Source organism: Aphelocoma coerulescens, assembly GCF_041296385.1.
Source record: "Aphelocoma coerulescens isolate FSJ_1873_10779 chromosome Z unlocalized genomic scaffold, UR_Acoe_1.0 ChrZ, whole genome shotgun sequence".
NCBI lineage: Eukaryota > Metazoa > Chordata > Aves > Passeriformes > Corvidae > Aphelocoma > Aphelocoma coerulescens.
Window position 1 is genome coordinate 8,351,471 of NW_027184085.1, and position 455,562 is coordinate 8,807,032.

General features: G+C 47.3%; 32 protein-coding genes across 40 annotated transcripts; 27 read left to right on the top strand and 5 right to left on the bottom strand.

The window, feature by feature from the left end:
* Window positions 1-12,130: 12,130 nt before the first annotated feature.
* Window positions 12,131-38,473, bottom strand: NOL6 (nucleolar protein 6). The gene is made up of 26 exons (XM_069001577.1): window positions 38,460-38,473; window positions 38,136-38,348; window positions 36,672-36,788; window positions 36,235-36,414; window positions 35,470-35,638; window positions 34,587-34,721; window positions 34,289-34,452; window positions 33,963-34,083; window positions 33,562-33,620; window positions 33,317-33,418; window positions 32,671-32,786; window positions 32,120-32,297; window positions 31,596-31,718; window positions 31,292-31,440; window positions 30,509-30,584; window positions 28,538-28,678; window positions 28,131-28,242; window positions 27,773-27,927; window positions 27,378-27,541; window positions 26,791-26,943; window positions 25,535-25,632; window positions 24,519-24,643; window positions 24,268-24,357; window positions 21,961-22,158; window positions 13,624-13,725; window positions 12,131-12,521 (listed from the first exon to the last, which is right to left on the bottom strand). The coding sequence occupies exons 1-26, from the start codon at window positions 38,463-38,465 to the stop codon at window positions 12,372-12,374; spliced, it is 3,396 nt and encodes a 1,131-aa protein (XP_068857678.1). The 5' UTR covers window positions 38,466-38,473; the 3' UTR covers window positions 12,131-12,371.
* A 20,471-nt stretch (window positions 38,474-58,944) lies between these two features.
* On the top strand, window positions 58,945-113,129 carry UBE2R2 (ubiquitin conjugating enzyme E2 R2). Its single transcript, XM_069001130.1, has 5 exons — window positions 58,945-59,235; window positions 99,385-99,471; window positions 102,871-102,968; window positions 108,602-108,736; window positions 110,048-113,129. The coding sequence occupies exons 1-5, from the start codon at window positions 59,059-59,061 to the stop codon at window positions 110,265-110,267; spliced, it is 717 nt and encodes a 238-aa protein (XP_068857231.1). The 5' UTR covers window positions 58,945-59,058; the 3' UTR covers window positions 110,268-113,129.
* A 3,735-nt stretch (window positions 113,130-116,864) lies between these two features.
* UBAP2 (ubiquitin associated protein 2) lies at window positions 116,865-317,279 on the bottom strand. 4 transcript variants are annotated; one of them, XM_069001107.1, is made up of 29 exons: window positions 317,219-317,279; window positions 295,007-295,146; window positions 291,052-291,129; window positions 289,337-289,447; window positions 285,388-285,541; window positions 283,622-283,699; window positions 273,087-273,141; window positions 271,773-271,876; window positions 266,776-266,835; window positions 265,546-265,598; window positions 260,872-260,939; window positions 259,607-259,796; window positions 258,724-258,928; window positions 256,961-257,235; window positions 255,821-255,993; window positions 254,535-254,742; window positions 253,320-253,359; window positions 250,586-250,769; window positions 248,472-248,538; window positions 247,596-247,791; window positions 246,277-246,368; window positions 245,335-245,382; window positions 124,015-124,093; window positions 122,760-122,974; window positions 121,354-121,453; window positions 121,163-121,270; window positions 119,680-119,747; window positions 118,524-118,715; window positions 116,865-117,027 (listed from the first exon to the last, which is right to left on the bottom strand). In XM_069001107.1, exons 2-29 carry the CDS (start codon window positions 295,103-295,105, stop codon window positions 116,932-116,934), a joined length of 3,396 nt encoding a protein of 1,131 aa, XP_068857208.1. In that variant the 5' UTR covers window positions 295,106-295,146; window positions 317,219-317,279; the 3' UTR covers window positions 116,865-116,931. The 4 variants fall into 4 exon arrangements, with proteins under 4 accessions (XP_068857208.1, XP_068857207.1, XP_068857209.1 ...); XM_069001106.1 differs by having other exon boundaries at window positions 245,335-245,385; XM_069001108.1 differs by lacking the exon at window positions 266,776-266,835.
* On the top strand, window positions 126,925-127,635 carry LOC138103479 (interferon-like). The gene has a single exon (XM_069001787.1). The coding sequence runs from the start codon at window positions 126,925-126,927 to the stop codon at window positions 127,633-127,635; it is 711 nt and encodes a 236-aa protein (XP_068857888.1).
* LOC138103256 (interferon-like) lies at window positions 132,535-133,107 on the top strand. The gene has a single exon (XM_069001438.1). It carries the CDS (start codon window positions 132,535-132,537, stop codon window positions 133,105-133,107), a length of 573 nt encoding a protein of 190 aa, XP_068857539.1.
* LOC138103255 (interferon-like) lies at window positions 136,596-137,168 on the top strand. The gene has a single exon (XM_069001437.1). The coding sequence runs from the start codon at window positions 136,596-136,598 to the stop codon at window positions 137,166-137,168; it is 573 nt and encodes a 190-aa protein (XP_068857538.1).
* On the top strand, window positions 140,665-141,237 carry LOC138103465 (interferon-like). The gene has a single exon (XM_069001768.1). It carries the CDS (start codon window positions 140,665-140,667, stop codon window positions 141,235-141,237), a length of 573 nt encoding a protein of 190 aa, XP_068857869.1.
* On the top strand, window positions 144,743-145,315 carry LOC138103463 (interferon-like). The gene has a single exon (XM_069001765.1). It carries the CDS (start codon window positions 144,743-144,745, stop codon window positions 145,313-145,315), a length of 573 nt encoding a protein of 190 aa, XP_068857866.1.
* LOC138103464 (interferon-like) lies at window positions 148,788-149,360 on the top strand. Its single transcript, XM_069001767.1, has one exon. It carries the CDS (start codon window positions 148,788-148,790, stop codon window positions 149,358-149,360), a length of 573 nt encoding a protein of 190 aa, XP_068857868.1.
* LOC138103459 (interferon-like) lies at window positions 152,862-153,434 on the top strand. Its single transcript, XM_069001762.1, has one exon. The coding sequence runs from the start codon at window positions 152,862-152,864 to the stop codon at window positions 153,432-153,434; it is 573 nt and encodes a 190-aa protein (XP_068857863.1).
* Window positions 156,912-157,484, top strand: LOC138103462 (interferon-like). The gene has a single exon (XM_069001764.1). It carries the CDS (start codon window positions 156,912-156,914, stop codon window positions 157,482-157,484), a length of 573 nt encoding a protein of 190 aa, XP_068857865.1.
* Window positions 160,982-161,554, top strand: LOC138103461 (interferon-like). The gene has a single exon (XM_069001763.1). The coding sequence runs from the start codon at window positions 160,982-160,984 to the stop codon at window positions 161,552-161,554; it is 573 nt and encodes a 190-aa protein (XP_068857864.1).
* LOC138103481 (interferon-like) lies at window positions 165,048-165,620 on the top strand. The gene has a single exon (XM_069001790.1). The coding sequence runs from the start codon at window positions 165,048-165,050 to the stop codon at window positions 165,618-165,620; it is 573 nt and encodes a 190-aa protein (XP_068857891.1).
* LOC138103456 (interferon-like) lies at window positions 169,110-169,682 on the top strand. The gene has a single exon (XM_069001759.1). It carries the CDS (start codon window positions 169,110-169,112, stop codon window positions 169,680-169,682), a length of 573 nt encoding a protein of 190 aa, XP_068857860.1.
* LOC138103458 (interferon-like) lies at window positions 173,175-173,747 on the top strand. Its single transcript, XM_069001761.1, has one exon. It carries the CDS (start codon window positions 173,175-173,177, stop codon window positions 173,745-173,747), a length of 573 nt encoding a protein of 190 aa, XP_068857862.1.
* Window positions 177,245-177,817, top strand: LOC138103457 (interferon-like). The gene has a single exon (XM_069001760.1). The coding sequence runs from the start codon at window positions 177,245-177,247 to the stop codon at window positions 177,815-177,817; it is 573 nt and encodes a 190-aa protein (XP_068857861.1).
* Window positions 181,326-181,898, top strand: LOC138103483 (interferon-like). The gene has a single exon (XM_069001792.1). It carries the CDS (start codon window positions 181,326-181,328, stop codon window positions 181,896-181,898), a length of 573 nt encoding a protein of 190 aa, XP_068857893.1.
* Window positions 185,407-185,979, top strand: LOC138103447 (interferon-like). Its single transcript, XM_069001746.1, has one exon. It carries the CDS (start codon window positions 185,407-185,409, stop codon window positions 185,977-185,979), a length of 573 nt encoding a protein of 190 aa, XP_068857847.1.
* LOC138103448 (interferon-like) lies at window positions 189,472-190,044 on the top strand. Its single transcript, XM_069001747.1, has one exon. It carries the CDS (start codon window positions 189,472-189,474, stop codon window positions 190,042-190,044), a length of 573 nt encoding a protein of 190 aa, XP_068857848.1.
* LOC138103454 (interferon-like) lies at window positions 193,546-194,118 on the top strand. Its single transcript, XM_069001756.1, has one exon. It carries the CDS (start codon window positions 193,546-193,548, stop codon window positions 194,116-194,118), a length of 573 nt encoding a protein of 190 aa, XP_068857857.1.
* Window positions 201,700-202,272, top strand: LOC138103506 (interferon-like). Its single transcript, XM_069001834.1, has one exon. It carries the CDS (start codon window positions 201,700-201,702, stop codon window positions 202,270-202,272), a length of 573 nt encoding a protein of 190 aa, XP_068857935.1.
* On the top strand, window positions 209,827-210,399 carry LOC138103505 (interferon-like). Its single transcript, XM_069001833.1, has one exon. The coding sequence runs from the start codon at window positions 209,827-209,829 to the stop codon at window positions 210,397-210,399; it is 573 nt and encodes a 190-aa protein (XP_068857934.1).
* LOC138103535 (interferon-like) lies at window positions 213,888-214,460 on the top strand. The gene has a single exon (XM_069001880.1). The coding sequence runs from the start codon at window positions 213,888-213,890 to the stop codon at window positions 214,458-214,460; it is 573 nt and encodes a 190-aa protein (XP_068857981.1).
* Window positions 222,066-222,638, top strand: LOC138103534 (interferon-like). Its single transcript, XM_069001879.1, has one exon. The coding sequence runs from the start codon at window positions 222,066-222,068 to the stop codon at window positions 222,636-222,638; it is 573 nt and encodes a 190-aa protein (XP_068857980.1).
* On the top strand, window positions 226,116-226,688 carry LOC138103906 (interferon-like). The gene has a single exon (XM_069002535.1). The coding sequence runs from the start codon at window positions 226,116-226,118 to the stop codon at window positions 226,686-226,688; it is 573 nt and encodes a 190-aa protein (XP_068858636.1).
* On the top strand, window positions 230,190-230,762 carry LOC138103486 (interferon-like). Its single transcript, XM_069001795.1, has one exon. The coding sequence runs from the start codon at window positions 230,190-230,192 to the stop codon at window positions 230,760-230,762; it is 573 nt and encodes a 190-aa protein (XP_068857896.1).
* Window positions 242,391-242,963, top strand: LOC138103489 (interferon-like). The gene has a single exon (XM_069001799.1). The coding sequence runs from the start codon at window positions 242,391-242,393 to the stop codon at window positions 242,961-242,963; it is 573 nt and encodes a 190-aa protein (XP_068857900.1).
* A 10,190-nt stretch (window positions 317,280-327,469) lies between the features above and the next one.
* On the bottom strand, window positions 327,470-360,921 carry DCAF12 (DDB1 and CUL4 associated factor 12). The gene is made up of 9 exons (XM_069000849.1): window positions 360,715-360,921; window positions 359,624-359,878; window positions 349,328-349,534; window positions 347,851-347,911; window positions 344,985-345,178; window positions 343,834-343,899; window positions 343,008-343,170; window positions 338,191-338,375; window positions 327,470-337,490 (listed from the first exon to the last, which is right to left on the bottom strand). The coding sequence occupies exons 1-9, from the start codon at window positions 360,793-360,795 to the stop codon at window positions 337,332-337,334; spliced, it is 1,371 nt and encodes a 456-aa protein (XP_068856950.1). The 5' UTR covers window positions 360,796-360,921; the 3' UTR covers window positions 327,470-337,331.
* A 2,838-nt stretch (window positions 360,922-363,759) lies between these two features.
* On the top strand, window positions 363,760-397,577 carry UBAP1 (ubiquitin associated protein 1). 2 transcript variants are annotated; one of them, XM_069001392.1, is made up of 8 exons: window positions 363,760-363,878; window positions 381,249-381,289; window positions 385,590-385,714; window positions 387,580-388,503; window positions 391,909-391,947; window positions 392,401-392,598; window positions 393,881-393,982; window positions 395,419-397,577. In XM_069001392.1, the coding sequence occupies exons 2-8, from the start codon at window positions 381,256-381,258 to the stop codon at window positions 395,557-395,559; spliced, it is 1,563 nt and encodes a 520-aa protein (XP_068857493.1). In that variant the 5' UTR covers window positions 363,760-363,878; window positions 381,249-381,255; the 3' UTR covers window positions 395,560-397,577. The 2 variants fall into 2 exon arrangements, with proteins under 2 accessions (XP_068857493.1, XP_068857495.1); XM_069001394.1 differs by having other exon boundaries at window positions 391,912-391,947.
* Window positions 397,578-398,077: 500 nt separating this feature from the next.
* KIF24 (kinesin family member 24) lies at window positions 398,078-428,107 on the bottom strand. 2 transcript variants are annotated; one of them, XM_069002168.1, is made up of 16 exons: window positions 428,036-428,107; window positions 425,988-426,032; window positions 425,730-425,810; window positions 423,968-424,106; window positions 421,820-422,440; window positions 418,684-418,873; window positions 417,332-417,429; window positions 415,881-416,096; window positions 414,654-414,741; window positions 412,557-412,678; window positions 410,904-411,009; window positions 409,024-409,095; window positions 408,261-408,370; window positions 404,976-407,342; window positions 403,986-404,079; window positions 398,078-401,788 (listed from the first exon to the last, which is right to left on the bottom strand). In XM_069002168.1, coding segments are annotated over exons 4-16 (4,227 nt in total). In that variant the 5' UTR covers window positions 423,970-424,106; window positions 425,730-425,810; window positions 425,988-426,032; window positions 428,036-428,107; the 3' UTR covers window positions 398,078-401,647. The 2 variants fall into 2 exon arrangements, with proteins under 2 accessions (XP_068858269.1, XP_068858270.1); XM_069002169.1 differs by lacking the exon at window positions 425,988-426,032 and having other exon boundaries at window positions 428,036-428,099.
* Window positions 428,108-428,291: 184 nt separating this feature from the next.
* On the top strand, window positions 428,292-434,068 carry NUDT2 (nudix hydrolase 2). Of its 3 annotated transcripts, none has more exons than XM_069001183.1 (4): window positions 428,294-428,338; window positions 428,882-428,935; window positions 429,529-429,686; window positions 433,071-434,067. In XM_069001183.1, the coding sequence occupies exons 3-4, from the start codon at window positions 429,554-429,556 to the stop codon at window positions 433,382-433,384; spliced, it is 447 nt and encodes a 148-aa protein (XP_068857284.1). In that variant the 5' UTR covers window positions 428,294-428,338; window positions 428,882-428,935; window positions 429,529-429,553; the 3' UTR covers window positions 433,385-434,067. The 3 variants fall into 3 exon arrangements, with proteins under 3 accessions (XP_068857285.1, XP_068857284.1, XP_068857283.1); XM_069001182.1 differs by lacking the exon at window positions 428,294-428,338 and adding an exon at window positions 428,529-428,710; XM_069001184.1 differs by lacking the exon at window positions 428,882-428,935 and having other exon boundaries at window positions 428,292-428,338; window positions 433,071-434,068.
* Window positions 434,069-435,920: 1,852 nt separating this feature from the next.
* Window positions 435,921-449,108, bottom strand: LOC138103705 (uncharacterized). Of its 2 annotated transcripts, none has more exons than XM_069002194.1 (6): window positions 448,752-449,108; window positions 441,366-441,830; window positions 438,663-438,803; window positions 438,207-438,272; window positions 437,550-437,640; window positions 435,921-437,204 (listed from the first exon to the last, which is right to left on the bottom strand). In XM_069002194.1, exons 1-6 carry the CDS (start codon window positions 448,804-448,806, stop codon window positions 436,997-436,999), a joined length of 1,026 nt encoding a protein of 341 aa, XP_068858295.1. In that variant the 5' UTR covers window positions 448,807-449,108; the 3' UTR covers window positions 435,921-436,996. The 2 variants fall into 2 exon arrangements, with proteins under 2 accessions (XP_068858295.1, XP_068858294.1); XM_069002193.1 differs by having other exon boundaries at window positions 441,366-441,833.
* Between the last annotated feature and the right edge of the window lie 6,454 nt (window positions 449,109-455,562).

Here is a 455,562-nt window from a genome sequence, read left to right on the forward strand (position 1 = left end):
ATTAGTGATATATTCAATTAACATTTCCAGTTTGAGTTTGTTTTGCCCGTGACAGTATTTGATGAGGGATTTCTCTGTGTCTTCATCTTGGCTCACCAACTTTTGTTACATTTTCTCTTTGTTGTTCAGCTGAGCAGTGACAGAGCAGCTTTGGTGAGTGCCTGGCATCCAGCCAGGGTCAACGCACTGTAGCCCTGCAGTTTCCAGCCTAAGCCTGCCCAACATCATGGCTAGGATTTGGTGAACTCCTTGGTGAGGCATTAGTGTGCTGACCACCTCAGAAAGGCACCCAAAGAGCCTTTGTTGGCCAGGGTCTGCCTGTGGGTATTCAGAGCTCCGAGGGATGGCCCAACAAACCCTGACGCCCTGCCTTTGCTCCTTTAGAATTCCATCGTTTTCCTTGCTGCTGTCATCTCGACCATCCCACCTCTGTCTTCAGTCTTATCTTTCCCAGCAGGGCCATTTCTCCCAGCACATGGTCAGGGTATGGCAGGATCACAGCTGGGATTTCAGACTCAGGGAGCTAAGGCCTGGGAGCAGGGGATTACCCAGAGATGGGGTTACAGAGACATGGAGTAAGAGTGGAGAGGAGGGGTAGGCGGGGTGGCTTCTCCATGCCTTTTGTTTGAGCTGTTCCACCTTACACAGCCAAAAAAGAAGAAAAAAAGAGTCCCTTGGGCCACAGAATGCGTAAGAGTGAGCGCAGCTCCACTGTGAGTCATGTCTGCTCTGAGACAGGAAGGTAGAGCTGAAGTTTCCCACGTCTTGAACATGGAGGACAGTCTGGCATTGGCACTCCATGTCAGGGGAGCATGTCCCACAGGGTGAGAGACACATGACCTTCAGGGACTGCACAAGTCAAAGTTCAGGCTGAGAGGAGCAAACATCATGACATGTGGTTCCCAGCTGCTTGTCTTATGTGACATTCAGCAAGATCCCTTCCAAATCCTGTGGAAGCTGTCCCTGCCAGTGGCAGATCACCTGGGAAAAAAGATGATCTTTAAGGTCACTTCCAACCAAACCATTCTGTGAAATCCAAGCTTAATGGGGTCAAGTCAAATTCCCCTGCAGAGTCAGGACCCACATGTGCACAGAGAGTAGAGCCAGTATCTGACTATCCACTGGAGAGGACTCCTTGGATGTGTTACTGCTGAAATCCCAAAACGAATACAGGAACTTCTCACACTGGTGCCATAATCCCACTGGAAAGACTGAATGCTACCCTTGGATCAGCCCGTGTGCTTTATGCTGCTGTAGAGAGTGCAGCATGAGAATCTTCCACCTACTCTGCCCTTCCCAGCCTTTCCCTGTGTGTCCCTGGAGATGTAGCACAGCACAGAAGCAGTGCTCGGGATGACAGTGCTTGTGGGACCCACCAGACTCAGCATCCCAGCTTGAGCCTCTCTGCTCACACCCCAGAACCAGATGGTGGTCACCCAGCCCCTCTAGGAGGTGTGGGGGGAGGTTGATGCTGCCCTCCAGCCCTCCCAGCTGGTTTGCCGCACACATGACCTGAAGGCAGAAGCTGAACAAGTACAGCTTTGTGCAGGGAGTTTCCCTCTGAAGACTTTGCAGCCCTTTTAGGGGTAACATAGGTTCAGGCTGTCCTACTGGGTATCCTCAAGCCCGAGGGTTTCACTGGGTATGGTACGCTGTAGAAGACAGCATTGAGGCAATGAGACAGCAGTTTGGGCAAAGCAGAGGGCAGTGCAAGCCCTATGCTCCTCTTGGTGCTACATCCATGCCCATCTACCTCCCAGGTTAACTATTTTTGTTGACAGTGCACACAGCCTAAATCTTTTCTTCTCAAGAACTCCATGTGGGTGATCCCCAAACAGACCTCAGATCCTCTGGCACCAGTTGCAACATTCCTGCTGTGCACACTGAGCTCTGCCTCAGCAATGCTCAAAACCTCAGCAGTTCAAGGACAAGAAAAACAGATTTCTCCTCTCAGGATCCCCAGATAGCTCCTCTGGTGGTGAACTCACCTTTGCTGTTTCCAGCAGCTCCCAATGGAGGCTGTGTTGATTTTTTTCCTAGGAGATCAACACGTTCTGCAGCTGCAGCGCATGCGCTGGCACGGCTGAGGTCTGCCCTGACTCACACTGAGACCCGTTTGCCCCAGGGGGACCAGTTCCAGCCATAAATCCCAGCCCGAGCCAGGCCTGCCAAAATTCCTGAAGAAAAGCTAATACTAATAAATGAAGGTTTGCAGGAAGTGTTGGCACAAGCCAGCAGGATGTTGCTGAGCTCTGCACAGAAACCTACCAGCAGCGTTGTGGTTTCAGATGAAACTCAAGACATGAGAGTCCTCCGGCCAAGTTTCACCACTGGGTTTCATGTCACCCTCAGTAGCACGAGCCAGCCACCACTGAAGGACATGGATGAAGCAGCACCAGGAAATTGGGCCGGGAGCACAGCCAGATGCCCAGCACCTCCAAGGCTAGAGCAGTGGGCTCATTCAGGAGGCAGAGCGGACCTGGTCTGCCCTGTAGCCACAATGACAGGGTTCCCTGGCAGCCTGCAGGTCCTGGATTTCATCTCACTCCCCAAAAGGTGGCAGCGAGGCAGCACAGCCCTCTCAAGCTCACACCAGGGACACAGCAGAGGCACAGGGGAGCGGCACCTGGCTCAAAAGCCACACAGTGCAGCTGGGACCTGCACGGGACCTCCTGACTTGCTGCAGGGATTACCAGACCTCAGGCAGCCTCCATGCTGAGGGCCCTCTCCATCCCTGCCAGCAGCACTGCCACTGGGAGCTGCCAGCCCAAAGGCTCCTCTAGCCTCTCCATCTCTCACCCTGCATCTCCAAAACTGCAATTGTGGATTCAGGGCTGCTTGCTGCTGAGCAGACTGTTTTCTCCAATTCCCACCACCAACAGATTTTTGCCCATGTAAAAGTGCAGACAAGCCACCACCTATTGCCAGGGGCAATAGGTTTGTGGGGGAAATCCCTCCACTCAGGCATGGCTCCTCTGTCCTCATCACAGGAGGGATGGCAGCTTTGCAGCATCCCATTTCCATGGAGCTGCAGGAGAGGTGCTGGAGAGGCCTTGAAGAAGTGTGTTACAGGCTGATAGTTTATCTTGGATCACTCCTGAGCACTGGCAATCTCACACCCCTTGGAAGAAAACCCTCTTGGCTGCTTTGAACATTATTCTTCAAGCATAGCAGCAGGCACATGGAAATATTTTCATGCTCAGGAACGTGTCTTGTCAGAAGAGGGGGAAGGAGTGGCTGGACTCATGTCCCTGCTTCCAGCACTGCTGGTGACTTGTCTTGTGACTTGAGTCCAGTCGCTCCACAAACCACAGCGTGTGCAGCTGACATGAGAGGAATAAGGACAGCCATGTCCCCAAACTGCCAGACCACAGCTCTAAGGCATTTTTATAGCACTTTACACACACAGGTGGTAAAGATTGCAGCCTTAAAAGGGAACTGACAGGATCACCCCCCAGCCTGGCTCTGGGGAGGTGGGGGAACAGCTGCTGCACTGGGGAAATGGTGTAAGCCCAACCAGGAGCACAAGTCTGGAAAAGGCCAATGCTTTTCCCCATGGGGGCTGCTCAGTGACATAGTCCCACCTTGGGATGGACAGCACGTCACTGGGGTGAGCAGGGGGTGCCAAATGAGATTTTGGATGATGCTTTGGTTGATGGCTGAGGTCTACATCCATGGCATGGAAAAGAGCAGGGGAAGGGACCCTGCAAGCCCACAAGGCTGCATATCAGCATGCCAGCCATCCTCCTGCCTTGCACAACAGGGACAGGCTTCCCCTCTTCTCAGGGTCATTACCAGACCCGTGGCTGTGATGTCCCACCTGTTCCCTGCCCGGACCCCGTGCTTCCCCCAAAACTCCCTCCCCAGGTGCTGCTCACACCCTCCATGTCTCATCCTACCCGCCCCCACCTGTCGGTGCTTCAGGGCAGGGAAAGGATCTCATTGCCTCCTTTTGATGGGCTGTGGCAACTGCTAGTGGTAAACAAATTGCAATTCCTGCCAAAAATCATCACTGTTGTAGGGCAGGAGCTGGGAGCATTACTCACCCAGGGAATTGTATTTGCCTGTGTCAAAAAGGGCTGGGGGCAGCAGCTGCCTCGCCTGCTCTTTGCTTCAGGCCAGTGTGACATGGCACACCCCACCAGTCCCCTAGCTATGTATTCCAGGGAAAGGCATGGTATATATCATTCCCCAAGGCCTTACCATCCTCCAAAAAGTACCCAAAAAAGTATTTATGTACTTATAAGTAAGTATACTAAGTATATATATACTTATATAAGTATATAGTAAGGCAGGGCAATACCTTGCCCTATAACTGTGCAAGGGAGGGACATGAAGTCTACTTTGAAGGGCATAAAGAAAAGGAAATGTCCTTGGGATGGACCACCTAGGGAAGGGGAGAGGTCCTGGTGCTGTGGCAGTGGGAGGAATGTTAATCATCTGCAGCCCCAGGCTGTACTGGGAGGGAGCATGGGATTTGGTTACCAATTATTCCAACTGGCTGCGTCTTTAGCAAAGATAATCCCCACTGACAAGACTTAACAGCAAGGGCTGGCTCAGCCCTGCACTGTAAGACACCCCTTGCACCATGCAGTCCTGTCCTGCGAGCCCTGATGTCACTGGATGGAGGAGAGAGACCACTCATCACCTCTGACCTTTGGTTTGGGAAGGGCCTTGTTTTGGGACAGGGTCTCCTATTTCAGGCATACTTCCAGAGCTAGCTGCCCACCTGCAATACATAGCCCCTCATCCCTTCCCTGTAACCTTGCCAGGGTCTCCCATCATGCAGAAGCACACAGTTATCCCATGGCACCATCTCCAGCCCACAGCCATGGTCTTGCCCTGCATTAACACAAAGCAAGTCAGCATTCCACCAAACCAAGCCTGGATACCATGTGTGTTCACAGAATCACAGAATAAGCTGAGTTGGAAGCGGCCCACAAGGATCATTGAGTCCAGCTCCTGGCCCTGCACAGGACAACCCCAAGAGTCACACCCTGTGCCTTCAGAGCATTGTCCAAACACTTCTTGAGCTCTGTCAGGCTTGGTGGTGTGACCCCTTCCTTGGGGAGCCTGTTCCAGTGCCCAAACACCCCCTAGGTGAAGAATCTTTTGCTGATATCCAACCTAAACTACCCTTGACACAACTTCAGGCCGTTCCCTCAGGTCCTGTCACTGATCACAGAGCAGAGATCAGTGCCTCTGCCCCTCATGAGGAAGTTGTAATTGTGATGAGGTCTCCTCTCAGTTTCCTGTTCTCCAGGCTGAACAGACCAAGTGACCTCAGCCACTCCTCACACAGCTTCCCCTCAAGGCCCTTCACCATCCTTGTTGCCCTCCTTTGGACACTCTCTAGCAGCTTTATCTCCTTCCTGTATTGTGGCACTCAACACTGCCCCCAGCACTCGAGGAGAGGCCGCCCCAGCTCAGAGCAGAGCGGGACAATCCCCTCTCTTGGCCAGCTGGCAATGCTGGGCCTGATGCCCCCCAGGACAGGGTTGGTCCTCCTGGCTGCCAGGGCACTGCTGACTCACGTTCAACTTCTCATCAACCAGGACCCCCGGGTCTCTTTCTGTGGCACTGCTTTCCACATCTCATTCCCCACTCTGTCCATACATCCAAGGTTGTCCCATCCCAGTGCAGAATCCAGCACTTTCCCTTTTTGAATTCCATGTGGCTGGTGATTGTCCAGCCCTCTAATTTGTCAAGGTCTCTCTCAGTGATGCCTTTTCCTGGTCTTAAAATCAAGAGTCAGACACGGTTAGAAGAGGAAAAGGGATTTTACCTTGGTATTTATTTTAAGGATCCTTAGGTGCACATGTCCAGGTCAAATGCACAGAAATGCACCCTGCAAAAAAAATGCCCACCCCAAAAAATCGGGCATAACATTATAGGTTTTACTAATTAGCAGATCTATCAAAGATTCCCTAATGAGAGGCTCAAGTGAGCCCCCCTCCGCAAGGAGCCTTCCCCTGGAGGGTTCTATCTTAGTTTACAGAATGTGTTCTGGAGAGGACCTTGGGCTCTGGGGCACACTGATCCCTAGCTATGAAGCTTCTAAAATGTTTAGTCTCTCAGCTTGACAAACAAGTCCAAGACGTAGGCAAAAAGCACTAGGAATACAGAAGTTGTAAAAAGGTATAACAGAGGTATAAAAGAAAAGGCAAAACATCTTCATGGCATCGTCAGGACCTCCCTGCCTTTGAGGGAGTCAAGAGCTCCTCCCAGTTTTGTATCATCCGTGAACTTGTTCCAGTTCTGCATCCAGGTAATTTATGAAGATGTTGAAGGGCAGAGGGACGAGGATGGAGCCCTAAGGAACCCCACTAGTGACAAGTCCCCAGTCTGACATCACCCCAGTAACTGTAACCCTTTGTGCCTGGCCTGTGAGCCAGTTGCTCGGCCATCCCATGATGTCTTTGTCCAGCTGTGGAAGGGACATTTTGTCCAGAAGGATACTGTGAGACACAGTATCGGAAGATTTACTGAAATCCAGGAAGACTGCACCAACTGGCTTCCCTCGATAACTAGGCAAGGGAGGGCCAGCAAATGACAAACACAATGCCTAGTGGGGCCAACACTGTAGTTCTCCTCCCAGACACTGTGATCCTCAGTGTTTTAAGTTTTCCATATGCATGGAAACAATGTGATGCAGACAAAAAGGAGAGGCTAATAAATCAATACAGTGCCAGGCTCCTGCCATGCTGCTTTCGGGCACCTCCCTTAGACTTCCCATGCATATGCAAGAGCAACATTAACAGGAACAGTCTGTTTGGCACCTTCAGCAGTGCAGGAGTCACCAGCACAAGGCACAAGTGTTTCTCTGCAGGCTCACTGCCAACACAAGCTCTCAGCAGCTTCGTTTGGGACAGCAAACGCAACCCTGGGGAACAGGGAAAAGGGATTCCCCTTTTCTCACTCTCTGGTGGGAAGAGGCAAAGTTTGAGGAACCTGGTCATGATGCTCAGCAAGAAAGTGAAGTAATGGGGAGATCCTTGATACACACCCAGTCCATTCCTCTGCCAGAGCCCACCATGGCATCACCAGCTACCCAGCACGCCTCCACTGTGCTTTTGGCCAATGTTTATCTTTCTCCTGGTGGCTGCTGAGCCTCTAGCACTTGAGCCTAGTGCAAGTGCAAGAGCACTAGCCTAGTGCCTCTCTTCACAGCACCAGAGAATACATCTTTGTGACAGCTCATATGGTTTGAGCAACTTGCAGTTTCATTCTGCTCCCCCCATGGGATGCAAGCGACCTGGGATGCAAGTGACCAGCATTTTCTTTTCCCCCTACCCCTTCTGTCCCAACCCCAGCCTCTTTCCAGACTGCATTTCTCCCATTTTGCAGTTCTCCCACCCAATGTCTTGATTTCCCCTTCCCTGTGGTACACCCTGCACTTGCTAAATGCCACCCTCATCCCTTGAGATGCATCACTCTGCCTTTCTGAGGAGACCACAAGTGCTAAAAGCTGCCACCTGCCAGAGCTGCTTTGCTTGGGAACCAGTACTTTAAAAAGCTGCTGCCTTGGCTAGGAAAAATCACTTCAGGTCCAGAGCGTTTTCCTGATAACAGAAACCACAGCAAACAAGTAATTCCCAGCCTAGACGAAGGACCATTGTGGGAACAGCAAACTAGGAGAGATTATTCCCTTTCTGTGCCAAAAAATAACCCCAGACAATCACTCCTTCCCTAGCCAGCCATGGAAATTTAACCTAAGGGTTTTCAAAAATCACTAGTAATTGTGGGTGCCTGAGCAAAACACTTCTTTGAAAGGCCTTTATTTCCAGGACACATGTGCTTCTTGCTTTCAAGGGGTCAACCTCAAGACAGACAGCCCCACAGAGACCCCAAACAGCTTCTGAAAAGATCTCAGCAGTCCCAAAGAATGAACATCAAACTCTGAACAACTCAGTAAGCACAAAAACCTCACAGCACTCAATCTGCTGTGGTCATCCCATCACCCCAGCTGTGTTTCATCAACCTGTTTCCCCTGCTCCCTTTCAAAAACCTTGTGATGGTCACTCAAAGCTGTCAAGGGCACCTGGCGAGCAGAAGTCTGGTGGCAGAGGAAAGGCTCCATCCACCTCCCCTTCTCCTGAGCCTCCCAACAACTGCTGTCTGAGACAGCATCCTTGCAAAGCATGAGCTGATCCTTTTAGGAGAAAGCTGACCAAAGGGTGGCTCAGGTAAAGGCCCAGGAGGACCCAGTAGAATTTGGAAAGCCCTGCTAGAAAGCAGAAAGCCCACACAGAGCATGCACCACTAAGCCCTGTCTTAGCTGGCTCCATCCATACACTAAGTGCACCAATATCATCACTCCAGCCCAGTCTTGCATTTGGAAGCACCTCCCTGTTTGCATTTGCCCCCCACGCACGGAAACCCGGTAAAGAGCTTCTGAGGTAGCTTTGCAAAATCAACACATCAAAGCCCATTGCTGTTGCCTCAGCTCTCCCTTTGTCCTCATCCCAGCTCTTGCAAAATGACACAGCATGGCTCCCCAGGGCACCTCTGTGTTTGTGCAGCTCTTGTTTATGGCTGTGACCACAGCTAATCAAACAAGTGAGTGCCCACTCACTGTTCTGGAAGTGGAAGCCCAGCACAGTTGTCAAACAATCGTGCTCTGAATAACCCAGGCCCTACCCCAGCTTTCACAATAGGAATTAGTCACGGTGCTCCAACAGGAGCAGCAAATCCAGCAACAGGAGATAAAGTTACAGCAGAGACCTCGCTTGTCCTCTCTTGTGTACCTGAGACACCCCTTTCCTTTGGATCCTGCCTTTCCAAACCCCTTAGAGGTGCAGGAACCCTGCTGCTCCTGAGAAAGGTGCTTTGCATTTTGCTTTAGGTAAATTGTCACTCAAGAAGTCAGAGCACAGCAACATCCAGGCCCTAAGAGCAACAAGAGGATGTCCAGAGGAGGCCACAAAATTGATTAAAGGGATGAAGCACCTCTCCTACAAGGAAGGGCTAAGATAATTGGGTTTTTTCAGCCTGGAAAAAAGAAGGCTTCAGGGTGACCGGATTGTGGCCTTCCAGTACCTGAAGGAAGCATACAAGAAGGATGGAGAGGGACCTTTTACAAGACACACAGTGACAGGACAAGGGGGAATGGCTTCAAACTGAAAGAGGGTAGGTTTAGGCTAGGCAATAGGGAGAACTTCCTCCTAGTGAGGGTGGTGAGGCACTGGAACAGGTTGTCCAGAGAAGCTGTAGATGCCCCATCCCTGGAAGTGGTCGAGGCCAGGTTGGATGGAGCTCTGAGCAACATGGTCTAGAGGAAGATGTCCCTGTTCACAGCAGAGGGGTTGGAACTAGATGACCTTATGATCTCTTCCAACCCAGGCCATTCTATTCAGATTCTATGGCTTTATGATCCCCAGGCTTTTCAGAGAAATGTCGAGGTGACTTTGTCCATGCACATAGCCCAGAAGGGTCTGAGTTTAGCAGATGACAAAACAAGACCTAGAATATTTGCAGTCTTTGACCATGTGAACAAGGCCTTCAGACTGGCTCAAAGGTGCCTTTAAATGTTTGGATACTGGGAGATTTAAGGCAATGGGGAGTTATCCTTCCCCTGAAAGCAGAGGCAGGAGCCTGTGGATCAGCACAGCTTTGGCAACAAAAGTATTGCAAGCACAGCTGGGATAATTTGTTATCTGGGTAACTTTTGCTAACACAGATGTATCCCTTCCAGGTGATGTAACCTGGGCTAGCTGTGGTCAATATGGTGACTCTTAGGTGAATTCGTGACAAGGTTTTTTCTAAGGTATTCATGTTTGTCACCAAAACTGGGCTCACATCTGGCTGCTGAGCACAGTGGCACCACCATGCGAAATACCAGCAGGTTAGGACTTGTACAAGGGTTTTCTTACGAGTTTCATTTACCATCAGTTTATTGGGACCAGCAGATTTGCCTGGACATTTCCCATCCCTTTGCTGCATGCTGCAAATGGAGGGTAGTGGAGCAGTTTTATGCCTTTTTAAATGCAAAAAGGAAAAAGTAGAAATACAATACCTGACAGTGTAAAAGAAGCAGATAAAAGCAGAGCTAGACTGGAAAGGACAGGACAGGAAGGGCTATCCCTACAGGGTATACCCTTCACAGACTCCATTACAGGAGCTGGGAGGACAGGGCAGAGGGGATTACAGCATTGTTCAGCTGAAGATGCAGAGGCCATCTCCCCATAAATATTTCCAGGCAGGGAATAAGCCACTGAGGGGCCACATCCCGTGACAGCCCCAGAGAAGGGGAGCAGGACCTTCAAGCCTGCCTGGTGAAGAAGGTGGCTGGGGGAGCTCTGCTGCCCTGGAAGCCAATGCAGGCTCTGGCACAAGCCTGGCTCCGGGGAAAAGCAGATATATGCAGTGGGGAGAATGTTCCAGCATCCACAACATACAGCAAGGGGAAAGCAAGGGCAGGATGGGGCATGGAGGGAACAGGCAACTGTTGCAACTCTGTGCAACTAGTGCACCAACTCCAGTGGTGTCCAGCAGTTGTATTGGCAAATTTACATGATTCAAATGTCAAACTGCATGTTCAGAGTGAAGGCAAATGGACACAAAAAGCAGGAACAATCCAACTACCGAGGAAAATTACAGTCATTGCTGAAGGCAGGTTGGGCAACTCCAACATCTAGAGGATGATAAAGCACAACAAAGAGAAGATTAAAAATTAATCCCTAATTATCTGCTTCTGAAACCTGTTGAAATCACTGCCTGCATCACTTGCTAATGGACCTGTCAGCAAGTTCTGAGGCTGCAAGGGTCACAGCAGCAACAGAACATGCTGCTTTCTTCTCAGGTGAGAGGTCTGCTTTGCCCATTAAGAGCTTTTGATGTTTTCTGTTCAGATGTACTCAGAAAGCTCTTGCAAGCCACAATGGGCAGTGGATTCTACCTGCAGCCTCCCTCAGCCATCAGCACAGGGAAGAGAGAGAAATGATCCTTGTAATTTTAATATACCAGATATATCCCAAAACCAGGGGTGCTGCATGCTTGGTCCTACCCCTTAGACACACGGTGCCTCCAACACCAATCTGTGGGCACTAAGCAAACAGCACCAGCCCATAGCCCCATCTCTGCCACAGCCCACTTTCAAATGCCTCAGAGAAAACATCTGAAAAACAAGTTGTGTGTTTCCTCAGCAAAGCCCTGGGCTCACTGCCAACAGCTGGAGAAGAAGTAGGTCTTGAAGCAACACACTTGACATCCCATCTGAAATGCTCCTTACCAAGCAACAACTGCCTAGTTATCAGGCTACCTGAACATCCACTTGTCCTTCTAGGCTTGATCTACTTTTGGTTTCTGCAATATATGCTGTCATTAAGTCTGTTTTCTTTGTTCTGCATCTGATTGACCCCTGCTTTGCTGCTGGAACATGTGTGCTGCCTCCACCAGAAGAGGGGATGGGACAGGTGCATTTGCTCCATCTTGTCTCCCTCTCTTCCCTCATCAGGAGTCTTCACAATTATTCCACATGAGAGAAATAATCCAACACCCCTGCTCTGAGTAGGGTCACCTGAAGCAAGTTGCCCAGGACTACATCCATTTGGGTTTTGAGTATAAAGTAAGGAGACTCCACCACCTCTCTGGGCAACCTGTGTTTAACCACCCCCATGGTAAAGAAAAAGTATTTTAAGCAGAATTTCCTGCATTTCAATTTACCCCTCTCACCCATCATTCGGCACCACTCCATCTTCTTCACTCCCTCATCAGGTATTTAAAACACATTGGTAATAAGCCCCTCACCCTTCTCTTCTCCAGGCTGAACAAGACCAGCTCTTGTACCCTCTCCTTCCCTGACAGAGGTTTCAACTCCTTTATTATCTTTGCTGCCCTTCACTGAACCTGCTCCAGTATATCCATGTCTCCTTTTCAGTGGGAAAACCAGCACTGAACACAGCATGCCAAATATGCCTCACTGGAGCTGAGCAGAAGGGAATAACCTGGTCATTTATTCAACCACTGTTTTTTGGTTTTGCTAACCCCTACAAGAGCAGCAGCTGGTATAAACTCCCTTCCAAACCAGGAAACTGCCTTCCCATTGCACACCTCAGCCAAATTTTTCAGACCTTGACATTTTCATGTGAACATAGCTCCAATTCCTACAATGACCAAGAAACAGGGACACTTTCAAAAACTTTATCCCATCTTTATATTTTCTTCAAAATAAAAAGGCATTTGTATTCTTGGAAACAGTAACAGATCCCACTGCTTTTCTGAACAAGGTATATAAAGATAAATAGAGTAAAACATACAGTTCTAGGATTTAGAAAGCTAAAAGGCTTTTTTAGGACTGATTTATAAAAAGGAACAGACCCAGAGTGAACAAACTGCTTCAAGACAGGCCACTCTGACACCTCTCAGTGGTTTCAGATAGTCCATTTCTCTGTACGAGCTTCCACACTTTTGACCAGGCCTTCTCCCAAAATCTCAAAATCCTCCAGAATTGCCTCCACATTGGGAACACAAACCAGCTCGTTGTTCAGAGTTGTCACCTTCCTTCCTTTCATGCTGGTGACCTGCAGGACACAGAAAATATTGCACAAATGGGAGCACCTGCTCAGAGCTGCACTGCAACCTCTTCCAGCCCCAAGTAAGAGAAGTAAATTCCTCTCCTGCCTTGTCACATCCAAACCCTGCTACACCACTGCACCCAGTTCCACAAGTTCCACTTCTCAACACTATCAGTGCTCATTTTTAGAGCTAACAAAGTGCAAAAGTGACCCTTCCAGCTCCTTTTAGGGTTCATCCTGGAGCCAGACTGCAAGGAAGTCAGGAAGCAAAGTAATGGCCAGGGGCATGGTGGGATGACAAGTGTACATATGCATGGCAGAGCCTGTGTGAGCAGGGCATAAGGAGTATGCAAAGGGGATCACAGCACAAGGCTGAGTAAGAGCTGCTTCTGCTCGGCTCTTTGGTGGGTGTCAAGACCTCAGGTGGGAAGATATCCTTGGCTCCAACAGTGGCAAAACAAAGCCCTGGTGTTTAATCCAGCCAGACTCAGCTCAGATGCAAGCATCTCCTCCTCTGTTTCACCAGTGTGAATAACTGGGTTTCACAACAGCAGCCAGGCAGAATGGCCAATGCCCTCTGGCCGTGAAGAGAGGGGAGATAAATCACCCAGAGACTGACAGCAGAAGAGCCTGGGCTGCCAGCTCCGAGCCATGAGTAACCGGTTTCTTTGCGTCTTTCCTTCATAGAAAGCAGCATGAATCACTCCAGCATGCCTCACACCTGGCTTAACCACGCTCTAGGGTTTGCCAGCCCACACAGTGCAGCTGGAAAACAGCTCCATGCATTGATGGGACATGGGCACTCTGCACCTGGGCTTGCCACCCTGGCTTCTTGTGGGTTGGGTACTTCTGAGTAAGATCCTGAAGCCGTAAAAATGGGATAGCCTATTTCCCTTCTCAGATCTGCTGATGACTGAAGGCACTGTGGTCACAGCCCTGTCTTGGTTTCTCTCCTAAGATGCAACAGAAGTATTATCTCCATTTCTCAAAGGGCTTTGTGGCTGATGAGAGTTGGACAAAGCAATCACCAACAGAAAAAAAAGGGGAAAAAAAAGCCCTTCAGGCTTTCAGGGTAAACACAAAGTTTAAAGCAGAGACAAAAACTCACCTTAAAAGGCTGAGGCTGGAAGCTCAAAGGTTTCCACAAAACTGCAATTACTTCCCCACCATGTTTGTCATAGAAGAACAAGGCAAGATCATCAAAGGCGTCCTGGGTAGAAAACAAACACAGGTTGAGGACAGTGACCCCCTCAGTGCCTCAAAACCCACTGAGTGTCTCTCACTGTGGTCCTCCATCAGCTGACCTGGCACTACCAAGCTGTACTTCCTCAGTGTCCAGGAACCATGTCAAAGATTTCACAATCCGTGAGACAGAAAGAGGCGGGCCCTACCCAGCAGGCAGTGCTGCCACAGTACATTTCATGGCACCAGAGACAAACCCCAGACCAGAGGCTAACATCTCAAGCTCTGCAATCAGTGCAACAAAGGTATCAAAGCTCCTTCTTCCACCAGGATAAACCCCACGTGAGCTGTCAGCACACAGTGTCCAAAAAGGAAACATAAGAGCAGAGATTTTAAGTAACACAGTGTTCTGTGGGGTGCAAAGAGATGGAAAGCTCAATGGAGGCCCTGCAGGAATCTGTCCTCCCTGCCCCTTGTTTCAGCAGTGGTGTCGGTGAGCATCTCCTTTGGTGGTGCTGGGCAGCAGAGATCAAAGAGAGATCTTGCACAAAGGGATGACTAAAGCCCATGGTCTGGCTTCCCCCAAACCCACACAAGCTGGATTCCCAGGGCTGCAAGGAGGCAAATGAGCATCACAGCAGAAGGAAACAACGCTGTGTGCAAGCAACTTCTCAAACACAAAAGTCTGGCCCTACAGCTCATCACCCAACATGCTGATACCAAAAGATGTGTACCCTGTAAGAAGCTGACCAAGACAGCCAAGCAGCTGCTCACTGATACTTGTTTATCTTGGTGGAGATTAACATCAGGCAACAAGACATATTTACCAGGCTGAGCAAACAGTCCCCAGCATCAGTACAGGAGAAGCTTCTGCACAGGGTTTCACCAGCCTTGGAACAAACTATTGCCCAAAATACAGACTCTCTGCTCCCTTTTCAGCCTTCTCCTCCATCCCCTTAGTTTCCCAGCTTTTACCAAGAGAGGTCTCTGCTGGCATCACCGTATCATGAGGTTTTCATGAGGATGTGCATGAAAAGAAAATCAACATCAAAGACAAGCTTGGATGGGGTCTTGTATGGACATACCAGGATTGCATTAGGTAAAAAAAGGTGTACTTGGTTGGTGTTATCAGTGATCCTACAGGGCGAGGTGGCATTTTAAGAATACAGACCTGATAAGCAAGGAGGGGTGGTGTTGTCTGCAACCCCTTCAGACAGATTTGAGTTTGGACTGTTGTTTCCCTCACAGAGGGCAACAAAATTAGGTCATCAAGATGGGAAGATCCCAAGAACTGCCAACTCACCCCACTCCATGGGCTCTCACAGGGGCAAGCCTGATCAAGGCATTATTTCACCCAACTGTCTAGAAAAACCACTGTCTAAAAATACATTGAGAAAGAGGCAATCCACCCTGGCATTTCTATGCTGAGAGCAACAGGTTATGCCCAGAGCCCAGTCAACAGGAAAGGCTCCTCTTTTAGCCAAAGAGCAAAGAGCAGGAGGGAGGGAAGCTCAAGGATCAGCAATAAAGCTCAGGGCATGCTGACCACCAACATGCAGCTTTCCAAACCAAAGGGGAGCAGAGCATGTGTGAACCTGAAAAAGCCCAGCTCCTCTGCAGGGCGAGGTCTTCAGTGCCATGCGATGCTCCTTGTGAGAACAGCATTTTTCACAGATACATCTTGCTGGACAGAAGCCAGTAAAGCATTTGCAGCAAAGAAACCCTCCCAGGCTCAGCTAATTTCCCAATAAAACCACTGTTTGGCCTGATACCCTTTTTTCCCAGACAGCAGGGAGCAGACAGCAGATGTCAAAAGGATGGCATCCAATTCAAAATCCCAGCACTTGTCCTGCCCCCAGCATCATCCATGTGCTAGTACTTCAGGCTGGCCTACCGAGCTGTGGAGATTGCCCATCCAGTTCTTGGGAAATTGCAGCACTAAAAGGGTCTGGTGTATTAGTCACTGCACTCCTGTTTGTTCAGAGGTTTAAGGAGTAAAAGCAAACAGTTCACCCTCCTTTCCACATCCCATGTTCTCTGCCCAGTGTCACTGGACTTGTTTGAGCCTGCAAACACCTTCTTCCAGCAAAAGTTTCAGAGAAAAGGGAGAAAAGGCAGGGAGTGTGTTTGTTCCCTTCTCAAGCTGCTCTATCTTTGGTTGCAACTCAGCTTTCAAGGCCCAGGGAAACCCCTGCCATCAGCAAAACCTACAGCTGGTTCCCACTTTGCAGAGACATGGGGGACCTGCAAGCTCAGGGCTTCAATTTAGAGAGGCCTCATTGTCCAGGGAGAAGGTGTATATGGCACCTGGAAGAAGATTAGAACGAGCTTTGTAAGAAACCATCCGGCTTAAAGGAATGACAAGGGTGGGGAAATGTAGTGAGTAAAACAATACCTGAATCTAAAATGCGATTACCAGGTTAAGCAGCTCCATCTGAAGCATGGATTTTGCAATGAGCTAAATGTAACTTAGTTAAGTATCTACTGGTTGTTAGGCATCTACATTGTTAAGTATCTACTTGTTGCTAGTTAACTATCTACTAGTTAAGCATCTACATTGTTGTTTAGGGATAGGGGTATTTTCCATCTCACCCTTTATCCACCCATTTTTTTCACTGCTCCTATGAAGAGATTAGGACCATTGCATCACAGCTGCTGGGAGAGCCTTTTAGGGAGGTCTCCACACACAAAAATGTGTCCTATAGTAGCATTTCCTCGTTCAACAGCAGCTCAGAAGGCAAATGCATCAGGAAACATTTGCACAGTGCTCAGAGCATCTTAAGTGCTCTTAGCAAGGAATCCACCAGTGTAAAACCATATTAAAAGCTACTTACTTCCAACAAACATTTGTGGTTAATGCTTTGAGGTCTCTGTCACCCTATTGTGACCTGCTCTGATGCTCTCAGTTATGTGACACAGAGCCTCCTCCACGAGCCAGCGGTGCAAGGAGCACTGTCCAAGTAACCCCAGGCTGGGGCCTACCTCTGTGACTTTCTTTTAAAAGACAAACGAAATCCGGGTGTAAGGTTTGGGATTCAGCTGATAAAAAGGTTTCAAACTGATTTCAAACCATGCAAACTTTTCCACCCGAGAGCCACATACACACCCTTGTCCTGGGAATTGGGGCAGCAGGAAAAAAACACATAAAGGAAAGAAGCCACCCGCGTCCTCCCGGCTGCCTCAGCAAACATGTCAATCCACCAAACCATTGAGAGAAAAGCCTTCTGTTACTTCCTGCAGGACAAATCCTACAGGGCCTTTGGGAGGGCATTACCAACACAGAAGAAATGCAGCCACAAGTCCCCTGTCAGCTCTCCCCAGGAGCACAGGGGGCTGATGCCTCGCTGAGCAGGTGGGCACACACACACGTGTGTATCCACCCCCAGCCCTAGGCACGGTGCTAAGGGTCTCATAGTGGCTCTTGCAGCGCCGGGAGCAGATGATTTTCTGCCACCTCTGCCCTTCCAAGGGCAGAGATCCAGACAGGAAATTTCCTACATAATATGAGAGCCCTCAGAGTTTTTTCAGCTTGTCCCTGTCTACCTGGTGTCACCACAGGAGGAGTCAGCTCTGTCAGTCAAAACAGGAAGGGAGCAGACTGACCTCGAAAGATTTCACCAATTCCAGCTACGTCACATAATCACAGCTTATATATTTTAGGAGACAGATAATTTTTATTATCATTAATTCCTTCCTAACGTGAAGTAGCACATTTTTACACCATGAGAGGAAGAAAGGAAAGGGTTCCAAGTCTTCCCGATAGCTCTTGCCTTAAGGTGCAAAAAATGCAAAACATTGCTTTAGAGGGAAGGATGTTTATAGTAAAGCAGGAAGCATTTTCCTGCTCATCCACACAGAAAAGATCTCACAGGATGGGCAGCTCCTCTGCAACAAGCTCTTCCTCTGGCATGTGCAGCCCAAGAAAGCTAAATCTCAGTGAACGACAGCACATCCCATCAGTGAACTGGTGAGACCAAAGACTCAGTACGAAATGTGAGGTCTGTTCACAGCCATAACAGACAGACAGATGGACATGGCACAGGCAGCTTCACCCAGCGTACCCCACCATGAGTGAACAGCTCTGGGAGGTGACCAGAGCCTTTGGCTTTTGTGAGGTCTGGAATGCAGGCAGACAGGCATGGCATGCATAGCCACAAGCCCTGTGTCCTCTGGATGGTCTCCTGAGTCCAGAGAACAGCCAAGCCACCCTGAAGCAAAAGCTGCACTGACTAAGCCTTCTCACACCACATCCCTAGCAAACATAGGGGGATTCTGCAGCTCCACAGCCACCATGACACAGACCAGCAGTCACAACGGAGACTCAACAGGAGCCTCATCTGAGGCACTTAAATTCAATTTCGCCTCGCTGGAGAATCCCTACCAGAAGCCAACCCAGGGCTTGCTACACAAGACGCTCCGAACTGTAAGTAGCAGGGAGGCTGTTGATGGGCTGGTGCTCCAGAGAAGCCCTCTCTGTGGGATGTCTGGCACCTGCTTTCCCTCCAAAGCATCTGTCTGCAAGGTCTTCTCATCTGGACAGGATCACAGAACAGGCCTTTTCTATCAGATCTGTTCTGGAATTGAAGAATTTGCTGCCTGAATCCCACAGCCAGCCTTTCATCTCTACCCAGCCTTCCAGGCACCAGAGCAGCTCAGGCCAGTTCCTGCAGCACATCTCCTTGAAGCAGGAAAAATTCAAGCAGGATTCTACACCTCCTCTCATTTTCTACTCTGATTAAGCTCCCTGGAGAAGGCACAGAGCAATCCTTCAGCTCCAGAGCACTACTGCCTTGCTAATCCCTTTGACTTCAGAAAAACAGGGGCAAACAGGCTGGACAGAACAGCGGATCTCCTGGTTACTAGCCCAAACACTCTGGGGAAGAAGCTACTCCCTGCCCCTCTCAATTCAATCAAAACACCAAGGCACTTAAATCCTGTTTCCATGTGGAAATCTCAATAAAGGGCAGATGTTTCTTTTCTGCCCACAGAAGAACACAAAATCCCACAGCATCTGTGTGGCAGATGTCTCCCTTTGTTGCTACAAACCCACGAGGGCTGCACTGTCAGCCATGGCTTCAGCCCTGTTGCTCAGTTCTGTGGTTTGTGATGTTAAGAGAGAGCAAATTACTCTGAATCAAAGCCAGTCAGTTCTGTGTCCAAACTGCCTTCTCATCCAAGATCTCTCATAAGGACTCACTGCTGTCATCACGCTCCTTTCTGGCACCAACTTCTTGCAGGGTTTGGATGACCCCCAGGGCTCCCAGTCCGCAGGACAAGGAGGAGCTGAACGCTACTTAGAGCGGCAAGAGTCAGGAAAGGAGAAACAAAGAGGTCCTGGAGAGGCTACCAACCAAAGCCAAAGTCAATGAAAAGTTCCTGCCTTTAAGCAACAACATCAATACACTGAGACATGAAGCCAGATGATTTCTGATGGATGGAGTGGCTTCTACTGACAGCTCAGCATCACCAGCTTCCAGTGGTCCTGCAGTGCAAAATCAGCTTTTGAGGCCTTCCAGCCTAACTAGATATGGCTGAGTTTTCTGAGACCATGTGCAGCATCACCTCTGTGATTCTTCCAAGAGAAGAAACACCTGTTTGCCTAGAAAAACAGATATTCATCAGCCCCTCCAGCTCTGCCTGCTACTGATCTGGATGCTGTGAATGACAAGCAAACTGTTACTGCAAGATACCTCCAATATGACAGCCATAAGGGAACAAACCATATCTAAAAGCTTTTGAGACAAAGAAAAGCCCCCCAGACAGGGATGCTGAGGCAATTTCGGGCTCTCTGACCCACAGCACATTCTTCAGAGAAAGCTTCAACAAGTTCATGATCTGTTCCCTCCTAAGCACCCTCGGGTCAAAGAACAAGGGACATCAAGAGAATCAACACTGCTTCCAACAAGGCAACGTGACCTTTGCTCACATCCATCTTTCTTCATTGGGATGTTGGTGTATTGGATTTAGGAGCAGCTGTAGTTTGCAACCTGACCAAACCCTATTCCAAATCTATTATAACCTGTATTAATAAAAACAGGCAGTAAAAAGCAGTAAAAATTCAGGCAGTTTGGATGTCACTATTGACTGGACCAAGTAAATCATAATTGCCTGAGGATTAATAAAAGCTGCCTTCCAGGAAAACCTCTTCTCTACCTTTCACTTTCAGAGCCACTTACTGACATCAACTTGTCTAGATGCATGAAAGTGTCCTATAAACTCTGATGAGTTTCCTGATTGACTGCCTCAATCTACAGCCAGATCTGCTGCAAGCATTTAACAACCTTCCCAGGGAGAGAGCTCTCGCAATCAGCTCATCCAACATCCTCCAGTTCCTCTTTACACAAGCAGTCTTCCTTCTGTCAGGTTTCCACAAGGGCTGCTTAGCCCTGACCCCTTCAGAGATACAGAGGCTCTGTCCCCATGTACCTCCAGCACCTTGGCAGCTGCTGAAAGGTTCTGTTCAGCTCTAGAACCCACTTCTAGCACTGGGTGGAAAAGGATTTCAGGCTTAAAAAACTCCATCTCGTATTCACATCTATGCCTCTTGGCTGAGGTTACGTGGCAGCAGGTCAAACAGTCATCATTGAAAAGGGAGGGGCTGGTCTTGACATGACTCCTCAGACCCAGACACCAGGAAGGAAAGCTAAAGAGCCAACAGTTCAAAATCTGCTTCCTTCTCCCTTTTAAAACACTTGTGAAGGATGCTTCTCCCCTTTCTTCTTGCCCCAAGAAATCCCCCAGTGCTCTCTACAACATGTCTGCAGGACCTCCAGGTCCACCTTCCTTCTCAAAGGGAGGAGAGCACTGGGCACCTCCTCTCCCACGTGTCCTTCCAGCTAAAGAAGCACTGCTTTTTGCAGGGAAATTGTGTGTCAACTTTGAGATCTTCCTCAATTTCATGAGGCCTTTCACACAACCCTGTCTCTCACTTTCCCACCACCCAAGACTGTCCCAAGCTGCTGTGGGTGACAGGAGGACTGAGCTTGCACCTTGGTAGACCTGGCAGCTCTGCTGAAGCCACAGCAGATTCCCATGGGCACAGGTTATCATGCTCTGTGGCTGGCACACAGTTGGGGGGTAACAGGGCTGTGCCCAGGATGAGAAAACCTTCAAAGAAACCCTTGCAAATTTTCTTTGCCCAGCTCCTAAGGTGCTCCTAAGGTACCTGGTTAAGGTGAAAGGGGAGCTTGAATGAAAGGGCCCAGAATCTTCTGGCCTAAACTGAGTTTCAGTTCAGGCACCACTTTTTCAATGGTGGCCAAACATCAGGACAGGGAGGTAGGAAACCCCAATCCCTGGAGACAGACGGCATTCAGCAGGACTGGGCTCTGTGCAGCCTGCTCTAACATGAAAGCTGGTTCTGTCCTGAGTGGGGAACAGGGCCAGAGACCCTCATAGCCCTCTTCCTGCCACAGCCAGCCTAGATTCCCATGCTGACAGTTCTGACACTGCTCACAGCACTCCTGTCAGTAAAGGATGATGGCACTTCCAAGTCAAGGCAAGCTTTGACAAAAAGGCACCAAAGCCCCACCTCTCTGCACACTCAACACTAGCATTCAACCCAGCTACCACATCTGAAGTGGGAAGGGCCAAAGTGCCAGATGCTGCACATCTGCAAAGCACAGGCTGTCCAGATCCAGGGAGGATCACTGCTCTCACCCAGCACCCTGCATGTCTCCCCAGCTTGCCAAGGCTTTGGCTTGGCCTCATGGTGGAAAAGAACATGGTTGATGACTTTGGATACTGATGTTCTCCATATTCCCACATTACCAACTTCCTCCGTTATTATGCATGCAGTCAGACACAGAGAAACCACCCTGTGACCAACACGGATCCCCTGTGGCTTGCACAACCATTGGCCTAACAGCAGAAAGCCTACTGGGACCATGCTGTGGATACCTGTACATCCCCCCAGAAACTGTGTGTGGTTACTGCCCATTGTGCACACCAATCGGTGCAAGAAGCAGCGAAAAGTGAATTGACTGGAGACAAATGGCTTAGACACTTTTGTGCTGAATACAATGTTCTTCAGCAAAAGCTCCTGGTGGTTTGTATCTGAGCTCATTCTCACGTCACAGCAGCACTCCCATTTCCATGGAGGAGGTGGTGCATTCACCAGGACTTCTGCTGGAGAAGCAATGTCCAGCCCATGCAAACACCTAAAGATGTCACCAGCCACGTCCTGCAGCGGCAGGCAATCCAAATGCCAGAAGGGAGCTCCCCCTTGGGCAACCCCTCTGCCTCCCCAACAGGCCGTGCTTACCCTCAGCTCCTGCAGGTACAACTGCACAGGGTCATAATCCACCACAGGAAAGAGGATATTCACAGCAGAGCTGTTCTTCACCACACCACGGGAAACCGATTTCACCGGCCGGTCCACGCTCTCCAGGTGCCGAGGAATCTGGTTTGGATTCAGGTGGATCAGGACATCGTAGAAGTCCAAAGGAGGGCGGAAGACCATCTGCATGGAGAAACAAATAGTGCTACTCAATACAGGACACAAGCAAGCAGGAGAGGTAAGAAAGGTTTCCCAAGTCCTTGTTTGCACTTTGTCCCCTTCTCCTCAGAAAGCAGTAAACCCAATTTTTTGTGAGATTAATGTTAGAAGTTTGCCACAGACCCCAGGAAGCCTACCTGAGTAAATGCTAGTGGGGTGGGCAGGTGAGAGAGGGGCAAAGAGGTGAGCTGAGGTAGATAACCGCACTGCACATGGCAGAGTCTCAGGATGAAGGGGGGAATCAAGAAGCCAGCAGGAGCTGAACAACACCCAGGGGACACAAGGAGCTGTTCAATAATAGGATGGCCCCATCTGTCCACCAGGATTTGCCCCAGAGGGCAACAGCATCTTCCATCAAGCAGATAGAGGGTGAGAGCAAAATGCTGTTAATGGAGGGCAGCAATCCCAGACACGTAAATATTTGGACAGGCAGGATCTAGCTGTGGATACAGCTGTATTAAAATGGAAAAAACTTAAAACTATGTGTACATTTTCAAATGGAACAAATGATGCAGAGACATGAACAGAGGCATGGGACACTGCTCAACTTGGCACTGAAAGAAAACCCATGGCTTGGAGCTGGTTTACAGCCAGGCTGGGGAGAACACACATGAAGAACATCAGTGACCAGCACTGAGTCACTCCTAGCTCTAGTCCACACAGACCACCTGTCCCACCCAGTGCCCAAGTCCATGGCTTTCTGTGTGTGCCCTGGGAGCAAACCCATGTCTGCATCTTCATGACAGCAGGCGCGTCCCCATGAGACCCAAATACAAAGAAAAAAAAAACAACTTGGAGCACTCTCTTAGAGATAGGAGACAACTGTAGAGGAGGCAACTCCAAACTAAACTGGAAAGGCTATTCCCTCCTCCCTGCCCCAAGCTTTGCTTACAAATGCATTACCAGCCCTGGAAATGGCACCCCATGTTTATCCCTAAGGAACATCACAGGCCTGGGAGGACACTGGCACAGACCAGAGGGATTCCATGGCAATAACAAAAGGTCCCACTGCAACGGGCAAGAGGAAGGGAGACAGAAGGTGGCCCAAGGAGGCTGAGTCAAGGTGTTGAGAGGCTGCTCTGGCCAGGTGACAGCTCATTTTAGAAGCTAACCCTTCCCAGCTCACCCCAACAGTGCACTTCTTGAATTTCAGTCTTGGCCCGGCACTGTGACTGCAGCACACTGGACATGTCTCATTCCTTCACAGCCCTGTAACACATGCTGCTACTGCCTCAAGTACATCTCACCCCATAAAACTTCCAGTGCAAAATGCAGCAGGACTGAGAGCAGTGTTAGTAAGTCCTTTTTATATTGCCTAGGCAGAAAAAAATCCATTCGATGTGCTGCTTTCTGGTTTTGGTTCTAGTTTGGGGTTTTTTGTCCCTAATGTGAATCTGCCATATCTAACCACTGCTTGGCTTTTTCAGTCCTTTTACCTTCAATTTCCTGGTTCACTACTTGATACCCCAACAAACTACCCTTCAAAACACATATACCTCCCTTTAAAGGGCAAATGAACATGTCTACATCTCTCAGATCCACTGCAGTAATGGATGTTTTAGTTTACTTAAAAAATAAAACCACTGAGAAACTGAAAAGGGTTAAACTACATAGAGCTTTACTACTCCACTCAAACCAAAATAACATTGTCCTAAAGTGCCTGGTACTGTCCTGCCAAAACCTCCAACACCCTGAGCTTGGTTAGACTTGAGCACACAAGCCAGATTTGCACAGCGACTCCAAAAGAGAGTCTCCCAGAGGAACCATTTGATCCAGTCATGGACATACAACTGGTTTGGCACAGGAATATCGTGGGTTTTCTCATGTTCCAAGAAAACCAGAGAATAAACTTGTCCCAGTCACCCCAAGCTGCAGTGCAGAGACGGGTCCCCCAGAAGCAGGGTGGCACAGAGGGACACCAGCCTGCCTCCTCCCATCCTTGCAGCTCTACATACCAGGGCAACCACATGGCCACAGCATGAAACCTCCTAGTACATCCCAGTGACCACCACCAAAGTCCAGTCTGCTTGGCCAGAGCCTGAAAACCCTTGTGCTGCTGCCCCAGGGGGTTACCTTCATATCCTGGTCGCTGAGTGGGTCCATGAGCTGCTCCTCCAGGACACGGAGAGACTCCGAGGCAAGCAGGACAAGGCGCTGCAGGATCTGGGGAGGGAAGGAAGTCAGAGGGTGAAACTTGGCAGTCCTGGATGTAACAGAGACCCCACTCCTTCAGAGGGCTGCCAGAGCTGGCTCCAGCACTGGGAACAGGGAACTGCCGCAAGCCAGCAGCCACCAGAGGCAAGCGGACAAAGGGCATAGCTCACCTGTGCTGAGGGGCGCTCCCGAGTCCACATGGAGCTCCACTGGTCTTTGGGGGTGGCCAGGAACATGACAGGGAGGCGAGAGCGAGCTGCTATAAACTTGTTCTTGATCTCTGTGCAGTCAGAGTCTGGAGAGGGCAGGCAGACAGGTGAGATGCTCTGCCCCATCCACAGCCCTCCAGCCTCATCACCCCCATCACAACCAGGAAATGGCAGCACAACAGGATTTATCCCCTCCCACCCTCTGATCCCACAATACACATGCAACCCGAGCTCCTTCACCTTGGGCTTGCTCCTCACTCTCATTAGATGGACCTTTGCTCTAAACCCACTCAGGCGGGCTCAGGCATGGCAGGTACTGGAACTGACACAAGCTGGAAACTCACATTATAAGCTAGTGACAGTTTGTATTATTCAAATAGTGTTCTATCTTTTGTCTTTTATTTCCCCTCAAATGGGGAAATAAATAGCTCTTTAGTTCATTAAAATAAGCTGGAGGGCGCTTTGGAAACTATCAGTTTTCAAAACCCAATTCTCTCCCAAACACCTTTACCTTTTTTTATAAATCTGCTTTAAAAGCTAGGTGTAACTATCTCCCCCACCCCGTGACTTTGCAGAGTCAAGACAATCCCATGGGCTCTTGTGGCTCCAGCATGTATCCAAAAGACAATCAACAGACAAAACACTAGAGGGCAGGAACAGAGGGCTTCAAAGACAACACCACATGCAACGCCACCCACGCTTGTCACAGATTTCAACAAGACCAGATGGAGCAGAGCATCATCACTGAGATCCACCTTTTCTCAAGAAAAAAACAAAAAAAAACCACACATGGCACAACCAAACCCATCCTGTAGGCAAGTTAAACATGACAGGACAGGAGTAAAGGAGTGGAAAATCTCTTTGCCCCCAGCACTAGCTATGATGCCTTCCTGTATCCAAGAGATCTGGAGCCAGGCACTGACCGAGGAGAGCTCAAGAATCTCATGTTGCAGCTCTCCTAGCTGCTGCCTGCTCACCTGTGAGGCCAGTGTTTAGGTTGACAATCAGAGGGTTGTTTTTCCAGTCAAAGGTTGCCAGCAAGTTGAGGAAGCGCAGGAACCCCACCTGTGGAGAGCTGCAGGTGGGACAAAACAGTTCAACATCAGCATTTGCTCTCCCGGCAGCAAGGACTGCACTTGGGGCTGACTTAGTGGATGCCCAACCCACATGCAACCCCAGAAGAGATGTCTGTAGTGGGAAAGGGAAGTCCAGAACGAGTTTGAGACACTTCCTCTTCTCCAAATCTCCAGGAAAAGTCTTTCCCCCCTTGTTCCCCACTTCTCAGGAAAAAGAAACCAGCAGAACATGAATCATTGCCCCCCCCGCAGCTGCCCCATCTCCTGATGCTCTTCCCACCCAGACTCCTGGGTCTGGAGCAAGCAGGAGGTGGAGAGAAGGCTGCTCCCATCTCTGGGGCAGGTCTGAACACCAGCCAAGTTCCCAGTGTGCCTCTTTCCCTGCAACACAACACATGCACAAAGCCAGACAGCTGGGAAGACGGGGATTCTGTTATTTTAGGAGACAAGAGAGCATTCTAAGCATCAGACTGCTGTTCCTGCTACTTTGGGAAAGGAAACTGCACCCCGAGTGCAGGGCAGAGTAACCTTTTGACTCCGCACAGAACAAAAACATTTCCTTTAACTTCATTTCACTTCCTCTGGGCCCCACAACATCTGTCTGCCAGGGACCAGCAAGCAATTGGTTCTCTGGAGTTATCTACCAACACACTGTTCCATTCAGCTTTCAGGGGCCGACCCCTCGTCCTTCCCTTGGAAGCCTCCTCCAGGAAGAAGGGAGGCTGGAGGTGCCAGCACCCCTAAAATCCTTCCCAGGGAACCCAGGAGCCCCAGCATACTGGTAGCCACAACACAGCCCTTACCCTGCTTCTCCTGGCCATCACCCCCAAAATGAGAGGCCTCACCAGTCCTCCAGAAGGCACAAGACACCCTGCAGGTGCACCCAGCACCTAGAGGCCACAAGGACACTCACTCCCGCCTTTACCTGCAGTGCAAAGGGCAGGGAAAGCCACAGCCCTGCAGTGCTAAGTGTCTCCATCTCCTCTGGCAACTCCCAACAGGACTTGGGACAGTGTTTTGGCAGCACAGGGGCCTCATGCTCCCTGCTATGAACTCTCCCAACACCTCCTGCCTGAGCAGCATCCCACCCTTCCTCCAACCCAGGTAATGAAAGGGACTAAATCCTCATTGGGCCAGCCTGGGCTCCTCATCCTCACCTGGGTGGCGTGAACGGGGCTGGGTGGAGGAAGAGAAATGCCACAAGGAGGTCCACACATTCCTCAGAGATGCTGTCACTCAGGAGCTGGGCACTGATCCAGCGCTTGGCCAGCCGGGAAGTGCTGCCGAACACAGGGTGCTGCTGCTGGAGCCTGTGAGGAGGGAGACATGCCACTGCTCAGCCCATGCATCCCAGGACCCACAACAGCCTCTTGGCATTTGGCAAAAAAGAAGAGAGGAGCAAAAATCTGCAAGGAACACTTACACAACATCACAAGCACAGGGACTTTCAGCTGGTGCTGAGATTTTGGGGGGAAGAAGGGAAAAAGCTGCCTCATGCTCCTCTCTAACCATGCTGCTTCTTAGTACTTGTTTCCCCACACCAGCAACCTCAGGGTGACAACTCGTGCCACCCACACCCATCCCTTAATCCTTCTGGAGAGCCTCTCACAAGGTTGGCTGAAGAGCCACTTCCCACAGCAAGCTCCTCTACCCACCATCTCCCTCCAGTATCCACAGGGACCTCCATGCTGATTTCAGCCACATCCCACATTCTGACCCCTCAGGCACCTTCTGCCTCACCTACCCATGCAGAGAGCTGGTTAGATAGGGCAGATGCAAAGTCTCCAGCTCCAGCTGCCGAGATTCCTCTGTGTCCTGGTACTTCAGCATCCCTTCTGGGGTGACCACTTCCTTCAAAATCAGGGGCTCCCGGTGGTAGGCTACTTGGAGACGGAAAACGTAGCCATCCTGAGATGGGAGCACAAGGCAAAGTCAGGCTTGGTGGTGACGCATTCAGCATGGTGTGTGTTATGCTGACCCTCAGGGATACAACAGCAGCATCCTGACATCAGTGCAGTCTCACCACACTCTTTCCTAGGCCCACCATCCAAATATTGGTTTTGTCCAGTGGGACCACTGCCACAGCCCCCCCCCCCCCAGTAAGGTCAGGCCTGGAAAAGGTTCCAGGGACCCCCCTACCTTATACACGTCGGTGTGGGTGACTGCAGGCCTGCAAACCAGCTGGTGCTGCTGCCGGAGGAGCTCAGCCAGCTGGAGGTGGAAAGCGGCCTTGATGCGCTTGATGGCTCCTTTGTCCTGTGGCCACTGGCCACTGCCTTCCATGTGGCAGATGACTGGGAAAGAAGGGATAGCAGGAAGTCAGTGAGTCCCACCCAGAAATAAGGTGTTGGATAGGGGTGTCTGGAACTACAGGTTACAGCAGGAGGGCAGGAGGAGCCACGGTTCTGTTCCTGCCTGCAGCACACCAACACAGCAATAACAGAGCCAGCATCACTGCTTGCCTCCACTTCTCTCCACTGGATCATCTCCCACTCACCCTTCAATGGGGTTATGTAGGCCGGGCAGGGCTTCTCCTCTGAAGGAAGCAGCAAGTGCTTGCTTCTATTATGGAAGGAATAAATTGGCTTCATAGGAATGGGAGGAAAGACCTGAAAGAGAATAGCCACCCAGCAACTGAGAACAGGGAGCAGAAACCTCTTGACAATGTGTTTCCCCTCACCCAAACCTCCCACACCAGCAAAGCCCTCCAATACAGAGGGTTTGGTCAGCTTGTGCACCTCTAACACAAAGGACAAACAGCAAAGAAGAGGCCCCACATCGCCCCAAGGGCTCTCAGGAGCCACAAAACCAGTGAGTGACCCATTCTCTCGGTCCTCCCTGACGCCAGGGTACACCCCAGCTCGCTGCAGACCCCCATGCATGGCCATGCCCCAGGACACTCACATCTGTGTAGCGGAAGGCTGGATGGACACCCTGCACAGCTGTCACAGTCAGCGGCAGCTCCTTCAGGTTCCAAAGCTTGCGGCTCAGGTCATCGTAGGAGCAGACGACACTGACCATGGCCTCCTCGCCTGTTCCCGATGCCTGCAGACACAGGGAGCCTCTCCATGCACCTCTACTGCTCCTGCACTCAGCTCACCTCCCTCATGGGCTGGCATCACAGCCAAGCTCTGAGGAGGCAGCACTGCTACCCCAGGGAGCAGCTTCTGGCAAGAGCACTCAGCAAAACGGGGAGGTCAGAAAGAGAGGAAAAACAAGGGCAAGGCTGGATGTGACTCCCCAGCAGCCACAGGCATCCTAGAGGCTGCATTTCCAGTGGCAAATACAATTATTTCTTTTGTAAGACATTAAGGCAGCACCAAGAGCTGTACTGCCAGCAATTGCTATAATAAAGGAGAAGCCAAGAATGATCTAGGAATAAAGAGATCACACATTGGCAAGGTAAGAGTCCTGCCACTGTCTCCCCAGCAGTTACCGTGACGTCAACAGAGGCAGCAGTTAACAGAAAACTCCACTGACTACATCCTTCGCCAGGGGCAGAGCTCTGGAGCATGGCAAAAGCAAAGACAGAAAACATTCAGAGCACCACAGGAGCCTTGTGGAGGGCAGATGAGAAGCACCAAAAGGAAAACTGGTGCTGTCCTTGCTGCTTCCACCTCCCCAAATAACAGCAGAGGAGCTTGAACAGGGAGGACACATTGGTGACACCAAACCACCCAGCTCAGAGGCAGCTGAGAGCCACACAAGGAGCCAGCCCGCCCGGAGTCTTCTGACCCTGGGCTCTCCGGCGGAGCAGCAGCACCCTCTGTGGGGTGTGCCACAAACAGCAAACCCCGGCCTGCCTGTGGCTGCACCCTTCCTCTGCCTTTATCCCCTCCATCCTCGCACTGCTGGTTCCCCAGGCTGACTGCACACAAACAGCTGGAAGACTAGACACCCCTGTACCCACCACCCCCCACTCAACAGCAACTTTCTACTTTGTTCCTGGCAACAATGGGACTCCTAAGCACCCCTCAGGCTCCAGGAAAGTGCATCCCCTGTCAGACTGGGGTGTAACAGCCCTGCTAACCCCAGACCAGCTTGAAAGGACATAGCACACAGACCTTCCTGCCTCACCACACAACAGGCTGTGAAAACCAGCATCTCATCCCAAATCTGACACCAGACTCTGCTGGGACAGACATCCCAACTCTGCCCAGACTGCAATTGGTCCTGGCACAAGACATTCTTTCCATCAAATGTGCACCCCTTAGATCTTAAAATGAGGAAAGGAAACAATTTCTTCCTCCATCCAACAACCCGGTAAAGAGCTGGTTGTACAAAAAAGACCAACTAAGTGTGCCAAAGTGCTGATGGCTCATCTCCAGACTTTAATTTCACAAGCTGGAAAGCAGAAGTTGTAAGGAGGGACATTTCCCAGCCTCCAAGACACATCTTTTCTGTCTAAAAGTGGAGTTTCTTTGTTTCAGCTGCACATTCAGACAGAGTACAATCTAGCACTTTGCAATATGCCAGGAAAGATCCTTTTCAGGGGTTTCCCAGATGGACCTAAGGGATGGCAGCACAGAATTGTCTGGCCCATGTCCTGAAGGATGCAGTACCTCAAAGGTGCAGCCAGAGGAGCACTGTGCGACAGTAATAGATCCTCAGACATCTGGACAGAGGGGCAGAAGCAGAGAGAATAGGACAATGGGATGCTTGCAGGGGAAAATGAGGTGTGGGGAGTGCTAAAGCAAGACGATTTCAGCAGTTATGCCTTGGCTGCCATAAAAGACTTGGTAGATACTTATCCTTACAACATTCTCCTGGGAACCACCCAGCTGCCTCAGGGCCACTAAAATGACCTTCCTTACAGCCCTCCCCTCACTGCTCTTCCTGGAAAAAGCTCCAGCCCCACTGGGAGACCAATCATACCTCTTTCCCAGTCCTGATCACAGATTCCAGCAGGGCTCCTGTGTAGCAGATGGAAGACTCAGGAATGTCTGCATGCCTGTGTGGGAGAAGACAACAGAGCATTAAAGCTATGACATGCCAGCCCACTGATCCTATCGACACTGCACGGGTCAGCCCAAGGATGAGAAATCCCTCTCTAAACAAAGGTCCTGGTGAAAACACAGATCTCTGTGCATTCCTCCCTTGCCCAAGTAATCCACCCAAAGCAGAATAGCAATTTGTGCAGCTTCACAGGATGCAAAGCCAAATGTGCTGCCTTCCCTCACAAAACCCATCCTCAGGTCAGGACAGAGGCACAGGCAAACCCTCCTTTGTGTGGAAGAGGGCCTCACTTTTCGCAGATGGTATAAACTGCAGCAGAGAGGCTTTCCAATGCCATAGGGAGGACCCTCTTGTGAACCACTACAAGGTCACAGAGGATTTCATGAAAACATCCTCCAAGGTCCAGACAGCTTCTCTTCCAGCTCTGACAAACGTCCCAGCACCCCACCTGCATGTTCATGTTGCCTCCTTGCCCTTAGCATCCCCTCCAGCAGAGGCTACAGCACCAGGTGCTCGTCCTCCCCACCCGCTCTTGGGAAGCGGCTCACAACATCAGGACAACTGAAATGACTTCCATATCTTACAAATCCGAAACAATCCACAACACCCCACAAAGCACGAAGCTGACAGTGGGGTCACCAGGGACAGGACACACAGCAGGAGAGCAGCAGTGACCCACAGCTGCTGCTCAGTGCAACTTACAGCTTCAGCAGGTGCCGGATGATCTGCTCAGGAATGAGGCGCTTCTGGCAGACTGCGCTGGCCTCCCACACCACAGCCTCACAGATGCTGCCATCCTGGAACCGACGCAGCTCTGACTTCTCTCCCCAGAAGGTCCGGAACTCCAAGGCCTGTGGGGGCACATTGACCAAGCCAGACCAGGGACACAGGTCATTTCTGGGCCAGACAAAACCCTCCCAGGATCACCAGCCAGCCTCAGAGCTGTCTGCAACCACAACACAGCACCAGCTTGGCTCTTACTCAGCACAAGCAGGGCTCCCCTCACCTCGGGGTGATCAGCCTGCGGACCCTTCTCCAGCGTGCTGGCAGCAAACTCCGGAACAAACAGGAGTCCAAACGTCAGGGGCCCAACATCCTTGTGTTTTGGGGGCTCAGCATCAATTGGCCACTGTGGAAAAATGAGGAACATGAAGCACAAGGAGAGATGAGGTTTGTGGAGCAGCAGCTTCTGGGATACTGGGATGTTAGATGAACCTCCTGCTATGTTCTCCCAGGTGCCCAGACAAGCACAGACAGGTAAAGCCTTATTTAACAGGTCTCCGCAATGAAAACAAAAGCTGTCTTCACCCTGCCCCATTACTGGACCAGGACTCATGACCAGACTAAGCCACACAGCTGCATCCCACAGCCCAGTGCAGAGCCTCAGGTTCTGTATTCCCAACAAAGGAGACAAGCCTGTCTCCTTCCTCAGTGAGCTGGGATGCCCTCCCTGTGCTCTGTAGTGCAACAAGAGACACTCAAGACCCCACAAGCTGCAAAGGATGCAGTGTCATTACCAAGCAGCATTACCTCAGAGATCTGGGGCATGGAGTGAGCCACAAGCTGTGCTCTCCCGGACAGACCACGTGCCAGCAGCGAGACAACGAAGGGCAGGGCCGCAGCCACGTAGTTCCCACCCCGATCCATCAGCTCATTCAGCAGCTGCATCTTCTTGCAAGTACCCTGAAGCTTGGAAACATGCTTCAGGCTATGGAGAAGAAGAGAAGCTGGTCACCTACCTCTGCCAGCAAATCCCTTCTGAGAGAGGGATATGTTAAGAGGATGGATAAAGTGGGGAACTGAGGGCCCTAGCCCAGGATGGCTGCTACAATAATGCACTTTGGCATCTCAGGAGATGCTGGTCACTGTTTCCAAGGCTTGCTACCCTCCTTCTGGGAGGCTATCTAGGCAGTAAAAGTGGAACAGCCCAGTGCAAGGAGGTACCAGTGTCCATCTCAGAGCTTAGCAGGGCCACCTCCCACCAGGTAAGTCCAAATCTACCCCAGCACAAAGCCAGAAGCAGCTCACTCCTCTTTGAACAGGTTCCCTCAGTACCACTCCACCAGCACACTGAGACTCACTGGAAGACGTGGTCAAAGGTCCTGAGCATTGGCTTTGGGGTCATGAGCAGCACCTGAAAGCCATCCACCATCCGGTCATCCAAAATCTCCATAGAGTGCTTGGCTTCGAACTGGACCTAAGCCAGGAGGGAAGGCAGTGCAGGAGCATGAATGCGAAGGGGGAAGGAAAGCAAATCCCTCCAGCAGTGGTCACTTGTGCTCCCCCATCGACCAGGGCCAGCCCAGTTCCATGGTCTGCAGCTTACTCAGATCCCAGTCTCTGTTCTTAGCATGAAGCCAAGTCACAAGCAGCTCTCGCTGCTGGCCAGACAGTCCCTTCTTGATATCCCTGCCATCAAGGTGGAGTTCTTTTCTCCTTCAGAACAGTTACATCTGTGAAACAGCTGCTTGGCTTCACACAAAGGGGCACACAAAAAGGGAAACAACCTAGCCACATCACTCCAGCAAGACTAGCAAGGCAGCAGTACATCTAAGTCTCCAAATTCACTTCCAGTCTTCAAAGCTGTAGATGGTGAAAGCTCAAAAAGCCACAGTGAACGCCCTTCCCTGGTCCTACATCCTCCTCGAAGACATCTAACCACTCTCTGCCTGTCTGAGCTCACTCCTAAGACAGCACCTCAAGGAGCCACCACAACCTGCACAGTACCTGGTGGTATTTGCTGGCAGTCATATCAGCACAGAGATTCACCAGTCCAGAGGGATCCACAAAGACCACTTCAAATGACTGGTGGAAATCATCCAGAACAGGCTGGAAAAGCAAACATGGTCCTTAGCACTCAGCACATCACCAAGACACCCCAACATCGTTGCCATCTGCCATGCCTGCAACAGGCATATCCCTGCCCCAGAGCAGTGACAGTAGACATGGACACAGGCGTGAGGGCTGCTTACCAGGGAGGGATCAGCATCCTTGGCTAGGCTGATCCCTGTCACGCTCAGGTCAGTGGTGGCTGTGGGCAGACAGGAAGGAACAAGTCACACCACCATCCACATCTCTCCCCCTGGTGACAGTGGCACAGTTATGTGTCAATACCACCAAGGTCTCACAACATCAACAGTGCTACAATATAATGCCAGCCTCCACCTCGTGATGGGACTTACCCACCCCCCTGCAAGCTGCACCATCCAGCCCTGCTCTGCTGGCTCATCCCCTCCCGTCCATCCCACCCACATGGGCTTAGCACAAGAGAAAGAAAAACCGCAATGGCCTCTCTGCCTCTTCCCCCACTGTGTTCAGGCTTTGTGCAGAGACACCAACCTTTCCCAGTCCAGAGAGGCCCCTGGAAACTCACCCAGGAACTGCAGAGTGCTTCTCAACACCTGGTACCCACTCATCATCTTGACAATCTTGCGCTTCATCAGCAGGTAGGCAACAAGCATGGAGACCAAGAAGCCACTGAAGCACCCCAAGCCCTATGAAAACAGAGGTACCACAACTCCATTGCAATCCACGGGTTAGGATGGGGCCTCCATGAAACCCTAACACAGGTCAAAGCAAAGCCACAAGCCACCACCCCATGCACCAGGACCAAACCACCACCTTTTCCAGCCTAGGAAGGACAGCAGGCCAAAGGCAGGTTAGCCAGGAAAGCACAGCCTCCCCTGGCACAGAACATACCTTGCAGAGCTGCCGCTGGTTCAGCCAAACTTTGAGGAGGGCCAGGCCATCCTTCATGCCTGGGAAGTCCGTGGCTGCGTTAGACAAGAAATGCAGGTGGGAGAGCATCACTGTGTCACAGAGGATGGAGTTGTTGTAGTGCGGGGTGGGTGGCTCGGTGGCTCCTGTGTGGGCAGATGACAGCACGTTGGACCCAATCACCAACTGCCTGCCCACAGAAAAGGGCTGCAGCAAACCCACCTGAACGCACTGGGTGCAGAAACAAACAGCCTCATGTTCCCCCAGCCCCAGGCCCTACCTTCTTTGGGGGTGCTCTGCTCCATGAACCAAGCGGTCCGGACATTGTTCTTGCTGGGATGGAAGCGGCTGGGTTTGAAGAGACCCGAGTCAGGACAAGCATGGAGTCGGACAGTGACCATCTTCTCATCCTTGCCTGTAAGCACCCAGGGGAAGATGTGCAGGAGGAAGAGATGTCAGAAATTAAACTGGAAAAACACAGAGCATGCCCAGCCTGGGCAAAGGAAAAAGCTCCTTCCCAGCAAAGTTCTGCAGCAGTGGAAATCATCTCAGAGCACAGAGTGACTACATCCCAGAGCCAGTGATGACCTTGAGGCCACACTGTTCACATCACAGTCCCATCTTCCTCCCCACTGGCCAGCCTGGCACCCCCGCCTGCCGTCGCCCTGTCATGCCACGTCTGTCCCAGACCCCAATCCACTATCTCCTGGAGGCTGTGGGAACAAGCAGGCCCCAGCAGCCCATGCATCCCACATCATCCCATCAGGGAAGAGCCAGGCTCCTGGGGAAGGCAGGAGGACGGTGGGGAACAGGGCTGGGGAGAGCAGGGAGGATGGGTAGTGCTGGACACAGACGTGTTTTGTAGGGTTTACTTTTCTACTCCTTGAAGTACCCACAGGATGTGCCAGCCAGTGAGGCCAAGGCTGGGGTGCCCAGCCAAGCTGCAGAGGAGGACTGGGAAGGGGAGAGACCCTGAGGACTAGACTTTGGGTGAAGGGAGAAAACAACTGAGAAGCACCCAAAATTTATCATCAGTTGTGATGGCAGCCCTAGACTGATCCCTCCCCAAAGGGTCGCTAAATGGTACGAGACCACCACCACCACCCTCCACCCAACACCAGTACCCAGTCACACTCCACACCAGAGCAAGGGTCAAGTCCCACCTTGAGGCCTCAGGAGCAGAATGGGCTTCAGATGGTTGCTGTTCATGTAGGCAAACTTCACACTGCCAAAGAGCTTCTCCTTGGACAAATGCTGGGCGATGTGGGACAGGTAGAGGGCTCTCTTCCGGTGGTAGCGTTGATTCAGGTTATCTTTGTCCTGGAAGATTTCCTGGGAAGAGAGGAACAGGGCAGTGCCACCTCACCTGCCTGCTGAGCTCAGTTCAGTCCAAGGCACCTCACCACCCACAGCTCTCCCTGGCCCCACAAGCAGCCCTGTCTCAGCACCAAGGAGCTCCAAGTCGGTCAGGAGCTTGCTGCTGGCTCACCAGGCTCCAGGACTGCAGGAGACAAGAGCAGTCACGCAGCCAAACAGGGTGTGCTTGGTCTCAAGCTTTTCTTATAAGCAAGTCTGGGCAGCAAGGGGAGGTTACCAGCCTCCAAACATCTCCCTCCCTGTAACACTGTCTTGGGAGCTGGGACAGAAATGCAATTGGGTACAAAACCAGACAGCATGCATCTCCCTGGCAATGTTCAGTCCAGGCAGAGAGAAGGAAGATTCTGATGAGGAACTAAGATCAAACAGCTGCAAGCTCTGATAGAGCAAGAGACCAGACCACACTCCCCAGCTCCTCATAGAAGTCACGCTGCATGTCCGGATGCTGCCACCTCACTGAGGAATGGAGAGGGCAAGGGTCACAGAGGACAGGAGGGGACACAGCTCCAGGAGGCCCCAGGCCATTTAGGTGGTGGCATGGCCAGACTCACCCGTGGCATGGTCACTGCAATGTCCACATTGATCTCTGGCCTAACACAGGTGCCCAGCAGGTAACTGCCCACCACCTTCAGCTCGGCTGGGGGCACGAAGTGGAACCTGCCCTTCACATTGAACGGCACTTGCAGGAACGGGACCTTCACATCCTTGGAAAGCCAGGCCTGGTCAGTGAGCTGGGAACAGACAGGACACACAAAATGCTCTAAGCATCAACAACAGCAGATGTGCGGGGACCAAGACCCCACTTCCCGCACAGCTGCACCCAGAGCTTAAGGACAGTGTCCCCCTTTTTCCTCCAAGAAAAAGCAAAGTATTTTTTTATCAGAGAGAAAGTCCATGAGGAGCTCTGCTTGCAGAGCAGCAGCACAGCCTGCTCCTACTCTATACAGGACAGGGGTCTTGCCACCTCTTCCATCACTGTGGAACATACTTCAGTTTCTGGGGTCTCTGGGATGGTGCTCAGCAGGCTGTTAATTTCACGGAGGAAGGCATCAATCTTCTTCTTCTTGGTCTCCTTCAACGTCACCTCCTTCAAAAGCTCTTCGATCTGTAGGGGGAAAGGGGACCCTCAAAGGCAGCTGCAACACTGGAATTGCTCCTGCCTTTTACCTTCTCCTTCAGCACCAACCAGGAACATGGTGCAAAGAGCAGCTGGTCAGCTAGGGAACACAACAGTTTTGTCTCCATAAACCCTACCTGGAGTTGGCAGTTTGATCACTTCCTGCCATTTCCTGTGAGTTCTGGATTGCAATCATCTCCATCCCAACCAAGGTCCAGACAAAAAACCCTGATGTAATTCACACATGCATAGCTCTCAGGAAAGCTGTTTATATAACGGAGAATCAGCTGCAGGAAACAACCACGCAGGTTCCCACCACAAACCATGCCCCAGAGAGCCTGCCACTGACACCAGCAAGTAGCCAGGAGATGAAAGCTGTTCCTCGTAAAAATCACCAATGTTAGAACCACCTGAGGGACAGGATGCCATCCAGAGGGACCTGGACAAGCTTGAGGAGTGGGCCCATGAGAATCTCATGAGGTTCAACAACAGCCGGTGCTAGGGCTACACCTGGCTTGTGGGATGAACAGACCCAGAGCAGCCCTGGCCAGCAGGACTTGGGGGTGCTGTGGGTGAGAGGCTGGACATGCCCTGGCCATGGCACTCACAGCCCAGAGAGCCAAACGTGTCCTGGGCTGCATCCAGAGCCCCGTGGGCAGCAGGGGAGGGAGGGGATTCTGCCCCTCTGCTCCGCTCTGCTGAGACCCACCTGGAGCACGGCATCCAGCTCTGGGGTCCCAGCACAGCAGGGACAGGAACCTGCTGGAGCCAGTCCAGAGGAGGCCACAGAAGATGATCAGAGGGATGGAGGATCCCTCCTATGAGGAAAGGCTGAAAGCATTGGGGTCGTTCAGCCTGCAGAAACAAAGGCTCTTAGGAGACTTACTGCAGCCTTCCAGTACCTGAAAGGGCTATAAAAGGGCTGGAGAGGAACTTTTTATGAAGGCATACACTGATAGGAAAAGGGGCAGTGGCTTTGAACTGAAAGTGAGTAGGTTTAGATTAAAAACTGGGACGAAATTTTTCCCTGTAAGGGTGGCGAGGCACTGGCACAGGTTGCCCACAGAAGCTGTGGATGCCGCACTTTTAAAGTGTTCAAGGCCAGGCTGGATGGGGCTCTGAGCAACCTGGTCTAGTGGAAGGTGTGCCGGGGGGGGGGGGGGGAGGGGGGTTGAAACTAGGTGATCTTTAAGACCCCTTCAAGCCAACCTGTTCTATGCTTCTATGACCTAGTTACAGCTGATCTTCACCTAACACAGCTAGAAAACCCAGGTCATCTCCGAGTCCGGGTCCCGCAGCCCCCCATGCTCCCCTCGCGGGGCCCTCCCGGCTGACCTGAAGGCGGAGCAAGCTGGAGTGGAACAGATCCTCCGTCTCCTTCAGCTGGGTCAGCTCCTCGCTGGTCGGTGGCTTGTAGAGCTCGGCGCGGCTCAGCTTGGCCGGCTGCGGAGCTGCGGCTGTCGGGGCAGCCCTCTTCCCCCGCCGCGCCGCGCCGCCGGCGGGGGGCTCTGGGCCCTGCTCCGCCTCCTCCGCCGCCTCCGGAGAGCCCTGCGGGGAGAACACAGCACAGCATAGCATAGCATGGCTCGGTTCCGTTCGGTTCCGTTCGGTTCAGATCATCCCCGCGACCGCCCCCGGCCCGGACCCGCCGCCTCTCACCGCCATGGCCGCCGCCCACGTGGCCCCCGTCACCACGTGCGGCACCGCCCGCCCCGCCGGCCGCCGAGCGCCGCTCCCTATTGGCCGCGCGCGGCAGCGCGGCGCTTCCCATTGGCCCCCGCCCGCGCCCCGCCCACGGGGGCGTGTCCGCCGCGCCGCTCTGCTTCCGCAGCAATGGCGGCGCCGGTGGCGGGCTGCGTGGGCTGCGGGTTTGCCGAAATTACCGCCTTTCACCCCAAAGCTGCGGCTCTTGGGGCCGTGTGACGGACTTTCGCCGACAGGCGGGCGAGCGTGGGGCCGCCTGTGCGCCGCAGAGCCCGGGTGTAGTACGTGATGCTTAATCAGGGTGGACATTCTGAACGTGGCCGGCCGAGAGCCTGAGCCGGCCTGGCCGGCAGGAACGGACACCGGGAGCCAGGAAAACCCTTCTGGCCGGGAGGAGCGGGCACCGGGAGCCAGCATCCTCCTGGCCAGCTTCCGCAGGGACTGGGAAGGACACCAGGAGCCTGTGGCACCCTGCGTGCAGATTACTGGAGTGGGAGGAATATCCCCTTTGTTGCAGAACCAACTCTGAACACCAGCTCAGATCAGATTTGGTTGTCAGGGCATTTAAAAGACCACCCCGTGTGTGTCCCTGTGCAGGAGGACACAGATTTGGGAGCCAGGTAATTTTAATTCTCTTTTTGGCTCTTTGGATGGCTTTTGCATAATTGTAGTCAATTAATTCACTTCTCTACCCCCTACCGTGGAACAGGGATGCTGTGTCTCCAGTGGGACCATCCTTCTCCAGAGAGACTGCTGCGGCACAACATCCCTGTCATCTCCACACCAGGTCCAAATTCTCCCTGAACCCTAGCCACACTCAGTACAGCTTTTTTCCTGCACTGTGAGAACACTACAAGCAGAACCTCTTCAAGAGCAAATGTGTAGGCATGTTAAGACATAGGGTAGAAGATCATGTGTCCATCCTGAAAGTAAACGTGGGAGTTCAGAGAACTCAGTGAAGCTGAGATCTGTCCCCCACATAGGGCCCCTAAGCCAGATCACCCCACTGCTCGTAGCCTGTTGGGGGAAAAACAAGCAGGTTTGGGGGAAAAGTTAAGCTCTGTTGGAGGCAGGGGGTGGGAAACAAGCTGTGTTCAGAGCATGTTTGCACCTGATACTCTGTCCTGCAGGTCCTTCCTGTGTCTGACATGCCTCAGAGCAGGGCAGGCTCTCACCCATCCCTCTGCCAGGGAAAGCGGAGTAATGCCGTGTCCTGCCGAGCTGCAGAGCTCATTTCCACACAGTGCAGTATCTCTGCCTGGGAAATCAAGGTGCCAAGCTCCTGCTCAAGGCATGGTTTCTGTTCCCAAAAAAGGCTGGCACCTGACCTGCCGCTTGGCTGGGGTGGCCACCAGCATCCTTGCCAAGAGCCCCATAGCCTCACATCCCTCGCTCATATTTAATGACTTCCATGCAGTGAAATCTGCTGGAAGTGGGGTCGCAGCCTTGTGTCAGCTCGGCTACCAGGACTCCTGCAGGTGGGCGTTTGGCTCCTGCTTTCCAAGGAGAGTGTCTGGAGAGCCGAATATTTGGGGAGCACGTCCCTCACACAAGCACTTGTGGCAGGGATGCAGGTGGTGGAGGCTGTAGGTATGCCATGAGGCTTCTGGTCCCCATTACTGCTCGTAGCACCTCCTGCCTGGCTGCTGCATCACAGCCTTTCTGGATCCCAGCCATCAGCAGCAACTTCCCCAACCCTCTCCAGAGCATCCCAGGAAAGGATTTTTGCTGATTATAACCTCCAAATCACTTTTTCCTCCATCTCAGTGGCCTAGGTCAGATCGCTCAGGCTTAACCCTGAACCGTGAGCTGGGTAGACAAACCCCCTTCATCCATCTGCATCTGTGCACACACTCCCCTGCATTCCAAAGCTGCTTCCAAAACTGACTTCCAGTTAGTGTGGATATTTAACTCCTGTCCAGTTTTGCCAGTAATTCCTAAGTGTAGCCTCAGTGACTCCACCAAGTAAGAATAAGTTCCTAACTTTGGAGGTATTTATCCTCCCTGTTCCAAAAAAAAAATCCAGTTTCTTTGCTGGAGGAGCTCCTGTTCTTCCCCCTTCCTGACAGGGCCAGGACTCAGCTCTGCTCCACTCCCCCAGTGATTCCCTGCCAGACACCTGCAGGTGCCATACCTGCAATGTCAGGCTCCTCTCTTTTTTAAGGTGAGGGTAATTACAGCCCTGTGCAGGATTTTTAGGAAGGCTGGGCAAACCAGTTTGGTCATCCCTCTCCACAAGGACACATCCTCGTGTTGCCTGAGAGCAGCAGGGGAGGAGGGACTCACTCAGGGGCAGGTCCAGGATGGGTTGCTGGGGTGTCCATTGTGCCAATCCCTCAGCATCCCCCATGCATCCCTTCTGTTCCTGTAATGCCCAACTGGTGTGGAAGAAAGAGTTATGGGTCTCTTCTGGGGGCACTGGGGGGAGTTCAGGGGACTGGGGGAACAGGACAGGTCAGCTCCTGGATGTGTCACCCCAGGGCAGCCCAGCCAGCTCTGCAGTGAGGAACAGGACCACTGATGCTTGTCCCAGAACAGGTTATTTAATAAAGTATTTCAGCACATAGTGAGTCATTGATTACACCCAATCCTACAATGCTAATAGTAGTAATATTAATAAAAAACCAATATTACTGCATTCCATACCATGTGCCTGCCCTTGCAGGCATCATGCACCTCCTCCTATCCTGCCTTGCCCAAAGAGCCACTGCTGAGCTCCTGCTTCTTGTTATGTTTCATCCTTGCTGCCCAGGAACACCTGGAGCATTGGAGGAATGTTCCCCTGACTCTGCCCCCAGAAATTTGGGACTTCCCAACTCAGGTGAAGCCATTCCTGGGTGGGTTTTCAACAATGGTGAGCATCCCCAAACTCTGTGTACCAGCATCTTCTCAGCACAACCTTCTAGAGCTCCAGCTTTCCTAAGAGGCACAGACAGATGGCAACCTGGCATCAATTCACCTCTGGGAAAATCCCACTCCAACACTTGCTATCCAGACACTGCCATCAAAATTCAACAATGGCATCTTGTAAATGGCAAAACTCCACAAAATAGTTTACATACTTGTAGATGCTGAGGAGGCTAGCAGAGAAAAAATTCTCCACTTTGAACTGTCTCGTGTGAAAGTCTCCGTTCTCACACAAGCTAGCTGTCTGCCAGTTTGCTGTCTGGTAAACATTTGCACCTGCAGGGCTGTTGTGAGAACATCATGGAATGTTTTGGTTTTACTGAGAATAATATTTTGAAATGGGTGGTTATACCTCTTAGCCTATCACCTAGGTGGTTGACTGATGGGCCAATCATGTAATTTCTTTTTTGCGATCCACGCAAAGATGGGTTTTTGGCATTAAAAGGTCGGCCTTCGACCATATCTTCTCTGACCTGAATCTATGTCATTTTTCACTGTCCCTGCGCAGCAGCGACATATGCTTCCTTTAAAACATGTACCTCACACTGCAGGAGCCATGACACAGGGCCCGGCTACCATCACTTAGATGTCCCAGTCATCCAAATTTCTGATGTTGTGTTCTACACATTTAACCCCAAGCTGCAGAAGGTTCATGACCAGCCTGAAGGCAAAACCCACACCCTATCCCTTCGCTCCAAGTAAGTGGAACTCACACATGAGGAGACAGCCTGCTGCCCCACACTGCAACAAGCTGGTGACAAGCTCAAATATCTCCCGTGAGACAACAGCACTGGTGGGATCAGCAGGCTGGGGATGAGTTTTTTCTCTCCACAGTGGGTTATTTCTGTTTCCATCTCTTTCTCTCTTGGTTCACCCGTGCTGATGGAGCAGGGCTGTCCTTTACACCCTGGGACACAGGGAAGGTTGGGGGGTGATGTTGAACCACTCTCAGTGATTGCTGGTGTCTCTAAAGCGAGAGTTTCAGAAGAATAAAGAGATTGCTGCTTCCCGCCGCCTCATTCCTCTTGGCAAAATGAAAAGCCTTGGGGTGATTTTCAGATGTGATTCTTGGTTCGTTTTCTTTTCAAGGGACAGAAACCCCTTTGGCCCGCCAAAGCTGTTCACAAACGGGATGCTAGATTAGAGCCTGGCATCCTCCTGCACACAGCTTTGGAACCGACTGGGCTGGCAGAAGGACCACTGGGGGCATGTGGAACCACATACTCGGTGCTGTCTTTCCTGGGAGCAACACCTGAGCACCTCCAGCCCTCAGCCGACGACAGCGGTGATGCCCTCCAGCGCACGGCTCAAAGCGCACGAGTGCACCCCGCACGCACACCTGTGTACACACACCCCCTGCTCCCTCGGCTCCAGCCTCAGGAATGCTGCCGTCATCACGCGCAGCTGCCAGGAAGGGGCTGCGGTCGATGCGGCTGCCGAGCAGGTTTAGCGGTCACGTTGATCCCGACTTGTGCTCTGTCCGCTTAACTCCCGCACCACCTTGTCCCCTCCTGGGGTCTTCCCGAAAACACCGCTGCTGTGGAAGTGCTTCGCTCCCCTGGCAGCTGGGGAGAGCTCAACTTGTAGCAAAAACCTTGGCCCAACCCTGGAGCTTGGCATCAGCTGCAGGTGTCTGCAGGCAAAGCCAACTCCTGCTCAGAGCTCCCCCCTCCAAGACTTTTGCATCCATCCCCTAATTCTCTCTGGCCACCCCATGGGTTTTTTTTCCCGAGTATCCCAAAACCTCATCCCAGTCATAGCACCTCAACATGGCACTTCTCACTGCCAGGTAGTTTCACCAAGATTTGATGGAGTTTCTTGCTTCTTCTGCAGAGAAGGGGCTCTGTCCAACTCCAGTAAATCTGCATTTCATTGTAGGATTAAATAGTTCCTCCCTTTGGTTTCTGAAATATTTTCAAGTGTTTCAAATTCTCAAGTGTTAACACATGACAGAGTCATTTGTAACTCCCCAAAATAACCTGCTACACAGGCTAATGACACACTCCCATAATGTTTGACTGTAAATCCCAAGTATGGCCATATCGTAGAAACACGTAGCCACTGAGCAATCTTCACAGTGGCCAAGAGGTGGGAGACTTCATCAGGGCAAAGGGATAGGGAAAAGTAGTTGTTTGTAGTCATTGAAGTTTTAAACAAAACCTCAAGGGCTTCACCCCAGGGTTCAGGCAGACACCCAGCACATTCCTGGCAGCCAAAAAATATAAGGTCCAAGGCCTGTGGGATGGAGTCAGAGGGATACCCAGGTCCCTCCCGGTGCTCAGGGACCACCCAGGTAAAACAGTGTTGCATTGATTAAAATGAGCCTCAATCATCACTCCTTTCTTGGATGGATGATTGTTTGCTAAGTCTTACCTGGTTCATTAAGTCTCAGCCATCTGCATTGGGATATAGAAAGTGCTTTGCATCCTCCTGCACCAGCAGAAGCAGCAGCTTCAGGGCTTTACAAGAGCAATGCCGAGGTTCACAGGATGGTACAACAGCCACAGCCTTCCTGGGTGGGTCAAATGCTGGGATGGTGTGTTAGACACCCTTTCTGATGGGAAAAAGAAAAAAAGAAAAAAGAAAAAAAAAAAAGGCTTAACCAATCCATACGTGTATGTTGGGGCAGAGAGGGAGACACTGATTTTGACTGTCCAAAGTCAGTCTCTGGCAGCTTGATCTCAAAACTGTGGTGATCTGAGTTACACAAAAAGAACTAATGGGAAGCTGAGATGCTTTGAAATGTACCAGCAGTGTTTTACCTCCTCTTAAATTACTAATTTGCCTTTTGCATAGATTGTTCTGTGTACCTTGTTTCTATTCTCTGGTCACTTTGTTTGCTTTATGCAACAGGCAAGAAAGCACATTTACCTTATTTCCTGTCTGTTGCCAGGTTGGCTTTACACATAGCAACAAGGAGGCGAAACCCTTTTCTTTTGTTTTTTTCTGGTAGGAAAAAAAACCTGCCGTCTCTAAAAATCACATCGGAGACACTGAAGGAAAGGAAAGGCTCTGCCCCCTTTTCTCTTGCAGTCATGTCATGTTTTATCAGGGATGAGTGGTTTGCCTTGCCTGTCCCACCAAAGCAGCCCTCAGCAATCTCCCTGCAGTAGAATAGTGCTCTGTTTCCCAACCACAACAGAAGAAAACTCAGTCTCCAGGGCAGCTCCTGAGACAACAGGCAGTGGAGAGAGCCAGGACCATGTAGATGTGAGTTTTATTTATTTCTAGCTTAGACCTCTGAGTGCCAAATCACCTGGCAATGTGAATGCCCTCCCTGCCTTTCATCCAAACCCAACTTGAGTATTGCTGAGACAACATCAGCAGAGGTTATGGTGGTGACAATGATGATGATGATGATGATGATGATGATGACTTGATTAATTGAAATATTCAAGCACACCTGACTCAGATTTAACAGCTCTGGCCTTTTTTATTCTTTGGTCCAGCCCCCCCATTCCAATGACTCTTCAAGACAGGTATGTCACATCCTCATTCACCTGATGGGGAACAGAGGCAAGGCAGTGGAAGGTTTTGCTGGAGTACAAATTCAGGAATTCAGGAAGGACATTCAGGAAATTCCATCACAGTTCTCCCTTTTGCTTCTCATGAAAACAGAGATTAAGCAACAATGTTGACTGTGTCTCTGCCACATCCCTCCTAGTTTGTGATTTTCAGCCCACAGGGGCTGCCTCACCTCCATATGCAGGTGTTTCAGAGCTGTTTTGTGGAATTTGGTGGCTCAGCTGGGAGGAGGAGAAAGACCAAAGTCTTCCACCATGGGGAGGAAGATCGTGAGGCACTCTGAACCACATTACCAGCCACTCAAGGCTCCACCTAAGATGGTGCTACCAACTTCAAAGCTTTGCCGCTCCAGGAACACCTTGCAAAAGACTTACCCTGTGGGTGTTGAATCTTCTTTTTGCACGGAGATGAGTCCCCAGCATTGGCCTCATCCCACAATGTGCTTTTGGGCTGGAAAGGAGAAGCACTCTGGCTTTGGTCTAGGATGAACCCCTCTTTCCTGGCCCCCACAGCCCCTGCAAGGCTGCTCTGTGAGCCAGAGCTGTCATCTGCTCAGGTCAAAACACCTTTGAGGTCTACATGAGGGTTCTTCCACCAAAATAAAAACTGGGCATCAGCTTTGGGGAATCTGGGCAAATCTTTGCTGACCTTTAGCCTGGTTTGACCTCAAAGAGTAGGAGTCACCTGTCCTGGCTTAGACACCATGGAGAGACATGCCCCAAGATGAGTCAGGGGAACATGGTGTGAGGCCAGATGCCTCCTGGAGGTGCTGAAGGCTGCACAGAGAGCTGAGGGCTTTGTGCTATCTAACATTCAGGTGGATCCAAAAGTCCCAAAACCCAGGGATGACAGGCATGCCTCCCAGCTGAACATTCTCGTTCTGATACCCCATCCTGCCCTGCTGTGTGTTACTAAGCCATGGGCAAAAGGCTTCCTTGCCCCCTGGGAGATGAGCCTCTCTCCTGACACAGGCTGGTTATTGTACCCAGGTTTTATGCTGGAGGTGAATGACTTTGCTGTCACTTGGGGTTTCCTTTGCCTCCCCTCTACCTGGTGTGGGACGAAACACAAAGAGACAGATCCCACAGGAAGCAGGTCTTGCAGTCTGAGGACAGCAGCAACATCCAGGGAAGAAAGTATGGGCATGGAACAATTTAAAGTCACCTGGCAGATGGTGGGCATCTCGCTTTGGGGAATTTCTCTTTGGTTTGTTTTTAAACAATCTGTAGAGTTATAGCCAAGACTAATGGAGCTTTTTGTAACAGGAATGGAGACAAAAGGGAAACCATTTCCAGATGATCGTAGCACTGTAAGGTCTTTGTGTCCATAGGAGGAACAGCTGTGCAGGCTGGGAATCTTCTGTAACAAAGACAACACAGGAAAGGTTATAGTACAGCCTGCAAAGTTACAAGGGGCAGAGTGTGATTGAATAGAAAAGGATCATTTATCATCTTCTGCACTGTGAGGATGAGGGCATCAAAAAAGCTATCAGGTGGCAGTATCACAACAAGCCCAAGGAAATGATTCTGCACCCAAACAGGTCATTAGATTGGGCAGCTGTTTGGCACAGGATGTTGCAAATGCTTAAAAATTTATCTGCCTTCAAAAATAACTAACTTTTGAACAAATTAATGGGAGAAAAATTTACTGAAGGCTATTATGTACAAGGACACTTGTGACTCAGGGAGTCTGAGTCACAAAAAAATATTGGAGGTTGGGGAAATATTCTGGGGAAGTATCACTTGTCCTTATGCCTTTCCAAGGGTGGACTTGCATGAAGAGAAGTTCTGGGATAGATGGGTCCTTGTGGGCTATTTCTAGATTCTGGAATAGAGAAGCACCCATCACTGAAACTTGGTGTTGGCCATGACAAGTTTGCTATCTACCTGTATGAATCTGCCCCAAGATCTAACTTCTGTGCTGTGCTAAGCATGTCCTGGAGGTTCCAGGGAGACAGGACACATGGCCCCCAGCAGGTGGGGACAGAAGATAGTGCCTATCAGGACCTGTGCAAGCAGGTCCCTGGAGATAAGGCAGTGTCTGGGGAATCACTGAGTGCAGTGCCTTGATAGAGCAGCAGCTGCTGGCTCTCAAGCCAAGAAACCAAGCCTGAATGTCATGAGATAAAGTGAGGGCAGAGGAAAACCATGACCTGGCAGTGAGGATTTCCAAATTTCCTTTTTCGTTCCTGTGACACAGGAAAATAAGATAAAAAGGGAAAATATTCAAAACAATACATACCCCAAGCAGGGACAGCTCATCCCAGCTGACTCAGACCCAGCTGCAAGGCTGGACTCTGAAAGCTTGTGCAATATCTTCATGGTCTTCACAGTCTGAGACCTGTATGAGGAATGCCCTGGAAGGAACAGAATTCAATGTCAACCCAACTGACAGGAGCACTTTTCAATCCTCTGGGCTGTTCTTTCATCTGTGCCTATATAAAAGGCAAATTCACTGGCCCCAAAATAGCCTCCAAGCCTTCCATTACCCCCATATTAGTATTTTCTATTGAGTGGCTGTACACTGTACCCTGTACACCAAAGGCCCTGCAAAGCATTGTCATCCTTCTCTCTGTGTGCAAAGCATCTCTGGTGCAGCTGGTGTCAGTGCTGACAGAGAGCCTCAAAGCCTGGGGTCTCGCTCAGCAACCCCCTCCAATGCCAATGAAATATGACTCAAATGGCCCCACTGCCAAACTGATGACCATGAAACACAGGTAGGAATGGGATGCCATCCAGAGGGACCTGGACAAGCTTGAGGAGTGGGCCCATGAGAATCTCATGAGGTTCAACAACAGCCGGTGCTGGGGCTACACCTGGCTTGTGGGATGAACAGACCCAGAGCAGCCCTGGCCAGAAGGACTTGGGGGTGCTGTGGGTGAGAGGCTGGACATGCCCCGGCCATGGCACTCACAGCCCAGAGAGCCAAACGTGTCCTGGGCTGCATCCAGAGCCCCGTGGGCAGCAGGGGAGGGAGGGGATTCTGCCCCTCTGCTCTGCTCTGCTGAGACCCACCTGGAGCACAGCATCCAGCTCTGGGGTCCCTGGTATAAAAAAAGCACAGACTTCTGTGCTGGTTTTGGCTGGGGTAGAGTGAATTTTCTTCATAGTGGGTTTTCCTCACAGTTGGTTTTCCTCACATGGGGCTGTGTTTTGAGTTTGTGCTGAACACATGTTCATAACACAGACATGTTTTTGTTGTTGCTGAGCGGTAACAAAGAGCCAAAGCCTTTTCTGTTTCTCATATGGCCACGCTGGCAAGGAGACTGGGGGTGCACAGGAGGCTGGGAGGAGACACAGCCGAGACAGGTGACCCCAACTGACCAAAGGGGTATTCCAGACCATATGAAATCATGCTCAGTCTATGAAGTGTGGGGAAGAGGGAGGTAGGGAAACATTTGGAGTGATGGCATTTGTCTTCTCAAGTAACCATTACGTGTGATGGAACCCTGCTCTCCTGGAGATGGCTGAACACCTGCCTGCCCATGGGAAGCAGTGGATAAATTCCTCATTTTGCTTTGCTTGCATGCATGGCTTGTGTTTTTCCTATTGAAATGTCTTTATCTCAAGCCACAGGTCTTCTCACTTTTACCCTTCCGATTCTCTCCCCAGTCCCACCAGAGACAGTGGTTCCCTGAGGCTTGCTGCTGGCTGGGCTTAAACCACTACAACCTGTCAGAGAGGTGGTGGATGCCCCATCCCTGGAAATATCAATAGCAGGCTGGACAAAGTTCTGAGCAACCTGTTCTAGTTGAAGATGTCCCTGCTCACATCCAGGGGTTGGAACCAGATGACCTTTAAAGGTCCCTCTCAACCCAAGCCATTCTGATTCCATGATTCAAAAAGTAAGAAGCCTTTCGTTTTCTCCTGCTTTACCAAGCTTTTGGAAATACCTCCATGATTAAGAACAGCCAGGAGTCTCACAGGCTCCTGTTTTCCAGGAGTCCCAGATAAAATATTACTCAAATGGCTTTTATTATTTATTAATCATCAGGATATGTGGAGTAACAGCAGGGTAATTTGATTGTGCCCTGTTATCAGATCTTTTGACAGCTTTTGCAGGTTTTTAGACAGCAAATAGATGTGAAAGAATCATATATGTATATATATTTCATGTATATGTGAAAGTCAGTATGTGGGTGGCTGTAAACAAAAGGGAGGGTAGGGCAGTAAGGTCAATGGGACAATATTTTCACGTGTATTAAAAAAAAAAACCACAGAAAAATGCCCTATGGCATTGAAAATTGCTCTGGAAGAAGCAGCTTTATACTGTTTTAGGACAAGCTAGGCACGCTGTTTGCAAACCCTCCCTTCTAATTTCTTTTGCTCACAAGCGTTCAGGTAAATGAAAATATGTCTCACTCTAGGGAAAAACTCTGCATTTCTGAAGCTCAGCACATGTTCTGATGCTTAGGAAAGGATCTGAGTGTCCTGGCAATGCTCACCAGTGCTGCACTTAAAGAAAAAAAAAAAAAGAGATAAATACATTAAAAATAGATGCTAAGAGAAAAACATGCTTGAGGTGGAGAAAGGCTTTTATCTAAGTTTTGTGGCCTTCATGGAATGTTGGCTGCTTGTTTGCAGAGAGAAGAATTCACTCCTTGGAAAGTCCTTACTGCTTCCTCCTCCAGTCCCTGCTCTGTACATTTTTCCTATGGAGGGAGATGTTTTCAGGCCTCCACCCCACAGGGCTTTTCTGCTTTACCTGGCTCTCACATTGAAGGGGCAGCATGAAGGTAGAAATAGCTAAAACTTGCCCTTTTTTCATTCTTCCTGATCACTGGCAAGTATGTTCATGGTTTTTTTTTTTAACTTCCCCAAGGCAAGAGCAAAGAAAGAGCCTTGATTATCTTGGAGATAAGGGGATGCAGACCCACAGGACCAGACTGCAGCCAGCTCACCCAGCCAAAAAGCCTCCCCTGAAGCATCCATGAGTGTCAAACACAAGAAGAAAAGCATATTAATTTAAAACACTGTGTAAACAAGGGTCCTGATGCAAAGACCTGTCTTGGCTCTTAAACTCTCTCCCTCCTATTCTTCTAGACCCTTGAAATGTCCACATGTAGGAAAAACAAACCCATTTGAGATAAAAAACACAGCTTATAGTTTGGGACAGCATCAGAGCCTTCTCCACCTTTTAAATGGGAATTCTGCAGAATGGACTGGCCCTGATGTGCATCCAGACACAAACGTGGCTGTTGGCTCTTTTTGCACCCTTCCTGCCCTTGAATTGGCAGCTGAAGGTTGGAAGAGGGGAACAACCCATCCTACAGGCCAGGCAGAAGATCTGAGATGTGATAGATGGGACAAGGAAATGGGATGTGCCAGACCTACCATGGATTGAGAGCTTCAGGTTGGTGTGGCCAACTGGTTTCCTGCAGGATGGAGAAGCATGAGGGTAATTAATGGAAATCTCACAGCAGGTAAACAAGTCTGGAGGAGATTTACGTGGCCCTGCAGGCAGCTGCAGATGGGAATTGAGATGTTGGCACAACAAAGCATTGAGGGACAGCACCTGCAGGGCACAGCCATGCTCTGCCCTGTCCATGTGCCCCAGGGACCCTCTTGCAGATCTGAGCCCTCCAGCCTCAGTCACAAAAACAAGACAGGACTATAACTGGAGATGCCCCAAGGTCTGCAGCAGGGTGGTGATGGAGCAGGGGGAAGCAGCAAGGGATGGCTGGAGGGGACAGGAGTGCAGAGGAGCTGGTAGAGCCAAGAGGAAGATGACCAAACCTCTCAACAGTCCCTGCGGGCTCCCATCCCTCTCTTCTCCAGGAGAGTGTGTGAGCACTGCTCTCCAACATGGACAGCACTGGAGGGTTTCAGCCTTGTGAGCTCAGTGGTTTTCTATTTTTTTTTTTTTAAGACCCCATATGTTGCAGTATCCCCACTGCCTCCCATAGAAGCTCTTTCCAAATTTCCACAGGACAGCAAGCCCCACAGTGGAGATGACAGCAACTCTCAGCATGCTCAGGCCAGAAAGGAAAGCTTCTCCAGACTTGTTCACCTGTCTGTGAAATTTGCATTAATTATCCTCCTGGTGATTCAGGCTCCTGCAGTAAAGTTCAGCCTCTCCCTCTTCACATATGAGTGCACAGAGCCATTTTCAGGACTGTTGCAAGGGTGTTCCCCTGCCCAATTCTGCTTCACACTCACCACAGTGTGGTTTCCAGAGCTCACAGCCTACCGGTGCACACAGAAGAGTGAGACACTGCCACACAAGCCCTACAAGCAGTTTTTCAGAGGACCACCTCATTTTTAAGAAGCTGGAGGTGGAGGATCCCCTACCCCAAACCCTCTCTGGATCTTTTCACCCAAGGGATTCTCTCTGCTATTCAGCCACCCAAGCCTGCTGCCCATGCCTTGGGCTTGGTACTTATGCTGCAGTTTGGTTTCCTTCCTCTGGATCTGTTCGTATTTATTGTGGGAAGGGTCATGAAAAAGCCAAATTCAGCCTCAGCAAAGCAAGGTCCAACTCAACACTTGGCCCTTTCCTAATGGAAATTCGTCTTCTGGTCAGTTTTCAAGGCCTCAGGCAGGACTTGGGCTGGGCCTCTTCACCTACCCCTTGCTGGTTCTGCATTTTAGAGTTACTGGCAGAAGGTGAATGCACAGCTGCTGGAGTCCAGCCCATGGAGACCACTCAAGGTATGGCAGTGAATGAGAACATAGTAAGCTCAGCTGATAGCAGCTGGTATTGTGCCATTCAGCACTGAACATGGTGTTGGTGTCCCCAAGTCAGGAATGATGTGAGACCAGAAAGCTTCCTCCTCCCTCTCACCTTCTGCAAAATGCTGTCCCTCACCATGGCTTCTGCCCAAGTACACGGAGCTGTCTCCTCTGACAGTAAAAGCAGGGTCTGGTGGATCCATCAGGCAGCTGCTCTGTGGGCTCCAGCTCCTTCACTCTGCTGCCAGTGCCTGGCTAACACAGATGGCTCATCCCCAGAAATGGGAACAGCTGTTAGTCCCTGCTTGATGGTTACCCACTCTCAAGGGATGGACAGTCCTGCAGAGCTGACCCTGAAGGCAAGATGAAGGTGAAACACTGGGGATGTTGGCCTAGGCTGATGCTTCTCCCAGAGCACATCCCTTGCTACCTTACCCCAGTGATGCTGGCATCCACACTATCTCAGCCACACCAGAATGCTGGAGATGGGGATGTCTTGTGCAACAAGAAGAACCTGAAATTCCATCTCCAAACACAGAAACTGCTCCTGGGATTGAACAATATGGATAGCCCAGTCACAGCCCCATCAATAAAGAATTATGTTCCACAGATTGCTGCTTTGGAGGGGGGTAACAGTCACTTCAGGCTTCGACAAAATCCTGATGGGTCCCTTCCAAGCATTTTCTATGATTCTGTGAGATCATGAGTCTCTGAGGACCACAGCACATACCACCATCCCCATGGGCAGCTGGAGGACTGTCCCTGTAGCTGGCAGCTTAAAAAGGCTCAGATATTCTGCACACTGAGCCCAGAATGGAAGATGTAAGGTCACCTGAACAGCCAGGTACACAAACTCTTGGAAATTCAAACCACTGCCTGGCAAGCATAAGGTCACAGTCATCACACTCCTCAGACCCTGGAATCACAGCTGAAATAGCATTGTAATGCACTTATAATTTATTCATCAGCTGAATGCGAGCAGCAGGCATTGTGACGGCACTCTTTTATCAAGCCCTTGTGATGGACTGCATCCATTTTAAAAGAACAAACTGGAGTTGAAAGGCAAAAAAAAAAAGTAAAGCCAACTTTATTCAAATTAAAACAAGCAGAAAAAAGAACAAATCAAAATAGGGAAAAAGGAAAAGCTCCACTAAAGATCTGTTTGTCTCTTCATTTTTCTTGTGCTTTGCTCTGAATCTTCTAAACTTTGCATTACTCTGCTGGTGGCTACTTTGATGTAGGAGGCTTCTGTTAACCCAGATGCTACTGACTGATGCTCAAAAGCATCTTTCTATCTCTGTGATGAGGTCTGCCCGAGGATCAGCTTGCCCCATTTTTAGGTGAAAGAGAGCCAGAAGGAGAGTTGTGGACAGAATTTTATTCTCAAAGATTGACAATTGCTTCCCTTGAGTACTTTGATGCTCTGCTCCCCAGATAGAGGAACCTATATAGGTGTCAATGTGAAGGTGAGGGCTCTTGTACAACTGTTTTTTGGGTTGTTTTTTTTTTTTTTTTGAGGTGAGAATCACCCCATGCAATAATACTGCATTTTTCACTTGGGCAGCAGAGCAGATAATCACACTTTGATTTTCCTCACTAAATGCTCAGGGAGTTTTATGGGGAAATCTTTCCCCAGCATCAGGGCATTTGTGTCAGAACTGAGATCCATCAAGATGGTGCTTGTCTGTCCTCTGGTGTGGGGTATCCAGAGTAAATAAAAGAAGTAACCCCAGATTCCTCTGTTACTGGTTTCTCCAGGGCAGCAAAACCAGCCTGCAAGCCTCAGGTGTTGTTTCCCCTCGTCCCATGGGCAATGTGTGCTGCTGTGGGAATGATGGGCTGCCAACACCTCTGTGGCCTTGGCTGGAGATTTGCACCCAGCCAGGGCAATGGCACTCCAGGAAGGAGACAGAGGAAATAATTCTGGCCTCTCTCTCTGTCTTCCATATCCCTACAGTGGTCTTGGCAAGAAAAAACAGGGTAAGATTTGAGCGGGAGGGAGACCTATCAGCTCTTTAACAGGAAGGGGAGCTGGGTGCAGAGCTGAGCCACATTGACCTAGGAGCATGTGAATTTCCACTTTGGGCAGTCTGAAGGACAAATACTAAAGAACTGGTTGGACAAATATGTCTCAGGCTGTTTAGAACCAGCTTTGGGACAGGACAGTGATGAGGTGGACCTCCAGGTGTCCTGCTCTGTTTCAGTGAAGTCCAAGGAATAGCTGCTTGCTCTTCGAGCTACAAAGGGCTCCTGGTGGGGTAGTTGTAAGCTAAGCAGAACTCCTACCCCCTGCCTGATCTTCTTCATCACTTCACTATCTGACTTGCTGGGGGTAAGAAGGTGTTAAAGTCCAGCCCTGAATCCCCAGGATCCCTCCTGATGGTTTCACCAAAGCACAGGAGTAGAGAGGAGGCAGGAGGAGAGGAAATGATGTTGATGGTGTTGATGCTGTCGATGATATTGTCTTTTATCTCAGGTGAATCCAGTTCCCCATGGGTAAGGAGCATCCTTTGAGCCACTCAGGAAAGAAGTTAGATAAAGCAGAGAAAAGTATCATGTGAGAGGATTCTGTCCTAAGAATGGAGTCACACAGGCAGTCCCACATCTTCCCACCTCTTGTCCTCTCTCTCTGACAGCTCATGGAGCAGTAACCCTCTAATGTGACACCAAGACAGGTTTGCATTTTCAAAGCTTCTGCTGTTGCTAAGCAGAGGAGTTAACTCTCAGTTTGTCATCCTTCAGGAACATGGCTCACAGGAAAAAAGAAAGAAATGAGGAAGAGAGATATTAAAAGCAGCAGATAAGAACAAAGCAGAAAGGACTTAGAGAGAAGTTTTCAACTCAGATTTAACCTATTGCACTGGTGGCAGCTTGAGGTCCAGTTTATAGTGACAAGTTCTTGAGGACTGGATTAATGGTTTGTGTAGCCTCCTCCTCTGCCAGTGAGACTTCCCCTTCCTGGAGCCCATGTTCCTATATCAGACTAAATTTCTTGTTCTCTGACCCCCAAAGAACAAACTGATTTATTCAGGTGAAAATAAAAGAAAACAGAAGAAGGAACAATACTGTTTGTGGCAGAGCACACCCCATGTAGAGCCCTGCTTGCAGGCAAGCAGTGACCATCCATGGGAGAGCAGCTGAAGGAGGAGAAGGCTTCATCCTTTCATTATGATATATCAGAGATTATTAGAGAGGAGAAATGCCATATGATAAATCAAAAAAGTTATGCTAGCCTAAGGACAGCCTCAGCTCAGGGAAGGGGACACCAGGCAGAGCAAGCCTCCCTGGAAGCACAGGCAGAAATGCAGGCAGGAGCCTCGGAGGGGGCTGTCAGGCTGCACAGGCTTCAAAATGCTCTGTTGCTTCAACAGTTTCTATTTTCTTTGGGTGCTGAATGTTTTTGCAGGAGAGGGAAAAAAAAAATCAGAGGGAAAAAGACCAATATTCTTTCTAAAAGCAGACCCGATGGAAAATTTGCAGTCTGTTCTCTTGAATACACCAGGGCTTGCTTTGCTTTCTGCCTTGCATGATTACATCTTGTGTTAACATTCAAGACAAGCAGCAGGCAGAGATAAATCCTGAATAACTCCAAACTTTGCTTCTCCCATCTCTTCCAGCATTAGGCGGGCTCAGACAAAGCCTGTGCTGGAGGCTGGCTGCAAGAAAAGATGTTCAGAGGACAGTGCAATACTAAAAGAGCTTGGCTCCTGTACATTTTTCTCTGAGCATGGGCAAATCAATGTTTTACCAGCAAGCCCTATTAACAGAGCAGGTCTTTGCTGTCTGGCATTAGCACAGAAGTCACAGCATGTGTTATGTCCATCAACTACCGACAATTTAAGAAGGATGCGAAGATCCGTAAATATGTCCTAAGGAGTGCAACAAAGGTGGTGAAAAGGCTGGAAGAATGTCCTTTGAGGAGCAGCTGAGGACTTTGGGCTTTGGTCTAGTTTGGAGAAAGAGGGCTCAGGGTAATGCTTTCTACAGATTCCTGAGGAGGGGAAATGGAGAGGGAAATACTGAGCTCTTTCTGGTATCCAGTGATAGGACACGTGGAAATGGTTCAAAGATGTGCCAGGAGAGGTTTAGACTTGACATCAGGAAGCCTTTCTTTGCAGAGTGGGTGGACAGACATTTGAACAGGCTTCCTGGTGAGATGGCCAATGTCCCCAGCCTCTCAGTGTTTAAGGGACATTTGGATAATACCCTGAACAACATTCTTGAACTTTCAGTCAGCCTGAATTGGTCAGGCAGTTGAACTGGATGATTGCTGTAGTCCCTTCCAACAGAAATAGTAAATTCTTTTCTGTTCTATTCCACTGACATAAATAAAAAGAACATGGGATCGAACTTCCACCAGAAAACACACACAGCATGGTACTGCCCAGTCTCCAAGGAGCTTCTCTGACAAACAGTGTTTCATGATCCAGCCCTCCAGCCCCCTGCTGAGGAAGTGAGAGCTGAATTAAGCAGTAAATCTGAGCTCACTCCAAGGTGGGAAAGAGTGAGCCACAGCCACTGAGCTGTGCCAGTGGCTTACCTGTCCCTGCAGGGGAACGCGCACTTTATTTCAGCAGTCAGGCAAGATGCAGATGGACAAGGGATGTTTCTCCATATTACCCCTGTGGCACTGAGCAAGAATTCATCCCAGCTCATGAGAAAATTGATACCAGTCCCCACAGGGACATTGTCCAGGGTGACCTGGGATTGTGGAAGGGCTGGAGTATTTTATAGCCTGGAGGCAATCACAAGCCCTGGAATGGGTACTTACTGCCAGCACTAGGGGAGCTTTGAAGAGGTTTTCCTCAGAGTCACCACCTTTGGGGGCGACTCTGGGGAAAGCTCAAGAGGCAGGAGAAGGGCAAGCAGAGCAGTCTCAGGGACAAGGGGAGGATGCCTTGCTTTTCACTGGGAAACAGCAAATTTGTCCTGGGAGCAGCTGGAGCTTGGGGAAAACCATCTGCTTTCTGCTCTACTCCCTGGGCCATGGTCTGGAGAAGGAGCCAGAGCCAAGGCTGCCAAGGGTCAGGGAGAGACTTCAAGGTCCCCCTTAAGTCCCAGCTGCATGACCTCCCACCAGCACAGGGAGCCCTGGCTGTCAGTCCTGTCCCTTTGGGAAAGTCCATGGCTTTAGAAAAGGCAGGAGATTGATCCAGCGGTCACCCATGCTTACAGGGTGGTCATCGGGATGGGAAAGCATGGGAGGTCATGGGGGCAAAGAAGAAGGTTAAAGACATGTAATGAGGTAGGGATAATAGGACACATCATCCAGCCTGTTTGCCCAAGGATCAGGTGCCTGTGTGAGGTGGCCTGAGCCCTGAGATGTGTAGAAGCATGAAAGAAATGCCAAGCAGAAATGGGTCATCCTCCACCCGGACAATTACTGTTATTTTTCTTTCTTTTTTTTTTAAAATGAATATTTTTAAAGTTATTCATTAAATACTCACTAAGAACGGGTGCTGGCTCATGTTTACTGGTTGATATATCTCTACACTTTTGCAAGCATTTTTCACCCTTAGCCAAGCCAGGGAATGGGAGGAAGGCTGGGAATGGCATGTTCTGGTGTGACCACATCACACATCTGTGGAGAATATGAGAACAACATTTTGGGGTGAGGGATGGCAGCTGCCTATTTGTATCCTACTGCAGCTTGGGAACTGCTGCAGGATTTTTATGGGCCCCTGAGTCATGTGAGTTCACTCCTCAAAAACTATGCTCTGTAAAAACCACCTGGTTTGTGACCATGGGTGCCTGTCAGTGGGCCAACCATGCCCTGTTGTACCCACTCATAACCTGTGACTCTCTGGACAGGCTGGATGGATCGACCAATTGTGTGAGGTTCAATAAGGCCAAGTGCCAGGCCCTGTCCCTGGGTCACAACAACCCCTGCAGCTCCAGGTTTGGGGGCAGAGTGGCTGGAAAGCCGCTGAGTGGGAAAGGACCTGGAGACTGCTCAACAACAGCTGAACATGAGACAACAGCAGTGTCCCCAGGTGGGCAAGAAGGCCAAGGGTATCCTGGCTTGGATCAATACTAATATAAGCAGCAGGATTAGGGAAATTATTCTTCCCCTGTAGTTGGCACTGGCAAGTCACCTCAAATGCTGTGTCCAGTTCTGGGCTCCTCAATCCAGGAAGGAGATTGAGGTGCTGGAGCAAGTTCAGAGAGGGGCAGTGGAACTGGTGAAGGGTCTGGAGCCCATATCCTGTGAGGAGCAGCTGAGGGAACTGGAGGTGTTTAGCCTGGAGAAGGAGGCTTAGGGGGACCTTATCACTGTCTGCAACTCTCTGACAGGAGATTGACTGGGGGTCAATCTCTTCTCCCAGGCAACCAGGGACAGGATGAGGGGATGTAGAATCACGGAATCGCAGAATACGCTGAGTTGGAAGGGACCCATCAGAATAATCAAGTCCAGCTCCTGGCCCTTCACAGGGCACTCCAAGAGTCAAACACTGTGCCTGAGAGCTTTGTCCAAATGCTTCTTGAACTGTGTCAAGCTTGGTGTTGTGTCTCCTTCCTTGGGGAGCCTGTTCCAGTGAAAAACTGGTGAAAAACTCTTTCCTGGTATCCAGCCTAACCCTCTCCTGACACAGCTTGATGCCATTCCCTCAGGTCCTGTCACTGGTCACCACAGAGATCAGTGCCTGGCCCTCCTCTGCCCCTCACACTGAAGTTGTAATTGTGATGAGGTCTCCCCTCAGTCTCCTGTTCTCCAGGCTGAACAGACCAAGTGACCTCAGCCACTCCTCACACGGCTTCCCCTCCAGACCCTTCACCATCATCACTGCCCTCCTTTGGGCATTCACTAATGGCGTAACTCAAGTTGTGCCAGGAAAGGCTTACATTGAACGTTAGGAAGAATTTCATCACAGGAGGGGTCATTATACATTGAAACGGACAGCGCAGGGGGGCGGTGGAGTCACTGTCTCTGGAGGTGCCTAAGGAAAAGCTGCACGTGGCACACAGTGGTGCTGCTGGGTCAGAGGTTGGACTCGATACTCTCAGAGTATCTTTTCCAAACGAACTGATTCCGTGACTTTGCGACCCTCACGCTGCGCCCCACCCCCACGCCCATGCACGTGACTGTTCCCCCGCCCCGGCCGACGGCGGCCCCTTTAAAGGCACGCGGCGAGGGGCGTGGCGCGCGGCCGCGCGTGCGGCGGGGCGTGGCCCGGGGCGAGGCGGGGCGTGGCCTGGCTGTGCGCCGGGGCACGGCCGGGCGCGCGGCGGGGGCGTGGCCCGGGCGGGGGGCGTGGCTAACGGAGCGGCGGGGGCGTGGCCGGCGCGGCGCGCTGAGGTCAGCGCGAGCGGCGCCGTCACAAAAGGAAGTGGCGGCGGCGGGCCCGTCAGCGCGGGGAGGGGCGGGGGCGGCACCGGCACCACCGGCACCAGGACCACCGGGAGCGGCACCGGGAGCGAGGGGGCGGCCGCGGCGGGGGCCGCGCCGCGCCATGGCCCAGCAGCAGATGAGCAGCTCGCAGAAGGCGCTGATGCTGGAGCTGAAGTCGCTGCAGGAGGAGCCGGTCGAGGGCTTCCGCATCACCCTGGTCGACGAGTCCGACCTCTACAACTGGGAGGTGGCGATCTTCGGGCCCCCCAACACGCTTTACGAGGGCGGGTACTTCAAGGTACGGGCCTTTCCCCCGCGCCACGGGCCGCGGTGTGGGGCTGGGCCGGGCCCGGGCCTGCGGGAGGGGGTACGGGCACGGCCTGGGCAGAGGGGGGGGCCGTGCCACAGCCGCCGCTGCGCTGTTAATCTTCATTTTTAGCCCCAAAGAACCTCCTGTAGAACCTCGGGGCAGGGCGAGAGTTTTCGCCTTCCACCCCAAGTTGCCCCCTGGGCTCTGCTCTGTGTGTATTTCAGAGAATTGTTACGGTTGGAAGGGACTTCTGGAGATCATCTAGTCCCGTATTTCCATATCCTTTCAGTACCTGAAGGAACTTACAGGAAAGATGGGTCAAGACTATTTACAAGAGCATTTAGGGACGAAACAAGGGGGAATGGTTCAAACTGAAAGAAAGTAGGTTTAGTTTAGATATTAGAACGAAATTGTTCATTGTGAGGGTGGTGAGGCAGTGGAACAGGTTGTCCAGAGAAGCTGTAGATGTGCCATCCCTGGAAGTGTCCAAGGCCAAGTTGGATGGGGCTGTGAGTACCCTGGGTTAGTGGAAGGTGTCCATGACAGGAGGGTTGGAACTAGATCATCTTTAAGGTTCCTTCCAACCCAAACATTCAATGATTCTGTGATATTTATTTCAAACTGAGGGGCTTCCTAGCCATCCAGTGATAGCTGCACCCATCAATTGCTAATTCAGGGTAACGGCAATGTTTTCATCAGAACTCCGTGGGCTTCAGGACTGTTTGGCACAACTGTTTTTCTACCGCTGTGTTCTTCCTCTCCAAACTTTCAGAAGGCAGCCTTCAAAGGGCTCTGGTAACACATAATAGGTGAAGGTGGATTCAATTCCTCTCTCAGCCTTCCTGTCAATACAAAAAAACTTTTGTGGTTGCTATTTCCACTCTTGTGAGTACAGCAAATAAGAAATCTGTCACAGCCACCTCAGAAAAGAACTGAAAGGAGTGTACTTAAATTATCAAAACAACTGGAGAAGGAGGAAGAGTTACACTTCTTTCTTAAAATGGGCAATTGGAAAATCTTGATGCCTGCAGAAGATGTGTTGCATTAGGCACACTCCTCTCCGCTTGATATCTGCTTGATCTCTGGCAAGATATTGTCTCCATGAGCTTGCTTCTTCCAGCAGTTAACTGTTGTAGTTGTGGCTCCTGCATCTCCTATTTCATGCCCTTTGGCTTCTCTCAAACTGAAAAAAAAATTTGGATGATGTCTTTGCTTGACTAACGTGCACCTTCGGTGCCTCTTGGCCTCTACAGGTCAAGGTTTAAGGGCTTTGTTCCACAAAACCAAAATAACCTGTAGCTTGGGGAATGATGGATTTGAGTCATGTTAAGTTTGGCCTCATTGTTTGGAAGGAAAGGAAGGCTTTGGCATAAGGCTTGCCTTTTATAATGAGTTGGCTGGCTTATTCATGTAGGTGTGATAGGTGTATTCTTAGACTCACCTCCATTATTACTTATTCAGGAAGTCGCTTGAGTCTTTGGTTGGTAACAGTGTCATCTTTACATCCCTGAATGGTCTGGTGACCTCTTCCTGCACTTATATTACTCATCCATTTTTTTTCAAAGAAATCACGACTGAACGAAATAGTTTTGTTTGGTTGGAGAACTCTCTGGACTGCATATTTGCAGTTGTTCCTGGAAAGAAGCTGAAGCTGCCTGAGAGATAATTTGGGGATGTGTGTTAACAAGTGTGGATTTAAGCAAGGCTCCTAGTTGCCTTACCTCAGCATTATGATTGTGCTATCTTTTTGGGTATTTGATGTCCCTGAACTGCTGTGCCTTTCTTCTAAATTCTTTTGACCAATCCTGTGATAGTTGTTTTGAGAGTGGGAAGATGAGATCTCATGATGCTTCCACCCCTCCCCAGCAGTGGGATTCCCTTCAAGTGCCATGGCTGAAATCTCTCATGTGTTGTTTCTGTCTTGTCTTTCCTCCGTGAGGAGCCCTGCATGGCAGATTTTTGTAGTGTCTGATCTTTGGTTATGCATCTTGAATTCTGAGACACTGAAAAAGTGGTCTTAGGCCCTTATTCTGTCCCTCGGGAGAAGGAGTCCCGTGAGAAGTGATATTCTTGGCTCTCTTTGTGTTAGGTCTTCATATGTGTTAGGCTCTGCTTATGGAATTGTTCAGAGATAAGAATAATACCCTAACTTTATTTGATGTGTTACTTCTGCAATATATTAATAGTACATGCTGCTCTGAACTAGTGCTCACCTTGCATGTGTTTCATCTTCCAGATTTGTTAACTTGATGAACTACTTAGCTTCATCTTGTTTTGTGTTTTCAGTTTACTAAGGTTAGGAAAGCAGGATTAGAAAGATGCAGTTACAGCATGTAACTTTTTTCAACTTTGTGGGAGTGGGAATTGTGTTCCACCTGAAGCGTGGTTTAAGGGCAGGAACTGGAGAAGTACACAGGCTTCTAGTTAAGCTAGAGCATAAATATTTCGAGGAAAACTTGTGGTTAAGGTGACCTTAATAAAGGGGATGGTTGATTGGGAATACAAATGCTTGATCTGTGTTTCAGGAGCTCTTGGAGCTGGTCACATCAACTTTTGGCACCTTGTTTATTCTTTGAGAAATACGACCTTTCTCTCTGGGTTGTTGAACTAGCTGAATAAAGTGAAATGAGGGAAGTGCTCTCTCTGCACCTCCTTGACAGAAGCTACTGCTGTCTAAAGCTGGTTCAACATTTCAGCAGATCCTGGTTTCAGTTGCAAGTCCTGTAACTCTAACATCTGATAAATTGAAGCAGAGAACAAGTCCCCTTGAATGTTTGTTTAAATGGTACGTTGTCAACATGCTGGCTATAATAAAGTCAGGGGCTTCTTAAAATTCAGGCACAGTATCTAAGCATATTTTATCAGCTGATATAGCATGCTCAGGTCTGCTGCAGTGCTTCATGGTTTAGGACTGCCAGCTAGATGGAAAGGGCAGCAGCCTCCAGGAACAGCAACTACATGAAGATCAGCTTGTATCAGCAAGGGATCATCCAGCAGCCCCCTCCACCCCATCCATGTGATCAGCTGAAGGTGGATGTCTGAAGTGCAAGTTACGTCAACCTTTGTCTTACCTGGTGATTGTACTCCCAGTCATGCTGAATAGCTTTGTAATGTTTTGAGCAACCCTTTAAATTCCTGACTGCTGTCCTCAAGGAAGGAGTTGAGCTGTTCCATGCACTGGTTACCTCTCATTCCTTGCTGGCAAGGCAAAAATAGTTCAGGGGTAGTGATGTTAAGTCCTTCAGAGAGGTTGTGATAAGAGCAAATGTCTGTCCTTCAGCTGCTGTCAGTAAGAAATTGCCAGTTTGACTAAAGTCCTAGCAGAATCAGTTGTGTTGGGCCACAGGTATTGGACTGCACTAGGTGAACTTGGCTTTTGGTCCCAGACTCACTCACAGAGTGTAAGGGTGAAATGTGGATAGACATTTTATGTCTTGGATGTTGCTTACATCAGATTCAGTTGCTGAGTTTTTTGAGTGACAAAGGCAAGATTTTTTTCAGAATCAAATGCTTCGTGTCCAGGTCACAGATAGTGACAATTGCTTCTTTCTTATCTCAGCTGTGAAGGACATGGTGTGATAGGATGGGTCTTTAGGTCAGGTTCCATTGGGCTATGTGGTAGTTCTGAATTGCTCTGGAAATGATGGAAATGTGTTTTTCTGGTTTTGCAGGCAGTGCCTGAGCAGCAGAGAACCAGAATGTGCCATAATCTGCAGAACTAAGTGTGAGCAGTTCATCAGTGCTACCTTTATTGCCATAGGCATCTTCTGTTCATCTGAGAGGGTCCTTTGCTACATTGCAGGAGAACGTCTTCATCTTTAATTTTGGCAGCTGATACATAAATGAGGACCACCAGAACAAAGGTTATTATGCTGTAATCTGGTGTTGATAGGTTCTAGCTGGGATAGATCTTGATGGCTGAGGGCTGTGCATGGTGAAATCTTTACCATCTCAGGTGACCATTCATCTCAGTCTGTCTTGAAATCCAGTGTCTTTTTTAATGCTTGAGCCTTCAGAGCCTGGAGGTTGATGAACCTCTGCCCAATGCTTTGATCAAGCAGTGGATAATTGCAGGACTATTAGAAAGTGTTACCTGATGGCTTGCTTGAGGTCCTGAATGTTTGGTGCACTTGTACCATAGCAACACAGCTTTTAGTTATTTTTGAAAAAGAGAGACATTCTAATTTTTTAGTTGAATGGTATTCTTGTGCTGAGAGCCAGGGTTTCAGGGAAGGTACAACTGAGAAATTATACAAATAGAAACTTCATTAGCACCACTCAGAAGCGTGGTTTGACCAAGTACACTGTGTCAAGAAGCATGTTTAATGTAGACCAAAAGTCAATATTCTAAACTCCTTCAGAGGTGATTCAGGCTGGGTAGATTAAAATGGATATACCTAGCATGAAAGGAAACAAGAAAAATTAACTGCATTGTTAGAGTTACTATTTCATGGTTCTTAAGGCAGTTTATTTCATAAGGTACTTTTCCTGCTTGAAGGAGCAAGCCTTGACACATCAGTTGGAAGGGGAAAAAACCACTGAGCGTTATGATTAGTTTTATCAAGTAATTTGGGGGCTAAATATTTGTCAATGCATTGTTATCCTTGTTTTTTGTAATTCATTAGCCCTGTGCTGTGTAGAGTTCTGTATTGTTGTATCTCAGCTTTTTCCAGGTGATTTGATTTCAAAGTAACATGCAAATGTGTTAATATTTCAGAGCAGAAAGTAGATAGAGAACTTTCCAATAACTGATGGCAACAATGAACACCATGTTTAAAAGTTTGGTATTGTAGTCTACTTCTCATAAAGCTTAAAATTAAGCAAATAGAAGTTTTCTAAGCACTTAGAATTATATAACTGGTAGGACATTTAATTCCACAAAAATATCCTTAAGGCCAGGATTATGTGAGGTACTCTCAGCCCAAAAACTGCCTTCCATGGGCCTCGGCTTTGCAAGGTCCTATGGAGTTTCTCTCTGTGGTATTTGATCTATTTTTGTTGCCTTTAGGTATCATTGATGCCAATAAGCAGGGTTTAGTACAGCAAAGGGACACAGAATTGTGGGTGAGTAGAGCCCTGCTTGCTCCGGGCCTGTGGAGCTCCTGTTCAGTTTCAAAAGCCAAGGAGCCTCCAAGCTGTCAGAAGACCAGGAGGCAAAAGACTTCTTCCAGTGTCGATTCATGGATCAAAAGCACAGATACAATCCCAGACTTTCAGGCCTGGGGAATACCTGGTGGTTCCTCACTCTGCAGTTGTATACAGTTTTTTGGATGGCTGTGCCTCTGGGCTGCACAATCTACTCACCCATCCTGTGGCCTGTTCTGTGCATCCGTGTATCCTCAGGAGGAAATGGGATAAGTTGTGGTGGTAGCCAGCTCCCAGTCATTCCCCTAGGGCTCCTCTGATCTAGGTAGGATTAGGTGTGTGCTGAGAAGTACAGGTAGTGGTTTCCAGTTCTGATACTGCCTGAACATAGGAGATCATGTGCAGTCAGGTCCTGTTGTACAGCAAGAGGAGAGCTGTAGCACAGCCCAACTCTTTTGTCCCATTAGAATTAAACAGAAAGCTTTCCATATCGGTAAATTGTTAATTTGTCTAATATTTGTACAGTGGTCCTTGTGATGCCTTGAGAGGCCTCCTAGAAACAGAGACTAGACAGGAGTAAGGGAATAAAAGTAGGTATTTATTTGAAAGGCCTTCAAATGTAACCCCTGGGGAGCCAGAGGCTATTGCCAAGATGAACCCCAACATGGACCCCAGGTCACGAGTCCTTCACCCTTTTAAAGGTTTGGTTCATTTGCATAGAAGGGTTAATTCTCCAGTTAAAGCTTCACTTTTCCCCTCAGCTTGCCCCCCCTTAGCGGCTCTTTGGTTTATACTTTTGGCCTGGGACAGTCTTGGTGTCCTTGGAAAGCACGGCCAGAGAGGCTTTGTTATGTCTACCTAGCATGAGAGAGCAGAAATTAACAGGCTACAAGAAACTTCAGAGACACACACCAAACAGTACAGAATTTGAAAAATATAAAAGTTAAAACCTAAGGCATCACTTGGATAAGGTGAAATACAACTTGAGTTTTAGGTTTTGTTCTTAGGCAAGAACTGTGAATGAACTGTGCCTCTTGAAACTTCTTGTCTGTCTGTTCAAGAGATAGTAACTAAAAGCGTGTAGCTTTATATGTGGTACATATTATAGAAATTAACGGAAGGTTTTGACTCTGTAGTGTTAGAAGAGTGGGTTTTTTTTTAATTTTTGGGGGGGGTGGGTTTGTGTGTAAATCCTTTAGATCTAGTATTGCAGTGATGTTATGCCGGTGTCTGAATGTTTTACACATCTGTAACTTTTCAAAAGCTCAAACTTATTTTTACCTACTGTTTCTGAAGTCACTCTTACGCTGCCTCACTATTTTACAGGGTAATATATTCACACAGGGTACCTTCTCTTTAATAGCACTTTAGGTGTACTACACAATGCTTATTTTGCATCTGGAGGGTAGGGAATGCCAGAAAAAATACGCTTGTAGAACCTTAACTCTGATCTTTGATGTGCAGTTTTGTTGTGTGGTTTATGGCATGTTCATCACGTATTCAGGATAATGAATAGTATGGGCTAAATGGTGGAGGTTTTATGTTGAACCTAAATGTAGCTGTGTTCAAGTGGGAAATGTCGCAGTTACACATTGCAGTGTGATGGATTAGAGGTGATGTGACTCATAAACACAGCTGCTCTTATAATTTGAGCTGCACGTGATCACATGTGTACATACACATATGCATGTACACAAAACTAGACAGCTATTTCCAGAATGCTGCTTCGTTTTTAAAGCCTTAGTGTTTTTATCCAGCATTATGAGTTAGGGGAATTGCAGTTAATCTTGCTAAGCTTTTGTGGTAGTGACTGGCTGGGAATGTCCCATCTCGCCCAGCCAGTTTGATAGTAATAACTTTGGCATTGTGTATCCACCGTTGAAGCCAAGAGTAACTAAATTGATTGATTGATTGCCTATCATCACAGTTGCTGACATATTTAAAATGCATTTGCCCAAAGTGGCTTACAAAGAGAAGAAAAATGAGAGCTACTAAATTAGGGTGTGTTTAGGATATTTTGGAATCTTGCTTGTCTTGAAGAAATGTGACCTCAAGACTTCCTGGATGTTTGTTTTAAATTGAAGCTTCTACCTGGAGAAACAATAAGAACATAAAGCGGCTGAATGGGTGACACTTCGAGGCATCATAGTGTTTGTGGTTTAGAAAGAGAAGGCTGCCTGGCAGGCAGGCTGCATCTTACCCTTTAAAGTTTCAACTAAAAGCTACATATGTTCTTTTTGGACTGCTTTGTTGTCTTAAAATTGTACAATTAATTTCGATATTCAGGTAAATAGCTTTTGTTTGAGAAACCCAAATTGATAGCAGTAAAGGATGTTTGCAGTAGCTCCATGACTCTTCCCTGAATTATGTATCCTAGTTAAGTATTTAAAACATATGTTTTAATGTTCATTGTAGCAAAATATTTGAAGAGATTAAGGTGTAAAACCCTCTGCCACAGTATTGAAACAGTTCAAGGACCAGTGTTTAATCAGTTGTGTCATTTGGGTCGATTTTTTTGAGTGATAGATACTTGTCCATTGTGCAAAAACTCTTTAGTTTTAAATTAATCTTCAGACATCTCTGTAGCTAGAAACTTTTTGCTGTCAGACCTAGGTAAAAGCTGAAATAATATTCTTTTTTGCAGTACCCTCTTTAGCCTTGTCAAAACAAAAGCCATGCAGTGGAGTAGCTTTGACTTACAATACATTCTGTGAATACACATTTGTTCTTGCATAAAGTCTGCTTGTATAAGCCCCTTATTCATGGATGTAAACCACACTGGTGTGCAAGTGTTTGCTTATCTTGGCTAGAATAACTATCTGTAAAAGCACTCACCTTTATTAAAAGAATGGGCTTCTTATAATGTATTGAAGAAAACTGAATTTCATCTCTGTGTTCCCAGCTACTTCTCTGCAGAAGAGTAACTGTACCCACACTTGGTAGCTGAATACCTTTCAGCAGTGCATTTAGCAGTATAACTTGAGAGGCTGTACTTTTTAAGTATCTTTTCTGTACTTTTTAAGTATCTTGTAGCTATTATCTAAATACCTTCTAATTTGTCATTCATGTGGTAACAAAATGCCCCTACCTAGATGCTTCAGATGAAGGTGCATGGCACTTTTTGTTAAGGGGGAAGGAAAAAGCCTGGTCTGTTCTTAATGATATTGCCACTTCAGTGGCATTTCTGCCTAACCTCATTTTTTCATTGCTATATCCATGTTACTCAAAATGCTAAGCAAGAAAGATGTTGAAAGACAACTCTTGTTGAAAACTTATTGTTCAAGTACAGTGGATGATGGTAATGTTTCTTCTCTTGTATAATTCTCTGAGTGTCAAGTGGCTGTTTCTTGAGTCAACCACAGCCATGTTTAAACAATTCTCTACAGAAGACCTGTTGTTATTCTTTTTTTTTTTTTTTTTTGAAAGCACTTCTAAACAAAACTAGGCATTTTATATTGCTGTATGATCTCCACTGGAGCATATAAAAATGAAAATTTTGAGACCAACTTATGGAATTATTTCCATTTCTCAGTCTCTGCCAGAAACCTGAAAGCTTATGTCCTTCAAAATTTGACTAATATACTTTCTGTGAAATTTAACTGATTTTTTTTTTTTTTTCCTGCTGGTTGCAGTCTTTGATTTGTGTGGATGAAGTTGGGATGGCTTTGACCTGAAATACAGTGGTAGTAGCACTACTGAGGAAAGCTAGGAAGGTAGGGTAGACTTGATTGAGGCTATGGACATTTGTGGCTTTTGAATTTTGAAACTGGCTATACTATGAAATATTTTTTGGTACTGAAGATGGTTTTGACCCTCAGAGGTTTATGGACAGACTCATCAGGGGCTAAAAACCAGTCTCAGCAGAGTAACTGTGATATGTCATTCTGGAGATCTATTTTAAATTACGGTAATAGCTAAGTACATTGTATTGTACCTGTATCATCCATGACTATGCTCCGTTTGGAAAGAGATCAGAGTTGTACCTCTAAGGAGGGGTGGGATAAGAAATCTGCTAATCTTGGCCACCTTCTTGGTGTTATAAAATAAACCTGGGTTCTGTTGCTGTTAGAACTGATACTCCAATTTCACGGATTCAAAGCAGCCTGCTTAATGTTCAGCTTGGATAAATCACTGTTAATTTTCACCCAACTTGCAGGCTTATCCCACATCCCACTAAGTTGCTCACTTTTGTTCACATCTCTAACGTGAGTGATATACTTATGCTTGGGCTCTTCAACCAGGGACCGTATTTTGCCTACAAAAACCAGCTAAGTAACCTGCTGGCGGTCAACAAGAGCTGTGAGAAGCCATGGTGGGATGGCTGCTATAGGTATGTGGTACCTTCCACAGCCAGGGAGCTTCCTGCTGGCAGTCATGGATGTATTGCTGAATAGTGGATCAAGGCAGATTGGGGTAAGGGCCATGAGTAACCATCCCAAAGCACAACATTGCCCTTTCCTGTGCCTTGTGGGGGTGCAGTGAAATGTCAAATGGGCATGTCTTCAGCACATGCACCACACTTGGGATCTCACCTGCTGTCCAAGCAGCTAATGCCACATCCCGTGAGATCAGCTCTGTGTGTGCAATGGCAGAGGCATGGAGGAAGGCTCTGGTATGCTTGGCCACAAAAGACCTGTCATCATCATGCCACCAGGCCTCTTCATTTGTCTTGGCATCTCTTGGAACCCAAACCCACCTTAGGCATCATCTTCCTCTTCCTTCAACTCTCATCCTAAACTAGAATAGCTGTACTTGAGTCATGACTGCAGGCTCACATGAGGTCACCACATGTGACCTTATTGGTGCTCCTAGTGTCTCAGCTTTGTTCGTTTCATCTTCTCCCTGCAGCTGTTGACTTTGCTGAGCATGGGGATGACTTTCACCTCCTTAGAAACATAAAATTGTTAATGTTGGAAAAGACCGCTAAGATTGAGTGCAACCACCAACCCAGCACCCACCACCACGTTCACCACTAAACCATGTCCGCAAGTGCCACTTCCACACTTTTTTTCCAAGAGAACAGTGAAGTATTTTTGACCTGCCTACATCTACCCTGTACTTCCAAGATGGCTAGTGTCTGCTTTTAAAACAAAAATGATGCTAGGGAGAGCCTGTAAGTTATACTACAGCAAATCTAGGAAAGCTCTGGCTGGAGGTTAGTGGACAGAAATAAACTCTTCAGGTGTTGGCGTCTGCATCAGTTCTGTTGTATCTTTAACTCTTGCATGCTCCAATTTATTTGGGATTGCGCAGCTTTTTCTTCAGATTGCATTAGTTCATAGCTGGGGTTATAAGTAAGTCTTGGAGTTTCTTATTTCCTTTTCTTGCAAAGTACAGAGCAGTGACTTCTGTGCTCTAGAAAGAATGTTTCACAGAATCAATTAGGTTGGAAAAGACCTCTGAGATAAGTCCAACCTGTGACCAAACACCACTGTGTCAACCAGAACCATGGCACTGAGTGCCACATACAGTCTTTCCTTAAACAGCTTCAGGGACAGTGACTCCACCACCTCCCTGGGCAGTCCTTTTCAATGTCTACTGACCATTTCTGTGAAGAAATTCTTCCTAATGTTCAACCTAAACCTGCTCTGGAGCAGCTTAAGACGGTGTCCTCTTGTCCTGTCACTGGTTGTCTGGGAGAAGAGCCTGACCCTCACCTGGCTACACCCTCCTGTCAGGCAGTTGTAGAGAGCGATAAGGTCACCCCAAGCCTCCTTTTCTTGAGGCTAAACACCCCCGGCTCCCTCAGTCATTCCTTGTAGGACTTCCCCTCTAGACCCTTCACGAGCTTCACTGACCTTCTGTGAACCTGCTCCAGCACCTCAATGTCTTTCCTGAATTAAGGGGCCCAGAACTGGACACGGCACTCAAGGTGTGGCCTCACCAGTGCCAAGTACAGGGGGAACAAACTCTGTGTAAGTAGTAGGTTTTGTATGGTTGTCATCTAAACTCTGTTAGATCTCTTTCTAGTAAAAAGAAAATGTACTATGAAGGAGGTGTTTTATGGAAGAGGAACATAATGATGGTACTGGAAAGGAGCTTCCATGTTTTTAGAAGGGACTTCAGTTTTGTTAGACTGCTTTTGTGTGATGTGTAATTTGTACAACTGTAGTAATGCAGAAAAACTGAGGGTAATGAAATTTGGGCTGAGCCTAAAACCCACTTTTAACACTAGGTTGGTGCACTGAATTTGATTCTTAATTTGCAGATTAGTTACTATACAATGTCAACTTGAAATAAGAGGGTTATGGGAAATCAACTTCTTCCAAGAAAAGTTCGTGTGTTTTTAGGGCCAACCAAACATCATCTTCTGCTAGGTAACAGCCAGCAAGCCTTCTTTGGTACGTGTTTATCTGAGCCCTGTTTGGTAAAACTATTAAATATTGCTGTGTCACATTTGCTCTGAATGCAAATCACTACAATCTGATGTTAGACTGGGTGAAAGAGTTGCACAGTCCAGAATCTGTCGTCTGTTAGGCCCTTTGTGTGGGTGAAGCACGGCACTTGTCCAGAATAGTCTACAAATGCTACATAAACGGGATGAGAGAGCCACTGCAATGCTTTGTTCATCGTCTGTAGTGGCTGTAAGAGGTGCTCATGTGAAGGACACTGGGCTGGCATTGAAGGAGCCCTGTAGACACTTGGGGCATTTTACAAAATGTTCTTTGTCTTGTCTTGTCAAAATGTTCTTTGACAAGAGTAATTTAGTGAATAGAGATTAAGCCTTCTATCTGGTTCATAGTCATTATTCTGGATAAATTAACACTTTTATGTAAAATATGTATATCTTATAATAGCATAATTGACTAAATCTGTAGGTAGAAAGTGTTTTGCTTTTCATAAATAACTCATGGGAAAACTTTCTTCCAAAACAAATTTGACATGTATGTTTACCGTATTTAATTAAGTACAGTATTTAATTTTGGAATAGCTGAAGAAATTAAGTGAATAGGTTTCAGGGTGCTTAAGCACAAAAGTAAAGAGGTTTTTTTCAATAAGAACTTCTGCTTATTCCTAGTTTTTAAAAATAAAAGCCTGAGCAGTTTCTTGAAGCGCCCTAGCACAGAACCTGATGTACTGACAAGTCAACTCCTCTGCACAGACTTTGTCCGTGAGGCAGCTGCGGCAATTCTCTAGGAGCAAAAAATAAAGCTGGGGTTGTGTAACTTAACCTGGGGGAGGAGGGGGACATTCCTGGTGCTGAAGAGAAAGCCATCAAGTGAGGGCCTGGGTATGTAGGCTTGTGAGACGTATGCTATGCAGGCTTCACAAATAAATCTCAGAGTGTATTGTGGAGAATCTGGGTGAACCTCTCACTGGAGGAGGCAAAGTTATCCCTTGTCTTGCCTCACTGTTTGAAGTGTCAGAGGGACCTGCACTGAGTTTGAAGCCACCCTGCTTTTTTACTTCCAACCTCTGGGATTTCTTTCTTGTACTGTATTAATTGCTCCAGCCTCTTGTGCACTTCCATTACAGCCACCCTAGGTCTTCTCTCCTCTGCTTTGAAGAGTAGGTTCAAAATAAAGCCTCTCAGCATAGAGAAACCAGCATGTAGGATTTGATGTGAAGTGTGGAAGCGTGAAAGGGCTTGGAGCTCCGCAGCACAGCCAGGGAAGCAGCCTGGTGTGGCATGTCATGGAGCTGGCACATTTGCAGGGCAAGATTTGGTTCCAGTCAGTTAAGACGAGGTTTGAAATCTATTACTGACATGCCTCTGAGCTCTGTTGTGCTTGTCACCCCAAGTGCAATTACCCAGGCTATGTCACAACACTGAGCTTAAAACACATGGGCAGAAAGCCAACTTCTGCACTTAGCAAGCACTTTAAATAGAAAACTACAGCTGACCTGCAAGGTACCTTTCCTTTTACAAGGAAAGCTGGCTTTTCTAACTACTTTAATTATAAATGCATTGATAAATGCTGTTGTATAATATTTATTCACTAAAATAATGTTTATTCACAGCTTAATGTGATTGCTATGTACAGTTTGAGTTTCAGGCAGAATATAAAGCCTTTACCTTCTCTAACTTTGTTAACCTTGTGTAAATAGGTACAGCAAAAGGAATACTTAGAGCATTTTGCAATGATACTGTGGCAACCATGGCAAATCACCAAGATCCATACTAATAAAGCATTGAGATAATTTTGCAGTGTTTTAAGTATGTCTGTCATGCCACAGTGGCACATTTGACCTGTCTCAAGCACAGCAGTGAGGTCTGTTAGCGACAGCATGATACTTAACACCGGTTGTGAACTGACCCAGCTTAAAGTTGGTTTTGCAGCCCATGCTTAATCCCATGTTGCCATGGTTCAGCCACCACCTGTATCCGTGATAATTGATGCAAAGCTGGTACTGTCGCAGCTGTAAATCTGAGTCACAGCAGTGAGGGCCGTGTGGACAGAAACTTGGGAAGCTGCTCTGATGTGGCTTCAGGTGTTGATGGTACAAAGATGCTGGTAGCTTTGTTGGTGTTAAAACTTAACCAGACCTGACTTAGTAGCTTCTGTTGGCTTATCCCATATTTTGTAAAATGTAAATTCTGATCAAAGCTCATGTTGTGATTGAAGTTGTGAAGCCTTGTTTGTGTCTAAGGTGGATGGATTGGGGGAAGAGGAGTGCTACAGGATCTTGGTGCCATACTTCTCCTATTGAGAAATTCCTGGAAATTGTATTATATCATCCTAGGACTTGGCTGCTTGCAGAGCTTAGCTGAATTTGCCACTTGGTTTCATGGCTGTCACGGCTGGAAAATTTACCAGTTTAAGCCTCACTTAGTTAAAACATATAGTTATGGGGATTATCTACTTACTGATTGCTTTATGGAGGTTCTATGACCTTCCTTAGAAAAGATGTGTGTGGGTGTGCATTTCAAGGCCTAGATGAGTTTAGGAAATCTTCTATGACTTTGTTTCTCTTGGTAACAAAATCAAAGGAGACTTCAGTTTTTGAGTTACTGAAAGTGACAGCATAGGTCCGCATAAACTTGGTTTGGATGTTTACCTCTGTGATTGCCTCAGTGCCTTGGAATTTAAGCTATCAGACTTTTTTACAGCTTTACAGGAGGCCTCACTGCTGAGAGTATAATTAGAAAAAAGTTCCTATGTCAGGAACTTGAGATTCTTAGGACAGAAGATCTGAAAGGCTACTAAAAGTTAAAAAAAACCACAAAAGCCAGATTTCAAAAATCACTAGTTTTGGCAACTGATTTTCTAGAAGTTATGGTGAATGGAAGGGAAGCCCAAGATAGATGAGCTGAGGTGCTGGTGTTGATGAAGTGGTTGTCTTGGCAACTGCAGTCACTTAAATATCCTGAGGAAAATAGCAAGCAAATGTTAAGATTGAGAAATGGCAACTGGTTGACAGAAGAACCAGGAGCAACGAGCAGCTCGAGGCTTACACAGGGAGTTGATCTGACTACAGCAGCAAGTTGCTGTTTTCGGCCGTGGGATTCTTGAATGTTGTAACCCCGATGGTTCTTCTCTTGTAATGACGATGTGCCTGGCTGCCTACTTGCTGCATGAGGCCAGATCTCTGGGGAGACACCTTCCAGGGTATATTTGTTCCCAAAAAGGTGACTGATGCATGTGGTGTAAATTCAAGTTCCACAGGAGTGCTTTATTTTGCAGCCCCGCTGTTCAGTGTAGTCATACAAATACTGTAGCAAGATCCCAGTGCAAAATAAACCCTGCCTGCAAGCAGGTACTAGTATGAGAATCGCATTCCATGTCAAAGATAAACTGCTGGAGCTGCAACTGTGTCAGGGATTGCTCTAGGTCCCTGTAGTGCATTCCATGGTGAGAAATTGAGCCATCTTGCCATGTGTTCTGCTAATTGTGATTGCACGTGTTGATTTGTGGTTCTGTAGGTAAAAACTGGTAAGTTTTAATCTTTTGCTTCCTGCATGAAGCACTTAATTCTCTTTCACTTCGGCACAAAAAGCACAGCCCAGAGAAAGCCCAACTGAGTAAAATGAGTGGAATTTGAGCCAGTTTTTTCCTGCTGCCACAAGCATATTTATAACTGCCAACTATGACAGGTATTTCTACAGGCACTGAATCTTAAGCAGAACACCAGGTGCTCAGAGAAGTTGAAGAAGACTAGGTGTACTCTTTCTGCCTTTCATCTAATACTTGGTTTCTGAGCTTCTCTTTGTGTAGTAACTTGTGAAAAGTCACAGTTGAAAGCTTCATTCAAATGGAAGTGAAAAACTCGTAAGCTACTTCTTGCTGCAAAGGCCAGCAAATGGTGAAAACTGCTGGTAGGATTAATTTCCTATCACATTTATTCCCTTCTTTTTTCTAGGAAAAGTCCTACCCTGCAGATACAGGAACAGTCACTCTATCAGTTTGTTTTTGTTTTTTTACCTGCATGTTTAAAAGCTACTTGGCTCTGCTGGTAGTAGTCGGGGTACTAGGCAGACTTGATGTTTCTGTGATACAGATCCAGCTTGGTGCTCTGGTTATTTAATTTAGTCATTTGACCATCTATTTCTGCTTAGCCACGTTTTTCAACACAGGCAAAGTCTCTGCTAACTTTCTGTAATAGTAATATAAGCCTGTGCTACAGTTAATAGTTGATTTACTTCTGAAGCTTTGCCTAATTAGAGGGACGTTTTCCTTGGCAAGTGATACCAGCTTCTGCAGTACTGAAGCTAGATGCTAGAAATTGTAGTCCCTGGTGTAATGCAGATACTGATGGTAGGTGTTTTATTTGTGGGTAGCTTTTGCTGAAGGAGCAATGGCAAAGATACCTGTTTAGGCTTTTCCTCCTTCCTGGCTTATAAGTTTTTAACCTGTATTACATCTCCCTCTGACCCTTCAAGGTTTTTTTACACTGAAAGTGCTTTTACACTGATGCAACGTATTATTAACGTATCTGTGACTTCATCTGACACCAATCAACAGATTAAGGTTTACAAATCACTTCTGAAAGTAGAGTGATATGTTTTCCAAGCAGTTCCTATCATTGCAAAGAATATTTAATTAAAAAGTGAGGGAGTATGAGATGAAACCTGGATCGCTTCATGTAATCACTTCGAATTCTGTGCTTATAGTGGTCTGCTCTGCTGTTACGAACTGCTGTATTTATCCTTCTATTTTCACTAGTTTAACAGCTAAAAGTTCCAAATAGGCCTGGTACAGTCAAACCCACCCTTTTGTCAAAATGAAGCTTGATATAGGAAGTTTCATAAACTAGGCACTACTACTACATGGAGTAGTCTGAGTTTCCTGAAGAGAGCATATGGTAGCTGGCACTTCAGTGGAGATGACTTGGTAATTATAGATCCTTTGTCTGAATCTCTCTGCCATTTCATGGGGCTAATGACAAATTAAGCTTTTTATAGATGCAAGGAAAGCAGGTTGCTAAAAATATTTGCGTTTTGTACATCTTCAATTATTTTATCAGACTTGGACTAGAATAATATATTGGAGTCCAAGGTATAAGGTCAAAGTGGTTAAACTCTTCTAAAATGAATAGTCCTGCCACTGGAGCAAAGCTTCTTGTGAACAGAGACCTTCATTCTCTCATCCCCTTTACAACAGGACAAGGCAAGCCTCTTAGGACACTTTTGGATTTTTTTTTGTTTGTTTTTTTTTTTTTTAGCTTTAGGTGGTAGCTGTTCACTGAAATCAGCAGAGAATTGCTTACTTAGGTGTTTCAGGGTGATAGTAATCTAGGTGTTTTGTTGTGATGATCTGACTTTGAGGGTGTCACATCAACTTCTGTGACTTCAGTGTCTCAATTCTAGTTGAATGTGTTGCAGGCATTTGTGAATGTGAATCAGCAAAAGTTTGGCTTGAGTTGCTTTTATTCCAAGATAAATGTAATATGCAGTTGTATAAGCTAACTAGAGCAGCCTGAACCTGAGGTAGTGAAATCTAGTTTGATTTTGGTTTTTGTAATCTGATCCTTAGCGCAATTTACCTGTCAGTTGCTGGAACAGTGGGCATGGTTTCTGGTACTCTGCACTAAGCAAAACAATCAGAAAGAAAAATGTTTCTATGATATAGTGGCTGACTTATACCACAAGGTGTGGTATTCCTTTAATCCTTTTATAAACTTTTTTATCCTATGTAATTGTGGATGTTCTTATTACCCATACAATGCCTAATTCCTTTTGAACTCTGCTAAACTGTGGGCCTTAATGTTGCTTAGCAATAATTAGCAAAACACAGGTGGTTTGTGTATTAACTCTAGATCAAACCGTCAAAATTTTGTTTGTGCTGACCTGTTATGCTTTTATGTTGGTAAGACTTCCACTGCTGAATGGTGAATGGGAACTTATCCAGATGGATGCTCAAATCAGCCTCACTGCCAGCCCTTAGCTTGGATCTTCTCTTAATTTTGTCTTTAAAGCTCTTGCATTGTGTTCCCACTTGACATGCCAGGCTTTTAAGAATGCTGAATAGCCTCCTTCCCTAACTATGTAATATGCTACAGGAAGCGTCACTTTCACAAAGTAAACAGAGCGTCTGTGTCCCTTTTTATGGAAACTTGAGATGCATTGCTGGATCTCATTCTGCTCTTTGCAGTTTAACCATGCTGCTCTTACAGGAGCTTACAGATTATTATAAAGGATAAAGGAGTAGTGGTAGTTGGTAGTTGTTTTAGATGTCTGATCTGGAGGTTGCATTACTTTGTGTGATTTTGATTCCACATTCTTCCTTTCTCAGATGTTCGTTCTAGGCAAGTTTGGTTGTTCAAGGTCAAAGTTCCACTTAAAGTTAAGGAATAATACAGGATTATTAAATGATCCCTGCTATGCTTTTGTAGCAGTATTTTTATCTCATATGTCTTGCCTTGTAACTATCACCATTTTAGAGCAATCTGTGTTAAATAGGGTAAAGAACTAAAATTGTGCAGAGTTGCCTGAAATGTCAACAACTTCAGTATGGAAAGGTGGCATTGAGGGCCACCCCACTTATTTTACATGCCCAGCTTTGGAGGGCTTGGAGAGGTTCAGCCATCTCTTGTCTGGGGACAACTGTGTCCTCCTCAGGGAATGGCTCCTCCAAGAAATTTAATATGTGTCTCTCAGCCAAAAGTATTGGAGAGGTATTTAGTTCCCACTACAGCTTTAAGGGACTAATGGGACTAATGGGACTTAAACCCCGTATCTTCTGGGGTTTTTTTGAGGTAATGTAGTTACAAGGCTGTGAGTTTATACTGAGGAATTCTTCCTTTCCCTTGTTGAAACTTTTACCTCCTGGGCTCTTGGCTGCGTAGTGGGGTAGAGCCAAAACCCAGCCAGCAATGAAGGAACTTGCATCTGTACCTTAAGGTGCTCATCTGGGAGGAGGGATTGCTCCTGTTTATCACCTCACATACCAGTGTGAAATGTTACTGATCCTGACTGTTTTTTCCAGGCTCTGTGCTCTGAGCTGTCAGTCTCCTTTTGTTTTCTGGCTTGTGCTTTTGCGTTCCTGTCTGGACAGTGGCCTGATGCCAAGGGGAAAGCTGAAGAGAGCTGTGCTTAATGCCCTTTAGGGTAGGGCATCCACCCAGAAGGTGAAGGATGCAAAGTGCCTTTGGGCCAAATGCCCCAGTGCCAGCTGGTTGAACAAGGTGTCCCAGTTTAGAGGATTTTTTTTTTTTAAGGAAAATAGGACAATCATCTGAATGAAATGTGTGGTACAAGTGGTCACGTACAGAATTTCAGGCTCTGAGTCAGCCTTGTACACACATACCTACTTGTAACCTTGAGTTCAGTATTAAATTCCCAGAGCTCAGTGTTCAGGGCATGTTCAGGGCATTTTGTTTCTTGTCACTTTTGTTGGGCAGGTACTGAGAAGAAACATAAGGAGAATGCTGGGTCTGGAACCTGGAGTTTTCAAGGGTGGGTCCCTAGTCTGCACTGACTCCTGAGATGCATTTCAAAAGTACCAGGCTTGTCATGCTCACCCATGCAATGCTTATGGTGTTACTCCTGGTCTAGCAGGGTCCAGAAAATTGAAAGATATGCTACTTTTAGGTAGCTATTAATTACTCTGTTCTGGAGAGTGCAGGATCTTCTTTTCCTCTTTAAACTTTTGTTCTTGTTTTTTGGAGGACACATCTGTAATAGGGGTTGAGAAGGTAGCCTCAAACGATTTCTGTCCCATGCTCTGTGCCTAGTAATGTCTTTGTGGCAGAAAATCTTTCAGTGCAACAGGGAGATGACTTAAAAGTCCATCCTTATAAACACTTTGTCATTGGCTAACTTTTTTACATTTTTTTTTCTGGTGGAATTTTCTCATTAGTTTGCTGTAGTCAGTTGTCTCTTGGATGAAGCTGTGATTTTAAAGACAACATTTCACACTGGAAGCAATTTCAATGTCCTATGATAACATATACAAGAATGTTAGATCAGTCAGTGTTTAATTTGCAAATTAAAAATCTTGCTGTTGTGGCTTTTTGTGTTAAGCTACTGGACTGTAAGGATAATGAACTAGTGATGCAGACTTCCATGATCATTAATCTGATATTGCAATAGATGTGTTTAAAGCTAACTGCTCACAGTGAAAAAGCAAATGAGCTACGTGTTACCTTAGATATAATTAGATACATTCCCCGGTATGTTTATTTTGGAGATTGGAGCAGAAGCATAAACCCCCCTACAGTACAGGCTGCAATGCCCAGCACAGAAGTGGCTGTACAGGGAATGTGAACTCTGCAGCACACACAGCTTAGTGCACAGTGTAGTTTACTGTGCCCTGTATTTGCTGAGAATTTTTTTTTTTTCATGCTGATGGGAGAATCACAGCGTTTTAATCCTGGTGGCTGCAGTAGTTATGGCCCTATGAGAAATACGAGATCTGGTGTCCGTAGACTTAGTACCCTGAAAAGGTGGGCAGCATTGCAGCAAACATGGAGGAAGTTGTGCATACATCATTGCTAGGATACTCATGAGGTCACTTCCCCAGCATCCAACTCCTCAGTTTTTCCTCTGAGGAAGATCAGGGCTCTTGAACCTGAATTGTTGTCCCACTTGCTGTTAATACAGACTATAGACAGCCACAGTGTTCAACCTTTGTGTCTCTGCAGGCTTTCTATTTTGAAAAGATGACATAACTTCACTGAGCAGCACTAAACAATAGTTAATTATGTAGATGTCTTCCAGAATTTGTTTTGAAACACTTTGAAGCTATAAAATATACTGGATCTGCAGCAAAGCTGCCAGTATATCTGCACTTAGCACCAGGGCCATTTTGCCAGCAGGAGAAAGTACTTTGTCCTGCAAAGTCTTAATTGACTCAAAGGTTTTTGATTGGTTATCTTTGGTGTGATGTCGGTTTTTGGGTTTTGTTTTTTTTAAAGTCATCTTTGTAGGTAGTGGTCTGATGTTAGTTTCAGCATCTGAGTCTTTTTTCTGCTTTCATACATCAATACGTGCTTTGAATGATGCCTGGTTGGGAAGAGGCTAACTGAAAATATTGCAGTAAATTGAGCAGCAAACAGGATGCTACTCAAATGAGGTTAACTTCTGTATAATGAGAGTGAAGGAGGATATTTTGAAAGTTGTCTCTTTTTACAGGAGGCAGTCAGTGCTGTTGGCGTATTTTATGGGTAAGATGTGTTACGGCTTGTGTAACATCCACTATGATGAGGCTGTGACTTGCTGGGGGCTCTTGAACCTGCAAAGTTAATCCAGCCCAGAAATACAATAAGGGGTTTGTGGCTATTAATGAGCTGCAGAAATGATGGTTACTGTAGAGTTCGTTGTATGCAAATATAGAGCTCTCTTGAAAGCCCAGCATACTCTGAAGAGTGGTGACATGTGATTTTTGCTGTAACTGGGCTCGGTAAGAGTTGGCTTCTGGTGAGCGCTTGCTTCTTCTACTCTTCCAAAAAGTCAAACATGGTATGTTAATGACATGCTCCATGGAGGTACATGTGCTGCTGAGGCTGTAATTCTAAAATGTGCGTTATAAATCAGATGATCATGAAGTCTGGCCAAAAATTGTTGGCTTGGTTGTCTTTATCACTAAACAAGCAAGCAGGTCACTAATCTAACTTGCTTAGATTATTTTTCCCTGCTGCCATTCCCCCACCCTACACCTGCCAAGATAATATTGAGTGTTAGAATGGGAAGGAAAACCCTGACTATGTTTTGTCTTCCCAAAGTAGAAAAGTACTGATAGAGTATTCAGATTATCAGCAGAGTATTAATACCTAAAGCCACAACTGACAGTACACAGAACTGCCCCATGGGTCTTCTACTAGGACAGGCAACACAGGCATTTGTGGAGGATTTCAGTAGTAGCCAATGGCTCCTGGTTGAGATTTTTTTCTGTGCATACAATACCACACTTGCTGAAAGATTCAACTTGCTAGTTGGTCTAGCATTGTAGCAACTGAACTGTTGACATTTAACTCTATAAATAGAGGTATAAAGGGTGATTTCTTCCAAAATAAACCTTTTAAATTAAAAACGAGGGACTTTCTGGCTCATTTGTTACCTGGCTGCGCAGTAGTGCCAGGAGGGGTGGGAGGAGGAACCTCTGTTGTGACTTGCACCAGTTTGTTCTTCTCGTCTTGCATATGGCTAGTTTGGATGCTAAGTTGTTTTTAAGCAGTAATACTGAGGATTTATCAGACCCATAGTTGAGCATAAGAGATAGGAAAGAACAGTTTATACACTTCGGATTTTGTGGTGTTCAAATGCCAGTGGCAATGCTGCCCACACTGTCATCATTCATCTGGTTCTTAATAGTCTGTTTGACATATTAATTCCAATTGCTGCTTTTGTCCTGATTTGACAACACATTGACTGTGGTGCTTGTTTGGGACCCTGAGCTGTCCAGTTCAGTGTGTAACTGGTAACGTGCTCTTACAGTACCTGTTAGACCTCACTTGTTTAAAATGCTGTAAATCTAAACAAGCTCTGGGAGTGTTTTGGCATTGAGCTCCTAGTGCATTGCTGTTTCCCTCAGCAGCTGCTGTGCTGCAGCTGCTTGTGCACAGGCACAACTGTGCTCATGAGCATTGTCATAGCTGCTACTCCGAATGTCTGCAGCGGTGCAGAGAAGGCATGGAAGTAGTGAGCAAGGATACTGAGAAGATATCTGATGTTGTTCAAACACAGCTGGGGAAGGGAGGGCATCTTCACTAGTGGGGAAAAAACCAAACACAATCTCAGGTTTTTAGATAATTTGAATTAAGTTCCATAGAAGTTTATGAGGTGGCAGAGTGGATACTTTCTACCATGCACAACTGTAACAATAAAGTTTACAAGGATCCCACTTGCTCTTTGCAGTACCTTCTTGGAACTGAAATCTCCAAGAAGTCCAATCTTCAGCAACTTCTACAGCTAATTTTCACCTGTGCTGAACATCTAGTACCCCTTGAGCTATCTCAGTGCTTTAATGAGTTCACTCTAACATTTTCTGTTGTTCTAAAGTGCCTCCTCACTGTTGACAGGCTCTTCATGCTCATCTCCAGGTGTTAGAAAGGTACATTATTTGTCAGTAGAACAGCCTTATTAAGGTTTAGGGCTTGACATGTTTCAATTACCTCAGACCTAGAGGGAGATTAATAAAGCTTGGGAAGCAGGATGTACCACTGACAGTGGGCACAAAGAATACAGGAGTTAACCAGCCACAAGGACATTTGGCAGAACTCCCAAGATCAGAAAAAACTAATAAAGTCAACAACTGAAATTTCTGGGAAGTAGAATTCTGAAAAATAAGGACAGTAATTCTGGCAAGGGAAGATTAGGATCGTCAGCTCATGGACTACTGGCCCAAGAAACCCACTGACTCAAAAGAAGAGAATTGCTTATTAGTCCGTGTGTTCTGAGAAGTGAGGGAATCATTTAACTAATAGAAGATAAAATGGTAACTAATGAGGAAACTATGTAACTTGTAGCCATGAATATTAATGCCTTTGCTAAAATGTAGAAATACTGAAAGGTTTTGATAGTTGGTGTGCTGGCTTTGCCAGCAGCCCCCATTTCTGTGCAGAACTGTAAATACATTGAATCTGTGTGGGGATTGGCCTCTTGCATAGTGGGTGAAAGAACCCATTTTGGGACAACGCTACAGCACAGTGAAGCTGACTGCGTGGAAAATGAGCTTGAAAGATTATCCAGATCTGGCCTTGGCACTAATATGAGTTTACTTCCGAACAGTTGATATTTGAATCAGTCTGTCATATTGTAATTTATTGTCCTTTCCAATACTGATTTATGCACTAGATCACAATTGCTTCTGTCTGCTCAGTCTGCTGTTTTGCCCTTGATACTGCCTGGTAGATTTTAATAAAATACTTAAGGCAGCTGAATTTGCAGTGCGTATTTTGATGGAGAGGAAAAGAACAACAAAAGAAAGGCTTTAAATATGGTTTGGCCATTCACTTAATACAGACATTTGTGCATACAGTTAGTAGCAAATGCAGATGAGATGCTGAATGTAGAGTGGCAGCCTGTCTGCCTGAGAGAGACACCCGAGGCTCACCTGGGGTCTCTGCAGTGTTTTGACTAAGAATGTCAGAGTACTTACTACTCCTGATCTTTCATGTTAGCAGGAAGATAGTTCTCAGTTAGCCTTATATATCTTAATTTTCCTACAGCCTTTTTTTATTTAACATTAAGACAGTTTGATAAGTACCAGTGGAACTGTGTAGCACATAAAGAAATAATATTGGGATAAATATGTCTTTCTGAATGCATCCTCTGAGAGGAATCCAGGAGTCTAAATGCTGACTTCTGGAGTGTGGGTAGTCAGTTTGGTGTCTTTTCTGAATCTTTCCTGTACAGACAGCTAAGTGCTTCAGGGCTGTGAAGTGACAGACTAAAATGGCACACATAGTACCTAAAATAAATTAGGATTTTTGGTTATTCTAGGTGATTTAGACCAAGTTAATGATCTAATAGGTCAGTTGCTGAAGACTAATAGCTGTCAAGACATTGAAATTATAATATGCTACCAAGAAGAAAATAATTAAATTACCATGTAGAAAATATTCAATCTGATGCTTTTTGTTTACATTTTGGGAACAGGGTAAATGCGTCAATCAAATTAAGGAAGTTCTCGAGTTGGATGACCGAGGGGTGGCAAGGTGCTTCCAAGGAAGGGAAATGAATGATCATGTCACTTGTGTTACAATGATATCACTTGCTCCTGTACTTCATTATGGTACTTTGTGTGCAGGTGAGGTGGGTTTTCTACTGATTTCTCTGCAAATGTCATGTGATAAGTAGGGTCTGATGACCTAGTAAAAACATTTCTGCAATGGGAGTGCCCTGTCTCCCCAGACATACCCATGCTTCTGCGTGTGCAGTTCATGCTCCAGATCCTATAGAGGAACTGCTGCTCTGCCATACAGACACTGCTTAGCAGTTGTGAAAATGCTGGTTATTAGAGTGGGATTGCAGACATTTTTGCCACAGTACACGACTTGAACCAAGCAGCTGCAGCTGGTTTCCTGGGATACTAGAGCAGAAGCCATGGACAGATTAGATGTTGTTCCCCTTTTGCTCTTGGACTCATTGACTGGCTTGTCAGTGTTGTCTAATCAACTTACATTGCAGGTTTGTTTGAAGTGTACCATATTTGGAACGGATTAGCAAAATCAATATGATGTAATTTATTTTGCAGCACATGAAGCCGAAGGCTGGTGATACAGTCAAAGGCAAGGGTCTTTATCATTCCCTCTGCTTTCTGTGGTAGGTACCATCATCTACTTGTGTAGCTCTCAAGTATCCTGCTAGGAAGGTTAAGGATTCTTGGTAATGCTGCATGTTAATGCCAATGCCTGTCTTAAAATGAGATAGGGAATAACTTGTCAAGCCTTCTGATTTTTTTTTTTTTTTTTTTAATACCTAGATGAGTTATATGATTTCTTACTTTTTAACTGATGCTGAAAGGTGGCAAGCTCTGAGCTGAGCACTTCAAATATCAAAAAGTCCCTTGAAAAGCAATCCTTTTTAGAGCTTCTCTTTTGACACAGTGAATACTGAACAGTAACCTTCAGAACAAAACTGGCATCGTTTCTGTACAGGAATTTTTAGGAAATCTCCTGCCATTTGTGGTGGTAATTCGTTGGGGTGGAGAGGACAACTTCAAAGCATAGCATGCTAATTTGAAACTCTATTGGGTGTCTTGAATTGCAGGCTCTTCGAGAGACAGATCCTTACCCTACTGATAAGCCTGGTTTGGTTTGAGCACATATATTTAATGTCGGTGATGTTGATAATGGACTTGAAGTTAATACACTTTAAAGTCCTTCAGCAGCATTGTGGCTGAGAAGGGAAGAGACTGATCATCAAGAAATATGTAGCTGAAGGTACCCTGTTTAGGAGAGGGAAATCCTTATTGACAAATTTTTTTCACTTCCTCTGTTTCTCAATTGGACTTGAAACGAAAACATAAATAAATGATGTCGTAAATACTCTATGTGAGTTCTGCTACTTCCTGGGATAGTAATGGCTTTGATTTCCCCTCCTGAATTCACATGACAGTGGTAAATGTGCTGTCTCCTTCTCCAGCAGGTTTCAGAAAGGACAGCTTGTGCTGACCTAATTGATGCCAAAGGTGATAATTAAGTTTCTAAAAAACTCTGAAGATAGTCCTATTAGAGTAGGTATTCATGACTGTTCTGGTAAGTGGGTGCAAAGTGGGAGTTAAAAGGGATTCTCTCATCATTGTGTGATTGCTTAGTATTGCTGTGCAGGGAAGGAGAGCTCTGCTGCTACTGCAGTGTCTTTGTAGTAAGGAGATGTTCATATTGATATATAAGCATTGCTTCTGGATGTGTTCAGGTGCACTGAAGTGTTTTGTAAGAAAAAAACCCCCGGGGGGTTGGTTTTGTTATTGTACTCCAAGAAATATGCCTGTTCATAAGAGCAGTGTGGGGATTTTAATTAAAATTAACAAGTTCAATATTGTGGTACTTGTGTGAACATTAAAATGGACACTAGTGATGTTCCTTGTCCATGGGTTTGGTGCATAGGAAAAAATGCTGCCATGTCATGGAACCACTTTGTACTTTAAAGTCTGACAGTTACTGAGTTTCAGGTGTTCTCCATTATAAAAAGCAGGCTTGCTGGGCTCAAGTTTTTGAGTAGCATGGTGTAATCCTCTGCTTCCAATGGGACAGTTAAAGTCCAAGTAGTTATGGACATCTGCAGGATATTCTATGTTGCACCAAATCCATCAGTATTTGCTCTAGAACAGTATAAAGCTGAGCAGGCAAGTGTAATGTTAAAGGTCAGATGTGTAGAGATCTTTAGAGACAGTTGTGCTGGTTGGTTGAGCTGTTTGTGTGCCTGATGCATACAATGTGTGATGGCATGGCTGAGGTCTGTCTTGGGAGTGTTTTTGTGAGTGTGTATTACACAGGTCACCCAAACCCCTACTTTAGTGTACTTTATAGGTATTGATGGAGCTGTTCCTAAGGTGCATGGTCTCTTTCACAGGGCAAGTTTGGGATTGGAAGGATGTGGAGGCAAATTGTCTGGATCTGGAAATGCATAACCCTTTTAGTATAGCAAAGAAGACCCTTGAATCTGATACTTAACTCCTCAGACTGTCATCAGTGCCACTGAAGGTCACTGCTGTTGCAGTGTCTGATGGAGACAGTTTTGCTTATCTGAAAATTCTATTCCTTAGAGGCAATAAAAACTGGGCCAAGGTGGGGTAGGAGGAACTGAACAGCAGCTCTAGTAAATAATACAGGATGTCCAAGAATAGGAACAAAAGGATCTTTATGGGTGATTTTTCTGGCAGGCTGCTTGGAATGAGTTCATGCAGTTGTTCACGATTCCTCCACCCTTATAGTGTAGGTACTTCCCCCAATATGTTTCTCAAAACTCTTTGTAGTATGACCAGGGTTCATAACTTGGGATTTTTGGTGAGCTGTTGTGTGCCGGTATTGCCCTTGTATGGCTAGATACTTTTAAAACTGAAAACACATAGCATAAAGGTTTTCTTGGCTAAAACTTCCATTCAGTAGCTGTTCCTATAGAGAAAAGCAGCTGAGAGCAGCACAGAGTAAAGCAGCTACAGGAACAGTTGACTCCTGCTGGTCATCTTACGGTGTTCTCCCATCACAGCCAATACTGTGATCTCCCCCCAAGTCTGCCAAAACATACAGAGCTCTTAAATGCACATCATTGTATGCTTGTTCCACAGTAGCATCTGCAGAACTTTCTGGGTTTTTTTACAGGAAATGAATTCCATGCAGGAATAAGACTCTAACCATGTAAAAGTATACCTTTGTAGGCAACATAGAGGTAAAGAAATTCTTCTTGTCTTCCAGCCATTTTGCAGTATAATTTTCATCCAGAAGTCTAACATAGCAACATAATTTCTTATTTTTATAATTTAAATAATGCTTACTATTTTATATATTATTTTCTAGGGATAGGATACCTCAAAGACTGTACTTGTTTTATTTCGTTATATCCAAGCCTTCCAAAACAAACCATGACAAATGCCAATTACTATAAACATACTGATCATGTGTAGAATGCTTTTAAGTTACTTCTAAGTTACTCTGCAAACAGTTGTATAACTTTTGGTAGTATTTGGGGAAGAAAAAATCAGCATCAGTTCTATTAATTATTTGATTTGGGGGAAATTCTACTTTGCATATCAAAAGGAGTGTAGGAAAGATAGAGACCCATGGTTGTCAGACAAATCTTTTGGCTGCTAAAAAGCAAACCTCTGAAGTACTTTGACAGTGTCTAGCCTGCAATTGTTGTTGCAAAGTGCTGAAACAGCATTACACTTTTTCAGCGTCTGAACCTTGTAACTACAAACAAAAGCTGGCTGTTTCGTTCAGTACCTGATGCCAGATGCTCCAGTTCTGTAAGGGCTCTTACTGAAACCTGAATGATATGAGTCGATGCAGCCAAATTGACAAATGCGGTTTTTTGCTTTTCTTTTGTGATAGGCTAAAGGAAGTGTTGCATTAGTATTAATGCTTACCAAAAAGGGTAATGTTACCTCCTGAAAGAGTGAAAGCAGCTTTCCAGTTACATGCCGCATCAGTGTGGCTGCAACAGGTCACAGGATTGGAAAAACTCCACTGTTAATGACACCTGCTGGTCTCGCCAAATGGAGTTCAAACAGAACTGCTTCCAGTTGATACTATCAAAGTTCATGCTCCGGAAAAGTCCTTTTGCAGCAGCAAAACATTCTCCAGTGTTGTTACCTATGGAAGATACTGCTCTAATGTCACTGTAAAATTGCTCAAAGGATGTGTTTCTGCAGTGCAAGGCTTACACATCCTTGCCTTCTGTGTGCATAGACACAGTTTATTTAAAAATAGTGGTCTTCCTGTGTCAGAATAACTTGTTGGAGAAAACTGGTACCAACACTGCTCCCTATTCTAGGAAACTTTCAGAATTCTTGAGGTAATGATTGAGATGGGGTACAATTAGGGAAATGCATTAAACCAAAAAAAAGCAAAGAGAAGGATGATGGTTTACTGTCATTCCTAGTTCAACAATGAATATGCATTAAACGCAATTATGAAATATGTAGTCAAAATGAAAGTGGATTTTTTTACACAGCATGCAGTTAAACCTGTAGAATTCACTGCCACAGGATGTTGTGCTTCCACTTCCCTGCAAAAAATATTAGTCTGAAAGAGATTAAACAAGTTGTCAGGAAATACCTGTATTCAGTTCATGCACTAAACTTTGCATACAAGCTGAAGAGGACAGAGAAGCAAGCTGTTTAGTTCCCTTATTGAATCAAGGCAAGGCAAAACTTGTAGGTAGAGCACTATTGAAAACATCCTACTTGCTCCCAAGTGTGTGTGTGTGGCTTGCAGGTCACATTGCTGGTAACTTGACTAGGAGTCATGTGTCCATAAGCCTATGTGAATGCCAGCAAGGCTCTTAGCTTGTCCTTGAGCATCTGCTAATTCATAATCACATCTACTTTATCACCACTAGAGGCTCCTCCAAGTCATGCTTTGGATTCATTTCTGTAGCAGGAAGAAGCTTATTCTCTAAGTAGCATGCAGATGTCTGAATCTGTCACTGTAACACCTCTTTACATGCAGTGAATTTTTTTTTTTTTACATCAAAATACAGCCATTCTCTTGGTACCATGGCTGAATCCAAATCATCTGTTTGAGATGGTTACTGGTTATTAACTCTTGATGAACCTTAAAGCATCAGCACCTAGAAGCTTGTTGTATTGCTTGCTAGTAGGTGGAAAAAACAGTCATGAAAATATTTAATGGTGAGTGAGGGTAAATAATTTTCTTTTAACATCAACGTATTTCATCCTAGTGTAGATAAGGCTTTAATTACCAGCACAGGTTATTTTACGGTTCACAGGCTTCATTGTGTAACTGTGGTAGGTTTCCCATGGCAGGGCTGTACTTATAAAACACTGTTGACTTTTGCTGTAAATTGCTTATTACTGCACTGTAATTTGATATAATGTATCAGGTGCAGTGTGTCTTATCTAACGGCCTAACAACATGAAGACTTAAGTTTTCAAGAATTAATCTGATTAGACAGGAAAGAATAACATCATGGGATTGTCCAGCATACAAGTATGGATGAGTTGTCTGTTCTTTGCCAGTCTTGGGGTTTGGTAGCATTGCCTATTCCATACACAACAAGTCTAGTGCTCAGTATTAGTTTTTTGCAGATGTGTGGGTGTCATTTTTCTCTGTATGGAATAAGAGAACCCAGCTTCCAAACTAGCTGTATGTATGCTGCATTTTCTGAGTGTGGAAGTATGTTGGAGCACTGTACTTGAGCTATCAGACACACAGTGTGCATTCTTACAAGTGGTCTCTGTAGTCGCAGGTAATTACAAGATGATACTGTTACTGAGAAGGTGGAGGAGCTTTTAGATGAGTCTTTGCAGGAAGGCAACATGCCTTGTTTCTGCGGAGGCTTCAACATACAAAGTTGATATGTCGCTACTGGATACACATGAGAACACTTGGGAAGGTCATTTTTTGTCTGTTTCTCTAGGATTCAGCTAAATGTTTAAGACCTTGAAAAGCAGAACTGAAAAATAAATTATCCAAGAGTCATGAGAAGGTAGATACCAGAAGGGTCTAAGTAGAAAATGATGTCTCACAATAGAAAATTTGTTTTGTCAGGAATTTCTCTTCTTTTTCCCCTTGGGATAGTACCTCTTCCTACAAATCTTTATAAATGTAGCATCTCTTGCAAGAGCTCTTGCTGTCAGTCTGATATGGCAGTTCATCTTGTTGCTCCCCTTAGACTGGCCTGGTTTTTTCCCCATTGTTGGATTTGGGGGCTTTTTTCATCAGCACTCCCAGTTCTTACTAAGAGCAGACTGTAAATCTACCATAGATTTTGTCTTATCTTCTCTGTTATGCTACTTATGCATGATCTGTCACAAATTTTTTCTAAAGTCAGATATGACACTTTGAATCAAGAGCAATATCTATGACATGCTTAGATACAGGAAGAAAAATTAAATCAGTTCTAATTTCCTTTCAGATCCTTTCTTTGTACAGGCAGGAAATACTGCATTATGTGAAAGCTACTTTAAGGGTTGCTTTTAGCCACACAATTGTACAACTTTCCTTTGACTTTCCTACAAGTTCCATCTTTCTTCGTTAAAACTATAAGATCCTTTTCCTGTATTCTCATCTTACATCTGTCTCATTAATTTTTTGCCTTGACCTTAATCCTCTTAACCTGTGGTAGGCTTAAGTGGTTCTTCCTGACTGCTACTCTTACCTTGTATGCCTTCAAACATAATGGTTCCAATTAATTAAATACAAGCTTGAATTTCAAGGCTGTGTATTCTTGCACCAAGCTTCATTTGGCTGCAGTAGTTTGGCTTTTATAAGAAGTATAAATGATACCTTCAATTACGCTGCACTGCAGATGACTCAACCTGCTTTGCTCTCTTTTGCTGGCTCTTTCAGGAGATTTTTCAGCAAACTGAGGTTTCTGACTTTATCTGGATGTTGTATTAGTAATTGACATGGCAGCTAGTTGGAACATAGGTAGAAATATCAATGCTAGCCTTCACTTCAGTGTTGTACTTTTCTCTTATATATCCATAGTAATGTTACACTCGTTGTAATGCTGTGACAAATCCTCTGAAGCACAAGGCAGGGATGAAAAGAGGTGAAGAATGACAGAATGCTGAGTATCTCTTTAATTTGGCTTCTCGCTAGCAAAAAATACCCACCGAAAACCTGTTACTTTAGAAAGAATAGCCTGAGGAGCAAGGATGGCTATGTATCAGCTAATGCATTTATCCAAGCTAAAACTTTAAACTTGGTCTGGTCGGTGCAGCCCCTGATAATGAAGCTGACAGGTGCATCCTGCAGTCATGTGAATATTTGCCTTTGTGTCTCAAATACAAGCTTCTCACTAGCAAATACCTTCTGACACAGTGGTGGCTCCCACAGTGAACTGGAGGATGCTGGGCAGGAGGCAGCTGGTGGACACGTATCAGACTTCACTTGTGCAGGATTGGAGACACTTTGCAGATGGGTTGTACACTGGGAGGGGCTATGCGTAATACAGTTGTATCACTATAGGGTTATACATCTAGACTAACACATTGCTGATTAGATCTCCACACTAGGAGATGGTGCTGCTGATTTGGCTGTTTGCTTGGAAGTGGTACAGTCCAGCAGACTCGCTTGCTACTGCTCAGTCTGCCTAGGTTTGCTGCCTGTGTCCAGCTCCAAACAGGAGGGCTTACAATCAGTAATGCAGTGGCAGAAAAACAAGTGACAAGGCTGCACGAGTGCTTAGTTGGCTTCTGCATGGCAGCCAACATAGATGAGATTTCTACTGTAGTTCCTGAGTGCTGCCATTCACGTTCCAGAAGCCTTGTTTAAAAAAGGCTGTTCGTATGCTGGCTTGAGAAGTCTTGTCAGAGAGCTGCTGCCTGCCATGCTGGGAAAGGCAAAGTTGTGTAACACTGCAGCACACTGCTAGGGTTTACACTTACAATGCTATAAATATGCCTTTCCCCTTGCTGCTTATGAAAGAGGTGACTGCATCAAGACCTGCCCTGTGTTTTTAGCAGAACATGTGATGGGCTGTCCCTTGAGGAGAGCTTTCCTCTTGCATCCAGCCTGGCTTGCATAGGAGGAGAATCAAGGCAATTAGTCATTCACTGACTCATGAATGGTACTTGTTTAAAGAATTGGCTAAAAATAGTAAAAACAGGCTGAAGGAAAGGGTATTCTCACGTTTAGTTTAGCTAGCTTGGACATCTTGTCACCCAACAGATACAAATGGTATGGCTTGCATCACAAAGCAACAAAACAATCTGCTGTGTTTTGGTAAGGGTGCAAGTGTGGGAATGAATAGATGAGTTCACAGACACTCTGTCCAGCCTTATTGAAAATTGGGATGTGTTTTGGCTGTGATTAGTAACAGAACCTTAAGAGTTTGGAAGGGACCTTAAAGATCATCCAGTCCCAACCCCCCTGTTGTGGGCAGGCACACCTCCCACTAGACCAGGTTGCTTAAAACCTTATCCAGCCTGGCCTTGAACACTTGCAGGGATGGGGCATCCATAGCTTCTCTGGGCAACCTGTGCCAGTGTCTCACTACCCTCACAGTTAAGAATCTGCTCCTAATATCCAACCTGTATTTACCCTCTTTTAGTTTGTGCCTATTACTCTTTGTCCTATCTACAGTTCCTGATGATGAGTTCCTCTCCAGCTTCCCTGTAGGCCTGTTCAGATACTGGCAGGTTCCTATGGGGTTTCCACACAACCTTCTCCAGGTTGAACAGCCCCAACTTTCTCAGTCTGTCTTCATAGGGGAGGTGCTCCAGTCCTCTTAGCAACTTTATGGCCTTCTCTGGACTTGCTCCAACACTTCCATGTCTTTTTCTGTGTTGGGGTCACCAGAGCTGTATGCAGTAATCCAGGTGGGATGTCACAAGAGTAGGGGTGACAATGACCACCCTCAACCTGTTGGCCACATTCCTTTGGATTTTTCCCAGGATACATTTGGCTTTCTGGGCTGTGAGCTCACATTGAGTTACTCATCAACCATCACCCCCAGGCTTTCTCTGCCAGGCTGCTCTCAATCACCCAATTCTCTGTGGGTGCACCACAATCCAGGTGTAGGACCTTACACTGCTTTGTTGAACTTCATGAGATTTGCACAGTTCCACCTCTCCAGCCTGTCCAGGTTCCCCTGGGTGGCATCCCTTCCCTTCAGAGCACGACTGCACTATACAGCTTGGTGTCATCAGTGAACTTACTGAGGGTGCCCTTAATCCCACTGTCAATCAATCCCAGTGATAAATTACCAGGGTAAGTGTGAAGTATATCATGCTGTATCACAGTGAACCATTCCATAGATCTGCCTGTGTAAATCTGCTTCAAGAAGGTATGAATTACTTACCCAGTAAAGTTAAATTCCAAAATGTGAGATTGAGCAGGATGTTGAATATGTCATAGGCTAATTCAGTTCTTAATAAAAGAGACAGTCTTTTGGACTCTGAAGCCTGGCAAGTGGAGAGAGGTGCCCAAAATGACAACACTTGACACGTGTAGAGGGCTTCCACACGTGATTCCAGAGGTGCTAATAATGTACCATGATATTTTGAATAAGCAGTCTCAAATATTCCCACCACTGCTCCAGCAAAATTATTGTTTTTACAAATGGAAATAGATGGAAAATTGCATTTTCTGAAGTGGACAGAAACTGTATCTAGAACAGTTATGCTCATGTTAGAGCTTTACCAGTTCATATAGCAGCATGCTCAGTTATATGTGCAGTAGGGTATTTCAAGTGCCAGCTTCTACTCTGAAGGAAAGACCTAAGAGGAGATGCATGATTTGGTTTAAACTTTAGATGTGGTATCTCCAAGTATCTCTGGCTCCTTCAGCAAGTACCAGGCTGCACAGGGAAACTTACGTTTCACACATTTGGAGTTATTCTTCCTATTTTGTACAAATGGGGAAGTTGGTGTGTTTGTACAGATAAAAATAAGAACTGAGTCATCTGTTTCTGGCTGGAAAATAGTCATGCAGAATAGCCTTTGTGCATAGCACACACACAGTGACCCTGATCTTAAACCAGTGTACAGTCTGTGGCCTGAAGGCATCAGATCCAAGAGCACAGTCTCTACATGAGACCTTCAGCCATGGCAGAAGTCTCCTAACATCTGGCCTGCCACGGTCTCTAGTATATTCCATCTGAATCTTTTTTTTCTCCTAAAATCAGGCCTGATCCTGGAGAGAAGGTTAAATTGAGGGTGGAATCTAGTAATATTTCAGCATAGGAATTCCTGGGAAAATACATAAACCTCAATATGACATTAGCTTTCTCTCATGGGAATCTGAAATTGCTTTAGTGCTTGGCTCCTGTGTCAAAGCTCAGTAAAGCAGCCTGCCCTGTGAAAGAGGATCAAGTAGTTCTGTTTGGTGATGTGTCTTACATAGCTTCTGGTAATGGCCTTTTCAGTGATGAGATGGCAGACAAGAGCAAAAGTTGAGTAAAAATGGGCAGGTGGTAGAATAAATACTTTGTTGTTTCAGGATGCCACTGTTTCCAGCTCAGTATCTCTTGCTGAATGCTGCATCTCCTGCATTTGTTGAAATGATAGCATTTTTTGTTGCATCATGAAAAGTCAAACTGACAATCAGAGCAGTGGAAATGGACCTGGCAGTTGATAGCTGAGTGGAGGTGGGTGCTCTTGTAATCTGCCCCTTTACCTGCTTTGGTCTGGGTTAGATGACTTGCCAGCAATCTCAGCTCTGTGAACATTGCTACATGGAGAGATAAATATCTAATAACATCTTACTGTTAAAAGAAGTTCTGGTAAAAGGAAATCTAGTTTGTACCAGAGGGAGTCTTCCATTGAAAACAACAGATTTAGTAGTGCCCCAGATAACTAAATTAGGAAATGTACTCAAGATATGATTTAGTGTGAAACAAGAATGGGCTGGTGCCTGTCTCTGATTGTGTAAGCTAGCCTTACTTCTTGACTCATCATTGCTCTGCTGTATTTTGGCTGTATTTTCTTTTGTGTTTAGATGCTTCATGTCCTTCTCATGAGATCTAGTTCATTCTTCACATTGAGATCTTTGTGATTTAAATTCCTTGTGAAACAGTACAGGTAATGCAGGATATAAAGGGTTTTCTGCTGTTACTGTTCATATTGCCACTGCAGCACCAAGGGAGTTTTCAGGACTCACAAGACTTAAGTGACCTGGTCATTCATCTTGGATGAGAGATGTGCTCCTGTTCTCTGAAAGCGCAGCAGATGTCAATAAACACTGATACAGTGCTGCTGGGAAATGAAGCAACAACTGGGTTTAATGTACCAGGCTAGCACCCAGCTCTGCCACAAGAAATTACTTAGGACATAAGTCATAATTGGAGCTGAAACAGCAGTGTTGGTCCTACATTCATTTTTACCTCACCAAACAGTTGACAATACAGTGGGACTGGCTATAATGCTGTTTTACAGGTTGTGAGCTGGATGATACCAAGGTGCTTTAAACCTCACTGCTGTGAGAAACAGGCTGCTGGTACTGACTGCTGACCTCTACTGAACATGCTTTCCAGCACATAGTGTTTAATACTGCATGCACTAATCTAGGCTTAATGTGGAAGAGGAGATTCCATTAAATGAATTGTATAAATGTTTGATGCACTAGAAGCAGGAAAGGGCATTTTGTGGGATTAGATATGAACACTTAACCAAGTAGTGGCCTGTAGTTCCTTTTCTCACCTTTCTTGCATGCTCAGTGTGTGGAGCAGTCAGCAGGAGCACAGTGGGGAGCCTGGTTGTGCCCCTTAAGAAGGAAAGTTAGGAGTCCTTGTGCTGTCTGCAAGTCTACTAGGGAAGGTGGATGATCTGTAAGAGACCTTGGGGGTACCTGCACAGAGTTGTTAGGAGCTTATCTGTGGGCTGGCTGTAGCAGATAATTACAAATAACAGCAAAATAGTTTAAAAAGTCAATGCACTTCCTTTGTATCTGATCTTAAATACAATTTGCTAAAGGTCTTTGGCCTCACTAATGCAGAGTTTTTGAAGGGCTGGCATTAAGCTTGTGATGTTTTGAAATAAAAATAATCTCTAAATGGCACTTCCAGTAACACCAAGCAGCTGCAATTTGTGCTGGCCACTATAAAAGCTGCTGGTGTTCCCATTATCCTCAAATCAAATCAGTTGTGATCCCGGTGGCTTTCCAGGAAATGTGTGTGCTTCCCCCATAGCCTGTTTACACTGGGCAGGAGGGATAGATTCAACATTCCTTTCCTTGCTGCCTGAAAATTAGGGATCTCAGTTTTGTCAACTTAAGATGGGTGTAAAAAATCAGCGTCAGACTCCTGAAGTGTCATTTACTGCTAGGCTGGAATAAGGACTGAGGCTAGGACAAAGCCCTGCCTGTGTTGGTCCCGCTGTCCATGCTATTGCTGATCCAGGCCATGATGCTCTTGGCCACCTGGGCACAGGCTGGCTCATGTTCAGCCACTGTCAACCAGCTCCCCTAGGTCCTTTCCCGCCAGGCAGCTTTCCAGCCTCTCTGCCCTGAGCCTGAAGTGCTGCATGGAGTAGCTGTGACCCAAGTATAAGTGTTGAGTCAAGTGTGTGACAAGATCTCAAGAAACAAAGTTGTTGTAATAGTTATTCATAGTGACTGAATCGGTGAGTAATTCTGTGGTTGGCAGAAATACTAGGTTTATGTTTTCAGTCACATAAGATCTAGTGAGACTGTGTGTTTTTCTGGCATACATAGCAGAACCTGTGGCTTTGTCTTATCCAACTTAAAGAAAATTAACAAACCTGAAGTGCAGTCACTGTTGAAGATGCAGGGGAGCAGTAAAATAGGAAATAAAGTGACTATGCTGGTAGCAATATTCTTAAAATATGTGCTGTGGTGTAATTTGGAAGTTGAAGTTCTTGTAGCAGTAGCTGTAAAAGCTTATAAAGGGCTGTATCTTCTGCCAGGCTGGACTATTTAGAAGAGTTTATTATTTTTCTAGGGACTATAAGCATGAATACTAACTGACTAGGGAAGGAAGGAATGGGTTGATTGATGACTGGTCTTCACCCTCCTAGCTATCGAGTATGTTCAGTGATGTCAAGGAGCCATGGCATGCAGTTGGCTAAAATCACCACCAAAATAGGATTATTTCTATTCTGTTTAAGCTCAGTCTGAGGAGTCAGGCACATGCTGGATGCAGTAACTGTTTGGAACTTGCAGGGGGGAACTGAGCTGCATCTTTAGTCCTCCTAAATTAGTTTGTGTGGCTGTAACTGAGCTAACAACAACCTTCCTGAAAACTGCCACTCTCTAGTTCCTAGCAGCCTGGCTGAGTTTAACAGATTTTTTTGCCTTGTAACAGTTAAACTGTAGGGAAAAGCCATTCTGTGAACTCTATTTAAAATTAAGTTTATTGCTTAATTTGGTCTTTTTTTCTTTTAACACGTTTAGAATCAGGCTTTCAGTGGGGAAAAAAAAATGACCTGTAATTGTGGCTGTTGCTGCATCTTTGCAAGCAGTCTTGCAGCTTGTCTTGGAAATTCTTGGCTTGCTTAACCCACACAGAAACGCAAATAGCATTCAGTGAGAGCATAGTGGGCTTACGTAACTTTCCATGGTTTCTCTTGCAGAAGAGATGAGGTAATTCTCTCAGACCTGTTTGTAAAGGCCCGGAAAAGTGTTTGGTTTCACTTTCAAATTCCGAATGACCTCACCGTGGAGACCTGACAGCTCTTTTTGTTTGGGAAAAATCCCTGCCTGTAATGTGAGGTTTTCTGTTTTGGGGGCTTTTGACTCTGAAGTCAGGTTTGTAGAGAAGCCTCACTTGCTTTAGGCTCCACTACAGCATCTGAATGTGCTAAACAGCTACAGACTAGTTAGAAATAGCTGATCAACATGGAATGTGACTGCTTTCTCTAAATATGTGATGGATTACAGGGAAGCTAGACTCTAGCTGCTTGCATGTGGGAAGGAAAGATGTCTCTTATTTCTCCAGCTGCATTTTCTATTTCTAGAGCTCAAGAGAATCCTTCATGTGACACAACACCTCATTCCATAGTTTTAGTTACTGTAGGCAGGTAGTCCTTTTCCAATAAAGAGTTGTGTTTGTCAAACAGGATTTAGAAGTTTAGAACAGTCATTCAGGATCTACAGCTCCTGCATGAGTCTTCATCATATTCAAGGACGTACTGGTGCCTCAGGCTCAGCTTCTGGATTGGTCTTCATGAGACAAACCCATCAAGGTTAGACAGTTTGAAAGCAGAGAGGTTTTGCTGAGAAGAATGAAACCTGCACTCTTTAAGCATCTGTGTGGATTATAAGCATGGTAATGGTGGTAGTCTACTGACACAGTGCTTTTTGTTTTGGTCACCTGGAAGCTATGGCTGTGTAGAAGATGGATTTTGCTTAGAAATCTTGTAGGTAGCTCAGCCCTGAGCTTTGTTGTCTCTTGCATTTTTAATCTCAGTCCTTGTGCTGTTTTATGTCTTAGATCTCACAAAACTGCATGTAAGCACAGGAATGGGCTTTCTTGGAAAACCCCAGTGTCTGGAGGAGTCTGCAAGCACTTGAGTTGGAGTGAACGTGCCCTGCCCTGGGTAGATCTCTGCTCTGCTCCCAGTGCAGGGTGGCACGTTGTAGGGCAGGCATGTCCTTGCTGCAGCAGTGTGTGGTGGTGAGGATTCTCTTCTGCAGGGGTGTGGTGACAAGAGTCATACACTCACTGCTCTTGGAACAATGCACTTTGTGCAACTGATGTTAAACACTGGGATTGTTTAAGTGGATCATAAATTTCTTGGCTGTGAGTGTGCTGTGACAAATGACTGCGGAGTGAGGACTCAGTGCTGCTGGAACATACCCACATACAGTCCTGAGTAGGCATGTACAGACCATAAGGCCATGTGAGCTGATTAATTTCTTTCATAAAGGTGAACAGAAAACCTTCTTTTCTTGACTACCTGGCACTCTGATCCTGTAAAATTTGGGGGGCAAAGGTGTATGCTGGTAAGTGAAACTGGGTACCTAACAGCTCTGTAATCCATCTGGTTGTCTGCTTCTTTGTACTATGGAATAAAACTTCCCATAGTTTGTCTTGTTGAACTAGTGGCATGGTTAGGTATTTAAGTGGAAGAGAGCAGCCTGGAATTCTGCTCTTACCATGTGAATCTTGCTTTTGGCATCTCTTCTTGCATTCTCAGTTGCACATGAGTCTGGCTGTGGTTGAGGGACCAGAAGATGCTTCTCTGGAGATCCCACATTGGGCTGGCAGTGGGACTTTTTGGTGGGTTGAGCAGTTCCAAGGAAAGGGTTTGTGCTCAACAGTGCAGCAAACAGCATGCAAGTCCACCTTCCAGACAGAAGTATTTTGGGCACTTGATCAGTCCATATTCAGGCTGCTGTGAATGCCAGGACAGCACAGAGAAGTAAATATCCGGTGCTAGGATCTCTGCAGCTTTCCCACAACCACCTTGCCTCAGAGTCATGCCCCACAGATGGTTGTTGACCGCTGCAAGATGTTTGCTGTCATTGCCCATCAATATTTCTCAAGGTGCACTGATTTATTAAACAGATGCAGATGAAATTGAGACTACAAAAATGCCTGTGGTGGCAAAATATGTAGTATTAGAAACACAGGTGGATGGACCAACTTAACTTTGAAACAAAGGCAAAGTAACTAGCACAAGTTATGTAACAATTTTTTTTTTCTTCATGGGAAGAGTAATTTAAAATATTTGTACAGGCAAATATAAACCAGGTTTATTCAGCTTAGTAAACATTTTTTAGTCTGCTTTTGAACCCAAAAAGACAGCAGTACTATCTCAAGTTAAAACTTTTCCAGTATATTTTACCCTGTTCAACAACAGCTGTTGAATAGTGTTTTTTGAATTAGGACATGGTAAATGCATTTTGGCTTGTTTTCTGAGCATTACCAGCCCAGGTGTTTTGATTTTTCTTATTCAGTTAGTGTTTTGCTCATAAGAAACTGTATAGAGTTGTGCTGTGGGGCCACTTGGGCACTGGCTTAAAAAATGAGCAGTTTAGTAGCCTTAATGAATTTTTTTCCCAATCTTTTCACTGTAGTTGTTGCTTGTTGGTCTTTTGTGTTCTGTTTCATAACTAAAATATTTTGCTTTTTTCCAGGCTCACATTAAATTTCCTATTGACTATCCATATTCACCACCTACCTTCAGATTCCTGACCAAAATGTGGCATCCCAACATTTATGAGGTAAGGTGTTTTTTAAATAACTTTTTCTGGGGTGTTTGAGACAGTTTTCTGCTTCCTTAAACTCAGTACGTGTATAGATTACTTTCAGAGGCTAGTCAAGGCTGTGGACTCTCGGTAATTGGATCACAATAGAACTACACAGCAGGTCCAGAAGAGGAATGATTCTGTATAGAGGCAATTGGTTCAATATCACCCAGTTCCATAGAGCTGTATTGGAAGGCTGAAGGCCTGTTTTGGTTCAAAACTTGACTTTTAATGGAGGTCAGCCAAATCTTAGCTGAACTTTTGGATATCCTAGAAGAATGTCAACCTGCTAAGGAGCACTGGTTCTATAGTTTTGGGGGCTAAAGGATTTCAAAATGTTCCTGTTGGTGCAGGTCTCTCACCTTATCACAGGTTTTCTTTTGTGAGGTTCTGCAGGCTTCCTTTGAACCCACTTGAAAACAGGAATGTCATTCTCTTCTGTGCTGTGAACAAATGAAGGCTTCTGTTGATGGCTTGGGCTTGGAAAGCCCTTTCTGATAAGTTCTTGCTGCTGAATGCCCAGCTTGGAATGGGTGTGCTTCAAATATCACGGTGAGAGCAGCACTGAAGGCTCAGTAATAAATGGCTAGAAACCTTGCCAAACTTCAGTGTAGAACAGAATAGTAATCAGCTTTAATTACTGACTAATCAGGGGATTGCCCTAAGTCTGAGGACATCTTCAAATCAGTAATCTGACAGTTTTCTGATGTCGGCCTTGTACTTGGCACAGGATCTTGCATGTAGCCAAGGACGGTGTTTCTCTTTAAGGCTCTGTTTCAGTTACATGGAATTTTGATCTATAAATAAAGACAACTTTGAAATCCTCAGATTATGTATCCCATGCAGACCCATACTGTGGATGTTGGTTCTGAATCTGGAAATCCTCATGCAGGAGGTGAGTGGGAAATGGTTACCAAAATGAAATGTACAAAAACAAGGCTTGGAAAGGCCCTCTCCCAGTCCTGGTAGGAAAGGTGAAAAATTGGCTAGAAACAACTGAAGGTAGGAGGAGAAACTAACCCAAAACTTGATGGGTATATTTTGGGTTTACTCTTCAAATACTCGACCTCTCAACTTTGTGCTTTGTGTTTGTAGCAGTATTTTTTGTAGCTGAGGGAATCTGAAGCAGCTTGCAGGCTGTTTTGGAAACAACATTTAAGCAATGGAGGTGAGGCACTGGGATAGTCTCAGTTTCATTTGGAGTTATCTCAGCAAAGTGTTTGATGTTTGAGGGTTTTTCAGGAGGAGGGGGGAGAAAAAACCCTCTTAGTGCAAGGACGGTGAAAGAAAGTAGCAGTTTACAGAATCTGCTGGTAGGACCAGATGGAGAGGCTGGGGCTGACATTCCCGTTCTGAGCAATGAGGCTTGAGTAATGCGTTTTTCCCATCTCCAGTTTACTTGGGTCATCTAATTGAATTTTGGTAAAACTGCGTTCCCTTGCTCTTTATTTTTATGACATAGCAGGTCTCAGTCCTGATAGAAGTGTAGGCTGTTTCTCAATGGCAGATGAATACCCCATTCTCCTTGTTTATGTCTTTCAAAAATGCATGCAGGGAAAGGCTTGGCCTCTGACTATCCTGATCCCTAGAACCTGGTGCTGATCTCATCAGGCCCCGTTATACCTTTGCCTTTCCAGACTCTTAATGCAGTGCAATTTCCAAACATGTAAACACTGATTGCAACAAGATGAAAACTTCTCACATCCTTGCTTCCCTGTATCTTCATATTGCTGAGTATCTGCTTGTCCACGTGCTGCTGACCTGATTGCTTCAGGAACTTCTCCCAAGTGCTGCACTACCTCCTCCAGGCCACCAGCATTGCATTCTCCCAGGAAAAGGTTAAAGGAAAAACTAATAGAAATTATTAGTAAAAGCAGAGCAGAGTGAGCATAATCTAACATTAGTAAAGTTAACTTCACCTTGGAATGATACTAAAAAAATTCCAAGATTTCACAAGTCTGTTGGGGTCCTAAAAGGGAAACTGCTTTCTTATAGCAAACTGTTCCAGCAGCATAAGTATGTCCTTTGGAATTTAGCAGCTCCAGGTGCTGCATTGCCGTGTTCTTGACTAAAACCTGCTTCAAAGTGACAAGGGCCTGCTAGATTAGCATACCTGGTGGGGTTAATGCACCACTGAAATCTGGATACAGATCACAACCCTCCAGGTGAGCTGCTGCTATCTGTAGCTGTGATCACTGGCTTGGGCTCAAAGGCAGAGATGCTGTTGCTGTGAGCAGCCCTGCTCTGCGCTCCAGCAGTGTTGGAAGGACATGAGATCAGGTGTGTGGGGAACTGCCAGCCTGGAGTCCTGAACAGAGCTGATCCTGTCATCAGCCTGTGCCTTGGGCCAGGGCAACAAGGGACAGCGTGAGTGCTGCCCCTCAGCTGGGGCTCTGCCTGCTGAAGGTGTGGGGCTGCGTCTTGGAACTTGTGATTCACCCCACAGCTGGCTGCAAGGGAGAGAAAAGCCCAACATCTGCTGGCTGGCCTCAGGCCTCATCTGCACCTTCATCCCATCCTGCAGTAAGGCACTGGGACCGCATGAGTCCCTGGAGTCTGCCTCGGTGGAGGATATCAGCTGTGGTGGATACTGCTCCAGCACTCCTACAAAGCAGTTGTGTCAGAGTGCTGTTGCTGATGGAGAATTGGGTTGACAGCTTTCTTAAATAGATGTTATGGAGCTTTAAATCTGTATTCAGGCCATAACACTGGTGAGTAGAACACATATTGAGGATTATGTGGCTGTATGGCTTCCATATGCTGCCAGAATATTCTTCCTCTTGCATGCTGGAAGGGATTTTCAGTGAAACCTTCAGAGAGCATCTCCTGCTTTTTCATCTGGTATTTTGAACACCTGTGTCCTAGGGGAGCTGTGTAAACCTGCCCCACACCATCTGTTCAACATCCTTGTGTCTTGGGAGAAGTAATGTTTTCATACCTGAGCTAGTAGATGGTGATTAAATCTTTCAATTCAAAAATTCCTGTAGCTAACTCAAGCTACCACTGGGAACACAAAAAACCCTACTTTGGGTCTCCTGTGATTAAAGCTTATGTCACTGTGAGACTAGTACTTGCTGTCTGGAGACCAATTTAGTTTTATGTTATGTTATTATTATTTTTGCTTGCTTTGCCACATTCTTTAAACCTCTTGACTTTAGAGTGGGTTTTTTTGTCAGTTTGCAGGCTAACCCTTGTGTATAAAGCAGATCCAGGAAGAATTCAGAACCATTTCCAGTCCTTGTTGGTTTTTACTGGCACTGGAATGTTCATATCAACAAGGTTAAACTGCTCAGAAGACAGCCAGAGTGGTAGATTTGAGTCATCAGACCTCAGCCTCCAGCCAAGCTATTCTCAGTGCTCTTTTCTGTCTTGCAGAATGGAGATGTATGTATTTCAATTCTTCACCCACCTGTAGATGACCCACAAAGTGGAGAGCTGCCATCAGAGAGGTGGAACCCTACTCAAAATGTCAGGTAACTGTGAACATGTTGTTCAGTGGTGATCTCAAAGGCCTATCATCTCTGCAAGACCTTAAGGCCTATGTTGGGAGAGGTTTGGGAGGGAATTTAAGATTTTGTGTGGTTTCAGGCTTGAATCAAGTGGGAACCAGACTTACAAGTCTGTCTGAACATACTGGGGTGCTGTGCTGAGCCCTCATACTGGGCTGACAGTGCCGAGCTTTCTGTCCTCTTCACAGAGTTTCATACTCCTAAGACAAATTATCTCAAATGTTCAAGTGTTTCCCAGTCACTGGTATCTTCTTCAAGATAGCACTAGTGGAAAAGTATGTGTAAATAGGTGCCAGGTGCCCACCAAGCTGCTCTATTACTCCAATTACCAGTGGGACAGAGGAGAGGAAAATAACATGGAAAACAACTTGTAGGTTGAGATAAAGCAGTTTACTAAAGCAAAAGCTTGTGTGTGCATAAGCAAAGGGGAAAAAAATTAATCTCTCCGTATCACTGGTGAGCAATGTTCAGCCACTTCCCAGGAAGCAGGGCTTCAGCATGCGTAGAGGCCACTCCAGAAAGCGAACACTGTAATGTAACAAATGTCCCCCATTCCTCCTGTCTCCCTTAGCTTTTGTATCTGAGCTGATGTCATATAGTATGAAATATCCCTTTGGTTAATTTGGGCCAGCTGGCCTGGTTGTGTCCACAGGGCTTAGTTTGGGCAGGACCATGGTGATTAGCAGATCCCCTAGTGTTGACCAGCCAAGTGGCTTCTGTGAAATTTGCATCCCAGTGCTTTTGTGCCCCATTACCTAACACTCTTAAGAGTCTTCAGCATCTCTCAGTCTTTCCAGAGGTTTGTGTGTGATAAGTGATGTGATATATTCACTCAGTGTTTCTTTGCCCAAGAGTTTATGAGGTTATTTTGAAAATGAGTCTCAATGCCTGACTCAGTTCTCTCTGGGATACCATGCCGCCACAAAATGCGTCTCTCAAGACCTGAGATTGCGTTCTGAGCAGTGGCACGGTTTACTGGATACATTTCCAGCCAGCCTGTTGTTGCCTCTACCATGGTGAGCATGTAGCTCTTGCCTTGGCATGTTTGTGGCAATGGCTGAATGCAATCAGTTTGCCACCCAGCCACCACCCTCTGTTCCAGGGATATTTCACTCATGTGGCTTGCTTGATGGAAGCAGTGTGTTTCACACTGGTGGATAACCTGTGTGATGGCCTCTCTGGTCAGGTCCACCCCTCAGTCACGAGCCCGTCTGTGTGTTGCATACCTTCCTAGGTGTCCTGAAGTTGCCTGGGACTAGAAATAGCTCACCTTTTTGCTCCCAGCCTAACTCTACCTGAGCTATTCCAGTCTTCCCAGCCCTACCTACCTGTTCATTGTTCTGTTATTCTTCAGCAGCAGATAAGGACCAGGAGAGAGCACTACTCACCAAACACCATCCCAGACAAAATAGGCTAGAATTAGAGATATTAATTAAATATTACTAACAAAATCTGAGCAGGATAATGAGAAGTAAAATAAGACCTTAAAAACACCTTCCCCCTGCCCCTCCCTCCTTCCAAGCTCTACCTCCTATGGGGTTAGGGGACTGGGGGTTACAGTCAGTTCATCACACATTGTTTCTCCTGCTGCTAAGGATGAGGAGCGTTCCCCTGCTGTGCCATGGGGTCCCTCCCACGGCAAGCCAGTTCTCCCTGAACTTCTCCAAAGTGAGTCCACCCCACGGGCAGTAGTCCTCCCCAGACTGCTGCAGCATGGGTCATGCTTCCACAGGATGCAATCCTTCAAGGACAGGCTGCTCCAGCAGGAGCTACTCTCTCTCTCCATGGGTCTCCCACAGGAGCACAGCCTCTTCTCAGGCATCTCCCTGCTCCAGCCTGGGTTCCTCCAGGGGCTGCAAGTGGATCTCTGTTCTCCCATGCCCTCCCTGTGCTGCAGGGGCACAGCTGCCTCACCATCGTCTTGACCACAGGCTGTAGGGGAATCTGTACTCCAATACCTGGAGTAGCTCCTGCCCTTCCTTCTACACTGACCTGAGTGTCTGCAAGGTTGTCCCTCTCACATGCTCTCACTCCACTCTTCTCTGCACACAATTATAACTTCTTTTTTATTAAATATATTATCACAGAGGCATTACCGCCCTTTCCATTTGGCCCAGCCTTGACCAGTGGCACCTTGGAGCTGCCAGGGATTGGCACTGCTGGACATGGAGGAAGCTTCTGGCAGCTTCTCACAGAAGCCACCCTTGTAGCTCCCCTGCTACCAAAGCTTGGCCCTGCAAACCCAATACAGGATGTTTTTGAGTATTCTGACCAGTAGAAGCAACTTTGCAGAGTTCTGCCTTTTGTTCACCTTCCACTGTTTGTCTGTCTCCTCTCCTGCTGAGTGGTGTCGTGAGCAGATGGGTGGTTTTCTTCCTGCCAAAAATACAAAGGATTACTAAGTACCAGAGGCATTCAAGGCCTAACCTGTCCATGTTTTTGAAACAGCAGCTGAATTTCATTCTCATTACAAGACCCTGTCAAATTAAGAATCAACTAGGTGACAAGCCTTAACTCAGTTAGGAAACAACTTTAGGCATTAATTACATATATCACACATACATGTTGAGTACTTCATTATATTCAACCCTAGAGACTGACACAGACCTTGTTCTCTAATTTCTGCTCTCCCTCACCACAGTTGCAGTTTTTGGTGCTTATGCTCTTGAAACGTCTTGGGCTTAAGAGTGACTTGACAAAACATTCCTCAGCAAATGAGTGTATTAGCAGATGAAAATAAAACTCATCTTCCACTGCTAGCCTGCACTGTTATCACCCATTGGGCTGAGTGCCAACAGCAGCACATCCTGCTGGGGTCCCATCTGGCTTGGGAAAACTCCAGAGTGTCAGACAGGAGGCAGAGGGACCGAAGGTGTGGGAGGGCTGCTCCTTAGCTGCTGAATTCTGTAAATCCTGCCAAGTGTTGACTGTTTGCCCACAGATCAGCAGGGTTGAACTGTCTGAAGAGGAGAATTTCATTCTTCAACCATGAGAGATCACCTGTGCTTCTACCTCTAAGGGTGTCAGGCAGGCTCATTTATTTTTTTAAACACAATCAGTATGGAGTTTCCCATCACTGGGAGCTAGGTGAGGCAGGCATAAGTAAATACAGCAAACACACAGCAAAATGTGAAGGAATGCAGCTCTGAGCTGTTCGGCAGAAAATACTGCTTCCTGTGTCCCATGGAACTGAGTGTGTGGTGGCAAGGCTCAGGACTGAGGCTCTCTGATCATTTTAGTTGTCCTCCACAGCTCCCCAGTCTCCCCTGTCCTTGAACTGCACAGGCCAGGACTCAGAACAGCATTCAAGATACTGTTACACCTGTATCTCCTGCAGATAGGTGATGTACTGTCTCACTATTGCTTTGTTTCCTGAGGATTCCCATTTTTCTTGGCTTTTTTTTGCTGCCTAAGATTTAGGCAGATTCCACAAACAGCTTGGTGCAATTACATGACTGTCAGTGCAGCCTAGGCTAAAACTTTTTACTTTTTACCAGAGGGCAAAAATGCACTTGGACCAATCTATACCTACCTCTAGAGGTGGCTGTGTGAGGCTACAATATGGATAGCAGCTGGAATTTTAAAAAAATCCTTTTTCAACAAAGATGTGCTGGTTGGGAGTACCAGCCAATCTATATCATGTCTCTTTGGGACAAAATTGGTCTGTCTCTGAGCCTTTTTCAGTTGATATATAAGAAAAAAAGGTCCTTAACAGGTCTGTTTCCTTGATCCTCTGCTGGCTTCCCTTCCATGCTAGAGAACCTTGTCTGAGGGGCAGACAGATCCCTGACAATATCCCAGGGACTCAGCCTGTATCCAGCCCATGCAGTTTGTGTCTGGTGCTGAGGTTTTCAGTCCCACATGGCTGAACTTTTTTAGTGGTTTTAGTCCTGTCAGATCCCCCATGTTGGGGTGCCTTTCTGTTACTGTACCTTGTCCACAGCAACCGGGTTTGACTTGGAGGACTCTGTCCAGCTCTTAAGGATATCAGCAGTGATGGAGCTGATCTGATGTGCTGGACATGAATGAAGAGCTCTGAGAGCTTCACCTCTCATACAGTTGCCTTGGTGTATTTAAGTAGCTTTGCAGTGACTTTGGTGTCTGGACACCACTGTGACAATTGGCTTCTCCTCACTGTTGATGGAAGTGTGGTAGAGCAGATGCTAACTGCAGACATGAATTCCTGTCCCTGGCCTTCCCTAGACTTTGTTCGCTCTACTTGAAAGCTGCTGCATGATGCTGGAGCTGGTATGCTGGCTTTGCAGCCTGTTTGCAGAGAATCAAAGGCTCTTAAATGAGTTCTTGAGATGAAGTAGAAAATGATCTCTTATGTTCATCATTCCAGTCCAATGAGACAGTTTTTTCCAGAGCTGCTGTTCTCTTTTCATACAGAATTATATAATTTAGAAAATAAATTGTATAAGACTCTCTTGATAGCTGTACTGAACAGTCTGTCCAGACACAAGTGTTTATTTTCAAAACCTTTCAAGATACTCAGTATCCAAATGACCAAGCATTTCCTGGAATTGTACCCAGAAATATGATCTGGTAGATGCGCTCTGAACATGCCCCTAAATCAGTGCAAACGCAACTGCGGCTCTCAGTCTCCTTTAATCAAGGTCTGTGAAGTGGCTGTTAGGTAATTCTGTGTTTCAAGAACTATTCTCTGTCTCTTGTTTGTCCCTTCCACTTGAAGGGAAGCTGTTGCTGGCAGGACCACTGTGACAGGTGACTGCCGTGGTGGCAGCCACAGCCGGTGGCTGGGTGTGGGTGTTTGTGCCGGTTGGGGCACTGCCTGAGCAGCAAAGGCTGCATCTCTCAAGTGCAAAGGTTCTAGGAACTGCAGGAGAAAGCTCTGGGCAAGAGGATGGTGTTTGCAGCTGGTAAATGCCAGCAGAACAGAGCACCTGGCTCGAAATCCCAGAAGACTGACTGACTGACTGGCTGCCTGCCTGCCTGCCGGGGTTATGTGACTGGCTCATGTTGGCTCTGCTTAGTACCAGCAGCTGAATCCCATTGGGCCCTGGTGCTTTGCCTGGGCATTGAAAAGCATCTCCACTGTCCTCCCCTTGCTGTGCTCGAGAGCTGCCGCTGCAGCCTGAATGGGGCATGAGCTGAGGAGAGGAGACACCTGCCCCAGCCTCAGCCTCCCCCCACCCGGCGGGGCAGGGGGAAAGCAGTGCAGCGTTTTCTGATGGCTTTGGGTCATAGTGGTGGCAGGCAAACAGCCTGGCTTTCTGCTGGAGGCTGCAAGCTACTAGGATCAGCTTACAGAGCAGGTTTCCAGCCCCACACCATCTGTGGATGGTACAGATGAGCTGAATTCTGGTCTGATTGTAGCTTTGCCTGCTGCCCTGCCTCAAGCACATGCACAGACATGATGGTCTGTAGTCACATGAGATTTGTGTTGTATCACGTTCCCTACACCAATGACCAGGGTCTGAGGTTCATAAATATCTGCTCTCACTTAAAACACTGTCTTCAGCTTAAGACTTAACTTTAAAAAAGTTTATGATGCAATACCTAAAGAAGTTGTGGGCATCCAGAATCCTTGAATGCATTAGCTCTGACTCTGCTGTTGTGGTTACCTCTTCCAGGACTATCTTACTGAGTGTAATCTCTCTGCTTAATGAGCCCAACACATTCTCCCCAGCCAATGTGGATGCATCAGTCATGTTCAGGAAATGGAGGGACAGTAAAGGAAAAGACAAGGAGTACGCTGAAATCATAAGGTAAGCTTTGCAGTGTGTGATGCTGGGCTGCTGGGCTCCTGCTTTGAATCCTATCAAACAGGCTGCTTCTAGAATTTGCTGAAACCAGCTTCACGCAGTAGAATTTAATTTAGAAATTAATTTCAGTGTCTTATTCAAAGTCCATGCTTCTGGTCCCTCCAGACTTTTCAGCACAGAGAAGCAGTGCAAACTTCTGGGGCAGGAGGACTGGACTGATACGTCTTTAAATTGTTGTTCTTTCAGACTAATATGTCGTGATGCTCTGCAAAACCTATTAGCTACTAGTAAATTCCAGTCGAAGTCCCTGCTTGTCTTTGAGCCATGCATTGCTTGGGATGTGATGCAAACTGACTGCATCCTACTAATTTCTATGCTTAAAGCATGCATGAATCATAATCTTGTCCCTCCAATTCAAAGGAGCATCAACAGGATTTGTCAAGGGCTTGCAGCATGGGGTTGGATTAGCTGGAGGCACTGCTCATTGCTGCCCTTGCAGAAGCCCATGGTTCGTCAGGAGCTGCAGGGGGATGATGTGAACGTGGGCCAGGGCTGCTGTGGAAGGGACAGCCTAGCCTGGAGCAGGACTGCTGGCACAAGGCTGCATCAGCATTGTCTCTGCCAGCTGGGCAGGCAGGATGAGGTCCTGCGTGGGGCCAGCGGGGCTCTGTCTGTGCAGAGAATCCTGCAGCTCCCTTGGCTCCAGCAGAGCTGGGTGTATTCCACACAGGGAATGGCAGACTGACAAGCAGTGCGTGGGTGAGGGGACAGGCTCCCATCTGTTCCTCCCTGCTGGGAGGCAGCAGCCAGGCCTGTCCCCGGGGTGATGGGAAACACTTGGTTTCTGCCAGCCCGGGGCTGTGTCCTGGGGTGCTGCCATGTGCCCCAGCTGCTCTGACCCTCCAATGGGAGCTGAGAGCTGTGAAAGGCTTGTGGGAATTGCAGTTTTGAGCACACTGTGGAAGAGTTGCCAGCGAGAGAGTCAATAAATCATTTTAGGAAATCCATGACCATCACAGTAGTGAACGGAATTTGCTTTGGCCTCTGGCAGGTCTCTAATGTGGAGCCCTGTGGAATAACTGATTTCATGTGTTGCTGAGAGTGTGTGTGCTGCAAACACCCTTGGCGTGCTCCCAGGCCCGGGACTGCAGGAAACAAATTGTTTCCAGTTCTGCTTGTGGTGCTTCCTGCAAACCTCAGCTCCCCTGACCCTGAGCTGCCAGGAGGGCTGGGCAGGGCCTGGAGGGAGGGTGGGGAGTTGAGCTGCAGGCCCATGGCCCTGCTTATGTTCCTGCTGTGTCCTTCTCCCCACAGGAAACAGGTTTTGGCTACCAAAGCTGAGGCAGAGAAGGATGGCGTGAAGGTCCCCACTACACTGGCAGAGTACTGCATCAAAACTAAAGTGCCTTCCAATGACAACAGTTCAGATTTGCTTTATGACGACTTGTACGATGACGACATTGACGACGAAGACGAGGAGGAGGAGGATGCCGACTGTTACGATGACGATGATTCTGGCAACGAGGAGTCGTGACCTGCTCCCTCTATGCCCCTGTACTGCCCTGCCGACTCAGGCCAGAAGGGAGCAGCGGTAACCTAGCAGCAGTCCAGCAAAAAAGTGGGGGGGGGTGTCAAAAAAAAAAAAAAAAAAAAGAAAAAAAAAAACCCAACACAAAACTTTGTCTCCTGCTGTCTCCTGTTGTATGGATCTGTTCGCTCCTTTTTTATGGACCTCTTAGAGACCCTCCACAGAATGTCTGAATTCTTGCATTCTTAACCCTTTCATCACTGTATTATGATTTCTTTTTAAAAAAGAACTCCCCTTTTCACTTCTCTACAAAACGCTCACAGCAAAACAGGTTTGCTTCTGTTTAGATTCTTGAATTAAATACAGTCTTGCATTGAGATGTTTAATGTATTTAAAGCTGGAACAAACCCATTGGAAGCCGGGTTTTCGGGAGCTCAAGTGCTGCATTTACTGGGAAGAAAAAAAAATCCCCACGAAGCAAATTGCCAAGGTTTAGCTGCTCCATTTACAGTTATAGCGTGTGTACATTCGTTTAGCCTTGTGGTGGTGGCTTTTCCTTTATAAGGTGTGGGGCAGAGAGTGTAAAGCTACTGTGTGTTGAGCTTGATGGGTTGTCACTGAAAGGTACAGTATTCCTTTTCAGCCTGCTAAGTTAGGAAATAGCTGGTCCCTGGAGCCCCAGAGGGCACAATCAGCTTTGTCTCTGGAAAAGGCTTGTGATATGAACCCTAAAATAAACACTTAACACTTCAGGTCTGTACAACTGAGCCCTGGGTTGCTTTTTTTTTTTTTTTTTCTTCTTCCAGACGAGGATAGGGTTGAAAGAGTTCAGTTTAGCTGTTGTGCTGAGATCTGCTGCCAGCTGCCCGACTCCGGAGGAAGGAGAGCAGCTGTGCATCCTGCTGCCCAGCGGGCCATCCTTCATGCTGGACGTATTTTTGGCAGTGGGACAGACCAGCAGCCTCCTGCCCCGTGCTGGCCGGCAGCCCTTGCTTCCTGCAGCCGCAGCCCTGAGCAGCTGGAGCCGCCTTCTGTCGCTTGTGTAGGTCACCTGTGGGCAGGTGCGGCTCTGCTGCGGCGTTCGGAGCTCGCCTTGGTGCCCGCGGGGGTGTCCGGGCTGTCCCTGCGCTGCGGGGCAGACGCGGGCGGTGCCGGGCTCCCCCTGCCCGGCTCCCTGGGGCACAGGGGCGTGTGCAGCCCGACACCAGAGCAGGCCAGCAGCAGGTTTTCACAGGCTCTTCAGCAACGTGCTTCAGCTGGTGCCCCGAGCTCAGCTTCCCGCATGTTTTTGGGAGCCCTTGGCAGAGCTTAGGGCGCTCCGTCATGGGCAGAGCGATCCCGCATGTTCCTGTCTCAGAACGCTCAGGCCCTCGGCGCCGTCCCCCCGTTGCAGCGTGCTCGTGTTTGGCTGTGGTGCCGTGCCCCGAGTCCCCCTTTCGCATGATCCTTCCATCGGCAGCCGGGCCTGGCAGCCCCGGGAGCAGATCGGAGGTGCTGGCCCTGCTTGGGCGAGACCCTCGGTCCCCACAGGTACAGAGGCATCACCCTGACCAGAGCCTGCGCCTTCCCTCCGTGTATCTCAGGGTTTTCCATGGTACGTCACCAGCTGCGGTCCCTCGAGGGTGCTCCGGTGGGAACAGGCTTTGTTCTGGATCCGCTCCGTGGCTTCGTCCGGGGGCGAGACTGAGCAAATGCTCCGAGTGCGCTCCCCTGAGCAAGAGGAAAGGAGAGGAGAGAGGAGAGGAGAGAGGAGAGGAGAGGAAGGCCTTCGGAGCTCCGCATGAAGTGAGGGAGGCAGATCTGTTTCCAAAATGTTGCTTGGCTGGGGTTTGCAGGGACAGTCCCTGCCCCGGCGGTGCATCCCTCTGGCCGCAGGCAGTGAAGGCAGCCCAGTGGCGATTCCTCGTCCCCGACGCTCCCTCGGTCGCCTGCCTTCCTGCTTGCATGTTATCTGGGAAGGCAGCTGCACCCTCCTGAGGTGTCAGCCTTCTTCCAGCAAGTACTGACTCAGCCCCAAGTGCTTTTTGGAGCCGGCAGTGGGCCTCCCCTTGTGTCTAGTGACAGTGTGGGACACCCCCGGCTTCACACCAGCCCTGAGAGGGCACCGCCAGGGTTGGCAAATGGGCCCCTGATGCGCCCGGCTGCAGAACTGGACTCGGGGCCACACCAGGGCAGGGGCACCAACCTCCGGCTTTCAGGAGGCTGGGGGGGTGAAGGAGCAGAGTGTGGCAACACTGGCTTTGCTGATGACTTGGTTGGAAATGAGGATACTGCATCTTTCAGGATTTCCCTTGTACTTTTGACCGTCTTCACTGTATGCTCTCCAGTGACTTGTATTTCCAAGCTTGGTGTTGTAAGATGCATTATTATGACTCTTCTGTTACCCTTTTTTAATGACAAAAAAGCAACCTCTTTTGAGAGCTCCGACATTAACCAGACTAATTTCTCTTCCCCACTGTCCTGTGCAGTGTCATTGCTTGTTGACTTGCTGGTTTCCTTTTTTTGAAATACAACTGAAGTATGAGGGGATTTTTTTGAACTATTTAAGAGATTGCAGAAAAATGTTTACCTGCTCTGTGTATTCTGGTTTTTTCTTAACCCTGTTTCTCCTGTTTCAGCCAATATTAGCGTTTACATTTGCAACTACATGTCCCTTCAAATGCAGTTTTCAACCATTCTGAAACCAGCAGGGTACACTAGATTTCTTAGTAGTTTTCTTAGCTGAACTCCCAGATCTTTTTCCTTTTTTTCTTCAGTATAATTTACCAGAAAGAATTAACTGATGCATTTTTGTGTTGTCTTCTCCTTCAGTAGTTATATTTTGTCTTTTCTGCACATCTGTCTACTAATAAAAATATGAAATGAAAATATCTCCGTGCTGTTACTTTCATGTTTGAGCTGGTTGCATGGGTTACTCAAAGCTTTGAATAACAGCTGTTGATGAGTTCATTGCTGCCATGGTATCAATAGGCATATTTATACATAAATAATCTATCCTTTTATCGCAAAATAAAGCTGCTGTTTGACAGCTGTGTGCACCTGAGACTGAAGAACAAACTGATTTAGAGAAGGACTTTGGCAAAAGGCCAGAGCTTTGCAGTTATATTAAGTCTTCCCAAGTCAGGAAGGGGGAGACCAGTGAGAAGGTTGTTCATGGATTAATGTGACTGGAGCAGGGATGCAGGACTCCACCACTGCTGCTGGCCTCTGCCCTGGCAGGGCAGGAGCATGGTGCTCCTGAAAGGGTTGGACACGGTGGAGGAGTGTGGGGTGTGCCCAGCCCCTGCCCTGGAGGGATCTCTGCTAAGAGATTTTGTAATCCCCCAGCAGGACTCCCTGGAAAGGCAACCACTTCTTTGGTCATGGCGAGAAAAGACAGACCCACAATCCTTTAGGAGAAGCTATGCAGATCCTTTGTTAACCCATTGGTCTTCACCCATCCCCTGTATCCCTATAAAAGCTAAGGCCTCTGCCCCTGTGGGACAGAGGGAGCTCTCGTCCCTGGCTCTCTCCTTCGCCGGAGTACGGACTCACAATAAAGCTGCCTCCGTGTGGAACCAGCCACACGAACCTCTCGTCTCTCTCTGGTCTGGCTTGGCCTGGAGGCTGCCCTGCAGAGCTGAGCTGGAATCACGAGCTGACAATCACTAAAGAGCTGACAGTCTCTGAAAGGGCCCTCCTGCCAGCAGCTGAGGGAAGACACCGGGCCTTGGGAAGGCGATGCCTTTTGGGACCATCTCCCCAGACCGGTCACCTCTTCCTGGGTCAGAGCCGCTGACCCCATCACCAGCTGTAATAGAGGAGGAGTTCGACCGCTGGGTCAGGGAGCCACTTTGGCAGAAAAATTGAGGTCATGGCTGCTAGCCGTCCCAGGTGCCAGCCCTGCCTGTCCCACGCTGTTCCCTGCAGGCTCAGGAGGTGAGCAGGGTGTTTTCAGTGCCCCGGCTGCTGCAGTCAAGCTAAAATTAGCAGGACAAGTGTCAGGGAGTTGCACTGGCTGCACTTGGTATGGATGGCAGCACAGCAACTGCTGAGTCAAATGTGGCTGGGGCCCAAGTGCTTCTGCTGCACAGCTGAGTTGGAGGAAGGGTGATGGCCTGTTGGAGCTGCCTTCCCAAAGGAGTCTCCATACTGGGGAATGGGACCAGGAGCGATGGTGCTGTCTGGGATCTGGCCTGCCTGTATCTCCTGCCTGACCCCACAGCACTGGGCTGCCCAGAACTGCCAGTAGCTGCTTCCTGCAGCAGCAGCATGGGACCAAAGGCAGGGCAAAGGCTCCAGCCCACCCCACACTGGCTAAGCTGTGGGGGCTGTGAAGGAGGGTTTTCCCTCCTTTCCTTGATGGCCAAGTGCAGCTGGGCAACCTCAGCTCTGAAATCAGTGGAACAGGACTTAGAGAGGAAATTGCTACAGGCCAAGTTCTGCCGAAGTGACAGTGTAGGGAAAGGGAGAAACATTCTGTTGAGTCTCACAGAGAGGAGAGGAGCCTGCCTGTGGCTGAAGGCAATGCTCTCCTGCGGGCAGGACCCTAGAGTAGCTGGGAAGGTGTGGGACCTGAGGCTCAGGGGCTGCTGGTGGCTGGCACCAACTCTCACCTGTTGCCTTTCCCCAGCTCCAGCTGCTTCTGGACTGTGACACACATACAAGAACTGAGCTACACCCACGGGGCAGCTATAAACAAGCTTGTCTATAAACAAGACCTCAAGCGTGTCAAGGCAGCTCTGGGGAGGTCTGTGTTTTGAAGGGGGTAAACAAGGGGCTGCTGCTGTGAGGGCTCAGCTGCTACTGCAGCCTTGTACAGCTGACAAGCCCCAGCCTGCAGAAACATTTTTGCTCTCCTTGACATTCAGGCCCCAAAGCTCGTGGCAGTGGGGCAGCAGCTGCCAAGGGCTTGGAGCAGCTGTTGAAGTTCAACCAGTATCAAAACCTGAGCAAGGGCAGAGGAATGCCATTTTTAGTTCTTGTGCTGTTCAGAGGCTGGGGGAAGGCTGGGTGACAACTGGGTCTCACAGGGCCCAAGAGAGAGTTTCTCTGTTAACAGAGAAATGGTTCTCAGGGTAGAAACACACTTCTTTTTTCTTGTGGATCCTGAAAGAAAAAAAGCCCCCTTCCTGTTGTGTGCTTCACATCTACCCACCTCCCCTACTACATGGGGACAGGAGGATCAGAAGGATAAGCCTGGGGCAGACTTCCCTCAAGAGCCGTCACACACCTGCCCTTCCTCCCAGTGGAGCCTGTGGACCTCATGGCAAAGAGAGAGGGCAGAGCTGCAGCTGTGCTCCATCCTTACCAATCCCAGCTTCTCACAGGGACTCAGAGCACCACCCCAGGAGATACCAAAAGGAGAGACAAGATGCTCATGGCAGGAATGAGGGTGCTGCCCTGGATCCCATCCCTGCTGCAGGTGCCTGAGAGCTCTCAGCACACAGATGAACTCACTATTGTCAAACCCACCTGCTGCTCTCACCCTCCCAGCTTGGCTGCTGTTGCAGGAGCAGGTGGAAAGGGACAGGCTGTAGAAGTTAAACTGCTCCTGGAGCCTTTGAAAATGCAGACAAACACCAGTGATATGCTCAGATCTTTATTAGGTGGAGGAAGGGCTATAAAGAAATTTAAACTCCTAGAACATTCACCGCACTGGTGCAGGACAAGAAGGACCAGGAGTTGCCTCCAAGGTCTTTGTTTTAAAAAAAGTGGGGAGGGACAGATGAAGTTTCCATCCAGTAGCTCCAGCTTTCCTGGGAAGGTGGCTCAGGGCAAAAAGAGGTACAAGACACAGCTTATACTTTTATTTAAGAAACCGCTACATAGTTTTTGCCTCTAATGATGCAAAGGAGGTTCCAGGACACACTGAGCCATCCAAAGTCTCTTGCTAGAGAAAAACAACACCAACAACAAACCCCCCCCCCACAAACAAAAAATAAAACCCTGTCCTTTTTTTTTAATTATTATTAGAAAATTGAAAAATTAAAAGTTGAGACTGTAGCTCAAGGCCACAGTGATGAAACTGCACACAAGAGCTTGTCTTCCACAGCGAGAGGGAGGGAGGGAGGAAATGAAAGAAAAGGGAAGGCCCACAAAACATTTTTTTTCTTTCTTTTATTTTCCCCCTCTAAAATAACAGCTATATTGGGGGCCGGGGGGTAAAATCAAACCAACAGGACACACCTTGATTTGGATTTTTTAGAGGGCAAGTCTCCTTATTTGTCTGAATTTAGAACTGCATTAAATAAAAGGGCTCCAGCTCCAAAAAAAGGCGCAGTTTGTCTTTGTCTGATAGAGTTACAAAACCCATAGAGCTTAAAATAAAAAACAAACAAAAAGGATGCCCTGGTGCAGATGGAATATGAATAATTAGTTTTCCTACAAAGAAAATAAAAGAGGCTGCAAGATGCAGAAAACCACATTTAGGCTCTATTACATTTACAAATACATACATAAATATATTACATATAACAGCAACTCAAAGAGGAAGCAGGCGAGTCACACAGAGGATGGCTGGCTGGCTGCAGTTCTCCCCGCACAGACATTTGGCTGAGCAGTTAACTTTTCCTAATAATTCCAGGAATGGGCTTCGGCTTTTATTTTCTTTTTTCTCTTTTGTTTTGTTTTGTTTTTTTTTTTTCTTCTTCCTCTCCTTTCATTCTCTCCCCCCTCCCCGGTTTTGGATTTAGTTTGTCCAGTATGGAGAAGTGCCATAGGCGGTTTTGGTAGCCTGAGACTTTTGCTGCATGGTGCTGGGTTGGTTGCGTTGGCCAGATCCACCCTAGAAATGGGAAACAAAGGAGACAGGGGCATCAGCTGCCATAGCACCAGCAATCCTAAGAAGACAAACCCACCCCAACATTGCCAGAGACAGCCCTGACACCCAGCAGCACAGCAATGCTTCCCCTTGAACAGCCCTGTTTCTGCCCTGCACCATCTCTACATCCCACAATCCAGGCCAAGCAACCATGGACACACCAAGCAGGAGCTCAGGGATGCACCATCCCACTGCCTCCCACCCACAACAGGCTCAAGCACAAGGGAAATGAGGAGCAGGGCCAGGCACAGCAAAGGAGCTTTCCCAAGGTGAGCTGAGGTGGCACACCAGACAAGGATGTCACACACTTGGAGTGCAAAATCATGTCCTATTACTGGACTCAAAGGCTGAACAGTGTTTTTTCCAGGGAATGTTTAGGAAAGTAAACACACATGCAGGTGAAACCAGATCAGAGCTGACATGCAACCTGCAAGGGGGTGCTTGATTTTTCTCCAGAATCACAGCACAAGTGCTCACGTCCTGCCCTCCTCCCCAGACAGGGGACAGCAGCACCTGCCTTGGCTTCACACCCTGCAAACCATCCCTCCCCAATCCACAGCGGGATGGACTCTCCACACAGTCAAAGCCTGGCTGAGGCTGACAGGGATCTCTTGAGGTATCTTGCCCAAACCCTTTGCTCAAGCAGGATCACCTACAGCCAGCTGCCCAGCACCATCTTCAGACAACTTCAAGGATGGAGACTCCACCAGCTTTCTGGGCAGTGCTTGGTCACCATCCCAGCAAAAACATTTTCTCTAATATTCCAAGGGAATCTCTTGTGTTCCAGTTTGTACTCCTCACCCCTGTTCCTGCCACTGGATGCCACTAAAAGGAGCCTGGCTCCATCCTCTTTACATCTTCCCTTTCTGTACATCGATGAGATCCCCTCTCAGTGCTCTCCAGGCTGAACTGTCCCAGCTCCCCCAGCCTTTCCTCACAGGAGACATGATCCAGCCTCTTTGTCAATCCTTCACTGGACACTCTCCAATACATCCACATCTCTCCCACAGTGAGGAGCCAAGAACTGCCACGATGCTGCATCTGTGGCCTCACCAGGGCTGAGCAGAGGGCAGGGATCAGTTCCCTTGACTGCTGGCAATGCCATGGCTGGTGCAGCTCAGGATCCTCTTGGTCTTTTTTGTTGCAAGGGCACATTGGTGGCTCATGGTCAACTTATGCCCACCAGGCCCTCCAGGGACTTTGCTGCTGAGCTGCTTTCCAGCTGAGTGGTCCCTGACATACACCGGTGCACGGGGCTGTTTTCTCCCAAGGGACAGGCATTTCCCCTTGATGAACTTCATGAGGTTCCCTCCCCAAGCTGGTCAACAGCCACTGCTGCCAAGGCCCTTTCCCGGGGAGCAAAGCAAACAACAGAAGGAAACAAACACCCTGAGACCCTGCTGGGATGGGGGAGCAATGTGCTCTTGGGAATGCTGTAAAGGCAGAAGGGGCTGACTCACCTGCCCATCCTGCTGAAGGTGGTGATGCAGCATCTGGGAATGAGGCTGCTGATGCGCAGGGAGGATATGGAGAAACGGGGCTGGAGCATACCCCGGGGCAGCACCAGGGTTCAGGGGCCCAGTCGATCCGAGAGCAGAAGGCAGGCTGAAGGGAGGTGGAGTGCCAGCATGGAATCCCTGCTTGTCGAATGTCTGCACAGGGGACAGTGGGCACAGCGTCAGAGACTGGTGTGAGTAGCCCCAACCAGACCAGAACAAGACTGGCCCAAACACACAGCACCTGAACCTTTCACCTACCCCACGAGGAAGCCAAGTCACATTGAATACCTGCAAGCACACCAGAGGATGAGTTTCAGCTCCTGTTCTCCCTCATACTTCTGCACTAATGGCTCTTGACATTTTTATTTTCACAAGACATTGTGGGCTTTTTTCCCCGACCTCTTTTCATTCAGAGGGACATGGGATGGCAGCAGCTGCTTAATCAGTCCTCCTCCCACTGAGTGTGCTCAGCCTAGAATTACTCAACTTATCCAGGGCAGCCCAACAAAAACACAGGAACTTGCAGCAATATTTTCCTCCTGCTGGCCAAAGCTTGACCCCTAAGCATGGAGCTGACAGCTGGCTTCCTACCTGTAAGCATGGATCACAGCCAGACACCGACTTTCCCTGCTGAGGGCGCAGGGAGGAGGAAACAGGAGCTGGACATAAGCCCAATGTACACCACAGCTTGTCAAAGCACTTTCTGTTTTGCCTGGGAAGCTGCACACTGAGCAATGGCCACAGGAGAGTGTGGGACAGGGACCTGCAGGTGTTAGAGGTGGTCACTACTGCCTGGTCCCTCTGATGGAAAGCAAACAGCCTCTCAACTCACCTGCTTAGGGGACTATTTTAACTAAAAATGCTAACACCCAAAACTTAATTTGCACCAAGGACACTGCTGGCTTGGCACAGTGTGGGCACAGGGAGCACTGAGCCTCTGCCAGCAGCTGCTGTCAGGAGCTGACATCACAGGAACTGTGGGAGAGAGGATGAGGCTTCACTCTAGCAGTAAACAGAGCCAGTGTCAGAGATGCCGTGCTGACCCTGGGACTGGCCAGCCTGGGAATAGAAATCATCAGCCTTGGGCCTTGAGGGAGGAGGGTCCAGCACTCCTCACCTGAGTCTTGTTATAGACTGAGCCGCTGATATCAGGCACACCCGTGTTACTTGAGGTCACAGAAACACCTGGAAAACAGAAATGCCACCATCAGTGAGAAGGTCACCTCCCCAGCCAGCACGGTCCCAAGCTTTGCTCCTGGCACCTCTGGCAGCTTCAGGGGATGCACCGCCCTGCTGGTTCTCCATCATCTCAGACCCACAGCACCCCACATGGGAGCAAAAGAAGGGGCTCAGCTTCTTGTTCCCACCGCAAAAGCCCACTGGGATAAATCACTCAGGTCCACAACCCAGCCATTAACACTCAGATTCTAATGCGCACCAGGCAGCAGCTGGCTGCACTGAGCACTCAATGAAGCTCACAAAAAGTCAGCTTTTCCCTAGGATGAGAGGTGCATTCGGCTCTATTGAAGCATTTAAGAGCTTTCCAGCAGTGCCCTGACTGGTGAAACTCAGCGTCTCCTATACATCTGAGCCCTTGTCCTTCCGCAGCCTACAGAAGAGTGAGGTCTGCAGTGCTCCTCTGCCCTGACAGAATCAGCGTCACTGGCTCAGACTGGCTTCCAGCTGGACTGGCTGGTGCCACAACAGGCTCAGAAACACTCGCCATGGAGGTGGCTCAAACCAGACACTTATTCACAGTTTTATAAAGGGTGCCTCTGATCATTTCACTTGGATCAGAATAAAGCCAATAGTTGCTTTGTTCAGTGAATCAGAGGATTGGGCTCAAGGGCACTGCTCTAAGCTTGTAATCATTCTTGGACACTGCTCTTTTCTTGATTGCTTCTCCACTAAAGAGAGTGTGATCACTTGGTGTTTCAAATGCACAGCAAATGCTTGGTACCTGCTTGAGCACAAGGATGAGCCAGTTAGTGCTAAGCAGCCCAGTATACACTTCTCAGATCTAACCAGCATGTGCCGAATAAAGCTTTTGTAAAATAAAGCTGGATAAATTCTTCAGCTTTTATGGTCACAAAGGAAACATTTCCAGGCATGACACAATGCTATGAGTTACAGGGTGTACAGGACCAGCTAGACAGCCCAGAGATGTGTAAAGTGCACACCCTGCTCCTAACACACAGCTGTCTCAGGTGCCTACCAAAAAACTTAAAATCTAGCTATGATTTGGCAGAGGATCATTTCGGCAACAGCACTGTCCTGCTCAAGTTTCAGAAACACAGCACTGTTGAAGAATCACTATATTCTTCAGCAAAGAAAGCTTTGGCTTAGGAAACAGCTTACCATTTCTCCCATGTATAACTGGACCAAGCTGTGCATCAGCCACAGAAACCCTTATGCAAAGTACAACTATGGAGTTTAGAAGGAACAACTGTGCCATTAGAAAAGCATTTTGTATAAGGGAGATGGAGAAACAGCTTGGATCATGACCCTGTTTAGAGCTGACTGCTGTGTTGACTGCACAGCACTGGGAGTTTGCCCTACTAAATCCCACTCCAGAGCAACCTCCAGTCTTGAAGTGTTACCTTTCCCAGGTCCAGTGCCAGCAGATTTGTTTTGTGCTTGAGATGACCCACTGTAGCCTCCTTTGCTGTAATCTCCAGCTGCCGTTCCCTGCGTTAAGTCATCGTAGCCTGCCGGTGTGCACAAGACAGGGAGTTACGGTGTGCAAGTGGTGCTGCAGGAGCTCACGGGGAAGCAGGGGCTCAGGGCTTACCTGTGCCGTAGCCATGCTGGCCGTAGCCGCTCGCCTGCTGGAAGGGAGTCGACGCCGTGTTCAGGTTGACTCCATGCTGTTTAGCCGATGCTGGAGGCACCTGGACAAAGGACAGGAACAAAAAGCGTCGTTACGTGGGACACAGGCTCCCTCTGCCTGTGGGAAAGGCACCTTCCACCTCATGTCGGGAATTCAGTCTGAAGTTGGGAGGACTGAGATGGCATGGCACTGCTTAGAGCAGTAACTTGCTATAGTGGATTTGTGCCCCAGGATTTCTCCTAGAGCTGTCCCTGTGATTGCGGTGCAGCTCTCCCTCAGAACAGGCTGAGTATTTCTTTCATGTGCTGAATGTAAACAGCAAATTTTTACCCACAAACCTGAGAACAACAACCACAGAATCAAAGTAAACAACAATTCCTGCTTGAGGCTGTTCATAAAATACTATCCCTACAGGGCCCTAAATAACCTCATCTACCCTTCTGCCTGGAGTAGCACCTCTTCCCAAATAACCTCTTTCCTCCTGAGACTTCCAGGCCCTGCTTTCTGACTTAATGGGGTCTCCTCCCTCCATGCTCTCTCAGCTCACTGACTCAGCTTTGGGTCTGCCCTTGACTCTCCAGAGACTAGTAAGGGCTTTCAGGAACATCAAATCCACAAGCTGCAGCTGTCATCTATTTACAGGAACTTGGACAGGAGTCCATGAGCTCTGGCCTTTTACTTTTTTTTTCTTCTGGGTGGGGTTGCAGGTATTTTCTCATGTTGCATATTTTTGGAGATCGCCTGCAGACTGGGGAAGCTGACTTTATTCCATTCTAATGAGAATCCATCTGAATACTGACTCCAGCTCTGGGTTCTCAGTATGAGGAAGCTGTGGACCTGTTACAGCAGATCCATAAGAGGTCGCGAAGATGATCATAGGAATGAACACCTGTCTCCCATGAGGACAGGCTGAGAGTTGGGGCCGTTCATCCTAGAGAAAAGAAGGCTCTGGGGAGACCTTTCTACACTTAAAGAAGGCTTATAAGAAAGATGGGAAAAACATTTTACCAGGCTCTCTAGTGATAGGACAAAGGGCAGCTGTTTTAAACTGAAAGAAGGTAGATTTAGATTAGTTATAAGAAAAATATTCATCACCATGAGGGTTGTGAGGCACTGGCACAGGTTGCCCAGAGATGTGGATGGCCCATCCCTGAAAGTGTTCAAGGTCAGGCTGGGTGGGTCTCTGAGCAACTTGGTCTAGTGGAAGGTGTCCCTGCCCATGGCAGGGGCATTGGAATGAGATGATCTTTGATGATACTTTCCAACCCAAACCTTTCTATAATTCCAAGATGTAGAGTGTTTGGGCTGGAGAAAACAAAACCAGAGTGGTACACAGGGAGGGTTTCAGTTTAGGCTGTCACACTTACAAACATGGTTGGCCCATATTGGAATGCACTGGGAACACCGGGCATTCCAGCATAGTAAGGGAGCCCAGTGTAGCTGTACCCGGGGGGCAGGGCTGGGTTGAGGAAGGGCTGCTGAGTCGTGTGGTGAGTCTGTGTCTGGTTCTGCTGCGGCTGGGCCAGTGTGGTCGCAGGAGCAGGAGAGGCAGAATCCCCACGGCCAAATTTTGTTACATCACCTATGTAAGAAAGAACTGATCAGAAAAGCTATCAAAGATACTGCAAACGTGGAGAATTCAATGGATTTAAATCCTCTGAATACAAGCAGACAACTACAGTGCAGGACACATCCTACACCTGGAAGCCTGAAGTTGTTCATGGGAAGCCCTCACCTTGTCTCTGTTCCTGACGATATTGCTTGTTTGTGGCACAGAACTCTGTGCCATGGCTAATCCATTGATAAAGACAGATGCCAATACTCACCTATCTCACATGGTCTTAGCAGACTCATTACTATCAGATCACTGCAAAAAAAACATGCTAAAAGCAGAAGCATGATAAATAGCCAGAGAGCCAATGGTTGTTGGGTTAAAGTGCGACTCTCCTGGCGGTTAACCTGTTTAGCTAAGCTTCATGGGCTGAAAGCAGGTTAGGATTTACAGGCAGTGATGGGCATATTTTTGCCAATGTCTATTTGTCAAGCATGACTAGTTAAGATGTCCAGTTCCTCACACCACCAAAGTTCTGAAGACAGTAGCTGAAGGCCAGGAAAGCAAGACTTGCATCGTGGGCCACCTTATTGAAGAAGTAGGAAGGGAAATTCAGTTATTAACCCCAAAATAGCTTCCCAAGAGAAGTGATAATGAAGCAGAAAATCCATAAACACTTGTATTTTCTGGCAGCCTACAGAGCAGCATGTTTACCAAGGAGGTGATATACATCAATCCCTTTTTTTTCACTCCCAACCAGCATTCCTTTTTGCTGGTTACCAGGAAGTATGACAGCACTTAATACCATCATTATAGGAACTACAACATCTATGGCTACAGTTTTAAGCTGTAATCAGATGGCAGTGGATGAAAACCACTGGCTGAAATCCTGGATGGCATAAATATCATTTTTGCACAATGACAGCTAAAGGGCAAGAGCAGAAACAAAGAAGGGCTTCTTTGTTCACAGAAGGGAAAAGCAACTCCTCTTTGAACAACAGCAGGATGAATATATGCACTGAGAAACCAGCATATCTCACATGCCATCCTCATCTTTAGCTAGCACTCACCTGAGTACGGGTTGTTAGCAAGACTCCCATCTCTGCCTGTCAAGGTTGCAGGAGCAGGGAATGTAATTCCATAATAATCCTTGGAAAGAGACAACATAATTTATTAATAGTTGAAACTGTAACACAGCTGGACAGATCTTAGGGACTGCATACTAGACACAGAAGGAAATTTTAAAAGCAAGAACTAAAGGAGGTTTGGGTGGAACCTGACTTTATATCATGCAGCAGAGCTGAACATTGACCTGGATCCTCAAACTAAAAATAAACCTACTTCATAGACACTTTTCATATTATATACAAATATTTCATTTCTTAATGGTAAGTTAAAGGCAATCACTACGTGATTTCCCTCCCAGCTCTTGAGCTGTCATCTTCCAGTGAGACTGCCTGAAGGAGAACTGATCATTGTGGGTCAAAGGCCTGGGGTCAGGCCAGGACTGTAATCACAACATGGATGTAAAAGTCTAAGGGGTTTGCCCTTGTAGCATGCCCTGTTTTCTAAAAGTAGAAATGTCAGCTATGAAAACAACAAAAACATTAAAAGAGAGAGAAAAATAGTTACTATTGGATGACTTGAAAGTTTATTTAAACTACTTTACAGGAGACCTCAGGTCAGTAGTCTCCAAAGTGGGGCGTGCATCACAACCCATTGGGGTGTAGGAAGAAAATGGATTTGGTACCTTTAATAAATACAACTTAGAGAATTTAAAAATAGTGTTTGTTTAACCTTTCTCTCCTTTTTTTTTTAGTTTTTTTTGGTGTATGTTTTATAACAAATATATTAGTACAGGGGTATATGTACATAATTCAGAAATAAAAATACATTGAAGGTGAGTGCTCACAAATTTTTTGCTGATAGGGTGCATAAAAAAAACACTGACTCAGATCATTCTTCTAGGTCCTCTACAAGAAGGTAAGCACTCCTAGAAAGCTTGCACTCTGGAATGACAGGACATGCTAGAAAAACCAAAGCAGTATTTTGACTTCAGTTTGGGAAAAAAGCCACAAAGTTTGCCCTTCTCTCTCTGGGTGAACTCCACCTGTGGGTCTGGTACTCTACTTTTTTCCTCCTAATTTTCATGTTCTACTCCTCACCACCTCCAATTCAGAAAGAGATAATGCTTTAAGTAGTAATGTATCCATTTCCACATATTCTCAAACACTGGAAAAGTCTCCTCCTCTGTCATACCCCTCTCATGCCATAGCACCTCAAATGTTTTCTCAGAGTTGACAGCACCCTCCACCTTGCTCCACTTCCATGCATCACTTCCCTCTCTCCTACACCCAATCCTCTATCACTGAACACGAAATAATGTGGCAAAGTTTTAGTATTGCAGGTGCTTCCTGTAACTTGTAATGGTGCCATTATTGCATCAACCTTTCCTGCCCTGGTAATTCCTCCTTAGGAATATCTGTATCCTACATGTGCACGCACATATTCAAACTAAACGTTCATTAGAAAATACAAGTGCAAGGCAGTTATGTCTGCAGTTCATGCCTGCCCAAAGGAAAATACCAGGGAAGACACTCTACTCTTCATACATCACAGATATCTCCTGACCTAAAAAAGGGGAAGCTGCCTAAAGCCAAAAGCGAAATATCAGAAATAGGCTCAAAAACTGAGGCAGAAAAGGATGAAAAAAAGGTAAGCGATGAGACATAATAGATTAAAGTTCCAACAAGCAGCTCACCGGGTACCACACACACCAGCTGAGACACTTGTAAGATCTTTGCAACAGACGAACAGAGAAAACAGCTATCCCAATGTACTATCCCAATGTAACACACACCAAAAGAACCCATACAACAAAAAAATCCACTGTGAGACTTTACACAATATGCACGTTACTTGAGTTAAAATTTAAAAAAAAAAAACCTCAGGAAAAATCCCATTCTTGCTTAATCAGCAGCCATGGGGATCTCTTGCTGCTGGAAGTTACACAGGAAGCAGTGACAACTTTCACTTGGAACTTTGCCCACTTTCACTTTTCATATGTAAGTCGACTGGCACATGAAATAGAAATATTCCTACCTGTTCCTGCCCCCAGACCATCTAGCACTGCCACATTTTCACAAAAAACTCACAACAGAATTTAAAAACCCCCAAAATCTAGAAAGCACAAACACCACATTAATAGCAGATGAAAAAATCCTTTGTGATATCTGTACATTTATTTCTAACTACCAACACTCTGAGGGTAATCAATTCTGGATGTAGGGGTATGAGAAATGGCTCCAAAAATATTCTGCAAGATTTTGCAGAGAGAGGAAAAACTCTTGCACTAGCAAAGCTGCAGATGCCCCAGAAAAAATAAAAAGTATTAAAAAAATATATATGTACATACAAATAGAATTTTAGAAGACTGAGAGACTAACAGTATTTGTCAATAAGAAATATAAGAAAACATTAACATGCAAAATAAACATTATATACAAATAATCTTAGAGCATGAAATAAGAAAAAATAGATGCTTCTAGGTAGAGAAATTTTAAAATAAAACCCAAAAAAAGGCAACAAACAAAACAGATGAAAAGACAATCCTGAAACACATCCCCAGCACAGCCACCCAGAAAATTTCTTCTGCAACACTTTTAGCTCCTGTAATAGCACAGTAGCCAGGCTTCTCCCTGGCAGCAGCCCCAAGAAAGAGTTAGGTCCCGTTCTCATAGCAGGGCCCTCTCTTTGTCCCAGTGACAGAAGTCCTCAGAAGAAAACAAATGAAAAGAGCAAATGAAAAAACAGACAAAAAAACAAAAGTGAAAGTAGAGGAGGGAAATTCTCTAGAAGATGGTGATGAAAGGAAAGCCTGGACATGGGCACATAAAACTGTACACCCAGCAGCACCCCAAGCAAAGCAACCACCACTACTGAGCCAGACCAGGCTCCTGCACAGCACCCACAGCTCTGCCATGACTGTACCTGGATGCTCACAGCCACGCCTGTGGCACAGCAGCCTGGCACTCCTGCTCCTCCTCACGGCTCTCGCCACCGGCCTCCCATGCCACCACCTGCGGACCCATGATCCTGGGGATGCACTCCAGCTTCTCCAGGACATGACTCTGAGCACGATACAGCCCTGCCACCTCCAAGAGCCGCCCTTCTTCCCCGACACCCTCCTCCACAACAACCTCCGCCCGCACCAAGCCGCCGCCACCGCCCTACGCATCCTCCAGAACCTCTTCCACACCCTCGGCAGAAGGAGCAGCAGCCAGCACTGGCACAGCCAGGCTCGCAACGACCTCCTCAACAAACTCCAGCACTACATCCACCACCTCGAGCAATGCCTCCCCGACAACGCCACGCTCTTCAAAGGACCACGCAACCCGCTGCTCACCATCAACAAGTACTTCAGGGACATCCAACTCTTCCTCCACGCCCACAACCACAGCGCCTGCGCCTGGGAACACGTCCGCCTCGAAGCTCTTGTCTGCTTCCAACACGTGGACAGACTCATACGGCGAATGAAGCACCAAGCTGCTCTGGACCCCACTAGACCCACAAAGAGCAAACACCCATCCCCAGCCAGCACCAGTAGCCGTGGAGTGAGTGGTGACAGCAGCAGCACAGACTGGGATCACTTGGTACCAGTCACACCTCTTCTGGCCAGAATGACGAGATGACATGGAAATGGGTATGACCATGGTGACACCGGGGTCAGTCTGTGGCATAGCCCACACACCCGAACCATGGTCACTGGAGGAGAAGGAAGAGGAAATTTCTGTGTTGCATACTCATGGACAGCTGGGAGGCACTGGGGATAGGGATGGTACTTACTACCTGTGGAATTATCACGTTCATCCAGATTGCAGCCTCACCTGATGAACGGGAAGCGGATCATGGACACTGGGGGAATACTGTGGGACTCTCATGAGAATCACTATTTATCACAGAACTCTGTTTACTTACTTACTTACTTAACTTAATTGTTTATTTATTTGGCTGGCCATTTATTTATTTATTTATTCTTTCGTTAGAAATAAAGACTTTTTGTAAAAGCAAAAGCAAATGAAAAAGCAAAGCTGTGGTCATTGTGCTTCATGCTTATAACTGACAGGCAAAGACACAGTCCCCTCAGGCAGGCAGGGATGAGTCTTCCTCCTGCAGACTGTCTTGCCAATGCCTCCTGCCCAGGTTGAAGGCTATGAACAGCAGACCACTCTCAGGGACCCACTGTGGTCCTGCAGCCCATAGGCATCTCCTACAGCTGCCAGACCCTTGGGGCACCCGTTTGCACAGATAGCATGATGCCTACCCTGCACACTTCCTCCTCTTTTACCACCACACTCTCCCTTCCAGACCCTCCAGTAATGCCAAGACATGAAAGCCACCTCCAAACCATCATCCCACCAGAAACAACCATTTTTTAATGCCACAGCACTGCTTCAGAACAAGCAGGGTGGCATTGACAAGGTGCACCTCAAAGAATCAAGGAGGGAACCCATCAAGGTCGGCAGAGATTTGGACAAGAAACAGAAGACCAGTGCTACCAACTCCACCCAAGAAACACCAAAAAGACACAAAACCCACAGGAGATGTCCGGAACTGCTCACTGCTCTGCTACAGCCACCACAACTGGTCCAGGATGCTCCTGCCTGTACTTATACCCCAGTGGCTATGGGGACCTGCTGAAGCACATTGTCCTTGTCCTTCACCCCAACGCATCATTAGCAAGCAAAGAGATCCATCACCCAAACACCACCATCCAATATGGTCCAGCCCAACCACCACAGCATTCCCCATGAAGGAAGCTGCCCACATAACACCAGCACCAGCTGCTCCTTCACCCTCCAACCACCACCCCAAAAGTATCTGCCCAGGTCAGCAGCTCTAGCCTCCTCCTGCACAGGACGAAGAGGTTTCCTGTGCTCAAATGACCTCCATGCTGCATCACTGCAAGGACATTGCACTCTGCAAACACAAATGATCACTTCCCATTTAGCTGAGTGAGAAAACAAGAGGAACCAAATACAGAATCATAGAATCATTAAGGTTGGAAAAGACCTCCAAGATCATCAAGCACAACCTTTGACCAAATACCACTAAGCCATATCATGAAGTGCCACATCTACTTAGTTTTTGAACATTTCCAGGGATAGTGACTCCACCACTTCCCTGGGGAGTCTGTTCCAACACTTGACCACTCCTTCAGAAAGAAGAAATTTTCCCTAATATCCAACCTGAACCTTGCCTGGCACAACTTGAGGCCATTTTCCTTTCCTACTGCTAGCTGCCTGGGAGAAAAGGCCGATCCCCACATGGTTATAACCTTCTTTTAGGTCATTGTTAAGAGCGGTAAATTTCCCCTGAGTCTCCTTTTCCCCATGCTAAACTCGCCCAGTTCCCTCAGCTGCTCCTCATATGACTCATTCTGCAGACCCTTCCCCAGCTCTGTTCCCTTCTTTGGACATGCTCCAGCACCTCTGTGTCCTTCTTGCTGTGAGGAAACAAAACTGAACACAAGATTTGAGGTGTGGCCTCACCAGTGCCCCCAGCACAGGGGGATGGGCACTGCCCTGGTCCTGCTGGCCGCACTACTGCTGACACAAGCCTGGTGCCATTGGCCTTCTTGCCCACCTGGCCACACTCCAGATCATGTTCAGCCCCTGAAAACCAGCACCTCCAGGTCCTTTCCCACTCAGCAGCTTTCCAGCCATTCTATCCCAGCCTGGAGCTGCAGGAGGTTGTTGTGACCCAAGGGCTGGTACTTGGCCTTGTTGAACCTCACACACTTGGCCTTGGCCCACGGATCCGGTCTGTCCTGATCCCTCTGCAGAGCCTTCCTGCCCTCCGGCAGATCAACACTCACACCCGACTTGGTGTTCTTCTCAAACTGACTGAGGGTGCTCTCAGTTCCCTCATCCAGATCATTGATGAAGATACCACACAGGACTGGGTCCAACACTGAGCCCTGGGGGACACCACTAGTGACCAGCTGACTGCTGCAAGTAATTCCATTCACCAGCACTCTCTGGGCCAGGCCATCAGCCAGTTTTTAACTCAAGGAACAGAAGAACAGAGCATCCAAGCCACAAGCAGCTCGTGTCTCCAGGAGAATTCTACGGGATACAGTGTCAAAGGCTTTTTTAAAGTCCGGGAAGTCAACATCCCCAGCCTTTCCCTCATCCACTAAGAGAGTCACCTTGTTATAGAAGGAGATCGGGTCACGTAGTTATGCCTTTCACAAACCCATGCTGTCTGGGCCTGATCACCTGGATCTCCCATACGTGCCATGTGATGGGAACTCAAGAAGATCTCCATGAGCTTCCCCAGCACTGAGGTCAGGCTGACAGGCCTGTAGCTCCCCAGATTCTACTTCTGACACTTCCTGTAGATAAGCATTACACTGGCCACCCTCCAGTTGTCTGGGACCTCCTTGGACAGCCAGGACTGCTGGTAAATGATGGGGAGTGGCTTGGTGAGCTCTTCCACCAGCTCTCTTACATATTCAGGTACACAGCAGGACTCCTTAAGATGAAACTTCCACATTGTACCACTGTTCTCCTGATGGTCCCAACCAGAAATACCCTGTGACATCACAATGGGGACCTTGTTGATTCTGTCTTCTCTGAGGCGGCTGAAGGAACTAAACAATTCTCAGAGAAAAACAAGAGTGGTGGTGATGACCAAGCTGGAATGCAGGGAATTCAAACATGAAAAAATACATGCATTTGTATTATTTTTTGTGTTTTGGTGATACAACACCAGAATAGGGATTAGAGAGGTTGAGTGATATCCATTCCTGGAGACATATCTACAAGCATCATTAGACAAGGCCATGAGCAGGCTCTTCTGATACCAACTCCTCTCACCATCACACTGCACTTGGGATATCCAGGGCAAAACAGACCAATAAAAATTAAATTTTAAGAACTCCTTTATCATTCAAAAGCAACAGCTTAGAGGAGACTTCTTAAACCCCATCACAATGAAAGTAAAACTGTGAAAGGGAAACAAGAGACTGCAGAAGCTTTATCAATAAACATTCAGTGCTCAGGTGCTTAAACCCAGAGTCACCTCCTCAAAGGCTATCTGGACTTAAGCTCCTCAGGTTCCTGAGAAATAAACCATTTTACAACTCTTTCAAAGTGTAAAAAGAAACAATTTATTCATATGAATGCAAAAAAGAACCAAGCATAGGGTAAGTAAAAAACCCAAAACAATTAATGGAGAATTACAAAAAGTCTTGGGAAAGGTCCCAGGAAGAATGGAAGCTTTGGACAACATTTATCAGGGAAGGCCTCCTGCTAAAATTCGGAAAGGGCTCCATTACTTGCTAAACTCGTTCTCAAAGAAGTCTCGGTGTGGCTTAATCCAATCCTAGTCCCAGATCTGGTAAATTATTCATCTCTAAAGTATTATAAAAGTGTAACTGAGCCTTTATATGACTTTGTCCTGCAGGATCACAGACATATTTATTTATGTATTTATATAGGAAATGTATGGGAAAAAAAATGATTAAAATTCATTATGACAATGATTAAAGAATTTTAATCAGAATTATCTACCCTACATTACAAATAGTTGTAACTACTTGTACAGTGCTCTATTAAAACCATCCTTTGAAAACCAGCTTAATGAACTAGAGAACAATGCAATTAACCCAATGACTGTGGGCAAATACTTCCTCTCAGCCTCAAGGAATAACCTAGAGATGTGTCCCCACTCAAGGGAGGAATCTCCATGCACACTAGTAGAAAGTGTGTGCTAGAAATCCCTGCACTAAAAGTGTGCAACCGCAATTTTACAGAATAAAATGCATGACTCTAATGCGTTATAAGCCAGGACAGCTCAATCAGCTCAGCACCTTACCAGTAACTTACCAGTTACTTACCGGTAACTTAGCAGTACCAGCACTTCCTTTTTTCTACACTAGAAACTTAGTTGGCACATCCCCACCAGTGTGATTTTCAGTCAGGAAAGACAAGTTAAAAAATCCTCAAAATGCTTAAATTTGGAGGAGTTAAGTGGGGATGATTGCACCATTCTTCAGAACCAAAAACTGTTACTTCCCCTGTCCATTATCACAAAAAGGTTTAGGAAAAAAGGTAAAGTCCGAGATACTACATGACAATTAAAATGGAGTGTCCTGTTACAGGCAAGAAGGGAAATTCAGTGAAATACAAGAGAAATGAGAGATGTCCCGAGGAGAAAGGAAAACCACGAAAAAACCCTAACATCAGCGAAACAAAACCATGATCAAAACATTTGGCTTTTAAATCCTCTGTACCAAGGGCCAACATATCTCACACACTGCCTCGACGTACAAGAACTACACTACCAACAACCCTCCATAACCACGGACACCCCAACAAACCACTGCCCCGAGACCACCACAGCCACCAGCCCAGACTGGAAACCACGGGCGGGAACTCCCAGCAATCAGAAAGCGATGAAGGGAAAGCTGCCGCGATACAAAGCCGCACACCCGGCAGCACCCCAAGCACAGCCACCACCAGCACCAGCGCCGAGCCTCACCAGCCTCCTGCCCAGCACCACCCCACAGCACCCACAGACCCACCATGGCTGCGCCCAACGCCCCACAGCCACGCCTGCCGCACGCCGCCCCGGCACTCCTGCTCCTCCTCACGGCTCTCGCCACCACCCTCGCCTGCCAACAGCTCTGGACACACGACGACACCTTCCCCGGCGACGCACTCCGCCTCCTCCAGGACGTGGCTCCCGGCCACGCACAGCCCTGCCACCTCCAAGAGCCGCCCTTCTTCCCCGACACCCTCCTCCACAACAACCTCCGCCCGCACCAAGCCGCCGCCACCGCCCTACGCATCCTCCAGAACCTCTTCCACACCCTCGGCACCAACAGCACCCGCCAGCACTGGCACAGCCAGGCTCGCAACGACCTCCTCAACAAACTCCAGCACTACATCCACCACCTCGAGCAATGCCTCCCCGACAACGCCACGCTCTTCAAAGGACCACGCAACCCGCTGCTCACCATCAACAAGTACTTCAGGGACATCCAACTCTTCCTCCACGCCCACAACCACAGCGCCTGCGCCTGGGAACACGTCCGCCTCGAAGCTCGCACCTCTTTACAGCACCTCCACAACCTCACCCGCACCATGCGCCGCTAGCGCAAACACCCACCCCCACACACCGACCCACGTCCACGTGCCTCCCGCCACGCTCCCGCACCAACGCCCCAAACCCACCCCGTGCCTCACGCCTCCCCTCTCCTGGGACAACAGACACGGCTGCAACCACCGCACGGCACCCGCAGCCTGCGACCACTGCGCCTCCATTCATACAGCCTCTCCCATCGATTTGGACAAAGGACTTTCTCTACTTATTTATTCATTTATTTATTTATTTATTTATTTATTCACTTATTTATTCACTTATTTATGCCACCGAAAATAAAGACCCCTGACAAAACACTTGCCACTGCCTCTCGTCTCACTAACTCTGCAAACTCAGCCTTTGGGCCGGCGGAAAGCCACCTCTACTCAGCACCTACTCCTCTACTCCCAGCCCTGCTCCAGAAAGGGCTCTGCACAGCCCCTACCCGCTCTTCTCACTGCCACCTGCCCAAGCAGGTTTGTGCAGCAACCCCTTTGGAAAAACATTCCCAGCATTTGCCCAACACCACAAAAATAAAGACAGGATAAGGCTGGAAAGCACCACTGCAGCTCATCTGCTTTATCCACAGAGTCCTCCATCCATCCATCCATCCATCCATCCATCCATCCATCCATCCATCCATCCATCCAATCCATGGCTCTCTGACTTAGAGAGAAGGACGTTGTGCGTGCGGGACGGCGTCAAACACTTTGCACAAGTCCCAGCAGACGAGGTCACGCGCTCTGCCCCTATCCACCAATGCTGTAGCCCTACCCACAGATGGTTACCAAAATTGCCAGGAATGGCAACTTTCCCCTTTGGAAAGCCACGCTGCCTGTTACCTATCACCTCTTTGCTTTCCAGACGCCTCAGCTGAGGTTCCAGCAGAAGCAGTGCCAGCGTCTTGCCTGGCACGGAGGTCAGACTGACTCCTTTGTATTCCCGTGCTCTTCTGCTCTCCCCTTTTTAAAAACAAGGGCTATACTTCCCCTCCTCCACAGGTATCAGGGACAAGACACCATTTTTCCAATATGATCCAGGGTGGCCTAGCAACTCCATCTGACAGTTCCCTAAGGACCCGCTAATGAATCTCTTCATGTCCCACAGACTTGCACATGTTCGGGTTCCTAAGATGGTCTCAAACCTCATCCTCTCCTACAGTGGCCTTGGGCTCTTCACTCTTCACACGGGGCTCCCTGCATTTGCCTTCTGCAACTTGGGCAGCGTGGCTGGAGCACTCGCACTGAAGAGGGACGCACAGACGTTGCTGAGAACCTCAGCGTTCTCTTTGCCCAGGACAGCCACGTCTCCCCTTTCCTTACGCACATTATCGCTAACATTCTTTTGCTTGCAAGAGATCTAGCGAAGCCTGCCCTCCCACCCTTGACAGCCCTGGCCAGACTCAATTCTAAAGGGGCCTTGGCAAGCCTAACCTTGTCTCTAGCTTACCGCACCCTGTCCCTGTGTTCCTTTCAGGCCACCTGTCCTCCTTCCCGCTTCCTGAAACTTTCTCTTTTTGCTCAGAGTTTGCCCAGCAGCTCCCTAGCCATCCGTGGATGCCTCCTGGCGTTTTCGCACCAGTTCCCCCTGCTTCAAATGCATCACTCCTCAGCTTGGAGGAAGGGGATCCTTGAAATCCAGCCACATTCTTGGGCCCCTCTGTCCTCCAGGCCTCTATCATCTGGCACTCTGTCAAGTACATCCTTGAAGAGCCCAAAGTCTGCTCTCTCAAGTCCGGGCCAGGGAGTTCACTGGGTGACCGGCTCACTGTCCCGAGGATCTCCTACTCCAACACCCCGTGGTCGCTGCAGCCAAGGCTGCCTTGGAGCACCGTATTCCCCGCCAGCTCCTCCTATTGGTGAGCACACGGCCTCTGTCCTTGCTGGCTCCTCAGTCACTTGCGCAAGGGAGTTGTCAGTGACACATCCCAGAAACCTCCCACGTGGCTTGTGCCCTGCCACGTTGCCTCTCCAAAAGATATCGCTGCGGTTCAAAACCCCACTGAGGCCCAGGGCTTGCAAACGCAAAACCACTACCATCCAGCTATACGGGGCTTCGTCCACTCCATCCTCCCGCATGGATGGGCCTGTACCAGACCCCAACCCCTCTAACATCCCGTGCCTCTGGTTCCCCCTTAACCTGGACCCACAAGCTCTCCAATGGCTCCTCATCCTAACCCAGGAACATTTCCATACTTTCCACTTGCTCACTGAAACACGCACAGCTAAACCCCGCCTCACCTCCACACCCTCTTTTCCCAACTGTCTAAAACCTTCCAATCCAATGCCCCACTCATAGGAGCAATCCCACAATGTCTCCATGAGGCCAGGGAGATCATGCCTGCCCAGGCATGCCTATGCCCTCAACTCCTCTTCCTTCTTCCCCATATTACGTGTGTTTGTGCAAAGGCATCTGAAACTACTGCCAAGTCTTCTCTACTTCACTCAAACGGGCCGGGCCCAGCTCCCTCAACCTTTCTCACAAGCGATGCGCTCCCGTCCCCTCTGCGTCTACAGGGCTGGCCTGCCCCTCCAAGATCTCCACACCTCCCATGGACTAAAGAGCCCGGAACAGGACACCACCGCTCCAGGGCAGGGCTCTGGCAATCCCAAAACACAACGCATTTTGCCGCACGGGGGACAGTCTCATTTTGTTCTCTGCCTGCCTCCTCCACCGAAGCAGGGAAAACACAACCATGCCCTCACTCTGGGGCCAAACACATGGGACAACAGACACAGAGCAAGCAACACAGCAGCAGCAAAGCTCCTCCTTTCTTCCTAATCCTTCTTCACTCAAGCCTATTTTTTAATGTCTTGTTGCCCTGCCTCCTCAGCTTCCAAGACTGCAGCGAGGCCACCTCCACGCAAGAACACCTCCAGGCCTCCAGCGCTCACACCCACACACACACGCCCTTGTACACTGCCACTACCCCCGGGCCCCTGCTGCAAGAGGGGCATCCCCAGGCCCGGCCCACTGACGTCACTGCTCATCCCTTGCAAGCACGAAAGGGAAACGCTGCCTAAGAGGAAAATAAAGGCAAGCCACAAAGTGAAAGGAAAAGTGACCACGGCCACCACCAGGGCACTGCAGGTGGAAAAGATGCTTGGGCACAAAGAGAAACTTCAGCTGCACAGCACAGGCCTTGCAGCTGGCCCTGCAGCTGACCAAGAACACCCAACAACCCTCCCCGACACAGCTGACCCCGACGCCTCCGACCCAGCGCTTTCATAACCCCACTCACCCACTACTGCCACCCCACTGCCACCACAATCCCCAACCACGGACACCCCAACAAACCACTGCCCCGAGACCACCACAGCCACCAGCCCAGACTGGAAACCACGGGCGGGAACTCCCAGCAATCAGAAAGCGATGAAGGGAAAGCTGCCGCGATACAAAGCCGCACACCCGGCAGCACCCCAAGCACAGCCACCACCAGCACCAGCGCCGAGCCTCACCAGCCTCCTGCCCAGCACCACCCCACAGCACCCACAGACCCACCATGGCTGCGCCCAACGCCCCACAGCCACGCCTGCCGCACGCCGCCCCGGCACTCCTGCTCCTCCTCACGGCTCTCGCCACCACCCTCGCCTGCCAACAGCTCTGGACACACGACGACACCTTCCCCGGCGACGCACTCCGCCTCCTCCAGGACGTGGCTCCCGGCCACGCACAGCCCTGCCACCTCCAAGAGCCGCCCTTCTTCCCCGACACCCTCCTCCACAACAACCTCCGCCCGCACCAAGCCGCCGCCACCGCCCTACGCATCCTCCAGAACCTCTTCCACACCCTCGGCACCAACAGCACCCGCCAGCACTGGCACAGCCAGGCTCGCAACGACCTCCTCAACAAACTCCAGCACTACATCCACCACCTCGAGCAATGCCTCCCCGACAACGCCACGCTCTTCAAAGGACCACGCAACCCGCTGCTCACCATCAACAAGTACTTCAGGGACATCCAACTCTTCCTCCACGCCCACAACCACAGCGCCTGCGCCTGGGAACACGTCCGCCTCGAAGCTCGCACCTCTTTACAGCACCTCCACAACCTCACCCGCACCATGCGCCGCTAGCGCAAACACCCACCCCCACACACCGACCCACGTCCACGTGCCTCCCGCCACGCTCCCGCACCAACGCCCCAAACCCACCCCGTGCCTCACGCCTCCCCTCTCCTGGGACAACAGACACGGCTGCAACCACCGCACGGCACCCGCAGCCTGCGACCACTGCGCCTCCATTCATACAGCCTCTCCCATCGATTTGGACAAAGGACTTTCTCTACTTATTTATTCATTTATTTATTTATTTATTTATTTATTCACTTATTTATTCACTTATTTATGCCACCGAAAATAAAGACCCCTGACAAAACACTTGCCACTGCCTCTCGTCTCACTAACTCTGCAAACTCAGCCTTTGGGCCGGCGGAAAGCCACCTCTACTCAGCACCTACTCCTCTACTCCCAGCCCTGCTCCAGAAAGGGCTCCGCACAGCCCCTACCCGCTCTTCTCACTGCCACCTGCCCAAGCAGGTTTGTGCAGCAACCCCTTTGGAAAAACATTCCCAGCATTTGCCCAACACCACAAAAATAAAGACAGGATAAGGCTGGAAAGCACCACTGCAGCTCATCTGCTTTATCCACAGAGTCCTCCATCCATCCATCCATCCATCCATCCATCCATCCATCCATCCATCCATCCATCCATCCATCCAATCCATGGCTCTCTGACTTAGAGAGAAGGACGTTGTGCGTGCGGGACGGCGTCAAACACTTTGCACAAGTCCCAGCAGACGAGGTCACGCGCTCTGCCCCTATCCACCAATGCTGTAGCCCTACCCACAGATGGTTACCAAAATTGCCAGGAATGGCAACTTTCCCCTTTGGAAAGCCACGCTGCCTGTTACCTATCACCTCTTTGCTTTCCAGACGCCTCAGCTGAGGTTCCAGCAGAAGCAGTGCCAGCGTCTTGCCTGGCACGGAGGTCAGACTGACTCCTTTGTATTCCCGTGCTCTTCTGCTCTCCCCTTTTTAAAAACAAGGGCTATACTTCCCCTCCTCCACAGGTATCAGGGACAAGACACCATTTTTCCAATATGATCCAGGGTGGCCTAGCAACTCCATCTGACAGTTCCCTAAGGACCCGCTAATGAATCTCTTCATGTCCCACAGACTTGCACATGTTCGGGTTCCTAAGATGGTCTCAAACCTCATCCTCTCCTACAGTGGCCTTGGGCTCTTCACTCTTCACACGGGGCTCCCTGCATTTGCCTTCTGCAACTTGGGCAGCGTGGCTGGAGCACTCGCACTGAAGAGGGACGCACAGACGTTGCTGAGAACCTCAGCGTTCTCTTTGCCCAGGACAGCCACGTCTCCCCTTTCCTTACGCACATTATCGCTAACATTCTTTTGCTTGCAAGAGATCTAGCGAAGCCTGCCCTCCCACCCTTGACAGCCCTGGCCAGACTCAATTCTAAAGGGGCCTTGGCAAGCCTAACCTTGTCTCTAGCTTACCGCACCCTGTCCCTGTGTTCCTTTCAGGCCACCTGTCCTCCTTCCCGCTTCCTGAAACTTTCTCTTTTTGCTCAGAGTTTGCCCAGCAGCTCCCTAGCCATCCGTGGATGCCTCCTGGCGTTTTCGCACCAGTTCCCCCTGCTTCAAATGCATCACTCCTCAGCTTGGAGGAAGGGGATCCTTGAAATCCAGCCACATTCTTGGGCCCCTCTGTCCTCCAGGCCTCTATCATCTGGCACTCTGTCAAGTACATCCTTGAAGAGCCCAAAGTCTGCTCTCTCAAGTCCGGGCCAGGGAGTTCACTGGGTGACCGGCTCACTGTCCCGAGGATCTCCTACTCCAACACCCCGTGGTCGCTGCAGCCAAGGCTGCCTTGGAGCACCGTATTCCCCGCCAGCTCCTCCTATTGGTGAGCACACGGCCTCTGTCCTTGCTGGCTCCTCAGTCACTTGCGCAAGGGAGTTGTCAGTGACACATCCCAGAAACCTCCCACGTGGCTTGTGCCCTGCCACGTTGCCTCTCCAAAAGATATCGCTGCGGTTCAAAACCCCACTGAGGCCCAGGGCTTGCAAACGCAAAACCACTACCATCCGGCTATACGGGGCTTCGTCCACTCCATCCTCCCGCATGGATGGGCCTGTACCAGACCCCAACCCCTCTAACATCCCGTGCCTCTGGTTCCCCCTTAACCTGGACCCACAAGCTCTCCAATGGCTCCTCATCCTAACCCAGGAACATTTCCATACTTTCCACTTGCTCACTGAAACACGCACAGCTAAACCCCGCCTCACCTCCACACCCTCTTTTCCCAACTGTCTAAAACCTTCCAATCCAATGCCCCACTCATAGGAGCAATCCCACAATGTCTCCATGAGGCCAGGGAGATCATGCCTGCCCAGGCATGCCTATGCCCTCAACTCCTCTTCCTTCTTCCCCATATTACGTGTGTTTGTGCAAAGGCATCTGAAACTACTGCCAAGTCTTCTCTACTTCACTCAAACGGGCCGGGCCCAGCTCCCTCAACCTTTCTCACAAGCGATGCGCTCCCGTCCCCTCTGCGTCTACAGGGCTGGCCTGCCCCTCCAAGATCTCCACACCTCCCATGGACTAAAGAGCCCGGAACAGGACACCACCGCTCCAGGGCAGGGCTCTGGCAATCCCAAAACACAACGCATTTTGCCGCACGGGGGACAGTCTCATTTTGTTCTCTGCCTGCCTCCTCCACCGAAGCAGGGAAAACACAACCATGCCCTCACTCTGGGGCCAAACACATGGGACAACAGACACAGAGCAAGCAACACAGCAGCAGCAAAGCTCCTCCTTTCTTCCTAATCCTTCTTCACTCAAGCCTATTTTTTAATGTCTTGTTGCCCTGCCTCCTCAGCTTCCAAGACTGCAGCGAGGCCACCTCCACGCAAGAACACCTCCAGGCCTCCAGCGCTCACACCCACACACACACGCCCTTGTACACTGCCACTACCCCCGGGCCCCTGCTGCAAGAGGGGCATCCCCAGGCCCGGCCCACTGACGTCACTGCTCATCCCTTGCAAGCACGAAAGGGAAACGCTGCCTAAGAGGAAAATAAAGGCAAGCCACAAAGTGAAAGGAAAAGTGACCACGGCCACCACCAGGGCACTGCAGGTGGAAAAGATGCTTGGGCACAAAGAGAAACTTCAGCTGCACAGCACAGGCCTTGCAGCTGGCCCTGCAGCTGACCAAGAACACCCAACAACCCTCCCCGACACAGCTGACCCCGACGCCTCCGACCCAGCGCTTTCATAACCCCACTCACCCACTACTGCCACCCCACTGCCACCACAATCCCCAACCACGGACACCCCAACAAACCACTGCCCCGAGACCACCACAGCCACCAGCCCAGACTGGAAACCACGGGCGGGAACTCCCAGCAATCAGAAAGCGATGAAGGGAAAGCTGCCGCGATACAAAGCCGCACACCCGGCACCACCCCAAGCACAGCCACCACCAGCACCAGCGCCGAGCCTCACCAGCCTCCTGCCCAGCACCACCCCACAGCACCCACAGACCCACCATGGCTGCGCCCAACGCCCCACAGCCACGCCTGCCGCACGCCGCCCCGGCACTCCTGCTCCTCCTCACGGCTCTCGCCACCACCCTCGCCTGCCAACAGCTCTGGACACACGACGACACCTTCCCCGGCGACGCACTCCGCCTCCTCCAGGACGTGGCTCCCGGCCACGCACAGCCCTGCCACCTCCAAGAGCCGCCCTTCTTCCCCGACACCCTCCTCCACAACAACCTCCGCCCGCACCAAGCCGCCGCCACCGCCCTACGCATCCTCCAGAACCTCTTCCACACCCTCGGCACCAACAGCACCCGCCAGCACTGGCACAGCCAGGCTCGCAACGACCTCCTCAACAAACTCCAGCACTACATCCACCACCTCGAGCAATGCCTCCCCGACAACGCCACGCTCTTCAAAGGACCACGCAACCCTCTGCTCACCATCAACAAGTACTTCAGGGACATCCAACTCTTCCTCCACGCCCACAACCACAGCGCCTGCGCCTGGGAACACGTCCGCCTCGAAGCTCGCACCTCTTTACAGCACCTCCACAACCTCACCCGCACCATGCGCCGCTAGCGCAAACACCCACCCCCACACACCGACCCACGTCCTCGTGCCTCCCGCCACGCTCCCGCACCAACGCCCCAAACCCACCCCGTGCCTCACGCCTCCCCTCTCCTGGGACAACAGACACGGCTGCAACCACCGCACGGCACCCGCAGCCTGCGACCACTGCGCCTCCATTCATACAGCCTCTCCCATCGATTTGGACAAAGGACTTTCTCTACTTATTTATTCATTTATTTATTTATTTATTTATTTATTCACTTATTTATTCACTTATTTATGCCACCGAAAATAAAGACCCCTGACAAAACACTTGCCACTGCCTCTCGTCTCACTAACTCTGCAAACTCAGCCTTTGGGCCGGCGGAAAGCCACCTCTACTCAGCACCTCCTCCTCTACTCCCAGCCCTGCTCCAGAAAGGGCTCCGCACAGCCCCTACCCGCTCTTCTCACTGCCACCTGCCCAAGCAGGTTTGTGCAGCAACCCCTTTGGAAAAACATTCCCAGCATTTGCCCAACATCACAAAAATAAAGACAGGATAAGGCTGGAAAGCACCACTGCAGCTCATCTGCTTTATCCACAGAGTCCTCCATCCATCCCATCCATCCATCCATCCATCCATCCATCCATCCATCCATCCATCCATCCATCCATCCATCCAATCCATGGCTCTCTGACTTAGAGAGAAGGACGTTGTGCGTGCGGGACGGCGTCAAACACTTTGCACAAGTCCCGGCAGACGAGGTCACGCGCTCTGCCCCTATCCACCAATGCTGTAGCCCTACCCACAGATGGTTACCAAAATTGCCAGGAATGGCAACTTTCCCCTTTGGAAAGCCACGCTGCCTGTTACCTATCACCTCTTTGCTTTCCAGACGCCTCAGCTGAGGTTCCAGCAGAAGCAGTGCCAGCGTCTTGCCTGGCACGGAGGTCAGACTGACTCCTTTGTATTCCCGTGCTCTTCTGCTCTCCCCTTTTTAAAAACAAGGGCTATACTTCCCCTCCTCCACAGGTATCAGGGACAAGACACCATTTTTCCAATATGATCCAGGGTGGCCTAGCAACTCCATCTGACAGTTCCCTAAGGACCCGCTAATGAATCTCTTCATGTCCCACAGACTTGCACATGTTCGGGTTCCTAAGATGGTCTCAAACCTCATCCTCTCCTACAGTGGCCTTGGGCTCTTCACTCTTCACACGGGGCTCCCTGCATTTGCCTTCTGCAACTTGGGCAGCGTGGCTGGAGCACTCGCACTGAAGAGGGACGCACAGACGTTGCTGAGAACCTCAGCGTTCTCTTTGCCCAGGACAGCCACGTCTCCCCTTTCCTTACGCACATTATCGCTAACATTCTTTTGCTTGCAAGAGATCTAGCGAAGCCTGCCCTCCCACCCTTGACAGCCCTGGCCAGACTCAATTCTAAAGGGGCCTTGGCAAGCCTAACCTTGTCTCTAGCTTACCGCACCCTGTCCCTGTGTTCCTTTCAGGCCACCTGTCCTCCTTCCCGCTTCCTGAAACTTTCTCTTTTTGCTCAGAGTTTGCCCAGCAGCTCCCTAGCCATCCGTGGATGCCTCCTGGCGTTTTCGCACCAGTTCCCCCTGCTTCAAATGCATCACTCCTCAGCTTGGAGGAAGGGGATCCTTGAAATCCAGCCACATTCTTGGGCCCCTCTGTCCTCCAGGCCTCTATCATCTGGCACTCTGTCAAGTACATCCTTGAAGAGCCCAAAGTCTGCTCTCTCAAGTCCGGGCCAGGGAGTTCACTGGGTGACCGGCTCACTGTCCCGAGGATCTCCTACTCCAACACCCCGTGGTCGCTGCAGCCAAGGCTGCCTTGGAGCACCGTATTCCCCACCAGCTCCTCCTATTGTTGAGCACACGGCCTCTGTCCTTGCTGGCTCCTCAGTCACTTGCGCAAGGGAGTTGTCAGTGACACATCCCAGAAACCTCCCACGTGGCTTGTGCCCTGCCACGTTGCCTCTCCAAAAGATATCGCTGCGGTTCAAAACCCCACTGAGGCCCAGGGCTTGCAAACGCAAAACCACTACCATCCAGCTATACGGGGCTTCGTCCACTCCATCCTCCCGCATGGATGGGCCTGTACCAGACCCCAACCCCTCTAACATCCCGTGCCTCTGGTTCCCCCTTAACCTGGACCCACAAGCTCTCCAATGGCTCCTCATCCTAACCCAGGAACATTTCCATACTTTCCACTTGCTCACTGAAACACGCACAGCTAAACCCCGCCTCACCTCCACACCCTCTTTTCCCAACTGTCTAAAACCTTCCAATCCAATGCCCCACTCATAGGAGCAATCCCACAATGTCTCCATGAGGCCAGGGAGATCATGCCTGCCCAGGCATGCCTGTGCCCTCAACTCCTCTTCCTTCTTCCCCATATTACGTGTGTTTGTGCAAAGGCATCTGAAACTACTGCCAAGTCTTCTCTACTTCACTCAAACGGGCCGGGCCCAGCTCCCTCAGCCTTTCTCACAAGCGATGCGCTCCCGTCCCCTCTGCGTCTACAGGGCCGGCCTGCCCCTCCAAGATCTCCACACCTCCCATGGACTAAAGAGCCCGGAACAGGACACCACCGCTCCAGGGCAGGGCTCTGGCAATCCCAAAACACAACGCATTTTGCCGCACGGGGGACAGTCTCATTTTGTTCTCTGCCTGCCTCCTCCACCGAAGCAGGGAAAACACAACCATGCCCTCACTCTGGGGCCAAACACATGGGACAACAGACACAGAGCAAGCAACACAGCAGCAGCAAAGCTCCTCCTTTCTTCCTAATCCTTCTTCACTCAAGCCTATTTTTTAATGTCTTGTTGCCCTGCCTCCTCAGCTTCCAAGACTGCAGCGAGGCCACCTCCACGCAAGAACACCTCCAGGCCTCCAGCGCTCACACCCACACACACACGCCCTTGTACACTGCCACTACCCCCGGGCCCCTGCTGCAAGAGGGGCATCCCCAGGCCCGGCCCACTGACGTCACTGCTCATCCCTTGCAAGCACGAAAGGGAAACGCTGCCTAAGAGGAAAATAAAGGCAAGCCACAAAGTGAAAGGAAAAGTGACCACGGCCACCACCAGGGCACTGCAGGTGGAAAAGATGCTTGGGCACAAAGAGAAACTTCAGCTGCACAGCACAGGCCTTGCAGCTGGCCCTGCAGCTGACCAAGAACACCCAACAACCCTCCCCGACACAGCTGACCCCGACGCCTCCGACCCAGCGCTTTCATAACCCCACTCACCCACTACTGCCACCCCACTGCCACCACAATCCCCAACCACGGACACCCCAACAAACCACTGCCCCGAGACCACCACAGCCACCAGCCCAGACTGGAAACCACGGGCGGGAACTCCCAGCAATCAGAAAGCGATGAAGGGAAAGCTGCCGCGATACAAAGCCGCACACCCGGCACCACCCCAAGCACAGCCACCACCAGCACCAGCGCCGAGCCTCACCAGCCTCCTGCCCAGCACCACCCCACAGCACCCACAGACCCACCATGGCTGCGCCCAACGCCCCACAGCCACGCCTGCCGCACGCCGCCCCGGCACTCCTGCTCCTCCTCACGGCTCTCGCCACCACCCTCGCCTGCCAACAGCTCTGGACACACGACGACACCTTCCCCGGCGACGCACTCCGCCTCCTCCAGGACGTGGCTCCCGGCCACGCACAGCCCTGCCACCTCCAAGAGCCGCCCTTCTTCCCCGACACCCTCCTCCACAACAACCTCCGCCCGCACCAAGCCGCCGCCACCGCCCTACGCATCCTCCAGAACCTCTTCCACACCCTCGGCACCAACAGCACCCGCCAGCACTGGCACAGCCAGGCTCGCAACGACCTCCTCAACAAACTCCAGCACTACATCCACCACCTCGAGCAATGCCTCCCCGACAACGCCACGCTCTTCAAAGGACCACGCAACCCGCTGCTCACCATCAACAAGTACTTCAGGGACATCCAACTCTTCCTCCACGCCCACAACCACAGCGCCTGCGCCTGGGAACACGTCCGCCTCGAAGCTCGCACCTCTTTACAGCACCTCCACAACCTCACCCGCACCATGCGCCGCTAGCGCAAACACCCACCCCCACACACCGACCCACGTCCACGTGCCTCCCGCCACGCTCCCGCACCAACGCCCCAAACCCACCCCGTGCCTCACGCCTCCCCTCTCCTGGGACAACAGACACGGCTGCAACCACCGCACGGCACCCGCAGCCTGCGACCACTGCGCCTCCATTCATACAGCCTCTCCCATCGATTTGGACAAAGGACTTTCTCTACTTATTTATTTATTTATTTATTTATTCACTTATTTATGCCACCGAAAATAAAGACCCCTGACAAAACACTTGCCACTGCCTCTCGTCTCACTAACTCTGCAAACTCAGCCTTTGGGCCGGCGGAAAGCCACCTCTACTCAGCACCTCCTCCTCTACTCCCAGCCCTGCTCCAGAAAGGGCTCCGCACAGCCCCTACCCGCTCTTCTCACTGCCACCTGCCCAAGCAGGTTTGTGCAGCAACCCCTTTGGAAAAACATTCCCAGCATTTGCCCAACACCACAAAAATAAAGACAGGATAAGGCTGGAAAGCACCACTGCAGCTCATCTGCTTTATCCACAGAGTCCTCCATCCATCCATCCATCCATCCATCCATCCATCCATCCATCCATCCATCCATCCATCCATCCAATCCATGGCTCTCTGACTTAGAGAGAAGGACGTTGTGCGTGCGGGACGGCGTCAAACACTTTGCACAAGTCCCGGCAGACGAGGTCACGCGCTCTGCCCCTATCCACCAATGCTGTAGCCCTACCCACAGATGGTTACCAAAATTGCCAGGAATGGCAACTTTCCCCTTTGGAAAGCCACGCTGCCTGTTACCTATCACCTCTTTGCTTTCCAGACGCCTCAGCTGAGGTTCCAGCAGAAGCAGTGCCAGCGTCTTGCCTGGCACGGAGGTCAGACTGACTCCTTTGTATTCCCGTGCTCTTCTGCTCTCCCCTTTTTAAAAACAAGGGCTATACTTCCCCTCCTCCACAGGTATCAGGGACAAGACACCATTTTTCCAATATGATCCAGGGTGGCCTAGCAACTCCATCTGACAGTTCCCTAAGGACCCGCTAATGAATCTCTTCATGTCCCACAGACTTGCACATGTTCGGGTTCCTAAGATGGTCTCAAACCTCATCCTCTCCTACAGTGGCCTTGGGCTCTTCACTCTTCACACGGGGCTCCCTGCATTTGCCTTCTGCAACTTGGGCAGCGTGGCTGGAGCACTCGCACTGAAGAGGGACGCACAGACGTTGCTGAGAACCTCAGCGTTCTCTTTGCCCAGGACAGCCACGTCTCCCCTTTCCTTACGCACATTATCGCTAACATTCTTTTGCTTGCAAGAGATCTAGCGAAGCCTGCCCTCCCACCCTTGACAGCCCTGGCCAGACTCAATTCTAAAGGGGCCTTGGCAAGCCTAACCTTGTCTCTAGCTTACCGCACCCTGTCCCTGTGTTCCTTTCAGGCCACCTGTCCTCCTTCCCGCTTCCTGAAACTTTCTCTTTTTGCTCAGAGTTTGCCCAGCAGCTCCCTAGCCATCCGTGGATGCCTCCTGGCGTTTTCGCACCAGTTCCCCCTGCTTCAAATGCATCACTCCTCAGCTTGGAGGAAGGGGATCCTTGAAATCCAGCCACATTCTTGGGCCCCTCTGTCCTCCAGGCCTCTATCATCTGGCACTCTGTCAAGTACATCCTTGAAGAGCCCAAAGTCTGCTCTCTCAAGTCCGGGCCAGGGAGTTCACTGGGTGACCGGCTCACTGTCCCGAGGATCTCCTACTCCAACACCCCGTGGTCGCTGCAGCCAAGGCTGCCTTGGAGCACCGTATTCCCCGCCAGCTCCTCCTATTGGTGAGCACACGGCCTCTGTCCTTGCTGGCTCCTCAGTCACTTGCGCAAGGGAGTTGTCAGTGACACATCCCAGAAACCTCCCACGTGGCTTGTGCCCTGCCACGTTGCCTCTCCAAAAGATATCGCTGCGGTTCAAAACCCCACTGAGGCCCAGGGCTTGCAAACGCAAAACCACTACCATCCAGCTATACGGGGCTTCGTCCACTCCATCCTCCCGCATGGATGGGCCTGTACCAGACCCCAACCCCTCTAACATCCCGTGCCTCTGGTTCCCCCTTAACCTGGACCCACAAGCTCTCCAATGGCTCCTCATCCTAACCCAGGAACATTTCCATACTTTCCACTTGCTCACTGAAACACGCACAGCTAAACCCCGCCTCACCTCCACACCCTCTTTTCCCAACTGTCTAAAACCTTCCAATCCAATGCCCCACTCATAGGAGCAATCCCACAATGTCTCCATGAGGCCAGGGAGATCATGCCTGCCCAGGCATGCCTGTGCCCTCAACTCCTCTTCCTTCTTCCCCATATTACGTGTGTTTGTGCAAAGGCATCTGAAACTACTGCCAAGTCTTCTCTACTTCACTCAAACGGGCCGGGCCCAGCTCCCTCAGCCTTTCTCACAAGCGATGCGCTCCCGTCCCCTCTGCGTCTACAGGGCCGGCCTGCCCCTCCAAGATCTCCACACCTCCCATGGACTAAAGAGCCCGGAACAGGACACCACCGCTCCAGGGCAGGGCTCTGGCAATCCCAAAACACAACGCATTTTGCCGCACGGGGGACAGTCTCATTTTGTTCTCTGCCTGCCTCCTCCACAGAAGCAGGGAAAACACAACCATGCCCTCACTCTGGGGCCAAACACATGGGACAACAGACACAGAGCAAGCAACACAGCAGCAGCAAAGCTCCTCCTTTCTTCCTAATCCTTCTTCACTCAAGCCTATTTTTTAATGTCTTGTTGCCCTGCCTCCTCAGCTTCCAAGACTGCAGCGAGGCCACCTCCACGCAAGAACACCTCCAGGCCTCCAGCGCTCACACCCACACACACACGCCCTTGTACACTGCCACTACCCCCGGGCCCCTGCTGCAAGAGGGGCATCCCCAGGCCCGGCCCACTGACGTCACTGCTCATCCCTTGCAAGCACGAAAGGGAAACGCTGCCTAAGAGGAAAATAAAGGCAAGCCACAAAGTGAAAGGAAAAGTGACCACGGCCACCACCAGGGCACTGCAGGTGGAAAAGATGCTTGGGCACAAAGAGAAACTTCAGCTGCACAGCACAGGCCTTGCAGCTGGCCCTGCAGCTGACCAAGAACACCCAACAACCCTCCCCGACACAGCTGACCCCGACGCCTCCGACCCAGCGCTTTCATAACCCCACTCACCCACTACTGCCACCCCACTGCCACCACAATCCCCAACCACGGACACCCCAACAAACCACTGCCCCGAGACCACCACAGCCACCAGCCCAGACTGGAAACCACGGGCGGGAACTCCCAGCAATCAGAAAGCGATGAAGGGAAAGCTGCCGCGATACAAAGCCGCACACCCGGCACCACCCCAAGCACAGCCACCACCAGCACCAGCGCCGAGCCTCACCAGCCTCCTGCCCAGCACCACCCCACAGCACCCACAGACCCACCATGGCTGCGCCCAACGCCCCACAGCCACGCCTGCCGCACGCCGCCCCGGCACTCCTGCTCCTCCTCACGGCTCTCGCCACCACCCTCGCCTGCCAACAGCTCTGGACACACGACGACACCTTCCCCGGCGACGCACTCCGCCTCCTCCAGGACGTGGCTCCCGGCCACGCACAGCCCTGCCACCTCCAAGAGCCGCCCTTCTTCCCCGACACCCTCCTCCACAACAACCTCCGCCCGCACCAAGCCGCCGCCACCGCCCTACGCATCCTCCAGAACCTCTTCCACACCCTCGGCACCAACAGCACCCGCCAGCACTGGCACAGCCAGGCTCGCAACGACCTCCTCAACAAACTCCAGCACTACATCCACCACCTCGAGCAATGCCTCCCCGACAACGCCACGCTCTTCAAAGGACCACGCAACCCTCTGCTCACCATCAACAAGTACTTCAGGGACATCCAACTCTTCCTCCACGCCCACAACCACAGCGCCTGCGCCTGGGAACACGTCCGCCTCGAAGCTCGCACCTCTTTACAGCACCTCCACAACCTCACCCGCACCATGCGCCGCTAGCGCAAACACCCACCCCCACACACCGACCCACGTCCTCGTGCCTCCCGCCACGCTCCCGCACCAACGCCCCAAACCCACCCCGTGCCTCACGCCTCCCCTCTCCTGGGACAACAGACACGGCTGCAACCACCGCACGGCACCCGCAGCCTGCGACCACTGCGCCTCCATTCATACAGCCTCTCCCATCGATTTGGACAAAGGACTTTCTCTACTTATTTATTCATTTATTTATTTATTTATTTATTTATTCACTTATTTATTCACTTATTTATGCCACCGAAAATAAAGACCCCTGACAAAACACTTGCCACTGCCTCTCGTCTCACTAACTCTGCAAACTCAGCCTTTGGGCCGGCGGAAAGCCACCTCTACTCAGCACCTCCTCCTCTACTCCCAGCCCTGCTCCAGAAAGGGCTCCGCACAGCCCCTACCCGCTCTTCTCACTGCCACCTGCCCAAGCAGGTTTGTGCAGCAACCCCTTTGGAAAAACATTCCCAGCATTTGCCCAACATCACAAAAATAAAGACAGGATAAGGCTGGAAAGCACCACTGCAGCTCATCTGCTTTATCCACAGAGTCCTCCATCCATCCCATCCATCCATCCATCCATCCATCCATCCATCCATCCATCCATCCATCCATCCATCCAATCCATGGCTCTCTGACTTAGAGAGAAGGACGTTGTGCGTGCGGGACGGCGTCAAACACTTTGCACAAGTCCCGGCAGACGAGGTCACGCGCTCTGCCCCTATCCACCAATGCTGTAGCCCTACCCACAGATGGTTACCAAAATTGCCAGGAATGGCAACTTTCCCCTTTGGAAAGCCACGCTGCCTGTTACCTATCACCTCTTTGCTTTCCAGACGCCTCAGCTGAGGTTCCAGCAGAAGCAGTGCCAGCGTCTTGCCTGGCACGGAGGTCAGACTGACTCCTTTGTATTCCCGTGCTCTTCTGCTCTCCCCTTTTTAAAAACAAGGGCTATACTTCCCCTCCTCCACAGGTATCAGGGACAAGACACCATTTTTCCAATATGATCCAGGGTGGCCTAGCAACTCCATCTGACAGTTCCCTAAGGACCCGCTAATGAATCTCTTCATGTCCCACAGACTTGCACATGTTCGGGTTCCTAAGATGGTCTCAAACCTCATCCTCTCCTACAGTGGCCTTGGGCTCTTCACTCTTCACACGGGGCTCCCTGCATTTGCCTTCTGCAACTTGGGCAGCGTGGCTGGAGCACTCGCACTGAAGAGGGACGCACAGACGTTGCTGAGAACCTCAGCGTTCTCTTTGCCCAGGACAGCCACGTCTCCCCTTTCCTTACGCACATTATCGCTAACATTCTTTTGCTTGCAAGAGATCTAGCGAAGCCTGCCCTCCCACCCTTGACAGCCCTGGCCAGACTCAATTCTAAAGGGGCCTTGGCAAGCCTAACCTTGTCTCTAGCTTACCGCACCCTGTCCCTGTGTTCCTTTCAGGCCACCTGTCCTCCTTCCCGCTTCCTGAAACTTTCTCTTTTTGCTCAGAGTTTGCCCAGCAGCTCCCTAGCCATCCGTGGATGCCTCCTGGCGTTTTCGCACCAGTTCCCCCTGCTTCAAATGCATCACTCCTCAGCTTGGAGGAAGGGGATCCTTGAAATCCAGCCACATTCTTGGGCCCCTCTGTCCTCCAGGCCTCTATCATCTGGCACTCTGTCAAGTACATCCTTGAAGAGCCCAAAGTCTGCTCTCTCAAGTCCGGGCCAGGGAGTTCACTGGGTGACCGGCTCACTGTCCCGAGGATCTCCTACTCCAACACCCCGTGGTCGCTGCAGCCAAGGCTGCCTTGGAGCACCGTATTCCCCGCCAGCTCCTCCTATTGGTGAGCACACGGCCTCTGTCCTTGCTGGCTCCTCAGTCACTTGCGCAAGGGAGTTGTCAGTGACACATCCCAGAAACCTCCCACGTGGCTTGTGCCCTGCCACGTTGCCTCTCCAAAAGATATCGCTGCGGTTCAAAACCCCACTGAGGCCCAGGGCTTGCAAACGCAAAACCACTACCATCCGGCTATACGGGGCTTCGTCCACTCCATCCTCCCGCATGGATGGGCCTGTACCAGACCCCAACCCCTCTAACATCCCGTGCCTCTGGTTCCCCCTTAACCTGGACCCACAAGCTCTCCAATGGCTCCTCATCCTAACCCAGGAACATTTCCATACTTTCCACTTGCTCACTGAAACACGCACAGCTAAACCCCGCCTCACCTCCACACCCTCTTTTCCCAACTGTCTAAAACCTTCCAATCCAATGCCCCACTCATAGGAGCAATCCCACAATGTCTCCATGAGGCCAGGGAGATCATGCCCGCCCAGGCATGCCTATGCCCTCAACTCCTCTTCCTTCTTCCCCATATTACGTGTGTTTGTGCAAAGGCATCTGAAACTACTGCCAAGTCTTCTCTACTTCACTCAAACGGGCCGGGCCCAGCTCCCTCAGCCTTTCTCACAAGCGATGCGCTCCCGTCCCCTCTGCGTCTACAGGGCTGGCCTGCCCCTCCAAGATCTCCACACCTCCCATGGACTAAAGAGCCCGGAACAGGACACCACCGCTCCAGGGCAGGGCTCTGGCAATCCCAAAACACAACGCATTTTGCCGCACGGGGGACAGTCTCATTTTGTTCTCTGCCTGCCTCCTCCACCGAAGCAGGGAAAACACAACCATGCCCTCACTCTGGGGCCAAACACATGGGACAACAGACACAGAGCAAGCAACACAGCAGCAGCAAAGCTCCTCCTTTCTTCCTAATCCTTCTTCACTCAAGCCTATTTTTTAATGTCTTGTTGCCCTGCCTCCTCAGCTTCCAAGACTGCAGCGAGGCCACCTCCACGCAAGAACACCTCCAGGCCTCCAGCGCTCACACCCACACACACACGCCCTTGTACACTGCCACTACCCCCGGGCCCCTGCTGCAAGAGGGGCATCCCCAGGCCCGGCCCACTGACGTCACTGCTCATCCCTTGCAAGCACGAAAGGGAAACGCTGCCTAAGAGGAAAATAAAGGCAAGCCACAAAGTGAAAGGAAAAGTGACCACGGCCACCACCAGGGCACTGCAGGTGGAAAAGATGCTTGGGCACAAAGAGAAACTTCAGCTGCACAGCACAGGCCTTGCAGCTGGCCCTGCAGCTGACCAAGAACACCCAACAACCCTCCCCGACACAGCTGACCCCGACGCCTCCGACCCAGCGCTTTCATAACCCCACTCACCCACTACTGCCACCCCACTGCCACCACAATCCCCAACCACGGACACCCCAACAAACCACTGCCCCGAGACCACCACAGCCACCAGCCCAGACTGGAAACCACGGGCGGGAACTCCCAGCAATCAGAAAGCGATGAAGGGAAAGCTGCCGCGATACAAAGCCGCACACCCGGCACCACCCCAAGCACAGCCACCACCAGCACCAGCGCCGAGCCTCACCAGCCTCCTGCCCAGCACCACCCCACAGCACCCACAGACCCACCATGGCTGCGCCCAACGCCCCACAGCCACGCCTGCCGCACGCCGCCCCGGCACTCCTGCTCCTCCTCACGGCTCTCGCCACCACCCTCGCCTGCCAACAGCTCTGGACACACGACGACACCTTCCCCGGCGACGCACTCCGCCTCCTCCAGGACGTGGCTCCCGGCCACGCACAGCCCTGCCACCTCCAAGAGCCGCCCTTCTTCCCCGACACCCTCCTCCACAACAACCTCCGCCCGCACCAAGCCGCCGCCACCGCCCTACGCATCCTCCAGAACCTCTTCCACACCCTCGGCACCAACAGCACCCGCCAGCACTGGCACAGCCAGGCTCGCAACGACCTCCTCAACAAACTCCAGCACTACATCCACCACCTCGAGCAATGCCTCCCCGACAACGCCACGCTCTTCAAAGGACCACGCAACCCGCTGCTCACCATCAACAAGTACTTCAGGGACATCCAACTCTTCCTCCACGCCCACAACCACAGCGCCTGCGCCTGGGAACACGTCCGCCTCGAAGCTCGCACCTCTTTACAGCACCTCCACAACCTCACCCGCACCATGCGCCGCTAGCGCAAACACCCACCCCCACACACCGACCCACGTCCACGTGCCTCCCGCCACGCTCCCGCACCAACGCCCCAAACCCACCCCGTGCCTCACGCCTCCCCTCTCCTGGGACAACAGACACGGCTGCAACCACCGCACGGCACCCGCAGCCTGCGACCACTGCGCCTCCATTCATACAGCCTCTCCCATCGATTTGGACAAAGGACTTTCTCTACTTATTTATTCATTTATTTATTTATTTATTTATTTATTCACTTATTTATGCCACCGAAAATAAAGACCCCTGACAAAACACTTGCCACTGCCTCTCGTCTCACTAACTCTGCAAACTCAGCCTTTGGGCTGGCGGAAAGCCACCTCTACTCAGCAGCTACTCCTCTACTCCCAGCCCTGCTCCAGAAAGGGCTCTGCACAGCCCCTACCCGCTCTTCTCACTGCCACCTGCCCAAGCAGGTTTGTGCAGCAACCCCTTTGGAAAAACATTCCCAGCATTTGCCCAACATCACAAAAATAAAGACAGGATAAGGCTGGAAAGCACCACTGCAGCTCATCTGCTTTATCCACAGAGTCCTCCATCCATCCCATCCATCCATCCATCCATCCATCCATCCATCCATCCATCCATCCAATCCATGGCTCTCTGACTTAGAGAGAAGGACGTTGTGCGTGCGGGACGGCGTCAAACACTTTGCACAAGTCCCAGCAGACGAGGTCACGCGCTCTGCCCCTATCCACCAATGCTGTAGCCCTACCCACAGATGGTTACCAAAATTGCCAGGAATGGCAACTTTCCCCTTTGGAAAGCCACGCTGCCTGTTACCTATCACCTCTTTGCTTTCCAGACGCCTCAGCTGAGGTTCCAGCAGAAGCAGTGCCAGCGTCTTGCCTAGCACGGAGGTCAGACTGACTCCTTTGTATTCCCGTGCTCTTCTGCTCTCCCCTTTTTAAAAACAAGGGCTATACTTCCCCTCCTCCACAGGTATCAGGGACAAGACACCATTTTTCCAATATGATCCAGGGTGGCCTAGCAACTCCATCTGACAGTTCCCTAAGGACCCGCTAATGAATCTCTTCATGTCCCACAGACTTGCACATGTTCGGGTTCCTAAGATGGTCTCAAACCTCATCCTCTCCTACAGTGGCCTTGGGCTCTTCACTCTTCACACGGGGCTCCCTGCATTTGCCTTCTGCAACTTGGGCAGCGTGGCTGGAGCACTCGCACTGAAGAGGGACGCACAGACGTTGCTGAGAACCTCAGCGTTCTCTTTGCCCAGGACAGCCACGTCTCCCTTTTCCTTACGCACATTATCGCTAACATTCTTTTGCTTGCAAGAGATCTAGCGAAGCCTGCCCTCCCACCCTTGACAGCCCTGGCCAGACTCAATTCTAAAGGGGCCTTGGCAAGCCTAACCTTGTCTCTAGCTTACCGCACCCTGTCCCTGTGTTCCTTTCAGGCCACCTGTCCTCCTTCCCGCTTCCTGAAACTTTCTCTTTTTGCTCAGAGTTTGCCCAGCAGCTCCCTAGCCATCCGTGGATGCCTCCTGGCGTTTTCGCACCAGTTCCCCCTGCTTCAAATGCATCACTCCTCAGCTTGGAGGAAGGGGATCCTTGAAATCCAGCCACATTCTTGGGCCCCTCTGTCCTCCAGGCCTCTATCATCTGGCACTCTGTCAAGTACATCCTTGAAGAGCCCAAAGTCTGCTCTCTCAAGTCCGGGCCAGGGAGTTCACTGGGTGACCGGCTCACTGTCCCGAGGATCTCCTACTCCAACACCCCGTGGTCGCTGCAGCCAAGGCTGCCTTGGAGCACCGTATTCCCCGCCAGCTCCTCCTATTGGTGAGCACACGGCCTCTGTACTTGCTGGCTCCTCAGTCACTTGCGCAAGGGAGTTGTCAGTGACACATCCCAGAAACCTCCCACGTGGCTTGTGCCCTGCCACGTTGCCTCTCCAAAAGATATCGCTGCGGTTCAAAACCCCACTGAGGCCCAGGGCTTGCAAACGCAAAACCACTACCATCCAGCTATACGGGGCTTCGTCCACTCCATCCTCCCGCATGGATGGGCCTGTACCAGACCCCAACCCCTCTAACATCCCGTGCCTCTGGTTCCCCCTTAACCTGGACCCACAAGCTCTCCAATGGCTCCTCATCCTAACCCAGGAACATTTCCATACTTTCCACTTGCTCACTGAAACACGCACAGCTAAACCCCGCCTCACCTCCACACCCTCTTTTCCCAACTGTCTAAAACCTTCCAATCCAATGCCCCACTCATAGGAGCAATCCCACAATGTCTCCATGAGGCCAGGGAGATCATGCCCGCCCAGGCATGCCTATGCCCTCAACTCCTCTTCCTTCTTCCCCATATTACGTGTGTTTGTGCAAAGGCATCTGAAACTACTGCCAAGTCTTCTCTACTTCACTCAAACGGGCCGGGCCCAGCTCCCTCAGCCTTTCTCACAAGCGATGCGCTCCCGTCCCCTCTGCGTCTACAGGGCTGGCCTGCCCCTCCAAGATCTCCACACCTCCCATGGACTAAAGAGCCCGGAACAGGACACCACCGCTCCAGGGCAGGGCTCTGGCAATCCCAAAACACAACGCATTTTGCCGCACGGGGGACAGTCTCATTTTGTTCTCTGCCTGCCTCCTCCACCGAAGCAGGGAAAACACAACCATGCCCTCACTCTGGGGCCAAACACATGGGACAACAGACACAGAGCAAGCAACACAGCAGCAGCAAAGCTCCTCCTTTCTTCCTAATCCTTCTTCACTCAAGCCTATTTTTTAATGTCTTGTTGCCCTGCCTCCTCAGCTTCCAAGACTGCAGCGAGGCCACCTCCACGCAAGAACACCTCCAGGCCTCCAGCGCTCACACCCACACACACACGCCCTTGTACACTGCCACTACCCCCGGGCCCCTGCTGCAAGAGGGGCATCCCCAGGCCCGGCCCACTGACGTCACTGCTCATCCCTTGCAAGCACGAAAGGGAAACGCTGCCTAAGAGGAAAATAAAGGCAAGCCACAAAGTGAAAGGAAAAGTGACCACGGCCACCACCAGGGCACTGCAGGTGGAAAAGATGCTTGGGCACAAAGAGAAACTTCAGCTGCACAGCACAGGCCTTGCAGCTGGCCCTGCAGCTGACCAAGAACACCCAACAACCCTCCCCGACACAGCTGACCCCGACGCCTCCGACCCAGCGCTTTCATAACCCCACTCACCCACTACTGCCACCCCACTGCCACCACAATCCCCAACCACGGACACCCCAACAAACCACTGCCCCGAGACCACCACAGCCACCAGCCCAGACTGGAAACCACGGGCGGGAACTCCCAGCAATCAGAAAGCGATGAAGGGAAAGCTGCCGCGATACAAAGCCGCACACCCGGCAGCACCCCAAGCACAGCCACCACCAGCACCAGCGCCGAGCCTCACCAGCCTCCTGCCCAGCACCACCCCACAGCACCCACAGACCCACCATGGCTGCGCCCAACGCCCCACAGCCACGCCTGCCGCACGCCGCCCCGGCACTCCTGCTCCTCCTCACGGCTCTCGCCACCACCCTCGCCTGCCAACAGCTCTGGACACACGACGACACCTTCCCCGGCGACGCACTCCGCCTCCTCCAGGACGTGGCTCCCGGCCACGCACAGCCCTGCCACCTCCAAGAGCCGCCCTTCTTCCCCGACACCCTCCTCCACAACAACCTCCGCCCGCACCAAGCCGCCGCCACCGCCCTACGCATCCTCCAGAACCTCTTCCACACCCTCGGCACCAACAGCACCCGCCAGCACTGGCACAGCCAGGCTCGCAACGACCTCCTCAACAAACTCCAGCACTACATCCACCACCTCGAGCAATGCCTCCCCGACAACGCCACGCTCTTCAAAGGACCACGCAACCCTCTGCTCACCATCAACAAGTACTTCAGGGACATCCAACTCTTCCTCCACGCCCACAACCACAGCGCCTGCGCCTGGGAACACGTCCGCCTCGAAGCTCGCACCTCTTTACAGCACCTCCACAACCTCACCCGCACCATGCGCCGCTAGCGCAAACACCCACCCCCACACACCGACCCACGTCCTCGTGCCTCCCGCCACGCTCCCGCACCAACGCCCCAAACCCACCCCGTGCCTCACGCCTCCCCTCTCCTGGGACAACAGACACGGCTGCAACCACCGCACGGCACCCGCAGCCTGCGACCACTGCGCCTCCATTCATACAGCCTCTCCCATCGATTTGGACAAAGGACTTTCTCTACTTATTTATTCATTTATTTATTTATTTATTTATTTATTCACTTATTTATTCACTTATTTATGCCACCGAAAATAAAGACCCCTGACAAAACACTTGCCACTGCCTCTCGTCTCACTAACTCTGCAAACTCAGCCTTTGGGCCGGCGGAAAGCCACCTCTACTCAGCACCTCCTCCTCTACTCCCAGCCCTGCTCCAGAAAGGGCTCCGCACAGCCCCTACCCGCTCTTCTCACTGCCACCTGCCCAAGCAGGTTTGTGCAGCAACCCCTTTGGAAAAACATTCCCAGCATTTGCCCAACATCACAAAAATAAAGACAGGATAAGGCTGGAAAGCACCACTGCAGCTCATCTGCTTTATCCACAGAGTCCTCCATCCATCCCATCCATCCATCCATCCATCCATCCATCCATCCATCCATCCATCCATCCATCCAATCCATGGCTCTCTGACTTAGAGAGAAGGACGTTGTGCGTGCGGGACGGCGTCAAACACTTTGCACAAGTCCCAGCAGACGAGGTCACGCGCTCTGCCCCTATCCACCAATGCTGTAGCCCTACCCACAGATGGTTACCAAAATTGCCAGGAATGGCAACTTTCCCCTTTGGAAAGCCACGCTGCCTGTTACCTATCACCTCTTTGCTTTCCAGACGCCTCAGCTGAGGTTCCAGCAGAAGCAGTGCCAGCGTCTTGCCTGGCACGGAGGTCAGACTGACTCCTTTGTATTCCCGTGCTCTTCTGCTCTCCCCTTTTTAAAAACAAGGGCTATACTTCCCCTCCTCCACAGGTATCAGGGACAAGACACCATTTTTCCAATATGATCCAGGGTGGCCTAGCAACTCCATCTGACAGTTCCCTAAGGACCCGCTAATGAATCTCTTCATGTCCCACAGACTTGCACATGTTCGGGTTCCTAAGATGGTCTCAAACCTCATCCTCTCCTACAGTGGCCTTGGGCTCTTCACTCTTCACACGGGGCTCCCTGCATTTGCCTTCTGCAACTTGGGCAGCGTGGCTGGAGCACTCGCACTGAAGAGGGACGCACAGACGTTGCTGAGAACCTCAGCGTTCTCTTTGCCCAGGACAGCCACGTCTCCCCTTTCCTTACGCACATTATCGCTAACATTCTTTTGCTTGCAAGAGATCTAGCGAAGCCTGCCCTCCCACCCTTGACAGCCCTGGCCAGACTCAATTCTAAAGGGGCCTTGGCAAGCCTAACCTTGTCTCTAGCTTACCGCACCCTGTCCCTGTGTTCCTTTCAGGCCACCTGTCCTCCTTCCCGCTTCCTGAAACTTTCTCTTTTTGCTCAGAGTTTGCCCAGCAGCTCCCTAGCCATCCGTGGATGCCTCCTGGCGTTTTCGCACCAGTTCCCCCTGCTTCAAATGCATCACTCCTCAGCTTGGAGGAAGGGGATCCTTGAAATCCAGCCACATTCTTGGGCCCCTCTGTCCTCCAGGCCTCTATCATCTGGCACTCTGTCAAGTACATCCTTGAAGAGCCCAAAGTCTGCTCTCTCAAGTCCGGGCCAGGGAGTTCACTGGGTGACCGGCTCACTGTCCCGAGGATCTCCTACTCCAACACCCCGTGGTCGCTGCAGCCAAGGCTGCCTTGGAGCACCGTATTCCCCGCCAGCTCCTCCTATTGGTGAGCACACGGCCTCTGTACTTGCTGGCTCCTCAGTCACTTGCGCAAGGGAGTTGTCAGTGACACATCCCAGAAACCTCCCACGTGGCTTGTGCCCTGCCACGTTGCCTCTCCAAAAGATATCGCTGCGGTTCAAAACCCCACTGAGGCCCAGGGCTTGCAAACGCAAAACCACTACCATCCAGCTATACGGGGCTTCGTCCACTCCATCCTCCCGCATGGATGGGCCTGTACCAGACCCCAACCCCTCTAACATCCCGTGCCTCTGGTTCCCCCTTAACCTGGACCCACAAGCTCTCCAATGGCTCCTCATCCTAACCCAGGAACATTTCCATACTTTCCACTTGCTCACTGAAACACGCACAGCTAAACCCCGCCTCACCTCCACACCCTCTTTTCCCAACTGTCTAAAACCTTCCAATCCAATGCCCCACTCATAGGAGCAATCCCACAATGTCTCCATGAGGCCAGGGAGATCATGCCCGCCCAGGCATGCCTATGCCCTCAACTCCTCTTCCTTCTTCCCCATATTACGTGTGTTTGTGCAAAGGCATCTGAAACTACTGCCAAGTCTTCTCTACTTCACTCAAACGGGCCGGGCCCAGCTCCCTCAGCCTTTCTCACAAGCGATGCGCTCCCGTCCCCTCTGCGTCTACAGGGCTGGCCTGCCCCTCCAAGATCTCCACACCTCCCATGGACTAAAGAGCCCGGAACAGGACACCACCGCTCCAGGGCAGGGCTCTGGCAATCCCAAAACACAACGCATTTTGCCGCACGGGGGACAGTCTCATTTTGTTCTCTGCCTGCCTCCTCCACCGAAGCAGGGAAAACACAACCATGCCCTCACTCTGGGGCCAAACACATGGGACAACAGACACAGAGCAAGCAACACAGCAGCAGCAAAGCTCCTCCTTTCTTCCTAATCCTTCTTCACTCAAGCCTATTTTTTAATGTCTTGTTGCCCTGCCTCCTCAGCTTCCAAGACTGCAGCGAGGCCACCTCCACGCAAGAACACCTCCAGGCCTCCAGCGCTCACACCCACACACACACGCCCTTGTACACTGCCACTACCCCCGGGCCCCTGCTGCAAGAGGGGCATCCCCAGGCCCGGCCCACTGACGTCACTGCTCATCCCTTGCAAGCACGAAAGGGAAACGCTGCCTAAGAGGAAAATAAAGGCAAGCCACAAAGTGAAAGGAAAAGTGACCACGGCCACCACCAGGGCACTGCAGGTGGAAAAGATGCTTGGGCACAAAGAGAAACTTCAGCTGCACAGCACAGGCCTTGCAGCTGGCCCTGCAGCTGACCAAGAACACCCAACAACCCTCCCCGACACAGCTGACCCCGACGCCTCCGACCCAGCGCTTTCATAACCCCACTCACCCACTACTGCCACCCCACTGCCACCACAATCCCCAACCACGGACACCCCAACAAACCACTGCCCCGAGACCACCACAGCCACCAGCCCAGACTGGAAACCACGGGCGGGAACTCCCAGCAATCAGAAAGCGATGAAGGGAAAGCTGCCGCGATACAAAGCCGCACACCCGGCACCACCCCAAGCACAGCCACCACCAGCACCAGCGCCGAGCCTCACCAGCCTCCTGCCCAGCACCACCCCACAGCACCCACAGACCCACCATGGCTGCGCCCAACGCCCCACAGCCACGCCTGCCGCACGCCGCCCCGGCACTCCTGCTCCTCCTCACGGCTCTCGCCACCACCCTCGCCTGCCAACAGCTCTGGACACACGACGACACCTTCCCCGGCGACGCACTCCGCCTCCTCCAGGACGTGGCTCCCGGCCACGCACAGCCCTGCCACCTCCAAGAGCCGCCCTTCTTCCCCGACACCCTCCTCCACAACAACCTCCGCCCGCACCAAGCCGCCGCCACCGCCCTACGCATCCTCCAGAACCTCTTCCACACCCTCGGCACCAACAGCACCCGCCAGCACTGGCACAGCCAGGCTCGCAACGACCTCCTCAACAAACTCCAGCACTACATCCACCACCTCGAGCAATGCCTCCCCGACAACGCCACGCTCTTCAAAGGACCACGCAACCCGCTGCTCACCATCAACAAGTACTTCAGGGACATCCAACTCTTCCTCCACGCCCACAACCACAGCGCCTGCGCCTGGGAACACGTCCGCCTCGAAGCTCGCACCTCTTTACAGCACCTCCACAACCTCACCCGCACCATGCGCCGCTAGCGCAAACACCCACCCCCACACACCGACCCACGTCCACGTGCCTCCCGCCACGCTCCCGCACCAACGCCCCAAACCCACCCCGTGCCTCACGCCTCCCCTCTCCTGGGACAACAGACACGGCTGCAACCACCGCACGGCACCCGCAGCCTGCGACCACTGCGCCTCCATTCATACAGCCTCTCCCATCGATTTGGACAAAGGACTTTCTCTACTTATTTATTCATTTATTTATTTATTTATTTATTTATTCACTTATTTATTCACTTATTTATGCCACCGAAAATAAAGACCCCTGACAAAACACTTGCCACTGCCTCTCGTCTCACTAACTCTGCAAACTCAGCCTTTGGGCTGGCGGAAAGCCACCTCTACTCAGCAGCTACTCCTCTACTCCCAGCCCTGCTCCAGAAAGGGCTCTGCACAGCCCCTACCCGCTCTTCTCACTGCCACCTGCCCAAGCAGGTTTGTGCAGCAACCCCTTTGGAAAAACATTCCCAGCATTTGCCCAACATCACAAAAATAAAGACAGGATAAGGCTGGAAAGCACCACTGCAGCTCATCTGCTTTATCCACAGAGTCCTCCATCCATCCCATCCATCCATCCATCCATCCATCCATCCATCCATCCATCCATCCATCCAATCCATGGCTCTCTGACTTAGAGAGAAGGACGTTGTGCGTGCGGGACGGCGTCAAACACTTTGCACAAGTCCCAGCAGACGAGGTCACGCGCTCTGCCCCTATCCACCAATGCTGTAGCCCTACCCACAGATGGTTACCAAAATTGCCAGGAATGGCAACTTTCCCCTTTGGAAAGCCACGCTGCCTGTTACCTATCACCTCTTTGCTTTCCAGACGCCTCAGCTGAGGTTCCAGCAGAAGCAGTGCCAGCGTCTTGCCTAGCACGGAGGTCAGACTGACTCCTTTGTATTCCCGTGCTCTTCTGCTCTCCCCTTTTTAAAAACAAGGGCTATACTTCCCCTCCTCCACAGGTATCAGGGACAAGACACCATTTTTCCAATATGATCCAGGGTGGCCTAGCAACTCCATCTGACAGTTCCCTAAGGACCCGCTAATGAATCTCTTCATGTCCCACAGACTTGCACATGTTCGGGTTCCTAAGATGGTCTCAAACCTCATCCTCTCCTACAGTGGCCTTGGGCTCTTCACTCTTCACACGGGGCTCCCTGCATTTGCCTTCTGCAACTTGGGCAGCGTGGCTGGAGCACTCGCACTGAAGAGGGACGCACAGACGTTGCTGAGAACCTCAGCGTTCTCTTTGCCCAGGACAGCCACGTCTCCCTTTTCCTTACGCACATTATCGCTAACATTCTTTTGCTTGCAAGAGATCTAGCGAAGCCTGCCCTCCCACCCTTGACAGCCCTGGCCAGACTCAATTCTAAAGGGGCCTTGGCAAGCCTAACCTTGTCTCTAGCTTACCGCACCCTGTCCCTGTGTTCCTTTCAGGCCACCTGTCCTCCTTCCCGCTTCCTGAAACTTTCTCTTTTTGCTCAGAGTTTGCCCAGCAGCTCCCTAGCCATCCGTGGATGCCTCCTGGCGTTTTCGCACCAGTTCCCCCTGCTTCAAATGCATCACTCCTCAGCTTGGAGGAAGGGGATCCTTGAAATCCAGCCACATTCTTGGGCCCCTCTGTCCTCCAGGCCTCTATCATCTGGCACTCTGTCAAGTACATCCTTGAAGAGCCCAAAGTCTGCTCTCTCAAGTCCGGGCCAGGGAGTTCACTGGGTGACCGGCTCACTGTCCCGAGGATCTCCTACTCCAACACCCCGTGGTCGCTGCAGCCAAGGCTGCCTTGGAGCACCGTATTCCCCGCCAGCTCCTCCTATTGGTGAGCACACGGCCTCTGTACTTGCTGGCTCCTCAGTCACTTGCGCAAGGGAGTTGTCAGTGACACATCCCAGAAACCTCCCACGTGGCTTGTGCCCTGCCACGTTGCCTCTCCAAAAGATATCGCTGCGGTTCAAAACCCCACTGAGGCCCAGGGCTTGCAAACGCAAAACCACTACCATCCAGCTATACGGGGCTTCGTCCACTCCATCCTCCCGCATGGATGGGCCTGTACCAGACCCCAACCCCTCTAACATCCCGTGCCTCTGGTTCCCCCTTAACCTGGACCCACAAGCTCTCCAATGGCTCCTCATCCTAACCCAGGAACATTTCCATACTTTCCACTTGCTCACTGAAACACGCACAGCTAAACCCCGCCTCACCTCCACACCCTCTTTTCCCAACTGTCTAAAACCTTCCAATCCAATGCCCCACTCATAGGAGCAATCCCACAATGTCTCCATGAGGCCAGGGAGATCATGCCCGCCCAGGCATGCCTATGCCCTCAACTCCTCTTCCTTCTTCCCCATATTACGTGTGTTTGTGCAAAGGCATCTGAAACTACTGCCAAGTCTTCTCTACTTCACTCAAACGGGCCGGGCCCAGCTCCCTCAGCCTTTCTCACAAGCGATGCGCTCCCGTCCCCTCTGCGTCTACAGGGCTGGCCTGCCCCTCCAAGATCTCCACACCTCCCATGGACTAAAGAGCCCGGAACAGGACACCACCGCTCCAGGGCAGGGCTCTGGCAATCCCAAAACACAACGCATTTTGCCGCACGGGGGACAGTCTCATTTTGTTCTCTGCCTGCCTCCTCCACCGAAGCAGGGAAAACACAACCATGCCCTCACTCTGGGGCCAAACACATGGGACAACAGACACAGAGCAAGCAACACAGCAGCAGCAAAGCTCCTCCTTTCTTCCTAATCCTTCTTCACTCAAGCCTATTTTTTAATGTCTTGTTGCCCTGCCTCCTCAGCTTCCAAGACTGCAGCGAGGCCACCTCCACGCAAGAACACCTCCAGGCCTCCAGCGCTCACACCCACACACACACGCCCTTGTACACTGCCACTACCCCCGGGCCCCTGCTGCAAGAGGGGCATCCCCAGGCCCGGCCCACTGACGTCACTGCTCATCCCTTGCAAGCACGAAAGGGAAACGCTGCCTAAGAGGAAAATAAAGGCAAGCCACAAAGTGAAAGGAAAAGTGACCACGGCCACCACCAGGGCACTGCAGGTGGAAAAGATGCTTGGGCACAAAGAGAAACTTCAGCTGCACAGCACAGGCCTTGCAGCTGGCCCTGCAGCTGACCAAGAACACCCAACAACCCTCCCCGACACAGCTGACCCCGACGCCTCCGACCCAGCGCTTTCATAACCCCACTCACCCACTACTGCCACCCCACTGCCACCACAATCCCCAACCACGGACACCCCAACAAACCACTGCCCCGAGACCACCACAGCCACCAGCCCAGACTGGAAACCACGGGCGGGAACTCCCAGCAATCAGAAAGCGATGAAGGGAAAGCTGCCGCGATACAAAGCCGCACACCCGGCAGCACCCCAAGCACAGCCACCACCAGCACCAGCGCCGAGCCTCACCAGCCTCCTGCCCAGCACCACCCCACAGCACCCACAGACCCACCATGGCTGCGCCCAACGCCCCACAGCCACGACTGCCGCACGCCGCCCCGGCACTCCTGCTCCTCCTCACGGCTCTCGCCACCACCCGCGCCTGCCAACAGCTCTGGACACACGACGACACCTTCCCTGGCGACGCACTCCGCCTCCTCCAGGACGTGGCTCCCGGCCACGCACAGCCCTGCCACCTCCAAGAGCCGCCCTTCTTCCCCGACACCCTCCTCCACAACAACCTCCGCCCGCACCAAGCCGCCGCCACCGCCCTACGCATCCTCCAGAACCTCTTCCACACCCTCGGCACCAACAGCACCCGCCAGCACTGGCACAGCCAGGCTCGCAACGACCTCCTCAACAAACTCCAGCACTACATCCACCACCTCGAGCAATGCCTCCCCGACAACGCCACGCTCTTCAAAGGACCACGCAACCCGCTGCTCACCATCAACAAGTACTTCAGGGACATCCAACTCTTCCTCCACGCCCACAACCACAGCGCCTGCGCCTGGGAACACGTCCGCCTCGAAGCTCGCACCTCTTTACAGCACCTCCACAACCTCACCCGCACCATGCGCCGCTAGCGCAAACACCCACCCCCACACACCGACCCACGTCCACGTGCCTCCCGCCACGCTCCCGCACCAACGCCCCAAACCCACCCCGTGCCTCACGCCTCCCCTCTCCTGGGACAACAGACACGGCTGCAACCACCGCACGGCACCCGCAGCCTGCGACCACTGCGCCTCCATTCATACAGCCTCTCCCATTGATTTGGACAAAGGACTTTCTCTACTTATTTATTCATTTATTTATTTATTCACTTATTTATTCACTTATTTATTCACTTATTTATGCCACCGAAAATAAAGACCCCTGACAAAACACTTGCCACTGCCTCTCGTCTCACTAACTCTGCAAACTCAGCCTTTGGGCCGGCGGAAAGCCACCTCTACTCAGCACCTACTCCTCTACTCCCAGCCCTGCTCCAGAAAGGGCTCTGCACAGCCCCTACCCGCTCTTCTCACTGCCACCTGCCCAAGCAGGTTTGTGCAGCAACCCCTTTGGAAAAACATTCCCAGCATTTGCCCAACATCACAAAAATAAAGACAGGATAAGGCTGGAAAGCACCACTGCAGCTCATCTGCTTTATCCACAGAGTCCTCCATCCATCCCATCCATCCATCCATCCATCCATCCATCCATCCATCCATCCATCCAATCCATGGCTCTCTGACTTAGAGAGAAGGACGTTGTGCGTGTGGGACGGCGTCAAACACTTTGCACAAGTCCCGGCAGACGAGGTCACGCGCTCTGCCCCTATCCACCAATGCTGTAGCCCTACCCACAGATGGTTACCAAAATTGCCAGGAATGGCAACTTTCCCCTTTGGAAAGCCACGCTGCCTGTTACCTATCACCTCTTTGCTTTCCAGACGCCTCAGCTGAGGTTCCAGCAGAAGCAGTGCCAGCGTCTTGCCTGGCACGGAGGTCAGACTGACTCCTTTGTATTCCCGTGCTCTTCTGCTCTCCCCTTTTTAAAAACAAGGGCTATACTTCCCCTCCTCCACAGGTATCAGGGACAAGACACCATTTTTCCAATATGATCCAGGGTGGCCTAGCAACTCCATCTGACAGTTCCCTAAGGACCCGCTAATGAATCTCTTCATGTCCCACAGACTTGCACATGTTCGGGTTCCTAAGATGGTCTCAAACCTCATCCTCTCCTACAGTGGCCTTGGGCTCTTCACTCTTCACACGGGGCTCCCTGCATTTGCCTTCTGCAACTTGGGCAGCGTGGCTGGAGCACTCGCACTGAAGAGGGACGCACAGACGTTGCTGAGAACCTCAGCGTTCTCTTTGCCCAGGACAGCCACGTCTCCCCTTTCCTTACGCACATTATCGCTAACATTCTTTTGCTTGCAAGAGATCTAGCGAAGCCTGCCCTCCCACCCTTGACAGCCCTGGCCAGACTCAATTCTAAAGGGGCCTTGGCAAGCCTAACCTTGTCTCTAGCTTACCGCACCCTGTCCCTGTGTTCCTTTCAGGCCACCTGTCCTCCTTCCCGCTTCCTGAAACTTTCTCTTTTTGCTCAGAGTTTGCCCAGCAGCTCCCTAGCCATCCGTGGATGCCTCCTGGCGTTTTCGCACCAGTTCCCCCTGCTTCAAATGCATCACTCCTCAGCTTGGAGGAAGGGGATCCTTGAAATCCAGCCACATTCTTGGGCCCCTCTGTCCTCCAGGCCTCTATCATCTGGCACTCTGTCAAGTACATCCTTGAAGAGCCCAAAGTCTGCTCTCTCAAGTCCGGGCCAGGGAGTTCACTGGGTGACCGGCTCACTGTCCCGAGGATCTCCTACTCCAACACCCCATGGTCGCTGCAGCCAAGGCTGCCTTGGAGCACCGTATTCCCCGCCAGCTCCTCCTATTGGTGAGCACACGGCCTCTGTCCTTGCTGGCTCCTCAGTCACTTGCGCAAGGGAGTTGTCAGTGACACATCCCAGAAACCTCCCACGTGGCTTGTGCCCTGCCACGTTGCCTCTCCAAAAGATATCGCTGCGGTTCAAAACCCCACTGAGGCCCAGGGCTTGCAAACGCAAAACCACTACCATCCAGCTATACGGGGCTTCGTCCACTCCATCCTCCCGCATGGATGGGCCTGTACCAGACCCCAACCCCTCTAACATCCCGTGCCTCTGGTTCCCCCTTAACCTGGACCCACAAGCTCTCCAATGGCTCCTCATCCTAACCCAGGAACATTTCCATACTTTCCACTTGCTCACTGAAACACGCACAGCTAAACCCCGCCTCACCTCCACACCCTCTTTTCCCAACTGTCTAAAACCTTCCAATCCAATGCCCCACTCATAGGAGCAATCCCACAATGTCTCCATGAGGCCAGGGAGATCATGCCCGCCCAGGCATGCCTGTGCCCTCAACTCCTCTTCCTTCTTCCCCATATTACGTGTGTTTGTGCAAAGGCATCTGAAACTACTGCCAAGTCTTCTCTACTTCACTCAAACGGGCCGGGCCCAGCTCCCTCAGCCTTTCTCACAAGCGATGCGCTCCCGTCCCCTCTGCGTCTACAGGGCTGGCCTGCCCCTCCAAGATCTCCACACCTCCCATGGACTAAAGAGCCCGGAACAGGACACCACCGCTCCAGGGCAGGGCTCTGGCAATCCCAAAACACAACGCATTTTGCCGCACGGGGGACAGTCTCATTTTGTTCTCTGCCTGCCTCCTCCACCGAAGCAGGGAAAACACAACCATGCCCTCACTCTGGGGCCAAACACATGGGACAACAGACACAGAGCAAGCAACACAGCAGCAGCAAAGCTCCTCCTTTCTTCCTAATCCTTCTTCACTCAAGCCTATTTTTTAATGTCTTGTTGCCCTGCCTCCTCAGCTTCCAAGACTGCAGCGAGGCCACCTCCACGCAAGAACACCTCCAGGCCTCCAGCGCTCACACCCACACACACACGCCCTTGTACACTGCCACTACCCCCGGGCCCCTGCTGCAAGAGGGGCATCCCCAGGCCTGGCCCACTGACGTCACTGCTCATCCCTTGCAAGCACGAAAGGGAAACGCTGCCTAAGAGGAAAATAAAGGCAAGCCACAAAGTGAAAGGAAAAGTGACCACGGCCACCACCAGGGCACTGCAGGTGGAAAAGATGCTTGGGCACAAAGAGAAACTTCAGCTGCACAGCACAGGCCTTGCAGCTGGCCCTGCAGCTGACCAAGAACACCCAACAACCCTCCCCGACACAGCTGACCCCGACGCCTCCGACCCAGCGCTTTCATAACCCCACTCACCCACTACTGCCACCCCACTGCCACCACAATCCCCAACCACGGACACCCCAACAAACCACTGCCCCGAGACCACCACAGCCACCAGCCCAGACTGGAAACCACGGGCGGGAACTCCCAGCAATCAGAAAGCGATGAAGGGAAAGCTGCCGCGATACAAAGCCGCACACCCGGCACCACCCCAAGCACAGCCACCACCAGCACCAGCGCCGAGCCTCACCAGCCTCCTGCCCAGCACCACCCCACAGCACCCACAGACCCACCATGGCTGCGCCCAACGCCCCACAGCCACGCCTGCCGCACGCCGCCCCGGCACTCCTGCTCCTCCTCACGGCTCTCGCCACCACCCTCGCCTGCCAACAGCTCTGGACACACGACGACACCTTCCCCGGCGACGCACTCCGCCTCCTCCAGGACGTGGCTCCCGGCCACGCACAGCCCTGCCACCTCCAAGAGCCGCCCTTCTTCCCCGACACCCTCCTCCACAACAACCTCCGCCCGCACCAAGCCGCCGCCACCGCCCTACGCATCCTCCAGAACCTCTTCCACACCCTCGGCACCAACAGCACCCGCCAGCACTGGCACAGCCAGGCTCGCAACGACCTCCTCAACAAACTCCAGCACTACATCCACCACCTCGAGCAATGCCTCCCCGACAACGCCACGCTCTTCAAAGGACCACGCAACCCGCTGCTCACCATCAACAAGTACTTCAGGGACATCCAACTCTTCCTCCACGCCCACAACCACAGCGCCTGCGCCTGGGAACACGTCCGCCTCGAAGCTCGCACCTCTTTACAGCACCTCCACAACCTCACCCGCACCATGCGCCGCTAGCGCAAACACCCACCCCCACACACCGACCCACGTCCTCGTGCCTCCCGCCACGCTCCCGCACCAACGCCCCAAACCCACCCCGTGCCTCACGCCTCCCCTCTCCTGGGACAACAGACACGGCTGCAACCACCGCACGGCACCCGCAGCCTGCGACCACTGCGCCTCCATTCATACAGCCTCTCCCATCGATTTGGACAAAGGACTTTCTCTACTTATTTATTCATTTATTTATTTATTTATTTATTTATTCACTTATTTATTCACTTATTTATGCCACCGAAAATAAAGACCCCTGACAAAACACTTGCCACTGCCTCTCGTCTCACTAACTCTGCAAACTCAGCCTTTGGGCCGGCGGAAAGCCACCTCTACTCAGCACCTACTCCTCTACTCCCAGCCCTGCTCCAGAAAGGGCTCTGCACAGCCCCTACCCGCTCTTCTCACTGCCACCTGCCCAAGCAGGTTTGTGCAGCAACCCCTTTGGAAAAACATTCCCAGCATTTGCCCAACATCACAAAAATAAAGACAGGATAAGGCTGGAAAGCACCACTGCAGCTCATCTGCTTTATCCACAGAGTCCTCCATCCATCCATCCATCCATCCATCCATCCATCCATCCATCCATCCATCCATCCATCCAATCCATGGCTCTCTGACTTAGAGAGAAGGACGTTGTGCGTGCGGGACGGCGTCAAACACTTTGCACAAGTCCCGGCAGACGAGGTCACGCGCTCTGCCCCTATCCACCAATGCTGTAGCCCTACCCACAGATGGTTACCAAAATTGCCAGGAATGGCAACTTTCCCCTTTGGAAAGCCACGCTGCCTGTTACCTATCACCTCTTTGCTTTCCAGACGCCTCAGCTGAGGTTCCAGCAGAAGCAGTGCCAGCGTCTTGCCTGGCACGGAGGTCAGACTGACTCCTTTGTATTCCCGTGCTCTTCTGCTCTCCCCTTTTTAAAAACAAGGGCTATACTTCCCCTCCTCCACAGGTATCAGGGACAAGACACCATTTTTCCAATATGATCCAGGGTGGCCTAGCAACTCCATCTGACAGTTCCCTAAGGACCCGCTAATGAATCTCTTCATGTCCCACAGACTTGCACATGTTCGGGTTCCTAAGATGGTCTCAAACCTCATCCTCTCCTACAGTGGCCTTGGGCTCTTCACTCTTCACACGGGGCTCCCTGCATTTGCCTTCTGCAACTTGGGCAGCACGGCTGGAGCACTCGCACTGAAGAGGGACGCACAGACGTTGCTGAGAACCTCAGCGTTCTCTTTGCCCAGGACAGCCACGTCTCCCCTTTCCTTACGCACATTATCGCTAACATTCTTTTGCTTGCAAGAGATCTAGCGAAGCCTGCCCTCCCACCCTTGACAGCCCTGGCCAGACTCAATTCTAAAGGGGCCTTGGCAAGCCTAACCTTGTCTCTAGCTTACCGCACCCTGTCCCTGTGTTCCTTTCAGGCCACCTGTCCTCCTTCCCGCTTCCTGAAACTTTCTCTTTTTGCTCAGAGTTTGCCCAGCAGCTCCCTAGCCATCCGTGGATGCCTCCTGGCGTTTTCGCACCAGTTCCCCCTGCTTCAAATGCATCACTCCTCAGCTTGGAGGAAGGGGATCCTTGAAATCCAGCCACATTCTTGGGCCCCTCTGTCCTCCAGGCCTCTATCATCTGGCACTCTGTCAAGTACATCCTTGAAGAGCCCAAAGTCTGCTCTCTCAAGTCCGGGCCAGGGAGTTCACTGGGTGACCGGCTCACTGTCCCGAGGATCTCCTACTCCAACACCCCGTGGTCGCTGCAGCCAAGGCTGCCTTGGAGCACCGTATTCCCCGCCAGCTCCTCCTATTGGTGAGCACACGGCCTCTGTACTTGCTGGCTCCTCAGTCACTTGCGCAAGGGAGTTGTCAGTGACACATCCCAGAAACCTCCCACGTGGCTTGTGCCCTGCCACGTTGCCTCTCCAAAAGATATCGCTGCGGTTCAAAACCCCACTGAGGCCCAGGGCTTGCAAACGCAAAACCACTACCATCCAGCTATACGGGGCTTCGTCCACTCCATCCTCCCGCATGGATGGGCCTGTACCAGACCCCAACCCCTCTAACATCCCGTGCCTCTGGTTCCCCCTTAACCTGGACCCACAAGCTCTCCAATGGCTCCTCATCCTAACCCAGGAACATTTCCATACTTTCCACTTGCTCACTGAAACACGCACAGCTAAACCCCGCCTCACCTCCACACCCTCTTTTCCCAACTGTCTAAAACCTTCCAATCCAATGCCCCACTCATAGGAGCAATCCCACAATGTCTCCATGAGGCCAGGGAGATCATGCCCGCCCAGGCATGCCTATGCCCTCAACTCCTCTTCCTTCTTCCCCATATTACGTGTGTTTGTGCAAAGGCATCTGAAACTACTGCCAAGTCTTCTCTACTTCACTCAAACGGGCCGGGCCCAGCTCCCTCAGCCTTTCTCACAAGCGATGCGCTCCCGTCCCCTCTGCGTCTACAGGGCTGGCCTGCCCCTCCAAGATCTCCACACCTCCCATGGACTAAAGAGCCCGGAACAGGACACCACCGCTCCAGGGCAGGGCTCTGGCAATCCCAAAACACAACGCATTTTGCCGCACGGGGGACAGTCTCATTTTGTTCTCTGCCTGCCTCCTCCACCGAAGCAGGGAAAACACAACCATGCCCTCACTCTGGGGCCAAACACATGGGACAACAGACACAGAGCAAGCAACACAGCAGCAGCAAAGCTCCTCCTTTCTTCCTAATCCTTCTTCACTCAAGCCTATTTTTTAATGTCTTGTTGCCCTGCCTCCTCAGCTTCCAAGACTGCAGCGAGGCCACCTCCACGCAAGAACACCTCCAGGCCTCCAGCGCTCACACCCACACACACACGCCCTTGTACACTGCCACTACCCCCGGGCCCCTGCTGCAAGAGGGGCATCCCCAGGCCTGGCCCACTGACGTCACTGCTCATCCCTTGCAAGCACGAAAGGGAAACGCTGCCTAAGAGGAAAATAAAGGCAAGCCACAAAGTGAAAGGAAAAGTGACCACGGCCACCACCAGGGCACTGCAGGTGGAAAAGATGCTTGGGCACAAAGAGAAACTTCAGCTGCACAGCACAGGCCTTGCAGCTGGCCCTGCAGCTGACCAAGAACACCCAACAACCCTCCCCGACACAGCTGACCCCGATGCCTCCGACCCAGCGCTTTCATAACCCCACTCACCCACTACTGCCACCCCACTGCCACCACAATCCCCAACCACGGACACCCCAACAAACCACTGCCCCGAGACCACCACAGCCACCAGCCCAGACTGGAAACCACGGGCGGGAACTCCCAGCAATCAGAAAGCGATGAAGGGAAAGCTGCCGCGATACAAAGCCGCACACCCGGCACCACCCCAAGCACAGCCACCACCAGCACCAGCGCCGAGCCTCACCAGCCTCCTGCCCAGCACCACCCCACAGCACCCACAGACCCACCATGGCTGCGCCCAACGCCCCACAGCCACGCCTGCCGCACGCCGCCCCGGCACTCCTGCTCCTCCTCACGGCTCTCGCCACCACCCTCGCCTGCCAACAGCTCTGGACACACGACGACACCTTCCCTGGCGACGCACTCCGCCTCCTCCAGGACGTGGCTCCCGGCCACGCACAGCCCTGCCACCTCCAAGAGCCGCCCTTCTTCCCCGACACCCTCCTCCACAACAACCTCCGCCCGCACCAAGCCGCCGCCACTGCCCTACGCATCCTCCAGAACCTCTTCCACACCCTCGGCACCAACAGCACCCGCCAGCACTGGCACAGCCAGGCTCGCAACGACCTCCTCAACAAACTCCAGCACTACATCCACCACCTCGAGCAATGCCTCCCCGACAACGCCACGCTCTTCAAAGGACCACGCAACCCGCTGCTCACCATCAACAAGTACTTCAGGGACATCCAACTCTTCCTCCACGCCCACAACCACAGCGCCTGCGCCTGGGAACACGTCCGCCTCGAAGCTCGCACCTCTTTACAGCACCTCCACAACCTCACCCGCACCATGCGCCGCTAGCGCAAACACCCACCCCCACACACCGACCCACGTCCACGTGCCTCCCGCCACGCTCCCGCACCAACGCCCCAAACCCACCCCGTGCCTCACGCCTCCCCTCTCCTGGGACAACAGACACGGCTGCAACCACCGCACGGCACCCGCAGCCTGCGACCACTGCGCCTCCATTCATACAGCCTCTCCCATCGATTTGGACAAAGGACTTTCTCTACTTATTTATTCATTTATTTATTTATTCACTTATTTATTCACTTATTTATTCACTTATTTATGCCACCGAAAATAAAGACCCCTGACAAAACACTTGCCACTGCCTCTCGTCTCACTAACTCTGCAAACTCAGCCTTTGGGCCGGCGGAAAGCCACCTCTACTCAGCACCTACTCCTCTACTCCCAGCCCTGCTCCAGAAAGGGCTCTGCACAGCCCCTACCCGCTCTTCTCACTGCCACCTGCCCAAGCAGGTTTGTGCAGCAACCCCTTTGGAAAAACATTCCCAGCATTTGCCCAACATCACAAAAATAAAGACAGGATAAGGCTGGAAAGCACCACTGCAGCTCATCTGCTTTATCCACAGAGTCCTCCATCCATCCCATCCATCCATCCATCCATCCATCCATCCATCCATCCATCCATCCATCCATCCAATCCATGGCTCTCTGACTTAGAGAGAAGGACGTTGTGCGTGTGGGACGGCGTCAAACACTTTGCACAAGTCCCGGCAGACGAGGTCACGCGCTCTGCCCCTATCCACCAATGCTGTAGCCCTACCCACAGATGGTTACCAAAATTGCCAGGAATGGCAACTTTCCCCTTTGGAAAGCCACGCTGCCTGTTACCTATCACCTCTTTGCTTTCCAGACGCCTCAGCTGAGGTTCCAGCAGAAGCAGTGCCAGCGTCTTGCCTGGCACGGAGGTCAGACTGACTCCTTTGTATTCCCGTGCTCTTCTGCTCTCCCCTTTTTAAAAACAAGGGCTATACTTCCCCTCCTCCACAGGTATCAGGGACAAGACACCATTTTTCCAATATGATCCAGGGTGGCCTAGCAACTCCATCTGACAGTTCCCTAAGGACCCGCTAATGAATCTCTTCATGTCCCACAGACTTGCACATGTTCGGGTTCCTAAGATGGTCTCAAACCTCATCCTCTCCTACAGTGGCCTTGGGCTCTTCACTCTTCACACGGGGCTCCCTGCATTTGCCTTCTGCAACTTGGGCAGCACGGCTGGAGCACTCGCACTGAAGAGGGACGCACAGACGTTGCTGAGAACCTCAGCGTTCTCTTTGCCCAGGACAGCCACGTCTCCCCTTTCCTTACGCACATTATCGCTAACATTCTTTTGCTTGCAAGAGATCTAGCGAAGCCTGCCCTCCCACCCTTGACAGCCCTGGCCAGACTCAATTCTAAAGGGGCCTTGGCAAGCCTAACCTTGTCTCTAGCTTACCGCACCCTGTCCCTGTGTTCCTTTCAGGCCACCTGTCCTCCTTCCCGCTTCCTGAAACTTTCTCTTTTTGCTCAGAGTTTGCCCAGCAGCTCCCTAGCCATCCGTGGATGCCTCCTGGCGTTTTCGCACCAGTTCCCCCTGCTTCAAATGCATCACTCCTCAGCTTGGAGGAAGGGGATCCTTGAAATCCAGCCACATTCTTGGGCCCCTCTGTCCTCCAGGCCTCTATCATCTGGCACTCTGTCAAGTACATCCTTGAAGAGCCCAAAGTCTGCTCTCTCAAGTCCGGGCCAGGGAGTTCACTGGGTGACCGGCTCACTGTCCCGAGGATCTCCTACTCCAACACCCCGTGGTCGCTGCAGCCAAGGCTGCCTTGGAGCACCGTATTCCCCGCCAGCTCCTCCTATTGGTGAGCACACGGCCTCTGTCCTTGCTGGCTCCTCAGTCACTTGCGCAAGGGAGTTGTCAGTGACACATCCCAGAAACCTCCCACGTGGCTTGTGCCCTGCCACGTTGCCTCTCCAAAAGATATCGCTGCGGTTCAAAACCCCACTGAGGCCCAGGGCTTGCAAACGCAAAACCACTACCATCCAGCTATACGGGGCTTCGTCCACTCCATCCTCCCGCATGGATGGGCCTGTACCAGACCCCAACCCCTCTAACATCCCGTGCCTCTGGTTCCCCCTTAACCTGGACCCACAAGCTCTCCAATGGCTCCTCATCCTAACCCAGGAACATTTCCATACTTTCCACTTGCTCACTGAAACACGCACAGCTAAACCCCGCCTCACCTCCACACCCTCTTTTCCCAACTGTCTAAAACCTTCCAATCCAATGCCCCACTCATAGGAGCAATCCCACAATGTCTCCATGAGGCCAGGGAGATCATGCCCGCCCAGGCATGCCTGTGCCCTCAACTCCTCTTCCTTCTTCCCCATATTACGTGTGTTTGTGCAAAGGCATCTGAAACTACTGCCAAGTCTTCTCTACTTCACTCAAACGGGCCGGGCCCAGCTCCCTCAGCCTTTCTCACAAGCGATGCGCTCCCGTCCCCTCTGCGTCTACAGGGCTGGCCTGCCCCTCCAAGATCTCCACACCTCCCATGGACTAAAGAGCCCGGAACAGGACACCACCGCTCCAGGGCAGGGCTCTGGCAATCCCAAAACACAACGCATTTTGCCGCACGGGGGACAGTCTCATTTTGTTCTCTGCCTGCCTCCTCCACAGAAGCAGGGAAAACACAACCATGCCCTCACTCTGGGGCCAAACACATGGGACAACAGACACAGAGCAAGCAACACAGCAGCAGCAAAGCTCCTCCTTTCTTCCTAATCCTTCTTCACTCAAGCCTATTTTTTAATGTCTTGTTGCCCTGCCTCCTCAGCTTCCAAGACTGCAGCGAGGCCACCTCCACGCAAGAACACCTCCAGGCCTCCAGCGCTCACACCCACACACACACGCCCTTGTACACTGCCACTACCCCCGGGCCCCTGCTGCAAGAGGGGCATCCCCAGGCCTGGCCCACTGACGTCACTGCTCATCCCTTGCAAGCACGAAAGGGAAACGCTGCCTAAGAGGAAAATAAAGGCAAGCCACAAAGTGAAAGGAAAAGTGACCACGGCCACCACCAGGGCACTGCAGGTGGAAAAGATGCTTGGGCACAAAGAGAAACTTCAGCTGCACAGCACAGGCCTTGCAGCTGGCCCTGCAGCTGACCAAGAACACCCAACAACCCTCCCCGACACAGCTGACCCCGACGCCTCCGACCCAGCGCTTTCATAACCCCACTCACCCACTACTGCCACCCCACTGCCACCACAATCCCCAACCACGGACACCCCAACAAACCACTGCCCCGAGACCACCACAGCCACCAGCCCAGACTGGAAACCACGGGCGGGAACTCCCAGCAATCAGAAAGCGATGAAGGGAAAGCTGCCGCGATACAAAGCCGCACACCCGGCACCACCCCAAGCACAGCCACCACCAGCACCAGCGCCGAGCCTCACCAGCCTCCTGCCCAGCACCACCCCACAGCACCCACAGACCCACCATGGCTGCGCCCAACGCCCCACAGCCACGCCTGCCGCACGCCGCCCCGGCACTCCTGCTCCTCCTCACGGCTCTCGCCACCACCCTCGCCTGCCAACAGCTCTGGACACACGACGACACCTTCCCCGGCGACGCACTCCGCCTCCTCCAGGACGTGGCTCCCGGCCACGCACAGCCCTGCCACCTCCAAGAGCCGCCCTTCTTCCCCGACACCCTCCTCCACAACAACCTCCGCCCGCACCAAGCCGCCGCCACCGCCCTACGCATCCTCCAGAACCTCTTCCACACCCTCGGCACCAACAGCACCCGCCAGCACTGGCACAGCCAGGCTCGCAACGACCTCCTCAACAAACTCCAGCACTACATCCACCACCTCGAGCAATGCCTCCCCGACAACGCCACGCTCTTCAAAGGACCACGCAACCCGCTGCTCACCATCAACAAGTACTTCAGGGACATCCAACTCTTCCTCCACGCCCACAACCACAGCGCCTGCGCCTGGGAACACGTCCGCCTCGAAGCTCGCACCTCTTTACAGCACCTCCACAACCTCACCCGCACCATGCGCCGCTAGCGCAAACACCCACCCCCACACACCGACCCACGTCCTCGTGCCTCCCGCCACGCTCCCGCACCAACGCCCCAAACCCACCCCGTGCCTCACGCCTCCCCTCTCCTGGGACAACAGACACGGCTGCAACCACCGCACGGCACCCGCAGCCTGCGACCACTGTGCCTCCATTCATACAGCCTCTCCCATCGATTTGGACAAAGGACTTTCTCTACTTATTTATTCATTTATTTATTTATTTATTTATTTATTCACTTATTTATTCACTTATTTATGCCACCGAAAATAAAGACCCCTGACAAAACACTTGCCACTGCCTCTCGTCTCACTAACTCTGCAAACTCAGCCTTTGGGCCGGCGGAAAGCCACCTCTACTCAGCACCTACTCCTCTACTCCCAGCCCTGCTCCAGAAAGGGCTCTGCACAGCCCCTACCCGCTCTTCTCACTGCCACCTGCCCAAGCAGGTTTGTGCAGCAACCCCTTTGGAAAAACATTCCCAGCATTTGCCCAACATCACAAAAATAAAGACAGGATAAGGCTGGAAAGCACCACTGCAGCTCATCTGCTTTATCCACAGAGTCCTCCATCCATCCATCCATCCATCCATCCATCCATCCATCCATCCATCCATCCATCCATCCATCCATCCATCCATCCAATCCATGGCTCTCTGACTTAGAGAGAAGGACGTTGTGCGTGCGGGACGGCGTCAAACACTTTGCACAAGTCCCGGCAGACGAGGTCACGCGCTCTGCCCCTATCCACCAATGCTGTAGCCCTACCCACAGATGGTTACCAAAATTGCCAGGAATGGCAACTTTCCCCTTTGGAAAGCCACGCTGCCTGTTACCTATCACCTCTTTGCTTTCCAGACGCCTCAGCTGAGGTTCCAGCAGAAGCAGTGCCAGCGTCTTGCCTGGCACGGAGGTCAGACTGACTCCTTTGTATTCCCGTGCTCTTCTGCTCTCCCCTTTTTAAAAACAAGGGCTATACTTCCCCTCCTCCACAGGTATCAGGGACAAGACACCATTTTTCCAATATGATCCAGGGTGGCCTAGCAACTCCATCTGACAGTTCCCTAAGGACCCGCTAATGAATCTCTTCATGTCCCACAGACTTGCACATGTTCGGGTTCCTAAGATGGTCTCAAACCTCATCCTCTCCTACAGTGGCCTTGGGCTCTTCACTCTTCACACGGGGCTCCCTGCATTTGCCTTCTGCAACTTGGGCAGCGTGGCTGGAGCACTCGCACTGAAGAGGGACGCACAGACGTTGCTGAGAACCTCAGCGTTCTCTTTGCCCAGGACAGCCACGTCTCCCCTTTCCTTACGCACATTATCGCTAACATTCTTTTGCTTGCAAGAGATCTAGCGAAGCCTGCCCTCCCACCCTTGACAGCCCTGGCCAGACTCAATTCTAAAGGGGCCTTGGCAAGCCTAACCTTGTCTCTAGCTTATCGCACCCAGTCCCTGTGTTCCTTTCAGGCCACCTGTCCTCCTTCCCGCTTCCTGAAACTTTCTCTTTTTGCTCAGAGTTTGCCCAGCAGCTCCCTAGCCATCCGTGGATGCCTCCTGGCGTTTTCGCACCAGTTCCCCCTGCTTCAAATGCATCACTCCTCAGCTTGGAGGAAGGGGATCCTTGAAATCCAGCCACATTCTTGGGCCCCTCTGTCCTCCAGGCCTCTATCATCTGGCACTCTGTCAAGTACATCCTTGAAGAGCCCAAAGTCTGCTCTCTCAAGTCCGGGCCAGGGAGTTCACTGGGTGACCGGCTCACTGTCCCGAGGATCTCCTACTCCAACACCCCGTGGTCGCTGCAGCCAAGGCTGCCTTGGAGCACCGTATTCCCCGCCAGCTCCTCCTATTGGTGAGCACACGGCCTCTGTCCTTGCTGGCTCCTCAGTCACTTGCGCAAGGGAGTTGTCAGTGACACATCCCAGAAACCTCCCACGTGGCTTGTGCCCTGCCACGTTGCCTCTCCAAAAGATATCGCTGCGGTTCAAAACCCCACTGAGGCCCAGGGCTTGCAAACGCAAAACCACTACCATCCAGCTATACGGGGCTTCGTCCACTCCATCCTCCCGCATGGATGGGCCTGTACCAGACCCCAACCCCTCTAACATCCCGTGCCTCTGGTTCCCCCTTAACCTGGACCCACAAGCTCTCCAATGGCTCCTCATCCTAACCCAGGAACATTTCCATACTTTCCACTTGCTCACTGAAACACGCACAGCTAAACCCCGCCTCACCTCCACACCCTCTTTTCCCAACTGTCTAAAACCTTCCAATCCAATGCCCCACTCATAGGAGCAATCCCACAATGTCTCCATGAGGCCAGGGAGATCATGCCCGCCCAGGCATGCCTATGCCCTCAACTCCTCTTCCTTCTTCCCCATATTACGTGTGTTTGTGCAAAGGCATCTGAAACTACTGCCAAGTCTTCTCTACTTCACTCAAACGGGCCGGGCCCAGCTCCCTCAGCCTTTCTCACAAGCGATGCGCTCCCGTCCCCTCTGCGTCTACAGGGCTGGCCTGCCCCTCCAAGATCTCCACACCTCCCATGGACTAAAGAGCCCGGAACAGGACACCACCGCTCCAGGGCAGGGCTCTGGCAATCCCAAAACACAACGCATTTTGCCGCACGGGGGACAGTCTCATTTTGTTCTCTGCCTGCCTCCTCCACCGAAGCAGGGAAAACACAACCATGCCCTCACTCTGGGGCCAAACACATGGGACAACAGACACAGAGCAAGCAACACAGCAGCAGCAAAGCTCCTCCTTTCTTCCTAATCCTTCTTCACTCAAGCCTATTTTTTAATGTCTTGTTGCCCTGCCTCCTCAGCTTCCAAGACTGCAGCGAGGCCACCTCCACGCAAGAACACCTCCAGGCCTCCAGCGCTCACACCCACACACACACGCCCTTGTACACTGCCACTACCCCCGGGCCCCTGCTGCAAGAGGGGCATCCCCAGGCCCGGCCCACTGACGTCACTGCTCATCCCTTGCAAGCACGAAAGGGAAACGCTGCCTAAGAGGAAAATAAAGGCAAGCCACAAAGTGAAAGGAAAAGTGACCACGGCCACCACCAGGGCACTGCAGGTGGAAAAGATGCTTGGGCACAAAGAGAAACTTCAGCTGCACAGCACAGGCCTTGCAGCTGGCCCTGCAGCTGACCAAGAACACCCAACAACCCTCCCCGACACAGCTGACCCCGACGCCTCCGACCCAGCGCTTTCATAACCCCACTCACCCACTACTGCCACCCCACTGCCACCACAATCCCCAACCACGGACACCCCAACAAACCACTGCCCCGAGACCACCACAGCCACCAGCCCAGACTGGAAACCACGGGCGGGAACTCCCAGCAATCAGAAAGCGATGAAGGGAAAGCTGCCGCGATACAAAGCCGCACACCCGGCACCACCCCAAGCACAGCCACCACCAGCACCAGCGCCGAGCCTCACCAGCCTCCTGCCCAGCACCACCCCACAGCACCCACAGACCCACCATGGCTGCGCCCAACGCCCCACAGCCACGCCTGCCGCACGCCGCCCCGGCACTCCTGCTCCTCCTCACGGCTCTCGCCACCACCCGCGCCTGCCAACAGCTCTGGACACACGACGACACCTTCCCTGGCGACGCACTCCGCCTCCTCCAGGACGTGGCTCCCGGCCACGCACAGCCCTGCCACCTCCAAGAGCCGCCCTTCTTCCCCGACACCCTCCTCCACAACAACCTCCGCCCGCACCAAGCCGCCGCCACTGCCCTACGCATCCTCCAGAACCTCTTCCACACCCTCGGCACCAACAGCACCCACCAGCACTGGCACAGCCAGGCTCGCAACGACCTCCTCAACAAACTCCAGCACTACATCCACCACCTCGAGCAATGCCTCCCCGACAACGCCACGCTCTTCAAAGGACCACGCAACCCGCTGCTCACCATCAACAAGTACTTCAGGGACATCCAACTCTTCCTCCACGCCCACAACCACAGCGCCTGCGCCTGGGAACACGTCCGCCTCGAAGCTCGCACCTCTTTACAGCACCTCCACAACCTCACCCGCACCATGCGCCGCTAGCGCAAACACCCACCCCCACACACCGACCCACGTCCACGTGCCTCCCGCCACGCTCCCGCACCAACGCCCCAAACCCACCCCGTGCCTCACGCCTCCCCTCTCCTGGGACAACAGACACGGCTGCAACCACCGCACGGCACCCGCAGCCTGCGACCACTGCGCCTCCATTCATACAGCCTCTCCCATCGATTTGGACAAAGGACTTTCTCTACTTATTTATTCATTCATTTATTTATTTATTTATTTATTCACTTATTTATTCACTTATTTATGCCACCGAAAATAAAGACCCCTGACAAAACACTTGCCACTGCCTCTCGTCTCACTAACTCTGCAAACTCAGCCTTTGGGCCGGCGGAAAGCCACCTCTACTCAGCAGCTACTCCTCTACTCCCAGCCCTGCTCCAGAAAGGGCTCTGCACAGCCCCTACCCGCTCTTCTCACTGCCACCTGCCCAAGCAGGTTTGTGCAGCAACCCCTTTGGAAAAACATTCCCAGCATTTGCCCAACATCACAAAAATAAAGACAGGATAAGGCTGGAAAGCACCACTGCAGCTCATCTGCTTTATCCACAGAGTCCTCCATCCATCCATCCATCCATCCATCCATCCATCCATCCATCCATCCATCCATCCATCCATCCATCCATCCATCCAATCCATGGCTCTCTGACTTAGAGAGAAGGACGTTGTGCGTGCGGGACGGCGTCAAACACTTTGCACAAGTCCCAGCAGACGAGGTCACGCGCTCTGCCCCTATCCACCAATGCTGTAGCCCTACCCACAGATGGTTACCAAAATTGCCAGGAATGGCAACTTTCCCCTTTGGAAAGCCACGCTGCCTGTTACCTATCACCTCTTTGCTTTCCAGACGCCTCAGCTGAGGTTCCAGCAGAAGCAGTGCCAGCGTCTTGCCTGGCACGGAGGTCAGACTGACTCCTTTGTATTCCCGTGCTCTTCTGCTCTCCCCTTTTTAAAAACAAGGGCTATACTTCCCCTCCTCCACAGGTATCAGGGACAAGACACCATTTTTCCAATATGATCCAGGGTGGCCTAGCAACTCCATCTGACAGTTCCCTAAGGACCCGCTAATGAATCTCTTCATGTCCCACAGACTTGCACATGTTCGGGTTCCTAAGATGGTCTCAAACCTCATCCTCTCCTACAGTGGCCTTGGGCTCTTCACTCTTCACACGGGGCTCCCTGCATTTGCCTTCTGCAACTTGGGCAGCGTGGCTGGAGCACTCGCACTGAAGAGGGACGCACAGACGTTGCTGAGAACCTCAGCGTTCTCTTTGCCCAGGACAGCCACGTCTCCCCTTTCCTTACGCACATTATCGCTAACATTCTTTTGCTTGCAAGAGATCTAGCGAAGCCTGCCCTCCCACCCTTGACAGCCCTGGCCAGACTCAATTCTAAAGGGGCCTTGGCAAGCCTAACCTTGTCTCTAGCTTACCGCACCCTGTCCCTGTGTTCCTTTCAGGCCACCTGTCCTCCTTCCCGCTTCCTGAAACTTTCTCTTTTTGCTCAGAGTTTGCCCAGCAGCTCCCTAGCCATCCGTGGATGCCTCCTGGCGTTTTCGCACCAGTTCCCCCTGCTTCAAATGCATCACTCCTCAGCTTGGAGGAAGGGGATCCTTGAAATCCAGCCACATTCTTGGGCCCCTCTGTCCTCCAGGCCTCTATCATCTGGCACTCTGTCAAGTACATCCTTGAAGAGCCCAAAGTCTGCTCTCTCAAGTCCGGGCCAGGGAGTTCACTGGGTGACCGGCTCACTGTCCCGAGGATCTCCTACTCCAACACCCCGTGGTCGCTGCAGCCAAGGCTGCCTTGGAGCACCGTATTCCCCGCCAGCTCCTCCTATTGGTGAGCACACGGCCTCTGTCCTTGCTGGCTCCTCAGTCACTTGCGCAAGGGAGTTGTCAGTGACACATCCCAGAAACCTCCCACGTGGCTTGTGCCCTGCCACGTTGCCTCTCCAAAAGATATCGCTGCGGTTCAAAACCCCACTGAGGCCCAGGGCTTGCAAACGCAAAACCACTACCATCCGGCTATACGGGGCTTCGTCCACTCCATCCTCCCGCATGGATGGGCCTGTACCAGACCCCAACCCCTCTAACATCCCGTGCCTCTGGTTCCCCCTTAACCTGGACCCACAAGCTCTCCAATGGCTCCTCATCCTAACCCAGGAACATTTCCATACTTTCCACTTGCTCACTGAAACACGCACAGCTAAACCCCGCCTCACCTCCACACCCTCTTTTCCCAACTGTCTAAAACCTTCCAATCCAATGCCCCACTCATAGGAGCAATCCCACAATGTCTCCATGAGGCCAGGGAGATCATGCCCGCCCAGGCATGCCTATGCCCTCAACTCCTCTTCCTTCTTCCCCATATTACGTGTGTTTGTGCAAAGGCATCTGAAACTACTGCCAAGTCTTCTCTACTTCACTCAAACGGGCCGGGCCCAGCTCCCTCAGCCTTTCTCACAAGCGATGCGCTCCCGTCCCCTCTGCGTCTACAGGGCTGGCCTGCCCCTCCAAGATCTCCACACCTCCCATGGACTAAAGAGCCCGGAACAGGACACCACCGCTCCAGGGCAGGGCTCTGGCAATCCCAAAACACAACGCATTTTGCCGCACGGGGGACAGTCTCATTTTGTTCTCTGCCTGCCTCCTCCACCGAAGCAGGGAAAACACAACCATGCCCTCACTCTGGGGCCAAACACATGGGACAACAGACACAGAGCAAGCAACACAGCAGCAGCAAAGCTCCTCCTTTCTTCCTAATCCTTCTTCACTCAAGCCTATTTTTTAATGTCTTGTTGCCCTGCCTCCTCAGCTTCCAAGACTGCAGCGAGGCCACCTCCACGCAAGAACACCTCCAGGCCTCCAGCGCTCACACCCACACACACACGCCCTTGTACACTGCCACTACCCCCGGGCCCCTGCTGCAAGAGGGGCATCCCCAGGCCTGGCCCACTGACGTCACTGCTCATCCCTTGCAAGCACGAAAGGGAAACGCTGCCTAAGAGGAAAATAAAGGCAAGCCACAAAGTGAAAGGAAAAGTGACCACGGCCACCACCAGGGCACTGCAGGTGGAAAAGATGCTTGGGCACAAAGAGAAACTTCAGCTGCACAGCACAGGCCTTGCAGCTGGCCCTGCAGCTGACCAAGAACACCCAACAACCCTCCCCGACACAGCTGACCCCGACGCCTCCGACCCAGCGCTTTCATAACCCCACTCACCCACTACTGCCACCCCACTGCCACCACAATCCCCAACCACGGACACCCCAACAAACCACTGCCCCGAGACCACCACAGCCACCAGCCCAGACTGGAAACCACGGGCGGGAACTCCCAGCAATCAGAAAGCGATGAAGGGAAAGCTGCCGCGATACAAAGCCGCACACCCGGCACCACCCCAAGCACAGCCACCACCAGCACCAGCGCCGAGCCTCACCAGCCTCCTGCCCAGCACCACCCCACAGCACCCACAGACCCACCATGGCTGCGCCCAACGCCCCACAGCCACGCCTGCCGCACGCCGCCCCGGCACTCCTGCTCCTCCTCACGGCTCTCGCCACCACCCTCGCCTGCCAACAGCTCTGGACACACGACGACACCTTCCCCGGCGACGCACTCCGCCTCCTCCAGGACGTGGCTCCCGGCCACGCACAGCCCTGCCACCTCCAAGAGCCGCCCTTCTTCCCCGACACCCTCCTCCACAACAACCTCCGCCCGCACCAAGCCGCCGCCACCGCCCTACGCATCCTCCAGAACCTCTTCCACACCCTCGGCACCAACAGCACCCGCCAGCACTGGCACAGCCAGGCTCGCAACGACCTCCTCAACAAACTCCAGCACTACATCCACCACCTCGAGCAATGCCTCCCCGACAACGCCACGCTCTTCAAAGGACCACGCAACCCGCTGCTCACCATCAACAAGTACTTCAGGGACATCCAACTCTTCCTCCACGCCCACAACCACAGCGCCTGCGCCTGGGAACACGTCCGCCTCGAAGCTCGCACCTCTTTACAGCACCTCCACAACCTCACCCGCACCATGCGCCGCTAGCGCAAACACCCACCCCCACACACCGACCCACGTCCTCGTGCCTCCCGCCACGCTCCCGCACCAACGCCCCAAACCCACCCCGTGCCTCACGCCTCCCCTCTCCTGGGACAACAGACACGGCTGCAACCACCGCACGGCACCCGCAGCCTGCGACCACTGCGCCTCCATTCATACAGCCTCTCCCATCGATTTGGACAAAGGACTTTCTCTACTTATTTATTCATTCATTTATTTATTTATTTATTTATTCACTTATTTATTCACTTATTTATGCCACCGAAAATAAAGACCCCTGACAAAACACTTGCCACTGCCTCTCGTCTCACTAACTCTGCAAACTCAGCCTTTGGGCCGGCGGAAAGCCACCTCTACTCAGCACCTACTCCTCTACTCCCAGCCCTGCTCCAGAAAGGGCTCTGCACAGCCCCTACCCGCTCTTCTCACTGCCACCTGCCCAAGCAGGTTTGTGCAGCAACCCCTTTGGAAAAACATTCCCAGCATTTGCCCAACATCACAAAAATAAAGACAGGATAAGGCTGGAAAGCACCACTGCAGCTCATCTGCTTTATCCACAGAGTCCTCCATCCATCCATCCATCCATCCATCCATCCATCCATCCATCCATCCATCCATCCATCCAATCCATGGCTCTCTGACTTAGAGAGAAGGACGTTGTGCGTGCGGGACGGCGTCAAACACTTTGCACAAGTCCCGGCAGACGAGGTCACGCGCTCTGCCCCTATCCACCAATGCTGTAGCCCTACCCACAGATGGTTACCAAAATTGCCAGGAATGGCAACTTTCCCCTTTGGAAAGCCACGCTGCCTGTTACCTATCACCTCTTTGCTTTCCAGACGCCTCAGCTGAGGTTCCAGCAGAAGCAGTGCCAGCGTCTTGCCTGGCACGGAGGTCAGACTGACTCCTTTGTATTCCCGTGCTCTTCTGCTCTCCCCTTTTTAAAAACAAGGGCTATACTTCCCCTCCTCCACAGGTATCAGGGACAAGACACCATTTTTCCAATATGATCCAGGGTGGCCTAGCAACTCCATCTGACAGTTCCCTAAGGACCCGCTAATGAATCTCTTCATGTCCCACAGACTTGCACATGTTCGGGTTCCTAAGATGGTCTCAAACCTCATCCTCTCCTACAGTGGCCTTGGGCTCTTCACTCTTCACACGGGGCTCCCTGCATTTGCCTTCTGCAACTTGGGCAGCACGGCTGGAGCACTCGCACTGAAGAGGGACGCACAGACGTTGCTGAGAACCTCAGCGTTCTCTTTGCCCAGGACAGCCACGTCTCCCCTTTCCTTACGCACATTATCGCTAACATTCTTTTGCTTGCAAGAGATCTAGCGAAGCCTGCCCTCCCACCCTTGACAGCCCTGGCCAGACTCAATTCTAAAGGGGCCTTGGCAAGCCTAACCTTGTCTCTAGCTTACCGCACCCTGTCCCTGTGTTCCTTTCAGGCCACCTGTCCTCCTTCCCGCTTCCTGAAACTTTCTCTTTTTGCTCAGAGTTTGCCCAGCAGCTCCCTAGCCATCCGTGGATGCCTCCTGGCGTTTTCGCACCAGTTCCCCCTGCTTCAAATGCATCACTCCTCAGCTTGGAGGAAGGGGATCCTTGAAATCCAGCCACATTCTTGGGCCCCTCTGTCCTCCAGGCCTCTATCATCTGGCACTCTGTCAAGTACATCCTTGAAGAGCCCAAAGTCTGCTCTCTCAAGTCCGGGCCAGGGAGTTCACTGGGTGACCGGCTCACTGTCCCGAGGATCTCCTACTCCAACACCCCGTGGTCGCTGCAGCCAAGGCTGCCTTGGAGCACCGTATTCCCCGCCAGCTCCTCCTATTGGTGAGCACACGGCCTCTGTACTTGCTGGCTCCTCAGTCACTTGCGCAAGGGAGTTGTCAGTGACACATCCCAGAAACCTCCCACGTGGCTTGTGCCCTGCCACGTTGCCTCTCCAAAAGATATCGCTGCGGTTCAAAACCCCACTGAGGCCCAGGGCTTGCAAACGCAAAACCACTACCATCCAGCTATACGGGGCTTCGTCCACTCCATCCTCCCGCATGGATGGGCCTGTACCAGACCCCAACCCCTCTAACATCCCGTGCCTCTGGTTCCCCCTTAACCTGGACCCACAAGCTCTCCAATGGCTCCTCATCCTAACCCAGGAACATTTCCATACTTTCCACTTGCTCACTGAAACACGCACAGCTAAACCCCGCCTCACCTCCACACCCTCTTTTCCCAACTGTCTAAAACCTTCCAATCCAATGCCCCACTCATAGGAGCAATCCCACAATGTCTCCATGAGGCCAGGGAGATCATGCCCGCCCAGGCATGCCTATGCCCTCAACTCCTCTTCCTTCTTCCCCATATTACGTGTGTTTGTGCAAAGGCATCTGAAACTACTGCCAAGTCTTCTCTACTTCACTCAAACGGGCCGGGCCCAGCTCCCTCAGCCTTTCTCACAAGCGATGCGCTCCCGTCCCCTCTGCGTCTACAGGGCTGGCCTGCCCCTCCAAGATCTCCACACCTCCCATGGACTAAAGAGCCCGGAACAGGACACCACCGCTCCAGGGCAGGGCTCTGGCAATCCCAAAACACAACGCATTTTGCCGCACGGGGGACAGTCTCATTTTGTTCTCTGCCTGCCTCCTCCACCGAAGCAGGGAAAACACAACCATGCCCTCACTCTGGGGCCAAACACATGGGACAACAGACACAGAGCAAGCAACACAGCAGCAGCAAAGCTCCTCCTTTCTTCCTAATCCTTCTTCACTCAAGCCTATTTTTTAATGTCTTGTTGCCCTGCCTCCTCAGCTTCCAAGACTGCAGCGAGGCCACCTCCACGCAAGAACACCTCCAGGCCTCCAGCGCTCACACCCACACACACACGCCCTTGTACACTGCCACTACCCCCGGGCCCCTGCTGCAAGAGGGGCATCCCCAGGCCTGGCCCACTGACGTCACTGCTCATCCCTTGCAAGCACGAAAGGGAAACGCTGCCTAAGAGGAAAATAAAGGCAAGCCACAAAGTGAAAGGAAAAGTGACCACGGCCACCACCAGGGCACTGCAGGTGGAAAAGATGCTTGGGCACAAAGAGAAACTTCAGCTGCACAGCACAGGCCTTGCAGCTGGCCCTGCAGCTGACCAAGAACACCCAACAACCCTCCCCGACACAGCTGACCCCGACGCCTCCGACCCAGCGCTTTCATAACCCCACTCACCCACTACTGCCACCCCACTGCCACCACAATCCCCAACCACGGACACCCCAACAAACCACTGCCCCGAGACCACCACAGCCACCAGCCCAGACTGGAAACCACGGGCGGGAACTCCCAGCAATCAGAAAGCGATGAAGGGAAAGCTGCCGCGATACAAAGCCGCACACCCGGCACCACCCCAAGCACAGCCACCACCAGCACCAGCGCCGAGCCTCACCAGCCTCCTGCCCAGCACCACCCCACAGCACCCACAGACCCACCATGGCTGCGCCCAACGCCCCACAGCCACGCCTGCCGCACGCCGCCCCGGCACTCCTGCTCCTCCTCACGGCTCTCGCCACCACCCTCGCCTGCCAACAGCTCTGGACACACGACGACACCTTCCCTGGCGACGCACTCCGCCTCCTCCAGGACGTGGCTCCCGGCCACGCACAGCCCTGCCACCTCCAAGAGCCGCCCTTCTTCCCCGACACCCTCCTCCACAACAACCTCCGCCCGCACCAAGCCGCCGCCACTGCCCTACGCATCCTCCAGAACCTCTTCCACACCCTCGGCACCAACAGCACCCGCCAGCACTGGCACAGCCAGGCTCGCAACGACCTCCTCAACAAACTCCAGCACTACATCCACCACCTCGAGCAATGCCTCCCCGACAACGCCACGCTCTTCAAAGGACCACGCAACCCGCTGCTCACCATCAACAAGTACTTCAGGGACATCCAACTCTTCCTCCACGCCCACAACCACAGCGCCTGCGCCTGGGAACACGTCCGCCTCGAAGCTCGCACCTCTTTACAGCACCTCCACAACCTCACCCGCACCATGCGCCGCTAGCGCAAACACCCACCCCCACACACCGACCCACGTCCACGTGCCTCCCGCCACGCTCCCGCACCAACGCCCCAAACCCACCCCGTGCCTCACGCCTCCCCTCTCCTGGGACAACAGACACGGCTGCAACCACCGCACGGCACCCGCAGCCTGCGACCACTGCGCCTCCATTCATACAGCCTCTCCCATCGATTTGGACAAAGGACTTTCTCTACTTATTTATTCATTTATTTATTTATTCACTTATTTATTCACTTATTTATTCACTTATTTATGCCACCGAAAATAAAGACCCCTGACAAAACACTTGCCACTGCCTCTCGTCTCACTAACTCTGCAAACTCAGCCTTTGGGCCGGCGGAAAGCCACCTCTACTCAGCACCTACTCCTCTACTCCCAGCCCTGCTCCAGAAAGGGCTCTGCACAGCCCCTACCCGCTCTTCTCACTGCCACCTGCCCAAGCAGGTTTGTGCAGCAACCCCTTTGGAAAAACATTCCCAGCATTTGCCCAACATCACAAAAATAAAGACAGGATAAGGCTGGAAAGCACCACTGCAGCTCATCTGCTTTATCCACAGAGTCCTCCATCCATCCCATCCATCCATCCATCCATCCATCCATCCATCCATCCATCCATCCATCCATCCATCCAATCCATGGCTCTCTGACTTAGAGAGAAGGACGTTGTGCGTGTGGGACGGCGTCAAACACTTTGCACAAGTCCCGGCAGACGAGGTCACGCGCTCTGCCCCTATCCACCAATGCTGTAGCCCTACCCACAGATGGTTACCAAAATTGCCAGGAATGGCAACTTTCCCCTTTGGAAAGCCACGCTGCCTGTTACCTATCACCTCTTTGCTTTCCAGACGCCTCAGCTGAGGTTCCAGCAGAAGCAGTGCCAGCGTCTTGCCTGGCACGGAGGTCAGACTGACTCCTTTGTATTCCCGTGCTCTTCTGCTCTCCCCTTTTTAAAAACAAGGGCTATACTTCCCCTCCTCCACAGGTATCAGGGACAAGACACCATTTTTCCAATATGATCCAGGGTGGCCTAGCAACTCCATCTGACAGTTCCCTAAGGACCCGCTAATGAATCTCTTCATGTCCCACAGACTTGCACATGTTCGGGTTCCTAAGATGGTCTCAAACCTCATCCTCTCCTACAGTGGCCTTGGGCTCTTCACTCTTCACACGGGGCTCCCTGCATTTGCCTTCTGCAACTTGGGCAGCACGGCTGGAGCACTCGCACTGAAGAGGGACGCACAGACGTTGCTGAGAACCTCAGCGTTCTCTTTGCCCAGGACAGCCACGTCTCCCCTTTCCTTACGCACATTATCGCTAACATTCTTTTGCTTGCAAGAGATCTAGCGAAGCCTGCCCTCCCACCCTTGACAGCCCTGGCCAGACTCAATTCTAAAGGGGCCTTGGCAAGCCTAACCTTGTCTCTAGCTTACCGCACCCTGTCCCTGTGTTCCTTTCAGGCCACCTGTCCTCCTTCCCGCTTCCTGAAACTTTCTCTTTTTGCTCAGAGTTTGCCCAGCAGCTCCCTAGCCATCCGTGGATGCCTCCTGGCGTTTTCGCACCAGTTCCCCCTGCTTCAAATGCATCACTCCTCAGCTTGGAGGAAGGGGATCCTTGAAATCCAGCCACATTCTTGGGCCCCTCTGTCCTCCAGGCCTCTATCATCTGGCACTCTGTCAAGTACATCCTTGAAGAGCCCAAAGTCTGCTCTCTCAAGTCCGGGCCAGGGAGTTCACTGGGTGACCGGCTCACTGTCCCGAGGATCTCCTACTCCAACACCCCGTGGTCGCTGCAGCCAAGGCTGCCTTGGAGCACCGTATTCCCCGCCAGCTCCTCCTATTGGTGAGCACACGGCCTCTGTCCTTGCTGGCTCCTCAGTCACTTGCGCAAGGGAGTTGTCAGTGACACATCCCAGAAACCTCCCACGTGGCTTGTGCCCTGCCACGTTGCCTCTCCAAAAGATATCGCTGCGGTTCAAAACCCCACTGAGGCCCAGGGCTTGCAAACGCAAAACCACTACCATCCAGCTATACGGGGCTTCGTCCACTCCATCCTCCCGCATGGATGGGCCTGTACCAGACCCCAACCCCTCTAACATCCCGTGCCTCTGGTTCCCCCTTAACCTGGACCCACAAGCTCTCCAATGGCTCCTCATCCTAACCCAGGAACATTTCCATACTTTCCACTTGCTCACTGAAACACGCACAGCTAAACCCCGCCTCACCTCCACACCCTCTTTTCCCAACTGTCTAAAACCTTCCAATCCAATGCCCCACTCATAGGAGCAATCCCACAATGTCTCCATGAGGCCAGGGAGATCATGCCCGCCCAGGCATGCCTGTGCCCTCAACTCCTCTTCCTTCTTCCCCATATTACGTGTGTTTGTGCAAAGGCATCTGAAACTACTGCCAAGTCTTCTCTACTTCACTCAAACGGGCCGGGCCCAGCTCCCTCAGCCTTTCTCACAAGCGATGCGCTCCCGTCCCCTCTGCGTCTACAGGGCTGGCCTGCCCCTCCAAGATCTCCACACCTCCCATGGACTAAAGAGCCCGGAACAGGACACCACCGCTCCAGGGCAGGGCTCTGGCAATCCCAAAACACAACGCATTTTGCCGCACGGGGGACAGTCTCATTTTGTTCTCTGCCTGCCTCCTCCACAGAAGCAGGGAAAACACAACCATGCCCTCACTCTGGGGCCAAACACATGGGACAACAGACACAGAGCAAGCAACACAGCAGCAGCAAAGCTCCTCCTTTCTTCCTAATCCTTCTTCACTCAAGCCTATTTTTTAATGTCTTGTTGCCCTGCCTCCTCAGCTTCCAAGACTGCAGCGAGGCCACCTCCACGCAAGAACACCTCCAGGCCTCCAGCGCTCACACCCACACACACACGCCCTTGTACACTGCCACTACCCCCGGGCCCCTGCTGCAAGAGGGGCATCCCCAGGCCTGGCCCACTGACGTCACTGCTCATCCCTTGCAAGCACGAAAGGGAAACGCTGCCTAAGAGGAAAATAAAGGCAAGCCACAAAGTGAAAGGAAAAGTGACCACGGCCACCACCAGGGCACTGCAGGTGGAAAAGATGCTTGGGCACAAAGAGAAACTTCAGCTGCACAGCACAGGCCTTGCAGCTGGCCCTGCAGCTGACCAAGAACACCCAACAACCCTCCCCGACACAGCTGACCCCGACGCCTCCGACCCAGCGCTTTCATAACCCCACTCACCCACTACTGCCACCCCACTGCCACCACAATCCCCAACCACGGACACCCCAACAAACCACTGCCCCGAGACCACCACAGCCACCAGCCCAGACTGGAAACCACGGGCGGGAACTCCCAGCAATCAGAAAGCGATGAAGGGAAAGCTGCCGCGATACAAAGCCGCACACCCGGCACCACCCCAAGCACAGCCACCACCAGCACCAGCGCCGAGCCTCACCAGCCTCCTGCCCAGCACCACCCCACAGCACCCACAGACCCACCATGGCTGCGCCCAACGCCCCACAGCCACGCCTGCCGCACGCCGCCCCGGCACTCCTGCTCCTCCTCACGGCTCTCGCCACCACCCTCGCCTGCCAACAGCTCTGGACACACGACGACACCTTCCCCGGCGACGCACTCCGCCTCCTCCAGGACGTGGCTCCCGGCCACGCACAGCCCTGCCACCTCCAAGAGCCGCCCTTCTTCCCCGACACCCTCCTCCACAACAACCTCCGCCCGCACCAAGCCGCCGCCACCGCCCTACGCATCCTCCAGAACCTCTTCCACACCCTCGGCACCAACAGCACCCGCCAGCACTGGCACAGCCAGGCTCGCAACGACCTCCTCAACAAACTCCAGCACTACATCCACCACCTCGAGCAATGCCTCCCCGACAACGCCACGCTCTTCAAAGGACCACGCAACCCGCTGCTCACCATCAACAAGTACTTCAGGGACATCCAACTCTTCCTCCACGCCCACAACCACAGCGCCTGCGCCTGGGAACACGTCCGCCTCGAAGCTCGCACCTCTTTACAGCACCTCCACAACCTCACCCGCACCATGCGCCGCTAGCGCAAACACCCACCCCCACACACCGACCCACGTCCTCGTGCCTCCCGCCACGCTCCCGCACCAACGCCCCAAACCCACCCCGTGCCTCACGCCTCCCCTCTCCTGGGACAACAGACACGGCTGCAACCACCGCACGGCACCCGCAGCCTGCGACCACTGTGCCTCCATTCATACAGCCTCTCCCATCGATTTGGACAAAGGACTTTCTCTACTTATTTATTCATTTATTTATTTATTTATTTATTTATTCACTTATTTATTCACTTATTTATGCCACCGAAAATAAAGACCCCTGACAAAACACTTGCCACTGCCTCTCGTCTCACTAACTCTGCAAACTCAGCCTTTGGGCCGGCGGAAAGCCACCTCTACTCAGCACCTACTCCTCTACTCCCAGCCCTGCTCCAGAAAGGGCTCTGCACAGCCCCTACCCGCTCTTCTCACTGCCACCTGCCCAAGCAGGTTTGTGCAGCAACCCCTTTGGAAAAACATTCCCAGCATTTGCCCAACATCACAAAAATAAAGACAGGATAAGGCTGGAAAGCACCACTGCAGCTCATCTGCTTTATCCACAGAGTCCTCCATCCATCCATCCATCCATCCATCCATCCATCCATCCATCCATCCATCCATCCATCCATCCATCCATCCATCCATCCAATCCATGGCTCTCTGACTTAGAGAGAAGGACGTTGTGCGTGCGGGACGGCGTCAAACACTTTGCACAAGTCCCGGCAGACGAGGTCACGCGCTCTGCCCCTATCCACCAATGCTGTAGCCCTACCCACAGATGGTTACCAAAATTGCCAGGAATGGCAACTTTCCCCTTTGGAAAGCCACGCTGCCTGTTACCTATCACCTCTTTGCTTTCCAGACGCCTCAGCTGAGGTTCCAGCAGAAGCAGTGCCAGCGTCTTGCCTGGCACGGAGGTCAGACTGACTCCTTTGTATTCCCGTGCTCTTCTGCTCTCCCCTTTTTAAAAACAAGGGCTATACTTCCCCTCCTCCACAGGTATCAGGGACAAGACACCATTTTTCCAATATGATCCAGGGTGGCCTAGCAACTCCATCTGACAGTTCCCTAAGGACCCGCTAATGAATCTCTTCATGTCCCACAGACTTGCACATGTTCGGGTTCCTAAGATGGTCTCAAACCTCATCCTCTCCTACAGTGGCCTTGGGCTCTTCACTCTTCACACGGGGCTCCCTGCATTTGCCTTCTGCAACTTGGGCAGCGTGGCTGGAGCACTCGCACTGAAGAGGGACGCACAGACGTTGCTGAGAACCTCAGCGTTCTCTTTGCCCAGGACAGCCACGTCTCCCCTTTCCTTACGCACATTATCGCTAACATTCTTTTGCTTGCAAGAGATCTAGCGAAGCCTGCCCTCCCACCCTTGACAGCCCTGGCCAGACTCAATTCTAAAGGGGCCTTGGCAAGCCTAACCTTGTCTCTAGCTTATCGCACCCAGTCCCTGTGTTCCTTTCAGGCCACCTGTCCTCCTTCCCGCTTCCTGAAACTTTCTCTTTTTGCTCAGAGTTTGCCCAGCAGCTCCCTAGCCATCCGTGGATGCCTCCTGGCGTTTTCGCACCAGTTCCCCCTGCTTCAAATGCATCACTCCTCAGCTTGGAGGAAGGGGATCCTTGAAATCCAGCCACATTCTTGGGCCCCTCTGTCCTCCAGGCCTCTATCATCTGGCACTCTGTCAAGTACATCCTTGAAGAGCCCAAAGTCTGCTCTCTCAAGTCCGGGCCAGGGAGTTCACTGGGTGACCGGCTCACTGTCCCGAGGATCTCCTACTCCAACACCCCGTGGTCGCTGCAGCCAAGGCTGCCTTGGAGCACCGTATTCCCCGCCAGCTCCTCCTATTGGTGAGCACACGGCCTCTGTCCTTGCTGGCTCCTCAGTCACTTGCGCAAGGGAGTTGTCAGTGACACATCCCAGAAACCTCCCACGTGGCTTGTGCCCTGCCACGTTGCCTCTCCAAAAGATATCGCTGCGGTTCAAAACCCCACTGAGGCCCAGGGCTTGCAAACGCAAAACCACTACCATCCAGCTATACGGGGCTTCGTCCACTCCATCCTCCCGCATGGATGGGCCTGTACCAGACCCCAACCCCTCTAACATCCCGTGCCTCTGGTTCCCCCTTAACCTGGACCCACAAGCTCTCCAATGGCTCCTCATCCTAACCCAGGAACATTTCCATACTTTCCACTTGCTCACTGAAACACGCACAGCTAAACCCCGCCTCACCTCCACACCCTCTTTTCCCAACTGTCTAAAACCTTCCAATCCAATGCCCCACTCATAGGAGCAATCCCACAATGTCTCCATGAGGCCAGGGAGATCATGCCCGCCCAGGCATGCCTATGCCCTCAACTCCTCTTCCTTCTTCCCCATATTACGTGTGTTTGTGCAAAGGCATCTGAAACTACTGCCAAGTCTTCTCTACTTCACTCAAACGGGCCGGGCCCAGCTCCCTCAGCCTTTCTCACAAGCGATGCGCTCCCGTCCCCTCTGCGTCTACAGGGCTGGCCTGCCCCTCCAAGATCTCCACACCTCCCATGGACTAAAGAGCCCGGAACAGGACACCACCGCTCCAGGGCAGGGCTCTGGCAATCCCAAAACACAACGCATTTTGCCGCACGGGGGACAGTCTCATTTTGTTCTCTGCCTGCCTCCTCCACCGAAGCAGGGAAAACACAACCATGCCCTCACTCTGGGGCCAAACACATGGGACAACAGACACAGAGCAAGCAACACAGCAGCAGCAAAGCTCCTCCTTTCTTCCTAATCCTTCTTCACTCAAGCCTATTTTTTAATGTCTTGTTGCCCTGCCTCCTCAGCTTCCAAGACTGCAGCGAGGCCACCTCCACGCAAGAACACCTCCAGGCCTCCAGCGCTCACACCCACACACACACGCCCTTGTACACTGCCACTACCCCCGGGCCCCTGCTGCAAGAGGGGCATCCCCAGGCCCGGCCCACTGACGTCACTGCTCATCCCTTGCAAGCACGAAAGGGAAACGCTGCCTAAGAGGAAAATAAAGGCAAGCCACAAAGTGAAAGGAAAAGTGACCACGGCCACCACCAGGGCACTGCAGGTGGAAAAGATGCTTGGGCACAAAGAGAAACTTCAGCTGCACAGCACAGGCCTTGCAGCTGGCCCTGCAGCTGACCAAGAACACCCAACAACCCTCCCCGACACAGCTGACCCCGACGCCTCCGACCCAGCGCTTTCATAACCCCACTCACCCACTACTGCCACCCCACTGCCACCACAATCCCCAACCACGGACACCCCAACAAACCACTGCCCCGAGACCACCACAGCCACCAGCCCAGACTGGAAACCACGGGCGGGAACTCCCAGCAATCAGAAAGCGATGAAGGGAAAGCTGCCGCGATACAAAGCCGCACACCCGGCAGCACCCCAAGCACAGCCACCACCAGCACCAGCGCCGAGCCTCACCAGCCTCCTGCCCAGCACCACCCCACAGCACCCACAGACCCACCATGGCTGCGCCCAACGCCCCACAGCCACGCCTGCCGCACGCCGCCCCGGCACTCCTGCTCCTCCTCACGGCTCTCGCCACCACCCGCGCCTGCCAACAGCTCTGGACACACGACGACACCTTCCCTGGCGACGCACTCCGCCTCCTCCAGGACGTGGCTCCCGGCCACGCACAGCCCTGCCACCTCCAAGAGCCGCCCTTCTTCCCCGACACCCTCCTCCACAACAACCTCCGCCCGCACCAAGCCGCCGCCACTGCCCTACGCATCCTCCAGAACCTCTTCCACACCCTCGGCACCAACAGCACCCACCAGCACTGGCACAGCCAGGCTCGCAACGACCTCCTCAACAAACTCCAGCACTACATCCACCACCTCGAGCAATGCCTCCCCGACAACGCCACGCTCTTCAAAGGACCACGCAACCCGCTGCTCACCATCAACAAGTACTTCAGGGACATCCAACTCTTCCTCCACGCCCACAACCACAGCGCCTGCGCCTGGGAACACGTCCGCCTCGAAGCTCGCACCTCTTTACAGCACCTCCACAACCTCACCCGCACCATGCGCCGCTAGCGCAAACACCCACCCCCACACACCGACCCACGTCCACGTGCCTCCCGCCACGCTCCCGCACCAACGCCCCAAACCCACCCCGTGCCTCACGCCTCCCCTCTCCTGGGACAACAGACACGGCTGCAACCACCGCACGGCACCCGCAGCCTGCGACCACTGCGCCTCCATTCATACAGCCTCTCCCATCGATTTGGACAAAGGACTTTCTCTACTTATTTATTCATTCATTTATTTATTTATTTATTTATTCACTTATTTATTCACTTATTTATGCCACCGAAAATAAAGACCCCTGACAAAACACTTGCCACTGCCTCTCGTCTCACTAACTCTGCAAACTCAGCCTTTGGGCCGGCGGAAAGCCACCTCTACTCAGCAGCTACTCCTCTACTCCCAGCCCTGCTCCAGAAAGGGCTCTGCACAGCCCCTACCCGCTCTTCTCACTGCCACCTGCCCAAGCAGGTTTGTGCAGCAACCCCTTTGGAAAAACATTCCCAGCATTTGCCCAACATCACAAAAATAAAGACAGGATAAGGCTGGAAAGCACCACTGCAGCTCATCTGCTTTATCCACAGAGTCCTCCATCCATCCATCCATCCATCCATCCATCCATCCATCCATCCATCCATCCATCCATCCATCCAATCCATGGCTCTCTGACTTAGAGAGAAGGACGTTGTGCGTGCGGGACGGCGTCAAACACTTTGCACAAGTCCCAGCAGACGAGGTCACGCGCTCTGCCCCTATCCACCAATGCTGTAGCCCTACCCACAGATGGTTACCAAAATTGCCAGGAATGGCAACTTTCCCCTTTGGAAAGCCACGCTGCCTGTTACCTATCACCTCTTTGCTTTCCAGACGCCTCAGCTGAGGTTCCAGCAGAAGCAGTGCCAGCGTCTTGCCTGGCACGGAGGTCAGACTGACTCCTTTGTATTCCCGTGCTCTTCTGCTCTCCCCTTTTTAAAAACAAGGGCTATACTTCCCCTCCTCCACAGGTATCAGGGACAAGACACCATTTTTCCAATATGATCCAGGGTGGCCTAGCAACTCCATCTGACAGTTCCCTAAGGACCCGCTAATGAATCTCTTCATGTCCCACAGACTTGCACATGTTCGGGTTCCTAAGATGGTCTCAAACCTCATCCTCTCCTACAGTGGCCTTGGGCTCTTCACTCTTCACACGGGGCTCCCTGCATTTGCCTTCTGCAACTTGGGCAGCGTGGCTGGAGCACTCGCACTGAAGAGGGACGCACAGACGTTGCTGAGAACCTCAGCGTTCTCTTTGCCCAGGACAGCCACGTCTCCCCTTTCCTTACGCACATTATCGCTAACATTCTTTTGCTTGCAAGAGATCTAGCGAAGCCTGCCCTCCCACCCTTGACAGCCCTGGCCAGACTCAATTCTAAAGGGGCCTTGGCAAGCCTAACCTTGTCTCTAGCTTACCGCACCCTGTCCCTGTGTTCCTTTCAGGCCACCTGTCCTCCTTCCCGCTTCCTGAAACTTTCTCTTTTTGCTCAGAGTTTGCCCAGCAGCTCCCTAGCCATCCGTGGATGCCTCCTGGCGTTTTCGCACCAGTTCCCCCTGCTTCAAATGCATCACTCCTCAGCTTGGAGGAAGGGGATCCTTGAAATCCAGCCACATTCTTGGGCCCCTCTGTCCTCCAGGCCTCTATCATCTGGCACTCTGTCAAGTACATCCTTGAAGAGCCCAAAGTCTGCTCTCTCAAGTCCGGGCCAGGGAGTTCACTGGGTGACCGGCTCACTGTCCCGAGGATCTCCTACTCCAACACCCCGTGGTCGCTGCAGCCAAGGCTGCCTTGGAGCACCGTATTCCCCGCCAGCTCCTCCTATTGGTGAGCACACGGCCTCTGTCCTTGCTGGCTCCTCAGTCACTTGCGCAAGGGAGTTGTCAGTGACACATCCCAGAAACCTCCCACGTGGCTTGTGCCCTGCCACGTTGCCTCTCCAAAAGATATCGCTGCGGTTCAAAACCCCACTGAGGCCCAGGGCTTGCAAACGCAAAACCACTACCATCCGGCTATACGGGGCTTCGTCCACTCCATCCTCCCGCATGGATGGGCCTGTACCAGACCCCAACCCCTCTAACATCCCGTGCCTCTGGTTCCCCCTTAACCTGGACCCACAAGCTCTCCAATGGCTCCTCATCCTAACCCAGGAACATTTCCATACTTTCCACTTGCTCACTGAAACACGCACAGCTAAACCCCGCCTCACCTCCACACCCTCTTTTCCCAACTGTCTAAAACCTTCCAATCCAATGCCCCACTCATAGGAGCAATCCCACAATGTCTCCATGAGGCCAGGGAGATCATGCCCGCCCAGGCATGCCTATGCCCTCAACTCCTCTTCCTTCTTCCCCATATTACGTGTGTTTGTGCAAAGGCATCTGAAACTACTGCCAAGTCTTCTCTACTTCACTCAAACGGGCCGGGCCCAGCTCCCTCAGCCTTTCTCACAAGCGATGCGCTCCCGTCCCCTCTGCGTCTACAGGGCTGGCCTGCCCCTCCAAGATCTCCACACCTCCCATGGACTAAAGAGCCCGGAACAGGACACCACCGCTCCAGGGCAGGGCTCTGGCAATCCCAAAACACAACGCATTTTGCCGCACGGGGGACAGTCTCATTTTGTTCTCTGCCTGCCTCCTCCACCGAAGCAGGGAAAACACAACCATGCCCTCACTCTGGGGCCAAACACATGGGACAACAGACACAGAGCAAGCAACACAGCAGCAGCAAAGCTCCTCCTTTCTTCCTAATCCTTCTTCACTCAAGCCTATTTTTTAATGTCTTGTTGCCCTGCCTCCTCAGCTTCCAAGACTGCAGCGAGGCCACCTCCACGCAAGAACACCTCCAGGCCTCCAGCGCTCACACCCACACACACACGCCCTTGTACACTGCCACTACCCCCAGGCCCCTGCTGCAAGAGGGGCATCCCCAGGCCCGGCCCACTGACGTCACTGCTCATCCCTTGCAAGCACGAAAGGGAAACGCTGCCTAAGAGGAAAATAAAGGCAAGCCACAAAGTGAAAGGAAAAGTGACCACGGCCACCACCAGGGCACTGCAGGTGGAAAAGATGCTTGGGCACAAAGAGAAACTTCAGCTGCACAGCACAGGCCTTGCAGCTGGCCCTGCAGCTGACCAAGAACACCCAACAACCCTCCCCGACACAGCTGACCCCGACGCCTCCGACCCAGCGCTTTCATAACCCCACTCACCCACTACTGCCACCCCACTGCCACCACAATCCCCAACCACGGACACCCCAACAAACCACTGCCCCGAGACCACCACAGCCACCAGCCCAGACTGGAAACCACGGGCGGGAACTCCCAGCAATCAGAAAGCGATGAAGGGAAAGCTGCCGCGATACAAAGCCGCACACCCGGCACCACCCCAAGCACAGCCACCACCAGCACCAGCGCCGAGCCTCACCAGCCTCCTGCCCAGCACCACCCCACAGCACCCACAGACCCACCATGGCTGCGCCCAACGCCCCACAGCCACGCCTGCCGCACGCCGCCCCGGCACTCCTGCTCCTCCTCACGGCTCTCGCCACCACCCTCGCCTGCCAACAGCTCTGGACACACGACGACACCTTCCCCGGCGACGCACTCCGCCTCCTCCAGGACGTGGCTCCCGGCCACGCACAGCCCTGCCACCTCCAAGAGCCGCCCTTCTTCCCCGACACCCTCCTCCACAACAACCTCCGCCCGCACCAAGCCGCCGCCACCGCCCTACGCATCCTCCAGAACCTCTTCCACACCCTCGGCACCAACAGCACCCGCCAGCACTGGCACAGCCAGGCTCGCAACGACCTCCTCAACAAACTCCAGCACTACATCCACCACCTCGAGCAATGCCTCCCCGACAACGCCACGCTCTTCAAAGGACCACGCAACCCGCTGCTCACCATCAACAAGTACTTCAGGGACATCCAACTCTTCCTCCACGCCCACAACCACAGCGCCTGCGCCTGGGAACACGTCCGCCTCGAAGCTCGCACCTCTTTACAGCACCTCCACAACCTCACCCGCACCATGCGCCGCTAGCGCAAACACCCACCCCCACACACCGACCCACGTCCACGTGCCTCCCGCCACGCTCCCGCACCAACGCCCCAAACCCACCCCGTGCCTCACGCCTCCCCTCTCCTGGGACAACAGACACGGCTGCAACCACCGCACGGCACCCGCAGCCTGCGACCACTGCGCCTCCATTCATACAGCCTCTCCCATCGATTTGGACAAAGGACTTTCTCTACTTATTTATTCATTTATTTATTTATTTATTTATTTATTCACTTATTTATGCCACCGAAAATAAAGACCCCTGACAAAACACTTGCCACTGCCTCTCGTCTCACTAACTCTGCAAACTCAGCCTTTGGGCTGGCGGAAAGCCACCTCTACTCAGCAGCTACTCCTCTACTCCCAGCCCTGCTCCAGAAAGGGCTCTGCACAGCCCCTACCCGCTCTTCTCACTGCCACCTGCCCAAGCAGGTTTGTGCAGCAACCCCTTTGGAAAAACATTCCCAGCATTTGCCCAACATCACAAAAATAAAGACAGGATAAGGCTGGAAAGCACCACTGCAGCTCATCTGCTTTATCCACAGAGTCCTCCATCCATCCCATCCATCCATCCATCCATCCATCCATCCATCCATCCATCCATCCAATCCATGGCTCTCTGACTTAGAGAGAAGGACGTTGTGCGTGCGGGACGGCGTCAAACACTTTGCACAAGTCCCAGCAGACGAGGTCACGCGCTCTGCCCCTATCCACCAATGCTGTAGCCCTACCCACAGATGGTTACCAAAATTGCCAGGAATGGCAACTTTCCCCTTTGGAAAGCCACGCTGCCTGTTACCTATCACCTCTTTGCTTTCCAGACGCCTCAGCTGAGGTTCCAGCAGAAGCAGTGCCAGCGTCTTGCCTAGCACGGAGGTCAGACTGACTCCTTTGTATTCCCGTGCTCTTCTGCTCTCCCCTTTTTAAAAACAAGGGCTATACTTCCCCTCCTCCACAGGTATCAGGGACAAGACACCATTTTTCCAATATGATCCAGGGTGGCCTAGCAACTCCATCTGACAGTTCCCTAAGGACCCGCTAATGAATCTCTTCATGTCCCACAGACTTGCACATGTTCGGGTTCCTAAGATGGTCTCAAACCTCATCCTCTCCTACAGTGGCCTTGGGCTCTTCACTCTTCACACGGGGCTCCCTGCATTTGCCTTCTGCAACTTGGGCAGCGTGGCTGGAGCACTCGCACTGAAGAGGGACGCACAGACGTTGCTGAGAACCTCAGCGTTCTCTTTGCCCAGGACAGCCACGTCTCCCTTTTCCTTACGCACATTATCGCTAACATTCTTTTGCTTGCAAGAGATCTAGCGAAGCCTGCCCTCCCACCCTTGACAGCCCTGGCCAGACTCAATTCTAAAGGGGCCTTGGCAAGCCTAACCTTGTCTCTAGCTTACCGCACCCTGTCCCTGTGTTCCTTTCAGGCCACCTGTCCTCCTTCCCGCTTCCTGAAACTTTCTCTTTTTGCTCAGAGTTTGCCCAGCAGCTCCCTAGCCATCCGTGGATGCCTCCTGGCGTTTTCGCACCAGTTCCCCCTGCTTCAAATGCATCACTCCTCAGCTTGGAGGAAGGGGATCCTTGAAATCCAGCCACATTCTTGGGCCCCTCTGTCCTCCAGGCCTCTATCATCTGGCACTCTGTCAAGTACATCCTTGAAGAGCCCAAAGTCTGCTCTCTCAAGTCCGGGCCAGGGAGTTCACTGGGTGACCGGCTCACTGTCCCGAGGATCTCCTACTCCAACACCCCGTGGTCGCTGCAGCCAAGGCTGCCTTGGAGCACCGTATTCCCCGCCAGCTCCTCCTATTGGTGAGCACACGGCCTCTGTCCTTGCTGGCTCCTCAGTCACTTGCGCAAGGGAGTTGTCAGTGACACATCCCAGAAACCTCCCACGTGGCTTGTGCCCTGCCACGTTGCCTCTCCAAAAGATATCGCTGCGGTTCAAAACCCCACTGAGGCCCAGGGCTTGCAAACGCAAAACCACTACCATCCAGCTATACGGGGCTTCGTCCACTCCATCCTCCCGCATGGATGGGCCTGTACCAGACCCCAACCCCTCTAACATCCCGTGCCTCTGGTTCCCCCTTAACCTGGACCCACAAGCTCTCCAATGGCTCCTCATCCTAACCCAGGAACATTTCCATACTTTCCACTTGCTCACTGAAACACGCACAGCTAAACCCCGCCTCACCTCCACACCCTCTTTTCCCAACTGTCTAAAACCTTCCAATCCAATGCCCCACTCATAGGAGCAATCCCACAATGTCTCCATGAGGCCAGGGAGATCATGCCCGCCCAGGCATGCCTATGCCCTCAACTCCTCTTCCTTCTTCCCCATATTACGTGTGTTTGTGCAAAGGCATCTGAAACTACTGCCAAGTCTTCTCTACTTCACTCAAACGGGCCGGGCCCAGCTCCCTCAGCCTTTCTCACAAGCGATGCGCTCCCGTCCCCTCTGCGTCTACAGGGCTGGCCTGCCCCTCCAAGATCTCCACACCTCCCATGGACTAAAGAGCCCGGAACAGGACACCACCGCTCCAGGGCAGGGCTCTGGCAATCCCAAAACACAACGCATTTTGCCGCACGGGGGACAGTCTCATTTTGTTCTCTGCCTGCCTCCTCCACCGAAGCAGGGAAAACACAACCATGCCCTCACTCTGGGGCCAAACACATGGGACAACAGACACAGAGCAAGCAACACAGCAGCAGCAAAGCTCCTCCTTTCTTCCTAATCCTTCTTCACTCAAGCCTATTTTTTAATGTCTTGTTGCCCTGCCTCCTCAGCTTCCAAGACTGCAGCGAGGCCACCTCCACGCAAGAACACCTCCAGGCCTCCAGCGCTCACACCCACACACACACGCCCTTGTACACTGCCACTACCCCCGGGCCCCTGCTGCAAGAGGGGCATCCCCAGGCCCGGCCCACTGACGTCACTGCTCATCCCTTGCAAGCACGAAAGGGAAACGCTGCCTAAGAGGAAAATAAAGGCAAGCCACAAAGTGAAAGGAAAAGTGACCACGGCCACCACCAGGGCACTGCAGGTGGAAAAGATGCTTGGGCACAAAGAGAAACTTCAGCTGCACAGCACAGGCCTTGCAGCTGGCCCTGCAGCTGACCAAGAACACCCAACAACCCTCCCCGACACAGCTGACCCCGACGCCTCCGACCCAGCGCTTTCATAACCCCACTCACCCACTACTGCCACCCCACTGCCACCACAATCCCCAACCACGGACACCCCAACAAACCACTGCCCCGAGACCACCACAGCCACCAGCCCAGACTGGAAACCACGGGCGGGAACTCCCAGCAATCAGAAAGCGATGAAGGGAAAGCTGCCGCGATACAAAGCCGCACACCCGGCAGCACCCCAAGCACAGCCACCACCAGCACCAGCGCCGAGCCTCACCAGCCTCCTGCCCAGCACCACCCCACAGCACCCACAGACCCACCATGGCTGCGCCCAACGCCCCACAGCCACGCCTGCCGCACGCCGCCCCGGCACTCCTGCTCCTCCTCACGGCTCTCGCCACCACCCGCGCCTGCCAACAGCTCTGGACACACGACGACACCTTCCCTGGCGACGCACTCCGCCTCCTCCAGGACGTGGCTCCCGGCCACGCACAGCCCTGCCACCTCCAAGAGCCGCCCTTCTTCCCCGACACCCTCCTCCACAACAACCTCCGCCCGCACCAAGCCGCCGCCACTGCCCTACGCATCCTCCAGAACCTCTTCCACACCCTCGGCACCAACAGCACCCACCAGCACTGGCACAGCCAGGCTCGCAACGACCTCCTCAACAAACTCCAGCACTACATCCACCACCTCGAGCAATGCCTCCCCGACAACGCCACGCTCTTCAAAGGACCACGCAACCCGCTGCTCACCATCAACAAGTACTTCAGGGACATCCAACTCTTCCTCCACGCCCACAACCACAGCGCCTGCGCCTGGGAACACGTCCGCCTCGAAGCTCGCACCTCTTTACAGCACCTCCACAACCTCACCCGCACCATGCGCCGCTAGCGCAAACACCCACCCCCACACACCGACCCACGTCCACGTGCCTCCCGCCACGCTCCCGCACCAACGCCCCAAACCCACCCCGTGCCTCACGCCTCCCCTCTCCTGGGACAACAGACACGGCTGCAACCACCGCACGGCACCCGCAGCCTGCGACCACTGCGCCTCCATTCATACAGCCTCTCCCATCGATTTGGACAAAGGACTTTCTCTACTTATTTATTCATTCATTTATTTATTTATTTATTTATTCACTTATTTATTCACTTATTTATGCCACCGAAAATAAAGACCCCTGACAAAACACTTGCCACTGCCTCTCGTCTCACTAACTCTGCAAACTCAGCCTTTGGGCCGGCGGAAAGCCACCTCTACTCAGCAGCTACTCCTCTACTCCCAGCCCTGCTCCAGAAAGGGCTCTGCACAGCCCCTACCCGCTCTTCTCACTGCCACCTGCCCAAGCAGGTTTGTGCAGCAACCCCTTTGGAAAAACATTCCCAGCATTTGCCCAACATCACAAAAATAAAGACAGGATAAGGCTGGAAAGCACCACTGCAGCTCATCTGCTTTATCCACAGAGTCCTCCATCCATCCATCCATCCATCCATCCATCCATCCATCCATCCATCCATCCATCCATCCATCCATCCATCCAATCCATGGCTCTCTGACTTAGAGAGAAGGACGTTGTGCGTGCGGGACGGCGTCAAACACTTTGCACAAGTCCCAGCAGACGAGGTCACGCGCTCTGCCCCTATCCACCAATGCTGTAGCCCTACCCACAGATGGTTACCAAAATTGCCAGGAATGGCAACTTTCCCCTTTGGAAAGCCACGCTGCCTGTTACCTATCACCTCTTTGCTTTCCAGACGCCTCAGCTGAGGTTCCAGCAGAAGCAGTGCCAGCGTCTTGCCTGGCACGGAGGTCAGACTGACTCCTTTGTATTCCCGTGCTCTTCTGCTCTCCCCTTTTTAAAAACAAGGGCTATACTTCCCCTCCTCCACAGGTATCAGGGACAAGACACCATTTTTCCAATATGATCCAGGGTGGCCTAGCAACTCCATCTGACAGTTCCCTAAGGACCCGCTAATGAATCTCTTCATGTCCCACAGACTTGCACATGTTCGGGTTCCTAAGATGGTCTCAAACCTCATCCTCTCCTACAGTGGCCTTGGGCTCTTCACTCTTCACACGGGGCTCCCTGCATTTGCCTTCTGCAACTTGGGCAGCGTGGCTGGAGCACTCGCACTGAAGAGGGACGCACAGACGTTGCTGAGAACCTCAGCGTTCTCTTTGCCCAGGACAGCCACGTCTCCCCTTTCCTTACGCACATTATCGCTAACATTCTTTTGCTTGCAAGAGATCTAGCGAAGCCTGCCCTCCCACCCTTGACAGCCCTGGCCAGACTCAATTCTAAAGGGGCCTTGGCAAGCCTAACCTTGTCTCTAGCTTACCGCACCCTGTCCCTGTGTTCCTTTCAGGCCACCTGTCCTCCTTCCCGCTTCCTGAAACTTTCTCTTTTTGCTCAGAGTTTGCCCAGCAGCTCCCTAGCCATCCGTGGATGCCTCCTGGCGTTTTCGCACCAGTTCCCCCTGCTTCAAATGCATCACTCCTCAGCTTGGAGGAAGGGGATCCTTGAAATCCAGCCACATTCTTGGGCCCCTCTGTCCTCCAGGCCTCTATCATCTGGCACTCTGTCAAGTACATCCTTGAAGAGCCCAAAGTCTGCTCTCTCAAGTCCGGGCCAGGGAGTTCACTGGGTGACCGGCTCACTGTCCCGAGGATCTCCTACTCCAACACCCCGTGGTCGCTGCAGCCAAGGCTGCCTTGGAGCACCGTATTCCCCGCCAGCTCCTCCTATTGGTGAGCACACGGCCTCTGTCCTTGCTGGCTCCTCAGTCACTTGCGCAAGGGAGTTGTCAGTGACACATCCCAGAAACCTCCCACGTGGCTTGTGCCCTGCCACGTTGCCTCTCCAAAAGATATCGCTGCGGTTCAAAACCCCACTGAGGCCCAGGGCTTGCAAACGCAAAACCACTACCATCCGGCTATACGGGGCTTCGTCCACTCCATCCTCCCGCATGGATGGGCCTGTACCAGACCCCAACCCCTCTAACATCCCGTGCCTCTGGTTCCCCCTTAACCTGGACCCACAAGCTCTCCAATGGCTCCTCATCCTAACCCAGGAACATTTCCATACTTTCCACTTGCTCACTGAAACACGCACAGCTAAACCCCGCCTCACCTCCACACCCTCTTTTCCCAACTGTCTAAAACCTTCCAATCCAATGCCCCACTCATAGGAGCAATCCCACAATGTCTCCATGAGGCCAGGGAGATCATGCCCGCCCAGGCATGCCTATGCCCTCAACTCCTCTTCCTTCTTCCCCATATTACGTGTGTTTGTGCAAAGGCATCTGAAACTACTGCCAAGTCTTCTCTACTTCACTCAAACGGGCCGGGCCCAGCTCCCTCAGCCTTTCTCACAAGCGATGCGCTCCCGTCCCCTCTGCGTCTACAGGGCTGGCCTGCCCCTCCAAGATCTCCACACCTCCCATGGACTAAAGAGCCCGGAACAGGACACCACCGCTCCAGGGCAGGGCTCTGGCAATCCCAAAACACAACGCATTTTGCCGCACGGGGGACAGTCTCATTTTGTTCTCTGCCTGCCTCCTCCACCGAAGCAGGGAAAACACAACCATGCCCTCACTCTGGGGCCAAACACATGGGACAACAGACACAGAGCAAGCAACACAGCAGCAGCAAAGCTCCTCCTTTCTTCCTAATCCTTCTTCACTCAAGCCTATTTTTTAATGTCTTGTTGCCCTGCCTCCTCAGCTTCCAAGACTGCAGCGAGGCCACCTCCACGCAAGAACACCTCCAGGCCTCCAGCGCTCACACCCACACACACACGCCCTTGTACACTGCCACTACCCCCGGGCCCCTGCTGCAAGAGGGGCATCCCCAGGCCTGGCCCACTGACGTCACTGCTCATCCCTTGCAAGCACGAAAGGGAAACGCTGCCTAAGAGGAAAATAAAGGCAAGCCACAAAGTGAAAGGAAAAGTGACCACGGCCACCACCAGGGCACTGCAGGTGGAAAAGATGCTTGGGCACAAAGAGAAACTTCAGCTGCACAGCACAGGCCTTGCAGCTGGCCCTGCAGCTGACCAAGAACACCCAACAACCCTCCCCGACACAGCTGACCCCGACGCCTCCGACCCAGCGCTTTCATAACCCCACTCACCCACTACTGCCACCCCACTGCCACCACAATCCCCAACCACGGACACCCCAACAAACCACTGCCCCGAGACCACCACAGCCACCAGCCCAGACTGGAAACCACGGGCGGGAACTCCCAGCAATCAGAAAGCGATGAAGGGAAAGCTGCCGCGATACAAAGCCGCACACCCGGCACCACCCCAAGCACAGCCACCACCAGCACCAGCGCCGAGCCTCACCAGCCTCCTGCCCAGCACCACCCCACAGCACCCACAGACCCACCATGGCTGCGCCCAACGCCCCACAGCCACGCCTGCCGCACGCCGCCCCGGCACTCCTGCTCCTCCTCACAGCTCTCGCCACCACCCTCGCCTGCCAACAGCTCTGGACACACGACGACACCTTCCCCGGCGACGCACTCCGCCTCCTCCAGGACGTGGCTCCCGGCCACGCACAGCCCTGCCACCTCCAAGAGCCGCCCTTCTTCCCCGACACCCTCCTCCACAACAACCTCCGCCCGCACCAAGCCGCCGCCACCGCCCTACGCATCCTCCAGAACCTCTTCCACACCCTCGGCACCAACAGCACCCGCCAGCACTGGCACAGCCAGGCTCGCAACGACCTCCTCAACAAACTCCAGCACTACATCCACCACCTCGAGCAATGCCTCCCCGACAACGCCACGCTCTTCAAAGGACCACGCAACCCGCTGCTCACCATCAACAAGTACTTCAGGGACATCCAACTCTTCCTCCACGCCCACAACCACAGCGCCTGCGCCTGGGAACACGTCCGCCTCGAAGCTCGCACCTCTTTACAGCACCTCCACAACCTCACCCGCACCATGCGCCGCTAGCGCAAACACCCACCCCCACACACCGACCCACGTCCTCGTGCCTCCCGCCACGCTCCCGCACCAACGCCCCAAACCCACCCCGTGCCTCACGCCTCCCCTCTCCTGGGACAACAGACACGGCTGCAACCACCGCACGGCACCCGCAGCCTGCGACCACTGCGCCTCCATTCATACAGCCTCTCCCATCGATTTGGACAAAGGACTTTCTCTACTTATTTATTCATTCATTTATTTATTTATTTATTTATTCACTTATTTATTCACTTATTTATGCCACCGAAAATAAAGACCCCTGACAAAACACTTGCCACTGCCTCTCGTCTCACTAACTCTGCAAACTCAGCCTTTGGGCCGGCGGAAAGCCACCTCTACTCAGCACCTACTCCTCTACTCCCAGCCCTGCTCCAGAAAGGGCTCTGCACAGCCCCTACCCGCTCTTCTCACTGCCACCTGCCCAAGCAGGTTTGTGCAGCAACCCCTTTGGAAAAACATTCCCAGCATTTGCCCAACATCACAAAAATAAAGACAGGATAAGGCTGGAAAGCACCACTGCAGCTCATCTGCTTTATCCACAGAGTCCTCCATCCATCCATCCATCCATCCATCCATCCATCCATCCATCCATCCATCCATCCAATCCATGGCTCTCTGACTTAGAGAGAAGGACGTTGTGCGTGCGGGACGGCGTCAAACACTTTGCACAAGTCCCGGCAGACGAGGTCACGCGCTCTGCCCCTATCCACCAATGCTGTAGCCCTACCCACAGATGGTTACCAAAATTGCCAGGAATGGCAACTTTCCCCTTTGGAAAGCCACGCTGCCTGTTACCTATCACCTCTTTGCTTTCCAGACGCCTCAGCTGAGGTTCCAGCAGAAGCAGTGCCAGCGTCTTGCCTGGCACGGAGGTCAGACTGACTCCTTTGTATTCCCGTGCTCTTCTGCTCTCCCCTTTTTAAAAACAAGGGCTATACTTCCCCTCCTCCACAGGTATCAGGGACAAGACACCATTTTTCCAATATGATCCAGGGTGGCCTAGCAACTCCATCTGACAGTTCCCTAAGGACCCGCTAATGAATCTCTTCATGTCCCACAGACTTGCACATGTTCGGGTTCCTAAGATGGTCTCAAACCTCATCCTCTCCTACAGTGGCCTTGGGCTCTTCACTCTTCACACGGGGCTCCCTGCATTTGCCTTCTGCAACTTGGGCAGCACGGCTGGAGCACTCGCACTGAAGAGGGACGCACAGACGTTGCTGAGAACCTCAGCGTTCTCTTTGCCCAGGACAGCCACGTCTCCCCTTTCCTTACGCACATTATCGCTAACATTCTTTTGCTTGCAAGAGATCTAGCGAAGCCTGCCCTCCCACCCTTGACAGCCCTGGCCAGACTCAATTCTAAAGGGGCCTTGGCAAGCCTAACCTTGTCTCTAGCTTACCGCACCCTGTCCCTGTGTTCCTTTCAGGCCACCTGTCCTCCTTCCCGCTTCCTGAAACTTTCTCTTTTTGCTCAGAGTTTGCCCAGCAGCTCCCTAGCCATCCGTGGATGCCTCCTGGCGTTTTCGCACCAGTTCCCCCTGCTTCAAATGCATCACTCCTCAGCTTGGAGGAAGGGGATCCTTGAAATCCAGCCACATTCTTGGGCCCCTCTGTCCTCCAGGCCTCTATCATCTGGCACTCTGTCAAGTACATCCTTGAAGAGCCCAAAGTCTGCTCTCTCAAGTCCGGGCCAGGGAGTTCACTGGGTGACCGGCTCACTGTCCCGAGGATCTCCTACTCCAACACCCCGTGGTCGCTGCAGCCAAGGCTGCCTTGGAGCACCGTATTCCCCGCCAGCTCCTCCTATTGGTGAGCACACGGCCTCTGTCCTTGCTGGCTCCTCAGTCACTTGCGCAAGGGAGTTGTCAGTGACACATCCCAGAAACCTCCCACGTGGCTTGTGCCCTGCCACGTTGCCTCTCCAAAAGATATCGCTGCGGTTCAAAACCCCACTGAGGCCCAGGGCTTGCAAACGCAAAACCACTACCATCCAGCTATACGGGGCTTCGTCCACTCCATCCTCCCGCATGGATGGGCCTGTACCAGACCCCAACCCCTCTAACATCCCGTGCCTCTGGTTCCCCCTTAACCTGGACCCACAAGCTCTCCAATGGCTCCTCATCCTAACCCAGGAACATTTCCATACTTTCCACTTGCTCACTGAAACACGCACAGCTAAACCCCGCCTCACCTCCACACCCTCTTTTCCCAACTGTCTAAAACCTTCCAATCCAATGCCCCACTCATAGGAGCAATCCCACAATGTCTCCATGAGGCCAGGGAGATCATGCCCGCCCAGGCATGCCTGTGCCCTCAACTCCTCTTCCTTCTTCCCCATATTACGTGTGTTTGTGCAAAGGCATCTGAAACTACTGCCAAGTCTTCTCTACTTCACTCAAACGGGCCGGGCCCAGCTCCCTCAGCCTTTCTCACAAGCGATGCGCTCCCGTCCCCTCTGCGTCTACAGGGCTGGCCTGCCCCTCCAAGATCTCCACACCTCCCATGGACTAAAGAGCCCGGAACAGGACACCACCGCTCCAGGGCAGGGCTCTGGCAATCCCAAAACACAACGCATTTTGCCGCACGGGGGACAGTCTCATTTTGTTCTCTGCCTGCCTCCTCCACAGAAGCAGGGAAAACACAACCATGCCCTCACTCTGGGGCCAAACACATGGGACAACAGACACAGAGCAAGCAACACAGCAGCAGCAAAGCTCCTCCTTTCTTCCTAATCCTTCTTCACTCAAGCCTATTTTTTAATGTCTTGTTGCCCTGCCTCCTCAGCTTCCAAGACTGCAGCGAGGCCACCTCCACGCAAGAACACCTCCAGGCCTCCAGCGCTCACACCCACACACACACGCCCTTGTACACTGCCACTACCCCCGGGCCCCTGCTGCAAGAGGGGCATCCCCAGGCCTGGCCCACTGACGTCACTGCTCATCCCTTGCAAGCACGAAAGGGAAACGCTGCCTAAGAGGAAAATAAAGGCAAGCCACAAAGTGAAAGGAAAAGTGACCACGGCCACCACCAGGGCACTGCAGGTGGAAAAGATGCTTGGGCACAAAGAGAAACTTCAGCTGCACAGCACAGGCCTTGCAGCTGGCCCTGCAGCTGACCAAGAACACCCAACAACCCTCCCCGACACAGCTGACCCCGACGCCTCCGACCCAGCGCTTTCATAACCCCACTCACCCACTACTGCCACCCCACTGCCACCACAATCCCCAACCACGGACACCCCAACAAACCACTGCCCTGAGACCACCACAGCCACCAGCCCAGACTGGAAACCACGGGCGGGAACTCCCAGCAATCAGAAAGCGATGAAGGGAAAGCTGCCGCGATACAAAGCCGCACACCCGGCACCACCCCAAGCACAGCCACCACCAGCACCAGCGCCGAGCCTCACCAGCCTCCTGCCCAGCACCACCCCACAGCACCCACAGACCCACCATGGCTGCGCCCAACGCCCCACAGCCACGCCTGCCGCACGCCGCCCCGGCACTCCTGCTCCTCCTCACGGCTCTCGCCACCACCCTCGCCTGCCAACAGCTCTGGACACACGACGACACCTTCCCCGGCGACGCACTCCGCCTCCTCCAGGACGTGGCTCCCGGCCACGCACAGCCCTGCCACCTCCAAGAGCCGCCCTTCTTCCCCGACACCCTCCTCCACAACAACCTCCGCCCGCACCAAGCCGCCGCCACCGCCCTACGCATCCTCCAGAACCTCTTCCACACCCTCGGCACCAACAGCACCCGCCAGCACTGGCACAGCCAGGCTCGCAACGACCTCCTCAACAAACTCCAGCACTACATCCACCACCTCGAGCAATGCCTCCCCGACAACGCCACGCTCTTCAAAGGACCACGCAACCCGCTGCTCACCATCAACAAGTACTTCAGGGACATCCAACTCTTCCTCCACGCCCACAACCACAGCGCCTGCGCCTGGGAACACGTCCGCCTCGAAGCTCGCACCTCTTTACAGCACCTCCACAACCTCACCCGCACCATGCGCCGCTAGCGCAAACACCCACCCCCACACACCGACCCACGTCCTCGTGCCTCCCGCCACGCTCCCGCACCAACGCCCCAAACCCACCCCGTGCCTCACGCCTCCCCTCTCCTGGGACAACAGACACGGCTGCAACCACCGCACGGCACCCGCAGCCTGCGACCACTGTGCCTCCATTCATACAGCCTCTCCCATCGATTTGGACAAAGGACTTTCTCTACTTATTTATTCATTTATTTATTTATTTATTTATTTATTCACTTATTTATTCACTTATTTATGCCACCGAAAATAAAGACCCCTGACAAAACACTTGCCACTGCCTCTCGTCTCACTAACTCTGCAAACTCAGCCTTTGGGCCGGCGGAAAGCCACCTCTACTCAGCACCTACTCCTCTACTCCCAGCCCTGCTCCAGAAAGGGCTCTGCACAGCCCCTACCCGCTCTTCTCACTGCCACCTGCCCAAGCAGGTTTGTGCAGCAACCCCTTTGGAAAAACATTCCCAGCATTTGCCCAACATCACAAAAATAAAGACAGGATAAGGCTGGAAAGCACCACTGCAGCTCATCTGCTTTATCCACAGAGTCCTCCATCCATCCATCCATCCATCCATCCATCCATCCATCCATCCATCCATCCATCCATCCATCCATCCATCCATCCATCCATCCATCCATCCATCCATCCAATCCATGGCTCTCTGACTTAGAGAGAAGGACGTTGTGCGTGCGGGACGGCGTCAAACACTTTGCACAAGTCCCGGCAGACGAGGTCACGCGCTCTGCCCCTATCCACCAATGCTGTAGCCCTACCCACAGATGGTTACCAAAATTGCCAGGAATGGCAACTTTCCCCTTTGGAAAGCCACGCTGCCTGTTACCTATCACCTCTTTGCTTTCCAGACGCCTCAGCTGAGGTTCCAGCAGAAGCAGTGCCAGCGTCTTGCCTGGCACGGAGGTCAGACTGACTCCTTTGTATTCCCGTGCTCTTCTGCTCTCCCCTTTTTAAAAACAAGGGCTATACTTCCCCTCCTCCACAGGTATCAGGGACAAGACACCATTTTTCCAATATGATCCAGGGTGGCCTAGCAACTCCATCTGACAGTTCCCTAAGGACCCGCTAATGAATCTCTTCATGTCCCACAGACTTGCACATGTTCGGGTTCCTAAGATGGTCTCAAACCTCATCCTCTCCTACAGTGGCCTTGGGCTCTTCACTCTTCACACGGGGCTCCCTGCATTTGCCTTCTGCAACTTGGGCAGCGTGGCTGGAGCACTCGCACTGAAGAGGGACGCACAGACGTTGCTGAGAACCTCAGCGTTCTCTTTGCCCAGGACAGCCACGTCTCCCCTTTCCTTACGCACATTATCGCTAACATTCTTTTGCTTGCAAGAGATCTAGCGAAGCCTGCCCTCCCACCCTTGACAGCCCTGGCCAGACTCAATTCTAAAGGGGCCTTGGCAAGCCTAACCTTGTCTCTAGCTTATCGCACCCACTCCTTGTGTTCCTTTCAGGCCACCTGTCCTCCTTCCCGCTTCCTGAAACTTTCTCTTTTTGCTCAGAGTTTGCCCAGCAGCTCCCTAGCCATCCGTGGATGCCTCCTGGCGTTTTCGCACCAGTTCCCCCTGCTTCAAATGCATCACTCCTCAGCTTGGAGGAAGGGGATCCTTGAAATCCAGCCACATTCTTGGGCCCCTCTGTCCTCCAGGCCTCTATCATCTGGCACTCTGTCAAGTACATCCTTGAAGAGCCCAAAGTCTGCTCTCTCAAGTCCGGGCCAGGGAGTTCACTGGGTGACCGGCTCACTGTCCCGAGGATCTCCTACTCCAACACCCCGTGGTCGCTGCAGCCAAGGCTGCCTTGGAGCACCGTATTCCCCGCCAGCTCCTCCTATTGGTGAGCACACGGCCTCTGTCCTTGCTGGCTCCTCAGTCACTTGCGCAAGGGAGTTGTCAGTGACACATCCCAGAAACCTCCCACGTGGCTTGTGCCCTGCCACGTTGCCTCTCCAAAAGATATCGCTGCGGTTCAAAACCCCACTGAGGCCCAGGGCTTGCAAACGCAAAACCACTACCATCCAGCTATACGGGGCTTCGTCCACTCCATCCTCCCGCATGGATGGGCCTGTACCAGACCCCAACCCCTCTAACATCCCGTGCCTCTGGTTCCCCCTTAACCTGGACCCACAAGCTCTCCAATGGCTCCTCATCCTAACCCAGGAACATTTCCATACTTTCCACTTGCTCACTGAAACACGCACAGCTAAACCCCGCCTCACCTCCACACCCTCTTTTCCCAACTGTCTAAAACCTTCCAATCCAATGCCCCACTCATAGGAGCAATCCCACAATGTCTCCATGAGGCCAGGGAGATCATGCCCGCCCAGGCATGCCTATGCCCTCAACTCCTCTTCCTTCTTCCCCATATTACGTGTGTTTGTGCAAAGGCATCTGAAACTACTGCCAAGTCTTCTCTACTTCACTCAAACGGGCCGGGCCCAGCTCCCTCAGCCTTTCTCACAAGCGATGCGCTCCCGTCCCCTCTGCGTCTACAGGGCTGGCCTGCCCCTCCAAGATCTCCACACCTCCCATGGACTAAAGAGCCCGGAACAGGACACCACCGCTCCAGGGCAGGGCTCTGGCAATCCCAAAACACAACGCATTTTGCCGCACGGGGGACAGTCTCATTTTGTTCTCTGCCTGCCTCCTCCACCGAAGCAGGGAAAACACAACCATGCCCTCACTCTGGGGCCAAACACATGGGACAACAGACACAGAGCAAGCAACACAGCAGCAGCAAAGCTCCTCCTTTCTTCCTAATCCTTCTTCACTCAAGCCTATTTTTTAATGTCTTGTTGCCCTGCCTCCTCAGCTTCCAAGACTGCAGCGAGGCCACCTCCACGCAAGAACACCTCCAGGCCTCCAGCGCTCACACCCACACACACACGCCCTTGTACACTGCCACTACCCCCGGGCCCCTGCTGCAAGAGGGGCATCCCCAGGCCCGGCCCACTGACGTCACTGCTCATCCCTTGCAAGCACGAAAGGGAAACGCTGCCTAAGAGGAAAATAAAGGCAAGCCACAAAGTGAAAGGAAAAGTGACCACGGCCACCACCAGGGCACTGCAGGTGGAAAAGATGCTTGGGCACAAAGAGAAACTTCAGCTGCACAGCACAGGCCTTGCAGCTGGCCCTGCAGCTGACCAAGAACACCCAACAACCCTCCCCGACACAGCTGACCCCGACGCCTCCGACCCAGCGCTTTCATAACCCCACTCACCCACTACTGCCACCCCACTGCCACCACAATCCCCAACCACGGACACCCCAACAAACCACTGCCCCGAGACCACCACAGCCACCAGCCCAGACTGGAAACCACGGGCGGGAACTCCCAGCAATCAGAAAGCGATGAAGGGAAAGCTGCCGCGATACAAAGCCGCACACCCGGCAGCACCCCAAGCACAGCCACCACCAGCACCAGCGCCGAGCCTCACCAGCCTCCTGCCCAGCACCACCCCACAGCACCCACAGACCCACCATGGCTGCGCCCAACGCCCCACAGCCACGCCTGCCGCACGCCGCCCCGGCACTCCTGCTCCTCCTCACGGCTCTCGCCACCACCCGCGCCTGCCAACAGCTCTGGACACACGACGACACCTTCCCTGGCGACGCACTCCGCCTCCTCCAGGACGTGGCTCCCGGCCACGCACAGCCCTGCCACCTCCAAGAGCCGCCCTTCTTCCCCGACACCCTCCTCCACAACAACCTCCGCCCGCACCAAGCCGCCGCCACTGCCCTACGCATCCTCCAGAACCTCTTCCACACCCTCGGCACCAACAGCACCCACCAGCACTGGCACAGCCAGGCTCGCAACGACCTCCTCAACAAACTCCAGCACTACATCCACCACCTCGAGCAATGCCTCCCCGACAACGCCACGCTCTTCAAAGGACCACGCAACCCGCTGCTCACCATCAACAAGTACTTCAGGGACATCCAACTCTTCCTCCACGCCCACAACCACAGCGCCTGCGCCTGGGAACACGTCCGCCTCGAAGCTCGCACCTCTTTACAGCACCTCCACAACCTCACCCGCACCATGCGCCGCTAGCGCAAACACCCACCCCCACACACCGACCCACGTCCACGTGCCTCCCGCCACGCTCCCGCACCAACGCCCCAAACCCACCCCGTGCCTCACGCCTCCCCTCTCCTGGGACAACAGACACGGCTGCAACCACCGCACGGCACCCGCAGCCTGCGACCACTGCGCCTCCATTCATACAGCCTCTCCCATCGATTTGGACAAAGGACTTTCTCTACTTATTTATTCATTCATTTATTTATTTATTTATTTATTCACTTATTTATTCACTTATTTATGCCACCGAAAATAAAGACCCCTGACAAAACACTTGCCACTGCCTCTCGTCTCACTAACTCTGCAAACTCAGCCTTTGGGCCGGCGGAAAGCCACCTCTACTCAGCAGCTACTCCTCTACTCCCAGCCCTGCTCCAGAAAGGGCTCTGCACAGCCCCTACCCGCTCTTCTCACTGCCACCTGCCCAAGCAGGTTTGTGCAGCAACCCCTTTGGAAAAACATTCCCAGCATTTGCCCAACATCACAAAAATAAAGACAGGATAAGGCTGGAAAGCACCACTGCAGCTCATCTGCTTTATCCACAGAGTCCTCCATCCATCCATCCATCCATCCATCCATCCATCCATCCATCCATCCATCCATCCATCCATCCATCCAATCCATGGCTCTCTGACTTAGAGAGAAGGACGTTGTGCGTGCGGGACGGCGTCAAACACTTTGCACAAGTCCCAGCAGACGAGGTCACGCGCTCTGCCCCTATCCACCAATGCTGTAGCCCTACCCACAGATGGTTACCAAAATTGCCAGGAATGGCAACTTTCCCCTTTGGAAAGCCACGCTGCCTGTTACCTATCACCTCTTTGCTTTCCAGACGCCTCAGCTGAGGTTCCAGCAGAAGCAGTGCCAGCGTCTTGCCTGGCACGGAGGTCAGACTGACTCCTTTGTATTCCCGTGCTCTTCTGCTCTCCCCTTTTTAAAAACAAGGGCTATACTTCCCCTCCTCCACAGGTATCAGGGACAAGACACCATTTTTCCAATATGATCCAGGGTGGCCTAGCAACTCCATCTGACAGTTCCCTAAGGACCCGCTAATGAATCTCTTCATGTCCCACAGACTTGCACATGTTCGGGTTCCTAAGATGGTCTCAAACCTCATCCTCTCCTACAGTGGCCTTGGGCTCTTCACTCTTCACACGGGGCTCCCTGCATTTGCCTTCTGCAACTTGGGCAGCGTGGCTGGAGCACTCGCACTGAAGAGGGATGCACAGACGTTGCTGAGAACCTCAGCGTTCTCTTTGCCCAGGACAGCCACGTCTCCCCTTTCCTTACGCACATTATCGCTAACATTCTTTTGCTTGCAAGAGATCTAGCGAAGCCTGCCCTCCCACCCTTGACAGCCCTGGCCAGACTCAATTCTAAAGGGGCCTTGGCAAGCCTAACCTTGTCTCTAGCTTACCGCACCCTGTCCCTGTGTTCCTTTCAGGCCACCTGTCCTCCTTCCCGCTTCCTGAAACTTTCTCTTTTTGCTCAGAGTTTGCCCAGCAGCTCCCTAGCCATCCGTGGATGCCTCCTGGCGTTTTCGCACCAGTTCCCCCTGCTTCAAATGCATCACTCCTCAGCTTGGAGGAAGGGGATCCTTGAAATCCAGCCACATTCTTGGGCCCCTCTGTCCTCCAGGCCTCTATCATCTGGCACTCTGTCAAGTACATCCTTGAAGAGCCCAAAGTCTGCTCTCTCAAGTCCGGGCCAGGGAGTTCACTGGGTGACCGGCTCACTGTCCCGAGGATCTCCTACTCCAACACCCCGTGGTCGCTGCAGCCAAGGCTGCCTTGGAGCACCGTATTCCCCGCCAGCTCCTCCTATTGGTGAGCACACGGCCTCTGTCCTTGCTGGCTCCTCAGTCACTTGCGCAAGGGAGTTGTCAGTGACACATCCCAGAAACCTCCCACGTGGCTTGTGCCCTGCCACGTTGCCTCTCCAAAAGATATCGCTGCGGTTCAAAACCCCACTGAGGCCCAGGGCTTGCAAACGCAAAACCACTACCATCCGGCTATACGGGGCTTCGTCCACTCCATCCTCCCGCATGGATGGGCCTGTACCAGACCCCAACCCCTCTAACATCCCGTGCCTCTGGTTCCCCCTTAACCTGGACCCACAAGCTCTCCAATGGCTCCTCATCCTAACCCAGGAACATTTCCATACTTTCCACTTGCTCACTGAAACACGCACAGCTAAACCCCGCCTCACCTCCACACCCTCTTTTCCCAACTGTCTAAAACCTTCCAATCCAATGCCCCACTCATAGGAGCAATCCCACAATGTCTCCATGAGGCCAGGGAGATCATGCCCGCCCAGGCATGCCTATGCCCTCAACTCCTCTTCCTTCTTCCCCATATTACGTGTGTTTGTGCAAAGGCATCTGAAACTACTGCCAAGTCTTCTCTACTTCACTCAAACGGGCCGGGCCCAGCTCCCTCAGCCTTTCTCACAAGCGATGCGCTCCCGTCCCCTCTGCGTCTACAGGGCTGGCCTGCCCCTCCAAGATCTCCACACCTCCCATGGACTAAAGAGCCCGGAACAGGACACCACCGCTCCAGGGCAGGGCTCTGGCAATCCCAAAACACAACGCATTTTGCCGCACGGGGGACAGTCTCATTTTGTTCTCTGCCTGCCTCCTCCACCGAAGCAGGGAAAACACAACCATGCCCTCACTCTGGGGCCAAACACATGGGACAACAGACACAGAGCAAGCAACACAGCAGCAGCAAAGCTCCTCCTTTCTTCCTAATCCTTCTTCACTCAAGCCTATTTTTTAATGTCTTGTTGCCCTGCCTCCTCAGCTTCCAAGACTGCAGCGAGGCCACCTCCACGCAAGAACACCTCCAGGCCTCCAGCGCTCACACCCACACACACACGCCCTTGTACACTGCCACTACCCCCAGGCCCCTGCTGCAAGAGGGGCATCCCCAGGCCCGGCCCACTGACGTCACTGCTCATCCCTTGCAAGCACGAAAGGGAAACGCTGCCTAAGAGGAAAATAAAGGCAAGCCACAAAGTGAAAGGAAAAGTGACCACGGCCACCACCAGGGCACTGCAGGTGGAAAAGATGCTTGGGCACAAAGAGAAACTTCAGCTGCACAGCACAGGCCTTGCAGCTGGCCCTGCAGCTGACCAAGAACACCCAACAACCCTCCCCGACACAGCTGACCCCGACGCCTCCGACCCAGCGCTTTCATAACCCCACTCACCCACTACTGCCACCCCACTGCCACCACAATCCCCAACCACGGACACCCCAACAAACCACTGCCCCGAGACCACCACAGCCACCAGCCCAGACTGGAAACCACGGGCGGGAACTCCCAGCAATCAGAAAGCGATGAAGGGAAAGCTGCCGCGATACAAAGCCGCACACCCGGCACCACCCCAAGCACAGCCACCACCAGCACCAGCGCCGAGCCTCACCAGCCTCCTGCCCAGCACCACCCCACAGCACCCACAGACCCACCATGGCTGCGCCCAACGCCCCACAGCCACGCCTGCCGCACGCCGCCCCGGCACTCCTGCTCCTCCTCACGGCTCTCGCCACCACCCTCGCCTGCCAACAGCTCTGGACACACGACGACACCTTCCCCGGCGACGCACTCCGCCTCCTCCAGGACGTGGCTCCCGGCCACGCACAGCCCTGCCACCTCCAAGAGCCGCCCTTCTTCCCCGACACCCTCCTCCACAACAACCTCCGCCCGCACCAAGCCGCCGCCACCGCCCTACGCATCCTCCAGAACCTCTTCCACACCCTCGGCACCAACAGCACCCGCCAGCACTGGCACAGCCAGGCTCGCAACGACCTCCTCAACAAACTCCAGCACTACATCCACCACCTCGAGCAATGCCTCCCCGACAACGCCACGCTCTTCAAAGGACCACGCAACCCGCTGCTCACCATCAACAAGTACTTCAGGGACATCCAACTCTTCCTCCACGCCCACAACCACAGCGCCTGCGCCTGGGAACACGTCCGCCTCGAAGCTCGCACCTCTTTACAGCACCTCCACAACCTCACCCGCACCATGCGCCGCTAGCGCAAACACCCACCCCCACACACCGACCCACGTCCACGTGCCTCCCGCCACGCTCCCGCACCAACGCCCCAAACCCACCCCGTGCCTCACGCCTCCCCTCTCCTGGGACAACAGACACGGCTGCAACCACCGCACGGCACCCGCAGCCTGCGACCACTGCGCCTCCATTCATACAGCCTCTCCCATCGATTTGGACAAAGGACTTTCTCTACTTATTTATTCATTTATTTATTTATTTATTTATTTATTCACTTATTTATGCCACCGAAAATAAAGACCCCTGACAAAACACTTGCCACTGCCTCTCGTCTCACTAACTCTGCAAACTCAGCCTTTGGGCTGGCGGAAAGCCACCTCTACTCAGCAGCTACTCCTCTACTCCCAGCCCTGCTCCAGAAAGGGCTCTGCACAGCCCCTACCCGCTCTTCTCACTGCCACCTGCCCAAGCAGGTTTGTGCAGCAACCCCTTTGGAAAAACATTCCCAGCATTTGCCCAACATCACAAAAATAAAGACAGGATAAGGCTGGAAAGCACCACTGCAGCTCATCTGCTTTATCCACAGAGTCCTCCATCCATCCCATCCATCCATCCATCCATCCATCCATCCATCCATCCATCCATCCAATCCATGGCTCTCTGACTTAGAGAGAAGGACGTTGTGCGTGCGGGACGGCGTCAAACACTTTGCACAAGTCCCAGCAGACGAGGTCACGCGCTCTGCCCCTATCCACCAATGCTGTAGCCCTACCCACAGATGGTTACCAAAATTGCCAGGAATGGCAACTTTCCCCTTTGGAAAGCCACGCTGCCTGTTACCTATCACCTCTTTGCTTTCCAGACGCCTCAGCTGAGGTTCCAGCAGAAGCAGTGCCAGCGTCTTGCCTAGCACGGAGGTCAGACTGACTCCTTTGTATTCCCGTGCTCTTCTGCTCTCCCCTTTTTAAAAACAAGGGCTATACTTCCCCTCCTCCACAGGTATCAGGGACAAGACACCATTTTTCCAATATGATCCAGGGTGGCCTAGCAACTCCATCTGACAGTTCCCTAAGGACCCGCTAATGAATCTCTTCATGTCCCACAGACTTGCACATGTTCGGGTTCCTAAGATGGTCTCAAACCTCATCCTCTCCTACAGTGGCCTTGGGCTCTTCACTCTTCACACGGGGCTCCCTGCATTTGCCTTCTGCAACTTGGGCAGCGTGGCTGGAGCACTCGCACTGAAGAGGGACGCACAGACGTTGCTGAGAACCTCAGCGTTCTCTTTGCCCAGGACAGCCACGTCTCCCTTTTCCTTACGCACATTATCGCTAACATTCTTTTGCTTGCAAGAGATCTAGCGAAGCCTGCCCTCCCACCCTTGACAGCCCTGGCCAGACTCAATTCTAAAGGGGCCTTGGCAAGCCTAACCTTGTCTCTAGCTTACCGCACCCTGTCCCTGTGTTCCTTTCAGGCCACCTGTCCTCCTTCCCGCTTCCTGAAACTTTCTCTTTTTGCTCAGAGTTTGCCCAGCAGCTCCCTAGCCATCCGTGGATGCCTCCTGGCGTTTTCGCACCAGTTCCCCCTGCTTCAAATGCATCACTCCTCAGCTTGGAGGAAGGGGATCCTTGAAATCCAGCCACATTCTTGGGCCCCTCTGTCCTCCAGGCCTCTATCATCTGGCACTCTGTCAAGTACATCCTTGAAGAGCCCAAAGTCTGCTCTCTCAAGTCCGGGCCAGGGAGTTCACTGGGTGACCGGCTCACTGTCCCGAGGATCTCCTACTCCAACACCCCGTGGTCGCTGCAGCCAAGGCTGCCTTGGAGCACCGTATTCCCCGCCAGCTCCTCCTATTGGTGAGCACACGGCCTCTGTACTTGCTGGCTCCTCAGTCACTTGCGCAAGGGAGTTGTCAGTGACACATCCCAGAAACCTCCCACGTGGCTTGTGCCCTGCCACGTTGCCTCTCCAAAAGATATCGCTGCGGTTCAAAACCCCACTGAGGCCCAGGGCTTGCAAACGCAAAACCACTACCATCCAGCTATACGGGGCTTCGTCCACTCCATCCTCCCGCATGGATGGGCCTGTACCAGACCCCAACCCCTCTAACATCCCGTGCCTCTGGTTCCCCCTTAACCTGGACCCACAAGCTCTCCAATGGCTCCTCATCCTAACCCAGGAACATTTCCATACTTTCCACTTGCTCACTGAAACACGCACAGCTAAACCCCGCCTCACCTCCACACCCTCTTTTCCCAACTGTCTAAAACCTTCCAATCCAATGCCCCACTCATAGGAGCAATCCCACAATGTCTCCATGAGGCCAGGGAGATCATGCCCGCCCAGGCATGCCTATGCCCTCAACTCCTCTTCCTTCTTCCCCATATTACGTGTGTTTGTGCAAAGGCATCTGAAACTACTGCCAAGTCTTCTCTACTTCACTCAAACGGGCCGGGCCCAGCTCCCTCAGCCTTTCTCACAAGCGATGCGCTCCCGTCCCCTCTGCGTCTACAGGGCTGGCCTGCCCCTCCAAGATCTCCACACCTCCCATGGACTAAAGAGCCCGGAACAGGACACCACCGCTCCAGGGCAGGGCTCTGGCAATCCCAAAACACAACGCATTTTGCCGCACGGGGGACAGTCTCATTTTGTTCTCTGCCTGCCTCCTCCACCGAAGCAGGGAAAACACAACCATGCCCTCACTCTGGGGCCAAACACATGGGACAACAGACACAGAGCAAGCAACACAGCAGCAGCAAAGCTCCTCCTTTCTTCCTAATCCTTCTTCACTCAAGCCTATTTTTTAATGTCTTGTTGCCCTGCCTCCTCAGCTTCCAAGACTGCAGCGAGGCCACCTCCACGCAAGAACACCTCCAGGCCTCCAGCGCTCACACCCACACACACACGCCCTTGTACACTGCCACTACCCCCGGGCCCCTGCTGCAAGAGGGGCATCCCCAGGCCCGGCCCACTGACGTCACTGCTCATCCCTTGCAAGCACGAAAGGGAAACGCTGCCTAAGAGGAAAATAAAGGCAAGCCACAAAGTGAAAGGAAAAGTGACCACGGCCACCACCAGGGCACTGCAGGTGGAAAAGATGCTTGGGCACAAAGAGAAACTTCAGCTGCACAGCACAGGCCTTGCAGCTGGCCCTGCAGCTGACCAAGAACACCCAACAACCCTCCCCGACACAGCTGACCCCGACGCCTCCGACCCAGCGCTTTCATAACCCCACTCACCCACTACTGCCACCCCACTGCCACCACAATCCCCAACCACGGACACCCCAACAAACCACTGCCCCGAGACCACCACAGCCACCAGCCCAGACTGGAAACCACGGGCGGGAACTCCCAGCAATCAGAAAGCGATGAAGGGAAAGCTGCCGCGATACAAAGCCGCACACCCGGCAGCACCCCAAGCACAGCCACCACCAGCACCAGCGCCGAGCCTCACCAGCCTCCTGCCCAGCACCACCCCACAGCACCCACAGACCCACCATGGCTGCGCCCAACGCCCCACAGCCACGCCTGCCGCACGCCGCCCCGGCACTCCTGCTCCTCCTCACGGCTCTCGCCACCACCCTCGCCTGCCAACAGCTCTGGACACACGACGACACCTTCCCCGGCGACGCACTCCGCCTCCTCCAGGACGTGGCTCCCGGCCACGCACAGCCCTGCCACCTCCAAGAGCCGCCCTTCTTCCCCGACACCCTCCTCCACAACAACCTCCGCCCGCACCAAGCCGCCGCCACCGCCCTACGCATCCTCCAGAACCTCTTCCACACCCTCGGCACCAACAGCACCCGCCAGCACTGGCACAGCCAGGCTCGCAACGACCTCCTCAACAAACTCCAGCACTACATCCACCACCTCGAGCAATGCCTCCCCGACAACGCCACGCTCTTCAAAGGACCACGCAACCCTCTGCTCACCATCAACAAGTACTTCAGGGACATCCAACTCTTCCTCCACGCCCACAACCACAGCGCCTGCGCCTGGGAACACGTCCGCCTCGAAGCTCGCACCTCTTTACAGCACCTCCACAACCTCACCCGCACCATGCGCCGCTAGCGCAAACACCCACCCCCACACACCGACCCACGTCCTCGTGCCTCCCGCCACGCTCCCGCACCAACGCCCCAAACCCACCCCGTGCCTCACGCCTCCCCTCTCCTGGGACAACAGACACGGCTGCAACCACCGCACGGCACCCGCAGCCTGCGACCACTGCGCCTCCATTCATACAGCCTCTCCCATCGATTTGGACAAAGGACTTTCTCTACTTATTTATTCATTTATTTATTTATTTATTTATTTATTCACTTATTTATTCACTTATTTATGCCACCGAAAATAAAGACCCCTGACAAAACACTTGCCACTGCCTCTCGTCTCACTAACTCTGCAAACTCAGCCTTTGGGCCGGCGGAAAGCCACCTCTACTCAGCACCTCCTCCTCTACTCCCAGCCCTGCTCCAGAAAGGGCTCCGCACAGCCCCTACCCGCTCTTCTCACTGCCACCTGCCCAAGCAGGTTTGTGCAGCAACCCCTTTGGAAAAACATTCCCAGCATTTGCCCAACATCACAAAAATAAAGACAGGATAAGGCTGGAAAGCACCACTGCAGCTCATCTGCTTTATCCACAGAGTCCTCCATCCATCCCATCCATCCATCCATCCATCCATCCATCCATCCATCCATCCATCCATCCATCCATCCAATCCATGGCTCTCTGACTTAGAGAGAAGGACGTTGTGCGTGCGGGACGGCGTCAAACACTTTGCACAAGTCCCAGCAGACGAGGTCACGCGCTCTGCCCCTATCCACCAATGCTGTAGCCCTACCCACAGATGGTTACCAAAATTGCCAGGAATGGCAACTTTCCCCTTTGGAAAGCCACGCTGCCTGTTACCTATCACCTCTTTGCTTTCCAGACGCCTCAGCTGAGGTTCCAGCAGAAGCAGTGCCAGCGTCTTGCCTAGCACGGAGGTCAGACTGACTCCTTTGTATTCCCGTGCTCTTCTGCTCTCCCCTTTTTAAAAACAAGGGCTATACTTCCCCTCCTCCACAGGTATCAGGGACAAGACACCATTTTTCCAATATGATCCAGGGTGGCCTAGCAACTCCATCTGACAGTTCCCTAAGGACCCGCTAATGAATCTCTTCATGTCCCACAGACTTGCACATGTTCGGGTTCCTAAGATGGTCTCAAACCTCATCCTCTCCTACAGTGGCCTTGGGCTCTTCACTCTTCACACGGGGCTCCCTGCATTTGCCTTCTGCAACTTGGGCAGCGTGGCTGGAGCACTCGCACTGAAGAGGGACGCACAGACGTTGCTGAGAACCTCAGCGTTCTCTTTGCCCAGGACAGCCACGTCTCCCTTTTCCTTACGCACATTATCGCTAACATTCTTTTGCTTGCAAGAGATCTAGCGAAGCCTGCCCTCCCACCCTTGACAGCCCTGGCCAGACTCAATTCTAAAGGGGCCTTGGCAAGCCTAACCTTGTCTCTAGCTTACCGCACCCTGTCCCTGTGTTCCTTTCAGGCCACCTGTCCTCCTTCCCGCTTCCTGAAACTTTCTCTTTTTGCTCAGAGTTTGCCCAGCAGCTCCCTAGCCATCCGTGGATGCCTCCTGGCGTTTTCGCACCAGTTCCCCCTGCTTCAAATGCATCACTCCTCAGCTTGGAGGAAGGGGATCCTTGAAATCCAGCCACATTCTTGGGCCCCTCTGTCCTCCAGGCCTCTATCATCTGGCACTCTGTCAAGTACATCCTTGAAGAGCCCAAAGTCTGCTCTCTCAAGTCCGGGCCAGGGAGTTCACTGGGTGACCGGCTCACTGTCCCGAGGATCTCCTACTCCAACACCCCGTGGTCGCTGCAGCCAAGGCTGCCTTGGAGCACCGTATTCCCCGCCAGCTCCTCCTATTGGTGAGCACACGGCCTCTGTACTTGCTGGCTCCTCAGTCACTTGCGCAAGGGAGTTGTCAGTGACACATCCCAGAAACCTCCCACGTGGCTTGTGCCCTGCCACGTTGCCTCTCCAAAAGATATCGCTGCGGTTCAAAACCCCACTGAGGCCCAGGGCTTGCAAACGCAAAACCACTACCATCCAGCTATACGGGGCTTCGTCCACTCCATCCTCCCGCATGGATGGGCCTGTACCAGACCCCAACCCCTCTAACATCCCGTGCCTCTGGTTCCCCCTTAACCTGGACCCACAAGCTCTCCAATGGCTCCTCATCCTAACCCAGGAACATTTCCATACTTTCCACTTGCTCACTGAAACACGCACAGCTAAACCCCGCCTCACCTCCACACCCTCTTTTCCCAACTGTCTAAAACCTTCCAATCCAATGCCCCACTCATAGGAGCAATCCCACAATGTCTCCATGAGGCCAGGGAGATCATGCCCGCCCAGGCATGCCTATGCCCTCAACTCCTCTTCCTTCTTCCCCATATTACGTGTGTTTGTGCAAAGGCATCTGAAACTACTGCCAAGTCTTCTCTACTTCACTCAAACGGGCCGGGCCCAGCTCCCTCAGCCTTTCTCACAAGCGATGCGCTCCCGTCCCCTCTGCGTCTACAGGGCTGGCCTGCCCCTCCAAGATCTCCACACCTCCCATGGACTAAAGAGCCCGGAACAGGACACCACCGCTCCAGGGCAGGGCTCTGGCAATCCCAAAACACAACGCATTTTGCCGCACGGGGGACAGTCTCATTTTGTTCTCTGCCTGCCTCCTCCACCGAAGCAGGGAAAACACAACCATGCCCTCACTCTGGGGCCAAACACATGGGACAACAGACACAGAGCAAGCAACACAGCAGCAGCAAAGCTCCTCCTTTCTTCCTAATCCTTCTTCACTCAAGCCTATTTTTTAATGTCTTGTTGCCCTGCCTCCTCAGCTTCCAAGACTGCAGCGAGGCCACCTCCACGCAAGAACACCTCCAGGCCTCCAGCGCTCACACCCACACACACACGCCCTTGTACACTGCCACTACCCCCGGGCCCCTGCTGCAAGAGGGGCATCCCCAGGCCCGGCCCACTGACGTCACTGCTCATCCCTTGCAAGCACGAAAGGGAAACGCTGCCTAAGAGGAAAATAAAGGCAAGCCACAAAGTGAAAGGAAAAGTGACCACGGCCACCACCAGGGCACTGCAGGTGGAAAAGATGCTTGGGCACAAAGAGAAACTTCAGCTGCACAGCACAGGCCTTGCAGCTGGCCCTGCAGCTGACCAAGAACACCCAACAACCCTCCCCGACACAGCTGACCCCGACGCCTCCGACCCAGCGCTTTCATAACCCCACTCACCCACTACTGCCACCCCACTGCCACCACAATCCCCAACCACGGACACCCCAACAAACCACTGCCCCGAGACCACCACAGCCACCAGCCCAGACTGGAAACCACGGGCGGGAACTCCCAGCAATCAGAAAGCGATGAAGGGAAAGCTGCCGCGATACAAAGCCGCACACCCGGCACCACCCCAAGCACAGCCACCACCAGCACCAGCGCCGAGCCTCACCAGCCTCCTGCCCAGCACCACCCCACAGCACCCACAGACCCACCATGGCTGCGCCCAACGCCCCACAGCCACGACTGCCGCACGCCGCCCCGGCACTCCTGCTCCTCCTCACGGCTCTCGCCACCACCCGCGCCTGCCAACAGCTCTGGACACACGACGACACCTTCCCTGGCGACGCACTCCGCCTCCTCCAGGACGTGGCTCCCGGCCACGCACAGCCCTGCCACCTCCAAGAGCCGCCCTTCTTCCCCGACACCCTCCTCCACAACAACCTCCGCCCGCACCAAGCCGCCGCCACCGCCCTACGCATCCTCCAGAACCTCTTCCACACCCTCGGCACCAACAGCACCCGCCAGCACTGGCACAGCCAGGCTCGCAACGACCTCCTCAACAAACTCCAGCACTACATCCACCACCTCGAGCAATGCCTCCCCGACAACGCCACGCTCTTCAAAGGACCACGCAACCCGCTGCTCACCATCAACAAGTACTTCAGGGACATCCAACTCTTCCTCCACGCCCACAACCACAGCGCCTGCGCCTGGGAACACGTCCGCCTCGAAGCTCGCACCTCTTTACAGCACCTCCACAACCTCACCCGCACCATGCGCCGCTAGCGCAAACACCCACCCCCACACACCGACCCACGTCCACGTGCCTCCCGCCACGCTCCCGCACCAACGCCCCAAACCCACCCCGTGCCTCACGCCTCCCCTCTCCTGGGACAACAGACACGGCTGCAACCACCGCACGGCACCCGCAGCCTGCGACCACTGCGCCTCCATTCATACAGCCTCTCCCATTGATTTGGACAAAGGACTTTCTCTACTTATTTATTCATTTATTTATTTATTCACTTATTTATTCACTTATTTATTCACTTATTTATGCCACCGAAAATAAAGACCCCTGACAAAACACTTGCCACTGCCTCTCGTCTCACTAACTCTGCAAACTCAGCCTTTGGGCCGGCGGAAAGCCACCTCTACTCAGCACCTACTCCTCTACTCCCAGCCCTGCTCCAGAAAGGGCTCTGCACAGCCCCTACCCGCTCTTCTCACTGCCACCTGCCCAAGCAGGTTTGTGCAGCAACCCCTTTGGAAAAACATTCCCAGCATTTGCCCAACATCACAAAAATAAAGACAGGATAAGGCTGGAAAGCACCACTGCAGCTCATCTGCTTTATCCACAGAGTCCTCCATCCATCCCATCCATCCATCCATCCATCCATCCATCCATCCATCCATCCATCCAATCCATGGCTCTCTGACTTAGAGAGAAGGACGTTGTGCGTGTGGGACGGCGTCAAACACTTTGCACAAGTCCCGGCAGACGAGGTCACGCGCTCTGCCCCTATCCACCAATGCTGTAGCCCTACCCACAGATGGTTACCAAAATTGCCAGGAATGGCAACTTTCCCCTTTGGAAAGCCACGCTGCCTGTTACCTATCACCTCTTTGCTTTCCAGACGCCTCAGCTGAGGTTCCAGCAGAAGCAGTGCCAGCGTCTTGCCTGGCACGGAGGTCAGACTGACTCCTTTGTATTCCCGTGCTCTTCTGCTCTCCCCTTTTTAAAAACAAGGGCTATACTTCCCCTCCTCCACAGGTATCAGGGACAAGACACCATTTTTCCAATATGATCCAGGGTGGCCTAGCAACTCCATCTGACAGTTCCCTAAGGACCCGCTAATGAATCTCTTCATGTCCCACAGACTTGCACATGTTCGGGTTCCTAAGATGGTCTCAAACCTCATCCTCTCCTACAGTGGCCTTGGGCTCTTCACTCTTCACACGGGGCTCCCTGCATTTGCCTTCTGCAACTTGGGCAGCGTGGCTGGAGCACTCGCACTGAAGAGGGACGCACAGACGTTGCTGAGAACCTCAGCGTTCTCTTTGCCCAGGACAGCCACGTCTCCCCTTTCCTTACGCACATTATCGCTAACATTCTTTTGCTTGCAAGAGATCTAGCGAAGCCTGCCCTCCCACCCTTGACAGCCCTGGCCAGACTCAATTCTAAAGGGGCCTTGGCAAGCCTAACCTTGTCTCTAGCTTACCGCACCCTGTCCCTGTGTTCCTTTCAGGCCACCTGTCCTCCTTCCCGCTTCCTGAAACTTTCTCTTTTTGCTCAGAGTTTGCCCAGCAGCTCCCTAGCCATCCGTGGATGCCTCCTGGCGTTTTCGCACCAGTTCCCCCTGCTTCAAATGCATCACTCCTCAGCTTGGAGGAAGGGGATCCTTGAAATCCAGCCACATTCTTGGGCCCCTCTGTCCTCCAGGCCTCTATCATCTGGCACTCTGTCAAGTACATCCTTGAAGAGCCCAAAGTCTGCTCTCTCAAGTCCGGGCCAGGGAGTTCACTGGGTGACCGGCTCACTGTCCCGAGGATCTCCTACTCCAACACCCCATGGTCGCTGCAGCCAAGGCTGCCTTGGAGCACCGTATTCCCCGCCAGCTCCTCCTATTGGTGAGCACACGGCCTCTGTCCTTGCTGGCTCCTCAGTCACTTGCGCAAGGGAGTTGTCAGTGACACATCCCAGAAACCTCCCACGTGGCTTGTGCCCTGCCACGTTGCCTCTCCAAAAGATATCGCTGCGGTTCAAAACCCCACTGAGGCCCAGGGCTTGCAAACGCAAAACCACTACCATCCAGCTATACGGGGCTTCGTCCACTCCATCCTCCCGCATGGATGGGCCTGTACCAGACCCCAACCCCTCTAACATCCCGTGCCTCTGGTTCCCCCTTAACCTGGACCCACAAGCTCTCCAATGGCTCCTCATCCTAACCCAGGAACATTTCCATACTTTCCACTTGCTCACTGAAACACGCACAGCTAAACCCCGCCTCACCTCCACACCCTCTTTTCCCAACTGTCTAAAACCTTCCAATCCAATGCCCCACTCATAGGAGCAATCCCACAATGTCTCCATGAGGCCAGGGAGATCATGCCCGCCCAGGCATGCCTGTGCCCTCAACTCCTCTTCCTTCTTCCCCATATTACGTGTGTTTGTGCAAAGGCATCTGAAACTACTGCCAAGTCTTCTCTACTTCACTCAAACGGGCCGGGCCCAGCTCCCTCAGCCTTTCTCACAAGCGATGCGCTCCCGTCCCCTCTGCGTCTACAGGGCTGGCCTGCCCCTCCAAGATCTCCACACCTCCCATGGACTAAAGAGCCCGGAACAGGACACCACCGCTCCAGGGCAGGGCTCTGGCAATCCCAAAACACAACGCATTTTGCCGCACGGGGGACAGTCTCATTTTGTTCTCTGCCTGCCTCCTCCACCGAAGCAGGGAAAACACAACCATGCCCTCACTCTGGGGCCAAACACATGGGACAACAGACACAGAGCAAGCAACACAGCAGCAGCAAAGCTCCTCCTTTCTTCCTAATCCTTCTTCACTCAAGCCTATTTTTTAATGTCTTGTTGCCCTGCCTCCTCAGCTTCCAAGACTGCAGCGAGGCCACCTCCACGCAAGAACACCTCCAGGCCTCCAGCGCTCACACCCACACACACACGCCCTTGTACACTGCCACTACCCCCGGGCCCCTGCTGCAAGAGGGGCATCCCCAGGCCTGGCCCACTGACGTCACTGCTCATCCCTTGCAAGCACGAAAGGGAAACGCTGCCTAAGAGGAAAATAAAGGCAAGCCACAAAGTGAAAGGAAAAGTGACCACGGCCACCACCAGGGCACTGCAGGTGGAAAAGATGCTTGGGCACAAAGAGAAACTTCAGCTGCACAGCACAGGCCTTGCAGCTGGCCCTGCAGCTGACCAAGAACACCCAACAACCCTCCCCGACACAGCTGACCCCGACGCCTCCGACCCAGCGCTTTCATAACCCCACTCACCCACTACTGCCACCCCACTGCCACCACAATCCCCAACCACGGACACCCCAACAAACCACTGCCCCGAGACCACCACAGCCACCAGCCCAGACTGGAAACCACGGGCGGGAACTCCCAGCAATCAGAAAGCGATGAAGGGAAAGCTGCCGCGATACAAAGCCGCACACCCGGCACCACCCCAAGCACAGCCACCACCAGCACCAGCGCCGAGCCTCACCAGCCTCCTGCCCAGCACCACCCCACAGCACCCACAGACCCACCATGGCTGCGCCCAACGCCCCACAGCCACGCCTGCCGCACGCCGCCCCGGCACTCCTGCTCCTCCTCACGGCTCTCGCCACCACCCTCGCCTGCCAACAGCTCTGGACACACGACGACACCTTCCCCGGCGACGCACTCCGCCTCCTCCAGGACGTGGCTCCCGGCCACGCACAGCCCTGCCACCTCCAAGAGCCGCCCTTCTTCCCCGACACCCTCCTCCACAACAACCTCCGCCCGCACCAAGCCGCCGCCACCGCCCTACGCATCCTCCAGAACCTCTTCCACACCCTCGGCACCAACAGCACCCGCCAGCACTGGCACAGCCAGGCTCGCAACGACCTCCTCAACAAACTCCAGCACTACATCCACCACCTCGAGCAATGCCTCCCCGACAACGCCACGCTCTTCAAAGGACCACGCAACCCGCTGCTCACCATCAACAAGTACTTCAGGGACATCCAACTCTTCCTCCACGCCCACAACCACAGCGCCTGCGCCTGGGAACACGTCCGCCTCGAAGCTCGCACCTCTTTACAGCACCTCCACAACCTCACCCGCACCATGCGCCGCTAGCGCAAACACCCACCCCCACACACCGACCCACGTCCTCGTGCCTCCCGCCACGCTCCCGCACCAACGCCCCAAACCCACCCCGTGCCTCACGCCTCCCCTCTCCTGGGACAACAGACACGGCTGCAACCACCGCACGGCACCCGCAGCCTGCGACCACTGCGCCTCCATTCATACAGCCTCTCCCATCGATTTGGACAAAGGACTTTCTCTACTTATTTATTCATTCATTTATTTATTTATTTATTTATTCACTTATTTATTCACTTATTTATGCCACCGAAAATAAAGACCCCTGACAAAACACTTGCCACTGCCTCTCGTCTCACTAACTCTGCAAACTCAGCCTTTGGGCCGGCGGAAAGCCACCTCTACTCAGCACCTACTCCTCTACTCCCAGCCCTGCTCCAGAAAGGGCTCTGCACAGCCCCTACCCGCTCTTCTCACTGCCACCTGCCCAAGCAGGTTTGTGCAGCAACCCCTTTGGAAAAACATTCCCAGCATTTGCCCAACATCACAAAAATAAAGACAGGATAAGGCTGGAAAGCACCACTGCAGCTCATCTGCTTTATCCACAGAGTCCTCCATCCATCCATCCATCCATCCATCCATCCATCCATCCATCCATCCATCCATCCATCCATCCAATCCATGGCTCTCTGACTTAGAGAGAAGGACGTTGTGCGTGCGGGACGGCGTCAAACACTTTGCACAAGTCCCGGCAGACGAGGTCACGCGCTCTGCCCCTATCCACCAATGCTGTAGCCCTACCCACAGATGGTTACCAAAATTGCCAGGAATGGCAACTTTCCCCTTTGGAAAGCCACGCTGCCTGTTACCTATCACCTCTTTGCTTTCCAGACGCCTCAGCTGAGGTTCCAGCAGAAGCAGTGCCAGCGTCTTGCCTGGCACGGAGGTCAGACTGACTCCTTTGTATTCCCGTGCTCTTCTGCTCTCCCCTTTTTAAAAACAAGGGCTATACTTCCCCTCCTCCACAGGTATCAGGGACAAGACACCATTTTTCCAATATGATCCAGGGTGGCCTAGCAACTCCATCTGACAGTTCCCTAAGGACCCGCTAATGAATCTCTTCATGTCCCACAGACTTGCACATGTTCGGGTTCCTAAGATGGTCTCAAACCTCATCCTCTCCTACAGTGGCCTTGGGCTCTTCACTCTTCACACGGGGCTCCCTGCATTTGCCTTCTGCAACTTGGGCAGCACGGCTGGAGCACTCGCACTGAAGAGGGACGCACAGACGTTGCTGAGAACCTCAGCGTTCTCTTTGCCCAGGACAGCCACGTCTCCCCTTTCCTTACGCACATTATCGCTAACATTCTTTTGCTTGCAAGAGATCTAGCGAAGCCTGCCCTCCCACCCTTGACAGCCCTGGCCAGACTCAATTCTAAAGGGGCCTTGGCAAGCCTAACCTTGTCTCTAGCTTACCGCACCCTGTCCCTGTGTTCCTTTCAGGCCACCTGTCCTCCTTCCCGCTTCCTGAAACTTTCTCTTTTTGCTCAGAGTTTGCCCAGCAGCTCCCTAGCCATCCGTGGATGCCTCCTGGCGTTTTCGCACCAGTTCCCCCTGCTTCAAATGCATCACTCCTCAGCTTGGAGGAAGGGGATCCTTGAAATCCAGCCACATTCTTGGGCCCCTCTGTCCTCCAGGCCTCTATCATCTGGCACTCTGTCAAGTACATCCTTGAAGAGCCCAAAGTCTGCTCTCTCAAGTCCGGGCCAGGGAGTTCACTGGGTGACCGGCTCACTGTCCCGAGGATCTCCTACTCCAACACCCCGTGGTCGCTGCAGCCAAGGCTGCCTTGGAGCACCGTATTCCCCGCCAGCTCCTCCTATTGGTGAGCACACGGCCTCTGTACTTGCTGGCTCCTCAGTCACTTGCGCAAGGGAGTTGTCAGTGACACATCCCAGAAACCTCCCACGTGGCTTGTGCCCTGCCACGTTGCCTCTCCAAAAGATATCGCTGCGGTTCAAAACCCCACTGAGGCCCAGGGCTTGCAAACGCAAAACCACTACCATCCAGCTATACGGGGCTTCGTCCACTCCATCCTCCCGCATGGATGGGCCTGTACCAGACCCCAACCCCTCTAACATCCCGTGCCTCTGGTTCCCCCTTAACCTGGACCCACAAGCTCTCCAATGGCTCCTCATCCTAACCCAGGAACATTTCCATACTTTCCACTTGCTCACTGAAACACGCACAGCTAAACCCCGCCTCACCTCCACACCCTCTTTTCCCAACTGTCTAAAACCTTCCAATCCAATGCCCCACTCATAGGAGCAATCCCACAATGTCTCCATGAGGCCAGGGAGATCATGCCCGCCCAGGCATGCCTATGCCCTCAACTCCTCTTCCTTCTTCCCCATATTACGTGTGTTTGTGCAAAGGCATCTGAAACTACTGCCAAGTCTTCTCTACTTCACTCAAACGGGCCGGGCCCAGCTCCCTCAGCCTTTCTCACAAGCGATGCGCTCCCGTCCCCTCTGCGTCTACAGGGCTGGCCTGCCCCTCCAAGATCTCCACACCTCCCATGGACTAAAGAGCCCGGAACAGGACACCACCGCTCCAGGGCAGGGCTCTGGCAATCCCAAAACACAACGCATTTTGCCGCACGGGGGACAGTCTCATTTTGTTCTCTGCCTGCCTCCTCCACCGAAGCAGGGAAAACACAACCATGCCCTCACTCTGGGGCCAAACACATGGGACAACAGACACAGAGCAAGCAACACAGCAGCAGCAAAGCTCCTCCTTTCTTCCTAATCCTTCTTCACTCAAGCCTATTTTTTAATGTCTTGTTGCCCTGCCTCCTCAGCTTCCAAGACTGCAGCGAGGCCACCTCCACGCAAGAACACCTCCAGGCCTCCAGCGCTCACACCCACACACACACGCCCTTGTACACTGCCACTACCCCCGGGCCCCTGCTGCAAGAGGGGCATCCCCAGGCCTGGCCCACTGACGTCACTGCTCATCCCTTGCAAGCACGAAAGGGAAACGCTGCCTAAGAGGAAAATAAAGGCAAGCCACAAAGTGAAAGGAAAAGTGACCACGGCCACCACCAGGGCACTGCAGGTGGAAAAGATGCTTGGGCACAAAGAGAAACTTCAGCTGCACAGCACAGGCCTTGCAGCTGGCCCTGCAGCTGACCAAGAACACCCAACAACCCTCCCCGACACAGCTGACCCCGACGCCTCCGACCCAGCGCTTTCATAACCCCACTCACCCACTACTGCCACCCCACTGCCACCACAATCCCCAACCACGGACACCCCAACAAACCACTGCCCCGAGACCACCACAGCCACCAGCCCAGACTGGAAACCACGGGCGGGAACTCCCAGCAATCAGAAAGCGATGAAGGGAAAGCTGCCGCGATACAAAGCCGCACACCCGGCACCACCCCAAGCACAGCCACCACCAGCACCAGCGCCGAGCCTCACCAGCCTCCTGCCCAGCACCACCCCACAGCACCCACAGACCCACCATGGCTGCGCCCAACGCCCCACAGCCACGCCTGCCGCACGCCGCCCCGGCACTCCTGCTCCTCCTCACGGCTCTCGCCACCACCCTCGCCTGCCAACAGCTCTGGACACACGACGACACCTTCCCTGGCGACGCACTCCGCCTCCTCCAGGACGTGGCTCCCGGCCACGCACAGCCCTGCCACCTCCAAGAGCCGCCCTTCTTCCCCGACACCCTCCTCCACAACAACCTCCGCCCGCACCAAGCCGCCGCCACTGCCCTACGCATCCTCCAGAACCTCTTCCACACCCTCGGCACCAACAGCACCCGCCAGCACTGGCACAGCCAGGCTCGCAACGACCTCCTCAACAAACTCCAGCACTACATCCACCACCTCGAGCAATGCCTCCCCGACAACGCCACGCTCTTCAAAGGACCACGCAACCCGCTGCTCACCATCAACAAGTACTTCAGGGACATCCAACTCTTCCTCCACGCCCACAACCACAGCGCCTGCGCCTGGGAACACGTCCGCCTCGAAGCTCGCACCTCTTTACAGCACCTCCACAACCTCACCCGCACCATGCGCCGCTAGCGCAAACACCCACCCCCACACACCGACCCACGTCCACGTGCCTCCCGCCACGCTCCCGCACCAACGCCCCAAACCCACCCCGTGCCTCACGCCTCCCCTCTCCTGGGACAACAGACACGGCTGCAACCACCGCACGGCACCCGCAGCCTGCGACCACTGCGCCTCCATTCATACAGCCTCTCCCATCGATTTGGACAAAGGACTTTCTCTACTTATTTATTCATTTATTTATTTATTCACTTATTTATTCACTTATTTATTCACTTATTTATGCCACCGAAAATAAAGACCCCTGACAAAACACTTGCCACTGCCTCTCGTCTCACTAACTCTGCAAACTCAGCCTTTGGGCCGGCGGAAAGCCACCTCTACTCAGCACCTACTCCTCTACTCCCAGCCCTGCTCCAGAAAGGGCTCTGCACAGCCCCTACCCGCTCTTCTCACTGCCACCTGCCCAAGCAGGTTTGTGCAGCAACCCCTTTGGAAAAACATTCCCAGCATTTGCCCAACATCACAAAAATAAAGACAGGATAAGGCTGGAAAGCACCACTGCAGCTCATCTGCTTTATCCACAGAGTCCTCCATCCATCCCATCCATCCATCCATCCATCCATCCATCCATCCATCCATCCATCCATCCAATCCATGGCTCTCTGACTTAGAGAGAAGGACGTTGTGCGTGTGGGACGGCGTCAAACACTTTGCACAAGTCCCGGCAGACGAGGTCACGCGCTCTGCCCCTATCCACCAATGCTGTAGCCCTACCCACAGATGGTTACCAAAATTGCCAGGAATGGCAACTTTCCCCTTTGGAAAGCCACGCTGCCTGTTACCTATCACCTCTTTGCTTTCCAGACGCCTCAGCTGAGGTTCCAGCAGAAGCAGTGCCAGCGTCTTGCCTGGCACGGAGGTCAGACTGACTCCTTTGTATTCCCGTGCTCTTCTGCTCTCCCCTTTTTAAAAACAAGGGCTATACTTCCCCTCCTCCACAGGTATCAGGGACAAGACACCATTTTTCCAATATGATCCAGGGTGGCCTAGCAACTCCATCTGACAGTTCCCTAAGGACCCGCTAATGAATCTCTTCATGTCCCACAGACTTGCACATGTTCGGGTTCCTAAGATGGTCTCAAACCTCATCCTCTCCTACAGTGGCCTTGGGCTCTTCACTCTTCACACGGGGCTCCCTGCATTTGCCTTCTGCAACTTGGGCAGCACGGCTGGAGCACTCGCACTGAAGAGGGACGCACAGACGTTGCTGAGAACCTCAGCGTTCTCTTTGCCCAGGACAGCCACGTCTCCCCTTTCCTTACGCACATTATCGCTAACATTCTTTTGCTTGCAAGAGATCTAGCGAGCGAAGCCTGCCCTCCCACCCTTGACAGCCCTGGCCAGACTCAATTCTAAAGGGGCCTTGGCAAGCCTAACCTTGTCTCTAGCTTACCGCACCCTGTCCCTGTGTTCCTTTCAGGCCACCTGTCCTCCTTCCCGCTTCCTGAAACTTTCTCTTTTTGCTCAGAGTTTGCCCAGCAGCTCCCTAGCCATCCGTGGATGCCTCCTGGCGTTTTCGCACCAGTTCCCCCTGCTTCAAATGCATCACTCCTCAGCTTGGAGGAAGGGGATCCTTGAAATCCAGCCACATTCTTGGGCCCCTCTGTCCTCCAGGCCTCTATCATCTGGCACTCTGTCAAGTACATCCTTGAAGAGCCCAAAGTCTGCTCTCTCAAGTCCGGGCCAGGGAGTTCACTGGGTGACCGGCTCACTGTCCCGAGGATCTCCTACTCCAACACCCCGTGGTCGCTGCAGCCAAGGCTGCCTTGGAGCACCGTATTCCCCGCCAGCTCCTCCTATTGGTGAGCACACGGCCTCTGTCCTTGCTGGCTCCTCAGTCACTTGCGCAAGGGAGTTGTCAGTGACACATCCCAGAAACCTCCCACGTGGCTTGTGCCCTGCCACGTTGCCTCTCCAAAAGATATCGCTGCGGTTCAAAACCCCACTGAGGCCCAGGGCTTGCAAACGCAAAACCACTACCATCCAGCTATACGGGGCTTCGTCCACTCCATCCTCCCGCATGGATGGGCCTGTACCAGACCCCAACCCCTCTAACATCCCGTGCCTCTGGTTCCCCCTTAACCTGGACCCACAAGCTCTCCAATGGCTCCTCATCCTAACCCAGGAACATTTCCATACTTTCCACTTGCTCACTGAAACACGCACAGCTAAACCCCGCCTCACCTCCACACCCTCTTTTCCCAACTGTCTAAAACCTTCCAATCCAATGCCCCACTCATAGGAGCAATCCCACAATGTCTCCATGAGGCCAGGGAGATCATGCCCGCCCAGGCATGCCTATGCCCTCAACTCCTCTTCCTTCTTCCCCATATTACGTGTGTTTGTGCAAAGGCATCTGAAACTACTGCCAAGTCTTCTCTACTTCACTCAAACGGGCCGGGCCCAGCTCCCTCAGCCTTTCTCACAAGCGATGCGCTCCCGTCCCCTCTGCGTCTACAGGGCTGGCCTGCCCCTCCAAGATCTCCACACCTCCCATGGACTAAAGAGCCCGGAACAGGACACCACCGCTCCAGGGCAGGGCTCTGGCAATCCCAAAACACAACGCATTTTGCCGCACGGGGGACAGTCTCATTTTGTTCTCTGCCTGCCTCCTCCACCGAAGCAGGGAAAACACAACCATGCCCTCACTCTGGGGCCAAACACATGGGACAACAGACACAGAGCAAGCAACACAGCAGCAGCAAAGCTCCTCCTTTCTTCCTAATCCTTCTTCACTCAAGCCTATTTTTTAATGTCTTGTTGCCCTGCCTCCTCAGCTTCCAAGACTGCAGCGAGGCCACCTCCACGCAAGAACACCTCCAGGCCTCCAGCGCTCACACCCACACACACACGCCCTTGTACACTGCCACTACCCCCGGGCCCCTGCTGCAAGAGGGGCATCCCCAGGCCCGGCCCACTGACGTCACTGCTCATCCCTTGCAAGCACGAAAGGGAAACGCTGCCTAAGAGGAAAATAAAGGCAAGCCACAAAGTGAAAGGAAAAGTGACCACGGCCACCACCAGGGCACTGCAGGTGGAAAAGATGCTTGGGCACAAAGAGAAACTTCAGCTGCACAGCACAGGCCTTGCAGCTGGCCCTGCAGCTGACCAAGAACACCCAACAACCCTCCCCGACACAGCTGACCCCGACGCCTCCGACCCAGCGCTTTCATAACCCCACTCACCCACTACTGCCACCCCACTGCCACCACAATCCCCAACCACGGACACCCCAACAAACCACTGCCCCGAGACCACCACAGCCACCAGCCCAGACTGGAAACCACGGGCGGGAACTCCCAGCAATCAGAAAGCGATGAAGGGAAAGCTGCCGCGATACAAAGCCGCACACCCGGCACCACCCCAAGCACAGCCACCACCAGCACCAGCGCCGAGCCTCACCAGCCTCCTGCCCAGCACCACCCCACAGCACCCACAGACCCACCATGGCTGCGCCCAACGCCCCACAGCCACGCCTGCCGCACGCCGCCCCGGCACTCCTGCTCCTCCTCACGGCTCTCGCCACCACCCTCGCCTGCCAACAGCTCTGGACACACGACGACACCTTCCCCGGCGACGCACTCCGCCTCCTCCAGGACGTGGCTCCCGGCCACGCACAGCCCTGCCACCTCCAAGAGCCGCCCTTCTTCCCCGACACCCTCCTCCACAACAACCTCCGCCCGCACCAAGCCGCCGCCACCGCCCTACGCATCCTCCAGAACCTCTTCCACACCCTCGGCACCAACAGCACCCGCCAGCACTGGCACAGCCAGGCTCGCAACGACCTCCTCAACAAACTCCAGCACTACATCCACCACCTCGAGCAATGCCTCCCCGACAACGCCACGCTCTTCAAAGGACCACGCAACCTGCTGCTCACCATCAACAAGTACTTCAGGGACATCCAACTCTTCCTCCACGCCCACAACCACAGCGCCTGCGCCTGGGAACACGTCCGCCTCGAAGCTCGCACCTCTTTACAGCACCTCCACAACCTCACCCGCACCATGCACCGCTAGCGCAAACACCCACCCCCACACACCGACCCACGTCCACGTGCCTCCCGCCACGCTCCCGCACCAACGCCCCAAACCCACCCCGTGCCTCACGCCTCCCCTCTCCTGGGACAACAGACACGGCTGCAACCACCGCACGGCACCCGCAGCCTGCGACCACTGCGCCTCCATTCATACAGCCTCTCCCATCGATTTGGACAAAGGACTTTCTCTACTTATTTATTCATTCATTTATTTATTTATTTATTTATTCACTTATTTATTCACTTATTTATGCCACCGAAAATAAAGACCCCTGACAAAACACTTGCCACTGCCTCTCGTCTCACTAACTCTGCAAACTCAGCCTTTGGGCCGGCGGAAAGCCACCTCTACTCAGCACCTACTCCTCTACTCCCAGCCCTGCTCCAAAAAGGGCTCCGCACAGCCCCTACCCGCTCTTCTCACTGCCACCTGCCCAAGCAGGTTTGTGCAGCAACCCCTTTGGAAAAACATTCCCAGCATTTGCCCAACACCACAGAATCACAAAAATAAAGACAGGATAAGGCTGGAAAGCACCACTGCAGCTCATCTGCTTTATCCACAGAGTCCTCCATCCATCCCATCCATCCATCCAATCCATGGCTCTCTGACTTAGAGAGAAGGACATTGTGTGGGACAGCATCAAACACTTTACACAAGTCCAGGCAGACGAGGTCACGTGCTCTGCCAGACTTTATTGTGGCCTTTCCACATTTCAAGGGAGCTTAGAAGAACGATGCAAACTAAATTTGGAACAGTGCCCACAGTTCCAGGTAATGGACTCTGTAGAATATCATTACACCGAAACAGAGGAGGTTTAGATCAGACATTAGGTAGAAATTCTTTACTATGTGGATTGTGAGGCACTGGAACAAGTACCCACACGTAGCCAGGTTAACACATCCTATAGAATGTTCAAGGTCAGACTGGATGGGTCTGGTGGCAGACTGGTGGCAACATTGTCCAGGAGAAGGTTTCCTTTCCATGGCAGAGGTGCTTGCAATCAGATTACCTCTTCCAACAGAAAACATTTTAGGACTCATGTTGAAGTTTTGGAGGACTGTGGAACCAGAATGGGAGCAGGGAAGAGTGAGGAGGAAGGAGCAGAAGTGTGATGGCACAGAAGGCAGTCCCACTCCCCATCCTCCTATGCCACCTGGGAGATGAAGGCAGAGACAATCAGGAGTGAAACTGAGTCCAGGAAAACATGAGAGGTGAGGGGAAGGTGTTCTGTAGATTTGGTTTTATTTAATGATCTACTTACTCATTGCCCTGATTTGATTGCTAGTGAGTTAAAACTAATTTCCCCATGTCAAGTCTCTTCTGCCCATGACCACAGCCAGTGAGTGATTTCTCCCTGTCCTTGTCTCACCCCACACTTTGTTGCCACAAAAATAATTCCATGCATTTCAGTTGACAGTTCTTCAAGTATCATGACTTTCTCTGGTACAAATCTTTTATTATGCGCTCGACTTTGGGGATTTTTTTAATTCAGGGTCTGCAGTCTGACAGGGTTATGTCTGAGTCATCCCTGTACTCACCTTTAAACCGTCTGACTCTGGCTGCTCCAAGCTTTACACTGAATACCTGGTACTTTTTTGGGCCTTACATTATGGCCTTCATCCACTCTTCTCAGATCACTGCTCCATGTCTGCCTCTACAGATACACTGCATCACTCTAGTATATAACTGTTCTCAGTTACCTACTACCAAACCTTTTCCCCAAGTTCCTTGTCCTACATTTCTGATAGAAAAATTCTTCATAATTCTGCAATTTAGATTGAGGCCCTTTTTGAATCCATCTGGGAGCTCAGCCTGTTTCACATGCCTTTTTGCCAAACGTCACTTGCATTCTGGATCCAGATAAGGAAAAAAACTTTGCACACTCTCCCTCCTGCAGCTCACTTGCATTTGTTGCCACATTGCATATGCAAAGATCTACACCTATGAGCACCTCCAAAACCTGTCAGATACACCTACTGGCTACCAAGTTGTCTACTTGCTGCTCAACCTTACCTCTTGGTAAAAGGAAACATTTATGCTCAGACTTCAACTAGATTAGACAAAATGTCATAATGTTGCTACAACAATTAGCAATTTCTCCACTCAAGCACAAAGCACACTTGCGTCTATTTAGAGATTTTGCAGACAGACAAATGCATGATGCAACAGTTGCTCTTTATCAATTTACACAGTCCTGTTGTAAATTTAAAAACCAGGTATTTTAAAAAAAAGAATATAGAATGTAAGGAAAAGCTCTTAATCACCAATAAATTAACCAATTTACATGGCACAAATGATCAACACTGAAGACAACTTGCTTAAAATTAAATAAATCAAGTAATTTACTTACCATTGGCAGTCTGGATTGAAGCATCTGGAGATCATCATAACCATAAATCTGCTTAAAGACAGATAAAAATACAACATCATTATAACACTTTTTTCTGATGCTGGTCAGTTCGGGGCTTTGAACTGAGCTTGACTTCAAACCATTCTGTGGTAAAGGTCTACAGCCGTATGTTGCATTGTGCTATCATGGGGCACTGTAGCATTTCAAGGAGAGTAGAACTGAAGTTAAAAAGGCTTGTCACTCTCATGTTTCCTGGTGACTATGTCCACTGAGGAGAGTTTGACTGTCCCATCTTCAATACAGTTTTTACAGACACATCATTCCTGAACTTATGAAAAATCTACCAGGCAATCAGATTTGGGAGAAAGAACAACAGCTCTTTTTGCTGTAATCATTGCTTCAAAGAGCAATAAGATTAAAGAGCTGATGACTTGACCACAAAGCAACCTCCTGAGTATCTCCTCACATTTGGTTTCAAATAGAAAAGTTACTGGTATAAAGTTTTGGTTTCAACAAACAGACAACCAAAAATACGTTGATGCTGGTCAGACATCAAAGAGCTATGTGCAGTCTTTCAAACCATGACAGACAGAACACATGGCACATTTCTGTCACTACTATGGCAAATCCATTCCAGTAACACAAACCTAAAGGAGTCTAAATTTATTCCAAGGGCCTAAAACCTAGTAACACTGAAAACCATAGCCACACCCATGTTTAGCTTCAACAGCAGCCAGATCAGGTCTGTACCAAAAGCTCTGCAGTTTACAATCAACAATAAGCCTCTATTGAACATATTTCAGATGTTCTTTAGCATTTGGAACAAGAACTCCAGGTGCAACATGTGCCACCAGAAATGCCTTGGCATAGACAGTAGCAGGTCTGGAGGGCCCACTTGAGCCAAGGGCTAAGAAATCAAAGACAAACAATGAAACTGCTTACTGGGTAGGCAGGCAGAAGTCCTCCAGGTCCCACAATATACTGGTTATGCAACAAGGGTGGTACACCTTGGGGCAGGTTTGGGGGAGCTTTGCCTGTAGAACCAAAATACAGACACTTTAACAAGCCTTTAGAAAAGAAAAGGCTTCAGCATTGAGATAAGATAGCTCACAAGTTCTGGCAGCTGCGCCGTCTTAGCTTATAAAGAGCACATTTTGTGCTGTTTGATGAATATACTCAAAATAGCCTGAAGAGTTTAACCATGCCTCAAGGGAGGGAAAGCACAGGATACTTAAGCCTGAAAACATTCCTATCAGAGAATAGCCTGATTTTGTCATTTGCTTTGTCCAAGAAGATTCCAAGAATTACAGAAACTTCTCTTTTCCTCAGTCCTTTCCTGAAGGCAAATTTAGAAATCATTCTCAGTCTGAGAAAGCAAATTCTCTCCTTTCATTTTCTGCTCTGTCAACACATTCCCTTTACCACCAGCAATAGACTGGAAAGCACTAAATGTTGCCAGCATACTTTCTGTGGGTGACTTACTACAGCTAGGAATAGCAAAGAGAAGACTGAAATGGTTTCAGCTGCCTTCATGATGCAGTGCCAGGAGGCAGAATAGTAAAAGAACAATGTACTTTGGCCAGTCATAAGACACTTCATTTACAAGCTACAGAAATGAGAAATCCTCTTTAACCAAGCCTGATCCTTAATATTACATCACTCACTTCTCTCTGTAAGATTTCCTTTTAGCAGTTCAGGTTTGTCAGAGAAGAAAGAGAATTTAGCATCACTTCCACTTCAGTGCAAGAAGCCTCCCAGCCTTCTTTCTCCATGGACCCTCCTCCTGAAGTGCTATTTGCTGTGCAATTTCTTTTCCTTTCTGTGGAAGTGGCAGTAGGGATGTGACATATGATAATGAGGACACTGCAATATATTCTGATACTGCCATATGAAGTCACGTCACAGAAAAGACTGAAACTACAGCTAATGCAAACTCATAGTCAGGAGTGATCACAACTTGGAATACAAACTGGGTGAATTTTCTAGCCCAAAACTTCCCAAGTCAGAACTGCTCTTGTGTGTATTTATAAAGCTCTTTCGGGACAGAATGTGCTATATAAATGCCACATAATACCCTAACAAATATTTCAAATACATAAAACCAGGCAACTTTATTTCATAAGCCAGCAAATACAGCATGCTAGAAATGCCAGTGAAGAGTGTGGACTTCTTAGCGTTGTTATGGCTGGTGAGATGCTCAACTGATAGCCCTGCTGACTGAAATGCTCTGTCTATCCATGCGATCTGTCAATATTGCCAACCTGAAGATACTAAGGGAGCTGCCCGTGTGGTAGCAGCTGGTATAGACACACTGGTAACACTCAGGCCAAGGCTGTTTGTAGTGTTCATACTGCTTGCCATGCTGACAACCGAGGAGGTGGTGCTAGTGGCTGAGGTTGAAGCAGTTGAAAAGGTTGTTGAGGGCTGGAGCGAAGTTGTGTTCTCAATACTAGTGTGCTAGAAAAGGAGACAAAAAGAATGAGGATCACAGAGCAAATAAACCACAGCAGAAAATGCTGAGAAAAGGGAAAAAAAAAAAAAAAAAAACTTTTAAAGTAACAGAGCACATGCAAAAGATATGCATTATCTATGTACCAGGCAAGCAACTAAGTTGCATGCTTGCGATGTCTTTGTGATTTAAAGAAAACTATTGCATGAGAGCTAAATTCAAATTGCCACACCATCACAAAGTTACACTACAGTAAGTGCAATGTAACACGTATCATCCCATCACCTGCATTTTGTCAGCTAACCTCTCCAATGCAGACTGCTAACAGTCTGCATTTGGAGACATTTCAGATCACTACTTTGAAGTTTGGTTTTGGTTTGTTCTTTTTTTAATAAACTAGTTACAAGCAAAAAGGTTTTTTTTATTTCATCCCCCCTAGCTGGTATGACAATTTCCCTCACAACTGTGTAACTGGCAAGTCTCTGTCATAGCTATTCCTGATCCAGTACAAATCATAAGTGGTAATCACTTTTTCCCCACTAGAGGGCTGACATTCCTTCTTCCCTGAGGTAAGGCTCTTGTTTTGGTTCTTGGGGTACCAGGACACACCAAACTTTAAGAGAGGGTCCTAATTATGAGATAAACTGACTATATGCCAAGCATCTGTTTTAATATTAACAGGACTTACCACATGTGATGTGCTTGAAGACAACACTGAGGCAGGAGAGAGGCTGCTCTGATGATTGGAAAGGGAGCTGGAAGGAAATAGTACAGAATTCATAAAATTAATTTCCCCTAGAACTATTTTTAACAAATACAGATATGCAGTAGGACCTGAGTTAACGAATAAAAATTCTATATGTGTGTGCACATACACATACACAGAGTGGTTAAAGACAAAATTACATGTAAGAGTGTGTGTATACATACACATATCACACACACAGGCATGTACGAATACAGACACCTCTACAGGCACTTTTTCCTTTAATTAGTATTCTATTATCTTTTAATGAAAAAATTAAAGTAGAGTCACTATTGCTAACAAGAAATATCTAAAGCACCATTCATTTGTATTTTTCAATTTCCTGTATCTTTAGAAAAACTAGAGTTGCTTCAGGAATCATATAGCAATGACTCCATGACACATAAAGTGCAAACTCAAAACTAGGTTCACACAAGCACAAGCCCTGTTTCTCATTCTTTCCCTGCTGTTTCTTGCCACGGGGGACAGGTTTTAAGTGAGGCAGTGCTTTGGTTAGACTCGCTGTGGTATTTCTCACATTTTGAGCTGCATAACCTTAACTCGACCAATTAGAACTGCAAGGTAATTGCCCCATAATTCATCCAGAGACCTTCAAATGCCTCCCTGAAAGGTGACTGAAAGTGGCTCTTAAACATTTACACTGACAAGTTATACCTTATATTCGAGGTGAAGAATGTAACCTACTGTATACAGTATGCAATAAACTGACAACATTGAACAAAAGTAATCAAAATGAAGATATAAAACACATGTATAGTTTGGTGCTCAAAGAATACCCTCCTTACTAAACAAGAAGCAGGAGAGATCCTAACAGCAAAATTATTTTAGTGCTCTCTCTGGAAATAGCCACAAGAAAACACAGCAGTTTTCACACCAAAGCTGATGGCTACATTACATGACCTAATTTAAGGGCAAACACTCTGGTAGCTCTTCAAGGCCCAGAATAAACCTTGGCGGTTTCATAGACTAACTTTGAAAACTGTCCCCTCTCTGCAGAAATTACAACAACAGCACTTTAGGGAGCAAGTGAAAATGTAGTTGAGTCCAATGTAAGTTTTATACCACTCCCTCGCCCACTCTTCCCAGCTCTTTTAATAAGCCTTAATTCACCATCTGACCTATGGTAGAGACACAGACACCAGCTCTACGTTAGACACGTTTGGAATTCAGGCATCATGATGATGGCTGAGATTTGGTATCTGTCTAACAGCATCAACCCCCAGCCGAAATTTCCATCAATTTATACAGCTTTTCAACAAATCAGTGTCAGAAAATGTTTCCAGCATAAAGGGAATAGTTCTTGTCTGACATATTTACTATTTTATTCAACAAAAAAATACTAGAGTGTTAGAAGAAAATAAACTACATCCTAGCTGTGAAACAGTACAATACAAAGGCGAGTATCAAAAATATAACTCAATCCATATAGCTTCAGGATGTCACCTGAATGAGGATGAAGCTCATGTAACAGGCATTCAGAAAAACAGAGAGACAGTGCAAACGAGCTGAATTGTGCTAGATGCACTTCCAAGAACATCAATCTGTTATTTTAAAGTATCTTAAGGATATATCTCAGAAAAAGAAAACACACAGTTTCCCTGCAGAATTATTTCTGAGTTTTAATTTTAAGAAATACAAATATAAAAAAGAGAGTACACTATTTCAAATTGGCTATGAAGTAAACTGTTAAGTTATTTGAAACATGACACTGAACAAAAACAGCAGGCACAAAGTAGGACAAATAAACTGGAGGAATCAATTTAGCTAATTTAGCTAGCATGATTGAAGCGAATCTCTTGAAACACAAAGTTGTATACATACCGTGAAATCTTGAGGCAGCAGCTGCTCTGCCATTAGGAGGCAGCCCAGAGCTCATATTTTGCAACCAGAAACATTCTGATCTCTTCTGAATCTCCTAATGCTGATTCACGTCATAAAAAGTGGACCTTGGTGCCTGACAGCCCCATATGGAACCACCCTTACACCCGTCCTATCCCCAAAATTGACTCTCTCTGTTTATCCCAACTCCACTGTACCTGCTCAGCTGGGAGAGTGAGCTGCTAGCCAGATCACTGGACTGAGGCAAGCTGGGCAATGCTGCCACGTGCTGCGGTGTTGAAGGCAGAAGCGAGGCCGTGGTGGACACCACACTGGGCAGAGAACCAGCCGAAGGTAGTGAGGGAGAAGGCTCTGTCTTAGGTGCTGGAACTGATGAAGTAGCTGCAACAAGTTAAAAAGAGGCATTCAGATTAAAATTCCAGCAGACTTGACATCCCATCACGGATACAGGAAAACAGTCGCATTCTCCCCCTGGTCTAAAAAAATCTTACCATTAAGAATTGGTAACTATATCAAGCAATTTGGCTAGGAAGGAAAATTCAAACATAACTGAACTACCATTTTTTCCCTTTAAGCCTTCTACTTAAGATAGATTTACAATTATCACTGCTACACATGTAGTAAACTACAGTCTTCTGCACTTCACCTGCCACTGGGTTTCTAACTTACACTCACAAGTCATTTTAAAATTCCTTGCTTTTGGTTCAGTAAACACAAGTCATTTGTGCCTTTCCAAGGCACTGTAAAAATCCAGTTATACCTACAGCTCTGTTTCTTCATTCCAACCTACACAGCGCTGTTGGAGATTTCAACTGAGATTGTTGGAGTACAAGGGTATATAACAACTTATCAGTTTGACATATTCAGTCAAAAGTGTACTGCAGTAGAATAAAAGAAGCTGCAATGGCAGGACACACTTGAGCACAGCATTAAGCATTTCTTATGGCTAAGGGGTTGTCAAATACTGACTCATTTTACTTAGATAATAAAAAATGTTAGGTTTAATCTCATACTTTTTTTAGGCTACACAGATTAAAACTTGTTTATAGGATCACTATATTGTAATAAGGCACTTAAAAATTATACTGTCCAACATGATTCCCAGCTGTTTCACTTATCTCTCCTACTACAAAAACAACAAAGAATTAGAGACACTCACTCACCAATAAAACTCAGGAAAGAGTTGAACCCTGCCTTCTGCAGGGCCATTTTACCACACCACACCAGGGACCATCACTAACTTGGAATGTATGTGAAGACATTTTTAGATTGGTCACCAAACAAAAATCAAATACTCACTTGGAAGTTATACATTACAGTTTGTTCACTTTATTGTTTTGATTTCCTAGCTACATGACCCAAGTCAGGTTGTGGGGTTGCAATACAAACAGGAATCAAGAGGTCTTGGCCTTGACAAAACGTCTGGCCTCTTACAAAAAGGAAATCCAAGTGACAAACATAATTATGAAGGCAGCAACTGTATCACCTAGTAACTCCTGGTAAAACTCACATAAAAAACAGAGTTTAAAACTCTCAATATATTAAGAGCAGGATTCCCATCTTGAAGTAAAAGTAGATGTCCTCAACACAAGGGACAGAATCATCATCTTAAGATCCCTTACGAGACGCCTGAATGCAATGTGCAAGACAAAGAAAACACGGAGACCAGTAGCATGGTCAGAAGTAAAACATGTCAGTTGTACTTTGAATTAAGGGTTTAGGAAGCTCAAGATCTGGATATTAAAGGAGAAAAACAGCAAAGATGAGAGATGAACAACTAAGAACATTATAGCACACGCAGAAGGGAAAAAGTATTTTCAAAAGTTAAGACAAATTCAAAATCATTTGGATGCATGTAATAGACGCAATGGAAGAAGGAAACAGAAATGCTCTCAAAGGAGAGCTGGTATAGGAAAAGAGACTAGTAAAGCCATTACAGAATACAAAAGTATTAGAATTCTCAGATCTTTGTTTTCTAAAGCAAAAGGACAGGTTCTGCAGTGAATTTCATAAACTGTTTATTAATTCTGTACTTGACACTATGAAAACACTTTGTGTCTTTGTATATGTCAATCTTTTAAATGGTAATTCTCGGAGCATAAACAACTCCTGCTCCTTTAAATTCAACTTAGCACTAACAAAACACATCCCACTAATGGCCCACCTGAAGACATGTTTAAGAGAAGGTTAGACCTAAAATTGAGGCATTGGAATTCCAAAAGATATTAATTCACACTGCTGTCCTTGAAAACTTCCACAGAGAAGCACAAAGATCAGAAGAGTGAACATTATACTTTAATTATTTTAACTCCAAGTAGAGAGCTGCAGGGGTGTTACAGGTCCATGCTACATTAGAAATAGGCCAAGATGAAGAAACTAACACTTATACCAGAGTCAGTACTGAGGTATTGTTTGCAAGGTATCAGGAGGAAACTCAGCAGAGGGAACGTGTTTCTCACCTTTATTCCCCACAGGCTTCTAACAGGGCAGAGATAGAAGCAGACCTAGTGAGAGGTGCATTCCAAGAATGTGACTTTGTTTCATTACAGTTAAATGCTATTTGCAGCTTCCCAACTCAGAACTGGAAGAACTGCTAAGAAATTTCATAGTTATTTTTAATTTTGTATTTTTATTTTATATTAAATAATTTCTTGCAGGTAAATTCAAAAGGAAAACCAGCAGGTCTAACTCTAAGGCTATTTAGGTTTGTAGATTTTAGGTTTGTAGAGAGCTGCCTTCATATTTCAATTGTACTCAAGAAGCAAGCAGTATTTTATGCAAGCACAAATAAAGTCAAATGGGTCAGCCATAAATTAGTCATGGAGAACAATATAAAACCTTAAACCCAATGTCACTGCTACGCTTGTGTGCACAGCAAGTAGCAAGGAATGATCAGAAAGTCCTGTGCTCAACCAAGCTTTGAAAACTTACTGTCAAGTGTTGCCTGGGTTCTAACACCACTGTGTCCGTTCTGTAAACAAAGAAGAAATTAATTAATAAATCATCTCAGAAGTATATTAAATGTTCAAACTGAATCACACATCGAACATGCTTCATGCAAAATTCTGTATTCATACTAAATTGAACAACATGGCAGAAAATTAAATTTTTACTGCCTTTATAAAAACCACATCATAAAGTTGTCTCAAGTGCAAGGTGTCCTGAACATAGAGAATCCCATACACTGCCCATAATACACCCATCAGCAGCAGACCTTCCCATGTACTGTATATAACATAAACTTCAGGCTCACACCAATATGAAATAAAGAATTGCATTAACATATAGGAAATGGTTGTGCTTTTGATCTAATGTAACTCACAATTTTAACTATCCAAGTTACACAGAGACGCCAATTTTTTTCCATTGAAAGATAAGACTTGAGAAGCACCAGTTGTTTTTTGGATAACGCTGGAGTACAGAAGTGGATAGTCTATGCTTGATCCTCACCAGTACATACGAGCTAGTGCAGAAGACAAGTGTGACTGAGCCAACACATAACAAAGGCCAGAAGCAAATAAACTTACAAACTCTCACAAGTTCCTAAAACATTTAATAAACTCAGTTCTCTTAAAACAAACCCACATTCCATATACAAAGAGAGCAGGTGTGTTTGAATCTCTCAAGAGACTCTCTGTCCTATATTAGACCTCTCCTATGCTTATTAAAATAACACATGAAACTAATTCCCACTGGTGTTAAAAGTAAGGCTGGAGGGGCCAAAAAAAGTTTGGAATCCATTTGCTAGGTGCCATATAAATTTAATAAATAATATACCTTTCTATAGAAACTGTCAATTTATGGCAAAATACCATAATTAGTATTTACATACAGAGACAGTTCCTTTTTTAAAAGCTTAACTTCAGGGAAGGAAATTTGAGAAGAATTTTAAGTGTTACTAAGAAAAAAGGTCAAAAGACAATTTAAGATGTCAAAACCCAAAAAATCAGAGGCTCTTACATCCCAAATACAGTATTGCCAAAAACGACTACACACTGGGAAAAATGAAAACAAGTAACAGGGCGGGCTTGGGAATCAAAAATACCACTGGGCTTGGTCAAAGCATTAACGTATCAGAGGAATACAAGCCTAACACAGGTAAGAATATTCCCCCTTTTCAAGGTCCTGTTTCTCTAATGAACTCACCGCAACTGCAACAGGGGTTGGTTCAGACGGAGCCATGGAGCTTTGGTACGCTATCCTGCTATGCACAGAAGTCTGGTCATAGGAGGAAGTTGTTACTGGGCTAGTGCTCTGGGTTGAGCAGGTCAGACTGGAAGAGCTGATGGCAGAGGTTGTGTAGGTGGAGTCCTGTACTGTATTGGATATTGGCAAAGAGGTATTCAAAGGATCACTGGAAAAAAGAATTATTTATCATCTTGGTAAGTATTTCAAATACCTTCATGAAAATATCAGCTCCTGTATAGTTATCTTGAACTACCTTAAACATGCAGAAAAATCTACACTATTTATATTAGAAAATATAAGAATGTAAAAAAAAATTATAATATTGCTTTGGTCCCCACAAATCACTGCTTCAAAACATCAGCTGCACTAAGCACCGCTCACCTTCCTCGTTCCAGCCCAACCTAGACAAGAATTTACATACAAGCATTTTTCAGTCATGTTATTTCCACCTTTTCCAAGGATAATTAATGATCATAATGTTTCTTTTTTAAACAAGCAGAATTGATAAAAGTCTGATATATGATGAGTAACCACAACAGGATTCTTTTTACAACAGAATCCTAATGTTACAGAATGAACTATGCAAAGAGCTAAAAAATACTTTAAAACATGCAGTAATGTTTTATTTTCCAGATAGTTTAAATGCAATGTATAAAACTACAAGTTAATGTGAAAGTTCATTTTCATTAATATTTCTGAATTAACTTCAGGAAGCTTTTTACCGATGCCGATTTTTCAATGAATAAGGAATTAAAAATGGTTTACTGGTACGCTGGCACTTCACATTGGCTATTTTAGCATTTCAGTAAGAGCTTCTGCATACAGAAAGCCTAGCTTCTCATTTTCTCATCCTGTAGGAGCATCAGGTTTGTAATCTGGTGCCAATCTACTAATATATGGTACAGAGGTCAACTCTGCTGGATTAGATGCAGAAAAACGTGGGTTGTGAGGAACAAACCCCCAAAAAACTTGAAAAGCAGGGCAATTCAACATGAGAAGGAAATCCTATAAAGGATAGCTTATTATAAGGTTATTTATACTCATGTCATCTCCAGCTTCACATTTACCCATCCAGGGAGATTTTGACTACCATTAGAGAAGAAATCATTTATGATACAATGCACAGAAAAAAAGTCATCATATTTTTCCCTCCCATTACATTGTAACCGTGTCTTGATGTTTTTGGCACAAACTTGACCCCCTTCAAGAACACCTGAGAATGCAGGAGGGCAACCCACACATACTTTACAGATTTTGAATATAAGCTATTGTTGGTCGCCTGGCTGGTATTCTCACTGCTTGAAGTTGATCCAAACTCTGGGATTGTAGGCTCTGATCCAAACTCAAGAGCTCCAAATTGAACATTTAACCCTGTCACGTCTGCTGATCCAGGCATCTCCACTGCAGAGGCAGGAATCTTAAAGGAAGAAAAAAAGCCGTAATTTCTTTCCATGCATCTTCAACCTGAAATTAATCCACTGATTCTGCCCTAATCTGGAGCTGAAGGAGTAAGACATACTATTCTACAATACCAAAGTATCATCTGTGTACAACCCTCCCACCTCCACCAATATTCATATTGTGGCTATTAAGTCAATCTAAAAACCACTCAGCAACAGCCATTTTCCATACAGAGCAACCAGGCAGCTGCTTGCAAAAGATGTCACCAGAGCATTTTGGACCTAGTAACTATCCAGCTTAGTATTTCCTGCTTTATAAATAAGAAATATACCAAGCTCTTTGCTCTCCTTCTCCCTAGCAATTTATAGAATCATAGAAATAACTTAGGTTGGACAAGAACATTAAGATCAAGTCCAGCTATTAAAGCCAGCACTACCAAGTCCTAAACCATGTCCCTAAGCACCACATCTTCACATCTTTTAAACAGTTCCAGGGATGGTAACTCCACCACTTACCTGGGCAGCCTGCTCCAATGATCACCCCCTCAGTGATGACATTTTTCCTAATATCCAGTCTAAACCCTCCCTAGCGCAACTTGAGGCTGTTTCCCCTTGTCTTGTCACTTGTTACCTGGGAGAAATGACTGATCTCCACCTGGCTACACCCTCATTTCTAGAGGGTGATCAGGTTTCCCCTGAGCCTCCTTTTCTCCAGGCTGAGCCCCTGCAGCTCCCTCAGCTGCTCCTCAGACCTGTGCTCCAGAGCCTTGCCCAGCTCTGCCCCCTTCTCTGGACATGCTCCAGCCCCTCAACATCTTCTTGTGTGAGGCACCCAGAACTGGACACAGGACTTGACGTGCAGCCTCACCAGTGCCCAGTACAGGGGGACAGTCACTGCCCTGGTCCTGCTGGCCACACCACTGCTGACACAGCTTTTTGTGGTTTTTACTTTTACTAAGGACAAGCCGCCATTCAATTACCCACCTTGGATGCTGGAGTTATCCTCCGTTTTGGTGGTTTTATCTGTTTCTGCTGGGTTTGATGAACAGTCACTGCCTGGTTATCCATAGAGATAGTGGGGAGCTGTAATATTTTGCTAACAGCTGTAGAGGTGTCTACTGGTGATGGCTCTCGAAGCTTCACCTGGGAGGAGGAGGACTCCAGCCCAGGAGGAGGAACAGGAACCACCTGCATTTGTTGTTGCTGTCGCTGGGTCAGCTGGCTCAGAACTGGAGATGGCTCGGGCTGGGATTTAAAGTCTGGTCAGTGTTGGGAAAAAGAAATATCAAAATTAAAGCACTGAACTCTGCTCTTCGCAGTTCTACTCTTTATGGAAGAATCTGGGTGATGCTTAACAGTTAACGATTCTCTTATGCTAACGATAGCATTTGCAAGTCTTTTCAGACATCACAGCAATTTCACATTCATCATTTACCGCTCTAACAGTAATAAGGACAACAGTTGATACACTTTCTACTTTAAACAAACAGCTGTGGCCAAGCATTATTTATTTTTTTCCAAAAATATGAGAACAAACTTATCTACACAGTCACAATATTATCACACACAAGTCCTCAAAAACTGTTTTGGATTATTTTAATCAAACACTTCAAGTTTCACTGCAGTTAACTGTGCAATAAAATGTGATTATTTCCAAGGGGTAAAGAGTTGCAATTTAGAGGTATTATGATTTAGGATTCCCTACCCTGCCCTGAAAAGAAAAAGATGGAAAAAAAAAAAAAAAAGAAAAAAAAAAGAGAATCTTCTACTATCTCATAATAGCTGAGAGTCAAAGAGATGCTGGACATGAACAGGTTTTTTCCCAAGTCTTCTCTTTCATAGTTTTCAGATGCTTAAAGCCATGAAGTGACCTAAAGCACTGGTCAACCACTATAGAGATCTACAGCATTTTCAGTGTGCAGGGTTTTTTATTCGGTTCACGAAGTCCATTAGAAAGCATTAAAAGGTACATAAACCTTTTTTTTAGAATTTCTGCATGTCAAAGATAGTAATTGCTACCAATGGCTGCTTATCTACACATAAGCATATATACATACACATGAGAGATACAAGAGCTATCCTCTTCACAGTGAGGATACTGCTAGGATCAACACTGCAGAAACCAAGTTTCTGTCATTTTCACTGTTGCTACTAATTTTACTCAATTACATGAAAAATTCATACAATTATAAATATACAAAACAAATAACCTGAATCATTCACAGCACACTAGGGGAAGAACACTGAGGCGTGATGCTCATTATGAAGAAATTATATAGTACTCATTCAAAATTCATGTAATGAGTAAAGAGAAAATTTGTGGAAAAAAAACCAAAACCAAAATACAGTACACAACTTTACACTCAGCTAAAAGCAGCATAGCTACAATGAAAATAAATCTTTCCCCACATTTGTTGAAAAACAGTCACCAACAAAGTTCCATGTAAATATTCAAGCACACTAAATCAAGGATGTCATTACATGGAAGGCTCAATAACTTTAAAGATGTAATAACATTTATGTATAGGCTTAAGCTTAACAAAACTTAGTTTATGATAAATATACTTGTGATGTCTATTACCAGCAAATAAATGTCACACTTAGAATGATTGTAACTAATTGTATTACTAGGATTACATTTTTTAGAAAGTCTTTCATTAAAGTAATTTTAAACTATCATTGGCACTAAGAAATCTTACTGGCTAATAGAGAGAGGAAGAGAAAAGAAGCTGCGTCAAAGCACTTACCAAACTGACTGAGGACTGAGGACTGAGTAATAGGTGGTTTTAGATCCCAGGATGACGCAGCAGCTGTGCTAGTGGTGCTATTGGTTTGTTGAGAGGTAAACTGACCCAATCCTGGTGGTTTTAATTGGTCCAAGATTTGGGAACCAGTAGAGTTTGCCAGTTTAGAAGATCTGAGCTCTCCAAAGCCAGAACAAAGAACTGCCGACTACCAAAAAAGAAGAAGAGGGGAAGGAGCAGAGTTAATTTTTTAAGTAATAATTGAACATAATCATAAGGTCAATGTCTACAAGCTGCTATCTGGCAGCAACTAAAATCTATTCAAGACCTAGCTTACTAACAAATGACCAGTAAAAATTTCCACCACTGGAATACTAATAATACTAACTTAATTGAACCCATGCATTTCAAAATATCATAGATTTACTAATAGTTGGACCAATTTTTAGAGAATGAACACCTCATCTCACACCCTCAAAAGGGACTCAGGAACAGGCATGCTTCCACAAGAAGTAGTCAAGAATGTGCTTGGAAATAACACATTCGGTTTTCTGGCCTAGAAATCTTAACTCTAAAAAAATTATTTTATCCTACATCAGCAAGCAATGAGCACATCTGCTCTCTAATAAAAAATTAATACAACTACTTAATGTAAACGCAGAAATAACTAATCAGCAAAATGAATAAAAGTAATCTTTTTTTGGGGGTGGTGGGATGAGGGGGGAGTGTGAAAGGAAGGAATGATATTTTTTATTTTCAACTTTTTTAACAAATACCAAAACACCTCATTAAATGACCGGCACTGGAAAAGTTGTTTACCCTGAAATATTTACTCATGAACAACACTTAAGAAACATAATATTTAGAAAGCTTAAGATAGTTTTACCAGACTTTGAGGAGAATAAGAGTTTACAGCACTGGAGTTGCCCGTTCCTGATGCCATCTGGGTGCTGTGCTGAGAATTTGTGAACACTAATGCTTGGCCAAAGGTCTGCTGCTGGGGAGCCTCAAATGAGTTGCCTTCTGTCTCTTGGGTAGATGTCACTGGCTTTTGAAGCAGTGTCACCAAATCAATGCTGTAAGACAAAGTGAAATTTGGCTGGAATGAACACAGTGATTAAACTGCACTGACACCGAGGCAAGCACTAACAATACTAAAGCTGCCATTCCAGCAACAGAATTACTACTGATTAACAGTCTTTTCAAATGTTTTTTTGTCTATCATACAAAAGAGATAGAAAAGAGTTTTTTGCCAGCAAGAAACAAACACAAAAAACCCACCCCAATTTGAGTGGATGAACTAAAACATTTTCTAACATAATTTGAGGGACATCCACTAGAAGAACAGAATAAAAAACATATGAATATACTACCTTTAAGAAAGAAAGGAGTGTAACCTATAGACCACCTGACACCATGCCTCATGCAAATCACATCCATATTATGTGGAAAATTTTGCTGCAGTACAGCAGAATCAGGATGTTTCGGACCATTAGCCTATTTAGTTTTTAGATCTCATGCTATCCAGCTACCGAGTATTCATTGCTAAACTTCAATGTTCTCTCCATGAACATGAGGTTAATGAAGGCAGCTGATTCCACAACAGCACCAGCAAGGCATTGGAAGACAAAGGCAAGCAAAGGAAGACAGCAACTGACATATTTTTGGTTCTTGACCTTAACCCTCTATCATCAGTAAAGGCTTGTAGTTGTGATGTTTACCAGGGAATTCACCTTTTTGCCAATGCAAGCTTTCATTTATCATACTTGTCAAAGCACTGCATTGTGAACACTTTCTGCATCTACAAAGGCAGGCTTTCCATTTTCTGGAAACTAAAGCCAGAGCTTCCTTTTTTCAACAGTAAAAATCTTTTCTTCCCAGCTACTTTTCTTCCTTCCTGTAAGCAGTCCTGATGCAGAAGATGTATTATGCTCACCTATTTGGCAAGTTTGTCTCCACTTTCACAGTAGAAAATATGTAAGTCAGGAATTCACAGAAACAAGAATTTGCAAGCAAGGCTTTTTAAATTTTGAGATGAGTTTGACCAATCTCTGACAGTTTTTATTCAATATTTTATGCATGGCAAGCTAACATTGCTTAATCAAGGAGCAGGTTTTTAAAGCATAGAGAAAACATGGAAGAAGAGCTTACCTTTGCCCAGGAGTCACATGATTCTCTGCTGGAACAGAAGATGCAGTGAAGACTTTTGTTTCAGAAAGCTGAAAAAGAGATGGGGGAAGAATTTTAATCCCACACATGCTCACACTTCCCTCTTGCAACAACTGCAGAAATTCCATTTTGGTCATGCACTTTCAAGATAAAAGTAAAGTCAAACTACCATTACAAACAGCTACTCCGAAGCTCTGCTTAAAAAGACAAAAACATGTAGTCAAACTTCAGTAAAATCATCTTCACAGAATCAAGTACCTATTTAATTAGAGGGTTGGGTTAGGAAATTTGACCTACTGAAAACACGCACCAGTATAGAACAGTATACCAAAGTAACTACATCAGTTTGGGAAACAGTTTAACTGAAATACACCAGTAGAAAGCAATTAATGTGACAGCCATTCTATCATCAGTGTGCAGACAATTTATGACACTATAGAGCAACTCCGATAAATCTTGTTGCACAAGGGTAACACATTGGACTGCTCCCACCCATTTCAGGTATCCTTGCATGTGACATTTCAGCTCCCACCACCAGCAGAGGCAGGTAAGTACAGGTAAGTACAGTGAACCAGCACGCATGGTTCCTTCTTGGCAGCTCTGTTAGGAGTGGAAATAAAGACTTTAACTGAGTGCTCTGAGAGCAGAGTTCGAAGACAGTAATAAAATGAGAGCCATGCTGACACTCATGTAACAAGTCAGACCAGCCACAGAGGAAAGCTGCACTTTTTTCACCATGATGTTACAATACAGAGAGATGCTGCACAGGCACCTGGGACTTGCACAGGCAACCAGCGGAGCTGGTTGGGTCTTCAGGGGAAAAGAAGGGGTTGGTTTTCTGCTGTTGGATTTTTTAATAGTTTTTCTTGTTTAAAAAGTAATAGTTGAACAGCTACAACTTCCTAGGGCTAATTTGTTTCTACTGACATGAGTACTTGCAAACCAGAATAGGTCTTAAGCCAGCACAGGTTAGGTTTAGCAAGACAGAGATACGCAAGTACAACATTAATATTTTAAACTTAATTTTCACAAAATCACCCTTTTTTCCTTTGGTTTAGCCTTGTCTTTGACTGAAGAATAACTGACCTATTCAAACACACACACAAAGAATACCTTTAGAACATGCCATTTGATACAGCTCTTCTAGGAAATGATGCATTTTTAATTGCATACATTGCTAGCAGCCCAGTTCAAAGGACATCACGGACATGAGCCAATTTCATCTGCCATCCCACAGGCAGGTCTACTGAGAACATGTGCACCCCTGAACATGGACATCTGATAGGGATTCTCCTGTGAAACACTGTTGATTTAAAAAGGGCACAGAAGAGATGTCTGGGAGCAAGTCACCACTCAGAGGCAAAGATATTTCATATACTCTCCCAGCACCCTCTTACAAGCAGCACATGAGGCCTTGAAGAAATTGGTACTACCACAGTTCCTCCCTCCATTTCTTGCCCTTCCCTTGCTGCCAACACAATGCACTTTAATCCCTCATTTCTGGATCACCTGTCCTGAGATTGATGCTGACAGCCCACAACTCTATGTACTGACCAAAACAAAGAAAGAACATTCCACTTAAGTACATTTCAGTTAAAAAGGCTGTTCCTCTATTGTTCAGCCCTTTCCCCATTGTGTGCTTTAGTTTAGAGCAATGTTGCAGTGTACTTTCTGGGGTGTTACGATATTCCCGCATTACATGGCACAAGAAGGTCAGCTAATGGCACAAGCAGCACTCTGCGGTCTGCAGTCCCTTGGTTAAATATTAAATTCTTTGTAATATCAATAGCTTCTTACATTCACATAACCCAGGAAAAGACTAACCATGGCTAAAACACTATGAATCCCAAAAATTAAGCAAATTAAGGAGACTGAGGATGTTTGTGACAATGCAAAAACATGCTTGATGTGTGAGAGAGTAAATGTTCTCTATGGATGAACCAGCATGCAAACAAAAGTCTCCAGCTACCAGCTCAGCTACACTGAAGTTTACACTACACCCTGTGGCAAACTCACTGCCACAAGGTCCAATCAAGCATTTAATTCAGGACTCTGCAGAGATTACAGCATTCGTCAAAACACGTGTTTTGTGCTGCAGCTGCTGCAAAGTTTTATTACAGAGATGTATTTAGTATTTCTTAGAAGTAGTATTTTCAGCTCCTAACCAAGCCATTTAGCTGGCTGCACACTACACTCACAAATCTTTCACTGAGGCTCTGGTATTTTCCCAGAACTGAACGAATGGTTGTGAGGCATTTGCCGGTGCTGGCCTCACAGGAGTATGTCCTCCATCTGCAGTGAAATGCCCATGCTTTCCAGCTCCTGTTCCTATAATAAAATCATTCTCCAATCACCAAACAGATAATGCACTTGACAACTAGCTACCAGCTCCTAAAGGAATACAGGAATGTTGAGGAGAAGAGTAAAATATACTCCAGCATCCTTGCAGAAATTCAACATCAACAAATCAGAAATTTAAAAAAAGCTTATTACTGTTTTGGTATGATGTAGCGAAGGCAAAAAAATTAGAACAAGTTCTCATGCTGCTTTCTGGTAAAGAAACCATTTCCACCAAAACACACTTTCTCTTTTTTTTTTTTCCTTTTTTTTTTTAAGAAGTGTTGTTGCTGTTTCAAATAAACTAGTACTACTAACACTGTACAGAAGATGTTTGCCATTACCCACTTTCTGGCAATTTGTATTTATTCTATTTCTCTCCTTTGGATAGTTTCTGTAGTTAAACTTTACATTCTTTAGCCAGGAGAGCATGACCACAATTTTAAGAGCAAAATCCAAAGCCACCTACAGTACCTCAATATTTGCTTAGTCCTTCATTGTTCATGCCCTGAATATCCCTTAAACAAAATACAACCTCCTATTTTCACCACAAGCAGTTTCCATTCTATTTAATAGCAGGTAGATAACCTATTATACTTGCTCAATACTCACTACGAAAGATAAGGACCAGACAGGACTACCAGGTCACAAAGACCTAATTCTTCTCGGGTCAAACAACGATAATTTCACTCATTTGCTCATAACTTTTATCTGACTAGAGAACACCACATTTAAACAGAAATATTCTTCAGAGAAACACCTGGTCTTTCCCTGCAGACAGGAAATATATCAGCTTCCTTGGTTCTTTTAATCAACAGTCATGCCCCTAGAACTGTTTGTTATACACTTGAATGCGTGGATCCATCTTCCACACAGAGGTTCATACTACACCTCTGCTAGACTAAAACCAGAATCCATCATATGCTCCTAAAGTAATCCTTTTCAGATTCCCTAAACTAAAATCTCCCTTCTTAATGACCTCTTTGATCAGTCATTTTCAGCTATTATACACAATTTTTCATCTGTAAAAGCAATGAGAAATTGGATTTGGTACTTAAGAATCAAGTTCAGAAGCATCCACATACAGAAATAACTCAAGAATGATTAAGAGGTGGGGAAGAGTGCCAACAGGCAAAAAGACTACAATAGGAACTTCTAGATAGAGCATCAGCTCATGCTGAGCTGTTCTTTTTCCATCATCCACTACAATCCTGAGAACTTTTCAGTTGCTGCTTTCCAGACACCAGGCCCTTGTTCTTAAGGTGTGTCTGTGTTCCTATAAAACAAATGGATATTTCGCTATATGAAAGCATTTTTCACTGGGACAGCTCAAACTTTGCAGAGGTCCAAATCTCTCTGCATGACTGGCTTACTTTTAAATGCTATTCCAATACCTTTTGGATTTCACAAACATTTTATTAAGCAATTGTTTTAGTTTTACTTCCAAATCATTGATAGAGTCACTAGATGGCATCTGGCCCAGGACTGGGGGGCACTCCCACAAAAGCCCACATTCAGTAAGGGTCCTTCTGTAACAGATTTATTTGCCAAAATTTGCAAGCAGATTTCAATACACTAATGTGTTTGTTGATAGAATACAACTAATTTTGGAACAAATGATATATTATATTTTCCTTTTTTTTTTTTGTGCCTGTTTTGGGCTAATGTATCTTCATCTTGACATTCTATTCACTCTTTCTGAATATTAGCAGACAAACAACTTTCTCCTAGGTTACAGGGATTTTTCCAGGATCCAAAATGAATAAAAATTAACAATGGCTAGAGATTTCAAAATTCATTTGCAAATTATTCAGCTCTAGTAACTAATTAAAACAAATTCCATCCCTAGTCAGCATTGCTCAACACCCCTCCCATACTACAAATGTTGTATAGTACCAGCATCAAACATGGGTGAGAACAGCCCATAAATTTCCACCACCCCTAGCCCTTAGACCACCTCTAGCACATACTGAAGAAACTGAGGACAGGTTTAAAATGTCCGCTTTTGATGACATTAACTGATACAGAAAACCTAGGAATTTAAGTGTTTCTTTCAATTATCTTGAAAGATACACCCCTGTCACCAGATAAGGATGGAGTTTTCGTATCAGTTACATGACATTTTCACACAATTCCAGGAATTACACTGACATGCCACCCTGCAGGAGGAAGCAAGAGGGATGACTTCTGAGACAATCTCTTACTCTTCTGAAAATAAACTTGAAATAATGGGTGTTACTTCAAATACTTAGTTTTTGAAAACAACACAGACTGAAGAGAGTAAATAATCAATTGGTATATCCAACAAGTTGCACTTACATCTTCATTCCAGTCTTCTGCTGTCCATTCTTCTATTGAGTTTTTCCATGCTCCTATCATAATTGGGGGAAAGAAAGAAAACAGGTACAAGTTAAAGGCACAACACTGTGTTTCAATCTTTCTAAGAGCAATCCTGTTTTCATTATCAGTGGAAAACAAAGCAAGGAGATGGAGGTTGGACATATACTTGGAAACATGGGTGTAAGCTCTAGGAAACTGGTCTGCAAAATTAAAATTTTGGGAGGGAAACACTACCACTCCTCCATCCCCCTGCCATTAATTTCTGTTTTCAGCAATTTCTTAGCCACTGTGGTACCAGACTTAATTCGCATGAATGCACATCTGCACCCAGCAATTAATACCAAACACTGGAAGAACTTCCTGCTGTGGGCCCAATGATGGTGAGAGGCTACTCAACCCTGCCACAGGATCCCCTAGTTTCATGCACAAATGCACATAGAACAAAACATAACCACAGCACCTGCTCTGATATCCACAATCCTGCTTTCAACACATTCAATTTCAAGACCCAAGCCTGTGGAGACTACTTTCCAACCTGTTATCCCACGCCTCAGAGTAGAACAACTCCAACTCCTTCCCCTGAGAGAGCAATTTATCTTATAAATAATTCTTACAATGGTAGCAGGACAGTCTTTAAATTTCCATTGTAGCTAAAAAACACTTCCCGTAACTTGTGGCAGAGTTGATTTGGAAAACACTGGAGCATGCAGAAATAGGAAAACTACAGAAAACAATCCTATGGATGCAAAAACCTGACCCCTTCTATTGGAAACTGCAGGTAGAGACATGCAAGAGCAATAAAGGGACTTAAGGCCTTGACCACCAGCAGAAGTACAGGTGAGGTTATCCCAACAACAACAACCAGAGCCTTTGTGTAAACTATGCAACCACGAGCAAAGAGAACACCAGCACCAAAGGTAGTGCCACCAGCACTGTGGATCAAGTACAAAAACAAAAGGACCACTGCTTCAATCATCTCCTTTCACTTAACCAGGAACTGTCTGAGATGCATTAATCCAGAAATAAGCCCCCCAAAGACAGCATCAAAGCCACCTGGTGTAATGCTAGCACTGCATTGGTGCTTCCTCTCGTACCCCGTGACACCGCAGCAGGTTTTGGCAGAGGAGGGTGGAGCGGCGCCAGTTCAGTCAGGCAAACGGGCCAACCACGAAGGTTACACACAGTGCAGGAAAGAGTGGAGGCTTATACCTTGGAATCCAAAATTATTTGGCAGGTCCTGAGCAAGGTAACATCCGCCCTGTGTTGGCTCTGTGGAGCAATACAGAGTTGCCTGAAACATCTCATTGCTCACATTTTAACAAACAACCCCTAGCCAGGACTGATGTTTTTACGAATAACCATACCCTGTAGCAAAACTACTACAATGCCTCAAATTTCTAGAGTAATCCACACATTTCTACAGAAATTTTGAAAAGGAGGAAAAGTCCTTTTAGAGGAAGAGTTGATTTTCTTTTCCTTCCCCTGACCAGCACGGAACCCCTCCCCCCAGTATTTCTTCTTTGAAGAAGAAATACAAGTATTTGCCCTGCTTGTATTTTTCTCTCATAAGCCAGTGCCAGGGCCTGTCTCTAGAAGACAAGCCTTTAGAACACTAAAACAGAGCTTCGAGTCTGATAAAATAAACACTAGAAGAGCTCAGATACATCAAGCCAAACACTCAAGTATTTTCCACCACCATTGGGACCAAACCTGTTTGGAATAATATTTGTGATGTTTTCCTGAATTCAGTTTAAACAATTATCTCTTGTTCCTTCTCATAAAACTAATTCTGAGAGTTTATTCTTATAAATACTGTGTACAACCCTTCACCCTTTTATTAGCTTACCCAAGCTGCCAAGTTTACTAGTGTCATTTACTAACACTCTTCCCTCCCAGCTCAATCCTTCCAGTCTAAGTTATTTCAGTACTCTTCTCTGCACTTCTCAAATCCATTTTGAATGTCTTCCTCCTATTGATGGGATTTCTAAGTCAGATCTTGCAACAGACGCATCAATTTCTTTTTAGTCCAAAATCCACCTTGGCATTACTGCAACTCATGCATCCTCTTCCCAGTCTTCCCCCAAGCTTTGCAAAGCATCACAATTCGAGAGTTCTCTGTTTTCCATCAAAATAATACTTTGTGTTTTCAAGGATCCTTGTGATATCTGCTTCAACCTAGATGGTTATTTGTGACTCTTTCCTGTTTCTCTTTGTAACAAGTTCAGTTTTAGAAAGTTATCAAGACAATAAAAATACACTTTTTGATTAGTCTTCAGCTATTTTCCTCGAATTCCCGTCTCTTCCTGTCACACTATTTAATTTTTTACCCGTTCTTTGAATAACCATAGATATTAGCCCCAAAATAAATTTAACTTGGTCTATGTCAAACTTATGTACTAATTATTTCCTTCTGGATTACATTTGCATTCTAGAAAGATTTGAAGGTTTCCTTAAAATGTTGCTTCTGACTTTTACAGCAGATATTAAAAAAAAAAAAAAAAAACAAAACACAAAAACCCCACAAAAACAAAACCCCAAACACCAACTTCCTTGTACCTTCCAAAGAACACAACTGTCCCTCTTGAAAGTTATCCTATAATTTATTTTTTATTTCTTGTAATTCTTCAGTTTCAGAGTAATTTAAGGCTGTTCCTAACTAAGATAACAAAGGAAGTTTTTCAGTGAAACTTATGAAACTCTATCGAAGTAGAGATGTGAGTAAATTACCAGAACACAAGGCCATTTCTAAAACCAACTTCGAGAAGAGAGAACCTCCAATAAAATTCGTGTATAACAACTGCTGTAATCTGCACTCATTTTCTCCCACTGCCCTGTACATTACAAAAAATGTAAGAGAGGAATCATGCTGCTCAAGTTTATTCCCTTTTGGAGGAGGATTGGTCATTTGGTTTCTACTTATCTGTCCCTTCTCTTTGCCTTTCATCTGTACATTTTTTCTATATAAATTAGGATGCAGGAAAACTGATGCTGTATTATTTGGAATACAAGTAGACCTAAACATTATGAACTATTAAAGACTTGGCCTTCAGTCTATATTTCAACCAACAACACTAAATTTAACCTCCAAACAACCAGCTAGCTTTTCTACTGCATTACACAACTGAACCTAGAAATACTATTCAAGTTACCATGAGTCCTCTTGCATCTGCAAGAATTCAGGGTATGAGGTTCTAGGGCACTTTCAGAGTACACACAGCAGAAACTACATTTTGGAAACAAATACTGTATTTATTTTCAATCAAAATATTCATTTCCCCAGTACTGGCTAAAGGAAAAAATATTTTAAGTAACTCGGAACATCACAAAGAGTTTATATTTATACGATGTCTCCAGAGAATATTTTGATAAGCAAATATCTCTTATTTCTCTAGGCAGTTACCCAGTTATCTCCTCTTTAATGTAACTGCAGATGAAAGACACTAGTTTTCCAAGTAGCTAGCATGAGCTAATATTGTTTGCTTTCTTTTTAGATGAAATAAGAAGTGGGACTGGGTAATGAGGAATAAAGAGAGGGATTTCCTTCCTGTCCTTCCTGCATAAACTCTTACCAGACATCTATAAAACCCACTGCAAGCTTTATAGCTTTCCATACACATAGAGCTCCCACATTAAAAATTTTAGTTAACTCCACATTGGGAACTTAACTGGGTCTGTTGGTTTGTAACTAACAAAATAGCACTGTAAATTTAGGTGGAAAAACCTGCAAATTAGTGTTTGGGATTAACAAGTCAAATCATGCTCAACTTTGTGCCACCTACTTCCAGCCCCACAGCTTGTCTATCACTTTTTCCCCCTACCACTGCTTCTGTGTTTCTTCCCAGCAGTTTCTTCTGCTTTAAAATTACTACCCCAGCTGCAGCTTCCTCTAAAAACCCTCAGGACGCTTTCCATCACAAGGCTGAAAGTGCTACCCACTTGGACAAAACTAACAATTCATTAAAGCCTGTTCTTTCTGAAGTGATTCCTTTTGGCCCAGGGACTTCTTTTAGATGTTCCTAGAGCTTGTCTAAAGAAGCAACACCACAAAATAAAGCAAGCTTTCTTTAGAGAGACATTTTTGTTTTGTCACTTATGGTGCCTTTTTCATTTGAAAGTAAATTAAGATTAGCAACAAAAAGGTACTTGACACCCAAAAAACCCCATTCACACTTACCTAGTTTACTTCAAATTTCCGACAACCAAGTAATTTTGCAGGAACTCCCCACAATGACACTCACTCTTTCATACCTCAAAGAATGACTAATCTGACAGGGCACTGGAAAATTCCCAAATGCCTTCTCACACCTTCTCCACACAATGCTTCCCAAATTTCCATGCATGCCTTAGGCTGTGTAACTGAAGTCCAGTGTGGTTGTTGGTGACATGCACGAAGCAAAAATCAGCTTGGCATCCAAACAGAAATTCCACACACCGAAACTCTGAATTTCCACCACCCTGTCAGCAGCACACCCCTTATGGTGACACATTCATACTATTGGAGGGATCTGTTTACCCACACCAAGCTACCCTTACTCCTACACAGAATTCTTCCATTACTGAACACTGAGGAGATGCCTACAAGGACAGAGGCTGCTGTAAAAGAGACACATGGAGGTTACTCTGAGTTAGCAGGGAGGGTCTCAGAACACTTGGGTTCATTTCAGAAGTGGAGCACAAGTCATAGGTAAGCCACAACCCTACAGCTTCAATCAGTAGTAACAAACCAGTGATTCTCTACCTCTGACCCAGTTTCCTTGTACCTTTCTTGCAGATCTTTCTTAATGTAGTTAACCTTATAGCTTCCACAATACTTGTGATAACATACACTGCCCAAACAACAACATAAGAATACCCAGAGGAATTTTCAAGATATTAGGTATCTTCCTTATTTGAAAAACTAATGTGAGTGAAAACAAAAGGTGCATTTCTGTTTGTGCTACAGCATCAAGTAATTTAAAAAGTAATTCCTTAGAAAGATACCATATGTGGCAAGAATGCTCCCATTAACAACCACCAATACACTCAAAGCCACTCTTCCACACTGGATCAGAAGGCATTCGGAGTGACAAGCCAGCTGCTTAATAAGCCTCCCTAAACTCTGAGCCTCTTGTTGTCTTCTCTGGTTAAGCGGAAAATGGCTTGTTCAGAAAGCTGCATCTCAAGTGGCTCACAGCAGAGCTCAACAGAGCACACTCTGCCCTTCAGGATCAGCTTCCACACTTGACACAGGAGCTGATGAAAAAATCACCCGAGTAGGCTTCACCAATGAAGAGATCAGAAGAGTTACTCATTGCTGCAGTTAAAAGAAATTCACTCAGCGGTTCCCAGTTAGGACAAAAATACACGTGACTTTCTCCATTCTAACACAAGGTTTCCTTTGCCTTCATCTCTCGTCACAGAACACAGGAAGCAGCAAGGTATCCTACTTTTCCCATCACAGATAAGCAGGCTGCCCTCCTCATTTCTGAATCACCATGAGATCACTGGTGCCAAATGGTTCCTTTCCAAACTACGTCAGTCTCTTGCCTTTAGCTGGAAGTCTGTACTTCTCACTTGAGACTTCATACAGAAACACACAGCTGCCTTGATCTTCAGACAAGTCAATGGCTTTCTGGCTTCCATTCCAGTGCCTACTTGTGCTTTAGTTAATAATTTTTCTCTTCAAAAATGGCAGATCTTGGAACTCTGCTCCATCCCAGAGACTCAAATGCTTCCACTTCTGCATTGTGCAGGCGGGGCTTCCAAAGCCATCCCAGTGTCACTGAATGAATTCATACTTGCAAACCTTTTCCTTTCCTTTTCTTCTTAGATATTCACACCCTATTGCCTAAAGTTGGTGGACCAATCCATTCTACGAGGACTTACACTCCTTAACTACATTAAGTGAGATCTTAAGCAGTATTAAGTTATCTAAACTGTTCTGTACATACAAGGTTCTTCCAGTGACTCTTCAAATTCCTTTGTCTCTCAAAGGTTTGTTAGTACTGTAATAAAAGAATTGCAAAATGTCTCCCTTCATTCTCACTAGAGAGACACTCAGGCTCTGCACATCAGCAGCAGTTAAACTTAAACATCAACTAATACCTGTGTCACAAGAGATGTATACAAATTTTCAGAAGTTAACTGAACACTATCAGAACAGTTATTTTAACTGCAATTCGCTACAGGTCTTCATTCCCATCCTTCCACTTCTTGAAGCATCTTACCAGTTCCATCATCTGCATCATTCTGACCAGTCTCCCAAATCTCTGACTTTGTCCCAAAGCCATCAGTGGCAGAAGACTCCGTATAGTCTGCAGGATTAAATGTCCTAGAGTTTTGAAAGTTAAGAAATGGAAGAGAACACATGGGTCATTCATGAGCACAAGTGTCATAATTTTTAGCTGAAGTTGTATTAGATTTAACATCTTGATTTCCACATAACTTATCCTGATAGCTTTTAGTTTCAAAAAAAAATTTCTTCTGCAAGCAGACAGATAAAAAAGGGAGAAAAGAGAAGAAGAGAAAGAAGTGAAGAGACTGGTAAATAAAATTCCTGTAGAGAAACTGAACCAAATCAATTCCTGAAAAACCAGTTAACAGCATCCCTGTTCCTCCCAGTGTTATAGAGCATTATACACACAATGATAAGACCCTCTCAACTGTTAAGTTTTCAGCAGGTGGCTGACTGATAAGTAACCAGTATCATGTCCTTTCAGAGCGCCACACCTGCACAAGAGTCAGAACACCAGTAAGGTTATTTCAAAGTGCTCTGCTGACTGGTTTTATAGATTTTTTTTTGTTTTTATTGGCTTTGCAATGCCAAAATAGAGATGCAGCTAAAAGGTGAAAAAGCATTATTGAAGGAAAAGCTCTTTCCAGTTCATCATCTGCAAGTATGAACAAGAAGAATTACTAGAGAAGTAGAACAAGCCTCCAGTTCATCATGACATCATTAATGTTGCATGAAGTGTCATTAAAGGCAGACACTGAGTGAAAGTAGCGGAGGCTACATTTCTATAAAGCAAGTTATTCCAACAAAATTGAGAGCAAACTTTAAGCTGCTAAGTAACTTCTTCTGAATCTGTTTTAAGGTCCATATGAGTCCAAACAGCTAAAGCATGAAACCTCAATAACAGAAGAAAGTTTAGAATCGTCACTTTCAAGTTTTATATAAAAATTGCATGCTCTACATTACACTGAAATAAATCTGGTTTTAAATTGACCTAAGACTATATGCACCACACAACTTTCAGCCTCCAAGGCACTATGTGGCTGCTACTGATCGCAGGTATGGTTCTCCAAGTTTGAGGTATTAACACTGAGTAGACATACATTAGGTTTCCATAGGTATGCCTACATAGATACACTGGTTTAAGACAAAAATGTTCCAATCATCATCTAAGAGATCTTTCAATTTTTGCATCCATACTGGTTTATCAAACATACAGTAATATCCATATATACAGTGGCAACATTGTCAATTAATATTGCCACTGAGTTTGATCCTTGCCAAAATCTCTGCTCTTCATGTTTCTTACCCCATGCCTTGGGCTGAAAACCTCCCCGCTCCTCTCCCTCTGCCACGTCCAAACCCTAGGAGAGAAAACACCATTTAACAGCAACAGCAGAGGAGCCACCAGTCACTAGTCTGTCACATTAAAGAATGCCACAGTTGAACAACAAAACAACCATAGTTGAAGTTAAATACCATTTACTTCCCAAATTCCCACACAGAATTTGCTTCCCTAACACACGCAAGTAAGCCATGGTTAACCTAAGACCACGCATTTCAGTAGGACCTGCAATTATTCGCCAGCTTTTCTGTGTCTGACGAAGTAGCTCCAAATGCTATTAAGAGAACTCACCTAAACACTCATCCCAAAGACTGCTATTGCCAAATTACTAGACATGAATCAGAATTTTGTCCCTACTGTCTCATTCTTGCCTACGATGCTCTAGAAGCCCAGCCTCCCCAAGTCTCCTGATCTCTCAAGCAATTCTGTCACTCCTTATCTGTGAGGAAAAAGTTGAAATACTCCATTTGCTTCCTTCTCTGCTTCAGACCACCTGTCCACCCTCCTGTGCTTTTGTCAACCTCTGACCACACATTCCTTCTGTGCCCCCCCTTAATTGCACAGGAAAAATACCCAATTCAAATTACTTAACTTCCTTGTTATCATCCACCAGAATATTCGTTTCTGTTTTAACAAAAACAAGTATTTGTTTTCTCCAATTTTGATTACAAGTCTCAGTTTATGAGCTTCTTAATACAATGAATGGTGTAATTTTTGCACATTGCATATTGTCAACAAGGCATGAAAATTTTTGCATTATTCAAGAGTAAACAAAGCAAATGTCTACAAAAAGTGTTACCAACTATTTCTTATATGTGATATATTTCTGTATAGATTTCCTTCCCCCCCTTTTTAGGGGTTTTATGTAAGGCTTTTCCAATTTGTTCAGGATTTTTTGAGGAAGGCTAAGAATATTATTTTGTATTACAAGAAAAGGAGGTCAAGAGCTGCACTCAGAGAACAAAACAATGTTTATTTTAATGACAAAATTATGTGGTAACTATAAGTCACCAAGCAACTGCAAGTTTATCTGAGCACACAAAAATTATAATCTTAAATCACCAATACACTGGTGTCCATAGATCAGAATTACCTATGACAGGCTGTTCAAAGTCCCATCAGAATTACTCCTTACTTTCAGGAGACTACCTAAACTGAGCAAGAGCAGTAGCTCCACAACACAGTAACACCAGTTTATCAAGGTTCTACTTTAATGATTTTCTGTTTCCTGCTCTCACCACTCATTCTTTCCCTTACCCCAATTCACTGTCCAAATATTAAAAGACATTTCTGGACCAACTTTTTCAAGACTTTTTAGAAGCACCAAACTAGAGGAAGATTTTCTGTTCAGCAACACACAGCATTTTGTAGGGACAAAAACATAGAATAGCTTAAGTCTGACACTGACCAGCTCTGTTATCACTACATTATTTTGCTCTCTTTTCACAACTGGCTGGAGAGAAGGCAGACAGAGGTTAGGAAAGAAGCAACAACTGCTGCAACCTGGCATTCGACACCCTTCTTCACCAAGCCCATGTGCTCTTTGCCATAAAAAACAGTGCCCCAAACCCTGCTGTACCCAACTGCCTCCAACTTGGCCGCTGAACCTTGCTGCTCAACCTACCTACTCTACTGCTATCCTCTATAGAAGTCAGAGAACTCTGGATTATCTTTTTGTCCAAGAAGTTTTTTTAAGAGTAGAACCAGCTACACAAGTTTACCTGGGGATATGGTAGGGGCCATCATGTAAAAAAATTACTTTCTACCACTATCAATACAGCATTAAAGACCATTTACAGAAATTGTGCAGAAACAAGATCAACAATTTTCTGACAGCCTGAGGTGCAAGTCCAATTGGGAGCTGTGAAACACACAAACAGTCAACCAGAAATAGTTTTGAGGGAGACAGACATCAGGTACAGAGATAACTGAAATAGCTGTCATGAAAGAAGAAACGGATTTTAGAAGAGGAGGTCAGTCACCCCAGTATCTCAAGTGCAAAAGCCTGAAGGAACAACCTTAGCATACTGTCTTGGGGTGACTTTATGATGTGAATCCCCTATCGCCTGCTCTATGCCCATACATGAATCCTGTACCTTTCTCTGCCTTTAAAACTGAGTCCAAAAGAAAGAAGAAAAAAAAAAAAAGCCAGGCGAACTTTTCAAAGCAGTTTTGTGTCCAAGGACACAGAGATTGCTGCTGCTGCAGAGTGAAGGCAAGCACCTTCCTGCTTTTCACAGCTCTTGGCCCCGTTTCTCAGAAGAGAGAGACAGGGAGTTGAACTCCTTCGCTTCCCTGGGACTTTGGTTTCTTCCTCTTCTCTTCTGGACTGTTCAACAATACCAGAACACAACGGGAGACCCTACACCGGTTGGCCCGGAGGGGCCCACACCAAACAGCCAGCTTCGAAGAGAGAGACCACATTCACAAAAAGAAAATTTGAATCTGAAAATCTGAAAATTTACCAGGGTCTCTCCACAGCGAGAGGTTTTATTATTTAGCATTATTATTTTCTTTCGCTTGTGTGCACCTTACTTATTAAATAAATAGCTTTTTTCTTTTTCACTTTCCTCTGAGGAATTTCTTCCCGAAGCTGTTGGGGGAGAGGCAGCTGAAAGCAACCTTCTCTCAGAGGATATTTCCCTCCAATTTGTCTCAAACCGGGACACTAAAGAGATGTTGTTTTAGCAAGCCAGGGATATATAAGATACCTTCCCATAATGGGCACAATAAACTACTAGCTAAAAACATCAACAAAGACTTCGAACAATTTTGGAGATTGCAAAGAAGAAATAATGCTGTTCCTGAAGTTCTATGCACAGTCTTAGGCTACTAGACAGCAAGGCATTTTTTATACTACATCACTTTGCAAGATAATCTGGAATGTGAATTTCAAGTGGATTCCCTTAACTTCTTAATGATGTGTCTATCTGTGCTTTCTGTCAAAACTCAAATTAAATTAAGTTTCATCAACAAATGCAAAAAAACCTTTCTAAGGAAGACAAAAGGAAGTACCAAACCAAAACACTAAATTCAAAGCTAGAAAACACACAAAAAATTAACTCAAAATATGGGACAGTGAGTGCTAACCACTTCAATACCACTTTAACTCAGACATGGGATCTCATACACCATGGTCATTAGCACAAGATGCCAGTGGAAAGGGCTAATATTCTCTCCGACACAACCAGACCACTGTCATATCCTTAAATTCTCACACAACGAAAGCCACTCCTCTCAGCTGTTAAAATTTTTAAAAGGCCTTAAAACAGAAGGTACAGTCTTTTAAAGACAGAGAAGTTAGTCATGAAACAACTGTGAATGCCCATAAGGTATCTACAAACTTTTAATGCTTCATAAGAGTGACTAAAAAGTCAGTGAACAAATGAAGCTTTGTACCAGAATTCACAGCAGGAACCCAAATTCTGAGCACACAATCCCACAGTAACTTAAACCCATTTAAATCAGAACTACTACAGTTGTGGTCTTCCTCACCAGTGATCACAAGCTCTGCTCTTTGTGCACTGACAGTTTTGCACTTTCCAGTTAGTGAGCACCAAACAACTACCAGGAAACAGTATTTGTTCACTTTTGGATCAGCTCTCCAAACCAGTTCTCACCTTGTTAAATGCCAGAAAACCTTTACAAGCCACTAAAAAACCCTGCTGTCCACAGTGACCATGTTGCCTGCCTCTATTTTTTTTTGTGATGGTTAGTTTGCCTGTCACCCATCACCTCGCACTTTCCATGTGCCTTCACTCAGCTTTCAGGAGGATCTACTCCAGGATCTTGCCAGGCACAGATGTGAGACTGCCTGGCCTCTAGTTCCCCCAGTCTGCCTTCCTTCCCTCTTTAAAATGGAGGTTATGCTTCCCTTTTTTCCATCAGTGGGGACTCAAATATGATGGATGGTGGCTTAGCCACTTCCTCTTCCAGTTCCCTTGGGACCCCCAGCTGTATCTTGTCAGGTCCCATGGACGTGTACACCTTCAGATATCTCAAACAGTCTCAAACCAGATCTTCTCTTACAGTGGATGGTTATTCATTCTCCCAGCCCCTGTTTTCCCTTCAGTAACTCATGTGGCTGGAGATCTTGTGGGAAAAGACCAAGGCAAAAAAAAATCATTAAGTAACTCCAGCTTCTCCACATCCCAGTCAGCAAGGTCTCCTGTTTTCTTACAGAGAAGGCCCACATTTTCCCTTGTATTCATTTATCACCAACAATATAACTTCAGCATTCCTAACCAGAACCCTGGCTGCTCAGACAATCTCATCTCTCTCTTCCTCCCAGACTACATGTATTTGCTTCCACCCTCTGTAGGCTTCCTTTCTGTGTTTGAGTTTGTCCAGGAGCTCCGTTTCATCCATGCAGTTGGGGTAGTTTTGCCTGACTTCCTTTTTTTTGGATGCATTGCTCCCAAGCTTGAAAGAAGGAATCCTGAAATATTAACCAGCTTTCCTGGGCTTCTCTTCCCTCCAGGGCTCTATCACATGGCACTCTACCAAGCAGCTCCTTGAAGAGGCAAAATTCTGCTCTCCTGAAGGCCATGGCAGTGTGTCCTCATCATTGCCCCAAAGATCTCAACCTCCACCATTTCACAGTCACTGCAGCCCAGTCAGCCCTTGACCTTCACATTCCTCACCAGCCCCACAAGCCAGTTGGCTTCCTAGGCTGCAAGCACACATTGCCAGCTCATGACAGCTTTTCATCCATAAGAAGCCCCAAGTCCTTCTCTGCAGGGCTGCTCTCAAGGAGTTCTTCTCCCAGTCTGCATTTATGCCTGGGATTGCCCCAACCCCAGTGCAGCATCTTGAACTTGGTCTTGTTAAATAAACCTCATGAGATTCCCATGGGCTCACTCCTCAATCTTGTCCGGGTCCCTTTGGATGGCATCCCATCCTTCAGGTGTGTGAACTGCACTGCTCAGTTTAATATCATCTGCAAATTTGCTGAGGGTGCACTCAATCTCACTATGTCACTGATAAAGATATTAAAGAGCACCAATCCCAAGACAGAGCCCTGAGGGACACCACCTGTCACCAGCCTCCATCTGGACATAGAGCCACTGACCGCAGCTCGCTGGCTGCATCCATCCGGCCAATGCTTTATCCACCAAACAGTTCACCTTTCAAATCCCTCTCTCTCCAATACAGAGATAAGGATGCCATGTGTGAACCACGTCAAAAGGCCTTACAGAAGTCTAGGTAGATGATGTCAGCCTTTCTTTGTTGACTGCTGCGGTCACTCCATCACAGAAGGCCTCTGGATTGGTCAGGCGCAACTTGCCCTTTGTGAAGCCATGATGACCAAAGAGAGATGGAACCCATTATCCCCCAGAAGACCAGGTTTCTCAAAGCGAGTGCCCTGGTCTAAGTAGTCAAATCCCTGGCTGTGACACAAGGCCTGTAACCACCTGCTGATTCCTCAAATAGAACTGGCCCTTTGAACCCCCTTTGTTTTTTGACTGGGAGGATGGATGAAAAACTACCTACGCCAGAGTCCCTTACGGAGGTTCTGCAATCCCCCTTGATGCTGTTCAGGATGCTCCTGGCTGTACCACTGGCATCCACATGAAACAACAGCAGCAAGTAATAGTCAGTGGACTGCACAAAGCCTCAGTGACATCCCTGATAAGAGCCCCTGGTAAGCAGCACACCTCTAGAAAGCACAACATGTCCCCAAAGGGGTGCCTCTGTGCCTCTCAGAAGAGTCTCCTACTACTGTCACCTGCTGCCTTTTCTTAGTTTTGCTGCTTATTCCACAGGGAGCAGATGGGGCTGCCTTACTCTTTGTACTTTTCTTCTCCAGAATGAATTCTAGAAAAGTCAATACTTATACCCAACCCAGGCAGAAGGCACATTTTTCTGTTTTCACTAAAACCCACTGGGAGTTCAAAACACTCATCACACAATCACATCTCCACTCTGGTACCATCCATGCACAGCAAGAATTGCTCTCCATATTCACAACATTTCTCCCCCAAAAGCAAATGCACACTTAATGGCAGCATGAGAAAGGTGTGTAGAAGCACAACTCAGATGGGCCTAGTCCATTCAATTAACAGCCCATTCTGCAAAAAATCAAGTCTGCTGAGCTTGTAGAGCTAAATCCTTCCACTGCAACACAGGTGCTTTATTTCAAAACTCAGATTTTCACTCAGGGTTTAAATGAGGGGAAGTTACTTCAAAGTTAAAAATGGGCCTGAAGAACAGCTGCAAGAAAAGGGAAATGCAGACTGGAAAGGCAGGCAACACTCTAAATTTGTGCTTATCTCTAACTACACAGTAACTGAACTGCCCTGGTCTCTGATCTGGCAGTGCAGAGCCAGCCATCCTCCCAGCAGACACCAAGCTGATGAAGGCTTATGCCTTAAGAGGTAAAGACACTAAGTACAGAAACTTTGTATTCTAGGTACTCCATACTACCAAAACAAAACACCAAAGTTGGATTTAATAACACAAATTACTTTTGTCTTTATTTGTTACCATAAAGCTAGAAGCAATTCATCAGTTTTATATACTGCATGTACTCTAGACTATTTTTACAAGTCATGCTGAAAACTTTCAACTCTAAAATTATATTTAAAAGAAAATAGGTGACTTGTTACAACTAAGCTACGGTAATCTCAAAAAATTTTAAAAATGTACATGGCAGAGTTTCTTAACTAATGCAGAACGAACCACAGCAAAACTAAACAGACTTCAAATTTTGACTTCCAGAAGGTCTGCTCCACATTCATATTTTAGAAAAAAAAATATCCTCCCTAGTTCTGGCAAACGAAATCCAAGATATATCCTGTGCCAACTGGGCCAAGATTTTAAACCAAGGGAATGTTTACACATGCAATTCTGGTTACAGAAACTCGACTGGTTCAAGGATAGTACACTTTATATTGGAAAATGGTAAAAAAAAAAAAAAAGAAAAGCGGTCAAGAATACAAACTGGACTATAATGAGATCTCTATGAAAAGTATAAACTGTTTTGTTTTCCCATACAGCCAGCAGACAAAACAAGAGCTGGAATTAAAACACAGCATTTTTTCCTTTCATTTTTATATCTGTTTTGTAGGAAAAAAAATTCCTGGCAGAATCCACATTTACAGTATGTTGTTCTGGAATAATGAAGTAAAGAGAGAAACAGAAATGCAAGCAACAACTCTGTCTTGTCTTTGCAAAGCAGGAGAATTACTATACATGAGTCTGTAACAATTTCTATGCTGAATCAAATCCAAAAGCTCACCTACCTGTTATTCTTTTATAAGCCATGGTCAATTAGATATCTAGGGAAGAGAACATGAACTGAAACCACAGTGCAGCTTCTTTGGATGCTTTCCTGGTCTTCAACTGTTTGTGGCTTTGACTTCCTTAGTCAAAGATAATTTACATACAAGAAAATCTTTTGTGTTTTTTCCTCTTCTTGCCTACGGTTTTTTTTTTAGGATGAAATTGTCAAGTCTCTTTATGTGTACATTTTCCACAACACATCACTTTACTCAGAAAGGAGTTCCTCAGGTTCACTACATGTATGAAGAACTAACTCTCTAAGTTCATCTTGAAGCTGCAACCTGCTGATCTCACATAATATTCTCTTTTGCATACTTGCTTGGCATGATCAGTTGATGCCCCTACAGAAATTTAACAGATCTCTACCACACACCCACTCACTGGCAGAAAAATCTTAGTCTACTTGTTCCTCACACTCATAACTGCAGACTTCCCAGTGCCTTCAAAAGCCTTTTCTAGCTCTACTGCATCCTTTTCAATATGAGGTAGAGTAACTGGGAGAATCAGACCTGCACTTAAAATTGAAGATGCAGAAACACTAAAACAGCAGCATAAAAACAACCTGTGCTTGTCAAGTTTGTCAATTTGTATACAACACTGCAGCTGATTAAAACACAAATGAGAAAATGTTTCTATAGCTGACAATCCTAAATACATAACCATCTGCCTCCACAATTTCTTCAGGAGATTCCATTCTAGAGAGTTGCAAATCCTTGCAATACTGACAAATATAATTACTCTGATGCAATCACTGCTCGTCACCATTACAGTATTCTTACATCTAAATTAAGCTCATGCAAGAAATTTGGTTCTGAAAAGAAGCACAGATGAGAAGGGCATCTTAAAACAACATACTCCCTGACCCCAATACAAAGTTTACACCCTTAGTTTAATAAGAAAAGATTTAGGCAAGAGCAATTACAGCTGCAATGTATCCTGTTATGCATGGTGTAATACATTTTTGCTTTCTGTTCATCAGTCAATAATTTGTATCTGCTTTAAATCCCTGATGCCCTACTTATCAGCACCCAGTGGTGTTTGCACTCTGTTTACCTACTATAAAGTTACCTACTATAAAGTTACAAGGAACATGACACAGTTATTAACGGAAGATCTACTGCCAGATGAAGCTAATGCCTACACACCGAATGTCAAATTCTCAGTATCAAGGTTTTTCCCCCTCAGTAAATAGCACACTATCACCTCTGTGTCAATCCCATTTTTGCTATTTTCAGTTGCTTATCATTTCTTAAAATTAGGTTTTTGTACAATGAAGCAATAATATATATGATGGCCCAGCAAATCTCCTAGAAGGCAGCCAGTAAGATAACTCCTGCCTGAAAAGGTAGCTTAAAATAGAGAGAGCGTGCTGCTCAGATAATTAGCTGACCCCTTATTTCATATCCAGCACCTAGATTTCTACACACACACACACACACTGCATGAAATATTTCTAGAAACGGGTTCTGTGGCGATTACCAGCAATCTGTTTACTTTCAGCTGAAGTATGTCATCTCTCATTTGACTATTCTGTGTAACAGAAAAGAAAGATAACAGGATGAAATGGCAGGAAGCTTTTTATTATTATTATTATTCCTATTAATATCCAAAGAAAGAAGGTGACGTATCTCTGAAACGATACGAACTGAATTACACACATTCCTAAAACTCCCTGCAGATTTCAAGGGTTTTCACTATAAAATTAATCAGGTATTTCCTGTATGGAATACACACACCTGTAATATAATGATCCTGGTAGCTGGCCAACAGGTTTATCACAGACACTTCATTAAGATACTTTGCTCACAGTACAGTCTAATATATTTGGGAGAGAGATACAGTAATACTATGTACACAAAGCCAGTGAACAGAAACTCTTTGAAGTTTCTGTTTCTTCAGTTAGACAGGTCAGTTTGATCTGATGATGAAGTCTGAGATATGATATTCATCTAGAAAGCTGCAGTTTTGATAACAAAAGCAGTGTATGATTTGCAAAGGTTAAAGCAAAAAACACTGTTATTTTAAATTTATCTCTTCATTTCACAGAAGAATTTTTTTTAAGTCCTACCTTTATATTTATATTGAACATAAAGGATTTTTTTATAACATAAATAACTGCAAGACTTACATTCCATCTACTGAAAGTGTTAACATACCAAAAATTGTAGCTGTGAACTATACCACACCTGGCCCTGCAAAGCTACTTCTCAGCACACACCATTTGTTTTTTGCTGATTCACAGGCACAGCTGAGACACACTTGCACACAAACCTCTGGAAGCTATTTCTTTGCCTCTTTGTACACCTTCAAGATGCAGATCTGGAGACAATGAAGTTGGATGTGCCTGCCTCTGAATGCCTTGTTACCTGACATTCCCAAGAGAAAGGAGTCCTTTGAAGGCAGAATTTTTCATGCGTCAGACATTACTTACTATGTACATTAGTTTTGCTATACATTTTGTCAATTTAACTTATTTAATACCCTCGTCTACCCATAACCTACACCATACATGGGTTACTCATTTTCATTCCTCCTACTTTAAGGCCTCTTCTCCACCCCAACCAGTGAAAATCCAAACCAAATACACATCACTTGATTCCACATCCAATCCATTATCCCACCACTTCTACAGGGTAGGATCAGAGCTATACCTAAGACTCCATGGTATTCCTTCTCCACAGTTCTCCTCATCAACTCTTTCATGCCAAATTCCTTCTCACAGCAAAATCTCTCTAAGGTGGCTTGTTCTTTCTCTGATTGGCTACCAAAACCAGAAGGCAAGCTTGACACCAGAGCCACCCAAAACAAATGGTACAAGTACACATCAAATCCTTCCCCAAGAGCCATACAGATGGAATCTTGTGCTCTCCTGTTGCCAAGGTACATCCTGAGGAACCCAGTGCACTCCCACTCACAGGAGGCTGGCATGAGTCAATCTGGGAAAACAGCTCTCCATAGCCAGAGCACAGCAGCCTGCCACACAGGAAATTACCACAGAAGTGATCTGTGTCAATTTTTTTTAAGTTGTTCCAAGACGAAGAAAGGATAAACGGTAAGGGAGTAGGATGTACGCAAGTTCAAGGTGGCTGAAGTGCTTATGGAATCAAAGGATAGCCAAAAAATGCTTAAGAGGAAGCGTTTAAAGAAATAAATGGGAGAGTTCCATTTCAGGACACGAAAGCATTGCAAGTCCCACACCAGTGCCACCATCTCACCTCTCCCACGGCCACGTTTCCCACGGTCTGAAGGCCTGTCTCCTTGATTGTTGTCCACTCCATTCTCTTCAGCTCTAACTGTGGAGAGAGGACAGCTTAAGAGAAGCTTTAGAGACTCATATGTGAGACAATACAGCCATCTGCTTAACCTGAACCCGTCAAAAGAAAAGGCAAAACTTTCAAGTGGGCTGGTCAACAGATCTCAGTTACCCCTTTTCTTTGAGGCCACACTAGAAGCAAGTTATGCTTCCTTTGTACTGGACAGTTAGGAAGCAAAATATAAGAAGGAAAAGTCCCTCAGGAGACAAACCTCTACAAGCACCATGTTTTGCAGCCTACTCTGCTTAATGAGGCAAGAAATACAGCTGCCTCATTCTGTGTTTCCTCAATAACGCACTGGTTGACAACAGTGAAAAAATAAAGGACAACCAATAACGCCAACTCTTCTCCTGTCTGCTCATACTGCATCCCTGTACAAAGCATGGAAAGAGATTTCTCCTCTGTATTTAAAGCAGAGGGATGATGACTGGTTGAAGGCAAGGCACTAGAAAAGCTCTGCAATCTGTTTTGTGGGAAACTCCTGACAAGGTACTCTGAAATATGGCTGGCTACATTAAGGGGAAAAAAAAAAAACAACCCAAAACCGGCCTCTTGAAACACTCATTGCTGAGACATTGTACTCCACAACTTCTCCTAATGGTAACAAGAAAACCAACGATGCTTGGACATAAAGTTGGGAAGAAAATACCAAGATCTGGTAACCATCCAAAATGTCTTTAATTCCAGTTTACGAAAAGACACAAACAGCATCTCTCCCTGGTAAAAAATTTTGCCCTTTGCTTTCATTTTGGTGGATCTAATTTACACCTTTCTAAGTCTAGCTGCATGTTTTATTAACATTTTTTCATTTTGACATTACTCTATCCTACAAAGATTCACAATGTCTGTATTGGCACGACAGTTGAATACCTTCCAATTATGAATGAGTTGCCTAATATTGTAAATATTTTTCCTACTCATAAGTGGAACGTTAAACGTATTGTATTCATACTGATGTCTTTTTCATCTATTAGTGAGGCAAACAGCCATTACAGGCAATGCACACAGCTTTGAGAATGCTAACAAAACTTAGCTAAAAAAAGCAACACGTATCCAATGGTGATCTAATGTGACTCTATCTAACTTGGAAACATCAGTTTGCTTTTGTACAATGTATTACTGCAACTATAGCAAAGCTTGAAATGTTTCAACTAACAATGAATTTTCTTTGTTGCAGAAACTCACCTTTGGTTGATTTATGTGAGAAATATATTTAGAGATTAATAATCATCCCAGTGTTTTCATTCCCCTTATGAGAAGATGAGAACATCTTCAGGTTCTCCCACTCATAAAAGGAGATGGAGTCAAAGCTGGATAATTTTTTCATTAAAAGAAACAAAAAAGTGTGTCAGCTGTGCAGCGACATACTCGCTCTCAAGTAGTCTTACTAAGAGTCAATTCTAAAACTTACATGAATAACAAGATCAACTCATCGAACAAGAACAGAGACTTATATTAAACAGAGTGCCTCTGAGCAAGTACAGACCTTCCCAAAACCAAGTCATACAGACAGATCAAGCATACCTGTGGCACAAACAAGTTATGATCCCTTCAACGCTGAGCTACAGTCCGACGGACTTTGTTCCGTTAAGCACTCGCTCTTAGCTCAGTCAGTTCCAGCTGCAAAAAAAGCATCTCAATCTTTAAAAATTAACCCCTATACGTACACTCTCGTCCACGGCTGCCTCCTCTTCCCCGTCTGTTGGAACTTCCCCGTCCGCGACTCACTTCTCTGTCCCCTCGTTTCTCTCTGTTCTCTTTGTTTTCTGAACCTTCCTTTCCAAGGCTTTTCTTCTTTCCCCCTACAGTCTCCCAAGAAGTCTATTTGGGTAGAATAGAATCAGACACAAAAGTCAAAAAGGAGGAGACACCTCTCAATGCACACTTCTCACCCCTGTTCACAGAAAAAAACCCCAGGTATTTGCATAATGTCACATATGCAAACTACGCTGATATAAATGGAAATGCAGACGGTATTTTTGCAAAGAGATGAAAAAGAAAAAAATTTTAAGTTCAATTTTCTTAGGGAATGTGAGAATCCCAAATATTTCTGGCTATAATGGACTCTTACTAGTTCAAGGAAGACTGGATACAACCGTAACATAGAACACCTGCAAAGCAAGCAACAGTTACCTACTCAAATATATCCATAAATCTAGCAAGGGAGCATGAACAGAGCTATCTTTTTCTCCCAGGGAAAAGGGAAAAAAAACAACCTTTTAAGTATCACTGAACAAAAGACTGATGAGAAAAAGTATCTGGCCTAAGGAGGGAAAAAAACAAAAAGAAAAAACCCAAACAGAAAAGAAAAACTTTCATCCAGACATACCAGAATTTAAGCCCCAGAAGACAGAACGGCAAAACAACAGCTTGGGAAAACTGATAAGCCAGACCATCCACTCTTAACAGCTACAGACCATCAAACATAGCAAAACACAGGAAAAGCTATGTCTAAACAAGACAAGGGATCAAGGTCCAAACATCAGGCTTCTGTTTTAATATTAAACTCAATCTTTAAAATAAATTCAAGGATGGTATCAACTCCATAATCTGTAGGAGTTGAAAATAAAATGACTAAACACTTGCCAGGAATAGCTCAGCAACTCATATTATGCAATTGCATGGTTAGTCTATTGAGCCATAGCTGCAAAGCAAGGACAAAGAAAAGGTATTATTTGCAAGCCATTAAGATAGCAGAGAGGTTTACATGTATGTCCCAATTTCTAGGAGCTTACAGCTCAGTTAAGATTTTTAATATCAGAATATTTGCACATACAAATTGTTGTGAAGGACTGAAGTATGACATCTGACAGGCACCTGTATCAACCAAAAAAGGTTTTCTAACAGTAATTTTAATTCCTATCTCTCAGTTCCACCAACAGCAACTCAGCAGCTCTGAGAAGCCAGGCCATGACCAGCTAGGCCAATCTGCCTAGGAAGCCAATGCCATGAAAAAAGCAGGTAACAAAGCACTTTACAAACTCAGTGTTGCAGAGTCTCCTTTGAGAGAATAAGAACAAAGAGAATGGTTATTCTCTCATTTTTTGGCATGGCATTGGGGAGAATGAGGGCTGAAATCACTTTTCAGTTCCATCTCCGCTACAGAGGTCTAAATCAACTTCAGTGAAGCCCAACCAGCACTGATCAGAAGTACAAAACTAAACACATTTGAACAACACCACCTTATCTCTGAGGCAGAAAGCTGCTTCCCTCAATAAGTATCACACGGCTTCACCTACCATAGCTGGTGTAACTGCACTAAAACAATCCTAGTGCTTCAGACACCTCACAAGAGGAAAAACACCTGCACTGACAACTGAAGAGCCACATCTGTACAGCTCAGAATGCACTATTTCACTGATGGGCTTGGTGCCAAAACATCTTTGACCATTTCAGGAAATACCCAGAACTGGATAAGGCTGCAAAGCTGAAGAGGAAGCAGCCTCTGTCCTGAGTGAGAGTTAAAATAACTTAGGAAGGATCAGTAAAAAGATGGCTATGAAAGTATCAGATCCATGCTTTCCAACAGTACAATTTTGTGGAAAGCCTTGAGAAGTCAGGCATGTCTTTTAAGATAGAGGATGGTGCTACCTCTGAGCATGGGGATCCATCATAGGCTGTTGAAGCTGTCTCTCTTTGTAAGGGAGGTAACTGATTACAATTTCAGCTGACAATGCCTGAGGCAACCCAAATGACAGTTGTAGGCCTGACCTTTGAAAATATTTAACAGAAGAATTCTTCTCGGCCTGTTCTTACATGGAAAGAAAAAGAATAAAAATCTGAAAGGTCTCTTTTGTTCTGTCTACAAAGGCTGAGTAAGTAAAACATGGTTGAGCATAAAACGGACATAGAAGTTAAATGAATACAAGTCTTAAGCAAAGAAACATGTCGTTCTCTACTCATCCACAAGCCTCTAACTATCACAAACCAAACTGCCACAGCTGCTGCAAATGGAAAGTCTTTACAGAGACTAAGTCACACAACTTACAGCTTGTACAGCACAGCTTTAAACCCCAAAACAAACAAAAAAAGACCAAGACAAAACTGGCTCAGTACCAAATAAATTATAAATACACATTTTAGCTATCACTCCTTGCTCTTCTAGTTCCTTCAGTTGAATGGACACATCTTTCAAACCAAGTTTAAAAAAACATCAAGTGCATCAAAGCAGAGTGAGACCAGAAAAAGAGATTTGGGAATCTGCATTCGGAATTTGCAGTACCTCAGCTTACAACTTTCTATCAAATCCATGGTTAAACTGTTCTAAAGTATAATGGTATTAAAATAAACCCTTCCAACTGGAGGCCCACAAACTTTCATAAAGAATAAATTTCTTCACACCCATCAATTAATACTCCTTCCTCCTTGACTCCTTCAAGTTCTCTGTACTTGTTTCTACGTTGCATGTTGTCTACAGAGAGCAGTGGGTTAAGAGGGCCTTGTCAAGAGAGCAGAACATACTGACATCACTTCTAGTTGATAAATGAGTTCAGAAAGTTTTTTCCATGTCATGATCAGTTACAACAAATTGCTAAACTAAGAAAGGATTAATATTCTCTATCAACCAGCAAACTACTCTCAACTAAAAAATGGTGAATATGAGAAGTATGAGAGAACAGACTGATTTAATTAATGGAAAATGCTCTCTTCTACTCCCAACTTGTCAATATCGTATACTTCTGTGTTTTAGAGTATCTCAACTTTGATAAAAAATGAAAAGGGATAGGAAAGAAAGTCCCCTTAGTCAGAACAGTGTGTGTCCTAGACTTAGGGTGTGTGAGAGGTGAGTTTCCTCATTAACAATAAGCCAGAGTACACATCCTGACAAATCACAGGAAATACTGAGTGTTCAGCATCAAGAAAGGAAGTCCAGGTTACTTTCCCGACTTGGACGAGATGAACTCTAATTTAAGGACAAACGTAAGAAATCCTTCCAGCAAAAACTTCAACTGCAGTAAAATATATTTTCTTAGTATCTCTTAGAATAAAAAATTTGTGCAACTTTCTAAGCAACATTATTTGTTGTTGTATATACATAGTTTGGTCTCCTCCTGTTTCTCAATTAAGACATGCAAATGAGCAACACAGTTAAAGGAGCAACTACTTGCTGCATCCTTTCTTGTCATAAGTAGCCTTATCAATGCAACTTGCAGATGTGGAAACCTCCTCCAACTTCAATACTAGCAATGCACACCTACAGAAGTTGCACAACTTAAAAATATCTGCCTGCCCTTAGGTTTACAAAGATTGACCACTGCGATGGTCTCACACCACAGAATTGTGGAGGGTCTACACAGGAACTACAAAAGCTGCAGCAAGAAACAGGCCTGTGTCTGAGGGAGCACTGAGTTCTGCTGCAGAGTTAAAACTGCTGCATGTAAATGAAAGCAGAGGAACTCTGCAAGAGACCAGCTGAACACCCACAACATTTTCCAGATTCAGCCTTCTCCAAGGTATGAATGCAGTCGAGAAGCTGCCCCAGTTTCCATTTCCTTCAAAAGAAATTGAATGGAGACACGGGAATTGAAAACTTCTGAAACATAACTTTTCCAATCTCCTCTTAGAAGCTGAAAAACACAGCAAACAGAAGGAGCAGTTTAACAAGTAAAACCTTACCGTGTCTGAACTTCCTTCCAGCAGTATGTTGATTGCTCTGTTCACATCCCCATTACAATCATGTAGTGCTACTATGCACTCATCCTGGTTTTTCCCCGTCACTTCCATAAGCTGGCAGTAAAAGTCAGACATGTTAAAATATCTAAATTATCATCATAAGAAAAGAAGAGTTAGTATGACCACAGATTACAACAAAGTGCATAGCTACCATGTCAGAGTAAATTAACATCCTGAAAAAAGAAATCTGCATTTTACAGATCTGCTTGGGATTCAGATAAGAGATAGAAAGAAGCACAAATTAATTGGTAATCAAGGAAGCACTCTTTCACACCTTTTTTTGTTCTGTATGCTTGCAGCAAATGTTGTCAATGCAGAAAAAGCAGTATATGAGTGTAAAGATGTAAAGAACCACAGTAGTTTCAGTATCATCCTATCTCCTTCTCCACCAAATTAGCCCCTCTTTATCCCAGTGCGAGAAAAGACCTACAGCAAGACATGGCAGAGAACAGATCCACCTGGAAAAGCATCCAGACTGAGAAATACATTATTTTTCAGACAGACTAGCTCCCTTGATCCATTTTAGCATAAAGCCACACCAGAGTCACAAGCAACAGCGGATTAAGGAGACCTAGCTCTGAATTATGCTCCTTGAACTCGTGGTGTACATCCTGACAAGCGTGGGACAGGAATAATATGTCATGGGGCATTCAGCAACTTAATCCAAAGAACAAAACCTACATGAGCTAGCAATACATATGCAGAAGGTAAAATATTGGAGATTTTCTATGCAGAACTTAATTCATCTCCTTCCTACCAGCACAGCTACAAGCACTATTGATTAGGGTCTTTTGACTTCATGAAGTACAAGACTTAATTTCTGGCACAGCAACAGAACTAGTTTGTAACAAGAACAAAAAGAAGAATAATGCTTCAGAGGAAGTTTTACAGATGACAAGAAATCCCGAAATCAGCATTCAAGCTGATTCTTCTCTCCTGGGTGTACTCATAGGTTCTTCATGAGTTGTGATGTGTTCACTATGACAAAATCATCAGTAGCCACAACAGAACAGAGACCCAGACTGTCAGGACTGCTTGAATTAATAGTCTCAGCTATAACTGGGTAAAGGAACCTTGATTATCTAACACCCAACACTCACCACGGAAAGGAAATGGCATGAGATTTCATTTATACACTGTTATTCTATCATTTTAATGCATACACAGATCTTTGAGGTCAGATTATTTATTTTTTTAAGTAACATCTTGATTTACCTTTAAGCTATCATCAGACTTTTACCTTTCCTGAAAAACTTCCAAGATACAGCCAAACTCAGTTTACACACATGACATTTTTCTCACGTTTAGGTACATGTGGACAAGCCGAATGCATTCTTTATTCTGAAAATCATTAATCATCAGGACCATACTAAAGAGATACACTGTGGACAAGACATCAGCACAAACGAGTTTTGGCTTTAGGGTTTGTCTACAAAGCAAAAAACACTGATATAACTATACAGTCAGAGCTATACCACCACAAAATTTCTTGTAAACGGACTTTACAGTGCAATAAGAGCATCTTTTCATAGTTAAACTTATGTCCTTCTGAAAAAGTTTCATCTAAACCAGAAACAGATGCTCTAGCTCCAAAATGTAAGCCAGCTCTAGAGCATTTTATTGTGAGGCAAAAAAACCCTTGCATGTAAGAAACATACTTGTTTCACTTTATCTTCAAAATCTGCGTCGTTCTTATCGTAGATCATCTGAGCGAGGCGAATCTGTTCTGCTGTTGCCTGAAAAAAGATAACATCCAATAAAATACACAAAAGGCAACTACATTTTTTTTAAGTATATCCTAGTGTCAACTGTTTCTTCCTACAGATTCTCAAAAAGAACATACAAAACAAGCACAGAGATGCTGTGGGGAAGGGATCAATATCTTGTCTATTCCCATTTATAGTTTTATATGTTATTTGGGAGAGAAGCAATTTGAACACATTCTAATCTGTTTGAAACACAGTTAAAGGTCACCACACTGACAAGACCACCATATAATAACATAGAAGCACCAGGGTATGTTTTAGCATTAACGCTTTTAATTTCATTTAGGATCTACTACTCCAGAGTTAAGAGTTTTCTTGTAACAAACTGGCAATGGTATCTCTAAAGTAACCACACCTCTGATGATCCCTACTCACATCACCTTCCACAGCTCTCCCAACAACAACCTGACTCTGGAGTTTTATGAGCTTAAAAAGACTTGAGTCGTGCCTCAAGACTTTGCCCATGAACAGCTGCACTGGGCTATTTTTACAAGCAAAGACTGGTCTCAGAAAACTGGTAAAGGAACTTGCTATTGATGAAGTACCTGGTGCTTCTGCAATGTTTCTGGACAAAAATCCACTCTGGCAACTTGCACAAAAGCTGAGAGACTGAAAGAGATGCAGTCAAGTACCATAAATCCAAACAGCTGCCCCTGAGAGAAAACAACTCTAACAGAGATGTCACATCACACAGGTCACTCTTCATAGTGTGGCATCTGCAGCCTATGAACTGCACTCCTGAGAAAATACCAAAGACAGGATGTGCTACAAAATCCTGGACCTCATTTGACTTCTGCTCAAAGACAAGAGGCTACTTGTCTTTGTAGAGTCGCATGCAGAGAAAGCTGATACTGAAGAGAGCCAGGACCCATGATGAGGCTGCTGAGCCTGCAGAGGTTCTTCTTCATTGAGTGGGACCAGCTCATCTACAGGAATTTTTGACAAAAAGGATTCACCCTGGGCAGCTCTCACCGTTTGCCATGTCACCTCACAGGATATACATATGAAATTCTGTGCCTCACAAGGTCAGACCTAATCAAGCTCAGACTGTCTAGCTTTTGGAGTTTACCACAAATGCAAGCTCTAGAGGAGATCACGAAGCATAAATGCTGAGAAGAGTCTAAAAATTACTTCAACGTACACCACCACCTGCTTATTTGCTGAAAAGTTACTGCAGCTGTCCCAGTTCCTTGCGGGAAGTGACATCTGTGCTCAGAGACAACGTTCCAAGAGACATTTGTAACACAGTTACATATTCTGAGTTACTTCACCTTTTCTAAGTGTCATGCTGACAGCCTCGTAAGTCACTCCACTGGGTAATAAGGGGACAGCCTGCTCTGGAACTCCTCAGTTCCACCCTCCACAGAAGCCTCCCTATCAGTGAGGTGCTTTGAGCAAAGGAGCTCGCTCTTGGTGACTGCTGAGAGCTCAGCAGACTACAGAACCAAAATGTCTCCTGGTGTCAGTAATTTAAGTCTTGTTGATCCATCTTCTCACTCTGATTACAGCCTCCACAGGCACACTGTGATTTTCAAGCTAGTGAAAAGATTTTCTTTGAAGATATCCAAAGCAAAAACATTCAGACAATGTAACTTCTATAGAGACATAATGGCATATTTTACCAAAAACCAGGAATCCACTAAGATTCATTTTTTCTGTAAACAAACGTTTTTTTCAAGCCCATGTTAGAAGACAAAAACATACCAATTTTAAAACAATTACAAATGTGTGACAGAATCTTCAGTTTTCCTCAGAGAGCTTAGAAACTTATAGATGCAATATCACTCATATTCATGCCAGTGGATAACACCCAGATGGAACTGAAGACTCAGAAGGAAAAAAAAAACAACAAAAACCACAAGATGACTACACAAAAACATCAGACCAGTGCCACAAAACATTCTGGCCTTTTACCCAGCAAGTAGTGATTCTTTACTTTTAAGGCACCATTGCTAGAACCAATGCTGTAGTATCCTAACCAAGAGTATAATTAAGTTTTAATTGTGACTAAGAAAGTAGTAGCACTATAAGACAGCCCGAATTCAACCTTACAAGACATATTACCTTTTCAGTATAAGAATGGAAAAAATTTCAAACTAAAAACTTCAAACTACCAGAAAACAGAAGTGTGCAAAACACATTATGTGACAGTAATAGACAAAGATCTTACAAATGGTAAAATGGCACATTTATTATCCAGAAGCAATGCAAAAGAAACACGATGTAATTTCTTAAATAATTTAAATTATGATCAATGTGATGTTATGACAGTGGAATTTCCATTTGGGAAAAGAACACTATTCTATACTCAGAAAAATGAATCAGTGGTGATTAAACAGTTAAATCCACAGACTTCCGTTGATCTCCAAAGACTGACTAAGCAGAAAGGTCCATCTGATATACCAACAATAAAATATACAGTGCGTTAAAACGTAACTGCTGCATACGAAATAACCACCTTTTCCACTGAAGTGACAGAACCAATATCTATTATGCAAAAGGTAGAATAAATGGACAAAATGCAGAAAAGGTCTCAATGCCTAAAATCAATAAATCCCATAATTTGGGCAGGTCCTCTAGTGATACACCATGACCATGCCCACAGTAATTATTTTTCTCCTTTTAACAGTTGGAATTACCAGTGCTGTATCTTGTACCACCGTCCCTCTGAGGAGAGTTGGTTTCTACCTTTCCTCTACCCTTTCATGAGGTACCTGAATAGAAGACACAATCTTGCCTTGTCTTCTCAGGGCTGAACAAACCCAGATCTCTGAGCCACTCCTCATTCATTCTGTGTTTCAGTATAACAACCATCTTTGCAGCTTTTCACTGGACTTGCTCCCATTTGCCTATGTCTGCCTTGTGCCAGGGAACCCAACAAGGCAAGCACCCCACTGCTGTCTTGTGAAATGTCAGAAAAGGGGAAGCCACCACTTCTGCCAGGTTGCTTGCCATACCCCTGCAGCCTTGTTTTAAAATAAAACCAAATTCAACTCATCTGCTGAAAGTCACTTTCTAAATTGATACATTAGCATGAACCACCACTATGCCAAGGCCTGCAATTCAAGGAGGTGATAAAGGTTTGAGGTCACATGATTAATTCTGCGCAAAACAGACCAAGAGTGTGTCAATAATGAAGACCAGTTCAGAAAACAATAAAAGGCAGTATTTCCCTGCAGAGCACCGCTAGACTGATCCAGTCTGCCAGCAGTTTTTGAATTTTGAGATGTATCCATCAAGAGAATACTGAGTTGCCAGAAGCAGAAAAATTCTTTGTAACCCACACAAGCACACAACTACTGCGACCAAGAAGCAATGGCAGTGAGGTGAAACTTAATTTCCATCTAACAGATACTGAAAACTTTAGTCTGCTAGTGGATGACCATTCCACTTGGTAAGGTCACTGAGCAAGAAGTTCAGGATTTTGTGACCTGTAGATACATTGAGTCATGCTGTAGAACACAACATACATATAATGAAGCTTCTCCCATCCATCCAAATTTCTCTCTTGACCAGAAATATTCTACAATCAGGAGGCCAGCAGATGGAAGAGCTGAGACCTGAGGACTGTGAGGTCACAGGACTGAAATCCTGACACAAGCATAGAATTCCTCAATGATAGGAGACATTGCTGAAGAACACAAAACTCATTTAGAGACAACACAGGAATAACTTAACACTGTCTTGCGTTACTGAGTAATTAAAGCAAGTAATCAAGCATAATCTTCCAAAATAAACCTTGAGTATTTCCATCTTTTTCCAGTTTTTACTGACTCAGGGAAGAAATTTGTATCATTACATTGTCACTTTCAAGTCAAAGAAGTTGATACAGTACCACATCACATACCTGTACTACTTGTTTCTGTGGTTGTGTTGGCTGTGTGGCTGAAATTTGCATTTTGTCCCGAGTGCCCCGGGTACGTTCACTGCCCACCGAAGTCATCATATACAGTATATACAAAACAATGTATGTACAAAATACAAAATCTGGGAAAAAAAAAAAAAAAAAAAAAAAAAAAAGAGCATGAGTTAAGGTGGGTACTGATTCAATAACCAAATAACATAAATGCAGTAGTTTGAGTTTCTCCTGCATTTACCATTGATTCTATACAGAGACTCATAAGAAAGCAGCTTTAATACACTATTAGTGGATTTACTGCAGTTTTTACACTAAAGGGGGAAATGCAGTGGATAGAAAGCATTTTTGTCAGCTGATTGGGATTTGCCTCAATCTGTACTTCTAAATGACATCTAAGTCTCACAGCTATTTCCAGTTATTTAACATACAGACTTTTCTATTGGCTACTCTGCTGAAATTTTAGCTCCAGCTCCATCACTCAAACTTCTTTAATACCTGCTGTCTAGTTTTGATACCTAGATTTAACTGCTCTCATACCCACTCAGAACAAAACTACACAAAAGTCATACTCATGAAGTAGGCAGTTCCTCTTTTCCCTACCATCAAAACTGTTTTTCCTGCACATACGTGGAAGTCATGGCCAATCCCAACTCTACTTCTCATCTCTCATTTTTAAGAGAAATTATGATGCTTACCTTTAAATCCAGCCTCTACAGTCAGTACTTTTGTTTTATTCCCCCTCGTATTTACAGAAACAATTTATAAAACTACCTATTACCCTGCTTTAAACATACCATGGCTGTATGGCAACAGAAAAACCCCAAAGAAACCCCAAATCCCACACACACATCATTGCTATCCCATTTGTGGCTCTCAGCTATCATTCTTACTTGTTCTCTAGTACTAAAAGTACTTTGAAACAAGACATTATTATTCCCCCTGTTTGTACAGCATTTAGCACAGGATTAATCAATGAGCATGGTTTATAGAAGCTACAGTAACTGGAAACAGATCTTTCAAATGGTCAGAACGGTCATGTTCAACTGCCTGGTTTCTGTCCCCGTAAGGCTAGAAAGTAAAACTGCAATTTTTTGGAAGGAAGGACAATTTGCAAGAGGTGTACCTGGGCTGAAGATGTGCAAAAAGCAGCAAAGTGCATTTACTGCAGCCCCATTATATGAACAGGCCTCAACACACAACTTGCCAGGGCAACAGCTTTGTGCAAGCTGGCTAACACCGAGCTCAGTGCACAATAATCACAGAATCACACAGTAAGCTGAGTTGGAAGGGACCCACTGGGATCATCAACTCCAATTCCTGGCCCAGCACAGGATGATTCCCAAAAGTCACACCATATGTCTGAGACTATTGTCCAAACACTTCTTGAGCTATGTCTGGCTTGGTACTGTGACCACTTCCCTGGGGAGCCTGTTCCAGTGCCCAACCACCCCCTGGGTGAAGAACTTTTTTCAAATACCCAAAGAAAACTGCCCATGACACAATTTCAGGCTGTTCCCTCAGGCCCTGTTACTGGACACCACAGAGAAGAGATCAGTGTCTGACTCTCCTCCCTCTTCTTCCCCTCATAAGGAAGCTGCAGACTGCAATGAAGTCTCCCCTCAGTCTCCTTTTTCTCCAGGAAGGTAAGTACACACTGCAATCACATGGAGTAGGACGGCTCAACACCCAACTGATCACTGGCAGTCACAAGTAATGTGTATTTCATAATTAAAGCTGCAAGGAGATGCTTCAGTTTAAATACCAATTCATGATGCTCAGGAGCCTCATCTACAATCAAAAGGACAATTATCTCCATTATCATCTAAATCTCTTCTTGACTTTAGAAATACATTCTTGTTGGTCAAAACTGAACCCTGACATTGAATTTATTTATGTACTAGCTAAAGTATTCAATAATGCTTTAATGTCTGAGACAAAAGTATTTCCAAAAGAAAAGGCCGACATTTATCAGGAACTGACTGTAGTATGAGCTGAATTGGAATACTGTGTTTCTACAACTTTTTGAATACACTGACCAAAGCCAAGCTGTCTCACAGTCCCTTAACGTAGTCAAACTGCATTGCCTTCTAAGGCCCAGAACACACAGACCTTCAGAGCACTGTGTCTGACACAAAGGCCAGATACAGACAAAACAAAAAGTTATATGAGCTCCTAACACCATGTTCTACGGAAGGCAAAATATAAAGCAGATGTGGAGATGGTCTGGGCAGCAAGTTCAACATTTATCACTGACTATCTGCTCATGGCCATTCATTGATGTGTTAAAGATGCATGGACAATTTCAGTTGAGTCTGCAGTAGCATTACTTCAGCTCTTTGTGTTAAAATCTGCTTTATAAGCTTTGCTGGCTGGACTGACAACATCCAAAAACTTCCATTTATACAGAATAATAATGATCTTTGGGTTAGCTTTTTGTTTGTTTCTATTTCCAAGGATCAGACTGCTTATCACAATTTGAACCTAGAAAATGAGGAACACAAAAAACCCTGAAGACAGCACACAAGCAAGCACTAACTTCACTGGAAGACAAGCTTATAGTTTCAAATATGATTGTCTAGAATCAGCCCATTGTGACCTAAGATTTGTTGAGAAAATGTAACTCCATTGGGTAATTTGTTCATAATTTCTGAATTAGTATCATATTTATTATGATACCTAGGAATTTTGATATATTTCTGCCAGTGCGATTTTCACCAATTTCACCAAAGCTACTCAAAATATGGTGATTTATATTTTAGACAGGACAGTAAGACACTTACATTAAGGAGTTTTCTCTGTGTTTGCAAAGCACATGCTGAACTACACCCCACACTTTACCAGCCGGACAACCTACAGTTCCTCAAGCAGATTGTGTCTCCTTTTCCCAGCATGCATTTTTCACTGTGTGTCTGTGCCACTACGGCTTAAGCCACATTTGTTCTTCAGGATGAAAGGATACTTTAAGAAAAAAGGCAGGCACACGAAAGGCTGAAACACTCCTGGGAGATGAAGTGGCACAGAAAGATCAGGCTGCTGTGGGAACAGAGCTCAAACAACCTGAACAGCATAACAGGGTTTTTAAAGAAGATCTGTATCCTCCTGACTGTGCAGTACTTGAGCAGCACAATTTGGCAGGTTGGAATCAAAAAATAACCCAGCAAAGTACAGGCAGCAGTATGGACTTGTACTTGCTTCAGGCAAGTGTGGAACCCCATGCTCAGTTTGACACTCCCCAACAAGCCAACAAGGACATGTTATAATCCATCAGACACAATTCAGTCTTCTTAAAAACACAACTGGCAGCCTGATAAAAAGAGAACTTTCAAAATACTGTTATTGCACTTCTCCTTAAGTTGGCTCCCACTGTCTACTGGCGGTGTCCAGACACAGCAGCTGAAGGGCCATGCTCCACCTCAGACACTGCACTTAGCAGGGACACATGGCTGAGGCTTCAAGCCCTTCCACAGAGTAAGGAAGCAACAGGCAGCAGGGAGGCAGAGTGACTGCCTCCAAATTATCACAGTGACAACAGTTTTGAGCATAAGTGGGATATTATTAATTAATTAATTAGGGACTGAACAAGAACATTTCCTTGCTCACAAAGCAGCTTCTTATTCTCTCCAACTCCTCGTATTCAAATCTGTTTGGCAGGCTACTGTCATAGTAATGAGCAGGGTATCACAAACTGATGAACTTAATTTTAACTGGAGATCAAATGAGGAAATAAGATTTGAGACTGTGAGGAAGAAAACTCTTAATTAAAATCTGTTTAATAAAGATAAAAATACTCAGAGAAGCAGATGCTTCAGTTTCCATGTCAGGGTCTGGTGCAGTGCAAAAGTCCCTCATCAGCAGTTAACATCTGACCTTGCGGACACTGCAATTCTAATAATCAACCAAAACAGCTGTATTTGAAGAAACATATAAAACATTAAATGAAACTAGTAATAGTTTCATTGCTTTCTATACACTAGTACAGAACCCTAGTAAAAAAAAAGGAGAAAGTATAAAAGAAGGAGACAGGGCTTCCCAAAACTCTTGTGTAAAGAAAGTGGCTGTATCCCCTCATGACAATTAACAAAGATGAACAAGATCCATGTAAACGTTTTTTTTTTCTTTTTTCACTGTAGTGAATCTAGTACCCACAGACCAAGGCTGTCTTTACTAATCTAAAAACAAACAAAAAGCAAAACCCAAACACAACTAAAATATAAAAATGCCTTTATCAGTAGTTAAGACTTCATTTTAAAAATTCCATTAAAAATGGAAAACAACAGAAGAATCCAAGATGAAAACCATTCCAAATATCAATCTTTTGTTTTAGTTTTCTGTCTGTACAGCGAGTTTTAGTCCAAGGACCTACACTGCAATTGCAGCTCCAGTAATGTGTAACATGGAATGGCAAGGATTATTCCAGTTTACAAAAGCATTAACGAAGTATTATAATTTAACCCTTCCTAAAACTACCAAATTTCCCCCTTCAAAGTCTCCACCCCTTGTCTTATCCAACACATTTAGTTGTATTTTTGCGTTGAATTTTAGAAGGAAAAGATGAAGGCAAAGAATCAAAGATTAATTCAACACATAACATAAAAAGCATAAAAAGTTTTTAAAGCTATCATAATGTTTTCTGTGATCTGTTGTTAAAACCTTCCTTCATCAAGAACTCTAAGCCTTTTAGACTCAACGAAGTCAGAAAAGCTAGAGATACAGAGAATAAAAATTGACTTGACATGGCTGCAAGCCCCCAAAACACAGGAAATCTATTCCTGAACTTCCAGGAACTGACCAGGCATGGCAACAGCAACTGACTTTCAATATTCCTCTAGAAGTTAAATATTCACTTCCATCAGTTGCAAAAAAATTTGCAGTTTCAATTCCTTTCCTGAAGCAGTCTCAAGAAAGTTACTTTCTTGATTCCCAGATAAGGAGCTGTGATAAAGAAACCATGCAAAGATCTCTGTGAACACCTTAAAAGTGTGACTGCTTTTTTTATATTCAAAATACAAAGCTACCAGTCAAGGATTTCTCACAGTGACAGGGTTGGGAAAAAGCTGCAGGCCACTGCCTCAGGAGGGCATAACTACTGTACATGTACAGTGAGGTCAGATTTTACTGCTACAGCTGTAGAGTTACATGAGTATGAGGAAAAAGAACAGAGGAAAAAAATTACATCTGCAAAGCATCAATGTAATGCATTTCCCTCGAGTGCTGTTGTCCAAAGCATCTCACCATCTTCGTTGCTGCTTGAAACGGGAAGAGTTTGCAAGAGTCAGATGTTCCTCAGGAGCCGTGCTGGTGACTCAGTGTCTGTATCGCCCCAAGTAACTATAGGAGCTTATGGATCCTGGGAGAATTCACATCTCATCTTACAGTCTTCTATGGTAAATAGGAAAAATATTGACCTGCTTCACTGGCAGAATACCAAAAGAGAGAGAAATTTTACTACCTGCATGCTCTCATGTTTTACCAAGGAAAGAGTACTGCTGGGAGCAGCATGAGTACCAGCACAAACACAGAAACTAATATATAAACTTCGAGTCATATTAACAAACTGCAGCCAATGACCAAGTGACTATTCTTATCCACCTTTTGAAAGCCCTCCGAGTTGTTACTTGAAATGATTATCCTGCCAGGCCAATTTATAACAAGCTAAGAACATACCCCCATCTGCAAAAATCAACAATTTTTCTTTAAAACCAGAAAAAAAATGTTTAAGGATTAATACTCCTGAACACATATTAGGCAAAGGAAGACAAAGAAATATACAAATAGGTCTTACAAATAGAAGACAAGACAGCACTTGGAAGAAGTTTTGGAAGAGAAAGTGCTCATCCTCAAAAGACTAGAGTTAGGCAAAGGCTGGTCACATATTCAGAGCCCAAAAGCATGATGTGGACAAGGGACTGAACAGTGCATGTTTTCTACTAGTAGAGCACATGTTTCAACCATGATAGTTAAGTATTATAATTAACTTTCTTTTTTTAATCCTCTCACAGTATCTATTTTTTTCCTACTATCCCAATGTCTCTGCCTAAGAGATGTGCTTCACATTTCAGTATATATTGGTGATTCTCTAGTTTTAACCAAAATCTGCCAGCTACACTCACTAAACATCCTGCAGACTTGTCCTCATCATTTCTTTAAAAATATTGAAGCTTCTGAGGCAACAAATACCCTTATTCATATAGAAATTTCTGAAGGAAGAAATTCAACTTTAACTGGTACTTAAAAAAAAAAAAAAGAAAAAAAAAGAGAGACAATCAATCACACCAAAATCAGAGAAGCCTGACTGACTTCCACCTAGGGCTTTATCTTCCACACAACCAAGTCAATCTTCAGACTTGTAAGAAACTGGTTAGCAAAACTTACCCAGCTCCGCTGCTGTCCAAACACACCTGAGTGACTCTGGACAATCAAAGGCAGTGAATGTCCTAAAACATTCAGAGGACTTGACCTTATGTTTCAGACGTCATTATCTACAAGGAATCAAGTTCTGCTCCCTGTACTAATGGTAAGAACCACGTTTGCAAGGGTGTGCAAGATGCACTAGCTACCAACAGTTATGATTAACTGTACTGAAACTTCAAGGAACAGAGAGACACAGACAAACTGCACATTGTTTCCTAAGCACCATGCTCTGGACTATCAGAACTAGATAACAGAGATTAGACCATAGTTGCTGCCATGAAACAAAGAAAAAAAACAAAACAGAACCAAAAAAAAGGCTGCACAGGTCCAAATAAAAATGAAATATATAGAAAACAGGAATTCTCTTTGACAACCAGCCATCATGGGGATCCTGTGAGGAAAAGGTAACAGCAAGTTCACTTTTCAAGTATATTTGTCTTCTAAGAAGTATTTCAATAAAAGTTTTCGCCTGTCCAAATATTCTAAGACCTGGAGGGAAAAATACATGTTCCTGCCATCTTTGACAGAAGACCCTTTATTACTTGCCCTCTGTCAGAGAAAAGACTTTCTTACATGAAACCTCTCTAACAGCCACCAGATAAGAGTCTCATCACTGGCCACACAGCCAGTCCTGAATTGTCAGCTCCATCAGTATCTCAGGTCAGGGAGAATACAGAGAACACAGTGCCTCAGAGGTGGTGCTTGTACACCCACAAACATAATACTTCCTCTTTTGACAGGAGGAAAGGAACCTCAGGAGATAAAAGAAAATACTAGCCAAATCAATACACAATACACTCGCTGTTTATTCCATGACTGCTACATTAAGTGGTGAAGAACCATCAGCATTGCAAATCTCTTCATATCTCTGGTTTTGGAACAATCACAAAGAAAAACAGAAAAAGCACAGCCCTTGATGTTTTCTCTCCTAAAGTTTCCTGAGTAGTATCCACTGGAAGGGCACTATTGTGTCTACAACTTCCAACAACACAGCAGCTGGCAAAATTACAGCCTGGTCCTCTCCTGCAACAGACACTCCAACTGAATTATTCACTGCATTAACTAGGAGGCTTGGAAAAAACATTAACTAGTATTTAGTAAAGGAAAGGTTTCTTGCAGCCAGGGAAAAAGAAACCAAACTAGCAGGCTTTTCAGGGTTGAAAATCATTATCCTCTGCAGCGAGAACCAACACAGCCCTCTTGAAATCTCTCACACAAGTAAAGGATGGCTGAGCACAGTTTAGGACAAAAAAAAACCAAAAACACGACTAGAGTTTTAGTTCCCCTTTGGGATCTGGCTGTATATTCACTCAAAGTTCAATCCATAGCTTGGGCAGAACACAAACAGTTTGTTCCACTAAAATCAAGTATCACCTCACATCTAACACCACACAACTGTGAGTAATCGTCAGAAATGGCAGGCCTGCTTCCCCACTCCTTAACCACAAAATATTGCTCCTTTCCTTCAACCAGGCTAACAAACCTGCAGCTGCAGAGGGAGTCGGTTCAGTCAGCTCACCCAGGAGCAAACTAAACCCTCTAAAACAAAACAATCAGTCAGTTCAACAAGCTTATCCAGAGGAAAACTATGTGGCTATACAACTGCTGAATCTGACAGGAGGGACACGGATCAACTTCACAAGGAATGGGGAACTTGCTTCTTAGCAGACATGTACCATTACAGCATAGGTAGAAATGCATTTTGTTTTTCCAGGATCCAGTAGAGCATGACTTGATCCTGGTCAAGCCCACTGCGCACAATCAAAAAAATTAGAAATAATTCCCTGTAGACATTTTAAAAACAAAAAAACTGCCCAGCCAAGTTTTGAAGAAAACTATATATTTGAATATATAATTATTTTGCAAGAAAAGAGGCTTCTATCATGTTTACTGAGGAACACTTCATGTTCAACCTCTTCAATCTCTGTTAACATCTTGTAACTTGCAGTGAAAAGTATATTTAAAATTTGGAGGTGCTTCTATCCAAAGAAGAGGAGGGTATAATGAACATCAGGATAGCCACACTAATACAGCTTATGTCAACCTAAAATACAGTTTTCCCCCAGCTCCAGAAGTGTATGTTTACATTCACCCACAGGCATTAAAACAGAGATTCAAACTAGTCCAAAGCAACTTATTCCCTCATAACAATCTTTAATGGTTTTGTATACACAACTAAATATTCAATGCTTTTGCCAGTCATCTACAGATTTCACTTTTAAAGGAATAACACAATTAAACATCCACCCATTCCCTATCAAAAGCCCCACCCTGACAAGGTTTGCTCACTCTGCCAGCTCATTAAAACTCACAGCATCCCCTCTGACAGGGAAAGAAGGAAACCCAGACAAATTAATTGAGGAAAACAGGGCTGGGTAACTTGGAAGTTCTTTGAATGGCTCTCTCCACTAAAAGAATCACAAGGCAAAGCCTCTTCAGACTGCAATAATTTGCACAGCTTTCCAGCCTGAGATGAACTCTGGGGTCAGCAAAAAGGCCAGGTGAGATGTAGGTGAGGAAACAGCCGCAGTGTACCAAGTACACAAGTTATAGATGTTCTCCTCAAAGAATACATGAAAAGGACATACAATCTCAGGCCACATTCTGCTTAAGCCATCAATACTACAACACCAGAAAATACTTAAGTGGCCAAAGCATCTCAGATAACACTGAAGTACACCACTAAAGCTGCACAGGGTTGATGACCTTCCTGTATTAACCATGACTGACTTGTCTCAAAAACACTGTTCCCTGCTCCTATTCTGACAATGTCAGCAGGACACTTTCAGAACAGTTAAAGCTTGGGCTGTCAGCACATGCAACACTTAAGGCTTCCAATGTGACAGTACTGCCAACTCTAAGATACAACAGTTAAAACAAAACAAAATTTTCACTGGATCACCCTCACTTATCACTACCATTATAATCAACAGCTATCTGTACTCACAAGATGCGTAATGCATGCAACCACCAAAAAAAGAAAAAAAAAAAGGTTGTTAAATAACAAATGAAAACTTTTAAGCCAATTTACTAGGAAAGGTAACCCAGAATAAGCTGTTATCAGAAAACAAAAAAAAAAAAAAAAAAAAACAAAAAAAAAAAAAAGCAAAGAGCAGGGAAAAACAAATACTGGGAACTGCTGGCTTTGGCTATTAAACTGTAAAAATGCATACTTCAGTTACCTGCTCTGATACAATAGCCAATACCTGAACAGCCCCTAAAATGAATTGCTGTTTCCACAGAAAAACAAACCAAGTAAGAAGATTCAAGTAGAAACCCAGGTGCTCCAAATTACACCAAGAATCAGGTAACACCAGCCAGGACAATACACAGCAGGGAAGCTCGAAAACAAGGTGGCACACAGGAAGCAGCGCTGCACATCGGACATCTCACTGCCAGATCACGAACACACTCCGTGCTTGCGCTTTCCCTGCCCCCTCCAGTGTCACCAAACCACTCTCTCCTGGAACAGCTTCCAAAGGAATTCTTTGAATAGAAACAGATACAAGCAAGAGGACTAAAAATAGCTGAGCAAGAGCAGAGACGTTCTCACACTTGCGGAAACACACTCCACTGCACCAGAAAAAAAGGGCACCTATTTAATTCACACTAGAATTGACAATGAGGGACAAAGTAGAAAGTGCCACCACAGAAAAGTTTCGGAGGGCAGGATTAATTCAGACTTACACCACTCATCAGATCACATTACAACACTCACAACAAAAAACAAGGCTGAAATTATAAGCCATGAGTGATATAAAAGGAAATGCACTCTGTAATCAGTAAGGTTTTATCTATAATATGTGATAGCAGATTTGTGATTTTAGTTTCAGTTTTGGTGGCAACACCAAAGAGCTCAGTATCATTCCCACATCTGTACAGAGCCCAACCCTTGAACTAGACACCAAAGAAAGACCATCAGCACAAATCAGGCCTTGTTCATAAATTCAGAAGACCAAAGAAAAGCAGGAGTCTCACTGAAAAACACTCTTTTAAATAAAGCAAAATATTCCAGAACAGCTTTCTATATATTTGCCCCAGATGATGGTATTTCTCAAGATTCATCTTAGGCAGGAGTATCCACCAAAATAAAAAAAGCTTTTTTTTTGCAGTGACTCTGAATATAAAGTTTCCGAAGGAGGAAAAGAAATAACAGTTTGTAAGGCAGTGTTAACCATTTCTTTTCTTCACAGTCCCTGTGCATAACATTTTAATGAAAACTATCAGCCATTTCGCTCAGTTTAGCTTTCAAAAATGCTGTGAGAAGTGAGTGAAATCCTTTTACAAACTTACTGTCAGGTGCTCAGAGACAAGAAACAACTGAAACAGCACAAACAACTGAAAGCCATCAAAGATCACTTCCATTTTTCTGCCACCTCTGGAATGCTCTTTCTACAGTCACAACCACTGTTACCATTTTGTCTAGCTTTAAACAAGCAGGTTTGACAACTTTCCTCTGTAAATCCTCATGTTAATTTGCTTCAGTCAGAAAACTTGTTTTACTCCAAGCTTTCCCACTTGATTTTGAGCATTATTTTCCCCACAATCACAGTTCCTCTACTTGGTGTCATGCATAAATTCACTTATTCCGTCATTCTAGAATTCAGGTGAGGTTAGGTCTATCTCATCTGTTCCAAAATGATACCAAACTATCGAAAGAGGTGAAGGATTAACTATCTTTACAACCTCAAACTTAAAACATGCTAGAAAGTAACAAGCAAATAAAGAGTCCTGTATGCAGAATTCCAATCTAACATCAGGAATACAGTCATCCAGGATGTTCTCATCCTGTAAGTTAAATCAAAATTAAATTAATCTCTCACTTCTTAGTTTCTTAAACTTTCTGAAGAAAATACCAAAAAGACAAGGTGCTCACATAAAGCATTCAATTGCCCAAAGTTTTACTGCATTTAATTCAGTATTTACTTTCTTTCTAACATAGATGGGGTGAAGAACAAACCATACGCTGCTTCTAGGACCCACAGCCACTGTTCTAGCTCCATCTGCACCTTTCTCTGCAAATCTGACTTAAATGTTGTGTTTTCTGTCTCTCTCCTCCACCACTTCTGTCCAAGCCAAACCAGCTCACAACAAAATTCACAAAAGGGCAAGAGTAATATTTTCTTTTTAAGTTTGCAAAATCTGAAAAAGTATATAGAGATTTTCTTCAAAACTTCCTTCCTATTTATTTGGCCATTAAAAAATTCCTTTTCACATTAATGTATTCCCTTATCTTCATAAAGTTAACATGCCCTTTTATAACATTTTTGCATTCTGAGTTAGTTGAGTACAGCATAGTAACGAATCTCAACCCCCGATTCCACACAGGCATGCCAGGTTTGTATACTGTGCAAGGCAATATTAAAATGCCTAAGTAGAAAATCTGTTTTCTAAAGCATTCCAAGAAGATAGTAGTCACCTGTCCATTTTACCACTGGAAATCTGAAAGACCAAGCACTTTCCTGCAAGATGAAGTTACTCACTTTTGAAATAAAACTTGTAATCAAAACTTGAATAAGACTTGTACTCTACACATCTTAGCTCCTGAAACAGCTTATTTATACCAACTGTACACCTCACCCTCAATACACATATGAATTCTGAGACTGCACCTGGAATACACGTTTTGCTACCTGCAGTGTTCAACTCTAGCAACAGCATTAAAATATTTCAGGTACCAGCTACAGAGAGCACACTGCATCTATAAAAACTTCAATAAACAAATGGTTTGACAACAACAATCTTGAAAACCATTTCAGCAGAAGACATGTTGTAAACATCGGTTCTCTCCAACCAAATCAGAAAGCTGTATGTACACAGAAATCAACCAAAGGATGAGCAAGGAATAACCAAGATAAAATATTACAAGTTCTAAAAATTGCACTACAAACTTAAGTAACAGCTTTTTAAACACAGTAATCATTTTCAGTCATTTACAGTGTTGTTTAAAAATTCTAGCGCAGCAGGGGGCTGTTAGGCACACTTGCTGAAAAAGCCAAGATGACACTGTAAATAAATTCAGAAACCAATGGTAGGCAAGTTTAAAATGCAGAACAGTATGATGCCTTAAATGTGTTTTCAATTTAACACAAGACTGTTTTTCAAGTTCAATGAGTACACTGTCCAAAACATGGCTTTTTGAAAACTATTAAGAACCTGAATCAGTAGAATAAAGTGAAAATAAAAATTTAAAAGGAAGAATGCGACATACCTTCTCTGATCAGAGGAATAAGTACAAGAGACAGCATTCACCCAAAACTGCAATCAGCAGAAAGTAAATGGCTAAAAAGCTGCTCATTGTTTCACCTTCAAAACACTGAAACTTGCTGTTCTGCAGGGGTTTAGGGCAGTTTCTTTGAAAGTATACAAGCCTCATCTAAGTAGGTACTGTCCTTTTGGTTCCTCCAGTTTTTGATGTCTAATATTAGAAAAACCGTACTTACTGACCCTACTGCTATGCTCTAAAACTCTAAGGAAGCAGGTGTTAGCATGACCTTAGTTTTGATATTCAAAAGAACACTGCCATGAAGTCTGAGTTTTTAAGATTTGTTGGAAGATACTGTGAGCTCACAGCTACATCATAGGGATTTCTTTGCAGGATCAAATGCAAGGGACTGATAGAATGGGATAAAACAACTCTCAATACACTGCATTTAAACATTGCAGAGTACACATACAACTGCTGAAAACAGCAATTTGAAAGAGCAGAATTTTTACTTCCACTTATTCATGAAAGTCCGTTTGAAGAGTTGCAAATACCTCCAAGAAAAACATTTTTAGATTCTATTTTGCCAGAAAAAGAAGAAAGGGAAGGAAAAAGCATGTTTAAATGAATTATCTAATTCTAAGAGCCAGAGACATAACTTCCCTTAAAACCATTCTAAAATTTCAAATGTCGTATACAGAACAAACAAAACCCAGAAAATTCCTAGTACACACAGCACCAAGGGTAAGGCCTTCCATATCTGAGATTATGTTAGACTTCAATGTGTATTCTAATCTGCAAGTACATTTGAGAACACAAACCTTTGTTTGACTGATTTATCAGTTCCTACCAAATTCAAATGAGAAATAAAACAGAGCCCAAGGAATGCAACAACACTAAGTGAGAAGAAAAACTAGGATGAAACAAACCTGGTGAATCAAAAAAATAAAAAAATCCATCTTACAAACTAATGTGAACATATTAAAGGCTGTAATTTTACTTCAGAGGCAACTAAAATTAAATAAATGTTTATCTGGAACTTGCTTGTCAGCAAATATTTTACCATAACTGAAATGCAAGTTGTTGAACAGTTAGAAGTACACTGATGTCAAACTAAAATTCTCACACAACAAACAAGTATGACTTTAGCTGCACTCTTCTAGAGCTTTAGTGAGATATCCAATTGCTGTAAAAGATTTGAAGTGTAAGTTCCAGAAACATATGATAGTGTTTTGGTAAACCTCAAGACTCTTGGAGCTGTGATGTTTTGAATTTAATACACTGGAAAACATTCCCATCATCTTCTTCAAGATGAGCTTTTGGAGAGCTTTTTTTCTTTTAAATTTAAAAGCTTAATAGAGATCCTTTTTTTTTTTTGGTAAGTTAAATTGAGGGGTTATTTCCACTTTTTTTTTTAATAGAAATTTGGGTAATTTTAAATATATATACATAACTTCTGAAAAAGACAGATGACGAATACATATTATAGGTCAGTATTTCAACAAGCTTTGATACATCCCTGAAGCTTAATGCTTGGGAGGTCAATGCACACTGAGTCCTGGAAGAACTAAACATATCACTTCCTCCCAGCTGGTCTTTAAGATTTCAGGAAAGCAGAGCCCAACACCTCTCTAGCCATAAATACAATAAATACAGTATAAAATACAATAGTTATAATACCCAAACATGCATTTAGGTAAACTAGCCTAGTGTGAAGCTCTATTTTCAGGCTTTGCCATGTTTCCAGAATGACGCTTTTAGGTTTTAACAGTGACACAATCAATGAAGTTCATATATATATTTTAGCAAAGTTTAGCACAGTGTTTGACCTATGCTTACATGAGGTCACTTCACCTGGCAGAGAACTTGAGAAGTGTGAAGTTCAGACTTTTCAGGAAATGTAAGAGGTGGTAATGTTCTTATTTTATTCAACAGAACGACTAAGTGAATCTACCAAGTGAATTAACTTTCCTCAGAATTACTGAGTGCCAGAAGAGATAGCTTATCCCCTTCAACATTTCTCTTTTAAAAAAGAAAAAAAAAACTACCTTAAAAAAACCTTTCACAGTCTTACCAGCATATCTGTTCAGGTATAAACTTCTGGGGAATACAGCAAGCTGTCAATGCTGCACTACACACAGCCATAAATGCAAAACAAAAACACATTTGTAGGAATACCAAAAGTAAGATGCAAAAAACAATCTCACAACTTTGCATTTGGTATTACCACAGACCCAGCCACTACACACTAACAGAGCAACACCATTTCAAAGGCCTGAAACATAGTGTCAAATAATTCACCAGGCAGATTTAACAGCCAAAAGGGATGTTGAGAACAAGAGACCCGCTTCTCTTCCCCACATATTCCACCAGGGCTGGTCATTCCCGGCATTATTTCATTACTCACTTTCAGTGCAGTTCATCAAAGCAGGAATTTTGTTTGTTTGTTAAGACACACCTAAGGTTCCCCAGCATTACTGATTCTGAATGTGAACCTGACTCTGAATAATCTGAACAAACAAATCAAAGTAGCAAACCATCATATCAAGATCAAGAATACCAAACTCTTCCCCCTTTTTCCCTCACTCCAAACCTGTCTTATAACTACCTCCAAGCCACATCCTCCTCCTGCTCCTCCACAAGCAACTCATTCTGTCCTTCTCCCTCTACACACTGCATTAGAACCTGTCTGTTCAGTCACAGAAAGTATCACTGAAAGTCCACGTTAACTGCTGATCCTAACTTTTCTCTGGTACTGTGCAGCAACTGGAAAAGGAGGAAGAACTGTATGTCAGCTTTTCAATCAGGGTCTGTCAATAAAGGGGACCTACAACCATAAAACCAGTTCCTGGCCCCTCACCACTCCTAAACAAAGTCTCAAGAAGGAAAATGATGCTGACTCCAATTGCTCAACTCTTTCACTTGTTTTCCCCTACATTTAGTTCCAGCTCCAAACAGCTACTTGCATTTTGCTGGGTGGAAAGGCCTTTAGTTACCACAGCCTGACTCAAATGTTCAAAATCAGCTTGTTTTCGCTTGAAAGGCAAGATGCCTCACTCAATATGCTTTTGTGTTCAATTTTTACTTAAGGACTAAAATTAACTGAAAAGGGATGGTTCTGCAATTTCTTGCACTATGTTTTATCATATTTTATAGTGGGTGAGTCATTTCATAACTAATGAAACACTTGAACATCTTCTCTTGACCAGTCATTTTAATGGATTTGTTTATGGAGAACAAATATAAGTCATACATTCTTGCTTCGCTCCCTCTCATGGCCAAAGTTCTGAAAAGCAGTCCCTAACAACCCACAGAATCAGCAAGGGAGCAAAGTCATCCAAATATTTGAGGTAGGTTTCCTAGCAGAAACTACACCTCAGTGATGCTTCATTTTGGATGACTGTTCTACAAGAGTCATTCCAGCACTTCCCAGATTCAATAACCCTAGCTATGAAAGTAATTTTAACCATCTAACTTTATTTCAACCTTTCTCTACAGTTGTGGGGGTCTTGGGGTTTTTGGGGAAGGTGTCTGGACTTGCAAGAGTACAAAAACTAGGCTGGTCCAGTTGCTTTCTAATTCACTAGGACTCATGTAATTCTGCAAAGTTTGGGCTTTAGTCTCATTTAAAAGTACTTTTAAAAATAATTTTGATGTTCACAGCTTCATAAAATGGACAGTTCAACATGCAGAAGTACATTAAGAACTCAGTCTAACCTCTCCTAAATGCTGTATTGTACATTAAGTCATCACTTACAATCCACACAATTCCTAGACAGAACATACAAAGGACTTGGGCAATTTTATCACTATCAGACAATCAAGTGTTCGACCTGTTTCTTCCCTCACAGACTGAATTATTGTCTTCAATTCAGCTAGAACCAGGACAGTTAATTACTCCTCATTTGCAAGCACAGAAATTATTCAGATTTGTAATATGCATCTAACTGCATTTTCACAGTACTTTCTCTAAACCTACCCATTTCTCCACCAATCAAGAATCATGAATTACTGTGAATACCACACCATCCATACTAAATTCAATGCTTAATCCACCTCTTTCTCAAAGGCCAGTAAAGACATAAGTGTTAAATTTGCCTGAAGGACTACAGATATGACTATGTCAAGTAGCTGAACCAGAGAAAAAAGCTTGGGGGGATGTGGTGCCTCACCAATGTGTGTAAGTACCTGAAGGAAAGGTACACAGAAAGAGCCAGGCTATTTTCAGCAGTGCCCAGTGACAGGACCAGAGCGAGTGGGTTGACACACGGAAGGCTTCCTGTGAACATCAGGGAATGCTTTTGTGCCCTGAGGGCAAGCAAGCACTGGCGCAGCACAGGTTGCCCGGTGAGGTAGCAGTGTGTCCATTGGAGATATTCAAAAGACATTCAGACGCAGTCCTGGGCAACCTGCTGGAGCTGGCCCTGCTTGAGCAAGGGGAGACTAGAACACTCCAGGAGTCCCTGTCAACCTAGCCCAGCCCATGACTAAGTGAAGTAAAAAGGCAAGGAAGTCCTATAACAAAAGCTGCTATTAAAAACGCCCCACAAGCTTCATTAGAGACAACTCTTAAGCTCTAGCATTTCCGCTTCAACAGTAATATAGAGAAAATCAAGGGAATCTTCAATTAAATCAAGTAGGGTAAAAGTCACTGGGACAAAATCCAGAAATGTACACTAGTACAATAGATAAAATGGTAAACAAAAACTGGAGTACAGGTATGAAGCTGAAATTAGTTTTAAACTTGCAGTCATAACAGAGAACTATTCAAAAAAGATAATAAGCATCTTTTCCTAAGATGCAAAGAAGAGTTCCTGGGCATTGCTGCTAATCTGGACATCAAGAAACAGCAAAGAAACCCAACAGGCTGAAGACAAGTATCAGATAGTGTTTTCTCAAACGCTGAGGAAAAAACCAACACTTTTACATACTCATTAACTTACCTTCACCAACCTCATAACTCTATTCAACTCTTTCTCTAAAACAAATTTCAGACAGCTACCCCTTGGCACTTACCCTACGTTCAAAACATTCAGAAATTCATTCAGCAGCTAATAAAAGAAAGTGAAGCACAAGACCAGGAAGTGCAGTACTGTTCCCCCTCTTCACACTTAGTCACCCAAAGTTAACACCACTAACTTAGGTCTCTCTTATGTCAGTCTCAAAAATGGATCACAAGTCAGTGATCTCAAGAATGTGTGACTGAAAGCTGAAATAAAAGCAGACATCCATCCCTTGGGGCACAACCTATCAAAAGCATGGACCAGAGTTTCTTGAATACAATATACTATGTACAGCCCAACAGCAGAGCAAGGTTTGGCACCAACATTCCTTTCAGATTCCTGCAGCTGAAACTGTGTGTAAGACAACATGAGATTTTGAAAATCAAAGAAGAAAGTAAGAGCAGAGAGAAAAAATTAAATCAGTAATAGCTTTCAAATATGGAACAACATGGATAATGTGATAATATGAACCCAAGTGCTGGGACAAAATAGCCATGATTCAGTTACCATTGAGAAACAAACTGGAAGAGGAAGCAAAAAGGTTTCTGAAGCCATACTCTTCATTCAATATTACTATGCATCCACCATCCTCAAAACATTAAACAAAACAAATGGAGTAGAAACACATACTGTGTTTTCCTTACTCAAAAGCAATCTCAATATGGTCTCTAAAGTATTGTCCTACTTCCAGGAACATTACTTTAATCGTAATACAAATGAAATGTTCTAGATTAAACCAATGCCACATGCAACAAAACAGTATATAAAGACTTCCTCTCCCTACAACTAATCATTAAAAATATTTAGCAACATGGTAATAACTAGTGAATTCAAATCCTACACCTTCAACCACAGGACCACCTAATAGACTGAGATAAGCATTTCCCCCCCCCACTAAAACACATCAAAAAAAGTACAACCTGATGATGCAAATCTGGACATTAACAAAGTATTTGTGTTTTCATTTAACTTTAGATTCACATACTGAATGATTCTGCAATACCAGTTCCACTGAACCTGCATCTTCTACAGGAATAAACTGTATTTCCTGTATGATATAGCAGAAAAACAAAACCATAAAGTTCACTATAGGAGTATTACTTCAGGCAAACCTTAAGTTTCAAAAAAGATCAAAGCTCTCCCAACATGGGAAACATTTCATTGTTTTTAATGCAAAATGCTACACTCAGCCAGGTTAAGGACTCCTCCAAGCTCATCTGTTTGAAGACTGATTTAAGAAGCCTGGGGAGAGAGGGGAAAAAAGCTTGACAATTTTACCTTCAAAAGAAGCCACAATAACATGCAGGTTTCACAAAGACAGCCGGACAAAAAGAAAGAGAATTTCAATAGAATTGAGAATAGAAACAACTCCATCCAAGGGAACTGCACAAAGTTGTTCATGTAACCTATTTTACAGGTTTTACAATCTAAAGAGAACATACGTAAAATAATATGCTCAGCAAAATATTTATGATGTAGTAAAAGCAGGCTGAGCAAGACATGAGATCTTAGGCATCAGACTGTACCACCTCTAAACTGCCTGTCTTTAGTCCCTGTTTACTCCTTGAAGCTTTGAGAAGTAATGGGGAGAGAAGGGCTGGGGGTACCACACCTGTGGAAGGAACGGCCTTGCAGAAGCCCCAGGCGGATGGGGAGTCCCGACATACTCCCAGTGCAGGTGGCCAAAATCAAAAGAGTGTAGACTTTCATGTTAGAGCAAAATAGACAAAACCCTTTGTATGTTTTTTTTTAAATATGAACCTGAATTGCAAAGGAAGCATTTCACAACCTTTCATCCCAGCTCTCACTTTAATGAATGTAACCTGTTTAGGGAAGTTATATGAAAAACAGTGCAAGTCCAAACTAGGTCTTCTCTGAAAAGCACAGAGGACCCAATGGGCTAAGAGTAAACAGACTGTATCAGAAATAAACCTAAAATTCATCTAAAGCTTTAGCAGAGTAACAACACTGCACTTGTGTTTCCTCTAGCACCTTCCACTCAATAATTCTGAAGTCTACAAATACAACACAGTTTCTCTAATCTGTATTTTACAAAGGGGACAAGTCACTTGGCTTCTCTTTTAGCAGGGTCATACAAGGCTGTTGCAAAGCACTGAACACAGGTCTTCAGTCTTGCCCATGTGCTTCAACCAGATAAAAACCAAAGATAAATAAAAAGATTCATAAAAGATCCAAAGTTTTACTCCTAGTCTTTCATTAAGTACCTATTCCAAGAACTGGTACCAAATGTGACTGAAACTGCAAGGAAACATTACTACTAATAGTAAGACTATCAATGCTGATTATTAATAAAGCATTAACAGTATATGACACATACACCTTTCAAGCACTGTTCATCAGCACGTTACTCTGCTATGAGCAGTATCAATAGAGGAACACCAGCAACAAACATAAAGCACACAAAATAATGGCATTTTACGATGAAATCATCACCTAAAATAAAAGTTCATAGAAGAAATATAGAGCAGCCACAATCTACCTCCAGGTTCTAGAGCAGCAGCTTCAAAAAAATGGAAGAGACAAAAAAAAAAATTGAAATAACAGCTTCTGGTAACAGACAAGATTATTTTGTTGGTTTTCCCCCTAGCTTCCCTAGATTTTAGTGATGAGTCTCTAGCTTCCACGTCCCCTCAAATGATCAAGCCCTTCTGTAAGTCATGGCACCAGAAGCTTTATGGAGGACGGGCCAAAACAACTGAAAACAGTCTAAATTTCAGAAATTTCACGCTTTTTTTACTATAGATACTATAGACAGTGTTCAAAATCAACACACTGATAAAAATGCAACTAGAACAAACTATAACAGAGCTTGTCCAATTCCCACTCCTCCCAATCTCCAAGATTATCATGATTATTGAGGTTTTAAACACAGAAGCTGGCTCATTTTCAGGAGTCACAAAACATCATTAATCCTGCAAAGTGATTTAGCCTTGCTTGCTTTCAAGCTACCTAGTGTAAGGTCAAAAATAAATTCTTTAAACAAGCTAGGTCAAACCACCACAGAGAGATTGGGCCCAGGTATAAATACTGAGTCAGCCAGGTAGGAATCCAAACCCAGATTCCATTAGAGAATGTGATACAACCAAGGGAATTGCTAAAAGGGCCTGGTAAATATTAAAGAAGCAAAAGCCAGGAGGCTGAGTTGCTGTCATTTTTTGTGAAGGGCTCTGTTTCAACAGCAAGCACTGCTCCTCCTCCCTTCCCTTAGCTCACATCCAGCTCCAATTTCTCTACTTGGAAAAAAACAGCTGCTCTCAGGCTAGGACAGCCCCTCCATTCCCCTTCCACAGCTTCCCTTCACACAGCTCTGTAGCAAACCCCAAGTTTCTGCTCCACAAGACATTCTGTTCTTCTGAACACAACCAAGAGGGCTCTGTACATCCATGCTCCTGGTGCTAACACACCTACAAGAGAGACGCTTCAAACCAGTCCACCCTGCTCCCAGGTGGCACCCAACAGCACTGCAGACATTCCAGCACAAGCTTTTAAACCTATTCAACATCACAGAGTTCAGATCCTTGCTATCAGACTCAAACAGGCACCAGGTCTTTTCTATAATGCAGCTTCTTGAACAGGAATGCCTACCAGTTCACTTCCCTGCTGCAATTTTCTTCAGCAACAGGAGAAAACACAGAAGAGCTTTTTTTTGTTGTTTTTAAAGGCAACGTAAGTCAGACCAACAGCGAAGCCCTGCCCTGACACCCAATTCCAAGCAACCACGCACAACCGATGACAAGGAAGGACTAAGGTGGAGAAGGTTAACAGAGGGAACGGTTCATTCATTGTCATGTCCTCAAGTAACCCACTGTAGCTGCCGAGATGTCATTGTTTGTTAGTAGCTGTGACCCCCCCATCACCAGCGAGGGAACACCCGGGAAGGCAATGAGCAACGACAACATGGAAGTAAAGCCCTGCGTAAGTCATAGATCAATACTTCATCATCCACTTGTTCACTTCTCGAGCTGCCACCTCCCCTCTCGCCTGACTCCTGCCGCTACCCCCACTCCTCCTCCGGCTGCTCCCGCTTCCCTCACACCCCACCCCAAGCCAGAGGCACCAACCCGCCAGAGGGAAACCCTCGGTGTACGAGACGAGCACCTCCGAGATGAGACGAGAACCCCTCCTGGAATGCGGATGGGGTGCAGGACCCCCTCCCGGGCATATCAGGGGGTGCAGAGAGAACCCACCTCTCCCACTCCAAGCGGGGCTCCCCCTCCCCAGCCAGGTGGGCGCTGCCCGCACCCGCGGCCCTGCTGAGAGGGAGAGGAGGGGGACGGAGCGGGGGCGGGGGGACGGCGATCTAGGCCGGGGCGAAGCTTCCCCGGGGCGGCCGCCACGAAAAGTAGGGCAAAGCCGCGTCCCCCCAACCCGTCGGCGGGCGGGCCGGGGCTGGGCGGCCCGGGTGGACACCGACCGAACCGCGGACCGAGGGACCGCCGGCCGGACAAAGCGGGGCCAGGCCCGCGGGGCCGGCTGAGGGGGGGGGGAGCGGCCGCGCGCGAGGACCGTTGGCCGGGCACGGGTGAGGGGGGCCCCCCGCGCCCCCCGCGCGCGCGGTACCTGCCCGGTGCGCTCACAAAGCGGCGGCGGCGGCGCCCGCGACCGTCACGTGACCTCCCCCTTCCTCCTCCTCCTCCTCCTCCTCCTCCTCCACGCGCGCTCGGGGTCGTTCCCCCTCCCACGTGACGTGACGTGACGCGACGCGCTCGCGCGCAGCCCCGCCCCGCGCCCCTCACGCAGCGCCAGCGCGCGCCCATCCACCGGCGCCTTCTTCCGCCTCTGCCTCCCGCCCCCTCCCGGTGACCACGTGAGCAGCGCGCGCGGAGGGAAAGCCCGCCCCTTCCCTTCTCCTTCCTGTGGCGGCGGCCCCGCCCCTCCGGCCCGCGGGGCGGGGCAATGGGCGGGGCAGCCGAGCCCTGCGCGCGGGCGCCTCAGGGACGCCGGCAGGGACCCCCTGTGGGATCCTATGAGGGACCCCATGAGGGACCCCTGTAAAGGACACCCAGAGGTCCCCCCGGGAGGGACCCCATGCGGGGCCGCGGGAGTTAACCTGATGCCTTTATATTTTTCAAGTTCTCTACTGTTTGGTGTGTGTCTCTGAAGTTTTTTGTAGCCTGTTAATTTCTGCTCTCTCATGCTATGTAGACATAACAAAGCCTCTCCGGCCCTGCTTTCCAAGGACACCAAGACTGTCCCAGCCCAAAAGTATAAACCAAAGAGCCGCTAAGGGGGGGGAGGGGGGCAAGCTGAAGGGGAGGGGGAAACTGAAGCTTTAATTGGAGAATTAACCCTGCTATGCAAATGAACCAAACCTATAAAAGAGTGAAGAACTTGTGAGCTGAGGTCCATCTTGGGGTCAATTTTTGAGAGTGGCTTCAGGCTCCCCCGGGGGTACCTTTGAAGGCCTTCCAAATAAATACCTCTTTTATTCCCTTACTCCTGTCTAGTCTCTGTTTCTAGGAGGCCTCTCAAGGCATCAAACCCACAAATGACCTCCTGAGGAACCCCCCCAAGAGACCCCATGAGGGCCCATGCGAGGGTTCCTCTGAGGAACCCCCTCAGGGACCGCGTGAGGAACCCTGTGAAGGACACCATGTGAGGCACCCCCTGAGCAATCCACCTGAGGGATCCCATTACGGGGCCCTGTGAGGGACCCCCGTGGGTTAGGAACAGGGCATTTTGGAACCAGTTCATATTTACATTAATGTAAACGCCTCCTTCTCTTGCTAGGCTGGACACAGGGAGGAACCCTGTTGACATGGAGAAATCTAGGACAAAGGATAGCTGCACTACAGGAGGAGAAAGTCAAGAAGAGTATGCTGGGGACTAATGGAGAACAGTGAAGGGCTGACACAGCAGAAGTGTGTTAGAGAACTTAGTGAGGCTTCTGGCAGCCTAAACTGAACTGTGACAGAACAGATGGCAAGAAAGGATAGTCAGTAAAACTTGACTCCCTGAGATGAGGAGTTTTGGGTTGTGTGAGTCAGGAGAAAAAAAGAAAAAAACCACAAAACCAACACAACCACCCCGCCACACACACACACCGCCCTCCACCGCCATTTCTTCCATTTAGGCTTTTTCCTGCTGTGCATTTTTTCCATTGTGTACAGCACCTCTGGTTGCCCAAAATGCAGTGGTCCTTACCGTTTGGGCATCGCTTCTTTGCAAGGCCTGACATGTTAAATCCTGTGTGGAAGTTGGTCCCTGCTTGGTGCTGAGCAGTCAGGGCTGGTGATGTTCAGACTCTTCATCCCCTGGTGCCACCAGTGATGACGTCCCATGATCCTTGACCTTTGCTGCGGTCTCATATCCTTTACTGCTGTTTGCTCATCCTCTGTCCCTTGAGCCTGTATTCTCCACGTAAGTAGAAAGGGCATGAAATCTGATTTTACCCTACACACTATCTGAAAATTAATCAGTGTTTTTCATGCTTCTGCCTTCTCTGCATAGAGTAGATGGATTTAACCAGTCTGCATCCTTGATGCTTACTGCATAGATGCGCAGAAGCTACAACAGATCCTACGGCTGAGGAGCTGCAATATCTCCCTGTTCCCATTTTTTTCAGTAAGACAGAGGGTCCTTTGAACTAAATTGAAATTCAGACCAAACAGTGCACAGGTATTGTTGATTTTCTTTATGCAGCTGTTGATACTCTGTTTTATTAGTATTGCAGGGGGACAATTAATTACAGCTGTAAACAAAGTTTCACAAGCTTTGTGACAAACATGTCTGCAGCTCCATAATCTGTGTGGATTTAATCAGTATTATTAGCATTCTTCCATCATGACTTGGCAATCCTTTGATAATCAAGATGGAAATTTAGTGTGCGCACAGAACAACAAAGGCTGAGAGCTCTTGGGATGCTGTTGTCAGATGGTGTAGTGCCAGCTGGAACATGTCTCTGAAAAGCACACAGAATCCAGCCTAAAAGCATTTGGAATAGGAGAAAACTAAGCCAGGATACCAAGACCAAAGTATTGTAGACTCTTTCTGCTGTACATGGAGTAGATATAAATGAGAAGATGGCATACCACACTGGCAAAGCTTCCAGAGGAGAGCTAAAGCAATAAACTGGTGGGGGCTTGGGAACAAAGACCTTCACTCCGAATATTGATCAGGAGGAATTTCTTCCTGAAAGGTAGTGAAGCATTTGAATGGACTGCCCAGGGAGGTGGTAGAAATGTTCAAGAAATGACTGGACATGATACTTAGTGCTCTGTTCTAATTGACAAGTTGCTGATCAGTCACAAAATGGACTCGATCCCAGAGATCTTTTCCGACCTAAATGATCCTGTGATTCAGTGCATCAGACTTGGAGAGAAGACCCTGCACTAAACACAGTGAAGGTTTGAGCAGGCCTGGCAGGCAAATTCTACCTACTGCCTGTGTTAGGACCCTTATCTGCTGTTACAAGGATTTGCAACCTCTTCAGTTTTCCAGCCAGTAAATAACAGTCTGGTGCAGGTGCAAATCCAGATAGGCCACAGCTTACTGCAGGATTGTTCTCAGACACTTTCTGCAGATTTCTGAAATAGGCTGCAGTTCACATACCACAAGCTGGAAACCACTCTTCTGGTACTTTGGCATTCTCCTTGCCTATCACATTTGTGAGTGGGGAGAACTGCTTGTGTTAAGAATATTGCCCTGTTCCTAGTTCAGGAGTCTGCTCTACTTCTGTGTTGCAGTCAGGAATTAAAACCATCTCTTCTCCACAGGCTCTGACGGTACTGTCTTCCCTCTTGCTAATGCTCTCTCCCACTTTCCACACTACCAACCCTTCCCCCTTAGGCTCATTGGACAATTGGTCTGAGCTGAAGTTCAGAGCAGTTTCTTGCTATGTATTCTGAAGTTTTCATTTTCTTTGTGCCCCGTTTTTTCTTTTTTACATCACTTTGTGTCATAAAATATTGCTCTTCTCTGCAAACTGGTCTCACAGCCCTGACCCTGATGACACCTGCTTCAGCAGCACTACCTTTCTCCAAAATTGCAGTAGCCTCAGAGAGTCAAAATAATTCAGGTACACAGGCTCTGCAAGGGAGAGGCTCAATATGAAGAAACCAATCTTGACTTTCAAATTTGAGTTGAGTTTGCAGGGAATCTGTGTAGAAGCTCAAAAGACAATGGGGCTAATCTCAAACACTGATAGCTGGATGGCTCTGGAGCCAGCCAAGGATTGTTGTTACTAACAGCCAAGGATTGTTAGTAATAACACACTGGGAGAATGAACAGAATGTGGCTGGAGAAGGGCCCACATGGAGGCAGAACAGCACATTTCTGGGACAAACATCCTTGTCCTGGCTCCTGGAGATAAGCACAATGCAACACAGCCCAAGTGTAGGAATGAGTTCAAGAAGCAGGCATGGACTGTAGGGGGATGTGGAGACCACCAAATACCCTGAAGCCTCCAGCCCATTTCTGGAAGAGTCTGGGAGAGCAGACTGCACACAGTAACTAAATTACATAGAAAGAGAGAAATTTACCTCCAGTGCACAGAAACTCATCCATAAAAAGGTACCCCCACAAAGCCCAGGTGTGTGTGCACCCCAGACCCTGCACACCCCATCAGCTGCATCAGCAATGGAGCCAGGATTGGTGATCTCTCTCTCTCTCCCCTTCCCTTCTCACCCTCTTTGATACATCTCTCTCTCTTTCTCTCTTCCCTTCAACCTCCGTCCTTTATCCTAAACCCACTGCCATGTGCTTATAGGAGGTCAGAGACTTAACAGTTTCCATGCCAAGTGTGTAATTTAATAATATAACTTCGTAAGACTTTGTGGGGCCTCTGAGTTTTGCTGTTTCTTTTGTCCACAAGCATCTGTGAATCTTAGGTGCTCCCTTCTCCTGAAGGGTGGGATGCCACAACCTGGATTTCTCCCTAGTTATAGTGGAACAATTCAAAATCTCAGATGCAAAGTGGAGTTCTGTTGGGGTTTTAGGAGCTTTTCTGTTAAAGGAATTTTGCCCATACATGTTGCCAGGGGGACAAATGGCTAGGTACTTAAGAAAAACAAAAGACCTGCCTGCTCTTTTTGTTTCACCTGGGTGTGTGGGCAGTTCCATCTCCTGCCTTTTGATAGAGAGGGAGGGTGCTTTCTTCAGCTGCTTTTTTTTCTGCTGGAGAGAAGCCCCGGGATCCCAAGCCCTCCTTCCCTGCCGCACTCGGAGCTGGGCCGTGGCCGCCCTGTCCCCGCCGTTGCTTCGAGCCTTCGCTGCGTTGTAGCCGTGCTCGCCCTGCCTGCCCAGACCTCCGGGGGGGGGTTCCCCGTTTGGATACATCGCGTCTGCCACCCGGGATTTGTGCTCGTCCCTGCCGTTCCAGCCTGCTGTTCCAGCCTGCCGTTCGAACCTGCTGTTCCCGAGGGTCCAGCTGGACACCGGGATCGGCTGCCCAGGGCTTTGTGAAGCCTTTGTTCCATCCCTTCCCAGGATCCCAGGGCACCAGTGCCGCGTGCTCCCCGAGCTCGCTCCGGAGCGCCCCCTGCAGCCGCGGGGGAACCATCGCACCTGCCCTGCTCACCGGGAGCCGCCAGCGCCCCTGCCGGCTGCGAGCGGAACTGCACCTGAGGGGAAAGGGCCTGACAGCCGAGAAGGCCGGGACTGGGTTTGGGATTGTTTGCTGTTACTGCCATAGTTACTGTTGTTTGTTTGACTGGTTATACACATATAGATATATAATAGTAAAGAACTGTTATTCCTATTTCCCACATCTTTGCCTAAAAGCCCCCTTGATTTCAAAATTATAATAACTCGGAGGGAAAGGGAGTTGCATCTGCCATTCCAAGGGAGGCTTCTGCCTTCCTTAGCAGACACCTGTCTTTCAAACCAAGACAAGTTCTCTCAGGAGAACTGTTACAAGGATTTGATAATAAGAGATGCTATCTTTGGGCATACCTGGGATTGCTGCTGCATTTAGATGTGGAGTGAAACTTGTGAGGATGCTGCCATAAATGGAATCTAATATGTTAGATTGTGTTGATTTGCCTGCACAAGCAGAGCTTCAGCAACAATTGTACTCGAAAGGGTTGCTATTTCCATTATGAAAGCAAGCCCTTCTGCTAGAGGTACCATTCACAATGTTGAAGGCAGGAGCGATAATGATATCATTGCATCCAGCCTTCATAAAGCCCAGGCCATTAAAACTCCTAACATCCATGGTCTGTGCTAGTCCATCATGCCTCAGCATTATCCTTGGAATTTGTGTTTGGCTGCTTGATTATTATTTAGAGTCAGTGTGTGCCTGGAGACAACCCTCTTCTCCAGGTGGGCCCTGCAGACCTTGATCTAAGTTTTCTCACCTTGTAGTTTTACTGTATGAAAAAGGTGATGCATTTTCATATGACCAGAATCTGAAATTGTTCTGCACAACCACCTTAGCCCTACTGTTATTTTCCATTCCTCCAACTTTTTTCAGAAAACATTTTATCTGCAGTGAATTTGTACTTATTTCCAGATTGTCAAGACAGTTCCATGTGTCTGAACCTGATACTGATCCTGCAGAGCCTTGCTTAAACACCTGTTCGGGAAGGATGTTGGTAGGGGTTCCCCTGTGTAGTGCATGCTCTTCTAATGGTGAGTGCTGACTTTGTTCTGTCATATCCCCTGATTTCATTCCGTGATGTGCCTGCCCACTGCTACCTCTACCAGCCAAGCTGTTTCTAAGAATTAAATTAAATTAATTCTAATTAAATTAGAAGGTTTTTGTTAAACAGACTTGTTTTCCATACAACACGGTTGTTTGGCATTAGCTGTGTATCTAGCCTTGAATTATCTATTTAGTCCTTTATCGGTTTTCCATTATTTTGTCTGTGACATCAGAGAAAGTAGCCTGCAGATGTCTGGTCACTTTGTTCCCTGCTCTAATAATGTCATGCTTCCCACCTCTTAAAATTCCCCAAGATTAAAATTATCTCCAAGAAGCCAGAAGTTTCCTTGGCCAGCTCTGAAAGAACTTGGTGGGGCAGGGTTGGAGGAGATGATCACTGAAGGTCTTTTAAACATCCTTGCTCTGTATTGCACACTGCCTCTTGCAGCACTTACAGACCATCTGCCTTTATCAGTTGGATTTTAACAGGCCTTGTGGAATCCCAACCCTCCCTTACTCCAGGTAATATAAAGGTTCCTGTAACGAATGGTAACAAACTAATAGCGTTGTAAAGTGGAAGCTGGATTTGCACCATTTGCTGGTTTTCCCCCAAACTTCATCTTAGGATAAATTACAAGCATTTTTATCCTGTGATACATTTGAGGAGAATGTTTTGAATAGCGTGTCCAAGGATATTTGCCAACTCTGGTTAAATGTCAGCCATCTGTTTTCAGTTTTAAAAGGCCTGTTTGTAGATGCAGCAACTGGCAATGGCAGGAACAAAGCAGTGAGCTTGGGAGACCCCAGGGAACTGCAGGCTGATGAGCGTCCACCCAGTCCTGCAAAGGTGATAGAGCAAATAGTATTGAAATCCTCAAACACTGAGGACAAGACGGTGACTGGCAGTAATCAGTATGGATTTACACTGGGGAAGTCATGTCGGGCTGACCTGGTCACTCTCTGTGACAAAATGACTGCCTTGATAAATGAGGGGAGAGGAGGGGATGTTGCTCAGTTTGATCAAAGCTTTCAGTGGTGTTTTCTGAAAGAATCTCATAGACAGTGAGTCGGACTGAGAGCTGCAGAGCTGCAGGGTTCAATGGGTTGTGACACAAACCTCAACTGGCACAAAGTCCAGCTTGAGTCTAGTCACTGGTGTCGTGACCTAGGTCCCGGGACCAGTACACATTCAAGGTCCAGACGCTTCCCTTCTCTTTAAGCAACAAGTTGAGCAGCCCAGAGCACAGGACTAAAAGCTTTCCCCAAAACCAAATAAACTCCAAGTGCAACAACAAAAGCCTAAAAGGTAACAGGGACAGTGGGGTTTTTTTGGAGTCAAAGCCTATTCATACTGGTAAAAAGCTGAAGTTGGCTTTCTGTGATTAACAGGAAAGATGCTCCTATAAATACACATGGCAAGTCATCATGACTCCTAGAATTTATTTCCAGGAGGGAAAAAAGTCTATATTAAGTGTTTTTATCAGATAGCAAGATCATAAGTTGTTGTAGCTTGATAGCACTCTGCTGGCATCCTCACTGGCTGGCTGCAGTCTGGTATCCAACAGCCCTCAGCAGTAGGACACAGGCTGCCCCCATAGCACATGAGGAAGTGAATCTTGTTTTCTTAGTACTGACCAACCTTTCCTCACCCTTTTGGCTCCAAGACCTTTCTTGGGGCTCAGATACATTAGCCAAAATTGCTCCCTAGGTGAATACTTGCCTAGAACAGAACAGTTATTTGGGGTGGAGTTTTACAGCAACAGTGTCAGTCTGTCTCCCCAGACAACATTTAGTCACATTTTTTCCAGTTGTCTAGAATCTGTAAAATTTCTATTGTAGCTGAGTCTGTGTGCTTCACATTCAACATGCACCAGGCACTGCAGTGGGTTTTAGAGGGGAAACCCCTGGGACAGGAAAACTTTTGACAACACAGGGGAAAAAAACCCACAGGCACTGATTACAGGGGTTACAAATCTTTCTGCTGACACTTCAGCATCCCTGAAGCATGACCCTCACTATGTTTATGTCTTTGGCCCAAATAGTTCAAGCAGTGTCTAGCTGACTTTTTGATTGCAGCTTTGCACTTGAGGCCTGTAGCTCCTCTCTCACCTCTGCCAGCTCATGGTACACCTCAGTCAAGAGGAAAGCGTAAGACCCTCTGTGCAGGGCAGTACTTTGGAGCAGCTGACCCATAGCTCCCAAAAGCCATGTTTGTCAGGTGGTCCCTTGAACCTTGTAGAGGGCTGAAGCCCTCCTGACATTTGTTCTACCAGAGGAGGCTTGAGGAAGCTGGGAGACAAAGTACAGAGACTTTTGTTTTCTAATACATTATGAAGTTTCTCACTTTCAATCTCTGAAAGAATGGGCCACTCTTGCCCAAAAAAACCGTTCAAGCACTGCATCCTAGCATATCTTTATTTATTAATTCATTTACTGGACCTTGAAAGCACTTTGAATTCAAAAGACTATCCTGATCCTCCATTCAGAAACAGACAGGATGAGTACAGCTATGGCTAGGAAGAACTAAGAGAACAGTGTGAAACTATTCTCAGTCCTGTCCTGGTTTAGCTTCCTCCTTGTGCAACAGCGGTGCCACCAGCTGGCAAGAGCTGAGGCCCCAAGTCATAGAGATCAGAAACAAAGTACACTCAAGAAGGTAAGTGATGACAGCCAAGCAAACCTGCAGCAGCTGGGCTGGAGCTGGAGGCAGGCAGCAGATTGAGTGTTGAAAGGGGTAACGTCAACTGTCACATGTTTGTAGTGAAGGCATAGTTGATAACAGCGTAGACCAGCTGAAGGCTCCAGGCCAAGAAGTACAGTGGATCTCATCTTGATTCCACAGACAGGAATGACAATGGCCACACATGCACATGCCAAGCATGGCCAGTGAGAAAGCACCGAGGGAACCTGAACTGTTTGGCAGAAGGAGTGAAGACTCTGGCCATGAAACAGTTAAGAATCCTTTCCCCCCCAAAAAAGGTGAGCTGCCTTACATAAGAGAACAAACTGATTAATCTGCATGGTGAATTGGAAAGCAAGGGGACCTGCAAGACAGGTGATGGACAAAATAGATGAATGCTAAAATTAGTTGCTCGGGACAATTTAGACGTTTATTGCTGAGATTTAAGCTGGACATGCATGTAAGAAGAGCTCAATGAATACAACCGGCTTTGGAATTCATGAGGTCATTTTTGGTCCTGTGAGTGAGTTCACAGGCCCCACCCCATCTGAATGCTATACTCAGTGGAGTATCTTAGGCAGGTGGGGAGTTTGTAACCCTGGTTGCCAGAGCCCTAACCGATCCTCTTCTGTACATCTCAGGGGCCAGGGGCTTTGGTTTTTCTTTGCATCTCTCAAACAGTTTGGTTAGAAAATGACAGTATAGTGTTCCTATGTCTTTTTAGCCCCTTCCAGCATTCACAAGCATCAGTAATGCCTACTACAAGGAGCAGAGATGGTGCAGCGGGAGACATGGTCTCCCTCCTAGCTTAAAACCCTTACAAAGGTCCATGATCATGGGAACTAGCCCCCTAGGATGAGGCCAAGGGTGAAGACAGGGATGCAGAAGCTGATTTAAGGCACATGATTTTAACTTCCAGCACAAAACCCAGACCTCTTAGACATTCCTCCTCTGAAAAAATAACTTCCCACCTACAGGCAGTGAAATAGGACAGCTGTCTGAAGGCATCACTCTCCTGTGCAGTGAAAATATGTGGAAGTGCTACAGATGCAGTTTTGGGATGCAAGATCTCCCTGAAACCTGTAGTCCTGTACCTGACTGTTCAGCTACAGTTACCTGTGCTGTTCAACACTTTTAAGAGGTAGGTCCTTCTTAGAAAAATAAAGTGGTTGGAAGGAAACTCTTGCCTCAGAGCCAATGAGGTACCAGATGACAAGAACAGGCAGGAGATGCTTTGACGTGGGACAGTCCCAACTCTGCCAACAGATAATATGGAAGTGAGGAGTATTGCTGCAGCTGTACAGAGAACTAGGACTGATGTTTAGGCCATGAAAAACCAAAAATAAGCTGAGATTCTGCTCTCGGGTTATCAATCCACTCACTGGCAAAGGAAAAAGAACAGTTCACTTTGTTTTCTTTGAATCAGTCATGTCAATGCAGAGGCTGGACAGCTGCGTTAAGAAACTGAAGCCCACTTGCTTTTAACTGCCCTGGATTTACTTGCAATGGGGTAACTACAAGCTGAAGGAAAAGATCAGCCAAGCCAACACACTATACAAATACATTTTATTTAGAGATACCCATAGTAAGATGCACAAATACTTTTTGTTCACCAATTTTCAGATCACACGACTTCAAGTAGTGGAAAAAACAAACTTCAGTTAATTACAATTATCTATGTAACAGGGCAGTAGTAAAAGATTCATTTGTCAGACTACAGCATGGTTAACGATACTCAAGACGAGAATGTACAGGTCTAGGTATTTAAAAAGTGCATGGGGCATTGCCACATACACTAACATGCTTCTTCAAAGAGCAACATCTTTCTGGCATGTGAACACAGTAACCCGGTTAATGCAAGAGGGAAAACTAGGCTCATAATTTGATCTGGAGAAGTATCTACTGGAAGTTTTCCTCCAAACAGCAAATTATTTGTGACTGACACATGGAAACCAATCTGTAAAAATCACTGTTACATTGTCCATGTAGTCAAGCAACACACACATGACCTAAAATTTAAAATTATCAGTTCCATTCTACACCTTCATAGCTTTTACACAGTCTTCTTCAAAAGAGTCTGGAATACTTAATTGCATTTAACAAGCTGGCAGAAGAGCTGTAATCTGAGCTCCACACTCTTGCACCCACAACAAGTTCTTCCACAAGAGAAATCTCAATCTTCAAATTTAAAAAAAAAAACCATGTTCCACCTGCAAGCACATCAACTGGCTCATGTATTGCTTGGTTTACTTTTAAATTCCCATGTAAATGGAGGGAAAGGTAAGAAGCTGCACTGGTCTGAAAGAATAGCTGCATTGGTTTAAAGTTGTATTTAAAACACACAGAACCTGGACTCTTAATCTCCAGGGTCTCTCTCAAACCAAGGAAATTCATTAGGTTCCACTACTCAAAGCAGTCCCTGTTTTGTTTTTAAATAGGGATAGTGCTGAACAGTGCTTGGGAAAGACCAGCAAGGACTGTTGTGTGGGTGATTACATATAAGAGCAAGAAACACATTAAATCAGTCTTCAGATAATCTTCTTCCATTGCAAACAAGAGCAACAGAAACTGACTTTGCATTATAGTTGAGAGGCACATTTTGCATTGATGAAAACCTCAGTCTACATTGCAACTTTCTGTGGCTTAAAACACCACCTAACCTCCTGTTAAAGCAATTTTAAGAAAAGAAACAAAACAACCTCAATTACTGGTTTTATACTAAAAATTCATAAGCTGCTCCCTCACCTATTCTACTCAGAGATACCTTCCCACTTGTGTATATGCAGCTGTTTTCCTCCTTCTTTGTCTAAGAGATCCTTGTCTCTGTGCACCTCGAGAGTAGATAAATAATTCTGATGCCTCAGGATGGGCCCCTGTACTAGGTTCAGGAGTTGAGAAAGTCAGTATGGTTTTGTACCTTTGCAGTGAACCCCAGAATGAAAACAAGAAAAAGAAAAGCCACTGAATTGCAATAACCAGCAGTACGGGAATCAACTCCACGGAACAGGAGTGACTTTGGAGCAAACCTTTTCAGCATGAAAGGGATATGGCAGTCCAGGAAGATACCCAGAGCTGAGTAAAATGAATAAGGACACCGTGAGCAAGGTCCCATTCAGCAAACCACTGCCTAAGCGAGTGTAGAAGTTTGGGCTGTTAACAGGTGCCCCTAAGCTTTGCAGAACTTGGTACCTGAACTAGTACACCATGAAAGAACAGGGAACTTACTCAAGTCCCAAGCAGCAGAGTGCGACAAGATGTGAGTGAGGCTGGGACAAGAGGCTGAGACTGGAGACAGCTTTTTGAACAAGAGGGATAAAGCCCACCAGAAGTTACTTATCCAGTTCTTTTCATGACAGCCCCACTACCACACGTGCAATGTGAGAGAAGCCCAGAGCAACCAGCTGAAGCTGTAAATCACAGCTGGCCTGTTACACCCCTGCACTGTCAACAACCAGCAAAGTGGAGGACAATGCAGACAAGGCCCTTTCACTCCATCATCCCTGCAGGAAGCATGTGGATCAGGCTGGTGAAGCACATTAGTCATAGTCACTCATGAAAACAAAGAGACAAGTGCACTGGTAACCTTGAATGTTGAGGGGAAGACTGAGTGACCACTGGGGAAACTGGTTTTTCCACATTCCATCTTCACATCTCATCTGAAGAGGGATGACCACCAGTTTCGAAAACTCTGGGAGCAACTAATTTGCAGTGATCTAAGGCATGATGGTACAAACCCTCAAGGCCTACCCTTCAAACACTCCCTTGCCAGCTCACCTCTGAGCATAGCCAGCCTTTGTCATTCTTGCTGGCCAAAGTACATTAGAACAACTTTTCTCTTTTGAGCACAGGGTTATTGTTTTGCTCATATCCCTACTCTTTTACAATTCCACCCCCCCCCGAAAAATAAATCTCTGGAGGAAGCCTTTACATGGGATCAAGTCAGCAACTCACCCTCCTGGTATTGCCCTGAATGAAGCCTTTAATCAAGATTTTGAGTAGCAGCTGAAGATGCCAGTTCTCTGGCTAAACCACTACAGATCAGTTTTACAAACACACTGCATGCAGGCACAGGGCACCTCCACTTCCTGATCTAGATACCCACTGAACAATATGGATGCAAGAGGATTTCAGCTTCTGTAGACTGTGCAGGAGTGGAGTCTCCACTTGCATCCAGCCACGGAAGTTTATGCTAAAAGCACAGAGTGATCTTGCCACACTGGGCTATAAGTTTTCTTTTTATTATGATTTATCATTTTCAGAGTAGGCAGACAGCTTTGAACTGATTGTTACAGGTGGACTAGAAGAAATGGGAGAAGAGGAAGATGCTAAAGATAGAAAACTAAGTTAAATCCATTTGTTCTACTCTGAAAAGTGACTGACATAAAAACAGCACCTTACTGAATTCAAAGGAACTCTGAAATTAGCAAGAAGCAAAAAGAACTCCGGAGTAAGTTTGCACTGCGGTACAGAGAGAACAGAAACAGCACAGAAAACACACAGACCTTAGAGCTCCATGATCATGTATTAATGTCAACACACTGATGACTAATCGTGCTGATTCTAAATACAAAGGCAGCCTCATGGATCAACAGCGTGCAGTAATGTAATTCAGTTAATTATGCATAGGCATGTCCATGGAAGGCCACAGCAAGTGAAGATATATATGTTCCTGTTTCTATGCTCTTATGAGACATCATGTATCAATTGTACTGTCTGCGCAAGAGATAGAAACTCAGCCCAAATTCCAGATGTCAGTTTGAGGTTTGTAAACAAATATATCTTTAGAAAACTAAGCCAAATGTATCATGTCTTTGTATTGAAAAAAACAAACAAAAAAAACCCTTTTCAGAGAGGAGAAACAATTTGCAAGGTAACAGAACACTGAGCCCCATGTGCAGACAGGCCGGTTTCACATACTATCTGCAGTTTCCCAGTGTTCCACTTGCAAGCTGCATCAATAACTTGGAACAGGTTTATCTTACAGTTAAAAAATGTGCACTGTAATATTTGAAGAGAGCTGTTACTACTTTGCTTGACAGCTTCTGTGATAGCTCAGGATTCAGCGGTGTTTCTGATACAGCTCATGACAGAAACAAGCTGAGAAAGCCTCTGTTAGATGGGTAGATTTGAAGGAGTTGTTAACAACCATCAGACCCTGGATTCAGAACAAAAGCCATCAAGTATCAGCAAGTCCTGATTTTTTTTTCCCTGAAGGCTTTGGATCTTATTAAAAATAAAATAAAACCATTAAAAACAGTTCACTGTAGGACATCCTACCTTCAGGCAACAAGTTGTGATCACTGCACATTTTAAAACACCTTGTGTATTTTGTGCATCTTGTGCACCACAGGCAGTGGGGAAGATCCAGCATTTATGTACACATGAACATACAAGCAAGCACTGATAGGTGTCACTGGCAAGACTGATACCAAGACCATCCAGCGCACTGATTTGTGTCTACACCACATCCTAACACAGACGGAACAGGTCACAAGTAACAGTACAAACTTGTTGCAATTTCAACACATACATCTTAGAAAAAGACAATGCATGTACCCAGCCCTAAGACAGTGACGAGTCTGAGATAACTTTACAAAGATCAAGGTACCAGAAGAGGAAGGCACATTAACCTCTGGTTGGTCCATTTCAGTACTATTTGGATGAGTCATAGTGATTTATACCCTGAGACTGTGAGAGGCCTTGGAAATGAAAAGAGACCAGGTGAACGGGCAAATAAAAAGTACAAGTTTAATGAGATTGTAAGATTCAGCACCTGAATTTTCCCTTTTAGTAAGGGAATCTAGAAAAGCAGTTCCTAATAAAACAGTGTATTGACTCCTAAATTTTTTGTCCTGAAGGCAAAAGAATCAATTCAAAAGAATCTAGGACTAAAGACATTGCACTATGTTGCAAGGGGTTTTATATACACCCTCTCAGTTTCAGTACAGCAACCACAATTTGTATACAGTCAAGTGTTGGTGGTTTTTTGGGTATAGAAACAGTCAGACAGCCCACATTTTCCCAACTCTGCCAACCCTGGCACTCCATTTTAAATCTGTGTGCACTTTCTTAGACCACACTGCTCCCAGCAGGATACTAGCAGGAGAGGCTGTTAGGAAATGGGAAGATTCCCTTCTGCAAGAGCATTCTTTTAATTACCCAAGTATCACATGGTTTTCATGAAAAAACCCAGCATCACAAGCAAAAAGGTACTTCCTAATTTTGTCCTTGAAAATTAACACAGAGAATTAGGAATGTCAGGGATATATACTTGATCTCTCAAAGACGTTTCCAACTAAGCATTCACGTATCCCCTCTAGTTTTTAAATACTTCTGGAGTCCCGGGAGCCATACCAAACACCCTTTGCCTTTTACTGGTTCTGTGGTGTTCCTTGCCCATCCTCACCACATGAAGTGCTCATGTACAGGGGCAAAGGAAAGCACCTCACACAAGATGTGGCTGTGTTCTCTCTTCCACTCTCCCTTGTCCGGGGGTGTCTGCTTCAGACTTTCAAATAAGTTACTGAGGGCACTGTAACACTCAGAAATGCATTTTAAGTTGAGGTCACACCATGGGCTCAGACTATGAGGTGGACAGCAGGGCACATAGGGATTTTCACTTGGCTTTAAGCTAAAGTTTGTGCCTGGTAGCTCAGGAGTCCCTGGCTCAGCATGGGCTGGCCAGAGGATCAGCTCCACCTGCATGACACACAGCTCTGCAACGGTGTTCCTTAGGAACAAGCTGTACCCCCGTCCAGTAATTCAGTCATAGCAGCAATTGCAAAAGAAGCTAATTAAGAAGATGTCAGACAACTTGGAAAAGTGGGTTTATTGAAAATAAGGGTATCAGACCACTAAAAACAGACCTCAGAGCTCCCACCTGGCTGCTGAAAGATGCTGCTGCTTTTCCACGTGCAGTAACTTGACAACCCACCTGTCCTTGGTTTCCAAGTGACCTCATGAAGGGTCTAGGCAAGCCTGCTTTGTTTCACACCTGCACCACGTGAGGCACAGCAGTTCACAAGGCCTGTAAATGCCTCTCAGCTGAGGGGCACAAATTAAGACACCAAAGCACCACTCCACATAGCTGGATCATAAATTTAATCTGTTAACTTTGCAGGTGCAAGCTATATACAAAGCAAGTACTCAGATGAAGGAATAGGATGAAATTCTGGAAGAGAATGATCCCCAAGTATCTTAATCCTTTAGATACAAAAAGCTGCCAAAGCCCTAAAATGGAGGCAGCAAATATAAACCCCTTAATGCAATTCAGGAGCTCCTCTCATGAAGAGAATCACGAGAGTCACCCACAACACGAGCGTAACCTTTGTGAACAAAGTCCAGCAAGATCACTGGACGCTCTTGCAGTGATCTTAAAAATGGATCTCTGAGGAGAATGAACAACTGAGACTAGGAACATAAACCTACTAACAACTATTCTTTGGTAATTTACTCACCTCGAACTAACAACAGCAGCACTGATGAGGGAATCAAACAAATGGACTCACTTCTTTACTGCAATCCCAGAAAGCACCAGAGGAGAGCACTAGCAATTCTCCCTACAAGACTTGACTGTACAAGGGAGAAAGCTGGCAGAACTACAGGAATAAGGTGTTTAGTGAAGAGAGTGAGCACAACCCTTATTATTGTGCTCAAGCCAACACTGCAAAGTAGCTTCTGATTCCTCAGGAATGTCCCATGACGTAACATCCAGCTATTACTGAGGAGTTGCTACCCAGTTTTTACAAGCTAGGTGTTACCAAACCCATAACTGAGTCACTAGTTTGATTACCTATTATGAATACTGAAAATGTAATACCCAAAAATACCCCAATTAACATGGTAGTCCACTGAAAAGAGCTGAGCAGTAAAATTAACTGCTTCCTACACTCACTGGCAGCACAGATCTCACACGACTGAGAAGTCAATAGCAGCCAGTCTGAAGGTATGTTATGCTAAAAGTTGTTTTCTCTCCTTCAAGCGAGATAAACCACAGTACGTTCCCCACCTGGAACAGACTGCTACTGTGTAATCACATCAGTCAAACATGTACAAGGGTAACTGCCCAGTTCAACAGTCTCAGCTAGCCTTCAACTTTTACCCAGTTAAAATAAAGCAAATTGAAGGTCTTGAGCATAGGCTGACAAAATGCCAGCAAGCCTGTTCCTGCTCAAAAGAGGTCACCTCTGCAAGGACAATACTGCTGCAGTAGCAAAGACTGGTATGATTTGGGTTGGAGGAAGCAGCCTCAAACAAACCATTCTAGCTGGAAAGACCAAGGGAGGGAAATCTTTGAGAAACAGTGGAAAAGGTAAGATGGTCTGAATATATGCATGCCATTGGGTCTCAGCAGCACACAGCAAGCTGTTCAAGAAGCTACTGAAGTGCAGTCACCAGACTGAGCTCATTCCATTGCAGAGGTGTATCTGCCTTTTGAACAATGGGGTACCCAGCTCGCCTCCCTGTGAAGCCCGGAGATGCCCTGTTCTGCAGCCATTCCTACACTTGGATGGGAAACCCCCCCATTTCTAACCTGATCCTGAATTTCATGAGATCTCTAACCCAACAGGGCAACAAAATCAAAGTCAAGAAGAACTCAGTTTTTCTCCTATCACTTATCTTTGGACAGTTGGCATATCATCATCACCTTTCTCTGCCTCAATTTCTAACAGTGAGTGGAACAAAAGTTATGACCAACCACAAAAATATTCTAAAACTTAACATCTATATTGCTATAAGCACTTAAAACCACTGAAACTAGCTAGAAAATAAGGTATCTCTGGCCCAATTTGTTTGTGTGCTTGCAGCACTATCTAGTTTGGTTCCAGTGTTTTGTGGGGATTTTCATACAGCAACAAAGATGGCTCCCTTACCATGAAAAGTTATTTTTGCAAGAAAGCGTCCTGAAAGCAGAATACACAAAAGCAGGTGAGACTTGAGGAGTTCTACATAATTTTCCAAATTCATATGAGAATTGTGCAGAGCTTTCTGTGCAGAAGAAACAGGAGGAAAAGGGCACTCACATTACCAGGCTTTAGGAGCACATACTGAGGTACTTGTGGAGATCAGAGTCAGCAGGAAGGGACAATTTCCAGCGCTGCCTCCTGAATAACCTAGACACTGCAGAAAAATCAACCTCTGTGTTTGAAGGCCATATAAATACCATTTTTCCCCCTATCATGGCCTAAAATATGCTTCAATTAATAGATCAACATCAGGGCTACAGTATCCAGAGCAGGAGTCTCCCTTTGGAACTGCTGACACTAAATGCCCAGCTATTACCTGTTGTTTCAGCAGAACTGGAGGACACTCATGTAGAGTTAAGTGTCTAGCTTCTTTAACAAAATAAAACAAACTCAATTTAAAAAACCCCAACAAAGCAAAGCAGAACATGTTCCTTGTGACAGAATGATCTTACACAGTAGCTGTAGAAAGACAAATCCTTCCATTCTTCTCCAAGACTTGTTTTTCTTCAATACTTCCACTTTTCTAAATCCCTAAAATAACCAAAGCAGCCTACCCCATGGTATATAATCTGCCCTTTTCAGAGAAAAGCCTGACTAGCTGTACCTTGAACTTATGCAGATTAAGCAACCAGACTACAATGGGAAGTACACTTATGAAACACTGGAAGATGATCTGCTTGTGAAGCACCTGTGTCAGTGCTCAGTGCTACTTCTGGGACAGGTGCACACCTGGGAGAGAGGTCTCCTCTTGCCAGCATTTACACCCCAATGAGAGGGATCTGCACTCCTCGTAGGATTTCCATCCAGGTCTCCATACCAACTGGAACTTAAGCCTGATGCTGACTGCTTGGTGTTACTGATGAAGATACCAAGTATGAAGATGAGAGAGACTGCAAAGACACATGCAGCCTAGCTCTTGGCTGTGGGCAAGAACTGCAGTGGTAGCTGGGATCTCCCACAGAGATGGGAGAAGAGAGCATGTTCCAGCCTTGTCCTTCCTCTCAGCTTCAACCAACTGCCCGTTTGGTACCAAAGCTGTGAGGTACAGGCACACTTTATTCCACCAGTGTCAGGGGAAAGGCATTAATTCCAGCAGAGGACAGAGGCTTCAGCAACAAGCTGAGAGTTTAGTGCCTGCCAAAAGGAGGAACACCCTGGAGTCTTGCATTTTAGCTGAGAATTGGGTAAAACCATCACCCTCGGGAAGCACATGCTTCACAGCTTGACCTGAAGGGCATTGGACCTGTTCTCCCCTCCCAGTCCCAGGTGAAGTTGGAGGGTGTCTGAATGCAGAAGGCAGCAGGGGATTCTGGAAAAGCCTGAGCCTCTCCTACAGCATATGCTAGCACAAAGTGAGGTAACACCAAGCTATCCTCCTTCATGGAAAGCTTCTTGCTTGCATTCGTAAAGTCTGAGATGCACTCTTTAATCTTGGAGAAAAAAAATAGTTTATTTATTCCATTGGCTTATTTGAGCAGATGGCCAACCAGAACAGCAAAAAAGGGAAAAAATTTCCACAACCTGGGATAAAAAAGGTCCTAGGTTTTAGGCAGTTTATGAAGAGCTTTTAAGCTACCCTAACAGCATACTTAGAAACAATGTTTCATCTGGAGAACAGATTTAGTTCATTTGAGTAACTAGCCCCCATTTCCTCTCAGCACCTCTGCAGCCCTCAATGTAATGTCACCCTGCAACAGCCATGCTGCAGAACAGCCTATACAAACTCCAGTTGTGCAAGCTGATACCTGGGACGGGCAGTGAAGAAACAGATCAATTTTTGCTCCTAGCACTGCTGAAAACTACCATTCAAACACAAATGCACTTTTGAAACTCCTGCACTTTGGATCTGATGGGCAATACCCCTAGGGAATCCATCCCTGGGCTCCAGTGAGTACAGCTTAAAATTACCATATCCCTCTACATATAAACAGTATCATTAGACTTGTACTTTTAAAAAATATGATCAACCCAGGCCAGGGCCAGGCTCTGCAGATAAAGTAGTAGCTTATCTCTTATAAATATTTTTAATATTTTTTAATTACAAGTAGTCCTCACTCCAGGTAATGTAACTGACACAAAGTACCTGCACACATGCAGCCCCGAGACTTTCACGGAAAGCTCAGGAGCAACCACTCTATAAGAAAGAAATCCTGCCTCACAGCAAAGTAGAGGAGGGGGCACATGGCCAAGACAGCCTAAATGGGGGGAAGAGTCATTTGGAGTAAATACAATAAAAAAGGACTTCAAAACCCCTCCATATAAAGAATCAAGGAGGTTAAAGCAAAAAACTAGTTCAAAAAGATGTACAAAACTGTTGGAGACCAACAGAAAACTCTGCCCAAAAATAACTTGTGTTTAAATCAGGAATCAATGGCATCACACAATTTTGTTGTTTAAAAAAATGGAAATCTGTGTAAAGATCAGCATCAGAATGAAGAGTTATCATTAGCTCCAGAGACCAGCATAATTCCCATGAAGTCCTGATGGGAGAGGGCCTCCTGCCACAAAGAGTTTCGTTCCAGACGAGTCGTAGCAGTGGGTGTAAACAGCATTTGGGAAGTAATTTATGTCAGAAAAATAATTTCTCCAGGTTTCATCATGGTTCTGTTAAAGGAAAGTTTAGATCATTATTGTTGCCAAACAAACCCAAAACCCTGTTTCACAAAAGCAGAAGGGAGCTTCCAGAGCCTAAAAAGAGGTATTTCCTCTTAACAATTCTGAAGCTTCATACCGGTCAACTAAAAGATACCAAAGTTGTCCTGAAGCTTTTTCTGAGAACATTTAGGCCAAACATTGGAGCAGGGAAGTGAAGGGTAGCAACACTGCAGTGATACAAAAGTTAATGGAGCTAAGTTAAATAAAGCCATTAACTGCTTTACGATAACATACAGGAAACCAAACTCAAGTGCCTGCCATGGCATTACCTTAGGAAGCTGCAGTTTCTAAAATTGCACACAATTAAATTAAAACTCCATTGCTTTGAGCACCACATTAGATTACTATGGCCTTAAAGAAAGACAATTTATTTTCTGTTTGAGGTTCTGAAAACTAGAAGTTAGACTATATTTGAAAATATAAAGATATAAAATCTGGTTCATTTATGAATCAGTGCCCTTTCATAAAGCTTTTGTAGAAAGCAATTCTGCAGCACTTCTTGCTCTTCATTGTTAGTTATTGGTTACATGAACACTGACTGGCACACATTTCAAACAAGAGGTCCAAAAAGAACTGGCTCAAGCCCTATGCCACTCCTGTATAATGGGTCCCCTTCCCCCCAGCTCTATCACAGCTACAAACTACTTACCAGCCAGCCTTTCCCAGTTGTCAGCTTCAAAATTTCACTTCCTCCTAATTTCTGCTTCTGCCCATAGCAGGCACGAGGGGGCTTTTCTTCCAGGAACCTCTGGGCTCTGATATCATAAAACAACAAGGATCCTTGCCCTGTCCCCACAGTGATGATGTGCTCGTAGAAGCTCACTGAGCGGATACCTGTCAAACAGAAGGGACAGACAGTGCAGTAAGGAGAGGGATGCTTTGGCTCTGCAGTGCTGTTGCTTCACGTCTAGTATTACCTACTAGTACTCTCCACAACACACAAGTTTTCCCGCTGCTACAGAGTGGTGTAGACAAATTCCACTGACGCTACTAAAACAGCAGCTTCGACTGCATACATGACTGCCCTACTCCTCGAGGCCATAGCTTCACCGATGGTGCATAGTAAGAAGATTCATCCTCACCAGCCCTCAGGTTGGCCAAATAAGCCAGTTAGGCTTCAGAGTACCTTTGCTCTGTCTGCCACAAGCCTTTAAGTGAACACACCAAGAGCGGATACATGGCAGCAGACAGAGGGAAGAACATCACACTGTTTTCCTCCACAAGCTCACACCCTCTCTAACTACATGCCAACCTGCAGGAAGTGACCATCTGAGAAAAATAAGTCCCAGCTGCCACCAAGTGCATTGTGCTGATCAACAGGCTAGCTGTAAGCAAGTGTAACCATAATAACCACTAGTCACCTTGCTGCTAAGATAGCTTCAAAACTAGTAATGAGCCTGATCTGTCTCCACTCAAATGTTCTCAAACAAGCACACCTTATTTTTAGTAGCTGGCATTTTTAGCACTTTAGCCAGGGATGAAAATGGAATAGGAATCCTGCAATACAAACAACACCATGTTCCACCAGTACATGGGAAGGTACAGTTCAAACTAAATATGTTAGCACAATTCAGTTATGCCATTACACTGAACAAGAGTACATTTTGTTTTCAAAAAATCTAAATTTGAAGGCTCAGCTAATCAAGGATCCCTTTGAACTAGTCTTGGGGAGATTCTGTTTGTAGGAATTTGCAGTCCGCAAAACGTCCTGTCTTCTCATCTTCATTTATTGTGTAAATACTGTTCTCTGTAACCACTCTACTCCAAACAACTCTTCAACTCAGATTAAACTCCACCACATCTATACTTCTCCTTCCTTTATGACAGGACACCAGGTTAGAAACCCTAGGGCTTTTTAGGCCCTCTTTCAAGTACCACTGAATTACAGCCTAAACAAGCATGCAAACAGGAGAGGTAAAGAGTGAGTTATGCCAGCTACATTCACCTGCCAAGTGCTGTCACCATACCAAGCAGTGCTGAACATCACAGAACTTGTATCATCCTGGAATATTCCCAGCAGCGCACATGACAGCAGACAACCAGGAGCTCTGGATGCAGCCAAGGAGTTTCCCCTTCCCCTCTGTATAGAGTCCTAACAAGAAACATGTCCTCATCCTTTCACCTCCGCCACCGGATGTGACATCCACAGCCACCAGAATTTGTGACTCACACTTAGAACAAGCAAGGGTACATTGTCCTGCTCCAGATGTGGGGTGAAGTCTTGGCTGCAAACTTAATAGGTGGGAAGCCACTGTGCAAGTCTCTGCTGAAGTAGATTATGAGATCCATATGCTTTAATTCAGAGAGTTAAAAATGCACCTAAGACAGCTGAATACCTTCCCCCCACCTCTATCACACAAGCCTGGCTCTGGGGAAGAAAGCTTTAAGCCCTCTGCAGTCAGCAAGTGCAGTCACTTGGATAAGAGGAGAAAGGCACAAGAGGGGACCATGGATCTCCTCTTATTTTTGCTCCAGAAATGCTCTTGGCAAGCCACTCAGGAGAACACTTACTGCACACAAACAGATGCTGGAGTATGAAGGCGGATGGCATATACTTTTCAATTAAATTTATTAATAAAAAACTATTAAAAATGCAGAACAACTGTGGATCTTTCTCTAACCAGAAATTAACTGAAGAAATCCGTGATGTACCCACTACTGTCTTGGTTTGAAAGACAGGTGTCTGCTAAGGAAGGCAGAAGCCTCCCTTGGAATGGCAGGTGCAACCCCTTTCCCTCCGAGTTATTATAATTTTGAAATCAAGGGGCTTTTAGGCAAAGATGTGGGAAATAGGAATAACAGTTCTTTACTATTATATATCTATATGTGTATAACCAGTCAAACAAACACCAATAACTCTGGCAGTAACAGCAAACACAAACCCAGTCCCAGCCCTCTCGGCTGTCGGGCCCTTTCCCCTCGGGTGCAGTTCCGCTCGCAGCCGGCAGGGGCGCTGGCGGCTCCCGGTGAGCAGGGCAGGTGCGATGGTTCCCCCGCGGCTGCAGGGGGCGCTCCGGAGCGAGCTCAGGGAGCAGCGGCACTGGTGCCCTGGGATCCCGGGAAGGGATGGGACAAAGGCGTCGCAAACCCCTGGGCAGCCGATCCCGGTGTCTGGCCAGACCCTCAGGAACAGCAGGCTGGAACGGCAGGGACAAGCACAAATCCCGGGTGGCAGACGCGACGTATCCAAACGGGGAACCCCCCCCGGAGGTCTGGGCAGGCAGGGCGAGCAGGGCTACAACGCAGCGAAGGCTCGAAGCAACGGCGGGGGCAGGGCGGCCACGGCCCAGCTCCGAGTGCGGCAGGGAAGGAGGGCTTGGGATCCCAGGGCTTCTCTCCAGCAGAAGGAAAAAGAGGACCAAGCAAGCACCCTCCCTCTCTGTCTGAAACTCCAGACCGACTGACCACACACCCAGGTGAAACAGAAAGAGCAGGCAGGTCTTTTGTTCTTCTTAAGCACCTGGCCATTTGTTTCCCTGGCAACAGTATGGGGGAAAATTCCTTTAAGAGAAAAAAACCTAGAACTCTTAAAACTCCAACAACTACTAAGAAGGATATTTAGAACAAACTTTCAAAAACATAATTTCAAATTGTCTACTAAGGGGCTGAAGTACCTCAGATTAATCATTCCCACTAAGCTAGAAGCACAGCCTGTACCAAAAAACCAACCACAGTATGTTCTCCTACACTCCCAGCCCTCTATCACCTGGGGACCTGGATTATTTAGGTAAGTGTATTGAGCCTCACTCCCAAGCTGCAGGAAGGGTCTACAGATCCCAGAAGGAAATGAAGATACAGTGGCATGTCCTACACAAGAAGTCACAGCATCAATGCCATACAAGCTCTTGTCTGCTGCCTTCAGGACGTGAAGTGAAGGGCACACAACATGGCTCTGTACCCCAGTCATGCAGAGAGCAGTTGCTTTCGTGGATCAAGAACTACCGTCCAAGGCCTGCATTTCCCTGTACAGCAGCTAAGAAAAGCAACACTCACAAGAGGCACTAAAAAGCATTCACTGCCTTCTTGTGTAGAGCAGACAGGGTTACAGTAGGGGAAAGCCAGCCCCAGCTCCAGACTGGCTTAAGCCACCACCACCTTTTTCTGCTTTTTGTGTGCAACACTAGTGAACTGAAGTTAATGTGGACTTACCACATTCAGCAGGTGCAACTGGAAACTTAAAGCACATTCAGGTATCACTGCAAAGCACTTGAAATCAGATTTTAGTCCACAGATCAATAAAGAGCCTATGTTTTAGAGGTGCTGCACCACTCCAAGTCCCAGGGAAATCAACAGAAAGTGGAAACACTCAGTATCTTGGGAATTACTGTTATTTACATGCCTCCACCACCACACCAAATAAAAAGATGCACCTACTCTGCAGAACAGAAAACAGCCCTGAACAAAGACTTTCTTCAGACATGAAGTAGAGAAAGCCCTGGAGGTACTCCCTATACACCTTATCCCCCAATATGGATGATGACATACTTGAGGCAGAAGCTTTCAGCCACCATCACCACTGGGCAGCACATGCAGTGCCTGCGTCAGGACCTGGGCAGAATCCTTACTGACAGCACGTCAAGACAAGAGGTCTTTCTGCTAAGATGTTCAGGTGACTTCTCCTGACATTACAGATCCTTCTCCCACATGTGAAAGCAGCAGACCCTGACAGATACCACATAAATAAAAGTTTCCTAATCTTTGCCTACCTACATACCTCTAATAACCTACACGCATATGCCTACGTACGTGCCTCTGATGAAGAGATGGAGGCCCAGAGACAAGCTAAATAGGACTGCAACTTATTAGTCCAGGATTAATATGGCACTGTGTCTTCTCATGCCTGACAGTAAAGGATATGGGGAGAACTTTATGGAACCATACACTCTGCAAGCCCTCAGGCCTGGCCCTGGTATAAGGTTCAACTGGACATGCTGCATCCATATGAGAAAAGGAAATAACACTCAAATCACACAGAAAATCAGGAGTCTCACTCGTGGCTTTAAAATTACAAAACAAGCATTCCTTCACAGCCCAGACTTCCAATAAGGTAGCACAGAGCAGACAAAATGCCTTTTTCTTTAATTCATAGAGAAGAATGAAAGAATGGTATGAACAGTGGTAAAAAGACTATATTTGCTTTGAGATGATAAAAAACAGAGTAAGATCCAGTAAACAATATACAGCAGTAAAATACACGCTTTTTAAAGTTCAGTAATATTTGCATGGTTTACAACTGAGTTGCTCCTAAAGGCACTGATGTTGCCTTTCATTAGATTTCAGAGCTGGCCACATTTGGTTTGTTGGTTGCTCAAGGTATACTGTCACAAAAGCCAAACCTATACACTGCTAATTATTTAGCCGATCACTGGAGAAGACCTTCCTCTTTATTAGAATCTTGACTTACTACAGTTTTAACAGCTATTTCTGCAAGCAAACCATTTGAAGCACCTTTGACAGGTTTCTTACCACTGCCTCGTTCTTTGGAACAGACGGATTTAACGTTGTGAGAAGGCTGCCTCGGATCCAGAAAGGAGACGTGTGCCTGTGATCCTACTGCATACACTGACCACTCCTGACCATAAGCCAAACACACGTTCTCCCTGCAGTATGGCAACTTAGTGGAAAGTAACTGGAAACAGAAAAAATAAAAATCAACCTGTTACAAGAAAAGAGTAAGGCATTAACAGAACAATTTTGTAAGCTATGTTCTAGGAAGCTGCAGGGAAAAAACACACAAAATTGCAGGTGAAAAATATGACCCAGAAGGAAAAGCCCTGAAAGCAATGGGGTGCCTTATCTGAAGCAAACTGAGACAATAAAGGCTGAAGCCAAGAAAAATGGACATTTTGATAAATCGTTTCAGATCTTTCTAAGTTGCTGTTTCTTTAGCAGGTGCACAGTGACATCAGCTCTCAGCTGAAAAAGACTATCACATTCACTAGCATAGGTAAGTCTGGGTGTGATTTTCCATTACACTTAAGTAAGTTCCTTTAAAATAAACTTCCTTTATGAATTCTATTGATCGAGTATCCACCATACTCTATGCAACAGTTCATTTCAGCTAACCCAGAAGTAGCAGAAAGTTAAGAGTGCTTCCTGCCCTCTAAATTAAGGGGAGTACAGAGTCCTCTCCTCTTCAAGCTCCAAATTTTAGCACATTTCATTTTACACAGAACTTTTGAGTGTTTTACAAACACTGCTGCTCTTCAAATATTTGAAGGACATGAAGAATAGTGAACAGCCTTAACGGCTTGCAGTTTTTGAAGTTTAACTCCAACAAACAGAAAAGCACCTTTGATAGTGTGTGCTCTGCTTTCCAAAGATGAAAATACCCATCCAGGGACACAGCTCCCAGCTCCTATTAGAAAGAAAATAAAAAGAAGAGAGTTAGTTTCTGTATTATAGATATCCTTGCAAACTCACACTCTCTTCTAGGCAGGCTGCACACACTGGATTGAACTCATTCATAATCCTGTAAAGCCTCTATCAAGATAAATTTTCATTTTATACTGATCTTTATAGAATGCAATACAGTACAAAGGTGTCAAGTAGAACCTAAATTAACAAAAGAGTAAATAACAGTAACTTTCAAAATCATTAATCTTGCTAGGCATTCAAAATTATGAGACAGTACAATCTAGAGTTGACAATTCTCTTCAGCAGGTCCCACACTGATTCTAACCCTAAAGCAAATTTCAGGCTCTACTCTACTGAAAAAGTTACATGAAGTTTCCATCAGAGGAGTAACTAACAGCTATTGAGAAAAATAAAGCCTACAGGAACATGGTGCTTTTAACAGCACACCCACCTTTGCTTCAGACCTTTTCAATTCTTTGAAGGCAAGGGGGAAAAAAAAGGTAGTGGAGCATGAATTGCTACACCCACTAGTAATAACAGGAGATCAGGATGCGGGAGATTGACATTTACTGTTTGTCAAATACCAACAAAATAACCCCAAAGCAAGCACTAGTGCCTGCCCTGTGAGTCAGTCACCTCACTTGCTGAGCAATCCAGAAAGGATTCAGCCATCAGAACAGGAAGTGCTAAATGTTAGCTGGTCTTTACAGAGGGCAAAAGAAAGCAGAAACTCAAGAATGGGATTCAAGCTGCAAGACATGTCTTGGTGCTTTATCCACTTCTTGTAAATATTCCTTTACTCCCCTGCTTAGGATGCAAAACGAAAATCAAACCCATGGGAAAATTGTGCATTCTAAAGTGTCTGGGGTTGCTTTTTTCTTCCTTCTGGACTCCTCCATTCACTTGGGGCGGAAGCAGAGAACATCAGACTAAAACCACCGCCTCACCAGACAAGGATGCAAAAAGAATCAGAGAAAAATGTATTAGCTTGCTTCTCTGGTATATTCTGTTTAGACTACTTTTTAGTTTTGCTACTACACAGGGACAGTTTTAGGACTTCTCAACTGTCTTGCTTATTTTACTGACCTTGTTCTTATTGTTGAAAGCCAGTGCTCGGACTTTGCAGTTGTCAGGATTGGTGTTCTCCTTCGGGATATCCTTCAGAGCACTGTGTGTTATGTGGGCATAGACAGGAACTTGAGAGAGATTATGCCTGGCATCACTTTTGGACAACACATCCTCTGTGACTTCCCAGAGACCCATGGAACCATCCCGGGAACCTGATCAAATAGTCCATAAATGAACCTGATCAAACAGTCCATTCCACATATACAGAACTCTTCTTTTTAAAATAAAAAGATTAATCAATAGGGTCTGAAAAAAAGAGGATACTCTTAGTTCAATCTAACAGAAAATGCTGTTAGTGCCCATATATTAATTATGATTAACAAAGACATGATTTTACTGAGCTGTAAAGTTCAGAATATTATGAACTCACTATCAATTGTCCACATGGTTTCCAATCAGCTAGACCGTCTTGCATGTTTTCACACTGATTAGGATGCATCAAGACCCACAACCCCATGCAACCATTATCATCATCTCATACGCAGAATGAACTCGGAAGCAACTGAACACTATAGGTCCAGCCTGAGCCTGTAATTCTCAGCCTTAGTAAAAGAGTCTGTTAAATCAATGAAAAAATCTCCAAAAGAACCTCAGCTGGGTTTATGCCAATTTGGGTTTACTTGATTCCTATCACTATGCTTATGACTACACACTCATTTGTGAGCTGAACAGAAACATCTATTTCAAATCACAATTTCTACCACTTTGGATGAAATCTATTAGAAAAATTATTTTGCTAAAACCTGTGCCACTTCTTCCTTAAAGAATGCAATTTAGTTTAAACAAGCAAGAACTCATTTTATTTTTCTACTGAATTTGAAGACATTAATCCAAAATACAAATCACTGATGTTAAGAACACTGGATGAAGAAAGCTGAATGCCTGACCAACACAGGCTTAATCCAAGGCCTCATACACATCCCTTCTGGTGTTCAGGCAACTCACTTCCATCTAAGTCAGATTTGACATGTACCTCAATTTCATCTCTACATAAAGTGAAAAATTCTGTCAAAAGAAATTCATAATGAAGATGCCAGAAGAGTCTGTATATCTATATGAGGCTATTAAATTTATCAGCTTTGCTACCTCATAGGGGAGAAGCTGTAAAGACAGTAAAGCAAAACATGTTGTTGCAATAGGGGTGGCCCAGCACAGCAGAGGTGGCTTTGCCCCCTCACAGATGGATTCAGGTATTTGCCACTATCACCTACTAGAGACAAATACAATAAGGAGCATCCTAATGGCACTTGCATAACAACAGCAGCACAACATCCTGCCACTCCATTACATGCCATTGGTCTTAATGGCACCTAATCTTGTTTGTTACTGAGGCTGAATACTCTATAAACATTTTGACATACTTTCAGAGGAAGCTATCCCTTTTAATAGCCCTGGCAGGAGAAAAAGTCCATGTATGTTGCTCAACTGGTTAGCCCTGAAGCCAAGCAGAGTATCATTTGCTACCCTATGCTTGTGCCATCCTGGGAATTATTCATCTCATCTGGAGCTTTTGCCATAAAAATACTTGCTATATCCTCAATGTCTGGAGTTCAAGTATTTCTGCTACACATTTTCAGATAGAGATGTAATTGAAATCTGTACATTAATCTGTAAAATTAAAACCATGTCAGAAGTTAAAGTTGTCTTTTTTCCCCTCTTAATTAGGGTCGTCAGTGAGGTCTAAAGAACTCAGTTTAGCAACCAGTCTTGCTAATTGCTTTCAACAAGTTTTCCCTGGTGTCTGACATGTGGAGACTGGAACCTACATCCTGCCTGCTACAAGCACCACAGTAGAGAACATGGGAATAGAGAACACTTCTACTCTCACCCTGACCTTTAGAAAATATTGACTCAACACAGTTCAATCTCACAATGCTATGCACTCTATCAGGTCCTTATCTTTCCCCTAGACATCTGTAATCATCTGTGCTGTTCTCTTCAAGCTTACTGGCTTGAACGTGGGGGAGTTTCTGTAGATATCTGGGGCAGAGACTTGCAAGGATCAACTTTTATATTAAATTCAAAAATGAAATTCCAGGATTAGCTTTTTGGGTTCGGAAAAAAAATATATCCTACTAAACTAAACCAACAATTCAGATATGTGAGTTTTATATAAGACTGTTACAGTTTTCTGTCACCTGCAGTTTGACAACTCTGTGTACAGAACACTACACCCTGTCAGCACAGAAAGGCAGTAAACAGTTAATGCAACAGCATATTACTATTTTTGCCTTTACCTAAGTAACTCTTTATGAAGTTACTCTGATTATCCAACTAGTTACCAAAAGACACTGAGTTTCAGTGAGTTACCAGAAGTAACTGAGTTTCTTTATTACAGCCTTCTGTATTCATTGGCATCGTGTAAGTGCATATACACATACACACAACTGTACTGAGAGTTTGACAGAACAAACTCAGTTGACATTAATTACTCTTTCACATTACTTCAGGAACTGATATTGATCTAAAGTATTCCAAAGTTATTAACCAATAATTAACACCCCTCTTGAAATTACTCCTCTTATGTGGAACACTTTCCTGTAACTCATTGTGTTCAAACATCCCCTCACTAGAAACACAGTAATATTCTAATACTAGAAAAATCAGATCTAGACTAAGGCCCTACAACAAAATAAAACGAAGCACTGCACTAAGTCCAAGAAGTGTTTAAATAGCCTACGTAGTTGCAAGGGGTTTCAAATGCCCTGATAGAGGTGCTTTCCTAACACTTTTCAAATACTATACATCAGTATAAAATTCAGAGAGAAGGAAAGTTTAAAAACAAACAAGCAATAAAACCTCAAGAGAGAATTTTTTACTTTACCAGAAACAGCCATAGTATCACTGATCCACGCAATTGAAAATATCCAGTCCTTGTGTCCATCCTAAAGGAAGAAAGACAGATTTTTCAGTGCCATTATACTCAAGAGCAGTCTCAAAGCAGACAAATATTCTTCACTGTGATTTTTAATACAAGCTCAGAAGGACAGACCTACATTAAAAACATACAGATAAGATTCCAGTATCAAGCTGAAGCACTTTAAGTACCTAGCAGTAATTTTAATTTTTCTGGTTTTGAAGTGTGTAATTAATAAAGAGCTCAACTGGTTAGCCCTGAAGCCAAGCAGAGTATCATTTGCTACCCTATGCTCGTGCCATCCTGGGAATTATTCATCTCATCTGGAGCTTTTGCCATAAAAATACTTGCTATATCCTCAATGTCTGGAGTTCAAGTATTTCTGCTACACATTTTCAGATAGAGGTGTAAAAGGTGTTGGAAAAACAGGCCTATGACCAATGACAAATTACGCTCAATTCTAAGATTTTCCAGAATTCTCAGGTTTTCCATTCTCAAAGCAGCATTCTTCTGTAAAGTATCTGCATGTTGAGGTTTTTTCTTCAAATGCATATCCTACTATAAAAAGTAACCAAAATCTTGTATTTACAATACATGACCCATAGATTAATGTTTCAAGACTCTTTTCTTTAGCATATAAGAAACCTGCAGGGGGAAGAAAAAGACCGTAAGACTCTAGTTCTTTTCAAAAAGCTAAGAAGTCACACAACTGAAGAGCAAGTCATGCAAATCTTCAGTCAAGTCTTGCTGCGGCTGGTTATCTGCTGCTGCAGAAACTCTGACCTGACCTCTGCTGTTGCAGTTAATGCCCATGTAAAGTCCTGAATAAAAAGGAGAACTGAGAGAGAAGCGCTCACAGGACACCACTATATCTTCCTGCTTGTTTTTTTAAAGATTGGCTATTTTAAAAAGGCCTCAGGATGTTTCAGAAATGAAACCAGTACCAGAGTCCATCAAACTGCCACAAACCACTGGGTTAGAACTAATCTTCAAAGCCAAGTTCCACCTCTGGAATAATACATCCATAAGCTGCACTGGATAAGAGGGAAATCTTAACAACTTGAAACACCATTTTTATTTCTCAAAAGAGCTTTTTCACTATAACTAGTTTCAGAGGTCATCACCACAATTAGACTTTAATATTTAGGCTTTTCTTACATTTTTGGTGCTAAAAAGTAAGCTGAAGTAGACCTCAGGTGAGGTCCTGTAGGTGATGAAGAAATCTGACTCAAAGCCCTGAAAATCCATTCACATATTTGAGTACTCACTCATATTTAAGATACCACAGCAAAAATGACAACTCAATCAGAGATGTTTTCAGGCTTTCAGAACTCTACTCTCCCTTACAAGACTCCTAAATACTAACCTTGCTCTGACCATACACACTTCAAAGTAGCACCTTTTTAAGTGACAGAATAAACTTTCCCCAGATATTCCCACTTACATCTCCCACACAGACAGGATCAAGTGTAGGCAGACGATAAATTGCAAGACTGTTGGGGTTGTCTCCACCTGTGGCCAGGAGGGTCCTTGAGGGGTTGATCTCAATGGCATGAATGCCACATCCCTGCTGGTTCACCATGCCGGGTTCACGATCCTTCAGGATAGGAATCTTGGTAATTTGACCAGTCTGGACATCTACTACAAATAACTGGGGGGGGGGGGGGGGGAAACCAGACATGTAAGTCATCATCAAACAGATAAGAAAAACAAGATGGTCAAATATCCTCCCTGTTTTGAATTGACATTCTTTTTGAGTTGAAATCCACAAATGCTTCAAGGATGGCTGAAAAATGCATAAATTCCTTCTTAAAACAGGTTAAGTAACAATTACAGTGGGTTTTATTTCAATCATCCCATTTCATTTTCACAGTAATGGAAGGGAGAAGAGAGAAATCTGTCATGAGTTTCCCACTTGAAAAAAAAAAGCCTTTGAATATAAAACTCTTTTCCCTGTTCAGTAGGACAAAACAATATTGTTTTTCAATTTCTATGTACCACAGTGAGATAAAAACCCACCTCAGAAGAGCCATTAAGCCCTATGGGGCTTAGCACGATTCTCCCACCTCCCAGATCCCACACTTACCATGAAGTTTTGGCTTTGGCAGACTGATAGTTTATAAATCTATGCAACTGGAATTTATTTTCTGGTGATACACAGAGAATAGTAACTAAATACAGTACTGCCAGTGCAAACATCTGAAAAAAAGATTTAGCTATATACCTCATCCTGCAAAAAGACAAGAAATTAGAGCAATATGCCACTGACATCTTATCAGAAAACTCTGTAATAAAGCCTTACAACTCTTCAAACATACATTATACCCAGAGTCATGTCAGTTCAGACATATACAACTGCAAGGTTACAGTTTAAACCAAAATAAAGGTTTACATTGCCTGCCAAAGTGTACTTTCATTTGGGAGGCTCATGGGCAGGGTCATTTCACAGATGGCTTCCCAGAGGGCAGCTGCACTGACAGTCAAATAGGTCTAACAGAGGAGACAAGGCCCTGTGAGAGAACATGAGTGAAGCAAGGAAATGGAGGATCTCGAGCTGACTTGGCACTGAGGAAAGTGATGAAAAATTCAGAGCCCAGGATTATAATTAAATTCTACATCATCTTGAGTCTGTTCCTTCTATAACCAAGAATGTTGTCTCAAAACCTCTAGAAGTGAAGCAAGGAGGATAACAGTAATAACAAAAACCCTCAATACAATTTTAAAAATATACACCTCAAGGAAATTGTTCTGAAATCCTCTTCCAAACATTGCTAGAAGAACAGAAGAGAAATCTAGGGGTTCTCAGAGGGAAGTTATACATGCTTTTGGTGAACTCTTACAGAATGCAGATCTGTTCTTTAATGAAAGTATAAGATAAATAACATCAAGATAATTCAGCAGCATATCTATTACTTGATGTACTGAACTAGCAGAATATTAACGTCCTATCAAAACCTGATAAAGTACGGTATGTTACACACATTCCACAGAGAAAGCTGAAATCTACTCATTGCTATTTGCATGTTGTGTCTAGAATTATGCATCACCTTCAACCTGCAATTGATTGTAGGCAGCAGTCTTGCACAGATGACTGCTCCTACAGAGACTGCATTTCCATGTTTACTTTTTTTATTTTGCACACAAGTGTGGTGTATGGCAACAGCTGAGCTGTAGCTGAGGGGAAGGAGGCATTCCTCACTCTTCCCAAGCCTGACAATGCCTTCACTGCCAGAGACAGCTGGTAAAAACACAATGCACACAACAGTCCCTGTGCCCTGACCTGAAAATTAACACCTGCACTGAAGGATCAGGATCAGTAATTCCCTCTCCTCTCATCCTCCTTTGTCCTTCCCATGTGAGTGCATATCCCCTTTTCCTCCCAGTATTTCTTTCCAGCAGAAACACCCAATTCCATCCCCTATCCTCCTTCAACTACTGAAAAAACCCTAAACCCTAAACAAATTAACAGTTTAGTAGTTAGGATTAAGGCTTGCAGGTGTCAGCTGCAGGTCCTAATATTGACACCACAAGTACTAATTAGGAAAACAAATCCACACCTAAGGATGTTCATGGACTCAAAAGAATTATACTTCAGCTGTAACAGATTCATACTTGGAAGAGCAGGTAAACTGGTATGAGGACTAAAATTAAAACCCTTTGCACTCTCTAGTCTGACACCCTTGTCATACACCTGTGTTGGTTAATAAAGACTTACCCTAACGCAGAATACCTTTGCCTAAACTCCAAATTAATTGGACTTAAAAGATAAAGAACTTAAACTTTGCACATATAAGGGACTGGCTATGTTTTGGCTGTAAAGGTCTGAGCAGTAAATTTTCCACTTGGTTGGTGAGGAACTCGAGTAGTTTAAAAACAACCACCACCTACTTAGAGTAAAATAAACAACCACTGCTTGCACACACTGAGATTCTTGCATCACCTGAGGCATCACAGGAAGCCAAAAGCTCACACTTGAAAGCTGCACCTCTGACTGCCCAGAAATCATCCCTGTAAATCCAGCACACAGAAGGCAAGATAAGCCAAACAGTCGCTAGACACTTTTAAAACCAAAAAGGGAGAAATGTTAAGAAACAAGAGGAGCACCCAGCTAGGAGTACACAAAACTTCAATACCATTTCAAGAGTTTTAAAGGCACCAGAGAAAATAAAATACTAAATATTTTCTACTGTTGAATTAAGTACTTCTGCAAACACCTTCAAAGCAGTGTGGACTTAAAGAGTCCTGACAAAGTCCTGATAACTGAACCATACAGTAATCTTCTCTGTTATCTCAAACAGGAATAAGAACTTTTTTCCCAGCTACTCATTATATAGAAACTAAAAACCAGCCCACAGTGTTTTTACCGGACATAAAAAAACCCCACCAGGCTCCAAACACTCATCTGCGCATATTTTTCTCTTGATTTTAAGCATTGCACAAAATTCAGTTCTTCCTTCTAGTAAAACATGTCTTTGGTATTAACATCCAGGATTTACCAAATCTGGATTGCTTCGGCCATCTGACAGAACTGCAAGGACCACACTTCATCTGTGAGAATCACAGCAGGCTCAGCTATCGTGTTCTCTGCCAGACAACACTGCTCTAACAAGGAAACAGGCTGGATGACACGGAAGAGAGAAATCCATCTTCCCTTTTTTAAAAGCAGTTTAGATGTATAGCTTGCAACAGTGCTATTACTCAAGGATCAAGGCAGACAAGCATGGTTAGGCACTACAGTTAACATAGCCATGAAACTTCATGATCTTTGCATATTTACAGAGATTGACAGCCTGTATGCTTTTTTCTTTTGGCTTGCAGAAGTGGTGAGAAGTCATTTTGGCAAATGGCTTCCCTGCAATTACTATATGGCTGTCCTCTTGCCTGTCCAACCTGCTTATGATCAAGTCAACCAAGAAACTACCTCACTTCACTGATGAGGGAAGTTCGTTAATCAGCTTGCCGAAAGTAAAGACTGTGACAGGGAACAGAGTATCCAAGGATGAGAGTATGAACTGCAAAACCCATTATACTCTTATATGCCAGACTGAGAGCAGAATGGTTTGCCACATTTTTTCACCTGCCTTTCAGGGGACAGTAATTTACGGGGAAGAAACACCTAGAAAGCTAACAATCCATTAGAGATAAATTCCCTTCCCATCTTCAACTGAAAACATTCCCTTTAAGCAGCAAGATTAGAGGTCTATGAAATGCCATTTCAAGGCCACATAGACTCTTGTGCCTTCAGCTGCTACCCCTGCACAAAAAACAGCAGATGAACAGGCAGCCCTACCCTATCTTTTAGTTGACTGTATAAATCCATCAGAACAAAAATAAAGGGTGCCATCCTGTTTTTATTACACAAGCAGGATTGACGGAGATTTAAAAGCACAAATAACATGCGCAAAAGAGACTGTTCATTTTTATGCAAGAGCTCACAACATGCTCTGTGCACTGGCTCCTCACACAGTGCTCTCAGAAATCACGGGCACATTCTTGTCATTCATAGTAACTTTTGAAAGAAACCCAACACAAATACACTGCCCTGCTAAAAATAGTCACTAAGAGAGAATCAACCTCGTTCAAGTTTCACAATTGGCTTAAGCTTGTCTTTGAGAATCCCCATGCCTCCTCCTCACCATCCACCCAAACAGTCTCATCACCCTTGTGACCGCAACTAGTGCTCAAGTAGCTGCAGGGTCAACTGGATAGTATCTCTACCTTGGTGAAACTAACTCTACAAGAAAACCTGTCTGCACACAAAGCAGCAAGCTGATCCAGCTGACTCCCTTGCAACACGCACATCAGTGCTGGCCAAAACGAGCAGGTGGCAACATCCGCTTCTGCAACAGCGCAACTCCAGACCAGCTGAGGCTGGTCACAAAAAGATCTCACCCTCAGCCAAGTTGGAAAATTATTACTTGTTCTACTTCAAATATGTTTCTTGCTAACAAAACAACACAAGAAGACAATTATTGTGTTGTTACATAATACTATTGCTGGTCACAGCTGAGTAGCACTGACTGATTTTTCCAAGTTCTCAGCCTTGACTTTTATTCACATTGTAAATATCTCTCCTTTCTGTTCATAAAACACTTCGCATCAGGTTCTTTGTTCTGTAACAATACAGATTTACTAATATATGCCAAGCCCCAAAGAAACATGGACACTTTAAACTATCAAACTGGCATCATATGTCTGCTTTCTGCTGAAGGTCAAAATAAAGAAGCATAGAATGGTTTGGGTTGCGAGGAACCTTTAAAGGTTGTCTTGTCCAAGTGCCCAGCAGTGAGCGGGGACATCAGCTAGACCAGGTTGCTCAGAAACCTGTTGTTGCATGTTTCCATGAATTTAGCACCCAGAAGCTCTGTGAGCAACCCATAACAGTGTGTCACTACCCAGATGGTAAAGAATAATAGTCTTCCTTGTATCGAGTGTGACTCTGCTCTTTTTTGGTTGAAAACTATTACATCTTTTCCTGTTCAATTCATCTGTCCCCAACAAGCCCTGTTCAATTCATCTGTCCCCAACTTTTCTGTAAGTCCCCTTTAGGTACTGGAAGGACATGATAAGGTCTCCTCAGAGCCCTCTCTTCTCCAGACTGAACAACCAAAACTCTCTCAGCCTTTCCTTTAGGAGGTCCTCCAGCCCCCCCCACAATCTTGATAGCCTCCCCTCTGGACTGGCTCCAGCAGGTCCCTGTTCTTCCCATGCTGGGACCCCAGAGCTGGATGCTGTGCTCCAGGTGGGTCTCAGCAGAGCGGAGCAGAGGGGCAGAATCCCCTCCCTCCCCTGCTGCCCACGGGGCTCTGGATGCAGCCCAGGACACGTTTGGCTCTCTGGGCTGTGAGTGCCATGGCCGGGGCATGTCCAGCCTCTCACCCACAGCACCCCCAAGTCCTTCTGGGCAGGGCTGCTCTGGGTCTGTTCATGCCCAGCCTGTGCTGATACCAGGGCTTGCCCTGACCCAGGTGCAGCACCTTGCACATGACCTTGAACTTTATGATGTTCCCACGGACCCACTCCTCGAGCTTGTCTGGGTCCCTGTGGATGGCATCCCATCCTTCAGGTGTTGTCATCAAACTTGCTGCAGGTGCACTTGATCCCTCTGTCTATGCCATTAATGAAGATATTAAAGAACATGGTCCCAGAATGGATCTGTGAAAGATTCTTCTTGTCACTGATGTCCATTGGGACTCTGAGATACAGACCACTACTCTCCCAATGTGATTATCCAACCGATGCCTCACCACCCAACAATCCATCCCTCAAATCCATCTCCCTCCAATTTAAGAAAAGGATATTGTGGGGGACTGTGTCAAAGGCTTCACAGAAGTCCAGATAAATGACATCTCTAACCCCCTTCTTTGTCCACTCCTGCGGCCACTGCATCACAGAAGGCCTCTGGTTTGTCAGGTAGGACTTACCCTTAGTGAAGCCATGCTGGTTACCTCCATTCATCTCCCTGTCCTCCATGTGCCTTACCAGAGTTTCTAGGAGGATCTGTTCCATGATCTTCCCAGGCACAGAGGGGAGGCTGACAGACCAGTAGTTCCTGGAGTCCTCCTTTCTATCATTTCTCAAGATAAGTACAATGGCTTCCCTTTTCCAACCACCTGGGACTTTATCTGACTGCCATGACTTTTCAAGCATCACGGGGAATGGCAACTACATCAGCCACAACAACATGCACTAATCTTAGCACAAAACTTACTCACAGGTTATGCAGTAGAGGCAACTCAAGTGCGTAATGGCCTTACACATCCTTCTTGAAAGGGTCCAAAGCGAAACAATCCACAATACAAAGAAACCACCTAAGAAGTGAGGAGAGGTAAAAGCAGCCAGCAAGTTGGTTGACTTTGAATTCACTTTCCAGAGACAAGACCATGCAATCAGGCACTCCACCTTTCTGTGAAACTCTGAAGCACTACCAGCTAATACAGACTTTGATGCTACTGAATTTGTGCAGTGCCAAAATCACATTTAACATTTTTTATTTGCATTTTGCCCTCCATGTTTAAATTCAGGGGGCTGGAAGACAGTTAACACATACTGACAGATGGCAACAGATGGAGAAGTGACAGACTTTGTCTGCTAAAGGGCATCCCTACGACTCACACCATACCTGGCACAGAAACCACCAGACAGACATGAGTATCATAAGTAGTTGACAGAAAAGCAAACACTCTTGAGACAAGAAACAATACCTGGCTATTTGCTCACAAGCCATTGAAAGAAACATGAATGGAGTTATCAACCACAGGCATCAGAGGTTTATTTACACCAAGTTTTAGTCACTGTTCACTGGACTTTGAGTACAGCTACAAACTGGAGGAGCACGACTGCTCATTCCCTACCTGGGATTAGAAATGTCTTCTTGATGCTTTCTCACACGTGCAAAGCCAGAAGACACATTAACTTGCAAAGCAAGGAGAAATAATTTTCCCCATAGACAGTTCATATTCACAGATGGAGGAGGAACTGCCCACTGTACTCCCACCACAACCCCAGGACTACGAGACTGGGCTGTAATTGTATGAGATGCACAGATATGGGATCTCTTATACAAGCTTAAAGTCTCTAACAGGAAATTAGAGCTGCTATTTACAGCAGGGCAGCCAAGGCAGCAAAGGAATCTGCTGAAGAGAAAATCGGTTTCAGCCAGCATTCAGAAACCAACCCATGCATGCCTTGGAAAACCTGCCTGAGAAATCAGGAGAGAGCATTCAGAAAGGAAGTTTTTAAACACAAATACATCTATTAGGCCTGCCTGTAAAAGAAAAAAAAAAAAAACCAACTAGATTCCGGGCAATTATATTCTCAAGCAACTGGAAACTAATTAGCTTATTGTATTTAGGGAATGATTTACAGCTTTTATATTTTTTCATCCTTAACTTCAAAATTAGCGAAAGGATTATATCCCGAACAGGTACCTGTAACTAACAGAGCAGAAGAGCCTGAAAAATTGTGACTGAAACTTCTTTTTATACGCTACTTTATTCTTCATAATTTCCTGAAATAGTAAAGAGGAAAAAAACCCAAAAAACAAAGGAACCTTGTGTTCTGTGTTTTTGTCTGCCATAAGCCTGTCTCCTACCTATGTCTCAAGAGTTTCCCTATGAAGCCTGAACAGAAGACTGCAGATTACAGAACATATCTTCTTCTGAGACAGACAGTATCTTCTATTTATCTCCATGGTATCAGTCTCCGGTAATTTAGATGCCTGTCAGAACATACCCCAGACACATAGAAGTTCCCTGCTCATTCATTTGAATTGGAAAAACATTAAGAAGCCCATTGCATGCAAGGTCTAGGAGATTCTTGCAAACAGGAATCCTGGCTCTGCAAAGCGCACGTGAAAAGTCTGGGTGATTTCATTTGAAATTTTAGGTGCCTGAATGTTTGTAATAGTTCCCATAATTCTAAATCTACCAGAAAAAGCACGCACCTTTACAAAACACTAATGTCTGAAATACTTGATTTACAGCTGCCCAACTATGAGCACCACGATCCACTGGAGTAGAATAAAGTTATTTCACACCCTGGCATAGTTTTAAGGATGAAAAGTTACTCCACATAATTAAACTAATTATAATCTTCATCAAAAAAGAGTAATTGACAGAGAGCTCCATATTCTCTTCAGTGTTTTTATAGTAACTAGTACTGCCAAGTGACTAAACCCAAACCTCCTCCTCTATGACAAGAGTGTATTTTTGTTTTGTCATTAAGAACAGTGAATCCTCCTGGCACTGCACAGTGAAGGGCAATTTATAAATTAAATGCTAAAAGCACTCAGTGCCACAGTCAGGCTCTGATTAAAATAACTGCTATAGTTTATATTTTTCTCTTGTGTTAACTTTAAGTGCAACTCCAATGCAGCAAACCTTGCTGAAGTGAACCAAGGTGTTTTACATTTACTCCAACTTGAATGTCACAACTTCAGCATATGAGAATCAGCCAATGAATTTTCCTTAATAGGTCACTCACTCAAGAAATTAGAGGGAAAAATCTCATAATTAGAGTGTAGAGTTTAATGCTTTACTTGTCCAAATGTGAACACAAAGCAAACAAGCTACAGCTATTACAGTATTCATAATTCGCATATGATCTTCCACAAGACTGCAGGGACTTCTTTTGCAATCAGTCTATTTTGCTCAATGACAGACAAGGTCCGTCTCTAACATTAGGTCTGGCTGTGGAAAAACACACTTGGTTGCAGCATGTGCAGAGGGAACAACAATACTGCTGAATCCCTCTTCAGCTCCATGACTGTTTGGACCCAAACAATTTTCTGCAGGGTTGCATTAACAACCCACTTGCCCATTTATCTTCGCTGCAGATGCGCCAGAGCTACAAAAGTTACAGAACAAAGCAAAATCGTTGCAGCTTTATAAAACACGCAGTTATCTTGCTACAGTAAGCAAGATTTTTGGGAGCTTGTGTTTCAGCAGGAGTCTGTCTCCTGTAAGCAGCTCCACAACCAGTGCTGGCTGCTGACTGGCTGAGGAGATGAACATATGTGGAGAAAGTAGGCAGATTCTATTTTGGGCTTATTGCTGTTAAAACATTGCTTTGTTTATACAGTTAGGCCCTGCTTCTTAAGAGCTACTGCATGAAAGCCTCCCCCTGTGCAACTGTGAATAATAACAGAACATCTGAAATGGAGAAAAACCAGCCCACTGTCCCTTGCTGGTCAGACCACTGAGTATGGCTTTGAGAAAGACCTTGAGGCAAAGAAGCAATCACAGCAACTCATACACTCTGAGATTTAAGAGCTGCTTAATTTATGCAAACATTCCTTGAAACCCTCCATTCCTTTCTGTGACACCAATTAACCTCCAAAGGACCAATTTGGGATTTTGCACTAATTCAATCACGACTTCATGCATTAAATTGCAACCTCAGCCAACTAGTTTGGGATACTAACTCTGGTGGAGAGAGTATTACCTATGAAATATGATCTCCTCCACTTACTAATCCCACAGGATACCATTTTAACATTCCCCTGAAATGTTTCAAAGCATCACTTCAAGAACCTGAGGAGTTTTTAGTTTTTGTAAAAGTATGTAAAGTTATATAAACAAGAGAAGCTATTTGAACAGTGGACACAGTTTTAGAGCAAAGAATTATGAAGTCAACAAGCAAAGGATAACACTGAAGATCTGAAATTAATTTTTTTTAAGCTTAGAACATTTCTGGCTGCTCTGACAAATATCTGGAGTTTAACCACAGTTTCATAACAACTTTTAAAAGCCATCAGCACAGAACCATATGTAAAACCAAACTGTGTAAGATTGAGCATAACAGAAAAAAGGAAACTTAGCAGCAAGTTCTGCCAAACACTGACACCCACCATTAGAAGCGCTAATACCTGTCCATTAGCTTCTCATCTGCAGGACAAAAGGAAAGTCCATTAGCTTCTCATCTGCAGGACAAAAGGAAAGATCCAACCGCACCCCCGTTGCTCTTCAGCCCACAAACAGGTGTAAATCGCTCAGTACAGATCACCCGGATGCTGAGTGTGGTACCTTGCTGGGGCTCGAAGTGTCACATTTCCAGATGAGAACAAATCATCCTTAAGCATTGCTTTCATTCGAAGTTAATTGTGCATAATTTTGACTCTGCTCCTAATTCCTAATGTTCTCCCTGGCCATCCACACACTTTGATTATGATAAGCATCATTTGAGGGTGGAGGTGGAATAATTAACAGAGGAAAGGGAAACAGCGAGAGGTGGCACTTACCGTGTTGCATTTTGTCCCACACACCACTTGTCGGTGGTTCAGCCACTGGGAGGCAAACACTTTATTGAGTGTTCCGAGGTGAAATTCCCTCTCCTTCAGGAGGCTGGGGAGCTGCTGGGCTGCGTATCCATGCAACAAGCGGTGGTAGCTGGACTCATTCTGCATCCGGACCTCTCTCCCTTTCACGTAGTACACCAGAGACCTTTTCACCGGCGGGAGCCTTTTCCTTTTGTGAACCGAGTGATCCCATCCATACTGTGGAAAATAAAGTTGGAAACTGGATAAAACAACTACAACAAACTTTAAGACACTACCCCCCTTCCAAATTCAATATTAAATATCCATATTCCCCGAAAAACCCTGAAACCTTCCAAACCACCCATGGAACACCGTTCATGGAAATTAACTCAGGAATGCTGACAGAGCCTTCAGCAGCGTGAAATTAAACATAAATATCTGCTAAAGGAGTAACACGGCGATGATATAACGACAGTCCACGGCGGTTGGCCACCGTTGGCATGCCAAATGCTCACGGGAAGAAGCGGAGCGCTTGGAACGGTAGAGGGGCAGCTCCAATAGCCCTCGCCCTCAGCTTGGCAGGCGTGGGGGTGACACCCAGGTGGCCCCCCGATACCGACCGCGGCACTCGGCCTCCTCTGACCGGGCCAGAGCCATCCAGCCATCATCGCTACGAGGCAGCGAGGGGCGAACGGCCGAACTCAACAGGGCGCCGCGAGCCCCGGGGCGCGGGGAAAAAGGGGGTCCTGACCCTGGGACCAGGGGCTCCTCCTCCCCACTGACCCTGAAACTTGGGGGCTCCTCCTCCCCGGGTGACCCTGGGACTGGGGGCTGCCCCTCCTCGGCTGACAGCGAGACCGGGGACTCCTCCTCCCTGGCTGACACCGGGACCGTGGCTGCCCCTCCCCAGGACCCCCGACCCCCAGGACACCTTCCTTCCGCAACCCACGGACAGGGTCACCCCCCTTCCTCCCAGGCACCGGCACGGCCGCTCCGCCCCGGCAACCAGGGTTTCTCCCCCCTCCCACCACCGGGAACAGGCGCTTCTTCCCTATCCCCGCCTCACCCCTTACCTGCTCCCCCTGGAGTCCCCCGGTCCCCGCGGCGGCAGCCGCCGCCGCTTTCCGCTTCCTGCTAACTGTTTTCCGGGCCATAGTAGAAGGATGAGGAAGAGGATGCGGACGAGGAGCGGCCCCACATGGAGCGGGACGGGACGGTTCGGGGCATATGGAGCGGGACCGGGCCCGGGCTCTGTCCCTCAGGCCCCGCCGGCCGCGCCTCACGGCATTTTACAACACCACGGGGTTTAGGTTTTTTTCTCGTTTTTACGACAGTTGAGTCGCAGCTTTGCGGCGGCGGCCCCGCCACGCCCTGGTGCTTCGTTGCCTAGCAACCGGACAGCAAACTGGCCGCGCCCCCTCTGCCGTTGCCATGGCAGCGGAACCAGCGTGAAGCGGGTCTGGCGCCGCCTAGCGGCGGGGCGGGCTCAGTACAAGGAGGAGGTTCGGGAATCCCTCCCAGGAAGGGGGAGATTTTCCCAAACCCTTCGTGTTTGATCAGCCTCTCAGCGCCCCAGGAAAGCCGAAACACTTGTGCCCGACTTAGTCTGTCAGGGTCTCAGAATCACAGAATCAATTAGGTTGGAAAAGACCTCTAAGCTCATCCAGTCCAACTTATGACTGAACACCACCCTGTCAACCAGACCATGGCACTGAGTGCCACGTCCCATCTTTCCCTAAAGATGTCCAGGACAGTGACTCCACCACCTCCCTGAGCAGCTCATTCCCAATGTCTCATCACCCCTTCTGTGAAGAAATTCTTCCTAATGTCCAACTCTTCACTGAACAGTCCACTGGATTAGAAGGTGGTTCAACTTACTTGTTTAGGGTCACAAATACAAAATTCAGGGTTGCAAATACAAAAACCCCTTCGAGGGTTTCCACACCTTTAGCTGGCCTGTTGGCACCCCAGGAAAGATCCAGAAATGTACACCAAAAGCATGAGACCCTCTCCCACGCCTCCACAGTTGAGTATTCTACCCACTGTTAATGCTCTTAAAGGACTCACACCTTGAAGGACAGTTTACAGAATAATAATCTTTTATTAATATAATAGAAAACTGTGACAGGTTAAGGTTCAAAGATTGCTGGTGATAGTATCTGGCTGAAAAAACATATTCAGAGCAATCGAGATAAACAATCATCACACATAGAGCACAGTTCTTATAGGCTCAGCCTGATCAGTCAGTCAATCCCTGAAGTAACAATGAAATCTTCCCTAACTTCTCTCCATTCTAAACTTACTTCTGTACTATTTTTGCACAAGCTTGAGTAACTCTAGTCGTACATCATGTTCGGTGTGGGGTGGTTGTACCTTGGAGATGGGTAACGTCAGTGTCACAATTGTCATATCTGAGGTAACCTTTGGGATGGAGGTAGGCATTTATGATCTTGCCAGTTGCTGGTTCAGTTGCTGGCTTTTTCCCTTGGTTTTCAGCTGCTATAGAGTTTATCTGTACCGCTGAGTTCCGCCTCTTGTAAGGATTTCAACAGAGCCTGGCCCTGGTGTCACCACTCTGCTCCAGCCTCCCTTTAGTCCCCTTCAGCATGGATTGTGTGTAGGAAGTTGGGCATGCTGACCACATCCCATCCAGGGAATCACAACTGCACTTCATCCTATAATTTCTGTACTACCTTCTGTTGGAATGCAAATATAACTCCCCGGTTTTCTCTAATTTTACCTCCAGCCATTTTCCCACACATTCCACCTGGGAAATCACTTATTGCTGGGGAATTAAAAAAAATACCGTGTATTTGCATTTCATTGCACCTCTTTGAGACCCATGTGGAAGGAGTCCTTTTTCTGATGTCCACATGGCTCATACACACTTTTTCTACGATTTCAGAGGCAAAGCTGCATGCGATCCAAACCCAGCAATCGCTACTTGCCAGTGGCATTGCAGAAACAAGAAATGAAGAGAAAAGCATGTGATATGCAGACAGGCTTTAAGAAAAAGCCAGCTTCTGGCCACCTGGTATCTGATGGTGCCTCAAGACACATGGAATCAGTACACATTCTCCTGATACAACATTGGTTTTATGACCTTGATTCTGTGTTTTAATCCAACCAACCCCAAAGACAAAGGTGCTGTGAGAAGACAAACTGGAAAAGAAACTATAAAATAACCTCTCAAGCTTTCCAGTTTCCTCTGAGGATAAAAAGGGTAATTCCAGTTTGGCCTTTTTCAGTTGTGATTTACCATGATTAATTCCCTTCTCCATAACCTCTCTCACATGCTTAACTACCACCCCCATTTTAGACAAAACTCCTCCATTTTGGAACAAGGACCACTCAAAAGGCCGCACATCCAGCGAAGAATGTCCCCTGAGTCCCTCAGGAGGGTGAGAAGGCCATGGCTGCTGAGGGAAGGGGCTGAAGGGTATGGGGTGAAATGGCCTCCCTGGGTCCCACTCACCACCTTCATCCAGCCCCTTGGGGAGCCTGGCACGGTGCCCAGCTGGGAGAGGGGCAGGAGGTGCTGGAGGAGCTCCCGGGCAGGGCAGGAGCTGGGGACAGACCCCCGGGCAGCACAGGGATGGTGACAGGGGCAGGGCAGGGACAGACACAGGGAGAGGGACAGCGACGAGACAGGGAATGGGACAGGGGAAGGGGCAGGTAAAGGGACAGGGGCAGGGGCACGGGAGGGACAGGACAGGGCAGGGGATGGAACATGCACGGGCAGGGGCACGGGAGGGACAGGACAGGGCAGGGGATGGAACATGCACGGGCAGGGACAAGGGCAGGGACAGGAGCTGGGACAGAGATGGATCAGGGGCAGGATGAAGGATGCAACAGGGACAGCGTTCGCTGGTAAGGGGATGGAGCGGGGAAGGGATGGGATAGGGACAGGGATGGGACAGGGACAGGGACAGGGTCAGCGGCTGGCAAAGGCAGGGGACAGCGACACGGGCGCGGCACGGACACTGCCCAGCCCCGCCCCGCCCCCGAGGAAAGAGGCGTGGCTCCGCCTTCGCCCCGCCCCCTCCCGCTGCGGTGACGTCACCGCCCGCCGCTCCCGATTGGCCGGGCGGGCGCAGGTGACGTCGCGGAGTGACGCCATCCCGCCGGCGGGGCCCAGACAAGATGGCGTCGCCCGGGGCCGGCGGCGCCGAGCGGGGCCCGTAGGAACGGCGGGCGGCGACCGCGGGCGGCGGAACAGCGGGGCCGGGGGCCGCAGGTACCCGGCGGGACTGGGGGGGCCGCAGGTGCTGAGTGGGGCAACGGGGCTTGGGCGCCGCAGGTACAGGCGGGGACCGCGGGGGCCGCAGGTACCGGGCCGGGACAGCCGGGGACGGACCTCGCCCCTTCCTCTTCTCTGGGGACAGGGACCCTCCGCTCCCGCTCGGTACAGCCGCTCTGAGGTGCCGGCACTCGCCCCTTGGCTGGACCGGCGGAGCAAGGTTGGGGGTGACGCTCCTGTCGCCCAGGCTCCTGCTTTCCAGCAGTTTCCGGGACTGCCGGAGCCAAGGGAATGTCCTTCTGTCTAGTAACCCCTGATGAGTTTGCCTTTGATGAGTTGTTGATGGTTGTTGAAATCCGAGTAAGCTGTTGGTGTCCGTGATGTTCGGAAGTGCCTCCCCGCAATAACTAAATCGGTGAAGTACCAAAGCATCTGATTTTCTTTGGGGGTGTGGTGTGTGTCGAGTCTGCTTTCAGGTAACTTGTTAATTTTTGCTTCCTGTGCTGTGAAAATTACGGTGCTTATCTGCCCTATGCCACTTGTGACTAGAGTTCTGCCAAATCACAGAGTATTCTCTGTTTGGCTGCATCTCCTTGTAGGCTAAAGATCCAGTCTTCTTTATTTCATGGGTTGTAGCCCTAAACTTCTCTGTTTATGCTTATCATCCATTTCTGGATCTTTTCCAGTTAGCTATTCTGCTTTTGACTACATCTTTCTCAGAGTTTGAGATGCAGACATCCCATGGATGTATACATTGGTGTAAGAATACTTCAGTTTAGTTGTTTCTAACTTCCTGATAATACTTTGTGTTCCCTTTAGCTGAGTGCTTGCTTGAAGTAAGACATTCAGTGCATTTATTTGTTTATTTATATTTAGTATGATTCAAGGGCTGTCTTCCTGTGTTTTGATAGCTCAAAATTTATCCTGCTAAAGAGAAAGTTAGGTTGCTTTGTTGTTTTCTTTTTTAAAATTAGTAGGAGAAATAACAATAGATGGAAATAAGTAGTCACCTTATCCACTGTTTTTATTCCCCATGTCATTAAACATTCCAAACAAGTGAAAAAACCCCCAGTCATACAGAAATGTTACGACACTGATGCTGTCTCATTAGAGTGGAGATATGCAGGTGGACTCTGGCACTTGGCTGTGGAACTAACGTAGCTGCCATCCTGGACCTAGTAAAATGTACTTGTGTTGGATTTAAACACTTTGAGGTTGATATTCCTAAATTGCTCACTTTGGCAAGTGAGTGTTGCCAAACTAAGGGGCAACTGGGTTGTGCTTGATGATGCAGCTTCAGTGGCTGTGCTGCTGATGGAAGGCTTGCTGCATCCCAGTGCCTGTTACGGGACTAAGAGGCTTTTGTGGGAGCTTGGTGAGGGGAATCTTACTCCTACTCCAGCTGTGATCCAGGGTGTTAAGGAAAAAGAGGAAGCGGTGCAGTTAGACAGACCTCTTCCTCACCTTCCCTTATTAGCCTTAGAGCATGGGACTTTCTGCCCTGCTGCAGGCACTCCTGCAGCTGCTGGTTTCCTGGCATTTTTCAGGCAAGAGAGGGGAAAAACTGTTTTGGCCTCCTCCTTCCCTTTTCTCCACAGGAAAATCTGAGTAGCTGTGCAGCAGCCACGGGCAGTAAGTAGGGTGGGCTGAGGTGCTCCCTGTGGCAGCAGCACACAGAGTGTTTTGAGGCATGTGCAAGTTGGCATTGGGTTACAGCACCACGCAGAACTGCTGCTTAATGACTTCATTTTCCTGTACACACAGAGCTGCAGTTCAGAAGTGCCGCTGGTTCTTAAGGTTACCGTTGCCACTGGGTGGCTTAAAACTTTTAGGCAAACACCTTATTTCTAAGGGTAGGGAGACAAGAAAGTATGTGATTTTTAAAGAGCTTTTGCAAGTTTGCGGGTTTAGTCTCAGAAGCAAAACTGAAAGTGATGGTCCTTTCCTTGCCTCACCGCCTTACTTGGCCTGCACGTTTGATATCTCCTTTTGTTTGTTTTTTTTTTCCTGTGCATGGCCTGTGAAACAAAGGAGTCAGGGAAGAAGTTGCTGCTACTAAAGTCAGACACTGTGCCATTCAAGTGTGAGCTGAAACAAAGGGACATCAAACTTTGAAGGGAGAAACTCTCAGATCTAAGATATGTGAATCAGTAAGTGTTAGTTTCTCTTTAATGAAGAGAACTTAAATTTTCAGAATATTCAAAGAGTATACTGGTCAGCTGGGAGACTTATTGTATAATTTATGCTGATGGATAGAAAAACCATCATGGTGAAAAATCGTCAAAAACACGTGGAAAACCTCCATCTCCATTATTCACATGATGTGTTGTTGTCCTCGAGACAAAAACTGGTAACTGACAGAATGGAGTCAGGTTTCTGGACTAGTCCAGCCTCATCTGTCACACTGTGACAGCCGGAGCCATTTTGGCTGGTGCTGGTGGCAGAAGTGTGGTAATGACACTGAAGGTATCACCTTACTCATCCTCCTTTTTAATTTGTGTAAGCTTATGGTTTCCTGTTGCTTTCACAAACTGTAGGGATTGATAATTTGTTTAATTGATAATTGTTGTCCATGTCCAGTCTCTCTATAATGAGTTTTTAACAGCAGTCTGTTCCTGTATTTTGCAGTTGATGCTGGGTTGAATATTTTGATAATTTGATCTGTGAGAAATTTAGTTTTTCTTATTACATGGAACTTCTGTCCAACCTTCTCTGGTGTTTTGTTTCTAGCATAATCACTCCCAGTCTCTTCAATCATGAATTCCAGAGTTTCAGCTGTCAATTTTAAATTATCTATTTAAAATTGATCAGCGCAATTCAGATCAATGTCAGCATAAGGAAGGTCTAGTGGAGCCATAATTGGAAAACTCTGAAGCTTTTCATGAAAACAGTTCTTTGAAGGAAAGGCAAAGAAGGGTTGTTTACAATTTATAAATAGTTTTGTTATTTGAAAAAGTAGGTCTTCTAGGATGCATCAAAGGTTTGTTTCTCTTCCCTGCATTGTGTATGCTTACTCTGTCAGCTGGGAAAGCAAGGCTATTGATCTTGCAGCACGTACCACTCTGCAATCGACCCTTGGGATTAGTGCAGTTGATCAATACAAGCCTGAGCTCACAGTTGTTGTGTGTTAGCTACTTAGGTAGGTAATCCTCTCTGGTATGCAAGTGCATTGCTTAATGCTTTGACCCTCTGACTTGGTTTGAATAAGCTCGTGTTCTGTGTCCCTAATGACCTTTTGCAGTCAGTGTAGTCTTGTGCTGAGGTCGCCATCAGAACCTAAGCACTGGAGGCTTTCCCTCTCTCAAGTCATGAGGTTTATTCCACGTCCTTGTGTGCAAAGGCTTTTTTCTTAAATGTTAAGAAATGCTGTCTTTCATGTGGATGGGAAACTATTAAAGGACAGATTGTATGCCCAGACTCGGTTTGGTTTGTGCTTTTTTAATTTTTGAAAGCTCCGAGGTCTTTCCAGAATCCCTTAAGCTTGCAATGTACTTGAAACACAGAATTATATCAGAAGGGGAACATAATATCATTGCTCTGATTTAGGCTTAAATCGTCCCTTCTAGAAGGAAAGCAGATTGGTTCAAAATGCCGTGTTGCATTTAGCAGCATTACAGTTTGTAACTGACTGAGCTTGTATTTTCTCAGCTGCATTTTGTGTCAGAAACTCTTACGTGAGAGTAACATTTTAAATCAAAAGAAAGTGAGTGCTATCCAAGATGTAGTAAGTTCTTCATCTGGAGGACAATCTGCAGCATATCAGTACATTTTATGTATTTAGCTGTTGGTTGTTGGTATAGTGGAAAGTAATAGTAAAGAGTTGTGAGCTCTTGTCTGGTCTGTGTTGCTGGAGTTCAGCATTTTTGGTAACTGTCTCCTAGATTATGTGAAAGATTTTATTTTTAAGCCCCTTCCTTATATATATATATGTTTGTGCTTGCACCATTTGACATCTCTATGCTAGCAGCAGAGGAAGCCATGACTGAAATAACTGGTGAGATTTATTCCCTGGTTTTGGGAGGATATGTTTCAAAGGGTGCCTGTTACCAGTTGTGCTGTGTCATGTTTTAGTCCTGTGCCTAATTTAGACACAGGGAAGTGCTTATGTGTTTAATTTGATACACCTCATCAATTCTGAGAACTAAAATAAAACTAGATTCCTAGTTTATTAACACTCTTGGAAGTACTTTTTAAAACTTTAAATGTTTCCTTTTGTGATACAGCAAAGCCACACTGGGTTCCACCCTAATGACTCATACCATCATGTGGTGTCCTTGCATAGTAGTGTGTAATAATTTGACGTAGAAATATAGGAGGCATGTGTAGGAGGGAAGGGACTCTTGAATAAAATCACCATTAATCATCTGGAATAAAACCGTGTTTGGTGAAAAAGGGCAGAAAAGCTTTATGCTGCATAACCTCTGAGAAAAGAAGGTGTTCTTAATCTTTTAATTAAGTATTATATCACCACAAGCAGTTTTTTGCCAGGCTATGTGACTTCTTGGTAGAAAATAGCTGAAGGATTATTGAGTTTCATTTTGCTTGTTGGGTTTGTAACAATATACAAAACAAGTGTTTCCAGAAAGTACCTTTATATTCTTTATTAAGGAGGAGGGGGAAAAAATAGTACCTGTAGTTTTAGGCTTCATTCTTGCTTTTGGGAGGGAGCCTAGTACATATTTCTGTTTACTTACCTGGAAGCCTTATGCAGTCTTAGATCACTGAATTTCAGTGCTTAGTAATTTAACGGCTTTTTTGCAAAGAAAATGAGAGAAAAGACAGTAAAAAGTTTGTTGCTTTTAGCTAACACTGTTGAATATTTCTGAGTTTGTATGCAAAGGGAGAGCTATCAAATTCAAGTATAAATGTAAAAGTAATACTCTTATCTGTAATCTCATCTATATGAAGGTCTTAACTTAAAAAGCCTTAAAAATACAGTTTACAGAATCCACAATTATAAGATGAAAGATAAATGAAGGAAGACAAAGGTGGGGAAGTTGATTTTGGCTTGAATGGCGAGGTGGTCTGAGCTGCTTTTGGAGATGGGGGTGGACTCTGGAAACACATTTAGTTGTCAAAATGACTGTGATGGCTGTTTTTGTGATGTGTTAATGTCACCCTGTTCATACTGAGCTCCCATATTGCATACACAGTTATTGAACAGCTCTGAAGGTCTGCCTGTCTATGGGGATGTTTTCTGAAGGTCTGCCTGTCTATGGGGTGTTCTGTATGTGTTACGATATTGGAGATGAACAGTTGAAATGTAACCATGTTTAGTGCAGGTGATCTTGCTGTACTCTGGATAAATTGGTTCGACCAAGTAATGTAAAAGGTTTTCTCACTTTCCCTTCGAGCTGGGAGAGAAGGTGTGTATCCAATTTATGCCAATCTTCATTCAAGGCAAATTTCTCCTGTAATTTGATGTTCCTGCAGGAATCTAAATGTGATACTCATGTTCTGTCGTTAGGCAGCACTGGATTAATTTCCTAAAGTAAACTGGATTGAATCAGACATGTGGGTTTATGAGAGGGGCAGGCTGGGCCTGATTCTCAGGTTACAGGAGAAAATCTGATTGCTCAGAGGAGCAATGGTCAGCCCACAGTCTTGCCGCTTTGCTTCTTAAAAACAGAAGTCATCTTGCTGCCTTGTCATGATTATTATGATGGTCCACTGAGAGAGATCTCTGTGCTGTCAGCAGTCCTGTGTTCTTGCCAACCTTAAATGTTTAGAGAGGAAAATATGTGGGATGACCCTTGGGTGGTCATGGAGCAACTTCATCCAGCAACTTACTCTGGTCTAGTTATAAAAAAAGTAAGGCTAGATTGCTGAAGCTGAGTCAGATCTGTCAAAATGTCCTGAGAAAATTAAGCTAATGCATCTCTGAAGGTTTCTTTTTTTGCACATAAAATGAGCCATTTCTGTTTAGTTATTCATTGCTTTAAGTGTTCTGGGGCTTGCATTAATTCCTGTATCTGCTGAAGAACTTCCTGATGTGCAGGGAAAAAGTTTATATCATCACTAAGTGAGACAGGATATATAGTATATAACAAAATTACAGACTTAAATTAATTTGAAGCAGTAACCTAGAAATAAAGTTTGGACTACACCAAATTTCATACTCAAATCCAGAAGTGCATCCTTTGGGCTTTTATAGTAAGATGAAAAAGACTGAATAGGAGTAACTTGGTAGGGAATAGATACTGTTCCAAACTTGAGAGACTGCAGTGAGATTCCTGAGGCAGGTGTGGGTCTGGGATTTGGGAAACACAGGTTTTGTTCTGACTTTGCTGCTGGCTGAGCTGGATGACTGTGGGCAAACTGCTTCAGCTTTGTGTCTTATTCCTCATACCTGCAGAAGAGGGACAGTTTCACTGCTGGTTAAATGCCTTGACAAGTATTCTGGAGTTTCATATAAGATCTAGGCAGTGCTGAGGGTATAGGGGAATTTCAGCAAAACTACTTTCCCCTCAGGGGAAAGAAATGAATGAGAAGTGTGTAATTCCCAGCATTATAAATATCCTGTAGGTTTCTAGATTTCATCTGAAAGCAGTGTCTTTCCATGTCTTTGGTTTCTTTTCTATTTTCCATTCTACTTGAGCACCAAAAGTTCAGTATCCTTATGCCCATACTGTTGGGAGGCTTGTAATTGTGTGTGTGTGTCAGTCACTCCTACTACCTTGCAAGTCTCTGGATTTTGTTCTGTGCATTTGTGATAGAAAGTTCACTCTCTAAGTGCAGACTTTTACACTACTCCTTAAACTTATCTGCCCAAACATTAACTGCAAGTGTAGGATTGCAGTGCTGGGAGTGCAGACTTGTTGTCTTACACAGAGAAAGCACACCCTTTCAGTTTGTTTTAAGTGAGGAAATTTAAATCTTAAAACTCATTTTAAATGGAAACAGTAGGAATTAAGGTAGGTAGGTGAGGAGATTATTTTATGATGTTTAGGGACCTACTGTTCATCTTGTGTCAATGTGGCAGGAAGGGAGGAATGGCACCTGCGGTATTGAAAGACTTTCTGAAGCATTATGTGAAGGTTAGTGTAGCAGCTGGAGCATCCTTGAAAGTTACATCTCAAGGATTGAGTAGTTGCTTGCTTTCCTTCTCAGAGGGTGAGGATTGTCTGCGTGTTTGTATATCTTCACTGCTACTAACCTCAGCTGCAGCAGTTGCACACATAGAGTTAACCTTGTTTAACATGTGTACGGTCTCTTTCTCTCTGTTCCCTCTTCCTTTCCTGAACTTTTCAATCTGTTGTTGGATTACAGGCTGAACCATATTTCCATTTAAGCAGCCCTTAATAGAGGGGCATCTGCTATTTGAGAACTACAAAATTAAGAGATTGCAAGGTAGATGTTTCTGCTCAGGACTGAGTATGCTGCCCTCAGGTAGTGTGGGCCAATGAAGTTTTGTAATATAAAACACAGCAAGCAGCTAATTTACTTATCACAGTCTTGTTTTGTAATAGGTCCACTATAGCTGAGGGCAATTCCAGTTTCACTTCACTGCTCAAAGGTAATTTTTTACTCTTCTATGCTAGACAAGCTTGCTGAAGGCAACTTACCTTTCTGTGTTCCAAATTACTTCAGTTTCAGAAGTATACCCACTGTGGGTACCACCAGTTTGCTGAGCTGTTGAAGTGTCTGCTGCTGTTTTCATATACAGAGCATTTATTTTTTTGATAGCTGGTAATGATGCTCCTATTACTATGTGTTTTTAAAGGGCAGAACATCATCTTTATAGCAGTTCCAGCCTCCTTTAAAGTTAACAAGCCAGTGCAAGAAATAATTAAGAAGTTACTATTCACTTTAAATCAGTTTCCTGCTCTTGATGCTCTGTTATGCACCAGTTCCATGTTAATTAAAACAAGTGAAGTTTTTTCATCTTAAAACATGACTTCTAGTAGTGAATTTAATTTGGTGTTGTCTACCCATAGTATTTCCCATCTAGGTCATCTTTTTAATGCAATCATTCAGTCCTGTTTGGACTGAGTGAGAAAACTTCAAAGCAGGATTGACTGGTACTATGCCTAGAGATGAAACAAGATTGGTTCTTAGGCATTACTGCAATGGGACCATTTGCTTGATACATTTTTTAATGTTAGTTTGACTTCTTTGTTCTGCTGAGTTGGTCAGGTAAGCAGTATGTCCCTGCTGAGGCCTCAGCTCAGTGAATGTAACACAGTAGCTGAAGTGAGTGTTCATCTTGAAAGAGTGATAAGGGTTTGTTTTTTTCCGGTCTTTGAGTTTCATCCTTCAGTGCAGCAAAACTTGGCATTTTTTCAGATGTTTACTTCTGTCTATGCTTATTTTCTTGTCTCAGTCTTGATAAGATGGGTTGGATGAAGACAGATGCCTAAATAGGAGTGACTAGGAGTGACACATGAATTAAGGACAGAATGAGTTGGTGTTGGAAGCTGAGGCTGTACCAGTGACATGTTGGTGTGTTGAAGAAAATGCATAAACCCCAGAAAAAGTGAAATAAGGTTGTGAAGAATGTCACACCTGTGGCATCTAAGATGTAGTTCAGGTTTCTCACATTAGCACTTGTCAAAGCAAAGGCAAGCCAAGCCCCATGAGGTATGTTTGAGAATCAGTGAGATTTAAGATAGTGTGGGTTTGTTGTCACTTCACAAAAGAGTGTTTTGGAGACCACACTTTTCCAGGTATCCTGTTACCTCCTAGTTGCTTCAAGAGTATGAAGTGTTTAGGGCTTTTCCTTCCATGTATCTCAAAGTGTATATTTGGAGAAAGATTAATTTATGGTGAATTGGAGTGTTTCTTGGAAAATAGCAACACTGAAAGATGAAACTGAAAAGAGGGAAGATTGAGATTGAACATAAGGAAGAAATGAGGGTGGTGAGGACCTGAACAGGTTGCCCTGGGAAGTTGTAGGTAGCTCATCCCTGGAGGTGTTCCAGGCCAGGCTGGATGGGGCTTTGAGTAACCTGGTCAAAAAAGATACCCTTGGCTATGTGACAGGATGTGTGGACTAGATGATCTTTGAAGGTTCGTCCCTTCCAACCCAAAACGTTCCATGATGGAATGAAGTGAGTTTGCAGGGAATTTATATTCTTAGAATGTGGCTCTTTTAGTTGAGAAAAATGAAATGTTTTAGTGGGAAACAGGGACATCAGATGACAGCAATAGTTCAGCAGTTCTAACCACATGATGGGAGAGATCCTGTCGGGAGTGGGAGAAGGCTGTTGTTGGCCTGATGTGTATTGAAACTGCTTGGGCTGAGTGTGCAATCAGGGTATGAAACAGTGGCTCCCACACCGAATATCAAGGTTTCAGCCTGCTTGCTGCAGGGCAGGCAGGGTTGTTTGGAGGTGGCATAGTTAATGTAACAGGTTATTTTTTCTATCAGTGCCACACTGAATTTTGCAAGGAAAATATTAAGTGTGTGTTGAGAGTGGGTAGTGCATGTGACCCAAGTATAAAAGGAAAAATTGATGCATCTCTACTAGTATAACAGTGTTCTCATTATTCTAGTACAGTGCAAGAGGCGCATATTTTGGCTGACATCCAGTACATGGAATAGCAAGTGATGTTTGACCTGCTGGCAGATTTTATTTTTCCATTTAAAAACTTTTGTCCAAGTTGATATCTTGATAGATTTTTTTTGTCTGCTTTGTTAAAGTAATTCAGTAAGTGTTATTATTTCACAAAATTTATAACCAAAACTATAATTATAAACAAATGCTATCATTTCTCTTCTGAGCTTTTACAGGGAAAAGATGACAACCTTAAGGCTTTCTTTGAAATGGATTTTTTACATAGTCATTTAATTGTTGTAATGTTTTTAAATGCATTAAGTTTTGGTTAATAAATAAATAAATATTGAAAATCAATGAATACAAATTGCTTTCTGTACCAAAATAGTTTGAGTTTTTGTGTTGGTATTTGGGAGTAGGTCCTGGTATGGTCAACAGAGCTGAACTTGTTTCTAAGTAATACCAGATCAGCTACCTGTTATCTCTCTTGGTTAAAGAGCGTAAGAACAAAAAGCTTGAAACTGCACAGATGCTGTTATTTTTGAATTAAAAAGGGGGTGTTGTGATTAATGGATTAAAAGCTGTTTTACTCTGTTGTGCTGACAGCATTTTGAGAGTGTCTCTCTAGCTCTCAGTCATAACTGGGACAAGTCTGAAGTATTAATAATACTCAAGTACTTCAGAATCAGCCTGTTACATATTAAAGTACCATTGCAACAAATAGAGCATCATTTTAATTAGTTTGGGATATTCTCGGTTCCAGGCATACATTCTAAATGTGCAGGATATTCCTCTGCTTTTTCATGCATTATTACCAAAAGAACAGAGTAAGTAGGCTATTTTATTGTTGAAACTAGCAATTAGCAGTCTCTCTCACTCAAGAAGGGTTGTGTTGAAATATTAGCTTTATTCTAAAATGCTGTGATTAACAAGAAAAGTTAATGCATATGCCTGGCTCCAGTTAGTGCTAAGATTGCTTAGAGAAATATGACTCTTTTGTAGTAGTATGAAATCTTATGGTAATTAAGATGAAGTAGCTAAATTTGTTGATAGTTACCAGATGCTTACCATCTGACTGTTTCAAACTCTCAAAACTAGTATGTATTTCCTATCCAAACTTCAGATACAGGAAAATAGCAGTTAAAAACAGTTGCTCTGCTCATCAAATTTGGGACTTGTTTCATTACTGCATTGAGATTATTATACCCGCCCTCATTGCTGGTATGAGTCCTGGGTCATCTTTTTCACTCTTTTCCTAGAATGTGGGAATTGCATGGCACATTTATATTTTTTGCTGTGATTTATCTCTCAAATTTGTCTTGGATCTTTTGTGCCTCAAGGAGGGGAAGTTAGTGCTCCATTTCTAGTTTACCATTCTTTATTTTTCAGTGGTACTGCACTTTGTAGATTAGTGAAGCTGACCTTGAAGTAAAAAAAAAAAAGCAGCAAACACATCTTTCTCTGAGCTGTTCTGTTTACATGATCTTTAAATAACTTAAATAAAAATCACTAAACTGCGCACTAAAATCTTCATCTGCTCTTGAAGCTGATAGAACCTGCACTGTGCCCAAGTTTCCAGAGTTTGGAAGTCAGTCCAGCCTTAGATGTTTGTTGCAGATGGTTTTCTCTTGCAACAGGACTGAGTTTTCTGGAAAGAGTCCTTTTTAAAAAGGTCACCCATTTGCTACCACAGTTAAATGTGAATTTAGAATAGGTGCATCTTCCATGCTGTTGTTTGGCGTGTCAGTGTCTGGCCAAAGGAAAAGCTTGTCCTGATCTGCTTTGACCACAGGGCTGCCTGTGAGTACTTTTCTGTTTCCTTGTGCTGTTGCCTGTGAAACTTGTATTTCTAGAGGTTTATGTGGTATATAAACTTCAACTGCATTGGAAACCTGTATGGCTGGTAAGTCACTGAGTGACTAAAAAATTGGTATGTTAGCGTACTTCATTTCCACAGCCATTGTAGAGTTGTTCCTGATTTCTGGGCGAAGTGTATGTTTCAAATACACAATCAGGATCTTAAAGGAGGAATAGAGCTGTCTGTTATCAATTATGAACCTTAAAACCTTAACCAGTATGTGCTTGTAACAAGTGCAGCATCTTTAATGAACAAAGTGGGACATGACATGAGGATAACTGGAACTGCAGGTGTCTGATGTTAGTGTTGTGAATCCATGTGGAATGACAGAGATGCCATGCCTCTCTGACAGCATGTGGAAGCCACCAACAGAGAGGTCCTGAAGCAGAAGGGTAATGGCCCACTATATCATGTTAAGCAATGGCGCAGTTTGAAGAATCAGTGTCTCCTGATGTTTATCACTGCTAGGAAAATGCAATCAAACATCCTCATGAAAAGCCTCATAAGGCATGTTGTGACCATCATTAGTGTTGTCTTGTAATCCAGTGATGTGATCTGCACACAGTCTTGCTCTTCAAGGTCTTTCCTCCCTGTCCTTCCTACTCATGTATTTGAAAAATGCTTTAGAAAGTGCCATTTTATTTGTGCTTGTACTTCTGCCCCTCAGTCATCACACTAGTAATAACAAACTGCATTAGTTTGATGTTATAGGCTGTTCTTCAGAGCTCTCATCACAGCTGATGGGACTGTTGATCCATGGGATATGTATGCAGCAGGGATACCTCACACTTTCTTCCCTCAGCCCCCTGTTGTCAGTGTAAGCCCTACTCTGAATGGTTAAATGTAGGATGACCACTTGTATTTGTATCCCATAAAATGAAGACATCATTAGATTTGTTTTAACCGGTGTCCCTTGAAAACTGGATAGCAACTCCATAAGACTGTTGACTTCAAGGAGGGTTTGGTTTGTTCTTGTCAATCTCAAAACTGACCAAGAACCTGAAGTGCTACCACAGTCCAGAAGATAAGGTAAATTAAGAGGAATTACTGCAGATAAAGTTAGAACTTACTTTTCTGCTAGGACTAGTGAAAGAGATGTTTTTTTCTTTCCTTTGTGGGTTTTTGGTTTGGGGGTGTTGGGTTTTTTTTATTTGGTTTTTTGTTTGTTTGTTTGTTTTATTGTTGTTTTGGGGTTTTGGGGGGGGGGGGGGGGGGGGAGGTTTTGTGGGCATGTAGTTGCAACATGTCACATGTAGTTTTACAGCTTTATCCAAAGAGTCCAAAGAGCTGTTACCAGTGACTCAACATCATTGTGCTTTATTGTGAGGGGAGTACCTCCATGTGCTCTTGTTTGCAGAACTCTTACAGGTGCAAAGCAGAAGCAGTTGCTGTAAGTTTTGGGGTGATGCAATCTATTTGGATACTGCAGTAAATGAGCATGGAATCTGTTTTGTACTGTAGTGAACTGATCAGCTTTTTGCTGAGAGAAGTTGTAAGAGATCTGAGCTGTGTAGCAGTGGTTGAAGACGCTAGAAGTAGTAGATGGGAAGCTTTGATATGAGAAACTTAACTTTTGTCTTAGCAGCAGACACTGTTGACTTCTATTTTTGCTGTTTGAGGCTGTGTATAGAATCTTGATGTTGGTTATAGCCCTTCACTTGAACTGAAACAAGTAGCTACAGTGAAAACTGAAAACACTGTCTAAATTTTGAACACCTGTGACCATTAGAAATCAATCACTTGAATCAAAGTGATTTTCACTTTTTTCTTTACTGTAAAATCAGTAGTAGCTCATGAATGTAATATAGGCAGGAAAAAATTATTACTTTTTCAGCCTTTTGTTTTTATAGTCTTCAGACTGGTGCATCCTTAGTAGTGTGTAGACTACACAATGTGTATTAGCAGGTAAAATGGAATTGCAAGATCAGGTCTCTTTCTCTGGAAATCATAGATGTGCTGATTTGATTATGGTTGATAATTCGAGGCATTTTAGTTTCCTTTCACCCATAAGTCATTCATTTTTCATTTAGCTGAATTTTAGGTGGGAGTTACTTCAGGGAATTGACATGGTTTGGAATCTAGACATGTTTGCACCCCAGACTCAGGAATATAGCAGCTAGAGTCCAGTTCTTCTTGGCAAATAGTTAAATTAGTTTGAATTATCATAAATAAAGCAATTACAGGTATCCTTAGTAGTAGGATGCTTCCTAGTTGTCTACTAAGAACTCCTTCAGAAGAAAAAGAATGAAGATATAAACTTAAGGGAAAGTAGAAGAAACATTGAAATAATACCAATAAAACACCCCAACTTCCCAGAAGGTCCTCATGAGTCAGTGTTCATAATAATTTTTTTGTTCTCTTCTCTTGATGAGACTCTCCCTTTGGCATTGCTTTCCTGCACCAAGTCATGTTTTTCTGTGTTCTCCTTGTCTGTCACACAACTAAATGTCATTCAGGTTTAAGTGATGACATGCTCAGCGAATTGCCATCGTCACTTCTGTCTCTTCAAGCTGTTCCAGCTTGTCACCTCTCTGTGCCAGTTGTTACTGTCATCAGTTTTGCCTTGCCACTTCTGTTTCTGCATCTTTGTGTTGTTGCTTGTTGTTGTGCTTGTTTCCCTATCCCCCATCCCCTTCTGTCACGATCACTCTGAAGTCCTCTGCCCTCATCCTGGGCTCTGCTATGCCATGTTCCTCTGACTGGCTGGTTTTAAGAATGCTGACCCACTGCCTCAGTGTTACTAAGTGAAAAATGATACAAATGGGAATAGAAGAGTTCACATCAGGTTGCTTCAGCTCCTTATGACTTTTAGGCCCTTGTAGTCCTGATCTTGTCTGTGGAGAGTTGGCCAGAACCAAGAATGAGGGACTGAGGCTAGGGAGGTCTTGGTTTATAGAAGAGAGCTTGTAGGAGGTGGTAAGAACACCCTGTAATACTATGCAACTAACTGGTTCCTCTAGAGAAGGAAGGGTGTTGAAGAAGTTTGTACGTCCTTTGTCAATTTACAATGTGCAGTAATGTGTCAGGCCAAAATCTGTGCCACCATGTGCTGTTACCACCAATGCCCTTCAGCATCTTTTTCTGGAGTCTGGAGATCAAAGGGGACAGTGGTAGGGCTGTGCTTGTCCGTCATCTAGTTTGGAATAAAGCTTTGGAAGCAGTCCAAAGTTCAAATTAAATTTCAAAATGAGTGGTAACAAAAGTAACCAGACCTTTAGTGCACAGTGTTACGTAATGCCCAGAATCATAGTAACAACATGACTAACCACCTAACTGGATTCAAATACTGTTTTCCCAACCAGGACGACACATCAACAGCAACATGCTTCTAACAGTGGTCCCTGAACAGCCTGTCAAATCTGATTAGGCACAAGACTCTATTTTGATTAAACCTTCATTGGGAAAGGGGTGATGAAATGTGGCTGGCAGCCTGTTCTCTTGTTAACTGTGTATGGTGCTTAACAGTTTTGTTTGCTGACAAGTGCCTTCTGAAGTAATGGTGTCTTAGTAAGTGCACACCCAGAGTGCATCAGCAAGAGCCTGTGTGATATAAACTCAAATGCTACCCGAATCTGAAGTGACTGGCTCTGGAAATGATCCATTTGATGACTAGCTTGCTGCTGATGTGCCTTAGCTAGTTCTGTAGTTAAGTAAGGTGTTGTATGTGGCAGAGGAATTATTTTTCCACTGCACCTTGGAGTTAATGCAGACACCAGGTCAGCATGAGGATTTTATTACAGGATTGGCATCAAAAGCAAGATACATATTGCTTATGTGGGGTATTTTGACACTGAGACTTTATGCAGCTACAGAGTGATAGGCTACTGCAAAACTCCCTGGAAGCTGGATGCGCAGTTTTGGCTTGTTGGGATTTATGCATTGCCACTCACATCTCTGGAGAAGTAACCTCTAGTAACTTGTGCTGCCTTGAGAAAACCCCCTTATCAAGTTAAGTTGGCAAAGTGAGGAGGTTACTTCCTCTAATCAGAAGTTTTGTAAATCCTATAAAAAGGTACTACTTGCTTTTCAGTCTGAGGTAGTAACTAGATAAAAGAACTTGGAGAAATTAAAAGAAGTGTGTAGAGACTTTGTCCCAAGTTCAGTGGATAGTGGGCAGTGCTTGCACACAGTGCCACACAGCCTCCTGTGACAAAGAGGACAGGTGAGGATGTGAAGGCTGTATGATTTTACATGTCACCTGGCTTTTTCAATAACAACAAATCCGGTTGATGTCTTAATTGCTACCCTCACATAGAGGAACTAGCAACACAGCAGCGTGTCTGCCAGCGAGACCTGGGTCTGAAAGCGCAGCTATTTCATGTGCTGTTGTCTGTAGTCTGGGCACTGGGACCAGTAAGGCTCATTCAGCTCCAGTGGTTGACATGCAGCTCTACTGGGTGGTCTGGTGGCTTTGCCCTTGACATCCTTCCTCGGATGGCAGGCTTGGCACTGTTTCAGCTCCTTTTCTTTCTGTCTTTGAAGCCTTAATGGTTTGTTGGCTTCTGAGAACCAGGTGCCAGAACCAGTTTTCTGGCTTAGTGGAGTAGTTTCAGCACTGCTGAGAGAGGTTGGTGAGTTATGAAGAGAACCTAACAAACACCAAGCAGGATGACACACAGCTTTTATGTGCAGTGTGCACCTGGACTTGCCCAGCATGACTCACTTCCCCATGGCCCAGCATCTGCTCACCATGTTTCACAAGTCTCGTTGCACCCAGGTGATATTTGTCCAGCTTTGGCTTTAGCTTTGTGTTGGATTCCCAGTAGCCAGGGCTGGTTCACCTGTTGATTTCAACATAATGTTGAAAGGGTCTTTGCACTGCAAAAAGGACTTTCCTAGAGTACTTGAAACTGGCTCTTCTTGTCCCCAGTCCTGTCAGCAGCAGCAAGGAGGAAATAGCTAAGCTGTCTGTGTAATCCTCACCTTCCTTTAATATGTAACATTTTGCAGTTGGAATCTGCAATGGAAACAGTGAGCCCAAGCATCTTTGACTGGGGAATGATGGGTGTGAATGTTAGATCTGCCCTGTGTTGTTGTACTCTGCTGCCTGTGGGGATGTACCAGAGGCCTCCATGGTTTTGAAGAACAGCTGTTGGGCATTTCAGTATGTGAGCTGGAGGACTTCGGAGACAAAGGGCAGCTCTGAGTTTTTGTCATGCATAATGTCACAAGGAGCACTTACAAATAAATTCAGTCACTCAAGGAATTATGCTGTGGTGTCTTGAGAAAGACCTTGTGATGTACTTCTTGCAAAAAACCCATGTTATTGAATGTACCATAAGCATCCTGGAGCAGGGTTTTAGCTGACAGCTAATTCTGTCTTGAACAACTCTTTTTGTGAGGCAGGCCTAGTTAAAAACTGGCTAGGCACTTCTGTGTTTAACATCTTGGCCATGCAGGATTTGCATCCAAATTCTAAATGTTGTGGGCAGTAGATGAGGCCTGTTATTAGTTTCTTGTGTATATTCAAAACATCTTCCTCATGGTACCATTTATTGTGTACCTGTTTTATGCCTTGCCCAGGTGTCTAGACAAGTGCCATGCTGGCTAACTGGCTGCGTACTCACTATGGTAGTATTCCTTTTTAGAGCAGCAGGGATTAAACTGAAGAGGATCAGTGTGGTATTTCCAGTAGGAAGAGCTATTCTTAATGCCAGGGGAGGCAGGGTGTGCTACATGGGGCCTCTGAGTGCTGTGATCTGTAACTCTTTTGTCTTCCTGATTACCCTGGTTGTGTCTTGGCTGTTCGCTGTTTTGGTTTTTCGGTGGGGGCTTCCCCCCCCCCCCCCCCTTGTTTATTGTGCTATTTCAATTGGCAGCCCCTGGGCTAAGTTATTTGTCTGTGCAATTGGTTTCAAGGCTAAAAAATACATTTGCTTATCTGTCTTGGGAACAGGCATGTCAGGTGTCTGCATTGTGTTCCATAACCTAGAGATAAGACTCTGGAACTGCATAGACTTACTCTGTGCTACATATACCAAGTTGTTCAAGCTGTTCTAAAATGTTTTTCAGGTTCTAAATGGCTTCTAAGAAGTTGGGATCCGACTCTCATGGTAAGTGAAATTTGTCATCCTTGTCTTTTCAACAGGATGAATCCTACTATTGCTGCTGACTAGTATCTTAGCCTAGACAGTCCATAGAGACTAATCTGTTTAGCCTCTGAGTAGCTTTTTGTTAGGAATGAAGTGCCTTGGCTTCCTTCTTGCATAGTTGCTTGCTGATGCTGTGTTTGCCTGTTCTCTGATTAAACTGAAAATCTGTCTCTGGCTGTTCCCTCTTCCTTCATGGCGGAATAACACATTCCCCTTCCCCAACAAATTCCCCTTCAAAATCAAAGTCGAACTGCTCTGGTGTTTGCTGAAGTGGACACTAGATCTGTAGCATCTTCCTGTGGAAGTCACATGAGAAGTTGAATTGAAAGTGCAACTTTTAATATAACATTGAATTGTGCTTCATTTTTGCTCAGCCATGAATTTGTCTCCTAAATTGGACTAAATCTGGTTCAGAAGGCAAGTGAAGAAGAGATTCTATTTTTCTGTCATCTACATATGAGATGCATAAAGTCATGCAGGTGATTGGTATCATAAAAGTTATTTGCCTGTAATGTCCTTATTTTTTAGAGAATGGGGTGTAATTTGAGTGTAATTAATATTACTGTGGAATATGCAGTTTGTTGTATGCAATGTGGCTTCCTCAAATCAGTAATCATGACTTTTCAGGCTATCAAAACTTCTGCTTTTAGAAATTCAGCCTTGATCTTTCTGGATAATTTTTCCAATAAAAGGGTCCTGAGGAATTCTGTTTTTTCTGGAGCTTTTTGTTCAGTCTTGTAAGTGTAAAGTTGAAGGACGAAGTAAGAAATGTCTCACTTAAATACATGGTTAAAGATTAATAAAAATAGCCTACCAAAACTTCATTTTCAGATGGTCTCCTCTTTTGCTGTGGTCCAGTGACCCTGCTGCAAGACAACTATTTTCTTCATTTGATAGCTGCCAGCTCTTTAACAGTTGCTCCTGTGTCTATAAATGGTCTCTATGAACACTCCAATATGCTTGTCTTTCATGTCTGTTTTTATTTCTCTCCTTGCCTAACCAGACTAGCAAAGGCACTGCTCAGAGCTAGAATTCAGCATGTCTTAAATTATTTCCCAGAACAATATGGTGTGGTGGAACATGCTCCTGGCTTCAACATAACAAGATCCAAACAAATGGTGCTGTGCGCTGCTTGGTTAACTTGTCTACTCCTTTGTGTACCTCTGTTCCTAATCACACTGTCAGAGTACTGTTTCTTAGGAGTAGTGGAACAATTCTGTTGTCTTAATTATATCTTAAGAGATCAGCAGGGCAGTTGTTTCAGTCTTCTCCAGGGTTAAGAGTAATCTCACTAAGTGAGTTTTGGTTTAGAGCATCCGTCCCAATGGCTGCCTTCAGCTCTGTGTCTCTGGCAGGCTGATGAACTTGGTCAATATAGTTGATGTATCTCTTGTGATTGTTGTTGAGCTGCTTATTAGAGGTCAGAGGGCTGTCACTGAATCACAGAATGGCTGAGACTGGCAAGGACATCTGCAGATTGTCATGTCCAAACCCTCTGCTCAGGCAGGGTCACCTCTAGAGCAGGTTGCTCAGGACTGTGGTCAAATGGAGATGAAGATGGGAACACAAGGTAGGAGTGGAGAGAAAGGAACCCCTTTTCCTGTGTGGGTTATGCCAAGTGTTGTGCTTCAATATTTCCATTGTATTATTGCTGTCACTATACAATTTCAAATTTTTTAACCCTTGATTTCTGAGAATTACAGCAACTAAGTTCCACATGGTGTCAAAACTGCTCCCCATTCATAACTCATAACTGTTTTGTTTTTTTTTTTCTGAAGTGCTTCCATTTTGCTGCCAAACTGAAGGACACTTCTATGAGTTACACTGGAGAGAAATCTTACTCGTGTAGTATATTGTGCCAGGAATGTAGTACAGAGCACAGTGTCAGAGACCAGGCTGACAAGTATGTTTTTGCCAGGCCTAATCTCAGAAATTACTCAGTATGCTTTTATCTGATACAAGGATGAAGTGGCTAACAGCCTTACTAAATAACAGTTTGGTAAAAACTTAAATTGTTTCAATTGAATATGTGACTGTTTTAATGTCTTTCATAATATTTATGCAGGTTTTTCTTACTGCTTTAGAATGTGCTGTTTAAAATAATTTGCACTCTTTACTCCTCAGTATGTTCAGTGTGATCTGTTTACAAAAAGAAAAGGTTTCTTGGCTCTCTGGATAAGATTTCAGCTTCACCAAGCTAGTACTTTTCTGATTGGGCTGGAACAAACTGAATGCTAAGTGTTTTGCCTCAGACTTTTTGCCATCAAATGCCCTAAACCATTTGATGTATTTTAAATATGTGCTTATGGGCTTTTTCTCATAGTTATATTCACAGTGAGGTTATAGCAGGAATTGTTATTTAAAAATCAGTTTACTGGGGAGAAACTAGGAAGTTTTTATTCCTTAGTCAAGCTTCTGGGGTTAAGCTGGCAGCTGTCAATATAGGTAGTCTAGGTGTGTTTAGTTTTTTTTATTTGCTGTGTAAAACAAGAGTGTTGGTATGTAAACACCAAAGTTTGTGCTTGTAGCCTCTGTGGCTGGTATCTACTTCAGGTGTAGGTGTTCAAGGGAAAGTGTCCACTACATATTGTCAATAGGTCTAATAAGACAAGTATTGGCAAGCTGAGCAATTTGGGCTCGGAGATCCATGTGGAGAGGTAATGTTGCTGTGCTTGGATCATCTGGCTTGGAGCAGGACTTGTGCCAGTGGGACTTAGCAGGATGTGGTAGCAGCAATCAGCAGATCTGGTTGTCTCTGACCTGGCCATGATTTGCTGCTCTGGGTGCAGAGGCTGCCACAGCTGTTACTTCTGTATGAGCAAACGCTTTGGCATATCGGGCTCTCAAATTGTCAGGTCAAGTACAATTTGGATGCTGTATTGCAAATAGTAGTAGTGTTGGTCAGTGAGGTGCTGTCTGCATGCTGGGCTGTGCAATGCTTGAATGTGTGATTCCCAGTAAGGATCACTGAAAATACTATTGTATTCTGCCTGGAGCATTTTTTTTTCATCTGGGATGTGGAGGTGGGATGTAGGTTGTTCATCCTGATGGTTTCAAAGTATCCTCGCAGGACTCTGTGACCAACCAGTGTGTGCATAGTATGAGAGCTCAAGTAATGACAGCACGTCAGCCTGTAACTGCAAATTGACAGGATGTTCCTGTTTTTGAGAGCTGCTCAGCCTCTTGGAGTCTGTGGCTTGCAGATGAATCAACAGTGAGGGAACACAAACAGTACTTAAACAGCCATCTGAGTATAAAAATGGGTCAGATGAAAACAGCAAGTCACAGTTCACTGAGCGAGGGCTTGGTCACTGAACACCATCTTAGATATTGCCACTAATGTCTTTCTGTATCTGTGTCACTCTGGCAGAAGTAACAAGTGAGGCCTAGAGGCACTCCTCAGTTTGTTACACATGCCAGAAACCTTGCCTATGATTCCAAAATCTTAGACCAGTGATCCAAGAGGCCACTTTTAGTTAATGGAAAAGCTGTTTAGTTTGTATTTTGGGTTTTCTTGTACTTCTTCACAGCAGCTCAAGGAAAACACACCAGCAGTCTGGCTGCTTGGAGGTACTTGAGCTCTAAGTGTTTTTTCCATGTGAATTTGCAGGAAAAGTGTCATCCTAGATACAAAGGACAGATGTAGGGCCTGGTAAAGTTAGATTGCCTTGTTTCAAAAATTAGGGTTTTTTTGCTAAATAGTCTTGGTGTTTCATTTAAAGTGGAATGGCTTTGGTTCACCACTTTGCATTTGTCACCACTTTTGTACAAATGTTACTTACTACTTGCATATCAAAACCTGGATTGTAGTTTGTCTCAGTTGTCACAAAGCTGGGTAATCTTAAAACCTGTTTGGAATATGCCAAAAAATGATGGATCTTTTTATAGAGATAGAATGCAGTGTTCAGAAGAGCTTCAGCATCCAGTTGTGTAGGAATAGTGTTGTCACAAATGAACTAAGATACTGGCTGCATTGATGTCAAAATCTGGTGCACTGAGGTTTTGAGGGGCTTTGCCTTTTTTTTTTTTAACACTTACAGGCTAGAATTTAGGAATGAAACAAACTGAGCAAATTCCCTAATCTAAACTGAGACACTGAGGTCCAAACAGCTTCAAACTCCATTTGTGTTGTTATCTGGTGTAGATGCTGCAGCAGAGATAAAATAGCTCCCAAATACAGCAGTGTGAGTCTGAATTGCAAGCATGAAACTTGTGAGTTGTGGAGTTTTCTTCTTAATACAATTTCTGCTTCTGTTTTCAGGGCCTTTCAGTTACCTTGATGATGTCCCATTTAAGATAGGAGACAAGTTCAAAACCCCAGCAAAGGTTGGATTACCCATTGGTTTCTGCCTGCCTGATTCTTCTCAGCTTGTCAGAGAAGCCCAGGTAAATTATATTTTGCCTTTCTGCTCTCTCTCCCCTCACTCCTGGCCCCAACAATTCCAAATTGTCACAGTTTGCACACGTGACAGTCCTGTATTTCTAAAAGATCTGTTAGGCTGTATAGAAAAATAAAATATCATAGGTCATGCCAAAAGCTTCTAATTTTTATTGCCTTAAAAAGCCATTAGGCTTTTATTTTTAAGCATTTGTTTTAGTCTTATCTGCTTCAAAGAAGCAGTGATTTTGTGTAGCAGTTTTAAATGTTACTGTGATGAAATTTGAATATAATTTTTAAGAGCAAATATGCTAAGAACTGATACACCTGGGCAATGGCATAATTTTCAGTTCTTGTTTTCTGTGTAGTTCTTCTGTGTTCTTCTGTGTAGTTCTGAGAATTCTTTTCAAGCTGTGGGGCAAACAGTTTACAGCTTGATACACGGATGGCTTCCCTGTCTTGAGGAGCATGCTTCTGTAAAATAAACTGTTAGTAGCATAAAATCAATTGCTTTAGCATAACTGTTGGAAATCTAATCTCCAAATGCAGGTTGTGATACAGGAAGTCTAATTGAATTATGTTTTCTCATTTGGATCCATGATTTTCCTTGAGCAGTCCCAATTGATGATTGTTTTTACTTTGTGTGTGACAGATTGCTGTAGGTGGTTCTGCTTTTTTCTTGTTGTTTTTGTTTTCTCCCTGCCCTGTATATTACCCTGTTATCCTGCATCATGGCTTTTCCCTCATAACCATTAAACAATTCCCTGATTGTCCTAGTACCCATATTTCCACTCAGTTAAGCTGGTGTGGGAGAGCCAAAGGAGCTTCTGATGTCCTGTTGCTCACTTAATTGTGCTGTGTCTCCATTTTACTGCCAAGCTGGGGCTCAGCCAGTGTAGTGCACCTGTTCAGACTGCAACACTCTGCACAGTGTGGACTGTGCATCTCAAGTGCAATTTGACTCTTTTACAGCTGTAGCAAGTGCCGTTAAAAAAAAAAAAAGCGAGAAATATAGCTTCCCACCCTTTTTTTTAGTATAAAATATATGTGGATGTTTAAAGATAGATTTAAGCTCCTCAGAATTTTGCCCTTTACAACTAAGCCGCTCTGTGGTCAGTACACTGGTAATGAGTAGATGCCTCCCTGTGCTGATCTGGCCTTAAAGGACCTGATGTTAAATGGGAAAAGCCTTTGAGATCCTGTCACATCAGTAACTACAACAAAATCTGCTGCTGCCTGTAGGTGTTGTCATTGGTGTAGCCACTATATCCCCTTTGGCTGGTGAGACACCGCACTGGAGTGAGAATGCAAATACCTCCTAAACCAATGGGTGTAACACTCAAATATCAAGTCCCTTAGCAATCTTCTAGGGGAAACTGAGTGATACTGTTTTGGCCTTTGGATGCAAAAATACTCTGCTGAATGACTTGTAGAACTTGTGGACTGGGGGTAGTTCAGTGGTGCCAGATCAGGGTGTGATTGTTCATCTAATAACTCATTAGACTTCCCCTTGCTATGTCTCTTCTCCTGGGGGAAGAAGGTGGGAGGGCTGTGAAACTGATCTTGGGATGATGAGTAGTTCTAAAACAAAACTAAATGTAGGAAGGAGGCAAAATGCAGTATTCTAATCCAGGTTGCAGCCAGATTTTGCTGTTAGTGGCAAAATTAAGTACTGGTTTCTGCCAGCTTCATCACTCTGCAGGTTGCCTGTCCCTGGTAATTCATGTAGCTCTTCTTCTCTTTGTGTTAATTTATGTTGCTGCTAGAAGTAGCAGCTATGATCCTTATAACTTACGTTTTGTTTTGGTTTTTTTTTGTTTTGTTTTGTTTTTTACTTCCCCTTCTCTCCTTTCCCCTCTATACCCCCATCCAGTATGACTTCTCACTGGAAAAGAAAACAATCGAGTGGGCTGAAGACATCAAAAAAATTCAGGCTGCCCAGAGAGAAGCTGAACGCAAGGCAGAAGAAGCTCTGACAAACTCAAAAGCTGCTGCAGAGGACAGCACCAAGATGGGGTTCTCAGAGGGACCTTGCCCTGAAGCTATGCCTCCTCCTATTAATCCCATCCTCGCTAGCCTGCAGCACAATAATATTCTGACTCCTACCCCAGCCAACAGCAGCTCTGTGAAGCAAAAGGTCCTCAGTCCACCTCGTCCAAAGGCAGATTTCAACCCAGCTGATTTTGAATGTGAAGAAGACCCATTTGACAAACTGGAATTAAAAACTATCGATGATAAGGAGGAATTAAAAAATATCCTTGAAATTCATGTTGGTACTACTGGGCCAATTGTTGCCCAGCTGTTAGATAATACTTTGCCTAAAGGAGGGTCTGAGTCTGTTTTGCAAGATGAGGAAGTTCTGGCATCCATAGAAAGGGCCACGTTGGACTTCAAACCCCTTCACAAACCCAATGGCTTTATCACTTTACCACAGCTGGGAAACTGTGAAAAGATGTCCTTGTCTTCCAAAGTGTCCCTTTCCCCCATCACTTCAGTGAGCAATATCAAATCCCTGTCATTCCCTAAGCTTGACTCCGATGAGGGTGATCAGAAATCATCAAAGCTCACGAGCACTTTCCACAGCACTACCTGTCTCCGCAATGGCACTTTGCTCAGCTCTTTGCAGACCTGTGCTCAGAGCAAAGCCAGTGAACTGAATGGACACCATATGCTTGGTCTTTCCGCTCTAAATGAGGACAGTGGCAGGGAGACGTTATCCTCTTCATCCAGGCTGTCTTCCCTGGCTGTTTCGACTGTTTGTACAGAAGAAGAATCATCTCAAAGCACACCAACTACGGTAAACATGGAGCGCTGTAGAACTGGGGTTGCTGGGGAGAGGTGGAGGTGCAGAGGCAACTCTTGCCTCTAAATTGCCCTGTTGCTTTGGTTATCGTTTCATTTACTAGGAGTGAAATGTAGATCTTCTTGATTTACGTGGCAAATTGATCAATCCAACAGCTCTCTGTGCTGGTAGTTCTGAACCTCACATTATTACTCTGCATTTTTCCCCAAATTTGATATTTTTAGACCAATTCCAGTGATTGTTCTTTCAGCTTTTCAGCTCTCATATGTTGTTGATAGTTGCACACCTTTGAGCTAAGCATGTAAGGCATCTTCTGTGTACAGTCCTGCATTTTTTCCTACCAAGATGAGGTGTATCAGATTCTGAAGTGATGTTGGGCTTTGAATCAAATCTCTTCTAGTTTTCTTCCTTGGTTTGCTGGAAATATTGGGAAATGCAGGCTTCTCAAGGAATAGAAGTAATAATAGGTTAAAACACACAGATTAATAGGTTAAAACAGTCAGGGAGGAAAAAAGTGCTTGTGGTGCAGTGAAGTAAGCCTTTTTTTTGTTTGTTTGTTTCAGTTTTCTTCCTGAGATCCTTTAAAAATCTGATCTTTGAAAGGAAAAGAAATTCTAGTGATTTGAAATCTTGTGTTCACCCTCTTTCTTGTGGAGGAGGGTGGAGTTACTGCTTGGTGGAGACCAAAACTGGTCTTTAAGATCATCTTGTATTTTTAACATTACAGTTGGTCACCATACACCTCTGAGATGGGAGATTGAGGAAATGAAGAGTCAATCTTGTTGCAAGTTCTAAAATTACTTTGAGGACAGTAACTTCACACTGGCTGTTGTTTTTGTCTCTTTGTGAATAAGAGCAGAGATTAGATTAAGCTTGTAGGCTTTTTTTATGAAGAACCTCAGATCTGGACACCAGAAGTCATGAAGCCTAGTGAAAGCTGTGTAGTCAAATACTCTATCTAGTTCTAAAATGATCTGGGGGGTTTCTTCTGTCCTATATAAGAAGTGTTTCAGTGATTCTGTGGTTTTAGTGGCATACCATAGGTTTTTCTTTGACACCATGTCCTCTGAAACAAGTGACACTGCTTCTCCCCTTCTGTTCTGCCACCTCTTTTCAGGGTTAGGTAAATGCACTCCTAACTGTGAAGTACAATATTCTGGGAAATAGTGTATCCGACAGAGCACAACAGAACAGCTGTTGACTGATGGCTGGAACAAATTCGGTGCTGTTAACTTTGGCAGGAGCAGCAGTGTGCTGAGCACCTGCTCACTGCTGCAGGTCACAGGTGTGAGAGGGAGCTGTATGACCTCACTTATAGAACACGTTTCTTCTCTGGGGATGAAAGATTGCTTACAACTAGATAGATTGGCATTAAGATGCCTAAATTTACACTCAAACTATTCAAATCTCTCTGCTGAATTAAAATTCTTTAAAGAGCAAGAGGGAAAGTGTGTTCTTGACAATGCTGTAAGGGAAGAAACAAAGTGAGGAAAAAAAGTAGACTTACTAGGAGAAGTAATAAAATGAATTCATTAATTTGAAACTGTTTATGCTTTGGAAGTAGTGAACCAAGAAATAACTATGCTGACAGAACTTAGTTATTTCTGTTTAAATTCCAAGACTTCAGATTATACTTGTTTTATGTTTCCACAATATAATTCCACTGGAAAATGATGGCTGAGATGCAAGAAATTTAAGTAAATGCAACAAAATAATTTAAGTAAATGTAACAAAAATCCTCAGAGTATGAAAACAGTAGAAAGAAACCACAGTCATCTCTATGGCTGGGAGCAGAAGGCTCGTGTCCCAGTGTATTCCACAGTGATATGATTTTTTTTTCCCCTCACAAGATATAAATTTTAACTTTGAATTTGCAGTTACCATGGGAGTTTTTGCTTTACCAGTGAATTGGATCTAGGAATCTGTGGATGGAAATAAATCTGTGGTTTCTCTGAGGCTGTGGTGGTCCCCTCTCCTCACTTTTATTTTTTCTTGGAACTCAGTAGTTTGATTTTTCGCAGCTTTGGCCAATGCAGAAATGACTAATGAAGACAGCAGGTTGAAATTAAACTCAAGTAGATTGAGTAGGAGGAGTTGGTTTTCCCAGACTCTTGAATCTCTGGTGTCAGAAACAGTTTGGTTTTCCTGGCTGCAGTATCAATAGCAAAGCATCATCCTGCAGTCTGATAACCAGCTGATTTCAGGGCTACTCCAGGCCCTTGTTTCAGTGTATCCTATATTCCAGTGCTTTTTGCCCTTGAAAAAGTGCCTGGAGAGAGGATGTGTGTGAAGAACACACCATGAGAAGAGGTTGTTTGGTACACCAGTGCATCAAAATGAATATGATGTTTTGTAGAAAAGAAACTCTTATGCTGGAGATGGCCAGGAATGCAGAACAAAACCTCCTTGGTGGTGGTTCGGGATCTTTTTGCAAACAAATGGAATTTGTCAAAATCCTAATAGATCTTTTCAGAATTGTTTTTTTATAGAGGGTTTTTTGTTGTTCAGTTTGGGCACTAAGAAGGCTTTTCTGAAGGATATGGACAACCTCTCAAACAATCTGTGCTGGCATAAGTATTAAGAAATACCAAAAACTGTGGTTCTTGGTCCACAGCGATTTCTTGCATTCTGTTCTAATTCCATCTAAAATGCAGGAGTTCTAATTCCATCTAAAATGCAGGAGTTCTAATTCCATCTAAAATGCAGGAGTTCTAAATGTATTGAACTGAACTATGCAGCTTTGGTGGGGCCAAGGCCTGACTTTGCACTGCTGTTAACTTGGGCAAGGTTGTACAAAGTGGTGGGGGGGTTCTGCGGAAGCAGAGCAGGTGCACAGCAGGGGACATGACCCAGCCTTGCTGGTGTGCTGGGAGTGGGACAAGTGCTGGGTAGAAAACTCACGTGCTCTTTTGAGGCAGTGTGGCGTGTTGTTCCTGTGTGGTGTATGGAATTCAGTGCTTTGGGAATAGAAAAGAGGTGTATTTTTCTCTTACCCCTTCACATAGTCAAAAAGTTGAGAGAACTCTTTAGGCAATGACTTTAAAATTATCACTGTTTTTTAGGCAGTGTAGCTATGGTCAGGAGCTGAACTGGGGCTGTGTGAACATGCAGCTGTTACAGTGACAGAATAAACAATCTTAAAATTATTGTGGGGGTACACACATCCTTCTTGGAGTATAATCCATTTGTAGAGTGCTGAGAGGAGAAATGATCCTGATGATGATGATGATTCTGTAGCTGCACACAATGGGTAATGTCAGCATCTCATATGTAGAAGATCAGACCTAGAGTCTCCCATCCTGTGCTAGAATCTTCTGTAAAATCCTCCTTCCCCAGCTGCGGCAAATTCTGCTCACTAGTGCATGATGTTTATACTTATTTTATTTGTGTGTTGTCCAGCAGGTACACCCGGACTACCAGGAAACAGAAATCCCTGTGGTAAGTTTGCAAATACACCTGTGTGCTTGCTTGCACTGGATCGTGTTTATGGTAATCTTGAGAAGTGGTGTTCCTTTGAGTACAGAAAACCACAGGTGATGAGTAAACCTGAGGTGAAAGAAGCAATCTCTGTGCTTCCTCTGAGGTGCAGGGTTTGCTGTATCCCAGCCTTCACTGTTGCAGGGCTTCAGTGTTCAAAGGCTTGGTCACATCAGTAGGAGAGGGATTCATTGTGGAGAAGCTGGGTTGTCGATTGTTGCTTTGAGGATTAAAAGAGTATGGTGGGAATTGGGCTACTTGGTTTCATCCTCACAGTATGTTACTTCCCAAGGACACTCTAGAAAGCCTTTTGGATTAATTACATGGGGTATCCTGGTTCTGGCACTAAGCAGAAACAGGATGTGGGGATGCAGGACATGACCATCACCTCAGCCTCTGGGTTCTCCCCATTAGGTAACCCACCAAAACTTTGCAGTATCTAAAGTGCCCAATAACAGCAGCTCCACGAAGCGGCCAGGTGGTCTCACGGCTGAGCTGCAGCAGAGCCTCTCCCCCAGTGAGAGGCACTGTGTGGAGACCGTGGTCAACATGGGCTACTCGCCCGAGAGCGTCCTGAAAGCCATGAAGAAGAAGGGACAGAACATAGACCAGGTAAGAGCTCATGCAGTGCAAAGAAATGCTTGATTGGATGCTGGTTCTGCTGGGAAGCAGTCTTGGGTTTGCAAAATGGGTAGGGGAATACAGTTACTCTTAATAGAGGGTTGCAGCCTACATCTTGTGCTTATTTCTGGTGAGAGCTGCTGGAGTCAGCCACACCTATGGGTGCTGGGTTGGAGCCATGCTGAGTTTAGGATGGGCCCTTTGCTCTGTGTGGAACTGGGAAAGGTTCTGAGTCTTCCCAGGAGCCACAAACACATCCAAAGGAAGCTTAGCATGGCTCTGTGCCATGCTTAGAGCCATGTGACAGAAATCCAGCTAACTTCCCTTGTTCTGAGCACAAAGGTTTACACTGCTGACATCTCTCCTTGTAGAGAGACTGGCCCCTGCAGGCCTAAGACAGCTCTGAAAGGCTCCTGCAAGGCCCCACTGACCGACTTGTGTGCACTGTGATGCTGCTGCTTCCTGCTCGAGCACTGCATCCAACGCCTGCTCAGACCAGGTCACTGGGCACAGAGCACTGCTGGGCAGAGCATGGCTCTGGCCCTTGGATCTGCTTCAAACAAACACATCAGAGTGGGGGAGCATGGCCCAACCTCCTGTGCTGGCCCTCAGCAGGCTGTGTGCTGCACAGAGCATGTCCCAGGGACTCCTGCTCATGGGACTGATCTGCTGGCCCTCTCCCTACACATGGAGAGCAGCTTAAGCTGTGCACTGGAGTGAACTGTGATATCAAATGGAAAAAAAGGTCCCTTGGGAGGGCAGTTTTAAATCCTGCTCTACTTGCAGGCTCTGTTCTTTCGCATGCGTAGCATTGCCTACCTGACCCTTCCACTCAAAGCTGAGGATAAGAAATTTGGCAGCAGTTTCTGTGTGCATGAGCTGGGATTTGCAGCTCACTTGCCAGTATGCTGAGTTGATCTTCAAAGGCTGACTGCTCTCAGATTGCATCAGCTCCTGTGGCTGTCTGAGAGGAAGCTAAAAGCAGACACGTCCTGGCTGCTGGACCTACAGTTTCATTTTTAAAGCTTGTAGTGTAAAAACCACAGTGAAACTCCCACTCTGCCATCAGAGGCTAAAGATACATTTCTGAGGATGCTTTGACTAGAATGAAGGGGATGGTCAGAGAGCACAGTAGGACAGGAGGGTTGGACTGCATCTCTGCCCCTGGTGAAGCCCTGGATAAAATCATGCTCAGCCCCTCTGCATGTACGAAGGTGACATTCAGCTGCCTGCTGCAAGTGCAAACACAGTTTGTTTTCTTCATTCCCCACAGGTTTTGGATTACCTGTTTGCACATGGACAGCTTTGTGAGAAGGGCTTTGATCCACTTCTTGTTGAAGCAGCTTTGGAAATGCACCAGTGTTCAGAGGAGAAGGTGAGGGTGCAATGTGTGCAGGAATAGAAAAATGTGCCATGACAGGGAATTCCAGCAGCAGTTCCTCTGGCTGATGTAATTCTGGCTGACGTGGTAATGCTGCCTTGTTTCCAAAACTGACTACCAAAGGAGATCCTTGCTTTGATAAAGCTAAAAATTGTTAATGCATTAGAATTCATCTGTGTTGCTCTATTAGTCTCATTTGCATCCATTTTTATGGGGGCAAGACCCTGCTTATTGCAGTCATAATGTTTTGAATGCCAAGAGTTTGCTTGCAGGTGAGGTGCTTGGTACAGATACAGTTAACTTCAGCAGCAGCAAATTGTCTTTCAGACCTTGCCAGGCTTCCCTGGCCATGAATTTTCTCCCTTGTACGAGTGCATCTGCCTGGCTGCTCAGCAAATTGGGTTAAGACTTGCTCTGGAAGAAGCTAGAAAATGCATGTTTTGGGGTCTGGTTCATTGCCTGGCTGCTTTACCAGCACCAAAGGTACAGCAGGAGCAGGTACCCAGGGCAGAGGACAGGAGGATCTTATAAAGTCTGCCAGCCTGTTGTGTGCCAGGTTATTGCATGAAGTCTTTAGAGGTGCAACCCAACCCTCTCAAACATAGATAATGCCTTCCTGCTTTTCTTGGACAAGTGATAATCGTGTAAACAGAGCAGTAGCAGTGTGAGGATGGAAGTAACTGAGTTTGAGAAATGCATTTGCAACTGGCTCAGCCCCAAAATTGGAAATGGCTAATCTCCTGACTGCTCATTTTCAACCTGCTTGGTTGTTTGGGATTTTTCTTTCCCCTGGAGTGGAGCAGACACACTGTAAATGGCAGAGGGTTCATAAAAGTGATCATCTGACTCACTTCTCACCGCTTTATTTTTTCAAAGCTCAGGGAGGATTCACAGTTGATGTTGGAAATATTGTATGTACACAGTGGGGTTTGTGCTAATTCCCCAAGTTTGCCCCAGATCTGAGCGCCCGGTTGATAGCAAGGGCTACTGCACTGTTCCCAATGTCCAAATAACTTTAAAAAACTTTTAAAAAAAATCAGGTGCAGCAGGAGCTGCTGGTTGGGGCAGCTGGGTGCCATTAATCAGCATTTTTGGGAGCCACATTGGGCCGGGCTGATAAATATCCTTCTGTGTGAGACATACCCCCACAGACTAAGCTTTGGTGCCCTGGTTGAAAACAGTTTTTGAAATGAAGGATGGCAAACAGAGAGGACTGAAGGTGAGGCCCTGTGGGCTGCTGTGCCCAGAGTTCTGGTGGCTCTGGTGTGAGCAGACTTTCTCCCAACAGAGCTGGAACGGGCTGTGCTTGGGGAGGAGAAGTCCACAACCCTGGCATGCTCAGGTGCTGAAGACAGGCTCTGTGCTAAACCTTCACCAAGCACTGGTCCATCCACTTTTCTCTTGCAAATAACAGGCTGTGTGTCTTTCAGATCACAGAACTTCTCCAACTAATGAGTCAATTTAAAGAAATGGGATTTGAACTAAAAGACATTAAGGAGGTCTTATTATTACATAACAATGACCAGCACAACGCTTTGGAAGATCTAATGGCCCGTGCAGGAGCCAGCTGAAGATACATTCCCGGATTCTTGGCGTGCAATGGAGCAGGACCGGCCCCGCCACCTTCACATCCAGTGTGACTTGCTCTCAGCGGGAAGGAGTCCAGCTTTTTGCATACAAGGGAGAAAGACTGAGCAAGCCCGCCCACGTGCATCACTCCAGCATTTCTCTTTCCACTGAGGGTCAACTTTCATTCTTAAATTAAATTTTTAAAGTGTCCTTTCCTAAGTTTCCTTTTTCCAGCTTGGCCATGGAGAGTTGAGACTGCCCAGCCTCTACTGGAATTGTACATAGGTAGAGATGGAATGGTTCCCCCCTCATTGTTGCACTGGAGTTGGACAGAAGAATATTAAGTTGGTTCTGAAACTAGGATGCTTTGGTTCTTTGAAGCTGCTTTCATGGTGTCTTGTCTGCTTGTACTGAATTACTTGACTGTGTCACAGTCCAGATTACCTGGTTAAATTTGACCTTTAGTGCAATGGAGTTTTATTTTTTGGTTGAAAGTTAGTCTGTAACTTAGTAAAACACTGGTTCAGAAACTGTCACTATGCATAAAGAGAGAATCTTGTTTCGTCCTCTTGGTTTTTGTTTTTTACCCATGCATCCAACACTTCTGCCAGACACGAGTGTCCAATACTGAGTGGTGTGTAAGCTCGCTTGAAGCAGGTAAGCTGTGAACTCAACCTGGATCTACAATTTGTGTTTGTTCTTGAACCTGAAGGCAGAGAGCTGGGGCTTAGTATTCTTAATCCCCCAGGCTTGTAGGATATTTAAGACAATGCCCTGCTAGAATGTCAGTTATCTTTTTGTTCTAAATAATACACAGTGTGATGCAGGAGGTTTCTTTCAAGCACTTTCTTTAAAACAAATATACTCACTGCATTAGTTCCATTTTTCACACTGCTATAGAATTACATAATAATAACATCTAGTACTACAAATCAGGTTTGGAGTTGTTTTTGATAGTTCAAAGTATTACATTATACATTGATCAAGTTCTAAATACATGAAATAGCAACAGTCTGGAGGAATTTCTAATTTGCTAAATATTTTGATTCTGCAGAAGAACAACTAATAAAACCCTCAGATATAACTCCCAGTGTCATGGTTCCCATCTCTCATGCTCTTTGGCTTCAGCAGACAAGGAACTGGCTGGATCCTGCCTGCCCAGGTACCACCAGCTCCTGTGGGCACATGTCAACACTGTTGGGCAGAACAACCAGAGGTCTCTGGGCTGCAGCTGCAGTGGTGGAAGGTGCTGTGCTGGTCTGCAGCTTACTTTTGTTCTGTGGCAAAACCCCAGCCTAGGGATCTGAACTCACATTAGAGCCTGGAGCTGCAGTGTTGAACTTCCGGAGGGGAAAAGAGCTCAGCTAATTGCATCAGAGTAGGTTTTTCAGTGGGAGGTTTCAGCTCATCAGGACTCTGAAGGAGATGGCATTTGTCTCCACTGTGTTGTTAACTTTCTATGACCAAAACAAGTAATTTGGGCCCAGTGTGCACTCCTGGAATTCTTTTTGGGGTACCCAACTGTGTTAATTATGTATCTTTACTTAAAATGATGCAGGGGAGGAATCTGCTGGCAAGTATCTAGGAGAGGTGGAGATGATGAGGAGGAGCAGGGCAGGTTGCCTTGCACCTACTCCATGGTGTTGAACTTCACCAGTTTCTACTGGTGGAGCTGAATTAAAGCTTGTTTAAGAAGGACATTCAGCAGCTGACAGCGCAGCAGCTGCTGCCTGTGAGTGCAGGTGCTGCCCAGCTTTTCTTCCTTCCCCAGTGAGAAATATGACATGAAGTGAGGAAATGGGGTTCCTGATTAATTGGAAAACCTTGAAAACAAAATTCAAACTGCTTTACCATCACTGCTGTGAGCATTCAGTTGTGGTTTTTGTTCTGGTTTTCTCAGAATTGCTACCCCAGTGAGTCCCTGTCTGGTACCAGACAGTCCTGAAGGGGTAAGAAGACTTTGCCAGCAAAGAAACAACTCTTTAGACCAAACCTCTGAATAAAATACTCTCTGATTGTATGAGTGTGCGTTGTTTTTTCACAGTTCCCCTGCGAGGTCTGGCTCTTAACCCCATAGAATAACCACTCTGCTTTTGGAACGCTTGTGAAGGTGAGAGCAGGGACGTAAAGATGGGAAGTGGCACCTGGAAGTTGCATGGTCTTATTCCAGGGAGCCATGCCCACCATGCTCACCCGGGTCTCCCCTGGTGACACTGCTCTTGGTTTGGCAGTGACAGTTCTGGAGTTAAATCCCTGGGTGGCTGAAGGCATGAAGTGTATTCCTGGCGTGGCATGTCAGAAAAGACCACAGAGTGAGGGGACTAAGGGGGTGGCTCAGAGGAGAGGCATTGTGGAATTAGTGTGTAACAAGAGACACAATGTGAAGAGAGTTCAGTGTTCAGGGTGCTGTGCAGCCTTTGTTAATCTGGCACTGTTCTGTCCAGGCACAGTTCATTGTTGGGGGGGGGGGGCGGTGGTCCTGCTGCTGGCTTGAGCCTTGAGCAAGGCTGGGCTCTGCTCTGCTGCTGGCTGGTGACAGGACTGGCTGCACCATTGGTCACACTTGTGACCTTGGAGCTTTTCCTTAGGCTCTCAGGTTACAGTGATTTATGTCCCTGCTGTACCTTTGTCAGAGCTTCTGTCTGAGGTCTGTGTGCCTGGGTGGCAATGCTGGTGAGAAGTGTCGAGGGCAGAGCCTAAACTGGCGGTTGTGCTTTCAGCTAAAGCATCTCTGAGCTGCCTGGCTCCTCCTGGTTCTGGATAGCAGCAACCTGGAAATGGCTCTGGTGCTGCAGAGCCATCCCTCACCCCCACGACAGCCGAGGGCTCTCGATCCTGCAGTCGGCCAGTGGGAGCGGCAGCTGCCCCCGTGCCCCAGGGCTTTTCTTGCCCGGTCTCGTGGCTCCTGTCCCAGATCTGCTGGAGCACAGAGCCCGTGTCAAGAGCTTTCTGTGGCTGCTCTCCAGGCCAGGGAGGGTCGTTCTGGCTTCAGGCTTCTGAAACACTCCAAAAGGCCCTGTGAGAAGGGGAGCTCGTACTGATTTCAAGCCCCACTTAATCTTTTGCAGTCAATCAAATGGGCATTGTGATCATGGTCACCTAAACTGATTTTTACCAGAGTTCTGTAGTAAATAGATTTTATTTTTAATTGTGTTAACTATTGAAATAAAGTATCAAGCCTCTACTATTAGGTATTAATAGTCATTGTTGCATCCAAATACAAAAGTGAATCCATTTTAGTTCTGTGTTTATTTGATGGTACATGGCCAAGCTCTCTAAATCTCTTAGATTGCTTTTATGACACTTTCACACATATTCCTCAAGTTGAAATGAAAGCCTTTGTAGCAGTTGTTCCTACCAAACAGTAGGAAGGGGATGACACTTAAAATGTTCATTTAGCACATTTTCAGAGGAATTAAATCAGCAACTAGGTAAAAACCCTCAAAGGGGGGAGAAAAATATTACTATTTCTGACAACAGCGTGATAGTTTCTGTTGCATGTGAGGAACCCATTGTTGGTATCTTCATGGAGTGCAGCACGTCAAGCATGTCCATGTTATTGCCAAGGATGGGCTGGTTTTCACAGCCAGGTGCCTTATTTTTTTATTTTAGTCAAGTCTCACCTTCAGTAGAGAAAATAAAATTTGGAGAACAGACATAATAAAATGTTACATTTAAGAAGGTATAGTCATGTGGATTGGCTGGGTAACCTGTTTAAAAAAAAGATTGTATCAGACCTCAGAAAACTGCATGTTGTTGTTTTGATTATTTGTTGTTTCTCTCTGTCCCTGGCTGTTCCTCAAGGGAGCAAACAGTTCCTGCTCTGGGAATTGGTGCTGGGGCTCAGATCTGCCAGACAGACTTGCTTTTTTCACAATAGATCAGATGGGATTCACAGGTGGCTCAAATCTGACAGCTGACTGAACTCACATCTCCTCTGCTCACGGAAATTTTTGGTCACTCATCTGGTCTTGTCACAACTGCCCTGCAGATACTGATGTTAGGACATGACACTGTGGGTTGTACAAATGATTCTTGTGTGTTGCTTAGGAATGTTCGGCTTGTGTAAGACACTCGAAATGCCTGTGAACATACTTTGCTGAGCTGCTTTTTAAAAACCTGAAAGTGCAATCAACCAATACTCATCTCCCAAATGTCAGAGTATGTGGAGGGAAAATTTTTCTCCCTCACACTGTTTCTGACTGGGCATCACATTTTCCTGTGACCTGTGCATACATCCTACAGTCTGACCTTTTCCTTGGTTCCAAACAGACTTGCAAAACTCCTCAGCTGCTCCCTGACAGCAGTGTTTGCTGCATGCTTGCTGAGAACATGCTGGGGAAACTATTCTAAGTCCCACATGCAATTTATGCTATCAGAAGGGACAAGGACTATCCAGCTGCCTTGTATTCCCCTCACCTTAGTCATGGGAAAGGTCTCCCTGGCCCCAGGAAGTGGAGGGGGTTGCTGGCTTTAAACACTTGCTCTTCCCTCTGTGGTTTTAGCAGAGTGCTGATACCCCCACTGCTTTACAGCTCTCCAGTGGCTGTCGGGCACCACTGCTCTGTGCCATGCAGAAATATCAAGAGTCTGGTTCTGGATGCCTCATTTCTCTGGGTGAGTGAGGGAGGCTTCTGAACAGCGGCTGTGAGACCCAGATTCAGGTGTGACATGCTGCTGGCCTGTAATCAGGACACAGGAACTGTTTTGAGAGCCATAACCTTAGACCCCAGAGGAAGTCCACAGAGAAATCCAATCTCGGTTGCAAGATGGAAACTAAACAGTGCTAAAAACAGCCCAACACTCAGGGCAGTGATGTGGGATTTGCTTCTGTTCCTCAGGCCTATTCTGGGTGACATTCCTGGGAGTATTTGCATCAAATATGCATCCCAGGGTGTCACTGTGATTACTGTCCTGCCACTCAGCCCAACCTGGGCTCCTCAAGGAGGCTGTGCAGGCAGGCAGCAAAACCCACAGCTGGTCAGACAGCAGTGTTCCATTACCCTTGGCATTTCTGGCTACTGAGCAGGCTTTGAATGAGCTACCACGGGCATTACTGAGGAGTCGCGGATGAATGTGCTGTGACAGCCCTAATTTTTGAGTGGGAGCGTTCACACAGCGCATTGTCAGCGAGCATGTCTCAAGGTTACTTGTGCCTTCAGCAAGTGGACTGGCTTTGTGGTTCAGATGCAATGCATGCAGCACCAGGGCTTCTGCAGGGCTAAAGCTGATGGCTCCAAGCTCTTCATTCAAATACCAGTTTCACATAACAGTGCTATCAGCAGCTTCTGGATGCCCAGTGCCTCCAAACAGACCCCCTTTCCATGTGAGACATCCGTTCAGCTCCACACAGTGCGTGCATCAGAAGTGGTGTGCAGCAGGTGCAGCTGCTGGTCTCTTCCTCATGGGCAGCAGCATGAAACCCACCCATGTGGGTTAACCCATGTGCTTATTAACACACCAGATCAATCTTTGGTACAAAATTCCTGCTAAACCCCTCCTTACCCATAACTTAGAGCCACCTCTTTTCAGCTCTGGAGGGTTCATCCCAAGCACTAATTCAACACTAGGCTACCTTCTGAAACTGACAACACTTCATGCCCTGCCTTGACTTCCAGTTACTTAAGGTCCAGTCATGTTAGTGTTAACAACCCTTGGCTCCTCTCTCTTTCCTGGCTTCTGTTTGCAAACACTCTTCTGGGTAGCTTTTGAGCATTTCTGTTCAGACCTGTATCTGGCTTCAAAGTTGTTTCCCTTACTTGGCAACACAGAATTGCCTCTAACATGTGAGAAGCTGCACTGGTACATGGACACGATTTGCCTGCTGCTTGGTGAGATTTTTAAAAGCTGCTGAATTGTTACTGTTCAGAACATGGTTTACTGGTATTAATGAAATACAAAGCTTATGCTGCCAATTAGTCATCTCTTATTTACTCAGAATTCTCTCCATCCTTATATAAAATGCACACTAATCACAAACATCAAACCAAAAGCTATCCCCTACCACCCACACTCGGCAGCACCAAGTGTAGCAAAGTGCTGGCTGGTGTTTTCCATAGCTGCTCCAGTGCATGTGGAAGCAAAGAAGGTCTACACAGGTGGAGGTGTTTGCAGTGATGTGTCAGTGCCAGGGGAGGCTAAACAGAGCTGAAGCTGGGCTCGCATCGTTTGGACACACTTTGACTTCAGCACCAAGATTTCATCCAGCATGGTCATGAAATTCTGAAAATCCTGGTGAGGAAGGCACAAGGAAAGCTTAGGGAATAGTATCAGCAGGTTGGAGAAAATCAGCATATTTTTTACACTGCAGCAGAACATAAAAGCATTTTGCAGTCTAGTAGATTAAATCAGCATTTCCTTGTTAAAGTCACAGCCCTCACAGACAAAGGTCAGTGCCTCTAAATACCAAGGTTCATTGACTCTGGTAGTTTTATCTGTGGGTGAAATTACAGCTCATAGAGTGGTTTAAAAATAAAAATATATAAAGCAGCTGTTGTCACTCTTCTATACTGGTTAGCTTTTCAAAGGTTTGGTACAGGGACTGGTCACCCAGCTTTACCATGTACTGAACTCTGTTCCTGACACCTCTCGTGTTGGATTTATCAATTATGAAAATAAATAGTGAGTTGGGCCACTATGGATCAGAAATAATAGCCCAAGCTTGAGAGATGCAGAGATTTATTTCCCATCAGGTCATGGGGCCATGGCTGCAGGTCTGCCATGAGTAATACCAGCACTGTGCCCAGCCTCAGCCCAGGGGAGATCTACCTTCCATAGTCACATGGATAAAAAACAGTACGGAACTGTGATTAAAACTGGTATGGAGTTTTAATCCATTTTTAAGTAGGGCTTGTATTAATAAGGGAACACTTGGACGTGCTCTGCTCTCCAACTGAGAGCAGTTTGGTGCCTTTGTTCACAGGTCTGTGCCTGAGAAGCTGGGAAGTGTCAGCATCCCCAGGGCTGGGGAATTCAGCTGCTGTGCATGAAAATCAATCACGCAAAAGCTTATCTGGCAGTGCTCCAGCTGTATCTCCTGCACTATATCTCTGTCCTGTGGGGAAATCAGGACAGCGATGAAGACTAGCCCAGCTGCTGTGGCATATTTTTCTTAAGCACTTTTAGTATTGCTTTGTTTAGTGTGTGGCTGGTCTTGGCAGGAGTTTCTCCTGCAGCCAAAATTTCATGGCTGGAGAAGTTGAAACCATCTGAAAATGGAAGGAGAGAAGCTGATGCATGAAGCCCAAGCACATTTCATAACCCAAAAAGGTCATGCTGTGAAATAAAACTACAGGGTATGTTATTCACACACTGCTGGGAGGCCTAGCAAGCTTGTCAGAATTCTGCTGGCCAGAAAATAACTGCTTGCTGCAAGGGGCAAATAAAAGGGGTGGGAGGAGAGCTGGTGTCCGGTGACCAACAGACTTATGAGGAACAATCTCAAAAGATTAAAAAAAAAATTAAGAAGATTTTCATCTTGTCTAATTTTCATCTTCTTTGATAGCTTTGTTTCACTGCATTGTCTGCCACAAAACTAATACAGTTTATGTCTCCTGAACCGTAATACATGCAGCTTGAAATCGCAGTGAGTAAGCCACATGGTGGCCCAACTCCGTAGTCCCTGAGGAAAGTGTCCCTGTACTTCAGATCTGAACTGTGATAGAAATTGAAATGGTTTGATAATGCAATGCAGTAATGAAGCTTGGCTTTACTGAGAAGGTGAGGGAACTGGGAAGGCAGGAGTTCTCACTGGAAAATGTTCGTAGTCTGGATTTTTACACAGCTGTGACATGCATCTGTTGGGATGCAGGAGAAACAGAGAACTGGGATTGCCTGGCTAGCAGTGGGGCCATGGAGGTGTCAGTTTTTAGGTCTAGGGTACACCACTGTCACCTGAGGCAAAGACAAGCCAAGAAACACTTGAGTCACCAAAGCCAAGAGCGTGTGGGGCACAAGCCACAGTGGTCAGAGCACTGGAGTGAGCGGGGCCAGGGTTGTTGGCACACCTGCAGTGTGGTAGGCAAAGAGGCTCCCAGAAGGAAGAGCCACCAGTGTCCTGCTCTAGGGGTGTGCTCTGTTCAGTGGTATTGCCTTACTTATCCCAGCCTGCAAGAACTAAAACATCACAGGGACAGATGGCCTGTCTAGTACAGTCTGCCCCGTGATGTGAGATAAGGGAAGGTTCTCTTATCAGAGACAAGGGCTTCAGGGATGGCCTGTTTGTCTCCTGCTCCCCAAGCACATGTCAGAGTGGAGACTGGCAAAAACACAACAGGCACTGAAATTGAGAGGCCTCTCCCAGGACTCAGACAGGCCTTGGAGAACAAGAAGTTGAACTGACAAGAAACATCACATCACCAGTTCAAGTCAATAATCTCTAAGATTAATTTATGCAGGTTCAACCAAAACCATCATCTGAAACACTTACCATTGCTGACATCTGATTTATCAAGCACTCCTCCTTGAAGCACAAGCAAGCCATTTCATTCAGCTGCTGCCGATGGGCACGAATTACAGCCTGCCTGGTTAACAAAAAACACACACTGGTTACACAGCCTGTAACATAATCACTGCTTATAATCACAGCTGGCCTCAATAAACCTTCAAGAAAGAGGAATACCCCAGAGGAAGCCTTGCTGTCCTGTGTCCCTGGCACTCAGGAAAGGCACACTCCTTGAAGTGCAGTGGACTGCACGGGTTTGGGGTTCAGGATGACCTGGGTGACTGAGAGCTGCTCACAGAGGAGTGACCACAGCCCTTTCTTAGCACAGGCAGCACACAACTGCTTTTCACTGCAGGAGAATCAAGGAGCACAACAATCGTCTAAGTAATTGCTGAAACAGCTTACAAGCATGAGTCTGTAAGTAATTTCAGTGAGAAACAGGCTGAGCAGGAATGCAGTGCTGCCACTGATTCCTCTGAGCAGGTTTCACTGATCAACAATGTATTTTCAGTCAAGTGAATGCAGTTCAGTCCCTGGGAGCTGACAGTGGCAGCTCAGATTACTCAGAAGCTTTATACCTACATCTTCAGTGACTGCCCAGCTGCTCTAGGAGCTTTTCTTTTCATTGATGGAGCAGCTATGACCTGACTCTTGATGGGAGGTTTTGATATATTTTAGGTGCTTTACAGCTTACTGAGAACTGCAGTTTGTATTATAATATTTATTCCCCTAGTATTATTCTAGAAGCTCTAATAGAATAATTGGCTTCCTGTGAGATTTTAAAATATCCCTAAACAAGCAACCATATATTTATAAGATAATTACTATAAATTATGATTAATCTTATAATTTTTTAATAGAATTATAAACCATTGGGTTTTGAAGTACATATTTGTTTGACATACCAATAAAGGCAAATGTATCACATGTCCAGAATTTCTGAGCTTCTCTACAAACTTCATGAGCAAGACTTACTGTGCCTTTTCTAGGGCTTCCCTCTGCCATTTCCCCATCTCTAATGCAGCACTTGGAGAGCTGCTGCTGGACATGTGTGAGGGGCTCTTTGCATTTGCTATTGGCTCGTTATCTTTGGTTGCAACTCCTGCATCTGCAGCAAAAGTCTCTTGTGTAAAAATACTATGGATTAACTTGGTTTGTAGCAACCCTGTTTCCTCATTGCCGAATGATGACTTGGCAGGGTCTTCAGAATGGGTGAGGTCCTCATTCCTCAATCCTGGCTTGGGCTGCAGCAGCAGGCTGCTCTCCTGAGAGGGGGACTGGGCTGTATAGCTCTTTTCAGGTATTTCCGGCTTTGTTTCCTCAGCCATGCGCTCAGGACCCGGCCCTCGACTTGAGTTAGACTTTCCTGAATTACCAGCATTGTTATGCTGATTAACTTCAGCACCACACCATCTGCCACCTGCGTGTTCTTTGTAAAGTCCCCCGCCCTCTCTCTCTGCCCTGGGGCCTGCAGATCCAGCTGCGGATGTTTCCGTCGGGTCATGTCCAACAGCCAAACTGCGCCGGACTCCCTGAGTGGATGAATCCGATCCCAGGCGGCAGCAGCATGGCTTCACACGGCCGCAGGGAGGTGGGAGCCACTTGTGCCCGGCTTGAGGGGAGCCCAGCAGGGCGCAGTGCCTTCCCCCGTGGCGAGTCTGCTCCCCCAGCTCCAGCATGCTGTCGGTCAGAGCTCTGCTCCTGGTGCACTGCCAGCCCTCGTCCTCAAACCTGCTCTGGGTGTCACTGTCTGGCACCTGCTTCTCGCAGGGGCGCTTCTCTTGGTTGGAAGACACTTTCTCTGTTTCACTTGTGTCCTCACCATCAAGAAGGGACACCAGGAGAGGGGCCATGAGCTCGGAAGTGAATTCTGAGGAACAACTGGAAGATACACAGTGGCTAACTCCATTTTTTCGAGCTTTCCATTTTACACCGCCTGCAAGAGCAGGCTGCTTATCCAAAGTGGCTTCTTCCTTCTCCTCGTGCTGGAGATCAATCTCTTTGCATTCTGGAGTTTCTGATTTCAATACAAGAGATACATACGGGTTTGAAGCATCCTTTTCAGGAGTTAAGGTGGCTTCATTGGAGTAAACAAGATGTCTGTGTTTGGACTTGTACTCTTTGTGATCAGCTAGGAAATCTTTGCCGTTTCTCCAGCTGCAAGCAGGTTCTTCCTGCAGGCAGTAAGGTTTTTCTGCAGTATTGCTTGGAGAGGATTCAACAGCTAAGTCACAGCTCCAGTCTGCAGTAATATTGCTGCAGCCTGCATTTTTAATGGACTCCTCTGCCTCTGGGCTGCCCTCACTACAATCCCAGCTGTCATCTAGTTCATGATCTTGCATGGGTATTGCATATTTAAAAAATAAATCCTGTCGCTTTTGGCCTTTTTGCTCTTCTTCAGTTCCTTGTTCTCTTTCATGAAGGAAAAATGAATGTTGACTGCATTTATTGGTGTTTCTTCTTTTCACACTCTTTTGACTACAGACAGGTGAGAAAGAATCTTCACTGAAATCACTGTCATCCAGATCTTCCAGCTGCATCCCCTCTTTGCTCTGCACTTCAATTGGAGTAAGGCTCAGCTCCTGCTTCACTTGAATCTCCTCAGGCTGGTACTGCATTAAAAACCTCTCAAGGGGTTGATAGTTCAATTTTTGCTGTAGAATAGGGGGCTGCTGAAACTGTTGGTGATAAAGATGTAAATGCTCTTCCCTTTCCTTCTGAAATTGAGGCAGATGTGACCAGAGTTCAACAGACTGTTTAGCAAAAGTATTTCCCCATTCCTGTCTGCTGTCGAAGGGCAGATTTTCATCTCCAAAGAAATTATCATCTCTAGGAACAAGCTGTTTCTGAACAGGTTGCACTGTCTGGACTTTTAGGCACTGGACAGGTGTTCTGTTTTGCAATTTCTTGTCTTGCTGGCCACTCTCTTTTGTTTCTGCTGTGGTAATGAAATCCTTCACTGATGGGCTCTTTTCAGAGTGGGGGGATAGATCATCATTTTTCTTCTTCAGGGGTTGTGTTATCCGTAGAACTCCCTTAACGGGGGTGGTGTGGTGGAAGCAGGGAATGTTGGTATTTCCTTTGTAGGCATGTCCTTTGCCAATTCTCTTGGGGGTAGAGGTAAGAGGCACACCGGGTGGCTGGAGTGCTGCAGGATATGCCTTTGGTTTTGTAGCACCTGAGGGATGCTGTAGGCCTAGCTTCACTTTCTTCGGAGAGCTCTTTTCTCCAGGTGGCAAAGCAAGAGTGCTTTGGACACGTTTTGGAGATACATTTCCAGCTCTGCGACGCCTGCCTGTGACAGGGGTAGAACATCTAATCCCTTTCTTCAGCTCTTTGACCCTGTAAAAAAGAGGCTGGATTTAGAAGATGCCATGCTTTCAGATAAATAACAGCATCTTCAGAAAAAATCAATGCTTTCACATACTAAGACTTAATATTGAATTTGACATCATGGTTTGTTTTCTGTTAGTGATCTTCACAGGTATCCCTCTGCCAAAATGCCTGGACTTGGAAAAATCTATAGCAGTCTTTTTAAGTGCTTCCTTGAGCAGTCCATAACAGGCCAAGTGAGTGAAATGGCCTCAGTTTCAGTGCAAGGGGGTGGCATTTCCACATATTATAATGCAGCAGAACAAGCTGGTACTCTCCACAGCACATCACAGAGTCCCACAAGGCACAAAGTAGGACTTTTGGAGTAGCTGCAGTGGGGTTCCTTAGCTCAGGTAATGTGCACAGGGCTGCACTGCTCCTGGATCAGACTCACAGTGCAACTATGAAGAGCTGATTAACTGGTATCACCCTTTCCCCTACCACCCTGACCTTCAGCTGTTCCCTTTGCTCTTCTTGCCCCTTAACTTATTTCTTATCTTTCTAACACCAGTATTGCATAGCCTGTAATTTACCTCCTGCTCTGTAGGAGGGAGGGTGAAGGACTTGCACACATTCTAAGTAATATCACAATACAAAACTAAACCAAAACTTTTGATTGCTAAGGTCAGTAATCCTGCAGTTACAGGGCACATAGTGATATTTTCACAACTGAAAGCAATCACCAGAAAGTACTCACAAGACCCAAAAAATTTTAAGACAAAGTATAGGAGTTGGAATAGGTAATGATTTTATTTGCATTGTGAAGATTCTGTTTCTTGCCTAAAATGACATTTTCAATACAACTAAAATAAAATGTTACAGCAAACATCACACATTACTTTTTACTTTGTGTTTTTCAGCCGGGCAGGACTGAGTTTCACCACCTACCTGTCAGCATATCGCAGAGTGTTCAGGGTGTGCTCTGTAGCTATGTGGCTTGGTGATACATTGGCTATCATACATGTCTTGGAATTGCCAATGAAAGAGTCCTTTAGCACCTAGGGTTCAAAGGAAAAAAAAAAAGGGTTCTTAGCAGTTCATGTCCCTTGCACATCCTGTAAATTAGCAATTATATACAGAAGAAGTTCAACATGAGGTAGTCTTTTTTTTTTTTATTAAATGTAGTTCTCTTGTCTCAGTCTGTCTTGCCTTTATTTGTTTACTGTTTAAAATGAATACAAGTATTAATCAGGGCTCTGAGCAAGCCCGTGTTCCAGATGCCTTAAGGGTGCCAATATGGTTTGAGGAATAAAGCAGATGTTACAGCGGGAATAAAGAAATATTGATGAAAGCTCCCAGGACAGTAACTGAACAGAAGATGCAAGATTGGTTTCAGACTGGGTGGAGATGGATGGTAGCTCTATATGAGCCTGAAAGGTGGTGTTTGGGGTTTTGTTTGGTTTTAGCTTTTGGCTTTTTTCTTTTTTTCCCATGCCAGTCCCCAGCTTCAGCTGGAGGAAATTGGCAGTTGGCTTTAATTCTGTGATTACCTTTTCTGCAAATTAAAATTTGCAGAAGCTATGCATTTCCTCTTACTCAAGAGAGGAAGCAGTTACTGATCTATGCCATCTATTTATTTATCTATTTTCTTGTTTGTTTATTTTCGTCCTCATCAGGGAAACCTCTCCTCTTGCCTTTCTGCTCATTTTACCTGAGTTAATTTGCTTTGCCGGAAAGGAGTATGCGTGTGTTCCTGATCCAAGGCCCGAATGCACTCCTTTAGCTACCAAAAGGAAGAAAAAACAGAAGGGAAAAATAAATGTTATGCACTGGCAAGCAACTGAACTGTATCAAACCAAACCTACACATGTCCTGTGCCATCTTTGACTCCTGCTATGTGTTGTCCCTTGCAAGGTCAATTTGTGCCCTGCTTGATGGCTCTGTGGGCTATACCAAACCAAGGAGCTGGGTAATCACACACATTTAGCACACTTAGAGTTCCACAGAGCTGCTGCCTGTACCACGTCTAACTAGTCTGAAGCCAGACTGGGTGTAGCCCAGCTTGCAGGGTAGGTGTACCCAAAGGGCAGAGCTTTTTGAGCTACATCTCTTATTTTCTTTCTTCTGGAGATAACAGATTACTGTATTGTCATGGTGATACTGCCATCAAGCATTTACAGCCCTTCTACATTCTACAAACTCCCACTTAAAATTACACTTATTTCTCACTTTTACAGCATTTTATTAAAAACTGCACCTGTAACAAGTCAGAGATCAAACTATTATAATTTTTTGTCTGCCTCTCATAGTTGCAATGTCTGAAGATCTTCCACTTGAAAACAACATGAATATTCAAACCAGCAGCAGACTTCAAATCTCATGGGTTTAAAGGTATGAAGAGAGTATTATGATCATTGAGGCCAGAGCTAGGTTCTACAGGCTGCAGGTTATGAAGAATTAGTCAAAGATGCCTTTTATAGTTGATTCAGTCACTACTTGTAGACTGCCTAGGTATTTTCTTAGTTTCACACAATACCAAAAATGTACAGACTCTGATTTTAAAGTTTCTTTTAAAAGAGTTTCATGGGCTTACACTCAGGATTCTCAGGAATCACAGAATTGTTTAGGCTGGAGAAGACCTTTAAGATCAGACTTCTTTCTATTCAGGTCCCAGCTCCCTGTGACACTCAGTTATTCACCAGCAAGTACTCAAGAAAGCATGAAGTACAGAAACACATTCAATTCACAGGCTAATTCCCAGCACAAATACTAATATTCCAGTGCAGGAAAAAACTCTGTGCAAAAGAACATTTGCATTCCCAAAACAGAGCGAGCCACCTCCTATTTACAGCAGACTAAGAGGTACAGTTGTGTGCACTGACTTCTGCACTGCTGGCTCATACCCAGGAACCTGTATCACCTTCAGCCTTGCTTAGAGAAGCCCCTGGTCACCATTGAGCTTTGCTTGTTTGCATCAAAGGAGGTGCAAAGCCTGCTGCAGCATTTACACTTACAGGCACTTCTGCTTTATCTTAGATGGCATTTTTCTGCTCCATTGTCCCTCTTTGTATGACTGTGGGCACTTACAAAAGACAGTTTGCCTTAAGAGTGCATTTCTTCCTGTTCCTTCCTCCCCACACATAAATTGCTAGTTTTTATGCTCTTAAGTCCTTTATTCCTGATTTGAAAGAGAAGCCTGAGTTCAAGTGATGAAAATAACTGGCAGGAACAGATGTGCTTTTGTGAAACAAATATGGCAAATTCCAAGCCAGCATTCTTTAGAAGTAGAGGGACAAAACCTTCTATATAAAATATGAGACACTTATTATACTACACCTAACATTCTCCATGCTATGTTTACCTGTCTGGCTGTAAGAATGGATTAAAAATACTTAATTTTCATCCCAATATATCTTCTTTCTTAAATTGTTTTTCACTCACAAAACAAATTACACTGAACACACTTAGTACCTTGGTTATTTTTTCCCCTTCGTGGAATACATACATACATTATTCTGTGGTTCATTTTTATCCTACAACACATGCTAGTAATTAAATACAAAACCTTCCCCAGCCATGATAGTATCTTACTGCCAAAAGACTTTGGTTTATTTCTGCTCCTTCCATTTTTGTTTGTCGATCCGTGTCTCTGGCATCAGCTGCCCTTTCACTGCCAGCCAAGTCAATGAATGATATCCTAGAAAAAAAACAAAGTTGGAATTATCTTAGGGGCTTTTTTTTCCCCCTCTTCGTTTTTTCTTCATTAAACCAGCAGGCTGCAACACATGGCATCAGAAGAGTGATTAGAAATGACTACTTTTGAACAACAAGAAGCATCCACTGGAAACATCTGAGACACCAAAATAAGCACAGCATCAGGAACAGTGTCAGAGCATCTCAACATTAAATACTAGGAAGTGTAGTTACATGTGATGACAGTGCTCCACAGTTTAATGGATAAGCTGTATAAAGTGCAACACATTCATCTCTGGAGATAATCACTGTGTTTGTAGTTTCCTAAGTATGCACTTAAAGGAAATTGTGTCTTGATTTCTCCTTCCAGGTAAATCAGAAAACAGCCATGTGACATGGGAATTTGAGACAATAGGAACAGAAATTTCCAGTGTTGCAAGTAATACACTGAGCTTTCAGTGATCCCTGTCTGTTTTTTCCACAAAAGCCCATTACTCCCTTTCACATTCCCTAGCTCTGCTGCCAGCTGCTGTACTGACTGTTGCACTGTATCTTTGTCTTTGTCCTTCCTCTTTTTCTGCAACAGCCCTGACTTCTTTTTTAGGCCCATCTTGGCACCCTTTCCTCACTCCAGCCCCACCTCCCTTTCAGACACACAAAACCCCCCCAGTCCAGATGCCACACCCACATAACCTCTACACTTTTATTTCTAAGCCTGCCTGTTCTGTCTTTTCCTCTCTTCACTGTTTGTGGTGCTCCAATTTTGCACTGTGTTCAAAATTAGATCCTGGGAAAGAAGACTGTGGTAGCTAATGGAAGGTTGTGTCAGCAGGATTTTGTGACATTCAGCAGTAATGTAGATACACAGACTTTTTTTTCTCAGACCTATTTCTTGGGGTTGTTTAGTCTGGAGAAAAGATGACTGAGAAGAGGCACAATTAGTTTTTGAATACATAAAGTGGAAGCCACAAGAGTAAGTAAACTGCTCTTTCTGTCTGCTGCAGATAGCATCAGAGTCAGACACTCAAATTATCAGGGAGGTTTATGTGAGGTACTCTCATTCTTCTGGCCAAAGGCAAACATCTGTAATGCAATCATCTCCACCTGGGTTAATCATCCCACACTCCCTTTGTAGTCAATTACAGGACAGAAATGCTTTGAGGGGCAAATGCATCTGACCTAATTTAGGTCACTCTGCAGGGATCCCAGAAGTGACAATTTCATTCTCCTGACTTCAAAGGTGATGAGTTCACATGTGGGTACGTCCACTGCAGGCATCTGCCTTTAGCCAAATTAAACACTGAAGATGAGGGGATGGATTTGATTGTCAAACTCCTTCACTGGTAATTTGTACGAACAATTGACAAAGCTCTTACAGATGTGCTTAAAACATTCTCCTTGGAAACAGAAAAAGGACTGTGGAATTTCTCAAAGTCCATTTTAACCCTATCTTCTAATTTAACACACACTCATGCACTAACACCTCCTCTTTGCCTCTTGGATGTCCCTGGGCTTGACATCAGCCCTGAGCACTTCTGCTTCTGGTCTTACCTTCCAAATGCCCTGTTGGCTGTGTCTTTAATTTGAATTTGGATGATGGCATGAGATCGAGAGGAATCTGAGTTGACTCCAGTAGCTCCTGTGCTACGTTCTTTTCCACCCTTCAAAATCACCTGCAAGATAAGGGGCACAAAATCCAAGTGAATTGTAAATAAAAACACAATCTCTCAGAAAGAGATCTTGTCCTCCTAAGATGAGGAAACATTGTGAGGAAAGGTTCATTGCAGCTTTAAAATTTGGTGCAAGGCAGTAAAGGCAGACTGGATTCCTTCCAATATTTCTTTCAGAGCTTGGACTTGCTCACAGTGACACTACAGAGCTTACAGAGCACACTGCAAGTAAGAAGCTGTTGCATCACACACTCACTTAGATTTGCAAAATATCCAAATTACAAAATTAAATTCTTTCTTACATTGCTGGCATACTTTTGTAATACTGTAGACACAACGTAAGAGACTCATGAGACTGACCATTTGTTGTGATTTTTAAAATTTCATTTTCTGTTGTAGTAGATGAGTACATTTATACAGAAAGTTCACAAAAAATATCAAGTGCCAAAACCTTTCTAAATTTCCATAACTAAAAAAAATTATGCCAGAGTAAGGAACAAAGTTAAAAGATTAATTATACTCGATACAACAATAAAAAAAGAAAACAAGGGAAAAAGGCAAGGCAGAAGAACAAAGACTCTTTCAAGATACAAATCTGCGCAATTCTTTTTTCGAAACTTTGAAGGACTGTTGCAGGAAGTCTAGCATTAACTGCAGCAGGGCATTCATAGAACAGTCATTAATTTTGCTTCTGATTGTAAGAACAAATTAAAATATTGCCTAGCAAAATCAATACATTCTCAGCTGATAAATGTGAATTATTCATGATTTTCAGTGGCCAATTCTCAACAAGCAACGTAACCAACCACTGCAGCTCCCAAGCTTTATATCAGTGCTAAGTGCAGATAATTTCTGAATCACAGCCAACATCAGTTGAGTAGTGAGTAACTAGGGATGTGCTCAAAGCTCTTTCCATATAACTGTTGTGGAATACTCAGAAGTTCTGAGTCAAGCCAGTGGCACTTCTGTGTTCAAAAGGGCCTGTGAACAATCTAATCTTTTTCCCCCATGATATCTGTAAGAATGAAGTAATTTAATAGCTCTTCTGTGTGTGGAATGTGATAATACTGAGGAATTCTATATCAACCATATAGCAAATTTGCACTCTAACTTGCAGAAGCATCACCAGCTTGTCCTGAAGCTTGGAGTTAATGGGAAGATGAAGAGCTAAATTAAGTGCAAGATAAGTAGACAACACCATGCCAATTTTAATGAGTCAGTTACAGTATCAGGCACTAGTAATCGACATTTCCTTACCAAAAAAAGGAATTAAACTATGCAAAGTCAGGCTAAATAGAAAGTAGATTTAATCAGCTTACTTGTACCAGGACAATACAGAAAATTTGCCAGTGTCCTTTTAGGGTTCAGCCAGGTAGGGACGGAAAACTGAAGCCTTGCTCATGGTGAATGAGCAAAAAAGATCTTAATTTTAATTGGCTGTTATCATGCACACACATAAACAGTGTTTTAATCCTAATTCAGACAAATATCTCAATCTTAAGTATTTTCTAACTTTAAAATTTATATAAAAATATATGTAAATATATAAAAATATATATAAATATATAAAAAAAAATATAAATATATTTGGCACAGAATTGTGCCAAATCCACAGATCTTTTATATACAAAAATCTAAGTTCATAGAACCCCGAGATATCATACTGGGAGAAAATACATATCCAGCTTTCAAGGTCCCTTAGTGGGACACTATTTCATTTCTGGAATCTTTCCCTAAGGAATGGCAGCAGAAGTGACAGCTGAGAATCAACTGCTTGCATGTGGCTAACATAAATAACAGCTTAATGAATAAAGGCACTTTTAATAGTGCCCCTTGGTACTCTGCTGGGGTTGCCAATTTCAGGGCCCTTAACAGGAACATACACTTTTGCCACACACCAGATAATCTCTGTAAGTGACATGCCTTGCAAATCAGCCAATCGGGCTGCAGAAGACAAAGAACGAATCCCCAACATTACCTCCAACAGCTGATCTACAGAATCCACCTGAACCTCTTGCAGTCCAACAATGTGAACAACGTGCTTCCCATCTTCTCTTGCAAAAAGTCTGAAAAGAGAACAATGCAGAAAGGAGATTTCTGAAATCTCAGAAAGCAGCAATGAAAACACACGTCCGTGCCATGACACTAAAAATCAAGCAAGGCTACTGACTGGGGAGAGGCCCTGCTGTCATTCATTTCTTTTCAGAGCTGAAGAGGTACTTCATTTATAACAAGTACAACTGACATTTCACTGCTAAAGAGACATTACCAGTGCATTTCTGCTAGTTCAAGAATATAATAAAGCAGGGAAGTGAATTACCACGTTTATATTCTAGAGTTACTGTCTCTCTTTAAACTACATCTCAGGCTCCTCTAAGTCCTCCTCAGACTAAATTTGGCTCTGTTCCTATTCTCAGGATTTTTGCACAGGATTTTAAAGCAGCTCCTAAAGCCTTAGAGTAGTATTTCAGCATCACCTACAGAGGCTTGCTGGGCTGAGTCACTGGGCTGCCAGGTAAAGGTGCCCAGGGAGAAGATGAGCAGGCTCTGCAGAGTCAAGCAGGTGGGAAATCAACAGGATCTTCAGAGACTGGACTGGCAAGAGCCAAATCCCCAATGGCACAGCAGGAGGGATAGCCAGAGCTTATGTTTGACCAGGGAGAGGCAGGGACTCCACAATGGTTGTCACAAGACAGGCTGTCCAAAGAAGTTGTGGATGTCCCATCCCTGGAAATGTTCAAGGCCAGGTTGTATGGGGCTCTGAGCAACCTGGTAGTAGAACCTGTCCCTGCCCAGGGAAGCAGGGGTGGAACAAGAAGATCATTAAGGTTCCTTCAACCCAAACTGTTCTGTGCTTCTAAGATAGGAACTTCTGGCCACAAGAAGCTTGTTTGTCTACCTATGAATGTTCAGCTATTATCTTATTACAGTATAAGCAAGAGTCTGAGCTTGTATCTCAAATGTAAGTCCTTAATTTTTCCCAAACAATAAACCAGAAGTCCCCATCAATGTCACAGTATTTACTGTCAGATCCTGCATTCCTCCCTAAGTAGCTCCTAGGAACAACCCTAATTAAATGCGTAACATTTACTATAAATGCTTACATGTTCAATGTAATTGCATGAAAACAGTAACTGATTTCCAAACGGTAACCAACTGATTCACAACCACAGGCTTATAATAAAACATGTTTTTATTTAAATACCTTTTCCTTCCATTTAGCAGGTCATAAAGCTGTCCACAATAGATCTCGTAAAAACTGATCAGAACAGTAAGATCTTTCCTGGATGGTGATGCTTCCAGGTGCCTAAAGATGTCCTTGGCAGCCAGAGCATAGAGTCCTGGGTTCCGGTGATTCCCTATCATGGTGTAAGTCTTGCCAGCACCAGTCTGCCCATATGCAAAGCAAGTTGCATTGCCTCTGTAAAGACAATGTATGTGTTTAGTATCACATTGGATTCATTCATATCTATTAAATAATATTCTGCAGTGTTGGTATCTATCTATAGTGGCCCCTTAGCAATGAGATTTGGGTTGCTATCCTCTATGGGAAACTGCAGAAGACTTAACAATGATTTCCAAGTAGACCCTATGGAGATCTGATGTGGCACAAGGTGCTGGCTCTCTTCCTTTCTCTTCCTTTCCCTGACCCCCTTAAAAAAAAGACTTTGTACCTGGCTCAGTACCCGTGGCAGAGAAATGGGTAAAAAGGTGTGGCTCCAGTAATCACAGTGAACAATTTCATGCCAGTTTAGATTGGCTTCACCATGGTGTCAGATTAGACTAATGCCAGCAGGAGAGATGGAAAAGTAAGGGGAAAACTGAGAAAAAAATAGCATAATCTCTTCTGGTGGCATTACTGGATTAGCTGTAATGTGAATTGTGGCTTTAGTGATTATTACACAGCAAGGTACAAGCCTCATTCTCCTTTTCACTTTCTGTTTCTCAAGAGCATGATACTCTGTCTCTGTTGATGACACCTGGAGATTTTCAGTAACAGAATAATCCATTTTGTTAATTTTCAGCATAGATATGTAATCTTTGCCTTCAAAGACTCAAAAATGTAATTATATTCAAGATCATTACCCTGCATGGAACTAAGATCTCTCATGTAAAGCCACCATCAATTTCCCATTAATCAGGACATATGTATTTATGATTAAACCTCTAAGTAAATATAACTCGGTAAAATAAAAATAAATCACAAGGCTATTAATAATTTCTATTGCCTTGTGAACTATACAAATACAGACAAAAATATCTCTCAGCAGTCTCAGGAAAAAGGTAACATTATTTTCTCTTCAGATGAGTGTGCTCTATCACACATGAGCCTTTGTTAGACTGAAGATTAGCCTTTAGAAATCCTGGGACACATTTTTTAATTCTAGGCTGCCCATGCTGTCTCTTTGTTGCACCTGAGGTTCAATTTAACCTTCCTCTGTAATTGAGATTTGTCGCCAAGTGTAAAGAAAGTTTATCCTGATTTATTTTTGTCAAAATTGCAATCAAAGATATTCTGAAAGTGGGAAGGTATGTGGCAAACGTGAAATTAATGTATGTTTCAAAAGATGAAAAGCATAAAGGAAAATTCAGGCAATATATAAAATTGGAAAACAACAAGGCAAAAAATAACAAATGTAAGCACTGATGCCCTACCCGTTAAAAATATGCTGAATAAGAGGATAAGCTGTCTTCATATACACATCCTCATTGGTACATGACTCCCCAAAGACTTCATCAAAATAAAAGACATGCTGAAAAACAAAGATGGTCTTTACATGAGACTGAATACGTTTCATTTCCCCTACAAGCCCATTCAAAGGTAAAATGAAATAACAGAAGTCTTTCCAGTGAATTCAGGCTTTGGATTAGTTACAGAGTGATCTAGCACACTTAATATGCAGCATGACCTATGGAGGAACACACCAATCAAGAGATTCAGGGTAGGGAAAAAAAAATGAAGGGAAGAAAAAACGCCTCGATTTCCCATCATTCTGAAGCATAACATACCAGACTCTTTTAATAAGAAAAAAAAAGCGCTAATTAAAGAAAACCTATTCATTAAATGAATCAGCCTACAGATGTACAGTCAGAGTGTAACAGTAAAAAGAATGGAGAGTCAACTCTTGACTCTCTCAAAATTAGTTCTCACTTGGGACTAAGTTGTGATTAATTGCCTCTGTTCTTAAAAAGTTTCGTGCCAGAGAAGACAGAAGCTGTTCCTAAGCAAAGCTGGATTGTCTGAACTCAGAAGGGGGCAAGAAAACCAAAACTTCCTACACTCCAGATCAGACTCAAAGAAGCAGGATCTGTGGAAATGATGCAGCATGTGTCCCACTGTAAAAAGTGGCACATGAACCAGGCCTGAGAGAGCTCTAAACTGAATTTCTACCCGATACAAACAGTTGTTCCTAGGGCCCAGATTGTAAAAATAACACCCAGGAGAACGAGAATGGCTTGCTGCCTCTACAAATCAGTTCTGTTTGTGGTGCTGTCTGTCACAAGTGAGAATTTGAACTATGACAGCACAAAGTATTTGAGATTAAGAAACAAAGACCAAAAGGGATCTTAATTTTCAAAAGCATTTGAGAAAAAAGTAAGGGAGGGGATGAGGGTGTATATGATTAATTGAAACAGACCTACAGTGTTGAAACAGTGGAAAGGGAACTCCTCACTGAAGTACCCTGGAAAGCCATCAGCGGGCATTTCTCCCGCAGCAATGGCATGTAGCAGAGGGTTTATTTTGCCACATACAAAGAAAGCTGCAAGAGACATACTTCTAGAGCTTAAAATTCTGTGCTCAGGTTTTCTGGCACAGGCTGGCATAAATCAGAGTAATTCAAATATAGACAACTCTGAGCTAAAAGAAAAGCCCACCACCTATTTCAGTATAAGAAATACTAACAGTCTTTTTCTGTTTTCCCTCATGGAAAGTCCAAGCACAATATGCTTTAGCTTTCCATGAAAGTAACTGGCCCATAAACACAACATTCAGTGGAGGATGTTACCTGTAAAATGTACTGTGTAAGATCAACTGCTTCCTTCTTCTCGTGGAGAAGTAGGGTTTCTTTATCTCTCACTGTGATGATATTAACCTCACCACGTCTCTGTTCCCTCAGGCAGAGAGGACGTTTTCGGACACACACTCTGATTTTTTCGCTCTCTGTCCATGGAGTCTCTTTGTCAGAAGTATTGGATCTACAACAATAGCAGAGGTCCACATTTTAAAATCAGGTTACGAAGAATCTAGAATATGCTTGAATTTGTTACTTTTATCAGATAATGTTTCTGTCTTTAATGCTTACCAAAAAACTCTGTAACACACCTCACCTCATTTTTACATGGTGTATTTTCTGACACTTTTTTCTAAATAGACAGATGCTTTTTGTGCACTTCTGTTAAAAGAATAGTTCTGTTTGTGCAGCTACACTCCTGAACTTGTTGCTGGACTGACATATTTGCAGTTGTACACAAACATGAGATCGAAGCTGGCATAATATACAAGTTACCATAATGAAATTGAATCTTGCTGAAATTATTTGCACTCATGATTAGTCACTTCATTAAGGTCATTTCATGTTTCATTGATTAACCTGCTGTGTACAGCATTTTGTGAGTAGAATTGGCTTGAATTTAACCAAAATATATTCCTTACTCTCCCTTCTTCAAGCTGTCTTCAGCCAAATCAGTAATGATTTTCAGCCTGGATTTGCATTTTGAATAATCAAGCCCCAACTTGCCCAAAAGCAGTGTTTCTGCCATGCTGTCCAAATGCCTAAATCTCCTAGCATAGCAACTGAAAACTCACATATATCAGTTGTCTAATAAATTGTAACCCACAAGTTACTCAACATCTCATTCCATCCGCAGGCTTGTGGTATCACTGCTGTTGTGCTCCATGACTCCCCAGGAGCAGATGAAATGCAGATTTAAATCTCAAGATGTGGTCTTCGAAGACCACACATGAGCAATTTTTACTTGTCACTGGAGTTCCTTTAATTTTAGTACAGCTTTCCTGTGCAGCCCAGGATCAAGCCCTGCATTTAGATGGAAAATTCTTTCCTCGGAAAAGAAAGGCAATGACACTTGAAATAAGATGCTTCATAAGCTGGTGTGAGCTTATGTATATCACTAGACACCAAATGTTGTCCAACAAATGATCAGAAGCTCTGAAGTTTAATTCTCATGCCAGAGGGTGTATTTGGTGACCTGGAGCAAGAGCCTGTTGTGCTCGAAGACTTTGAAGCAGAAAGGATTGCAATATTTGGAGAAAGGAAAAACTGAAAACTTAGAGGCTATGTCAATGAGAAAAAAGAATAAATTCTCTCTAGTACAGGAGCACATTTTGTTGACAATATTTTTAATGGGAATAGAATGCATGTTAATTCCACAGGCTGAACCCAAAGTTTATATTTCCTACTAACTCTTTTAAAATATAAATTGTATTTTATAATAAAATGGTTTTTCATTACTAGGAAAAAAAATCAAAAGTCTTGACACAGATCATTAGGAACCTGATTAAATAATAGGTCAGAAGAACCATTGTGCCTTTGCAAAATCAAGCTATTTGCTATGGGCAAGTTCAAAATAAATTTGAACATATTAAAAGAGCTCTTTATCTTTCTGCCATCTGAAATCATGTCCGTGTTTTCCAATGCTTCTCATAGATGAGACTAGATTAGCCTTCACAGTGGTCAAATCACAAGGTGACATGGGAATGGATGGATTCAGTAAAGCAGTTAAGCATTTGCAAAACAGGAATCACAAACCCAAGTGTAAGCATGCTACGCCAAGCCTGCCTGAAATGCACAACTCTCCACAAGAGAGTTTCTCTCTCGAGAGTTTCTCTCGCGAGAAAATTAAGTTGAGGCATATCAGGAGGAGGATGCAGAAAGCTGACAAGATGAACCATAATGCTAGGCACAGAAGAACGTGCTTACAAGAGAACACGGAAAGGAAGTGAGAACAATGAAGAACATGACTCTTTTGCAGGATTGAAAATCCTTAACTCCTCTAGCTGAGCCATTAGGTTTTATATTTCATCATTTTTTAATTTTCCAAAACTATAAATCCTGTCCTTTTAGCTGCATCTTGGCTCAACTTCCAGAAGAGACAGAGAATGCACCAGGCTATCAATATATAATTGGAGGTTAGTGCACTTTTCCAGAAAGTGGGAATGATTTTTTTTTTCCAGCCAAGGGAAGTTATAAACTTTTGTCTTGCATTTCACAGTTTGAGTGCTCTACTTACTAAGTCACCTTAGTACTTTTCCACTGTGGCAGCAGCATCTATCCCTCCAGGCTCTGTGCACTCTTGGTGGGAGTTGTAATTGACACCTCAACTCCATAGATCTTTCCCTGTACATCTTTCCCCACAGCTTTTCCAGACCATAACTTTATAAAACTACCTCCCTTCATTGCATTTTAACCACCATGACTGCATTGCAACAAGCTAGATACTGGTATTATGTGTGCAGAGGTGTATGTGCTCTGCTACTGAACCAGGAAAAAAATATCTGGTGCTTTAAAAATGTTGCCAGGGTAGGTTTACCAGTGGTTCACAATAACCACAGCCCCTCCAGTACCAAACACTGGGAAAAGTATGGAAGTTACAGATCATGTGCCTAAGGAGCAGCTGCAAGGCATCCCTCTCACCAAGAGGTCTGTAACCCTCCCCAGCTGTATTCATTCCGCTTCCTTTTAAAGCTTCAGTTCAGAAATTTCTTTATAAACAAATATAGCCGTCACAGCCTGTATCCTTTCTGTTGGGAAAAGCTTGACAAATTTAACAACAGGCAATGCCATATTTTGGAAAGCAAATGTTTTAAAAGATCGTCCCATGGAAAGAAAAAGATTGGCTCAAATACTGAGAAAACAAAGCATTAAGTACTGAAAGACAATAAAAACTATTCTTAGACAACCTTGGTGAGTAGCAGCTGGTCAAATTCAGATGATTCCTTCTATAAGACCTGGAGAGTTGCAAATGCTTATTAATATCTCTCTTGTCTGTAAGACTTTGCATTGCTCTGTAGTGCTTGGATTTGCTTATTTGGAGGTGAGGAAGACAGATTATGCACCACAATTAAGAAAGAATTAATTATGACTAACCCAAAGCATTAGCAAAATAAAGGTGACTGATTATTACCTGATACAGGAATGAGGTAGCCCGTAATTATACCCTGAAATGTGAGTTACTCTTTGTACAATAGGAGCTTCAGAATCCCCCAGGAGAGGAGCAATATCATCAGAAACTGTTGGACAGTTCAGGTCATTTTTTGTACCTATTCCAGGAGTATTTAGGTCTCTTCTAGTTAATCTGACTGGTTCTGAATCGTGTGGTGGGATGTGTCCCAGAATTTCCCCTACACTGTTCTTCTCTTCATTGGCACTGAAATCAGGTGAACAATATAATGCAGATTCAGAGTCCTTAACTGTTCCATCATTTTCTTCACAGAAGGATTCAAAACGCAGCTGTCTGCGGGGACCTGATCTGGTCACCTGAGGCTGAATGAAAAGGCCACGTGGTTGAAAATCTTGCTTGCTTAAGTCTGCAATGTCTTCCTGTTGCATAATTTTGATTATTCTAATGAGCTGAAAAAGTCGCTTGCAGTCACTTATGTCTTGGACCCCCAGTTTGGTGTAATCTTCCATGGAAACTTTGGCAAGTTCATCAATTTTCTGAAGACCAAAGGCAGCAAAGTGGGGATAGTATTTTTCAAGTTCTGCCTCACAAAGGCATTCATAAAGGCATGATGCCATCTTCAACCTAGAAGTTGATAATAAATATTAGAATCATATGAAACATCACATCTGACAAAGTTACTAATGAAGAAACTGCACATTTTCTGATGTCATTACCTTAGGCTAGAAGCTTGTTTAACTCCAAGTTTACCATACACTAGACTGACAAACACTACAGAAAATAGCAATACCAACAATAAACTAAAACATGAAATAAATATTTCATCCACGAAACTATATTTTAAAATTATATACAATACACAACAATGTGTAAGAAATGCACAAGGCAATTATTACTCACTGCCACAGAGTTCCTACACGCCTGATGTCTACTTGATGAATGCCACAGCTACTGAAACCCTGTCCTCAAGCTACAGAATGTAAAATGCCTAATTTTAGACACTCAATTTAATATCAAGGCATGTGGTCTAATGTGGTTCAGCTACCTCTGGTTAACTAACCAGAGGAGAAAAAAATTGCACTTGTCCTCACCTCAAGCTGGCTTATTAAGACCATTTATCTTACAGCTGAACTATAGCAAAGTTATAGTTTTGTTATGTAACTTTCTCTTTTATGTCATGAATCCTGTGAGCATTTCTGAGTCTCCTTGACAGAAAAACCAAAAAAATCATTCTGCAAAATCTGAAACACAGCATTTCTCTAAATCTATATATGCCACTGGAACGCCACCCTTGCATTCTTGGGAAACCCAAAAAGAAACATGCATCATTGAAAAGTATGCCCCAAATCCCCCAACTTCTTCATTTATGTCTTACTGGCAACACATGGTGCAGCTGTCTGTATCCCAAAGGATTCATATCTGCAGATATTTTTACATGTTCCATAAAACACAGAAATGATAGCACTTCAAGTATCTGTTACCCACTGCTATCTCATATCTTTGTTCAGTCTAGGACCTTAACAAACACTCCTCTTACTCATGTTTGGAGATCACAGTAAGACTCAGCAAAACCAAGTTATTGAAGTTTTCCTCCCTGTAGTTCAGGGTAGATTCTTTGTGAGCATTTTCAAGGCTCTCTACAATGACATTATATAAGAAAATAAGGTCACCGCCAAATTTGAGTCCATATCATTAATTAATACATGATGTTGAAGTAACAACAATAAAATCATAAAGATTAATATATTAAAGTGCTGACTGTGTAAGATATTACAGAGGCCAAAATGTGCAGTAGAGAACATTTAAAATGACTGAGAGTCTATGTTTTAGGTAAAATTATGAGATTCAACAACAACAAACTCCAAGGCCAAAAAATTCATATGTAAGTGAATTTATTTAATGTGTATGTAATGTGATTCTGAATCCTGAGGTAAAGTCAGAGTCACTATTGAGGCTGCTGGATCCTGGGAGGGGGAAATCAAAACTTACAGAGAGGATAGCAAACCCAGAGATCAGGGAGACTAACTGTGACTTGTGTACAAGGGTTTCACAAGCATTCACAACTTGCTGAACTTCTCTAACATATAAAAACACACAGGAACCTGAGACTTCATTTAAAGAATTACATTTTGGAAAAATTCCCCTTCTTACATAAGGTAGCTTAAAATGTAAAACCAGTACAGGTGCTGTGCAACTCTCTGTATGCACTGCCATGGGAAACTGCTTCTGTTTGATCAAAGGAGCAGCTGGAACTCAAGGCCAAGACACCAATCTCAGAAGTGCTGGGAATCTGTTAAAGACAAAAATAATCCAATCACTTTATTTTGTCTACCCTCTATCGTATCCTAGATTACACCTACATATTTATATATCCTTAAATTAAATACAGAGTGTCCAAAGACTCTAATTCAGTGTTAACCTCTGTTCAAATTATAATAGTGAACACAGGAGAGAGAAAAAAGAATAAAAAGGGAAACAATGGAGACACTTTCTAAAAAGGAACAGCAGACAAGGGGAGAGAATAACGAATTTGAAGGTCAAGGTTCTAATTAAAAATGAAACAATATATTTAAATAGCTAGAAATAACAGGTTGTTATTATATGGAGTGACACGTCAGAAGAATTCTCAGCATTAGGAAAATCCAAGTAATGTAGGTAATGCAGAACATACAAGAGCCATGTAAGCAGCTCTCCGTGGCTAATTGGCTAAGGCTCTGTGCCATGTGAAAGCAACTAAATGGCTTCTTAATGAGACCTGGTGTCTTAATGGGAGCTGAGATCTGCCTTCCCAGATATAATGAATCTTACTAAGATTTATTATTACTAAGATCTAAGTGGTTTCAGGGAAAACTCCAGTGACTCCTCATTGACAGGACAGCAATTTCACAAGCTAGGAAAACAAAATGTTCACTAATAAAGGAGTAACAAATTAATTAAGCATGGAAATAAAATTAGGGGTTGGCATAAGGAAGGATTCCAGCATTTCTGATCACTTTAAAACTCAAGACTAGAGAATTGCTGAAATATTTTGTGTGGTTCAAACATGAAGGACCTCAGGGAAAACTGCAATTGACAGTGAAACTCTTTTCACCTTTCAATTGTTGATGTTCTAAACAAAGGGATATCTTTCTCCCCATTAAAAGAATACTTTAATTCATCCAACCCTGTAGAGATCCTTGCGTCTGAAGACGCTTTTCCTAACAGATACATAATTCTTCAAAATAAATTGGCCTTGTGAAAACTAAGAGGAGGTTTTCAAGAATCCTAAATTGTTAATGCCATCTTCTGGCAAAAGTAACAGCCAGCATTTCTTCAGTTATTTGTTTGTTCACCCATGAGAACAATGTGTCATGGGGCAGAAAAACATAGCACTCTTCAGTGTGGTATTTTCATATCAAAACAAGGTCTTGTTCCCAAAACCAAAGATATGGGTGGCTTCACTGAAAATAGGGTTGAGATAAAAGACTAGGACTTCTTGAAATAGTTGGGTATTACGTATTTTGAGAAAGAGGTGAGTGTGGAGGTATAATTCTCCATGTGCACCCAGCCTGCCATCTCTGTGTGGCAAACATGAGTTCTCTACAACTGACTTCTTATGCCAAGACGTTTTACAAATATCTTAAAAGGCTTCCAGATGCTGATAATGGGTAAGTATTTGTTGTAAAAATCATTAGAATTATATATAAAGGGACCAGCTTTAGCCTCAGAATTAGATTTCAGCTTGTCATCAGAGAACTCATCCTCAGCTTCAGTATTAGAGGTTTTAAAGGTCATAAAGCTGATAAAAAAAAGTCAGGTGTAAATAACAGAAAGGAGTGGTTACAGTTTTCTGTCTTGAAGGAAATTAACTTACAACAGAATTACGCTCTAGGAGCTGACTCTCCATCTTAAAATGCTTTTACTTATTAATTACCTCTCACAAGATCTCTTCCTTCTCAGTGCACTTTTCAAGGTGGAGGAAAGGTCTTCAAAGATAGTCAGGGAATGTTAATCACTGTGTATAAAATAAATGATGTAAAATCTCCATTGAGATTATTTTAAGAATAAAGCAGCCTTGAACTACTATATCTTGATCCTTATTAACTTCTGATATATTAAAGATCTCAGCACCCCATTCACTTGAATAACCCTCCCATGTCCTGTTATCCCACTGTAGCTCACTGATACTGACCTGACAGTTTTAGATGGTTTCCACTGACAGTCCTGAGTGTCACCACTGAGAAAGAACACAAGTGTCATTATATCCATTCTTTACACTAGAGAAATAAAGTGAAGAAATCTTATGTGACACTCTTACAAATGCAAACTATACATTTTGTCCTGCATATAATCTAAGGTAATCACTCTGAATCATAAACTCTGGCCTGATCATTAAATAATTTTATTAGTCATGATTTTCAAGAGTATTTGATAAACATAGAAACTGTTAAGGGGCATACAAAACATAAACACCACCTTATTTTTCATGTAAGCCATCTTGCTCTACAAGTACCATACAAAATTAAAGCTAAGGACTTTAAAAGTTCATAAATGTTTGTAGCAGGTGGGTGTTTCCTCGCCTGATAGCAGCTACAGCAACATACTGTACTCATTACTTGCAACCATTTTACCCCAAAAAAAGTTTCAGCACTTCAGCACAGGTTCTATTCATGCCATAGAATTTGCTGGTTTTTTGAAATACAGAAGCAAAGAATGAATGGAGAAAGGGAAATGTATTAACTCATGTCACTACTCATCCATCTTCATTCCTTATTCATTTGAACACTAAGCTCTTTTTTTTAAGGTGATCCAGAGCTAAATCTGATTTAACCCTCCAGAAGTGAATGGCTAATTTGCTTTTCCAGAGCACGACACAAAATGCTTTACCTTTAATCATTCTGACCCCATTCCTTGGGAACTAGGACATTCCTGTGAAGAACAGGCAGCAGCTGCACTTTTTTAAGACAAACTCCATAACAAGAGATAATCTGTATTGTAAAATGAGCCCATAATTTTAGTTTAATGCAACAGGTAGGGATCTGTGAAGCCGTGCTTGATGTTGCAGCAGATCCCTTTGGAAGATCATAGGATTACTCTACCCTGCATGTAAACAACATGGCATTAAACGTTCCACTGCTCCTTGGAACAAGTGTTGGGGCAGCCTCTTTTGAAGCTGAAGACTGACAATAGATAACCACTTGCAGCTTGAGTACAGCAAAGAAACTGGAGAGGAGGGAATGTGTTTAATGCTAAAGGAAAACTATTTTACAGCTGGAGCTTGACACAGGCCTGCTACTTGCAGCAACAAGTAAGAAATGGGGGTTTCCTTTGCCACTGGCATACCTCGAGGAAGTTACTAAAACAATTAATGTCATTAAAACTGGCTTACAAAGAACTAAATATTGGGGATTTTTTGCTTCCCCAGAAAGTATTTCAGAGTATTTTTTTCCACTATCCATACTAATTAATGTCATTAAAACTGGCTTACAAGCAACTAAAAATTGGGGATTTTTTTTTTGTTTCCCCACAAAGTATTTCATGGTATTTTATTCTTCTCTCCATACTAAGTATAGCCTGGTGACCTCAGCAGAAGAGGCTCCATCCCGCAGCTGATCCCGACAGCTGCCAGGAACAACAGCTGCATAGAGAAGGGGAAGTGTCCAATATTGGGATATTGAATATTGGAAGTGTCCAATATACAACCACGTGACGAGAAAATGACCCACGAGTTATATCAGGGTGCCAATTATCTGAAATCCGTGCCTGAGCTCCTCCTCCCAGCAGGATCTAACAAACGGCTCTCAAGGTTTCTTTCATAATTTTAAAGTTTTGTTTCATTTTAAAAATGTAAAAAAATATAAAGCACACTTTTATATATTATATAAAAAATATAAAAACTGTATCTTAAATAGTATTTAGGTGTTTTATATATTGTACATAATATATAAATATATATTTCAAAACTGCGTTTACATATTTTACATATAATATAAATTATATACTATCTATAAAATATATAATAGAAAAATATGTTATAAAAATGTCGCAAAACAAACCGCCACGCGTCCAGACTTGCACCGCGTGTCTGAGGGGGGGAACATGTCTCATCCTTCCCCTAGCTGTCCCACCACGGTTTTTCCCCTTCCAGACGCCGGTGGGACCGGTCAGGGTGGTGTCCCCAGAACCCTCCCTGGCCCGGCCGCCCCCAATCCCCTCAGGGCTGGGACCCCCTTCACTCACCGGCCGCGGCACCGCTCGGCGGCGGCCATTAAGCCGCGTCTCCATGGCAACAACGCTTTTCTCGCTTCAAACGCCCGCGCGCAGCCTCGCGCGCACAGCCAGCCAATAAAGAGAGGGGAGAGGGGCGGGCGGGGCGGGTCACGGAGGAGAGAGGCCAATCCGTGGCCTTCCCGGGCATGGGGGCGGGGCCCGAGGGAAGGACGAGAAGGGAGTGGCCACCGCCTGCGCCGCTGCCGCTGCGATTGGTTGAGGCTCACGTCAGTCATGCGTGGTTCCCGCCCGCTGCCGGGCCCGGAAGCAGAGGTGAGGGCGAGGGTCCATGGTGGCCGCTGTGGGGGGGGACGCGTGTCCCCGTTCCCAGTGTCGCCATCCCTGCGCACCGGGGGCGACCCTCTGTGGGCGGGGAGGGGAGGGCAGTGGGGCCGCGTGGCGCCAGGCCCCGGTGGAGGGGGCCTGCTGGGATTTGTCCTTCCCGGAGCGCACGGGAGGTGGTGCTGGTCCCCCGGGCTGGCCCCGGGGCTGTGGGGGCTGGCGGGGGGGTGTTGTCCTTGTTGTGGCTGATCAGGAACTGACGGAGGCGGTTCAAGGGGTTGACCAAAAGAATTAAGCGCCGTCCAGGGGCGTGGTTGGAGGTGAAGGGCTTTCTGCTGTGGTTTCCCGCGTTGGAAGCTGGAGGTATTGCGATGCAGCTCTTGGCGTCCCAGGAAAATACAGTGTTCTATAAAGTTACTATTTACTGAAGTGTGCATCTCTGTAAAAATGCAAGGTTTTGCCCGGAACTGGGAATCGCCCAGATTTTTAACATGGATTACTCATCTCCATTGCTCTCCCTCTTTTTCTCTATAGGACTACTCATCCTGACTCCGTAGCTTATTGCTGGCAATACTTATCACTTAAGAGGTGTGTTCCTTATTGTTTACATAAAATCAGTGCTTAACACATGGCCCAAGAAGCTTTTAGTTTTGTATGACAGCCTTATGTCTAAGAGAGACAGCAGAGAGCCTTTTGTCGTTCATTTTCTCAGTTTTGCCCCTGATATCCTGAGGAGTCCTGTGCACCAGGAATTCTGTCCAGCGCAATTATTTCAGTATGCCAATTTCAGTAATGTTAAGGTATTACCTCTGCACAGGGCCTTTGGATTTTTGCAGTGGAAAAGTTTCAGAGTGTTAATCCGTGGCTTTCCTTTTGCTTTATAGTTTTTCTCCTCTCCCTACAATATGGTTTGTAATCTGTTAGCAGCAAGTAAGTGATATACAGGTCATTTTTTGTGCTTCTTGAGAACATTCTTCTTTTTAAAAAGCATTTATCTAGGTTCTTGTTTCCTTGTTTTAAAAGGAAAGTTTTTTTAGTATTCAAAGGTATGTAATAAGATACAGCAGTTTAATTCTGTAGTAGCATCAAAGGGATGCACAACTTTTTTAGTGTGCTGAGATCTGTTGGCTGGCTAAATACAGCTGGTCTGTTTGAGCCCCCTGTTTTGTGCTGTTCCACAGCTCCTGGTGCAGTTTGCAGAGGGGAATGGCTGTGAGAGCTTGTGGCTTGATCATCTACAGGAGGCTGCAGCCAGCACCATCCTCAAAGGTCACTGACAGCATCGAGTACCTCCTGCTTCAGACATCCTACGGGACCCACCACTGGACCCCGCCCAAAGGTGATTTTTGTTCTGATAACACTCCTGGAGGTCGTTGGTGTTAGGTTGCAGAGGGGATTTTGGCTGAGGTCATCTTAGAGGGGCAGTTACCAGCTGAGACAGCTGCTGGCTGTGCTGTTTGTCTGATGGTGCTCCTGACGCAGCTGAGGGGGGACTTCTGAGACTGAAATCCTCTGCAAGTTGTGGCTGTACCAAGTACTGGGCACGACTGATTTGGGTTAGGGCAGGGGGTGTCACCCAGTCGAGCTCCTCAGGTATCTGATGTTTCTGGCAAGATGTTGTGCACTCAACCAAAGCAAGGTAATGAGGGGATATTTTACCTTCTTGCCTCAGGTCTGATCCTTTGCCAGGCACCACTGTTGCCAGTGCAGGATTGTTTGACCCATGTGTGATCAGAAGGGTCACAGTTTGCAGGAAGGCAAACTGAAATCTGTAATATTACACTTCAATGCACCTTTCTTAGGAGATGCAGGAGATCACTGGTGAAGATCACTTGCCTGATGCAGCAGAGATGAGAGGGACAGATACAAGAATTAACCTTACCAGCCATCCTTACTCATCAGTGAGCCTCAAAGCAGAAGACAAGCGCTGTGTCCCAGGACAGAACAGCACCTCCTCAGTAAAAGCACATGACAGAGCCAGTGTTTGGTAGTACACAGTCACAGCCCTGGTACCAGGAAAAGTGCAGCACAGAAATACTTCAGGATCCCTGTAGATCTTCTTGCATGCTGTTTTTTACCAACTGAGATTTCTTCCTGGTAGTTTTTACTTCTCATTTTGTAAAATGCAGTGCTTTCAAAGCATAGTGCAGCAGTTTGTAGACAAGAATTGGCAAATTGGGGGGAAAAAAACCTTTTAACAGTGTCAGCTAGGCTCTCCTATTAAGGGAAAGAACAAAACTTTCCAAACCTCCCCCTTTGTCTACTCCACCAAGAGCCTATGGGAGTTGAGTTTGCAGCTAGTGGAAAGCTAAAAAACATCTGCTGGGACATGACTGATTGTTGAGAAGAAACCCTTGTGGAAGGGCTCCCTGGGAACACCGTGATTCTGGACAAGCCATTTAAATTACTTGTAGGCATTTTGGTAGGGAGTTAATTGTCTCCTATGCATACATCTCACATTCCCAGAACTACAGAACCATAGAATAGTGTAGGCTGGGAGGGTCTCTTGAAGGTTGTCTAGTCCAAGCCCCCACCAGTGAGCAGGGACATCCTCAACTAGAGCAGGTTGCTCGGAGTCCTGTCCAGCCTGGATTTTTTGAAGGATGGGGCACCCACCACCTCTCTGGGGAACTTGTGCCAGTGTTTTACCTCTTGGTAAAAACAAGTCTTCCTTGTCTGTAGTCTGAGTCTGCTGTCTCTTAGTTGAAAAGCAGGAGCCCTTGTTCTGTCACTCTGGGCCCTGTTCAAAAGTCCCCATCTTTGTTCTAAACCACTACCCTTCAGGCACCAGAAGGGGCTCTGAGGTCTCCCCAGAGCCTTCTCTTCTCCAGGCTGAACAATCCCAACTCTCTCATCCTGTCTCCAAAGGAGACGTGCTCCTCTCCCTGATCATATTCATGGCTTCCTCTGGACTCAATCCAACAGGTCAATGTCCTTCCCTTGCTGAGGACTCCAGAGCTGGATGGAGCACTGCAGGTGGGGTCACACCAGAGCAGAGGGGAAGAATCACCTCCCTCAACACAGTGCTTAAGATTTTAGAGATCAAAAGCTACATACAAAGGCCACAGTCTGATGATGGCCTGTAATAGAAGCTTGGTATTGATTTGGGGGAATTTAATGAAGAGAAGCTATTCCATTTTATCGTCTCTCTGATGGGAGTGATCTTCCAAGGTGGCCCTGGGATGTATGATGTGGTAACATATCTTGTATATGATGCTGACATGGATTCAATGTGTCAGAAGCCAGGAGAAGGTTAATTGTCTCTCCAAGCACACGCAAAAGGCAGTTTACAGCTACAGCTGCACCTTGTTATTTTAAAAGTTTTCTAAGCAGCTGCAACTCTTAAGGAATTAAACTGGACTTGCTTGGACCCCGTCATGTGAACCTCATCAGCCTTATCTCTGCCCGTAGAACTGTGACTTTACACTAGCTGAGGCTGATGGGAAGGGGAATTAGGGTTCATTTTCCTTCTCAATCTATTGGAACTGCACTAGTGGAAACAAGTGGGAGGATCTGAAAGCTGTGGTGCGTGACATGCTGGCTGCAGTCCTTTTTCTGCCCTGCAGTACTGCACAGCTTGGCAATTTACTGATCTTAGACCTAAGGTTAACAACAGGTATCAGCATCAGATGCTGTTTTCTGCATAGCTGCTGCTTAAAGGAAGTGTATTTTACCTCTGAGGTGATGTCGTGTTGTAAGAGGTGTTCGCACTTTTGATACACAGGCAGGGAAGTGAGTAGGACCTGTTGCAAAAGCAAAACAAACTTCCCACACACCCCAGTTGTGGTACTAAAGGGGGGCCTTGGATACCTGGGACTTGCATTTCATCTCTGTGATGAAATTGTAGCTAATTGCAGCCAGCAATGTAGAAAACAGAGTGACATCAGGGACAAAATAAAGTTTAAACTGGGTTTTTTCCCTCCTAAAATGTCCCAACTCCTGCTATGTTGCTTTTTTGAGGTATTGCTTGGCTTGTTCTATTTATGTTCTGGTCCAGAGCTTTCATGAGAAAACCGAATCTGACATTTCTCAACAAAAGTACAAACGGCTGGGGACGTGTTATATTTATCCGTTGTTTGTAGGGGCACCTCTTATTCTGAGCAGTGTAAAATAAATTATGTGTCCTAGGAGAACTACCCAGCTGGTGAAAGAACTGGCTTTTAGGCTTGTTGCTTGTTTCAGAGGGGAGTATGGAAGAGAAAAAATCCCTAGCTACCCAGATGAAACCCACCTTTTAAATGGCATTTTTTGGTGCCTGGTCCTGTTGTTTCTGGATGGTTGGCTTGAGTAAGGGTTTTGCAGAGCTGAGCTTTAAGCTTATGTGAGGGGACATGGTTGAGAGAGGATTAAGACTCTCAGATGACCTGTCTCCTCTATAATTAGACAAAGGAAAAATGAGGGACTCAGTCCTCAGTATGACCTAAGGTGTAACATTATGGGTGTAGAGCACTTCAGAAGTGGAGAGGGGGAGTGGGAAGATAAGATGTCTGGTGCTGGTAGACCGATGGAAGTTTCAGGAGGTGAGGGAAAAAGGATGATCCTAAGAGCCACAAGACAAAGACAAATCAAGACATAAGATCTGGAAAAGCAATCTCTGCTCTCCAATTTCCATTTCATCCTGTGTCAGCTACAGTGTACTCTCATCTCTGTCTCCCAGTGTTTCCCGATTAAAGCAAGATACGAGTTTCCTTCACAGAGATTTACTTTTCCACCCTCTTGGCAGGCCACGTGGACCCAGGGGAGGATGACCTGCAGACAGCCTTCCGGGAAACGCAGGAGGAGGCTGGTCTGCAGGCCAGCCAGCTCACCCTCATTGAGGGCTACAAGAAGGAGCTGCACTACCCTGTCCATGGCAAGCCTAAGACCGTCGTGTACTGGCTGGCAGAAATGAAGGACTGCGACACAGAAATCAAGCTGTCGGAGGAGCACCAAGCTTTCCAGTGGCTGAAGCTGGAGGATGCCTGCAAATTTGCAGAATATGAAGACATGCAAGCAATGCTGAAGGAAGTGCATCAGTTTCTCTGCTCCAGAGAATAAGTGTTTTTGTGAAGTATAAGGGGATTTCTTGAGGATACACGGCTGCTTTTTATTTTTTAAACTGGGGGAAGAATTACATGGCTGCAGAAATGTAGATTTCTTTTTTTTAAATCTATAGAAATTCAGTGAGGATACATGGAGCTTTTAAACAGATTGTGTTTTTTCTCCCCTAGCTAGTACAAAAAAGTGTAGTCTGATTGAACCATAAGCCAGAGATGGCTGAATTGAAGCCCAGAGCTAACAAAAGACTTCCTCTGTCTCTGTCTCCTTTTCTTTTTCTTTTTTTCCCCCTTTCTTTTTCTCCCTTGAAGTGCGGAACAACCACAGGTCTTTTTGAAAAATCAAACACTTGATATATGTTGACTTGCTGATGTACAGCTAGAGCGTTGAGAAAATGAGCATATGGGGATTTTTAATAACAAAATGCTTACTACAGAAGTCATACCTTGAATTTCAAACAAGGAAGCAGTATTTCTGTTCCCAACTCCTCCACTGATATGCAGTGGTAACTTGTCAGATCATTTCAGGTCTTTTTTGTTCGTATCATGAATTTATGTACATCCCTAACGTACTGTTGTGATTTTCCATCCAGAGAGTCTTAGTAAATGGTTGATGTACGGTATTTAAGTGGTGAAGTTCTTCTTTTGCCTCTTTGTTTTTTGATCTTTAACAGACACCTTAGCCATATCTTTTCCAGGGGATTGGGAAAGGGTGCTTAATACACTTTCTGCACAGGATATCCAAGCTTATGTGCAATCTTCTGTCTGTTTGATACCCTCAGTGCTTCTGTGGCTGCAGCCACTCATCTTTTGGAGGAGCAGGCATTAATAATGTTGGTACCAGTGTGACAGGAGTCTCTTGCTCGTCACTCCAGTATCTTCCAGTGGAGTAATTTATAATTGCATGTATTTTTATTTGCAAAAAAAGGGATGCACTATAAGGGGGCTCTAATATATAAATATATATGTATATATACACTTAAAAAACTTAAGTGCTCCTCCACATTACAGTCAGGCTTTATTCTGATTATGAGCACTGCTCAGGAGTGTTTCATTCAGGTGATGGCAGAGTGGAACAACCAGTGAGAGTGGGAGAGCAGGGTTAAAAGCCTGTGCAGCTTCAGACTTGGGTTTTTATTATTGTTTGAGCTAGCATTTAATCAGGGCTGTGTAAACAATGGTGTTGCTGCCTTCGTGTTTATGAGCAAGATTAGCATATTAAGATGGAGTTAGAGTGTTATTAGCAAGTCATCGGTTCTGCCCGTTCAGCAGTAATGAACACAGGCACTTGGTGCTTTGGAAAGCACAGCATCAGCTCAGCTCCAAGCCAGTATTTCCCTTTTAATGGCACTGCTTACATAGTGTTCCCAAAGCGTGTCAAGGTTTTGGAGGGTGAACAGTGCTGTGCGCTGTAAGGTGATGTGCTCCTTGGACAAGATTCCAAGGGGTGTAACTGTGATAATTAGTGAGGCACTGTGTGGGTATTTTGAGTGATTTATGTACAGAATGTGTTCCCACAAATTCTGTGAGTAAAATGATGCTGATGCCTTAGGTTTTAACTTTTATATTTTTCAGATTCTGTACTGCTTAGTGTGTAACTCTGAAGTTTCTTGTAGCCTGTTAACTTCTGCTCTCTCATGCTATGTAGACATAACAAAGCCTCTCCGGGCCTGCTCTCCAAGGACACCAAGACTGTCCTAGGCCCAAAATGTATAAACCAACATCTTAAGAGGCGGGTGAGCTAGGGGAAATTACATCATTAAACTGAAGCTTTAATTGAAGAATTAACCCTGCTATGCAAATGAACCAAACCTTTAAAAGGGTGAAGAACTCATGACCTGGGGTCCATCTTGGGGTCCATCTTGGCAATAGCCTCTGGCTCCCCAGGGGGTACCTTTGAAGGCCTTTCAAATAAGTACCTACCTTTATTCCTTTACTCTTGTCTAGTCTCTGTTTTCGGTGGCCTCTCAAGGCATCAATGCTTGCACATTTTTTGATCCCAGAGTCTTTGGGTTTCGTTTAAAGCGGAAATGTTGGAAAGTCAGAATTTAACTCTGATTCTTGCTGCTCACTGGTGAAGAAAGAGTTTTTCCTCTGCCCATGTCTAGCAGTAAAATATTTTCCCAAGGAGCATCTGGGAAACCCTCCAGTAAATAATTATGGAATAATCTGCCTGGCGAAGATACTTATTTCCAACCTCTATGCTATTTATGACCTAAACCAATAGGGCTTTTATTTTTTTTAATTTTTTTAGACCAGTTAAGTTTTCGGTTATAATAATATCACATGACAGTAAACTTTTTACCATTTAAAAAGAAAAATTAAAAAAAACCAAACAAAACCCAGAGATTTTAAATTCCCTGGAGAGACCTGACTTCTGCCATAGGTTAAATAAAACCAAACTCTAGAGAAGTCCAAGCTACACTGAAATAGCAGAACAGCTTAATTTAGGTCAAGTGAAAGGCATTGCTCAAGCAAGAGACCTGAGGATGTGGTTTCTCTTGCTCTACTGAACAAATACACTGACACAACTCGTACTTGTAATTTCTAGGTGTTATTATTTCTTTCTCCACATAATTTCTGACTTATAGCCATGATTACATCATCTCAAAATCAGAGAGAAGGAAAGCATACATTCATGAGTATTAGGAAAGCACTAAGACACTAAAGGTTTCACCAAGAAAAGGTCAGGATCGAGTGTGACAGTCACAGGTAACTATGCTCAAACAAGAAGTGTAAAGGCTGAAAACAATGTCTTGCTCCTGTCTAAAAGAAAAACAATTATATTACTGCTCTGGTGGAGCAATATATCTATTAATTGACTATTCCATATGATTATAGGAAATCAGAGACTGAAGCTGGTATAAAGTGGCTCTATATGCAATATCCCCAACAAGCATGACCGATGTTACTTACCAGTCTATATAATAAAAGAGGATGTGTGTTATAATAAGGTTTAGTACATCCTAAATATGGAAACATTTTGAGAGACACATGGTCTCTTGGCAGGACTCTTGCCGTGATGCAGAGAGGACAGGGGAGTGCTACCTTTTAAGTTAGAAGAATGACTTGCTGTTACTTAATTGACAACTTAGTGGGGATGAATATTTTGGCAGGTACCCAGAAGGGATTTTATAGAAGGCAGTGCTTATTAATTACATTCTCACACTGACAGTGCAACCAGCAGCCTTCTGTGTCTGCTGGCAGCTAGTTTTATCTTGAAAATAATTTAAGGATCTTCAGGACTTTTGTTTTTTACTTTTCACCTTGTCTTCAAAGTTTCACTTTTTCATATGCTCAGTAACTCGAATTTTGGTTCAATGGGCAGTTGTAGCTGGCAAAAGTCCCAGCTTCATTTAGGTAAACCTGGGGTTTGTTATGGGTTAAAGCACTCTGGAATTGCTAAGCAGCATGTGCCTATACAAACAAACAATCTACTCCCCTTGCTTCAACCTTGTGCTGTGCAAGGAGATTGTACTCAAGTGTTTAGAAAAAAAACCCAAACAGTGCTTCCTGTCAAAACAGCAAGGGTAGGGAGGAGATCAGCTGTGGTGGCACTCTTCCTGGTGGGAAGAGTGACACGGGATGGAGCAACAACTCTGTCACTTTGGAGCTAGTCCATTTGGTAGTTGATGTTATCAAAAAGAGGAGTGACAGTCCCGTCTTTCCACTCAATGAGGATCTCTCCATGCCTCAGAGAAGGGGAGCGGGATGGTGGAAGGTACGGCTGGGGGCCTCTTCGTAAGGGGGTCTGCTCCCGTAAATCAACTCTGCTGCTGTTGGCTGGAGAGCTCTTCAGAGCAGAGAGGATTTTCTTCTTCCTAGGAGAAGAGAGAAGAGAGTAACTGCATCTGTCTGTCACTTGGTTGCTTCTGTCAGCAACTGTAATGCCACTTCCTTCCGTGATGACATGAGGTGTGTAGGAGAGGAGGAGCTGCCATTAGTGGCTGCATTTGGGTGGGTCAGAGAGTGGGATGGATAAACAGGATGGCAGAGAGGAGAAATCACCAAGGGTGACACACTGGTGACCAGAGCCATCAGCTGAGAGCCAGAGACATCAGGTGTGGAATGGGGAAGGTTGCCAAGATCAAGACTGTTTTGAAATGTTGGAGTTTTTCTTTAAAATGCTGTTCATGGCAAAGCCAATGAACCTGACTCCCACTTACTTGTTGTAGTGAACATTGAGTGTCAGTATTATTAAGCCCAGTATGAATGCCAGGGGGCTGAGGACCAGCATGGCTGTCTTCCAGTTGGTGCCTGAAAGGGTATCATAGAAAGCATCATGTGTTTGCTGTACATATCCCTGTTCTTACGCGATAGCCACAACTGCCACAAAAAATCACCTGTAATGTCCCTGAAGAATTCCAGAAAACAGGAAAAGTGATTTGCCTACAAGATCAACATCTTACAGCTGCTTTTACACTGCACAGCATCCTCCTATTGAAAGTGACCACAAAAGGTTTTCTTTCTCGCTATGAAGACAATGACATCTCATGCTTCTTAACTCTGCGGCTTTCTGATACAAAATATCAGAAATCTGTCATCAAAATATCAGGGCTGGGGGAAAGCAGCAGTGCTAGTGAGTATCTGATTCTCCTGGTGAGCTGGGACAAAGCATTTGCATGTTTTTACTATTTTTTTTTTTATCACAAGCCTGTGGAGATTTGTTTAATCTTTAAAAAGAGTCTTTCTGACAGGTAATTTTGTGCCCTCATTCCCTAGGGAGCATCCTCAGCAGTACCCCAGGGAAATGTATGGGCAGGGACACTAATGAACCTTCAGGTGCCTGATCCCTTCCTCCTCTGGCTGATCCCTGGACTTACCTGCAAGCCTGGCCCCAGTGTTTTTCCCCCGATTTCCATGCTTCTTGGAGTGGTTGTGGGATGGATCTAGTGGAAGAAGCAGAAAGACTCAGATAAGTAGCTTCCAGTTGGACCAGGGATCCAAATTCCTCCTGAGGCTTCACTGTAATCACAAATCCCTTTTGTATGGGACCCAGAAAGGAAAAGGAAACTTTATTGTCACTTGGTGTTCCCCAACCACAGATAATTTTTACTCCTAAAACTTTTGATGGTTGTTCCTCCAGGTTAAGCCTGTATTACTGAACCACTTGCCAAGGGAAGCTCCTTAGCATGTTGGGTGAAAGCACTTGGTGGTATGCATGGAAGTTCTTCAGAACTCCTCAAGTACTTTTCCACCACTGAAAATAGCTGAGTAACCTCGAAATGCTGCCCACGCTTTCCTTCCTGCTGTTCTCACGCATTCAGAAGAGTACTCACCCTCATTTGCCGGGAGCTGTGCTTGTTTGGTTTTCCCCGGAGACACTGTGCTGTTGAATTTGGTAGCCAGAGGTGGGTCAGTCAAGCTCACAGAAGACTCTCTGCCCACGGCATCAATCTTTGATGAATCAGTGGTTTTAGCTTGGAATGGAATAAAGCAAAGATCTGTGTGATTATCATTTACTTTTCGTAGGAACCTGGATACGGCCCAGCAAGGAAAAGGAACCCAGCCCTGCTGGTATGATTTTCTGCCCTGCAAGGCAAGCAGGCTGTGGTGCAGTAGCAATCACCTCCTCCTGTGCATCAGGGACCTTCAGCTCTCACAGATTTTAAAGGTGAAATGAACCTCTCAAGATGGAATCAACAACCAAAGCAGAGCTTGTTTTTTGGTGGTAGATGTGGTCATTGGTTTAAAAAGTATGAGTTTAACACTAGCTGTTAGAGGATGATGTGTGAGGAAGAGGCAAGTGGAAGAATCACAGCTGTTAACAACACTGCAGATATAAAAATGGGATCCAAAGGGTGGTAAGTAGTGCATACCTCTTGTAAGGCTCAATACCTTCCTTTGCCTTCCAGTCCTACTGCAGAGTAGGCCGTGTGGGGAACCAACTGCTGCTAGAGGGGAGGTTGTGGGAAGCTTGGTGTCTGCAATTCACCCCTCTCCTGCAATGATGCATGTGCCAAGACCAAGAAAACCGTGACTTCAGGGCTCCCTGCTGCCTATCCAAACCCCAACCCATCCTCTGGCATGAGCACCCACACCACAGCTACAGAGGTGTAATTTATTGAGCAGATAACCTGCCAAAGTAGAAGCTGTCTGTTGATGATCAGCTGAAAGTTAGATAAGAAATGCCTAAACAAATACGTAGGACTTTGATGTTGGTACTGAGCAGTCAGAGGTTCCTTCCAGTAGACTGAACCATGGGATTGATAGGAACATTATGAGTTTGAATGAGACGCACCAAGTGGCATAACCTGATTCAAGGCTGCTGTGTGTTTATCCTCACGGCCTTATTTGGGGATCCTGGCTCCAAGGCAGCCCTGGGCTGCCAGGAGCACTGCCTTGGGGAATGAAAACACTCTTTTCACATGCCTTTTTCCCATATCTTAAATGTTCCACACGTTTCCTAGCCTATATTTAACTAGCCTATTATGGTATCTAATTTGTATGGTTCATATTTAACTTAATGTTAACACTAACACTAACACTTGCAACTACTATGGTAATTACATGTTGACCTTCTAGTTGGCTATTTAAAAACTTTGAGGGGAAAAAGGCCACCTTCTCTGCACCTTGCAGCCAAAGCAGCTGATGTATCTCTTTTTTATTTCAAATTAGATATAGCCTCTCTGTGTCAAAAGGTTATACTTATAATCCATCTGCTTATGCTAACAAGATACATCACATTTTCTCTTTACTCATTTCTGCAAAGCTCAAAATTTCATTGGGTCCGTCAACCTTAAGGTAAGGAATAGGCTCCTGTCAGGGAAATAATTTTCCTTGAGGGATGTTGGAAACCTCATCACCTACAGAGTGGGCAAACACATGAAAACCATTACAAACACCAGCTCTTTTTTGGGTCTCTGGAGTGGAAGAAAGGAGAGGAGGAGAGGAGGAATTGAGTGTGATTTTCAGGTCTCAGTCCTGCACACAACTTTACAACAAAAGTAGTGAAAACCACCTTTCTTTGCAGAAACAACTTAAATGAATGCATGAAGCAGAATGGACCATGAATTATCAGTGGTCAGCAGTGGGCTTCACTGGACATGTGACAAATGATCGCAGTCAGATCTTCGTGCAATGACCATGCCTGGTGTCTAGTAGCCTTGTGTCAAACTCCTAAAGTTGTGACAAGACCAATGTTTTTGCGCTTTCTGTGTCCGGTCTAGACAAAGGCTGGTGAACACTCATGAAGGCAGAGTTTAGATTCTCTTCAGCAAGGGCAAAGGCCATAAACTGGAAATATAAACCCAATTTTTAATAATTTTTGATATCATCTGGGATTTCTTAATGCAAAGGGAGGGCAACACTTAAGCTACCTCCCACTACCTGCTGTGTTCACCAGTTTCTTTATGGTCACATTGGGCACCAGGAGCAAAGTTCACTTCTGAGGATAATGAGAATGTGGAATGAAGGTTAGAACTGGTTTTTGTTAGGGAAAGGTGCACTGTTGGGGTCTCACAGGAGAGAGTTTTATTTCATAAACTGAAGCAGTAATTTCTGATACAGCTGCTTCTCAATAATTCATACAAGTTTAAAAGAGGTTTTTAGCTGCCTCCAGTTGTTGTCTTACCAAAAAAGACATTCCAAAGTACCAAAAAATCTTTCAAAGTCTAAAGTGCCTGACTTTGTAAGACTTCCTTGGTTGTTTTGTGCTTGGGAGGCTCAAGCAATTTCAACTATTCTTAGCTGTGGGCACCAGTTCAGAAATATTTAACCAAAATATTTGCCTGTCTTCAGAAATGCAGCTGGGTTTTGGAGACCTGATCCTGTAAGGTGTTGCACGCTTCTGGAAAACACTGAACAGCCACTACTGGAAACCAGTGGTACCGGGTGGTGGGGCTGAGCTGGAGCCATTTGGTGTCTCTCCAGGTGGGGCCAAAGTGAACCTGAGTTAGAATGATGGGTGCAAGCCCAGTGTTAGGTGGCTTGGATGACATGAAAGTTAGATGTTATTCGACACTAAATCTACCTCATCTTACTTTGATAGATCCGCACACGTGTGTCTAGAGCTTGTTGTGTTGGTTTGCTGAGCCTCTGAGCTGCTGTCTGGGCAGCAGTACAGATGGTTTCATCTGCTAACGTCTTCCACCTGCTGAACTTGTCCTTCTTCCTGGAGACAAAGACCTTGTGGCCTCCCTCCTTGGTGCCAAGGTGGAAGCCCAAGCTCTGCAGAGTCAAGTGTCCCTTCTTGCTGCAGGACCATGCCTGGCGTTCCCAGTCTCCACAGGGCTCCAGCTTGACCAGAGCGTACTCACGCATCCTGTGGGCCGACAGGCACTGCTGCGTGTGCAGGCTGACAATGGTGCCGGAGTCAGGGTCCCAGCCCCACTGCTGCTGCTGGGAGTGCTCCTTGCAGCTGGCCAGGCCGATGCTGTCGGTCTCGTGGGAGGCACGGATGCACTTTTCCAGCCGGGTGTTTCTTATGAGGAAGCCTTGTCCCTCTGCTACTGCGGTACAATCAGAGTATGGTTTAGTACTGTGCATGTCTGAGGCTAACACATCTCCTTGTAAGTACTCTGGGGGAGGGAAGATGTAACCCACCAGTCCTTTCCTGGATGGGCATGCCTAGATAAACAGTTCCCACAGCTTCCTAATTTCCTGGAATGACATTTCTTGGAAAAAAAAGGAGCAAGCAAATAGCCGTGAGCAGTGCTAGAGGAAAATAACAGTTACGTAAGTAACCCATGTAACTAATGAGGAAAAACATCCTTCCAACTTGAATGGTTATATCAAATATCTGTCTATATATATTCAATTCAGTACTTCAACTGCTTTAACTAGGTAGCCATCCTTCCCTCCCTCCAAAATAATTAGCTGGTTTGAGGGATCTTTTGCCCCTATCCAGGCCAAATCTTTCTTATAAAAGAGCAGTTGAAATCCCCCATGTGCTGTTCATCTGGGACCAACTAGGCCACCTTGGGCTACACTTTCCATTAAGTGGCTTCTGGAGATGTTAAAGCAGTGCAGAGACAAAACCATATCTCACCAGAAGTGTGTAAGTATTTGGCTGAGTCAGCTCATGTAAGTATTGAAATTTTCTTGGATTTAGCATACCTGATATTGGTCTGTGCACCTTAGGAACAAAGGTACCACTTTTAAAAAACCTTTTGTAAGAGAGAGGCATTTTAGCTGTCCCACAATAAACACATAATTTGAAGCAATTTCTGTAATTTCTTGTTGCTTTTAAGAGCAACAGGTCCCAACATCTGGGATGACTTAGGATGGATATCATGTTAGCTGGAGGATTGCCACTGTTTTCAGTATAACTTCATCAGATGTGGCCTGTGAATATCCTGAGCAAAATGTTAAGTGCTAAACCATCCATCACTGTTGCGGGTGTACCTTCTGCTGTGTGTTTTATGCCTAAGATAGATGGCTAGAAATAGAATTTCTGAACATTCCGAGAAATCTTTTAATAACAACACATGGCAACTCCCAGCTTTTGCAGTGACCTTTTTTCTCTCTTTTCCCCAGGAGACAGAGTTATAAAAATCCCATCAGCATATAGCACTGAGCATAAAGAGTAAGAGGACACTGAAAAGTGGTGTTAGACAAGAACACTGATTTTTATCTAAACTATTTCTGCAGAATTTCCTTTCCCGAAGCAAAAAACCCAATACTGAGCCAATACAAGTATTTGGCTCGGTATCTGAAAAGATTAGTGACAGTATAAACAGAATCTGGTACACAATAACAAGTGTATAAACAATAGCTTAAAGGGGGTCTCATGTTTTTCTCTCAGGAAATTCTAGGGTTCTGCTAGATTAGTAGTGCCTTGGGGCTGTTAAATCAGAAACAGCTCAGGGCTTTCTGCTCTGCCTGAATGCCTGAGGAGAGGAGCCAGAAACCACAGTTCTTCTGCACCAGCTCTGAGATTGTCTGACCGAGGTGTCTTCACTGGGATACTGACTTGCATGGACGTGTGATAGCCACCAATCCAGACAATTCCTGCTGAGCCAATGTGCCTAAACGGAATAGATTTCTGGGCTATCTGTAGACAACTTGTGAGTCCTGTTCTCTTGAACCCTTACTGAGGGCTGGGTGGAGGTAAGATGTTTAATGCACTTTAGATTTGAGTTTCTGCCAGCTTCTGAAGGCAGGAGAAATGTCTCACATGTAATTTTCAATAAACTTTAGAAAATTGAAATGGATTAATGCAATCCCCCCAGCCCCACCCCACCCTCGCCATTTTTCCCTAGGATCTGGAATTCAGGATTCTCACCTCTTTGCTTCAGCTTAACAGTGAAAAACCCATTTCCAAAGTAATAATTTGAGATATGCATTAAAATGTAGCAGTGGAATATGACAACTGTGCTGGGTCAGATAAAACATCTGCTGAGCTCAGGATCCTGTCTCCAGCACTGGACCATTAACATTTGCTAATAGAGAAAGAGGGTAAGAATCAGACAAGTAAAGGGCTCACTCAAGACAGCAAGATGCCAGTGCCTTCTTCCAAAAATCACAGGATCACAGAATTGCTGGGGTTGGAAGGGACCTCTGGGGATCATCCACTCCAACCCTCCAGCCAACACAGGATCACCTAGAGCAGGTGACACAGGAATGCATCCAGGTGGGGTTTGAATGTCTCTAGAGAGGGAGACTCCACAACCTCTCTGTGCAGCCATTCCAGTGCTCTGTATGAGCCAATTCAGAGAGTATCACTGGGTATTTATGGGTAAAATGGTTTTGCCCGCAACATCTTATTTTTCAACTCTGAAGTTCAAAGAAAAATCACATTTTGTTGCTCCATCAGTATCATGAACTCCGTCTGCAACTTCACACAGTCAACTTAAGTTTTGATTATTCTTAATTACTTTGTGGCATCAGCAAGCCTAATTACTTCATTCTTCACCCTTTTTGATCTTTCTGAGCACCTGCTAATAGCATCACTGCTGTGATCATTCTCAACTTATTCCACCTTCTTGTTCCAGCCTGTGGGCTAGGTCTCTCTCCTGCTCCATGAGAATGGAGTTTCTTAGGGGCCTTGGTGGAAGATGCTCATCAAAAGCCTTTTGCAAACACTGGCACAAGGCCTTGGTCAGCTCAGCACATTTATGTGCTTATTGATATCATCATGGATGTCAGACATTCCCATTACAAAAGCTGCATTGACTTTTTTCATGTTTATCTGTCTGTAAATGCTGTTGTTTGCCTCTACTCACTTGCCTGATGCTGCAACGGAACCTAGGGACCTGTGTCTCCCCATGCTGTGCAAGGATCCCTCTTAAAAGGGACATTATTGCTGTAATGCAGCCCTTTGGTGTTGAGGTTGCTTTAAATAAGAATTTAACACTCTCCTTAGAAATTCTTAAAATGTCATCTTCAGTTTCCTATAACTCCTGTAACTCAGATGACATTTGGGCTAATCCTTTGCCACAGATTATTTATCTTTTTTTTCCCTCCTAAAACTTCCTCTGTTGCCAGTTCTGCTTGATAACACTCTTCAAACTGCAGAGAGTGTCTGCCACGACCTCCCTGACCACGTCTGAAGTGAGCACCAGAGCCAATAGTTCATTCAGCCTTTCTACACTGCTCTACTTTTGATTGGCTTCTTGCATTTGTGTCAGTTATTTACTGATCTCCTGACCCCCACTAAGTTCCTACTTCAGATATGTTTGAAAATTTCTGCTGGCAGTTTCTGTATTCTCTCTCTAGGCTGCTCATCCATGTCTTTTTCTCATATGTTTTATTACAGGTTTTATTATTAAACATGCCACAATCTTTGCTGGTTTTTTTTTCCTTGCTTGGCAATGACTGTGTTTGAAAGTTTTGGGTATTTTTATCACACTTTAAAGAGTGCTGCTGTGTGACCCAGCAGGAGATATGTGTTTTGCTCTCTGTAGAGTCCCTGATGTTTCATGTTTACCTCTGAAGAATCATTGTGTTTGTTACCTGCACAGTAGCAGCAAACATTGCAATTACATGTGACTGGCAGCAGCCGCTGCACGTGCCCCACACAGTCACAGGGGGTAGACCCACAAATAAACCTGGGGTATGTTTACTTTGGGATACACATCAGGCACCAAGAATCTTTACTTAGGAGACAAAATGACATCTCAAGTCCCGCTGCCCAGCGGTCCGACAAATCAGGTCATCAGCTCTAACATTTTAGGAATGTTAACCTGGAGCAACCAGAGCATCCAGTGTACTCCCTGAGGATGGGACTCAGCATCTCTGGAATATGCCAGCCTTACCCACAGAGCCCAATCTGACGCCTGCTTTGGGCTGCTCATACTTGAACACTTTGGCCACTTTGTATTTTTAGGAACAAAATAAACAATTTCTAGCAAGGCTCTTGATGCCAGCTCATTTGTCCTATGATACTGACACTCTGTCTGGTTACAAGATAGAAAAGCAAGCAAATACAGGCTCCTGTCTCTCTGCAGCATGGCCACCCTTGGGACATGCTGTTCCATGTAGGATTAGGAGCAAAATCCATGCAATATTCCTAATTAAGGTAATGCCACTGAGAAAGCCTTGATTACCAGTAATCCCAGTGTGGCTGGTAAATTTTCTGCTGTTTCTAAGCAATGCTTGTGATGGCTTGATCAAAGACATTTGCAACTTTGGGGTGGCTTGGCTCATATTTTTCCCAATCACTTCTGCTTTCTTAAGAATATCTTGCTTTTAGTTGACCAACAGGGCTTCATATTTTTCTACATTACTGCAAGGTTCACTTTTGACCAAGCATCTCAGCAAAGGCCTCCAAGGGAGCAGAACAGCCACAGGAAAAGAAGGAAGATTTTGGCATGGGAAAAAAAGAGATCTGTAAATTATGGGAAGCAGGGGAAATTGGTGAAGTCACCACAAAGCTGATGCAAGTGGGGAAAACCAGTCCGTGAAGCGGGGGACATGATGGGTGTCTACAAAATCCAGAGAGGTCTGGAGAGGATAGAAAGGGGCTGACTGGTCAAGGACTGATCCCAGATGGGACAAGGGGTGCCAAGGGAAGGCTCACAGTGTGCAGGAGGTAGGTCTGAACCCAGGCATTTTGTGTTGTTGCTGCCAGGGAGAGCCTGCACAAGCCAAGGGAGAAGTTCTGGTAGCTACTGAAGAGTTAAACACATCACAGCCCAGAAATCCCCCAAGTGAAAAATAGTTGAAGGCTGGAAAAGTAATGGGGGAGTAGAGGTATCTTACAAGCTTGGCCTTTCTGCCTCTTCAGCAAAATGCTTAGGGCTGCCTTTTGAGGTCAGGGCATGAGGGGTCAGGGAGCAGCCAGCACTGCCATGGGCTTGAGGGGGAGAAGAGTGGCTCCCAAGATATGGTATCAGGCCAAGATGCCAAGCACAGCCACTACCAGCCTTACACCCAGTGCATGAGGGTCCAGAGCCAGTGTTAAATGCAGTTTTATTTCAGCAGTTTTCTTTCTGTGCGTGTAGGCACAGATCCTGCTGGTTCCTGACTTCCCATTGCCCATTGCACCTCACAGGGTCACCATTAGGTTTGGCTTTCAAAGAAAACTTTTCACCTCCTCTCTGCTTGCAGGTACTTTCCAAAGAAACAACTGTCAGAACCAGCTTAGGAAATTCCAGGATTTCCAGTTTTCAGCAGGAAACCAACCCCTCAGAGGTCTGTTGAGAGAAAGCATCTCTGTCCTGCCAGCAGCCTTAAAACTCAGCAGACCCAGGCAGGAGGGGATGGGGAGAAGCTGCTGCAGGGAGAGATCAGCCCTAAGTATGAACATGTTTGTGCTCTGTTCTTTGAGCTTCTTTGGGCATTTCCAGGCATTGGGAATATGAATTCCTTTCTGCAAAACAGTTGTGGTTTTATTGTTTTGTTACTGGTCTGGCTGAAATGCAGTGGCTGATCACATTTGCACCAAAAGCATTACACTAGGAAGGAAATGTCCTGTGATCCTCCATACTTTCCTAATAAAACACAACCATGAGTATTCTGTTGTATGGCAGTAGTAAAAAAATCATTTTATTCTAACACCAGAAAAGATCTGCATTAGACGCAGAGGAAGAGCAACATGCTGAAGGCTGTTCTATTCTCTTTGCATCCCATAGACATGGAGACATGATGTCTCCAGGTCCTAACCAGATCTCCTCTAACTTTTAAAAGATGCATGTGCATCATCACCCCTTACCAGTACAGGGACATGCTTTCAGCCTGGGGCTCTACAAAAGGGAGAGATTTAGTTCACTTTAATTGGCAACTTTTAGTGTACAGAAAACAGCAGTAGATGGAGCAGAAGTCAAAGGAGCACAAACCTCTCCTTTTTACCCAGCTGCAGAGCAAATTGAGGGGTAACTTCTCAAAGCATCCCCGGGAACACATACTTGTGGAGCAAGGAATGGAAAGTAGCTGGTCAGAGGTGCCAGTCTGGGGTTTGTCTTTAAGGAATAAACATCCCATCTGGGCAGCCCAAATAGTTGTAGTCCTCTGGCTGAGGGAGTTTGGACAGCTCTGAGCATGTAGCATATAAAACTGCAGGACTGTTTCCCTTGTAGCTTCAGGGACTGAATGAGCCTTGAAAAGCTTCAGGGATTTATTTCAATGAGTCCCTTTCAACCTTGACATCTCAGTCATAGCAGCAAAATAAAAAGGCTTATTAACTCAGGAACTTTTCCCAGAGCTAATTTTTTAAAGAAAATAGATTCTTCCTGGTGTCCGTGATGGGATGGGTGACACTGTGGGTAGCACCACTCGTGGGAAACTGTTCCTGGGTAGCTCTGCTCTGGATCTCAGGGATGATGCTCAGCAGGGACTTCTGCTTTTTGAATCTATCCATGCATGTCAAAACCAGGGCTGTTTGGATTCAAAATACTCCTGTGTGTGGGCAGGATACAGGATTGGAGCAAGCTCAGAAAGCAGCTGGATGTCAACATGAGCTTCTACCAAGTTTGCTCCATGGAGGTGAGCAGTGCAGACTCTGCAGCTTCCCAGCACATCCCACTCCCAGCCGACCACCACAGGAGCAGGACTAATACTTCTACACTTCCCACTACTGTCTCCCATGCTGCTAGATGCTCTGAGCTCACTCACTTCTGCTGGGAAGGAGCAGCTGGGGCAGGGAACAACATTAGCTCTTAGGAGGTCACTTAGTGCCTGCCTCCCTCCCGATCAGGTTTATTCATCCACTACTCTTAGCAGCTTAAAAGCACTTTATAAAAGCAGCCGGCATGATGCCACGGTGTCCCAACCATCCCACCACCTTGCCAGCCTGTCACTCACTCTTCTGTACCCGTGTTTAATCCCATTTTAAATGCTGCCCTGAAATGTTCCTGTTGGCACTTGTCTTAGAGCTGATGGGTTCAGAGCTTCGCAGCCCAAACAACACTTCAGCAGGAAAGCAGGTTAAAACCTGAGAGGCAGTTCTCTTCCCAATTTACAGCTACCCCAAAGGAGAAGAAACTTACCCTCAAGCCAAGGAAGGAGGCAAATGCAGCCCAGGCTCAGCCTGAAAAGCTCCATGGTCTGCCAGCACAGCGGGGGAGAAAGAGCCCCCAAAGCCTCTCGCCCACGAGGAGTGCCAAACAGCTCACTTTTACCCCTTTCTCTGTCATTCACAGCAGAAAAACCTGCTGGGAAGAGAAAAACTCCTTTGTCTCAGCACTGGAGGCTTGGCAGCTGGCTTATCAGCAAAGGATCAGCTTGGAGACACAGTCCGCTCAGCAGTTGTCCCTTAGGAGAAATCATATGACGAGCCAGGATGGGGGGGACGCTGGACCGAGATGCTCGCAGCCGCCGGGCTCGGCTCCTTAGCAGCAGCGATTGCTCCCAGCAATGACAGACGCATGCTAAGCAGGCTGGCCCGCTGCCTTTGCCAGGGCTGGGAACGCAGGGGGATGCAGGGCTGGCCTGGCAAGAAAAGGCAAAGTTCAGCAGGAGTGCCCGGAGGGGCGTGGGATGTGTCTGCTGAAACCTTGCACTTGGCTGTGCTGTCACAGGGTCGTTTTCTCTTTTGAGAGAATTATCCCCGATTTTAGGCAGTGTTATAGCTCATGGCAGAGATAAGACCTCCCAAACCAGCTGTAGTTGTCCTAGAGCCGGAGGGTGATGGAAGGGGAAGTTGATCTCCTGGATGGGGAGCAGGCTCCTGCTGTGGGTTTATCCTATTCGTCATCCTGAGGGTTGCTCAGGTTGAATTTGGCTTTTCGTGCATCAGTTTGGGCTCTGCACAGGGAGGAAACCTCACATCCCTCCTGAAGGAAAAGCAGCAAAGGCCAACATGTGAAACAGCAGCAGGGCAAGTGAGTTACAATTTTGCGAGCAAGATGTTCCCATTCAGCCACATCCTCTCAGCTCGTTTGTCCCATATGTTCGCTGAGGTCATTCTCACCTGAATAAACCATTAAGTCTTTTGCATAAGAACACATAAAAAATGGTGGCTTCACGTTCAGTTTTGGGGTCCAGTCCTGTATGGCACCAGTGTCACATCTCCCAGCTCTGCCCATGAGACCAGGAGTCAGCTGAAGGGCTGGCAGCTGCTCCTTTTAGTGGCCAAGCTGTCACATTGAAACAGTGCAGTATTGGGATCCATGCAGGTCAGAGCCTTGCGATGGTGCAGCTCCCTCTTTGCACAGCCCTGAGATGATGCAGCTCCCAGCTTTCCCAGTGTCAGAGAGGGAATTGGGCTTTAAACCAGATGTGGATATAGCAAGGGATATTCTACAACTAAACAAAGGGGAAGGCTGGGGTAAATTCTTGCCCTGGTGAGGTTGCTCATCCTACTGTAGCACTGTGCTTAAGAAAAATACCAGCTGGTTTCTTTGTGATTACTGTGGGTTTTTCCCCCATGGGAACAGATCAAGTTGTGATAAATTACAAGCATTTTTAATTTTTAAAAGTGCAGATGTTAAATTCTCTGCTACTGGACTGGGACTGAAAATACAAACACTCTTCACTGCATCTCCTTGGCACCAGACTGAGGAGAGCCCACACCAGAAACCAATGCCCTATTTAAGCCCTGGAGAAAAGTGGTCAGTCTAAAAGCAACCTGTCAGCACAGACCAAAAAGAATCAGTTGAACATCAGCCATTGAGATTTTTAGGCCACCACTTTGGCCTTATTTCTTTATATATGCAAGAAAGTGTTTGCATATAAAATTGCTCTGTAGTCCTAGAGCCTATTCTTCCCCACTGCATTGGCTCTCTTAGGGAATGGCAAAGCTTCATGCATAGGGACGCTTTCTTCAAATTGTTTTCACAGCTTTTCCTGGGATGTCCCTAGGAGAGAGCAAGCTATTTTCCAGCTGTGGCCTGTCGCACATGGAGCAGGAGAGTCCTGTAATTTCTGGCTCTTGGTCACGTAATTTCCATGTCAGTTAGTCCTTGCCAACCCAAGTCCCATGGAGCAGCCTTGTTCTTGTCTCCATCATCAGTTTCATGGGTGCATTGCTCTTCCTCATGTTGCAGCTCATGGTGCATTTAATCAGACTGAAGTGATGATCAAGTGAAACTTCATCACTTGATGGTGATGGAAGGCCACCACACCTCCACACACAGGGGTCACTCACCACACACCAACTGCAGCCCTGTCTGATGTGGGACAGGGAGGCACTTCTTTCCTGCACAAAGCAGCTGGGAGAGCAAGTGGAGACAAATATTTCACTAGCCCTAAACCTGTGGGATGCTCAGGGACAACACAGGCATCTGCTACACTTTCACCCCAGCCTTGGAGCCATCACAGTGCTTTGTGACACTGGGGACATGAGGAAGTGGCTTAAAATCTGGGTCAATCCTTTACCCTTTTAATGTTATCCCAGAACAGAAATGGCAAAATTCAAACCATGTCTGCCCAGTGAGGAGGACTGAGGTTCTGGGGGGTTTGTTCGGTATTTTAGAGGTGAAATTCTCCTCTCTCCAAAGGTAATAACATCTTTTGGGCAAGGTGGAAATGCTTGTTGGCTTTTTTTTCAGCTCCCTGACCTTTGTCAGGTTTTCTTTGCATTGGAACCTTTGTTCACAGAGATCAAATGCCATCAGATGTTTAGGAAAATAACTACAGTAAAGATCCTGTATCTGCAAGAAGGGATGCAGAAGGAAAAGTAAATTTTTACATCCCAAAATGCTCCCATTGCTGGGAAGTGAAGCTGGTCTGGGGTACAGCAACAGCTGCAGAGATGCCTGGGCTTAGATGAGTCCTTGCAGACCTGCTCCCATGTGAGCAGCAGCAGGAGACCATGGGGAGCCCAGAGCAGATGCACTCAGCCTGCCTGAGAGCCTCATCTGCCATTGTGGGTGTGTAAGTGCCACAAGAAGTCCCGCAGGGGCAGGCATGAAATGCATTTCCCAGGACCCCTCACCCTGGCAGGCCGGTGGCTTAACCCATGCAGAGCCTGAAACATCCCTCAAGGACCTGCCCAGCCCTGCCCTTATGGTAGGTCTCTGACTCATTGTCATGAGAAAATAGCAAACTAGAGCAGTTCCCCTTCAAGGAAAGCCTTCAAGAATTGAGCCTCTTCATCTCTCTGCTACTGCAGGCAGCTCTCAGGAGCTTCTTCTCCAAGAAGAGCTGCCAGCTGAGCCTGGGACTAAGTGGGAGAAAGCCTAGCTGAGACCCAGGTGACTTCCTGGCTTATTCCTTCACCTGGCATGAGCTCAGCCTACTGACTTCATTCAAAGCAGATTGAGATGACAGCACCTTTTTTCCCCCCTTTTCCTGTATTTCCACTGTCCCCCAGCCTGCTTACGTGATTGCAGCTGTGGCACGGAAGGACCTTTTCTCCCCTCACCTGCGCTTTTCTTATCCCTCCTTGCTCAGTTTGTTTGAGAGGAAGGCACCTCAAAACACCCCTGGAGCTCCTCATGAGCACTGATCCTGGTAAATAGGGTCTGATGAGCTCGGTGTTACCCAGGAGATGCCTGATGACCGATCAACCCACAGCCCTGAGGCAGTCTGGCAGTGGTCCATGGCTTTCAGCCTGGGCCACTGGCTCGGCAGATGGAGCTCCTTCCCAAGGATATGGGCAGAGCGGCTCCCAGCGTGCAGTAGGATGCTGTGGCCACTACTTGCAGCTTGGAGCAGCACATGGACACTGCGTGCATCTTGAGGAGTCTGGGAGAGCTCTGAAAAAGGGAAAAAGTTGATTTTGGAAGGCTTTTTTCTGCTGGCTTTGGAGGAGGAGTTTGTTTGAACAAGAGGACAGGAGTGGATCTTCCAGTGCCTGCTTCTGTAGCAATTAGAAATGAAAGACCTATGCAGTAAACGCTACCTTTTTTCCCCAGTACTGAGGGACTGGAATCCTCTGGATTAGGAAAAACCTCAGGTAATATTCCTGCTCTAGACCCGAGCTGGATTTGCAAGGCTCCAGGGGGCTTATGACACTGTTAGGCTTGCAGAGGGCAATCACCTTTGCAGCAGTACTCTGTACAGGCAGAAACCAGCAGTGTCTGTGCAGCCACCTTCACAGCTGAGGTGAGCTAAAAGCCCTCCAGGCATCAGGAGGATGCTCCCCTGGGGAGCGGGGAAGAGCCCCCCAAATCAGGATGGTTTCCAGAAATAAGCCTGCTCAGAGTTGTCTGGTGGTGTGAGCTTGGTGAAGGTCTCTCCATGTTGCTGGTGCATCCCTGCAGGATGCAGACACAGGCCTCCCAGCAGGTCCCACTCTGCTGCTGATATGGAGTTAATATAAACCAAACTGACGCTTCAACCCAATGATCCATATGAGATCCCAGGGGCCAAGGGTTGAAGCAGTGAGGCCAGTCATCACTGTTGCCCTCACTGGAGCTATCAGGAATTTCTAAAAGCCCACACCTGGGGTGAGGGGTGCACTCAGTGCTAGGGCTGGTATTGTCCCTGCTTAAGGACACAAATGAGTGTATTTCCAGGTGGAGCAGGATCCTGCACCCCTCTGAGGGACGGACTCTGACTGTGTCCTTGCTTTCCACCTCCTCATGCTGCTCCAGGTGTTCTGTAAGTGCTGTGTGGTGATGGCAGAGACATTGGTGCCCTTACCTGCACCACATGGACTGCAGAACGTCTTTGGCAATGTCATTTCACCCTCTGCATCAATTCCTGAGCCACTTCCACCCTGTGTTAAGCCTTGTTGGGTTTGTAGCTAATCTGTGGCAGCTCATGCGATAACCTTGGCTCTCCCTCCTCAGCTGCAGAGACAGCAGTTACCTCTTTTCTCGCATCATCTATATGCACAGAAAAAATGGTGAGCAAACCTCCTCCAGGTTCCTTGTAGCAATAAATCCCCCATACACCACTCATATTTGCCAAGCTGCTGCGGGAAATGAGAGCTAATGGGAACTGCTTTCTACTTTGCATGACTTTTCTGCTAAAAAGGTCCATTTTAAACAGTCTAAAAGGGCTTGGTAAATGATTAATCAGTTCTTGCAGCATTTGACAGGGCAGTAGTTTGTTTATGGCTTATTATGTTTAGATCCCTATGGCTCTTTCTGCTAGGACATGTTGTATACTCTCCCTACAAGCACCTGATAGTGACTAACTATTTGATAACCTGTAATAAAAGGAACTTCAATATAGAAAACTATCCCTCTATTTAAAGGAAGAATTATTTCTTGATGGGTTTTTAAAAGAGTGATGCTCTCCCTGAACCAGCAGGAAGGCAAACATATGCAGAATCACAGAATATTCTGAGTTGGAGGGGACCCACAAGGATCATCCTTAAGTCCAACTTTTAAGCGAATGGCCCATACAGGGATCAAACCCATGACCTCGGTGCTATTAGGACCAACTGAGCCAGCCTCAGGGTCTTAGAATGGTGAAAATCTGAGGATTCAGGAATCACTTAGCTGGAACCTGAGTGAAGGCCTGACAAACTCCTGACACAGGTGCCAAGAGACATGGGGAGGTTCTGGGGATAAATTTGATCTGTGGGAAGGAGACTCTGAGGGTAGATGTACTAAGGGGTTTAGGTGTGTAGCTGCCATTCGAGCTGGCTGATATGTGTTTCGTCACTTGAAACCCTTGAAGCTCCTGTTTAGCTATAAGAGGGTCTAAAGTCCTGCTTATCACAGTGCTGGATATGTCAATGTTTAATCTGTGCATGCTAAGTCCTGCTAAGATCCTTGGGGTGAGGAATCCTGCCTTCTTCCAGCCTGGGGGACGGACAGGCCCAGATCCATACCTGATTAGCACCTGATAAAGCAGCCCAAATATAACACAGCAGTGCCTGTATCCCTTGGACATCTGGCTTCCAGGGCACTATGGGAGAATTCATCCCACCCTGGCTTGGGAGCACTTGCACTCTGGGTGGGTTAATGAAGTACTCACCAGAGCAGAAAGGATTTGCAAGGATCAGTTAAATATTCACAGGTAAGGGATTCTATGATGCCATAACCCCATGGATGAAGCAAGGATAGGGCTGGATCTGGGCTCTGGGTCACCTCTGTGCACCCCTAAGCAAAAGTCCTTCTCATCACCCGTGGGCATCACTCAGGCTGCCAGCTAGGCCAGCAGATGTTTAATGCGTTCAGGAGACCTAAGTCTTAAAGGATGGGAGTGCAGCTTCAAGAAACTCTGTTACTCTGGTGGAATCTATGCTAGGAATCCCAGTTTCATCCTGTGCTACCTCCAGAAGTGCCAGTGCCTTCTCTCCCCACTGACGACTCACATCTCACCTCTTCTCTGTGAGGGGCAGGGCTGGGATATCCATGTGGCATCCCACAACATTGTAGGAGTGAGGAAAACTCAAAAAACCCTGGAGACAGGACGGCTTGGCTCAGGAGTCCTGGCTCACTTGTATATGATTTTTTCTGCCCCTGATCTTCTCCTGGGGAGATCAAGGGATTTAAAGCAACTCTCTGGGAGTGAAATCACTGCATAGAAAGCTTGGAAACTTCCCTCACATCCTTTATTCTTGTACGGACTTTGGAGTCATGATGTCCACGTGTTTTGAGGTTTTTAATCTGTTGCTTAATATTACAAAAAAAAAAAAAAAAAAAAGACATAAGAAAAAATAAAAGGAAAAAGAAAAAAAAAGAAAAAAAAAGAAGAAAAAAGAAAGAAGAAAACCCTCTCTTTCCATTCCTTATTTTTTCACCCTGGAAAAGGGTGCAACTTGTCTTAAAGGAGAGTCCTATCTTCAAGCTGGCTGGGAGGGTGAAAGGAGGAAGGAAGAAGAGGAGGGAAGCTCTGAAGCCAGCAACTGAGGACTTACACAGCACATAATAACACCTTCAAAGTGAAAATGTTGTTTTGCAAAAACACAAGGGTTTCACTGGAAACAACCCGGGCTGGAGCTGCAAAGCTGTGCCA

Excerpts from the sequence above, each read along its gene's own strand:
- NOL6 (XM_069001577.1), bottom strand. Across the intron at positions 36,415-36,671 it reads CAGAGACCCCAGAAACTGAA|CTCACTGACCAGGCCTGGCT; the intron begins GTATGTTCCACA and ends GTCTGTTCCCAG. Across the intron at positions 31,441-31,595 it reads CGCAGGCTGATCACCCCGAG|GCCTTGGAGTTCCGGACCTT; the intron begins GTGAGGGGAGCC and ends GTGCCCCCACAG.
- UBE2R2 (XM_069001130.1), top strand. The coding sequence starts at position 59,059 with ATGGCCCAGCAGCAGATGAGCAGCTCGCAGAAGGCGCTGATGCTGGAG. Across the intron at positions 102,969-108,601 it reads AACCCTACTCAAAATGTCAG|GACTATCTTACTGAGTGTAA; the intron begins GTAACTGTGAAC and ends TACCTCTTCCAG. Across the intron at positions 108,737-110,047 it reads GAGTACGCTGAAATCATAAG|GAAACAGGTTTTGGCTACCA; the intron begins GTAAGCTTTGCA and ends TTCTCCCCACAG.
- LOC138103479 (XM_069001787.1), top strand. The coding sequence starts at position 126,925 with ATGACTGTACCTGGATGCTCACAGCCACGCCTGTGGCACAGCAGCCTG.
- LOC138103256 (XM_069001438.1), top strand. The coding sequence starts at position 132,535 with ATGGCTGCGCCCAACGCCCCACAGCCACGCCTGCCGCACGCCGCCCCG.
- LOC138103255 (XM_069001437.1), top strand. The coding sequence starts at position 136,596 with ATGGCTGCGCCCAACGCCCCACAGCCACGCCTGCCGCACGCCGCCCCG.
- LOC138103465 (XM_069001768.1), top strand. The coding sequence starts at position 140,665 with ATGGCTGCGCCCAACGCCCCACAGCCACGCCTGCCGCACGCCGCCCCG.
- LOC138103463 (XM_069001765.1), top strand. The coding sequence starts at position 144,743 with ATGGCTGCGCCCAACGCCCCACAGCCACGCCTGCCGCACGCCGCCCCG.
- LOC138103464 (XM_069001767.1), top strand. The coding sequence starts at position 148,788 with ATGGCTGCGCCCAACGCCCCACAGCCACGCCTGCCGCACGCCGCCCCG.
- LOC138103459 (XM_069001762.1), top strand. The coding sequence starts at position 152,862 with ATGGCTGCGCCCAACGCCCCACAGCCACGCCTGCCGCACGCCGCCCCG.
- LOC138103462 (XM_069001764.1), top strand. The coding sequence starts at position 156,912 with ATGGCTGCGCCCAACGCCCCACAGCCACGCCTGCCGCACGCCGCCCCG.
- LOC138103461 (XM_069001763.1), top strand. The coding sequence starts at position 160,982 with ATGGCTGCGCCCAACGCCCCACAGCCACGCCTGCCGCACGCCGCCCCG.
- LOC138103481 (XM_069001790.1), top strand. The coding sequence starts at position 165,048 with ATGGCTGCGCCCAACGCCCCACAGCCACGACTGCCGCACGCCGCCCCG.
- LOC138103456 (XM_069001759.1), top strand. The coding sequence starts at position 169,110 with ATGGCTGCGCCCAACGCCCCACAGCCACGCCTGCCGCACGCCGCCCCG.
- LOC138103458 (XM_069001761.1), top strand. The coding sequence starts at position 173,175 with ATGGCTGCGCCCAACGCCCCACAGCCACGCCTGCCGCACGCCGCCCCG.
- LOC138103457 (XM_069001760.1), top strand. The coding sequence starts at position 177,245 with ATGGCTGCGCCCAACGCCCCACAGCCACGCCTGCCGCACGCCGCCCCG.
- LOC138103483 (XM_069001792.1), top strand. The coding sequence starts at position 181,326 with ATGGCTGCGCCCAACGCCCCACAGCCACGCCTGCCGCACGCCGCCCCG.
- LOC138103447 (XM_069001746.1), top strand. The coding sequence starts at position 185,407 with ATGGCTGCGCCCAACGCCCCACAGCCACGCCTGCCGCACGCCGCCCCG.
- LOC138103448 (XM_069001747.1), top strand. The coding sequence starts at position 189,472 with ATGGCTGCGCCCAACGCCCCACAGCCACGCCTGCCGCACGCCGCCCCG.
- LOC138103454 (XM_069001756.1), top strand. The coding sequence starts at position 193,546 with ATGGCTGCGCCCAACGCCCCACAGCCACGCCTGCCGCACGCCGCCCCG.
- LOC138103506 (XM_069001834.1), top strand. The coding sequence starts at position 201,700 with ATGGCTGCGCCCAACGCCCCACAGCCACGCCTGCCGCACGCCGCCCCG.
- LOC138103505 (XM_069001833.1), top strand. The coding sequence starts at position 209,827 with ATGGCTGCGCCCAACGCCCCACAGCCACGCCTGCCGCACGCCGCCCCG.
- LOC138103535 (XM_069001880.1), top strand. The coding sequence starts at position 213,888 with ATGGCTGCGCCCAACGCCCCACAGCCACGCCTGCCGCACGCCGCCCCG.
- LOC138103534 (XM_069001879.1), top strand. The coding sequence starts at position 222,066 with ATGGCTGCGCCCAACGCCCCACAGCCACGCCTGCCGCACGCCGCCCCG.
- LOC138103906 (XM_069002535.1), top strand. The coding sequence starts at position 226,116 with ATGGCTGCGCCCAACGCCCCACAGCCACGCCTGCCGCACGCCGCCCCG.
- LOC138103486 (XM_069001795.1), top strand. The coding sequence starts at position 230,190 with ATGGCTGCGCCCAACGCCCCACAGCCACGACTGCCGCACGCCGCCCCG.
- LOC138103489 (XM_069001799.1), top strand. The coding sequence starts at position 242,391 with ATGGCTGCGCCCAACGCCCCACAGCCACGCCTGCCGCACGCCGCCCCG.
- UBAP2 (XM_069001106.1), bottom strand. The coding sequence starts at position 295,105 with ATGATGACTTCGGTGGGCAGTGAACGTACCCGGGGCACTCGGGACAAA. Across the intron at positions 291,130-295,006 it reads CACAGAAACAAGTAGTACAG|GCAACAGCAGAACAGATTCG; the intron begins GTATGTGATGTG and ends ATCTTTTTTCAG. Across the intron at positions 118,716-119,679 it reads CAGTCTATAACAAGACTCAG|ACATTCGACAAGCAGGGATT; the intron begins GTGAGGAGTGCT and ends TCCCCTGTGCAG.
- DCAF12 (XM_069000849.1), bottom strand. The coding sequence starts at position 360,795 with ATGGCCCGGAAAACAGTTAGCAGGAAGCGGAAAGCGGCGGCGGCTGCC. Across the intron at positions 347,912-349,327 it reads ATCCTGTCTGTGTGGGAGAT|GATGGACACAAGGACTGGAT; the intron begins GTAAGTGGGAAT and ends TTCTTCCTTTAG. Across the intron at positions 338,376-343,007 it reads TTCCAAAGAACGAGGCAGTG|GTATCCGCTCAGTGAGCTTC; the intron begins GTAAGAAACCTG and ends TCTGTTTGACAG.
- UBAP1 (XM_069001392.1), top strand. The coding sequence starts at position 381,256 with ATGGCTTCTAAGAAGTTGGGATCCGACTCTCATG. Across the intron at positions 392,599-393,880 it reads AGGGACAGAACATAGACCAG|GTTTTGGATTACCTGTTTGC; the intron begins GTAAGAGCTCAT and ends CATTCCCCACAG. Across the intron at positions 393,983-395,418 it reads ACCAGTGTTCAGAGGAGAAG|ATCACAGAACTTCTCCAACT; the intron begins GTGAGGGTGCAA and ends TGTGTCTTTCAG.
- KIF24 (XM_069002168.1), bottom strand. Across the intron at positions 417,430-418,683 it reads TTACACAGTACATTTTACAG|CATGTCTTTTATTTTGATGA; the intron begins GTAACATCCTCC and ends TTTGTTTTTCAG. Across the intron at positions 411,010-412,556 it reads GCCAACAGGGCATTTGGAAG|GATATCATTCATTGACTTGG; the intron begins GTAAGACCAGAA and ends TTTTTTTTCTAG.
- NUDT2 (XM_069001184.1), top strand. The coding sequence starts at position 429,554 with ATGGCTGTGAGAGCTTGTGGCTTGATCATCTACAGGAGGCTGCAGCCA. Across the intron at positions 429,687-433,070 it reads CCACTGGACCCCGCCCAAAG|GCCACGTGGACCCAGGGGAG; the intron begins GTGATTTTTGTT and ends CCCTCTTGGCAG.
- LOC138103705 (XM_069002193.1), bottom strand. The coding sequence starts at position 448,806 with ATGGAGCTTTTCAGGCTGAGCCTGGGCTGCATTTGCCTCCTTCCTTGG. Across the intron at positions 438,273-438,662 it reads ACAGCTCCCGGCAAATGAGG|ATCCATCCCACAACCACTCC; the intron begins GTGAGTACTCTT and ends TTCTTCCACTAG. Across the intron at positions 437,641-438,206 it reads CACTGGGGCCAGGCTTGCAG|GCACCAACTGGAAGACAGCC; the intron begins GTAAGTCCAGGG and ends ATACCCTTTCAG.